A 462,769-nucleotide genomic window follows, 5' to 3' on the forward strand; every position below is an offset into this window, starting at 1 on the left:
AAAAAAAAACTTTGATAAAGCATTGATGAGGGAGTTTTTGAAATCCAAGGCAGCAGATTGCTCCTTTCTGTGTATTTCCAGATGTGTGAGACTGGATATTCCTTTACCAGAGCCATGTTGGCTCTTCCCAAGAATATAATATGTGGCAGACACGTTCTTCTCTCTCTCAGGATCTTTTCATAGAGGAGCACAGAGAGAAAACAATTTCTATTTCTGCTCCTTGTTTTTCCCATGTGGAATGTGTTTGGAGAATTGTTTACCTGGGGTGATTGCTTGGTTGGATTCTGGTGAGGATTGTTGGAGCCTGATGGTCAATCCAATCCACCTGTGGCTGGACTCTCAGAGAGGGTCACGAGTTGTGGGTGAGTTAGATAGGGTAGTTAGAAAAGTAGGTTTGTAGTTTTAGTATCTCCTTTAAATAGTATATTAATGTACTGTATTATAGTTATAATAAAGAAATTATTCAGCCTTCTGAGCTGGAGTCAGACATCAGCATTTCTTCCCACCGGGTTCACCTGCATTTACAATAATAATACTCAGCTACCCACTAAAAATGTTACTTATTGGAGTTTCCCTTACTTTATTAAGGCTTGCAGACCTCCCCTTCAGATCTCTGCTAGAATTCCTTGTTAAAAATTTGGATGTTGAGCACTTCCCTGTGGCCAAAGTGCTTGAAGCGAGCAGTACAAAACCTCTGCTTGTGGTGAGCCAGCTCATTCCCCTGCTCCTCCAGAGAGATGGGATAAGTGCCACCCATCCCTGAAAAGTTCCTGCTTATTTTCTCTCTTCATGGGCTCTTTTACCTCCACCTTAACACAAGACAATGCAAAAAAAGGTTTGGGGATGGGAACCTCTTCACTGCCTTCTGTGATAAGCAAAACACAAATGCAAAAATGCAAATAATTCTTCTAGATTTTCTTTTATTGTTGTTATTGTTGTTGTTGTCTTTTATTTCCTAAGTACTAATTTAGTACTGGAATCAGACTCTCTCCTCTGGCATCTACTTTTGGTAAGTCTGAAGAAATACTTCTGATTTCTGTTGTTTGTAAAAATACAATTACAGGGCCAGCACTGTAGCTCCTCATTGGCTCACCCGTTACAAAAGACTGAAAAAAAAGCAGTTTAATACAAAATAAAGCTATGAGATAAGGTTCCCAAATATACACAGCAAAAGAATCCCACAGATAAATGTTAGGAATACTTTTTTTTTTCTGAATACTTTTATTTCCCATCTGCTCAATGAATGTGATGCACAGATCTGCAGCCACAGCTTAGAGACAACTCCAGGGAAAAGTTACTTAAAAAGACTCCTGAGAATATCCTGTGCTTTCTTTGGATAAATATGAACCGAAGTGTGTGGATCTGCAAGCATAAATAGCTCCTGAAGTGACAGGGAATGTAAGAATTTCACTTGGAAGCAAAGGCACAGAATGGAAAAAGCAGCTTTTTTTTTTTCCTTTTTTTTTTTCTCTGTTTTTATGCATCACACTTGAACAGAGATAATGTGGCTAGATCCTTTGAAAAATGAAATCTTGGAGGTGACAGCAGTACTACCAAGGAGTTTTAATGAAATCAGTACTTCTATACTGAAATGAAAATGTTCACGCAGGAAATACAACTAACATTTTAACAAGATTAATAGAATAACACTTGCAATTAATTCTGCTACTTTGAAAATTTTCAGAGCTTTTCCATTCATGAGTTAAAGGCAGAATCAGAAGGACCAACCCTAAGTAGAACACAGCGGGGCAGACATGAAATTTCAGGGGGGTGTAAATAGCACAACCTCTTAGAAATAGAAATACCTACCTAATTAGAAATAAACTTGTAAAACAACAACATTGGACTATTGATTTACCTCTTCAGCTATTAATGGCAAAAGTTGTCTCAGCTGGTAGAAATACTGTTCTTGAGCACAATTCTCTGCCGACAGAGAGGAGCAGAAACACAAAATTAGTAAAAAATTAGCAATAACCTCCTTCTGGATTGTACTAACAGGGGGATGATTTTTAAAGGCTGTTGGAATGAGAACAGTAGTGGGCGAGTTTGGGGTTTTTTTCACAGTCTTAAGCTGTGCCGGGGAGGTTTAGGTGGGACATCAGGAGGAATTTCTTCACAGAAAGGCTTGACCGGACATTGGAAGGCGCTGCCCAGGGAGGTGGTGGAGCCACCGTGCCTGGAGGTGCTTGAGGGAAGACTGAGGCGCCATGGTCTGTCCCCACGGTGGTGTTCGTTCATGGGTTGGGTTAAGTTTTATCCCAACCTAAAAAACTCCGCAATTCCGCGATTTGGCGATTCCGGGACTCCAGCGCTGGCCCCGCCCCTCGGGTCTGGCCACGCCCCTAACACAGACCACGCCCATCTACATTAACCACGCCCCTTTCTCCGCCCCCAGCAACGCCTCGCTTCTCCCGCCCCGCCCCCGTCGCTAGGGGGCGTTCCCCGCCGGTCACGCGCCAGGCCGCGGAGTAGAGCCGAGCTCCCGCATCGCTCCGCCGTGTCCCGGCGCTGCGCTCGGCGCTCGGCTGCTCGCGCCTGCGGGAGCGGCGTGAGGGCGATGCTCGGGGCCGCGGCCGCCTGAGGGCCGGCTCCGCTCGGGTCCCGGCGGAGCGGTGCCGGGGCGGCCGCCATGGGGCTGGGATCCAGCTCCGAGGGCCCCGGCGGCGGCGCCGAGGGCTTCCACGTGCACGGGGTGAGGCGGCGGCCGCCGGGCCCGCGGGGAGACGGAGGGAGGGAGGTTGGGAGGGCCGCGAGGGGCGGCGGGCGCTGGGGCGGCTCCGGCGGGGTCGCGCTGCCGCATCGCGCCCGTGGCGGCCGGGCCGCCCCGGCTCCCGGCTCTCGGCTCCTTCCCGGAGCTGCCACGCCGGCAGGGGCGGGGCGGCCGCGCCGCTCCCGGTACCTGCGGGTGCCCGTCCCGGCGGCTGCAGCGAGCTCGGAGCCGCGACCTGGCGGGACTTGGGTGCCGAACAGCGTGGGGGAGCCTGCGGGGCTGCGCTCGGGGAGCTTGAAGTAGTTCAAGAGTAGAACAGCGCTTCTCCCATCCCTGTTCCCCTCCTTTTCCCCCGGCTCCCCTCCATCGCTCTCTGTTCTCTCTCTCTGCTCTTCTCCTCCTCTCTCCCTATTCCCCTGCTTCCCTCCTCTCCCTGCTGCCTTCTCCGTGGATCTCCACAGCATCGCGTTATGGGGTTAATTCCCGCTCCAGCCGTGCTTTCCCCCGCGGCTGCCTCTCCCAGATGCAAGTTTGTTGTAACTCCTCTCTTTAGCAGATTACACCACGTACAGTGGTGTAAATGCGTATCTGGAGGTTTAAGGATGGGCAGATGACAGCTGTTTGCATGAGTTATCGTTTCTTTTAGTGCGTATTTTCCCTCCCTGGAATAAGAATGGGAGCGTTGCTGCCACGTGCTGTTTCCATTTCATCTGCATTCTGTGTTTCTCAGCGTCAGTATAAATGCCTGTTTGATTTTGATGCCGTTCGGGGTTCTGGTGAAAGTTAATACTTCTACTCCAGCTGTGGTTACAGTGCTCAGTCTTGACTGTTTAAAAATAAAGCATGATTTTTATTCTTATTTTTGCTTTAGAAGCTTTTGCTGAAGTAACTATGCTACTAAATATTTTATAACTTCTATAAACAGTTCTGCCAGCAAAAGCCCCAGTACCAATACAAGTTTATTTATTAAAAAAAAAAGAAAAAAAACGTATCTAGCATTTTGGTAACACCAGACCAAATATAAAATATTGGAGTTTTAACTTTCTTAGCAGTGAACTTCCCAGTTTAGGTGATGAGTGGGTTGTAATTTTGTGCTTAAATTGTGAGGTGGCTCTCAGGAGTCAAATATATCTCAGGTTAAGGGCTGCTGAGTTAACAAAAAGTGAAGTCAAGAGCAAACTGTCAGTAGGTTTGCAGTGATTCCTTAACACCATCTTGCTTTGTCAGTGCACTTTGAAGTGGGTGGACTTTAATGTAATTGCAAATTTTTGGTGGGGTTTTTCCTGGTATGAATGTGTTTTATGAGTGTTCTCTCTGTTGATGGCATCTCTTCTATGACAGCTTTGTTTCTAATGAAATTGAGATGTCCCAACTCTTATTTCTTAGGAATCTTTTGTAAGAGGTGGCACTTTTCTTGACCAGAACTTGTGGGAAGGTGTGTGCTTGTGTAAATATTCCTGTTCCAATGGGCTGGAAATGTGGGAACCCAGCTGTCCCTTGTGTTCAGGGAAATGGCTCTGATGCAAGTGGGGACTCTCACTGTGCTCAGGTTGTTAGAACCATGGAAGAACATTCTGCAGAAAACTCTGCAAATCATGGCAGAAAACCAAGCCTTTCTCCAAACTTCAGTATTTAATAATTCCAGGCTGTGAACTCTGAATCTCAACATTTGTGTCATATATGGGGTTCAAAACCTGCTTTTTACAGCTTGATTGGTGTATCTGTTCATAGTTACATAAAAGTAAGAGCCTAATTATGCACTGCTGCTTGAGGGTGGTCATTTGGTGCCTTATCTCTGGCTCAGCTGAAAAGTAAATATTGAATCAAGTGTAAAGATTAACACTCTCACTTATGTAACTGGAGGTCAGTGTGGAATAACAATAAAATCTGTGTTCTGCAGGTTCAGGAGAACTCCCCAGCCCAACAAGGAGGACTGGAACCTTTCTTTGATTTCATCATAGCCATAGGACACACGAGGCTTGTAAGTCTCAGATGATTTCAGTGTTGTTGTTTTCCACCCTACATGAGCTGTGGGTGCTGCAGTGATGATGAAAGGTGAAAGCCATAAATGTCACAAGCAGAGAAACTTTTCACATTGGACATTAAAAGTAACGGGAAACTTGCAGGGGTTCAGTTTCTTTGGCTGGACCCAAGTTTGAAGGAAAGGTTTTGTTTATGCCTTTACTCACCTTAACTTCTTAACAGGTTGACACAATGTTTATGTTATTGCTCATTTGTACATATTTTCCACCACAAGGTGAATACTGAACTGGTGATTAAATAGAGCTCAACATTTGTTTAAACAAACTTGTTTAAACATTTGATAAAACATGAAAAAGAATCAGTGTGTCTACTTACACTTCTGAGACCAAGAACACAGTTCCTGTGTGTTGAGTTATGAGAGAGTTGAGTTTTGGTTTGATGGGGTTTTTTTTGGGTTTTGGTCGGGGTTTTGTAAGTTTACTTAAAAGGCTCAGAGCTTTGCCATGTATGCTCCACCCTAACCACGTTCAAGCTGAATTCATTAAGTTTGTCTTGGTTTTATGAGGGGAGATGTCTTTTTTGGAAGTGATCATTATAAGGGCAGATTTTGGGGGAAGATAATTTAATCTTCTAACATAACAGAAATGAAGATATTCTTTCACAGTCAGTGTGCAGTGACTTTGAAGGGCTGTTGAAGAGGGATGAAGCTCAGAGACATGAAGTGAAATGTTGCTGCTCGTTGTTAGGACTACACAGTTGGCATCTGATACTGCTGGTTTTATTTAATAGTAGTTGTGAAGGACAGGAATGCCAGTGATGAAATGAAGCAACAGGAAGTACTTATGTAAAGGGATGTGTGTTGACAGTACTGACTGCTTTCTAGTAAAAGAAAATCGAACTGGAAATTGCTGGGATTGTTTGTGAGCCACAGAGACTAAACTCTTAGTTTTGGTTCTTTGTATTCAAATTCTGCCACAGATATTACAGGTGCAACTGGAAATAATGTTAATCCTGTATCTGCTTTACAGAACAAGGAGAACAATATGTTGAAAGATCTGCTGAAGGCAAATGCTGAGAAAGCAGTGAAGCTGGAGGTGTACAACATCAAAACGATGAAAATCCGAGAGGTGGAGGTGATCCCCAGTAACATGTGGGGAGGACAGGGCCTCCTTGGAGCCAGCGTGAGGTTCTGCAGCTTCCAGGGAGCCAATGAGCACGTCTGGCACGTTCTGGTGAGGAGCAGTTCCTGCCTGGCCCGTTACTGTTTGTGTAACCCTGTTTTACAGTGGGATGTTTAGCAGTAATGGCAAGTACTGGGATGCAGTCACACAGAGGAAAGGAACAGAGTCTTGAAGGTTTGTCTGAGCTGTTTGAGTAGGGACAAGGAGTGGGTGGCTGTCAGAGCTCCCAGTGACAGTGACAAAAATAACTCCATCCCAACCAGACCAAACAGTATAGGTGGGAAGGGTTTTTTTGTTTTATGTTGAAGAATCGATGGCAAAAGCAAAAAGATTCTGCCCTGATTGATGTCGCTGTGTTGGCTAAATTCACTGAAGTAATATTAATGTTACAAAAAGCACCACAAATTTATTTTAAAATTAAGAGCTAAAAGACTAGAACTGAAGAGGAAAGAACATTTATGTTTCTGGTTGTTTAAGTCAATGCAATTTCTCAGCATCTTCAGAGGATGTAATTTTAAATTGGTAAGATTTTCTTACTCATCGTGTTCTAAATCTTTCTTGCTCAGAATGTTTTACAGGATGTCACTGGTGGATGTAGATTATTCGAGAACTTCTTTTTTACCCCATTAACAAAATGTTCTTTCCTTCCTTGCTCTGGGAGTTAGGTTTTTTTGATCTTGGTAGTTTATCCTGCTGTGGGTGCAGATGACTCGTGTCATTCTTTCACAGGACGTTGAGCCTTCGTCTCCTGCGGCTCTGGCTGGTCTCCAGCCATACACTGACTACGTTGTTGGATCTGATCAGATTCTCCAGGAGGTAGGGTGCACGTTCCTTCCAGCAGCCAGTGATTGTCTTTGTGCCTGCCAAGTGTTTATTGTAGGATTTGGTTTTGTATAAATCTCATCAAACACATGGGGGTGGCATTGAGGGATTTTGGAGCGTTGGTGTTTATGACAGAAGCTTTATTGTTAAGGTAAACATTATCTTTCTTTTTAATCTGACAATAAAAAGAAGTTGCCACTAAAGATCAAAGTACATTGGTGATTTTTCTGTCTCTGGGTGTTAAATATCTCACACTGAGTAAATAACTATGTAAAATGTTGACTTGCATGTATGGTTTATTAACTACTACTTTTTTTTTTCATAGTCAGAGGATTTCTTTTCCCTGATTGAATCCCACGAGGGGAAGCCGCTGAAGCTGATGGTTTATAACACTGAGGCAGATTCCATCCGAGAGGTAGTTGTGACTCCCAATGGAGCTTGGGGTGGAGAAGGAAGGTACTGATCTCTCTTGATGACAGGTTTTACACTTGCTGTAAATGAGCTCCTCTTAGGAGTATGACTATCAGTTATTGGTGTTTCCAAGTTTAGCCTTCTTTCCTCACACTTGTCACTGAAAACTGTTAATCTTTATGTTGAAAAAAATCAGTTTAGAACTAGGAATTGGGCACATTCAGGATCTAATCCTGCTCAAGTTGAAACAAATGGCAGAACTCCCATTAGCAGATTCATTATCTGCATTCTCATAGTCAAAACATTCAGCTAAAGCAAGAACAAAACCCACATCAGGTTAGATTAAATATTTTGTAAAGATATAAAGTAATTCACTGACAGCTAAGCTGTCAGCATGTCTCAAAGTTGATTGCAGAGTGTTCCTTGACTACTCTTAAGTGGAAATTCTTGCAGGTAGGTATTTCCTGCTATAGATAAAAGACACAAACTATTCTTGTTTTAAAAAGTCAAAATTTAAAATATTACTTTGTTGAGAGCACCTTTTTTGTGTCTTGATTTGTACAGTTTAGGATGTGGTATTGGATATGGCTATTTGCACAGAATTCCAACACAGTCCACAACATCAAGGAAAAAGCCAGAAAGCAAATCACCTTCACCCTCACCAGAAGCTGGAACTCCTATGCCATCCACTAATGGTTACACAGAGGTAGGAAAAAAATAAATTCCAATCTCTGCCACATTCTCTGGAGTTTCAAAATTTTCTGCTGTTTGGGACAGTGGTAATACAGAATGTTTGAGTACAGCATTCAATTTTGTTGAATGAAGTGGAGGTGGGTGAAGGAAAAGGGAGAGCTGATGCTGCTGAGCAGATGCCAGATCACCAGTGTCAGCTGATATAAATTCTTGCCAGATATTTTCTCCCTATTTTCAAGTCTTGCATCCTACAGCTGTGCCACTCAATGAGGATCATGTTAGAGCACCTATTTCACTAGGAGATACACCTCCAGGAACCAAGTTCTGAGAACAGATTGGCTTTAAAAGGCTGAGCTGGAACACGTCCAGAGTGGTGTTTGTCTTTCAGTTTCAGCATCACAGCTTCTCTCTGAACTGATGCACATGGAGACAGGCAGGATCTTTCATGGGAAGTTTGGCTACAGGTGAAGCTTTTGATGTAAAACAGTGTTTTTACTTCTTGCTGTCTTATTCCAGACTCCATTGTTGGCACCTACCTCTCAGAATGACAGCTCTGAAGCAGTTATGAACTTGGATCATTCCACAGAGCAAGAAATGAGTGGTTACTCACCAGAAAGCTCCCTTTCTCCTCCTCCCCCTCTCCAGAGAGTTATGGATCCAGGTATGGTTTTTTGGGTGCTTTATTTCACCAATTTTTTAGAGTACATCTACATAAATTAATATGGTCTTAAACAAGGTAGAGATTTAAATTCAGAACTCTGAGTACTGGTGGTGGTTTTCCTTGAGGTTTTTGACTTCCCTGGATTTCAGAGCTATAGAATTTGGGTACCAGGTAAGTTAAATTTATTTGCATTTAGTAGGAAGGGGACTTCACTGACTTCAGTCTGGATAGAACACGTCCTTTTGAATCTAGAATTTTGTGTTGCATCTAACTAATACTTGCTTTCTCCTTCAGGATTTCTAGATATGTCTGGAATTTCAGTTTCTGAGTTCACAAGCTTTACAGAAGTGTCCAACTTGTCCCCATCTGCCTCCTTCAATGTGCCAGCAGCAGGGGCTTCTGTAGGCTCTGAAACATTAATGCCAAATAGTGAAGCCTCTGCTTATTTTGGTAAGTTCACTCAAGATTTCCTTTGGGTCTTCTTTCTGGAATGGCACCAACTCATGCTGGCTTAACATCACAGTTTTTGGAAATAGGCAAATTTTAATAAAATTCAGCAAGAATGGCAAAAATGGGATGGAAGAAGTAGCAGAAATCAGGATTAGAAATGGAAAAATCTAATGTGCTTTTCCTTAAGTTTATACCATGTGGGTCTCTTTCTTTAAATGAAAATGCTGAGACACTGTCTGATATGTTTTGTTTTTTTTACAAACTCTCTCAATTTCCCAGAAAATGCCTCAACTTTGGACCCTGAAGGTTTAACCCTGTATCCTGAAGGATCAGGCAAACAGCCCACACTGGATGACCTCCTGCCTTCAATTCCATCTTTACCTTCTCTCAATCTTCCTCATGACATTTCTTTAAAGACAACACTAGGAACTGATGCTGATAGCCAGGAGTCCAAGCTGCTTGTGAACAGCATTGAGAGCTCGTTAACCACTGCTCCAGAGGCACCAGAGCATGAAGCAGCAAGTGAGCAGAAAGGAGAAGCAGCTGCACAAGATCCTGAGTGAAATGGACCCTGCTGCTGTTTACAGACTGCTGAATGCTGCAGTGCTACAGCTTGGAATATTTTTCTGATCTTGAAAGAATTACAGTTACTCTATTTTGTCAGTGTAGACAATACTAGAAAAGAAATCACATGAAGTACATATCCTGTTGTCTTTTCCAATCATTGTTTAATGGATTGATCTATGCTCAGAATTTGAATGCTGTCCAAAATCACCCAATCAATAGAGAAATTGATGCAGAAACAAGTTGGACACTGGCAGAATGTCAAGTTCTGGAGTTCACATTTGCCTAGAAGTGCTCCTGAATGTATTTACAAAGGCACTGTGCCTGAACAGTGATACTTAGTGATGATTTTTATCAGTATGTTTGATGGCATTAAAAAAATATTTATAGTTTTGATTTGTTAGAAAACTTTTCTAATGGTACATCTTGGTTAGACTGTTCTTGTGACTTGCAAGGCATTTCTTAAACTAAGATACTTTTACTTACTACTCTAGTACTCTTACTAGACTCCTATTTTTCTTGGTTTAATTCCCTTCTCTGCAACAGTCATTTGTGTACCTTCTTTATCCCTCCTTGGGCAGGAAAGAAATACAATGGGGTTTGAAATTGCAGCCTCAGATGGGACAAAGCCATGGTGGTGGGTCCTGTCATTCACTTCTGCTCTTGAGTGGAGCTGGTGGTGGCCTTGCAGTTAAATAAACAGTGAGGAGGGAGGGAATGATGGTGGTTACTTGAAACAAATTGAAGATGATTTTAAAGTAGGGGTGAAGACTGAATGTCTTGGCTCCTGTAGAGACCAAGAAATAGCTTTTCTTTGTGCTTTTCTATTTACTCATTACTATTTTTATACAAATTGTTTTAAGTCTAAAACAGGGCTGTTGTGCAGCACCAGCAATTGATTTTTGTAGCTTTTTATTTGTTTGCCTTTGTCCCCAAATCACTTCTGAATGTAACGGCAAACATGACATAAACAAGAGAAGACATGGATGGTTTTATAATCCTCAGGGCGGTGATTTATCATGGAATTTCAAAGCTGCTGGTAGGCAATAATACAGCTACTGCAGTGCAAATCCTTTGTAAATGAAGAGAATGGGGTACAAGGCTGGTGTGTGTTTAGGCTATAAACTAAAGTACACTTATTTAGCACAATAGTGCCTGATTTCCTTTGCCCTGGCTCCTGCTCTCTTTCTGCTCTGTCAGTAAGTGACAGCTGACCAGGCTGAAATCTGGTACTGATGAGGGGACTCAGGCTCCCACAGCTCTGCCTGTGACAGCTCAGCTTCAACCAAAGGGTGCAGGCAAAGTCACAGCACATGAGGGATTCAGATGAGTCCACCCTGACAACAAAGTCTGTCTCTGATCTGTTGTTAGTCTGAAAGACTGCAAGTACAATAGTTCTGAGCAGGACTGTTAAAGTATCTGTTGCTTTAAAGAATGTATTAAGCTCTAACTAAAGGCATAGAATTGACAGTGGATTCTAGTCTGCTAAAGGGTCTGTTCATTGTAAGCCAGTTTTATTTCCTATGTTGCTAAAATAAATTTCCTATTTTGTTCCCCCAGCTGACTGTTACAAGGGTGATCAGCCAAACACTAAAAATAAATGTAATTTAAACTATTCCTAGCTTTGTTTGATCTTGGAGCCTGATGCCTGAAGACACCTAGGTGGTGTTTTATTCATGTTGTTTATTTAGAACTGTTTCTATTCCTTTACCTTTCTCAAAAATGGCCATTGGAGGGTAATAGCTTATTTAAGTGACTGTACCATAAACACCTTTTAGAAATCTAAGAGCAGGGAATGTCAAAACTCATGCTAGATTTCAAATGTCACCATAATAAATGGCTTAAACTTACTTCAGTCTGTGTCCAGCCTCTGTGTGTTATGTTAACTGGCTCTGGGAAAGGGTTTGGACAAGTAGTTAAACCTTGAGGCAGAGAATGTTGTGTTCTCCAAACCTGAAACCGGATCATTCAAGTGCTAAACGAGGTGAAGAGTTGGACCTCCTCATCAAATTTCTCTTACCAACCTGGATACTCCCTCACAGCTGCAGCCCAGCAAGTGCAGAGTACTCCTGTTTGTGGGTGCAAAGTGAGGAAAGTGACTGGAATTTTAGTTTTAAAATAAAACCTAGAAAGAATGGGAGAAGCACCTAAGGGTGGCTGGATTCAGAGCCAATACCAAACAGCCACTCAGCCTGCTGCTGTCCCAAACACCTGTTTCCAGGTAAGCAGGAGCTGGATGTGACCTTTCTCCCACTCTAAACCCGACAGCAGCAGCTCTTCTGCAGACACAAGAAGGATTATCTGGGCAGCATCAGGAGAAGGGTAAAACAAAGGGAGGAGGGAGGAGGAGGTCACCTCAGATGTCACAGCAGCAGGGTGATTTATATGGCCAGACACAACAGGATGAGCTGCCAGACCTAAAATTACCAGCTGAGCCTGAGGACACAGGTCTGGCAGACGTTAAACCCACAGAGGCTCCCAGCAGCTCAAGCATTAGAGTGAGGATTAGGCAAAGCCCATCTCCACGGCGCCCTGCTCCTGCCAATGCCACAGAACCCAGGGCTGATGGGGCTGAGCCAGGAGGAGCCCTCAGAGCCACGAGACCTCCTCCCACCTGGGTGCTCAAACCTCTGCTCAACAAAGGCCAAGCCCTGCCCCAGCTGAGGCTGACTTGATCCATGGGAACTTTCCATAGAGCATAACCCTCTACTAGGAATGACTGTAAACCCCCAAGATCATTATAAGGAAATAAACATGCAAACCTCATTATTAACAGAATATGGATGCTGAACTCATTCTGGCTGAACTTGAATGAGTGAATGTGGATGTATTTATTGTCTTTCAGTTGAATACCTACCAGTAGAACTATTTTAACACTAAATTCAGGCAGTGATGATTTAATTTTCCCTCTTAAACTTCCACAGCAGGCCTGACAATCTACTGAACCTCCTACTGTACTGCTCTAGGCTCTGTGTAGAGGCTGCTCAGCCACACTTGGCTGAACTTCTCTGAGCTGCAACTCAGAAATGCTGCAGGAAAAATGGATCTCTGCAATGCTGAGCAGAGATCACACCACTCACACGAACTGGGCTTGTGTACTTCCACATGCATTCTCCATCTTCCCCCAAAACTGGGCACGTATTTTCACCTGCAAGCAGTTACACAAGAACAGGCTCTTAAGAGAAAGCGGCTACGGGTTACTCATTGCATTGAGTGTTCCATTTCCTGGGCACTGCCCACACAACCTCCTTCGTGGCTTTTGCCTTAAGCAAACACTAATTGGCATTGCTTCTGCTGTAGCAGAATTTCAACTGTTTGCTCAAAGTTACATTTCGAAGCTACAATATGTAATTAATATGTAATTATTACATATTACATATGTAATTAATCAGTCAGAGTCCCCTGAAAAAGACATTTAGAATAGTGTCACAATATCCTCAGAGAGAGAATCAGCCATGTCCCACCCAGGCTCTAGTCAGCACCTCTGCTCTGCACGGTGTTTGCACAGCTCTGTACAGAAAAACTTCCACTGTAGTACAGGGAGCTCTTTCCATCAACCACTTTCCTGTTAAGCGTGTGTGTGCTCCCAGCAGCTCTGTTATCCAGCTGGGAGGTGATTCTACCTGGCTCTGGTCAGGAGCCAGCACCACATCCACAGTGTAAGACCATGTGCTTAAAGATTGATTCTAAATGTCAAGTTCAATAAATTTCTAGGGATAAACCTTGCATCAAACAGGACCTCTGTGAAAGGAAAAATAATACCTTGGTGTAATGTCTCTACACCAGTAACTGCCCTGCAAGTCCCTGGCTGCCCCACTCCTGGGGAATACATGGACAATCCAGCTAATAAATCTCAAGACCAAGAGGTAGAACTACACTAAGGCCCCTTCCAACCCAAACCATTTATGATTCTGTAATAAAGCTCATCCAGTTCCAACCCCCTGCCACAGGCAGGGACACCTTCCACTAGAACAAGATGCTCAGAGCCCCACCCAGCCTGGCCAAGAACGCTTCCAGGGAAGGGGAGTCCACAATCTTTCTGCCCAGAACTTATTTTGAATATTTTTTCAGTGTTTCTTAAAGTTACTGGTAAATCCTTCAAGCAGTTCTTCTCATCCTAAAATGATACTTACACTTCAGCTACAAGTTCTGAGTCAATCTCTCCTGCTCTCAGCCTCAACCCATCGGAAGAGAATAAAAAGTTACCTGTCATACGAAAAAAATAATGCTTTTCTGGGAGACAGGCTGCACTACTGAACACTAGATTTGCAACTCCTTCCCATCACAAACTTGGAAATTAGGTAACTTCTGCAAATCTGCAGCCTTCTCTATGATTCTGGCAATCTGGAACTCTGTTCACAATGTTCCCAGGAGCTGTGACTCCCATATTAACTCAATGCTCTCTTACTTCTGCCTTCAGGACTCTTATGGACAGCACAACTCCAGAAAAGGTGACAGAATTTAAAAGGTAGTAGTAAAAGACCCTTTCTCTCACTTTATACACCATGTAAGTCAGAGCTGGGAATCTGGGAGCACACTTGGGCACTGAATTACTGTGTGCTCAGACAGCAGCTCAGCTGACAATTCCCACAGCAAAAGCTCTGAGCATTCTTTCCTGGCATTTTCAACATCAGGAAACCCAGCCTGATTTCCCATGCGCCTCTTACAACCTTTCCACACCCAGACAGCTCAGCAGCAACTGGGATGGGTCACTTGTTAGAACAAAATACTTTCATGGTACAAAAGCAGCACTGCCCACGTGACATTCTCCCCTCAACAGGACTCAGAGCTCACATCGGAAGGTTTGCTCACCTCAGAAATTCTTACATTCAACCACAAGCTTATCTTCACAGATATATATTATCTGCTAAGGCATTGCCATTTCTTCAGCCATTGCATTACTTGAGGCTTCAAAGCACTCTGAAGCCCTTTGTTAAATTCAAGCTCCAAAATTGCACAATTTATCTAGCACACAAAACAACTTGAAAATATTTTAACTAAAGCCTTTTATTCTATACAACTGTGAAACATCATTTACCCTTCTGGCATTGCAGACTCTTCCATTAATCTTGCCTGTTACTGTGTTTTGGGATGGTTAGAAAGAAAAAACAGAAGGAAAGTTACAACCTTGGGCTGATTTCAAACAAAAAAATTACTGTGAGCAACTCCAATGTATACAATAGAACAGGAAGACAACCAGGAAACAAAACAGAACCCAAACAGTGCCTATTGGAACAGACAAAGACCCTTGCTATTAATAAATACAAGTCAGGACAGTTTACCAATGAAAGTTACAGTTCTGTTTAACCATTTAATTCACAAATAGCACTAAAAATGTGCAGTTAAAGCACAATTGTGTCAAACTAAGCACACACAGAAATGGGGATAAAAAAATGAACCTGATTCTTGAAAGATGGGAAAAGACATGCTAACTTAATTCTGAACCATAGTTTTGTCTAAGCAATGAACTTGTTTTGCTGAGTTTAAAGTGCAGAAGGGAATGACTATTTTGACTACATTTTGACTATTTTTTTCAAATAAAACATGATGAAAAATACTTTACTTTTTGTCTGACCGATACAATCCCAGTAATATAATTTATTGGGACTTTCCTTAGGCCTCAACCTAAATCTTGATCACAAGATACAGGAAGGGCTACAGCATGTGTCTCCTGAAGAAACTCCAATAATATACTGCCCCTTGAAGGCACTTGTGCTTCTGCTTCAGACAAGAGTAATTTTTAAACCATTTCTCTATGAGGATTTGTAATTTGCTCTGGCTACAAATGGTTTTCTGGGATATCCCCACATTTTCTCACAAAAAGCTGAAAGGCCCTTACCCCTCCCTCCCCCCAATAAGTTAAACTTCTATAAAAGATTACCATGAGCCTATGACAGTCACAGATTTTTAGAAATAGCAGTGAAAACAAGATCTGCATAAATCTCTAACAAAAGAACAATTGCATATAAAACCTTGGAAAAGAAGAATCAGTATTTTGATCTCATGAATATGAAATCTGCTGAGAAGTTTTTAAAGTTTAACATTAAACATATGAAGTTATAATCAGAATGATTTGAAGTTTTAACAAAATGTCACATACTTTTGGAGCACAGTTACCAAAAATTAGACTAGCGTGTCTTTAGAACACCTAGGACACAGTGCAGGAAGTAGTTATATATATTCAGAAAAAAAAAAATCTCTAAGTTGCTGCAAAGCATGTTCACTCTATTATGATGCACAGCATCACTGGACTCACATTGCTCTGATATTTTTCTAGTGTTCTTATCTTGTATGTCAACAGCTCTCTAAAGCAATTAAAACAATTCTCATGTTAACTCTTGGTTTGCAATTAAATGGGCCCATTCATTCAAGTATGCAATACCTATTTTCTGGTGTTTTCTTTTCCAAATTTCTTTTAGTGGTAGAAATGCTTAAGTAACCTGTAAGAAATCACTGCTGGAACTTTATGAATGGAATGTACTAAAAATACCTTGTGTGCAGTTCTTAATTACATTGTGAACAGTGACTAATACGGCCAAACCTGTTTGATACCGAGCACGAGCAGATGAGGGGATTATGTTCTGGAAAAAAACCAAAAGCAAAAAGGAGGAAGCAAAAGTCTGCACTGGGTTATCACCCACTCTTTGTTCACCTCACACAACACAAACCACTCAGGGACCTCCCATCTCATTGACTGAGACTAGGACAGACTTTAGTTTAAGTCATATAGATTTTTTTTTTTTCTTTTTCCTCTATATTACAGGTCTATTAGTCACTTCAGTTAAATGTTTACTTCCCATCCATTCTGAGGCATTAGAAGTCTCATCTACCTTAGGGGTTCAGGGCTGCTCTAGAACTACTCTTGGAACCAGCACAGCAAGGTCAAGTCAGTAATGACCGCTCTGGGTCCGCGTGCCCTCACGTCGATTTCTGGCGGTAGTGAAGCGTCAGGTCCCCACCACTCTTCCAGATGAAGTGCTTTACAGTCCGAAGGTCCATGTTGGGGTCCAAAACCTACACAGCAAAAAGGCAGCTTTTACTCAACAAGTCTGCTAGGCTGGCAGAAATTGAAAAAAACCAAAGCAAACCAAACTGAAAACTGATAGCAAGATAAGCCATGCAAAAGCTCAGATTTTTTCTATTAGCAACTGAGCCTGATGCATTACTGAAAGATTTCAGCAGAGTAACATGTAACTTCAGATTACAACTACCTCCTCAGTACCTAATCTCCATTGCACTTATTAGGCAACTAGTGGTTTTGGACCAATTTTGAAAACTGCCAAAGAAGCAGAACTCAAAACATTCCAGAAATGCTAAAAATACAACTCTGGAATTGTATTAAACCCATTTGTTGACTATGAGTAAGTAACCCTGTAAGGACTCCATGCCAGACCAAATTGAACAGGTTTATTATGAAAATTCTTTCTATCTGCCTATCTGGAACTGTCAGTACTAATTTAACAATGTCAAAACATTTACTTAGTTTTAAAGGTAACAGATAATCTATAGCATATTTCAAGCTCAGAACTCAAAAGTTCACAACCGATTTACTGCTAGAGCTTGGTTTTGATTACAGGGAACTTACCTGGTCCTGGCACAGAAGTTCAATCTTCTCCTCTGCTAGCACAGCAATGTCCTCCTCCTTTTCTTGTTCTCCTGCCTTCTCGTTGTTGGAGGAGCTTGTTGTCTGAGACTCGTTGTCCAAGTTGATGATTTTCTCATACACGTGTTCCATCACCTTTCTCACCTGAAGCATGTCACTGGCTGACAGCCGGTCTCTATAGGAGTTAGAGAAGTTTGTCAGGAAAAAGCTTGAGAAACAAACTGTGTTTCTTATCCTCACAACACCTTCCTTAGCTGTAGCAAGCTATGCAACTACACAAAGATCATCTTTATGTTGTCTAGTAGTAAATTATCAGGATCATCCAGAATGCCATGATCATAACAGCAACTTATCCAAAGACTCACACAGCAAAAAACTCAGAAAAGAACTTGAGATATTCAAAAGACCAGATAAAAATCTGCATTGTTTTCTAACCAACCTAGCTCATGTGATTGGCAAACTAGTTTGTATTCCCTACTTGTCCCTTTTCCTTTCAAAAAGCAATTATTCATCTCTGTTAGCAACAGGAAACAAAGCTGTGGTTCTGAACAGAGCAACAATCTATAAATTCATCTGTTTCCTGATTAAATACCACAAAAGACAAAGTCCCATTTCAGTAGTTAGTTCTTGGACATTTCTTAGCATAAACTTGAACAACTGCCTGTTGAACCCAAAACCATAGTTCTTTTAAGTATTCTGGTATAACTTAGTGCTTTATAGCAATGCTGCTAAACAACTAAGAACTTCTACAAATTCATCAAGCACAAAACAATTCTCTAGAAAATCAGTGAATTGGATTTTTTTTTTTGTTTGATTTTTTTTTTCTTGAGCTTGCAGGATTTTTCCTGCAATTTGGATATTCCATGATGATAGTCATATTTGCATTACTTACTTTTTTAGAGTTTTTGCCCCTGATGATGAATGAGGTTGGAGGTAGAAGGGAATCTTATTGAACTTGGGCATATTTTTCTAGAAGAAAACAATTTTCAGAAGTGTTAATTTAGGATGAACCATTATCAGCTCCTATTTGCAGCAGCTGCTATGTTAAGTATATTCAGCTCCTGATTATTAAAAGTCATGAGAGATTCCTAATCAACACCCCCACCACAGCCAACTTCCAAATTACTCATACTCCTGAGGCACAGATCATCTAGCTTTTGAATATAATTTATTTATTTCAAAGGCAATTAGACAGTAGCAAAAGACAGCAGCAATATGAAGTGTAGTCTCTATTCCTGAGTCCTTTGCTTGGAAAGGATATACCAATTATGCACAGGACTTTGAATTCTTTATCCAAAAAAAACTGAGCAAAAAGTACTTTAACTGGACACATCAAAAAATGATGCATCTCAAAGAGTCTTGATTACAGACCTTAAGACCACTTATTTTAAATACAAACACAGCAAAAATTTAAAATGTCATTTCAGATACTGCAAAGTTAATTGCAGTGCATCTTAAAAAAAAAAAAAACAAACATAAAAAAGCCAAACTAATACACCCAATACTTACATCCACAGTGATGTCAATTACCCATTGCGGCACTGTTTCATTAAGAAGCATGGATTCAGTTTCACCACCTGAATCCCGACATAGCAACCTGAGACACACAGAAATAACCTTTATTGTAACAACAATTATTGCCATTTGCATTGAAAAGCTTTCAGGAGAGCTTCTGCCCTTTTAATGGGCAGGGAGCCTGAACTCTGTTCAGATCATGAAGTGATTATTTTCTGTAAACAGCAGAAGGAGCTGTAGGAAGACAGATCCCAGAAACAGGGAGTAGGATCTCAGGAGACTACAGCTATGACACAGAAAATGTACAAAAGTACTTTGCTCTGGATTCTGTTATGTTTGTGTGCTGAAGTACAGAATTGTCAGGAGAAGGGGAAAAGCATCTGGCATAAAGCAATTCTCTCCTTGGGAAAAATGAGCTTTGCATACAAAGATCTGCTAAGCCCTCACTTAAAGGAAAGAATAAAACCACTTTCAGGAAATGTGCACATGCAATGATGCAAAAAAGTCACATTTCATTTTATAAATTGCAATAAATTTTGTCAGAGTCCTGCAAGCCACCTTTTATGTCCCCTAAACATAGCTTGCTCCCTCCAATGGGGTCTTTCCAGTGTTCTCTTGAGAAGCAGGAGCAGCTGCATAAGAGGGAAGATCCACCAGAACAGAATACAGGCAAATATTAAGCCCCAGGTACAAAATAAATACATTGATACTGTAGGAAAAAAAAAAGTTTTCCAAGCTGAAAATGGTTTCCCTATTTCACTGACTAAAAGTTACATCATTTTGGGACCTGTTCAGCCTGGGAAACAAAACCAACAGATCAAACATGCTCCACCCCTTAAATTTAAAATCCACTATATCAGTAAATATCAAAGAATTCATAGTGTTTGCAAGCTCAGCACTTGTTTTGCAGCATTATTAAACTGTCTCTGATGTACCACATATCTCAGTTGGGTTTTTCAATGTAGAAAAAGAAGAAATAGAAGGGTAACCAGTACACACATTGCAATACAGGATCTGTGTTCCTCCCTGCCAGAGATTAGGCCCTTCTACTGGATCATCAGCTAATTTTGGGAGCAGAAGCCAATTCTCTAGTGAGTAGCAGCTCCTGAGTAATTAATGCTCAGAGATCAGCACAACACCCAAAAATCTAAAGCAGCACAATTTCATTCTAAAACACAGTTTAATTTATCAGTTTGCAGAAAGAGGGCAGCCAAAAATATCACACACAACTAAGGATTATACACAACTCTTACTGCTTTCAAACCCCACACCTTGCTGATGTTCAAACTCACACGCTCAGTTGGACAATGACAATCATCAACAGCTGCTTATTTTGCCTGTCAAGGGTGTGTGTTAAATGTACAGAGCAGACCCAAAGAACATTTTTGATAACATTTCTGCTTGCACTAAGAAAGGGATTGTTCAGCCAATGAACTTGTATTTTAAAGTTTTTATACCTGAACAAAGTGCGTCCTCCAGCCTCACCAAAAATAACTGGTGTATGTGGTGGCACTTGGAAGTATCCATTTCCTTTTTGGACTCTGTTCTCCTGCTCCCCATTCACTGTTGGAAAAAACACATAAAACAGCAGTGAGATTGCACTAGGCCTTAAAATTGGCCTTAAAATTGGGCACACATTGCATCTACAGCAGATACATTTTGTAAATTAATTAGATCATAAGCCTCATGAAAACCAAGAAAATCCCCATTTCCAAGATACAGCAAGTATGCAAAAAAAAAACACCACTACAGAGTAACAAGATCAATACAGGTTTGTGGAAGGCCTATTTCAAAAGCCTGTGCAAAAAGGAAAATAAAGTACAAGAGTCAAAACCTGATTATGAGTTTTTTTCCCCCATTTCTTTTGTCAAACTGAACAATACTAAAATTAGGCATCAACTAAAGAGACTCTGCTGAGACAAGACTGTTCTTCCCTCTAGAGTGACAGTACAGAACTCTGAAGGGTTGTTTGCACTGCTCTTCTACCTGGATTTGCCAGATGTCAAAACAATGTGCTAGGAAAACTCGGGCACACAGTGCCTTGAACTTCCTCTGTTATAAATTCAATTTATTACAGCTAATTACAGCAGTATGGTTCTTCAAAGACTGAAGAACCTGATTCCATATCAGGTGGATAGGACAAGATTAAAGAACAATTAGCATTATCTATACACCTCTTGCTGAACAGTGCAGCTTCTAATCAGTAGGTATCTTGAAACAATGTAGAAGAATTTGGATGCCTGACTTGCACGTGGGGAAAATCATCTCCATTACACTGTAGCACCTCATTACTGCATTTGAAGAGATGTTGAATTCAAGCAACATTAAGAAATTTAAATAGTACAGACTGATAAGATAAATGATTCCTCAGCTTTCTAATCAGAAACATATGTAGGCAAAGAAAGGTCAGAAATTGTAACAAGCAAAGAAACAAAAAAAGAAAACCTGTATTGGAAGGGGTAAACATGATACTAAAGTTACAGCAAGTGAAAAATCCTATAGTTTGAAAGATTTTTTTCATAACACTTCTCTGAACAATTGAGAGGAACACTGCATGTAATTTTTGTTTATTTAAATTGGTATCTCTACAAAAATATAAGTGTCCAACAGGTAGACTTCACCTTCTCAAATCACTGCTCAGTGCCAGTCTCCTAATTTTTTTCTTTTGGAAGGGCAATGAAAACATTCCACTACTCCACAACTCTACAAAGGAATAAGCAGTGTAGCATCAATAATCCAACACTACAGAAGCCTGTGAGTTACACTTCTCAAACCTTGTCTGGCTCTTAGCTGTAAATTGCCAATACACAACAGTCAGAATCAGCAACTGGATCCAGAAGAGTCTGCCAAGAGCTCTAAACCTCCAAGGAGGCCAGTTTTGAAAGAAGAAAGCAACTAAATCTTGGCACAGTCTTGTCACAAAGCAGTGAGATATGCTGAATGTACAGTTTTCTTAATTGCATCATCTAGCTATAGAAAGTAATTTCTTAATCACCAAATATGAGACATCAGTCAACTCTGACTTGGGTTGAATTGATTTCCAGCTCAGGAGTTAGAGTCTCTTATTTTGCCAAATTCAGCCTCTACCTTACATTTCACATGGCTTTCCTCTAAGGCCTGATTAGACTTAGCATTATTACCCGAAACACCACTTTAAGGAGTTTTCTATGTATTATTACACTGAAGGTATTTTTTCCAATAAAGCTTTTATTTTGTTCACAATACCTAGAAGAAAACTGGAATCAAGTCAAGAAGATATTTGCTAATGTTGGCTAACTGAATACAACTGAATTATTGCTATTTACTGTCATTATCTAGTGTTTCTTTTCCAAGTCAAGCCTCAGTTTGCCAGTAATTGTTTTTCATCATGTTTCTGTAACTTCAGAATCTTTTTTTTTTACAGACAGACCAAAGATTTTTGCTGATACTTTCAGAAGTACAATATACTTTTTAGTGTAAAGCAAATTTAGAAGTGCTAAAAAACATGAAAAACAGAGTGCTAAAAACAGAGAGAGAGGTGTAAGACAACAAATGTTGTATCTGTTTAAGGAACACATATAAGCAAACAATGCATGGACAAGTAATAAAAAAGGAAAATATTAAAATACTAACCATGGTTTATCTCATTTTCTTCTTCATCCATTGGATTGATATGTGTTCTAGGCCAATACTCCAGAAGTGCTTGCAGCAGAAGCCCTCCAAGGTTTACTGTCAACACACAGTGAGGCACAACTTAAAAAACATGGGCAACATAATATTGTCCATTTGATCCACAGTTGAAAATTCATGAGTTTGAGCAGGTCTGTTCCCAAAGCAAACTATTTATGGGCACAGAAATCTGCTTGCCACAATCTGAGAGCTGCATGTTACAATCCTTCAGGAAAAGCTGATTTTAGAATCCCTGCTGTTGGATCACTCTTGTGCTTTAGCATTCTCTACATTAGGTTATAATTACTTTTTCCCTTTTGCATCTTGAAGGTTTAAAACAAAATTAAATGTAAACCCTGAATATGACTGTTGCAGAAAAAAAGGAAATACTTTATTTGGAGAATATGCTACAGGATTTAGTATTAAGAAATAAAGCCCAAAATCCAACCAGATACTGACATAGGTGGCACTGGAATACTTCAAAACATATATACTGGAATTTATTCTGACTTCTTTGTTAAAATAAAACACTAATATTAGTTAAAACTTACATTTTGGATCAGAACCATCGGGACTGCTAAATCCAGCATCCTTTGCTGAAACCCAGGCTGCAAAGCAGTCACTTTCATCCAAAGTAATTGTCAACATCTGTTGGCAAAAGACCATGAGGAATGTAATAGTTTTTTGGGATTAACTAAGTCTATAAATTTCTAACTTTGCCCCTACAAACCAAAGAATTTCTGAAAACATGATAGCACACTTTGTTTACCAAACTGTATTAATTCATAATTGGTATTAGTGGATTATAACACAAGCAAAATTTAATTAAAAATTTGTTATTCAGATTATTAAGAGATAAAATTTGCTGTTTTACTTGAAAATAAATTTAATCCATTACATAAGCAATGAATGTTCTTCTAAAGTTAACAAACTAAAACCTTTTTGAACAAACAATACATGAAAAAATGTGAAACATGACATTAAAACAACAGATGTAGGAGCTGTATCTCACCCCGGTTTTCAAGTCCACTGAGAACCAGTTTGGCACATAAACCATTTTAAATCTCTTCTTAATTTCTTCTTCAAAATCTACTTTCCCAAGGTCTTCAACTTTACATGCCTGTTCACCAAAAGAATCATACAAGGACTGAGTCATATCAACACAAGTCTTTTCCTTGATTTTCATATACACTTGGAATAATTGTGACTTATCTCCCCCTGAGCGCTGCAGTCCAAAAACATACAAGTTAAAGGTTAAATATTTTTTAAAAAGTCAAACAGTGATTTATATGGCAAGTAATTTTTATTCTTCATTTATCTCCAAGGTAGTAGCATCAAGCCAGTAGAGAGGTCTGGAAATATTACTTCAGATTCCTTGAAAATATTTTCCCTACACAGAGTAGACTGCTGTCTTCTAATACCCTGTCATTTTTCTCCCCATCAGTACCAATATTTCAATACTACATCCAACACCAGTACTTCCTGCACATTAAGCAACAAATTCAGTTCAACTACTGCAATGGGAACAGCAGTAAGTGAATTTCTGTGCAGATGCTTTATTTCTGGTTTTTTCATACTTTTACTTTAAAAGTCCTTCAAATAATTTGGCTAAAATCCAAATTATTATAATCCACTTGCAAAGTCATCCTGAAATACTTGTTTTAGGCAAACACTAAAGATTGCAACCTTGGAATTTATTCCCTCAGAATCCAGGAAAAGTTACAGGAAGCAAAGACTGAAGGGTGCAGCTTCAGGTAGGAAAACCTCCCTCTCTTCTTGCAGCATCCTCAATAAAGTCTCAGCTTTTGAGTGCAGGGAGCAACAGTCTGACCTGGCAAATCATCTCACCTCTACAGTGAATATATATCTACACATATATCAAATTACACTTTTCACAGCTTTACTAAGAAAAAAAAACTGAATGAAAGTAAAAATTAACACTAGCATTTGACTTTGGTCCTGAGATCTAACATTGCACACTTAAATACACACTGAAATGAAGAAAACTTTTCCAAAAATAATCTAGATAATTTTTAGTATAAATCTATATCCTCCAACTTAATTTCTTTCTCGTTTCAGTCAACAACTCAGTAAGTTGGCTGAGCATACTTTACCTCATTACTGATCTTGGCTGTTGCACTGCATAGTTCAAGAAGAAAATATTTAGAATTTAAACAGGCTTTTGCCAGAGAAGAAATTGCTGACCATCTCACTGATGTGGGATTTGATTCCTTTCTCTCTGCACTCTTTCCCCTCTCCTCTGAGCAATCACTGGGTAAAGCAACATGAAGAAATGTCACACCAAGTCTCCCCAGGCAACACCAGGCAGGAGCCAGGCTTCCTTCTGTTCATTTTCCTGCCATTCCTGACTTACCAGCAAACACAAGCCCTCTTTGAAACAAAACCCCATCAAAACACACATTACTATTTTCTGGAAAAAATGCAAGGGTCTGAACTTCAGGAGAATGCAGATGTCAATACTGGATTGAATTCAGGTGAATGCAGATATCAGCCTCGCATCAGGGAAAGCTACAAAAAAAAGCTCAGAAATGCCTCCTCCTTTTCCAAAAGGCAAACTCTGCATGATATCCTGAGACAGAAAGATGATTTACTTTCTACCACAGAAATCTCAAACACTAAAAATGTATATGCAAAAAAGTGGCACAAAATAATTAATCATCCAACAGTAGAAAATCCGAAATTAGATCCTTACCTTCAAGACATCCCAGTATGCCACATTATTATTTGTGTCTTTGGTTAATATGTGCCTCTTGTCATTAAGAATGTGGCACTGAATAATACTAGCACCCCCTGGCAAACAAAGAAGAATTAAGGTTACTACTGTCATTATTTTTTTTTCTAATATCACATTAAATTAAATTGCATGACATGACATATGCTGTTCATTGGTTTCAATTTTTTATGTAAACCTTGGATACTGCCAAGGTTTCAACATGATTTTAACTGTAACCAACAGTGGATAGACAATAACCACTGTGTTCTGGTTGAAATCATAGTATCAAGTTTTTAAAAAACTGAGCCCATCTTAAAGATCTATCACTTGTGCTAAAGATAACAGATTTTACAAGGTGCTCTGCAGAACACCTGCTTACCTTTTATAACTTGGTCAGGCTGTGTACACAGAGGTGGTATGGGATTGGTACAATCATTATCATAATCTCCTGATGCTCTAAAATTATGGATTCCCTTCAAAGTCTAAAGAAAGAAAAAATAATGACACATTCATAATAATCTATAAACTCTGCTTTTATCTGCGAGTAACAGCTGCTAATTCATGCTGCTATTTAGATGTTAACTCTCCAGTTCCAAGGAATATAATTTATTTCTAAATGTCATAAATACAGAGCAAAGGAAGTAATTCAGAACTTCCAAATTCAAATCTGCCTTTTGAGCAATTTCAATATTAGTATTTTATGATTTATTCTAAAGAAAGCTTACAAATCACAGCACATCCCAGTCAAATTGAAAGCAACAGCCCAATAGTTCCCAAACCAAGACTGCAAATCCCACGACTACTTAACTGTATTCATAGACTGTAAAATGTATCACTTACCCATTTATTCACAGAGGATTTAGTTGTTGCTACCCAAAGTGCTGGAGGAGGATCAGCTGATCTATCCAGTTCCATCTAAATAATGAAACAAAATTTCAGTCATGCTTAACTTAGTTTTCCTTTGATAATTAGTATTGTCTTGTGTAGACCTGCTCCCATAATTGAAAGCATCTCAGAACAGCCCTACTTTCAGCTTACTGCAGAAATAGAAAGTTTAAATGAAAAGTAGCTAAAATAAAACTTTTGAAAATCCAGAGGAATTATTACAAATATTCAACAAATGAACTGTAGACATGTGCAATAATAGATGCAATGTGTATTAACACAGTAGTTAGAGTTCATTCCAGCATGATGCAATCCTGTCTGATGGACAGTTTCCTAAATACAGTATTTCCTCAATTACTTTTTGTTCAGGCACTTCATATGGTTAAAATAACAATGTAAGAAGTCCTATACTAAAGAAAAAGCAGAATTTTATACATTTGGCTCTGACATTACATTTCTCAGATTAATAAATCACTGTAGCCAAGATTAGAGGCCACTTCTGACCTTTGTACAGCTGACCAGCTCTTTCATTTTCCATTTTGAACAGAAATCTCACATCCTGACTTTTCCAAAACTAAATTAACATATCCAGGATTTTATCTTAACACATTAAGCTAGAATTCACTCCCAAGGAAAGACAGGCTGCTCATATCTATTAGTATGGGTTTCAATTGCACACTCCTTATACACCTGCAGGTTCCAAAGTCGTGCCACTAAAGTTAAGACAGCAAAAAAAAAGTCAAAAACCAGCCTTTTTGAAAGATTCAGACTTGTGCATGCAAATATCATACTTAGGTGTTCAAAAAAATCCCCCACACAACTTTACTCCTGGTTCCCATGAGTATGTAACAGATTCTAAAACAGTCCTGTGCACATATGCTGCTGCTAAGAAAAATCCACTTTTGTACAAAGTCTTGGCAATGCCAGCTCAGTTTCTTAAAACTGTACTAGAGCCTGATAAACCCAACTTCTCATGTGTAAAGCATATTCATTTTCAGCAATATTCAAATTTGCACATTTTCAGTAGCTGCCAGGCATCCATCTTCTTCACACAATTCAACTTCAGATGCAATTTAGGAGACAGAGCCAATCTGCTGAAGATGTGGTACAGTAAACACTTGTTAGCCAATGTGAATTCTTTAAGCAATTTATACCTCAAGCTACTGTTTCATGAGAAAACATGCAATTATCCTTTTATATTGTGAGAGTGACAGAACACTGGCACAAGTTGTGAATTCTCCATTCTTGGAGATACTCAAAACCCATCTTGATGTGGTTCCAGTGCTCTTGGGCAGGGGAGAGGACTGGACCAGATGACCTTCAGACATCACTCCTAACCTCAGACATTCTACGATTCTCTGAATTAAACTCAATTACCTTAAGAACTGGCGCCTTTTCTTCACAGATCAGCACCCGGATATCAGGATTTCGTAAATCTGTACAATAAATCTTCCTGTCTCTTCCTCCTGAATAAACATGAGTGAAGGCTTCATTGACCTGCAGAGCCCAAACACCCTCATCATGGACTCGGTACGTGGCTATGCACCTTTGCTGCCCAAGGGACCACAGGCGGATCGTCCCATCAGAGCTGCCTGAAAGACACTGAGCAACAACCAGCACACTTCAATCAGATATTTCAGTATTTCAAAATATTTTTCCCCATAAAAAGATTTGATAATTCATATATTTTTCCTCTAAAATGGGGCTAAATAGGTACCAACTCTAGTCATGATTTCCAGTATTTAATGCAAACCCACTGCACATCTAGATGAACATGCAATAAAAACAGCTTTCATCCATCAGCCTCCCCCCTTAACCACTAAATATTTGTAAACTATGACAATAAATAATTACATTGAAATGGACTAATGACATTTCTGCTCTCTGTAAAATGCTTTTATCTCAGGTTAAAGCACATACCTGGGTGCCATCTCTGTTCAACAGCAAAGCTTTGACATTGTCCGTATGCCCTTTGAGTTTCATTAGTTTTGCACAAGTTCTTGGATCCCACACCCTTAGAACCTATGGAAACAGACACTAGATAAACGACATTATCACCATTCTTCCCACCAATGTGCTACCTCTGCAGAAATTAAACATTTCCAAATGAATCAACCCTTATTCCAAACATGTGGACATCCATCACTGAAAATATATGTTAGAACAAGACAGACATAACCATATCTTATGCAGCTCTAATAATCAGATGTGATCGTCTCCTGATTTTCATTTAATTTGTTCTGTCTTCTTCTGTCAAAGAAATTAAAGAATGGAAGTGACTGGAAACAGGACAGCTTGATATGGGCAAAAAATGTGCTTCTGAGAATCCTCTCAGATGCTTCACTGGTGTTATCCTATTTGCTCTTTCATATTGTCCTGAAAACAAAATTCTCTCAAGGCTAGATTAGGTAAAAAAAAACTCAGAGACTTAAGCCTGTTTTACCTTCCTTAACAAAGAGCAAGGGCTGTCTCTTGGGAACACCTGAGCTTCATTAGCTCACTTCATTTCCCACCTCCTGCAGGGATCTTGCAAATTGCTGGCACCTTCTCTCCTACCTGCAGCAACTGCTTCAGTCTTGATAATCATCTGACTCATGTGCCCTCAAAATCAGAGCTCTTGTGGGGCAATGTAATGATCCCTGACAAAGAGAGTTACAAAAGATGATCTGATTGTCTCCCCTATGTATTAAAGTCCTATGGATACATCACATCTCCAGACTGAGGCAGGATTTGTATCCTACACTTGCACTCCCACTTAAGAGAAGTGTCTGCCCTCACTGTTGAAAACACAAAAGATGCTACAGACATGACATTGAAAATGAATAAAACTGTCTCTTTTTACTGAAATTGAACTGAAGTGAAATGAACCCCACCAAATTTTGCTTACCTTTTCAGTGGACCCTGATACAATAACTGTTCCCATTTGATTCATTGCAAGGCTGTAGATTGAGTCTTTGTTCCCACTCAGGGAAGAAGCTATTTCAAAATAAAATTCACATTTTCAATTTGAATGCTGTTATTCGAAAAACATATTCACTCAAAACGGGTATTTTAATACTCCTTGACTCATGAAAATAGTGCCACTCTGCCCCATGTATAGAGTTGCTTTAAGAAAGACTATAGTCAGTATAGTGCTATGAAAACCCCATTCCAATTCTTAATCTACTGCTGCATAAAAACAAAGTAACCCCTCAGATTTATGGTCATTACAATTTTGGTGACCTTTTGGCACCACAGTACTGTGCCAGGGCCATCAAGCTGCTCTTGCTCAACTATGTCATTGGAATATGACATTTTGTGATCTTGTAACACACAGCATTTGGATTTAAGTGCAGAGATTTTTTTTTTCCAAACCAAGGAACAGTAAAATTCTGCATTTTGTATTAAAGGCTCTTCTCCTAGTACAGCAGAAATGCAGAGAAATTACATTGCAGCACTGAAATATGTTATTTAAGCAGGGATGCTACCTCTGCACTTGTGAAAACCATATGGCAGCTCCTTAGCACCACACCTACCATCAGAGCTGAGGAATTCTATACCAACCAGCCTAACCCCTTTTTGGAGATTAAAGTACCAGTCCCTCAACTCAGAAAAGCACAGACACAGCAAATGAAAATCATCTATTTGGAGAGCACAATCAGGCATTTCATCAAGCCTCAAATCCATACCATCAGTATGCCAAGAAGGCTGAGAATAGCAACAAACTGCATGGCCAGATGTAACTTCACACAATGATTTATTTATATGATGAAGTTAAGTTTCCAACACAGGATTTGTAACCTAATCTCATAATTTAATATCACATTTTGTCACAGTGGAGAAACCTGTGTCAGGGGGGTTTAGGCTGGAAATCATGAAGAGGTTCTTCCCCCAGAGAGTGGTGGGACACTGAACAGGCTCCCCAGGGCATTGTCATGGTCCCAAGGCTATCAGAGCCCCAGGAGCATTTGGACAGTCTCAGGCATATGGTGAGATTTTTGGGGTTGTCCCATGTAGGGCCAGGAATGGGACTCAATGATCCTTGAAGGTCCTTTACAATTCAGGATATTCTATAACCCTATTATAGAATTATGCAGCTTTACTTCAGAGTCCTCTTAGCCACTGGTTATAGCATCCAAATGCAAACTGTCAAATGAAATCTATTATTTGGAGGTAAAATAAAGTGAGAGTTTTCCACTGTACCCAGAGAACAGCTGAAAGCAAAACACAAAACTGAAAACTCTTGAAGGTTGGCACACTGTTCAACAATCATAATAACTTAGGGTAGGATAATACACAGAGTTATGAAAAGCTGGATAGCAGGAATAGGAGAGTCTTAAATGTACAGAAGCAGAATTTATACCAGAACAAAAACAAAGCTTAACTCCACTCTCTTCTGGAAGGGACTACCTCTCAAAAGCTGAATCTCTCCACTTAATTTCAATTATAGCTCTGCTGACTGAGTGACTCTTGAAAAATAGGCTTCCTCTTAATGCTGGTTTGTGTACACTGCTTCCAGGTAAGCAGATAGAAAACTAATGCACAAGCACAAGTTTCACTTGTACTCTGAAAAAATCCATGCTGCTTGAAAGGACTCAGGAAAACAGGTTCTATGAGGACATACATTGAGTTCTTTCCAACAGAAACAGTTACTGGGGAGCACTAAAATGAAAGAAAAAACTCCTCTGCTTCCTCCCCCTTATGAAATATTTGCATTCTACTCCAGAAATGCAAATTTCTCCCTGTAACCTTAGAGGTAATGTCTCCACTTCCATTTGATCTTGGGTTCAAAACAAGCACCAGCTCCTCAGCACTCCCCATCTCCCATTTCTGATTCACTTCAATCATTTAGGTTCTGTATCACTGTTACAGTGTACAATAAATGTTTTTATGTTTCTTTATTATCCCATAACTGAGTTTTCCTGTGACCACACAAATAAATTCTTCCTTCAAAAACTCTTTTGAAGTAGAAGACAGCAAAACTTACAGTTATCAGCAAAGTTTGGCTATAAAGTAATTGTACTTTCAGTGAAAAAAGGAAGAAATAGAAGGATTTTATGTTTCTGGGAAATACAAAGTAAATCTCTCTAGTCATGTGCCATCCCAATAGCATTCTGCAGTGCAACACAGCTCTCTAAAGCCATGTCTCCTCCAAGGCTACTCAGACATGTCAGCACAAGGCTATACTTGAATTAAAAAGTTCTTTAGACAACAAATGCAAAACTGACAGTTCTGTCCAGCAGATGCACCACTGGTTTTAGAAGCTACCAAAGGTATAAAATTAAATACACCTTTTGAAATCAGCCCAATACAGCAAATAAAAACCCCCACACCAACTGCCTCTTACTTACAGAATCACATATTCCTGAAATGTCTTAGGAATATGTGTGCCAATTCCAAATTTTAGTTTTGCAGATTTTCCTTGAGTCATTACTAACCTATGACTGAGGAAGCCACTAGGCTTATTTAGAAAATTAACATATGGCACTGTGCAAAATGGTTCTGTTCTTTCCAAATGCTATTGTTTAAATATCCATCAAACTAACTAAAAAATGACAGATCAATCATTGGGAACACAATTTTTCCAACCTACCTAACAAGCAGCAATGTACACTAGACTTTTTCCTCAAAAAAATAATCTGTAAAAACAGCCGATACAAACCAGATGCCATGACCCAGATCTATGTTATTCACTTAAATCCAACTGAACCTAAAGACTGGTATGACACTCCCCAGAAGAGCAACTTAACCAGCTCTACCCAGACCATTCTAAAAAAGGCAGTGTTGGAATTGCTGTGTAAAGGAAAGATTTCACAATTTATATAATGCCTTTCTGGGAGAGAGAAGCAGGACAGGTGACTTCCTAAAAGATGAGGGTGACATTGAGAATTAACCCTGATGAGTAGAATCTAGTTTCCCTTGCCTTTCAATCTCAAGTGAGTTAGATCACACCAGTCTGTTATCCTTGTATGTAATCAGTGCTTTGTGTTACTCTGTGTGATTTTTAGTCTAGCTTATCTAGTAACTATTCTTCTGACAGATTTGACAAATGTAAAGTCCTGCTGTAGGAGCTGTACTTTCTGGTTTTTTTCAGCATCTGTACAAACAAAAAAAAACAGCCCCAAATTATAAAACACAGAAAATGTTGGAACAAATAAGGTAACAGAAAACTTCTATAAAAGGCTGGTTGAGAGGTTAAAATCTTCCCAAGTTAAAGCTTTATCAACTTTCAGAGAAACCAGCATGTCACAGTTCAGGAGAAACAGTTCAAAGAGACTTGTCCTCTATTCTAAATGCCATGACTGTTGGCTGCTCTAGATTTCCAGCTATTACATAACACAACAAATGGACTGAATGCATACAAACCCCCCTTCAAATTTCTTGCCCATTTTTTATGTACAGACAGAAAAAGGCATCCATAGTTTTAAACTGACCTCACAGATTATGCTACTCAATAAAATGCATTGCATTTGCCTCCCCTCCCCAGGTACCTACTTGTGACAGTATTATTTGAGGCAGTCAGTGCTGTGAGAGTATTTACATCCCAGAGGAATATCTGTCTGTCCAGCCCAGCAGATGCTACCAGCTCCTTATCTTTTGCATATGCTAAGGCTTTCACATAGTCCTACAATAAAATAAATGTAGCAATATGAATCAATGTTATCCTTTTGAAGTCTGCATCTTAATAATTGTAAGAATGGCATTGACCACACACAGTATTTACAGATAATGTTTTTCACCTTATGCGTCCTTAGTGTTGACATGCAAAATCCCTTATGTGCATTCCACACTTTAACAGTAGTATCTGAAGAAGCAGATATCACTAAATTGGAAAGAATAAAGACTAAATTTTAATGGCTTATATATTACTTTAGAGCATATTCATACTACTTTAATTTGTTTTTCAAAAGAGATTAAAATAATAATGTATATAATATTCCAATTTTCATTAAAGCAGCTGCTTACACTATTTACCAAAGTTACAATACACATCACAAATTAATTTTACATGCTAAGATTGATAAAAAGCAGATAATTTACTTGTATATAGTTTCTGAATACTGCTGTTCTGAAACTTTAAAGTACTTACATGTTTTGCCATTGCAGCAGAGCACAATGTCATTTACCCAATCTGTGTGATGTTCCATAGATGCTATATAAGGGTCTTGCTGCAAATTAAGAAAAAATAAGCTCATCACCAATGGAGAAGATTGCAACTATCACATCCTGTATATTCTTCATCCTGCATACGGATCCAAAGTTTCCTAGTGCAGAGTTGTTTGAAATCCCAGAACCCTTTTTGTGAGAACTACAGAGTTATGCAAGATATCACAGTATGAACAATATCAAAAGGATTCTGTGATCACAATAATTGGCAGCTGTTAAAAAACAGCATCAGGTACAGCCCTGGAGGAGCTTACCAGTAGGATAACTTGGGAAAAAGTAAGTTTAGACCCAGGAAGGCTCTCCTGACTGACCTTGTGCTGATTGACACTCCATATCCTTATGATGGAGTCCCGCCCTGCTGTGAAGAGTCTGTTTAACGCTGGGTCCAGCTGAAGTGCGTTTACCCCGTTCCGGTTGTACTTCTCCACTTCATCTCTAATCACATAGGAAACCTAAAACACATTTGCACAAATCCAATCATGGTATTAAGATATTGACATGGCCATAAAAGCTGAACATCTAATTCCATCTTTGTAAGGTTCTTGAGTAGAAAATATGAAGAGTTTTACAAGCATTGTCTGTTAGTTTGAGAGTTACCAGCACCACCAAAGTCATTTGCCCCCAAAAATGGAAAACAGTGATAGAGAAGATTCAGCAGTGATAGAACTGGAGCCCAGAAGATTCTTTTAATCACTACAACTTAAGCTGAGTTAGACCCAGAGAATCCTCAGTTCAATTCCCTGCTGTGTGTGCATATTCTGGGTGATCTCAGGCAACACACTGAGTCTGGGTATCACTTCCCAAGTGGGTTCCAGAGTTCCCATAGTTGCAATGCCAGTATTTCCCAGCCTCACAAAGGAGAGGATATGCTCACCATGGCTTACAAAGCACTGAAAGACTGCAGATACAAATTCAATAGGTGTCACTACTGCTTTTAAACCAATTTTTTAAGAACTACCTACCTGCCAATATAATAAGAAACTCAAAACTCTTACTGCTCTTTCAGATAAATTATCCCATTAGTTTCTTTCCTTCCATGTTTGACAGTACTGTGTGTAAAGGTTATTTCACAGATTTGTTCAGAAAAACTAAAAGGAAATTTCAGGAGACCCTGAAAGGCCACAGCAGTCTCCATTATTGGTGTTCAGTAAATACAATTCCAAGACACTGCAGTTTCTTCAGAGCTCCTGTACTCACTTTCCTGATCCCTGCGTTTACACACTGCTCTGAGGAAAGCCCTCACACTGAGGGAGAAGGAGGGGAAGATACCAGTTATGCATCTTCCCAGATTCTATAAAATATAATCAGAACAAGGTAAAATTTCATGCTTGGTGTAATCAAACCTGCTCAAAACAGGAAACCTCTGGATACACAAGCACCAGTGTTTTGAAATAAGGAATAGTCTTGGGCTAGAGATCTGAAAGCAATTTTTCACTCCAGTAACTGTGTTACAGTATAAAGAAAATGTTTTCCAGATCAGCTCTCAGTGACACAAAATAAATCTAACAAATTAAGATGTTCAGTGGTCCTTATCACAGAAGAAGTATTTTACAGCAGCTCAGATTCTGCACCATGAGAACTGACAGGTCCATTGGTGAATGTGGGAAACACCTCTCCCATCCTCAGGCAGCACAGCCAGAGCACTGATGCTTCCAGAAAACACATGTCCAGTGCTATTCTCTGTTTGAGAAACAGCTGCAGCAGCTCTACAAACCAACACTGAAGGATCAAAATTAAGAGCCTCCTGAATCCTTGTCTCAATACTCTCCATTACCATTGCACAAGTCCTTCACTACACTTATTAACGTGATGTACATAATACATAAATGTATATGTAAAATACATGTACATAAGTGTATTATTATATCCCCAATGCTCTTAAAGACCTTCTGTCAGCCACTCTCAGCCCTTTTAGTATCACAGCTCTTCCTCCCAGTTTTGGATTATGTCCTCATTTCCAATACTTTCAGCTTCTCTCAGCCATTCCAGACTCATCCACAACATTCTTGCTATCTGTGCTCAAGTTTCCACCTACACACAGCTCCAGAGACGCTGCTGAAAGGAGACACCATCAGCCACACAGAAGTGTTATGTTAAAGCACTTCAAGCACTTGAGGTATTATTTCTTTGTGAGATGCAGGGAGCCAGATCTATGTGCCACTTCTTACCTGGGCTTAATCATATCATGGCTGTATTGCTGAAAGACCCACACAGATTATGCGTACAAAAGTCAAGGTTTAGCATGATTCAAACACAAGGCAAATGGATGCCCATCAAATTCACATTGTTGTCAAACTCTTTGAATAAAACCAATGAAAACACACAGTTAAAAACTAAATGTGAGCAGCTAAGACACAAACCTAGAAGACAGTAGATCAAATTTACTGTTATTCTTTTGAGAGAACAATATTTTCCTGGCACAGTATCAGGCTCAAGATCAGCAGGGTCCTCCACCTCTTGTTTTCCCAAATGCTACCAGGATATTCTTTGAGAAATCCTTAATTTTTGGATTTGTCCCTCCTCTGTCAGTCACCTCCCGTTTATTATATTTTCAGGTATAATTTAAAAGCTCTTCATTCCACTCATAAGTTAGATTGTCAAACTATGTTAGTCACCTAAGCACAATAACGCAGATGCTTTTTGCACATAGTGATGTTACTTCTTTTTAGTTTAAAGGAAGTCAAGAAAAACACTGCCATAAATATTTAAAAATGCAAAAAACACCCCCAAATGTTGACGTACTTTAGTAAATAAGGTACTTCTTATGTATAATTAAAACTTTCAGAGGACTTTGGCAATTGAGTCATATTTCTACATTAATCTTGATGAAATTAAAGTCAGCTCAACCAAATGCTGTTTTCCCTCACACAAAGACATGATCAGAGGAGACTGACAACCATTTCTCGTTATCACCAGTACTGAAATAGTCAAAGATATTTTGCCCTCTATTGCTTTTAATGACTTCCACATATTAATTTAGTCAAACATCTCTTGGCAAGTATTGTATTTTAAAAGAACTGGGATAAAGAGAGGGGTTATATTGTTTCAGTGTTACTGTTCCCTGGTAGATCTGAACTGGATCTCAGCAGAAGCTGAGCAGGAAACACAACATCATCCTTCTTTCTCCCTGTGACAAACTTAAGAAATTAACTCTGTGTAAGTGTAACAACTGAATTAAACAAGATTAAAATCTTATGTTTCCTTTTTTTTTTTTTTTTTGGTGTAAATACAAGAGATCTTTGATGTAAAAAAATATTGGAACACAACAAAAAGAGCTTGATACAATATTCCCCATCAGTGACTGCTACTGTGCACAGAATCCAACCAGTTATCTTTGTCTCTTCTCAGAATTTTACAAGGTGTTATTTATTGCCCACAGAAGGAATAGTATACTTGTCCTGATAAACTGTCTTAAAAATTGAAGGAGTAACAGCAAGAAGAAAAAGAAATCCCTATTTTATTAGGTAATGATAAGTTCCTCCATGTCATGGGGACAAACTGTGTCACAAACTGTGACAGGTATTTTTCAATCATATTTCTAATCCAAATTAGATATGGACTCCTTAATTATATTTTTTAAAAATTTCTGATACTAAAAAGACAAAGAAAATTATTCTGTAGTCAGCAATTTGATGGGACACCACACCAACACTTCACACAAACACTGTAATTTGAGCAGCTGGCAAAAGACAAGGCAAACAATTTGTCCTGAAAACAGTATGAGCTGAAAAGGACTACAGCAAAAAATGCACTCTCCAACTCATTTTGGAAACCTAATGATAGCCTAGTAACTGTCAGCTGTTTACACTGAAAATACTTAATAAATTTATTTGCTCATCCAAAATATTGGCTGGTCCACTCCTGCTAAACTTGGGTAAGAGGTGGTGGACACTCAGCCAAGTCCACAAAACCAAAACATTCACTAATAAGAACAGAGAAAGATTGCTGATAACCCACATGTGGCTCTCCATTATGTTCTTATTTGGAGAGAAAAAGGTGAGAAAGTGCTTTTTAGTTTGGTTAGGGTTTTGAGTGACACTTAGCATAGACTTAAATATTAGAAGATTTAATAAGTACACAAAACAAATACAAAACATAGTCTATTTTCAAGCCTGTGTGTACACAAACACATCTCAACAATATAAATGCAGTAAAGTTCTGGCTGAGGAGAAACTGCAGTGATAAAATTCACCTCTGCTCCTGAAGCACACAGACCTTATCACTGAAGATAAAGCACTGTGTTCTGCCTGGAAAGGGGTGTGGGAACTCCCAGGAAGGAAGGGCTCCAAGACCTCAGCGGCATTTGCTGCATGCAGGACAGGCTGGAGCACATCCCTGCTGAGCCCTTTCCAGCACAGCACAGAGCCAGGGGCAAAGCACAGACACAAAAATTGGGATATAGACCACCTTTACTGACACTGCTGGATGGGAGGAGCAGGGCCTGGGGGATGTGAAATATTTTAGTAACAACCATCAACACTTCTGCACCTTTTATAAGCTCTCCGAATGAGGAAGAATCTTCCACAGCAGCAGTGCATAAACATCCACTCATTACAAAGGGTTTATGGGATTCAGTAGCCTAAATGGATCAGGACTAATCATTTTAATGACTACCTAAGAGCTCCAGAGATAAAGCTACTGCCAACAGATACATTTTGGCACACAAAGCCAAATGAATTTCTTGCAAGACGTATAAGTGTTTCCTGCATGGACAAGTGTATCAGCTGATGTGGGATCATGTTACCCTTGTTACATTACATGCATTATAACAGACTTTTTCTTCACAGTTGGGTAAAATCTGCTTTTAAAACATCCCACCAAACCATGTGGAGGAAACAGTAACCAGCTGAGCTCTGAGGATACTCATTCCTTGTTTCTAAGTGAGCAATTAAAAAACAAAATGTATTTCTCAAAATCACAGGAGGGTTTCATGAGATCTGAATTGCATCAAGAATGAGATAAGAAGCAGTGAAGTACCAAGGGGAAAAAAATAACAACATTGCTTTACTATCTTAGTGCAGCATATGTATCCCTAAAAACGTGGCTTTAAATTAAGGAGAGTATTTGAATTTTTACCTAGGCTCCAGAATAAAAGTAATGGAAGGCTTTAAGAAGCTCATTTTATCCTTTTACAATGGAATCAACATACTGGCAATCTATTTGCTTCAGCATTATATATGAAATAAATATATTTGTAATTATAACTTTTACATTTATTATATATGAAACATAAAAATAACATAAATATCACATCTAGTAAGCTGCAGTATTAGTGCACAAATATGACAAAGTCAGTTTAAACAGATCACAATTGTTTGGGTTGGAAGGGACCTTAAAGACCATCTCATTCCAACCACTGCCACAGGCAGGGACATCTTCCACTAGACCAAATTGCTCAAACCCCCATCCAGCCTGGCCCCAAACAATTCCAGGGATGAGATTTTTCTTATTCTGTACAAGACGTAAAGCTAAAAAGTGCTTAAAATTCATGCACTCATATTATAAAGATGCTGATCCTTATATGGCAAAATTCTTATGTGTTGTTTTGAGTTTGGGGGTAAATTTACTCTGGCCAGGGAGCAAGTTTGGGAGAGCAGTTACAGTGCAACTCCTCCAGGGCAGCTCCTTCAAGGCACCTGCTGGGAAAGCTTCACCTTGACTTGACTGCCAGGACAACGTCTGAAAGCTGCAGCACACGGCCAACAGCAGTGTCTGTCACACCCCTGCATCCTCCCTCCCTTCCCAAATCAGTGTCTGTCACACCCCTGCATCCTCCCTCCTTTCCCAAGTCAGTGTCTGACACACCCCTGCATCCTCCCTCCCTTCCCAAATCAGTGTCTGACACACCCCTGCATCCTCCCTCCCTTCCCAAATCAGTGTCTGTCACAGCCCTGCATCCTCCCTCCCTTCCCAAATCAGTGTCTGTCACACCCCTGCATCCTCCCTCCCTTCCCAAATCAGTGTCTGACACAGCCCTGCATCCTCCCTCCCTTCCCAAATCAGTGTCTGTCACACCCCTGCATCCTCCCTCCCTTCCCAAATCAGTGTCTGACACACCCCTGCATCCTCCCTCCATTCCCAAATCACTCAACCTCACCCCTGCAGCCTTCAAAAAGGCAGGGCTAAGCTTCACAAACACCTGCCATCAGACACTTCAAATGCCTGACTCCCACTTAAAGAGTTTAACTTGTTTCCTTTTTCTATGCATGGAATTCATTTTGAGGCCTAAAACTCTGATTAAACCATTAGAAACTAAAATTATATGCAAAAGCACCCTAAACTGACTATTTTGGATGGCTTTGCTTACCAGTAAAACAGGTGCATCCAAGCTAATAATAGTTCTGATTTCCATGAACTTCAACCAGCTCTCCTGCCATGTAAGGAATCAAGTTCCTCCTCACTTAAGAAATGTCTTTTGTAAAAGCTTCTTCTTCCAGCCTCATAGGTTTGGAATAAATTTCTCCAACTCTGTCTCTCTCTCAAAAACTCTATGTAGAAGCACCCTAAATGCTTAAGCATTGGGAATTAAAATAAATCATGAGTAGTTTTATTTTTCCATTAGCAGCTGATGAATAAAACAGCCACTTGAAACTCCTTTACTTGAACAAAGTCCTGTTGCAAACCAAGCAGGTGAAATAGTAAGAGTCAAGAAAAAAAACCCTAGCTGCTAGTCAAGCTTTATAAATGTTTGTCATGGAATGGTTTGGGTTGGAAGATGCTCTCATTCCACCCCCTGCAATGGGCAGGGATACACCTTCCACTACGCCAGGTTGCTCCCAGCCCTGTCCAAGCTGGTCTTGAACACTTCCAGGGCTGGGAAGCTTCTCTGGGAAGCACAGCCAATCTGGATGTAAACTCACAGTGAGTGCACTGCTGAGACACAGACCAGGGTCATGTACATCACATGCCATTAGTACATGAGGTGAAAAAATACCACACAGCACAATGAGAACAGACAAAACATCATAAACCAGCACAAAACCATCTGTAAAAACAAGCTTTTGAGCTAAGCAATGCATGGAGAACAAAAGTAGTAGTAAAAAATGAGCTCTTTGATGCATGCTGCTGTCAGGCAAATACCACTCCATAAATAGGAGTGCATCAAACAAATATCAAGGTATAATCAAAGCCCCCTCCTTAGGGGTATAACCTGCAAAAACTTGTTCATAGCAGAGATATTCTTTATATTTTAAAGCATGTCCCATTTTTATTTCTGGGAAGGCAAGGGGATTCTTTATATAGAACTGAAAGAGTGCTTCCCTTAACCACAGAAAACACTAAATGCTCTGTAAGATGCCCATTTCCTCTGTGTGATAAATGATAAGTCCAAATGATAAACCAAACCCACCTCTGTTTTGAAAAAAAGCTCCTAATGCTATTTCAAGCCTAATCAATATTTCATTTGATCACACTGTATAGCTACAGCTGAAACTGGCACTTGCCACTAGGCAGCTTTGCACATTGATAAAGCATTAAATCTTTTCCATAATGAAAGCTGTAAAAACATCTAAAGGGCAGGCACTATCAAAAACCAAGAAGAAAAGCACTGAGAACCATAAAATAAAACTATTTTAATGACTTTTACTGTAAAAGTATCTTGACTTTTTATACACACTTTGGTAACTCCAGTCTCCACCAAGGCTACAACAATCCACATGTGAGCCCAAACAACCACAGGGTTTAATTCTTCCTCAAGTGTGCTGAGAAAGTCTACACCCATCTGACTGCCTGTGCCACGGGTTTCCTTCAACAAATGCTGCCTGGAGCTGGCAAGGAATACTTCTGAAATTTGAGAAGAAAAAACCCTGCTCCTCGCTCACGTGTGTGAAGGGACAGAGTGTTTTACAGAAACTAAGCAGAAATATGATGCAAAACAGATCACAGGATCATGGAATGGTTTGGGTTGGAGGGGACCTTGAAGATCACCTAGTTCCAAGCTCTGGGCAGGGACAGCTTCCTCTAGACCAGGTTGCTCAGAGCCCCGTCCAACCCGGCCTTGAAAAATTCCAGGGATGAGGCATCCACAGCTCCACTAGGAAAACTATTGCAGCGTCTCACCATGCTCGCAGTAAAGAATTTCTTCCTAATACCTAACCTAAATCTACTCCGGCACCGGACGCAGCCGAGACAGCCGCGGCAGGAATCTGCAGCTCTGCCGCTGCTGGGAATTCACGTTACACCAAAGCAGGTCGGGGGGCACCGTTAGCTCGGTCTCGGCTCACCTCCCCCCGTGCTCCGCCGCTTTTGACCTGAGCTGCTTCAGCTCTGCCTCCTGCGGGCTGCGGAACCCGACCCCGTTCGGCAGCGAGCAGCAGCTCATCCCCCGCCGTGCCTCAGGCGGCCGCTCGCCCCCGCCACGGCGGCCAGAGGAGGCGGGGGAGAGACCCCGGGGGCGTGCGGCGCTGCCTCCCCTCACCGCAGCGCTGCAGCGGGAGAGTGGGGCGACTGCGCTGCCATAGAAACCCCCAAGGCCTGACACCCTGCAGCCGCCGGCGTGGCCCGCGAGGCTCCGGGCTCTCCTTGAGCCGTGCCGGCCCCGCCGCGCCCTCACCTGCACTTTCCGCCGCCCCGCCGTGTTCTGCCGGTGATGCGCCGCCATCTTGCATGTTGACACTGTGGCGTCATGTCCGACCGGAAGTGCCGGCCCGTCGCCCGGCCCGCGCGAGGCTTTTATACGCGAGCGGCCGGGTGGGCGTGGCCAAACGAGGCGTGGCCAATTGGGGCGTGGCCACGCTCCTCCCTCACGCGGTGCCCGCCATGTTGCCGCCTCATGAGGTGCCGCCTCAGCCCGGCCCCAGGGCGGGTCGGGTCTGTTCTTTTCCCGGCCCTGCTGCTTTTGCTTCGGTCCTGTTCTCCTCCTGGTGCTCCAGCGGTGTCTTCATCCTGCTTTGCTTCGTCTCGAGTGGTGGTGAAAGGCCTGTGTTGAAATAAGAAAGGGCCCACTTGAATAAACAAAATCAGTGGTTTCAGCTGCCGGTAATAGTCAGACGGTCTTTTATCAGTAGTTTTGTACTTTAATAATAATAGCCAGCGATTCCTCTGCGTGGGATATTCTTGTCGATTAAGAAGTAGAGATGTTGGGTAAAGCACGGTGCTGATAACTCACCATGGGTTTGATCCCCATATGGGCATTCTCTTAAAAAGTTGGACTCAGTCATCTTCCTGAGCCTCTTCCAACTCAGAATATTTTGTATCTGCTTCTGTATCTTCTGGGTGAGGAGCTGTATGAAACTGTGTGTGAGACTCTATTCTCAGCACACCATTTCTTGGTTACTTCTTTGTGGTGCATCAGTAAAGGTGCTAATAGTTAATCAGTGAAAAAAGAATACTGTGAGAGAGAAAATGTAAGGGGTTAGGGATGAAATGAAGTATTCAGGTATTCCTATTCAATGCTGGCTGCAAGGCTAAGTAGAAGATAAGGATATTTATTACTTCTGATTTAAACTTCGCTTGTTTTGATACAGATCACTTTTTCTAGCAGTGAAGAACTGTACATCCTCATTGCAGTTGGAGGTGGAGCGTGTGGTTTGTGAAATGACACCTGCCTTGGCCAAAGTCTTCCTTCACTGCAGTGTTTCACAGAATCACAGAATGGTTTGGGTTGGAAAAGACCTTGAAGCTCATCCAGAGCCATCCCCTGCCATCCCAGCTTTCTCCACTATCCCAGGGAGCTCCAAGCCCCATCCAACCTGACCTTGGACAATTCCAGGGATTCAGGGGCAACCACAGCTTCTCTGGGCACCCTGTGCCAGGGCCTCCCCATCCTCACAGTGAAGAATTTATTCCTAATAACTGAACTAGAACCCAGTATTTACTGGTTAGATAAGCAAATTTAAGACAAAGTTAATGCTGCAGTAGTAATTTCTCTCTAATCCAGCAGCAAAAGTTGCAGTTACAGACACGCTACTTCCAGAGAACCACTGCAAACACTGGGCTCATTGTACATTGTCATGTGAATGTATTTTTGTGGCTTTTACAGCAGATTTTGGACATGATGGAGTCTAAAACTGTGGGTTGTTTTACTCAAATGCCTTGCTTATGCAGACGTAGAATGTGATATCTCAGGAGATTTGAGTCACACAAAACATTAAAATCGTATTTTAGATCACCAAGTTTCACATCCCATAAAGCACAGCCCAAATACAGTATTTTCAAACAGTTGCATTTGAATCATGCCCATAAATTATATATAGCCTACAACGCTTTTGGTTTCAAGCTACATAGAATCTACCATGTCCTTTGGGTATTTTTTCTGTGATTATCTGATCTTAAAATGCATGTATTTATATCTTGAATTTGTGTCGCTCTTATCCCGAGCAGAGAACCTATTACAGCTTTTCCTGGAGGATTAGAGAGGACTTTTTTATGCAAAATATTTTCTACTTGTAGTTGTATAATTATATCTTTTAAAAATGGCTTTGGGAGTGATGTCCTAAAACAAATTAGTTCATTTATCCCAAAACAGCATCAATTCCACTGATGTAATTCTTGGAGATATCTGTTTAGTCCCTAGTTGCAACAGATGGTGATTCCAATACCTTCATCTGCAACATATTCTGCTGCTTCACTGTTCTCACTTCCAAAAATGGGTTTTCTTGTGCTTCATCTGAATTTCAGCCTCAGCCTGTTACTGCTTGGTTCACTCCTCGTGGACATGAAGATGAGTTTGTTCCACATTTCTTCTTGACTATTTGTCATGCTGTCGTGTTTCTTTCCATCTTCTCTCCACTGGACAAAATCGTACTTCTCAGGCTGCAAATCATTCTTACAGTGTATTTCTAAAATCTTTTAACATTTTAATTCTGTGACTCTCAAGCTTTATGAGAGAGAATGCAGAAGCACACAGAGGGAGCTGGGAAGTTCCAGAGTGTTCTAGAAGTCACTGTCATTAAGGAAATATAATCTCTAAACTCTTACTTATATTACTTGCTCTTCATTACAATGTTTATTCACTCAATGCTTACATTCTGGGCATTTCCATTCTTCCTTCTCTCCCTGTCTCAACATCCTGGCTTCACTCCTGAGACCTGTTTGGTTCTCCACCACTTCCTTTTTGGCTCAGCAGCAGTTTGCTCACTGCAGTGTTCTCAGAAATTCACAATCTAGCCTAAGAAGATCAGATTTTCATGGAAATTGAAAAATAATCCCTAGGCTCATATAAACATCATATTCTTTCTCTTGAAAAGCCTAAAGCAAACAGCTAATGTTACAGACAAGCTCATCTTACCACTTTCCTACTAGGAAATGACACAAACTTGATGAAAGGCTGGAAGGTTTCCTGCATAACAAAGAAATCATTACCTACCATATTTTTTATGTAATATTGCCTTTAGTTCAGGTTTGGTAAACATACACACAGAAACCAGAAAATTATCACTATTATGATACTCATATTTTTAGCTGCCCTCAGTAAATGTGATCTTTGTTGGACCAGGCAATCTCCAGAGATCTCTTCTGACCACAATGGTTCTGTGATACAAAGGCATCACTGTGCATGTTTTTCACCTTAAATTTAATGGCCTGAAAGTTGAACAAACACTGCATTATATACACTAATAGCAGCCACAAATGCACAAAAAAATAAAAAGAGGAAACTCCATTTTTAAATTGTGTAGAAATGTAAAAAGCAAACTTCTCTGTCTACAAACAAAGTCAATTTCAAATCAAATGTACAAAAGATGCTGACTGCTCATAAAGACACAGTAGTATTCTCTCTTAAATGAATAATCTGCTGGTGATTATGGATAATGAAGTGATGGCTGGGGTTTATGAATGAAATTAGTACTTCACTTTTTCAAAGAATAACACAAAACTAACATCAGAATTTCACTACCTCTGAGACAAGACAAGAAATCACTTAAGTGTATGCATGAAAATGACTGTGTTATGAGAAGAAGTAATCTGCTTCTTAATGGACTAATGTATAGTGAAATGTAGTCAGGCACTTTGCTCAGTATTTACTTACAGGGAAAACTTCACTTTGCCTCATTCTTTTCCAACCCAGAATCCAATAAATTTCTATACTGTGTGCATGACAGCATCTGAAACACCTCAGCAATTACCATTAGCCTGAAGCCAGCATGCAACTAAACTGAAAAAAACAAGCCTTCATTTTATGTTTGAAACAAAATAAACAATAAACACATTTCAAATTTGTCTTAGGAGATACCTTAAATCATAATCTTCCCACTGCTGTGACAAAAATGCTTCCCAGTGTGAGTAACAATCAGGTTCACAGCAGGTGAATGTACATAAGTCTATGGAACCTGATGAGATACATCCCAAAGCCTGGGATGAGGGATTTGTCTGATGTAGCTGCCAAGCCTCTCTCTAAGTGTTTGAAGAGTCCTGGCAGTCAGGTGAAGTCCCAGGTAACTGGGAAAAGGGAAACATTTTTGCCCATCTTTAACGAGGGTAGAAAGGAGGCTGCTGGAACTCCCACCCTGTCAGCCTTCCCTCTGTGCCTGAGGAGATCACAGAACATCCTCCTGGAAGCTGCAATGAGACACACAGAGGACAGGGAGGTGACTCAGGACAGCCAGCACAACTTCACCAAGGGCAAGTCCTGCCTGACCACCCCAGTGGCTTTCTGTGATGGAGTGACCACATTAGAGCACAAGGAAAGGGCTCTGGATGTCATTTCTGTAAAGCCCTTGGCATGGTCTCCACAACATAACTCTCTGTTATGCCTCAGGTTTTAGCTTTTATATTTTTCACTTTCTGTACTGCTTTAGTGTGTATGCTGTTTTAGTCTGAGGTTTTAGCTTTTATATTTTTCAGTTTCTGTACTGCTTTAGTCTGTACGCTGCTTTAGTCTGAGCTTCATATTATGGGATGGTGAGCTCTCTTCACAGAGTAGGGAGACAGACAATTCCTTCTCTAGCTGGGGACCGAAGACAAATGATCCAAATCTCAGGCCCAAGAGCATAAACAACCAAAGAGAGAAAAACAAGAAGGATGGGACTTCATGGGCTGGAGCTGTAATTGGACAATTAATTCCAATATGCAAATGGACCAAAACTTATAAAAGTGTGGGACCTCGTGACCAGTCATCCATTTTGTGACTATTTTGGTTCATCTTGGGTGTAGCCCTGGCTGGGCTCTTGTGCTGCCTAAGGTGGATCCATTGAGGCCTCCTAATAAATCCCTACTTTATTCTTTATCTCTGTCTAGCCTCTGTTCTAGGTCAGCCTTCACAAGGCATCGTCTGAACTGGAGAGAGATGGATTCAGTGGGTGGAGTGTTTGGTGAATAAGGAATTGTGGTTTCACCCCAGCCAACAGCCAAAGCCCCTCAGAGCCACTCATTCACTCCCCCACCAGTGGGATCAGGGAGAGAATCAGAAGGGTAAAAGCTGGAAAACTCTGGGTTGAGTTAAAGACAGTCTAACGGGGAAAGCAAAAGCCATGAACACAAGCAAGGAAAACCAAAGTGTTAATTCCCTGCTTCCCATGGTTGGGCAGGTGTTCAGCCATCTCCAAGAGAGAGGTGCCCCATCATGTGGAACAGTGACTGGGAAGACAAGTGCCAACACTCCGAATGTTCCCCCCTTCCTTCTTCTTCCCTCCACTTTTTCCTGAGCATGATGTCACATGGTCTGGAGTATCCCTTTGGTCACTTTGAGTCACCTGTCCTGGATGTGTCTCCTCCCAACCTCCCATGCACCCCCAGCCTCTTTTGCCAGTGTGGCAATAGGAAAAGCAGGCTCTGTGTAAGCCTTGCACAGCAATAGCAAAAACATCTCCATTTTAGTTTTTTTACGAGCTGCGTTCTTGACATGTTGAAGTTTAGACTTTAATCATACAGGGAGGTACAGTAAGAAATAGGTGTGAAAACAAATATCTCAACCTTTGCTGGGCTCTTGGCATTTCTCATTTCATGGTTGTATTTGGAGGCCCATGCAATAGAATGGGAGACTTCATAAACTGTGTTAACGAGACTGCATCAGAAATGCTGGAAATCTTTCAGAGACTATAACAGCAGTATTTTGCTCTTAGCATCTGACTCTGGAGAAATGTAAAATGTTTCAAAAATGCTAATACTGTTTTTCAGCACACTAAGAAGAAACAGATGGAATAACTTGAACTTCAGGCACTGAGATCATTTTCAGGCTTCTTCAGTGTACATTAGGTCATTAGGCAGAAAGCTATTTTGTGTAACAATGCCTTTAATGTGTACTTACCATAAAAGCTATTTCCTGTTGTTCTGTAAAGTCAATTAGCTATTTACCAAATACCAAATTTCATGTCTGTCAATTTCTTATTTCATTGTGCAGCATGAAAAAAGGGAAGTGGCAATCATGCAAATTACTGTCTTGATAAATACAGCATGTCCTTTACAGTCTTAGATTCTTTTCTAAGAAAGATTGAGTTGCACATTTTGTTTATCTCACAGATAATTTGCCAAAGCCCCTCCTTTTTTCTGGACTTGTGCCTTTGGAGATTTTGTATATTACTTTCTCTGTGTATTGTTTTGGTTTTACTATATATGTAATATTTAGTTATTCTGTGTTCAAGTGTAACAAAGCAGATGAATTTCTGTATTTTCCCACCCCTTTTTTTTTTTTTTTTTCCTTATGTCCCCTATTACTTTTGTTCTTATTCCAGGGTTATGATATTTTATAAGACATTCCAGGAATCTCCTCTATGTCTTGCAATTAGTCACCCTCAAAATTAAGGGGAATCCTGAAGCTTCTGGCCAGCAGCTGAATTAGTTCAGCCCACAAAGGATGCATTTGAGTTTACATTGTAATAAATGTGTCTGCATTACTTAGAGATCACTCTTAATGTGATATTCCAGAGGTTATAGTGCTTCCCAAATTGTGGGCACTGCATTCCCTGTGTGCCAGTTTCAATTACAGACAGGAAGGAGGATGGCAAATTCTCTGAAGCTACAATCGGAGTAAACAGAAATCTCTGCAAATAATTTTCATTGCAAGTGTCTCCAGTGCAAATCCTTGAATTACCAAGGAGTATAAAAGTTTATTGCTGAGCAGTGAAGGACCTTTTAAACATAAATTTGTAAGAAATATAATTTATGAGCTGTTAGCATCAGAGTTAGCAACTGTTACACTTGATGCCTAAAGAGGCTACCTAAAACAGAGGCTAGACAGAGTTAAAGGAATAAAGTAGGGATTTATTAAAAGGCCTTCAAAGGATACACCTTGGGCATACAAGAGCCCAGCCATGGCTCCACCCAAGGTGGACTACAAGTCATGAGTTTTCTCACTTTTATAAGTTTTGGTCCATTTCCATATTGGGGTTAATTGCCCAATTATAGCTTCAGGTTTTGCAGTCCCATCCTCCCAGTTTGCTCTCCTCAGTTCACTGTTGTTTGTACTTTTTGGGTCTGAAGCTGCAGCAGTGTCCTTGGTTCTCAGGCTGGAAAAGGATTGTTTTGTGTGACTGAACTGTGAGGAGAACTTGATAACACTTTATATGAAGTTCAGAGTTACATACCAATGCAGTACAGAATTTGGAAAATATGAAAGCTAAAACTTAAGGTATTACACTGCTCAAGATCTCTGTTATAACGAATTATTGCCCTATGAAAATCAGCTGTGAATTCCTTGGGTGCATAAAGCAAGGTGGGGGTGCAAAAACAAAGGTCTACTGACACGATCAGACACTAATTATTTTGAGTATTTGAGAAGGCCACAGGTGCTCACAAGCTGTTTCGGTAGGAAATGATCCATCCTGTTAAATACTGGTGCCATTTTATTGGTCTGCATTTGATAAGTTTTAACTTCAACTTGAAGAGCCATCCAGTATTAAAGCTCTCATTCATCTGCAAAGCTGTATGATTTTCTGTTGAGAAATTCTGTCATGCAATCACTTGTTCAGGTTTACAACATTTAAACAGTTCCTCCTCATTTGTGGAACTTTCTGATTTTTACTTCTAAAGTTACTTGGAAAATGCTTTTCTTTGCATATTGTAAGGAGACAAAAATAACATCTGATTTTTGTTAATAAAAGCTTTTTTGTATGATTATGATTTGTGTTTATTTTCATTATATCCAAAAAAGACAACCTCTATTCCTGTGGTGCATCTATCTTTAACAAAACTCAAAATCTGCCTGTGCTCCCTTTGACATGATTTCCATTCCCTGCTCTCCAGAGTCGGAGATTTTGCTTTCAGCAGACTATTTTGGTGTCTGTGTTCACACCTCTTTGCTGTTACATGCACAGCTGAATTTTCTGTGTTTTGTGGGGTGTTCTGTGTGAAGAGTGATTTGCATTTGCTGATTCTAATGGAGATCATTGGCATCATTGTGTTTGTCTCAGACTCACTTGTGGTTGGTGCTGGCTAATGGACAGTGAACCATAACCATAAACTCTGTAATTAACAGTCGTGATTAGCCTCTGTTAGAATCTTGACCTAAATTAAAACACTCAAAATGATACTTTAAATCAAATTCAATAGCATTCTTTGTCAGTGGATGACATGATCTAGTTATGGATTGTAAGATTTTGTTTTGCAGGAGCCATTTCTTGAAAATATGAAATATCTTTCTCAGGCTCAAGTAATTTTCCTTCCAACTGTTATGGTCAAAGTTGCTGGACATTCTTAGCTTCTAAGTAAATTTTTAGTAAATGTATTTATTTTGTCTCTTAAAACACTTCTTTACTCAAACTTTCTGTGCTTGTATGAATCATACAGAGAGACTGCTGGAGAGGTCAGTGAACAGATTTCAGGATTAGGTTTACAGATACATCAACTTATGGCAATGATTTGTTTGTTTCAAATTCTTGTTCCATTCCCTCTTGTGACTATCTGGGATCTTGTGTCCAGCTTGTGATTTTAGCCAGTTTGAGACACAGTATCTTAATAATACAGATGCATCTTGAAGGATAATGTTGTAAGAAAGAGATTTTTGGTGATCTTAATTTCAGGTGTCCATGGCAGGGCTTCCATGGTCAGCAAGTTATTGAGGGAAAGTCTGAGTCACACAGGAAAAGGATGGAGATGTCTGGATGGAACCTGAGGATGAGAGGGTCATGCAGTGTGCATGAGTTGTCAGATGCCTTGATGTCATTCATGACTTCATTTCTGATCTGTAATTTAAAGCAGCATCTAATGTTTAGAGTTATGGCACAGTTACAAGATACATTTAATTATGCAAAAATCTGGGTTTTTCAACTCTTGACATCTGTTCACTCTTAGTCATTAAACTAATGGTGGTGTGCTAATGCTACCAACAAGAAATATTTGTCTTGTGCTCTGGCAATAAAAAGGAAAAAGAAAAGTGTTGTACTTTGCAGTTAATGGAGGAAACATCCACGTCAAGAGCATGGTGAATAAATTAACAGTAATTTCTGTAATGAATTTAATTTTAGTAATTTATATAACGAACATTATGTTTTTGTTGTTAAACGTCAGCTTTTTTATTTCCTCAATTTTCCTCCTCCTATTTCCACAGGAATAATGAATGAAAAATGGAAGAAGAGACTGTTGTTACTCTGGGGCTGGTTTTCTGCCCTCTCCCCCCTGTAAGAAACTGTCTTCCTAATGGGAGAAAGGAAATTTTCCACTGTAGCACAAGAGGAGTAACTTGTCTAAGTGTTTTGTGGTTAGCTGCAAGTCCTAAGATGCTGAAGATAAAAAATCTTGTTCTCTGAGCGCTCGCTTTTTGGATTTTAAACATTACAGTGTCCAGGAGGAGTGCAATTCTTTTTGCTGTGCTGAGGTCTGTGTTGATCCCCTGTGTCCCATTTTTCACAGGGACAGATGGATGGAGAAGATACAGCAGAATAAATACGTGCAGGTAGGGATCTTTATTGCATTTAGTGGTATTAGCTGGTACAGCATTGTAAATGTAGCAGCTATAGTGCCTTTATAGTGTGATGCATGAGTGATCTTTAAAATTCTGCTCTCTTAATTGAATTTGTCTTGAGAACATAATCTTGCTTTCTAGAAAAATAACTTACACTGGGACTTAAAATGTCCTGTTGCTGCTTGCACCACAGAACACTTAGAGTTTCATTTCTTTTAAAACCATCTGCAGTTGTACATATCCAGAAAAATGTTTAATCACTGTTTGTTCTTTGTGTGCATTAGTGCTGCCTGGCTTTTAAGGACAGCGTAGTTCCTTCAGTAGAATTCTTCCAGCAAAACCCAGAGTAACTCTCTTATCATCAGGAAAGTTGATAGGAAAGATTTATATTCTACTTAATAAAGAAGAAAAGAAATTTCATACAGTAATGGGTTCTGTTGATGTAATTAAGAGAAATAACTGTACTTATCATTAGGGCTTACCATGAATGTGGGTGTGTGTTACTGTCCAGCACCTGTTGCTAGCAGGCTTTATGTATCACTTTTTAAAAAATAAGTAATTTCAGATATGAGGATAAATGCTGTGATTTTCATTTTGTTCAAACAAGGTTTGTATGTTTTACTGGAGGTTATGACATGATATTGAATGTATTTTGGGCTCTGGTCTTGTGTATAACATATAGTATATTTGAATTTCAGCTTTTGTCTGTGTAAGATATAATGAACATATGTCAGAGCCTGGGAATAATAACAAGCAGAAAATAATGAATGAAAAATAATAATATATACTCTAATTTCTAACCAAAAGCTTTTAATGAAAGGCAAATTTTGTGGCAATATTTAATGCATGTCTGCATGGTTAAAAGTTTAGAATGAAACGTGAAATAGGAAACCTTTTGTTTTCTTACCATTTTACACATATATTTACAATTGAACAAAAATCCATCTTTGCTTTTAATAAATGTAGCTATGATTCCAGCAGAAAGAAAAGAATTAATTCATATTTAGGTGATGATTCCTCAAAAGTATCACCCAAGCACTTTTCCCTTTCTTACAGTGTTGTCATTGAGAGCACAAAATTTCATTTGCTGTTTTCAGAAATGCAACCAAGCTCCTCCCTCCATCCCTCCCACAGGCATCCCACTACAAAGAAAACTTTCTGCATGGGAGCTGGCTCAGGAGAAATGTTGTTGTTGGGAATGGAAAGGTGAAGGTGAGAAAACCAAGACTTTCTGTCTCCTTGGACATAAGAGCCAGCCAACATTACCTTCAGAAATCTGTGTGCAGGCTTTTCTAGTTTGAAGAGGATATTGTAAGTATTTTGTTTTTGCTAAATATGTGTATACTAGAGAAAACTCAGTTGCTGATTATCTTAATTTAATTCTATGTCTATTTGATCAAAATATTTGGGGATATATGTATACAAGTGTGTGTGTCTGTATATAAATAAAATATGTTTCCAAGTATTAGATGTGGTTTTATTTTAGGTACAGGGAGCATCTCTGTAAGAAAATATGTCATTAGTGTAAAACCACTACATTGCTTTAAACATATAGCTCTTCCTATAATTTACCTGTATCAGTGAAACATTTTGCTGAACATTGATGTATTTGTCATATTAATTACTATTAATTATTATATTAATTATTATCATATTAATTACTGACTGGTCTGTTTTGTTCTATCACCTCATGCAGAGTATTCATCAAATTTGCTTTAGTATTAAGCAAACTATCTAATCTTAGTAACACTGAACTTGACATACTAAAATTTCTTTACCTACACAACTCTGGAATGTTTTTCTCACAAAAATACTGGTGAGAAATTTTTTTTTCAGGATGTTTAAGTAATGCACAGTCTAGCCCATTGCATAGATTTCTGGATTTGGAAGTAATGAGTGAGTAATGTTATGTTATGTTATGTTATGTTATGTTATGTTATGTTATGTTATGTTATGTTATATAATATTGTGAATAGCTTTATCTATTACATGTGTTGAAAAATCAAACCAAACAACACAAAAAAAAAAAAAAAATCAAAACAAAACAAACAAACAAACAAACAAAAAACACCAAAAAAAAACCAAACCAAAAACACTCCCCCCAGAAAACCCCCGAGAAACAGCACTGGTAGGGGAAAAAATCCCAAAAAGCTGCACTTGTAGATATTTATCCAACCCATCCAAACACAAACTTTTCCTTGAGATGGAGTTACAAGTGAGAAGTGGAGAATACGGGACAAAGTGCTGTGTGGAAGAAATGGCCTTGCATTTTAGAAACAGCAGTAGTCCTCTAAAATGTCCAAGTTGGATTTTACTAAGGACTAAAATCTGTTAGACCTTTTCACCATCAATGGCAGTTAAATATGAGAAAATGGTGATCAGAAACAGAAATTCTTTTCTGCTTATTGAAACTGAGTAGGTGATAGCAGAAGCTTTTGGCAAGGTACAGGACAGAAAAGAGGGGATTCCTGTCCTGTTTCATATGGTGTTGCTGTGAGCTGCTTTCTCTTTTTTTTTTCTTATTTCAGGTGAAGAGGTGAACACATCTTTATTCTTTATTCCCATGTGAAAGACTATACTAAATGCACACTAAAACCAAACTACAGTTGGTTTACTCTTTATTTTTTTTTCCAGATCCAGGTGCTCACAGGAAATATTCAGTTGATGGCCCTTGACAAGGGAGTTGATATGAGTAATTTGGCACTCAGAATTGGTTATAATCATTCTAAAACTAGATTAAAACACAAATAAGGACATTTTTATATTTACCTTCCTACTAGTTTTCCTATTTTGAGAAACATCTCATAAATGCTCCTTACTGACTTTCATAGTATTTTCCTGAGCAGTTTTATCAGTTTCAATTCTACTTTTGTGGATTGTTGATTTCTTATCATCAATAGCTTGATGGCTATCACTTCGCTGCATTTAAAAGGAGCTCTGTGCTTTTAGGGAGCTGAAAAGAATTCTAAAATTCATACAAATGGAGCCAAATCAAGGAGTTGTACATAAGGCTTGAATTTGTATTTTGCTTTTCAGTCTAAAAGTCTAAATTTGTTAGTTATCATCTCTAATGATTAGTCAGTACCCCAGAAGGCATTTTGTAATTCATATCTCTGAAACATTGTATTAATAGACTCATTTTTTGGCATTGCTTTGCTATTCTAGAAAAACTCTTCATCTTAAGAAATTTTAGTAGCAAATTGTACTTTAGTATTGCCCAATATCTGTTTCACTTAATGACTCTTTGTTGATCCCTTTCTAGTAGCTTGCAGATCATTTGTTCAGTAAATTTCATCAGTGTATCTGGAATTCCTTGGGTTTTGACATAAAATTATTCTGTGTCATTTTCGCAGCACCCTTAAACCAGCTAGATTAACCTCAATGTCTAGCTTTGTACACTGAATGCAATTCCTCTCATGATGAGAAAACCAAGTCATTTCCACTTCAATTAAAAATAAAAATGTGTTAATGCATCCCTGTTCCTGTAGAAAGTGGTACTTTAGTAACTGAAGGTACCAGTGCATTTGTACCTGTTACTGATGGACTGGTCTCTACTACAGGACCAGAGATACCAAAATCTGTTGTAGGATTTCCAACCCTTAATTTAATTTAAATGCAAATTTCTTTCATTTGCTATACTGGAAATTAACAGATCTGAACTGTAGTCTTGAATCTGCCTTCAGCAGCATATTGACATTGTACATATTGACCTACAATTTCTTTGCACTAATTTGTAGTCACACACCCAAGTTTCTTCTCTCAGTTTCTAGAATAAATCTTGTGCTTAGCCTACTACTAAGAAAACTTGTTCTGTATCTTCCCTCCCAGAATCAGTTACTGGGGAAGCTTTTGTGTCCCACGCAAAAATTGAAATTATTTCTCAGGGTAACACTTTACCTCAGTGTCTTGCCTTAAAAATTCAACTAATTCAGCAGTATATGGTGAGGTGGCTGAGTTTAGCTGAGCTTCAGGAATTCCAAGTAGTCACTTGTTGCCCTGTTCTTTTAAAAGTTTTAAAGTTCTTTTAAAAGAACAGGACGACAGTCACTCTGTCTTTTTAATATAATTTTAGTCCTTTGTATTTGAAGGATTTTTCAGTCACATCTTCTTAGCTTCCTTTTTCCTAACCAAGTCACAATCTATAAGTTCTTGGCAGTTGATCCACGTCCAAGAAGTCTGTTGTTCCATGTGAGCACAGTGTGTTTCTGGTACAGGTCTGCTGAAGAAATCCTCTCATGAATGTCCATGAAAGTTTGTCCAATTATGACTTCTGGTCACAGTTCCTGAAGGGAATGTGTTGCATCTTTTTCTCTTGATCAATACTTCTGTCTCTCTCTTTTTTTTTTTTTTTTTTTTTTTTTTAAATTCAGCTCTGAAATCCTTAATACAAAAATGATGTTTGCATTTGCTAAAACCATTTTCTTTACTTCATTTATTTCAGTTGACGTAGTTCTCTAAAAGCTGAGTTTCTGTGTTGTCCTTAAAACTGCTTTGAAGATAAAATTGATTTTATTAGAATTATTAAAAATTAAAATAAAAAAAGAACATCTTGATTTTCAATTTATCTTTTGAGCTTTCCATTGGAAATGGGTCTGTGTGGTCTTTTGATTGGAAATGGGTCTGTGTGGTTTGGCCAAAGTAACAGTTCTTTGGTTATATACTTCCATTTTGTTACCATGGTAAATTCTGATCTCTGAGTTGCGGTTCCTGATCAGATCTGAACATGCTTGGAAAGTCCCAGAGGAGAAAAAAAAACCCTCCCAAGTCCCATAAACCCCAACAAAATCACTGCAGAATCATTCTTGCTTGCATATTCTTTTGAAATAAATATATCTGCATCTAAAGATGAGGGCTGTAATTGCAAGAAAGTCTTGATTCTCTGACATGGTCCTCATGTGAGCTTAAAAGAAGTAGCAGCACAGCTGGAGCTCAGCAATCAAAACTGCAGAGTGTTTTAAAGACTTGGCAGTGACCAAAAGTGTTTATTAAATGGAAGTAATCGGTTTTGACATGAGTCACAAAGGATAAATCACCCTGTAATGGGTCAAAATGTTCTTCATCTTCTGTGGATGAGAACTGGTGTCATGTAAATTGCTGCATCTACAGTAAGTGTGGTAAATTCGGGCATTAGTAACTGAATACTTACAGTGATTTGCCTTGTCACCTCAGTGCTTCTCATTGCCACCCTTCCCCTTTGTCAGGGATTTCAGCCTCAAGCAGAATAATTGAAAATGCAGCTGGACAAAGCCTTGAGCTGAACTTGGTGTTGGCCTTGCTCTGTGGAGGGGATGGATCTAATGAGCCTTAGAGGTGGGACATGTGGAGCTAAATTCTGTTTTCAGGAAGTACAGAGGAGCAGTAGCTGAGGTGCAAGGCTGCTGATACTTTAATCTACAGTGAGAAACAATTAGATGATTGTCAGAGTTTTGATAGAGGTGTGATTTTGACGCTTCCAAGCTGGAAAGACAAAGGAAAGAAATATCTCTTCTGTAACTTGAATCACACAGGGTAGATCCAGATGAAGTAGTTGATCTTCATTGGCTCTGTTTTTCATGGCTCATTCTTCTAAATCAACATACTTCTGGTTGCTTTTGCCTTATATCCTGGGTGCCTCAAACACAGCAGGACCAGCTGGCCAGAAGAGGTGATTGTCCTGCTGTGTCCATTGTTGGTGTGGCCTCATCTGGAGCACTGTGCACAGTTTGGGCCCTGCAATTTAGGAAGGATGAGAAGGTCCTTGAGTGTGTCTGGAGGAGAGCACCAAAGCTGGTGAAAGGGCTGGAAGGAATGCCCTGTGAGGAGCTGCTGAGGGCTTGGGCTTGTCTGCTTTGGGGAAAAGGAGGCTGAGCGGTGACCTCATCGCTGTCAGTGACCTCATGTATGGCTTCCAGAGGAGGGAAAGTGGAGAATGAGGTGCTGAGCTCTTTTCCCTGGGATGCAGTGATAGGACATGTGGGAATGGTCCAAAGCCACACTGCAGGGTTTTTACATGGGACATTGTCATGTTTTGACACTGGCGCAATGCCAGCGCCCCCATGAAAATGCACCTTCCCCAAATAAATGCTGTGAGATGTTATCAGGAACAGAGCAGAGCAGGCCCAAGCTTAATAACAAAGGGAAAAAAAACTTCATTAAACTACTATTACTACAGAAAACACATAAACTAAATCCAGGATGAAGACCTTTTAAAACACCCCTCCTCCTCCCAATTCCTAAGACACCCACCATGAAACATCACCCGGGATTCCTGATCAAATTACCACCCTTCAGATAATCAATACTCAAGCTATCAAGGGAGAGAGAAGTCTCTCTTGCACCACAGACCCCCCAGGAAACACAGCTGCCCCCCTGTGTTTCCCTGTCACACATGGCAACCGCCCGGAGAAAATCTGCCAGTGTGACACTCTCCTTTCCATGGCACAGTGCTCTCACCACTGTGCATGGACAGACTGCTCATAGGGCTCCTTTAAGGATGCTTTGCCACGGACCCAAAGATACAACAGTTCAGCTTCTCATCTTGGGACTACAGTCCCCCCCATTTTCCCCTGGGGCCAAGGGTCCAAGAACAGAGATCATCTTCTTTCCCAAAGACAGAGGGCATCACCATTCCCTCCTCAGCTTTCTTCTGTTCTTGCCATCCCTGTGCTGTTAGAAGCTGAAGCAGGTCTCCTTGGGTCACCACTGCATCCCCCTAAAATGCAGTCTCCATTGCAGGAGATTTTGGTTCAGTCCATGGCTAACAAGAAAAGTCCAGCCAAAAGCTACTTCATCATCTCCTCCCACCTAAATATTTCTTCTTCTAACATGTCAGGTCCCAGACTGTCTCTCTTCCACTACAAATCAAGGAGGAGTAATATCTTACAAAGCCCTCATTTCCCGGAAAGGGTTAAAAGTTCAGACTCCCTGGACAGCTGAAATCTCTGCCCAGCATTCCCATCTCCCACGCTGGGCATCATCCCCCCCTCTTTCTCCTTCTCCTCTGCCGGCAAATTTCCAGGTGCCGCCAGGCTCTCTGTCACTTTCCCTCTGTGGGGGGGGAAAAAAGGCATCTCCGCTTCTCTCCACCCTTCCATCCAGGAGCTGGCTCGGTTCCAGACCCTCAGCCCCTCGGCCTACCTGGACAAGGCCGCGTGGCTTCCCCTCCCCCACCCAGCCCATGGCTGGGCAGGGGAGAGTCTGCACTCTCTGACGACCGGAACCAAAGAGACAGTTCCCCTGGGAGTTCTTGCTTTTAACCCCCTGTGTTCTCAGAGGCGTGTCCATACTTTCAGTGGTCACTCCAGGTGCCAATATCCAAACCTGACCACTGATTGGTTTGACCCAGCTTCCTGGAAAAAAATTCACTTCCATGTCAAACCACGACAGACATGAAGAAGCGTTTCTTTGCCAAAGGGTGGTCAAACACTGGAACAGGTTTCCTAGGTGGATGCTTGATGCCCCAGCCTTGTCAGTGTTTGAGAGTTAAGCATTTGTCAGTGTTACAATGGCAGTTGGGTAGGATGGTCATTGTAGATTCTTTTCAATTGAAATAGTCTATTCATATTCTACTCTATTTTATTCTATTTTATTCTATTTTGATGCAGAGTTTCAGAGAAGTAAAAAATCATTTATCTAATAGATATTAAAGCTGTGTGTTATTTCTGGTATTCTGTAACTCTCAAGAGCTTTCTTTCTTAAGTTACCTCTAGTACTGGAAACAAACCCTCAGAAGGAAAAATGGATCCCTTGTTTTGGCCATCAGAAGCTAACAGATTTCGACGATTCACCCCCGAGTCCTTGGCAGCAATTGAGGAAAGGATTGCCAAAAAAAAAAAGGAACAAGTCAAAGTTGAAGAGAAGAATAAGGAACAAGGAGTTGAAGAAGATAAACTTACTCCTCAGCTTGACCTGAAAATTTGCAAAACGTTGCCATCTCTGTATGGGGACATTCCTGCAGAGCTGGTTGGGGAACCCCTGGAGGATTTTGATCCATACTACAGTGATCACAAGGTTAAAACTTCCCAAAGCTTTTTTTTCTTTTTTAATTTTTGCCTGCTGAGCTCTTAAGGGATAGTAAAAGCTCTATTCAGGAGGTGCTGGGGTTTGATTACTCTGTAGACAGAGCTTTGAACATTACTGACAACTTTTGGGGGGGAGATCTAAGGTATGTTCTGCATTATGGAATGAAGAGGTATTTTAAGTTCCGGTCAAAAATCAAAATTAATTATGAAAACATGATATGTGATTGGTGCACTTTAATAGTAAATATATTCTGGGATTAGTGATGCTTTGTTTTCCAGAGCAGTTTCTCTGATGCCTGTGGGGCTGAGCTCCCTGTTGTATAAACAGTGCCTGTCCAACAGTCAGTCACACTGGAATTGCAGATGCTTTCACTGAATTACAAATACTATACAAATTAAGAGAGGAAAATTTGAGATATTTCCATTACTTTGTGTAGCAAACAATGTATTTTCATTGTCTTAAATTAATTTTCTGTAACTTTATGTCTCACTGGCTTTGTTTATTGTTCCATATTTATATTGCACATACTTCATGCTATTCCAAAGTGGTTGGTGATGCTGACTATAACAGTGTAAAAAGCAGATAGTCTAGGAATCCCTTCTAAATTAAATACTTCTATTAAATTATTACTACTGTCAAGGAAGAGTTGATCTGAAGAGCAGAAGGTTCCATCCAGTCCCAGCTGCTGTTTTAATGTATGCCAACAAGGTATTGGAGTGTAATCATTTTATCAGAGGACATGCTTTAGTCTTTGATCTTCCAGATACTTTTTTCTCAAAGTCATCAAAGTGATTCTACTGATGAAGAGGAACTAAGGTTGATTGAGTGCAAGAAATTTATATTAAAGTTAGGAAACTGTGTTTTTCATTCAAGAGATTTCAGTTTTACTATATGGCAAAAGTGCTGAGCTGCATGGACCTTAAGGTAGCTTGGAGGGAATTTACCGTGTTATGTGACAATATGGATATATTTCAAAATTTAAAAATTTGCTTTGACTGTCCAGGATTTTGGCAGTACTACACAATCTGCATCTTGTGAATAATCTCTTGTAGCCTGTAACACTGTCTCAGAGTAAGGTATTAAGACCATTGTTACAATCCCAGAGTAGTAATTTAATTACTTTGACCAAATGAGTATGATTACTTGCTCTTCATATTCATTCCCATTATGACTTCTTCCTTTCAGGCAATAATGAACTTAAATAGAGCTGCTCTTTTTCCTTCAAAATGTGTATAATCAGGTCACAGCTCCAAATAAGAATAAAGGAAAGCTGTACTCCTAACTGCAGTTAGATATAGCTCTAGATGCATACTTGAAAAACTGAACATGTATTTTTGCAGACATTTTAAATTCATTCAAATGTTTCATGTACAATGAATCTTTTTTTTTTTTTTAATAGACTTTTATGGTGTTAAATAAAAGGAGGACTATTTTCCGGTTTACTGCCACACCTGCCTTGTTTATATTTGGTCCTTTTAATCCTGTCAGAAAAAAGGCAATTAAAATTCTCATCCATTCATATCCTTTCATTGGTTTCCCTGATGTGAATCTTAAAATAGTCTGTGCCATTTTCTGTCATTCTCTTCCTCTGTTTCTGCTTTTTCTGCTTTATTTGGAATTATTAATTAGTGGAAATAGGTCTTTTTAGGTTAACATGTCTGAACATGTCAAACATGTTATGTCCCACTAGTGTCCTAACTTCCAAAACCGTCTCCACGTGCAGATAATTCATTTTTATATTTAAAACATGAATTTCAGCCCGTTGAGAAGGTTTCATCTTGATGGGGGATTCTTGGGATGGTCCTTTGCAAGGGTAGGAGTTGGATTTTGTAGATCCTTGTGGGTCCCTTCTAACTCAGGATAATTTGTGATTCTGTTATAAGTTTCCTTGGAAAACCCATGAAAAGTTCTGAGCATATTCAAATGAAAAGTTATTATTTGAATGCTTGCGTGGTTTTTGTGTGTGGAAATCAGCAACTTGCATGAGCTTTGTTTTGTATAATATAGAGGTTTTTTCCTTGACTTACTATTCACAGTTTTTCTTGGCATTATTACATGTACTGTGTTACTCAATTGTATGGCTATGACTATCCCTCACCTTCTTGGAGAAGCCTACTGGACTGAGTAAGTACCTCAGTGGCCATGTTCTTACTATTTTTCCAAGGATACTGACATGCAGGACTGAAAAATTTCAATAATGTGATGGTCTAATTCTGGGGCTTGAAAATTCTCAGCTAGACAAACCCCTGAGGAAGGCTGAGGATTGTTATGATATCACCCAGTCTTTTGTGAAGATTCAGTGCCTTTTCTTAGAGGCTCTCACCATATGCCCTTTTTTCTGTCTTGCCTAATTTTGCCATCTGGTGTAACGTAGGAGGTTGGCCCATTTTTCTTTTTGAGGATTAAATCTTTCAGAGACTGTGCAGCAAGATTTTAACTTAATATCTCTCATTCTACAGCAATAACCTGAATGTCTGTTGTAGCTGCCTCATGCAGAAGCTATAAATGAATAAATCTTCATTCTGTGCTTTCCTCTGTTTCCTGGTGACTCTCCTAAGTCAGTTGTTCCCACTAGGAAGCCATTTATTTGTAATGTCTTGCTTCCTTTGGTACTTGTGCACTGTATCCAGTGTAACTTGAGTTCATATTCCAGAATTAAATCTGGAAAATATGCCTGGAGCCTCAGAAGCTCTATAATTTTAATTCCTTTTTTTTGGGGGGGGGTAAGCATAGTGATAACTTAATTTTCTGTAGGATTTCTTTCAGTTATAGTGTATTTTTTCAGAATAAATTTATAAAATGTGCAAATTTTACAGGCTGAAATAAATCTTTGTTGTTATTGTTCTGCCAGAATGGTGAGGTTTTGAAATTTTCCAGCCTGCTTTAGAACATAAACACAGTCTTGAAAATGTTTTCCTAAGGAAATGTGAGCTGTCTTTCATCCAGAAATAGCATCATATGCTTATGTGAATGTTTGTGTTTGTAGATTTATATGGAAAATTTACTAAAATTCAGGAAGACATCTTGTCCCCACGATGCTTCTGAAAGTGATGCAACCTGTCCCATTTTGCTTCACATTTTCTACCTTTATCTCCATGCAGGAACTAAATCAGAGAAAAGATAGAAATGTGCCTGAATGTGTATGAATCTCAGTGATATTTTTATTTCTGTAACTTATATATAATATACAATTAATATACAATTTCCTCCTCAGACATGTTTTCACTGTTGTATATACTACTGAAATATTGATTAAAGTAGTAGCGAGAGGATTTGTTTGGAATGAATTTACTTTTCTTCGAGATCCATGGAACTGCTTGGATTTTTCTATTATTATTGTAATGTAAGTAAAACACAGTTTTTCTTTTACACTCAGGGGTCAAAACCACAGAGAAAATAACGTTTGGTGTTGCTGAAATTCTTTACAGTTGTTGGCATCCTCCCTGCTAAACTGTGCTTGAATCACATTTTGCATGTCTGCACTGAGAAAAACAGACTTTAAAGTAAGACCTAAATTAAAAGCTCATAATAAAACTGCGTGATTGTTCTCAATTTAGTCTATATTTGAATTTTGTCAAGAGGTAATTGCATTAACAGCCCAAACCAAGCCTGCCTCTTTATGGTGTCTTAGCAGTACTCTGATGAAACTCATTTGAGAAGGGTCCAAAATGGGTCACAAGGTGTTGAATGACTTGGTGGTAAATAACTGATGAAATCCCAGTGCCAAAGGGTGCTCAAGGAAGAATGCACCTTGCTTTACATACAAATTACATACAAATTTACATACAAATTCCTGGGCTCTAGAATAGCCTCCACTTTTTGGGAAGATGTTGTTGGAGTTTAAACAGACAGTTTTGTAAAAGAACCACTCCAGCATTCAGTCACAGTCAGAGAGGGAGGTAGAAAATGAAGACATCGTGGGTAAGAAGCAAAGAAGCAGAGCGCACGTTATTTCTCTGTGTAGCCTGTATTTTAATTCAGGACTTTGTGTAGTTTTGCTCCTCACATGTCAAAAGATGTCAGAATTAAAAAAGATGCAGTGAATATGTATATCTGTAACTCCACATACCGAAAAAACTAAATAGAGTAAAATTTGCATGAAAAGACAATTGCAGAGCAGGAACACAGCTGAAATGTACAGCACAGAGACAAAAAGAGAATAAATCATATTTTTCTTCCTACAATGAGAGCTAAAGGAACCAAATGAAGTTGTCAGGTGGCAGAATAAAAAAGAAGGGAGTAGTTTGTAACATTACATGTAGGTTTGTCCTCATTTGTAAATAATAGATTAGATGTACACAGGTGTCATCACACACATCTATGTGTATATGAACAATTACTCTTAAGGGCAATAATGAACTACTAAGGAGCTCAAATATTGTTGATCTGCAGCATCTATCACTAGGTAGTTACTGATAGTTGCAACTATCACAAGACAGTGCAAGAGCTGCATGAAAAATTTAATTTATGGTCCTTTTTCCCTACCTGCATCCCTAATTAATTAGTGTTCAACTTTACAATATAATAATTCCACCTGTTTTTTTCCATGTCTTACAGTACAACAACAAAAAAAAAAACTATTTAGAAATTACCTCAACTGCTAACTCAAGTGTAATTATTGCTTAGGGTACTTGATAATTATTCAATCTTACAGACTAGGCAAAGCCAATGTGCTCTGATCTGCTGCTGACAAAGTCATGCTTTGAGGGGGAGGTTGCCTTTTCAACCATTGTTGTCTCAGATTTTATTGTTGAGACTTTACTTTTTAAGGAATTCTGTTACCAGTTACGCCCTTGTCATGAGATGAGTCACAATTCATGTCCTTTCTGACATGAAAGAAGTCTTAGAAAATTTGGGGTAACCTGTTAAAGTCTGTTTAGACTATGCAATGCTTTAAAATACTGATTTGATGAAATTTTCTAATTGTTGAAATGTTAAAATTGAAACAAGTTGCAATACTCAAGTTCTCACTGACTGTTAAAGGTTAGAAAGACCCATGTGGTACAGAATAAACACATTATAAATCTACTGCTGCTCAAATTCCTTCTCCTGAAGTGTGTATTTTGTTTTGAGATAGCTGCAACATGTACTTTCATGAGAGTAGTCCCAGTGTAAGAGTGTGGTTATGACATTGGCAGTTTTATATTTATTTGACATTTTGATGGATAAACTCTTCCAAAGTTAAAGCATCCAAATCCACACTAAGTAGGAGCTTACTGTATTTCTTTTCAGAGGCACTGCTCCAAAGCCCCTTTACTTTATATCCATGCCTAGAAATGGACTTAGATTCCTAATTTTAAGTGTGTATCTTAGGACATATTTGACCTGTTTATTTTCTGCAGTGTATTCATTACTGCCTGTTCCATAGGCAAATGCTTTGAGAAGCTCCATCTTTGTCATTCAGTTGAGTGTGGGTTAATTTTACAGGTACCTTACTGCATTTCATAGTGTTGGCAATGTTTCAATTCTCCGAACTTTCAGAGTACTGAGGACTTTGAAAGCTATTTCAGTAATACCAGGTAAGGAACAGCACATCTTACTGATTTTCTCTCTGCTTCACCAGAATGCAAATTCTAATTCCACTCCTGTTGTTGTCTTCCAGTTCTCTGGTCACTTTTTGTGACCCCAAGGTGTGACTGTTTTGCACCCACAGCAGCACCCTAACACAACTTTTTAAATCATCTTTCCTTCAAATGGTTTTGACAAAGGCAAATTTATATTCTGCATTTTTTTTTATCCCTTTACTGATGTATATTTTTTATTTAGCCCAGTGCCTTTGTCTCTTTAATTTGTCTTCCTGGAGCAGCCCACTGTATGTAATATATTTTCCTAACATAATAGATCTGAACCACCATGTTTCTGGTTCCATGTTCTATCTCATTAGCTAAACCTTGTCTGGTTTATTTCCCAGAGTGCTGATTTCACAATTTGAGAGACTTTCATTTGTTTCCTTACTGACCACAGCCACTGTCTAGATTGTGTGTAATACTTTCAACAGTATGTTGCATATGCCATCCAGATATTCAATATTTTTGTAAGTTGTGTCCTTAATTAGGGTACCAAAGAATGGTTTCAGAGTCCAACTGCAAAAATACACCTGAAAATCTATAAATTACTATATATCTCATGGTCATAATTATATTAACTATATCATTTCCATGTAATTGCAAATATATTTTGATTTTTTGATGAAATTATAGCATTAATGAAGCATTGAAGGTGTTTAATTTTAGTGTAAAAGCCACACATCAATACTTTTCCTTTGTCTTTAACAAACTTGCAGCTGTCGTGTCTTGTCATATAGGAACATCACTGCATTCCTTTTCTCACTTTCTATGTTATTGGATCTTATTTTCCTAGGTCTGAAAGTCATTGTAAATTCACTTGTTGAGTCTGTTAAGAAGCTCTTGGATGTGCTGATCCTGACTGTATTTTGCTTGAGTGTATTTGCACTGATAGGCCTCCAGCTTTTTATGGGCAATTTAAAATCCAAATGTGTCCTCAACGTAACTCAGTACAATGACTCATTATGTAAGGATCCCAAGATATATGTACCAAATGATAAAGGTAAATGTTTTTATTTTCTCCCTTTACATAATCCGTGTATCTTTCTAGGTATGTATTGATTTTTCACAGGGATATTAATATATAGTTGCATGTATTTTTTCCAAGAAGGTTTGTCCTTCCATATGCACAAGTAGTAGTGTGAAGTCTCTGGGACAACTGACTATCAGATCAGTCAATCTTGGATTTGGAGAAAGATCAACAGTCTGTGGGATAGAAGGGACTGAGTTTTCTATAAGCATTTTCTTCTTTATCTGTTCATTGCACAGGGATATTAATTTTAGGGGTATGGCACAGGGAATTATTTTTTCCATCATTTACTCAATATTTCATGGATTTTGTCTACTTTTCACAGAGATTCTTATTTTTACCAAAGATCAAATAAAACCTTACATTGTTAGTTGTGCAGCAAATTGTTACTATTTATTTTAAATTGCCAGAGAGAGATCTGCTGAGACTCACTCCTGTTGGGAAAGGATCTTTCACAGAGGTTTGATCCATCTGAGTGTTTATGAAGTGCAGTAATGTTTGGTTTACTGTCAGAAAGCTGTAGAAACTGAAAACTTCTCATTTTATGATTCTTTGATATTTTTTTGTCATTAGATTTTTGCTACAGATTGAAAGACTCTTCTGAAATATTGCTTTGTGGGTACAGTGCAGATCCCAAGTAAGTGAACAAAGCAGTTTCAGTACTTAATTTTTTTCCTCCAGATGAACTATGGTTTTATTTTTGGTCTAAAAGAATGGTGATGATTTTTCAGGAGGAGAAAATTGATCAGTGGGTGTGTTATTAAATTAAAAACCACATATTTCACACCAGAAAAGGAATGAAGGACAAGAATGCAGCCAATTTTAAATGCACTTTGTTGCTAACCACTGGGAGTACAGTGGTAAGGTAGAATGATATAAATGAGAAGGGAAACAGATCACTAAAGACTTTTTAGATGTTAATAAATTCTCCTCTCTTTATCTTGGTGAATTATTTAAAAATAAAGATATTTCCTTTTTTCCCCACTCTCTGTATTTGTTTGGACATATCCTACATCAATGAGAGTTTTTGCCTAGTCCCAAACTAAGGTTTCTGTCTAGTTTTCTTTACTAGACAAATGGTTTTCTGGGATGGTCAGATATGAATCAGCCCTTCTGGCAGGAATATTTTGAGGAATAATGAAACCTCTTTTAAGACAAAATGAACAAATCTTTTTTTGTCACTGTGTATTGGATGCTTTCAGATTCAATTGAATCTCCACATAAGTATTGTTTAACATTTCCTTTGTGGTTAGAAAGGAGTGTCCAGAAAACTACACCTGTGAGAAGATTGGGAGCAATCCTGACTTTGGTTATACAAGTTTTGACCATTTTGGCTGGGCCTTCCTCTCTGTGTTCCGTCTGATGACCCAGGACTACTGGGAGCGTCTCTACAGACAAGTGGGTACTTTTTTTACCTGCTGGAATGACTTTAGATGTGCAAGTCAGAGCTTTATGTGCACTAGAAAAGTCTGTATTGGTTTTAACATTACTGACACCAGTTTTCTTCTAAAATCAATGTAAAAGTTAAAGAAGTAGAGTCAAGAGACTGAGCTGTAACACCTTCTGCAAGTGGTGTTGGGTGGGAGCAGCCCTGCTGTGAATGCTCATAGTTTTGTTGGAGAACACACTGGGGTCAGTGGTTAAGAGCTAAAATAAGAGTTAAATATTTGTATGTAACCACCCAAGGACTGGGATATGGAGCAGATCCAGCCAGGGAGCTCCCTGCTGCTGCAGGGAATGTGAGGATTTGTCACATTTGCTGTTTGTCTTTTAAGTCCTGACTACTCAACAAACCTTTGGGTTCAACACACACACTTTCATTTTTGACAACATGGTACTAAAAAAATTGAAGACTTTATGTTTTGATTCTGAGAGTTGAATGTAACTTCTCAATTCTGTGATTTTTTTGAAAAAAATGATGTAAAAATACCTGTAGAGAACTTCCTGGATCCCTTATGTCTATACAGTACCTTTGCCAGACAGGAACAATACTCTCTGCCTTGTTCTGTACCTTTCATATTGCTCCATTTTCAATTTTTTTTTCCATCAGCCTTTATTAACTAGGACTTTTTTAAATGGATGCAACGTCTTTTGCCATTTGAAGGTCATGCTACTTTTAGTTTTTAATGTCTCAGAGCTTAATTTTGAACCATCTCCTCTACTACCATTTAAAAAAATATAAGAATAAGATGATCAGTCTAAATGCTGCCTCTGATTCTGTAATTAAAACATCTTTCATGATTGTGTAAATAATCCTAGCTTTCATCTTTATTACTGAGTTTCATTAATTTCTTCCACAGTCACCTGTTTATGTCTTTGCAGATGAGGTTGTTTCTCAAAGCTTAAATGCTGATGATCATTTGCCTGCTTTGCTGGAAGATATTTGATTTAATTTTAAGAATGGGAAATGTCAATTCTTTTCTGCAATATGTGACATTTTTATCTATAACTAAGACCAGAAGCAGATCCTACAGTTGTTCATTCAAAACACTGCAGTACATTAACCTTTTGTATTGCACAGGGAAATAAACTGTTTATAAAGTTTTTTTGATATTGTTTTGTAAATGTTAGTTTGTTAAGATTTTATTACCACCTTTACCTTTTCCTCATAGACCATCCGTACATCTGGAGTGTCCTGCATCTTTTTTTTTATGGCAGTCATCTTCTTCTGCTCATTTTATCTCTTCAATCTGATCTTGGCTGTGGTAACTATGGCATATGAAGAGGAAAACAGAGCTACCCGTGCTGAAACAGAGGCAAAGGAAAAACTGCTTCAGAATGCCAGACAAATCATAGAGAAGGAACAGGTTTGTAAATTATCATATATAATCTGTAGTTCCTTTTGTTTTCTCCTGTTTGTGAATTAGGGAAATAATGTTTTGAATTAAATATGGGCTTCTTACAATACTTTCTGGCACTTCATTTCTCTTTATGTCTTTACAAATGCATACATGCATGTATATATATGTTTAAATACATAAACATTCCTGTGATACAAAAAACCATCATGAATCCAAGTTGAAGCTTACTAAGTTTTAGGATTTGCAGACCTGACATTGTACAGGAATGGCTTTCTGGCCAGAAAGTAATTTTCATGGTATTGCATGAGTGCTGCACTCCATAGTTTGCCCTATTCTTGTACAGTATCATTATTGCTGTGCCCAAAAATTCCTTTCTCTGGGTATCCCTTCCTGATATTACTGCAGGAAGGAAGCATAAGTGGATACATTTTATCTTCTACCTTAAATAAAATATATCTCTGATTTACTGCTAGCAGTCAGAAAAGTCAGACTTGTAAGAAGACAAACAAATATTCTCTAGCAACTATCAAATTTCATCATTAAAGTGTTAAGCATCACCATTTTACCAAGTTCCTCCTCTACAGTTGTTGACAGCTGTTATGTTTCTGTGCCTGGCATTCATTCCACCTTGCCAAGCTTTGCTTAGGCTTTTCTTCCTTCTGTTTTTCTTTTTTCTTCTTTCTATTTTTCTTTCAACAGGATTAGATTTTAGGAAAATTTGACATTTTAGCATTTAGTTCGAGCCCTTAGTCTTCTGCTGGCTTGGACTCAAGGTCCTTTTCAAATCAAGAAAAGGAAAGTGAAAGGATAAGCCATAATACTTTGTAAATCAGATACAAAATACAATATTTAAAGTGACAAGGGCGCAGACTTTAATTAGAGTAGTTCACAGGTAACCCTGCTTGGTCTTTCAGAATTGTGAATAGCATTTTGTACTCCTGTCTTTTGATGGAAGTTTAACATTTGAAACCTACAAATTGTCAGTGCAAATAATTCAGATAGCATAATAATTACAGGTATATGATCCTAGTCCATTCTTCTTGAATTAACAGACAGATGTTTTGCTTTCCCTGTTACAGATGTTGGCTGTGGAAGAAAGCAGTAAGGCCTTGCATGCTGAGCCTGAAATGTCAGTTGCTGACTTGAAAAATTCAGAAGGAAAAGAGAGTAATAAAGAAACACCTACTTCAAGGCAAAACTTAATTTCAGATGGCCAGGAAAATGAGGAGCAAATATTTCGTTCGCAGCCTGATCGCTGCCACAAGAAGCTTGTAAGTATTTGAAATAGAAAATGCATTCATTAGATTTGCATATGATATGACAATTCAAGGATGAGATTTTGGGACCAGGGGGAGCCAGCATTACTTGCACCTGAAGGGGAAGTTGGAAGTGGCTGTCAGTGGTACACTTGTGGCACATCATAGACCTGTGCTCTGAGAGCTGTGGTAAGATCTGTCAACATCTCTGTTTGTACTGCAGAAATAAATGTACACAATTCTTAAGTTTTTAGAGTTTCCCTAAAGACCTAACTATTTCTTTACATTTTATTTTTTAAATTATTATTCTTTTCTACAGACAGCTCATTCTCTGACCTAAATATTTAGGATAGAGTTTAGTTCAGTAGGAAGATTTCTGATCTTAGGGGTGTGATTCACTTGCTGACTTTAAGCATCTGGTGCCAGTTTAGATGCTCTTGCATGTGGTGGATGTTCTAGATATCTTTGATATCTGTGGCACATCTTCCAGCACTTCTCTCATAAACCCTGCAGCATCTCAAATGTTGCTAAATTCCTACATTTAGGCAACTAGATTGTGTCCAGGGTTTGAATTTTTGGGGTTTTTGAGGTTTTTACATGTGTTTTAGGTTCTAAACTCCCAGAGTGAAGTGGAGATTTAATTTTTCAGGTCACAAATTGATACCTAGTGACATTAGAGCTTTTCTAGTGTCTTACTTGGCTTTCACCTCCTCTATGGAAGGGCACAGATGCCATGTCTGCTACTGTGGATGTTTCAACTACCAAATGTCTCAACAGACCATCTCAAATGGCTTCAGAAACATTTATTTATGTGAATCAAACTTATCAGAAACATATGTATCCCATTTACTGGGATTTTAAGTGCATTGCACACATGGATAAATTAAAGATGGATATCTAAAACATTAGGCTGAATCTCACATCTATTGTTCCACATCTTTACAGCAGTGATTTTTGGCTCCTCTGCTGACCACTCATTTTTAAGTCCATTAAGAAACTTCTATTAAGACTCATTATTCTTTCTTTGCTTAATTTTTGAGATGTTTTCCGCAGTACCTTTGCCACTGACAAAATACTGTATCTTCTAGAAGACCATCCCAACTTTAATCTTTCTCTGGCTCTTTGTCAACATCTTCATTTAGGTATTTTAATCTTGAGCTGAATCTTTCAAAATAATTCTCAGGCAATTATTCATATCCCTTAATTATTTTCAACAATATCTAAAAAAGAAAGCTTCTAATGCCCTTATGCTGGTTTCATCCTCCAAGAGATTCTCTTTTGCTTCTGAGAGAACATCAGAATTGTTCCACACATCTCACTGAAAATGAAAATTTTCCCATAGCAGAGCTAAGAGAAATAATGCTCCAACTTCCATCTGTTTGAAAAGTATCCTTGAGGGGCAGTCTTTCTCAGACATATAATCCTAGCTAAAATTGATTAAATTCTCATTCTGACAGTCATCATAGTCAGAATTTCTAAATTCCATAATCCTAGCTATAATAAATTCTGTATTTGAGCTGAAGGAATCCAAATCACTCACTTGGCAGCCACCTGTCATCTACTTGAGTAAAGCATTTGCTTCTTGTAGTGTCATTAATGTTTCCCCTGCTGTGTTAAGAATATCATTCAATTTTGTGACCTAGTTTGGTTCTGCTGCACTTAAAGGAAGTGCTGTACCACAGCCCATGGTAGTGTTTTATTGTAGCTATTAAAAAAAAAAAGTATTTTCATAATAGGTGTCATATCTTCTGTATAAAAATCATTTTTATGGCTGATTATTCCTATTTAACTTCATTCTTGTAAGTCTGTGACTGTGTTGCAAGAGATGTATGAGACAGGAGATGAATTTGGATTATTTGCCAGACCTTACTTCTGCAAGGCTACAAAGACTGCACAGGAGGATGCCAAATGTATTCTGGATTTTTATATCTCAAAAATAACAACTTTAGACCTTTCCAAGGTCCCTTCCCCTCTCTCTGTCCAGGGAATGACAAAGTTCTGAAGATATCTAGGAAAACCTAAAGCATGATCCAAGCAGTGTGAGCTGCTCTAATGCAGATTTTTACCTTTAGTCAAATAAGAATAATCTGCAACAAATGTGGCAGTTTATTTATTTTGTGACAACTACTGGTCATACAAGCTCTGCTGCAACTGAGGACTCCTCAAACAATGTCCTCTCTGCTTTCATCATAAAAAGAGGGTAAAGGTGCTAAGTCAAAGAAAAGAGCATTTTGGGTTGAAGATTTTTGGTAGGACAGAACGAGTTTATAAACATTATTTCTCTAGTGCACATCCCTATTTTTAATCCCAGTTTGTCAGAGGACTTCTCCTTAACAGCTGTGAATTTCAACAAGAAGACTGAGAATTTAAAAAAAAAAAAAACAAAACAACCCCCCCCCCAAAAAAAAAACACCAAAAAAAAAAAAAAAAAAAAACCAAAAAAAACACCAAAACCCAGAGGGGAAAATGAGCATTTTAGCACTGTACTATAAATTCATTTTATAGGTCTGTTCTCTGACAGCTCTATCAGCTAAGTTTTGCTTAGATTTTCATGAAAATATCAATGACAATGAGAAGTAATTATTATTAAACCTTTAAGGCCAAGGGTATCAGTTTCATTCCCTGAATAACAGTTTTACAAAATATGTTAATAAAATTCATAATATCATAAGAGTTTGAGGTAACATTATGATATATTTTTATTCATTTATCCTTCTCAAAAAAAGGAAATTATGCAAATCCAGTTGTGCTGAGAGGGAATACTAAAGTACAGTGCATTGTGATGTGGTCAGCCTACCCATTGCCAGTCTCTCAGGTTCCTTGTTTTAGGCAGTTCAATATTAGTTAGATCTTGATAGGCTTAATAGAAAAATCCAAATAATTTGTATTAACTATGTGACTATTTTTCATATTAACACATGATTATTTATTACTAATCAGTAATTAATAGTTAAATAGCCAATGGTTTATTCAAACTGATGGCCAGTGTTGTTTTTGTATGTTGTTTTTATCATTCACTGGAAAGACAGATTGATTCTTTTCCCTTGCCCCCGTAAATGTTTCTATACTTCTTTTTTAATGGAATTATAACTGCTAATTAAATATCCTCAGAAAGAAAAAAAATCTTGAAATATTGTACTGATTTTGATGAAATGTCCTTTGCTTTCAAACACCTGATATGTTTATATTTTTCTATTTGTTTTGTTCTATGTTTTTTCAGCAAGTAAAAGCTTCACTATAATGCATATTTGAAAAGGCGTGTTTATCTCATGCTGGATATAATTTTTGTATTGCAATTATTGTAATATTTGTATTGTAATTATTATATCTCCATGTTCCCCTGTTATATTATCATCTGCTGTCTTCCTAACCAAAGAGGCAGATCCTGCTGTCCTATGAGGTCTCAATGGATGCTATCAATGATCCTGTCCGAAGACAGAGGTTAATGAGTGCAGCCACAATTCTCACAGATAATTCAAGTAAGTCATTCTTTCCTCTTTTTCCTGTGGTGATTGCGTAACTCAACCTGAGAGATCAAACTATCACAAACACCATTATTTTAAAAGCAACTAGAGGAAATTATGTAGATAGATGTAATATTGTAATATTTTAACACCATTATTTTAAAAGCAACTAGAGGAAATTATGCTGCCAAATGTAAATTTCAGTAAAATAAATATTCTCATATCTCATTTAACTCGCAATTACCAAGGGTAAATTTTGCCTGACCTTTATAAGTTTGTGATTAGTTTGTGCAGAATGAGCTAAACAATGTTTTTCAATGATGCCATTCTGCTCATGTGAGATTTATTTCTCAATCTTTTCAATGAATTATTGTCTTTTTCTTCATTCTGTGATATTCTACAAAGGATTATTCATACGTCATTTTCCCTCTTTGTCCGACAGAGTCAAAACTGAACTGTCCTACATTTTGGAAAAATTTCCCTCAAAAGTATCTAATTTGGAATTGTTGTCCATTCTGGACAGCAGTCAAAGAGAAGATGAAATTGGTAATTTTGAATCCATTTGTTGATCTCTTAATCATGGTTTGCATTATCTTGAATACCTTGTTCCTGGCTATGGAGTACCCTGGCATGCACCCAGATTACCAACAACTCATTTCTCTAAGTGACAGGGTAAGTTAAGTCTATGTTAGAGTGAAAATGGAGTTATTACCCTGTATTTATACTGGGACACTCCCATAAGGAGACAGACTTTTTCAGTGACTTCTTTTCTGGATTTCATTATTGTCTTTCCAGGTCTTCACCCTGATTTTTACGGTAGAAATGATCTTGAAAATCATTGCTCTAGATCCTTACTACTACTTCCAGGAAAAGTGGAATGTTTTTGATAGCTTGGTTGTTTTGATTGGCCTAGCGAGCTTTGGAACAAATCTGTCACCTTTCAGGCTGGTAATTATTTATTTTTAAAAAATTAATTTTTATAAGTACATGTGTTGTACAGTAAAATACCCTCATATGATTTTACTGATGAATATGTTAAATCTGTTTTCTTTATTGGTAAGTAGTAAGACAACATGAGCTTTTAATTGGAGTGATTTTAATTTCATCAAAACATTTAAAAGGCTTTCTTGGGGAAAAAATAGTAATAATACTGCAGTAAAGACATCCTGGTAAATGTGGGGTCTGGCTTTCTTGTGTGCTGTGCTCTCTGGGCTGTTTTAACTTTCTTTTTTCCTTGTGTTTCATTTACAGCTCAGGATCTTCAAACTGGCAAAGTCCTGGCCAGCCTTAAATACTCTTATGAAAATAATTCTACACTCATTTGGTGCACTGAGTAACCTCACTCTGGTTTTGGCAATCACTATATTTATTTTTGCTGTAGTAGGAATGCAGATTTTGGGCAGTGATTATTGCACAAATTCTGAAAAAATAAACCCCAGTGGCGAATTACGCTGGCATATGATAGATTTTAGTCATTCAGTCCTCATTATATTCCGAATATTATGTGGAGAATGGATTGAAACTATGTGGGAATGCATGGAAGTGGCTGGAAAAAGGAAATGTCTCATCATTTTCTTGCTTGTCCTGGTGCTAGGAAACCTGGTGGTGAGTTTGAAGTCAATTTTCAGTCCCTACTGAATGCATCCAATTACTTTTTTCTTTGGAAGAAAACTTTACTGTTTGAAAAGTATTCACTTTATTCTCTTTTCTGGGTGTCACTTGACATATGGTTTTGTTCTGTCTCCTTTTTCCCTTTTCCCCTTTCTTTCTCTTTCTCACACAAGACATAGAAGCAAAATAAAATTATTCCTTTTAGCCAGAGTTTAGAAGTGGAGAGCTGATCATAATTTGGTGTCAGATGTCTTCATCTTTTGTGTTGATGGGACCAAATAACCAAACTGTTGAGTGCCTTTAATGATTAACACGTTGTCCCTATGTTATCAAAAGTTTACAGAACCCAGATTTTTTGGTTTATTCTAGATCTAATATAAATTTACTGGGATATGAAATCTTTTTCATCTGCTTGGTTTGTTGGTCTATTACCATCCTTTTTGATGGTAATGTAATTAAAATTCATCATTGCATGCTGTTTTTCTACGTCTGCCTCCTCGTACACTATGGACATCAAAGTATGTGAAAATATATTTGATATACCCAAACTCTCACTTCCCTCCTTTTTTCTCCTGCCAGTCCTTCCAGAAGGAACTATATCATGCTATAACAATATTCCAGTTTATTAGTAAATAATTTTATTGTTTATTAGTGGTTAATAAAAGCGAGTTTGAGGGTCTCTGAAGTGTCTCTTCTGTTAGCAATAGTGTCTCCAACTTACTTTATTTTAAGGTGCTCAACCTGTTCATTGCTTTGCTGTTGAGTTCATTTAACCTTGATGGCCCAGAGGGACAAGAGGAGCCTGGTGAAGGGACTAAATACCAGATTGCCATTGCACAGATTCACAAGAGCCTGAAGGCTGTGAAAGACAGAATTTGGGATCACTGCTGCAAAAGAATGAGGGGAAGCCTCAGAAGAGCAGACAAAAAGAAGACTTTGGCAGAAGTTTCTGGGAAGGGCATAGAGGTTACTAATTATGCCATGACAGATGTCAGGAAATATATAGACAACGGCTCCTTTGATATAGAGCATTGCCACATGGAAGAGAGTTCCTCACTGGCAAGGAAATATGAAGAAATTTTGACTAGCCACAGTACCTGTGTTCCCATTGCAGCAGCAGAGGCTTACACCAATGAAGGTGGTGATGGGCACATTTTGCACACAGCTGCAGAAAGCAGGAAACAGGTAAAGAATATTTGAATCTTTGAAAAAGTATTGTGACTTGCCTCTGTAAATGCAATCTCAAAGACTCATCAGTAAATATTATCCTTTTTGTCATTTCTGCAATTTTACTTTCTTTGTTCTTCTAGTACAAGGGCTATCAAATAAGTCTTGGTTATTCAATGATATGTTGAATATTCACTTTTTCATCATTCTCCTCAATGACAGCCAAAAATTTTGCATCTGACTCTTTTGTTTCTATTTATTACTATCAATTGATAAACAAAGTTCAATCAAGACAGACATTCTTTCTTTTTGTCTCCTTTGCCTTACACCTGGAGTGTTTGGAAGGCAGGCCTCTTGTGTTGATTATATGTTGCTCCTCAGTTGCATGGAATCCAATGGGAATGTAAACAAAAGCTATACCTTAAAAAATAAATTCTTAGTATTGTTTGGGGTTTTTTAATCACCTGTTCACTTCCATGGTACTTTTGCCTCCCCTTTATATCTCTTGATTTTGTTATGTTGGGTGGGATAAAGCTCAAGTCTTTCTGCATGTGAGTGAGACATTTTTACTGCCATGACAACTGTACAGAGGCAGTTAGGAATATTGGAGATATTTCAGGCATCTGTCGCATCCACACAGGATTGTCAAATATGGCACAGGAGCTATAGGAACTCTTTTCACAGAATCACAGAATTGTTAGTGTTGGAGGGATCTTTTTTGGGATGGATGAGCACATGGTCAGTGTCTAGGTGGACTACCAGGATCCATTTTGTGTAGTTTTGGTCATATTAGGAAGCATTATCAGTGCACAAATGGACAAATTCACAAAGAAGCTTTGGACAAAATTCTCAAATTTCTCTTTGGACAAATTCTCAAAGCAGCAAAAATTGCTGATCACCTTAGAATCATCCGTGGCTGTTTCAAATGTCTTGCCCATAAGCATTTGTTGTCACAAATTCCTTCCCTGCTGCAGTGGAGTCTGGTATTTCTTGGAATTTGTAGTGTCAGAAGGACTGAGGACTGATTCTGATCACTTAAATCTTCTGCCTATAACTGGAAGCATAAATCTTTTAGATGCATTTTAGGGAAACTATTTAATTATTTGTAAAAAGAAAAACTTGCTAGTGAAAGATTCTCTTCTCTTGGCAGAGGGGCTGAACCTACATGATCTTTAAGGCCCCTTCCAAACCAAACATCCAAATCATTCTGTGATTATATGAGTCTAAACTTCACGGATGTTTTACATTCTGTTAAATAATTTTGCCTTTCAAGAATGACTGTCAGGAAAAAAAAAAGTGGAAAATCAACTGATTTGCATAATTTCATGCAGGGAGACAAATTAAAACACAGAGAACAGTGGCGGAATTCAATCAGCTTCAATCAGAGTTCTGGGACTTCTGAAATTGCAAATGTTTTCACAGTAACACACCCAAAGAAAGATCAAAAAGAGGTAATTATAACTTTTATCATTTTGTGGAATATGCTGGACCTTCCCCTCTTCAAGCCTTTTGAGACATGATTTGTATGTCTAAAAATTGATTGGCATGAAGAAATCAGAGTTTTCTCTAAAACTGTAGCATAATATAATCTTTTCTAAACATTTCCCTTCCTTCAAGTCCACTGTAGATAACGAAAAGAAACAAAAACATTGGTTAAAATAAAGTGATGGAAACAAAAAGTAGGGATTGGCTATTTCTATACTATTATTTATAATTTATTTTGGTAGTTCAGCAACATAAAGATAATTTACACACTGCAAATTTCTTTTGGGGAGGGAGAGGAGATGATAATTTTCATTTATTTTAGGTTTGTTAACCATATTAATGAAAAGCAAATAAATTATTTTCTTACTCCTTCTCCTCTACAGAAATATCATTCTGTTCGTAGCTTTTCTGAAGCCAGCACTGTGGATCCAGTTGTTCTTCTGGAGATGTTTTCCCACACTAAAAACTCCCAGCTGCCTAAGGACTGCTTTGTAGAAAGTAGGAATCCTTTTTTGTTTTTTTTTTTTTTTTTTTTTTTTGGTATTGCACTAATGCCAAATGAACCAGTGTTCAAAAAAATCCATATGGAGCATATCCAGATTAGCAGGAACTGTTTGTCTGCTCATCCCAGTGTGGATATCTGCCTTTGATCACCTGGACTTCTCCTTAGACTCTATTGGTTCAATCCTGCTGCCTTTGCAGATTAATGAAGAGTGCTTCTGGCACAGGGCAGTGAAGAGAGTCCAAATGTGACGTCTCTGCAGTTCAATAAAGTGAAATAATTAGAAAAAATAATAATTTACTGACCTGCTAGTAAGGTAATATCCCTTTTCAAAATTAAAAAAAAAAAAAAAAAAAAGAGAAAAAAAATGCAGAAAATAAACACATTTTTAGATAGAAGTCAAAGCTTCTTTTGTGCCCACAAACCTTTCTGCAGAAGGACACAAAAAGATGTCTGTTATTCCATGGATGTGTTGCTTTATTAAAAGAGATTATTTTGGCATAAAAAATTTTACTTTTCTTTAGCTTCTGATCATTTCAGTAACAGCATCACCTCATAGATAAAAGAGCACATTCTTCCTATAATATGTAAAAGGCCTTTTTAAGATGTTTTATACCTTTTAAATCCATTTCTCAGCATTTTCCATTGAACCAATATGCTGTTCTCTCTCTTTTCAGGTTGTGTTGAGTGTTTCCCATGTTGTGTAGTGGATATCACAAAGTTTCCAGGCAGAACTTGGTGGAACTTTAGAAAAACCTGCTACAGAATCGTGAACCATAGCGGGTTTGAGTATTTTATGGTTTTTATGATTGTATTGAGCAGTGCAGCACTGGTAAATTTCATTTAATTTCTCCACATTTGAATTAATTGTTGTCAGTAAAGGAATAGTATTGAATTGATTTCTTCTGCTATGACATTCCTTTCCCCAGGGGGAGACAGGAGTGTAATAAATATAACCTTTAGAAGTTATAATGCTTTCCTCCACTTGGATAAGATATTTAAATAGATAGATTTAAATATATGGAATCATAGTTCTTCACTGAACATAGTTCTTTACACTTTTGTGTTAATTACAAACCTAAACCAGAGTCTGATATTGCTTGGGAAAGCTTGAAAAAAATAATAGCACTTCTAAATTTGTAAAGCAAATTAGCTACTCAGTAAAAATATAGATTGAAAATCATCCAAATATTCTGATGAGAAGCTAAAAGTGAAGATGCCTGTAAATTGGTAGGTGAGGTAATTTTTCATTGCTACTCTGATTGTATCCATTTCTACTGAAGAACAAGGAAAGAATTATTTTATTTATTTATTTGAAAGTATATTCACTGTCTACTGAGAGTAACTTGTTAAATAAAATATTATATAATGCAGAAGGAACAAAACCAAATAGTATGAAGATGATCTATGTGGTAGATGTCAGAATAATAATTTTAATATTAAATAATAATAATTTTAATATTAAATAAAATATTATATAATGCAGAAGGAACAAAACCAAATAGTCTGAAGATGATCTATGTGGTAGATGTCAGAATTTCCAACAAAAGTCAGTACCTTACATTCAGGTTGTTCCCTAAACAGTAGGTTTGAACTCTCTGCTTTAAAATTCTGCTGACAAAACCTCCAGGGGAACTCCCTGGGATTCCAGTGAGGGCTCCTCTGTGTTCATGGGGAATCAAACTGAAGTAAGGAAGGAAACTGAGTCATTTTTCATGTCCTGTTGAACAAAAAGTTAGTTGGTACCCAGGTGCAAAATAACAAACCAATAACAATTTCTTGTCATCAAAGATGATTTTCAGTGTTGGGAGCTTTCCCATTTCTAAGATACACTTGTCCTCTTGCAGAAAGGGACTTGTCTATTTTTTGCTTGTTTATAAAGTTTACTGGTATGAAAATTTCTGAATGAGTATGAATAGCACCAGACCATCACACATGTCCATGGCTTGTAGTGAAATTAAATGTGATGGTGATCACAGAAAGAATGCTCAGAAAAGCAGGGGAGAAGTGGATGAAAGGAAAATTACAGACATTGCCAGAAGCTCAGTGAGGAAATAATGCAAGGTGTTAAAAGCAATTGGGAATACATTGGCAATATAAAAAAATCTAAAATAAATTTGCAAAGCAGCAAATACTTTAAACATGAGCAAACACTGATGTGAATGACGGCAATCAGTGAAACATTTTCCTAAAACCTCAAGGTCAAGGTTTAGGTGAAAAAACGTGCAACTTCAGGAATGAGCAGTTCCAGATGAGGTGTTTGTCACATTTTTCATGTCCGTATTACAACTCTGCAGGATGACTCAAGATGATTCATTTGGAAGGTCAGAATCTGACAGACACTGGATAATGTATTCAATTCAGGCTTTTTTGTGAAGAATTCAAAATTGTCAACTACCTTGGGAAGCCAAAATTTTTTAGCCACAACTGGCCCTCGTCAGACATTTTTTGAAGTGTTGAACATAAAAACTTGAAAGTATGAGATTTTTCAATCAGTGTGAAAATGACATTTTACTTATTTTAAAATTTGCCTTTTTACTTTTAAGTATAAAAATAAGTGGTGGTTGTCCATAATTTAATATGAAATGGTTATAATAAGCCAAACTATTTATTCTTGTGCAATTTGAAAAGAATGTCCCATAAAATTATTGACCTGTTTTAAAACTGAATTCTGAAATTCCAGGCATTTGAAGATGTTCACCTGCAGAAGAGGAAAAAAGTGAAAATTATCCTAGATTATGCTGATATCATATTTACCTACACCTTTTTTACGGAGATGCTTCTGAAATGGGTAGCTTTTGGTTTGCACAGTTATTTCACAAATTCTTGGTGTTTGCTTGACTTCATCATTGTGTGTGTAAGTATTATACTCAGCTTGTCATACATTTTAATTTTTGATATTTTCTATACAGAGAACTACCTGTAAATTGTGATTATAAATTAATACAAGTCTTAAAGACAGTTACCAAAGGCTAAAAAACCTTCAATCCAAAAGAGGCTTTAGGACTTTAAATGGAAATTGTCAGCAATAGTCAAGAAGTTGCTGAAGGAAATTTCATTAGGTATCACCGTCATTGAGGACCATGATGGTTCTAAAAACCTTTTCAATTGTAGAGAGAGAGTTCAATTAGTGATCGGAAATAAAATTAAATTAAATTGATTAAGACAATAGAAAATGTGAAGCTACTGACAGTTCTGGAATAGATGCTTTTAAAGGTTCCTTCCAACCCAAGCCAAATCTGTGATTTTGGCAGTTAGAAAAAAAGAAAGAGTTCCTTCCTTGAAGGAGAAGGAATTTGAATGGCAAAGACAGCTGAAAAGCATGCTTGGAAAAATAATTTACCAGGGAGTTAAAGATAGGGAAGTAACTTTTGCTTTGCACAGCCCCAAAGAGAAATGCTGGAATCACCAAGAGTGAGATAAGTGCAGTGTTCAATACATACACATTTGCTCTGAATGTAGAAAATGTTAAATATTGTAATCTTGCTGTATAAAAATGAAACCTTTTTCTTGTCAACATCACACTGGGACTGTTCTGAAGTTAAATATTTTTAAGTAAGGATGTCTAAACTGCTGACTTGTGACATCAGAGTAGCTTTTGATAGACTCAGGATAGTCAACATTAAAAGTTGTGAAGTACTAGGAAATTTCAACTGAAAAATCTAATATTATGACTATTTGTAAAGAATACTTGAGCAGTTACAGTTTTCTAATGTAAATAACAGTCCAAAACAGGATAAACATGGAAATATCCAATGGCTGAACACTGAAGCAGCAAATTCAAATGAGAAGAGACAAATCATGAACAGTGAAAATACCTAATTATTGAAATTATTTTTAATGTCTTCTCTCATAGAAATATCTAAAATGAAACAGATATATTAAAAAAAATTGTTTCCACATCCCCATCCTCAGTTATGATAATAAATTCCTGTGTACACTTTTGAGAATATTTTGGGAGTATTTTATCTGAATAAACCTTTCTGGTCTGGTAGTGTATGGAAGTATGATAGCTACCAATTTGATTGTTACACTAGTACTAAACAAAACTATATGATCTGTTTTTTAAAAAAATCAACTTAGAATTAATTCCATTTTTTTTTTATGTGTTAGGAAAGAATGAAGTAAAATTATATTATGGTAACTTTAAATGTATATTTTCTTCATTTGACTTAGTGGTGAAATAACTTTCATCTCAGGATTGTCTACAAATATAGATAAAATAAAATTTTGTATGCCAATTAATGATCCCAGTTCCAATTCAATGAACACAGCTGTCCTTTGTTTCCTGGGGACGAAATTCTGTTTCTGAAAACTCCTCACCTTGTTCCTCTGGGACCAGCCTGAAATCTCTCAGGACGTTTAGAGCACTGCGGCCTCTACGAGCTTTGTCAAGATTTGAAGGGATAAAGGTAAAGGTATTGGGGGATCTGGGTTTTTATATGGATGAGAATTTTCAATTGATACAGAAGAAGTAAAAAGCAGTGGCTTTCTGGGAAAAGTGATCTATTGAATGCAGATAATGAATTCTTTTCAATCATTTCATTCAGGTTGTTGTGAATGCACTCTTTGGAGCCATCCCCTCCATCTTCAACGTTCTGCTCGTCTGTGTTGTCTTTTGGCTCCTCTTTAATGTTCTAGGAGTAAAATGGCTTGGAAGCAGATTTTGGAAGTGCACACTCAAAAAAGAAAGTACTGATTTCATTAATGGCAAAACTGATTGCATTTCCAACAATGGGACATGGACAAATAGTGTTGTAAATTTTGACAATGTTGGCATGGGATACTTGGCTCTTCTCCAAGTGGTAAGTTCTATAAAAACATGCTCATTTTTGTTTTCCTCAAGGAATGGGTTGAGCAGCCCAACCAAGGCACACCACTGTGGTTCTGTTTATCTCACTGAAACTGGGAATTTTTTAGCTCCCATTAATATTCTCCTCATCTATAAGCTGCTCACCTCCTCCTAAAGAGCACTCGGGCTCATGCAGCCTTTTGTTAAAATCAAGAACTCTTTCACAGCTTTTCAGTCTTGTTTTAAATTTCACTTCTGTTTTAATTTTGATTGACAAACTAAGCCTGAAATAGTCTGCCTGTTACTGTATTTAAAGTTATTCTTGTGTTCTCTAGTTCAGAGTGGATAAGAAAGAAAACTCATGGACCAATTTATTTAGAATTCTATGTCTTCTTTTGCTGTAAAAGTCCTGAAGTGCTGGGATGCTAATTCACTGAGCTCCCTAGTACCACAACAAAGGAGAGAAAGGCATTTTTTAAAAGTCTCTGTTATCCCTGTATATTTTATAGATGAAGCTATTTGCTCTGGATCCTCCAAAATGTTCTATGATTGATAAAAATTGCAGGATGGAACCATCTGCTGTTTTGTTAGAAGTTGTTTTCTTCCTTTTAAGTTATATTTGCTAGTTAACCTGAAACTTTTAGTGTTCTTTTGTTTTTACAAAAATTTTAATTTAACAAGAGTTAGCATTAAAGCATTTGACATGAATCATGACTTTTCATTTGTTTTCTTTTCAGGATTTTTTTTTTCTCTGTAATAAACTCCAGTGAATCATACTTCCAAGCATATCTTAGAATTGATGCATATTTTTTACAGCACACTTCTTATTTTTTCCACAACTATTAACACATTTATATTAGCAATAGCTATTTTTTCTTAGTTATAATAAACAATGCATTTTTTTTCAGGCAACTTTTAAAGGTTGGATGGATATTATGTATGCAGCAGTGGACTCACGCGAGGTATGTCACTGAAATGAAACTTTAGTTCTTTTCTCCTTCCTTCTTCCTATTTATATCAATTTTTCAGCTTTGTTTGCAACATCAGGTCAAAAATACAAGTGGATGAATGCATCCAGCTACACAGTGAAACAATAATCTTTGGAGTACCAAATATCTGAACTTAGATAAAATAAACTGGTCACAATAGAGGGATAGCACACAAAACGAGGGCAAGATCATATACAATTTTGTACAAATCTGATTTGGAAACAGAATATGACTGTGTCTCTGAAGCAAATTCTCTTCCTTTTTAAAGATGTGCAGTAGAACTGAAACAGCATGCAGCTTTATCAGTTATTTGAGAAGGTTTTCTTCCCTACATTCAACACCCTCACTATTTCTTTCCCATTTTCATGTCCTGTTTCTCACTCTCATACTAGCACAGTGAGTTTGAACTTTTCTATATTTAGTTGACTTTGCATTTTTCCCCACCCATTCCATCCCAGTACTCTTGACTGTAGTTAAATAGCTGCTAAATAACAATATTGTTCCTTGTACAGCTAGTTTAAATTACTTCTTGCCTGGGATGGCATCTCAAAGGATGGAATTCACCATTAGGTTTAGTCTGAGCTGTTTTTCTAATCAGGGCATTCACAGGATCTCTTCTAATTGGAACTGTTTATTTATTACTAAAAAAATTGCTAGAGCAGGATTTGTCTTTGTTTTTCATTGTCTTTACAAACAGTAACAAGACAGAGCGAGACAGTTCTACTTGTACATCTAGATAAAGGTATAAATGTGCAGAAATAATTTATCCCTCATGACAATAAAAAGATCTGCTATAATAAATTGGAAATGCTAAAGCTGAGATTATCTCATTTTTACCAATATTATTTTTCTGGTTTGATTTTTTTTTTTTCACAGATTGATCAACAGCCACAGTTTGAAGCACGCTTACGCATGTATGCGTTCTTTGTGGTTTTCATTATTTTTGGATCTTTCTTCATGCTGAACCTTTTCATTGGAGTGGTTATCAGCAATTTTAACCAGCAAAGGAAAAAGATAAGTACTACATGAACTAACCCATGGGCTCCTGTAATCCCAATTTGATTAAGTGAATGCTGGCTTGACATCTAGAAATCTAACATTTTGAAATAAGTGTCTGATTAGATAAATTTAAAATGATAACATTTCAAACCAAGTTTTGAAAACTGTAACCCCTTCTTCCTCAAGGTTTTTACCTGTGAATTCTATTTTCCTGCCAAGTCCTGAATTTTTTCTAAGTAGAGAATGAGGAGGAAGGAGTGAGTAGCTTTAGAAATGAGAAGTCAAAAAAGTTACCTAGACTTTGCTACAGAAGAATGAAATTCTTTTCTTATGCTTTGAAGATTTGCTTTGGGGAACAGAAAAACCCTTTTTGCTGAGAGTGAGCACCTCACAAATGTGAGCAGGGTAATCAATTATGGAAGAAACAGTCATGGAGGGAGTAACCTTTGCTTTCCTGGCAAAGAACCTTGAAAAGGTCCTGTCAATAGAACATCTTGTCAAACTAGCTATATTAAAAAAAAGCCATTCATCTCCAAAATAAATCTACAGATTAATTTTAAAAAAAAATTCTGCATTGGGATCCAAGCATGACCCCTGGAGGAGACTGTGTAGAAATTTAAAGGCTGTTTAAAGCCCATGAAGCAATGACTTCATGCTTCAAGCACTTTTCTCCTCATAGTTGTTACATTCCCTGTTCTTGTTATTCAGTAAGAAATGGAAGGCAAAATCTTAGAATGGAAAATGCAGCAAAGAAAAGCAACAGTTATATCTGTCTGGAATACTTCACCTTCCTTGTGTGAAGCTTATTTATCAATTGAATCCTGACTCATTTAAGGGTTTAAAGGATCCAGAATATTGAGGGAAATTGTGTCAATTTATCCACTTGGGAGTCTTACAACACATAAGCATCTTGCTCATTGAAAACATACCAGAAAAGCAGACCCCAACAGGAGGTTGACAATTTCAAGGTTCCCATTTGGAAGGCAGAATTTCTACTGGAATCATTTATTATTTCCATAGGCTGACTTACACACCAAGTGTCAAAGCATTACTGCCTTTGATAGAGAAAGATAGAAATAAAACCCACAAGAAATTCTTCTGTTCTCTGAATTTGGACAGAGAAAATATGCATAAGGATTGAGGAACAGCAGTCCAACTTCACTGTAAGAATTTCTTTTTATAACAAAGTCCCAGTTACAATAATCCCAATAGATAAAAAAGTTAAATAGTTTTATAAGCTTGAACATTTGCTAGAAGTTATGGAGATGTAACACTTCTTTTCTTTTCTTAGCACATGCGGCAACTAACATTTTTTTATTTTTAATTTTTCTCTTTCATTTCTTTTCTGCTTCTTTGGGCTTTTCACCAAGAGTCCATGTAGTGAAGTTAAGCAGAATTTTCAGAGGTTTTGCTGGAGTGATTCCAATTGCAGATGCTCTGCTGAGCATCGTTATGTGTTTGTTGTACAAAATGCTGATCACTCAGTGCTTTTATGATAAGTGATTTCTGATTATTGGGTTCCACGTGATTGCTCAGTAATACAGGTGGTGTGGATGCTAATAAGAAATTCATTGCCAGGAACTTCCCATAGAACTTGGTCCCAAAATTCTTATTCATCATCCTCTATTTACTTGCTAGTTCAGCAATCTACTTCTGCTTCTGCCTTTCCAAAAATATAAAATATTCCACTTCTTGATGAATCTTATGTAATTTAAAAAAACAGGAAATAGATTTGCAAAACTTTGAAAAGGCTCTCACACTTGAGGGAACTGACTTGGGATCACTGCCTGGAGTTGACTTTCATGATCAACCCAGATCAGATCAAAGATCAAGGGGAAAAGGAGAAATGGTGAAGACACATTTGGTCTCTGTGCTCTCTTAGGTCCCACTCATGACAACTGTAACTTACTGTCTTTAACATAAATTTGTTAAAGACAAATTTATTTGACTTCATCTGAACAACAATGTTTTTTCTCTTTACTTAGGTGGGAAAGATCTATTTTTGACTGAGGAGCAGAAAAAGTACTATAATGCCCTAAAAAAACTTGGATCTAAGAAACCCCAAAAACCCATCCCAAGACCATCGGTGAGGCCACCTTAAGAAGAATATGACAGAGGATATAAAGATGATGATATTTAAACTCAGCAGCCAGGAATTGGGAAATAAGCCTCGCATTAGAGACCCTCATCTTCCTCAGTCAATACAGAATTTAGATTTTACTCTCTTTTGTTTAAAAATTCCATCCAACACAATCATCTTTGAGGGTATTAATTAAGGAAATTTACAATCTATTTATCACCTATGTGATACACCTCAAATGTACAAACTTTTTAAACCAGTTCATATTAAGTATTTGATATTCATAACATGGTCTTGGTTATTTTAGTTGCATGATGTTGCTTCTGCAACTAGATTGGATTATTGCAGGTGAGAATGAATAGAGAGCAGTACATGCCCCGTGGCTGTTATTTGCTTTTAAATGATCTTATCCTTTATTCCTTACATTTTCTTAAATTTAATTCCAGGCTTGGCTTTGCACAGTAACTACTGAGAGTTTTTCCTGCTTATGACATTTTAATTAGAATTGCTTATCCTAAAATATCTGCTTCAATAAGTATTTCTATTAAAAGAGCAATCACAATCACAATGTACTCTGAATGTTTTCCTGCTATATATTTTTTTCTAAGCCAATGTGCTTGCATGATGCCTGAAAATACTGAACGTATGGTGAATTTTCTTTCAGAGTCTAAAGAAATCACCAAAAAAAGCTTCTAGTAGCTTGTTGTTAATTTATGTTATCTTAAATTTCCTTTCTAAGCACAAATTACTGATTAATATTTGAATGCAGGCTGGGTCTCAGAAGTGGCATTAAGTAGTTCTCCTTTCCACAGAATGCATTCCTGGGATTGCTGTTTGACATCGTATCTCACAAAGCTTTTGACATCACCATTGTGATTTTCATCTGTCTAAATATGGTCGTTATGATGGCAGAAAACAACCACAAAGGCACCAAGGAAGTTCTGAATAAAATCAACTATTTTTTTGTGGCTGTATTCACTGCAGAATGTGTCATAAAAATACTGGCCTTAAGGCACTACTACTTTGGAAGTGGCTGGAACGTGTTTGACTTCAGTGTTGTGATCCTTTCAATAGTGAGTGAGTATCAATCACTAGGTCAGGTAAAGTGTCTTACCAGTATTAAGCCAAATTCCAGTTTGAAGTAACCACCTACATATGTTTGATAAACAAATTCCAGATCCACTGTACTATTTCAAACTAATCACTGCTAAGTGATTCCTTCTAAAAGGATACATTTTTGTTTTCCCTTATATTTTTGCAGAGTACTAAAAGGTAAATGGAGTTTTCAAAACTTTAAGTATGATTTTTATTGAGGAATTAACAGAATATTAATTTAATTCAGCAACATCTTTTTAAAGTTAATGTACTTAAACTGTTGTCTAATGTTTTATGCTTTCAATTTACATGTTGTCATATTAGCTGTTGTTTTCACAGTAAAAGAAAATTCAGGTTAAAAATACATTTCCATCAAAAATGGGGATTAATTTACTTTTCCAGGACTTCCTCTTAAGAAGGCAAAGCCCAGTTGTAGATTTGGAAAGCTCAGGAAAATTTGGTTGCTCAACACCATACTAAACCTGGACCACTATTTATGACTGAAAAAAATTTATTAAAATTGGCTTGTATTTTTTTTTGACTCTTAAAATAAGGCTAGATGCTGATCATTGGCTCTGCAAAGGATCATATACAGCTCTAGTTTCTTGTACAGTTTATTTTCTCTATTCTTCCTACTCAGGCTCAGGTCATATCATATAATAAAGGATGGGAAATAAAAACTGCTCTGAGTTCTCTGCTTCTTGCCTAAGCATCGTAGCCTTTTGCCATCCTGTACAACCCAGAAAAATTATGACTTCTTAACTCTCCTGTTTGTAATCATTTGCATTGCTGCTGTGTCATTACTGTGATAGCAGGGTCATAGAATGAGGTGTTATGGGAGATAAACACTGAGAGACAATTTTCCTTTATTTTCTTCTTGCTCTTCTCTGATCTCACTTGAGTGTCAAGCATTAGTCAAAGCCTCACAAGTAGGCTTTGGCCTAAAGAAGAAGCAGCACTCAGACAGTGGCTCAGAGACAGTCCCAGAGCTTCCAGCACAAGACCTGAATGGATTTAAAAGGATTTTTTAGGTACTTGAGCAATGAATGCATAAATTCACTCCCCAGATTAGAGAAACTTGGAAGAATGAAGCTTCCAAACTATGCAGAAATCTTGATGCCTCTTTTATATTGAAAGATATTACAATTTTTCTTTCTTTACCGAAGCTTTTATCTGAGCAGTTCAGAATTGATGATGTTTATATTGAGAGCAGCGTGATGTGTTACTGCTGACACCTAAAGCACAGAATATAACAAAACAGACATTAATTTGACTAACTTGACCTGACAACATTTTGTTTTCCTTTTCCTTTCAAAGGTCTTGGGGTTTCTGAAGTGTTTCAATCTTTCTTCTCCCCTACGGTTTTGAGAACTCTTCGTTTGGCGCGGGTTGGCCGAATCCTGAGAATAGTTCGCAAAGCCAAAGGAATTCGAACTCTTCTCTTTGCACTGCTGATGTCTCTTCCTGCACTGGTCAACATTGGCCTTTTGCTTTTCCTGATCATGTTCATTTATGCCATCGTGGGCATGGCAAACTTTGCCTGTCTCCCCCCGCAGGGTGGGATTGATGATATTTTTAACTTCCAAACATTTTGTGGTAGCATTCTCTGCCTCTTCCAAATTACCACATCAGCTGGCTGGGATGGTCTTCTGGCCCCTGTGCTAAAAGAATCTGATTTATGTGCTCAACAATTAAATGTAACAGGGACAGTGAAAAATAATTGCATAAATAAGGGCTTTGGTATTTTATATTTTGTAAGCTATGTCATTATATCGTTTCTCATTGTTGTAAATATGTACATAGCTGTCATTTTAGAGAACTTCAGTGTTGCCACAGAGGAAAGCACAGATCCTCTTTGTGAGGATGACTTTGATATGTTTTATGAGACATGGGGAAAGTTTGACCCTCTGGCAACGCAGTTTATAGATTATTCTGCCCTTTCAGACTTTGCAGATGCACTGGCAGACCCCTTGCGCATCCCAAAGCCCAATAAAATCCAGCTCATAGCCATGGACATCCCTATAGTGAGTGGAGATAAGATCCACTGCTTGGATATCTTGCTGGCTTTCACTAAAAGGGTCTTGGGAGAATCTGGAGATCTGGAGAGTCTTGAATTAAACATGGAAGAAAAGATTGCAGCTGACAATCCATCTAAAAGTTGTTACAGCCCAATTTCTTCTACTCTTAGAAGAAAACAAGAAGAAGTGTCAGCTCTTGTTATTCAAAGGGCCTTCAGGAGGTATTTGAGACAACGTTCTCTTGAAAATATGTCCTTATACCATTGTAAACATAACAGTGCTGTCTTTGAACGAGAAATGCAGGACAAGCAAAGGCTTCTTGAATCACTGCTTAATGAAAATCATGGTAGGAAGGCAGATAAGTTACGTCCTACTTCTTCCATATCCCTCCCTTTATTTTATGATGGCTTTGCTGAGACAGACAGGAATAGGCTTGACACATGAGCTTGCCCCTGGCTGCAGGATTTTCAATTAAACCGATGTCACTTATTTTCAGATGGAGACCATATTTTGATCCCACAAATACTCTAAATTTAGAATAATACTGGCAGCCTTCAAGTATTGTAATTGTTCAGATTTGCTAATGCTGCTTAAAGCACTTAAGATTTTAACAACTATGTCATAAATATTAGAGGGAAAACAAACCATGGAATTTTTTTCCTCAGCTACTGGAGTTGGTGAGTTATTTTTTTCAGCTGTCATTTTTATATTAGTTCACATGTTTACAGAAGAAGTCTGTAAAAGATCAGTTGTTAGCACTTATTTATAAACACACAAGGATATAGAATAAGGTGTATGTCTTTAGGGAGAACCAATTTTTCCAAACAGGTTTTATTGTAGAAAAGTTAAGTAATAACTGCACTTCTGTAAAAGAGCTCACTCAAGACACTTGGGTATAATTTTGATGGTTTTGGGACCATCCTCCTCCTAATATCTTTGAATGGATTTGTTTATGTCTAAGAATTTTTGAAGTGTCTTTACACAAACTCCTAAAGGGATTTAACAGATCATCCTCAGTTGCCTGTGCCTGAAAGTTGTACATAATTTGTTCTTGGTATCATTCAGTGTATGAAAATTGTTGTAATCATAATTAAAATCAAATAAAGTTGTGCAAGAGATACTGTTTCTAGAAAGGAATAATTGTACATAAAATCCCATCATTATACCTTTTCCCTAGAAAGTACTACTTAGTAATCTGAAAAGAATTTCATGGTGTATCTTGTGAGGTAGCATTTATTAAATTTAGAGAAAGCATTTATTTCATTGATTCTGAAAAAAAAAATGTATGAACAATGTGTATTATTTTACTGATTTTTTTTTTTTTTTATTTTGCAGTTTGGAATATTACTGATTTAGATTCTTCAATAAAGACTACAAATGCTTAACATTTTTTTGTCTATTTCTAAGAAGTATCTTCAATTTCATTTATTACAAGACAATCTATTATTGAGTGGTAGAACAACAATAATGTAGTTTTCCCAAATCAGCTACCTATTAGCACAAGAAAGCTGAAAATATTTTGCTATTCACAGGGAGTCAGAAAAGATTTACCATTTTCAGGCCAAGAATATAAAGAACAGTAAGGTAGTGAATTTTTAATGTAATTTACCTTGTTAAAGACTATTAAAATAGGACAGATTTAGTCAAAACTAAGCCATTTTCAGGACAAATAAAGACACAGGCAAGCTAAGAGTTAAAGAGCTCAGATACAGTCTAGTCTGAACTAGATTTATTATGGTCAAACACTGGAACAGCCTCCCCAGGGAAGTGGTGGAGTCCCTGTCCCTGGAAGCATTTAAAAAATGAGTGGATGTGGCACTTGGGGCTGTGGCTAAGTGGGCATGGAGGTGTTCAAAGGGTGGACTTGATGATCTTGGGGGTCTTTCCCAGCCTTAATGATTCTCTGCTTGCTTTCAGAACCAGCTTCTGGTCATAAAAAGAGATCTGCAGAGCTCTCAGGAGAGCTCGGGGTCAGTGGGATGCAGAGATGCCAAGTGGGTCTGTCTCCTGTCCAGCCTGGATTGTTTCATGCACAGTGATGCTGGTCAGGTGAAACTATAAATTTTATTCATTGTGAGCTGGAATGAGCTCTGGAATGAGCCAACAGCTTTTGTTCAATGATCAGGCTCCATTAGATGGCAGCATTTACTGTGGTTTAGGATGTGACCAGTCTTCAGTGAAACAGGTGAAACTCGCACACTTCAGCACAGGTTCTAAAGGTTCTAAATTAATTCTAAATTGTTCAGAAGAAAATTGTCACAAGTCTCTTGTTTTCCTGTCCTAGGCTTTCAAGTTAGCCACAGGTCTCAGTAAGTGCTTGTTTGCTGACTGTTCTGGTGTCTGATAGACCTTAATGGTGATGAAAAAAAATAAAATTGCTCTCCTGTGCTTGGACTTTCCAGAGGGGTAGTTCAAGCATTTCTCTATAGCACTTTAAAAGGAAATGTTTCTTAGAGAAAAGGTAAGACTGCTTTGTTCTTGCATATTGGAAAAGAAGGAAAGACTGGAAAAGCCATGTAAGAGAAATTTAAACATTAATCACTCTGATCTTTGCAATTAAAAAATATTTGTTTGAATGCAACACCAAGTTCTCTGTCCATACCTAGAAATACTTCAAAGATGAACACTTCATTTCTGTTGCAGGGGGCAGAAATTTTGGGGAAAATCACACCTGGCCTGAACACATCCTTAGTGATTATGTCACCTCAGCAATGTACAAAACCACCTGAATGCACCATGGGGCTAATTTAAAAGTCTGACTAATTCTTTAATATTGCTTAAGCATTAAAATTGCCTTAGCAGGCTGTTGCAGGGTTGGAAGGAGAATGGTGATATTCAGCTGCTGCAGCTTCTTCCTGCTGGATTTGTCCAAAAGCCAGTTCAGCTCCTGGAGCAATATAGAGATTATTTTATAAGTCTGTAAATGGTGATTACTTAAAGCAGTGAACAGGTGGGAGCTTTTAACAATTCTGGTAATCTGGAACTGTGAATTCCTCCAGGTAAAACTGCCTGGATTTCTGTGAACTCCGTGAGAAATTCAGGAATGCTTGGAACACAGAGGAAGGATATTCCTTTCTGTTTGTGAAGTTTGACACTTGAATCAGAGAACAGCAGAAACAAAGGAATATTGGATCCCTCCAGTGAGGAAATACTGTGACTGTAGAGCTCCCAGGGAATTTCTGAGGGTCAGCAGCAGAATACAAACCAGCATTTACTCTTTAATAGTGGTGCAGATCTCTGTTTTACATTTCCATGTGTCACTGATCCTGTGTAGAAATAGAATGAAACAGACCCTTGGGAAATAAGAGTTTTTTCCACTTTTGTGGTAGCGCTGTATCCCTCAGAGCAGGATCCCCAAAGGTTTTGTGGAAATTGTCCTTTTACTTTCTGGAGTTCCTCTGTTACTGCTCACCTTGCAATGTTTGCACTACCTACTGTTTCCTCAGAACTCAAAAGAGGCCTCATGTGTAAATAAGTTATTTGAAAAGAAATATCCTCTAGTAGAAGGTCCCTGCCCATGGCAGGGAGGTGGGAACTGGATGATCTTTGAAGTCCCTTTCAATCCAAATCATTCTATGATTCTATGAAAGGTACCAGAAAGAGAATCTCATCATTTCATCTTATCCCTGAACCTACCAGAGGTAATTGTGCTTGACAAGTGTGTCATCTGCAATGCCACTATCCTAAACATTCTCTCTCAACATGAGAAATCCTCACAACTTAGGTGGTGCAGGAAGACATCCCAAAAAAATGCTTTTATAATTCATGTTTAGAGTGAATATTCCCATAAGATGAGCACACCAAACAACCTGAGCAGCTTTAGGCAGAGGTCAGGGTTATGGCTAGAAGTGGTGAGGAAGAGATCTCTTGTGTTGGGACCAAGTAGAAGAACTTATTCAATATTTATGGTAAAAGTTTCAAAGATGCAGGAACTGTGTTTAAATACTTTCATTAGCTACCACCAGCTAAAAGCAAGCCTGACAGCAGCCAGATGTTTTTCAAACTTAAATATTATGGCTAAATAGACACTTTAATCAACAACCTGGGGGTTTATCAATTGATTCTATTTGGACATGCACTTCTTGTCTCTAGTCTAGGGCAAATTAACAAGAGATTTCTCACCTGCCCACCTCTGGAAATTAAATTATGAGTCTTCTGTGACATGTACAACATGTCAGATTTCTTTCTGCAAGTCTCTTCAGTACCCTCATCCATTAAATATATTTCAGTGAAGATACTGAGTGGTGTCAGAGCTGAATGTGGTGGCACAAGTTGTGACTCTTTGCCCTGCCAGTTCCAGGGAAAATATGTGAAGGCATCAACTTAGTAAGTGGTTTTATTGATCTTCAGACACCTTTGAAAGAGCAATAGAGATGTTTTGGCAACTCCTCAGGAAAAAATAGCTGTTTGGGCAAATCTGTTGCAGTTATCTGCTTTGTGGTTCCATGGAGTTAAGGTAAGACAGGCCAAGTTGATTTTAATGACAGTCTTTACCTTAATGCAGAGCTGTTCGAGTTCTGGGCGGACTGAGAGCAATTGAAGTTTCCTCTCCAGTTTCCAGGGAAGCTGGGTTTATGCAGGAGCATTCCAAAGTTAGATATCCAGAGACAATAGCCACACTACCTTGCTGCCCAAACATTTGGAAGAATTTGTCCTTAGGGACAGTTTAAAGTGGTCACCAGAAAGAGCAGCTCTTTCCTAAGTTTTCTTTTATATATTCATACCTTTCTTGAAATGAAGAGGGTAAAACTAGAGGTAGTATTTTAGTAATGCTACCAGTCTCAGCAGTCTCTGCAGAATTTATCAGCCAAGATTTCATAGCCTTACTCCAATTATCTATTTTTTGTGCTTGTGGCTGAAGTAATAACACAGACATGATGAGGCAAATAAAAAGCCATCCTTGTGTTCTTCACTTGCTATATTTTTTGCTGCTGCTACAGTGAAGCCTGTAACTGCTGCAGCCAGAAGTCTGTGTTTGCATGAGAAGACAGATTCTCTAACATCTGTGCACAGAAATTCACCAGAATATTTCAGCTGTTCCTTTCTCCTGACCCCATCCTGAACAGAGAGAACAGAAAATTTCTCCCCCTTTCAATGAGATAACAGTAAGCTTCAATGGAAACAACAGCAACAGGATTCCACCACAGCATTTTTAGAGAATGACATTTCCTTCCTAAACATACATGGTGCCCATCACTCATTTATCAGGCTCTCTGACATCCCATTCAATAAAACACTTGTGCTTATGTCCATTATGTCCATTGCACTTATCTTCAGCTTCCTCCTATAAATTATTGTGTCTGCCAGCTCTGCACAAGACAAATCCCATGACATCAGATATGAAGGGCAGTAGTTAATGTCCCTTACTTTCCTAAATGGGGGGCTCACCCCTTAACAAGCAGTCAATAAGACAGACCTCCAAAAAATCCAAATAGGAAAGAGAGAATTAATGCACAAGATTGGGTAAAATCAGTGCAAGACTGGGTAAAATCTTGGGCAATGGAGCTCACACAGGTATTGTGATTTAAACCTTATGTTGCTGTATTTTGCTAAGTGTAACCTTATATGTGTATAGTGAGTTTGCCATAGATGAGGTTTAGGTTGCTCAAAGAATCACTGGCTAAAGCAGGTTCAATATGAAACTGAAAGCATGATGAAGTTCATTAGCAAGGTTTTCTCCACTACTTACTAGGTGGCTAAAGCACACAGAGAAAAAAAACAGGCTAAAATCTAAAATCAATCAGTCTGAAACTAAAATCAGCCTAAAAGGACCTGTGTGGATGGAAAAAGAGTAAGGCTGGGAAAGCATAAGGATAAAAAGGAGTCACAAGGTTCACAGTGGCTCATCCTGCCAAACTTAGCCTGGGACTTGACCAACAGTTTAGGCCTAAAGGTTTTAACAATATTTGAATCTATCAGGGTTTAATTGATAACCTAATTTAAACAATTTAACAAAAGAGTCTATAGAATTTATATTGCATATTGGAAAAGGAGGAAAGACTGTTGTGCTCTAAGCACAACAGTAACTCCCTCATGGGCCTACTCAGGACTCTAATGAATCCAAGAGAGCACCATTCCTGGTACATTTCTGTCTCATATTCACACACACACACACATAAAACCTAAAGGAGTCTGTGCAAGGAGAAAATTCCCACTCAGGTTCAGTGAAGTGCTCAGGGCAGATGCCTTTGCATCTTCCAGTGGATAAAATGTTGAGCTTTGAGGAGTGGGAGTGTCAACCCAGGCCCCATCATCAGCTTTCAGCAGTGATCCTCTGAGCACAGAACCTTGAGAGTTCACAAGATCCAGAGGGAGATTCTGGTCACAGCCCTCTGTGACCAGGAGAGCTCAAAGGGTCTCACTTTGGGTGCTGCTTATAGGGTTGCAAGAGGTCTTCAGTCATAATGATTTTCCACCCTGGACAAAATTTGGGTTGGTAACTTTCTTTGCAAGTCCAGTAGCAAACATGTTGTTCCACTTGGGCTGCTATCCAGACAAGATAAATAAGTTTCCAAGGCTGTTGGTTAAAAAGCAGGAGCTCATTAGACAGCCCAAACTCCTGGGAGCCCAGCAGTGTTCCTGATAAGCTCAGCCCAGGATCTCTTTGTCAAGGCTGAGCCCTAACGAGCATTTCTGAGATCTCAGTGCAGCCTGAGGGAGTGGGAGGGAAGCAATCTTACCACCACAGAGTTCAGTATATTATGTATCATTTGGCTGAATCAAAATCCCATGTAAAATCAAATATATTGAAATAAATCAATTTGACATTAAACATCTCATGCTCCATGCTTGGAATAGCTGAAAGAATCTGCTTGGATTATTTGATTCTGAGAACCAGGCATGGCTGTTCTTCTTTCTGCAATTATCCGGGGTCAAGAGTACAAATGAGCAGACATTTAGAGAAAAGCTTTTCTATTTGTTAAAGACAGGGCAATGGTAAAAGCAAAAATTATTATTTTAGAACCTATTTCCTCATCTCAATGCTTATAGAAACAGTGACAACAACCATCTTCATTTAAGAATTTAAATTTTGCATGTTTACCTACGTACACAGAAGCAGGTATTTTAATTGCAGTGCAATTAAATTAACTCCATAATATTTCATAGCACACCATGAATAATATATAAGAAGTAAATTGAAATCTGTCTCCATATTTCCAATTTTGGTGATGCGAATTAATGGCTTTGAATGCCATACTCAGCTGTAGTAAAGGGAAAACAATGGGCTGGGTTGGCAGAGGTTTTCATTTCCAGGTGCCACCTCATTGCCCCACTCATCTCATGCCAGTGCTCAGTGCCCAGTGGGCCATTCCTCACTGGAAAATGCACATTTTCAAACCTGCCTTTGTGGCCACAGTGCCCATCTCTCATGGATCAAAGCAGAGGATCATTGTAAATGGCCAAGGAGCAATAGCCATTTTCTCACAAACACTTTCTGGTTTTCTGAAGGTGACTTAGAAAACCTGCTTCTCTGCATAACCAAATGTTATTCCATCCTGCTTGCAAGGCTTCTGTCTAATTCCATCTTTCCATGGTGTGGAAGAGCACAGAGGAATTTCCTGGGTTTATAAGGCTGGTGGTCTGTTCCTGGTGCCAGTTCTGCTAAATTCAAAGTAGAATTTTCAAGCCCTTTACCCCAGTAGAGAGGAAAGGCTTTGACTGGCCTCAGACTCCAGGCAGCAGAGTAAATCCCAGGAATCTTGTAAAGTCTGCCCTTCCCAAACACTTAGGAATCACATGATTATATATCATGTACCCCAAAAAATTAATAAAGAGAGTCCTAAAGTTGCCCAGTGCTATAAGTGAAAGGTGGGAGCATGCTTGCATGTTCCCATAAATCCCAATAATTTTGAGATTTTTGGATGTAATCAAACCCAGCTATTAAGACCATACCTTTAGCTTTTGTTTGAATTTTAGACCAAAGACTATTGATGGCCCTAACATCTCACAAATAACAGTTTTTATGTACTAACAATGTACTAACATTGCTGTAAAGATTCCTATGGACCCTCTTTTTTTTTTTTTTTTTTTTTTTTTTTTTTTTTTTTTTTTTTTGTGTGTGTGTGTGAAAACTACCAGATTTCACTGCCTTAAAAATGCATCAGGTCTGGTGTTGTGAACTGATGATTTATTTGGAAAGGAAAAGATCTTTATGTCAAAAGTCAGCCTCACACCCAGAGAAAAAGAGACTGAATCCAGTTTCAGCAGAACTGAGTGGGCTCAGTAACCGAGTGGGATGTTGTATGAAGCTTGTAGATAAATACAGGCATTTCTTTCCCTTTCCCTTTCCCTTTCCCTTTCCCTTTCCCTTTCCCTTTCCCTTTCCCTTTCCCTCTCACCTTTTTCCATATTTTTCCCTTTCCAGCCTTAATTTCTTTATATTTTATGTGTTGTAAGAAATTGCATGATGAAAACCTGATGGACAAGATATGACAATCAAACCAAGCTCTACAAATCTTTTCTTGAATGTGTGTCATGTCTGGCACCCAGGAAATTCCTGTATTCATGTAAGTATATAAGAATAAAAATGTTCATAACATAAAACTGTGCCCACAACTGCACAGCCTTTATTTGGGAAGAAAACCCCCAGTTTTGGCATTTATAGGTGTAAAAAGGCTCGTGTGTCCATAATATTTTATACCAGGTATTGACAACAGGAGGCTTGAAATTTCTTTTCTGTAGGACAGTGAAGCTCAAATCTTGCAATAAATATTAGGATGACTTACACAGCAGAGACACTGATGTTATTTCAGATCATTGCTTCCTCCTGCTTTTATATTATTTTGACACAAAAACACTTGTGGCAGGTGATTTGAGCATTACATATTTCAGAGCAGGAGAAAATCCCTTTGACCCTCAAGTTGCATGTTCCTGTTGCCACAGACTCAAAGCTCCAGTTTCAGCTTGAAAAGGTGAGAGTGAGATGAGTGATGAAACAAATTCTAGACATTTTTTTTCCCACTCTGTTTGCTGAATTTGATAGACTTTTAAAGCCTGGCTTCTGAGAGGCAATTTCAGACACTTCTCTTAGCATCATCCAATTATGCATTGGCTGCAGCTCTCTGCATCTATCAAAGTGTCACAGATGCTTTCATGTAGGCAATATATTGCTTTTTCAGACCCAAGAGAGGGGAAAAATCAGGCACCCCAGCATCTTCTCCTTAAGTAGGTGTTGAACAAATTAGCCCCATTACAATCCAGCCTGCATTAGTCCATTAAAGAGCTGGAGGAAGATTCCTTTGTGCAAATGACTGGATGGTTTCACTGTATATTTGTATTAGTCATTTCCTGCTGTTCTATAAAGAAGGTTCTTGATCACTGATGTTTAAAAGGTCTTAATTTCCACATAAGCATTGCTTCAAAAAAAAAAAAAAAAAGAAAAAAAAAAAAAAAGAAAAAAAAAGACAGGAAACATTCTCATATATTTAAAAGGTAATTAATTATTTTTTAATATCATAATATAATAAATTAAACTTTGTGGCTCAAAGGACACAACAGTTTGCAAATACCCAGAGAATTATCCTTTGATTAGGGTGACTTCTTGTGCACAAATGTTTTCTCCTTTCCCAAACCATTTATGCTGCTGTTCCCAGACTTAATGGTAGACTATGCACAGGAGGTACCTGGGGTCTCATTTAGAGGATTTACACATCCCACCTGGAATAAACCTGCTGAATTCAAACCAGCAGGACTGGCTGGGGCTCTTCAGCTGTTTTGAGACACTGGATTGGAAAGGTTTGTGATAATGAACTGATGCCTTGGCCATGAATTCAGCCCCATTTCACACTCTTGTTACACAAGAAGTTTAAAGACAGACTGAAAATATACAAAAATAAAAAATCTTTAAAAAATATATAGGCTCATTTCTGTTGTACCACAGACTACAGGAGCCAGCAAGGTCACAATTGGACAGGAAACCACAAAACCAGAGGTGGAGATGCTGAAAAAAAAGACCTCACAGAAACATGTCACAGAAACATGTCACAGTGGAATTACAGTATCAAGATTACTAAGGAAAAAGTGAAAATTCCTGCAGAAAACTGTTGAAAAGAGCAGGCAAGGAGAAACTCCTCTGTTCCAGGTAAGGTGGAAAGAATAAAGGGTGTGGTTCCCAGTGCATCACCTGGCACACTGATCTGTTGGGGATTGTGCAGTTTAGATTTTCCTTTACATTTCTTTTGTGTTGTGAAAGAGGAAACCTCATTTTCTAGACAATGCTTGACACTCAGGTGTTTTTCAGCTCTTCCTGTCTGATAAATAATACAATCTCTAAATTACCACACACTGCCAAACAGATGCTTTAGTCAATCATCTTATTATGTATTAAATAGCTCATCCACTGTACTCTGTGTTTTTAAAATCTGCCTCTCCTGAAGGCTGTGGTTTATTCTGACCTGTATGGACCTTAATTCCAGAGTGTGATATCTTCAAGTACCTAAAGCTGCCTCTGGTTTACCTCAGATAATGAAATTTTTGTGTTTTGCTTCTTCATTAAATATATATATATATATATATAGGATATAAAAAAAAAAGTTTTTTCAACATGTAAATATCCAGTGTCTGGGACAGCGAGGGAAAATTCTAGATACACCTAATGCTCCTTGATGAAGCAATATTAGGAATATTAATATTACAACTTTATTTCCTTCACTACTCTAATTCTCTTAGTATTATTCTGATAGGCCACTGAGGAGAGAGAGAAGAGCAATCCATATTTTTCCATTTGAGTAGGTGATAAGCAAATTTTCCTGATGGAAACGTGCATCGGACCATTTAGCAAGCTGGAGATTACTGTATGTAACAGAATGATTTTAATACATCCTTACAGAAAAAGCAATTTCCTCTTACTCTGTAATAACAATTATCCATACAAGAGAGTCTGAACTTTACATCATCATGGTGGGTTTTTTTTTAAATATAATTTCATCCTCTGATAAAAGGAAATGAGATTCCTTTATCCTAGGTCTTTTATTTTGACAAAAATGCCCATTAGCTACTTCATACCATTTAAGACTTCACTATTATGTGGGTCAGAAAATGGCTTCAACTATTATTTTGAAGCAAAGTAGCAATATAATGTATGATAAAAGCTATTCTAATCTCTGTGCAGTAAACAGCCTTCATAAATCACTGGAAGCTCTCTGCAGCATCATTCCCTCAGTTTCACACTGGGCCACAAATCCCACATATGTTAATACTCATCCCATAAACAGCAATTTATGGGGATTTCCCCTCTTGGCCAGGAGGTCTCAGTTTCTCTTGTGTTATAAAAAATCCCAAAACACTGAAAAGCTTCAACATGCACAGGTGAACATAACTCCTGAGCTGACAGGCAGCATTTGGGAGGTGAATTTTCATACCATAATTTCATTAACCAAATAAAATCAACAATACATCTCCAAAAAATGGGAAATTTATTATATAAACCTCATCCTAATGAGGGAAAAAAAGCATAAGGTTCTTTATCTTATCTGTGTAAAACTGTGTCAGTTAAGCAATTCTAAATTTTCTATAATTTTTATACTGAAATATTACTTGTACCGAATTTGCAAAATAATTTGTTCCAGTCTGTGCTGGTTGGCATTGGAAATGACAATGCTTTCAATTGAAAAGCTATAATTTATTATTTTAGTTAGAGGGGTGCTGTTCAGAATGTGAAAGATTCCTTTTGATTAAGGACTGTATAATTCTACATTATCCCAAATAGCCAACAGTGAAGGAAAGACATCACAACACTGATATTTTTCCTTTTCCAGATGAAGAATTCAGATCTGCTTTTACAAACTAGACATTAACACTTCCTATTTGGATTTCATCTCCTTTCTCCCACATCATGCAGTTGAAATGGTTCTGATTGATGAATTCTTATGCCATGAAAAATAAGGATCAGTTACCAAACAAAGCCCTCTATCCTTACAAGAAGGGGACTGTGAAATGTAAAAGGATTTTACAGCTGAGATTTCCAAATCATATCTAACTTCTCAGGAAAAGCCAAAAATTAATCCTTACCAAATTTGGTGATGTTGTGAGAGTTCAGAAATATGTTAAATGTATTTCACTCATGAAACTGATCCTGTTTCTCCCAGTTAAAGCTGCCATTGTGTTCACCATTGTGTTTCTGTTACTATAGTGATGAAATCTATGTAGAAACCTGGAGAGATACTGATTGCTGCATTTCATATTTAATTTTTCATGATCTACATTCCATTCCTTATTTCCTAAATGGCCATAAAATAGCACCATTTATCATAACACATGGGTGTGTGCACACATATCAATTACAGCATCATCAGGAATCACACAGAAATAAGTTGGTAATTATTTTTAAAAGAGCCAAGAAATGAAATTATTTTGTATTGGTTTTAAGTAACCATTCCTTACCTCAAAGTTATTGCTAAGTTGTGGAGGGTAAAACTGAAGGGCAATTTGACTCTCACTTGAAGCTGACCAGCTTTATTTTAGATAAAACTGCTTTATACTTAATGAATATTCTTGTTTTCTAATAGCAAACATACATCACATGAACATTTCACTTGTCTTTAGGTATTGTTTTTCTTAAGTTCAAATGGATATTACTATCAAATATTTGTTTCCTTCCATTAAGCCATTTCTGTATCATTTGTGAATGCAGATATCTCTCAGCTCTTTAAATACCTCTCCATATTTTCCCCTGTAAACACATTAATTTTTTAACTATTTCCATATTTATTCTTTAAAAATGGGGAATGCTTTTTGGTTTTCTTCTTCATTTAGCAAGGTTTACATTTTGTGATGTCAGCATTCACATTTCTACTTTTTAAAGTTTTTTTTAGCTTGAGGTTTATTCCCCTCCAGCTGCTCTCTAGCCTTGAAGTTGCTGGGAGTGGAGATTCTTCACTTTTCCTACTGATGGGGTAGAGGGGACTCAAACACCTTTGCCCTGAGTCCAGTGGGAAAAAAATAAGGATTTAATTTTGGACAGGGAAGGAAAAGTCAATGCCAAAGGCTCCTCACCCTTCCCTGTCCAGCAGGGATTGTCTATTTTCTCCCCACACACTTAAGACGAGATGGAACACATGTAAATTCCAGTTTGCTCCCAAGGGAGATTTCATCAGCGCAGCCAGGGCAGCCCAGGATGCTGCTCCTCTCACCTTCAACTAAATTTTTTTCCGCTCCTGCAATTCAACAATTCTGCATTTTCCATGCATTTGCTGCATTTTGCAGGGAGCTGTGACCCAAAGCTACTTTGCCTCACAGAGAACAAGAAACACCTGCTTTTTTCAGGCAGCCACTGGGATAAACCAGGCTGACTGCCAGAGAGGATTTAGTGACCTCCTCACCACGAGCAGTCAGTGGGCTTGGATGGCTCAGTGTACACAAGGATGTGTCTGGCAAGGAACCTGTAAAAGAAAGTTCTGCTCAGAAACACCCTGGGATGGTTTTAATCACTGAGAGCTAATCTTATCTCTGATTCAGTCTGGGCCATCTCGAGGTTAGCACAAGGATCTGGGGAATCCAGAGATAAACATGAGAAGCCTTCCTGCTCTCTTCACCCATGGGTGACAATAATTATTTCTTGCCTCTTGAAAGTGCAGGTTCTATTTCCCCCTCAAATACAGAAGATTAACTCATAGGGAGGCACCCAAGTCCAGCTGCTGCTTCAAGTCTGCTATTCATCTCTAACTTTGGATGAAATGTAAGGAACTTTCGGTGAAATCTCTAAATTTATGTTAAATGTAATTTGAAATTAGCACTTGGGATGGATAGGAAAGCTGTCTATGTAACTGGTGCTAGACCCTTTATGGTGTCATTCTTAAGAGTGTTTAGGAGCTTAAATCACATTGATTGCAATGCCATTCTCACTTAAAATCCAATCTGGCATCTATATATTTCTTTGGGCGGCATAAATATATTTTCAAATCTACTCTTATTATTTGTCTGTTCGTTCCCTATGACTGGAAGGTGCAGATATGTGTACAAATGAGGTGAACTTTACCCACCTTCAAACAGCTCACACTTCATAAAATTAATGTCAGGTGGTTTAAAAGCTCTATTGGACCTATGACAGACAGCTTGGAGGCAGCAAGAGAAAATATGAATTGAATTTGTTCTGTACCTGATATTCCACTTTGAAGTGAGATAGTGGTGACAATTCTGAAGTCAGAAGGACTAATAAATATTTTATCTCTTTAACCTAACATGAAATTTCCTAATTTAATTTGTGGATAGTCTTCCTCACCATCTCACACATGCATCTTCCAATTAAATCAAACTTTCTGTACAGTGCCCTGCCCAAAGCCTCCAAGACAGAGTTTAACTTTCTACAGCAGCACTCATTAAATTTAGAGCCTAATGAAGCAAAGCTCTGGACAAAAGACAGCAATTTTCCACCAGCACATCAAAGGTAGAGATCTGGTGTTCCACCATGGATTCTTTCCCCCATCCCTCACAGCCCTGCGTGTTTTGAAAGAAGGTGACTTTAAAGATTAGGCAACAAACCGAAATTCAACAGAAAAAAATAGAATTTTTCTCAGGATATTGCAGGACTACTTATTCCCTTGAAAGTTTCTCTTCTACCTCAACCTCTACCTCAACCTCTTCCTCAAAGCAAGGATTAAATAAGAAAGGATTATTAAATTATTTTATTGATCCTGAGAGTATTTGTTGTAGGGAAGGATCCAGCACCATGATCTTCTTTGTCAGAACTGTGCTCACATTTTTAGTGCGTTCTCTTGCTGGAGAGGCACCATCACAAATTCCACCCAAAGGTCAGTTGGCTTTCCTTGGATTCATCTCATTTTAACTAGTGCTGACTTCCTGAAAGGGAAGTACTATCTGTAATGATTGTATCATTTTTTGCTTCTCTCTTTAGTGTCTAATCATTAATCCTTTTCTTGTGCAGCCAATGCTTAATGCAGAGACATCTTTCTGTCTTAAAAGTTCATCAGCCAGGGTAATTCAGAAATACTGATCCTTTGGAGCAGACTAATCATGAGATCACACTCTCTGTCCCTAAGCAAACCACATGGGAAAATGAGAAGAGAAATCCTGGTTCCCCTACAGGAGAGGGAGGATCCTCTAAAATTGCTGGAGTTCCTCGTTAGAGAGGTGGGTTCTTGCTTTCCCTCCCTGTTTTTGAAGGATAAGAAAACTTACTTTTATGGGCAGAAGTTTACTGTGCTATTTAGCTTCAAGGCCAGGTAATGAGCCCCGTCCCATTTTTCTAGGGGAGCAGGCACAGCTGTAAAGACATCTCTCCCATCCTACCCAACAGTGCCTTCAGTCAGGAAGGAGTTGCAGGTCTCAGGAATGAGTGAATTCTCGCAGGATTTTGACCTACTTCTTGTTAAAATCATCATCTGTATAAAATTAATATGAATCTCAGAATGCTAGAATGGTTTGGGCCTTAGAGGTCACTCAATTCCAAGCCCCTGCAATGGGCAGGGACACCTTCCACTAGACCAGGTTGCTCTGAGCCCAATCCAGCTGGCCTTGAACACTTCCAGGGATGGGGCAGCCACAGCTTGTCTGGATAATCTTTTCCAGTTTCTTATCACCCTCACAGTAAAGAGTTTCATCCTAATATCTCACCTAAACCTGCCCCTTCTCGGTGTGAAGCCATTTCCCCTTGTCCCATCTCTCCATGCCCTTGTCCCAAGTCCTTCTCCTGCTCTCTTTAGTCACTGGAGAGGCTCTGAATCTCCCTGGAGTCATCTCCAGGCTGAGCAACCCCAGAACAACCATATACACCCTAAACAACCCATATATATGCATCTTACATACACACTGACATTTTGTTCATGTATATGTGCCTGTTCATGCAAACACACATAAATTTACACACACACACACACAGAAAGGTAACAGCTGCCAGGTTTCCAGTCTTCACTCAGCTTCAGTCATAGTTTTTTAGTTCACTTTATAGATCCACCCTTGGTTTTTTTGGACTGTACTGAAGCAGAGAATCGAAACTGAGATAATCACAGAAAATATTAAGGCCAACACCTTTTATAGACAATCTGTTAAAGTGCAGACATCTCCCACTGTGAGGGTGACAAACACATTTTCCTCCGTGTTTCCCATCCACTTTGTTCAGCCTCACTCCTGATTTTCTGCGAAAGACTCTCAGAAATCCAGGGATGAAACAAGATCACGGAGAAACGCTCTGTGAGCTTGGAGCCTCCCCAGCTGAGGTTTCTGCCTTTCCCAGGAGATCCTGTGTAATCACTTCAGCTCCTTCCATGGCTCACACAGACACCTCCCTCAACACCCCCATGTACAAATAGCACAGTTCCTGGAGGAACAGCATCTCCAGAGTGGTGAGGGATCGCTGCAAGGGGACACAGGGATGGTAAAGGCAGTGAGGAGGTTTTTCCAACTATTTCTGGAGAGACAACTGGGCTGAGATAATGCTCCTCTTGCACAGAAAGAAGTGACTCCTTGAACCTTCACTTAGAGGGATGGAAAATAATGTAAGTCCTGTGGTTTACTGCGCTTTCTCTTCTTAGGAAAAAAAAAAAGGTGGTTTGTGGTAGACTCTTCTATAGGATTCAGCGACCTTTTATTTGCCTAAAAATCATTAAAAAACATGAGCAGCAAATTTTTCTTCCTGAGAGGCATGAAAAAAAATGGAAGTGGGGAGGAGTGAATATCTATTTATTCCTTTGCACAGGAGTTTCCCCAGTGTTTTTGACTTGTTATTTTACTGAAATAAGTTAACTAGGGTCAAAAATAGAATCCTAAAAAAGTGAATAGGCATATAAGGAAGTTTTTTTTCCTGAGCATGAAGATTGCAAATATGTATATTTAATCTACAAACATCAGATTTTCTGGTTATAATATTTATTTCAAAACAAAGACTGAAAATTTTCAATAACCTTAAGCTTTATAACATTGCTCTCTCTTACATAGGTTTAGGCTTAGTAATATTGTTCTGATACAGACTAACATTTGGTTTTTTGAGACTTAAGAATGGATCTTATTTTAAATAGATTTTTTGTGTGTGTGTGAATAAGGCAGAATTGCATCTGTTTTATTTGTGGAATGTGCTGTACTGTGCCTGGAGAATGCTTTTATTATGATAAACTGTGGGGCAAAATAAACTAATAAGTGAGACCTGGGAAAACTAGATGCTCTGGAGGTTCCTCCTGTGGTACAGCTGCTGCTCCTTTTCCATGTCTCAAAGGTTTTAATTTTTTTGTTGTATTACATTTTGGGTTTCTTTGTAATTATTTGACTTGATCTGAGATTATTTTCCATATCCACAAGAAAAGTTTTTTGAAATTTGAGTTTTCAAAATTTGAAAAGGGCAAATAGTGAATTTAATGAAGAAAAGTGAGGAACCTAATGACATCATGTATGTCCTTATTAAGTGACACTATTAAATGAAATACTTAATGCAAACAGTTTGTTCAGAATTAACTTCTGATTAGATACATTTTAATATATTTAGAAAGCTGTGTCAGACAAAAGACCATGTCATTTGAAAATTTCAATAAATTATGGAACTACTAAACCTTTGGCAATTCAAGTCAAAATTGAGATTGTGCATTCAAATTAATTTTTTTCAAAACTTATAGCTCAAAGTTTTTTTTCACTGTGTTTTAGTGACAGATGAGGGGTTTTCTTCCAGATTTGCTTTCATGGAGCAGATAAATTTTGTTATGGTCTCAGGAGAAATATTTCTCTTGCATTTTGTCCTAAGTTTTTTCCTCTATGTATTTAGCTGCTGAGAGACCTTTCTGTATCAAAATGTGCACAATTAAAGGAATCTTCAGAATGACAAGATGGCAAGTCTGTGATATTTTTGGTGCATTTAGTACTTTCTGTTAATGGTAACAGTTCAAAATCCAAACCATTACTATCTACAGCTTTTGTGTGTTGTAATCAAGTCATGTTAATGAGTTATAAGTTTATAGAGCCATTAATCACATCAACCACTTTTGAAACACTGCTTACATGTGGAAAGACAAAAAATCTGACATATTGTCAGCCTGATCTTAACTTAAATCTCAAATGAAAAAAAACTTAAGTTAGCAACTACAATTCTCACATGGATGTCCTTAAGCTCTTGGATGTTAGAGGCAGTGAGAGCACAGCTCTCATTCCTTAGTGGTGAAGACAACTCAGATTCCCCCTGTTTGCTTCAAAGCTTGAGTATCCATAAAATCTGCAGATGGTTCAGTACAGCACTGTAGAAAATATATGGTTAAAAATCACCTGTTCTGCATGTTGTCCTTCCTTCCCTGTCATCCTGTCGTCCTTGGGCAGGACTCTTTCAAGCTTGGTGAAATGAATGAGTTTCCCTTTCTCCTTCTCCTTTTCCTCCTCCTCTTTCCCACTTCAGAGTGATGAAAGTGAGTGATTCACACTGTCTGGTCACACTTCTTAAATCTGCCCCCAGACCTACAGATACTTCTTGGTATGGCACTTCTAAACCAAGATATATTCCATTTCTTATTCAAGTTAGGAGAGGGCTGAGTCCTGACCTGTCTCTTCTCTTTGTTTTGTAAAACCTCACGCCTGAGGTTTATTTCCCTGTCATCTGACCAGCACCTGACCAATTTCCTTGATAACAGCAGAGGAAAGAGACTATAATCTCAATTCTTTGTGCAGTTGCCACCACATAAAGCCACAGTGTGGAGGATCAGTGGATTCAGATACTATCACACTTAAACCACAAAGACATGCAATTTCAGAAGTTAACTTTCCTATAGGACAGCTCCAGCCATAGTCCTGAGCTGAGTCCTTGGGGTCTTCTCCACTCCCTGGGCTCCTCATAGGCTGGAGAGATAATTCCGTATCCTGTTGTTGGCTCATGGACTTTCCAACCAATCTTTCCTTGTCTTCTGGTTTCACCCACTATCCTTAGGGACAGGGATGGGCTGGGAATGCCTGGATGATGATGACTCAGTGCAAACCACATTACCACATTTGCTGTTGGCTTTTACAATCTTGTTCTGGCCACTTTTGGAGGCTTTTGTGCTTCTTGATGACCAACAGGTTGTTTCCATGCTTTGGCTATTTCCTTGGGGACACCAAAGCTACCAGTTAAAGTTCATGGGCTGATGTTAATGACCAAGTAATTACACCTAACTCCAGCAGCAATGGACTCATCCATGGTCATTAACAGCTTTCCAGCTCTTTTCTCTCAGGTTCACTCCTGTGCTGCCACAGAGCTTCTGTGCTTCCTCAGTGCTTGCAACTGGCCATTTGACAACTTGTCAATTGACTGCTCGAGCACTTACAGAAAGTGATCTCTGCACAGATTTAAATTATTTATGATGGCAAAGTAGCTGAAAATTAGTGGCCCCTTACCAGGCAAAAGAAAATGTGACTTAACGCTTCACTAATTGCTAAGAAGGCTTGTGCTGGAAGTAGTCATTAACGAGACAATTCAATATTAGGCAATCATAGAATTTTTATGTGTTCACAGTCTGCTGGTGACTAATGATGTTTGCCCAGTCCCACCAGTGACTGCAGAGTCACCAATCTTTGAAAGTTTAGCCATTGTCCATTAGTAGGGGCAGTGAGAAGAGTAGGTGTAATGGATGCAAAGAGTTGAATTTATCTCATCTCGCTTGAAACATCTCAGGTCATCAGTTTTAGTCAACTGGCATTTCTTTCCTGAAGTAAATGTGAAAAGGGGTCTCAGCAGGCAGCGTGGGAGCTCGTGGAGGTGTGGCTGTGTAACTCCAAGATGTCTGCGCTGAAGTGAAATGAATCCCACCCAGAGGGGCTTTCTGGATGAATGCTAACTGGCTTTATCAGGTGAATTATTTTGTGAATCCCCACACTGTTTGCTACCTTCATTCTCCAGCACTGAGAACAGTAAACTGTAAATCCCAGTTTGAAGAGTGGGGATTTATCTCACGCTAGTGAGAAAAATCTGTTGCTTTTTTTTTTTTGTACTCTCCACGTGTCTATGTTAATCTCTGTGTTTAGTCATCATTAGCTGCTCTGAATTCACAGTTTTGCTGATTTCAAGGAGGGTGTAGGGCCTGCCTCCCTTGGCAATCTCAGTGGAGCTGCACAGGATGGTGGCAATCAGACCTGGGAGAAGCTCCTTGTCCTTGTAGGCTGCAATGGAGGAGTAACTAAATGGGCTGAAGAAGGGGAATGTGTGCTTCTCCTTACAGAGAGGCATTTTGGGAGTTGCCTTTTACCTTTCAAATGAGAGACAGACTGAGAGAGCTGAGGCTGTTCAGCCTGGAGAACAGCTGAAGAGAAGGCTCCAGGGAGATCTTTGAGCTCCTTCCAGTGCCTAAAGGCGCTCCAGGAGAGCTGGGGAGGGACTGGGACAAGAGAATGGAGTGACAGGACAGTGGTTTCCAACACAAACCATTCAATTATTCTATTAATACAGTATTTTCTTTCTTTTTTATTGTGACACTTTTGTATAGTGGGAAGACAAAAGGCATACATTAAAACAAGGGGGATCCAAATTGGTTGAGGCAGTCAAGTATTGGAACAGGTTACTCCAAAAGGTTTTGCCGACTCTGCTCTTGGAGATTTGTCTGGGTAAAGCCCCCACCTCATGACTTACCCATTTTGAGGAACCTCCTAAATTCCCTTTCAACCCAAATTATTCTCTGATTAAAAAGTTACACGTGTTAAGATAGAAGTGTTATTTTAATATGTATCTTAAGAGCCATTAAGAAAATGTCAGTTTGGTTTGATTAAATTATCTGCCTTAAAACACAGAAATGTTTTTGGGGAAAGAGTAGAACAGTTCTACAGAAATTTTGATCTCCTGTTAGTTACATATTTTTTTTTTAATTTAGTTCTTGAAAAATTTGACTTCTCTTCTGGAAGTTCAGGTGTAGAAAGATGCAACATAGCCCAAGTGAAGCAGAGTAACAATCTGCCAAGTTAAAAAGCCAACCAAACAAAAAGAAATCCTGGATAATCCTGGCCACTCTGATCATACTAATTATTTTGGTCATGATGAACACAGGAATAGTCAACATTTTTTACCTCTTTTTATAACAGATGATGAAGCCATAAAAGCAAATAGTTGAGAACAATTTTATTCAATAACTGGGATTGAACTGGGGTGATTGTTATCACAATTAAAGGAGAGAAAATATCTTTGACAATAACCTTGTTTCCCAGTCTATTCACAAAGAGTATTCCTAAAGAGGAAAACAAATTTTGAAGAAGACATCCTTACTTTGGAACTGTATCCAGCTACACATTCTGGTATTTGAGAAATAATTCATAGAGAGTATGTTTGACAGCTGATAAAACAAATCATAAATGTTTTTTTGTTTCCTTCTTTGTGCTTTTTAATTCAAATCATTATTCTTTGATCATGGTGATTTCCTTATCGGTGTTTGGTTTTCAAGAATTCCAAGGATAAAAAAAAAATTAATTTTCAAGAGATATTAAATACCACTTTGTTTTGTAGGTATTTCAAGTCTTGAGAAAAGGCCAAAATGGTACTTTGTTTCTTCTGTGACAAGGGAGAAAATGGTTTTGCATTAACATTTTTTTCTACTTTAGGTCAAATTGCTCCATTGATACCTGCTCACATAAAAACTAAATACATCTCAACTGTCTTCTGTGTGCCACTCTCCCTGAGACTATGAGTAACAGAAATTAGTTTGACGATATTTTTAAAGACGCTTGAATGAATCAGGGACATTTTGTCCCCAATTACTCAATTTCTAACAATTGTTAGATTTTATTCAGCATTAGGCTGATTTGCTCAGAATTGCCCATGGATGAAAAGTGTAGTTTTAGCATTTTGCTCCATGGCTTGCAGCTGTTCTCATGGAAATTTTGCTGCTGACATGTGAGACAACAAGCTCAAGGCTTGATTTCCTTCCCTTAATGTTTGAAAAATTAATTTTTCCATAACTGTTTGAAGCAATTTATAAAACCACCAGGAAAGATATCCCTGCCTGCTCTCCAGCTCTGGCAAAGGACTCCAGGCTATATGTGCCCTCCTGCTTCCTTCTAATTCCCCATCCTTGGCTTTAGGCAGCAAACCTCTTGTTTTCCTAGAATCTCCTCTGCCCTGGAATAGTCTTGAGGGAAAATGGTGTGAGAATCAAAGTTTGTTTTCTGGAAGGTTGCAAGATGGTTTCTTGGAAGGGAAGACATAAAACTGCAATGAAATCTGCAACAAACACAGAATTTTAATGGTGAACTTTTGAGATAAGGTAAACTTTTATGGAAGTGGAGGGATGGGTATGTTTGGAAATCTGGCACGAAGTCTAATAAAGTAATTACTGTATTCCCTCCGTGCATTGCACAGAAATTGCATCTTTTCATGCATCAGTCACAGCTCCCATTACTGATACCACAACCTCTGAATTACTCTGAACATCAACAAAACAAGCACCACTTTGTCCAGATGAAGGCTTGAAATCTTGTGAGTGGATGTTGTAGTTTTTGTTTTTGCTGTAATACTACACACAGCTTCCAGACTGTTAACCTGATGTTGCAAAGTGTAGAATAATGAGTATTCTTGCCTGACTGTCCCATTTCTCTTCCAGAAATGATGTTAATTTGTGCTGGGAGCAAGGGTTACTTCTCATATTCATAATTTCATGTGCTGCTTTAATGGGAGAGGCAGGCAGACTGCAAAAATGGAGCAATTTCACTGCAGTTAGTTTGTCACTGGCCTCCAGCTGTTGTTCTCACAGCAATGGTTTCCTACAGCTCAGCAATGTGAGGTCAACCGAAATCATGTTGTATCTGGGGAGAAATGAAAAGGCATTGCTTGGCAGGGGAAGATACAGGCAGTCAGCACATACAGAAAAATTGTTTGCAAAGTAAAACAAAGCCTCTTGGTTCAGCCTGTGTTTTCCTGGGGTGTTCCATGTAGTGTCTGGAATGGAAAGGTGGAAGAACATGTTGTCTAGCAGGAGGACTTAAATTTCAAGATTAAGCTCTCACTGCTGTTAAGGAGTCAAATTTGAAGCACACTTGAAGGGATGGTGGCAGCTTCTGAATGAAAAAACCTGACTGTGTACCTCTGAGGTGATCTTCTGTGCCTGCTCAGCCCTGATCCACCCCAGGGAGAGCCCTCGACCAGGTGGGATCATTGCACAGTGTGCAGCTGGGGCTGCACTGGCTCAAGAGTTCCCTGACCCCTTACTGAATTAACAATGTCCTCCCAGAGGTCATAATCAAAGAAAATATTTTGGAGAAATCTCTTTGCAGAGCATGCACTCATGTTATGTTTAGTGGACGGATTCTATCCAAAACCTGGCCAGATTTCTTAATCAAAAATGCAAAGTGTTTTCCTAGCTTATTCTCAATAATTTTGTTCTGGGAGGAAGGCATAAAATATAAACTTTGTCACATTAAGTATTTCTGTGCTCCATGCTCTGTGGGTCACAAATTAAATCCTCTTGGATGCTGCTTGTTCCTGTGCAGGGTCCACCAGGATGGACTTTCCCTCTGAGTATTCCCCTCTGCATTAATTAATTCAATACTTGATCCTCCTCTTGCTGACAACTTCCACAGGTTTGATGTTGCAATTGGATAGCTTTTACTGTCCCATTTCCAAATATTGGGCTGAACCAGAAGAGTAGGGTTTTTTTTCTGAGCAGCTCAAGAGCATTTAGGATAATATGTATCTTATATGAGGTGCTCCAAATATACTCTTAAGTTTGCAGAGGTTTGCTCACATCCTATCTGTGCATATAATTTAAAAAAAAATACTGAGAAGACATCTCACTGAAAAAGGTATTTATCACATATTTTCTTCTTTTATTTTTTTCCTTCTCTGTAGAAGCTGATGGCTTAGAAAGTTGATGTTCTTAGCCATGCATGGGCAAACAGTTGTTTCATTTCCATAACTTGCCTGTTTTGGAGTTACTTGACTTCCTTTCCACTTGTTTCTATTGTTTGGACAGAATCAGTGACAGGAAGAGAAGCATGAAAAATGGCTGAATTCTTGCTACCTGGTACCAACAACTTCCGCAGGTTCACTCAGGAATCCTTGGCAGCCATCAAAAAGAGAATTGCTGCCAAAAAGAATTGTCAAAAAAATACCATAGAGCAGAAACCTGAGGAGAAACCACGTCCTCAGCTTGATCTAAAAGCTTTCCAGAAGTTGCCAGCTCTCTATGGAAATCCTCCTCCAGAGCTCATTGGGGAACCGCTGGAGGATCTCGACCCGTACTACAAAGATCATAAGGTTAGAGCCAACCAAGACACTTGGATTTTATTTTTAATTAATTTAATTCAATTTAATTTATTGTATTGCCAAAAGTTTCTGTGGGCAATCTGTCAAAGGGTTTTGCTTACACCGCTTTATACAAATTCTCAACCCTTTCTCTGTTAAACAATGCATGCAGTTGGCACAGCTGAGTAATGTAATCTTTTTTGAAAAAGCTTAACTTTAAATTTTAAGAATGAAATAATATGAAATCAATTAAGAATTGAATCAGAATTAAAGCCAAAAAAATAAACTGGATAAAGGAAGAAAAGGGAAGTTTAAAAAGAAGTTATAATAATTAGGAGTTCTAGTAATTTTGTATATTTTGTACATAATTTTGTCCATTTTCGTAAATTCCATAGTTTTGAACAATGTGTTTCACTCCATCTCAATACTTTTGTTCCACTTACACGTACAATAAACGATACTTAAGCATAAAGATTATTTTAAAATGATTGCTGATGAATCCTTACAACCTCCTGACTCAAGCTCCATATTCCAGTTGTGACATATTGAAGAATATGATTTTCAATAACAGACAGAGAAATGGAAATGAATCCATTGGGAATTATGCTTTTTGCTTGAGAGGAGGTTAGACACTGAACTAATTTCTACAGTCTAGGAGCTAGAGGATCACTGTCAACAATAGCAAATAATGAAAAAGGCTGCAGTTCTTCCTTGCATCTCTTCTGTATCTTGACTCAGTGAGGGGTTCATTCTATTTTAAGAGAATAATCATAAGCAAGATTAGTTCTGTTCATGGCTCTTTGCAAATCACAAGGTTGAAAAAAGAAGTTTGTGCTAAGGAATATTTTGCAGCCTGAGAGTTAAAGTTTCTGATGAAAGGATAGCAAATTTATTCAGCCTTTTCACTTAACCAGGCTAAAGTGAAATTCCAGCTCTTGGTCATGACTGACACAACAGGATATAGCACAAAAATAAGTTCTATGTTCAACTTGCTGACAGATTCTTGTTTGTTTATTTTTAAAAGATTTTCATAGTGCTAAACAAGCAGAAAACAATCTACAGATTTACTGCTACACGTGCCCTGTGGATCTTCAGTCCCTTCCATCCAATACGAAGAAGAGCAATTAAAATTTTAGTACATTCATATCCTTTTATTGGTTTTATTCACTCTTTTTGATTATAAAACCCTACATAATCCTGTGCTTTTGTATTTTACAGCATTGATTTAGTCTGGTCTTTTCCTCACTACAGACAGATTCTAATTATTAATCACCTTAGATATTATTTGTGTTTTGGTGCTCTTGTGATATTTAGAAATAAGTTTTGTGAGTATTTGGCTTATTAAGCCTGATTTTCTACAGATTTGTGTTTTGAGCTCTGATATTGATTTCTTGATGTGTCACAAACAAGTATCTCATTCTGAAGCCTTTTACAGTGAGAAGATTGATAAGATCTCTATCCTCTTTTTCATCTTCTGCTTCCCCAAATGTGGGAATTAAATTCAACTCATGTGCCAAAGCTGATCAACCATTGGCCAGTTTTGAGAGAAAAGGTTGAGATAGGCAAGCACACACAGGAAAACACATAGGAAGAACCCATGTAAACTTAGTTTCTCTGGGAAATGAGATTCAAAAAGTATACATGTGGTATATGAAAGTAAATATTTCCAGAAATGCTTTTGCAGGGAATGCCTTGGGAATATAAAGGTAATATCGTTCCCACCTCATATATCAAATTTAGGAGGTGGGAATCACAAGTGTATTGCTCCAGTTTGGCACTGGGGAAGGACACCTGAGCTGTGGCTTCAGACTGAATCAGACCCAGAGTGGAGTCTGTGATGCCCCTGTGTGGATTTCAGATTCCTAGCCATCTCCTGGCTCTGTGGTGTGAGGTAACTTCAATAACTCGAGGTTGTCATCGCAGCAGCGTGCAGACATCCCTGGAAGAGGCATTCCTCTCATCTGGGGCTTTCTCTGGGCAGAAGCTGGCTGACATTGGCATTTCCATGAGTGTCTCAGCTCCTTCTAACAGCTGGACCATGCCTAGAGCTAAAGCCAGGACTTGCTTTTTGTGGGGATGGAGAGAATGGAAAATGGCAAGGAAAGATGTCTTTTCCATACTCTTCTACCCTATGGATTGCCCACATGTGTGGTACAAGGCATGAGATCCAGTTCCAGAGTCATTTGCTTGAGCTTAGGTGCCCACATATGAGGGAGCTGCCCAAGCTCCTGTTCTCTGGGCCAGCAGGTCCCAGACAGCACCTGGGAAGCCCCTAGAGCTGGCTAAACATGGGCATCACAATTTTAAAACCCCATTAATCTATTAGAGAGCATCCAAAGAAGGGCTGTGAAGATGGTGAATGGTCTGGAGGGGAAACCACATGAGGAGTGGCTGAGGGCATTTGGTCTGTTCAGCCTGGAGAAGACTGAGGGGAGACTCACTGTGGTCTTCAACTTCCTTGTGAGGGGCAGTGGAGGGGCAGACCCTGATCTCTTTGCTCTGGTGACAAGTGACAGGACTCGAGGAAGCAGCTGGAGCCAAGCCAGGGGAGGTTTAGGTTGGATATCAGGAAAAGGTTCTCCACCCAGGGGTGGCTGGGCACTGAACAGGCTCCCCAAGACAGTGGTCACAGCCTGACAGAGCTCAAGCAGCACTGAAGCAAAACTCTCAAGCACATGATGTGACTCTTGGGATATCCTGAAAAGGGCCAGGAGCTGGCCTTGGTGATCCTGATGGGTCCCTTCAAACTCAGCATATCCTGTGATTCTATGATCTAGAGTTGTTTGAGACTCCTGCAATCACCCTGTCAGATTTTGTGCTGTCCTTTGGAAGAGAACAGCTTTGCCAGGTCAGAGGTAGGTTTGGGTTCTACCTGTGTGATTTGGGCAATGGTTTAACTTGTATGCCATAAAATGAAACTAAAATTGCATCCTTCCACCCAATCCTAAAGTGGTTGAGAGTCCCTTTTCCAGGCTGGAAATGCTTAGAGAAACAGATCTGTAATCAGTACAGAATGACAGCAGTAGTGTGCTGTCACCTAGCATGGATCAAAATCAGTGAATACCTGTGCATGTTGTTCTTGCATGTGCTTTAAACAAAAAGCCAGATAATATCAGCCAGTGACTGATGCAATATTTAGTTACATTTCTGAATCCATGTCATATTCTTTGCCTTCACTCCCATGACTTACATTGTTCACCTGGTTTATCATGTGCACCATTATAACCAATTGTGTATTCATGGCTCTGACTGAGTCATCTAAGTCTTCATCATCTTCATGGAACACATATGTTGAGTAAGTATCTGTGGGTATGTATATTTTTTATTTAGGTACATGTATTGAGTTGTTGAGACTTGCCACTTTCACTCAAGAAAATTTGTGGGAGATTTGAAAGGAAAGTTGCTTGTCTTAAGGGGTTTTTTAAATTTAGATTTTATTTGAGGAAGTAGTTTTGTCTTTAAGCCCAAAATATGCAATAATTTTGATGTTATAGGAGAGAGTAAGTGCAGATTAAGTTCCACTGTTAAACTGGCTTTATGTCTGTTCTGCTGCTCCAGTTTTCCCACTTTCTGAAGTTACTCAGTAATTATCTGCTCTCTATCAAGATGTATTTCCTGTTGTTACTGATGCTGATTGAGCACATGGGAGTTGCTGTCTTTCAAAATTTTGGCTAATTATATTGAAATGCTGAGTTTTGCTCTAATAAAATGTTCTGTCAGAAGCACTTGGCTTGCAGAGTGCTGTTAGACTGGAAAGCTTTTATCTTCAGTGCTGCCAACACCTGCAATGTTAAATCACAATAAATCCATGTTTTGCAGTCAGTCTTGAAATGTATAATGCCATATTTGTTGATTTGGTTTTGGGTTTGTTGGTTTTGGTGTTTTCTTAGAGACTATTTCAGCTGTCACTTTTTCACTTTGGCAAAACGCTAGAATATGAATACTGATGATTCTAACACCTAACACAAAGGAGAAGATTCCCAAATACTTAGTATTAAAAACAGGTTTAAAAGTATTTTTTACTATATCATGTTAAATGACACTGAAGCAGCTTGGAATGGCAAACTCTCATGCAAGCAGGAACAAGACTGTGCATGGTCTTAAAAGACCAGAAGATGCTGAGGTTCTTCTCTACCTTTGAGAGAGTTAAAGGCTGGATCAGAGTTCTATCTGCTGTTGACATCAGCTACCATTCAAATGCATTTCAAGAATAATTTCAGAATACTTCTTTCCAAATAAAAAGGGAAGCATTACATCCATATAATTTCTTAGTGCATTTGCTGACTACCAAATGAAAGCCTTTTGAATTCTGTAGGGATATTGCTGCCTCTTTGAAATTATAAGTGCACTCAGTTAAGTCCAGAAGAGCTTTTACTGATAATTTTCCATTAATAAGAATAATTGCCATCTTAAATTGAAAATCCTCTACTCTTGTATTCCTCTAAGTGTTTTAAATATTCTACACAGAAATGGTTGCTGTGTGCCCAAAGGAAATAACACAACATATCACACGTTCTCTTGGCCACTTGAAACTGGAGGAAGATACAAATTTGGTTCTTTATTTTAGCAAGTAACTGGGAGTTTAGTGTTTATGAAATTATGGGGTCTCACATGAAAGAATTTGGAAAAAAATTGTCGAATGCCAAAAAGTGTGTCATGGGTTGCACATTAATAGCCATGTCCAGGTTGCAGGCAGCTACTGTCTCCAGCTCCATGTGAACCAGATAATATGGAATACACTGAAATCCAGCAGAAATCTTAGTTCTCTCCAGCAGTGTCTCACTTTGCTGGCCCAGACATTAAATAGTCTGACCGTGCCTCTTCTGTTGAGTGCTAACACTGCTCTTTCCCTTTGGCTCTTCTCTTCCTCCTTAGATTTACTTTCACTGGCATTTACACTTTTGAATCATTGATAAAAATATTGGCAACAGGATTCTGTCTAAATGAATTCACTTTCCTTCGGGATCCCTGGAACTGGTTGGATTTCACCGTTATCGTCATGGCGTAAGTGGGAACAAATAAAATATGGATTACCTGCCTCCTCTCTCTGTGCTAGAAATTCTCATTGCTGTGGTGCAAAAGGCTGTCTGTGGTTTAAAAACCAACCCATGGCTCCTAATTGCACCTGTAACCACCTAGAACATTGACTTTTCCCCTCGTTTAGCACTCAACTGTATTACAATAATGTTTTAGTCCTTCAAGGAGGGACTAGAGCTGTGCAGAGCAAGATATTCCCAGTGGTGGGTATATGTGAATGGATGTGTTTAGACTGGTGAAATGTAAGAGCTGGGTATAAATACAGGCTTGCTGACCCCATGAGTGAAAGTATAATTTTGCAGTTAGGGTGATGGGTATAGACACCAGGATAGTGGATTAAATTACGGCTCCATCTCCAAAAATCGTACTTAAATCCTGATTTTCTGGTAATTAGCAAGCTTCTATATACTGGTTAAATGCAGCTACAGAAGGAAGATCAAAACAGCTCAGCCAGCATTTGTAAATTCATAATATTGAGTGGTACTTTTGTATTTTAAATTAATGATGTTTAAAGATGCTCACAAGCTGTGCACAAGCCAGGAGCCACCTCAGAGGGAAACTCTAATAATGAAGAAATGCATTTCTATTTTATAAGTTTTCAGACAAATCCTTGATATGTAGCTTTTTGTTGCTTTTCAATGCTTAAAATACACTTGGAAAGATTGACATCCAGCAATGACCACTGTAAATAACTGCCCTGTTAACTCTGTTCAACCACTTGGTATTTCACATCTGCTCTTTACAGGTATGTGGGAGCATTTAGTGACTTGGGGAGTGTGTCAGTCCTCCGGACTTTCAGGGTTCTCAGGGCTTTAAAAACCATTTCTATAGTCCCAGGTAAGAAATCTTACTTGCTGAGTACTTTCTCCTCCTTACATTCTTTGCTTCATTCAAAATGTTGGCTTTTGCCTTTTTTTTTTTCCCCTGTATCTTTCACAAGTTGCAGACACAGCTGAATTTGTGCACACAAAAGGTGTCTCAGTTCATCTGTCCCAGTCAGAATGAATCAGGTGTTAGAATACTGAATACAATTTGTTTTCATTATGCTTTTAAAGATACTGCTCAGGGTTTATAATGTCAGTTTTACAGAATGTGCTTTTAGCTGATGTGTGTGTTATGGTTCCGCAGAAATAATTCTGGATATTGAAGGGTCTTTACCACTAATGATTTTACATCATCAATCCATGCCAGGAGAGGTTCAGATTGGATATTATCTTCACAAATTACAGGTGTTGGAAGTACAATTTAAATTATGCATATTACTTTTCATGGATAAAGAAAACTAGATTATCTCTGGTTCATCACCTTTGCATGAATATTTTTCAGAGATTAAAGGAACCTCTAAAAATTGTAGGGTCAATGAAAGGAGGAAAAAGTATTTCTCTCATATTAGTCACTATCATCCTAAATATACTTGTATTGCAAATATATTTGCCACATATCCTGTAATTCTTATACTTTGGCTTTTATACATTGTTTTAATTCTAATCAAGTATTATATTTGAATCTCAGTTTTTCATCCTGTTTTTCCTTTTTATATTGTCTTTTTAGGGCTCAAGATCATTGTAGGGGCCCTTATCCAGTCTGTTAAGAAACTTGCTGATGTGATGATCCTGACTGTTTTCTGCCTCAGTGTTTTTGCCCTCATAGGCCTCCAGCTTTTTAAGGGCAATCTCAGGCAAAAGTGTATCAGGAACACTACAGAGCCTTGTAATAAAACATGGGAAAGTTATGAAAAGTTTCTTAATGATTCAGGTAATTTTTTCTCCTTAGTTCTTCTTTAGATGATGCTTTAGACACCTATGCACACGTGTATAACCACTGCTGTCAATTAGGGTGTTTTGATTGATGTTTTGATGAGTAACTACCTGAAAATGGCCTTCTGATTGCCAAAGCAGCTTGCAGGCATCCAGGAATGCACTCCTTCCCCTCATTATAAGAAAAAGCACTCCCAAATTTTCCAGTAACATCCAGATCTGTTTCCCTGAATGATAAGACAATAATTGAAACATGCATTAGCTCGTTCTCTGTTGTAATTCCCCAAAGTTCACTTTTTACTACAGGCTGAAGAGCCCATGCATCTTCATTTTCCTGCTCAGTGAGAACTGCTCCTCAACTTAAAACAGAGGAATTTTTTTAAAAGGCAAATTACTTACTTCTTGACACCAAATATATCTTATTTTATGTCTTATATGAGATATATACAATACATATGTTTCATGTTTACACCTTGGCTGAGGCTGGTGATGGAACTGTGGAGCAGAGATCTGAAAATGCATCAAAGCATTCTCAGTGGAACAATTTTAAGATGCAATTCAGAATAGCAAAGCAAAGCCTTGTGTTAAAGGAGAAGACTCAATATATATGAAAAAAACAGACTCAGAATAATCAATGTCTGTGCCAGAAATATGGAGAAAGCTTAATCACTGAAGGAAATCTCTCCCAGTGAATTCAGACATAGCAGCAGTTGCACAGGGAGAGAAGAATTTTCCCAGGGGAACCCATGAAATACATGAAAAGTCACCCAGAACTGCTGTTTGTCCACACTCTATGTGGGAGACTTGTTCAGACAGGACTTTTTCAGTAATTTCACCAGCCAGGGGAAGAAAGTGTAGAAAAGATTTTTGAGGAAAACCTTTTTTTTTTTTTTTCCTTGTTCCTACCAAAAGACCACACATAAGAAGCAAGTAATTTACATGTACAGAAACTGTAAAAGCCATAATTGAAAGCAAACTTGAAAAGGAATCAATCAGTGACAAGAATACCATAGCAGAGGTCATGGATGAGACAAAGCTGGGCTAAAAATGCTAATTTTCTGTGCTGAAGAACAAAAAGCAAAAGGATCTGTACTTTAGTATATGCAGAACATTGAAGCTGTATAAAGGCAATGGTGTGGAGAAAACAGAGCTCGAGAAATATAAAATCTGTGTTGCTCCACAACTTTTGTGAAAATCCTATGCCAAAAGGAATGGGAGAGCCCAGACAGGTTTAATGCTTGGTAGATGACTTTTTAATAGGATTTAGGATGTACAGCCCTATAAGCCCAGTTTTCTATAAAACTATTTTTATATATTTTATGGACTGCTTTCTTCCTGATTTTGTGGGAAGTTCCCATCTCCCACATGGAGAGCTATATTTTATTATGATTCCCTGAAATTCAACCACTGAATCTTCTTAAAAAACCTTTTCTTTATTTCAGTTTGCAGGAGTGGAGCTGAGCAAAATTCCAGTGGAAAGTAGCCCAGATAGGGATTCATTCCTTTATGGGGTATTTACATGGTATGGCAGAGCTGATATCAAAGGCTCCTGGTGGCTCTGAATCATGCTGACTTATCTGATGAGCACAGGAGAGGTTTGAGAAGCACCAGGGAGATGTGAGACCTCCTTTACATCTGGGATAATAAATCCACACCTTAATGGAGATAATTAGCTATTAGCTAGAGCTTTTATTTGATTCTGCTGATAACAGAGATAATGCTAAGAGAAATAGGGGAAGAGTTCAAAAAGGGCACAGCTCCAGCATCCTAATGGAAAAATCTGCATTTCTCAGCTGAGCAGGATTAGGAGCTGCTGTTGGGCTCAGTAGTGGTGGATATTCACACAATCAAATACTCTTTCTTCCCCCTCAGAACTGGACTTTTTTATTGCTCACTGGAAACTGAACTGATCTATTCTACTCCTAGCAACTTTTGCACACATTCTTGGAGAGGGGTAATTGCTATGGGCCAGAAATCTGCCAGCTTCTGTCAACATTTACCAAATATTGCATTGTTTTAGCATTTCTATTAGATGTTAGGGAGAAATTCTTTATTCAGAGAGTGGTGAGACCCTGGCACAGGTTGCCCAGAGAAGCTGTGGCTGCCCCTGGATCCCTGGAAGTGTCCAAGGCTGGGCTGGATGGGGCTTGGAGCAACCTGGGATAGTGCAAGGTGTCCATGGCAGGGTTTGGAATGAGATGAGCTTTGCAGTCCCTTCCAACCCAAACCACTCTGGGCTTCTGTGACTGCATTTGAGCCTATGTCTTCCAATTCTTCATTTCCTTTATACAGATGTAGCCAAAGTGATAATAACTGTAAAAATTCTTCAGAAGGACTGCCTTCAGTCTGAAATTCATGCACACACATATGCATGTTTATAAATGAGGCCAGGGCATCCTGCAATCTGGTGCACTTAATGTGAGCATGGGAAACCTGTGCACTTGCTCTTACAGGTCACTGGTTACTCATCACTACTAATATTAAATGATAGAGGATTCAGGTTAGAAAGTGTAGAAAGTGCTCTGGGTTTAATTTTTTTCCCTTTTTTTTTTTTTTTTAATAGATGACTTTGCTAGGAAAAATGGTACTGTGGATATTTTGCTGTGTGGTCCGGGTGCTGGGTGAGTGACTTAAGATTATTTCTTCCTTGGAAGTTTTCTCTGCCTCAGTGCTCCTATATTTGCTCAGTCATGCGAGACAAAAGCAGAAATTCCAAGCTTTCCTTGAATGCAGAAACAGGAACACAGAAAACAAAGTATAGCAAACAGTCAGAAAGTTTAAGTCATGTAGGGAATGAAGTATGAACCTGCAGCTGGCTTATTCAGATCTAGTTAGTCTTTTAGACTTTCCTGAAGTGTTGTATTCCTTTTTCCCATGGATGTATGAGAGAACTGAAAATGTGAAAGATCTGGGTCATATCACAGAACAGACGCTCCTCTCTGTGAAGGCTCATGAGCCTTAAACTGGAAAAACAAAACACGAATTTTGGAGGGCAGGTTTGGGCAAGGAGGGAGATGTGGCTGCTTTGCAGTGAGGGGTAGGGGATGAGGATTGGTGATGAGGGGGCTGTCCTGGGATGGTGATCTACTCCAGCCTGTCTTTTTCCTTTGCTTCTGGATTGTGGGTGCTGCTTTTTCCATCCCTCCTTCCAGCCAATACTACCTGGAGCAGAAAATTGTTTTGCACTCTAACGGACTGCAGTGCTGAAACATAATCGGAACTCTTACATCAAGCTGAAGTTTTCCTTGAAATCCGCACATTTACAAGAGCTCCACTTTTTGTTATTAATTCTAGGGACTGTCCTCCTGGCTATAAATGCTGTAAAATTGGGCCAAATCCTGACTATGGTTTCACCAGCTTTGATACATTTGGCTGGGCTTTTCTTTCCTTATTCCGCCTGATGACCCAGGACTACTGGGAGCGTCTGTACCAACAGGTACCAGTTTTGTGCATGGCTCAGAGCTGATCTTCATTAGTTGAAGCAGAAATATGTAGAGAGGACAAGAAACCTCAAATAAAAGCAAAAGCTGCAAGTCATCAAGCCCATGTCTTCCCTTCTGCCTGTGACTCCTAGGAAAGGGATGCTGAAGTGCTTCCCAGCCCTTTCGCCCTGCTCTTGGAAAAAAAGTCCTAAAAGGGTTCTGTACTGTCCTTCAAAAATGTAAAAATGCCTCCTCCATTGTCTTCATGGCATTTACAATGTGAGGGTATCAGAGGAGGAAGAAAGACAGGGAAGAATAGCAAAGAAATGTATAATTCCATTTAAGCTTCCTGAAGCATTGTGTCTAGGAAGCTCAGTGCTTTTAAAGAATTTCAGAGACACATTGAAAGCCTACCTGGTATTTTTTGTGGTAATGTTTATCTCTGGGGTGTGTTGCTTGCAGACCCTCAGAGCTTCTGGGAAGGTGTATGTAGTCTTCTTCATGATGGTCATCTTTCTGGGCTCATTTTATCTAGTCAACTTGATTCTGGCTGTAGTAACAATGGCATATGAGGACCAGAACAAGGCCACCATTGCTGAAACCGAGGCAAAGGAAAGGAAATTTCGGGAAGCTATGGAATTACTGCAGAAGGAGCAAGAGGTAGGTAAATTATTCACTTCCAAGTGTTTGTCTCACTGTTCTATTTTTGGTCAGGTTTAGGTTGGAAGGGACCTTAAAGATAATCTCATTCCAAGCCCCTGCCATGCCAGGGACACCTTCCACTAGACCAGGTTGCTCAGAGCCCCATCCAGACATAAGATAAAGCATCACTCCCTGTGTACATCTGTATAGAAAAAACATTCATGGAAATAGGAGCAAGTGATAGCTTATTGAAATTAGTGATTCCTGGAGCTGCAGAACAGCTCCTTGTTCAGCTGTGTATGTTTCCTGGGAAACAATGACTGTTATTCTGGATAAAAAACATTAAAGGTTGATGTTACTTTAAGAAAAGCAGTATTCTTAAATTGGGAAAACATAAAATTCCATCAACCAGCAGCTTCCAAAAGAAAGTTTAGTTGTTTTTTTTTTTTAATTCTTTTTTTATTCGATTTTGTCATTTGGGCTGCTGAGCAAAGAAACTCACAGTAATTCTGCTGCATTAACATCTGAGCCAAAACCTATTGTAGTTGAATGAAAAGTCTCTTGGTAACTTAAATAGCATAAAAGCTTCTGGAACAAGATACTCCCGTGCTTTAAAAATATCACCCTAAATTCAGCATTGGAAGGAAAATCATCCACACTGTGAATATAGTCCCAAGGATCCCCAATGAAAAGAAGGACTTTTATTATGGTTTGAACATTTATTTTGGGGAAAGAATATATTCTACTGCATTATTTTCAAACTGAGTATTTTTATTGTAAGCAAATTTGCCATATGGAGGAGTAGGAGCTATAATGTGATTATTTTGCTTCTGGCAGGCCCAGTACTTGTAATCATATAACACACTGCAAATAGCAAATTGTTCAGTGCTCCATATGTTGGGGAAATTCTCTCCTCTTTCATTTAGCATTATTATATATTTGAAGATTTTTAGTGAGTTTTGTGAAACACAAATTGTTATCAGGAAATAATAATATAGAGCACAGAAGTGTTTTCTTTCTGCTTTTACTCAAAGCACCCAGCAAAAATATCATCCATTTTTTTTTTTTTTTTTAATTTCAGTCACTGGGTATTAAAGGGATTGATATCCTGTCACTTAGCTCCTTTGAAGCCTCTTCTCTGTCACCCAAAGAAATCAAAGAAAGGAGCAATAGGGAAAAGAGAAATAAGTCACTGGGGAGAGAAGAAAATGAAGAAGAACTTCCCAAGTCACAGCTCCCAGACAGTCAACGAAAGTTGGTAATCTATTATCTGAATCTGAGATCCTTACAGCTCTTCTAATTTTAATTTATAATTAATGGCTTGAAAGCATAAACAAAATCCCATTACAAACACAGATTACTCTTAAATCTTTAAAATAAACAAATGTTGGGATAAAGAAGAATTAGATCAAAAAATTAATTTGAAAAGCAAGTGTTATAAATGAAGGATGAAAGCAAAGTTAAAATAGTTAAATAAATTTTCTATAACAAAGAGAAAAAAAATGTGAATGACTATCGGCACTTAGCTTTTATACCATCATTCTCTGTGAAAAATTTCATACTTAAAATGTAAGTATAAAGCTTATCTCAAAAACAGCTGGTACAGCTCATAAAGTTTTATTATCTGCCACTGACAATCTAAACATAATCCTTCCCGAAAAATCTAAATCAAATAGGAGCTTTGGACTTGCAGTGGTTGGTAGCAGACGCTACGAAGCTCTAATAATTTAGAGCTTCCCCAGACTCCCTCTGTGATGTTACGCTGTTCTCTCTGTTTTGCTTTTCCTGGGCTCCCAGCCTCTCCTGGGCCTGGCGTACGGCGCCAGCTCCAGCCAGGCCAAGCGCCGGCTGAGCCACGGCAGCGTCTTCAACTTCCAAATCCCCGCCGTGGAGGTGGACTCCAGAGCGGACCTCGGTGCCGAGGACACCCCGGGCGCCGGGGGACGCAAACCCCGCTGCCGGTCCCTGTCGGGAGCGCAGGTGGGAAGGCGCCCCAGCCTGCAGAGCCAACGGGGCCACAGCTCCCACCCCGCCACCCCGAACTGTGCGCGGAGCAGCGAGGGGAGCAACCTGGGTGACCACCTCGGGGTGGGCTCGGGGCTGGCAGGAGGGAGCAGCAGGGTGCACAGCCAAGATCCCGTGTCCTCTGAAGGAGCCGCGCTCCCACCAGTCATGGAAGATGCGGGAAAGGGGGATCTGGTAAGGAAAAATATAATATTTAAAATATATGCTTTATACTGTGGTTTATCAATCAGTGGCAGGGTTGGGTTTTTGTTTTTTTTTTTGTTTTTTTTTTTTTTTTTTGTTGTTAGTGTTGTTGTTTTAAGAGTTTCACCTTAATGGCAAACAGTGATGTGAACTCGAGTGTCGCTCTTGGACACAAAGTGAGTACTCAGACGCTTGGTAAGTTTAAAGGAGAAAAAAGAGAAAGTTTTATTCGAACATCTTGTATTTATAGAATTCTAGAGGTGACCATAGATTGGAGGATGGAATTACCACCTCTCCAACCACACTGGTCAAACCAACAGTCTATTAATTCTCTCTCCCCACAAAGAAGAAGCAAAACAATCATTATTTACATGAACAGTGCATGAGTACTCTAGTAGAAATATGCAAACAGATCAGAAGGCTGAATAAGTTTTATGAGAACTATAAAACTTTCAAAAGAACTATAAAAGAAAACTTAACACTTTTAAAAATCAGGGCAACTCTCAAGCATGCTGATGTGGGAATTTTTCAGTTGTCTGTAGAAACAGGTTTTTAATAGTCTGATCCTTCCTGAAAATTAGATTTTGGCCTTCCTGTTTTAAACCTTATGTTTCTGCTATTCATTAATTGCACTAACAATTAGTTAGTGCAAACAAAAGTTTGAAAGGTTCCTAGTGCTGAAATTACAAGTCACCCTTTTCATCCTAAATGCTGCTCAGAGGTGTAATTTTGAATAATACCCATGATTTTTTTTTTTTTTTTGTTCATAGCCCCTTTTGCATCATGCAGCAGCTTTGCCTGTAAGTTCCCCAATTTCCCCTATTTATCCTTCACCTCTCTCCTATTCCATTAGTTTCTTGAATAATTCCTAGGCCTGTTTCCCCTCATACACTCATTTCCAAGGCTGTGCTTGCCCTGTGTTACGTGCTTGCAGGATCCATGCACTGCAGCCCCATAACAGAGTAGGACCTTCAATCTCAGCATCTATTACATCTTGTAAAAATGTACATTTATTTGGCTGCCTGTCACTGTTCCTGTTAACTCTCACAGTTACCCATCATCATCACATCCTTGCTCATTTCACTCCCGTGGTATCTCCCTAATCGTGTTTACTTCCCTGAGCAGCCAGCTGTGCATGATGAGAGCAGCATGATGCATTTACCTCCTCATCTGTCAGCGGAGTACTTTAATGAGGCTCTTCAGAGACAAAGGGCAGCAAGTGTAGTCAGCATAATTACCAGTGTCTTGGAGGGTAAGTGGTTCCTCATTAAGTTTATTTCAACCCTAAAGTTATGCTGCCATGAAAGAACAAAACATATTTCTTAAAGGTTAGCAGAGATTTGTGGGCGTGTCGTTAGGAATTTCATTGTTAATTTGGACTTCTTTTTGAAAAAAAAGGTGTTACACAGTCTCTCTGTACTGGAACATGTTCTTTGCTTATTGTAAAAGCTCGTTGTGTAGGACAGAAAGTGAAGGGGGTTGGGGTGAGAGTGGATGGAAGATATTTCTGATCATCTGACCTACAGGATTGGGACACTTTTCTCCTCCTGATCCTCTGATTTCTGTTGTGTCAGTGGCAGAATTCAGAGGATTCACAAACATACAAAATTCAACAATTAATAAGATTATGCAAGTTAAATTAGTTGTGGCAATTCTTGGATATTGAATACTTAACTTTAAAATTTTATTCCTTTAATTTACCTTCCCATGAGAATTTTTGGTGGGAGTTAATCAGTGACAATGATTTTGATGACTGATAGTTTTGTTGCAGATCTTGCTGAAAAATTTCAGTCCAAGTTATTCAGGATGAGGAACTTTTGTTTTCTTTTGGCCCTTTTGAGGAGCTCTACTACCAGTTCTTGGACCACAAGTATGGAATTGAATAGGAGGGTACCTGTGGCAGGAAGGTCCCTTTTCTTAATTTTTTAAAAGATTTTTTTCCTGGGAGAATCCCAGTTGCAACACATCCGGTTGAGCTTTGTATTGCAGTGTAATTCATCAAAGATCTGGGTTTTGTTGCAGTTTCAGCTGTGAGCTGGAGTAGGACAGGACTTGTAGCTCTAGAGGAAGACAAGAGCTAGACCTGGAGTGAGGATTGAGTCAAAGTGATCACTCTGGAATAAGTGGTGCAGGGTGCAGATGTAGGTATTGAGCCTGGGGGAGAAGAAATGAAAATTAAACAGAGGGAAGAAATAAGGATAGGTCCAATTAAGAAAAGGATGTGAGTCAGACCCAGCTCATCTATTTCTGAAAAGCTTCCAGGTCCCTGAAAACCAGATGAGTAATTCCTACTGTGCTTGTATTTAAAGCTAGTTCCAGTTAGTCAAGGAATTTGCACAGGACTTAAGCTGGGTCAAAAGTATTTTGAAGGGCTGATTAATATTAATGGTGAAGAAAGAAAAGCTATGAGATTTAGATTTGATTAAAAAGATGAAAATGACAAAGACAAAACAGCTTCTGTCTCAAGTTCTACTTGAGGAAAATGGGGATGTGTTGAACTTGCATCAGCTGGGAAATGGTGGGTGTGGCCTTTCCCATAGAAAAGGCCAAATTTCAGGCAATTTGGACTTGCCAGAGTCAGAATTCCCATGTCCATTCTTTAAACTGCCTTGAGGGTCAAGGAAGACAAAAAGTTGTTGGGTGTGAAACAGCCGTTGTCCCTCACCCATGTGAGGACAAGGTGGGAAGTGCTGCAGCTGCTCTGTTGTCCTGCAAGATCATGAGAAGTTGTGGTGAGGCCCCTGCATCACAAATATCTGCATTGCCAGATGGTTGAAGGACCAGTCTGAGACAAATAAAACCCTTTCCAAAGGCTTTTGAAGGAGGTGCTCACAAAAGAATTTGGCATTTTCTCTGGATTTTTATTTTCGTGTTTATCAGCTGATGTAAGAAGCACATGGATGGTAAAAATTGCAAGGAGGCTCTGTGAGAGATGAGAGATTTCCTTTTTCTTCTCTGGTCTTTTGAATGCTTGAAGTTGTTATTTCACCATCTTGCTCAGATAACTAATCTTGATAACTAATGATAGAAGGATTTTCTTTTTCATTTAGAACATGAAGAAGCTCAGCAGAAATGCCCACCACGCCTGAAGAAATTGGCTTTAAAGTATCTAATTTGGGACTGTTGCCCACTTTGGTTGAGAATCAAGGAAAAAGTGGCTGCTTTCATAAAGGATCCTTTTTTTGAACTCTCCATTACGGTTTGCATTGTGATGAACACTTTGTTCATGGCACTGGAGCACAATAATATGTCACCTACTTTTAAATTCATGCTTAAAATAGGAAACTTGGTAAGCAAATTCTCAGCTATGTGGGTTTTTATAGAATTAATTAATTGGTTGATGTGTGTTTTCACTTGAAACAAAAAAAGTGACCATAAAAATTAAAAATTAGCAGACCCTGCATTTATAAACTTTGTTTCTAACACAGACAATTCCCAGATATTTTTATGCACTTTGTCATGCTCCTGAGAATGCAGAAAACAATCCTCCCATTTTAATTGAAAGTGCATTAGGACTTCATGAATATGGGTTTTATTAACCTGTCTATGAATGTTATTTGAGGGGAAATGACCTAGAGATAAGATAAATTCATGGCTACTTTCAGGCTGATGCTACTGTTTCCTTGTCACAGGTTTTTACAGGAATCTTCACTGCAGAAATGATCTTAAAAATCATCGCTCTAGATCCCTATTACTATTTTCAGCAGCCCTGGAATATTTTTGACAGTGTCATTGTCACACTGAGTTTAATTGAACTGAGTTTCCCCAGACACAAAAGCAAGAAAGAAAGGAGAAAAGGAGGAACCCTGTCAGTTTTACGATCCTTCAGACTGGTAATGCTTCACGCATGCTCAGTTGTATGAAACTTTATCTTGTGAATTTAATAGAGAATACTTCTGCAGTTAGGAGGCAAGAAATGATTTTTTTTTTTACCCCAATTATTTTTACTACCTCATCTTGGCTTTAAGAAACACACTCAAACTCCTCCTTGTGATGTTAGAGTCAGAGTTTAAGAAGTATATTTCTTTTGGATTCACTGAGAAATATTCAAAAGAAAAAATATTTCAGACTGGACATGTTATAAAACTGACACAAACAATTAAAAACTAGCACAGGAAATTAGGAAAAAAGTGACGGAGTGCAAACAGAAATAAACAATATTTAAAGAGAGATGTGAAATTATGTTAAGGTATCCACTTCATATACTGGAGGCTGATTTAAATTGCTTTATCAAAATATAGACTCTTTTCATAGTGCTACAGCAGCAGTCCCTGAGCTTTTGGTCCTTTGTTTTGCATGTAAATTAGGCATCATAATCTACACCAAGAGAATTGCATGGACAGCTGCCTGCATTTATCAGGGTCTCAAGTTAGTTTGGTCCTTTACGAGGTGATTAGTTTATGTTTGCAGTGTTGCCCAGTCAAAAGAAAAAAAAAAATCTATAAATACTTTTTTAAAAGTATTAATGTGCCACAAATGTTGCATTGCTGGATTAGTTCAGAATATCAGTAATTTGATTGTTGTAGGATTTGCATGGTGCAAAGATGAGTTCTCTCTACCGATGTCTAACACTATGTTTTATGTTGCTACGCAGCTGAGGGTCTTCAAACTGGCAAAGTCCTGGCCAACTTTAAACACTCTAATTAAAATAATTTGTAACTCCCTGGGAGCACTGAGTAATCTGACCCTCGTCCTGGCAATCATCATTTTCATTTTTGCTATAGTAGGGGTGCAACTTTTTGGGAGAAGTTATGCGTTCAACTGCACTAAAATAAGCAAAGACTGCAACCCACGCTGGCACATGAAGGACTTTTTCCATTCATTCCTCGTCATTTTCCGAATTCTGTGTGGAGAATGGATTGAGACCATGTGGGACTGCATGGTGGTTGCTGAACCATCACTGTGTCTTGTTGTCTTTCTGCTGGTCATGGTGATAGGAAATTTAGTGGTAAGTTTCACAATGTGTTCTTCTCTTCATCCTGTCTGTGGTGGACTCCAGTTAATGGCTGTTCTGACAACAAAAGGTAGCTTCCCAAAAAACAGGTGGAAAAGTTACCCATGTATGGTATAGTCTGTGAAATCCTCTTTTTCCTTTCACCTTTGGGCCGTGGTCTGTATTTTCCCATTTTTGTGAGCTTTGCACGCAGCATCACTTGACCTTTTCATGTGGCAATGTGACAAAAAATACTTTTGCAGTAAATACACTACAGGCAGGTATGCTCCTCTGCATCTTGGGATTTGGATGTAAATAATCAGTGAGGCTTATGGCTTACCTGCTTGAATTAATTAGGCCAAGTGCTTAAGTCCCTCTCTAAATCAATTTTTTTTATTTTATTAAGACCTCATACGAGTACTGAATTCTTTATCAGCAAATGGCAGAATCTACAGTGCTACCACAGAAATCAGGACTATTTTTAGGCATCTCAAAGTACATTTATATCCAAGATCTTGCAATGGCAAAACCTACACAGCCTCAACACACTATGCTGGGACACAAGGGACAGCCTGCCTTCCTTGGTCCTGAGCTGTCCCTTCTTGATGCCCAAATCATAAATATCTTCTTTTAGTAACTTTGTTCCTTCATTCACATGCCAAGCTTCTCTTAATTGCAAAAAATATTTGAACATATTTAACTCTAGGCAGACCTTTATGGGAAATCTCTGCTCTGTGGCTGAATCCTGAATATGTATTTAATGTCCTGTCTGTTCCACACCGCAATGATTGATGTCAGTGATGAAATGCTGTGAGTGAGATTTATATCACATCATGTTAACTGTCAAGCAATGAAGTGTTTAGCTCCCACTTTTTGTCCAGGCTTTCTTATGGTCCAAGGAAGCAGAGAGAAGTACTGAGATTTAGTTATTGACTTTAGGCTGGAATAAGACAGATGGGATGAATTGATCTCTGGAGAGCTGATATTCTCCATTGCCTGAGGTCCTTGGATGGCTCAGGGGTGTTATTTGCCCAGTTCTGCCATGACAAAAATTAAGATACACAGATCCCCTTAGTAACCAAAATACTAGTGAAAAAACTAAATTCTCATATTCCCTTAAAAGCAAACAAACAAAAAACAAATGGAGGTTTAAAAATTCCTTTATTTCAAGGTACTTATAAATGAGAAATTTGAGCTTCTCTTGGTTTCGATTTTTGTGATAATGTGGCAGATTTGAGGAAATTTCTGGGCCTGAATCTGATCTCACAGAATTTTGGAAATAACTCTACAGAGGCCTGATTTAAGTCTAATTTGAAGAATGAAGATAGAATTATTAAACTGACAGGATGTGAGTCGCTGTTGCTGCTTTAACCTTTGAAAAGTTGCTTTCACCAAATAATGCATTTGGCACACAGCTCTGTTTTCTCTTGTAGTTTAAATTACATTTTTTGAGAAGAGAGGAATGGGAACATTGAAATTTCTGATAGAGTAGTTGATGTAATCAACCACCTTTCCTTATCACCTGGTTTTGGTTTGCTCAGGAGAGACTGAACTTTGGTAGCATCTGTGCTCTTCAGAGTTAGAATTCAAATTTTCAAATGCTAGTCTCCAGACTTTAACTTTTTTATTATTATTATTATTATTTCAATTGCTTTCAGGTTCTCAACCTTTTCATTGCACTGCTGCTGAGTTCTTTTAGTGCTGACAGTCTCCAGACAACAGAGGATGATGGAGAGATGAACAATCTTCGGATTGCCTTCGCTCGGATCCGCAAGGGATTCCGCTTTGTCAAGAGCGTGACCTGGGACACCTGCTGTAGGAAGCTCAGGCATATAAAGAAAGTGCACAAGAAGAAAATCAAATTGACTGCACAGAACTCACTTGGGCTCAAGAGTGAAGAGCCAAAAAGTTGTAAAGAGAATTACAATAATGAATGGATTGAGAAAAACAGAGACAAATGCCCAGGTCTTGAAGATTTTGTTAGAAACCCCAACATATTTGTTTGTGTCCCTATTGCTGAGGCAGAGAATACAAGTGAGGGTTTCGAAGATGATGATAAACTGAGCACATTTACTGACACAGAATGCAGCAAACAGGTAATGGATCTCTTAATTTGTGTTGGAACAGTGGAATTGTGGAGAGAGGTGAAAGGAGGGAGGGATGTGCGGGAGAAGAGTCTCTAGCAGAACAGGGTGGGAGATGTTGGTCCATTTCCAGAGAGTTACAAAGTTCTGAACTAGAACCAAATGTAAAAATATTTACAGCAAGGGTAAATCATCTTTTGGAGCCTTTTAAAATCAAGATTCTTTCATGGTTTTAAAAGAAAATTTTTGCAGGAATTCTAGCTGATGTGCTGTGGTGCACACAGGTAATTGTGGCAGTCCTTGGCGAGCTTGGATTTTTTAATGTAAATATTTATGCATAATATTAACTATTTTGGTATTATTTGCACAAAAGAACAAAAATACATGTTCTGCATACAGAACATTATCATGGATTCAGAATATGAATTGATAGCTCTGATCCTTACTTGGTGTTTTCCTTTGCTGTTTGTAGTAATTATTAGAAATGGATGGGATTAAGTATGGAGTGGCTCTACTAAGGACATATTTTTGATACTACATCATATATTTACCCTATTTCTTTGTGCTCTGTGAATTTTTCAGTTCTGTTTCGATCACAATTGTCATTCTGGTATCACAATTTCCCATTTAAATTTCCCTCTTAATTCCTATGCAAGAATTCTCATTTAAGTTTTGAATTGATCACTAAAATGCCTTCATTAGCTCTGCTGGGGAGAAGTTCTGTCCTTAGGTAAAATCAGAGACTCAAAATGATCCCTTTTTATAACTCTTGTTTGGAGATTCCCACTTTAAATGAAACTTATAGCTTATTGGTTTTTCACCTCTGACTTGTACACTCCCTAAAAAGGCAAAAGAAAGCCTCGCTAATCCAGAGTTTAATTTCAGGATGAAAATCACCTGAGGCAAAGGGGAGACAGAGCAAAAAATTCAGGCAGCTCGAGTAAAGGATCAGGATTTTCCTCTGAAGAATTCAGTGTGCTTTATCTAGGAAATGACATGAAGAGTGAGCTCTCATCACCAGAAGAAAAAGAGGTAACAATTTTTTTTTTTTTTTTAGTGATGTTAATTTTCCAATACTGGTCAAACACAGGTATATTTCTGTTCATGGATTTACCAAGAGAGAAATTTAGTGCCAGAAGCAGCTCTGAACTTGCAGTACTTGGTCTGTCAGGTCAAGAGGCAATACTGGAGCTGGAATTCTGTGAGCAAAATCAAAGGTTTTCTAGGTATTTATTTTAAAGAAAAATATAAGTATAGGAAATAGAGCATATAGAAATGGGAAAACTATGATGTAACTTTGGTAGTAATTATGAATAATTTATAAAATACTCTGATAGCTTCCATTTATTAAATTTTGACCCCACAAAAAAAGGAGAAGTAAAAAAAAAAAAAAAAAAAATAATTAAAGAGAGATAAGCTTCCATATGGGAAATTCCATCAAGTCTGCCTGTGTCCTAAGTATCTTGGATTCAAGAAACAATGTTTGGAATGAGTTTCTCTCTGTGTCATTAAAGATTGTTGTTACCAGTTTACAGTGATTTTAAAATACTTTTGAATGTAGAATACATTCAAAGAAGTAAAAACCAGCATTATGGAAACATGAAAGAACAAAAGCATAAAGTAAGCACTTGCTAACAAACTGCTGATTCCTAACATTGTCTTTGGTTTAATGGGATGGTAAAAAGCTTTGTAACCCTGAAGAACACAGGGTATGATTCCAGTTTCTACTTCCTAAATACTGTCATGGATGCTCAGCTCCTGGCATGATAATGGATTTATTTATCTGGGTCTCCTCTGTGAATACATCTTTCCAAGATTTCATGGTTTTAACCCAAGTAATTTCTCCTCTTTTGAGAACTATGTTCACTAATATGCAATTTAAAACCTCCTCAATTTCCCAGCTGATTAGGCAGTTACATCTGGTTCATGTAGATAGATATTGCAATTATAGAGTTTTGGCCTCTATTTGAATGCACCTATTGGTACTTTTAAGCTTATATATTTTAAAATCAAAAAGTTTAATCCATTAACAACAATACTTGTAATATTAGTACATAACAAAGCTTTAATTTATTTATTTGGATCCAAATTAGAAAGAATCAATAACTGATATTACTGTGCTCGGTAGTTGGACAGGGTCAGCTCTTCTGAAGTCAGCACAGTGGATCTGACAAATCCTGAAGATGTTTTAAAACAGATTCCAGAATTTTCTGAAGACTTCAAGACTCCAGAACAGTGTTTTCCAGAAGGTAAGACTCTCATGGTTTCACCACTGGGAAGTGAGAAGAGGGAAAATTCAACTTGTTTCTCCTGTGAGGCTGAGCCAATAGGGTCAGATTATTTTCAGTTCATTTTAGTTATCTGAAAAAAAGCTAAATAGTTGTCCCTATCTAGTCAACACAGAGACTGAGACATCTGAAAAATAAAACCCTTTCCCTAAAAGCCAGTTGCTTCCAAGGGGACGTGGGCAATGGCATAGACCCCATTCTGAAAAATAGGATTGTGAGGTGAGATGAATTTCACTCAGTTCAAAAGCAACCAAGTCAATCTAGGGGCTTAACATAAAAGAAGTGTGTGGGATCAGGTCTCACATGGCAATGGTCACCTGGCACATCAGATTTATTAACACTTTGCAGCAGTAAAAGTATTCCTTGAATGACATTTCAGAAACAATCTCATGAACAATCTCAAACAAAGGAGTGAAATAAGCAGAAGAAGCTGCTAAGATAAATTGAATCTCTATAGGGTGATGATTAGAGAATCATAGAATTACTTGGGTTGGAAAGGACCTTAAATATCATCCAGTAATCTAAGGACTCTTTTCAAATTGTCAGACAATATCTAGCTTTGCAACTAGTTCTAGGGTGTGTTCAGTACTTTTATGATTTCTTCCTACCCTAATTTGTAACAGCACTGGCTTTCACATTGGTCCTGACAAATTTGGTGGCTTTCTGTGCTGGGGTTACAGCACCTCATCTCTGCTTTCTAAAGAGTGTGCAGAAACTGAGGAGGACTTTTGTAACATCAAGACTTTTTCCCATGGCCTTTAAGTTTTGTGTGCCCAACAGCAGGTCAGTGAGAGCCTGTCTCAGAAATGTCTGGAAGTAATGGAAAGTTGTCCAAAGAGGCTCTACCTACTGTGTATATAAATAGGAGCTACAAGGCAAATTAAACTAGATGTATCCCAATTATTTTCCCTCTTGGTAAAACAGGGAAAACCAACAACCACAATGCAGTAACTGTGACCATTGACTTTGTCCTATCCCCAGAAGTTTCCAGGCCATGTCTTGACATTCACCTGCCTTCCTTCCATGCACTCACTGCTGTCTCTCAGGTTGTGCTCGGTACTTCCATTGTTGCCTGGGTGCTGCTGCAAAGTGTGGAGGAGAAACCTGGTGGAATCTGAGAAAAACCTGCTACCAGATTGTGGAACATTCTTGGTTTGAATCCTTCATCGTGTTCATGATTCTTCTGAGCAGTGGAGCCCTGGTTGGTGTAGCACAGTTTCATGTATTCATGAAGGATTTTTTGCTTTAATTTGCACCCAGAGAAGTTGTTTTTACCAACAAACTGAATATCTTTGAACTCATAAAGAGGGCAGAGTCTTCAAATAGCAGTTACTTATTCATCATTTTAATTATTGCAAATCTATTATTGATATTATTAAAAATTATAAGAGAGCATGAGCTAAGTTAAAAATATATGAATCTCAAAAGCTGTTTCTCTTCTGGCTGTATACTGGATTTTTCTCAGGAAGTTATGTCATAATTGTGAAATATTAAGGACATTTTATACCATTAAAACAAACAAGTGACTCTTAATACTTGGGGAAAAAAAGCTTAATTCTCTTCAATATATAAACTTTACTGTATAAATTTCTAAATATATGTGTATATTTTTATCCTGTCCTCCCAGGATTTCATTGTGCAGGAAGGATGCATCTACAGGGCTGTTATATAGAGAAAAAGAATGAGAAGGCATGGGGAGAATTACACTGTTATCATCTGGCATAGATTTGAGTAACAAATGGTGTTCAGATCTGTATTAAAACAAACTGAACGATGAAGGGGGTCTCAGTGTTGCGTGACTTTAAATGTACAAGGTTAACTTCTGATTTTTGCCATTTATCTGTATCTATTATGATTTCAGGCATTTGAAGACATCCATATACATAAGAGAGAAAGAATTCAAGCGATATTGGGATTTCTTGACAAAATGTTCACTTTCATCTTTGTTCTGGAGATGCTCCTGAAGTGGGTGGCTTATGGCTTCAAGAAGTATTTCACCAATGCCTGGTGCTGGCTGGACTTCCTCATTGTAGATGTGAGTTCTGCCCTTGCTGTTCCTACACAGCATTAGCAGCAGAATCCCTGATTATTTTCTGGCTGTAAATTTCAGACCTTAACCCCTGGAGCAATGGTGTCAGGATATTGTACTCCTGGCACTGAAAGCATGGTTTTGTTTGTTGGTTGCATTTTTTTTTTTTTTAACAGAAATAAAGGCAACAGATGGCAGGATGTTGTTAATACATTTCCTTTGTCTTCCCACTCAGGTCTCTTTGATAAACCTCTTTGGCAGTACCTTTGGCCCCATGAAATCTCTCAGGACTCTGCGAGCTCTGAGACCCTTGAGAGCACTGTCACGGTTTGAGGGAATGAGGGTAAGACTGATTGCAAACCAAAGCTTGTCAGAACTGATGAGCACAAAACAGGTTTGTGACTCATCACTGTGTCTTTATGAAGTTCACATGTTCACCCTGAGCTCAGTTTAGGAACTATAAAGTGAATTTTTAAAGAGATCCTTGGTTGTGTTCTACTTGGGCATTCCTTATAGACTTTCCTGGAGTGAGTGATCCAAGTGTTGTTGAAATTAAAACTGGCTTAGGTGGAACTTTGTTCCATTGCTGCTCAGGCATTCTTGTGTTCCTGTCTTACTGAGATAGGCAAAAATAAAATAGGGAATAAGAACTGTGAGCACAATTATAAATTTTGAAATCTGATGGCAAGCTAACTCAGAGGAGTCACTTCAGTTTTGAAAGATTTTACTGGATTGATTTACAACACCTGTAGCCTATTAAAAAGTACTTTGCTCAAATTACTGTTTCAAATGCAGTTCTTTCAGAAAACAAAAGTGTTTTTCTGTAGAACATTAGATTTTCTTTTCCCATCAAAAGAGCACATTTATTTATTATTTTTTATTCTGGAACTGAGACTGAAAATTCTGTGGTTGCAATCCTGACACCATGAAGACAGAAATGTCATTACATTAATTAGTAGAATGTACCAAAATTTCCATGTCTGGAACAAATTTTCATATTGAAACAGGTGATGTCATATTTTCTGTCTTGCTATGAAGAATGTGTGTGGCACAGTCTTCAAAAAACCTTCACAAAGCCTTTTAATTTTTCTGCTGGTCCATCAAGTTTTTCTTTGCTACCTCACAGATGAGTTCACTGCCTTCACTGTGAAACTCAAAGAAATATTCCCACCATTCCCTTACCCAGTTTTTTCAAAGCAATCTCTTATGTCTTAGCATACATTTAAAATCTGCATGGATAGTTTTCTCTGGTTTTACAGCACCTAGCACAAGAAATGTACCTGGCTCACGGTTATAGACCCCAAACACAATCATAACCCACTAAAAACAAATTAAGCCAATTACTAGTGGAGAATTATTACTGGTCCTTTTAAGAACTACTTTTGACAGTCTTAAAAATAGTCCTCTGCACTAGTGCTCGTGGATGAACACTTCAGAAATGTTATGCTAATAAAGTCTAAAACAAAGAAACAAATGGGCACTGTCCTATTCCAAAAACAAGAGAAAGTAAAAAAATAAAGGGTGGTCTTACATTTTAGTAGTGGTAAGGTCTCACAGCAGACCAAGAAATATCAACTATTGCTTTGGAAGTGTAATAGATACTAAATGTACTGTTCAAGGTCCCCCTCTCAGCTGTGACTAGTGTGGCTGTGACTGTTTACATAGAAAACATCAGGTTTTTGTTTGCAGAGATCTGTAAGTGACTGTTTACAGATACCTGAGCTCATGCTTTTTTCTGAAGCGTGTTTTTCCTCTCCCTTTTCATCCAAGGTTGTGGTCAACGCCCTCCTGGGAGCCATCCCCTCCATCATGAATGTTCTGCTCGTCTGCCTCATCTTCTGGCTCATCTTCAGCATCATGGGAGTGAACCTCTTTGCTGGGAAGTTTGGGAAATGTGTCAATATGACAGATGAAAATTCCGTATTAGATAACAACATCAAGAACAAAACAGACTGTGGGATGTATAACAACACTGGAAAAATATTCTGGGTCAACGTTAAAGTCAATTTTGATAATGTTGGCTCTGGCTACCTGGCTCTTCTTCAGGTGGTAAGTGCTTCTTGTCCTCAGTAGCCAGCACTTGTCAGATGGGCTTGACCTTTTGTCGATTCCTAACTCGTCTCTGAGGGTGATGCAAGGAGTGAAATATCCTGCAGAATATCCTGCAGAATATCCTGCAGTTTGCTCCCCCCATGTAGCTGAATGTTCATGCACACAAATGGGAAAAGGGGGACAGATGAGACCCTGGCCTGATTTTCCAGGTGATAAAGGAACATCTGGTGGGCAAGTGCTGTTGCAGCCTCCAGCAGTTTCATGATCCTGAGAGCTGGAGTCCATCTCAGAAGGAATTCTGGGGCAAATAGTGACCTTTTCTGTCCAAATGTGGGTTTTTTCAGCTATGAGGGTTGTATGGCCTTTAGTGCCGTGCTGATGAAGGTTTGCTCTGTCAGAATCCTAGGATAAAGTGTTTTGTCTCCCCCTTGAGAGCTTTCATAGCCTAATGAGGCTGAGAATGCCACACAGAGCAGCAGCCAGAGCTGGGTGCTTTGTGCCTGTGAACATAGCAAAGGCTCTTGCTCCAGTCAGTGTCATTCGGATATTGCAAATTATGTGAAGACTTTTAAGGTCAAAGTTCAACACATTTTCCATAATCTCTCATTCCAGGCAACATTTAAGGGTTGGATGGACATCATGTATGCAGCAGTAGACTCACGAGAGGTCAGTCATTGCATTCCAACCATATTTTTGGTGAATGCTGCTGCTTTCTGCAAATGCAGTATTCATTTCACACTTCTACATCTGCTGTTTGTCTGTGCTAAATACTACCAGTAATTATTTTTTGCCAGATGATGTAAACATTTAATCTGCAAATGACTCATCATATCCTAAAGCTCCTCTATTGCAATGGGGAAAGGGTTCCAGCTCTTGATCCACCCACTTAAACAGAACAAAGTGGTGTGACTTAGTAAGGAAAGAAATTGAAATGTAGAGGATGTCTTAATTTCATCAGGAGTTCAAAAGAATAAAAGAATTTTTAAAGTATTTTAGTGTTATAATATTAGCAATTTTATATATGAAAATATAAATAATATATAAAATATGAAAATACTAATAATAGTATTTTCATATATTGATAAGTTTTTGTGTGTTTAAATGTTTTTCTTCTTTGTTCTTCCATTTGAAAGGTTATTTTTCTTCTTCCATTTTTTTTTTAATCATAATAGCCATCACAGAAGTTTTTTGCTAAAAAGAGAAAAAAGAGCAGCAACATATCTAGGCCAAGAATTTTAATGGAAAGAGCTTGGAATTTGACTTCTACATAGTTTGTTTGATTTTTCATGTACTGAAAAATTTACAGCTCCTGTTCTTATTGGAAGGAACTGAACTGGTGCTTCTGCAATGTCTGTGAAAATCATGTCAAGAATATTCAAACAAAATTTTGTGTTAGACACTAATGGTAGTTTTAAACTATACCACTTTTGTCACAATTAGCAGTAAGGCTGTAAATCTTAGTTCTTCCTGGAATCAGTTTTTGAGAGGAGCTTCAATATGAAGATTATTCTCAATTGGGCCCATTTTGCTGTATTGTTATTTCTCAAGCTGCTTCTCATTCTTGCAGAAAGATGATCAGCCAGAGATGGAGAACAGTCTCTATATGTATCTCTACTTTGTGAGCTTCATCATCTTTGGGTCTTTTTTCACCCTGAACCTCTTTGTTGGTGTAATCATTGACAACTTCAACCAGCAAAAGAAAAAGATAAGTGTATTGGTTGTGTTTTAGAGAACAAGGTCCTATACATGCAATTTAAAACTTCTATTGGTATTTACCAGAGCTTTAATAATTAAGTTACAAGAAATAACTTTCTCCTTTATTTTTCCATGTAACCTGAACACCTAGATCATCCCTAACATTTCAAAGCCTCTTAAAATTTCATTCCTTTTGGGAAACTCAACATGACAGGAGACCCCTTATTTAGAAAGTGGTCTGCTACAGATGCTCTGAGTGATTTGGATATTCAGCAAGCCCAGCACGTGGGAAGCCAGGGAAAGATCTGATCCTGTCCATGTTTTTTGTTTGCATGCCTTTTGAGTGAGCTGAGTTTCACACCAAGGCTTCTACTCTGTGAATGGCTGGTTTGTGCCACTGATTTTTTTTGGACACAGTTACATGATATGAAATAAGAGCCAGTAACAGCAAAGTGTGGAAAAGGAAGGAATGCCAGTTTCCAGCATTTTAGACATTTTAAGTAGAGTAGTTTTGCTCTTCACCAAATAACAGTGACATTTCTTTGTATACTTAGGTGGGGAAGATATCTTTATGACAGAAGAACAGAAAAAATACTACAATGCAATGAAAAAGTTGGGATCCAAGAAACCTCAAAAACCCATTCCAAGACCCTTGGTAAACTGAATTCTTCACTGGGAAAATGCATTGCAAAAATGCAATTTAATTCACTGGAAAGTGCATATATTTATATGTGGCATATAAAATATTCTTATTGTCTTTAAATTGATACTCATACAGTGCTCTAAAGTTAGTTCCACACCAAAAAGTTGACTGAATTATTTTACAGGTTAAATATCTATAAAGTTCTCTGCATAAATGTTATTGGGTTTTATATTCTCCTTGGAAGTGATAAAACTTCAGGATGGGAAGGGATTTTTAATGTAATTTTTGTACTCTGCCTTTCTCCAATTTCTCCGACTTTGTTGTAGCTGAATGACTTTGCGACATAAAAATTGGAAATGTTGAAACATGTATGGATGGGTACTCCTTACTTTCATAACTGATGTCAGAAGTATTTTTTTTTTCCCCTCTAGAACAGATACCAAGGTTTCCTTTTCAACATTGTAACATCCCAAATGTTCGATGTTGTCATCATGGGTCTCATCTGCCTCAACATGATCACAATGATGGTGGAAACCTATGAGCAAAGTGAAACGAAGACAAACATCCTCAGCAAAATCAATATCCTCTTCGTTACCATCTTTACTGCAGAATGTGTGCTGAAATTGCTGGCTCTGAGGCAGTACTATTTCTCAAATGCCTGGAACATATTTGATTTAGTTGTTGTTATTATGTCACTTGTTGGTAAGTAAAATTATCTTGAAAATTCTTTATTATATCAATTTTTATTCTTTTTAGAAAGAAAAAAAATTAGTTAAAATTTATTAACTGCAAATAGTCATTGAAATGTAAGTCATAATACAATAAGGTCTTAAGGAAAAAATAAGCAAGCCCCATCAAAATTATATTAAATAATATTAAATGTGATTCAAGCATATTGAACAGGTAAACTTTTGGTGTTTTCTTAATAACCCTATAAGCTTTAGAACTTTATTTTTACTTTTGGCTGGTTTGTTAAAAGCTGTTAGACAAATTTTTATCCTTAAATAATATGTCTGCACAATATAAATATATACACTTTATAATGTGTATATCTTTATAATGGTTCTTTAACTTTTTTTTTCTCATCTGAAATACAGAATGAATAACTCATCATAGCAGTATCACATTACATGATAATTTCCATTGTCACAGATTTAGTACCAACTAAGCAATATTCAATCAGATCAATTATTGGGTTTTGTCATCTGTGTTTCTGACAGATGACTGAAATATATAGAAAAATAGGAATATAATATATAGAAAATAGGAATATTCTATACATATTCCAGGCATACTGGAATATGTATAGAATAGAAGACTGGAATTATATTATAGCCTGTAGAATTCTGTTTCTATAAATGGCATTGCTGACTGAAAATAAGGGTTCTCACTTTGTACCATGATAGAAAACGTCACCAAAAATGTATTAGTTTTTACTTGAAGGGATTGCAATGGAAGAATGGGGTAAAGAGCTCTGTTGCAAATTTGAGCTTCCAATTTAACTATTCCCAGGGCTAGTACTGCCCTAGCACCAGGCATTTAGGGCAAGAAGGATATTTCAGTTCTTTACTATGACTCGTGTCTTGGGTAAGTAGTATTCCAGTAAGACTATGGCTCTTTCTTGAGAAATTATGTTTCTGGATTGTAAATACAGAAAAATTTATCCAAAACAGCTGCACTTAGAAAATATAAGCCCCTTCTAGTGCTACTAGGTGTCATTTATTTCATTCAAACAAAGAAAAAATAACATCCATGTGTAGCTCTGTCCCTGAATGAACCAAAAGCCATTGTAGAGTGGCATGTACAGCTTCTATGTTCATCACTCTGTTTGCTTCTACATATCATGCTTATATTATCTAAATGATAACCATGACATTGCATTATATCATGTTTTCTTAGTTTAGCTTTGTAGTGTCAGTATTTGAAGACAAATGTAGAAGGTAATTTGAATCTGCTGAAATATTCATGCAACCAGAGTCAAAGAAAACCATCAGTCATCAAGTGTCAGCTGATACAGATATTTGAAGTTGTGCACAGAAAGTTCCTTGTCATCTTTTGTGCAACAGGGACTGTCCTCTGATGGCTGAAGAATGTAGCTCATAATTGCTGATTTCAATAACTATTATTTCAATTCAGCTTTTCCTAAAAGTTATTCTGGTAGGGCTTAGCAAACACACATCAGATTTTTTGAGCTGTGAATATATTATCATTCCAGCCTCTTTACTAGTTAAGAAAAAATGCGATATTCTAATGAGTTGTTATCCTCTCCTTTTCAGCCTTACTGCTTTCCAGCATTGGCAAAGCCTTTGAACATTTCTTACCACCCACACTCTTCAGGGTCATTCGTTTGGCTCGGATTGGCCGGATCCTGAGACTCATCCGGGGAGCCAAAGGAATTCGAACTCTCCTCTTTGCCTTAATGATGTCCCTTCCTGCTCTGTTCAACATTGGCCTCTTGCTGTTTCTGGTTATGTTCATTTATGCCATTTTTGGCATGGCTAACTTTGCCTATGTGAAGATGGAAGGTGGCATTGACGATATGTTCAACTTCCAAACCTTTGCTAACAGCATGCTCTGTCTCTTCCAAATCACCACGTCAGCTGGCTGGGATGGTCTTCTCAGTCCTATTTTAAACACTGGGCCACCATACTGTGATCCAAACATAAATGGTACAGTGGGTGAATGTGGTAAACCTGCCATAGGTATTATTTATTTTGTAAGTTACATCATTATATCATTTCTAATTGTTGTAAACATGTATATAGCCATTATTCTGGAGAATTTCAATGCTGCCACTGAGGAAAGTGCAGAACCTTTAGGGGAAGATGACTTTGATATATTTTATGAAATCTGGGAGAAGTTTGATCCTGAGGCAACTCAGTTTATAACTTTCTCTAAGCTTTCAGACTTTGCAGATGCTCTGCCCAAGCCCTTGTGCGTACCAAAACCAAACAAAGTTGAACTCACAGCAATGGACCTGCCTGTGGTCAGTGGGGACAAGATACACTGCTTGGATATCTTGTTTGCTTTCACCAAGAGGGTGTTGGGAGATTCTGGGGACCTGGATACTCTGAAAGTACAAATGGAGGAGAAATTCATGGCTGCCAATCCGTCAAAGCAATCCTATGAGCCAATATCGACCACGCTCAGCCACAGGCAAGAGGAAGCGTCGGCCACGGTGATCCAGCGTGCCTACAGGAGTCACCTGCTCCAGCGCTCCCTCAAACAGGCTTCCTACCTGTACCAGCACAGAACTGGCAGCTCTGACACTCTGGGAGATGCTGCTCCAGAAAATGAAGGACTCATCGCATCTATGCTGCGTGCAAATTATGGTAGGAGTCCTAACAGGTCTGAAACGTCGTCCTCAGTGTCCATCCCTCCGTCGTATGACAGTGTCACAAGAGAGAGTAGTGGCAATCTTGTGGTTGAGAATGGAGAAGTAACAGGCAATCAACAATCTCCAGACATGAAGTAGTTAATTGGTGTCAAAGCTGTTAAGAATATTTTTACATTTTCACGGAAGAGAATATTGTAAATACATGTCAGCAGAGGCAGCCTCCCTATGAAACCAGGTCTGTGGGTGGTGATCAGTTAATAATGGCAGCTGAGAATCATGGCCTTTGGCTCTGCTCTGTTCGTATTTCTTCAATATTTTCCTATTCAGAGAAAGGTTTTGGATCTATTTGATCAATGGCATCTCACTGCACAGCGGGTCCCACAGTACCTGGGTGCTGTGACATGTTCACAGGCAAACTCAGCTGATATTTCCCCTGTACAGGAAGCAGAGAAAAGTCCAAGCACCAATGGATCTACTGGAGAACAGAAAATGAATGTCAATATGAGTATAAATTGAGGAATGGAAAGGAGCTAAAACTTATTCCATTTCTAATTGCTACCATCAATATAAACCTGTTTAGCAAATTGCTGATGATTTTTTAGATATCTTTTTTATGTTTGGGGACAGATGTGCCACAAACATAGACCCTGCATGATCCACAGATATTCCACAGTATAGTGGACTTCTTCCCATATGATCGATTTACAGAATAAACCATGGCATGTATGTTATCATAGTTGTGTTACTGACATTTAATGAAATAATAAATACAACTCTTAGTATTACAGAAGTCATACTGAGCAGAGCAAAACCTTACTTTGTTTTGCCTGTGAGGATTATTTTTTTTAACCCAGTTTCCTCTGGCAGTGAGGTGAAGGCAGCTGTACCATCAATCACTCCATAAAAAATTTGCATTTGTTGCATACTTTCCTCAAACTTCTCCTAACAGCTGAGTTTTGTGTTCAAGTTCATTCTTGACAATGTGGCAGAGAGGAGAAACACAAATAACACTGGCTGGAAATTGGTGATATCACTTCAGCCACTCCCTTAGACACCAGAAACCAAGGCTGGGGAGCTCCACATGGGACCCATCAGAGGCATCCTTAGTCACGGTGATGAACATCATCTGTGGCCATGGATATGTCCCTTTGGGAGGTAGGAGCCTTTCTCCCTCCTGCCTGTGTTTTTCTGATGGGAGAACCAGCCTTCTCTCTCCTGCAAAGGTTAGAAGAGAACAAATTATGAGTAACATAGGCAATTATGAAATCTGGGTTGAAATACTTGGGTCTAGGGTTAACATAAGCCTAAGGATGTAATCACAAATTCTACTTGTGGAACTACGTGTGCAGATGGGCTCTTATGATTTCTCATCTCACCACATTTTCCTTATGAAGTCCTTTATCTTCATGTCCTCATACTTTGGGCTTCTCAGAAAAACACACGCCCAAACACTACTTACTCTTTTGTCCTGTGTACGTTTACTTTGGAGATACGTCCAGCTGATGCACTTTGCTGTCTAAGGACTGCTGTGTTTCCCTTTGTCACATACTAGATGTAGTCACAAATTACCCCTGACATTTTAATTTCTTATGTACACTAATGTCTTTAGGGTTTAAGATGCTTTTTATTTTTCTTAGTTGCAAGGTTGCAGCTCTGTGATCACTGTTGGGTTTGGCAGGTTCTGGCAAGGCTCAGGTGAGCTTTTCTCTCCACACTGATTTCAGCCAGAAAAGAACCCAGTGCTTCAGTGGGACCTGCTGTGCACTTGTTTGCAACCTGCAGCAAGTTTTCTTCTCTCTCTTTAATGTCCTTTCTCTCTGGTAGCAGTTATATTCTTATGTCTTGTGTCGCTTTCTTCTCCTGTCTTTTCCACCTCTGCAGATTGTGAGCTTTTTGGACAGAAATTCTCTTTTACTATGGATGGTAAATTACACCTAATAACGAGACTTTGTTTTCAGTTAATAATGTCTGAAGACTGATGCAAATAAATAATATTTATAGTACCTTTTAGTTTCATCTGTGGTATTCCCTTAACTTCTCCCTAGTCATTCCTGAAATGGTTTAATTAGTTTTGACTAATACTTCCTCAGATTTTAATGTAGATGCACAGTGAATCTGTGTTATATCAGAAAAGTCAACAGCTATGTGCCTTTAGGACCCAGGGGCTCTATTCCTTCAAATAAAAAAATAAATCTAACAACTGTAAAAGAATTAATGAAATTAAATGGATTTATCTGGCTAAAATTATTTTTAACCACTTTCACAGCATATGAGCAACCCCAGCTCAGGAGCTGACTACGTGGCACTGGTGGGATGGTGTTTCCCAGCTCCAGCCTGTTCAGTGTCAGCTCCCCAAGATGTGCAGGATGCATTGAGGAGCAGTAATGAGCCACATGCATCATTCTCATGGATTTGGGTGTGCACTGAACAGCCCTGGTGTCACATCCTCCCAGGAGATTGTGTTAAACACATCCATACCTAAATGTGGTGTGATTCATCTTTGCCAGTTTGTGTGCCAGGAAGAAGTAATTTTTTATTGTAAGAGCAGTTAATTGTTGGTCAGATATATACAAGCATCACTGATGTCCTTCTCTCTGGAAAGGCCACCCTGAAACAGAGCCAGAGCTCCACCAATGTAGGAGATCAGATGCCAAAGTTCATTTGGTACCCGAAGTGAATTGTTTGTTGGTGTAAGAAATTATAAATACCCGCTGGGGTGACTTTTATCTTCTGCAGAAACTTTGAGTCAAGGTGGTACTATTTTAGGGAAGACAGTTCCCTTGCCATATTCTTTAATCACAGAATCAAAGAATGGTTCTGGGACCATGGGTTGGAAGGGACTAAAAGACCATTCAGTTCCACCCCTGCCATGGCAGGGACGCCTTCCACTATCCCAGGCTGCTCCAAGCCCTGTCCAACCTGGCCTTGGACACTTCCAGGGATCCAGGAGCAGCCAGAGCTTCTCTGGGAACCTGTGCCAGGGCATCACCATCCTTTTAGAAAAATATTTTATCTCAAAGATGAACCTACCCTCTTTCAGTCTAAAACCCTGATAAAAAGTCTCCCTCCATCTTTCTTATAAACCCTCTTTATGTAATGAAAGGCCACAAGAAAATCTTTCAAGCCACAAGGAGGCCCCAGTCATTTGGGAGATAAAATTCTGAATATAAGCATGGCAGTTATAAAATGTGTCCTTGGAAATAAATAATCTTCAAAATCCTTCTGGTTCACCTCTGAGCCTCTTAATTTTGGATTCTACTGATGTCTTTACAAACATCATGTTTTTCTGTGGTGGCAGTGTGACATACAGCCTTATTTCCAGATGAATTGCTTTCCTTTTTTGGTCATTCAGAGCAATATTTCATGTGATTTTAGTCATTTAATCCAGGCTGCATTAGCAGCCTGGTCTCTATAACAGTTACATCTTCCATAAACTATATATCACTTAAAATTTTACCCCAAATTATTTAATTTTAAAGAGGTTATTAATGCAGACAAAAAAAAAAAATGAGGCCTGAGAGCTTTTCCCTTTGACAGCCCAAGAGAAATATGAGCTCAACACTGTGATGTATCAGTTTGTTCCTTTGATAGTGATGAGGAAAAATAAATATATGAATGAATGACATGAGAACTCAAGAACATCTGTACCTCTCTGTAGTGGGCTTCATTTTACCCCCTAAAGCACGCACATTTTTCACAGGAAATCAAAGTAATGGAAAATCCTTGAATAATTGCAAACCAGTCAGAAGTGTTAAAGGAGGTGGGAAAAAAAAAAGGAACTAATGAATAAAAAGCTATTTTCTTCAGAAATATTTTCTTCAGGACCTGTAGCATAAGCTAAACTGTCTTTACCATTGAGACTATCATTAACTGAACCACGTGAATAATTTAGTTCTCAGCTCTTGGGCAAATTGATGGAGCTACATGAAACCCCACTTGTGCTTGAAAGAAAGGCAACATTTTTTCCTCCTGTTCACCAGAGATCTTTGCAATTCAACAGTTGTGAATTAAAACTAGATCATGTGCTGGGAAGCAATGCTAGGATGAATAATAATATGTGATATGAGAAGCTTAGTGTTTTCAGCCTAGAAATAACAGCTGAGAGGAGGCATCATAACTCTCAGTAAATAAAGCAGGTGGGAAAATATGAGGAAGGGAGAAAAACGTTTAGAAGACAAATAGAATAGTCAGGGGGGAATTAACTTGTAAATTAGAGGTGGTTTCTGTTCTTCAGAGGATGGAGTCACAAAACTGATTTTAGCAGGAGCAGAGAAGCCAGTTTGACTGGAAGGTAAATAGTTACACGTGTTTTCAAGGGGTTATGTGCCACAGCACTTTCAAGGGGATCTGTGATCCAGCAGGCCACTTAGTTCCTGCTCAAAACTATCTGAATTTAATAAAATTAAGACTGGGATCTACATCTGGACAGGGAAACTTGTTGAATGCTTCCTCCTAGTGGTTTTCGATCAAAATGACATTTTCAATGAAAACAAAAAAAGTGGGACCTCTGTCTCAATTATAGAGAGTGAAACCTGAACAGATAAATAACTGTTAATACTGAAAAAGTATTAGCAGGAAGTAGAGAGCTTAGAGGGAGGGGGAGAAGGGTTGTGCTTAAAGAAAGCTGCAGTTTAAAGGTCAGAAAAAAAAATGAGTGAGAATTTCCAGTGTAAAAGAGAATTACACCATGAATAGGAAGCTGAAACAATAAAAAGTAAATCACTGGCTATATAAGAAAGAAGAAGAAAAAGTAAAGAAGATGTGAGTTTGGTTTAAAAAGGGGCAGGGATGAGGGTTTGGATAGCTTTAAAATTTATCTATATATATTATAAATATCAGGTAAATATCTCCTTAATTTTTGGTGAACACTATTTTCAATATGGGATCATATTTTCCTTGGCAGACAAAAAGTGTTTTAAGGGAAATGTGAGTAAATCCATGGATGGACACAGAAGGGAATTAAAACAATGGAGCTGGGTCCAGAAAAACCCCTTTGAAAAAATCCTGTTGAGAACTGGCACACGAACCTGCAGATCTCTCTCTCTAAGGATTTTATGAGAACCTGTCAAATCAGAAAAGGTTGCAGGAGAGAAAGAATCCACAAAATCCAACCTAAATGTAATATTTGCATTAGAAAAGGAGGCAACAAGCAGCTCAAGCAGAGACTTGCTGATCTGAATTAAGTACGTTGCAGAGCTGCGGGACACATTTTGGAGAGGAAACAATCAAAGATTTGAAGGAAAGAGGAAAATTGAATTTAAAATGTTTGAAATGTATTTTCTAAGAAATAAGAATGTGGCAAATCTTATCCCCTGATATCCTGAGAGGATGCAATGGGGCAGAGCATGAAGTGCTCTACTGGGGGCCAAATGGGGACATGTGCTTTCAGGGGATGGGAACAGCAGATCCCTGTGGAGACCTGGATCAGCTACTGGAACAGAAAGGCTGGGATGTGAAACATGGTGCAATCCTGAAACAGAGAAAGGGAAGTGAAGCTCTGGCAGCTGAGACACAGCCTGTGGGGGGCAGGTGGTGCTGAGGCAAAGAGGAGGCACTGGTGAGGCTGCAACTCTGCACACGCTGGTATGAGATACCTAAGGAAGATTCATATGAACCAAACAAGATTTAAAGGGTTTCTACAATGGACAGGAAATTAGAAAGCCTTTAGAAAGAAAATTGGAATCCAGGTTTCTTCAATCCTGCAAAACAAAAGTCGAGAGATGTGATTGTGCCTGAGAGAGGAATAAATGTGAGGGTTAAACCAGAGTATTGAGCAATGTTTGTTTTGAACAGTCTGCATCAACTACACTCCCTCCAAAGTCCATAAGAGCATGCAGTTTGCAGTTTTCCTGTGGTGAGTCTTCCCTGTGGAAGCTTGCCATGATCCCACGGCTATGGACCAGGCCTCTTGCACACAGGAACATGCACGTGGAAAATTTGTCATTTGTACCCTGTTGGTTGCAAAGCACAAGTTTCCCCAGAACAGTAAGATCCAATACTCCAATATGTGTTTGCTTATGCTATCAAGTTGATTGAGATGGTTCCTAACTGAGATTTTAAATATATATATATATATATATATATATATATATAGGGAGAGTAACACCAGAAAGTGGAAAGGGATTTTCCATATTTTCACTGAAAAGAAATGGAAAGGCAGGTCAGTGCTGACAAATATCTTAAAGGTGGGTTTGTCTTTATTTGACTAATGCCATTTGTTCTGCTGGGGTTCCAGCTCTTGACTTGAGAACATCAAAGAGAATGTTTTCCACCTGGTAATTTGTTTCACAGTTAATCAGCCTCACAGTTAAAGCTTACCTCTTCACTTAAATTAGCTTGACTTTAGTCACTGGTTCTTGATACACCTTTAATGCTACAATAAAATTTTATTTAGTACCTTCAGTGAAAATGCTACTCACTATCACCTCTGTATTTATTATTTTCATGTGAGTGGAAGGAGCTCTTAAAACCTTTCACACAGGCATTTTCTCAACAATCAAGCAACATTTTGGCTCTTGTCAACATCTGCCTGTATCTGACAAATCAATAACACAGCTGAGTTTGGCATGGTCGTTATGGCCGGGATGGCAGGCAGCCAATATTCATTCACCTCCTTGGGTGGAGCTGAAGAGCAGGAACCAACAGCTGGGAGCTTAATTGGATGTGCCAAGGAATGGGTTAACATCTTCATCCACCAGGCAACAGCTGAAAGGGATAAACAATTAGAAAACAAACTATTTATAAGGCAGGAGAGGTGTGGGTAGGTTGGGAACATTTGAGTGGTGGTGACGTTTTTGGGGTTTTTTTTGGTTGATTTTTTTTTTTTTTAATTTGGGTTTTTGGCTTGGGGTTTGGTTTTGGGGTTATTTTGGAAGGGGGTTGTTGAGTTTTTTGTTTGTTTTTGGGGAGGTGATGGGATTTTTTTGATGTTTAGGTTTTGGGCTGGTTGGTTTTTTTTTGTTGTTGAGTGGTTTTTTTTTTTTTGTTGTTGTTTGTTTGATTTTGATTTTTTTTTAGGGGGGGGAAGCTTTGGTGTGTTCTGTTTGGTTGTTGTTGTTGGAGTAAGGATTAGGGTTTGTTAGTACCTATGCTCTAAATCTATGGATGTTAGTAGTAGCAATCATATCTAACAAGACAGTAATGCAGATATGGGTATATTTCTCTGTTTTTGTAGAGAAGATTTTGTTGTGATTGTTGTTCCAGCCAGGTTTTCTATGTCTGTGGTCTTGGAGAGTTTAGCCTTGATTTTTTTAATTTTTTTTTTTCTAAAGGCAGGACTGCATTTGTTTGCCTGTCTGTTTTATAGGATGTACTTTTCTTTGTCTTTAATGTTCTGTTTGAGGTGTGAAAGGAGACTTCACTTGGAGTTGTGGTATGTTTTTGGAGTGGGACTGACAGGAGGGATTTACCTGTTCCCATTTTTACTTGAAAAGTAGTTAAGTAGTTACCCCACATGTAAAAGAAAATGGGACCCATTGTCATTGCATTCAGAAGTTCCTGCCTGTGTCTTACTTATGTTTGCTGTTCAACTTTTTTTTTTTTTTACTTTAAACAATGTGGAAATTAGCTTTCATTTGTCCTTTTTGTTTTATCTATATGAACATGAGTACAGTAAGGGCTAAGGAGTGAAAATCCGTTAGAAAAAGCAACACGTGAGAATTAAGAGGTGGTGGGAAGTTCTTCTCCAGCTTCCATTCTTGCTGTTGGACTTCAAAATGCCCTGAAAAGAGGGGGCTGTTGTAGTCTCCCAACTCTTTTGGAGACCAAAGTCAAATGTTAGGATTTTGTGTTATTTTCTGTGTTTGTGCTGAGTAGAGAGCAATTCCCCCCAAAAATCTGGCAGAAGCCCCAGCCCTATCCCTTTTGCAGCCACTCCCAAATCATGATGAAAGAGTAAATAAAAGAAACTCTCACTGAGAGAGCACTCAAATATTGCAGAGGAGGAAAAAAAATTTGGACTTTGCTTGATGCTGAGGAGCAGATTCAGCACCCAGTCAGGGTCTGACCCTGCACTCAGAGGGATCAGCTTGGAAAAGCAGGATGTGGTGGTTCAGTGTGGCACTGATGTGCTTTAATGGAACATTTCCAGTCAAGGGCATCTGGTTCTTAAGGGCTCTGTTTGTCAAAGGAAGGATCTTGCATTAAAGATGAAATATGAACAGCTTGAGTAGTTATAGGCTTGTATAAAATCTTCTCCAAAGAGGTAAAACAAATATTTGAAAGACTCCATTTTTAACAGGTTGAATTTCTAGATGCTTTGAGAACCTGATGTGTTCAATGTAATTTTTCTCAGGAGGTAACTGGGCCTGCTGCATTAGCTGCCGTTAGCCTAGTCTAAACCTACTTTCTGCATAGAGATGAGGGAGAAATTTGTGGTGATATGTGATGGAAATATAAAAATAGGCGTTGGGAGTAAGCAGGAGAGGGTGAGAAGTTTGCAGGCTGCTAGCAAAGAGACCAAAGAGAGAAGCAGAAAGCCCAAAGATGTGATGGTTAATACTTGACTCTTCACCTTTCAGAACACATAGCTGGTGAATTGTGCTGATTTTTGCTTGGGGAGAGTTAATTTTCTTCACAGTAACTAGTATGGGACTAAGTTTTAGATTTAGTTTTAGATGTGCTGAACAAAGTGTTGGCAATCTAGAGATGTTTTGGATATTGCTGAGCAGCACTTGCACAGCATCAAAGCCTTCTCTGCTTCTTGTGCTGCCACACTGCTAAGGGGTCTGGGGGTGCATGAGAAGTTCGGAGGAGACACAGCTGGGACATCTGACCCCAACTGACCGAAGAGATATTCTACACCACATGGTATAATGCTCACTAAATAAAATGGGGGGATGTTTAGGGTGATGGCATTTGTCTTCCCAAGTCACCACTATGTGTGATGGGCCCCTGCTCTCCTGAAGGTGGCTGAACACCTGCCTTCCTGTGGAAGTGCCAAATTAATTAATTTTTTTTTGCTTTGTTTATGTGTGTGGCTTTTGCTTTACCTTTTCAACTGTCTTTATCTCCACCCATGAGTTCTCACTTTTTCTCTTCTGATTCTCTCCCTGATCCTGCTGGTGGCAAGGTGGCTGCCTGGGATTAAACCACAACAGACTTTTTGTCATTCTCAATGTGCAGCTCGAAGGGTTAGAGATGATGAGCGATTTGATTGATTTAATAGCTGTTATTGCTGTTTAGCTATTAATTGGCAGGCTCCTGTGCCCTCTGGGGGGCTCACTTGCCTGGCTGTGTATTAGAGCCTCGTTAGTGGCTCCTTTTTGCAATTGCTGGTCAAGATACTCTGTTGTACCTGAGCACATATTGATAACAGCCCTGGTGATGATAACAGCCCTGCCTGGGCTGGCAGATGGCCAGGGCATCACTGGTGTGTCTGTGCTGCTGAGCTGGACAGGCTGGGACTCCAAGTGTGAACTCCTGCCAAAGGGACTGTGAACTGTGGATGAGCCCATGAATGGAGCAGGTTAATGCCTGAAGGAGGCTGTGATCCTGTGGAGATCATCACATGTGTGAAGAACTGCAGCCTGTGGGAAGGATCTCTGTTGGAGAAGTTTGTGGGGAGCTGTTTCCCATGGGTGGAACAACACTTTGGAGGAAGGGGAGCAGAGATGCCCGTGAAACCTGTGGTGAAGATGATGATGAGGAGCAGCTCCCTGCAGCCATGGAGGACTATGCATGTTACAGGATTCATTGTACCAGGAGCCAGGTGGACCAGTGGAGGAAAAGCATTAAAACAAGCACTGAAAGAGCAGAGTGACCTGGTCTGAGATGGGTTTGGTGCTCAGTAACTCATGCAACACACCATTCCTCCCGTCCTGAGTGGCCACTGTGACGGATGGAGCCAAAGTTGTGGACTAAATGAACACATTTTGGTGTAGACCTTGTTAAGAAAACTACTCTGACCATTGATGAGACTCTCTGGCCCACATTCCCACTGCCAGAGGCTTTTACTGCTGGGATTGAAGCCTCTTCACAGCAGAGAGCTCCAGTGAGATGATGGGGGCTCTGCTTGGCTCCCTACATACCCTTCTCATGTGCGTTCAGACCAGGTTTCATGCCCCTTGTGTGAAGGACTGGAAGTTCATGGCCTCTTGTCTTGGGCTTTGGTCATTCAGACACCTCATCTGTTTATTGCTTTGAAGGATGGGAAGGGGAGTCATGGTTAATTAAGTTGTGTTGGCTATTTTATCACCTGACTATGATGCCAATGATCTGGAACAAGGGGTGGAATGTGCTGTGTTTGCCTGGGATACATTTTCTTCATGGTAACTAGTATGGGACTATTTGGATTTGTGCTGGAAACAGGTTTTGTAATATGGAGGTGTTCTTGTTATTGCTGAGCAGGGCTTGCACAGACCCAAGGCCTTTTCTGCTTCTTACAGTGCCTTGCTGGTGAGGGAAGTGGGAAAACTGGGAGGTGACACAGCCAGGACAGTTGACCCTAACTGACCAAGGGGTTCCAGACCATGTGATGTCATGCTCAGTGTATAAAGTAAGGGGGAATAAAGAATAATGGGGGGGATAGTGAGCAGGATGGTTTTTATCTTCCCAAGTGACCATTACATGTGACGGAGCCCTGCTTTCCTGGGGATCACTGAACACCTGCCTGCCCAGGGGGGGTGTAGAATTAATTCCTTGTTCTGCTTTGCTTGTGTGTGTGGCTCTTGCTTTTTCTCTTAAACTGTCTTTATCTCAACCCATGAACTTTCTCACTTCTGTTCTTCCAATTCTCTCCCCGATGCCACTGGTAGGGGAGTGAGCAAGTGGCTGTGTGATGCTTAATTACTGTCTGGGGTTAAACTAAGACATGCATGTATTAGGCAATTGGTTTTCATTGTGCAGAATTCACTCAAAGGTGGAGGGTGGAGCTCTGCTCAAGACTGGGTCTCTTGGCACTGCCAAGAAGAGCCTGGTCCATCCTTGACACCTCCATTCAGATACTGATACACATGTGTGAGATTCCCCCCTCAACCACCTTTTCTCAAGGCTGAACAGGCCCAGGTCCCTCAGCCTTGTGAGAGAGATGCTTCAGCCCCTTAATCAATTTTGTAACCTCCACTGGGCCTGTTCTAGGAGCTCTGTGTCCCTCCTGCCCTGAGGAAATCCAAACTGGACACAGCATCCAGATGTGCCTTGCTGGGGCTGGGTTGAGGGGCAGGATCCCCAACCCAACCTGCTGCCAGTGCTCTGCCTTAAAGGAGGCTGTAGACAGCTAGGGGTTTGTCTCCTCTCCCTGATAACAAGCAGCAAGCTAAGAGGAGATGGCCTCAGCTTGCATTAGGGTAGGTTTAGATTGTATATTCAGAGAAATTCCTTCACAAAAGGAGCATTCAGGTTGGAACACATTGCCCAGAGAAGTGAAGTCATTATCTTTTGGAAGGGTTTGAAAAATATGTGGATATATCATGTACCACATGGTTTAGTGGTGGACTGAGCAGTATTAAGTTAATGGCTGTGGGGCTTGATGATCCTGGAGGTCTTTTCCCACCTAAATTATTCTTTGTGGTATCAGGCTAAGAGTTTCAGAGTTAAAAGAGCTTAAGGGCAAGCCTCATGTCCACCAGGAGCTCCTTAGGCTGATCAGCTTGAAGATGCTGAAAAAATAATAATTATAATCCCTGAATTCAGTCATAGAATCACAGAACCATTAATGTTGGGAAAGCCCTCTAAGATCATGGAGTCCAACTGACGTGTGGTCATTTCCCTGGCTGTCCTCATGTTGTCCTCTTCTCAGAAGAAAATATTGTCACATCTTTATGCTCTGTGGACACTTTTGCAAATAACATGGATAGTCAGAGCAGAGTGGACTACAACCTGTGAATTTAATACTTGAGGATGAAAGGATCAATGGGGAGTACCAGAGAAAGGTTTCTACATCATCTTTGTCCTTCAGTGCCCTTACAGGAAACTCTACAAGAAAAGGAACAGGAGAAGAGCACAGTTCAATTTGCCTCAGATTGGTCAGGTTTCTTTAGAAATTCTGAGTCACTTAACCACTTGTGACCACAATTTGCCCAAGATCTGACCTGTGTGAGCACCAACAGGCCTAGAGCAGTCTTAAGGAAGTCCCCAGGACTGTTTCTGTGCTGGAAAACAATGTGGTCATTATTGCTTAGGTCTTTGTACCCTAAGCACTTCCCAGAAGCTGAAATGGTGGAGTCTGAATACAAACTAATAGGCATTGAAATTAATAAGGAGATTCAAATTAATAAAAAGGAAATGGTTCATGACTCATGTAAAATATTAAGTAAATGTAGTGGAAGGAAGCTTGCCTTTAATTAATGCTAAAATGGAGCAGGGAGGGCATGATGGACTGCAGTGAAAAAAAAGAGGGTTCAGGGTACTAAATGCAGAAAATTATCACTTGGAATTTCCTTGCCGTCCTTGTGAGGATTTTCTTGTCAGCTGTGCCTCAAAAATGCTTTTCAAGGCTTGTTTCTAACTACAGGTTGCAGGTGTTTGAAACCAGTCAATCAACCAGCTTACTCTGACTCTGTCAGAGATGGTTTTAGTTCTGATGTTCTCTTACAGAAGTGGAAGGGATAAAAAGATTTTTGTGTCTTGAAGTCATGCTTTTGATACAAAAAGAAGGGAACAAATTTTCACTTTGCAAAGGCTCAGAATGTGACCATCCCTATTTTAGGAGGCTTTATCTGATGTAGGGAAAGGGGGTGCTTGGGTATCTTTACTTCCTCCAAAAAGCAGAGAAAGCTTTTCTGGAAACTCAAGCTCTGCCTTTCTGAGCTTGCTAATTGGGAAATCCTATGTAAATGATTTTCCCTTCTTAGTGAAGCTGTGTTCCTCTGCTCTCTGAACTGCCTAATCACCAAATATTTGTGCTGTCCACAGGTGGCAAAAGCATGGTAATGGATCATAATTCAGCCCAGCATAACCTTCTTCCCCCTATAAATTAAAATGCAGCTGTCTTCTGGTTAGACATAAAGTGGCCTAATTTTGGAGGGATTGAGAGGTGAGACATTTCAGGGAGAGGAAAATTAATTTTACTTTAATGATGTGAGCTGTTATGTCTATCAGAGCACTGAATGCTTTCTTTACACTTGGACACAGCCATTAACAGAGGCACTGCCAGCCTGTAATTTTTTTTCCCCCCATTAAATTATACAAGCTCACTTTAGGGTTATATCTTTGAGTCTGATTGAACAAATGTAGCAATTTATCCAGGCGTTACAGGATTTCCCCATGGATGCTTGATGAAGGCTGCTCCATGAGGATGATACACTTAATTAAAAGACAGAAGCTGAAGACTGATACAGATGTATCCTGACACAGCAGCTGGGTTTGTGTCAGGGGCTCTTTGCTTATTGGAAGTGAAGTGGGGGGGATGAGGAGGAATCAGGACTCTCATTAGAGGGAGGAATAAGCCCAGATCCCAGAGTGTGTTATACAATGAAACTTTAACATCATCCCTGCTGTGATTCAGTGTGGGATCCACACAGGGCATTTCACACAGTGGGCTGACCTTGTTTATTCCTTAGCATGGTGTAGTGGGGTTGTGGGGGCGTCCCAGACCTGCTGGTTTGGTTATTCCCTCTCAGTGGGGCTGGGAAACCATCAGCGAAGGGAATTTGTGGGAATCCTCCTTTGTTGGGGAAGATGAAACAGGAAAGCCTTATAAATATGATTGCTTGGCAAAAGATTTTGAGAGTATGGAAACTATAAGCAAGATTGAAATGAAAGTAAGCTTTGAGATACCAAGCCTTGGTTACTGAACAACTGGAAAACAATGGTATGGCCAGCTGAAAGTAATCCCCTTTTGATGAAACAACACCCTCTGCTTGCAGACAGGTCCAAGGGTCAGAGCAGACCCTTCTAGCTTGGCAGAAAGGGTCTGAAGGGTAGATTTTAGGGTTTAAAATGTAACACAGTATGGTAATGTAATGATTCTTATAGGCTGTAGGTAAATGCTATAGGATTTGTATCTTGTACTAGACTGGTTAGTGAAAATTAGAATATTTAGCACAGAAGAAGATTTATTGTATTGTAACGGGAACTTCTCTCTCTTGCCCTCAGCTCTGGGCTCTCTAAGCTTTGCTCAAGCTCCCGGGCCTCTGCCCCTCTGCTCCCCCTGGCACGGGGTGGAATAAAACAGACTCCCCTACTAAACAACAGAGACTTGTCTGATCTGTTTTCCCTGCTGCTGCTGGCGGCCTCCCTGGATCACGGTCGGCACTGCTGCCACACGCTGCTATGTTCCTTGAAGGGCAATCAATACGGGGTCTCCAAATCTCTTTTGCCTGGTTAATAAAAGAGAAGTGTATTGGTGATTGCCCTTTTTTCATCCCACATGCCCCCAGATCTCCCATCTTTGGGCAGGAAAACCCCTTGATACCCTGGCCTCTCCCTTTATTTCAAAGGGAATTAAAACAAATGACAGTATTTTTCTTTCCCAGTAGAGGGAAGTGTTGGCTAAACTGAATTTTATGCACTACAGCCTCATGGCACCTCGTGCTAAAGGAGCTTCTCACAGCACTTATCCCAGGTAGTAAAAGGGTTTATAAAAAGTCGAGGTCTGTGGAAAGCAAAAGCATTTCACTGAGTGCTAGCAAGGTGGGAGGGCATGGAGAAACCTTTCAAATTGTGAAGGAAAATACTTCTTTTTCTTTTTTTCCAAATTGAATTTCACAAGAGAAGAGCACTTTTAACCTTTTTTTTTTTTCTGCTTGTTTGTTTTAAGAAAAAAAAAGACAGAATACATTTTAAACTAAAACCTTTTTCCAAACTCAGGCTTTCAGGAACTGCATATTTTTCAGACTCTTTATTTCCTTGAAAAGGCAGTGACAAATGTCACTGAGCTAAAAGAAAGGCTCTATGAGCATCTTTGGGAGAACAAATGGATCTTTGCAACCAGGCACTGCTGTCTATAACCCCTTTAAGAATGCAGTGCTCACTTTGTGGGGAAAAAGGTATTTTTTTGAAGAGAAGAGAAAGATGACACCAACTGATCTCCCATAGTATTTTTTTTTTTTTGCTGCTGGTACTTACTTCCACCTGATGTGTACATTTACTAGGTTTCAGCTGACTTGCCTGAACTTTTTCAGACATTCAGAAAGCCAGCATTACCTGACTGCTTCTTGCAGAGAGGAATATTTTGACAAGGCAGCACAGGTTTAATACATTTTTCTCTCTCTGATCAGCATGTCTATGGGGCTCCAGTTAGCATGGCTACCTCGTGATTAGTGTTTGCACTATGAGGTCTCCTGTGCCAAAGGTGTTTCCCACTTGCTGTGGGATTTGGAGATGCTGCTTTCATTGTGTGAAATGCTTTCATTGTGTGACAAAGCTCCTGGGTGACATTTCTGTGTCTTCTGAAGGGAGGCAATTTAAAAAGAAGAACCCAAATAGCACATAAATGCTTGAAAAGTGAGGGAAGGGATTTTTTTTTTGGGGGGGTGGAAAATGGGGGAACCATATCAGTCCTGCTCCTGGCATGGAAAAAAATTTAAACGTAGTTTTCCTTCTCTTGTACTTCTTCCTACCTTTTATTAATCTGATTTATTCCCTTTGTAAATATTGCTGTTTTTTTCTATAAGCTGAGTTCAGATTGAGCTGATTTCATTACCACAGGATTGAGGATTTTCTAGTATTATGAGTAATTTCTGTATTTGTAAAGACACATGAAACAGATGGGTCATCCTGGTGCTTCAACAAGGTTTTAACAGTGTTTCCTCCCTCTGTAAAAAAGCAGTAGAGTTAAAATTTTACAAAATAATTTGCTTATGGACTGCAAAAGAAAGACAAAAAAAATTATCCAGGACCAGGGGATGGGACATTAGGTGAAATTTTGTGGCTTTTCCCTCCTTTCCCTGGCTGTGCTACTAAATCTGTGACACTGAGATGCTGCTTGCTCTTCACCTTGAGATCACTGCTGGTGCAGCTCTGAAGGAAGAAGGCAGGACAGAGGACCTTCATTCATAAACTGTGAGTGGAATAAGAATGGGATGGAATAGAATATTAAAAAATATTTTAATATATAATAGTATACAATATATAAAATAAAAATTCCCTCAAACTTTCTATTCAGCCCCAAAACACACACCAACACCTGGTGTGCCATCAGCACAGAGCACTCTGCTGCAGTCTATGAATCATAGAATCACTGAGGCTGGAAAAGAGCTCCAAGATCACTGAGTCCAACCATTAAATTTACTCCTCCTTCAAAGGAAGCAGCAGTAGGTTCATGTGTCTCCTCTCTGTATAAGCCTAACTACCTCATGCTAATATTTTTTAGCTGTTTGGGGCAAGAAATGCCATTTTTTGACTTCATGGCTCGATGCTAGGAGTTTCTGAAAGTCTGAGTACCCCCCACCAGGGATGCTGGTTCTGCTGCCCAAGAACTGGCAGTGTTTCTGGGTGCAGAGAGCACTGATAGGGTGGGACCACACTGTGAGCATCCCGGTGTGGAGGATTTCCAGCAGAGCTCTGCTGCTGGGATGAGCAGTGTGACCCCAGCAGCCATCCTTGCACAGCTTTCTCGCTCTGGTGTGAACTCTTTTTTTGGTTGAATTTAAAAAAGATGTTGGAAATCCACTAAATATCACTGAAAAGATGATGTTGCTCTTGTAATTTAGAGATGTCCTGCAGAGATGTGTTGGCACAGTGGCTGAGATGCCAAGGACTCATCATCTGTCTTTATGGGGTCAAAGATGTGCCCACCCCATAATCTCTTTGGGTCCTCATGAGAACCTGCTTCCCTTTGAGCAGCCACTCTTCAGCCTCATGTTGAGAGGTTAACATTTGAGGATTTGTCTTTGTCTTCTGCCTCACATATCTTGCAATGCCAGCTTTCACAGGCTCTGTTCCCCAGGTCCATCTTTTTCTGCCTTTTTTGGTCTTCATTCCCCTCCATCTCCCATTGTTTGTAAGCTTTTTCCAGTCTCTGACCTCCACTCCTTCTTCTCAGCTCCTTCTCTCTTCTTCCTCACCCAGCTTTTCCCTATGATACAATCCATCATTTCCTGCATTTCCACATCTTTGAACATTTTGAATCCCTCAGTCAATAATTCCCTTGAGCATGAGCTCGTCCTTGAGCAGACACCTACTCTTCCTCAGTTGTCCACTCTACTGGAGTGAACAACTGCCTTCCCAGAGCCACTGCAGCCCCTCAGTTTTTTTCCTCAATGATCTGCTCTTCTCCCAGCACCTTTCCCCACCCTGAGCTGCTGTCACCTGAGTATTTGTTACAGCTCCACACTCTCTTTCCAGAGTGGCAGCAGACACTTCCCAAAACATTGAAGCAATGAAGCTATGCCAGCCTCCCATTTGTCCTGTTTTACCTCAGTAATTTGAGTTTTTTTTTTTTTTTTCAATTTTTCAGAAGTTTCTTTCACTTTTACTACCTTGAATACTTCATGTGGCTGGAAGATCTTCATCTACATCTATCCATCTGTGATCTTCCCAGTCACTGCTGGGCAGCTTATTTTGGGTGAAAGCTGCTGTTCTCACTCATCAGAGTTGCTGTGCTGTAACCACGATCCACAGAGCTGTTCCTTGAGGCTGGGGGCTCTGGGTCAGGCAGCTGCAGGCACTCGCTCCCACCTGACATGCACATTTATTAGGTTTTGGGAGGGTCGGGGTTTGGTTGGGGTGATCAGAGGCTCGGCCTTTGGCTCTGTTCACACCTCCCTCTGTGTGCTGAGGGACCCCTTGCTGCGTCCTGCTGCCAGTGCCTCTCCTCCATCCCCTCAGCCCTGATTAAAGCCCCTCTCTCCAAGGTCCCTGTGGTACCCCCAGCTTCCATTGCAGCTTTCCCCTCTCCTTCCCCACCCCAACTTTCTTCTCCTCAGTCGCGTTCATCCCGCCTCGCTCCCTAGAGCATGGCACTAGATGTGACACCTGGGGACAGGGCTTCGTGGCGGACTTGGCCATGCTGGTTTAAGAGTTGGACTTGATGCTCTTGGAGGCATTTTCCAAAGTAAACGAGTCTATGACTCTAGCACTCCATCATCCCGTTTCACGGTGCCTTTTCCATCCTCCTCTTCCCCCTCAGCCCTTCTCATCCTTCCTTCCTTCCACCACACCACTTCTCTGCCACACATTTCTCCTTCCCCGCCGCTTACCTCTGCCTGTTCCTCCGCTTCCCGGCCTGCTCCGCTCCCTCCCCGCCATTTCCCCTCACGGGCTGCCCCCACCGGCGGCAGGGGGCGCTGCGGGGCCGCCCCGGCCGCGCTCGGCGGGGCGGGCGGCGCCTCCGTCCCTCCATCCCTCCCTCCTTCCATCCCTCTATCCCTCCCTCCATCCCTCCCCACTCCCCCCCGCCGCCCGGCCGGGGCTGCGCTGGCTCCGCTCCGCTCCCGCGGCAGCCGCACAGACGGCGCGGCGGCTCCGAGCCATGCGCGCTCGGCGGCGGGCGGGCAGCGCGCTCCGCGCACAGCAGCCGGGCCCTTCCTCCCCGCGGGACGGGACCGCTCGCGGACTAAAACTCTGTGGATACAATGAAGTGGCTCTGGGACTCTTGGTTTAGCGGGGGAAATTAAATAAACCAATGTAAGTTTCTCTCTTTTTATTTTGTTCGCTTGTTTGTTTGCTCGTTAATAAAATGATAATAAAAAGAAAGAAACGGAAAGGATGCCCGGTTCGGAGAGTGTCGCGGAGGAGGAATGAGTAGTGCCGGGGTTTTCCCTTCCCCAAAGTTTCCCTGGAGGCGGGAGGAGCGGCGGCACCGGCACCGCGACCGTCCCGTCCGAGCAGGGCGGCAGAGAGGGAGCGGGGGCTGGAGCAGAGGGAAGTTGACGCAGCAAAGCTTGCGCTGGGCTGTGGAAGCAGAGGATATAGGATCATGCAGATAAAGATGCACATTGCTGTTCAAAGGTAGTTCTGGCAGCCATTCAGTTTAGTTTCCATCTTGCTTCCGCACCCAGAAGTGCCGGGAAGAACAAACAACGCAGAAAATACTCTGCAATTGTTCAGTTGATGTTATCTGGTGTCAGATGTGTTGGAGTGGAAATCTAGTGGCAGGTGTTGATGGGAAGAAATGAGCTGGACTGGTCATTTCTGTAGTGGCAGAGAAAATATATCATTCTTCTGTACAGCAAGCAAGGGTGTTACTGGTATTACTTGTTGTAAGAGCTGATGTATTTTAAGTCTGCTTTTTAACGGCACCAAGCACCCCAAAGCTGTTTGTAGAACACCTTTGCTTAACACATTTGGAGTTTTTACCGGCACAAATTAAAATCTTGACTTGGCTCATGTAAATAAAAGCAAATCGGGGAGAGCTCTGCTGCACTCCAGCAAGGTGATCATGATTTTATCAAGGCAGCCCTGAGGGAAACAGTGACATACTGGGAGCACCGTGAGAGAGAACAAAAGCTAAATTAAAGCAAAACTTATGCAACCGAAATGTGGCTGCAATGGGAATAAATCAGACCTTTCAATTTTATTTTTATTGGAGATTTGGGCGAGGAGGTGGAGATGAGCTTCTAAAAAGTGAATAAGCACACGAGCCAGGCACATCTACGGCAACAGGTCTCGTTTTGCCATGCAAAGGGTGAGCTGAGCCTTGCGAGTGCTTGAGCCAAGCTTTTCCCGTCACAGCCGGGGCAGCGGCTGCTCCTGCAGAGGAGCCTTGGATCCGGAGTTGGTGGCCCCGATCTCTCCCACTGCCGGGCTAGCGAGCAGCTCTTCCCAAAACACAGGGTGGATGGTGGAATAAACACGGTGATTCAAAGAGGATTTGTCAATACTAAAAATAAACAGGCCCGCAGATGTGTCCTATAGGGTCATGTCCAGACACGGCATTTTCGGGACCAATGAGCCGATTTCGGCGATTTTCCTGTGTCCTGTCCAAGGTGCTGAAGTTCATTTTGCTGCAATTTCCCAGGATTTCGGGGTTTGGCAGAAGTGGTCTTGGAGGCTTCCTGTTGTCTTAAACCGGCGAGGGGGTTCCCCCCCGGTTGGTATGAAGAAAAAGCAGGGATGTGTTTTCAGACACGTATATTTGATCCGTGCTTTTGGCGTGGGGAAGCAGACCAGGTGGAGACGCAGATGGATCCGGCAGATCCCATAAGCTTGTGGTGGCAGAGAATTGGAAAGGTCAGAGCTGTGAGGCAGTGAGGAGTGAAACCCTCTTATTTGAATGGAACAAGAAAGTGGTGGTTTTGGAAGTGCTGCTTCTGCTGGTTTGGGTGCATTGCCTTGATGAAACGGTTCCAAAAAAGTTGAGGGAGCGCAGCGTCAGGATGGGATGGGAATGATACAGCTGGATTTGGAGTGATGTCCACTAGTTTTATTATTTTTTTTTTTTTTTAATCTGATGTAGCCTTTTCAAGTGGCAAATGTGGTTGACAGAGAGCTTCAGAGACAGAGGGTCCTTAATAAAAAATATCTTGTCTTTTTGGGGCAAATGTCTCAACATATAAGCAATGGAAATTGTGGTATTTTTAGATTAATGTGCCAAAAGGACTCAGCCTTGAGGAGTGGAGTTTATGTAACTTTGGTAGGGGGCAGATCGCAGTATTGCCAGAAATAATCACAGATTAATATTTTGCTGAACTTGCTCATGATTGGAGTTGGATGTTGTAACGTGGCTTTTCTCGGCTCTTGCCGCTCACCCTGAATCATCCATAGTGCAGCTTTGCTCTTCTGTCTGAGGCTCTGAGGGTTTTACAGGCATGAAGGGTCAGCTTCTAAAGCCAGAGTTCTCACACAGAAGTGGTTTGTGCTGCAAGGAGCCCTGCAGATTTAAAGCATGCCAGGGCTCTGTACAGTGTGGCAGGGAACGGATCCTGTTTCATGCCTTCAATCATTCGTCAGAGGTCACAAAGGTATTCAGTTGCATCATTGGGTATGTAGCCTAAATACCTTGACCATGAAGGGGGTATGTAGACCACGAGACTTTGTGACTCTGAATGACAGCTCATGGGTACAGACTTTAAAACTGCAGCAGAGTTGAGAGCATTTTATTCCTGGCTTGAACCAGAAAGTGGCCTCGGTTCTCAGTGTGATGGACTAACACCTGTGGCACCAGCTACTGCCTCCCAGGACCTTTACATGTGACAGGAAAAGGTTGAGTAGTTGCTGTGTTCTTGATTTAAGCACGCTGTCAAAATTATGTTTAAAAATTTACTGATAGGAAATGTCATCCTGAGTGGGAGATTAATGAAATATAGCGACTTTTAATTTCTTTAAATATCCTATTTATGATGTTAGATAGGGATTGGTTTAACTTCTCATTACCCTTGAAGGAATCCTTTGTGCATGTATGGGAGTAAAGAACATTTTGGGTTGCATATTAAACCATGTTGGTGGTCATTTGCAAATCCTAGTCCTGCTTTTCAGAAGGAACTTGTCATCTGTTATCACCTTTAATACCTTAGGTTTTAAAAGCTCAAATTGAAAAATCATAAAAGGGACCTGTTGTTTTTGGAGATTGGGTGCTCAGTTCTTCCTGAAAACTGCTACCTCGTAAGTTGTCTCTGATGATTTACTCTGGAAAATTATAGCCCTGATTGTTAAAAGGTGACATCAACTAATTTCTCAGTTCTCTTACATAGAACTTTGGTAACTTAGAAGCAGTATCACTCTTAAATATCCACTTGAATTTCTGCTTTGGGTTTACACATTGTCTTGAGGTAGGGCCTTAATCACGGTATAAAGCAATTTATAGTTGGAGTTCTGTCATTGCTTTTCCCTCCTTCCACCATCTAACCTGGAGCAAAATACATGAAGTCTGTTGGGTATATTTCTGTTTGCTTGCAGTGAATATCTCTTCCACGGTGTCATGGATGACTGCAATCAGTTCAGATAAACATGTGTTTATTTATCCTTTAAATAGGATCGTCCTTATGAACACCTACCAAAAGGAAACCCTGGTTATATTTCTATTGATCTTGGTTTATTATTTACTCTGCAGACCAAACTGAGGAGCCCACTTTGACCTGGCTCTGTCTCTTTGGGTTTCTCTTGCAAAGTGACAGTTTCTAAATCAGGAAGGAAATCAGGTCACATTTCTGGCTCTACAGGATTTATCTCATTGCTCTTCTTTCAAAGTAATTAGAGTTACTAATAATGAGGAAAAGAAAACTTTTCCAGAACTGGAATGTCCCTAACTCCTCTCTCCTTCTGGCAGTTTTTGTGTCACGGAAGAGACCCAGGTAGTTCAGAAACTTTGTTGTGTAGGAGGATCCTTTTGCTCTGTTACAGACACGGTGTCTTCCTTTCAGTGCAGCTGCAGGTGATCTGCTCACCTTTATAAATGTATCTTCTTTCCCTTAGAATTGTGTTTCCTTATTTATTTCCTAATAATTCTGGAGCTGGTGTTACTAGCTCTGGGCTGTCCATTTGTAGTGAGTGAGATCCCAGATTTCAGCTTCGGAGAAGAATAAGAACACATTTATTACAGTTATCCCCTATCCCAGTCCCTCAGCTGGCTCAGGACAGAGTGATTTTGTTAAATTCATGCAGTACCAGCTGTCACGACCACTGTTTGTACCCCTCCTTTTCTGGTTTCTAATCAGTCTGAGTTCACAGAGGCAACTTCCCATGAAAGATGGCAAAAGAACCACAAAAACTTCCCTCTCTTCTCACACCCCCACCTTTGAGGAGGTGTAGCTTGGCCTCCCACCAGGAGGTCACCTTGTGAATCATTACAGTGCAAAATTTTGTCAAAAGATCCCTTATCTTTCATGGCAAAAACATGCCTCACTGCTCTTTGTATTGAACAAAGCCTTTGTTAATCACTGTTCTGCATAACAAGAATGGTCTGAGTTTTATTTTTATCATCATATTGCAAGAGCTTTTTGAATGTAGAGATTTGACACATCAAATAATACTGTTGTACCAAAACATGCAGAAAAAATTAACAATTCTGCTATGCTCCAAGTTTCTCTTCACCCTTTTTTATTTAATTATAAAATTAGAAGTTTACTTTTATGTCGTGGAAAAAATAAGTCCATACTTCACTGGACTATTTATTTCATCTCTCATCTTGAATTGAGTTTTCCCAGTTTGCTAAACTTTTGCTTTTTACTACAATGCTGAGAGCCCTGCCAACAGGTTGTAGATGCCTTTTAAAGCCTGCTGAATTCCTAAGGTACTAAAACTGCTCTGCATTCAAATTATTGTTCAAAAGGTATCTGCAACTTGTACTTTATTAGTTTTTAATCCAACTCTAGTATTGAATATCTAAAAATGTTTTACTGATTTTATTTGCAACTGTATAAAAGTTAGGTGATTGAATGCAGACCATGGGCACAATTAAGGTGTGTTGGAAGAAATGAGTCTTTTTCAATATTCATGGCACTTGAAGGCTGATTGTGAACACTAAGCTTGGTTTTAGGGTTTTCAAAGGGGCTTGGGAGGTGGGAGTTATGCCTGAGTTTTTTTTTTCCCTGCTGATTTTAAGTCTTTAGTGAAAACAAAAAAAAATCTGTGTCATACAAAGTTATAGCAAAACTGTTCATGGGCAATTTGTTTTTTTAAGACCCAATAGCTGAAGATAGATTAGAGACTAACTTTTTAAAGCCAAAATCCCTTCTTAATTACTGAATTAGTTCTAAGTTATTTTTCTATGTTTCTTTTCCTTATCATAATGAAATGGTCGCTTTTGCCCCCTAAAATGGACAGTTTTGTTAGAGGCTGAGTACGCCACTGGTGCTCCTGACAGGCTTGCAGCACGCTGGGTCTAACAAGCTTTGCTTCAGGCTTAACAGAGCAGGTCTTGGGAAACCAAAACAGGACAGCACAGAGGGATCACTTCTGGTTATTTCCAGTGAGAAAAAATCCCCCCCTGTAGGAGCCAGCTCAGATTTTGTGCCCCACTGCCAGCCCATTCCAGCCCTCCGAGGAGCGTCCCTGCTGCAAGGTCAGACACTGCCCTGGGAAACAAACTTTAAAGAAAGTGAAGATGAGAGAAAAAAAGCCCCCTCCCCATGGTGTAAAGCTCATAAAGAGGAGCACCTCTGTCATGAAATTTTTGTTTTGACCTGTCATGCAGCCACCAGAAGTGGGCAGAGGTTTAGGGAGAGCAATGTTAGCGGGAGGCTTTTGGGGAGAGGAGAAAGGAGCATCATTAAAGTGTTACAGCCTGACCTGTAGACAGGCACTTAGTGTTGTCTGAGGCCTGACACGCTGCTAGCACGTTACATAATGCACAATTATAAAATCACACTAAAGCCTCTTTCAAATACCTGCCTGATTATAACAGGGTAATTATGCCGCGTTTAATAGAGCTGAGTGCTGCGGGGAAGGGACCCCCCTGCACCAAACTTGTTCCTGTGCCTGCCACCCCGGATGCAGCCGGCGGTGCCATCCCCTCGGAAGCCCTAGACCCTCCAAAAGCCCCTCGGGTGTGTGCCTGTGCCCCGTTTCGCTCTCGTGTTACAGGGGTTGTCCTTTCCTTCCGGACGCATTTCTGGCTGTCGCTGCTCCCCATATTAGTCCAGCCAGCGCGGCGTGACGCGGCCGCCCTCTCTCCCTCCCCGGGGCCGAGCACATCGCCTCCGGTGCATTCCCTAGCCCGGTCCCCAGCCTCCGCCACGGCACATCGCCACCGGTGCGTCCCCAGCCCGGTCCCCAGCCTCCGCCACCGCGCATCGCCTCCGGCGCGTCCCCAGCCGGGTCCCCAGCCTCCGCCACCGCGCTGTGCCCCGCAGCTCCCGCGCTGCCGGAGGGGCAAAAGGCCAGCCGTGTCTGCAGCGAGAGGGTCTGCAAAGCACTGCAAGTATCTTAACAACTTCTTAAATTTATTTTTTTCGTCCCCTCTTTATCTCTTTTCAGCAGTGTCTCACGTCGGGAGGTCTGGTCTGGCTCGATGCGCGCGTGTAGTTCCCATTCAGCCGCTCCGTGATGAGCTCTGGGACCCTCGGGAAATCGCCCCTCCGGCAAAGTTCCCCGGGTTTGCCGCGGTTCTCGCAGCTCTTCCCTTCCCCGAGTCCATCAAACGGAGGGATAGTCCTCTCCTCGTCTCTGCCGGCGTAAATCCAGATCGATTTGTTCGACTTCAGCAGAGCTAATCCAGATTTACACAGCCCTTTCCCCGAGGACTTCCCCCGTTTTTCGCTCTGGGTGACCGTCAGTGGGCCAATGTCAAAATACATCTGATCTAGGCAGATTCCCTGTCTACAGATATTAATTATTCCCTGGCAAAAGTTTCTGAGGAAGAGCAGTTGGATTTGAAAACAATATACAAATTCTGTTGCTAATTTTAGAAAGTAAGGGGGATTTTTCCCCCTCCTGTTGAAACTAAATATAATTTGAAAGATAATGTACAAAGACTTAAATATAGCCGGCAATTATACATGGCATATGAATAGTTTCTCTTGGTTTCAACACGTTTGGTTTATTTTTCCATCTTTCTCAGCAGACAGCTGTTAGATAAAGGGAGAAAAGTAAATAGTTGTTATGAAACCATACGTCATAGCTACAAGGAATAATTTAAAAAAAGGAATTATCATAATTATAAGGGAAGATAAAGACTAAACAAATCCTTTCTGTGCTTCATCCCCTTGCTCTCCCCTTGCCCCATCATTTTATGACACCTCTGTAGTAATACTTTAGCTAAAGAAGTACTTGAGTGCTTCTAGAACAAATCACCTGTAGGTCCATCATGTTCCTGTTCCTGCTGGATTCAGACAGTTTTGCACTGAGGCTCTGGATCCTCCTTCACAGGAGGATGAAATTGGGGTAGAAATTTTCCTAGGAAAATCCCTGGGTTCTTGAGTTCCCTTGCCCTCAGAGAAAATTTTGCTTGAGCTATACTGAGTTTGCTTTCCTATGAATTTGTTCAACATGACAACCCCCAAAAGTTTTGTTGCGTCCGCACAGTGTCTGAGCAAGCACCTGCAAGGTGTACAGATGTCCTGGCATGAACAACTTGATTTTTCTGGCAGTTGTGAAACACAGTTCTGCTCCTCAAGTGGTGTTACATCTGGAAAAAATTGTTCTTTTGATTAAAAGTTTCTTGGGCTTTTCCCTGTCTTGTGAAACCTGAGCAGTGCTGGGCTGGCGGGTCTTGCTGTGAGTGCTGTGTGCTCAATAGTCAGGACCCAGTAAAGCTTTTTAGCTGCTTCTAAGGACAGATCAGAAAGAACCTGGGAACACTGCACTGGGTCACACATCGCCTTTTTTTACACAGATATGGAGAATGGCATAAAAGACCCTCAAAATAATAACAATACTAAAAAGACACCCCAAAATGATGGTTGTAGACTCCTGGGAACAAGGCAAGTGGCTGCGTCTGAGGCTGTGATCCAAAAACATTGAAATATTCTGGGCTGTGGTTTTCTTTTATTAATTAGTCTAAGTGATGTTCAGAACCTGAAACCAAGGCTTTTAGACACATCTCTGGTGCCTAATTCTGCTCAGTGTCTCATAACAGGGTGAATCAGGAGACTGTTTATTGAAGTCAGTGATGCAGTGTCGATGTAAAAGCGACAGAAGGGAGATGGAGGATTTGTTTACGAGCAGAAAAGTCCCCTGGACAGTTTAACACTAACAGAGAAAATTACTGAATAGCTGCAAAGCGCAGAGCTTAAATGTAGCTGAAATAAGTCTTCTGGAGCATTTCCAGAACTATTTTAAGGGCCTGATCCAGACCCTGATGAAGCCAAAGGTAAAGCTCTTTTTGACTTCTTCAGATCTGACATTACATTTCAAAACATCATTCCCTCTCTGGAATTCTCTAAAGCTGTCTCCTAGGTGGTTTTTAATTAACTATTATGCCAGATATAATGTCTTTCATATCCCTTTAGTACTTGGATTTGTTAACTATAAGAAATAATAGCATAATGCCTTTGTTGCACAGGAAATTCTGATTTTCTATGTAGTTATTAGTTGCACAAGCCATTGAAACTCATCTTTTGTTGCTTGGCTTGTCCATTGGTTTACCAGTGTGCATCTGTCTTATTCTGTAGCTTTTGAACCTATTGGACAACTTGGTTCAGAGATTCAGGACTAAGGGATGTTTGGCTTTTGCAAGTGCTGTTTAAGGATGTTGTTGGGTAGAGAGTAGAGAGGCTCAAAGGAGCATCATATGTAAGAAAGTGACTGTGTGGTGACCCAGCCACATACATTACAGAATTTTTATTGTGTTATTCCATATTATATTCTATTTTATGTTTAGTGTCACATTGTTAGGCCAGTAACTGCTTCACCTCCACCACCCACGTCCGTGAGCTCAGGTAATGCCAGGTGTAGGTTGTAATTACATCATTTTAAAGTGAGCTTGCAAACAAAGCCCTGGGGTCTCAGTGCATTTTGAAATAATCTGAAAAGGCTCCATCATGTGTATTCAGCACTGCATCCAAGCCTGCTGAAGACCCTCTTTGGCTTCAGGAGGTTGTGGACATGTCTTTGTGTCTGAGGAGGAGCAGGTATCAGGGGTCAGGTACCAAGGGTGCTTTGAGCTGTGAGAGAGCCTACTCCTGTTGAAAGACTGGAGGAGGTGACAGAGGGACAAAGATGATTGTCCCCTCCTTCTTTAAACCTGCCCCACGACTTCGCAGCTGAGTCTCCCTCTGTGCAGGGGGGATGTTTGTATTGGCACTGCTGCCCACTTATGTGCATCAGATAGGGATTAATAACTATATATAAAAGACAACTTTTATTTGTATAAAAAAAAAATCATGAATAAAGCAAGGATATCGAAAATGCAATTTCCAGCTCCATCAGTCGAGTACTCCCCATTTTGCTGGGAACTGGCCTGTCTGTTGCGGTGTCAGATGGGACACGTGTGCCCAGCTATTGCAGGAAGCAGGGGCAAACCAGGATGAGAGGCAGCAGGGATCACGCTGGGGATCCCCTGCCCTGTGTGCACCCATGCAGTGAGGCTGTGGCTGTTTCTCCCCCAGCCCTTGCCCTGCCCATCGCTGCGAGGAAGGGAAAATGGAGGGTGTCCCTGACCCCGGTAATCTCCAGCTGCCACCGAGCCTCCCGGGAGGCACCCGTGGCCAGCACAGATTAACACAGCCCACAGCAGGGACTGGCCTGCAGCCAGCATGGCCCTGGGATCAAAGGAGCATGGAGGTGGCTGAGAGCCACCTTCGGGCCCCTCCTCCTCGCCTCGCTCTGCAGCAGCTTTTGCCTTCCCTGGTAAATCAAACCCACCCTCTGCAGATCAAAATGCTTCTTTCCCTGTGTCTTGCGTAGGGTGTTGGTGTCCAAGGTGTGGTTTCAGAGCTGACAAATGGATTAAGTCTTCAGGATCTTGCTTGGGGAGTGACATGGATGTGTGCTGGCTGCCTTTTTTTCTTGATGGGCAGGAACAGGGTGTTCTGACCCCAAAGGATAAAGGATGGTGATGCAAAGCAGGGAACCATCATGAGGATGTCACAGGCAGACCCAGTGCAGAAGCTTGGAAGCATCATGAGGATGTCACAGGCAGACCCAGTGCAGAGGCACATAATGAGCTGTGCCCTGTTCCCTACAGCACCCTTGATCTAGGAGGAAAGGAGCAGGAGGGAATTTCATGCAGCATTGTTTTAGTGTTTCAAAGGTCACAAGGAGCCAGGGAAAGCACAGGAATTGGCATCACAGCACTGAAAATGGTGTATTTGAGTGGCAAGCTGGTGCCTTGATTTGGTTTGCAGTGGGTGGTCTAAGAAGCTTTATTTCTGTTAGAGAGGTTATTTTTGAGGGCTGTTTTTTTTTTGCCAGGATTAGGAGGAAGGTGGTTTAAAACACATTTTGGAGGGATTATCAGTGTTGTCCCCATCAGTTCCAGCAGCCCTCATGCCCCAAAACACAGAGGCTATTTCATGGCTGAGCCCTTTCAGGGAGGTCCCTCATCCCATGCACTCCCTTTAGATACCTTGATTTTCAGCTTCTCATCCCTGGGCCGATAGCTGCTTTGTGCTGACCAGCACTGCACAGCCACACAGCTGCCGACAACCAGCCCTGGGCTTGAGAGGTTTGTTTTCCAAGGTGGGGCTGGTGCCAGCTGCACTGTTTTTACGGTGTGACGGTCCCTGGGATCAACCCTGCCTTAACTTCTGTGAGCCTGTTGTGTTATCCCTTCCCAACAGTAACCCAAAGTCCTGCTCAGACAGCAAACAACCTGAGCAGCAACCTGGAGGAATGGCCTTGCAAGGGAATTTTCTCCTCTCACTTCAGTGGTCCAGAGTCCCACCCTGAATGCAGAGCATGATCACTTCATGCTCATTTTAAGTTGTGCCAGCTGAACATGTATGCTGGTTTGCAGGACCATGTGGCCCAGGGCAGGACTCAAAAAGCAGCATCTTGCACATTTGGGTCTGTGGAATGTCAAATACATTGAATATTTTCTTCCCAATGCCAGTTTGAAAGCTAGTTTTATAGTCACAGCTAACATTGCAAATGTTTGAGTCGTTCCCTGGTACATGATTTCTTCCAGGAGGCTCCTACAACTTTAATGAATGTGAAAGTTGTGATTAGCATGGGAGATCATTGCTTATAGCAACTACACAATGTATTAGGCTACCCATCAGTCTTGCTGTTAGAGCACTCTGCAGAATTCAATAAGCAATATTATTTACTCTGTTGTCTTTAGGAGCTTGAGAAACTTCCGAAAATGTCTTATAATCCAGGAAAAAGCTTTGTTGCAGAGCAAGTTTGCTTCATTGATTGCATTTCTTCACTTTGGTTACTGAATGGCAGGCTAAAAATAAATTAAAAAAAAAAAACAAACCAGTATTGAGATCAATCGCTAATTGATTTTGACTTGTCATATCCAGTTAAAAGCAGAACCAATGCTTTCTGAAATGTTACTGATGTTCTGGAGCTTTGTAAAGCTGCATATGAGAGAATACATCAATAGCAGAGTGTAAGATCTCTTAATTTGGGCTTCATGCAGAGTTTTAGGCACATAAATGTCAGACTAAAGTTCAAGGGTTTATCAAAGTCCTGTGAGGATCTCCAATGCCAATGAAATTCCTAATAAAAACTGTCCTGTGAGGCTTTGCTGCCTGCAAATGCTGGTTTCTTGAAACAAAAGTTGCATGGATTGTTGAAGAAAAGGCCTTCACAGGGTAAAGTTGTGGCTGAAGAGAGTTTCTGAGCAGGAAACAATGAAGGAGCTGCTGTGGGATCTGCCACAAGAGCCAAGCTCAGCTGCTTTGCTCCAGCCGTGAGTCAGCTGGGGACACCATCCTGGAGGGCAGGGACAGTCTGTGTGGCTGTCCCCACACCTCCAGTGGGACTGAGGGCTTGGGTTGCTTCCCCACTGCTAGAGGTGTTGGAAATCACTCTTTCCCAGAAGCAGGAGGGCAGGCAGGGACCAGCCCCCCTGTGCTGTGCTTGGCATCACCCTGACAGCTCCCCATCCTCACCCTCCCTCTCCAGAAGCACCTCCTGGCTCACTCTGCTGGGCCTGCTGCTTTTCTGGATGGTTTTCCCTGGACCGCCAGCCTTGTGCCGTTGAGGGGGGATGGAGGGAGGGGAGAGCCAAAACAGAGGACAGCCTATTTTTAGGCTGACTATCTCCCACTCCCTGGAAGGCCGGGTGCCAATTAGGTGGTGTGGCGGGGTGACGCTCGCCTGTCTGTAATGCAGAAAGGGAGCAGAGCTTCGAGACATCTTTCTGTACCAAGGGACCCCGAGCCTGTCTAGGTTTTTGCAGTCATGTTTATTTTGTGCTGTTGCATCTGCTCATTTTTATCTGGAGAGTTTCCTCCTCCCTCCCATCACGTTTTATAACAGAGCTCCGTGCACACCGTGTTGTGCGGTGTTTTGAAGCCCAAGTACATGATTTTGGCTTGTGCCTTTCTGTTCCTTTTGTAGTGGGATAAGAAAGAAAAGACTGGAAAATTTAGGCTCAACTCCATAATTTAGAGATTATAAAGCCATGAAATAAAACTGTGATCATCTACTCTGTCTCCAGAATAGCAGAGGGCTCCTCATAATTAGTATTTTTTCAGCTACAGCATGTACTGTCAAGAAAAGAGGAATTGAGCAGGATGGATTTTTCATCCTTCAGTCTTTGGTATGTTATTAGTCTTTGGTAACGCATGGTTAAATGATTTTCTTTAAAGTGTGCACATTATGCCTAATTAATATTTCTTTTGTTCCAGTTCTTGACCACTGGATTTCTCCTATATTATTCTGATGGAGTGCAAAGTACTCTGTAATAAGGAGAGAAGTAGTAATGTTTTAGCTGTGTTTGTCCAAGGGTGCTGATACTGTGATTAATTAATCCCTTTCCATTTCCTTTGGTGTTATTGAGCTCTTTGCAGCGTTTACTATGAGCCTGATTTCCAGCCCATAATTGTCTTTAATGATACTTCTCTAAACCTTTCTAATTTATCAGCACAACCCTTGTGCTTTGGACATCAGAACCAAAATAGGGTAGTGTTCCCATCAGTTGCTGTCACTGTCCCCTGAGCCCTGATTAACCAAACCCTGCATCAGCTCTTTTGCTCTTTCCCCCAGAAAGCAGAAATGTTTTCAGTCCCTCACATCTTTCTGTGATAAAACACTGCTGCAATTGTGGTTTTCTTCTGGTGCTTCACCACGGTGTCCCAGTACTTTGGAAAGCAGCACTGACATTCAGAGTACATGTTGGCCAAATCTGTAGGAACTCTTGGGTTCAATTATCATAACTTGTTGATATAGAGAGTCTAGCTAAAGAAACCAGGGTATTTTAGACTCCTTTTGTACATCTTTATCGCTCTTAAACACGAAATGACATTCTCAGCATATTATTGCTCCATCGCATGGATTTTTCCCCAGTACAGAACAGAAATAGTTATTGAACATTTCTGCCCTTTCTGTGCTGTTGTGTCTGATGGTACTTAAAGGATACATTTTGTTCCTTATGTGTTTGAAAAGTTCCTTCTTGCCCTTAAAAAGGCCAGCAATTTCTCTAGCTGCAGTTTTGTCACTGATTCTTTCTATTCTAACACAAGCACCTGTGTTACGTGTTACCATGTTATTCTTGACTTCCTTTCTTTTTTCTTTTATTAAGAAAGCATTTTGCACTCTGGAGTGTGTGCACCATTTTGATTGTCATAGGATAGGAGGTAAAAACTTTTCTGAGCTCTTTCAGTGTCCAGGAACAGTGACTGCACAGGCTCTGCACAACATGGCCAACACAGGATTGGAAGGATGAAGCTGATATTTGGAGAGAACTGGGGAAATGGGAAAGGGAAAATTCCCCTACATCTCATTAAGGGTGAAATTCTTTCTCTGCAGAAACCCTCAGCAAAAGAAGGTCTGCTTCACATCACCAAAGCTCAAAACATCCCTTTTATTAAGGGACAGACTAAAGGGGTTTTAAGCCTCCAGATATTGATATGTGACATGTTCCCACATTGTGTCATATGATGGCAACTACAAATACCCTTTTTTCCCCCACAAAACATGGTTGTGATATCATGCTACCTTCTTATTTGTTTCTGCTGGCAGCCCACACATAACTGGGGCTTAGAAAAGTGACACTAGGGTCAAAACCTGAATCATCATCCTACAACCACTGTCCTTCTGCAGCTGAGCAGTGAAGTGCTCCTCTTTGACTTCATCCTTAGCTGAAGACTGCAACAAAACAGCACCATTGGGACACTCTGTCCTCAGCACACTCGTGCTGGGCTGAAACACTCAGGACTTTGGGAGAAGTTCTCTGCTTTGTGGGTAAACTCAGGTTGGGAGGTGAGCTACAGCCCTGGATCACTGAGCTGAACACCAAGGTGTGTGAGGAGGAAGGATAACTTCCCAAATCACAGTTGAAGCCCTGCAGAGTGGTGAGGTTTTCTTTCATTTGCTGGGAAGTATCAGAATTGAGTCTTTCAGACCTCCTGATGTTGGGGTCCATTAGCAAGACACACACGTCTTGGCTTTGACTGAACATGAACTCTGGGCTGATGCATATTTATTTATTAATATTTTCTGTTTTGTGCTGCTGATTGTCCCAGATGCAGGGGAGGGAAATGACTTTCAAATGAGAAGATTTTTCTTAAGCCTAGAGCATAGCTGTACTTGGAATGCAAACTTTAATCAGTTGCTTGATGGAGAAATATGCAATAAAAGTGCAATGTCTGCTGGGTTCCCTTTCATCCCAGTATCAGCTGTAGGGTTGTGTCCCTTGGAAGAAATATGAATTGTGTGAAAAAATAATTTAATGTCTTTGTAAGAGTCCTGTTGCAGAGATCATCTACCTTTCTTGTGTGCTTATTTATCTTATTTATCACAGCAGTGGTAAATATTAATAATAGTGGTAAACGTGGCTTGGTGGGAAAGCTGTGCTTCACTGACTTTTTTGGGGGAAGTTGAGTATTTATAGTTTGGAGATTTTCTAAGTCTTACTCTTGCATTCCAGTGTCTGCTTCTTCAGTTCAGCAGCAGTTGGGCTCTCAGACACAGGAGTGTCCTTAACCCCAAGGAGGCATCACTTCTTCCAGCAGCCCAAACCCTCTTGCCCCTTGCACCTTGCAGGCAGTCACAACCCAAGCATGAGGAAACTCCACTCAGGAGCAGCAGTAACTCTCTGTGGCTGATTTCATGAGTTGTTGAGGGTCCATATCATCCTTCCCATCCCACTGTGCCCAAGGGGCAGCCCAAACCCTGAGAGTTTTTGCTGTGCACCTAAAAAAGAATCCTGGGTGCTCCTGTAAATGGTTGCAGTAAAGATCTACTGGAGGAGGCTATTTTTTTTTCAGGGCAAAACCAGAGAGGCTACTTAGCATACTTTTACATGCTGCTAATGTGGTTTTATTGCTTCTAGGACCTGACCTACTATCACTGTGTGCTGCTGTGGATGCTTTTACTCATTTGGAGCTGGTCCAGGGACCTCTAATGGGGCTCTGCACTGCATGACCTAGGTGTGCTCAGCATGACACCATCCCCTGCACTGGGAGAGCTGGTTTATCACACTGCTGAGGTCTGGGAAGATTGGGAAATTGGGCCAGCAGCATGCTCTACCTTGTGCTGGAGTTTGGATCCTGTGGAGTACTGGGTGATGGAGGCAGGGACACCCCTGTTGTCCCCATCAGCACACAGGCCATGGGTTTCTTAATGCTCTGTTGTGGACTTGCTTTGTGCACACAAAGCACTTCAGTCCAAGCACTGGTATGTGGGGATGTGGTGAGCTGTGATTCATTCCCCACTGCTCCTAATGAGAAACCCAGCAGATTCCAAATTAGAAATGGACAAAGAATGGCTTTTGGGATTCACCTTTCCCTGCACTGCTGAGCCTGGGAGTTTTGCAGCCAAAATAATGAGTCTTAACATTATCCCTGTAGCCCTATAAGCGTTTCCCTCAGTGGTATATTTAGCAACATAAATTATGTTTTGTGTGTATTTGGTGCTCCTAGTTTTGGCCTTCCTTCCCACTCTACAGCCTCAAATTGCTGAAGTGATTGTGTGCTGTTGTGCCTTACAAGGTTTCTTGACAGCTATCAGCATTTTACATTTTGTACAGCTTTCTACTTTTTTTTTCCCCCTCCATGTATATAAAGCTGATCCAGGTAATAACATCTTGGCTGCAAGGGCAGTTTCCTTCTGAAATGCTTAAATACAGACTGAGAAAACCTTATTTTGATGAGCAGCGATTTCTATGCCTGAATAACTCATAGGGACCTAATCTGTATTTTGAAAATCTGAATGCCTCTCCTTTGTCACCAAAGTAGCAATTTTATATTGGAATTGGCAAAAAAATTTGTATCATAGAGGTGAAATCTTTGGATGACAATGTGATTTTACTGTTGGGTGCTGTGACCAACAGCACATGTCTTTAGATTCAGGCTAAAGGAGAGATTCACACCTTGTGTTACTTGCCATGATTTTTAAGTGTTATTTTTTTAAGGGCAGGGCATTGATTGTCCAGACACTGTTCCTGGGTTTTATTGTCTGTGAGACTTCACTTGTTTCTCCAGGAGAAAGGAATGGGTGAAGTCACAACAGAGTGATCACAGAGCTGGAGTGAGGGTCAGACAGTCCTTGGAGACTGATCCACTTGGGCTGGGAAGCTCTGCAGTTGCTCCCAGTTCAGCCAGCCTTGAGGAAGCTTGGGCTGGCCTGAGATAATCTCCAAAGGAAGGGCTGCAGCAGCTGAGGCAAAAGGAATAATAATTTTGGAGGAGAGGAATAGCAACCCAGGGCCAGGAATAGCAATCCAGACACAGGAGAGCCTGTGTCTTCCTAAGAATGGGAGATCACCCTGAGAGTTGTGTTTGCCTTGGGTACACTTGAGCTGTCTGAGTGAGGTACCTGGGCTTTCGATGACACTGCCAAACTGGGCTGGAAAAATGAGGCACTGGATTTCAAAGAAGAGAAAATGAGATCTCAGGAAAGAGAAAACCCAAACCAATGAAGCAAAACAAATGAAAAAAACCCTCACCAAAAGGTATTTAATTGGACAAAAATAATTTAAACATCCTTTCACCACATGGAGCACAGTTTTTCTTACTTTGCAGAGGTAAAACTGAGGGCAAATTGCAAGTCCAAAGTGTTGTAGGAATAACACTGCCAGAGGGCTGCCCCTACACCATACACTAGCAAACAAATTTTTTTGTCCATTTCTTCAAACCTTCACAGAGAGCTCCAGAAAGCCCCTTCCAGACCCAGGGATCCAGTGAAGGATCTTTCTACCCATATCTTTCCAGAATTTCTCTCTTCACCACCATTCATTTATTTTTCCCAAATCCTTCCCACTCCTGCCTCGAATTCTGCTTAGGTGAACATTCCCCATTGCCTTGCTTTTGTTTCCTTCCAAGCAGAAGCACCTCCCACCCCGAGAGACAGCACTGGATTCAGTGTTTTCACAGACAGGAGCAGTGTGAGCATTCCTTACGTGGTTAATCAGGTGTAGAGAACGAGCACAATGTGTGTGGCCTTGGGTGACCCCAGGCACTGCCAGGAGGTGCCTCTGCCTCTGCTTTGGTGCTGTGTGAACCTGGAGCATCTGTGCTCTTACCGTGTGCTTTGCTGATGCAGGATGGCTAAAGTGTGCTGCTTAGGTGATGAAACACAAAAAAGCTTTTGTCTTCCAAGGTCTGTGCTGCTCTCCAGCCCCCCGAACATACCTCTCCTGGGGTCTGCCCAGCATTTTGTCTGCACGGAGTTTGCTGTGCATGTCAAGACTGTGCTGCAGGAGCATGAGAGCATTCAAAGCATGTTGGCATGAGTGGTTCTAACCGTGATCCTACCCCCATATAGGCTCTGAAAATGCACGCTCAGCAAAACTGCTGAAAATGTGCCGGAGAGCTCAGCCACAAGGGTACATCTGTGAAATATTTAAAAAGTAGTCAAAGAGGGGGAAAAGTGAAGAGCAAATGGAGAAGAAAGTATGCTGCTAGTTCAGCAGAAACGACAATTGTACCTGCTGGTAGCAAGAACAACTTCATCATCTGATGCATGGAACCCTTCCAGCTTGTCACAACCAATACTGCACACCCAAGGCTATTTGTTGCATTAGCAATGGACCAGGGAGTGCAGGGAGCTGCAGCTCCTCTTGGCACATAGGCTGGGCACCAGCTCCTGCCTGTGCAGGTGCTGCTGCTGCTGGGACAGGAGAGGAAAAGGTGGGGATGTGAAATGCCATCGGGGTCACGCTGTGTTTCCCACCTACTCTGAACTGGGTGTTGATCAAGCCCAAGTGCAAAGTCAAGCCTCAAGTGTTATCTGCTATTTTGTGAGGAGGACTTAAAAGACACCTATCACCTTACAGTTGAGGTTTGTTTTGCTGTGGCTAAGAGAGGACCAGTTTTTATTCTTTGGCTGAGGAGGACACAGGAGCAGCTGTCTCCAGATCCCAAATGGCAGCTCAAAAGCTGAGCTAAGGAGAAATCTGAATTCAGCTGTAAATGAATAAGAAGACATTAATTATCCTACTCTGAATTCAGCCAAGATTGAGGGGAGATATTTTTCAAAGTATGTGTGAATTCCAGAGGTAGGGTCTGTCTTATGGACACAGCTCAGCTCCATCCATACTGGAATAAATGAGGCTAAAATCTTTCTTGGAGTTTGTTGCTAAGGACTTTCCTGCTGAATGATGCACGGGAGTGAATCAGCAGTGAGATGTGTATTTCATGTGTAATGTGCTCGAGTGGTGTGATTTGTTCAGAAGGCAGATTGCCTCACTATATTCTTGACAAAAGAGTCTTGAAAGTTGGACTCAGTTGAATGTGTTGCAATAATGCAGCCTTGCAGTGCTAGAGACCTGAATGAACTTGGTGTGATCTCCATTTCCTATCTTCTGTATGCCTGAAAGAAACTCCTCTACAGGCAGAAATAATCCTCCAGGTCACAACTGACCCACAGGACACATGCCAGGTAAGATGACAAAGAAAAAAACCCACAAAACTTCTGTTTAAATCACATGGAGGTAGCTCTGTGTTGGACTTCAGTCTGTTTTATCTTATTGGAGGTAAAATCTTCTGACTTTTGTCAAGGTTCCTGTCAGTTCCAGGAGAGACAAGCAAGCTGCACCTTCTGGAAAAGGATTGCAAAGTAGAGTCATTGGCTTTCATGGTGGAACTATATAACCAACCATACTGGACTTTGCAATCCAGATTTTTCTCAGCATCTTGACCTGAACAGATCTGTTCACAGGATGAAGAAATACAGAAGTGACAGTAATGAGGAAAGAGCAAATAGATGAGCTCTCCTGTGGGGAAAAAGTTTGTACTAACTTGCCTCCTGACAGCAGCCCTGGGGCTGCCTTCAAGACGAGACTTGTAGGAAATGCAGACAGTAAATCCTGAATCCTAGAGATGGGTGAGCATATGTAGCCTTGAAAATCACAAGCTGGTTAATAATTATGGAGTTTGCTGTTGTTTGTTGTGTATACAGGCTGCATGGGAAGTGCTCATGAAGGCAGGAAAAAGAAATAGAGCACAAGGTTCCTAGAGATCATGGAAACTGACCTTTCACATCTGCACTTACCAACCCAGGAAAACCAATTCCAAGTGTGATTTGACCTTCTTGACACCTGAAGACTTGTCCTTCCAATTTTCAAAGCCAGCAGCTTGAGTTTGCCTGTCAGGTGCTGATTTTGAGGTGAGAGCTGTCTCCAGAATCAGAGCTGACTGATGGGAAAGCAGCTTGGCTGTTGAGCAGGGAGATGATCTCCCATTGTGGGCATAATTGCTGCATTCCTTAACTGGGAGAGGAGTGCAGCAAGCCTGCCTCGGTAGGACTTACATGGAAATGGCATTTTTAGGGGAATGTTTGAAATGCATCTTACAGGCACCCAGTTAAACACTCCTCTCAGTCTGGCCACAGGCCAGTTTAGAGTCCTTTGAACTTCTTGCCCTCCAGGCAGAACCCAGGGTTGAGTTTTCCTACCGACTTCCAGGATGCCAGGTCATTGCTCTCCACAGCGAAGAGAGCCCAGCTGCCTAAAGTCTCGCCCCCAGCTCTGTTTGTCTCCTTGGCCCTGATCGTGGTTTCTCAGGCTCATCCAAAGGCAGGCATTGTTTTCTGCAGCTTCTGTGGCACTGTGTCCACTGGCAGACCTCTGTTTTTAGCAGGGTTAGGAGTCAGACCACAGCTGGTAGCCAGGCAGTCTGCCAGTGTGCTGGGCACATCAGCCATTTCTCATGATATAGAGCAGCTGAGCTAGATTTTTTTTTTTTTATTTATTTTTTTTTTTGTATATGTGTAAGCTTTGAAACACGTTGAGCTTGCCATGTGGGAAAAAGTTCTGTTAGTCTCGTGCTTGCCTGCATCCAATTGTGGCAAGGGCACAAGAGTTTGGGAGCATATTTCTGCTCCTGGCTTAAAACTTGCTCTCATCATATTGTGCCTGCATGCACAAAACCTCCTGGTGAGACACCAGGGTCCTGTTTCTAGCTGCAGATCCTCAGTGTGGTGCGTGTAGGCAGGGAAATAAAACTGAAAGTGTGTGTAAATTCAGAGGCTGCTTCTGCAGCTCTCGTGCACCATATGCTGCTCTCGGGAGAGCAGGATTTCAGCCCGACCATCAGGCTCCTGTGGGAGTGTTTCACTGCTGCTTTGCTGCCCTGGACAGAAGCTTTGCATGAAGTTATTGCCCCTGAACCAAAAGCAGAGCTGAGTGGCTTTCATGGTCTCGTTTTTCTGTGTGGTCCTGCTTTAAGGGGTTGATTCATGTTATCAGTGTTGGTTTCCTCATCTTTCTTCAGGAGCTAAGTTTTAGACTTTACTTTTTCAAGGCAGAAAAGGATGAGAGAGGAAGCCACAATATTAATCCCTGCACAGACACACTGATTCTGCTTTTCTGAGGTATTATCCTAAGACAGGAAAAATAAAGCTGCCATTGCTTTGAGAGTGGCAAAATTAATTCAACATGATTTCCTATGGGTCTAGTTCATTTACCTTTAACTCACCCTTCCAAGCCCATGGTTTCTTCCTGACCACTTGTGGGGCTAAATGGCAATGTGGGCAATGGCTTTTGAAGATTCCTTTGCATCCCTAAACTGATGGACATGCTGACTTCCAGCTCTCAGAATGGATAAGGGGTTGAAGGTACACCACAGAGGAGGCACAAACTCCCACTGATTTATATTACTCAGCTCTCCATTTCTATACCATGAGTTTAGTATGTCTGAAACATCTACATCTGTCTCAAGTGTGGTTGAAATTGGCCAATGGATTCAAAAGTTATTAGAAGGGATTAAAAGACAGACAGCATGACCAGATAAGCCTTTTTGCCTCAGGAAACTAGGCTAAAAAGGGAAAAAAAAAAAAACCAAAAAAACAACAAACTAGTGCAAGGACTCCTGTGATGTCCTCTCTTCATCCTGTTTTTGTTCACTGTCTGGGGTAGTTAATACTAAAAGCTCTGAGTATTTACAAAGGATTGATGCAGCATAAAGAGAAATGGTGCTCTCCTTTCCTCTTTTTATTTATATTACACCTGCAATATTGAATGTCGTCAGTCACTCATGTGAACCCTCCCATCGAGCCCCCTGTCTCAGCAGCTAAAATCTGGTGGGTGTGAGACATGGCTTGGAGTTACCCACATCTGAACCCCCCTACCCAAAACAGGATTGAGCTTCCAGGAGACAAGCCCCATGGATTTGTCCATGTTGAGGGGCTGTGAGACAAGCCAAGTAATTTTTTTTATCCTTGAGCAGCTCATGAAGACTCTGCTGCTTCTTCTCAGTCAAGCTGTGAAGGTGGAAATATTTCAGTTGAGTAGGTAAAATAGGCTGTGCCTATCTCAGCCTCAAATACACCCTTGGCTGGAACCTTTCACAATGGACAATGTTTTGCAGCCTAGAATCTGCCAGTGGTTGCAGACCCTGGGAGGTGGGGAAGCCCACGAGGTGCTGTGCTTGGGCTCTGGGGAAGAGGATGCCACTTTGCATGCACAGCAAAGCTGGTGACCCTTTGATCCCTGTGCACATCTCAGAGCAAACTCAGTTGACTGGGATCCCATGATCCCAGAGGAGTTCTGGGGAGGGGTTGGATTTGATGGAGCCTTTCATCTGAGAGAAGAGGGCTGGGAAAATATTTAGCCTCAGTTGCAAGAAGGAAAAGAGTTAAAGCCTGTGCAGGTATTAAGACTTGGAATTTAATTTCAAGCTAAAGATAGATATGTTCCTGGAGATGAATCTTGAAATGTGAAGAAAAAGTATGAAGTTATGATTTAGTGTTCTGGTTGTCTTGGCATTTCTAGCCCAATTTTCCGTGTTCCTGGTTACATAGCAGAGCTGGTACAGCTTTTCAAACAGACACAGAAATCCAGAAATAAAAGGAATAGCTGTCAGTGAACCTGCCACCCCCATACACAAGTCCAGTGAGGCAGCTGGGCTGTGGTGTTCCTCCCTCCCTTCCTGCTCTTGTGACATCCCTTCAAAGCATTGCTGGGGCCCACGAGGTGGCTTTGAAGAGCAGGATGGGGAGTGACCTCCAGCTGACAGCCTGGAGAGATTGTCTTGTCCCCCTGCACCAGCAGGGCTGGGGTTCTAGTATTTTCTGAGCAGTCTCAAGGACAAGAGGTTTGATGGCTCAGAATCAGTGCCTTGAACTCTTATTTGGAGGAATCTGGTGGTGGAGGTGATGGGTAAAGGGGTTGCTTGAGGTGCTGGATGCCAGATTAAGTTCACACCTGCCGAAGAAAAGGTTTCACCTGGTGCTGTTTGGGCTTTCAGACCTTCTGAGCGTGTCCCACCCCAGCTCAGGGTGCAGCTGCACTTTATATATGGGGAGGCAGAGGATGATTGGCTGCAGGGAAAAAGCTTTGGAAAGATGGGATGCCTTCATCTGGCTGGTGGAAGAGGTAAATAACCTCACATTTTTCTGCCTTTTGTCAATCCACAGTGTGTTTGTCCAGTGCAAAATCATTTCATCTGGTGCTCCTGTCAAAGAACAAAAAATAGCAACAGGAATTTTTGGGGTTGGGCTTCAATTTAGAGGCTAAAAATGTTTGTGCAGAGTTGGAAATCCTTCCTTGCCCTTCCCCCTCAGCTGGGCACTTAACATGGTGAAGGAATGCATGATACCCTGCCTAGTCCTCGGGATTAGTAATTTACTTTGTTGTCTGAGTTAATCTAAAGCCCTGACGATGCAGCAGAACTTCAGCCAAGTTCCTCCTTGGAGGAGTTTGGGAGGAGAGAATTTATGTGGTGTGTGAAACAAAGCTCTGTGTTAAGAAGGGCCATTGTCTGTGACCCTGCTGTCCTGGAGGGACCAAGCTGCCCTTGCCCTTGGGTAAGGTGTGCAGCTGGGGGGAACCCCCTGTCCCCCTGCAGCCAGGAAAAGCTCTGAAAGCAGCTCTGTGTCGAAAAGCAGCTTCCCAGCTGAAGTCTGGCATTCCCTCTGCTTCTGGGCACTGCAAAGCTGCTGCCTTTTTGTGGCTTGCTCTCCAGAGGCTGAGAAGAGAGACTTGCTGGGCTGGCTTATGGGAGATGTGGGTCTGTGCTCCAGGAGTGGCTCACTCCCCTGCCTGAAGATTGCAGGGTCCCTTACAAAGCACTTTATGCCTCTACCCAGACCCTCATCCCTTGGCAACGTTTATTCTGCTCACGGTTCTGCCAAGTGCTTCTCCCACCCCAACCCCCTGCTGGAACAAGCTCACACCCATTGTTTTCCTTTGCTGCTAATTTGTGGTGATTTATTTTTTCTTCCTGTGCCGCAAGAGGTACTGCCTGACATAACCTAACCCTGACAGACTCCTGATAGCAGCTCCCTCCCACCCTCCTCATTCCCGTTCATCTTGTGGCTCATTTTGAAATTGCTATTATTTCATCCCTCTGGGGCACCAGCTAAGGCTACCCTGATGATGGATGCTGCCAGACCAGATGCATAAATATTAAGAAAGTGGAAAGAGCCAGACCTGCAATTTCTTTGTGCAGAGCAGTGATGAAGATGCTCTTCTTACAGCTGACCAGCACAACTGCAGTCTGAGATCCAGGTTTAGAAGGCTGTAAATGCTGGTTAAAATGAAGATTTAAGAGTGGTTAACCAGCTTGTGGTCAAGCAGAGAAGCAAGGATGCTGGTTATACTGGAAAGTTTTACTAGACTGCTACTGGGTTTGTCCAGCACACTGGGCTGGTCTCAGTTGTTCCTTGTCTGAATTCTGATGCTGGTATTGCAAGACACTTTTGTGAGTAGATGATTTTTTCACAGTTTTCTGGATTTTGACATGAAAATATTGGACCCTAGAAATGATTTTTCTATCAGTCTGGTGTGTAATGCTTGTAGTGCAGTGTCACAACTCACCTATGTGTCCCTCTTAATAAATCAGTATGGGTTTGCCTGCAATTGCCAGAGGTTTGGTGCTATCAGAAATATTCAGATACTGCAAGAAAAAAAAAAAAAATCTTGATTAATGCTGAGTTAGCTGTCTCCCCTCTAATGCTGTTTCCAGTTCAATGGATGTCTTGATAATGGTGTTTGATCTGAAGGCCACAGACTTATTGATGGTCACAGATCAAAATACCATCCCTGCTAATAAATTATGCTCCTCTCTGCTACGAAGCACAGCAAGAAACAACATCTGTAAAAGCAAGGGGAAAATGTGAGCAGTCCCAACAAAGACTCATAGCAGCACTACTCAGGGCAAGAGCCAACACAACTGAAGTACATTTCCAGAAGGGAAATTTGGGAAATGCAAACTGGATGCTGGTGCTGCATCTGTTTTGGACCCCACAGCACAGCAAGGCTCATGGTGTTTCTTTTCCTTCCTGTCCACATCCTTCTGCCCATCTATCCCACCTTAGAGCAGCTATAGCTTTGGGAATTTGAGGATATATAGCTCAGAAACAGCGTTGAAAAGACACAGGAGATTCTTCTTATGGCTCAGGTGCAAAATAGTGCAAAGAGTTTTTGATTGACTAACATCAGCTTAATGCTCACAGTCTCCAAAACATCATCTCTTTGTTATTATCTATGAGCACTGAGAGCAAGGGCTCTTGGTGTGGTCACACAAAGCTCTCAACAATCCTGCACCCAATCCCAACTGAGAAAGCTGGCATTTTTTAAAATCAGGAACTATGAATAAAAAATAACCCCCATCTTGCTAGAGGTGATCTCTCAAGATTTGCATGGAGTATCCTGGTGATATTACTATGCTTCCAAGGATCTAATTTTGTCACTACTTATGCTCATCAGGAAAAAAAAGAAGTTAATCAATTTAATATTTTCCAAGACTATTAACTTTCACTTACAAAAAATGTGCAAATTACCTTTCTCTATTTAAAACTAGCAGTCAGGACCCATTATATTCCCTGTAGCAGGAAGACTGAAAGACATCACATTCCAGACCATACAAATAAAAAGTCTGAAATTCCAAATTTCCTCACTTCAGTCTACACACACCACCAAATCCTAGCATCCAGCTCTTTGTAGAGCTCACATGTTTCCTGAAGATGAAAACTTTTGCTTTGTGGCAACCTTTGAGCATCCATTAAAGCTCAGATGATGGATCAGAGCAGACTGTGTGGTGCTGCCCATCTGCCCATCGGATGCCTGGGCTTACTTTTTAATAAGAGCAAGGAGCTGGTTGTAATGTCATGCAGTCATAATTCTTGGCAGTTGCTATAGTTCATATGTTTATTGGAAGCTGAAGCTTTGGAGCATTTTTCACATGTCTTTGCACTTCCTGCTTCAGTGCTTGGGATTTTTTTTCTCAGCTGAGCTCTCAGGGTCCCAAAGTTCTGTTTATTAGGGAAGGAACCATGTGTCGAGTGGAGTGTTTCATGGAGGGAGTGACTATACTGAAAAAAGGTGAACAAATCCAGGAGCACCTGCCCGAGCAGTGCATGTTTGTAAACTTAGAGGGTTTTTAGGTGTTTTGGAAAGGACAGGGAGATAACTTTTCCTGTAAAAGAGCTGAGTATGGAATTTTGGGGCTAATCTGAGAGATGATGGACTCTCCCTTAGAGAGAAGGCGAGTTGTGTCAGACTGACCGAGGAGAAGGCACCACTTTCTGCTGTCTGAAGTGGACTGCAATTAAATAATCTCTCAGGCATTTAGGGGTTGCACTGAGGCTTGGAAGCACAGTTTGAAACAGAGGAGATTATAGGGCAGCTGGAGTCAGGGCAGAGTTTCTAGCTGGTTCATCCACAACATTTCCTTTTACCACATGCTGTCTCAGCCACATGGACAACTTAGGAGAAGGCTGGAGAAGTTCTGAAGGAAGTATGTCCCTCTCCAGTCCTGTTCTCCACCCCCTGTGCCATGGCACTGAATGTTCAGCACCCCTGTTCACCTAAGTCAGGCTGGCATGTGCTCCCAGCCATGTAATGAGGCCAGTGCTCCTTGCTGTGCAGTGATGAGGGAGAGGAGATGCTCCTGGGGCTTTGCAGCCCTTGATGTGGGCTTTGGAACCTGCAGGGAAGATGATTTCCAGGCCTTTCTGGGGCAGCCCTGAAATGCAAGAGACAAGACTCACAAGCCTCCCTCATTTCTTCTTTTCCCATTGCTTCCATCTCAATTTAGGATGCAGGAGAGCAATAAGAGAGGATGCTTGGAATCCCCACTCTTACAGCCCCAGCCTCCTGGATAAGCAGAGTAACGCTGGAGTTTCCCCTCAGGAAGGTGACATGGTATAGAATTTCTTCTAGGACAAAATTCCTTCTCTTAATAAGACCCCCATTTAAATAATCCAAGTCCCAGAGCTGAGATGCAGCTGGCCCATGTGCCCAGGAGAGCATTTCAGAATACTTTTACCCAACAGTTGGTCTGAGATCAAACAGACTTGGCATTGCGCTGTTTCCTGGATAACACGCCGTCATTATTTATTCATCTGAATCAAAGTGCTTGATGTTTTCATGCTATCAGTTAGACAGAGCCGTATCGTCTGCCTCCCCCTTTTTTTTTTATTAATTTGTTGTGTTTCAAGAAAGTTTTGAAGCTGTTGCAGTGGGAAATCCATAGCTTAAGTGGCAGCTTGCTCATCTTTTATTTATTTTTGTAATAATTCTGTTGTTACTCATTCAAAGCTCCAAAAGATCCTTGTCCTCAATCAAAAGTTTTGTGTTTGGATGAGGCTGTAATGGTGACTTCTAGAAAGCATATTTTCCTGGCTTTGAATAGGTACTGTTATTTTTTTTCCCCCTTTGTGATTTAAAGAGATATAATATGTTTTGTCAAAAGCAAGTAATTTTAAAATTGATTTTTATGTTCGGATTAAGGTGTCCATATAAAATTCCCAACTTTTTCATATATTTTAAAAACACAATCACAGGAATGTCAAGCTAGTGGGAGAACCAGCAAAGGGATGTGATTAGGGTGATTTCTGGCCTGTTTCCCATCATTCTTGGAGAGAAAGTGGTTTTTTCCTCCCTATGAAAAATGGTGATTTTCTCTGATAAATCTGTTCCCTTTTCAGTCTGGAGGCTTCTTTGTTGCAGAAAGAAATTTGTAACTCAAAGTAGATGCTCTTTACTTAAACGCTTCTCTATTGGAAAAGCATTTTCCCATTGAAATACAGTTTCAATAGGAAAATTTGCAGTCAGCTGTTCCACACTACAGGCAATGCTGCTCCCCCTTCCCCTCCATAGGGTGGTTTCATACAGAACCTGCCCTTCTGCATATCCATACCAGTGCTGTGGTTTCATAAGCACATTTCCCTATTTTGAAATGTTTTCCTGTCTCCTGTTTTTGTGTAAAACATCCTCACAAAGAGGGAGGATGATTAATTGGAAACTCCAGAGGAAACTACAAAATCAATTGCACTCAAAGAACTGTCTAATGCAGAAACTAAACAAATAAAAACCCCCAGAGCATTATATGGGTTTTTTCCCCATCCTTATTCCGTCATCAGGCTTTTAACTGTTACTTAGAAGATTTTTCTGACATTGAACTATAACCTTTTATATTTCACCTTATTAGTGCTCTGCTGCACATTATCTGTGAACACAACAAACAGTATTACAAAAAATAGCTGAAAACTGTCTTGATGGACTGCAGTTATTGGGACCATTTACACCAAAAGGAGTTCTGATCTGCAAACTCATTGTGCTTCTTTATAAAATTAATCCATAAAATTTTCTGCTCATAAATAACTGTGAAATAACTGAACTTTAAAACATAAGACATCTTATGTGCTAAACCTCATGGAAGAATAATCTCTTGATAAATTTAGTTTTAAAGTAACGGAAGCATAGATGATTGCAATTCTATTTTCAGACATGCACGGTAAAACTTTTCTATTTTGTTTGTAGCAAAGCCAGTTTAAGCCAGGACCTCCAAATTAAGATGGGGGTGTGAGAACAAGCAGGGTTGGTGGGGTGAACAGCCCTGGCCCTGGGTTTGGAGGCAGTTTTGTGAAGATGAACCCGGATTGTGTGAGATTAAATGTGAGATTTCAGCTGGTTGGTGCTGATGGCATCACCAGTCGTGTCAGAAAGTCTGGAAGAGCAGGGCCTGTGTTTCTGCTCTCCTTCTGAGCCACCAGAAGCAGAGCACATTGAAACCATGAGATCTGGGATCATTCTGTGTGCATTGGGTCAAACAGAGGCAGTGATGTCTGTGTTATCCAGGCAATACCTAAATAACAGATACAGCAGGCCAGGCACTGAGATGTGCTTTGGGTATGGTAAGGAGAAAGGAGACAAGATAAATCAGCAAAACTATTTTTCAGCCACTGTGAGGCTAAATGTGAAGCATGTGAACTGGGATTTCCCATTACTTTGTTATTATGAGTATTCAATTTAATTTTGATTCATCTGGGAGAATCATAAATTGTAAGAATTGAGAGGATCAGTAATGCTTTTAATGGTCTGATCTTCCAGGCTTGATGTTCTTCTTGCTTGGGCCTCAGGGCTGGCTTGCAGGCTCTCCTGGGAGTTTTGTGATGGTGTTTTACACAGCTCCCTTTGCCAGCAACATCCCCTCAGGGGACAAAAAGGTGAGGCAGAAGTCAGACTTGAAGACCTTAGGGGTCTTTTCCAGCCTAAATGATTCTGTGATTCTAAGTCATGCTGAAGCCCAAGGCTGCTGTGCAAACCACCAATCTGCTCTGCTGTGACCGTGTCTTGCAGGACATCCTTCAACTTCTTTGCAGCTCAGTGACTTGGAGAAAAGGGACAGCACAATTTCCATAAAGGATGGTGTGGATTAACCTTTTCTGGCTGCCAGGTGCCCACCAAGCTGCTCTCTAACTCCATCCTCCTCAGACTGGATTAACCCACCCTAGATGGCTATTAAGCAGTCTGATACAAAAAAGATGGCTAATAGGCTCTTGGGGGGTGTGAAATATATGCTGGAGACAGGGACAAGGGGAATCTGTGAAATGCCATCCAAATTTGATTTTTTTCTTTCCTCCACTTCATTTCTCTCTTCTTTGTCTGATAGTAGAGATGGGCTAGAGAGAGCTGGGGTCTAAGCTCTTCTGGAGTTAGAAGCTTTGGGAATAATTTTGGAAGGAAAGTAGAGACAGGGAAGAGTATTTTGGAACCAGGCTAAACATGTGGGGAGAGAGGAACAGTGCCATGCCACTTGTTCTGCTTTTAAAATCATTGTATGCTTTGCTACATTCTGCAAGACAAGCCCAAGACTAGAATAGGAAAGTGGCTGTGAGCTAGGACAGATGTGCACTTTCAGCTCTTTTGGATTGTTTTGCTGTGATCCCCCAGGAGTCATGGGTGCCACTAGCCCACATTTCACTCTACTTTTAAAAATATTGCCTCAAAACCACTTCTGCCCATGTAATTGCACAGTCCAGACCTCAAACACCCCTTCAATTTGTAGAAACAAAATGTAAGGCATTAAATGTTTTCTAGATTTGTGAGTCTGTAGTGAGTCTGAGAGTATCAGGACAACCTGCGTGACCCCGTTTCTGGGAACAGTGTGGTGGTCATTGACTAATTAAATGTATCCCATTTGTTAGAACTGAAGATCTATATTATGTTTCAAAGTAATTGTGTGCCCTGGAAAGCTGTTGTAGAAGTGTTGGGGTTTGCCATGCATTGGAATGGAACAGTCCCTTGGTCCATTCCTCTGCCATCATGTGGTTGGAGGTGGCTGGTCTCTGTTTTTGAAAAGAGTCAAGGCAGAAGAAAAACTAACACCCCTCACACACCTTGCATCATATTCCACAATGGTCTGAATTTTGGGTGGGGGGGACATCTCTCAGTCCAGACGCCCCTGTTCTGTCAGAGAAAAGCAAAGAGGCAAATGTAGACACAGCGTCCACAGGTACCTACAGGCACATATCAACACCAGAATTTTGGCATCACAATAAACAAATGGAATCATCAGAAGCTTTGCTAGGGTCTAAAGCATAGTTTGTCTCTCTGAAGTAGACACTGAAAACAGGAGAAATGACTCATGCCCTTGCAGTGCCTATTTCTCCCTGAATGTGTAACATCCTGCGCTTCTTTGGTTTGGCTAATCTATTCCAATCCATCAGAGAAGCTAAATTTTAGTTGATTCATTCTATTCTGAGAATATGAGGCTATTTTACAAGAGTTGCATGTCCAATATATATATATATATATATATATATATATATATATATATTTTTAGTCCAAAATATCTAGAATACATTATTTGCCCTGTCTAAGTTTAGGAACTACGCTTTAGGATGGATAAAGATGCAGGTGGATGTAGAGAGGAGCAGGCAGTACTTGAATCATTAGACTCATACATGGCAGATTAAAAATTAACAGATCTGATCAAAATCTTCCATTGACTTGTCAAATTTGTATTTTTAGTTGAAATTGTCTTGAAAAAGCAAAACGAAAATCTGAATGTTCAAGCAGTACATTCTGCATCATTTTAGGACCCTGTCAGGGTAGGTGATGTTATAACTCGTAGACGTAATGTCATCTGGGGACTCTTAACCCCAGTATTTATATGTATATAGGAAGAGGTTAGGTCAAATATTGGATGATCTCTCAGTGGAATTGCTGTTTATCACTGCTATTAGTAATCACACAATCATATCACAGAAGATCACAGGCTTGATTTGGAAGGGACCTTAAGGATGATTTTTTTTCCAACCTGCCATGGGCCATGACATCTTCCACTAAACCAGGTTGTTCAAAATCTGTCCAACCTGGCCTTGAACACTTCCAGGGATGGGGTGTCCACAGCTTCTCTGGGCGACCTGTGCCAGGGCCTCCCCACCCTCACAGGGAAGAATTTCTTCCTAATATCAAATCTAAACCTACTCATTTTCACTTTACATCCAATCCTCCTTGTTCTATCTCTCATGTGCTTGTCTAAAGCCGCTCTCCAGCTCTCTTGGAGCTGCTTTAGGCACTGGGAAGTTCTGTCAGTTCTCCCTGGAGCCTTTTCTCTCCTCTCTCCTCTCTCCTCTCTCCTCTCTCCTCTCTCCTCTCTCCTCTCTCCTCTCTTCTCTCTCCTCTCTTCTCTCTTCTCTCTCTTCTCTTCTCTTCTCTTCTCTTCTCTTCTCTTCTCTTCTCTTCTCTTCTCTTCTCTTCTCTTCTCTTCTCTTCTCTTCTCTTCTCTTCTCTTCTCTTCTCTTCTCTTCTCTTCTCTTCTCTTCTCTTCTCTTCTCTTCTCTTCTCTTCTCTTCTCTTCTCTTCTCTTCTCTTCTCTTCTCTTCTCTTCTCTTCTCTTCTCTTCTCTTCTCTTCTCTTCTCTTCTCTTCTCTTCTCTTCCAGCCTGTCTTCCAAGTTTTTCCTGTGTTGGGGGTCCCAGATGTAGCTGCAGCATTCCAGGCAGGGTCTCACCAGAGCTGAGCACCTTTTTCCACTTGCTGGTCACACTTCTCATGGTGCAGCCCGGGACATGGTTGGCTTTCTGGGCGAGCTAAGTAATGAAAAAGTTATTTTTAGGAATAATATTCTTCGGGTTCTTTTGGTTTTTTTCCTTACAGGAAGTGCAAGCAAGTTCCCAAAATATGGAGCTAGTGCATTTTCCATTTATAAAACACCGTGCATTGATACCATTATCAGATATTTCCCTTTCACAGGCCACTTGATGTATTATTTTCTGGTTTGCTCATTGACTGTTTGGTCCCATAAGCTAAATTAAGCAAGGAGTCACAGCAGGATTTGCAATACTGGGCCTCTATTGTATCCTTCCAGTGCATTGTGCCTCAGGCCCATTTGAGAATTACCAACCACTCGAGCATGCACCGGTGACACATAAATGCATGTTTGGATGTAGCCTGTTAGTAAATGCAATGTCCCCAGCAGTTTTATTTGGGTGATTATATTATTGCTAATTAACAGAAAATGTCATGACTTTTGGAATATAATTGTTTGTGCAATGAGTTATTTACTCTGAAAAATCCTCCCATGTGAAAAGATGAGGAAATTGTACAGGGGAGAATGGGAGGGATGCTTGGGCTTGCCATGGGGCTCTCAGAAGCAGGAGTCTCATTGACATCAGTGGGACGTGGCCAAAACCACTCCTGGTAATGTGACTCACTCATATACCTCTAAAATCATCCACGTTCTTTAAATGCTTTAAAAATCCACACACTCTTTAAATGCTCCTCATCATTTGCTCAGATGCACTTTGGGTTTTAGTTAGTGTCAGGAGAAATAAAGTTTAATTCAGCTAACCTACCAGCAAAATGTAGTAGCTGGAAGGCGGCAATCTTGGTGATAACATTAAAAGGCCACTAGATATCAAAAAAAAAATAACAATGAAAAATCCCTGGCTGCTCTGCCTCCATGTTTCTGTCAGACTAATTTACATAATGGTTTAGAACATTATGTAATTCAAATCAAATCACTGTCAGTCAGCACCAGCATCCATTGCATCTTTTCCATGGAAAAGTGGCTGAAGTAAACTTCTTTGAAAGGAACAGCAGAAGACAAATAACTCAGTCTCTCCAACGCCAGGGGTCTGACCCACTGCCTGTTGCAGTCACACAAAATATTCCCCTTGACTGACATGAGCTGAGGATTGCACCCCCAGAACCCATGTAAGCTCTTAACTCTGATTCCTAAACTTGGCAAACAAACCCAGGCGGTTTTCAATCGCAAACAGGCAGAATATCCCTCCTCTCTGGACAGCAATAATCCCTCTCTGTCTCTCGGGGGGGGGGGGAAGGGGGTCGAAATCTCTTCCATCAGAGTAAAAGAACCACCAGCTTTATCCAAATAGTATTGTCAAATTTACAGTACACTGAATAATGAATCAAATCTTCAATATATTCCAGCAAGCACCAACTCCCTGATAGATTCCGTTATCCTTCCTGAGTCTCCATCACCATTACCTGAAAAGATAATTTTGCCAGTGCACTTCTAAATCTGTGCCTTTTTATTTTTTTCTCTTTTGTATTTTGTTGCCAAAGCAGTGAAAATGTTTGCCAGTAGCTGGGGCTCCATTAACACCAAAAATTATCCAAAAAACACAGACAGAGACCCTGCATCCTTGTCCAGAGTCGCCCACCATCATAGATAGAGATGCTTTGCATGAAACAAAGAGGAGAATAAAGTAGTAGTGACAAAATCTCACAAAACTGGTGTGAATGTCACTTGAGAGTTATTGCTGTGGGCAAGGACAGGTTTGTGAAAAGGTTATGTTTGCCTGGAATAAAGTAGGTGGGAGGAAGAGAGAATTTTCTTGGCTAAGGCATAGGAAAAGGATAGAGGTAGAGAAGGATGGGAAGCTGGCTATGTTGGAGGTGTATGGAGAGGGTGGAGTTTAGTGAAGGAAGTGATTTTGGAGCAAAGTGCTGTTGCAGACTGGCAGGATCTACTGTTTCACCTCATATCAGCCAGATGCAGGAGGGGGACCTGCCACCTCCCACAGCTTAACTTTGTATGGTTTGAGTCTCTCAACCCCCGCCTTTCACATCCTATTTTTTCTTGACCCTTCACCTCAGCCTCTTTTTTTTTTTTTTTTTTTGCTGTCCCTTGAAAGAAGGAAAACCTAAATCGCTTTATTCACTATTAAAAATGAAGTTTAGTTGTTATGTCATGTTTGTCTCTTAATTCAGTGCTACCATTGTGAAAGAGGCCCTGGCTTTGCTTACAGAGTTTCATCCATCTCTCTTAATGTAAACATGTCAGTTCGGATGATTGGCTTTTATGAGTCTGTTTGTTTTCTGCTGATGAAATGTGTCTCCATAACTCAGATGGGAGGGGATCAGGAAAGCCTTACCTATAACTGTGGTAATACATCAGACAGCTTTCCAGACGTGGCTCCTTCTTCCCTAGAAGCATGCAGCCAAGATTTTGCTGTCTAGCCTAAAGCTGCCTTCTTTCTCTGGCATAGCCATCCCATAATGGCACCAGAATATATTTTAATAGCTGTTTTACAGCTTCCTTTATCCGTCTTTATGTCTTTACAAAACACTCTGTGAATAAAATGGACCAGATTAGATATATTTTATTCATGTGAGCATTCAAAGCACCTAGTGGTGTGAGCACTGTGTATTATGTTTGGCACAACATGGAGTTTTCCTGCAGATTTCTTATTTCTTGTTCAAAAGCCAGTCACTGCATCCTGAGCTGAAAACATCCCTCTTTCTTGGTAGCTCTTTCCAAGCTCTGTTGGTTCAGAGTAGCAGAGAAATCTTTCCCTGGATCTGAAGGCTGTGTAGTTTATAGTAAAATAACTCTGAGGCCAATTTCTAGTTAATTAAAATAGACATGAAAACCTATTGGGTGCAAAGAATTACAATTCTCAGCAAAATATAGAGATCTGCATTGGTAACTATAATGTGCTGTTTCCCTCTTGCTTATTTATGTCATTTGGTTGCAGAGTAATTTGAAATAAAGACACCTGCAAAGAAAGCAGAATATTTTTAGCTAACTAAAAATATTTATTTTATCATAAGAGAAGACTTAGTGCCAGCATTTAATTCTTGGCAAAAAAATTTATGATCCCCAAATACCCTTTCAATATCAGGATGAAATATTCTGAATTCATTTCCTTTAGCACATGTTGGCTTTCTGAGGACTCTATTTTTTCAGTAAGTCATTGGCAATGTCAGAATGCCATGATTCTGATGAGTGAGCAGCCAGCAAAACCCATTAAACTGGATTTAAAAGAAGATTCTGCGTAGGCAGAGCTGGTCGTGACAAAAGTCCTGTGGGTCGGAGACTCTGAAGTTTTGTTTTGGACATCTTGTGCTGTTTTGGTTTGCTATTTCCCAACAATCTGAATGCAATGAGTTCTCTTACATATTTATTTCTGCCCCTGGTCAGCATCCATGGTGAGCAAGAGGTCTTGTTTTGGGAAATGTGTTATGCAATGTCATATCAACCTGCAGGCTGGCCTTGTGACACGGGCAGCAAGAGGAACTCTGCCTCACATCTCCTCCTGTGTCGGCTTGGACAGGTTTCAAAATTGGGCTTTGCCTAGGAGAGCTCCAAGAGCGAAGCATTTCAGCCATTTCTATCAGATTTTTGTGGAATACCATGGTTTTCCCCTGCAGACCAGCCATGGGAGCCTGCCTGGTCCCCACCAAGCACTGGATTCTCCAGCAGCCCTTTTTGCACCTCCACCTTGGAGCTCACCCAGCAAGATGTTTCTGGATGAACAAGCATTTGCAGATTACCTTCACAGGGTGCAAAAAGCTCAGAGTTTTCCAGTTCCCTGCAAGCTTGGTTACCTTCTAGGCCATTAGTTTAATACCTCAATTACACACTATCTGGTGTTCATGCTCTGGTGTGAAGGTGCTCTTTTTAAAGGAAACATTTCTAGCCAAATATTCTGGGTCCTGAGAGATCAGTTCCCCAGGTGTGACTTCCTTGGGCAGAGCTGTGCTGATTTATGGCAGCTGGAGACGTGGCTGATTATATGTGTTAAGAACATGTGCTGCAAAAACAAGCATTGTTTGTGGTCTTGAAAAAATTATGCCTGTTGGAGAAAAAAGAAACAAACCAAATATCAGCTTAAGCAGAAGTAATGAGTGCGCTGTGTAAATTTTTGAGGACTGTCTTAATGTGAGCACACAGACCCTCAAAGTGTGTTCTAACAGCAACTGAAATTTTTCAGTTAAAAGAGAATTTCCCATGACACCTCCTCACTGTAGAATGTGAACTGTATAAGAATAAGTGGATTAAGTATCAAAAGGTTTATTTATTTGTTTATTTGTTTGTTGTCAAAACAAACAAAAATTATGAAGTGTGTCTCAGTTACCTAGACTCCTTTAGCTTCTTCATATTTTTACAAAAAGTCTTTATTTGATCTGAGTTAAAAATAGTACTCCATGAAGCCATTACTTCATGGCTGGAATAAAATTTCCATGGGATCCCATATCAACTTGTACTCTTTTTAAATCTTATTAGGTGTTTGTGTTCATGTGTAAATTTATGCATATGAATTTATTAATCTAGACCAGTGACATTAAATTAGATGTGTCATTGCTCTGTTCTTTATTTCCCTAGCCTACAATTCTCATGTTTTGCTGTGCTCTGCAGGTCAAAGAAAAATGCCAACGAGATTACACGGAAAAAGAGTGTGTGGGGGGAAAAGATGACTGTGCTCCATGTAGTCTCAGACATTGAAAAAAAACCCCATCCACATGACTGTTCTTGTTACCACAGCAGTTAGGAACACAAAATCTTTATTTAATCACAAACATTTCTTCAACAAAAGGAGAATTTAGGGCTCTGGGATTAGTATTTTGTAAGAGTTTGGACAAGCAGAACTGCAGTGCAAACATCCCTCTCCCCAGCCCGTGGTCTGCAGTCGCTTCCTGAGTGGCATCGCAGAAATCAGCAGATGAGGACAGTCTGGCTCAAGATAAGCATGTCTGATGCCTTTAGCCTGTGACACTTTCACAGCCTTGATCTTCCAGTTTGGTTCCTTTATTACCATTGCCAAGGGCCTGAAATATAAGCTCATGAGTCCCTGATACAACAGAGGGCCTTGCAGGGCATGCAGGTGATGTTCTGAGAACCTGAAAGCCATTTTGGAGTGCCTGAAGCCCATGACAGTAAGGTTAAAACTGCAATGGAAAACAGTATTTATCTTTCTGAATAAATACAAGTGCTAGCAATGCCTAATTTGTTTGCTCTCACTTCTTGCCACACCAAAGAAAGAATTCTTCTTGGGGCTTTATTTTCATATGCACATTTTGTTTACACAACCATTTTATCAGCAACAAGCGATGCTAACTGACCAAGCAAGAGGGAAATTTTCATTCTGTGCGTGGTGATATCACAGAACCAATGTGTTTGAAGCCTTGTACTTCAAAAATATGCCTGTGAGGAATGGAAAAATCCAGGCTCATATTGTAAACACGTGAGTCACAACAGCTATTATCTCTTAAGAAATGGCATTCCAGCTCTTTGATTCAGTCATTGATGATTTCCCTTTTTAACTTGTGGTGCTTTCTTACCCTTTCAAGAAACATGTGGGCTAACCCTGGCTATTTGTAGAAATGTTTGCAATTCACAGATTAAAAGAAATTAGACATAGAAAGGACCCATGAAATTATCTTGTCCATTTCCTGAAAGCATATGAAATTGAAAAAGAATTGTGCTAAATATATATATATATTAAAATGTGGAAGTTTAGCTTATATACAATATGAAGACAAAACATGTCACAAATTTTCAATTGTAAAGATGCTGAAATGTACTTTTTTTAGAAACAAAAATTAAATAGACGACTAGCAAAAACTCTAATGAAGTTTGTGTAGGATTTTCCAGCTCTTTCTAGGCAGCTACCTTTCTGGAAATTGTAGATAAAACTGAAAAGATCTGGCTTTGACCAGTTTGAATTTGATTCAATTTTCTAATGAGAGAGAGCTTTAAGCAAAAATAATTGCCTTTAGAAAAAAATAGTTAAAACTTCTAATGCCAATTAGGTTTTTTGGGCTATTTTATCTCCCTCACCATCCCCTATCTGTTTGTTTCTCTTTTGAGGAAAAAAATTGAGTAATTCTGTTGCCAGAATGACTTCTCTTGGAAGTCTTTAAGGAAGTCTGAGACTGTGTGGACAAAGCACACATTTAGGTTTCTTTAGACTGGGAAGAGTCTTAACACAGGACAAGCATAAGTAGCTTTCCTTGCTTGCACCCAGGTTCCTGAGTCAGGGGCAGCAACTTGTGTTTCAAATCATTTATGGACCTTTTGCCTCTGCTCTGTGACTTCATTCGAAGTTTCTTTGTTCTCATATTATTAGAAAAAGCAAACAGTCATTCCCCATTCACTGCCTTGACAGAGCTCATGATCATCTGGACCTCAACCTAACAATGTTCTCATCTCCAGTTTAGAGACCTCCTCTCTGCCCTTCCAGCAGTCCTGATCAGCCACTGGCTTTTGTTGTCCCCCTTCAGCACTGAGGCAGTTTTTATTCTGGAGCAACAAAAATGGAAAGGACAAAAAAAAATCTCAGAGAATTCTCTGACCACCTGTATTGATGTCATTTGTAGTGAAAGTGAAATTCTATTTGCTGAGTCACAAAGCGTTGGGCGTAGGAAACTTGACTTGTGGGAAAGCTTCTAATTTCCTGTTTTTCAGGAGGAAGGGGATAAAAAAAATGACATGGAGGGGAGAGGGGAAAGGTAAAAGGAGAATAAATCTAACAAAAGAAGAATGCCCCAAACTCCAGGAAGGATAATTCATGTTAGCCCTGCTTGTTCAAACCAGCTGTAATTCAGAGCATAATGTACAAGCTTCAGTAAATCATTCCTGTGTGATAGACTGTGATCAATGACAATTTAATGAATTCATTTTAAAATGAAGTCAGAATAGGAGAGACAGTAGTTATTTGAAAGCTTCCTTTACTCAGAGAAATTGAGTCAATAAATATGCTATTTGTCATGCAGAGTCCAGTTAGAGTCTTGTTTGCTAACAAAAATGCTGTCATCACAGAGCCTAATAGACGCAAACTATCTGGAACTATCCATTGTAAATAGACAAATTCCACCTGAAAGCAGAAAACAAACGTTGTGGCTGAACAAAGAGAGGGATCCTGCACGCATTGCTGAATGAAATAGGGTAGCCCACCTCAAAATCTACTATTTTGTTTGTCACCAGAGTGTATTCTGATTGCATATGAATGGCCTGGTGGTGGCAAAAATACAAGGTCTGTGTTTCTTCTGTGAAATGAGTTTTAATTGTTGCGGAGTGAGGGCTTCTCTCGCTGGAAAAACATGCCTCTAAAGTGACTTTAAATTGCAAAATGCGGCTTCAGTGGATGGATTTGTGCAGGCTGCTAGAACAGGGATAAGCTTCATCCTTTTTCAAACTGTAGTTTTACGTTAATTTTCACAGTTATCCGTGTTGTTTAGTGCAGATACAAGAAGGCTTTTTGTTCGGCTGTGCTTTTCACGCTTGGTTTTATTCATGTAAATTGAAGAGATGGGACAATTCTTACTTGTTTTTATTCAAGCAGAGACTGGAAGTGTTAACATTGAAGTACCATCAGGACAAGATGTTCAGACTTTACAGGTTTGGCTTAGAATCATAGAGTAAAAGAATGTCTTGAGCTGGAAAGCACAAGGATCATCGAGTCCAACTCCTGGATATTCAAATTGGTCTTGGATGAAAGGAGCCTGGTTTTCAGATATGACAAACTGGCAGCAGTGGCTGTTCAGCATCTTGGAAGCTTTGTGTGCTTTCATGGAGGTCCCAGAGCTTTTCCAGGCACATTTGAGCTTCTATCATCCTTCAGGTTTCAGGGTGTGGAGGAAAAGAAAATGCTCAAAAGTGCTGAGGAGATATCTTGAAGATGGTATTTCCTATCCCAAAGGAAAATTAAAATTATATTACAGAAGCCTAAGACAGAGATTATGAAGATTTTTTTAATGGGATTTAAAAATCTAAACTTGACCCTTCACTCTTTAAATTTGGAATAGAACAGCTGGGGCATTTTTAGATTTTGCATCATGCGGCCAGACATCGGCTGATTTCAATCTGCCTTGCAGTCATCTTAGGAACATTGTTCATCCACTCCCAGAGCTGCATTTTCAAAAATTAGTTAGGAATCTGAATCTCTGTGGCTTTCAATGAAATTTAAGCTTGTGTGAATCTAAGTTACTTCTTAGTTTGGACTTAGGATCCCAAATGACTGTAGAATTGAAGAATATTCCACAGTCTATCTATAAAGTCTGTTTAGATTTGATCATGTGTGATTTCTTATTGAAATTACGATTTCAGTCATTTTTGTTTTCCTTGATGTTCTATTAACCACACAAAAACAGATGAAGAGCTTCCTGATAAGATATAACAAGATACTTGGGGGTTGAGTTTGGTGAGGTTTTTTTATTCTGCTGGCTTTGTTCTTTTCCTCACACTGCTAACTTTTGATAACTTCTTTTACTTCAGCTGTTTCCACTACTAGGAGTAAAGACCAGTAAAGACAAAGCAGGATGAAAAGATGGCTGACTTCTTGTTACCACCGGGTACTAACAGCTTCCACCGGTTCACGCCCGAGTCCTTGGCTGCCATCGAGAAGCGAATCGCAGAGAAGCTCGCCAGGAATGCCAAGCAGGAATACAGAGAGCAGCTGGGCGAGGAAGAGAAACCTCAGCCTCAGTTTGACTTGCAAGCTTGCAAGAAGCTGCCTGATATCTATGGGACTGTTTCTCCAGAGCTCATTGGGGAGCCCTTGGAGGACATCGACCCTTTCTACAATGATCGTAAGGTGAGCACCAACCTGCTCCTCTGCCTTTGCTAAAGCATGACCTCTTCTATGAGTGCTCTGCTTGTTATCTTTCTACAAAAAGTAAAAATACTTCTTTCCCAGATTAAGGATCAGAATGTTGGCATGAGCAGGGCTCCCAGAAAACATCTAAGCAGGAAGGCAAAGAGGGATAAAAAGCATATTTTTATAAATTGCGTGTTTTCAGATAACCCTGAGAATGAATATACAATATCTGAAACGAGCAGAGCAGTAGCTGAGTTAATTTAAGCCAGAGGTTTTATCTGCCCTATCTTGCCTTCTGCATGAGCTGTGACTTCACAGGTCTGTTGTTTATCACTTAAGCCCCTTAATGTTAAGGGCTTCTGGGTGACTTGAGCCTTGTGCAAGCACTCTGCACAAGAGCAGGAGGCACCTTCACAACCGTTCCTGGAGAGCAGCAGTTCTGTTCCTGCTGAGGAAGAGCAAAACTCCATTTAAGATGACCAAAATAGAGCAGAAGGGAGGTGTGAGCAGCATGTGCAGTGCTGGCACTTTGCAGAATGGTGAACTTTGTCCCAAAGTGAGCATCACCTGATGAGGGATCACGTGCAGGCTGGACCAAAGCCACAGCGGTGCAAACAGCTTCTGTCAAAAGGCTGTTGACAGCAGAGCTGGGCTGGTTGCTTACTACAGTTCATTCCCCTTTCCAAGCATTTCACAAACCAGAGGACAAAATAAAGCTTGGAAGCCCTTTGTATTTTTAGGCAGCTTCCAGTTTTTTCAGGTACTGCTGTTACTGATTTTGTTCCTATGCTATTTCCTGTAAACAATGCATTAATATGACCATAATGGTACTTCTATTAAAACAGTGTAGAGGTAGGTGCTAGAGCTACAGAATAAAAGTTAAATAGATAAAGACAAACAGATTACTTACCTGGAAGGGCCAGAATTAAATTACCTTTTAATTTGCCAGCTATCCCTGGGCATAAGCAACAGGATATAGATTTGCAATTTTAGTGCCATGAAGTCTTTAGACTCAAGGTGTGTGAACTGCTTAGATTTTATATATTGCGTGTCTCAATTGTGTCTCTGAGTGAATATTAGTTCCTCAGTGCCTGGTGGGGCATCTTCAGAGCTCTACAATTTGGGTCAGCATCCAATTCACTTTTGTTTTGGGTTTAAGATAGCTCAGAGAATTGTTTTCTCTGGCCATATTAATCTGAACACAATGAGAGTGCTCCAGTGCCAAGGTCAGATCCTAGTGTGGAACTGTGCCTCCTACAACTTTTTACTTGGTGAGACAAAATTGAGAGCAATAAAGTGTTCAAAGTAGAGAAGTTGAATCAACAACATAATGAGATCTGCAACACCTGGGAAGAAGAGCATAACATAATTTCTTCCACCACATTTTCCTCTCCAGGTAATTTTTTATTTTTAAAGGTGATTCTGCTCTCTTCTCAGCCCCATGGTGGAGGTGATGGCACAGGACCCACTAAGGATTGCAGAAAGAAAAAAATACTTGGGATATTACAACAGGACAGTCAGTTCTGTAGGGAAAGCCTTGAACAAAACTTTTCACCAAGAGAGAAGGATTTTGGGGGTCTTGGGAGGGGGGAAAAGTATGGGATGCTGGCAGGAGTTTCCCAGTGGGATGTGGGCTGGAAAAGCTGAGCATAAATGCAAATACTGAATGTTCTCATTTCCTGTTTTGTTTTCCAGACATTTATAGTACTGAACAAAGGGAAGACAATCTTTCGATTTAGTGCCACTCCTGCCTTGTATATACTTAGTCCTTTCCATCCAATCAGAAGAGCAGCAATTAAAATTTTGGTACATTCATATCCTTTCTGTTGATTTTCCTCCTCATGTATTTTATATGGGTTTTAAACACAGATGGATGGAAGTCAGAAACCATTCTATTTCATTAAGCTGTTTTAAATCTTTTGGCTGAATTTGCCTGCACAAGCAGAAATGCACTTGGATTTTCAGTTTGTTTCATTTTATATTGTTATGTGAGCTATAAAAATGACTGTATCTTACTGCTGGCATCAGATAATGTGAATGGCAGTGGAGAGTCTGGGAGTTTAATCAGGATTAAAAGATGGGAAGGGACTGGTCATCTTTACTGAAGGGAAAGTGGGTGTAGTACCTCAGAAAGGAAGGCTACCAGGGGAAATCTGCACTGTGGAGATTCCAAGCACTTCAGCAATCCCTCCCAGAGGTAAAACTCCGTGATACTGTCTGCAGACACGATTTAATTTTGAACTGCTTCAGATCAGAACTTTTTTTTTTTCCTGAAACAGAATATTTCAAAAATTGTCTTGTTGATTCTTTTCTAGTTTGTTTATTTGGATATGTTATCCAACAAAGAAAAAAAACCACAGGCTGTCCTGCTGGACCTTCCAATGGAAGGGCAGTGCCTGATTTCCTGTAGCTCTGGTTCTGAAGTCATGCAAGACACACTGCAGTGGTTGGTTTTGGCTTGGTTTTTTCACACAACCCCAGAAACATTATATTCTGACATAGTCCTATCTCTCTGGAAAGCCAAACTGACCCAAATGTTCAGCTTTGTGTGAACATTACTGAAAACACACCTTTTTTCATTACTTGGCTGCTTTCTCTAGGGTGCACATGGCAGACCAGGCAGTGATAATTCAAAGACTTCCCATGCTGCTCTGGTCATTCTGTGATGTTTTAGTGATGGAAATCCCTCATCTGCAATGCTCATGTCCATCACAGAGAATGAATAAATATTAAGTAGGTAGCATCTTAGAAACATTGGTTAATTATCAAATTTCAGGGAAAACAAATAAGGAAATAAATTAGATTCCCACTCCACACAGAGAGGAGGAAAAAAAAAAAAAGGTGATACTATAGATATTCCATCAAAAGGAAAAACAGGTGGAGCTTCTGATTGTAATAATTCTATGCAAAAATGCATATGTGTTATCAGCCAAGATATTATTATGGTTACTAAGAATACACTATAGAATTCTGCAGAGAGATGAGCTGGTGGATCAGATTATGTGTGCACACAATGCAGCACATGCTGCTGCATACCTAGAGCCCAACCAAGTTTTTTAGGCACAGTTACCTCAGCACAGCCTTGCTGAAGTTAATCAAGGTCAATGCATTTGCCCAGGTATGGCTAAGGGAAGAATCTAAAAACTGGGCTTCTTAGAAAGAAATTGAGAATATTGCCTCCAGCTTTGGAGGCTTGTTCTGTCTTTTCCTCCCTTTTTTCTACATTGTCTGGTGAAGTCAAGAGGTCACAGGAATGTGTAGCACAGGAGCTACATGCCCTTGGTAGCAGCTGAACAGAAGATAAATAAGCAAGAAATCCTGACCACATTACTTCCAAGGATAAAGACCACAGAGGAGAGCATTTAAAATATCTGTTGGGAAACATGGTCAGATAAGGAGTGTAAGATTTTGGGAGTGGCAGGTCTCAATGCAAGCATAAGTTTAGCTCCAGAAAGAGAGAAATTATCACCTTGTGTTGATAATGTCGAGAGATCCCACAGCTCAATCTTTGGCAGGCACAAGCAGGAGGCAACAACTCCAGTCCCAGTGAGGCAACAAAGATCCTGCATTAGGCACTGATTTGTTTTCTGTCAATAAAGACCTTTTGTATCAACCTGAAATACAAAGGCCAAGTGGCTGAGCAGGCAGTCAATATTCCAGGCAGAAAGGAGCCCGAACCCGCAGGTACTCAAGCAGATAATATCACAGACATGGACCTGGGAACCAGATCTATCCTCTTGCGTGACTGTAATCAAGCAATCTTTATTTTCCCCAGGGCAAAAGCCTGAAAGGAGCATTAGCAAATGGTGCCCTGTCACGTAAATATCTGTAGCAGCTTCTTTAGTGGATGCCATATTTCAATTTCCAGCCATTGAGTGCACCATGAAGGCCAACAGTGGAACAGAATAGAGAGGACAGAGTAAAATATAAAGAAGCTGTGGGGGGTCACATTTCTTGGTTAAGTAGCTGTATGTGGAGTTCTTCCTCTGAGATGTCTGGCAGGATAGATGCTATGTGTTCACTGCTCATCTAGCCAAGACTGAGAATTCCAGTCTTTCAAAAGTACACCCTTCCAAGGGGAAAAACTTCCACAGCCTCCTAGTATTGTTTATTACAAATATATAATGTATCTTTAAACCCCTTCTAGGTATTTCTCCTCTTATTCAGAATCTGTGAAGCCTCATGGATGGTCCAGGGCCCACATGGCTGCCCAGAAGGTGGCCCTGCTCCACTCCTGTCCCAGAGCACATGGGGAGTGCAGGATTGTAGCTCCAATGGGATGAACACTTTTTTTATTCTGCATCATTATTAGCTGTTATTAACATTTTTATTAATTATCTCCACCTTTTAATGAGATGAAATCACTGGCAACATTTCTTGTCTTTAAAAGACTCCCCTTAGTTCTTCTTGCCTGCAAGCCAAGGACCATTCTGTGGTGTCCTTAGTTTCTCTGAGCAGTTTGCTAGCCTGTATAGAATCTGTAGCAATTGTAATTTTTAGTTTTTCTAGGTTTTATAGCTACTTTTTCTCACTTTGCCGCTGATCCAGGCTGGAGGTTTGGCAAAAATGACCTTCCTTGGTGCTAGAATTGTGGATTCTGGTGCATCAGAAAAAGAAAAATAATCTTCTTACAGAAGTTCCAATCTTAGTTCATATTTTCTGCTTGCAGCTTTCCTCTCATCTTATTTTGCACACTTTCCATAAGGCAAAATGAGATCTTGTGAAGCACCAATTATACATTCTATTCATTGGGACTAACCTTTGCTTGCACATATTATGTGTAATTTGGCAATGATCACCTGAAGAGCCTCTAGTATTCAGTCTGCTAATTAACAATTATCCATCATAATGAAGTCTAGAATAGAAGTATGCTGCGTTGGACTCGATATCTTTGTGCTAGGAGATAAAATTTATAAATTTTAGAATCGGTTTGTGCAAAGGCTATTCTGTAACCTCAAATTGGAAATAATAGGTTTAATTTATTGCAGAAAGGATCTTGATGAGTAGCTTAGTATATTTAGTTTGTAGGCTTTGGAAAATTTGATTTAATAGCTGTTCTAAGATAGGGAATGGACAATGCTGCTAATACAGCTTATCTCAGTTTTATCTTCTTTGCTTTGTCCTTTCTGAGTAGATCATCATCATGGGCTTTTTCTAATGCAAACAATTGTATTCGATTTCAGGTAGGAATGCTAATTTTCATTCTGTGGGGATTTCTGTTTTCTCTTTCTAATTTAACACAGACCACTAACTTTGGTGCATAACCAGCTGAATTGTTTCATTCTTTTATGTTCTTTGTAGTTTTCAGCTTGGTCATGAAACCCAGATTGAATTTGTAGTGTGTTTGTTGTCCCAGAGCTGACCCTTAACATTTTCAACCTGTGTTCTCTGGTTTGTTCTCTTTCGTGCTTGAATAAGGAGGTGACAACACCTGCCCGTAAGTGAGCATTTGGGAAAGCTGTTAGATTCAGTTTATATCACAAAGAAACAGGCATGTAGAGATCAAACCAGTGATTCTAAATTCCAACATAGGAGTTCATTTGCTTGGAATTGAAGTATGCTATTTGTTTGACATGGTCTGAAGATAGCTCTCTGGTTTCCTGGGCTTCATCCACAGCATTTCACTGGAGTTGAAAATGTAATCCAGTGTTTTCTAGGCCAGCTGGAACTTAATAATTATGTTAACAAGAATGACAAAACTTACAGAAATATATCTGAAGCTGATTTGAGCAAATTTGAACGGGTATCAGACATCCTTCCCAGTCCTTCAGTAGGAGGTGTTGGCCCAGAAGTGGAAGATGTTTGTGAGATGAGCAGTCCCTGTGAGTTCAATTACTGCCTTCTGGGGTGGCCCTGGGGAATCTGCAGGTTGGTTACTGCCAATTTAACCTTGCAGTTGCTTATGTGGCCCATTGGAAAACGTTCCACTCTGTATTCAGCAGAGACTTTGGCTCTGCAAGAGGATAAATTTAAAGCAAACATTTCAGGATGTAGGTTTGGAACTAAATCCTTCAATCACTGTTCTCAGACAAAAAATAACACAAACAGAATCAACTACAGAGGTGAAAAAAAAAACCCAAACCAAACCATACTTTTTTTTTTTTTCTTTTCAAAAAAAGGCAAAATAATTTTTTTGGGTTTTATTTATATTCCCTGGGAAAGGTCCCTGCCTGTTGACTGGATTGCAGACTGTTTGCCTTATCTTCTGTAGTTAGATTTTCCTGGTTGCATGCAGTTATTGATGCAGGAGAATCCCATCATATTTTGTAATTTTTTTACAGAAAGCAGCATGTGCTTTTAGGAGAGCCATCCAGTGAATTATGTTTTCAATTTCAGGAATTTGATTTAGGGTGCTTTTTATGTTTATGGTTTCAGCTTAGCAGCAAAGTGTGTGAACTGTGCACTTGGGAAGTTTGTTTTAGCCTCCAAGCAGGGAATCTGGTCCCTCAGCAGAGACAGAGAGCCCTGCAGACCAAGGCTGGGCCTCTTTTCCCAGCAGGTTTGCAGAACAAATCTTAAAATTAGTACTCTGAAACTCATACTTGCTTTTGGTGAAACTTTATACTGAAAGCAAGACCTCAAGCCCATTAAAAAGATTAGAAAGACCAGATTTGTAACTTTCCCCTACTGCCTGAGAAATGTTTCAGGATAAAAAATGAAGTGGGAATTTGCAGACACAGGTTTTTCTGTGGATACTTAAATGAGACTAATCCCTCTTTTCATACAAAGTTGTGCACCTATGCACATTGTCATCTGACCAACACAGCTGTAAATTTGGGGTATTGTGCTTTCAAAGGACTGCAGAGTCAGTGCATTTGTTTACATCATTATAAAGAATGATTAAAAGATGTAGGAAAAGAGAAAAAAAGGCATGGAAGGTTCTCTCATTTTTCTATGTTCATATAATTATTTATCTCCTTATGCACCTGCAAACAAATGCTTATAGTTCTTGAAGCAACTTGCAAATTGTGATTGAGCTCTCACATCTTGTGTGAAAAGACAAAAATTTATGAAGTCTTGTATCAAATACGTTGTTTTCCTTAATTTGCCTATTTACATTGTTCAGTATGTTTATTATGTGCACTATTTTAACGAATTGTGTGTTCATGGCACAATCAGAGACTCCATCATGGAATAAATATGTTGAGTAAGTATCCTTGCTGCTTTACAGCTGTCCCATCCTCACCTCATCCTTCCCCTTCCTTTTGTTGTGTTCTTATTTGCACCTTGTTTGCTGTTGTCTGATTTCTTTCCAGTAGTACTGACTGTGGTGTCTGCCCTCACAAAATGGTTTTCCAGGTTGTTGTTTCAGCCTGTGAAAACTCCCTTAGTAAGCAAACTAAACATTTTTAGTCCATGAATCTCATGCTTATTGCCAGAGGCACCTTTTATGCTACATCTGGATGAAATCACATATTGAGGACAACCCTGTTTGAAACTTGTCAGCCTTCCACAGTTCTCATGCAAGAGATTTGATGGTTGGACACATCAGAATAGGCTGATGGAGCTTAAGTTGAATTATTTCAGAGAATAGTTCCTGAACTGACTTACCTCTATCCTTGATCTGAAACTTAATGGAACCAAAAATTTCTTTTGGACTGAGCACAGCATGAGAAGTGCTCCCCTGTAATCATTGGCAGGAATACTTTATGAACATCAAATTATCTGGGAACACCTCTATGAGAATTCCTGTCTTTTTAGCTTGACAAGCCTTCAGGAAAAATAGCAAAGGCACTGCTTGAAGTGGGTTATTTTTTTGTTGTTGTGGGTTTTTAAATTAATTTTAAAAGAGGTTAAGGGGCTTCAGTGAAATGAAAACCCATTTCATTTCTTTAAGTTGCTTAAAAATATTCCTTTTAGAAACAGATACCAGATGCACAAGCTAATCAACCTACAGTGCATTAAACAATTATTTTGGCTCATTGAACCAATCAGAACACACTTTTTATTTTTGACTGACATATGATAAATGCCATCTGCTGCTTCATAGCCTGGTGGTTGGTCTACTCAGGGCTGTAAGAAAAGACAGTAAAACGCCCTTATTTAGGTTCCATAAAATCATGCAGGACACATCTTCTAGGCCATAAATTGCTAATTATAGGCAGCACTGATCCAAATATTTCATCCCATCACAATAACATCCTAATCCCAGGATGTTTCATGTATAGTGTGGTACCCTCAAGTATGTCTGTGGCTGTCCTTTCCCCTGATGTTGTCCTTCTCCTATTGAAAACTTTCATAACCATTGCCATGGTGTTTTCTGCTGAGTCATGGACATCCCATCCACGTGATCATCTCATCAAAATTTGGTCAGTTGGTGTACAGCTGGAAATTCGAACATTCTGGAGGAAAAACCCAAAAATTATAATATTGTGTCTTCTGCAAGCAGGAGAATGTGGATGGTTTTATCAATGCATCAAGCAGAACATGCAGAAAACACAGAGCAGAAATGCAGATGGACTCATGCAGCATGGAGTGAATCCTTCCACGTTTCCTCTTCTCCTCTTCCCCTCATATCTCTCAGCTTTTCCTCCTCAAGTGCATGGAATGAAACCAAAGTCAAGTACTTTGGAGGAGCAAAATAACCCAATGAACTGTAATTCAAATTGATTAATATTGGATTTGGAGAAGAGATACATTTAATCCATTTTGTTCTGCTGTTTCAGAGACTCACAGGGGATAGAAGAATAACCTTGTTCAAATATTTGTCCTAGATCTTCCTTTAAAGCATTTTCTTACCATTTTGAAAAAAAAAAATCAACTTCCCCCCACTAAATTTTTTTAAGAACCCTGACTTTTGTTGTTAAAGAAGCTGTTCAGTTGCTGGAGGACTTCGCCCCATCCATTTAGAATTAAATGATGATTATACAATCAATTAAACCCATCTGACATGCAGAATAAATACAAGTGCTTTATCATTTTAATGAGCTTATGTACTGTTAAGTATTTTTTTTTTTTTAGTTCTTTGCATGTGTTTTCTGTGTTTATTACTAAATACACATGCTTAAAGAGACTGTCACATGGGTGACCTATATTCGAAATACCAGAGCAAAGCTAAATAGGAGCTGTGAAAAAGTTGGGTACAAGATAGTGCTCAGGTATATGGTCAAAGAGGAGCTGTGAGACACATTTAATGCCTACTGCTGCACCCAAACTCTCCTGCTAATCCCCATTTTAAGATGAAACACACTGAGATTTTATAACATGTGAGTAGCACTACAGTGTAACTTGATGGCAGGAGGCAGGATATCTGTGTATTTGACCAGTTGCAGTTCAGTGTAATACAGCTAAATATATTATATGCATAATGTTCTTCCTTATATTGCCACCTTCAATTGCTCACACCTTTTTTCTACCAAACAGGAATCTGAACAGTTACATTTTTTTTTTAATGTGTGATGGCACCAATTGATGTTTAGGCACTGAATAGAAAACACAAGCCAGTGTTTCCAGTGACAGCCCTTCACACCATGACTTATGAGATTTGTGTTTTAGTGGACTTGAGGTGTTTGAGGTTTTTTAATAGGCTTTGGTGTGATCTACATCTTCATTAGGAGAAAAGGGGTAGGGAATGCCCATGGTAGACACTAAACATTTATTTCTTTTGTTAAGATATGGCCTAGAATACCCAGTCCATTGGGCTAGGTGTCTCAGGTAGCAACATTAAAAAAGAACTGCTGTATGCCCTGAACTCTGTCTCTGATGGCAGGTAGAGCCCTGGGTGAGTACAGATCTGAGAGTTATAAATCAGAGCCAATTCTGTCCTCCACAGAGATTTTGCTAAATTTTATTACAAATGTCATATTTATTATGAAAGGTAAGATCTATGTTCTAGCCCAGATCGTCACAGCCAACAGCCAAGAGGCTGTTGGTAATAACTTAATTTACCGGGGGATAAAAAACTGACTTGTGTCTCCTTTACTGTCAGGCAGGTTAAAATTACTACATACAGTAGTCAGGTGGGAGTTTTTCAATTCTTTTTCAGTGAGGGAATTTTGCTGTTTAATTCTTAAGGCTGGTGAGATTTGCCAGGGATAGTGAAACACAAGGAAAGTTGCAGGACAATTACCCTTTCTAGCTGATAAAAACAAGTGGTGGCATTTTTTTACTCTCCAAAATGTCTTGGTCAGGAAGAGATGAGAGGTATGAGGGGAACAACACAAAGACAAGGAACGTGGCATACTGTTGCCCAGAGAGGATGTGGGCTTCCCATCCCTGGGAATGCTCAAGACCAGGTTGGATGGGTCTCTGACATTGTGGTCTAGCAAAAGGTTTCCTGCTCATGGCAGGGGGGTTGGAAGAAGATGATTTTTAAGATCCCTTCCCACCCAAACCATTCCATGATTCCCTAACCCACTCTTTGCCCACTGGAGATGGCAGAGGTTCAGAAGCCCCATGGCCCAGCTTAGCAGCGTGGTGTCTGTGCTTGACTTAATGAGTGAGGATTCATCAAGGGACACCCCATGCTGGAAATTATCTTCCTTCTGAGACTGTCCCAAGTATTTTGCTGTTCCTTACCTGTTCCTTGGTCCACACACAAGGCTGTTCATGCACAGCCCAGCGCTGCAGCTGGGACTCACATGAGCAACCCCAGAGTTGTGCCCCTGCAGTTTCAGTTGTCTACTGCTTGCTAATTCTTTTTCTTCCTTGGCCACTCTGTTCCCCAGGTACACTTTCACTGGCATTTACACTTTTGAGTCATTGATAAAAATATTGGCGAGAGGATTTTGCATGACAGAATTCACCTTCCTTCGGGATCCATGGAACTGGCTGGATTTCAGCGTTATTGTTATGGCGTAAGTAGCACTCCTTTATATTTTTCAAGAGATTTATATGCAATAGAACTTTTTAAATGGTTGTCTGGATTTTTTTTTTTCCCACAAATTTTACTAAAAATGAGAAAAGACTGAAGTGTATTAGGAAGGAGGATTTTTATCCTGAGTGGTTTCAGAGGAAGAAGTCAGAGGAATTCTCAGTTCTGTTCTCTGAATTCACTACACAGTTTTGGAGAAATTATTTACTCTCTCTCTGCTCCATAGAGAGAGCTGTTTGTAAAATACCTGTAATAATATCTGCCTATCTAATGTAGTTTTGGGAAGCTTCAGACCCCTGAATAGAAAGTGTTGTAAGTGTGACTGAATACCCACGTATTTAAATCCCTATTTATACTCTATCTATCCATCACATCACCAGAGCTGTTTTCACGTCCCTCTTTTCACAAACCCTTTTCATCTGGAAAGTAATTACTATTTTACTATAGAGAATTAATTTGTAGTCCTCTGAAACTTGTTGTATATCTTGGAAATAGAAATTTGGCCCCCACTATTATATTCCCCTTCAGCTGTATGCTTCTGCCTAGATTGTTAGAGTTCATTGAGGACACGTGGGGTTCTGGTGCTGTGAAGAAGGTGATGGATTTGCAACATCCAGACAGCTAAAAATACACAGGGGTAGAGAAGCAGTCAGCCAGCACTCACAGGGGACTCAGGGTCAGCCCAAGCTCTAGCCAAAGGCAGAGGTCTGATGCTGTCAGTACTCCAGCTAAGACAGAATTCATAGATTTCTTCATAGTCACAAAAGAAAAAAATTGTGCAAAGAATGAGTGCCATCTTGAACTGAAAGATGGTAGAGATGTCTGAAAGGCTCAACTTCCTAAATAAGGAAGGATCTGATCTGATTTCCTTGTTTTTTTTTTCTGCTTAATGATACCTGTATTCAGTTCTGGGTTTAAGTTAGTTCTTGCTGCCATCTTTAAACTCCATAATTCACAGCATTAGGTGAGATTCAAGTGTGTTAACACCAACATCTGAGCTGAGCTCCAGGGGCTGTGAAATTTGAATGGAACCAAAATCAGGAAAAAATATAACCAAAGTTAGCTAAAACACTGAAGTTGAAAGCACAACTCTATTAGGGTGCAGAGATAAAGGCCAGTATTCAAGGAGACTCTGGATGATGCTCTTGGTCATATGGTTTAGTTTTAGGCAGTCCTGTGAGGAGCAGGAAATTGCACTCTTGATCCTTATGGGTCCCTTCACATAGCTTGAGATATTTTATAATTCTGTGGCTCTTAGCAGTAGAACAGCATGAAGGTGTGTAAAACCTAAGTGAACTTCCTCAGGAACACTCCCAGTTATTTCAGTAGGCTTTGGATCTAAGCCAGCCCTAGGCCAGGTCCCGGTATCTGTTGCTGCATTCCTATGGATTTGGCTGAACTGACATCTGGCCACTATGATAAGCCTTTAAAAAAACAAATCAGTGCAGATGGGGAGAATCTTTTGGAGGTCAGCACACACTGGGTATTTTTCTCAGCTAAACTTTTCCTCAAGCATCGCTAAGTGCAATTCTCCTGCAACATTTAGTGGCAGGACAAAAACACGGAGTCACCATCCTGCTCTCCTGTCTCCTGTCCATCAGGCAGGTGGTAAAAGCAGGGTATAATCATCCATCTGTTTGTGAGTTAGGATGTGAGTTTATTTGTAGGTCTCAGAATTCAGCACAACGTGGAGAATTTCTGTGCATGGATTCTCACTTTTCTAGAAGGAAGGAGGATTCTGACAGTAAGGTAGAAAGGAGCAGAGAAAAGGACAAGAGGACCGGACCCACAGCTTCCAGCTTTGATCATGAATCTACTCTTCCTCATCTTGTCACCTTGGGCTGAGGTTGAGGCATCACCCCCAGCTCTGGAGACATCTCAGACTGAAACTCAGGTCTGAACAGTCACTGGGGTACATGGTCTGAATACCCCTTAAATTGTCTCTGCATCATCTCTGGATTTTTGGGATTTAGGGAGCAGGAAAGATGAGAATGTTTGCTCAGACCTTGAGGTGGACAGTAACCCACAGGGGAATCATTCACTCCATGTTGGTAGGAACCAGGATTTGGGGCCCATAGGCTGTGGGTTTTCCCCTCTTTTTTCTTTTCTATTTCTAGACTTGAATGGCCACTCAGTGCTCCAGCCCAAGGATCATGACAAATCCTTAAAGCTTTTCTTATGAGAGGCTTGAGATTCTGTGCTTTCTTTCTTAACTACCTCTTGATTTTCTTTCCAAATTATATTTCAAATCTTATTTAGAACATCCCTAAAACAGGGGGACCTACAACTGTGAACTATCAAACTTCTTAATATCAAACTATTTTCTTAATACCAAACTATCTCTTCAGAACCAGAATCCATTCCTATTGTTTCTTACTTTAAGGCGTATTATACAAAGCCTTTAATAATGGAAAAATAAATGGAATTCTGGAATAAAAAAAGAAATGGAAAAGTGTTTCCTTGAGCCCATGGGCAGCAGTGAGAGAGTTAAAAGTGGCTGCAATATGATCTTCATATGTACAATGAAACCTCCTTCCCAAGTATGCAAGCAGCAGATAGTACAGAGACTTGGATAATGGAATCTATTCTGATATGATTTAGCCTTCATACAAATCCAATTTGCAAGTAATTTAAAGTAAGATGGATCACACAGGTAACTCTGGTGTTGTCTTTGCTCGTAGCCTGTGTACTGCCAGAGGTATTTCTGTATCTGCAAACAAAGATGGGCTGGGAATTCAAAATGGAGGAGCCCAATAAGGGGCCATGAGAGTCAGATGGACCAAGGGTTTTGAGCTAACAGAAAATACAATTATTTCACTGATGGTGTTACAGTGGGAAGGCCATCATTTGCTTTAGAGTTGTTGCAAAATAGCTTCTTGTCTTCTCTTTTGGGCAGAGCCAGCGCAGATTGGGCCACAGAGAGTTGTTTTAAATAGCACATTGGAGAAAAGGAAGTGCTGCAGGTCTCTGGGGCTTTTCTCCTGTCCTGTGCCAGCAGACACAGCCATGGCTTGTGACTCTCTCTGGGGTCAGGATGGGTTCAAAGGAAATTATGAAACTGCCCTTGTTTAGAGCCCTCTCTCTCAGACTAGTGAGTTCCTCTTTCCAGGACAGGTGAGGGAGAGGAAGCTGTAGCTCTGGGTTGGGAAGTGCCCTGTCAAAATCTTAAAGACAATAAGGAATTCCCTGGCTAATGGGAAAATTCAGGATAGGAATTCCAGTTACTTCTCACTCCCTGGTACAAAAGAGCTGGTCAGCAGCATTTTCATTGAAAAAATGATCAAAATAAATCCTAATTGACTATTACAAGCAGCAGTATTATCAACTTCATATGCTTGTTCACATATTCGTAATGTGTTTTTACAAATCTCTGGTTGGCAAAACCATATTCCCATCCTAGTGCTTCTCCCCAAAAATATTTTTTCCTCTACCTTTCATGCTGAAGAAGAATTTGGGAGAGAAGCACAGGGTAAAGATGGGGAGGAAACAGGTAAATTGTTGCCCAGACTCCCCTGGGAGATTATGAAGAGAAGCAATGTTGTTCTTCCAGGCTATAATCTGGATTAGTAGATATGGAGAGGATGCTTTGTCCTCCCCAGGGGCCTTTGGACAAAGCCCACTTAAGCAGGCTTTTTCAAATAACCAGGTGAGTTTTTTTCTGTAGCATTTAGAAACAAAGGCCGCAAAGAAGTAGAGCAGTTGAATGAAATTTGGTAGAATTTTAGAAGTAAAATTCAAGGGTCCAAGATCTCTTTTGTTTCGAAGATACAGTGGTGACTATGGTTTTTCTGCATACTGACTGGGAGGAAATAATTTTGTACAACACTGATTAAATGAAACTCATTCCATGACTGGAATGCTCCCTCCTGGGAGCATTTAGCTCGGATGTGATGAGTCTCCAGGATGACCAAGAGAGGCATGGCAGGGAACAGCTGGGACTGGTATTTTAATAATAAAGAGTTTTTAATAGGATGGCAGTTATATTCATTTAGACTCCATCTTCCCACACCCAAAGGGCATGAAATTGAAATATAAAACAAAATACAATTTAAAGCATCTCTTGAAACCAAAATTTGCTTTACCACAGAAATACAGCATCTTAAACTAAATAACACAGTTGAAATGTTCAAACTATTTTGCTATGTTGTCCTATATGTAGTTTTCATAAGCTATTATGTGAAAATTGCTAGAGTATTTGAAGCAGCAAAATAACTCTTAATATTTCCAATAATATAAAGAATTTTTTTTTTTTTTTGTTCAACTACATGATGGTAAAATCTTTAAAGTATTTATGGCTGAACAACACAATAACAGAGTTCACCCAGTAGGTTTAAAGGATGGATGCCTAATAGAAAAGTTTAATAGTTCAAGTAGCATTTGAAATGATGTGCACTAATAAAAACCTGAGGCAAATGGCATCAAAGAGCAGCCTGAAAAGTGGATGCACCTTTCATTTGGCTGTGTTCACTCCACTGTGTATGAATGCTTTCTACATTCAGACAAGTCTCATACTCTATTGTATAATTCCAAATAACTGTGACTTAATTCTACAGGTATGTAGGAGAATTTGTGAATGTAGGCAGTGTTTCACCTCTTCGGACTTTCAGGGTATTGAGAGCTTTAAAAACTATTTCAGTAATCCCAGGTAAGACGCCCTGATCCTTACGTTTTGGCTCTCAGCTACAAGTGATTCTTTCTCTGTCTCTCTTTGTCCCTTTGATTGTTGTTTTTTTTGGCTGGTGTTTTGTCATTGTCTGTGTGTGACTTTCCCTTGTTACAGATACATAACTGAATTTGTGGACCTGGGCAATGTCTCAGCCTTACGAACGTTCAGAGTACTGCGGGCGCTGAAAACAATCTCAGTCATTTCAGGTGAAAATCAGGTTAAACACTCGGGCTGCAGTTAAAGCCTACATGCCATTTCCAGTAGCAAACACTGTAATTACAGAAGACTTAACCATAGATACTGATCAGGAAATGGAGGAATGTAGGGAATGTGACCTGTCAATAGAATACACTTTTTCTTACACATTTTTCCAAAATGGTTTTTGTGGGCAGGAGGAATAAGAGTGCCTCCAAAACTGCAGAGCTCACAAGTGCTGCAGTAAGAACAGTGGCTCGTGAGTCACATACAGAAAGTGCTCATCTGTGAACCCTATGAGGATGGCAATGAAAATCTTTTAAAACCTTTGGATATTGATTTTTAGAAATGGAAGGTTAATGACCTCAAAATGCATATTCATGTTTAAGAGCACATCGATAGAGGAATCTAAATCTGTGCTATGAGCTGAGGTTTCAAGACTGCAGGCACAGATAGCCTAATTTGTCATGGTGTTTATCCATTTGCATGTGATAGAAACACTGCTGAAATTTTGGGCCTTGAAGAGATTGGAAAACATTTCAGTGTTTATTTTGGTAGGTTCAGCATTTCATCGACGCATGTTTTCTCGTATTTTCAAGAATATGATTTCTCCCCTCTTCACCCCCTCAAAAAAAAAGAAAAATCAGTTTTACTACACATCTGGTAGTGAAAGAAGCTCTTTATATATTCTCTTACTATTAAAAAAATATAAAGCAATTTATGCAGAGATGAGTCCACTGAGGACTAACAATGCAATAAAACTTTACTGCTGAGCATTATCTATGGACAGGTCTCATTCAGCCTCAGTGTTTAACATCTCCAACCTGCATGACAAGGTAGAGAAGATAGCAAAAACCATGCATGGTAGATCCTATCTGTGATAATCCTGAACAGATGTTGGCAATCATGTTAAAAATATTCAAAAGATTGAGAGAACTGCTCAGATTCTCACTCACAGATCTTTAAGGTTAGAAAGGCTTTTCCATCCACTCTATTATACAATATAATATCAATCTAAACAAATTATGTGTAGTAAACTTACAGGGATATGTATTAAAACTCATCACCACATGGAACTAGAAACGGGAATTCAGGAATGGAAGTGTTAAGAAAAAATATATATCTGGGCCTAGAGTTTGGTTCCTCATTCCAATACCACAGTAATTAAAATCAGCGAAATTACTGGGAAAGCAAGGTACTTTTCACTGGAAATGTGTGTCCCAATACAGATTTTAGAGATTCACTAGGTCCTTGAAACCAGTACCTATCTTAATTTTTGTCTTTAAGTTTTAAAGAATAATCTATTAGCAGAGATTTGTGGGGATTTAAAAGTTTTGTCTAACAGCATTTCCATTGAGATAGGATTTTTATTTTCCTTTGGAAGCAGAGCTGAGCTTTACAGATCCTGTAAGATGGTAGTGGCTACTCAGAGAGAAAGCCAGTTTGTTTCCTAGATTCCTTTGATAGCAATTTGAAGACTTAACTTGGAGGGACATCCATCTCTAGGGGACACCTTTCACCTTATATCTTGTTTCAGGCTTGAGCCTATTCAGAGCAGAGCATGTCCATTTTTCTGAGTTATATATATAACAGTTTTCTGCTGTCCTATATCAGAGGAGGAGCTGAAGCTTGTTTTACATCAAATGATAAGATATGACTTAGTGGGGAAAAAGCTGAGTACTGAGATTCAAAATATCCAGATTCAAATACACCAAAACCCTTCAGTCATATTAAACACTGAGTTGTTCCATTTGTTGGTTAATAGAAGAAAAAAAAAAAAAAGAGGAGTGTTATTTATTAAAGTAATGCATAATAACTCACATTCTCTTTTTTCATTCTGACTGAATATTTGATTAGTTTTTTGATAACTGCATTTTTATGTACAAGTTCCCAAATTATTTGGTGACATAACTGCATGTAGATATGCTAATAGAATATCTGGCCTTTGATTTTATCATCAAGATTACCTGTGCCCTGAGTATTAAATTACAAATGTGAAGAGCTACAAATTGCTATAGCTGCCAGTGAAAAACAGACAAGGTGGGTTTTTTTTAATATTAGCAGATCATTTCAGAGGAGTCAGCTCATCTTCTTGCTAGGCATATATATTTTAAAAGATATATTGGACATGATGCTGTGGTTTCTCTGGAGATCAGTCTGAGTTTTTAATGATAACATAGGCTTATTATGCTGAGGCAAAATATTTTCCCCTAGCAGGATTAAAAATGAAAAGATCATGGGCATTAACATCTTTCATGAGATTTTTGGGGTTAATTGCCATAGAGAGGAGAGATGCTTGTTATTTTTGCTCCCTCTTTCACATCTCAGGTGAAAACCACCAAATTGTATTCTCCTTTGGAAATATCTGAGCTTTCCCTCAATAAAATTGATCACTTTTCCATCAGGTACTTCTATTTGCACAAACATGCTTGGACTCACCGTGCTCAGTGAAATTGCTTACAGAAAGCCACGGGCCAAGTCCTCCGCGGTGCGAGGCTTCTGTCCAGCAAAGCACTTAGAGGCTGCTTTTCAAAGGCATTCTGCTTCACTTGGAATCAATGGGTTTCTCTATTGACTCCAGAGGGAGTCAGTAAAGCTGACAATTAGTGCTTTTAAAAATCTCACCTTCCTTTAATGCCTGGCTCTAAGTGCTCAGGCAGGCACAGGGATCTTTAGAGGGACACTGGCTCACAGGGCTGAAAAAGATCTCCTAAATTCAGAGTCCATTCCCCTGGCCTAAGGCTGCATTTAGCACAGCTCAAGCATGGCATGGTATTTATTGCCTGACTTCTTTGACACCTTTTTCAAAGGTGGAGGTCCCAGGGTCTTCCTGAGAAGTCCAGGAACTGTTCCAGCAACCCACTGTTTTTGTCCCATTAGAAGATTTGTCCCAGGTGGACAGTTCAGATCCAGACCCAACAACACAAATGTTGGCATCAACCAGCCAGCTTCCCTCTCACTGGAGAGCTGGGGCTCAGTTTGAGTGCCAGAGTGCCAATATCTCCTGATCCAAATGTACATGGACCTGTAGATCCTGTCTCTGAATGCAGCCTCCCTCCCTCTTGCTTCATCAGATCTCTCCTTTTTTCCCCTGGAGCTGTGTAAAACATCAGGTCAGTGCCTTATCTCCTGTGGCAGCCCTTAATGTGCCAGAAGACCTCCATGGAACCCCTCCATTTTCCCTTTTCTGCACCGAGCACACCCATTTTTTCCTGTTTTCCAGTTGCCCATGATATTGAGAGGAAAACAAGCTTTGTGCAGGTTCAGGTGCTTAGAAATAGGTAACATTTTCTCTATGGGAGCATTTTAAAACCCTTAACTCTCGGTGATTTGATTTACTAATTGGCGTCTTGCATGTTCCCATGGCAACTGGATTCATTTGTTTTTCTAGCCAGATAAGAACCATGGTCAGCAGCAGAACAACCCACTGAAGCCATTCATTTGTCTCCCATTAGCATCCCATTACCAGAATATCCAAATCCCAGTGGGCTCAATAGGAATAACAACAGAGGGTCTTGAATCATATTTTATCCTCATGGAAATCACCCATGTTTTTGATAAGTACTAATTGAGATAATATAAACCCTGAGGTACACCCTCTCCATCAACAGACCATAAAAAGCAGGCCACCATCATCATCATCATCATCCTCATCATCATCCCCAGGATTTTGAAAACTGCCTGCATGCAGCTGTATGCAGAGAAGCTCCCCTGCTCTTTCTGGAGCAGGCGTGTACACCACGGACATCTCACACAAAACGACAGGGTACCGGGGAAAGGTGACCTCATAGAAAATTGGGCCAAGGCACTTTGGGGCCTGATCCAGCTCCCATTTAAGTTAGTGTGAGACTAAAGGCTATAAATAGTGCTGTGAATGTTATCCAGTGCCACTGTGATAGCCAGAACAGAGCTTGGAGAACAAGAATTAAGACTGTGTGGAGGAGACTGACCCCCGTTCACTGCCTCAGTCTCGCTGAAATCCTGCTGCAGGGAAATAAATGTCACCCTTTTGGTGGGTAAATCACTTAACTCAAGAAATAACTATCCCAGGGGTGAGAAACACATGGCATATTTGTGTTTTCCTTGGAGACTGGCATGTCAGTCACTTTTCCACACTAAGCCAGCCTGCAGGAATGCTGACATCAATTCAAGTTTGCCAACATGTTGTTAAACTCTTTGGTGCCCCGTGTCCCAGTAAGTAATGACAAAATACACTCATCAAGGGTGAGCCCTCCTCTCCCTACATGCCTGTGACTCATGCAGACATTTACAGGACACAGGTGTATCTTCAGGGAAAGGAATGGGCTCGATGAGGATAACCCTACTGCAAGTCACACTCTTTGTTTCTTTTTATTTTTTGGGTTTTTTTTTTTAATTTTTCTTCTTCTTCCCACTTATTTCCAGACTCTGCATGAATGTGTCTGGTGTTCTGTAGGTGATTGCCAACATCTGGTATGGATGTCATACTGAATTATGCTAATACTTCCTCACATCTCACATAAGGAATGGATGGTGTTTTGGGATCTTGCCATTTCTCATTGTTTGCTGTTGCTTGCATTTTCTATGGTTTCTGATTTGCATTTGAAAAATGATTATTTGATTAACCTCTGAATGTGATAATTTCTACCTGCCTTAACAGGAACATTTGGGCCAAATTCTTCTTGCTCTCTGCAGATGTCAGGCTGCCTATACAGCCCTCATTCCACTGATTTTGGATCTCGTGGGTTTTTTCATGTCATGCAAGTAGGATTTGGCCCAGAGGTGTGGAAAGAAGTCAGTGATTCAGAAAAAGCCTGCTATTGATTTACTCCACAGGGAGTAATCTATAGACCCATTGTCATTAACAGCTGTAGATGTTACTCAGCTTTGGATCAGATCTTCAGGTTTTTTCCTGCATGCTGCCTGGTTTGATGTTTGACTTGCAAGAATTAAGTAAATGCCTTTAATGCCCCATAAATAATATCTTCTGTTAAGCTATATTGCAGTGCTCTCATTGGCACTATTTCAAAGAAGGATTATTTCTCCAGAAGATTTAACTGTGCTTTAAATTTGAATACATCTAGCATTGCTTTGACAAAACATGAGATTGATTCAGAGAGATGCAGAGCACCTGCAAGAAGTCCTGAGTGTCCTTAATTCCCCTCAGCCCTTCTGTTTTAGAGGCACAGATAGTTTAAATGAGCAATGAATTAAATATTTTCCTTAGCCTTGGCACTTAGTTGTGTCAACCACCTTGATGGATGCTACTTAATTTTCTGAGAAAATTTTGGTTTTAAAGGGTGAGAAAAAAACAGTTCAGCTCTAAGTATAATGCTCTCCAAATGGTTTTCCTGGAAAGTTTTAACAAAGGTCCAGGAGGCAGAGTACAAGTTATTTTTAAATGGTCTTTAATTACAGAAATTGTATTACTAAAGAATCATCCTCTTAAATTGTTCAGAAGCTTGTAAGCTATGAAAACAAAACAAAAAATATTAGCAAGGAAGTAAAGAAGAAAACCCTCTAATAAAGAAATTATTTGATACCTGCAAGGAATGAACTTGTAAAATGAAGAGTATAGAATTGCTATTCTATTTAAAACTCCAGTAAGTAATCTGGGAAAAACATGTTTCATTAAATGACCTTGAAATTGGCAATACTGAGGCCTGATTTTGAAAACAGAGTGTCTTTATTGGTGACTAGAATTTTGTAGGGTTTTTCCTCTAATATTATCCCTAACCATATTAGGACTCCCATTGTCCCTGCCCATATGAGTAAGATTAATTAGTGCACTTAGATGGTACAAATACAGACTCCAATTTGCATTACAAACAAATAAATGTTCTGTGGGGATTTCACAGGGAGTATGACAGTAAAAGAATTTGTAGTATTTTTTCCTCGAGACTCAGTTTACTTTTGGATTTCCCAAGTTTAACCAACTTCAGTGAAGCAACATCTGTGCATTCAAAGGACAACCAATGATAAGAATCACTGAAAATATTTCAGAATATTAGATTAAAAAAATTGAATATTCTAGTTTATTTGCAAATCTTTTTCCTCACCTCACTACTTGTGTAGGACTTGGCTGTCTTAAAGGTCTTAAAATGCTGGACAAGGGTGACAATTCCTTTCAGAATTGGGCTGCATCTAAGATTACTTCCCATTCAGGTAAAAAATTTACTCAAGGCTAGGTTAGCAGAAGAGGTTTCATTTTTATTTAGGCATGAAAACAGGCAGCCAAGCCTACAGATAGGTTCAAAAATTCAAAGTCAGCCTTTTTCTAAGTATCTGAGTAGAACTGACCTCATTTGTAAAACCTCTTTCTGGTGAGGAGGAAAGGTTGCAGGATAATCCAGGTTTTGCCTGATGTTTGTCCTGCAATAATTTATGCTTTATTTTTGAGCAGAGCAGGGAGCTGTCTAACCTCACCCTCTTTGTCATGCCACAAACTAATTTTGGAGAGGCAAACAGAATTTAGTGGGGAGAGCAGCAACTGACAGAAGGAGAGGACACGGTCTCAAGCTGCATCAAGGGAAATATGGATATTTGGAAAGAGTTTTTCAGAGAAAGGGTGATAAAATTCTGGAATGGCTGCCCAGGGAGGTGGTGGAGTCACCATCCCTGGATGTGTCTAAAACAAGCCTGGATGTGGCACTGGGTGCCAGAGTTTAGTTGAGGTGTTGGGGCTGGGCTGGACTCGATGATCTTGAAGGTCTCTTCCATCCTGGTCATTCTGGGAATTCTGTGAGCTCCCCACACCTGGTGGATCAGTGCCTTTTGGTTAAATGGGCCATTTTACAGACGTTAATATCACTCACAGAGTAGCAATATCCTATGCAGGAGTGGAGTATTTTAGGGATTGCTGCAGCTGTTCATTCCAGCAGCTCATCCTCATCTGAGAAACCCCTCACTCTAACCAGAGATTTTTAAGCAAAGCCAAAAGCTAATTTTGCTTTCCTATGAGTCCTGAAGTACATTTTCACATTATTTCCAATTTCACAGCGCTAGCTCAGCCTTTGTGGCTGCCAAACTCTTGGGGTGGAATTCCAAGGAACTGAGATTTAATGTGTATGTTCATATTCAGTGAGCAAATCAATGTGCTTCTGAATATTGCCCAGGAGAATTCCTCCTGTTTCCTCTTTGCATTTTCTTTTTTTCTATTTAAATCAATTTCTCTTATTACTGCCATACTGGTGACACAGATTATCAGAAACACTTATTAGTACTTGCCAGTATTAATTAAATATAAATAGGAAAGAAATTACAAAATTGCCACCAATGTGCAGCTGATATTAATGTCCAGCTGCAGCACACCAGTTTAGAAGAGAAGGGTATTTTTTAAAAAAAGGAATGGGGCTTTCTGTTGTATCATGTAATATTCAATCAGCTCAAACAGTGCTGATCTCCAGGAACACTTCAAAAGCAAGAACTATCACTTGAGAAAACTGTATAACTATTTATATCTGAATATGTAAGGAGGAATAAACTGAAGCTAGTGTTACAGGGTGAAATAATAGAAGAGAAGCTAATTTGTGTAACCCAAGCCTTTGGTGTTATGCAATGGGATTATTTATCTACTTTGGCAGCATACTATAAAACTATTAACTTTGCCCAGGTAGTGTTGGAGCCTCAGGTTGTTTTACTCAAATAATTTCCACTGCATTTATTTGATTGCCTGTATTTGGCTTTTTCCTAATCCCAAATTCTTGTTGTCTTAAGCAAATTAATTGAAGGCCGAGGAATTATTCATATGAGGACAACATGTTGGATTTGGCACTAAAATATGTAAAATTATCAGGGGATAAACAGCATTTCCATACATCTTCATCTGTTTATGTGAGGGATAAAGTTATCAGAATCACCTGAGAGATTTAAAAGCAATTCACGTTCTCAAAATTCAATGGGATTTAGGCTTTATCGCCTTTACTGCAGCTCCATGAAAATATAAAACATTCCATATTTCCTTTATCCATGGATAGTTTCATATCTCACTGTCCCTCCATCCAGTTCTTCTCCTTCATTTTTAAATCAGTGTTTGGGCAATTCCAGAACTTTTGTCCAAAAGCAGGCCAAACTAGACATTCATAGTGATCACTTGTCTCTCGTTTCTGATGTCCATTTACAAACACATACTCAAAGCCCTACAGATTTCCCTTTCCATGGAGATTTTCATCATGAAAAGCAGCTGTCTGCAGACACATTTCAGTCTCTCAGTCTATAAACTGTTGGCTTTTATCTCCCTAGGACTGAAGACCATTGTAGGGGCACTTATCCAGTCTGTTAAGAAACTTGCAGATGTGATGATCCTGACCGTTTTCTGCTTGAGTGTCTTTGCCCTCATAGGCCTCCAGCTCTTCATGGGCAACCTGAGACACAAATGTGTCAGGGATTACACCATGTTTAACTTCACCAATGGCTCCTTGTACTTGGATGGCAGGACGTGGAACAACTCAGAGGAATTTCTTAGTGATCCAGGTAAGCTCCTCTTTGCCCTCTAATCCAGTTCCTAGTCATTTGAGGTTTGGAGTTTTTGTTTGTTTGTTTGTTCTGAGGTGTTTTTTTGTTTTGTTTTGTTGGGTTTTTTGTTTGTTTGGTGGTTTTTGTTTTGTTTTGTTTTGTTTTTTTTTGTGATGGGTTTTTTGTTTTGCTTTGTTTTTTTTTTAAATTAAATTATATTGATGAAGATCTGTACATGAATCAGCAAAATGTGACTACTGGCTCATCATGATGTCAATGTGGTTTTGAAAGACCTAGGTACCTTTCTCTGAATCTCTATGGTGCCTTCACAGTTCATGCTGAAAATACTTCTGGTGCTTTCCTCTGAAGTCCTAGCTGCCTCACTGTTGATTTTCACCTGTTTAGGGGATCTTATATATTTTTAAAGCTCTGTTTTTTGGAATTGAGCAATCACATGAAAATTTCAACCGTGTGTGTGTGGGTTTGGTTTGCATGTTGTTTCTCTGAAGACAGTTTATAGCTCTTGCATTTTCTAGAAAAACTTCAATATTTGAGTTACTGGCCTTAAAAAAATTCAAAAGTAAAGCAAAGCAATTCAGTCTTTATTAATCTGAAAACCCCAAGAGAATTTTTTTAAGGAAATCTTTTGCTGTTTGAGCCTAACTCATTATTTGGGTCAGGCCATCCTGTACAAACTCATGACCAATGACCTTTTGTATTTTATTTATTTTAAGGAGAAAAATTAACCCCTTCGTCAACCCATTAACTGGAGTTTTGGTTGAGAGGCAGTGTCATACTATCATGGGGTAGCTCTGCTCTGACTCTGTGGACCCTACAGTCCTACATTTCCAGCCACCTGCATTTTAAAACTCCCAAATCTGACTCGTGGGAGTTGCCTGGCTTGACCCAAGGCAGGGATTTGGCCAAGGGCAGTCCCTCCATTCTCCACTGGCGACTTCTGGCCTTTCTGCTCAGTTCCTCTCCCTGTGCTCTGAGAACCCTGGAAGCAGTGGTGTTAAGGAGGTTTCCTTCAAGGAATAGAAAGCTCACCATGGGTGTCTTTAGGGCATGATGTGGTCGATGCAGCGTTAAGGAAGGACAGGTGAGTGAGGGTCATCTTTGGAACTGGTCCTGACCATCAGCTTATGTGTCCTCTCCATGCCCCTGTATCAGAGCCCCTTATCAGCTGAAAGGGGAAAAAGCTCTTGGAATACTGTTGGATGGTGTGGAACCTGCTGAAGTGTTATCCCATCCATGCTACCCCTGCTTCCAGTGAGGAACTAATAAAGATATTTGTGCACCTGTGCTGGATTAAGGCACCTCAGGGCTCCTCTACCCACAGATAACTGAGAGCTGTGTGAGGAGCTGCTTTCCCTCTCTCACAGAGGCATTGAGGGATAAAACAGTGATGGCTGGAAGCATAAAGCCCTGCAAGAAAGGTGAAAGGAAGAAATGGGGCCGTGAAGACAGTCTGGCTCTCTGGAAATGGAAATAGGGTAAATGTGCTACAGGATAGTTTGTTAACATACAGAAAATGTCAGGGCCAGCTGCAGCATTGCTTTAAATGTGAGGAATTGTACAGCTGCTCCAGCATACCATGAGCAAGTTTATTTATGTAGTCCTGTTATGGGGAGGAGGGCAGACACTCCCAGAAATCCATATAGGACATCCAGCAATGGTTAATAGGGTCATGAAAATATACATGCTATCACTAGAGGAGATTTGCCTATTACAAAGATAACCAACTTGGTGAGATAATGGATTAAAGTGAATTAAATTTTGACACTTGGTATTACTAGGAATTAATAATAATAATATTAATTAGTATTTTCATAATATCTGAAGATAAAGACATGGTGCATTATGGCAAACAGTTGTCACTTACTTTGGATAGACAGAAATCATTAAAACTGTGAAAATGTTGAGGCAATGCAGCAGGCCCCTGAACACCTAGAAGAATAGTAGATTTATAAGAAAGAAGTAGTGACCTCTGAATAAGAATAATGAAGCCTACCTCAAAATGCTGAAGAAGGAGGCTTAGCTATTAGGCAAGAGAGAACAGTATTAAGTAGGATTTTCATTTAGCATCCCCTATTGCACTAAAGTGATTCAGAAATAGAAGGACTGGCTCATTTTGTGACTAGATGGGATAGTGCTTTGTATTTCATTTTGCTTAAGTATTATGGTGAAATGAAGTGACCGTTTAAAGGAGAGGCACTGACCACAATTTAATAACAGTCCGAATTTCAAGTACTGCAGGGAATTAAGCAATACATACAGTTAGATTAAAGTGTAGGTAGACAAAATTAGATAAAAAGAGGAATGTATTAAGAAACAGAATCACACCAGTGTTTATTCTGAAGAAGAACTAGAGAAGAAAATTGGCCAACATGTTGAGATAGTAGAGTTCACTCGAATGGAGAACAGACAATTACAAGAGCTCTTTGGAGATTTCAAAACCAATGTGGCTGAGTCATTTAGTTTGGAGCAGGGATACTAATCTAAAAAACCCAGAAAACAGAAACCTGAAGTACTGTCAGAGATCCATAATAATACTTTATAGAAAAAGAGGGATGTAAAGAAATAAAGGAGTGCAAAACACTGAAAAATACATTGGAGAAATTCTTAATTCTGTTCATCAGGACACCAAAACAGAGAATTAAAATGGGGTGATATGACTGTTCTGCTCTTCTTGAAGAGCAAAAATTTGCTTTGGATTCTTTAAGAACATTTTAATATTTAAAAAGGCAGCAGGGAGCCTCTGAAATGGCATCAGCCTCCTCCTGTGCCTTATAACCATTTTTTTGCGTGAATGAAAAAACAGAAATCAGTAAAACACCTTAAAAGGGTAATAGAGGGAAGAATTGCTTGGTGCTGCAGAGGAAATAGTTGAGAGATTTAGTCAGGAGGTGTGAAGGAAGATAAGAACTTGGTTTTGAGTCTTTCAGAGCCCTTTTTAGTTCGAGATAACTGTGTGCTGTGGGCATTTACTACAGGGGACATTTTGGTTGTGTCTCTGGGATGGCCTGGGATAGCTCCAGGTCTACTTTTTTATTCAAAACTTACTTCATATCTGGACAAAGTTCTGTAATCTTTCCTTATCTTATCTGCTTTCAGCCTCCAGGCAGGAAATTTTTTTTCTCATCTGTCTTCTCAATCCTTTTGTTTTGGTTTCATATACAGGGAAAAATACAGTCTATAAACTTTATGCCATCACTGGCTTAACCAGAGTTATGTGGTAGCTCTTGATTTTTGGTTTATCCCTGAGGAAATAACAACCACAACCCCAGATTTCTGGAACTCCTTCCCTTAACTCCATACTCTATACCCATGGGTTCTTTCCTGTTCTGCCAGTGTGTTCAAGAAAAGTCTTTTTTCTATAAATATTGTCAATATTGTATTGCAAGGTTGCTAATGTTGTTGAGAATTGTTGGGTTTTCCCTTCCATCTGCCATGAGATGATCACACACTAAATCCCTTGAGGAATTCCTGCCTGTCCACCCAACATTTTGCTTGTTCTTGCCATCATTTCAATGGCTTCTGCAGCTGGAGGAAGTGCCAGGTAACTTGGGAAGAAAGAGGCAAAATTATAAGCATGGAGGGAGATCCAGTGGGAAAATTCAAACTGGCTCCTATTTATGTTCACTAAACTCTAGAATAAAAAGTCCTAGAATATAAAAGTGTGAGCAAATATTCCTGATTAGACTATCAAGAAGGGAAGTGTCCAGGCATTGTCATTAAAAGCTTAAATCTGTGGAAGAAACTTCTGCTAAATAATTGTGGGTGCTTCTGATGTCTCAGCTTAATTACTGGGCACAGCAGCCATGGTAAGATGAGACCAATTTTTAGTCTTTCCTCAACTCACAGTGGAGATTCAGGTCTAAAATCTGCCTTTAGCTGGGCACCTCTCTTCAGCATGAACTAGAGAACTTTTATATTCTTTCTACGCATTGAAATGGCTCAAAATTTAAACAGGAAACTCTAAGAGGAAGGCTTATCAGAAAAAAATTATTCCATTCTGGCTTTGTCTCCAATGAGTAATGCTTACCACTGAAAACCTAGAGAAGGGGAAAAATTAAGATTAAGGGAGAAGTAGCTCATCAGGTCTCCCAGTTTCCTCTGTGCGACTACTCTTTGAATGAATGGATTGTGGGATGAGAGACAGCTGAGCATCAGATAAAATCAGGCTAAAAAAATTGTCATGTCAAGTGCCAGTGGTAAAATTACAATCATTCATCTGGGAAAATGGTGACTACTGATAGGTAATTATTTTCCTACCTGCAGTTCTAGATTTGGTAAGAGATTGCGATCAATACGCCCAAGGAGGATTATTTTTAGACATTAATAATAACAAACCTGGAAGACTGGAGTTTTAGATGCAGCAGTGATTGTGTATAAAAAATGAAATACAGGAGGAAAAAAGGTTGGAAATAATGATAGTTTACATCCACAGCATTATGAAAATTATGAGATCAATATATCAATATCAAAGTCATTGTGCTGTTGGTTATCATTAGGAGAGTTAATAGTTTAGAAATACCAACTAAAAAACCATAAGCCTAATTTCAATACTTGTAAAGATTTCTAGGAAAGCAGCTCCAAATAAGAGTCTTGAAAGCCTGTCTTGGGTTGTGGTGTTTAAATTAAAGACGTTTTTGATGAAGTGAAGCTTCATGAACGTGCGAGTTAGAACGGATTAAAAGATAAAGGATGTCAGATATGTCACTGGCTTAGAGAAGTACCAATGGACTGCGTGTAGTTGGTTCATGTAGCTCGTGATTTTAGAATCTTTAATGACATTTATGTATTCCATTATGAAAATGGATTATTGACTAGTCAGTAAGTAGAAATCTGAGTCCTTTTGTTGAGTAGGGTTTAATGTAAGGGCTGAAAGCATAAGAAAAAATGCTTCAGAGAAGAACCTTAAAACTATAATTAAATTATATAAAGTCACTTATGGAATGATAGACTTGAACCCCAGCATTTTCTCTAACTTTACACTAAATATCTTGTTTAAGACACTGTGAAAGAGTCTTGTTTTTAAATTGTTCTATATATGTTTTCCTCTCAAAATCAGACTCTTTTAAGGTAAAAAAGAGCAACCCTGTAATTTCCGTTAGATTGTCTTGTCCAAGCAACTGACATTAAAAAAATTTAACAAGTAAAATAAATGAATGTTCAAGCTTTATGAGCCTTTTAGTGGGAGGAATCAGCTACTATTTTTTTAGCTTAAAACAGGTATCTCAGGGTTGTTATTTTTTTTCTTCTAGAGGAGTTTCTGGCATTCATTTCATGGCAGTGATTTTTCTCTTTTACTGGAGTCAAATTGTGTGGTTAACAGTGATCTGGGGGAAAAAAACAAAACAACTTTTAAAAGAAAAAAATCCAGATCAAGATTAACATAATATTTTTTTCACCTCCAGTTAAACCCAGAAGACTTAGGGGTGCTTCAGGTTCTATATTTATGAAGATGTATAGAGTATGTGAAGTTTTGGGGATACCCATCCAGATCATGCTATTGGGCACTTGAGAAGGGATCAAAGGCTTGTGTGGAACAGATGCTGAGGCATAGATGTGTGAATATATAGAAATGTACATCTGCATGTAGATGAGGCTGTGGGTATCTTCTCTAAGCTCTATTCCTGATTGTTATCTCTGCCTGGTGGAATAATTTTTGTTTCCAGAAACACTGAAATGGAGCTTTAGGAACAGATACTTTGAATCTGTATGGGAATTGTAGAGAAAAGAATTTTGTCCAAGTCAGATAATAAATGTAGCCAGTTTGGGGAGAGCTGAAGTGTTTGAGGTGTTGTCTGAGGTGGTAAGAGAAGACAGTGAGTGTTTGATGAATAATTATGGAGGTGGGAGGAAAGAGAGAAGCAATAAATCAAGTTGGGACTGGAATAGGTGTTTTTTTATGTATGATTGTGAATGAACCAGTGATTAAAACAAGGAACCTCTCTGGGCTTTCAGATGGTGCTTGTCAGCATGGAATTTATTGACATTACTCTAACTGTAAATATTGTGGCTTTGTTCAAGTACTGTGGGTATTTTGATAAATAGCTTCATCAATGCTCAAAACTTAATGCTGTGATGTGTTATTAACATGGGAATTGTACCTGTGCACTTTAATTTTTTGAGCTAAATAGAAAAAGAAAACCCCATCATAAGTGCAAGGATCAGGAAAACATAGGAATTGATAATGCTGAATCCAATACAGTCTCTTCCTGACCATCCAATAAGATTTTTTTCAGCCTTGTGGTGAAAAGATGTTCTTATATTGTGAATATTTGAAATATTTTGTGAATCAGGAGGATTTCTACCTCAGTTACACCTTTTGTTCTCATCACTGCTCATAGAAAGGAGAGATCTACTTGAGGAAAGGGCTGCCATGGAAAATTCAGACTAAACCTTTTCAGTTTCCCTGCACCATCAAATTGTTCATAAACTACAGAATTAAAACACCACCTGGCTTGAACAGTGATGTGCATTTACAAGGACTTTCTATGTGCCCATTAAGGTCTGTCCATGGACTGCTCCATGCTCCAGGTTCTGTGATAAAGTTCATTGCAAAGGCAAGAGCATCTTCTGCTTTTTCCTCTGAGCACTCAGCCCAGGTGCACAGTGAGCAGAGTAAAGATTGCATTGCTGCTTGCTCTTATTGCACTGCTTTTAATGAATAAGTAAAGATATATTTTCTCCTGATGATTTCCATCAGTGCTGAACTCCCCCACGTGAGGTAGAGATAAAATATGGGAATTCCCAGGCTCAATCTGGCCTTGGCAAACCTAGAGCAGCATCCCTCTGTGCCACTGAACAGTCCCATTTGCTCCAGAAAATGATTAGCAGAGCTCAAAGTATAGATATTTTTCTCATTTTCTATTAACAATAACTGTTGTAACTCAGTATATCCTTATCTACACAGGCAACAAATCTTTCTTTGAATGTTTTGTCCACAGGGGCAGCCCACAGCAGCAACTTCAGCAGTTCAAATGGGAAATATAGTGAAGAATATTCCCTTTAGTTTTGAAAAGTCTTCTTTTCTTTTTCCCCTTCCATTTTCTTAAGGCAAATGGCATTGTTATCATGTTCTTGTCACTAGGAGCACACAAAGCTCACTGTTCTCTTTTTCCAGAATACATGCTATTTTCTACTGTGATAGTCACCTTTTTTCCTAGGATAAAAGATGCCCATTTTTTCAATTGCTGCTCTTCCTAAATTTTCCCAGTCATTCTCATTACTTCTCAATACTTTCCAGTCTGGCAGGTACCCTTTTGAAAGCATTGAAAGTGGTCTTTCTTGAGACCATCAAGACCAACCATTACCCCAGCACTGCCAAGTCCACCAATAAACCAATAAGTGGATGTGTCACATCCACACATATTTTAAACACCTGCACCACCTCCCTGGCCTGATAACCCTTCCCATGAGGAAATATTTCCTAATATCCAATCCAAACCTCCTCATGTGCAACCTGAGGTCATTTCTCCCAGTCCTGTCATAGCTTTTTCCCTGGGACAAGACTGACCCTGACCTGGCTGCACGCTCCTGTCAGGGATTTGTAGAGAGAGAGAAACTTTTCCTGCTCTCCAGGAGATCAGCACTCCCACCCAGCTTGGTGTCATCTGCAAATTGGCTGAGGCTGCACTTGATCCCCTTGTCCATATTGCTCCATCCTTGCCCTCCTCTATGCCAATATTACACTTTCCTCTGATCACAGCTTCCTGTTACATAAAAGCGTTGACTAAGAAACCCTACCAAAATAAGAATCCATCTCTCTTATCTGATACAGGAAATTTAAGGGCTGACAAGGTTATGAATAGGTGAGATTTTCTCCTTCTCTGCTTTACTTCACTTTCTGACAGCTTAATATTCCATTTTGCATTTCTCCACTCCTTTTTTTAGTGGAGTGGGTGTCTCTAGTGCTCCTCATTCAATCCATGTCTCAGACTTTATTTACCTGGAAAATACAGTGTATAGGAGACGTTGTTACCTCTCTGCTCACCTTCTCTTTCCTTTGTACTTATAAATGTAACAAAGAAGTGAAGGTACAGCCCTCTGTTAGCCCACAGAGATGCTGCATGCTGACTTTTCATCTTAACCTATGTTTTCTGTCTCCCAGCCATTTTTTGATCCAATTTATTTGTTTTCTTTATCACAGTAAGTGCAGAAGTTGGGTTTTTTTTTTTCTATTTTTCCATCATCTGTCTGTAATCACAAATGCATTTGATCTCTGTAGCGGCTTTTGATTTTAATTCTTTTGTGCGAAACATATGAAAAAATTCCACAAAACACAAAACCTCTACAAAACTTCCAGAGAGCCCACTTCAGCACTTTGCTGCCTATTCATGTGGAGCATGTGTCTAAACAAGTGGCACTAAATGTGCTTTTAGTTTCATGCTATGCACCCTACAGCCCTAAGAGTGGGGATCTGAGTGACTGGTGAGGCACAGAGGCATAGAAGGAGGTTATTTGAAGATGTTTAAAAGCCAACATATGTGTTTATTGCTAGTCATTGTCTCCTGTCTTGTCTTCCTGGGGATGCTCCTGGGCTTGACAAGGTCCTGAAGCCAATTTGAGAGCATCTAAATTCTCTGCTCTCCCCTAGTGCACACCTCCAAAAGCTCCTGATGTGCTTTTCCTCCTCTCCTGATGTGCTTTTTGTTCCCTCAGACCATGTGAGCAGCACAAACCAGGTACTGTGGATCTCTGAGGCTTTCAGAGCCTCTTCCTAGTGCACGGGAGCCATCTAGCTCAAGAGGGCTTGATGGATATTTTTAGTGGCTTTTTCACAAAGGGGGGAAAAAGCTCTACTATCAAAATTGGAGACATTTTCTGTGCTGTGGCGACTGCTGAGCCTGGCAGGGAAATTGTTTCTTTGACTCGTCTGGAGAGTGGGGAGAAGCACTAACAGGAGCCTACTCAAACTGAAGGAGACCACTTTCCTCTCACCACCTGGTTGTATGGTTTTCTACAACCTCCTCCCAGCCCCTCCATATCTCCTGCAGGACAACTCATGCCCAGAATTCCACAAAATTCTTTGTGTTTACCACAAAGTCGTGCAGTTGCCAGTGCTGTACATAAAGTTGTCCCCTTGATCTCTGCTCCCTCTACCCACCCAACCATCTTGGCCATAAGTCCTCCTGTTCCTTTTTGAACTGAAGTTTTGGAAATGTACTTCCAAATGTGGTATGGAGGCATCAGAGAGCTGGGCTGGAAGAGATTTCCCAGGGAAAGAGGGAGGAGGGGAAGGAAGGACAGGAGAGCACCCAAGAGCCTCTGAAACTCAGCAGAAGGGTCAGCAGCAGCAAATGCCAGGGGACAGCAAAAGAGACCCAGATCTCCTGTCAGGGGCTGAGCAACAGGAGAGTAACTGATTATTATAATTATTTACAACCCCTTTTAGCTGGGAAGAACTAACCGGCAGTTCCATTTTTTCCCCAAGCATTCTCTCCTAATAACACCCTTAATACAGCCTGCTCCATGGCTTTTGTGAGGCATGTTTTTCATCTTCAAACTCAATTTCATTTATTAGAGGCTTCGCCGTGTGTGACACAGTGTGCACACAGCAAGTGCAGCGAGGATTCGTTTTAATTATCGTGTATTACCAGGAGGCAAAGCGCGTTTGCGCCAGCGGGCGAAAGGGCGAGGAGGGGGTGTTGTCTATTTCCTCTCCATGCCACGTATCACAACTGTAAGGAGATGGAGCTTTCTGAACTGCATTTTAAATTTGGAATGGGGACATTGGGTGGCTGTCAGTGCTCTGTGCCAGCCCCAGCACTGGGAGAAAGTCTCCAAGCAGTGAGTGCCCGTGTGGCTGCAATAAATAGTCTGAGATAACAAACACCTCTCTGAAGTTTTTGTTAGAAAGTCAGCCAGAGGACTCTTCTCTGGGCAGTGACTAATGATATTTGAATGTTGCTCTTTATGCAAGTGTGATAATATATAGGGTTGTTGTGGTGGTTTTAACTGGAATTAATTTGTTGTAAGATGAGTCAAAATAACATTTCAGGAGGGCCTTCAAAGGAGGAGCAGAAACTGGAGGCAGAAAGCTGTGTTTTCTAAGCTGACTCCAAACCTTTTTCAGTTTTCTGAATGAGAAAAACTTCCTTTCCTTCACACAGAAATGAGGAAGGTTTCTACTCTGCAGTCTATGTACCCAGCTGGCTTTCTGCTCAGTTGTATGATAAAGGTGTGGAAAGCACAAGCTGGAGCATATTTTTAATTGTAATAATTTTTTTTTTAAGAAGTTTGCTTTTTTTTTTCCCTCCCTGTTAATTTGACAAGTGGAGACATTGTGAAGGTTAACTCTGTTAGAATCACCATGTGTGGGAGGGAGCAATGCAGAAGGATATTGAGAAATCAGAAAAAGTGTAGAATGAAACAGACAAAATGATGAGGAAATTACTTTGGGAGGAAGATATTGCAAGAATAGACATGGAAAATTTGTGGTTTTACCCACTTGCATATAGTGACTTCAAAATTATGGCCATTATTATTTGCTTTGAGAAGTGCAGTAGGCAGAACATGGACTTGAAGAAGACCTTGTTATTCCGACCATTTTTACTTCTTTCAATATGACCAGGTAGTTACCTTACTCTGGAAATTCCTGTAGAAAAATTTCCAAAAAAGCAACATGTGCCCTATGACTGTGCCACCTACATTTTAGTAAAGCTGGTAAAAAAAAAAAAAGTAAATTAGCATTACCTTTGGAAAGGATGGCACATTGCATAAAGTTTATGTACACACACACAGGTGCTACAAATATAATGGTTGTGGCTTAATTTTACTTAAAAAAAATAAGAAAAAACCTCAAAAGTAAGTACCTAAAATAGAGGTTTTCAGTTTTATTTTCCATATTTGTTTTCCTATTTTTTTCCCTACTCACAAGCTGATATTTTTCAGTGAAAAACAAAACAAAAATTAATTGCAATCTTCCAAGGCAATGAAAAATTACTGTGTTTTCATGCAGCATTGCTCAGTTTGAGCAGTTTTCAGAGAGAAAATCCTGCTCTGCATGAAAAAGGAGTTCCTAGTTCTTTGCCCACGTTAGAGTTAACTGATGGGAAGCTGAGGCCATGGGTCAATATGGTACCAAGGGTGCTCATTCTTTAAACAAGAGTGATGCCTGTTTGCTTCTTGCAGCTCTCTGATTGCCCAGCAGGCTTGATTGAAACCCAAACCAACGGGCTTTGAAGCAAAGATTGATTGTTGTGCACATTTTTGATAATACAGCAATTTGTCTCCTTGGGTGTAAAGCTCTAATCCCCCTTTCATTTATCAGTGGGGAATCGGGAGCTCGCCTCTTCCTCAGCCTGAGGTTTGTCACAGCGGCGGTGGCACTCCCTTGCACAGACCCCATGGTGAAGGTGTGCCCTCCCAGCAGCACCTACACACCAGTTCCTCAGCCTGCATCTCATGGGGCTCTTTGGCACCTGCCTTGCTGCTTGTTTTAGAAATGTAAATGCTTAAGTCAACAGCAGACAACAGTATTTTGTTTGCTCTCAAGATTTCAGATTTCTTGTTCACACACAGAGAAACCTTGTCCTCCTTAATCTTGTGCTCAGACTCTGTTCTCATCTTCTGATTTGGCTGACCGAGAGGTGTTGTTCTGGTTTTCAACAAACACTGTGCTCCAGAATTTCAATCAAACCTGGAATCATAGAATCATACAATGGTTTGTGTTACATAGGACCTTAAAGACAATCTAGCTCAGAGAGAAAGTGGTCTGGTGTGTTTGTGTCACTGACTCTGTGCATCCCATATAAGATGCCACCTGTCCTGAGAAAAGCACAAGTCCTTGCCTGGCAGAACTGGAGGGTGAAAGGTGATGCAGACGTGGCATCTTTCCCTGTTTAGTGGTGATTGACCACCAATCCTCAACCATACCCAGTCCCGAGTGCTGCTGTCACACAAGGTGTTTCTGTAGAAAGCCCACGTGACCAAGTGGAAGTCAAAGTGGAAAAGCACCCAATCTGAGCAGGATCTGTGCTCTGATAACTTGTGAACACCATCACGTGCCCCTGTAACCACAAGCTCCTGGGCAGTAATTCCCTCTTGGCATGCAGCAGAGCAGGGCTTTTCCACTGCTCGCAGCTTACTGAGAAAGCCACAGCACATCTGTTCAGTGGTTGAGCCACTGAGCATTCTCTGCATAGCCCGCCTGGATAAGCTGTCACTCTTGATTTTTAAAACATTTCACAACAGAGGGTTAGCCTGGAATGGGGAACCTCTTGTGAGCAGCATCTGCAGAGGCCCCTCTGCTCACAAAGCCTTACCAGGCAAGGCTGCCACCATCATTTCTTGGCCAAGAGGGGATCACATCCTCTCTGCTACAGCAAAGCACACCAGATTATTTACCCCTCCTCAGTGACCTGCACACCTCTGTTTTGCTTTTTTTTATGTTTCTAGAGCAGTGCTTTTATCTGTTCTTCCCTGCCACCATCCAGGTTTTAGAAATGCTCCTTAGAACATCTTTTCTTCATGCTCCCTCCGGAACACTGATTTTGCTTATCCTTTTGAGAAGAGATTGGCCTCCTGTTCTGTTACTCTGCATGTTAGACTGGGTTGGCTGGGGAGAGAAGAAGTGTGTATGCAAAGTCTCTCATTAGCCTGGAGATGCTAATTTCCTTAAGCCTTATTGATAGTCAACCTGGGAATGATCCACAGCACTTAAATTTAGCTTGCTCTTCTGAGGCTCCCTTGAGAAGATTCTGTCTCTCTCCATTGCCATTACAGATGATGACAGTGATAAATATTTGTCTTTGTGAATACTTCCTTGTTTGTTTGATCTTTAACAGGGTGCATTTTTGTTTCTTTTGCTTTATGCTGTGTGTTTCCCATGCTGAGCAGAATCCACCAGACTGAGGGAGTGGGCTGCTTTGTTAATATTATTACATTCTGAGTTATATCTGGTTACATTTCTAACCTATGAGTCAGTAATTTCTGCCACAAACTTCAATTAATATGTGTCTCATCAGTGTAGAGACTAAAAGTTACAGGCATATGGGTTGGTTTCATTACATTTACAGAATTTAGTAACAATGTCCTTGGTTTTAACAGAGAGACATGGCTCAACAGAATTTCCTAAAAACATTGCCCACAGCCCATCGTCACCTTATTCAACAGGTCAGATTTGGAATACACACAGCAAGTACTTGCAGAGATTTGAAAAAAATAGATTTATTTTTCCAATTTATAGAAGTTAAAATTAGCAAAACAAAGCAAAAGCCTGCCATTCACCTCTCAGTTGCTGTCCCAATTGAATATGCTGGTTGGTGGACGATATTTTTGAATGTTGTCATTCCTGGAATGTGTTTATTAAAAAGCATTTCTCTATTTCTGTTGCAGTGAACTATTTCATAAAAAACGGTACAGAAGATGTGTTACTATGTGGCAACAGCAGTGATGCTGGGTAAGTGCTTTAAAAATATCTTCAATTCTGGTCTAGTTTTGTTGCCGTTATTATTATTATTATTATTTATTACTGCATTTTCCTCTAGGTCTGTCCACTTTTCACCAGCATGAAGTAGCTATTTCAACTTCCTTGGGTCTAGGCATAATAGTAGAGAGGATAATGACAATATTGTGCATAGTAATACAATTTTCTCAACTGCAGGGAGAAGTTTCTATGTGTCACTTCCTCGGGTTTAAAATCTTTAGGGGCCTTATTACAGTTCTTTTTCAATACATTTGAATTTCTCAGTAAAAAATAGTGTAAACTAAGTAAAATTTTGACTGAGTGGAGAGTATTTTAATGGAAATGAAACAGAACACCTGGAGGGATTTAAACTGATGATGAATTCCTGGCTTTTGGCAAAGGAAGGTAAACAAATCAACAAATGTCCCAAAAATAGCATGTTTTGGAAGTGGGAAGGTATTCAGGGTTGAATTGTGATCTACATTTGCACTTGATTTGCTTATGGACTGTATGTATTTCATTTTCTCATTGTACAGTGAAGCAATCCAGGGGTGTACTAACATCCTCTGCATAAAGGACTTTATTCATATCCCTGCCATCTATAGATGCCAGTGGTTCCTCCTGCATCCCATCCCCAGGGTCCAAGTGCACTGTCAGAGTGTGTGATTTTATTTGACAGCTTCTCATGATCTTGATGGAAGTGGAAGAGTTCAGACAGAATGGAAAGAGATGGGATCTTCTGTGGTCAGAGGAAATGATCAGCCATGCAAAGACTGCAGGCTGTTAGGAGTTGTAGGAAGAGGTGGCAAACACCTTGGAGTAGTGGGACAGAGGAGCTTCTGAGCCAAATATATGAGAGCACTTGAACCAGGGAGGTGGGTGTCTTAGGCCAAGGGGGGAGGTGAGATGATCTAATTCTGAAGGAAGGTGTTCTGAGCTGGTAGAACCAAATGTGGAAGATTGAAAGAAAAAAAAAGGTTTAATTTAGGAGGAATTTAATGATTTAATGAGAAACAAAAAAAAAAAAAAAAAAAGCCTGTGTGTGCAGGGAGATGAAGGGAAGATAAAATCTGAACTTACTTGTGGACAAAAAGGCAAGAAAAGCCCTCAGGTCCCAGGGAGGGTTGTTTTGCTTTCTGCTGCCACTGCCTGTATCTGTATTGACATGAGACAAAGGGAAAGCTCAGTGTCAGCCTTCCCTCTGCAGGCCTGGTGTGTCTGATCCGTGTTGCCAGCCTGAGTTAGACTCCAAGATCCTTGGGCAGAGGATGCCCATGCTTTCCCCTTTGTTTGTTCCTCAGGAGGTACAATGTCAGCATCCATTAATTAAGGCCTTTGTTGATTGTAATACATTGTGTTTATCCAGGCTCAGGCAGAACTCCAAGACTATTGGGATGTTTCCCGGGAATCCCAGGATCTGGCAATCTCCATTGTGCTGGAGAACCTCAGCCTTTGAAAACCAATATTGGGAAAAACAAGTGCTCTGCATAGCCAACAATATTTTGTGTGTCATGGAATATTCATTGTTCTCGCTGATGACCTGAGCCGTGGCTGCTCATGGGCAATGCTGAAAGAGTTGATTGCTGCTGCTTTGGAATTGTTCAGCTGGTGGGAAGTTAAATACCAATCCAATATCCGTGGAGTGTTTATATATTGGCAGCCTGTGTGGATTTAAGGGTTAGTTTGTAGCAAGGCAAATGAGCAAACCCACCCTCTTTCCTCCCCCGAAAAGTTAATGAATTGCAGCGTGTCAGCAAAAAGCCATGATTGGAGAAAACCTCTGGTGGAGGCACTATGCCCACGAGAGAGTTACAGCCTGAAATAGCCAGGGGAGAACTTGCAGCTCTTGAGTATAAGAGGACAAAAATTACACCTTCAAACTGAGTGTTCTTGTACTCGTTTTGATAAATACATCAAAACTGTCAGTGTTTGTGACATCAAGGGAAACCGACTTTGCCTTTATGCCTTGTTTCTTTCTTCTTCAGCCTTTTGCTGTTTTAGTTAAGTATTTAATACCACTGGGTAAGGTTTGAGTTTAAATGCCTAAAAATGGGTGATAAATATTCCTACTTACGCTGGGTTTTTTTAGCTCAGGATTAGCAAGTGTTGTCTCATCTGCTATACATTGCACAGAGCTGCTGCTAGTCATCCACTGCTGTTGTTTAAAGGCTTGAAGATAATTAGAAAAATGATCCTCAGGCCCCGGGGGATGTGCAAAGTCGTGTATTCCCACCTGTTGGGACAGGGAGAGCATCATTTACAGGCTGACGTATCGAACGAGTAGATTTGTTTTCTCTCACCCTTCAGTGATTGAAGCCAAGAGCAAGAGTGGTCAACAGTAAACCAAAATCTGCATGCTTGGGACCTTCTGGGGCAGGTTTCACCATAGGAGCAAGAGAGGGGACTTCAGAGGAAGTAGATGCATGAGGTTGTGGTTCCCTCATTTATTAGTAATGAAATTCATGACAAGCGAGGACTCTTGCAGTGGGAACCCATCAAGGCATCAGGAAGGTGTGGTAAGGAAAGAGAGCTGGCAAGGCCGTGTCTGAGTGTTCACAGCATTTGTGGAATGTGCTTTTGCTCACAGTTTGAATTCATCAGCCTCTGGGTCACAGTGAGGACCCAAAGGAAATTCAGGGAAGGGCGGTGTCATGTGTTCTCTCCTGGAAGGATTTGTTGTTAGAGTGAGGGATATCTGTGTTGTGGCCAGGATATTAAATCTTGAGGTAATTGAAAAAGCCATTTCAGTGCATTTTTAAAAGCATGTTAATGACACTCTGAGGTTTGTCTGGTTGCTGTTATTATGGAAGAGTTAAAAAAAAATCCAAATAAATCTGCTATGGCAATTGTTAGGTGATGAGACTCAAGTGGTCTAATGTAGGAGCGTGTAGTGATGGAGACTGCAACCTGAGCTGGAGTAGCAAGCCAAAATCAGCAGGGAAATGATCATCAGTGGATTCTATATCACAGGCAATCTAATTATCTCCAAGGTGGGGGCTTTATTACATTACTAGGAGGGACTGTTTTCTGAACAAGCACCCAAGCTGCCAATAAAGCAGGAGGTAATGGATCTAGGTAATATTGATTCCAGTTCAGAAGGGATTTGAATAGATGGATGTCACTCAGCTGCAGCAAACATGTCTCTAGTACTTGACCTGGCAGAGAGGCAGGAAAAAAACACATTTATTTGCATTTCTAGATATGCTCAAGCAACTTCAAGAATCTACTTTAAAAACCATGCTGCAGAGACATGGTAGGAATCAAGGTCAGGGAGATGGCAAATTTCTTAGGTGCACAAGGGCAAATCTGTCTGTGGGGTTTCCCATGTGATGCCTCAGAAACCTTCCTGAACGCTGAAATCTGACTTTTCTTCCTTTAATCAAACAGAACTTTTTTGTTGCTTTTCATTTTGTTTTTCTGACTGCATTTCCCCCCTTGATGTACTGCAAGAATTTGTTTTGTGCTTACAAGGAACAGAGTACAATAGAAACAAGAAGTAACTTCTGGAGAAAAGAGAAAATCAGATGTTTGTGATCAAAGATATTCTTTGGCTCAAAGTGACACCTGCTTGGTGTTTCACAGCAAGCACATTCAGAAAACTACACTGATAGAAAAATGCTTTGCTCTGTGTGTCAGAGATTGGTCAGACTGGGAGCAGTGCTAACAGTAAGGCCCTCTTGACAAAAAAACAAATAAAAAAAATAAAAGTAGTGCATTTGCAGTTGTTGATGTTTTTAGATGCATTTGGAGGTTAAATTTAGTAGTTCTTTTGAATGTTGCTGCACTGGGATATACAGAGAAATTGTTTCTCTTTGCAATTTCAGCATCTTCTATTTTATTTGTTTAAAATAAATGGAGGAAGCTCAGATAGTCTGATTTAAAAAAAAAAAGGATTACAAATTGTATAAATTTGCTTTTCAATTTAATCCCCAGTATATATCTTATCCAATGTTGAACACCTTGTTTCCACCTCAAGGAAGGTGCAGTAAAGACCCAGTAAAATGGTTAAATATTTGGGTGATCTTAGATGGGAGCAGAAGGTGGAAACTGCTCTTTCCTCAGTGAAATCTAGTCCTGGCATCAAGTGGAGCATGATTTGTGAAGGCTGCAGAGCAGCAGGTAACAGTAGGCACCACCACATACTTCCTATAAAATATATATATATTTTATATCTCTCTCATATATCTCTTTATATATTTTTTTTTCAATATATCTCTTTATATATATTTTTATCTCTCTCACATCCTATATGTCTGCCCTCCTGGTCCCACCTTCAGATCCAAGGAGGCATCCTGCTGGAGCACACCACCACCAGAGCAGATTCCCAGGGTGGAACTCATCCCTGTCAGGCCACACCAACCCTCCCGTGCAATTCCAGCTTGTCCCTTCCTGGTGACATTTAACCACTCACTCTGGTGAGGTGACCAGCACTGCAGGGTCCCCTGCTTCTCCACAGAATAAAGACTTTTATGGGGGCTGCAGCAGCGTGGAATTATCTGTCTGTGAGAAAGGAAGGTACATTTCAGCTCTAAAGCATTTTAATTTTCACCCTGCTGTAATTTCACAGGGATGTTTTGTCTGCTGTGTTTAGGCTGCTGTTTTTATTTCCCCTCCTGTCTGAAGATTTGGTTGAGCAATAGAAACAGCAAGGAAATTTGTCCATTAGGAGAAAGAGACAAGATGCTGTCAATGTACAAAGTAAACAAACAGACACAAAAGAGAAACTTAAATTCTTTCTTTTCACTTTTTCATTTGCAATTTAAAAAAGGAGCTAGCTTTTCAGAAAAGTGTACATGTTTTAAGTCAGTTGTGCCCCCTTTGGATCAGACTGTTTATTTTTTTTTTTTTCCCCTTACACACTATAAGTCCTGTGTATTCAGCTCATGGGCAGGAATAGTCTACAAAATCATCCTGACAATGAAAGCACATTTGCATCATGTCTGCACTGATATTACCAAAAAAGACTAGTGAACAGGAAGGAAAAAGCAGCCAGTAAATCTACTTCAGGAACAACAAGAAAACACCTTTGGCAACTGCATCCTAGTAATTGTTGCTATAGAAACTTTAGCTACCTTTAGTCTTACTATGACCTTGATTTTTCTTAACAGGATACATTAAAATAACGTACACTGTGGGGCAAGATTCTCTGTGGTTTGGTAAATTCTATCACTGAGCTCACTGCAAATAAGAGATGAAAGAATGACCATGTACTGTAGTGCTCCTCAAAGTCTTTGTGTCAGTCCTAACTCTTTCTGAGGCATTATCAGAAAAAAAAAAAAAAAACCAAAAACAAAAAACCCAACGAACACCCTTTTGTTTTCTTCTGTGTTGTGGTATTTTACTAAGGTAATTAATACCCACATGTAAAATTGCATCAGATGCCTGTTTGCATAGTCTCCATGAGCACCAAAAGCAGTGTTTTTGTGGCAGTTTCTCCACATCCACCCTCCTGTCAGCGCGCTCATTACACGTGCGGCGATGCAGCACTTTGATCTCTCTGAGCTGTAGTAACATTCCTTTGCCTTTATGCATCCTCCACGCAGTGATTTAAAGCCCCTTGTAAAGGCTTATCACACCCCTGAAGGGTAGAGAAGAAACATGCTCCGTGCTGAGGAGGAGAGCTGCTCACCAGTGCTACTGCAGCTCTCACCCAGAACTTGGCAGGGAGAGCCTGGAAAAATGTGTGTCTGCCAGAACATGTCCAACAGCATCCAGCAGCACAGCCCCAGCTGCACCAGAAACTGGGGAGCTGCACCAGGGGAAAGGGCACACAGCTGACTCTGTTATTCTGCTGCTGGCAATTAGGACTATTGCAGCTCTAAGCTGCCTTAACTTACATCTGTGTTATTATTATTATTGCTGTTGTTGTTGCTGTTGTTATTAATTATTTTCCATAAGACAGCCTAGATTCAGGCCATATTGTGCTGGATGCTGGATAAATAGGGTGAGAAGAGCTCTTTTGGCTTGGAGGTTTGGCATTTCAGAGGTGCAGTCTGTGGATGAGTGGGGGGGAGCTGTTGCACATAGACACTCCTGGGGAGCAACAGCAACACCTGTTTGACTTTTCTTCTTTAATCAGACAGAACTTTTCACTTTGTTTATCCAACTGCATTTTCCCCCTTGATGTATGGCAAGAATTTGTTTTGTGCTTACAAGGAACAGAGTACAATAGAAACAAGAAATAATTTTGGAGAAGAGGGAAAATCTTCAGTTCAGGAGAAAGCCCTGTTTGCAAGTCATGTCAGGACTACCCAGCTTTGTCAGGCAGGTCATGGTCTGCCAGTGTTTAACTTGCTGCAGAATGGGTCCATTCCAGGAAATGGGATACTGGGAGCTTTGGCATATGCCTAATGGGATTGTTGTGTGCATTACCCTCACCAAATGCAGCCTGATGTGGTACAGCTGGCATGACAGGTAAGAGAGTCTGTAAAGTTTGCTTGAGTGAAGAAGGGGACACAATTTCCAAATGTGTCCTCTTAAAATGCCACCAAAGCAAGGGTATTTTGGCAATAACTGTGTTTTTAAAACTACTAGAGCTAAAAATGTAATTACATCCCAGATTATCAAGCAATACTAGTGCATTTGTTTCAAACCTTCAGGCTATGCAGTACACCTTAAATGAATTTACCTAAATCCTGATGTAAATCACATAAGATTTTCCATTTACTCTGAGCTGGTTACAGTGACAGGAGAATAAAAATTATCTGCTCATGGTGAGAAAACCTCTTGCTTGAGTATGTTAAACAAACAGGAAGCAAGTATGGCACCTCAAAGGTGCTACAGGGGCCATGGGCATGACTTGAGGAATTATACAGGTTTAGGAACAATAATAACAGTCCCCATTCCTAGGGATCAGTGGTGTGTTTGGAAGATCATGTCTCTGGTCAAACAGCAGCAGTAGGGATTAAATCCAAATCCACTCAATTCTTAAGGAGGGGTAATATTACCTCTTAGTCAAAGCTGTAATAAGCTCATCAGCCACATGAGAGGAGCAGACTTACTAGAGTCTACAGCCTTCATTAGGCAGTAATCTACTGTTATGTTTATGATGATAAATTATTGCCCTACATTTTGTTTGGTGGGTTAGACAGAAGCTCCGGTGTCTGGCCACTGGATTGAGTCAGAAGAAATAAGATCTTGCTTGCCTGGCTGCAGTGTGGAGCCTGAGGAAGGCAGGTTGCAGGAGAGGGAGTTGTTCCCCTCTCTGCTCATGGGCTGAACCCACGGCTTCTCCATCTGCCTGAGCGAGCAGCCAGTGGGGGAGGCTCAAGCTTTTCCTAGGTTCGAGTCAGCAGCATGCACAGGTCAGTGGATGCTCTGAGCCTGTGAGCAAGCCTGCTCATGGGCACCTCCCTCTCTTTTCTCCTCCAGTTTCAACTCTTGGTTGATGTGGCTCTTTATTCTGAGCATTTCTTCTCTTCTTTGTCATCATCGCTTTTTTTCCCCCTCCATTTCCCAGCAGCGTATGGTTCCATTTGCTTGCACTTCCATCATTTCAGACAATTGGCACCCCTTCCCTTGCTTTTAAAAATGTCCTTCGTGTTCTCTCTGTCCATTTGGATGCTTGGAGTGAGAGCTGCTGGGAGCTCCTGGTCAGACCTATCCAAGACAAAGCATGGCACTGCAAGTCAGATTTTGGCTTTTAGATGGTAATTAGTGGGGAATTGTAAGTCAGACACTCTAACCATGATTAGTCTTTAATATTACAAAACAAGAAAGAGCAGGGGAAGAAAAAAAACCTGTGACTTTCCAGCACATCAAGCACCCACTGACATCAATGGCTTTGCCTGAGGTGCTGCTGGCTTTTGGACCCTTTCTCCTACATGCCCAGTTACCCTTACAACATTCATTTTTTAAAAATATTTTTCTGTTTTAGAATGGGTAATTTCATTTTTTTGCGTTAAGCGCAAATGTTAGTCTAAGGATCTTTGTTCCCCACAGTATGATCTTCTATTTTGACTGCTGTCTCCTCCCTCAGAGTCCAGGGAAAGGAGAAAATATTCAAAGTGCAGGGAAAAATACTCAGGTCTGTGGTCTAAAGGAAATCTAAGCCTCTCTTTTGTGGTCTGTGGACTTTAGCAGGATGAGGCAGGTTGAGGAAGACTCTACTGTGCACATCAACCAGCCATGGAGGCCATGGGCATTGTCTGTCCTTCAAAGGCTTCCAGGCTTTCAAACCCCACCTTGGGGGTTCCATTTTCAACCACCAGAGTGATTTCCATTCCCCAGGAATTAGCATGTGTCAAAGACATCAGCTATAAACCTTTCAGCTCGATTTCTGCATTCTTAGGCTTAAGGCGTGACCTAAGCAGGAACATTAAGGGACTCTTACCAAAATAGGGGTTTGGATTTTTAATTTTTCCTCTGTCTGTGGTATGTGCTTCACTGCTTCTGTAGTGAGCAAGCCAGAGTGTCCCTTTGTAACCTAAACCCAAGGAAAGTGCAGCCTTCACCTCACAGATGTCATTGATGTTGACTCCTGGTAGCACATGGAAAACCCTCCCTGCATTTTCAGGATCTGGATGTTACAATCCAGCGCATGGATGTTTTACAAATCTTCCTTCATTGCCCGACCCCATTGGCCACTGTAGCCTGGATCAGCAGGTTGCTTGGCTTGCCTAGATTAAACTCTTGAGACAGAACATTTTGTAATTATGCCCCTCAGTTACAGCTCTCTGGCATTCCCAGCCTGTGTTATTTAAACCAAAGCTGTTTCTTATGTCCTTTAATTTCCTGTACCAATGCCAGCTTGCAGTGGTGATTACAGCCTGATGGATAGGTAGGTAGGCTGCTGCTTTTAACTTTTCTGAATCAATGACACTAATTTTATTGTGATCAATTGAACAGCATCCTGTGACACTCCTGTGGAGGATGGTATATTTAATGTAGCTTGTTTTTGTTGCATCAGAGGAGAGTACAGTCCTCTCAAATGCTTCCCTGAGGTAAAAGAAGCTGAAGAGTTTGTTAAAAAATCCAAAGGGGGTAGGCTTAATGTCATACATGGTGGAAGGTTCAGTAAAATCTTGAGGCTCCTTAAAAAAATCCTCAGAGGAAATCGTGTCAGTTGCAGAATAATATTCTCATGTGAGACCCTTACACCTAAATTTCTGTGGTGTTTTTCTGGGAAGCAACATTTTGTTTTCCATTCAGTGTTTTTAACACGTTCCCATACCCTGTGGGTTATCTCTCTGTTGGCCAGGAAAGAGGGTGAGTAGGAATAAGGAGTTGACAAGGAGGAAATTCTGTCTCAAGGGTCTGGTTGCCATAATAAGGGTGTAAGCTAACATTAACAACATTTTTGGGCCGGGTTCATGGTTTTCATGCTGCAACACCTCATTTGAATGCTCTTAAAGCTGAAAAAAAAATATTAGAGAAGTGTGATTTCCACGTTTCAGCTGGGATGGAGTTAATTTTCTTCTTCCTGGCTGCTACAGTGCTGTATTTTGAATTTAGGATCAGAATGATGTTGGTAACACACTGATGTTTCCAGTTTTTGCTAAGAAGTGCTTCTACTAAGTGAAAGATTTCTCAGCTTCTCATGCTCTGCCAGTGAGGAGGCTGGGGGGACACAGGGAGCTGGGAGGGGACACAGCCAGGACAGCTGAGAACAAGTGGCCAGAGGGATTTTCCAGACCATACACTCAGCACATGAACAGGGAGGGAAAGCTGGCTGGGGGACACTGCTTCGGACCTGGCTGTGGTCAGCAAGGGGTGAGCAGTTGCACTGAGCATCACTTGTGTAGTTCAATCCTTTTATTATTGTAATTATTAGTATTATTATTGTTTTCTTCCTTTTCTGCCCTATTAAGCTGTCTTTATATCAGCACACAAGATTTCTCACTGTTACTCATCCGATTTTGTCCCCCATCCCACTGGGGCTGGGGTGAGCGAGCAGCTCTGTGGGGTTTGGCTGCCAGCTGGGGTTAAACCATTCACTGTGGTGTCAGACAGTGGGAAATTACCCATAAGGACAGAATGAAATTGAAAAAAATTGTATTATATGTGTATAATACTAATTGTATTATAAACAGAAAATACTCCTCTGAGGTACTACTGCTCACTTTCACAGTCAGAGGGGTTACATCTCTATGTCCTACAGATTTCCAAGCAAACTAAAGTGCTTTGAGCACTTGCTCAAAAATTTTTCTTCATCCAAAGTTTCCCTAGAAAGCAACATTGGCAGCAAACTTGACTGACTTTATATCCTCTAATATGTGCTCAGAAATTGCTATGAAAATTCAACCCAATGCTCCTAAATCCCTTTTCTCTCAGGCTTTTGTTCAAAAGGGTGAAGAGATTAAGAGGAAATTCTCCCTACTAACTGAGATTCAGAGGAAAATCTCACCCTTCTCAATAATTTATATTAATGGCAAAATTTCCATTTTGCCTAAGATTTTAGGTAACTTCTTCTAGAAGAAGCCTGATTTCCAAATGACTGCCCTGCCTAGGCTGAAGTCCACCATTAAAGTAACCACCAGCAAAGTTTCTCTCAGCTGCATTGGGTTGTTTTAGCCATTAGTAATAATGTTAAAATAAGAACAAAGAGACCAGATCAATGGAGCCATTTGGGATTTCTCTTTAGGGAGAGATTAAGGAAAGGGCTCTGCCCCTTTGGCCATGATCACGAAGTTTCCAACCAAACCCAGTGTGGGAGTGAAGTCATTTTCTCATGGCAGAAATAATCAGCCTTACAGAAATGGTTGTGTCTTGTGTAGACATGATGTCTTAGAGCCAGCAAAGGGAATTTCCTTCTCAGGAGCCTTCTCAGAGCTCCTGAGCAGCTGAGTGGCACATCACAGGCGATGAAGGCTCTTTGCTGCAGCAGATCACAGGCAGAAATCTCACATCTCTACAGCAGAGTGACAGCAGATGCTGCCTTTGGGAGAGAGGAGGTTTAGTGAAAAAGTCTGCCTCAAAAAAAGGACCTGGGTATACTAGAGACTTTCACTGTGCATCTGCATATTTGGTGGGGGGGGGGGAAATATGAGATTTATGCATTTTATTATCTTCTAACTCAGTAATGTTACTGTATTTTTTATTGAAATGTGGCTCTTATTAGGAAAAAAATAGGAAATATATCTTTCAAACTAGGAAAGATCTAGAAGGAGGCATTTCTAGACTGGTAGGGAAAAAAATAGGAGTGACTCTTTCTTTGTGAGATATAATTATTATTATCTGAATTCTCAACTGGTATAAGCTAACTTGGCTCTACCCAAGGTGACAGAATCACTTATTATACCCCCACTTGTGTGTAACATTTAATTCACTAAACATCAGCTGTTCATTTTTTATTGCTTTTTCTGAAAACCAATGTAAACAAGGATCTGCACACATTTTGCAATGCTTCAGCACTCCTTTTATCAACGTTCAAAGCAGACTTACTTTAAAATTTATGATTCACTACCGATATTAAGTTAAGATTCTAAAAGTGCTGTTGAATGTCTAATGGTGGTGGCGGACAACAGAGATTTGTATAAAAACATACTCTTATTTTGACATGCAGTAGAGATTGTGTAAATTTTATTTTATATCTATGCTGTAAAATTTATTTTATATCTGTATAAAAATTATAGTTTTTAAAGAAAAGAGCACTGGTTTTCACACTGACACACACACTCTGCTTTCTCGGGGATCAATTTTTTTTGTCTGGAATTTTAAAAATTAGTTTGCTTTATTTGTATTTCTGCTTTGCATTTCAATTTCTGGCAATATTCTGCTTTGGTAAAAAAAGTAGCAGTGATTGAGAAACTCTAAGATATTTTTCTGGGAGAAAATGAAACTTAAATCTATACAATCTATGTGACTGGTGACATGTCCAAAATCCCTCATGTTCCAACCATCCCCAGTTGTGGCAGCTGGAATTTGCAGGGAATTGTACCAGGTTCCTCTCTATCTGAAGGATTAGGAGAACAGGGAGAGCTGGTGTAACTGCACATTCTGCTGAGATCTGCTTCTCCAGATATTAGACAGTTTTCACCTAAAAAATTCCCAAATACTATACGGCTCCAAGGCACTTGATGTCCTACTCTCTTCCTAGGATACATGCAGAAGAAAGCCTTTGCATGTTTCTATGTGTTCAGTTTCTAGTGGGTCATACCTTATTTTTTGGATAGTGTCTTCTGATGTGCGAGAGCTGTGGGGGTTTTTGACTAATCTGTTCTGAGAGAAAGGCTGGCACCTCGACCCAGGATCTCTTCTACCTTGTGTTTCACTTGATAATGCAGTTCAGTGCTTACACAGTACCACTGAGAGCACCTTTTATCTCTTCTGGCATATGGGACTAGAAAATTACTTGTAAAGAGCCTCAAAGGTTAATGAGAGCCAGCAAAATTCGTGCTATCTGCATACCATTTAATACAGTAATCTACAAGACACACAAGGAAAGCATTTCCTGGCAGAAATAGAAAAAAATGTCATGACCCCAGACTGTGGCGGTGAGTGGAACAAAGGGCTGGGTTTCTTAGATTAAACATTTAATCCTTTTGTGGGGTGAATGAGGTCAGGCAAAGGAAGCAATCAGGAAGGTGCTCCAATAGCACAGGCTGGTGGTGTCTAGCCACTGTCAGACTGTGTAACCAAAAGAGCAGGTTCACCATCACAGTATTACCTGCAACTGTAACAGGAGACACCAGGTTTTTGATTCTTAATTAGGAATATAAGTGCCAAGAGAAATCATATATAAGCACCTAATTCCAATCTATTCAAAATTTGTGAAATTCTGGGTGATTATTTGCCATTGCAGCTCCTGCTATGGTTTTTATTTTCCTATTTGTCCTTTCAAAGAAAAATTAAGGTAGCCAAAACCTTGGATATTGTGAAGTAGCATCATCTCTTTCCTGTGGTTTTACACCGTGAAGGAGCTTACCATGGATGACCTGTGCTCTTAACCAAGAGCATTGGATGTGTTTCCCTGGAAATCAGTTTCTCCATGTTGGAGCCATCTAAGATGCATCTCACAGCTTGCATTTCATGTTTTGCAGCACGTGCCCTGAGGGATATATATGTCTGAAGGCTGGGGAAAATCCTGACCATGGTTACACAAGCTTTGATACTTTTGGCTGGGCCTTTCTCTCCTTGTTCCGTCTTATGACTCAGGATTACTGGGAACGTCTTTACCAACAGGTATGAGGTCATTTCAGTACTGTTAAAAAATGGGAATAAAGACATCGTCTTGTTACAGTGGCATATACAACAGTTAAAGACAAGAAAGAATTGCTGGTTATTAGGTAAACTGTGCTTTGTGTATGTTCTAGAGAAGAGTAATCAGATGTTCTGGAGAAGGACAATCAGTCCTTCACTCTTATTTTCTTAAGAGTGATGATGTCTGAAGACATTAGGCCAGGTGTTTGGGAAAATTGAGAAAAAGTGGTACTGAGAGAAAGACCCTAATTCACCTGAGTCCAAATGAAGTTCATCACTTAAGGAAGATCACCACATCACCACTTGGTGATTTTTTTTGGTGGATGGTGTAACACAAGTTAATCTTTTGAGTCTAGCTCAAGAAAAGGCTAGAGAAGCACCTGTGTTCTTGTTCACTTGGATGTCTGGTTTTGCATGGCATGGTGATGAACACAAATTCAAAACTACGTGATGCATTTCAGTTCTCTCTGCTGCAAGCTCTTCATCATAGACCCCTGACAGACAGAGGCATAAACAGATCCAGACTCAACTCGCAGTCACATGCAAGGTGGTCTCTGATTAAATGCTCATTTCAGCATGCATTTCCTGAAATGTGTGCAAACCCCAAAGAGCTACATCTGCCAGTTTGGTACTGAATTACATTCTCTGTCCATGAAGCCACTGATGATTTGCTGCTGCATCTCAAACCTGCCAAAACTGGAAGGTGATCATATGGAAATCAGGGGATGACTTTGACAGAACTACTCTGAAGGTACTGAGGTAAACATTGCTGAAGATTTGGGGGATTTCAGCTTCACGTACAGCCAGTTATGCAATTTCACTTCAGGAAAATGTAAAACAATGAAACTGAAGATCCTTTGAACAGCTGTATTCACTTGCTTGACAAAGAACTACGTGTACAACTCTGGAAGACAGAAACTGTCACGGCAAATAAGGGTGAACATCACTCCGTTTTATTATTTGACCTTATACTATCACAGAGTGTTTTCTGTCAGTAGTATCAACTCACTGAGCATGGGACATATCTGTTACATATCTGTTACACATAAGCTGTCCCCCTAAATTTTGATTATGCCACTAAACCTGGTGAAGAACCAGGGCATACATGCAACAGAGCCTAAGGTTTGGTTCTTCTCGTCCTGACACCGATGTCTCAATGGTATTTGGGTGAGTTGCACCCTAAACATGTATTTTTCTCCCTGAAAAAGGACCAGGATTGTAGACATCTGAAGGGATCCAACATGAATCCCACTTGGGTGGTTTCTACACACTAGACAAAACTAGATTGAACTGTGGGGGAATTTTTCACTGCAACTGACTCTAATATCTATTCTAAAATAAAGCCAGCAGAGATATTTGGTACAGGAGGAAAGCATTGAAAGCAATATTCTTTCAGAAATTAATTCACTGCAAGGCACACAATTTTTGATTAAGGTACAAAAATTTATTGGTGAAGAGATTATTTCCTTGTATGTGGTTGTCATTTCTCATCAAAGGCTTTCTGTTTGAACTATTAATAAAGGCTGAATTCAATTATATTATAAATCTAATTTTAAAAGAAACCCCTTCCTTTCTTTTTTTTTTTTCTTTTTAAAAACATGGTAAAGCAGTCTTAATTTTACTTTTGCACGTACAGACCCTCAGATCTGCTGGGAAGATCTACATGCTGTTTTTCATGCTGGTCATCTTTCTGGGCTCGTTTTACCTGATCAACCTGATTCTGGCTGTTGTGGCCATGGCATATGAGGAGCAGAACCAAGCCACTATTGCTGAAACAGAGGAGAAGGAAAGAAAGTTTCGGGAAGCCATGGAGATGTTGAAGAAAGAGCAGGAGGTCAGTGAACTATGTGACATGATTAGCCTTGAGTGACTTGAACAAATGTTACCTTGGGATCCACGTCCTCTTTATTTTACATTTGTATGACAACCAAAGTAAGAGTTTGCTTGAAAGCAGTTTAATGTTTATTGTACTGGACAAAGTTATTGCAATTTTTGTGTGTGTGAAAGAAAAATTATAGTTCTCCCTGTCAGGAGTGGGGCCATTTGGGGTTTGCATATCCAGAAGTGTACTGGTTTAACCATGCCACGTATGCCAGCAGAGAAATTTAATATAGTTTGGCATGTGAGATGTTTTAATGATGGTAAAACTACATCTGCATTTGAGCACAACCCAGCTGTTTTGGTAGCTCAGCCAGAGCCCCAGCTGAACCTCCTTCCACCACCACTTTAGCATACATTGTTTTCTTCACTGTCTTGCTCAACCTGCTGTAAATATCCAATTGTTTGATAATCAAGGTAAAGTTGCAGATTAACCTCTTTGAAGCACATACAGCTTCATTCCTGGAAAAGTAAACAGGCAGACCTTGAGGTTAAGATCTGCAAATTATGCAAAGGGTATGGATTTAATGTTATGTCATAAATTTAAACAAACCAGAAAGGCCAAATGGTGGATGTAGCCTTATAGCCTTAATAACAGTATTTAATTTGCATGTGGTTTGTGTGGGGTAGAAAGCTTTTATTAAACAGCAGAAGAGAACATTTTAGGTGCTGTGAACAAAGAGACAATAAGAAAATTAGTCTGAAATAACACGTAGCACTGTTGTTCAGAGAAATAAATCCCTGAAACACAATATAAACTAATATACATAATTTTCTTTTGGGTATATATGGCTTCAGGACCTAATCCAAAGCCCATTTAAATCCTTGGAAAGAAAATAGAAAATGCAATTCACTCTTGACAAAGTGCTAGTAGTGGCTTATGAATCATTTAAGTCCTTTTAAAGATCCTCTTTGATAGTTTAAGTAATAGGTAAATGCAATTTAGTCCATATACAGCCACTTTGAACAGAGTAACTCTGCCATAACCTAAGGGAACAAACTGAGCTCCAGCTCGTACCTATTTTGTACAAATTTTCATGTGTATTGACTCCAGCTGAGCTCTTCCTAATAACAGTCAACTTTGGTAGCCCCAACTATAATTAAAGATATTTAAAAATTTCATTTTGAAGGCTTTGATTTCAATTAAGCCTATGTGTACACAAAAAAAAAGGAACATTAAACCCGGGAAGCATAATGTGTTAAAAAACAAAGTTACCCCTGAAAATCTGATTTTTTCCCATTTGTTTATATGCTTTATAATAGAGTCATTTCTTTAGCCAACCATTTCTCATCTTCCCTGTGCCCTATTGAGTGCAAAGGGTGGATAGTACATGACTCGAGAGCAGCTCTTTGCTTTCTCATCCTTTGTGCTGTTGCCTTAGGCCAGCTCAAGCAGAATTCCTGGCTCAGACAGTCAAAGCCTGCTTGGAAGAGGAAGTGACTAATGTCCTCCAAGGTTTTTCACAACCTCTTGCCATTGCTCAGACTCCATGTGCTTCAAAAATGCTCCTTTCTATTTCCAGTACTCCTGGAGCATTATCCTGGTTTTATGGGAAGGAAGTTGAGGAGTGGAGTGATTTGGGTCCGTGATGTTCACTAATGAAGTTCAGTAATTCTGCAAATCAACTCCTGGCATCTCAAAGTAGACATTTGGAAGAAGAGGCTCAGGAAAGGGAATTGGGTGGCTGCACCATGGGGCTTTCAGATGTCCTATTGAGATATCTCACCCCAGTCAGAGCTACTCAGTTTTAATCTGGTTCTCCAAACCTCAGTCAAGATTTTGGCTTTTACTTTCTCACTGTACCACTAAGTTCTTGCCTCAAGAGCTGTCTTTTGCATAATCCTCATATCAGGGCTCGTGTGAACCAAGCTTTCCTCCCATCCTTCAGCCATCACATGTCCTTGCCAGGTGTGCCTGGTTCCACACACCTTTCCTGCCCCTGGGGTTGTTGCAGTGGGTTAAAGCCTGCAGTGCCTGAGGAACAGGACATGGTCCAGCCACAGGAACCCAAACACTAATGGGTAGATAGGCAGGACATGGGGACATCCTCGAGCCCAGGCTGGATGGAGCACAGAGGAAATTGGTAAGGTGTCCCTGCCCATGGCAGGAGGGTTGGATGAACTCTAAGCTCCCTTCCAACACAAGCTGTACTGTGCTTCTACAGTCCTCCATGCCATGAGGAGCAATTCAGTCCAAATCCTTTTTTAACATCTGAGAGAGGTATTGACTGCAGAAACAATTCAAGCAATAGGTAAGAAAATGATAAGAAACTAAAAATTAGCTTATTTTGCAGTATGAGTGCAGCATGCTTAGTAGCACAACCTGCAATATTTTCTAGATCAACAAATTATGACAGCAATCAAAAAGGAAAACCAAAACTGTTCAGGCCAGCTTTTATAATGTGCAGTATAAAGGGAGCAGAAACATAATTGATAGACCTGCTTGGGGACTATCAGTCAATTTATACAATTGGTCTAACACATTCCTAAATCTGAGCTTAACACCAAACGACTTGCCAAATCTTTATGAAGAGAAAGCACTTCAGCATAGCAATTAAATCAATTGACTAAAAAAAAAAAAAAAAAAAGCCAAGAAACCAACCAAAACAACCTAGACCAGTGTCTGAGCCCTCCTCCTCTCTGCTCTAAGCAGCTTGCTTATGAAAGATATTTCCCATAGGAATTAAGTTTTGTTGTGCTCTCAGCTTGATAGAGCTACCGCTACTCCTTGAAATACATGATTGATTCTTTACACGGCTGTTAAGTGCCTTCACTTTCCTTGGACTGATGCCTGTGGGAGGAAGGGAGTATTTTGCAGTGGAGAGATGATTGCCTGTTTGACTGTAGTGGCTTACAGACAATAGCACTGAGGATTCATCTGTTTCTCCTGTTCTGGGGAACCGGGAGAGGCTTTTTTTAACAATTCACTCTCTTCAGGTGTTTCAGCTGGGGGCTCTGCATTGGGCTGGTCAGCAGGCCACTGATGTGGCCACCACTGGTTCTCCAGAGCCTCCAGCACCTCCAAACCTGACCCTTGTGCCCAGAGTCACCTCATTCCTCCTGCCTGGGCTGGGAACAGGGCCCCAGCTCCCCCAGCTCCTATCGATCCCTCCTCTAGTTAAGCCCATGGCTCTTTTTTTGCATGTCTGGTCGCAGCTGCCTGCGCTGCGATTGGGATAAGTGTTTACAGAAACGTGCCAGCTGAGCTGCCTGCTGCTCCTGGCATCCCTCTGTGCAGGGGAGGGAAAATCCCAGCAACCAGCTGGCTGCCCTCCTGCCCAGCCCTTCAAGGGGCTGAAGTCCAGGGGGACTTTAATCTGAGGTTCCCCAGCTTGAGATTTTTCTTTGCCTGGCACCAGAAGTGTTAGTTCAGAGATGTGTGCATGGCTGTTCCTTCATGATATGTCAAACAGTCTTGTGTGGGAATTCCACATAAAAACCATCCTTTTATGCAACCATTCCTAAGTTTTATGATTATTTATCTCCAGAAAATTTTAATATCTCACCTATACAACCTTAAAATTTAAAATGAAAAGTAATTTCTAAGCGGTGGTAATTTTCACTGAAATCCTGAAATAACAATATTTATACCTTCTACAATCTTCTGATTTAGGCACTAGCAGCTAAAGGAATCGATTCAATGTCCCTCAGCTCATTGGAAATGTCACCTAAAAGTGCAAAAGAAAGAAGAAATAAGAGAAAGAAAAAGAAATCTTTGGGGGCAGATGAATATGGGGAAGACCAAAGGAATCCCAAGTGTGACTATGATGATGGTCAAAGGAGGATGGTAAGTCATGGTCTGAAACATCACTTGTTCCACACTGTACTTTCCTGGACAGGCCAGGCTCTGAGCAAGGCAATTTAAACTGAAACTTTCAGGAGAAATAGGTATTTAATATCTTAACTGATATTAACATAGCAGATACAACATGCAGTCTGTGCTAGAACAGTGGAAGGAAACATATTACCACTTTATTTTTTTAAATGAATTTAAAATGCCCATTAAACATTTTTATAAACCTGTTTTTTTCAGTTTTTTTTTCCTTTTTTCTTTTTTTCTGCTTCAAGATTACCCTTGATCTGGTTTATTTTTTTTTCATTCATCTGATTATATCTCTCCTATTCCTCATAGAGATAAAAAAAAATCTTAGTGGAAACCTACAAGGCTTAAAAATAAAAGAGAGGAGGAGAAAAGGAGGAAACTTGTCTCTGAGGGCTTTTTAAATATTATACAAAGACATTATTAACATTTTTATATTCTTTTGCTAGTTGCCTCCAAGTCAAAACTTTGTGGCACTTGTTTCTACTTTCTATTGCAGGGAAGAAAAACAGAGTGACAGTGTTATTAAATAAGGTTTTATGTAAATATTCCTGACATGCATGAATATGAATCTGCCCATGCTGTATGTATCAAGGGATCATAAATAGCTCCAGATAATTTCTCTTTGTTTAACTGAGGGCAAAGTTGAAATCAGTTTGTTTTGTTGTTTTGAATAGCCATGTAATGGGCTAAGTCCTTTTCTATTTTGTTGTCAGTGAATTTAGAGATACTTGGCAGCCATAAAAAGCTCATAGAAAACATGTAAGTGGTGTAAGTAAATGTGACCAATTAATGACTCCCCTGCTCACAAAATTTACCCAGAGCTGGATTTCTGTAGATGACATGCATTTTTTAATCCAATTGTTAATGTTGTTGTCTCATTGGTCAAGAGGATTGTGTAACAAATTGCACCTTCTCTAAACCCAGAATTGCTCTTTAGCTTCATTCTGGATGGGTTTCAGGACACCACGTGCCAGAAGCACCATGGATTGGAGCTGTGCATTTTCAGTTTATTTCTCAGATTAATAGTCCTTGTTTTCACTTTTCGCCCCTGGATGTCATATGCATGAGAAGCATGGGAGACACATTTCAAAGCTTATAGTAAATCTTCTCTGCAAGGCTGTGTCTGGCATGGTTGGAGGGAATAAGGCTGAGTCATCATTCAGATGCTATCTTAGCAGCTGGAAGTGTGTTGCCATCAGAAATCAGTCTCAATGACTGTGCCATGGAAACCCAGGCATGGATTTCTGACCAGCTGAAATTTGGTAGCAATCCAAAAGCGTTGATTTTAGTTAGAAAGAGCCTGGGTTTTGTACTCCTCCATGTACCAGTGTCACTAAATAGCATCATTAATAACTCAGTGGTGTAAGCTACAGCACAGAATGAAATCAGGCTTCATTTGATTTGTCTGGTTTGTGGGTGCTGTGGCAATCTGACCTCTCTTCATAGGTACTTGGCTCATGGGAAAGTTCTGAAGAAGCTGGTAATTCTGTGCAGGCATAAATTCAAAAATATGTTCTGCCTAAATGCTCTTACTCCAGTAATTTCCTCTTTAGAAAAAAAAAAGAAAGGGATAGACTTGAATTCCTTAGACATTTTCTGAAGATCCTTTTTGCTCTGCCGGATTTTAGGTGTGTTTAGTCCTTGGCTACATCTTGCTGATGCTCTGGCAGAGTTGCAGTCTCACTAACTGACGTCAGAGTGGATCGTCAAGGCTGATATTTAAGTGAGGGAGACTGCTGTGTACTGAGGTTACCTAGCCCTTAAGCAGCCATGTGCATTGAGATAATCATTTTACAAACTAATAAACCATATCCCTCTTCTTGCTCTTGGTTTGTTTTTTGTTTTTTTTTTTTTCTTTTTCTTTTATCACCTTCTTCCGTCGTATTCTGCTTCTTCTTCTTCCCTCTTCTTCTCATTTTCCCTGCAGTTCATTTCCTGCCCCATTTCTTTATCTATTCTTCTCCCACTGCACTGTTCCTTCCCTAGCTGTAATGAAGATGTGTGATGATGCAGTAGATTGGAGCTGGATCCCCTTCCCTGCTCCTGTCTTCCACTCCTTGTGCTGCCTTCCCAGCTCCTCTGGCACTTGTCCCATGGGGGGGAGTAGAAGCAAAGGAAGTATCACACTGTGAGCTGAATGCCACCTTGACCCTTCCTATTTCAGTACATCTTTAATTGCCAAGTGTTAGACAAATGCCTAAAGGCTAGGAATGACTGTCCAACCTCTTAACTTTGCGGAGTCTGAATACCTGTAATTAAGTCTCTCTTTCTCTGAAGCGCTTGGTTTAAAATGGAACTTACTGCTCTCCCCCAGAACTTCCTCGCTCCTGAAAACGTGTTGCAAAATGTTGTTTCTCTTTCCCCTTTTTCCTTTCTGGGGGTTTCCAGACTCTCCTTGGCATTAGTTATGGTCCCAGTGCAAACTTGGTGAAGCGCAGAACCAGCCACGGAAGCGTTTTCAGTTTCCGACTCCGTGGCAGAGACACTTGCTCCGAGACAGATTTTGCCGATGATGAGATCAGCATCGCTGGGGAAAATGAAAGCCACCGGGGCTCTCTCTTAATTCCAAGATCTGGGAGGCGTCCAAGCGTGCAAAGTCAAGTGAGCCATAGTTCTCACCCTACTACTCCCAACTACACCCAGACGGGCAAAAGGAACAGCTCAGTGGATTGCAATGGTGTGGTTTCCCTGATAGGAGGAGGCACCGGGGCACTCAACCCAGACCCTACTTCTCCTGCAGGGTTACTGCTCCCCCCAGTTATTATGGAAAAGCCTGGGACAGGCAACCTGGTGAGTACTTTATAACTTTTGTATGTGATTCGCGCTCACGTTTCCTTCTAAATGTTGTTGGAGATTGCTGTAATTTATTTGCACCATATGGAGTCTGCAGTGAGAAACCCAGACCCACCATTCCAGTCAGGGTGGGAAGACCATGAGTTAATTCACAGAGAAATATGTGCCTAGTGCCTCATCAGGGAGGTTCATGCCTTCTGGTGAGATTTTCTCTTCAGAGCTGTCAGGAGGCAAATACCTAAATCTTGAGTTTGACAGAGACTTTCTTTTCTTGAAGGGACAGTTTTAAACTTGATTTCTTTTGACTTTTTAATACCTGACATTGTCTGGTGGATAGAAAATTATGGTTTTTAAATGATTCTGTGAATGTTGCCGTCTTGAGACTGTGTTTTCTCTTGCTGGTTGGTCTCTGTTTGCATCTGACTTCTGGCCTTCTCTTGGGCTGCTTGAGGGCTGTTCCTTCAGTCCAAAGGTAGTTCCCAGAAAGGTTTAGCATCCAGTTCAAATAACAGCCAGGAAATATGAGCAGATGATCAACAGATTTCAGCCCTTTTGCAGATTGCCAGCATCTTTGTTGCAGAGCAGCACGATGAGATGGTGTTTTTTGGAAATAGCTGCTACACAGGCAGAGCAATCTGGACAGGTTGCTAGTTTGAGATAGTGGGAATTTGTCTTTTCTTATGTAGATAATCTGCATTGAAGCTCATCACTCTCACAGTCTTTAAAATGATGGAGGTCACTACTACAGTCAGTGTGGGCAGGATTCATTTCATTTCAGGGATCAAAACAGACCAGAATAATCTCTCTCCTTGGAAATGCCTTTTGCTGTTCACTTTAACCACAAGTCTTAAGTTAGGTGAGATAAAGCCACTCAGAGCAACAAGGTGCCAAAACCAGGTTACGTTTGTGGGGTGAAAAAAGCAAGTGTGATTATAGCATGAATTAGGCAAGGTATCTCCTAAAGAGAAAGGTGAGTGTGATGGATCCCAGCCGTGGTGTCAGATTATCAGTAAATTGAGAAGCAGTTTTTTCCTCTGGAGCCAAGCAGTTTTATTCCTTTCAGGGTCTGGACTGAATTTTTCTCCTCACCTATCTGGGCATTCCCTGTAGTTCTGCAAATAGACTCTCACACCACCCATGAGAGAAGGGGCCAAGTTACATGTGGGAAACTGGTTGGTGTGAGAATTATCTGTTTTGTTGACAGTTTCGAGACTGTTGATGCTTTTTTGGATGTTCACATCTTATTTCATTTAGGACTTTGGTAATCCCACTTTTACCCTCTGTGGACAAGGATGATCAGTCCTGAGACAATTCTGTAAAGAGCTGAGCAACATAAATGCTGTTTGTAGATATGGAGGTTTTACTGGATTTATCTTTGTGAAAAAAAAAAAAAAAAAAAAAAAAAAAAAAAAAAAAAAAAAAAAAAAGTGTGTATTAAAGGAGCTGGGGAAGAAAATTTATGCATCTGTTAAAAAAAAAAAAATTCAGAACCAAAGTTATAAGACCTCAGTAGAGGATGTCCCCTTTTTCTCTGTAAGGAAAGCAGCTCTGCAGGCTGCTGAGGCTGTCCCAGCTGTCAGAAAAAGCTTAGCAAAGCACAAGAGCACTCAACCCTTCACAGAAAATATCAGTGTTTTACAGGAGTGGGTCCTGAGGTGACAGGGAGGCTCTGAGCTCTGCTGGCATTTATTTTCATTTGTCGGCTTCCTGCCTTTTGAATAAATGGATGTTGGAAATTGAATGGCCAGGGTGGGTGAGCTCACTTGGCGGTTCCCTGGCCATCCAGGAAATAACACCCAGGCACTACAGTAACAGATGCTCATCCAGTGATGCAATGTGAAGGATGTTGTGTCTTTTGCAAAACAGGTTTGGTATCTAATCTATCCAGAAAATGTGAGCTGGAGTTAAAGGCTGATTGGCAAGGGGCCCATTGCTGTACAGATGTATTCACTGCAGGAGCCATAAGCACTGGGCACAAACGTGCAGCCTCAGCTGTGGCTCAGGCAGAAGCAAATAGCAAATCTGACCCCTCAGCGTGCTTGGAGATAAATCAGCATGTTTCTTGGCTTTGCACTTGATGATTTTCACCTTTTTCATGTTAAAATTTGTAGGTGAATTTGTTCTTTGTTAGCAGCTCTGGTTTATTTTTACAATCTCTTGATATGTTTGAGGAAGGTAGAAGAAAGGTGTTGCAGTTGCCTCATTAACCTCTCTGACCCTTCTGCTGTTATGTATTTTGAGCAAGGGTGAGCCCATGGTGGAAAAGAACCCACTTGGGCTATCTGTTGTATCTTTCATGAGCAAGAAATTAAGGGACAGTCCATGAAAATGCATCACTGTAACATGGCTTAAGCCCTGACTTGCAGCTTCCCAAGGTGTAGCTGTGGCTTTGCTCATACAAATGGAACACCTGGGTAGATAGAGCTGGAAAAAAACCACCATTTACAGCTTTAGATTTTTGAAGATGCATTTTTTTAGGTCACTTCATGATGCTGAGTAGTATCAGTTGAACATAACACAGATCCATCAGATTGCTACTAAGGGGGGAGATCACTGAATTCTGATTTGGGGAAAGCTTGGAGGAGCGCTTCTGATTTAAAAGACAGAGCAAACATCTCTGACCATCTCTGGGTTTGCATTTTCAACCTGTAGTCCTTCAGTCACAAATAGTGACTTAGTCCATAGCTGTCACAAATTATTCCAAAGTGGGTCCTCCTCAGGTTGCTCCAGGAAAGCACAGTCACTAACCACTTTTGAGCATTTTAGCCTGATCAGCTTTAGCAATATTCACCCTGAACAGTTTACCCCAGGCAAAGTGGTTGGGTTGGGACCACAAGGAACAACTTCTATGCCTTTCTGTCATTGCAACTGCTACCCCCTGTCCTAGCCAAGAGCCATTTCCCCATGGGAATGGCTGCAGGTGGCAGCTGAAATGACATGGAAAACATCTGTGTAGTTCAGCTGCCCTCTCCCAAGAGAGAAGTGGCTGCAGCAGTTTATCCCACTGTTCAGGCTGGTGACTCAGAGGAGTGACATGCTGGCACTTGGCTGCAGAAAAGCATGTAAGATAAAAAATCCAGTTTCAAATGCTCTTCAGATGGCCTTGAATGCTTGGCACAAACAGATGAGTGGGTTTCCATGAGAAACCAAGTGGGTTTTCACTGTCCATCTCCTCCCCCTAATTCCTAAATCCAGCTGAGGAAAAAGGGAGGATTTTAGGTTATCCCAATGGACGGTGCTAGAGCCCATCAGTCTCATCAGCTGGGGCAGTCTTGATGGCCATCAGGTTTGCTGACCATGGTCAGCATGGTCCATGCTGAGCAGCCACCTGCCCATGGGCTCATCTGCATCAAGGCAGTCCTGAAAATCCCCAGGGGCTTCAGTGCACAGCCCGAGCAAGAGGGGGACATCCTACCTTCTACAGGGAGCCCGGGCATCTCTGCACACTTTGCTACACCCATGGGTGTCCCCTTGCCACAAGGAAGTTCCCACAAGGAGTGTCTGGGGAGCTGCACAGAGGGTTCAGTGTCATGAGGGCTCCAGCCAGAGAGCCTGCAGAGGTCATAGGAAGAGTAAGGTAGTGCAATATGAAAGGGTGGTCTGCAAAAAACCCTTCACAAAACCAGGTCTGGGTCCAGCAGTCGTCACCTGGAGGGGAAGAGCAACAGGTGGTCACGTCTGAGGGGTGCAGGGAGTGTGTCCCAGGAAAGCCATGGCAAGTCCTGGTCACTCTTCTGGAAATGCAGGGGCTCAGTCAGGGCTGTCCTGTTCTCCCATCAGCTTTCTTCAAATGGTGCAGCTGCTGATTTTATCAAACTTACCCCAGTGTAAATAAGACATAAGCAGGACCTGGTGACCATGCTAGAAGTCCTAATTGGTTTTGTCTTGACCTGAAACTGAGAGTTTTGAAAAATAATACATTTTTACACTCCTGCTGATTGCTGTGTGGGATTTTGGCTTTTGGGTTATTTAGAGGAAGTCTATATATTATGTAAGTAACTTCAGGGCACACAACAACCTAAAGATTCTGCACCTTCCTGCAGTATTTATTTGTGGCTTTGCATTGCTCTGTTGTGTCTTGGTGTTTCTTAGTTAAGAGGTTAGAATAACACCTCCCTTCACAAGGTATTGACGTGCTTGAGCAGAATTTGATTTAGTTTATGAGCTCTTACCCAGAGCTGAATTTATCCATGGATTCTGATGAGGCTGAGTGAGATCTCACCTGTGGCTGTCAAGAACTTCTAGAGGGTTAAGGAACACACAAAACACCATCCCTTCTTGCCTCATAAATCCAGCTGGAGCCTTTTCTGTAGCACTCCAAGGAAATCACACGATTTTCAGTTTAACCTGACTTTACAATTGTTCCAGAGGTTGGAAGTGGAAGAGAAATGGATGCAGGACTGAAAGAGTGGTGTTTTCCAAATGGGCCCTGGCTGTTAGGTTGTGATCCCCATGGCTTTGCTCTCCCTGGGGCACCTCCTCACCAGAGCTTCCCATCAGTCCAGGAGCCAGGCAGGGCAGCCTGTGACATGGTTTTGGGATGGGCAACGAGGCTGGAGTAACCTGGGGTCACCCTCTTGCACAAATAGCCTTTCCTGAATTTCCTCTTGGTCACACTTATGCTTTCTTTTCTAGGAAACTTAAAATTCTGAACATTACTAGGTTGGCAGGAGGGAAAACACCTGGAGAGTGGCCAAGCTGTTTATCAAGGGACTGAGATAAAGATTAAGGAATGTATCTTTAGATTATATTGTTTTTTGTGATATTATTTTTAAAAGAAAAGCAAACAAAAAAAAAAAAAGACCTTGCTTTTTGTTTCAGCTAAGCATAAAAAGCTTTTGCTGACCACATTGGTTTGAGGTTTTCATGTTCATCCTAAAATCAGCCTGAGGTAAAATTTTTCTCTTTCACTTCTTGCTGGTGGAAAGGGAAAGTGTTAGCAGTTTCCATGTCCAGAAATAAAGGTCAACAGAATAAGTCATCCAAAAATCCACCAATAAGTTATGTGGATAAAAGCTACCCAGCCCTCTGATGCTGTCACATGGAGTCATCACCACAGCTCTGGTTTCTGCTCATTTCAAACTTTGCTTTTGTACATCCTAAGTGTAAATCACTTAGATTTGGTACAAATATTTCAAACTGCTTTAGTTTAGTTTAAGCATCTCTAAATAGTCAAGCATCTCCAAAATTAGGTGGTTTCTTTTTAATGCTGTGCTCTATTATGGCCACCTCCAATTTCATTAAATATTTGTGCTGGTGCCTTACTGGGTCCATTGGTCATGGTGTGGCCTGCCCACCTTTTTCTGCTTGAAAAATTTTGAAGTGTACAAGGAAAATTAAACCTGTCCCGGTGCCCAGAAATGGTCTTTAAAAATGCTGCTATGTTTAAGCCAATCTTCACATAATCGTGTTGACATAGTTCAAAACTGTAGGCAGTGAGAAGAAAATATCTCTGTTATGCATCCTCATTTACATGTAAATTACTGGATAGTATATTTGTCTCTATAGAATTTAGCTAATCCAAAGAAGGAGCATTTCCAGTCAGTCAGGGGGCAACACAAATAATCTTATCCTGCTGGAGGTGCCTATGTTTAACTCCATTGTGATTTCTCATCTGGATCCTAGGGAGACTCCTTGCATAACTGTGGGGACAGCTGTTATTTTAGGCTTAATTTCTATAGAAATATAAGTACAATGAGCAACTGTGCCTGTGTGTGTTCTCTCAGAGATGATAATAGCCTTTATGCTGCCTGCTTGTCCAGTTCCTGGAATTGTTTCTGTCTCACAGTTCAAAAGCTGCCAGTTCCTTGTGTGACTATCAGCTATCTCTATTCTAAAATAAATAATAATAATATAAACCCAAACCCACATATATCTGCTCTTTACATAGGGCGAAATCTTATGACCTTCCTTAAGCAGCTTTAATCATTTTAAGCAATTCACCTGGAGGGAAACTTTCTTTCCTGGAAAAATTCTTCCTAGTAAGGGACAAAGTGACTATGTGATGGGTTTACTGCTCTCTTTGCAAATCTTTGCCCACACACTGTGTCCTGGCTCTGGGGGTGAACCTCTGCTGTGTGCCGGGTGCCAGGGGGCTGGCAGGGAACAGGGGCTTGGTTTAGTTAAATAAATTATTTAAAAATAGGAAGAATGAACCTCTGAATGTTTTTCCTTTGAGTCTCTACTGCTTTGCAATTGTGAATAAAAGGTGGCTTTCAGATAAAGGACTCTTGGGAATGAGGTTGTCTGATGACATGTCACTGGTACACCCTATGCTTTAGGTCAGACAGGATGGGAAGATATTAGAGCTTAAAAAGACTGAAATCCACAGAGATTTGAAATTTGAGGTTTTCTTATGGTTCATTTTACAGAGGCAAACTTGTGGTTGGGTTTTTTTTTTTTCCTCTTTTTCTTTACTTTTACTTTTCCTTTTTTTTTTTTTTATTTATTCTACATAAAAGTTTGTCTCCCTCCTGTTTTTCTTCACTCTGTCTAGCTATTTCTTTTTGGTACCATGTATTTGTTATGTATTCGAAACTGCTGTGAATGATTATGCAATTTTGTAGATGCTTTCTTCATTAATAAAACATTTGTTGTTTCATTGGTTTTTATTGGATGTTTTTGAGGTGAAGGAAATCAAGCAAACTAATGCATCTGAAACACCATTTCTGGTATTCCCTGGCTCCTAAACCAAGGAGAGAGTGTTTTCTTGCTGTGCACGACTCTTTTTGAAGAATTTCTGATTATAACTTTCCTTTTGAGATGACTTTGCCAGTAACTCAATGGGCAATGAGCAGATTCAGTGGAGTTTTTCTTTAATAGGATATTTTGGGGGTGGGGGGAAGGCCATTTTGGAGCATTACTGCTTTTCTGGCCCAGCTAATGTTTTAAGTGCTTGCTTTCAAAGTCCTTACTCTTCTCTGGCCTTGCAGTTATTGGTGTTTTTAACTGCAGTACTTGGAGTGACCTGGACCAGCATCCTGGTTATAATTTTCATTGTCAGCCAGTGGCCAAACGTCTTTGCTCTTTGCTGGGGATATCCCAAGCTCTGAAGAGGTCACTGAGCTCATAAAGGTTCAGCACTTTTATTTCTTGATTTTCCCATGGAATTGCCTTTCTTGAAGAGCATTTTTGGTAGAGAAATGGTGAAGAGGAGGGATCCTGGGTCCCTGGGCACAAACAGCAGAGCTTTGGAGCTGCTGCTTTTGGCACATCTCAGCTGGCATTCCAGGTGCTGATCGGGGGGGTCAGGGCCATTTCAGACCCAAGTGATGAGAAGATCCAGAAGACTGAATCTAATTCCTGTAGCTCATTTGTCTATGGAGAAACTAAAGCAGCTACTCTGATATCTGAATAAACCAGAGGTTCTCATCTTTGTAGGGATTTCTCCTCATTTCCTGTTTCCTTGAGCTATAACACAAGAGCCATCAGGATCCATCCATCTACACCTGTCTTGTTCCACAGTGTCTCAGACCTCACAGCCTGGATGCTTGAGGACCAGGGCAGGGGCTGTTAAACATTTATTTTGGGAAACTGAGGGTCTCAACCAGGAGGTCTATGACAGAAAATGATGTTGAACCTGGCTTTCCCAGATTCTTGCACCTCAACCACTTTTCTTTGCACTTGAATGGGATCTGGAGGAGGAAACCAAGTGGGATTTGTTCTCTATATGAAATAGGAGCTTGTAATAATAAAAGCCTTAACATCTTGCTCCTCTGAGCTGACAATATAAAGTGTTTAATGCAGTGTGTGTCTTCAGCTATGCTGTATTTTTGTCTGACTTCAGAAACCCAAGCCTACAGAAAGAATAAAACTAATTTAAAATGAGACATTAAACAAAAGCAGTTTGGGAGTTCTGTTTTTCTGGTATTTGATTTCTTTGGGATTTTTTTTACGTTTTTCCTTGAGAAACATGAGAACAAGGGTTAGGTTATTTATTTTTTCCTGAGAAAAAGAAGTTAAGTCTCTCCCCTAATTACAGAGCTTCAGAATCCATAACACCAAAGATCACCACAATGACAATATGTTCCTGAGATTTGGCAGTGTTTCAGAACAAGGAAAAACATGTGTTGGGGAGTCAGTTTGCTTGGTATGATATCAGAGGTCTGCAATGGAGCTGTTACCCACGCCCTTTTCCTTTTCTAGCTGTGTAATTAAATACTTAACACATTTCAGAAATAATGGATTAATTAATGTAATTAAGCTGGCCTTCTTTCACAAGTGAAGAGCATGGGAAAGCAGCACTGCTATTCCTCTGGCATCGAAAGCCTTCCTTTATTTCACCCACAGTTTACATGAAGGTGAAGGGCAGAACAAATTTTCCAAAATTGCTCAAAGTGCCATTTCCAAAAGCTGTGCCCCACCAGCATGCCTTTGACTCAGAAGTCAGTGAGCTTTAGACTCTTCAGATGACAAAATTAATGCTTAGGCAGTTTTGAAATCTCTACCCAGTATCTGCCTTGGTTTTACTGTGCTGATCCAGTGTGTTCCTTTAAACAGACCTCCCCCTCCGACGAGGCAAGCAAGAAACAGCTTTTAATGCCCCACCGGCCCTCAGTGGACCACTCAGATGAGCCCTTTCAGAGGCAGAGGGCAGTGAGTGCCGTCAGCATCATCACCAGTGCCCTGGAAGGTAAGAGACATCCTCAGTTTCCCAGCTCAAAACCACATCTGTGTTAAAAGACAGCAAAAAAAGTGACACAAAATGCCCTGATATAATTTTGAGAGAAGGCACTAAGGATACTTATTGCAACCCCTATAACAGAGGCAACACAATCCTTATCTTACCCATGGGCTTGTGAAAATCCAGAGAAAATGCCATATAATCAGAATTGGAGCTGTAAGATTTAAGATTTAAGTGCTGTCATGGTGTTAGATGTGCACAGGGCTCACTGGAGTGCAGGGTAGCAGAGCACCAGCCTGGTTTTGGGTGACTGACTGTACATGTGCTGGTGTCCCATCTCTCTGGAAAGAGAGATGGAAAGCCTGGCACATGCAGAACCTCCAGATTGTGGGGGAAGAAAGTCTCAAAGTCTCTTTCTCACAAGAGGAACACTGCATTGTGGTGCATGTTTGAGTCCCACTGTGAAATCTGAGGATGCTCAAAGGATGGCTTTAACCGTGCAAACATTTCTCAACAATTTTTTCCACTGCTCTTCTCATGAGGTGCAGGAGCATTTTCCTCCTCTGGGTTTCCATAGGCAGGAACTTTGCATGTTCCTCTGGGAAATTTACTGAGAGCAAGACAACTCAGAGCAAGACCCCCACATGCCCAGTCTTTTGACTTGTAGCATGAAAGGGCTTCCTACACTTCCTCGTGTCTCCTACACTGCAAACAGGGATGAGAGAGGAGGCAGCACCTAAGAGCACAGAAAAATGTCAGGCAAGAGCACAGTAGCAAGGGAAATTGTGGGTTCTCCTGCAGCCTAATTCTCTGTGTGACTGATGGATAGGGACTCACCTTACAGACAGGAACTGGACATTGCCCAGTGTGAAACCACAAAGCCCTTCCTCAGTTTTTTACCCTCCCCATGGTTATATACAGCAGTATTGTGGCCAGAAGATATATTTGTGTTTGAATGAGTGAAGAGCTGTGTTCTTAATAGGGAAATAATTGCTTTGGTGTATTCCAGTGTTTAATGTACTCTGCAAAGGTTTTATTTGTTTTCTGTGGGGTTTTTAGCAATTAGCTTTGTGACTGATTTGCTCTCTTGTAATGTGTTAAGAATGCTTAAAAGGCCTGGACATCTGGACTTCTTGTTTATTTAATGGTATTTTTCTATTCCTTTATATCACAGAAATAGTGACCATCCAGGCTAGGATAACTCAGAGGACACAGCACTCAGGAATGTGGTTTAGTGGTGAACTTGGCAGTCAAGAGATAACAGCTGGAATCAGTGTTCTTAGCTGTCTTCTTCAACTTAAATGATTCTATGATTCTATGTAGAAAAATCCTTATCAAAGGTTTCCTAACTCCCAGACTTTGAGTGGACATTGAAATCAAATACTTGTTAACAAGGAACATCAGATCAGAATAAAATATATCACAGGATTTAACCATATTCATGGCTGTAAGATTTGTGCCAAACTTTGAAACAGCCAGACCAGAAATCCCTTCCCCTTTACTTGGTTTCTGCTCTTAACTCTTGGGCAGTCAAGAACTGTCTGTTTTTTTCCAGACATTACAAAGCCTTGCAGAAAAGAAAGGACCTATTTCTTTTTAAATTTTAAAATTTAAAAATAAGAGGAAAAACATCACAATGCAGATTGTATTTTTCTGATAATTTTTTACAGTAGCAGAAAAAAACAGAGGCTAATTTTACTTTTTGTTTTGCAGATATTAAAAAAGAAAAATCTTGTATTTTCTAAAGATCATATTTACTGGGAAAGGATGTAGATTCTTAATTAATTTAAACCACTTTAATGCCACATGACTGCCAAAAGATGACAGTCATACCCTCCTCCTTCCCTTGCTGTGTTCCTGCACTTTGTATTATTGGTTTTCAGCTGGAACAACAAGTAGAACCAGCTCACCCAGAAGGTCCAGGAGCACAAAAGCTGGCAAAAGGACAGAGAAATAACATGTGGCTGAGGCTGAAGAGGGTGAAACCAAACCTTTTAGCAGCAACCTGGACTTAAAGGGGCTTATGTTGTGAAGAATAAGGATATAGATCAATGTGTTCTAGATTTACCTGGAAAATTAGATCCTTAAGGAATTGACTGCCCTAACCCACTTATTGCTTTCAGAGGCAAGTTTCAAAAAAAAGGGATTTTGCATTGAAATCCAAAGTGCTCAAATCATTTTAGGGTTTACCTGTACACTCTCATTTTGGAGGCTGGAAAAAGTAATTCCTTGGGAGCAATTTGATTTCCCAAAGATCTCAGAACAGTGTAGATGTGTGTGCAAAACTGTGCAGGTAGGACACCATATGGCATTTTGAAAGCTTGATGGAAGACACCTAATGCCACAGTTCTGTTGTCCTTTGAAGAAAAGTGGATAAAGAATCAGAGAAACACAGGAAAAATTCTCCAAGATCAGCAGGTCCAACCTGCGACTGAATACCCCCGTGCCACCAAACCATATTGCAAAGTGCCACGTCCACTCAGTTTTTGAACATTTCCAGGGATGGTGACTCCATCTGTGCTTAACCACTCTTTCAGTGAAGAGATCTTTTCCCAATATCCAATCTGAAGCTCCCCTGGCACAGCCTGGGCCCATTTCTCCTTGTCCCAAATGCTTCCTGCCTTGGGAGAGGAGGCTGTTTATGAACTGATTGAAATAATAGCCTTGGCTGAAGTTGTCCTGTTATCAGTGCAGCTTCTAATTATATAGACTAAAACCATAATACAGCATTCCATGCCCATAAAGGAATCAGAAAAGGAAGGCATTAAGCAATTCTGCTGATCATTGTCATTTAGCCATTAACTGTCTTTTTTGACTTTTCTTTATTCACCATTTAACACAAATTGTACTTATGAAGCTATTTCAATTCTTTTGTGCATAGGTAAGATGAGCATGTAAAAGTGGTATTACAGGCAATATTTTAAGAGCACCTTTAAAAAGCACATTTTTAGTAGCGTTTTGAAACTGGCTTGTGTGCTCCCTGATTTTGTCTGTGGGCCTTTCAGAAAAATCAGATATTTAATGCCTTTTTGGATTGCACATCAAGGACAGAAACTCTGTTGACAACCAGTGGTACTCTGATCCTCAAGTACTTAAATCAGCTTTAAATCTTGGATTTAAGCTCTTTCATCTCTTATCTGCTTTAAAAGGTATTACTTAAGATATTTGAAAATGTGCCTGGGGAATGAAAAGCAATATAGTCCAATCTAAGTTAAATGAAGATAGCGTGTTCTTATCCATTTGAAATTGGCAAAATGGAAAATAGAGTAAGAATCCAAGCCTATATATAATTATAGACTTTACATATTTAGTGTGATTCTCACTTTTTGCCTGTGACACTTTTAAGAGGTTTTTACTTTCAGTACAGGTCACTGTCTGCTAAGTGCAGGTCAACTGGCTAAAACCCCAAAGTGTGTAATTTGCCAGACTGTTAGGACAGGAATATTTTTATCTTTGAAAAAAGTTTGGGGTAATTTGTGGGCCTTCCTCTGTGTAATGAGTAATTTTAAGTGTTCTCTCGTGGTATAACTCAGTGTGAATTGACTGTGACTTTGCTGCTTGTGACTTAGAGCTTGAGGAATCGCACCAGAAATGTCCTCCCTGCTGGAACCACTTTGCTGTTAAATTCCTCGTTTGGGATTGCTGCCCACTTTGGCTTTTAATCAAGAAATGTGTCAAGTTTGTGGTAATGGACCCGTTTACCGACCTCACCATCACCCTGTGCATTGTGCTGAACACGCTCTTCATGGCCCTGGAGCATTACAAGATGACCAAGGAGTTTGAGCACATGCTGTACATAGGCAATTTGGTAAGTCAGCCTGGACTTGAAGTGCCACCTGAGGGGTGAATTTCCTGCTTTTTAAAGTTTTGGCCATGGCTTGAGAACGTCCCATTTTGATAACTGCCAGTATTGCCTTGCATTTGTCAAGCAAGTCCTCACAGCCACCTCTTTCTGAAGAGAACTGAATGAAGTGTCTGTTTTTATCAAGCTAACATATTCTGATGTTATTAGCCATGGTTTTGGGCTGTTCCTGGTAGATATCAGTTTAAGGAAATGAGATAAGAGAAAGGTTAATGAGCTTTATTCAGAATTTCTGGTAAAGCACCCATAAGGCAGCAGTTCTTGGTGACTAATAGTGACTTTTATGTTAAAACAGAAACCTACAGGAAAAAAAGCAAGGCAAGATCTTGGAGGAAAATGGAGTTGTGTTTGATCATGGGTTGATATCTCTGCTGGAAGGTGCCTGTAGTGAGTGCATCTTCTACATGTGCTGGGTCCTATGAAAACCCCGGGGCAGAGGGGACAGGGAGCAAAGCGCAGCCAATGCTTTGAGGGGAAACTTAATGTGCAAACCAGAGCAGGTGAGTGCAGAGATGCAAAGCAAGCAGAGACCACACTTGTCCAAAGAAAAGCAGGGGGACAGTCCACAGTCAAGCTGCAGGGAGAGCAGAAAAGACTTTCCAAGGGCAATGTGATACAATTTGTAGCCCAGGGGGCCACTCAAAATGGAATTTTTTTCTTTAACCATCTTTCTCTGAGTTATATTTAAAAGTTGCCATGTGTTACTGCTTTAAAACTTAATGTTTAGAATCTTTTTAATTGTAGAAGAGTCTGAATTAGAAAAGGCACAGGCCATCTAGCTACAGCATGGTGGGATTGCCCCTAAAATGTAGTGGTGGCAGCAGAGATATCCTATAGGAACATAAGTGATCTGGAGAATCTGGAAGGTGGATGCTGCTAGGTTTGCATTTGAGGAGCTCACAGCAGAGGTTAAAAAAGCTCTTTAGTTCTGTAAAAACAGAGGCTGCAGTATCTCAAAGCTGGATTCATGTCACCTGAGTTTAGGTATTTACAGCATGGGAGTCTGTGCCAGTTATCTTTGTCTCTTTTTAAAGTCAATGGAAAATTATGGACAGTTTCAAGCCCCGTTAATGTGATGTTGTAGTGACATTTGCTTTTGGATAAGGTGAACAGTGGCCTTTAGGGCTGTGACTGTAGTAGCCACTGACCACAGTTGGAGCACACAGAGACCCTGCAGATGTCAGACCTGCCTTTAGTGAGAAGCCTCCCATGCTGGCAGGTTTGGGCAGGTAGTAGCAATAATCAGGCATTTTGTATCAGTCCTAGAATATGGGATATAACATATAGATTTTTTTTTTCTTTACCCTGCTGCTTGTTATTTCTAGCTCTGGCCTTCCATGGGCAGGTTGAGGTTATTCCCTTAGGCTTTGGGACCTGTCTCCAGCTTTTCAGCTGATGTGTCTTGGCAAAGCTCCCTCTGTTGTTGTGCTAAGCAGAAATCTGTTTGGGTCTCTCTTGCTCCAAACCCATGCTCTTGCCCCCCGCAGAAAGCAGTAGATAAGGATAGCTTGGAAATCACCTTACAGGACTGTACCCAGCTTCACTTTGCAGCCAACATTCCTTCTTGTTGCTCAACAATTTGTGGCCTTCTAAGATGACTTGAAAAAATTCCTTTGCATCCATCAAAGCAGGTGGCAAAGCTCAAAGCTGCCACTTCCCTCTCTGGCACTTGGGATAGTCAAGGTGTCTGCTCCTCACTCTGCTTTTGGCAGATCAGCTTCCCCCTTTGCAGACCACAGACAGTGAAACTTTAGCCCTTGGCTTCCCTCCTGCCAACACAGCTCCTGTAGACCTGCCAGGGCTGAGCAGGGCTGTGCCAGGTGCCATCAGGAAATTAGACAATCAGTAGGGACAGGAATTTTTGCAAACAGGGAAATTTTGAAGAAAGACAATTTTATTTTTTTTTTCCTTCCCAGAGAGAGAAATTTTACAGAGCAAATATTGGCAAAATATTGCCAAAAAAAAGAGAAGAAAAATCTCACTGTGGGTTTCTTAGCACTGCCTAGAGCTGTTTCTCTTCTTTGTGCTAAAGTGTAAAGTAAGCAAAACATCCTGCCTGCATTTTTTGTAGCAGGCTGATGGCTCGGGGCTCCCCTTCTCCTGAGATCCCAGCTTGGGTCTGTGAGAGCCCAGCCTGTCTCAGCTCACCCTCACCAGCTTTACTAAACCCCCGCATAACTGGATTAATTGTGAGCAGAGCAGGTCAGAGAAAGGTAACTCCATTTTGTGGAAGATTTTGCAAAGTCATTTGTAATGAAAATTGACATTTTTTGCAATTCCCTGTGAAAGGGAAGGGAGTCCCAGCTCCAGGGCAGGCTGCCAGGTGGCTGCATCCCCTGAGCTGCAGACTGGCAGCCCCCCCTCTGCCCCCTCTCTGGCTGGCTGGCTGTCTTCCCGTTACATCTAACCCTCTTTGAGTGATTATGCTAGCATTAAACAGGGGAAATATTAAAGAGGGCAGGTCTTTGGCTTTTTTTTTTTTTTTTTTTTCATTCTGAGAGAAATGAAAGAATGAAAATGGAATATAGATTTTCTTTCTCTGGATCTGCCAGTCACTGGGGCTCTCCCGCTGTGACTGTCCATCATTCAGCATCTGCTACTTGCAGGCATCCCCTACAGGAATGAACATTTTCAAATGTGATCAGAAGGCCAGCCGAGCACGTGTACAGAGTTCATCTGCCCACGCAGTGCCACCGCTTAAAAAATGAGTGGAGAGAGCAAGACTCCCTCAATTTCTGTTTTCCTTTAGAAGCTGAGGTACCATTATGCAACATTAAAGCCTAAATGGCTGAAACGACAGATAAAAGGGTTTGGGGTTTTTTTTTTTTTTTTTTTGGTTTTTTTTAAGACAAAGTGCTCCACATCAGCAGTGTCATATTTAGCACCAGTGGGATATTAAGCTACTTGTTTTCTTTCCAACCTTTATCACAAGAAACACCCAGCCCCTTGTGCAGGTGCAGTGGACCAGGTGCTGTGTGGAATTTGTGGCTGGTACACGCACACACACACACACACACACAAAACTCCTGATGCCTCCAGGAAGGCTCAGACATTTTGCTGCCTTGCTGTGACATTTCCTTCACAGAAGGCTATTGATTAAAATGATTCAGGCAAAGAAAGTGATCCTCCTGAGTCATTTGCTCAGCAAGAGGGTTGCATAATGTGTGCAGCGTGGTCTCGCAGTTTTTTAAAGCAGTCCCCTGGATACAATTTCACAGGCATCCAGTTTTGTCTTGCTCTCTGTCCCAGGAAAAATTTGAGCATTATGGTGGGAATCTTTGGTATCTCTAACCCCTGTGACTCAGAAGTTCTTTGCTAATTAGAAATATGAGACAGGTTGTTTGTTGTGTTCTTGGTATGAGGTGGTGATGGGAAGTTGCTCCGTCCCAAGGTAGTGCTGCAATCCAAGATATCATTTTCCTGGGGGGAAACAGAAGGTATTTTCCATAAGGAATTGTGTAAAATGGCCACTTGGAAGAATTAATTCCTGAAATATTACAGAACAAAGCCAAGCACTCCTCAAATTCAGGCTATGATAATTTATTTTTATTCTTTAATATCATAATTGTATGATTTTATTCTTTGCCTTTCATGTCTTAGTGGGTGTCTCATCTCTGTTGATCAGTTTTGCTGGGCTGATGTTGCAAATATTCAACTTCTTGAAGGAAAACATTTCTTCTTGACTGTATATTAGTGATACATGACCCCTGTTTTGACCAACAAAGTGCAATAATGTTGATTGTTTCACAGAAAACTATGTATTTTAATTTTACAGATATCCATTTCTGCAAATGTATCCCTTTCTATTTTAGAAATTTCAGAATTTTCCAGAAACAAAAGCTCTGGGCAGCTTGTACTAGGATGTGACATTAAAATAAAACATTATATGACAAACTTGGTGCCCACATTTTGTCATTTTAAGTTGATTGCATTTAAGTCATTTTAAGTAGCATTGCACTATGCATTTAAAACACTACTTAAGCAGGGCATGCAAAAGTACAAAGTCTGATTCTCTGGGATACTTTACAGGAATCTATTAAAAGTGAATTTGCTATCAGCAGCCTTCCTTTCCCTGCTCCCTCTGCCTCATAGGTAATATTTATATGTTGTTTTAAAGAAAAATGTTCCAATTAGAAGCTCCAACATATGACATTTGAACTGGGTCATAAATAACCAGTGTGTTCCCAAGATGCAATGAGAAGAAAATTGCTGTGACTATTTGTAAAAATAAAGAAAACAAACCCACCAAGACTCAAATTAGAGTTTCTAATAGTCTTTGCTGCCAGCAATAACCTCAGAATAACTGGAGGCGTGTATTGCCCTTCTACTGATAATAAGAACAAAATTAAAAGGGATAATACACCAGCTACACTGCAACCTAAATAGCCCTTAACACCCTCCATTCACTTAACTTTCTCCACTGAAATATATAGATTTAACCTTTATAAAAGACATCTCTGCACCTTTTCTTTTCTTTTTTTTTTTTTTACTACTGTGATTATTCAGACGATGGAAGGAGATGGAATTTTATGTTCCAATCCAGATCCCGAAGTCAGATGTCATTATAAGTTTACAGCAGTATCAGGTATTATTGTGAAAAGACTAGACAAAATTGTAATAGAGATAAAGAGTCAGCCACAAAAAAAAGCAAGTATTTGTTTGTAGAATGTGTCTGGCTTTCTGCTGGCTTCACCTGTGTGAGTGGAAACTCCACTAGCAAGCAGTTGTGCTTAAAAGGTTAGTTTGACTTCATATTTTCTTTCTGCAGGTCTTCACTGGGATTTTTACAGCAGAAATGATCTTCAAAGTAATTGCCCTTGACCCTTACTACTATTTCCAACAGGGCTGGAATATTTTTGACAGCATAATTGTTATTCTAAGCCTGATGGAACTGGGTTTGTCCAGCATGGGAAACCTATCTGTTTTACGCTCCTTTCGACTGGTAATGGTCTTATTCTGTTCTTAACCATCTTTTTTTAATTACATATAAACTCTGACATGAATGCAATGTATTTTCTTAAAAATGCATCTGCCTATAATTGCTGCAAGCTGGTGAGCAGTATGTGACACTAATTACTGTGGGATAAATGGAATTGTTCCAGATTTACATCAGGGTAAATGAGAACATAATTTGATTCCTTCTAGCTGTGCCAGGTACTTGTAGCACACTTAAAATATTTGAATTCCAATTTGTAATAAAGATCTGCCATTTTATACCTGTACACCTGTTAGCACAGACAGTAGAAAATTGATAGCCCAAGAAATGCAAGAGCTGATAACTTGTTGTTTTAGGAGCTGTTATTCCTAAATTATGTTATAAACATGCCACTGTTCTTTTAGATGTTGTCAAAAGAAAATGTCTTTGAATTATTCAGAGAGAGATTTTTTTTTCTAGAACTGATCAGCATAACATAGCATCTGTCTTTCACAGGAACTCCTTAGCTGTCAGCTCCTTTGTTAAGCAGGGGACAGTGGTGTTCTATTAATGAGAGACTGGCAACATGCTGGAACAGAAAAGTGCTTTCCTTGCCAGCTTGACATTTGTGTTGCACTTCATGTACCAGGATGTCCATGCTAATAATTCTGGCCATGATATGGCTTCAAAATTTTAAAGATCAAGAAAATAAGCCCTTGTACTTACATTTACCAGAAGAAAATATATATATTTTTTTTAACCCAAAATTCTCTGCATTGCTCAAAATAGTAAATTTTCCATCACTGTCCTAAGTGTCTCCCTCCAGTTTTTGGAGCAATCCTGCTTCAATAGGGCTTAATTTAAACCTTCAGCTGAAAACACAGCACAAGGGCTAGGCACCATTTACATCCTTAAAATAGGTCTTAAGTGGGCCGTGGGCTGTGCACAGACTGCGTGATCCTCGGCACAGAGGTGATTTTCACCCTGGGAGCCAACAGCTAACAACGTCTGACTGAGACTTGCTCTGAAGCACAGAGGAATTCCTTCTCTCATTGTGAGACCAAACCTGAAACCCCTTCCTCCAGATGCCTGCCAGGCTGTTTATTTTGAGGAAGAAAAGCAGCACAAAAGAAAATACTAAGAAATAGATTTCATCCTTCCATCCTTTCCTTTCACCAGTGGGGTAATGTGCCATTAAAACCATGTCTATCTAACCAGGCAGAGCATAGCTCAGGAAAACTTAATTCTCATTTGGGAAGCCCAACTGATGTTTTATTAATAGAAGTAATGAGGTTAACAGGAAGCATGGCTAAAATCACCTTGTACCACACGCACTGCGGCATTTAACATCTTTCACGTTTTACTCACTTTAATAATTCATTGGCTGAAATGGCTGATGCTTCTGTGAGCTGACACTGTTGTTTATGTTCTGTTCACAGCTGCGAGTCTTCAAGTTGGCAAAGTCCTGGCCCACCTTAAATACTCTCATTAAAATCATTGGTAACTCAGTGGGTGCCCTCGGTAACCTCACTCTCGTGCTGGCCATCATCGTCTTTATTTTTGCCGTGGTAGGAATGCAGCTCTTTGGGAAAAGCTACTTGGACAATGTGAAGAAGATAAGCACGACTGGCAATCTGCCACGGTGGCACATGAACGACTTCTTCCACTCGTTCCTCATCATCTTCCGAATTTTGTGTGGAGAGTGGATCGAGACCATGTGGGACTGTATGGAAGTAGCTGGGCAGCCACTGTGCCTTCTCGTCTTCTTGCTTGTCATGGTGATAGGAAACCTGGTGGTGAGTTCTCAAGATGTTTTGGGTTTTTTTCTTCCTTTCCTGGTGGGCTTGTGCAAATGTCTGGATTTTTTAATCTAGAAATGGCAAATCTCACACTGCTCCACAATTTAATTCAATGAACCAAGTTGTCAGCAAGACAAATTTGCTCCTAGCCCAAATACAAAGCTGCATTACTAGTTGGCTAGCTGGGAATGAGGACTTGCTGGGTTTTTTTCAGAAGAGCAGATGTTTCACTAGAAGCAAGGCACATGGGTTGATCACAGTGACTTTATTTCTTTTGCTGTACATGGGACTGAAGGCTTTCCTGATCTCTTTTCTATACAGGTGTATCACCTCAGCTATCCCTGCTTAGGGACATATTTATGTTTCCCTTCACTTCTGGCCCAGAACACACAAACCATACTACAGCACAGTGTCTTTGAGAGGAGTTTTGAATGTCTTTAGCCTGCATGTTTTAGGAAGCTGCATGTTTTGTTTACAGTAATGTCACTGGCTCACTTGCTGGTTTTTTAATAGACCGTCCCATAAGCCTGGCTTACATAAGCTCTGAACCTATTAAGACTGAATTATATTTCCCTGTTGACATCTTAAGGAGCGCTTTGCTGGCTTTCAGTCATTGTGGAAATGTTTTGCCTGTTCAGCTTACAGAGCATCTTTGACATTGTGGCTCTAATGGCCTTACTGTTTATGTAGTGAGTTATTTAATAGTAGATGCTGCTGTAAAAAAAAAATATTGGCTTTTTGCTACTGATTGCTTTTAGTGGTTGTTTTACTTTTAAGTACCCAATGTTTTGGTTCTCAGCTGCTGGGTTAGAAAAGTTCTTGAAAGAACTTTTAGAAAAGCAAAGTGTGTTGCTTTGTTTACATTAACTTAAATTTTAACAGTTATTTTCACACGAAAATGTTGATTGCAAAAGCAAAGTATATTTTTAGGTTTTTTTTAATAAAAGTCAAAAGATTAAACTGTAATTACTCAGAAAGTGAGAAATTGTTTGCCCTTTTTTTCTATGACTTACCATTTCTATAAATTTTTCTTGGAATTAAATTTGATTAGAAGAGCTGGGCAGAATATTACTTTCTTTATTTATGAAAAAACATTATTTATTATATCTTTTAGGAGAGTTTAGCCTGAGATCTAGAAAGTTAATTTCCCCCTGCCATTAAGCACTGTGTTCTGTGTATGATGATGAAAGCTGGAAATAATATGTGTTAAATTCTGGGGAAAATGTTAACATTTGAAATATTCATGGATTATTAAAAGATGTGAATTAGCAACATCTGATACCCTTAGATATTAACACTCATTAGTGTGCACAAGTTCTGCTAAGTATGAAATCTGTCTCAGCAGTGACTGCATTAACATTATCTACGTATATTTAACCTTCAGTGCTAAAAAAACCCAAAAAACACTGTCCCAAATGTAAAACCAGATATTGAAAAACTCTGCATGGAGAAGCTGAAGTTACTGGTCAGCTGAAAGAGAAAATTGCTAGCTTTACTCTTTTCAGCCAACAGTTCTGTAAGGATGTGGCAAAGACTGATAAAGAGGAATAATTCTTGTGTTTGGGTCACTCATAGAAAGAAAAAAAAATGAAGGAAATTATTTACAGGTGATGAGGTGGTGAAAAGAACAACAGATTCTGATTTATGAGACTCATCCAGTGCCAACGTGGAGATATCAAAATGTCGATTAGCAGGTAGAGAGGAGGTCATCTTACACCTCTGGCACCAGCAAAATTGTTGCTTTCTTCAGTAAAAGTAGATTGAACTCACCAACTCACTCCCATAACACCATCAGACTCAAAAGTTCTGGTAGCTTAAAAGCACCATAAGCCCTTTCAAATAAAAATACTCATGTGCAAAAACTTTAACCTGTAATTCCATTGCCATCTGTGCCAGCAAAGTCTCTCTTTTAACTCACTGGGATCCTTTTTCCTCCTCTGAGTTTTAAGAGTCAGTTTGGACTCTAAATGCTTCCATAGTATCTGGAGGCTTGGAGAAAATCTTGGTACATGCATCTAAATTTAGTACTTTTATCTGTCACATCTACCTTATGGTGATGTCTTTGGTCACTTTCCCAAGTGCAAGGCTGAGGATTGTGGAGCAAACTTGCACCTGAACTCCTCTAAAGTCTGCAAGATGCTGTTGAAATTGTTACAACCACTGCAATTCTGTGGTATGTTCAGTGATTCAGTTTGCAGGTCTTATCCAGCCTCACTAACATAAAAATTCAAAGGAATGGTGAAGAAAAGCCGGGAAACTTAGAAAGTGCCCTGGGCAACATTGTGTTATAGAGCAGTCCGGTTGTTGAAAGGAATTTTAGTATATCCTTAGACTTTGGGTTGTATGCATATATCCTGAAAATGTCTGGGACAATTTGTGTGCAATGCCACATGAAACTATATTTAAGCCTGGTCAGCTGATGAGTGAATCATCTTCAGGGAGCTAAACTTTACAATGTAGTTGGAAAACGATCTGCTGTGTAACTGCCTTTTGCACAATAAAGCTGTGCTGCTACTGCCAGGTGGCATTTTAGAGTCATTGAGACTGCTTTAGAAGGTAAAGCCAAACCAGACACATCATAAGAATTTCTTCATCATTTGTAAGAGAGATCTTCTGAAATAGCTAAGTGAATAATTACACTTTTTGTTAAGTTTTCAAAAGGGCTTAACGTATTTTTAATGTATATTTATGTTACTGAGGTGAACAAGGAAAATCACCAAGACAGGAATTATTGAGATGACGTAGGAGAATTAGGGTCACGAGGCAGGTCCTGGTGCCCCCTGCTCTGGTGAGAGACGATGCGACACCAGCCACTTCTCAGGGGACAGCTGTGTGTGCTGGGTGCTAACAACGTGCATGAATAAAAGTGACATTTCCATCACGGGCAGGACAGCCTCCCAACCTCGTTGGGTGTGTGTGACACACATTGGCCAAGCCACACTTTCATCCTCTGATGGCCACCAGGATGAAGTATGGATCCTGCCAGCATCTCCTGAAGTGCCACCAAGGGAAGGACAGCCTGAAATGCACTCGCTGTCTCTGCTCCTGCTCCAGCTGGGCTGTATGAGCCACAAAGCATCTCTTAGTGTTAAAGCCACAGAGCTGCAGTGCATTTACTGGCCCTCAGGGCTGAGTTTTGGGCTGCTGTTGTCTCACCTCGGTCCCATTCACACATCCCAGTACGTCCATGGCACATCCAGCCCTGTTCCCCAGTCCACCACAAGCTGGCAAATCACTGCTGCATTTCCGTGGTGGATCCTGCATTACTGGAGTCACAAGCATGTAAACATGTAGGGTCTGTAACCAGGAAAGTGGCACCTTAAGAATTTTCCTTAAAAGCAGAATATAAGAATGGAATTCCTGCTTTAGGATCAGTCCTAGCCTTTTTTTTTCCCTGCTGTCCTTTCACTCAGGAAAATATTGATGACATTTTCTGAGAACACTAAGGTAGAAAGCACCACCAATTTCTAGGGTATCACACTATCCTGTAGGCAGGATTGCATAACCATTATTGAATTAATGCATGATGCATGGAATTATGAAATACAAAGTGTAAGGTCATGCACTCAGCCCTGTTTAAATATTTATGTTATGATCCAGTAGCTTACCAACAGAAAATGTTTGAGAGTATATGTATCAGTCACTGTGAACATCTACATCTGAAATTATTACATGGAGGCACCTTTATAGTCAGATCTGGTTAATGGAGTCTGTGAAGTCATAAAATATCTTACTACCCAAAAAAAATCTAAATATATCAGACTAAATAGCCCCTAAAACTACCTATTTCTGTCCCTGCCATCCTAGGAGGCAAACAGCTGTAGAAATCCCCATGTGGCTTAATATGTTGACCCAAGAGGACCTTCTGGTCCTGTGTTTTCCTATGGTGATTTCAGTGCCTGGCAGCAGAGCTGCTCAGCAGCATTTGGATGAGATTTGAAGTGACCACTTTGGTTAAACTCAGTGGAAACTTTTCTCTGAAAAAGTCAAATGTGCCTGAAACTCGTCTTTCTATTCTGCTTCCACATCTCAGGAAGTCTTTATGGATGTTTTTTTCTGTTGTAATTTGGCTCATGAGACAGGCAGAAATATGGAAATGTCACATTCTTGGGTGGAAGAGGTTTGTGCCTGCCTACATGCCTTTCCTACAATTCCATGTAGGAAAGGATTCTTGAAGAGGTGTTCTGCGAAAGTCCCACTAAACCTCCATCAGGTTAAAAGCAGTGGATTTTCAAACTGGTCAGACACAAACAGAACCTCATTACGAGTCATTCACCACCATTTCCCTCTTGGACAGACAAAGTCTGTTGATAAAATTAGTTACCAGAGCTGTTCTGACAGACACACAGTTCTGCAGCCAGGCAAGAAAGAAAAATCAAGTTACAGGGTTTTGAGCAGCCTGGTCTAGTGGAAGGTTCTGTGCCCATGGCAGAGGGGTTGAAAATAGGTGATTTTTCAGGTCCCTTCCAACCCAAAGCAGGAGATGATTCTATGAATGGGAGCAATGCAGAACTTCTTAGTGCTTCCACTTCATCCTGTTCTTTTACAAGAGTCTCCCTCCTGACCATGAGAACATTGTCCTGAGCACCACCAATGCAACCTGGATGGGAATAATGGCCTAGAAGGAGGAGAAAGGCAAGAAAGATGAAGGGTCATTTAGCGTGGATGCTGGCCTGACAGATGTGCAAGAGAAATATTTGGGATTGGGACTGGGAGGATTGTTTGGGTGGGGAAGAGAAATGACTATAGCTTTATGTGAAGCTTAATCTATGAAAAGAAATTCACAGCAATTCCCTGCCCTGAACCACTTTCCTAAATAACAGAGCCTAAGAAATATAAGGGGTCACTGGGTCCCATGTGTCTATCTAATACTTTTTTTTTTTTTTTTTTTTTGCTTTGTTTGCTAAAGTTGCCTTTAGTTCAATGTTTAGAGTCAAGAAAACAGATAAAAAACTACAAAAGAGGCAGCTGTAATGTGTAGTGTGTAAATGTGTGAAACAGGGCTGATATTTGGATTGCATGGTCTTCAACACAGGGGCTTTGCTTCTGTATAAACCGTTTTCCAGAATTAATTACTGAGTGCCACTAATTGAGCACCACGATCTCTCATTGAGGAACATAAGAGTGAGTCTCTGTGGCCACCTGTGAAGGAGAACTGGTAGCCCACCCTGTGGGAATCCATCAGCTGGCTGGCTGTATGGGAGCTGCACAGGTCTATCCCAGCTGGAATATTGTGGTCAGGGCAGAGTATGAAGAAGTTTAATAACACAGATTGAGATGTTCTTTTGCATTTGCCCTCAGTGCCAGAAAATATCCCTGAGCACATTTAATTTATTAGTGTAGGAGTATCCATAAAGTCCTGTCTCACTCAATGCTGATGCTTCTCCATCACTGCAAATTTCTCAGCAGATCACGTCTGGGCTTGAAAGAGGCTTATGGTAATGTCAGATTTTCTCTTTGTTTAAATGAAATGGGTACAGAGAACGATCATTATCCCTTGCAGTAAAACCAGAAGTAATAGCAAAATAGCATCTTACAGGCCTGGGTAAAAGTGGATTACAATTTTACATTTCAAGAGCTCAGACAACCAAAGCATATTAGGATGGTCAAAGGTGGTCTTCAGATGGAGATTTGTATTTCTGCCTGACATGATAGGGCTGTCACTGAGGGAAGATACATCAAAACCCCAATGCTTTTAAAAGACAGGAAGCATTAAACCAGGGAATTTCAAGACTATAAAACTTTTTAAAGGGTGGTGAAGGGCTGTTTTACCCCAAAAAGTACAAGGCCTCTTTAATCCAGACTACCTTTGTCAATAAATGAATGCAAATGGAACTCTGATGACATATGATAGCACTTTTCCAGCTATCTCCTTATTTTCTTTTCAAATTATATACAAATATAGAATACCAAAGCCCCATTTTTGTGGGTTTTGAGAGAGAAAGGGTCTGTCCCTAGAGAAAGGTTTAAAGCAAGACTTGCTGCCCTGAATCAAGTAATTATTTTTGCATTTTATGACAAACATGACTTACTCATGGGGGCCACTGAAGACATCCACTGTGTGAATAAAGGTTAATCTCCTTGGAGGAAAATGTAGTATTTGTATTGCATCTAATTATTAATACAAATGAAGTGGAATTTTAAAATATTCTGTGCCTTCTAATTGCAAATCTAACTAGGTTAGATCTGCTTGCTGGAAATTAAAGCAGGTTTGGGAAGAAGATATGACAGCCCAAAATACAACATTTAGGGTTTAGATTTTTAATTTTTGAATCACAGTAGAGGTCTGCAGTGTCCTCAGGCTTTACATGTTGTACTTCTGCCTCTAAGCACATACTCTCCTTGGGATCCATTGGTTCCACTTCTTGCACAATGGAAGGAAGAGAGAATAAGATGCAACTACGTGAAACTTGTGGAAAAACAGCTTTTTGCAAGGAGCAGGGAAGCCATAAGAGATTTGAAGAGAGTTCAGGTTGTCCCAAGTCTCACATTAACACTCCCTTCCCTCCCCTCTCTCTGCACCCCAATGCTCATGTCCTGGATGCTGCTGTTCACCTTATCTGCTCTTTCAGCAGCTCCCAACATTCTGGCAATATGCATTTGTGTTTTGGTTACATCAGCTGAGAGGGCCAGCAGATAAACAGGCAGGAATAGGCATGTCAGGAACAGTCATCATCAGGACAGACAAAATCTGCAACGCGGCAAGCGAAGGGCACGTGGGACACCGGGGAGGAGCAGGATTGATCAGAAAGCTGCAGGAGCCATAATGAGAGCTGGGAAATACTGGCAACAAAGGCTGGAGAGTTTGAGGGTCCAGAAGAAGCCAGGAAGCCCAAGGGATCATTAGCGAGAAGTGGAAGTGTCATTTGAGTCTGTCTCATCAGCTCGGGCACTTATGTAAGGGAGGCGAGTTTCCTTTCCCGAGTCACATGTGGCTCTGCAGGAGAGCAGCCCAGAATCCATCAATAAGCTCAGCTGGGGATACAAAGAAAGTGGTGTCAGAACAACTGTCAGCATGTCACTGCTGTCCTTCTTGCTTCTACTCATCTGTTCTCACGTCTGGCAGCGGGAATATTTGGTGTGATGCTGCAGAGATCAAACCTCCAAGGGAGGCAGCTAAACCCCAGCACATTCCCAGCTTCTCCCTTCATTATTTCCATGCCAGCTACCTGAACACTCCATGTGTCCCAAAGCAATTTTAGCTATTTGTATTCCCCATTATCCATCCTTTCTTGAGAAGTGCTTGGGAAGAGGAGCACTCAGGTAGTTGCTGCTTTTGGGCAAGTATCTGGCTATATCTGCTTAAGTATTAAACATCCTCAGGGTTAAAGAAATGTCCACCAGAAACAGATGGCATCATCTGATGCTTCAAAAAAATAAATCCTGACACCAGCCATCAATCAGTCCAGTTGCCTCTGATGGCTCCTAGTAGAGATGGAAAGCCTCCATCCTCTTGTGGGTTGCTTTAAATACAAAGCTTTTGCCTGACACTCCAGGCTTTAAAAGCTGTGTGATTTATGAGTACCCACATAAATAACTATAATTTATTTTATTGGGTAGATATATCCCGCCCCCATGTGTAACACCAGATGCTGGTGCTAAAAAGTCTGGGGAAATTAACATCACTGTACTTATGATGAGCCATCAAAGACTGCTGGGTTTCAAAAATGCCATTCTATGGTAGATTGAGTGGAGTCTATTCAAATCTGGGAGGTTTAGGTCTGCTTCCCCCAAGATATGTGAGGGAAATGCACCTGAAAATAGATGGGAGGAGTGACTACTTTCAAAACCTACTTCTAAAAAGTAATCTGCTTCTTTCTGTCACTTCAGATTTATGAGAGTCTGTATCTGCTACAGGCTCAGTTGCTGCTTCTGAAGAGTTGAGTCTTGGCACTTGGTGACTAAATCTGAGCTTGCATCTTCTGTTAGGGGACAAGTGTGTTTTCAAGGTATTATATGGTGTTCTTGTTGAATATATGCTAAAATCTGCCAATTTTTTTCCCTGCAATATTCATGCACAGAAAGGTAGATATTTGAAAATACAGCTAGCTCAAATCCCCATAGAAGTTGGCATACAGAAGAGGAGTGAGCTTTTGCTTCTGATGAAGCTGAAAGGAGGCTGAAAACAAAAAGAGGACTAAGTTTTTGGGTGGTTTTTTTTTTTTGTTTGTTTGTTTGGTTGGTTGGTTGGTTTTTTTTTTAATTTATTTTTGACATAAGGAATTCCCAAAGCAATAATCCAAAGCAGATTCTTTAGTGGACTTTAACAGATTTTGGCATTTGGTGCAGATTTTCATTGGTAGAATTATAAATATTGCTTCTTGATCTATAAATGAGTCACTGGGATATATCAGAGAGAAATAAAATCTGTTAACAATGCTAGTGCCCTTCCTTAGGCATGTATATAAGGGAATACAAAACTATCTTCCATTAGCATTTATGGGTATGAGGTGTCTTGGAAATATGAAGGAGGAAGAATGGTAATACATAAATTCAATTGACCCAACCCCTTGGAAACCATCCTCATGCATTTTGTTCTAATTGTGTTTCCAAATCAAAGATATTTCTCTAAAAATATTGTTTAAGCATTGACTCCGTTATATGAACTACTGACAAGATGAAATATTTTTAATAAGATACACCATATGTATGCTTTATGTTGTCATAGATATTTTACTTGTGAAGATTCTAGTGGATTATTTGCTGAATTCCAGGAGGTTGAAGGGGAGCTAAGTTATTATTTGGAAAACTGCAGCCCTGTTCATGTAGTAGGCATCAGTAGGATAAACCTGCCCACTTTTTGTACAAGTGTCCTTGATTAATAGTGTAAGTAGGGGTTTGTCAGTGGTTAAGTTCTTTCTAATAACTGGGTAGTTATTAAAATCTAGAAGGCACTGAGACAAATTTAATTGGGCAAGAGTGTGCAAAGGTAGGTACAACTAAATGTGTCTCTTTTTATTAATGTCACAGTGCAAGTTGTCTGGATGTCATTGAAAGGGTAATGACAACAGAATTATTCTTAACATGTCCTGAGGGAAAGACAAGGTTTTAATGCTAAAATAGACCAGGTGGTACAAAATTAATACATTATTCACTACTCTTAAACATCTTATTTTTTTTTTTTTAAATCTGTTAAAAATATTATTTTTCTTCACCAAAAATAAGCAGTGAACTGTTCATTCTAACAGTTGCCTCTAGAAATATCTTGTTAAAAAGAATATGTGAAACAACCAGTGAGTCATGACAGACTTAACCTTCTTAGCAGGTGTATGATATTTAAGAGACACTGGAATTTATCTTTTCCATGTACAATGCACATTCATATCTGGATTTCTCCACCCAGCACCCATATGGTCTGTGGCTTCCCAAGGAAAAATGCTGAATAATGTATTTGGAAAATAAGTGGAGTAGATCAAATACCAATTTCCTGCCTTTTGAGGTCTTATTGAACAGTGAGAAATTCCTGCAAAGGGGTCCTGCCTTTGGTCTCCTGCTACCATTCCACATTTCTTCATCTTTCTGAAATTCCACTCATCTGTGCCTTACTGTGTTAAACTTCTCTAAATTCAATAAACCCCCTGACCCACACTTGCTGAGGAGAATCTCCAACAGATAGAGATCTATTCTATCAATTTTATATTACTGCAAGCAATACAAGGGAAAGGAGAACCAAACCTATTGATTTTTCATCTCTCTTATAATTTTTGTTTCTTTGCTACTATTTCAGTCCCTTTTATTCTATTTCCTTGACTCCAGAGTCATGTGTTAATATTTTTTTTTCCTGTTTTATTTGGGTCATCCTTAGCCAGAATCTTGTTTAAATTAGTTCTAAGTGAATATGAACCAAATCTACCATTCCTTTAATTATCTTCTACCTAAAATGTATTTTCTTCCATTTTGGTCAGTTCTGGCCTTCATTGTCCTAGAATCAAAGAGTGGTTTATGTTGGAAGGGACCTCAAAGATCATCTCATTCCAACTCCCCTGCCATGGCAGGGACACCTTCACTAGACCAGGTTGCTCCAAGGCCCTTCCAACCTGGCCTTGAATTCTTCCAGGGATGGGAAACCTTTTCCAGTGCCTCACCACCCTCACAGTGTAAAATTTCTTTCTTGTATCTAATCTAAATCTCTCCTTTTTTCAGTTTAAAACCATTATCCCTTGTCTTATCACTCCATGCCCTTGTCCCAAGTCCCTCTCCAGCTCTCTTGTAACACCTTTAGCACTGGAAGGTGCTCTAAGGTCTTCCCAGAACCTTCTTTCTTCAGGCTGAAGTCCCTTAACCCTCTCAGCCTATCTCCAAAGGAGAGGTGATTATAATTCCCATTTTCACATTGCCTCACATCTCTGCTCTACTCTTCCTCATCTCACCCTTAGAGCAAACCTCCTCCTGTTTCCACATTGCTTTGGGTTTCTGCTTTCCATGACATCTTCTCCAAGCTTCATCTCACTGTGTGTCTTGACTTCACCCTTCCCAATACACAAGAAAGCTCCAAGATGCTGTCCTGAAGCCATTTGAAATTCTTGCAATTAATTCAATGCAAAAGGGGTTTTATGTTTTGACCAAGTTTTGCCATCTGTAGGTCATAGTCATATTTTCTCTTGAAAAGGGCACATGCCGAGTGACCTTAGCATTTGGATGGAAATATACCTGACGTTTTCCGTGCTGAATTTTCATGGAAAGTTCCAAAATCTTTGGGGATGGAAGGTTTTTGTGCAGCTCTACTTGCAGTTCATGCCCTTTTTCCTCTGTTTGCAGCCTCCTCCCCAGCACAAGTTCTCTTCTCTTTCTGGCCCCCCTCATGCAGACTTGTTCATTGAAAATGCACAACTAAGAGCACTCTCTTGCTCCTTGTGTTACAAACTCTTTTGTACAGGTGTTTCTTCCAGGAAGACTTCCATGTCCCTTCTCCCCTCCTGTAGTTCTCTTGTCTCCACATTTGGATGTTGTTCCATCCCATTTCTGGGAGATTCAGCAAGTGCAAAATGCCTGCTGAGGGATCTCTGTTTGAAAACATAGGTGGCTTCCTCTAGAAACTGAGGCATGAAAACAAACATTATGAGTGTCCCTCCCTGTCTTGGTTAGCACATTCCCTGGCCACCCCATCCCAGCTGGTGCCTGGGCATTCAGGGAACAGCCCTGGCTGGGGAGAGCAGGCACAAATCCATCCTGCCTGGGGGAAGAGAAGTCAGCTACTTGCCCTCAGGGATGGGGAGCAGGTCTTTGTTTGCTACTGAGGTGCAATTTTTAGATCATAAAATGGCCAAGGTGCCTGGCTCACAGTTCCTGATTTCTCTCTAGCACGCTGGCAGTGAGAATAAACCCACAGAAATGTTCTTAAGGACAACTGATACCATCAAATTTCTCCTTTGCTTACCCATCTTGCACTAAAAGTTTTTAGTAACCACAGCTGCTAGACCGACACCCAAGATACAATTAATAATTGAAACGATTTTCAAATTTCCACATCAGCAAAATGCCTTTGTGTTTTCTGATATAAGAAGGAAGTCAGAGATGAAGTTATTTTGCCTGGAAAGATGAGTTTACTTTGATCATGTGGTGGAGCACAGATTTGGATTGAAGGATGCTGGTAGCCAATCCTCCTTGGAGTGTTTTTCTTATGTTTCTAGTAAGTTTTCTCTGAAAAGCACAGCTCAGAGCCAGCTATATCCTGTAGGATAAGGACATCCTTCCCTTCCTACCCATGGATATCTCCCTGGGAATTTAGGAAGCATTAAGAAATGTGCAGAATTAGCCACAGCTGAGCCAGAGACCCAAGGGGATGAGCTGACAGTGAGGACACTGTGGGACCCAGGAGCAGGTGCTGGCAGATGAATTGGGTCACTTTTTAGGACAGCAGTGAGGTGTGTGTGTGTGTGTCAGCACCTCCCACTTTGCAGGGCATGGCTTTCATTTTGGAGATGTAACTGGCACCACTGCTGCTAAATCCTCCCATTTCTTTATTGAAATGTGGGGCTTTGTCCCACTTCTGAGTCATGGGGCTTCTCCAACAGAGGTCTGTGAAAGCCACAAGCCCAGCCATGTGCTGTGAAGGCAGGAGATGTCATACTGTGCAAAATTACTGGTAGAAATCTATTTTGAAGCTTTTCTGAAAGAAGGCCTCCTGGCTGGCAGGCAGCTCTGTCACTTTGTTCTACCCTTCCAGGAATCTGCACTTCCAAAATGCACAAAAATCAGAACCTCCTTACACCTCCCAGATTCACTGTAGAGGTATCCTTTTTGCATTTCACTTAATAGGAAAGTCTGATTTTGTGATGGAACCCAAATTATAATGTTAAACCTGGGAAATGAATTAGAAAGTAAGATTTTTAAAGGAAACCATGTTCTCCCTGAAATAAAAAAAAAAAAAAAATAAAGGTGGGGGAAAGATAATATTAATTATTTCTTGACTCTCTGATTTAATTTTTGAGTCTCTGGGCCTACCCTCATGCTGATTTTTCTTTGTTGTAATATATTGGCCACAGGGAGCCATTACTTACTGCTTTTCTTACTTATTAAAATTACTTACTGATTTTCTTTAAATTTTACTCTGTTTCCATGTGGGGTTTTTTATCCTTTTGGTTCTCTGTGCCTTACCTTTCCCCAGCTGTTTTCTGCCATGTGTGAATGAGAATTACCTCTTTCTCTTGATCTCCAGTCCTGACTGGCCAAGGGACACGATGACTAAGGGCAAAACTTAGCACAGTCCTTGGTCACAACTGAGTGTCCCCCTCTCTGTGGAGGTGTAGGATCTGAATTGTAAAAGGATGACTCCAGGGATCCCACTCTGCCTGGACTGGGCAGTGTCCTCCACGTGAGCCCCCTAGGGTTAGGTTTGGTGTGGTCTTCAGGTAAAAACTGCAGAGCTTAAGCATCCAAAATTAGAGGGTTTTTTTTCCTATTAGTCATTGTATAATTGGTAGAGCAGCTGTTATTTGCATGCAGCCAGTGAAAATATTCCAGGAGTAATGCAGGTGTTTCTCACTGACCATCGCTCCTTGCAGGGAGCAGCAATAGCAAAGACTCCCCAGACTGTGCAGTCTGTCTTGCTCTCTGATTATCCTGACATCCTCCCAGCAGGACAGCCAAACACTTTTGTTCACTTAGTAGAAGGGTAATTGTCTCTTGGTTTGCAAACAATAAACTTTCCACAGTTTCCCTGATGTTTTTGGGGTACGCTGAGCCTTTAACATCACAAACACAGCTGGTTTTGCTGGGAGGAGTTTTCAACTGGACTTGACTCACAGCACGTTTTGTCTGTCTAGACACAGGTTTGAGAAGTCCACAGCAGCTCTGATGGAGCCCTTGCTACTCTGGTGAATTAATGTTGTTTTGCTATCTGATGAAAAACCTGCAGGAACATGTTTGTTTGTATGCCATGGCTCCAGTAGTGGGAAGAATTTATCTGACTCCACTCACCATCTCTTCCTCCTCACATATAACATTGGGAGACTTGGAATTTCAGATCAGAAAACACTTGGTTTCCAAAGACTCATCTTCTAATACTTCTAAGGAACATAAAAAAAAAAAAAAAAAAATAACACTGAAAGTCATCAGCTACAAAAGAAATCTAAATTCAATAATTCTTGACCAGATTTGGAGTGGTACAATCTGTCTGCACAGTTATATGCACGTAGGTGAATAACAAAAGAAAAAGTCTTGGCAAAATGAGGCAACCACCAGGTTGTGGTAAGAAATGTCACGGGTTGCCTCAGATTTATGTTTCCAGGACTGTGTTTCAAGTGACAAGGACACAGGCACCTCGCTCTTCCAGCTTGTGGGGTGCTGCAGGACCTGGGGATGAGTAGAGGCAGAGGCTAGAGGTTGGTCCCTCCTCTGCAAAGTGATGAGAACAGAACTGAGGAATCTGCCCCATTAATTACAGGTACCCTTTTAGACTCTGAAGTGAGAAACTGTGTGATCATTCCCCACCCCATCAAACACAGGTGAGCACAGCTGCCATGCAGCATCACTTGCCCTGCACTGCCCAGGGACAAACAGCTGCACCAGACACACCAAAACTGTGGGGAAATATAAAGTTCAATACCTGAAAAGAAGAATGGGCAGTAAAACCCCCAGCTTTATTGTAAATACCACAAAAACATTCAGGATAGGAGGAACACCCTCAACTCACCCCGTTCCTAGAGTCACCTCCCTACTTATTCTTCATAGGCCAGAGGTAAAATTAAGCCTTGTTCTTTCCCTTTTCTGGTAAATAGAAATCATTCACATGAAATCTTCGAAATTACGGCCACTTTTTGCATATGAAATAATTATTTTTACCATATAACTTACATTTTTTCTTTCCTAAGGAGAACATCCACTCTCATTACTATCATGAAGTAGCTCAGAGATTTTACTTAGGAAATAGACTGTATTTGCTGCATAGTTCTTATTAAAATTAATTTTCTTATATTTAAATAGACACACCAGCTATTTCACCTAAGAGACTAATACAGAGTTGATGAGAAAAAATTCCTGTTGGAAGAATTGGTATTACAGGGGTACTACAGTGCCCCACAACCTTCCCACCTGCAGCTGCTGTCCTGTTTGTGGGTTCAAACACTTTCCACATGGGAAGTTGTGTGGCTGCAAGGCAAGAAATTCATATCCCCATTTCCATGTGCTTTCCTAGCTGGTCTTGGGCAAGAAAAATGAAGGAGATTGATGGTGCTGCAACCTGTGCTCTCCCTCACTTGCCCCAGGCCACAGGGACCTCTTGCCAATCTTGTGGCACCATGATCATTTTGACAACAAGAAACTAAGATACCAGAAGAATGGGATTATGAGATTGACTGCAGGATAGAGAGAAACTGGGCTGGGAGGATATAAGCTTCTTATCCAAGCACAAATAGCTGAAAGAATAAGGAAGGGAATATAGAAAATAACTGATCATGTAAATTGCTTTCTGCGGGAATACTCTCTCTTAGTAGACTTTGCCCTGGGATGAAAATGTACAAAGGATTGGAAAATACACTTCCAAGGAAAGAAATAATCCTCCAGAGGGACTGACTACATTACTGACCTATCACTGCAGATCTCTAACTTAGATCTAACACTTACTCAGTGCAATGAAAGCCCCTTTCTTAACAGTTTTTCTTTGCAGCTTAGTGGATTTTGCTACACTAAACAAAATATAATAATTGGCACCTATTTTGTTAGGCTTGCTAGAAGGTCTCCAAAGAACAAACTGCATCTCTCCCATCTGTGCTAGCCAAAGAACAGTGCAGATGTCCACTGCCATCCATCAACAGGAAGGAAGAAAATCAGATATTTTCACTAGTCAGAGAGTGTCTGAAGAGCTTCTTGCTGGTCTGTATCTACCAGGCACTGCAGGTGTATGGGCCCTGGTTTATCCACAATAAAAAAGTATTAAATGAGTAGCTGGCAATCCTGGCAGGTATTTCACATGCACTGTCTGGCCTTTCCTATGCTGCTGAGTGACAGAAGTGACAATGAGCTGCCACAGGGTTACAATTTGGATTAATGGATTGCTTTTTTCCTGGTAGATTTCACTGATGGGGGTATTTTCTGCTCTGGACCCTGTTATTACAGCAAACCCTGCTTGGCTAGCTCCTAGGAGGTTTCTCTTCCCCAGGGAAGCAAGGTGTCAAATCCTTTCCCCTCCTCCTGGGTGACACCAGTGAGGGTCCAGGGCAGTGAGTGCAGTGCTGAGTTAATCCACAGGAGCTCAGGAGGTCTGCACACTGACTGAATGACAGATGGAAGGTTAAATACATAAAGATTTATGTTGCTCCACTTTTGCCAAATCAAGGCAAACAAAAAGGTGGAAGGGAAAGGAAGAAGTAGCCTCATGCTTTTGTTCCAAAACTATTCTAACTTCAGCAGCAGTGCTTGCAGATATATCTTCAAACAGGACTTGATGAGAAGGTGTCATCTGAATAGAAATTGTCTGATTTTGCCCTGTGTTGACACAAAAGGAGCTGAGATATTTAGACTGCAGCCTACCACAGCAGCATATGTGTCTCCCTGCCTAGAGCTTTTTGGGGAGGATGGGTGCTTCCAGCAGCCTGTTTCTCCCCCATAGATGGGGAGCTTGGAATCAGCTTGACAGCTCCAGGCCCCTGTGCTTCTTACTTTTCACTGTGTGCTGCCAGCACAGAATTGGTGCAGCACTTTGCACAGAACCTGGTTTGTTGCCCTGTGCTGCTGCTCAGGGTGAGGCTGGATCACCCTGAGCTCCCCTCTGCCCTGGGGAAGGCTGTCTGGTTGTAAAGGCTGGTCACCCCTGTCCTGGAGTGTGATTGTCACCAAGATGGGCTGCCAGGGCACCTGCTGGGTGTGACAATGGACAACGTTGTTAGTCATATGATTTCATTTAAGATAGGCCTGCAGGGAGGTGGACTTGATGATTCTGTGGGTCCTTCCAGCTTGAGATACTCAGTGATTCTGTGTGGCTTATTTGAGCTGCATCTACCTTTAATCCAGCTCTGAGATGCAAAATCCAAGCTTGCTTAGTCTTGGGTGGGCACTGCTCAGCTCCTCAGCATCCCCTGGGATGCCAGACTGTCTCCATTGTCTACAGACATCCTGGGAAAAATCCAGTTTAAGCACCTCGGGGAGGCACCTGACATAAGGCTGGATTCATCTGATCGTTTGTGCCTTATACTGGCACAACCAGAGTCACGAGCTTTGGAAAAGGCATTAAAAGTGAGAATGTAAACGAAAGCATGCTGGATTGTCATTAGGCTAAAAGCTTAACATAATTATACCAAAAGAATTTGGGGTTCTTTGAGTGCATCTGTCATTTGATTCCCAGCCTCAAAGACCAAAAAAGCGACCTGCTTTCACAGTCTGGCTGCTCAGTGTCACTGGAAAGCAAATTTCTTTTTAAGGGGATCCACATGGACATAAAAATCTGCCATTGCTTTTGGAAACTGAGGTAATCTTTAGTTTGCTTTTGCTTAAACTGAAAGCACTGTGTTAGCAGCCAGGGGAACTGGGTATTATTAATAACCTTTTACAGGAAATGTGGGTGTCATGGGTTAGGCATATATTTTTTTCTGGAAAATGCAGTGTACAGTAAAATGTGGGAATAAGTAAACATAAAGTGCTTACTCAGCAGTTCATTCTGTTTGAATGCCCAGCAATGCAACTCTGAGATTACCTGCTCATGAAGGAAGCAGGGAATGATATTTGAGATTTATTTTTGGCTAAAATCATGAAGTGCAAATAGGTCTTTGTGCAAAATGTCAGCTGCATTTCTGGGAAGAAAATTTAATTGAACATTGCTTTAATAATCCATGGTAAATAACAACACTGAGGATGCTACCACCTATTACATGTGCTTGCAGGTGCATCTAGACAAACATATCTAATGTATATATGTAGCTTGATGTCTGAAATGAATACAGAAAAGTGAATCAAGGTGTTTCAGACCTTTAGTGAAGAGCAGAGTTAATGAAGTACAGGATGAAATTCAGCTTCAGATAACGAAATTCCTGCGCATACAAGGAGATTCATGTATGGAGATGTCTGAGCTATCACTACTCTGCAGAGGTCTAGGGCTTGACTCAGTTTTGCCTGGGGGTACTGCAAGGTATCCATCCTGGCCTCCATCTGAACACAGATCTCCCAGAACAGCGTGTCCTTCTGGGCAATTGCCTGAGGATGACTCGGGCATGGAAGGGTCAGTTGGCACTAGACACTGGCAGATGGACGTAGCCCTGGTGTGGTCACCTGTGCTTGGTCAGTCTCTGTTGTCCACAAGATGAATTTCTGATTGAAACGAGGCTTAGATGCACCATTAGATCCTCAGGGTTTGGTGTCTGAGGCTGGAGGCAGCTGCCATCCTTGATGAGCAGTTCAGCCCCCTAAATTTGGCCAATCTGTCTCCTCCTGCAACACACTGGGATGCCCTGGTTGGGCGGCAGCTGGAGTTTTGGGAGGACCCAGACCTCCTGTAGGTCAGGTGCAGATATCTCAGTTACCCTCCAACATCATCAGACACCTCTGTTAAGGTAGTTGAATTGTACCTACAGAGTCCAGAAGATTTTTATTCTGGATTCCTTTATCCCCTCCCTTCCTCCAGCTGATCCCTCTTACATACACACGTGCTTATTTTCAGGACACTTGTAGCAGTGTGGTTATCTCTGAGACCTCCTGTTGTCAAACTGGGTTGAAAATGGCTAAAGGGGACCCATCAGTGCCTCCTTCCCTGATGGGCTCCCACCTGCTTGGCTGCACATCCACTGCTCTGGTTTCACACAGCATCACTTGCAATCCCTGCGAGTGGGGTGTGAAAGGAAAAACTGATTCCCACCAGGCCACCACAGTGCTGAGGAGACCCACACAAGCCATCAGTGTGGTGGACCAGCTAAGAAACAATTAGCTTTAATCTCACTTTACTTTAGAGCAGGGCAGTGCTCGGGGCAGTGATGGTTTATTCAGTGTTTCATAATGGACGGGGGCATCTGCTGTGCCACCAACTGCTTTTGTTTTCAATCACAGTGATTGCAAAGGGTACTTTACAAAACAGCTCTGGCAGGGCACTTCAAACACAGTGTCATCGGAGTGATTAGGACCAGGTTTTCAGAATTCTATCCCATATATTCTGAATATTTGAAATAAGAGGGAACAAAGTAAGGGGATGATAGCAAAAGATTGTGGCTCTTTGGTAAGGCCCAGTTAAATAGAAGTACTTTTTATGCTGTTTATGTTGGTCTAGCAGGTGTTATCAACTTAGAGTCGTATCAGAAAGAGAAATCAGGAGGCTTACAGGTATTTCTGGCAGCATTAAGAGATCACCGAGAAAATACCTGCACAAAGTCCATTTTATTGCTGTAAATGGCAGGAGTGCTGCAGCACTGACCTCTCCGTGGCAGTACCCAGAGCTGTCACCCACCCACTTGGTACAGGCAGCAGTTGAGTTGATACCAGGCAATTTGGGATTGGTTTGTTTTGGGGTAAATATATTTTAGCAGATATTGGTTTGAGTCACCTTTGCCCTATTCCTGTCATCCCAAGCATCCACCTCCAGTGTGAACTTTTTGCCCTGATAAATACAGCACAAAAGGTGTAATTTATTTCTTCTCAGACCATGAGCAGATGTAATGTTCAATATACAGCAACTGGTGACCAGGTTGTGAGATATATTACTGGGGATGGCCTTCGAGAAGAAGCTGGTTTTATTTATTTGAAATAATGGTATTTATTTGGGGCAGGGCTGTAAAAAGAGGTTTAAACCATCAAATATATCACTTAAATTCCTAGTTGTATCTAATCTTGCCACTCACTGCCAGCAAAAGTATAGAGTTCTGAAGTGACAAGAACAAGAGGAAGGTAACACAAAATCTCAAGTTCAGTTTGGATCTTTTCATAGACCTGTGAAAATCTTCAAATAGTTTGTTGTTTTGTTTTGTTTTGTTGGGTTTTTTTTTCCTGACTAGTAACAGCATTTTCAGAACCAAACCTGCTTTGGGAGTGAGTCTTGCTCAGATTTGGCCATAGTAATCTGGTTGTGATGGCTTGTTTTAGCCTGGAGGGAGAAGTTTTTGAAGCTATATGACCTCAGAGGTGTTTATTCACAGTCACAATAGATTTCCTTCATGGCCCAGAGGATATTTAAAACAAGACTGTCTGTGAAAATGTATACAAATGTTTAGAAATGTTTCCAAATGTACAGTGTAGTTGAAGTGCCTTGCCTATGTACATCATTGTCATAGAATCATAGAAGAATCTGGGTTGGAAGGGACCTTTAAAGGGCACCCTGCAGTGAGCAGGGACATTTTTAACTAGATCAGGTTGTTCAGAGCCCCATCCAACCTGACTTTGAATTCTTCCAGTGATGGGAACCTGTACCTCACCATCCTCATCTTCAAAAATTTCTTCCCTAAATCTAGTCTGAGACTCCCCTCTTTTAGTTTAAGCCATTTACCCTTGTCCTATTACAACAATCCTACAAGAAAGTTTGTCCCCATTTTTCCTGTAGACCCTGTTTAAGCACTGAAAGGCCACAGTGAGGTCTTCCCAGAGCTTTTTGGGTTTTTTTTTTTTTTGTATTCTGTTTCTGAGCTTTACATTTTATTTTCTGTGTTTTGGGGTTTGGGGGTGGAGAGGGAGGAAGGGAATGTCACTGTGTGTTATTGTCCATGCTAAACTTTTGCACCTGAGGTCAATGTGTTTGAAAATGCCTGCAGACTCCTTTTCCTGCTGAAACCACCTGTAATTAGGCACCACAGATGAGGTGAAACTCAGACCCTCCTGTTTCCAGAACCAAACATGTCATAGTTGAGATGGTCACAATACAAAGCAACACATTTTCAGAAGGCTTCAAACTTGCCTTTATTATAGCATGCATGCTTTTTACACATTCTTTTTATGCAAAACTCGTAAGTTTGCACTTTACTCATTGGTCACAAAAGACAAAGTGCTTTTTGGAATAGGCAGTTGCAGGTTTCTCTTATTTATCTTCCTTTCTTTCTTGGTTTCTATGTCAACGACCCTGGTAGGAAATTCATTCAGGGCTAAACATGGATCCTCTTATCAAACTTCTCTCTGGCTCACAGAAATCGCTGTAAAACCTCTTCCACACAAACACGTGGCCCCCCACGTTTAAAGTTCACCGATTTCCTTTTGACCTCACTCCTTTCAGGTGCTCAACCTGTTCCTTGCCTTGCTGCTGAGCTCCTTCAGTGCCGACAACCTCTCAGCCCCGGACGAGGACGGGGAGATGAACAACCTGCAGCTCGCTTTCGCCCGCATCAACAGGGGCCTGCAGTACGCCAAAAAAGCCGCCTGGAACTTCTGCTGCCACGTCCTCCGGCACCCCAAGACCACAGCTGAGAAGAAGGCCATGATGAAACTCGTTGCCCAGAACCCAGGAGCCCTCAACAACTGCGTGAACAGCCACACCGCGGCCGAGCTCGGCAAAGACGCGGAGAACCACAAGGAGAACCGTGCTGAGGATGGAGTGACTAGAAATGGAGAGAAACACCCAGCAATTACGGATGATGATTTTATGACCAATCCTGACCTGTCCATTTGTGTTCCTATTGCTGTGGGTGAGTCAGATATCGAGGAGGAGGATGAGGAGCAGAGCACCTTTACAGAAATGGAGCAGGTAAGCAAGTAAAATATTTATTAATTTCAGCTTACTAAATGCCCTTTGTTCCTACCCTTGGTCTGGATCCATGGCTAGTGATGCAAATGTCCTATGGCCTAATCCTGCCTTTGATATGCTGCTAACTTCAGAAGAAGTTACAGATGCATATCCAAGAGCAAAATTCAGTTTCCAACAAGAGAAATTTCCTTTCTTTGTATTCTTTGTGCTTGTCTAGATTAATTCTTCTAACCAGAGCAATTAAATCCTTTCTCACACAGCAGACTGGTTCTTTTCCCTTTCAGCTGAATCATGGGAATGCTACAGAACAAATCTTAGGTTAGTGAAGGATTTTTTTCAAAATGGGCACTGTCTTGGTTTGATTTGTGTAACAAGAATTGAGGGCCAGGTAATTCTCTTTAAAATACAATAAGACAGAGGATGATATAACAAGGTACCAGAGAAAAAGAGAAGATGTGTTATCATTTGTATTCTGACAAGAGGAAGTTACTTGCCTCCTCTTTGGTGTGACATGGCAGATTTTCAATTCTTTTTCAGACCACTCAGTAGTAAAGACTGAAAAATCCTGTGCAGTTTGAAGTGTTGTGTGAAATGAAAAAGAAACATCTTCAGGGGAATGCTTTTCTTTCTCTCCTTCTCCCTCTCTCCCTTTTCTACCAGCTTTATCTCTCAGCTCCACACACCATATCCAGTTAATGTTTTCCAGACCCTCCAGCCTTGATCCAGCACCTTCTGACGCTGGCTGAAACCAATGGAGTTCAGCAGGCACTGGATCAAAGCTCCTGCTTCAGACCCAGCAGTCAGGAGGGATCCTCGATCTCATGGTTGAGAAGAAGAAAGTTTGAAAACAAAATAGTTGTTTTCAATAGAGGGAAGGATGTCGTAAAAAAGCTCCAAGGAAGGACTCTGTGCGTCAGGAGCTGGGCACAAATCAGCTGTGTTAAGGTGCTTAAGGTTAATTTCTGCTGCTGTGTTGTGGAAATCTCTTCAGTGTCAGTGCGTCACCAAAAAGTCTTTCACAGTGATCATCTCACTGGGGAGTGGAACAGCAAGAGGTCAAAAAACTTAATCACAAGCTCCACTGTCCAAATAGAAACCTAGGTAACAAAAAGACAAGTCTGCAATTTTTGGTAAACCCTTTTAGGGGGGATTTTTTGTGTCCGTGTAGGGACTATTTTATTGAAACAATCTGTGGATCAGCGTGGTAGTATGAATAACATCTAGTTTTCCTCTTTGAAGTCCTTCTCTATTCCCCGGCTGTATTTGAACCAACAGCAGAGAACATTAGAAAAGTGAAATAGGAATGCAGTAGATGATGAAGAGAATTGGGAAAAAAAAAAAGTAAACTTCATGAATTCAGATAAAGAGAGTTTAATAGGAAAGAAAAGAAAGATATTCTAATAATAGTGGGACTAGAATATGCAAAACAAGTGATGCTCAAGGCATTTGCTCACCACTTGTTGATCGATGCCCAGGCAGTTCCCGAGCAGGGGCCCCTGGCCAGCTTTCCCTTCAGTTTATATATTGAGCATTTATTGTCATTCTCAATCCAAAACATGGCCCTGTACCAGCTACTGGGAAGAAAAGTAACTTTATCCCAGCTTAAACCAGGACTTTTCCTTAGTATCGGGTGAGCTGTAAATATTGCCTAGTGTATATGTGGATAATAATGTATAAATATGCTTAATTATGGAATTCTGGGTTTGGTGATTTTTTTTTTTTTTTCTTTTTGGTCTTTAAAGATGCCCACAGCTTTCTGCTATGTCTGACAGATGGTAACAATCTCAAACAATCTCAGATTTTTTTCTTCAGACTGAAAGCAAAAGTTCATTGAAACTTTGCACTCAAGTGTCCATGAGGTCTGGAAGTGTGTGCCTGTGCATGCTCAGGGGTGGGTGTTGCACCACTCTATCATTGCTCTCTCAAGATAAATAGTAACATTCACGAGATAAGTCCCAGCATAGGGCATGGAGGGTTTGGGATTTTTATGTCTTAATGTGCTTTAGAAGTGTAGAAGTGCAGATTTCTCTTCAGCTGCACTCTGTAAATTAGTGGAAGAAACAGGTTATCATTATTTTATACTGTATATGTGGAATTAGAGCTTTTCTAAGATCTATTAGAGTCATGAGAGAAAGAGCTGATGTAGAAAAATAGGCATTTCACTGAAACAATATTATGAATAAAAGTTGATTTGGAAATATTAAGAAAACTCCTAATAGTCTCAATAATATTGAAACATCATCACATGTAATAGAAACATCAGGGATTCAGAGTGAAACCAAATAGGGGGAAAAAAAACCCAGTAGGAGAAACAAACCAAGATTTTGCTTTCCCAATGTATCTTTTAATGAAATTCTCAACAAACATTAGAGGAACATTGTCGCATTACCATGAGATATGTGGATTGCAGTGAAATAATGTGGTTCACTGCTGGCATGTGCATTAAACAGAAGGCATGGAGTAGAGAAATGAATTAATTAGCTTTGTCATTAGTGTTTTCCAGGCTTGGAAAAACAGCTGCTGCAGGTCACTGCTGTTCCCCTGTGCAGAGCCCTGATCAATGGTTTGCAGTTTTTATCTGCAGGTCTGAGAGGTCTTACTGCTGAAAAGGTCCAAACAAGCAGCAAGTTCATATATCCAGAAAGCAATTTTAACAAATTCCTAGAGGGGAAAATGTGTGTGTACGAGGCTGTTCCAACTCAAAAACTCAAAATACATTGGCATAATAAATAAACAAAAATAGGAAGAAGCTTAGCAGCAGAAATTATAATTGTGTGATGAGCTTTGCATTTGCTTTTCTGCAAAACCCTAATACATTTGCACAGCTGTAAATATCTCCAAAAGGAGCAGAGCCATGAGAAAGCAGATGCCAACAAATTCAAAGATCTGTCATTTTTACTGGTGCCCATTCCAAAGATGTATGATCTCTGGACTCAGAAAATTTCACTTGATCAACATGTGGGTTACTGCAGAAGAAATTATTGGATCTGAAGGCTGATATGAAATCCCAATTCCCTGGATATTGCATTGTGGGATGTTACAGTGGGCTGAGCCTTTTACCAAGGACATCCCTGTGGGACTCTGGGGAATAAATTTCCTCACTCACTGCCGGAAGCTTTAATCCTGCAAGCCCCAACTCCATGGGTGTCCTTACCTCCTCCCCTCCAGGATGTCCAGGATAATGAGATTAGAGCTCCCAAAGGAAGAACAACTTGAACAAGAGCAAAATTTACATGATTTTTACATTATTGCACTGAGAGGGCACAATTAGGGTGAAGTATCATTTTGTGCAGAGGGCATCACGCGGAAACCAAACAAGAAATACCAAGGGTATGCTAAACATTCAAATCTATTCCAACTTTCCCCTAATTACAATCCATATTTTTGCATATTTCAATATTTTAGTATGTACAAAGGGAATGTGTATGTGCATTTACTTCTGAGGAGAAGACAATGTACCCTGCTTCTCTTTAAAGTTGTTGGCTGACCTGGAACTGAGCAGCCCTTTGGCAGCATTGCCAGAACGTGTTTTCCTCCTCCTGCAAGTGGATTTTGGTGCAAGAGCATGGAAAAGGAGGTGACAGGAGATGCATAAAAAGGAATAATGTGGATGAATGACTCTGCAGTGCACAGCTAGTAAACCTACACGACTCTTACACACCTTTTACACATTCTCTGTAAGTTGAAGGTCCCAGACCAGATATCCTGTGCTTCCATCAGTCTGACTTGCCCAGTCTAAAAGAGAGAGGCTAAAGGGATGCTGGTCTCAGGCAGAACCACAAAGTTATTGATCTCAATGGAGTGTTTTAGGGTGAGGATCATCTCAGCTTACAGCTCCTGTTACCAGAAAGGGTAATTCCCAGGTTCTTCCCAGAAAGTCACAAAACTACTCTAAAATAAACCATTGTGGCTAGGAGAAATGAGCCCCAGAGCATTGCACACGGCAGCTTGAGATTTCAGATGATGAGAAAACCTTCTGTGACTGCACATTTTCCTCTGAGTAATAGAAATGTCTAAGTTTAAATTTCAGCTGCCATTTCTATTATCAAAGCTTGCACTGGCAGCAGCCATCTTCCTGAAAGCTGCCAATTTGTGGCACTGTCATTGGGAGAGTTTTGAAGGGGTGAGCCCACCTGATGGCTCCCAAATCTCCTTTGATTGCTGAGATGCAAGTGGGGTGCTCTGCCAGCTCGGAGAGTCAGGGGACATGTACCTGTACCTGTAGCACACACATCCCACAGTGAAAGGATCCAAAAGAAAAGCAGAACAATGAAGTCAGAACTGGCACAAGAAATGGGAAGTGAGGCTGAGAAAGAGCTGCCTTGAGCTAAATTAATTTGTCACTGCTGTGTGATATGTGTGTTGCTGCTGGTCATTGCAGCATTTTAGTTTGTGTCTTTATCTAACCTCTTCTCCTTTGCCTGTTCATAGTGCTGGGGAAGTCTCTCCCTGTCAGTCCACAAGATTTCTTAAGGATTTAATGATTTTCACCTCATAATGAGAAAAAAGAATAACACTCTTGCAATTTTTTATCTGTATTTGACATGCAAAATATGGGTTTTCCCAGGAGGAAAACAGCTCCCAAGAGCTCAGTAGCAACCACAGTAATCTACTGGCTGCATCTTCTCGAGGTTTTTTTGGGTTCTCATTTTGCCTTCCTAGATGATTAAAATGTGGATATTGCCATCTTGAGCCTTCACAGAGTGTCTTGTAATTGCTTTATGACCATTTTTCATTTGTGGCACCACCTTTCAGTCCCCAGAAGAAGAAAGAAATAGATTATGGGGACAGCAGGGTGATGAGATGTGGATACAGTGGATACAGTCCAGCCCAACTAATGCAATGGATTCTACAACAACATATCTGCAATTTAGCTACATTGAAAGTTTCAGACATCAGAGGGGTTTGTACCATTTACATTTGATATCTAAGTGCAAAGCTTTTATCTTTAAAAATTTCTGCTTTAGTTTTGCGTCCCTTTCAAGTGGCCCACAGCTGTAGCCCAGAACAGTGTGTGCCTTTTTCACAGTGACATCACTTTTTGGTTCAGAGGAATCCTGATAAATGGACCTAAAGGAGCTTCCAGATGAGTAATGCTGAGTGTCCTAAATCAGCCCCTAAAATACAACATCCTGCACTTACAGTTAACTCTACCTTGTACCTATTACCACAGCCTCAGTGAGGTTCAGGTTTTTGGGCTCACTGTCTGGATCCTTTTGTTCATCTGTGAGTTCCTACAGCCAGGAAATTTTAGTAGTACTACCTAAAGAAATGGCTCTTCCCTTTCCTCCTCATTTGAGTCAGTCCAGCAGTGTTGTTACCTCTTTCTGCCCTTCCTTAAATTGAGTTACTACATGTGCTGCCTTACTCAAACCTCTTGTTCCTGGCCACCCAGCATGCCACTGAGGAGAAAACCCACGCTGCAGTGGCTAGTGGCCCCGTGGCTCGTGGCCACATCTCACACTGAGCCTCTCTGCAGTGACAGAACCCGGCCAGGATGCCAATTTTCCGCAGAGATCACACCTTTGTGCCTTCGCTTGCAGCGCCGTGCCGAGCCAGCAGCACTTGCCTGCTTGTCTCCAGAAAATGCCATTATTGATTTGTTCCGAGGCAGTGGCTAATTGGGTCACACACAAAGTGCTGCCTGCCTGCTGCCGGCACCCAGCGCTCCCGGCTGCCCAGCCCGGCCTCGGCTCCAGGCACGCACGCCCCGGGAGCCCTGCCTTGTCTTTCTGCGCTCCCAGTGCCCCCCACAGCCACTTTGTGCCATCCCGAGGAGGACTGGCCCGTTCTCTTGCCTCAGGCTCACCCCTGGCTCTAGGAATCCTTAACTGCAGAGTTGCTGCTGTGTCTCCTGGGGCTCACCTTTCCCTGACCTGGCAGGGAATATTGCCTGCAGGGCTGTGTTTGTCAAGGTCTCTCAGGCTTTCCCAGTTTCCCACCTGCACAACTCCACTTCTCAGTGGGATTTCCCTGGACCACTCTGGGCACAGCAGCAGCTCTGCTGTCATTTTCGGGATGTTTGGATCTGGGTCTGCACAGAGGACCCAAGGGCTGGGCAGTACCTGGATTTTGCACTCTGGATGGGTATTCTTTGCTCCAGAGCACACTTTGCTCTCTCAATCATATGGGTTTTTTTTTTCTCAATTGACAGTTCTCCCCCCTTGTATACCTTTGTCTGGACTTCACCAAACACATGTCCCAGGGAAAATAGGTTTCCAGCTGTAGATGAGTAACTGCCTCAGTACACATCAAAGATAGAGCTAGCTGCTCTCAGTCTCTATTCCATTGGTGCAGTCTCTGTACTGCCCTGAAATTGATCAAAAGCCCAAGTTTTTATTCTCTTCTTCCCGTTATATATTTCAGAATTACTAACTCATTTCATTTGACAAGGTGAAACTATTTCTGATGGCTTTTCTTCCAAGTTTCTACCAGTAAGAGATTCATATTTTGATGTCACAGAGGACCATTAAAGTATGATGGTTTTGCTTTCTCATAGCACTGAGTCAAGGACTACAGCTAAATTCTGCAGGGAGCCTGTAAGTTTATTTTAGCTATGATGCATCATTTGTAAGATGGGAAAAAAAAAAAAAAGAATTAAATTTCTCAGGTAACAGAAAGTTCACCATCTGTATGTGGACCCACATCTGTTTCCTTTGTATACAGTGGAAATTTTATTGTACAGTTCCTGTTCATTACAAACCTGCTTCTAAACCTGAAGGGATTCTGTAAAAGCCAATGGAAATATTCCAGGTTGATGTAAGTTAGCAGAAATTATTGAAAATTAGTATAAAAATGCCAGTGCACAAAGATTTTGTTATAAAATTGTTTGTGACAATATCTTATGCTCCTAATAATTCTAACACCTATAAATCAGAGATCCCATGAAGCCATGTGTTTATTTGACAGGGTACATTAATTTCAGCATTTACTGCAGGAAATATTCTTTGCTGTCAGGAACCCTAATACCCTTTTCAAACAGTATTTATATTCTGTCTGTTTGCAGTTCCAGTCTGTGGGACACGTTCTCTCTGAGTGTAACTGGATAAAATACCATTGAATCCTGTTGATGACTCCCCAGTTCTCACTGGGAGGAGAGTGAGCCCACGTGTGTACATGCATGATGCACACAATAAATCTTACAGCATCCTTCTTGTCGCCTTTATTTGGGCCAATATTTTTCTGATCATTAAGTAAGATAACAGGGGGGTTTCCTTGTTTTTCTGTACATAGTTTGCCTGGATATATCACTTCTTAAGCCGTATGTTTTGCTTTCTGTTTCTTGAAAACTGTGTAGAACTAATTATTTTTGGCAATAAAAGAGAACATTTCTGGATTTATTGTCTTCAGAAGAATAGCAGCAAGGGCATTAGAAAAAAATAAATGGGACTGTAAATCCCAGCAGCAGATTTAAAGCACCTATGTCCTCATCTTGGCTTCTACATGTAGAAAGGAGCCTGTGGTTATTTTGTGGCAGTAGAGTGGGGCAGAAACTCCCGTGTCAGATCTCTGCTGACGTGACTGGAGCAGTCACACCACAAACAGAGGTTTTAGGGTGCTTATTCAGTTCTCGGTGCCAGGCAAACATATTTGTCCACAGCATAACGCCTAAGGTGCAGGAAACACAGGGAGCTGATGGAGGAGAGAAAGGAAGGAGGGGGGAAAAAGCCAGGCTGGCATTGAAAGAGCTGATATCAGGCGCAGCAGAGTTGACAACACGCGTTTGGACAAGTGCCCGGACCCGGGACTGCGTGTCAGTCAGTCACAGCTTGCTGGATGCCATTTCCCAGTATCCATGTCCCTCCCCGGAGCAAAAGGCTGACCAGAAATGAGCATTTCTCACTGTTTCTCCCTTTGATAAAGAAAATGCTGACATTTAGCATTTTGGAGAAAAAGAGCAGCAGCCAGTTGCCCAACAGCTCCCGTGCCATGTGAGGCAGTGTGTTGGAGGGGTAAAACTGCTCCCATTAATTATACTCCAAAATAACACTTCAAATAATGATTATTTTGTTGCTGTTGCCTGTAACAATATGAAATTTTCTTAATGATCAAAATATTAACATCTTAATTGGGTGAAAGGTTCTGGGTTATTTCAGGCACTCGCACTGACTGCACTCCAAGGCAAATTTCCAAAATTTAAACTTCCATCAGAGAAGCCCATTAGTTTGAGTTTTTCATATTATACTGTGGAGAAATCCCAATTACCGAAAGAAACATAAAGTAGATTGTGATTAAACTTCAAAATGCAATTTAGCAGAAGGTATTAGCTTGAACTCTGAACAATGAACACTTATGAAACGCTTTCACTGCCTATTTAAGCCTATTGAATTGATAACAGTATAAATTAACTTTGGCAGTCCATCTTTTTGCCAAGCCCTTCCTCTCAGACAAGTTTTAAGAGTCGACCCTTGGAATAATGAATTTCTGTTTTATTATGGGCAGTGTGTTGCTCAGTGTGGTAAAAGATCTAGGGCCAGGAAGGCAGAAGCCATTAGAAAAAATAAGCCTTACTCTTCTGCAGCCAGAGTTCAAAGGCTTAAATATTCTGGATTAATCCAAGAAGGAACACTGCTGAACTGCTGCTTCTGAGGGATGACATTTTGCAAAGCATCCAACACTCATGCAGAGACCAGCAGTTAGTGGCTGTGATGAGGCTTGTCTGGCAAAGTTTTAGTTCACCTTTATTCAAAATAGAAGAAAATACCAGGTCAGGCTGGTTCCAGGGGAGTTTTTGCTGTTAACATCCTCTGCTGAGAAGCTGTGGTTTCTGGCCAGCCCTAGCCTTGGACATCCTGAATTGTAATTGCCAGTTTCTGTTAATTTTATCCAGCTAAGTACTCACAGGTGCATTATTTTTCTAGAGCAGGTACTGGAGTTTTCTTTACAAATACCTTGTGACATTTTTGGGGAAAAATGTCTTTCTTAGGTCAAACAGGAGGATAAGATCTGTGTTTAACTTACATAGGTGTACTTCAGACTTCCATGCCCTTATCTCTGACAGGTGACAGCACACACAAAAATCACCTGGGACCTAAAGACATCCAAGTTAGAGGCATCATCTACCCAGGGGCTGGGCAACAAACTCTGCTCTTTCTGAACTCAGGGATTATTGTGTTTAATCTGTTTTGCCCATGTGGCTCTTATGCATGTGTTAGTGATTTGGATTTTTATAAGCGTGGTTCCTATAAAGGCTGAGTCTTAAAGAAAGTGAAAAATAAAAAGCACATGGATTCACAGAGCAAATGCAAGCAGCACCTTCTAATTCTGATGTTTTACTACTCACTTTGCACCATTTTGTTTCTGGCTTTTGCATAGATGACAAGAGAAATGACAGGGAGGGGTGGATAAATGCTGCAAAATGGAACAAAAATCAGTGTACTAAGCTGTGCTGTCTGGCTGTTCCTGCTGAAGTGGAATGATGGACCAAGTGCCAAAGGATGGAGAGAGGGCATCACCAGTCTCAAATAATCAGATTTAGGCTGTCCTGGCTTTGTCCCCTCTATGAGGAATTTGTAGGTCTTAAATGATACATGTGTGTGTCAGCCTTAAGGTAGGACTTGACACACTTTACACTGGTATTGCAAATGTTGTAGTGTGCCAATAAAATGCTCTTGTAAATGAACACAGTGTAGCACAAGTCCTTTTGTGTCTCAGCTATAATCCTAGTGCTGTGATGTGGTATTGCTGCAGGTTTTCCTGTGATTTCCCATTAAACTGAGTAGTGGCAACTCTGCATTACAGAAGCAATTATTCAAAGCAGGTTAGAGAGATCCTTAAATGTGCACATTTAAAATTGACAGCTGCACTCCAGCCTTCTTTTTTTCCTAGCAGAATAAGTGATACTAATTTTCCCCTTCTCATATTATGGTAGTAAGGGAATTTTCCTGATATATTTGGTGATCTTTCTTCATGCAGAAAGATAAATGCACTGATTTTGTTGGTGCTACAAGGATTTACATTTATTTGTGAAAGAGAAGAACCATGATCATAAATGTTCTGTTCTGGTAATAAGAACCAACGATTCATTTCTCCAGTTTGTGGTTATTTATTTCTCTCCCATTTCAGCTCAGATTTTTCAAGGCTTTTCAGAAAGACTGAATTCAGCATATCTGAGAGTTGTCAGCCCGACAGCTCCGCAGACTGCAGTCTCCTGTTTACTTTACACACGAAACAAGTGCCACCAAGGCAGTAATGCAAGCTCACCATCTTTCAGCAGCTCTGCAATCTGCTTGCTTCTCCACTTATGTGGAGGTAGTATATAAACAGTTCAGTTTTCACCATCATTTACTTGTTGGCTTCTTTGCAGAGGAAGGGTGCCAGTTACTAGATGCAAACTGTTGCTGAGAAAGGGTGCCAATTGCTACCAGGCACAGCAATTTTGTGAAATCCATAGTTGTCTGCAAGGAGAAACACAAACATCAACAACCACCTTATAGAGTAAACAGCCCTCTTGTAACAATCCCTGTCACACTGCTGAACAGGGTTTACTACACATGAAAAGCTCTGCAGATTCCCTTTATGGTATCCAAAATTTGGGTATAGGAAACTTTGCAGGTTAAAATGTGTTGTCATCTGTTAAAGGAGCTGGATTTCTTGAGGAGACTCAGTGTCATAGCATCACTCATTAATGAATGGCTGAAGCAGAGACTCTTCTGTTGTCATACTCCTGCTGCTCCTCTGATCCCAAGGTAAAGGAGGATTCCCCTGGCATGGCCCAGTGTGTGTGCAGGCATGTATGTGGGGACCAGGACAAGCCTCCACTCTTGAGTCTGTACCTGCAAATGTCCTGACCAGGTCATTCCTGGAATGTGACTGCAGAACTCAGACACCCCTGAATTCCTATTAGTGTCTCAACAAGGAGGCAGCTGGATGCATGAGTATGGTGGGGAGTGGATACATGGCATCAAAGCTTCCCAATGCATTGTGACTGAGTAAAAGGCAGTTTGCATTTGCACTGTCTCACCAGACAAAGGGAAAACCCTTATCCTTCTCATAAAATAGTAAAATAATTAGCTTCATCCATCCACATCATTTTTGCTCGCTGGCTCTGCAGTAACAATGGCAAAGAAGGAGGGCCCCAGAGCCAATTCCCATCTCTTTCCTCCCCACCTGCTTGGGACAGGAAGCTTCCTGCTATCAAAGGATTTGCACATCTTTCTCACAACAGCCACGGCCAGGGAATCAGGGAACAAATGTCACAAGATAGGGTCATGATCTGGGGCGTGAGAGAAGCATCAGGAGAACCCATTTGAACTGACCACCATCCGAAAGGCAAGTCCTGGGATCCTCTTTCTAAATTTGTTTGCACAGAATGGAAAAAATGATATTTCCATGGGGAAGGAATAAAGTGAAGCCATGCTGATGACAGGTATTTGCCTTGTTTTGCCAGCAGCAAGTCCTCTTTCCAGAGGAGCGGCATTTGCACTAATCCCCATTTGAGCCTGGAACAATTAGCTGATCTGTGCTTTTCAGACACACAACGCAGTGTGGAGCTTTTGCATTTATTTGTGTCAGCAAACAACTATGTGGGTCCGTGCACCAGCACTCTTGAGATGTCACCCAGATTATGCCCTGTTTCCAATCTGGTAGCTGCTTTCCTGGTGCTGCAGCTGGCCTGCAGCGTGAGAGGGGACAGCACTGTCCACCCCCCTCCATGTGCTAATCACTGGTATGGTGTTGGCAGATCACCTCTTTTTAGGGCCCATGTCAGGGCAGAGGTGAGCAAACTTTTGGTTTATGCTGAGGTCAGTCCTGAGCTCCGCACCCTCCCTTTGCATGCACAAAGTTTTAGTACCATTCAATGGTTTTACTTTACAAATGAAGAAAGAGACTGAATTGATAAATATTAACATAATGTGTATTGCCTTGGCAACGTGGCACTTGATACAAAAATTAAACATAAATTATGTAAACCACCCACGGTGGGAAACTGTACAGGAGATAGACCTGCTGCCGTTGCTGCCAGAAGAACAAATCATCTGGAATAAGGACAAAGGCAAACAGCCCGAAGTTAAACAACATAAACCAAAGGCACCTTTCCCCAGACAGGTCTCTGCTCTCAGGTTTTCAGGTGCTGTGTGCTGGAATTGAGACTATTGCATCTCAAGAGAATTGTTCACCAGGACTGCCTTTGGCTGCTTGCAAAAACTCCATTGAATCCCTAACACTCCTTTTGGGATCAGTCTACACTACCAGATTCTTTGGAACAGTCTATTTCTCTTACTCATTTCCTCCCAGCTTATAAATTTAGAAGACGAGTCTGAAAACACACGTTGATGAACCAAATTGTTGTCTGAGCACATGTGCGTGATGCCCCCATTGAATATTTTGCCAGGATATATTAATCAGTTTTAATTAACGTTAACTCATTGGATACTTGGTACAAGTGTGATTTCTGGGAAGAAGCCAGGACCACATTTCCTGGAGTTGAGTCTCTATGAAAGTGTTGCTAAGTCCTGGTACCACAGAGGGATTAGTAAATAGAGAATTGGTGTAAGTTTGGCATTTGACTCTAGCTTAACACAATAATTTGCTTAACAATTAGAACATTATCAGATCAGCTGAGTTACAGGGTCTGTCCTCTTACAGTGCACAGTTTCCAGTGAATCTGAGTGCACAACCTTTCTGAATAAATGAACTTGAGACGCCACCTCAGATTGTGTTGCACTTTCAACATGAAACGATTGTTTCTGCTGTTCCAGTGCTATAACCAATATCATGCCATTAAGATTATTTGGTACTAAGTTGAATGCACATTGCATTGAAAAAAAAAGAACATTTTATGGCTGAGTGCCTTAGTTTTGTGTACTGTGCCTTCCACATTGGCTTCTCTCCTGAATATTAAACTATTTCCAAAGACAAAGACTGCTGAAAAGCCTTAAAAAGTGTTACTTTTTGTCAGAGACACACCTGTTACCCTGTGGTTATTGGCCTATGAAGATCAATGCTAATGTGTGTCAAAAAAAAATTTGTAAAAATTGTATGTAGTACCTTCCTATGCAGAGGGTATAAATTTGGACATGCATAATTTGATTTACTAAAGTTAGAATATATTTTAGACCACATGCCCTCCGAAGCAGGAAACAAGTAATTTGATTTTAAATTAATTTCCTAGAAACACACAACGACATTTGAAAATACTGTTACAAACCCAACAGTCCAAAAATATTTATACAGAGAGCAATTTGCTTAACCAACTGCTTCCTTTGTGTCATTTGGTCTTTCAGATGGTTACATTTGGAATAAAGTGTTTTTCTGCTCTGGGTACCTCTTGAGGGACTTCCTGTGGTGATGTGGCTTTAAAACTGAGGCAGGTAGTCTGGGACTCCCTGGGGAAGGGAAATTTGCTTAATACCTGAATAACACTGAATGTCAGTCAAGCCGAGGGAAAGGGAAGAAAAAAGCTGGACAAATGAAAGATAAATAGGTTTAAATAATTACTATTGAAATCTGGTTATGCTTGTAATTTTTTTCTCAGCATGGAAGTCCCTCTGTAAGCAATTCAGCACAGCCCTTTGAATCCTGCTGGAGTTTTATTAATATTTTAGTAGCTGCCTTAGTAATGGCATGAACAGTGGTAGTGCTGTGATGAGCTGTGGAGTTTTCAGTGAAGTCCCCGCCTTAGGTGGATCAATAAAGCCACACAAACAGAGAACCTGGGCCTCCAGAGGGAGGGACTAACCCTGCAAACATCCTTTCCTCTGCCATTAGTCCTGGGAGAACTTCTTGAGAGCTCAGCAGCAATAATCACTGCTCCAGGAAGAAGCGGCTGGATTTAATGGCACCACGCATTCTAGCAAGCACAAGGTCCAGTCAAATGTGTTTACTGAGAGAAAAAATTATTGCAGTGCTTCCAGAGTCCATCCCCTTTCAGGGAAGTGCTTCAGAGTGTGCTCTCCTTTCAGCCTGTGGTTGAGCCCCATGTGCTTCAGTGGGTGCAAAGTAGCCTTAAGTGTTTTGCTGAATAGGAGCCTCGTACATTTGCGTGTTTACCTGCAGTTTCTCCATATCTATTTTCAGATATCTTTTATCTTTTCCAGTGAACTTTGCATTTTCTTCCCCTTCAATGTGTATCTTTTCTTCTCTGGGCGTGGGGATTTTTCACACAGTTTCAAGCAGACTTGTAGAACAATATTGAGTTTCGCCCTTGTTCCTTTCTCCAGCTTTTACATTGAGTGTCACCACCTGATTCTGAATTTTCAGGGTACACTCCTTGGTTATTTGGCAGCCACCTCTCTCTGCGCCTCAGGTCACTGGAGGAAGTTTGTGTCTCAAAATCAGGATCAAAATGGAGATGGCAAGGGAATTTCCTCCCACCTCAGCAACAAAAGCTCAGAAAAAAAAGTTGGTCTATTTGTAGGTCTATTTTCTACAGCCATATATCTTGGCATATCCAAATTGCTAAAGCTCAAAATTTGCAACATAAACTTGTGTTATCTCATTTCTTGCCATTTTCTTAAGATGTCGTCCCCTGACGAGAATAGTACAGGCTGTTTTCTCTTCTAGCTGGAGAGTTCTCTTTAAGAAATAAGCATGCTATCAAAGAAAAAGAAAATAAACCCATCTAGGATTATTTCCAGCAGGAAAAGCAGCTGCAGCTGAGGGGGCAGCGATGCCAAAGCCCAGGCGTCCGGAGTCAGAACTCTGAGATTTATGAAGAGTTAAGTGAGTTGCACGTGGATAAGCAGTTGAAGGCTGAGCCACCACCTCCAGTAGGGCAAAAAGAGGTAACACAAACAACTTTCCTACCTGATACTGCATGAAATTCATTGCACCAGCTCCGTAGTGCATGCCACTGGTTTATGTGGGGTTTACGGCTTGTAAAAATGCATGTTTGTCAAGGGGTAGGAAAGCAATAGTGTGTAATAGGTATTACAGTCTTAGTAAAGAAGAGAGAGGATTTTATTGTTATAAAAATAATTGCAAAGCTTGGAAAACGTGCATTATAAATTAAGATGGAATTGTAAGAGGCTTTTTGGGAAAAAAAAAAAAAACAACCACAAAATCATCCATAATGCTACTGTCTCATTTTAGGAGAAAATGCGTGTGTGATTTCCCACTGAAAAGCAGCTCTAGGAATGGCATCTGCTGACTTGGCAGACCTGAATGTTGAGTTCACTGGAGGGCATCTGCTCTGTGTCACAGATTAAAATTTCTTTTCTTGTCACACCCAAGAAAGGTGTGACAATTTAAGTAGCTGATGTGAAGGTACTAATTAAAAAGCAAGCCTTGGTATTATTTAGTTGATTTGGCCAAAGTGCAGCTCATTAATTGTTTCTTGATGTATACACATTGACATTTATTTTCAAGTTGTAGGATGATGTTGTCCTTATAAACATAAATATCAAAAATAACATGTTTGTACTGTACACTGAGTGACTCCAGGCTGTGTAATTGCCTGTATTCTCCTTGCTGACTTGTATGGGGTTCTTCCCCTTCAGATTTAGAATTTTATTGATATAGCATTGCCTTTATTACTAGAGATTGATGGAGTCCTCTCTTTGAAATCAGGAAATGGAGGTTTGGAATGTCCTGGGAGTTTGGAGAACTCCACAGCTGCTTGAGATTGGAACCAGGGATTGTTGTGTGGGACAAAAATTGATGAAAAGGAAAGGATGGCACAGTACTCACACACATCACACCTTTCCCAGTTCTGCTGTAAAATTGCTGGCAAGTTTGTGTCCAGCAGGAGCAATCCCTTGAAGAAATCTTGACAGGACAAGAGGAAAAAGACCCATCCCAGAGCCAGGGCTCCCCTTCTCCAAGCCTGCTGATTCATGTTGTCATATGAGTGGAATTTACTGAACTAAATGTAGACAATCTGCATCTGGACTTGTCATCTGAGGCCTCTGTTTAGACAATGTAGGCAGGTAAATGTGTCTCCAGCTAAAATCAGCATTTACATTAGGTCAGATCTCATAAAAGTGCCCATTTCTCTCCATTAACTATAAAGGGAGCACTTAGGTTGCACACTTAGGTGAGATAAATTCCACTCACAGGAACCAGAAATCCTCCAGCCATGAAGCCTTTCTTTAAAGGGCAATCCTTGCCAGAGTACTTCTTGGCATATTCGTATTCAGAAAGAAAACATCCTGAATTTAGAGGAAGGAGACTTTAAATATTTGATATCCTGGTCTCAAGAAAAAAAAAAAAAAAGAAAAAAAAAAAAAAAAAAAAAAAAGTATGTATATTTAGCAAAGAAATACAAAATTTTCGAACAATGTAAAGAAGCATTATAACTAGAAGGAATTAGAAGACCATGTCAGGCATTTTTCTCTCGGGGGATTAGGTATCCTTCTTGTTTAAATATCTTTTCAAGACAAATGGACCCTGTGATCCTAATAGGGAAGCCAGAAAACTATGTCCTTCTTTAGTGCTATAACAAAATGTCATGATAAGTCAGGAACATTCTAGCCTCGATATATTCAGCAACATCGTGATAAAGAAATAATCCCCATTTCCTCCCTCAGCTTTCAAAGGGTCCTGAGACACAAATGCCACCTCTCTATAGCAGAGTATAATTGATTCTATTTGCAGCTGCTTAGAAAGAGGTGGAGGAACATGGCAATAATCCAGGGATGACTTGAAATCAAACGGAAGTTCACACGAGGCTATGAATGCCAACACAAAAGAGCAAAGCCCAAAGGATGCTATTTTGGAAGATCTCGTGTGGACATTACATACCCACGGTCCCCCTGTGCAGAAGTGATCTTTGTGCCAGCACGCAAGGACGCGCTCGTCATATTTTTGATGAATGTCCCAAGAAGTTGCAACTGGCCAAATAAAGCCAACAACTGCAAGGGAGTAACAGATTTGGTATGCCCAAGAGGCAGGGCTTTCAGTGATTGCCAGTGACAGGAAACGCTGATGTGTCTGAGTGGAACACTGCTGGTGTCAGTAAAGGATAGATTATATGATTAAAAATTCATTCAATTTCAATCATCAGAAAGGCACCGTAGAAATAAAATCATTGGTGTCACAGGCAGAGAAGACTCTGGAGTACAAACTGGTTGCTTTCTCTGCCAAAATGCTGACCCATAAAATATTCACACAACTTTGTGGAATCTGGCTTTAAATGGATCAGGCAACTTAGATTTCTTCATTTACCAAAAATAATTCACTTGCTAAAAAGAAATATCTCATGCCTGGGTATATTTCCTTAAATACCAGCCTTTTCTCACCTTTTTTTTCTTCCCTTTCAAAATGCCATTTCATTACAGCCTTTTACCAGTTTTATCCATCAGTCTCTTTGTATGAATTAATATAATTTACTTTAATAGACCGTTGCTTGCTTCCTATTGTCTGGGGTTTACCCCCTGAAGTCATGCACCATTGTTCTTTCATTTCATCAGTTATTGTAAGTTAATATCTCTGAGCCATTTATCTGCCTTTTTTTACCTCTTTCTTTGCAACTCCCTCAACTGTTCCTTTTTGGGGTTTTTTTGCCAAGAAGGAAGCACAGTATTCCAAATACAATTTCTACAGAACTGTAAAAAAAGAAATAATATCTCAGTATCTAGACATGATGCTTTCATACGGTTTTCTACATTATTATATCCCACTGCAAAAACACATCTATTTTTTTGTAATATTACTCCAGGTTTCCAAAATGTCCATTGAAATTTTCCTGTAACTTGCCCATTTGTACTTTTTAAAATCATGTCCCATTTTGTTATATTCTGTCTATGTTTCCCTTCTCTTTTCCCTTCTGCTTCCTCGATTTCAATGCTCTCTCCAATTTAATATTATCACCTAACATGAGGATTGTATCAGTCAAGACCCCTTCTGTATGTTTAGTGAAGATAATGCTGACCCTAATCCCCACAGATTTCCTCCTCTGAAGGGAAAGTTTGTGCTATATTTGGGTCCTTAGAATGGCTTTTCTCCACACAGCAATGGGTGAACCCGAGCCAATTACAATTTATTTTAAAAGTAGGCTTTTCTATAACAGACATCCAACTGTTTTCTTAAGGTTTATATATCATATGTCAATTTGATAGATTAAGGCTCTGATTTTCAGAGGTGAGGCAGAGAAGAAGGGAGGTAAGAGGGCTAAGCCTTGAGCAAACATCAACTTTCAATGAGATTTCAGGTCTCACTGCTAAAGGCTTTTTGAAAAACACTTTCAGATCAATTTGCTGCTATTACAGGCACAAGCAGTGGGTGTGGAAGCCCTGTCCGGGTACTTAAAACAGTCACTCCATCAACAAACACTTTAAAAATTGCCTTCTGCAGCATGAATTTATGCACCAGGGGAAGACCTTCCAAAGGGGTCTCTGATAGATCCCTTGCCTCTGTCTGGCACACTTCTTCCACTCACCTATTCCAAGAAAGAAGGAGGACATTCTGTATTTGTCCTTTTTGCCTTCTTTTTGAGCTCTTTTCACCCTGTTTGTGCAGAGTTCTCTTAGCACACAGGAGAATCACCTCACTGCCTTTATGTCTATGACATTTCACTCCGAGTAAGCTCTCTCCTCCTCTCTGTCTTTATTTAATTTACTTTAATCACAGGCTGCAGCAAGTGTTTAGTGATCTGTGATTCCCATGATTATTCCCTTTTCCTCCTCTCTCAGCTCAGTGTTGTGTTTACTTATTGCTGCTCTCCTGGGCCGTTTCCAGTTTTCCATGAGCATTCACTATTGATTGCTAATGATGTGTTAACTGGGTGTATTGGATCCCTTTATGCTCTGCAGCGTGCCTTGCCTGGATCTGCTGGTTTGTGTATGTATTTATAGGCTTTCTGGCTATTTCTCTACTTACATTTATATTAATTCTAACAGGCTCTCCCCCTTCTTGTTATTGATCCCCTTGTTGGATGATTTTAAGAAGTGTTTATTTTCTTCGACAACTGAATTTTGATCAGCTACTTTCCCCTCATCAATTGCTCTTGTGTCCCTGACTCTTCCCTGAGTTCATGAAAACCTTCTTAATCACTTTAACCTTTCTGGCAAAGAGTAACCTTTGCTTTCTTCCCAGAATCTTCCCTAATCTTTTCCTTCTCTCTCATATGTCTGGCTCCTTTTTCTAGTCCCTGTTCAGACCCTCAAACCTTCATCTACTGTTTTCTGAATCCATGTTCATTTTCTCTTCTTTGAAGGCTTTTCAGAAGAAAACCTGTCTGCTTGCCTTGCATGTTCCCCACCTCCCTTTGACACTGATGGATTCTAATATTTCCTGGAAACTCCTGATAAATAACTAAATAGTCTATGATAATTTCATTGTATTTTGTTCTGTGAATTTCCTAACCTGTCTCTGCTAAATCCAGCTCTCTAGTTGAAAATGTTATCAAGCTGACATTGCTCTCACTTTTTTTTTTTTTTTTTTTTTTTTTTTTTTTTTTTTGATTTCTGGCTACTGCTAAGAATTACACCCAACAAAGCTTCTCTTCTCATTGGAACCCCTATTTTCTACATCCTACAGCTGCATATGATTTAGGACTATTTCAGTGATCTCTGTTTTGACATCTTCATAACAGAACACGTAATGACTAAATGCGTTCCCTGATGAACAGTATCATAAAGTTCTGACTGTGCTAGAACTTGGGATGACATTTTTTCCACCATCATACACTGTTGTGAGTCTGTAGGAAATGGGCTCTCTACGACAGCTGCATTCTGAATATGGCTTTTCAGAAGCTTTATCCGTATCTTGGACCTGTTCTGTTCTTTCTGTTCTCACTTTTTAAAAGGTCTCTTCTCAGTTGTTTGCAGATCTTTTGTGTACAGCATTAAAAACCCTAGCCAAGACTATGACCTTCTGGATGCTGCAGCTAATTGCAAACAAGTAGCTTCCACCCCCTCTTGCAAGCATTGCTGGAATGTTCAGTCTTGCCCATTTTACCCCAGGTTCAGCATTTCTCTGAATTCAGCTATAAATTTTGCATTGACTGTGTATGCTGGAAAACAGAGGACCCATTTTCACATTAATAATAAATATATAAAGCTGTGCCTAGTCTCTTACTCCATCACCATCATGCTTATGAAAATAATACTTTATCTGTACGTGCCATCTCTCATATAACTATCTCACAGGCTGTTTAAAAGCGTGGGTAAGTATTATTGCCCTCATTTTTTAAAATGAAGGCAATAGTATTGCAAGATAAAGCACAAAAGCTTTTAAGTGGGAACTCAGAGAAGAGAGTAAACCAGTTCAGAAATGACACACTCTCCTGCTTGGAGCTATTTGTCATTGCCATGACCCATACCAGCTTTGGTATTACCCACTTACACCAGATAATCTCTAATACATCCAGAAACAAACTGGATGCATTAGAGCATTATCTGGTGTAAATATCAGGTCTTTCACTTTACTGGCCAAGCTATTTAGCTTGTAAAATTTAAAAGTAAATCAAGTAAAATTTAATTTTGGATTAACAAAAAATAGAAATCCTTTATTTTAGCTAGCAAAATAAAATAGGGGGGAGACATTTCCTCTTTTTTTCTAAATAAAGTGTCTTGATTCTGTTAAAGGAAAGTTTAACCTGAAATTAAATTTCTATTTCATATTTGGGTGACATACTGAATAGTGTATCATATGTCTTTTAATCATGAGTTCACTCTTCAAAACAGATTTTGAAAATAATATATTCCCCTGAATTTTTTTTTTTACCCAGATCTGCTTGAGAGCTCCTGCTCTAAATAGATGAGACAACCAATGCTTCAGGGAGTGGGAATATTCTTGCCCCATTTTGCAGAGGAGGATCTGAGAAACACTGAATTTAAACAATGCACCTAAGATGATGGTGTCAAATATTTCAGGAAAGTGGTAGAGCCCTTGAAACACTTCTAAAAGCCATGTGCCCCTCCTCCTACATCACCTGGAGATCACAATGGTGTGGCAGAAAGACAAGGGGCCATGTCATGTGCTGAGAAGAAGTTAGATGAGGGGTGAGACAGGAGGAAGAGCCCTCTCAAGATATTTGTACTTCAGCTTCCTGTGGCTGGACGCTGGAGGAGAGGCTGTCAGCAGGACCAGAGCATGGTCCTGACTGAGCAGGTGCAGATTTCACCCACCAGCTGTGGGTGAGGAACCTGAGGAATGAGGCCCAAAAGACAGGAACCCAAGGCAGGTCATCCAATTCATCCTTCAGCATTTCAGGAGATAGGTCCCACCCAAAGGTATGAGCCTTCAGGATGTCAAACTGATGAAATCCATCACTCCAAGGTTCCACCTACCATTAATTAGAGCAACTTGGTCTAGTGGAAGGTGTCTTAGCCCATGGCAGGGGGGCTGGAACTGGATGATCTTGAAGGTCCCTTCCAGCCCAAACCATTCTAAGATTCTGTGATTAATATTCAACGGCTGTTCACTCCCTTTCTGTGGTTTGCTTCTCTTTTGTCTCAAAAAGTAAGTTGTGTATGTTAAGTTGTTGTTGTTGACGGGTCAGCCCCTGGTCTCAGGGTAGGCAGAGCTGTCACCAAGGAGTGGCACCTTGGGAAGTGCATGGCAATGTCTCTGTTGTGGTGGCTTCAGCTGGGGTGCTCATTAGTGGAATGACAACCCAGATACTTCCTTCGGGGCAACTGATCAATTTGTTTTCCACATCTTTGCTCTTGTTGGCAACAAGCTTGATGAAATCAGTCTTTCTGAAGGCAGCACAGTGGATTTGACAAACCCTGCAGAATTGCTGGAGCAGATCCCCGAGTTTGCTGAGGAGCTGATGGAGCCTGAAGATTGCTTCCCTGAAGGTAAGAACCTGCATGTTTCACTGCAATGCTGGGGCAAGAAACCTTCTTTTCTCTTATTGAACATCCCCTGACCTTCTCACCATGTTGCTCTGGTTCCTTGCAGTAGTATTTCACTGGATGCACTTTGTTTCTTAGGCACTATAAGGCTGCAAACACACACTCACAGTCCCTTGTTACCATTAGTCTTTGGATTTCCAAGGTGAGATAAGCCAGGAGCATACTCTAAAATGCTCCACAGCTTCTAAAGCCTTAGGCTTTTAAAATTGTAATTTGTGCCATAAAGGGTGGTTTATTTGTTTCTTTGTTTTTTTAAATGCTGATTTTTGTCATTTGGCCAGTGAAGATTTTTGACTTCCAATATGTGTGAATGATCAAATTTGGCAAAGAGCTGACCAGATCAGGATGTTTCCATTGCTTAAATGTATCCAGGCAGTTCATAGAATCTGTCTGGAGAGTTCATGAGACTCAGGGACTCTCTTCCATTTATTTTAAAGGGTGTCAAGATTAGCACATCCCGTAACTTTCATCTAGTCAGAGAACTGCTATGTAAAGGGTATTTAACATAATTATCTTAGATAACAACAGACCACATTTACATATCTCTTTTAATACTGAAATTCGCCATAATTTTATTAATATTTTAACACCAGCCTGCTCCAAACCACAGATGTAAAACCCAGCTACATCAGAAGATCTATGTTAAAATAACTATATAAAGTAAATAGCATCCTAAGTTATATCTTCTCAGAGTGAGTTCTATTCCAAATATTATCTCAGTCAAATTTTTTGTTTTCCTATAAGTCTGTGTTGGGAAAAACAGGGTTAGCTGAATGTAAGAATAGTCCCTTGAAAATTCAAGCATTATTATAAACAAAAACAGAGCAGCTCAGATGGGATCAGACAGAGATGATTTGCTGGGTATATGAATGCCCCTGAAGTCAGCAAAAATGTGCATCTCTATCTCTGTGAGAAAGATGATTGAATGAGGTAAGGGAGCCCTGCAGGGCTTACAAATGTCCCTAGGATCTAAACATTTTTTTGGCAGCTCTGCTTAAAAGCAGTAGCCAAAAATTAATGCAGTTGACAGAAGAAAGCATGGTGTAACTACTCAGGCCTGTGCAATAACATTTTGAAATTAGATCTGGTGTTTTCATTCTTTCACAATATATTTCTTAATGGGGCTGGTGAGCAGCAATCTCTGTTGTGCCCTGCAAAGTGATTATGTTGTAGATGCTTAAACAAGCCAGTGCTGTTCAGATGCCAGTTTAGAAATTCTGAAACTGTGGTTGGCCACTACCACCATGCAGTTTTCTAAAAGAAATGAGGCAGAGACCACACAATAAGTTCCCAGTGCAGCAGCACTCTGTATTTTGATCTCTCTTAAAATAACCAGACCTACCTGAAATTCCACGGTGCAGGACCACAATGGAACCAACCCAGTTTGTCAGATCTTCCTCAGTGCTGTCTGTGAGATGCAGGGTAGCAAGCAGGGCTCTTCTAGATGGATCACTGGAAGTATTTAATCAGCTTTGAAGCCTGCTGATCATCCTGGCAGCAGAGAAATGCAGAAATGAAGGCACTGTGGCCTGAACCCCCAGCTTGCTGTGGGTTACTTCCACCCAGGTTCTGGCTCCTGCCCTCTTCCTCCTGAGCACCCCTGGTCCTGCATTTTGTTTTTACTCCTAATCTCTCTTAGTTCCTCACCAGTGCATGTGCAAGTCAAAGCGTTTTTCTCTTCTCCCAGGATGCAGCCAGCTGAGCCTTAAGCTCTAAATGGGAATTGAAGGAGAGCCTGCTCCCAGCCCTCAGCCCAGTGCATGGTGTCCAGGGACACCTGCAGGTTCAGGTGACATCCTCCTCAACACATCTACTTTCCTTTCCTGTGCAGTGCATATTATCCATGCACATTTTTCAGGCTTTACTGTTTTGGCTAAGTGTGATCACATTGCTCGTGGATTTGGCAAAAATGCACAAACACAACATGATTATTCGCTCATAAAATTTCAAGTCAAATTGCCATAAACTGAAAGTCCAAATGATTCTTACAGCAACGACATTAACATTAGGTTTAATTTATGCAGGGAAACAAAGTGTTTTCCTGTAATCAACTGCTAATAAATTTTTCCAATATTTTTGCCCAAACTTACTATTGCAATTAAACCTCATGCAGCTGTCACTTCAGTCTAGTTTAAAACCAAGTAAGCCAACAAACAGCAGTCTAATTAGCTGAGATGACAAGACTTTAAACTACTAAAATGAAAATATATAAAGGCGTGCACTGGGCAGGTTTATCTAGTCCTGCCTTTACTGACTTTTTATAAAGAGATACAACAATATTTGGTATATTTGGGAGTATGAGAGTTAATATTTGTGAAAGAAGGGGACTATGTGAAAAAGAAGAGGGAGAGGGGGAGGGTTAATTTCTTAACTTCTTTAGCTATCTAAATTCAAACTATGACATTTCTCAACACATCCAGCATAGGTTATGTCCTGAACAAATATGTTCCAGATTCAGGCCCCTTTTTTTCAGATAACAAAGGCAACAAAGATAATGCATGTTCTTGAAATAGTTGCTGAAAGTTTGCTGAGGTCACAGTTTTCCGGGAGTTGGGTGACCCAGATAAGCCATAGGTCGTTTTTCTTGGGGAGCCTTGTTAATGTGTTATCATCTCAAAATAGCTTTGATTAGGGTCAACAGGGAACATTCTTGGGTCAGGAAATGTAAAGGCAAGGTAGGGTCACAGGCCTGGCAGCTAGCAAGTATTGCTGGGAAGAACCTGATAGAAATGGAGAGACCATTTCTGGTTGCCAGTTGATGGGAAAGGGACATTTATCCAATGCCAGCTATTTGGGTACTTTTTCCTCCAGATGCCTTGCAACACTCCAGTCCTGTTACCTCCGTCGGTATGCGCTCTCTGCAGCAAAATTTACTCCCTGTTTGGACATTATCTTCTGTGTCTCACAGAAGGTCGTCCAAAGAGAGCCCTTGGGCCGCAGTGCTCTCCTCTTTCCCAGACCCTAATAGGAGAAAGATTCCACCAAGTCCTTAGGCGTAATTCCCCGGACACAGCCCGCTGGCAGAGGTCTCAAGGGAATATCACCAGAGGGTCATGCGAGAATGAACAACCTCGCTCAACGCGTGGTTGGTCGCAACTCGTGACACCAAGGACGCCCGGAACCATCTTTCCATGTGACCATGGCAGGAGCCATTATCGCTCCTAAAACGCCCAAATGTCAGCTGGAAAATGCCATGTGCCCAAGTGAAGTTGCTGTGATTAGTGGTGGGATCTGTGTCCTGCCCTTCCCAACCGCGGAGAGCGGCTGTTTAGAAGCAAGAAAGGGAAGAGAAGAAAAAAACAGACCATTAAACGGAATAAGTCTAAAGAGAGTTATAGGGACTGCCACTGGATGAGTTTTAAAGGCTGTGTAAAACCAAGCCAAGCTCAACAAAATGTGCTTATTGACATCCTAGGAAAAATCATGGATCAAACCCAAGTTTTAAAGTATTGTTTCCCTCTGGCTGTCATACCTGAGATACTCTGTGTTCCACCAGGAACAGCGTGCTGGCATTATGTTGGACACAATTTTCAGGCATCGTGAGACTCTTAGAGCCCTATTATGCTTTCAGAATTAAATTAATTCAGGTTGGACAGGACCTCTAGATTTAAAACTCATCTACCCCCTCACTCAGAGCACGGATGACATCAGTGGTAGGCCAGGCTGCCCACTGCCTTTGCTCCAAGGCATCACACTCCTATTTCTTGTGACCTCCTAGATGATGTGCTTTGAGGAGGGCAGCAGCAGATAAACAAGAAATGTACCCTTGTAAAGCCCTTGGAAGGGTAAAAACATCTGGCTTTGGTTTTGTCAGATGCCCTCTTGGCAGCCCCCAGTTTAGCACACAAGTAAGATCTCAGATCTCCTGATGTGTCTCAGGTACCCAAATGCTGGAGACAGTGATCATAAATCTCTCTTTCACACTATAAAATGCAGTTCTGCAGTCACAGAATCATGGAATGCTTCAGGTTGCAAGGGACCTTAAAGGTCATGCTGTTCCAACCCCCCTGAGTGAGTTAGTAGCAGGGCCAGAAGATGAGGAAAGGGTTAAATAAGAAGAGTCTGCTGAGCTCATGTTCCCTCCAGCACGGGGAGACAGTTGGGGTATTTCAAAGGGGGTACAATTGGGTTTGCTCTCTTATTTGTGTATACCCAGATAGCCAGACTGGTCATTAGAAACCCAGCTTGGGTTTTATATAAATATATTTATATATATAAAACCCATGTTATGAATACCTACCTGTTTGAGCTCATGCTTAGGAAGTTGTATTTTGTGTCAAACCAAGCAATGCTGTAACCAGTGTTCAAAGCTAAGAAAAATACTGTTTTGTTCTAAAAATGAATGTCCCAATAATTGAGAACTCTTGTGTAAAGGCACTCACAAAATTGCTGTGGTTTGAACGCAAGGTACCACACTTGCTGGACAACAGAATGGAAAAAATGAATTGGTTTTCCTGGTTTATTGAAAGAGCCAGCAGCCCAATCCATCCAAAGCAAAAATAATAATTTTATGAAAATTAAAATATATATATTGGTGTGAACAAGCAGTGGATTTGTAAATTCTTTGCCCATAAGCCTAAAATCAGAAGGCTTGGCTGCCAGGCATTGAGGAGGAAGGTTTTGCAGTATAACTCCCACATTTACAAAGAGGTTTTTTTCCCCATGCACCAAGGTAATGCAATCAGATCTAAAAGCTCCACGATTAGAGTGCACCAGGCTAGAAAATGTGAATATGGAACAAAAGGGATATTTACACAGAATGCATTGTATATTAAATTCCTTCTCCTTCTTTTTTTTTATAAGATATATTTTAATCTTCAGTTTGTGCTATAGGACACCCTAATGACTGAAGGGACTATTTCCCTTGTTATGAAATATGACTGAAAAGTAAATAACATCATGGTATATTAATGCATTTGGAAAAGTTTCTTGGTAAATAGGCCTCTGTTTTATGAGAAATGGTATGAAATATCCAAATGTCAATTGAAAACAGACTTTGTTCTTGGACAACTTGGCCACAGATGCAGCTTAGAACAGCTTCACAGATTTACCACTAAATAATTCAATCCTTTGGGGGGCCTTCTTCTGCTCTTCTGTGTTCTGATGAGCAGTAATCTACCAACCAAAAGACCATGGTGGAAATGAGTCTGTTTTCTCTCAAAAACAATGCAGTCCAACACAAATTACAGTGGCAAAACTAAGCCCTGGCAAAATCACAAGGTGGTCAGAGTCTTCTGCACAACCTATTCCCTCCCAGCACCGATTTCAGTGGGATAGCGCAAATCTGTTGGACCAGGCAAGATGAGTAACTGTCATAAGAAATGCCAGAGGTTTTATTCCTGCCTTGACACTTGCTGTGGTAAAAGGTGTTAATGAATATTCTCCTTCGTGTGGATAAAAATGCACCAAAGCTGGGCTTTGCTGACCACCCGCCATGTTACAGGAACAGCTGGAGTTAGGATTGCTCAGACTCTCTCCAGGTCATGCCTTAGACACATCAAAATTATTTTGATATTTTGATTTCACAGAAATGGGGACAAAAAAACCCCAAAAAGTTTTAGACTACAGACCAAGGCCAAGTAAACCTTTTCTGTTTGATTAAGTGAAGTTTCTAACTCAACATGTAAGCTTAGGTCAAGATGACCAGAGCAGTAGGCTACCAGCATTAGAAAGAGTCCAGAAAGCATGAAAGTACAATCAGGAAGGAAAAATCACAAAATTTAAATAGAAACAGGTTTCTACTAATTCATTAAAAGACCTGTTTGGGGGTCAGTGGTTTTTTTTTTTTTTTCTTCTTTCCTTTTTCTGTTCATGAATAGTTAAAGGCAGCATTTCATCTGAATTGCAGACAGCACAATTACTCACGGAAGTACTGCTTGACATTAGCAATTGTAGCAGAACCTGGTCTAAACATTTCTGCATTGGGCCCAATCAAAAGCATGGGATTTAATAGCACTGTGATTTTAGGCTGACTCATCTGATAAGCTATTTTGGATTTTTCAAGGTATTACTGTCAGTAACTAGGACTCTTTTTTCAGATTGAAATTGCATGAAAGTAATCAAAGAGCATTAAAAAAAAAAAAAAATTAGTGGGGCTACCTGGCTTTCTGTCTTTAAAAATACCTCTCTGTACTTGTAGACTATCAGATGCAAGCCAGCTGAATCAGTAATAACCTGGTCTAACTGTGTTGTAAGTATTTCCCATCACAAATGAAGTGACTTTGGAACCCACAGTGCCCTGCTCATTAGTTTCTAATATGAAGGTGATCCCTAATTTTAGCTGTGCCTGGGCTCAGGTAATCATGTAGGCTCCCTGTGTAGTGGAACTCCTCCAGGGAATGATTCATCCAATTATCTTACAGTGGGGAAAACCACTTCCTGGGAGATTCTAACCTTTTCCAACAGTATTTACAGAGCATTTATACTCTGTAGGAGCATGGCAGAGCATGTCATGCCTGTTAGTGGCTGGGCCTAAGCATTTGTCTAAGAGATAAAAAAGCCAAGTAATCATCTAGGTAGAAACTTATGAGAAAAGAGAGAAATGTTTCTGTATAAATGTTTTAAGTAAGAAAAAAAAGCTGATTTTTTTACCAAATTGAAATTAGCTTTGGGAAGGAGATAGATGCAAGGATGGATGCAAGCAGTGGCTACTTCCAGTACAAAGGGGGATTTCTGCTTAACACAAAAAATCCAGACTTACAGAGTGAACAACCTGCTCATTAGGCCGCTCATTTGATAAGTGAGGGATTTCAGCCCAAGCCTTTGATCTGACTGATTCAAAGCTGGGGTGACAATGAGGTGGGCAGTCTCCCTGAATTATAAGCACAGAGGGTGAGCCAGACACCTGAAAGGTGGTGATGACCATGTGGGCTGTGGGGTGAGAAGTAGCACAGGAGTTTTCTGGCAGCGCTGCTGAGAGATGCAGCTGATAGTGCCCTCGGTCATGTTGTGCTGGTGGGATTCTCCTGATGGGCCTCTCTCAGCAGAGAATCTGCTTTGTGAAGTCTGTTCTGTGTACCTACTTCCTAAAATACACCCAAACCCACATGCACTGCCAGCTGTGAGCATTGTACTGGTTTTAGCAAAAAGCAGTGACTAATATGATGTCCTTTTATCGCTTGCCTTGATTCTTTAGTGTTTGGGATTGAAGTGCTTAGAAGGATAATTCTTGCCTTTGCTGAAGTGGTACCTGACCTACAAAGGGACAGAGAGCTGGTTCTTACTTTTCCATCTTCTTCCAGTATTATGCTTTTCTAAAAAAGTTTGAACAATTTTGTGTATTTCAATGGAGCCCAGAATTTCTCTGAGTTCCATAATACAGTGGTAAACTGGGAGAAGTTGTGGGTCTGTGTGATGCAGGCATTTAGAGAACAAGTAATTACATGCTATAATTATCTTTACATAAATGGTTTATTGTCCTTTTAGTCCCACACCAAAACTTAGCACAGCCAAGAGCCCACACCTAACCAAAATCTCAGAAATGTAAGGGGGAAAGTTCTGGGAGTAGTTCCCTTTATGAAGGATCCTACAGTTCTGCTGCTGCATAGGAGGGATCTGGGATAATAAAAACTCACAGAAAATGCCAGAAGCACCACAGCAGTTCTCTTCCTCCTGGCAGAGCCCTGTGCCACCACATTCCAGCTGTTTGGGAATCCTGACATCCCAGGAGCTGCACTTGAGCTCCTTCCATATCACAGGCAGCTCAGGCGCCTCAGTTGTGCCACCTTGAATTAGCAACATCTGCTCTCTCTGTAACCTTGGCACTCGCCCTCTTTCCTCCCCATGCTGCCTCCCCTAAATATTATTTCTACTCACAAAAACCCTGCATTGCATCACCGTGGTGAGACGCCCTCCCCTGTCACTTCTGAGCACTGGCTGTGTGTTTCAAGTCATGTTGGGGACCTTGGCCACCTTCCAGCTATAGAAGCAGCTGGCCTGTGGCTTTTCTTCTCATGATGGAGTCAATAAACCTGCACAGTTAAGTCTCTTCCTATGCAACACATGGAATAAATGTAGGGTAAGGAGCTTGCTTTTTGAAAATAAAATAGTTTTTGAGGGTCATTCTCATCAGCAAATATGACATTTGGGTCAGATTATCTGATGTAAGACTGATTGACCAGGACAATTCCTGGCTCCCAGGGCCCTCTCACACCATTTTAAGTTCTTGCCCAGCATTAGGCAATGCACATGGTGTTTTTGAAGTGGGAGAGATGGATCTGTCTGTTACCAATGACAATATCTTTTTGCTACAACAAATGAGTGTTGCTAAGGAAACTAAAAATGGCCATGGTCTTGCCTATCAGAAATCCTTATGTGGGCCCCACTACCAGCACAGCACTTATCTATCACACACTATTTGTCACTGAGGTCAGAAAGTGCTACAAAGCATCATTGGGGATCCTGCTATAGAGCAGATATCTAAATTTCTGTGACATCAAAGGGGATTTAACTGCCTCAGTATAATTCCAAGATTGTCCTAATGCCTTATTTAAGCTAATGAGAGTCCAAGAGATCAAAATCTGCTCCTGCTTTTGCTGCCTGAGTCTCTTCAGCACATTGGTCCCATCTGCACTGTAGCACCTCCTCTCATCATCTCTCTTTCATCAGATTGCCACTTTTAATCAGTAATTCCAGTGGTATTATCCTAGCAAGAAAATAACCTTCCTCCATTCAAAAGGATGTGGAAGCTATCACTAATAGCCTCCTAGAGTTATTAGTCCTGATCAGAAGTGCTGCCTGAGCTCAGCTAACACTTTTTGAATGACCTAGGGCACTGGTGACTCATGGCCAATATATTCTGTATCACAAAAATCATTGGGAGAACTCCCTGGAACACATTTTAAGTGATTTTGAATGTTTTTAATAGAGGAGTGAGAGAGGGAAATGGAAGGCAGAGCAGAGAGGTCTTGTGAGAAACAAGAGGGAGGAAAGACACTGCGCAGCAGTCTATTGCTAAAAGAAATGCTCCTTAGCAGCTTCTTATTGCAGCTTTAAGAATTAAATAGGCTTTTTTTTTAACAATTCCTTTGTTTTTGATTTATTTCTTACAGTCTGTGTGCGATTCTTCCCATGCTGTTCAGTGGACATCACAAAATTTCCAGGCAAAATTTGGTGGAGGCTGAGAAAGACCTGCTACAGAATCGTGGAGCACAACTGGTTTGAAACATTCATCATCTTCATGATCCTGCTGAGCAGTGGAGCCCTGGTAAATGTGACAACATTTCCTAACTGTTTAAAAATGGGCATGGGTCTGCAGTGCTCTCCAGTTTAGCTGTCTCTAAGATCTTATGAGCCCTTAGTGGTCATTTCTCAAAGCAAAGCATTTTGTCTGGGGCTAAAACAGGTTGTCAGCTCTTCTGGTTTCACCTGCCATTACCATATGGTGGGGAACTTCCTTCTGCTGTGACATAAAATTCTGACTTGCACATGTTTTGAAAAGAAAATCCTTGAGGAAGTCTGTGTGAGGAAGTTTGCCAGCACTGCTGCTTCATCATCCCATAGCTGCTTCTCCATGAGAGTTCCCATCTGGAGGCTTGCATTTTGCTCCAGGGGTGGCTTTGTTTTTTTTTTTTTTCCTTTTCTTCTCTCTCTCTCTTTTTTTTTTTTTTTTTTTTTTTTTTTTTTTTTTTTTTATAGCACATTCTGTAACCAGCAAATCAAAATTATAAAAGACACAGAAGGCACTGAATCAGTGCTACTCATGGAGCTAGTGGGTGCCTGTATTCCTGTTTTGAATATACCTTAGGTTAACACTCAGTACCTTCCCTGCACAGGCCCTGTTTGTGTCCAGGTGAACGTGTCTATGGACACTGGTTGGTCATTGCCCAGGACTCTGATAGAGGATCCTCTCCTCCTGAGATCCCACTGCATTCTGCAATTATCCTCTGTGTATTTTCAGCCCTGGGCTCTTCACAGGGGTATATTTATATTTCTCTTTTGCATGTCAGGAATGTCCCTGGAATTGGTGGGATTTCTCCCAGGTTTTCATCCTGACCCAGAGCAGAGATGTGTATCAAGAGTTCTCCAGGCTTTAGTCTGGTGGTCATCTCCTTTATGATGGAGTAAGAAATTCACTTATTAAATTTGCAGGCAGTGCCATGTTTGGACAGGTTATCCATGCATTTCCAGAGGTCAGGATTGTCTCCAGCCAAGTGGGTGAATCTGCCTTAAGCAGTAAGGCAAACACCATCTTCTGCTTCCCCTCACTGGGAATAATCACAACAGGAAGGTGTGATGAAGGATGGCTGTAAGGGAGCAGATTTACTAAAAAGAACTGGAGGAGGAGCAGGCAACAAACAGAATAAACTCCATCACAGCCCTGCACAAAAGCCCACCACTCCACTGGGCTGCATAAATTATCCTGTTCTTCCACTCCAGTTGGCATCAAGGAGGCCTCAGCTGGAACACTGGCTTCAGCTCTGGGCGCTGCACTTTGGGAAAGACATGGGCTAATTGAAGAAACTCCAGAGAAGAGCAACACAAATTATCAGTGGCCTAAAAAAAAGAGGAAAAAACACAGAAATCCTGAGTTTATGTAGCTCAAAGAAAGTCTCTAAAGGGAGAGAGGAAAGTGGAAATACATAAATGTTGATGCAAATAATGAAAGAAATGGACTGTTCTCCTGGTGCACCAGGGATGGGCTGAAATGTCACCCAGGGGGTTTTATTTCATTATGAAAAATAAGAGGCTGAAAAACTTGGGTAAATAGTAGGCTTCTGAAAATTGTCACAGCTTTGCTGAAATGAATGGACTCTGACAGTTTTTGCACCAGCTTGAGCATCAGAATGTTAATTTTTGAATACATTTTAGAGGGGGAATGTCAGTTGCTATAATATGCTTTAGATGAATACACTTCCTTACATATGTAATTAAAAGTGCCTTAGATAACTGAAGACTGCAATATAAAGCTCATTTAATTTAAATTGCATGCATTCATTTAGTTTTTGCAGCTTTCAATTTAGCCAATGCAGTTCTGTATAAGGGCAAATTATCCTGCATTTTCTCACATATAAGCACCGTGCTTCAGTATTTGGACTGGAGATGTTGGAGGCAACACACAAATTTTTTTTTTCCTGGTGTTCTGGGTTGCTCTCTTCCAAAAACTGAGCTCATCTGGCTGCATCTCTGGGACACCCTAAGTTCTTAAGAGAAAAGAGCTATATATACCTTTAAGCCAATATATATATATATATATGTATGTGGTTAAACCATCAAAATATATCTTTAGCTTAGTGCAGAAGATCCAAAAACCTCTCTTAAGATTTTAAGCCATAAGCACCCAAACTAGAAGCCTACTTTTTAATAGTATTTTTGGATAACACTGCAGGTATCCTGCTTTACTCTTTTTTACCACACAAAGCAAAACAGAAAAAAAAAAAAAAAGTGATATTTTATATGGCAGAGGTTTCATCAGTTGTCACCGTGAAAAAATGCAAAGCACCAGAATTTTGTCATTTGGGTCCATAGCTTGTCCAGAAGTACAGAAGTGTCCAGGTAGCACATTCTTCATCCCTTAATAAGCTGCTTCCTGACTGACAGTGTGCTTTTAGTAGACAAAACAAAATGTACTTTTGGACAAGTTAGTAGAAAGTAGGGAGAGCAAAGGAGGGAGAGGAGGAAATCACTTTAAATGGTTTGTTGTTATTTTTGCAGTAATTGCAAAGTACAGCAAGTCATCTGACAAAGTGAGTGAGCCCCTACGAGAAGTGATAAACTCCAATCTGTGCATTGTTTTCAGGCTTTCTCCAACAGCTCTTTCACACCCTTGAAATATCATTTTTGAAGGCAAGATAGGAGACAGGGTTGCAGCGAAAACGTCACCCCAAAGTGTGGGGACAAATGGACAAGCTTTGGCACGGGCTGCCAAAGCTTTCTTGTCAGTTTAATTACTGTTCCCTGGCAGGCAAAAGAGCAGTGTGACTGCCTGAGTGACAAGTACCACACTTCTTGTATCTCCAGGCACTGGGTGTTTGCTAACTTTTTGAAGCTTCTCAGAAAGTAGCTACAGATCTGGAAATATGTAAATGCAGATAATTCAGATGATTAGCACAGACCCTCTCAAATTATGTTTCTTGCTGCCAAGTGCTCTGGGTCACACGATGGGATGAGAGTAATATGTCACAGCTTGGGTTTTCCAGGTTACAGGGACTTGGGAGCAGCTTGTGTAACAGCAGTGGCAAAAGTAGCTGGGAAAGCAGACCATAATTTGACTTAGAAACCCCAAAACAGGCTGCATATTGGCAAAGCTGACACCAGGATCTTGCCTTTTATCTGACTTGTGTTATAAAGTGAAGGCTAAACTAGGAGACATCTTTATTTTCTTTCTTTTGGGAGGCATATTGGTTTAGATCTTAAATATTTTAAAGGGGTTACTCAGTTGCTCGTATTTGATACAGACACTGAAATTCTTTTCATAATGCTATGCATGAGATTAGGTGGAGAGACAGATGAGATGGGGAGATAGATACCTTGACCTTTAAAATATTATTGTTCTGCTAAGTGAATAATAATGAGCATTTCTTGAGGCAGAGAGCTGTAGCCACCTGAAATGTGATGGCTGAACAGAAGCCAGGGAACTCCAGTACTCCATAACACAGGCAGGTTAATAACCCAATTTGTCATCATTAGCAATAAGATCTATCTGGCTAAATGCAAGGGTCATATTCTGCCTCCTAAATATAGTCATCCTGTGCCCTGGGACATCTGAGGTGCCTGGGTAGCATTGGCACAGCCAACAGGAGATGAGGCAGGATAAATCTGGGCATTTTGGGGTGGCACTCTGCTCATGGGTTCACATTCCAAATTCAGGGTGCAGAAGCTCTTTCTATACTCAAAGGATGTCCAGCCAGTACAGCCAGAGGCTGGAGAGAGGTAACCGAGCCTGTGTCCTTTGTAGGGGAAAGCTGAACAGATCTCTCTTATGTCAGGGTCAGTCCTATTTGTTCTGAACACTCTTTTTAATTGTAATGTTAAAATACATCAGAAATCACAGACTGTACGTGATAAAATCAAATATAGACCTGCAGTGCAACACCCATGCTTTCCAACCGGGATCAGGAGCAGTTATTAACCAATCCTTTGTACTTCCAGGCCTTTGAAGATATTTACCTTGAAGATCGAAAAAACATAAAAACCATGCTGGAATATGCTGACAAAGTATTCACTTACATCTTTGTTCTGGAGATGCTCCTGAAGTGGGTGGCTTATGGCTTCAAGAAGTATTTCACCAATGCCTGGTGCTGGCTGGACTTCCTCATTGTAGATGTGAGTATCGTGTTGAAACGACGTTTCTCATGTTGGATTTTTGCAGTGGGTGGGAAAGGGCCTTTAAGTTTGGCAGCTTTGCATCTGTGAAATGACAGCTGCCACTCTGATTCTGAGCATCAACCCCAGGCAGAGCTCAGAGGAGGTTTGGATGTGTAGCTGTGCATCCCCAGGACCCAAAGCAAACAGGAACACCGTCCGCAGTGACGTAGATGTGTCACCCTGCTAATCCAAGTCACATCCCCAGGAATTCTCCCTTTCCTTCAGCATTTAACATCTCATTCTATCACCAGCCAGGGGTCTGTGTACAAAATCACAAATGGGATGGGGCTGCTGAGGAATGTGCCTTGAACTGTTTATTTTCCAGCATCAGCCTCATAACGTGGTTATGACAATGGGAAGATGCCAGCAGCTCACATCCCTGGCAGCAGTCAAAGAACTCAATGACACAACTTACTTTAAAAGTTTTTGACCAATCACACAAAGCAAAAGCATATTGACAGTAGTTCTATCCAACCACTACAAGCACACATACCTTCAGTTAAAACAATGCTTCCTTATTTTGAATACAATACCTGCTTGTAAGCCTTAAGACACAATGCACAGAGCTCCATTATTAAGCTTAGAACTTCCTAATATCTCACTAGATATACTTTTCTGTAGTTTAAGGAGCTATTCTAGCCAAGCATTAATACACAGACCATTGGTTTTTTTTGTCCTTACTTTCTACTTCTCATATAACTTTTATAGCTTTAATTGGAGTTCTGATGTGTCTGAGGCCTGCCTTTTGCAGCTTTCCCAAAACCCTCTGATTTTAAGGATTCCCACAATTCCCCCTCTCAGTACAACTAAAAAGAAACTTTTCTAATTGTGTCATTTATTAACTACCTTGCATTTCATAGCTTCACTATAGTATATCTGTTTATTACTTGCTCAAAGGATCTTTTTTTTTTTTGCTGTGGAGAGGTGAGCTTACTTTTAAGGATTAATTGCACCATTTTTTGCCACATTAAATTACATTTAAGGATCCCCACATTCCACACTCCCAGCTAGCACAAGGCCCAGCTACCTCAGCCTGCTCTGCACGTGACCTGGGCACACCAGTTTTCAGCAGATTAGAGGAGCTGTCCTTGGCGGAGCTCCTCGGCGAGGCTGCCAGCAGTGTGTGACAGTATGTTCAGTTCTGGCTCCCAAGTATTTACCCAGTGCAGGAGTCCAGGAGAAGGTGTGAAAAGTCCTCTTGGCAAAGTGTCTTCACTACTACAAAACATTGCAAAATACTCCAAATCCTTGAAATACCGCCACGCTTACTTCTACTGATTTAAGGATAATCCTTAGAAGTCTGAACAAAAGGAAGCTCATGCCCCAGGAGTGTTGCTAGTACCAGATTTGGCTCCTTCAAAGATTCACTTTGAACTGATGTGGGATCTGCCAAATCTGGGAAAAGTCAGCAGCGCCACGTCCTCCAGATGAAGTCTCACATTTCATCTCAGTGTATCAATGAGGAGGCAATAATCTCCCTGAGGCTATTTCTTATTAGCTTGAGGTATTAATGTGGGAGGCTGGCAGAGCTTTGCCATGATTATGTAATTTATTAAACTTCAGAGAAATTATTTTTCCCCCATTTTACATCTGAACCTTTAACTCCAGGGAAGAACTGCACTTTCTTTGGCCCCAGCCCAGGAGAGCACTTCAATGGGACAATTTGCTTGTTTGAAGTTATGGTCATGTTTAAGTGCACTGCTGGATCAGAGCCTTTGGAAACTTCTCCAGAGCTTTAATAAATTGATTTATGAAAAGGAAATTCTTTACATAAATTGTAGATCATAAATTCTTCTTTGCATATATGCTTAGAAACCTTTTAAAGGGAAGGCAGTCATTTTTCTCAGATTAAGTCCAGCAGAAGAGGAAGGTTTGGTTTAATTATTTAACCACAAAATTGGAATCTACCTGTTCCTAAGTTATAGCCCAGCTCTGAAAACTGTTCTTACTGTGATTTAGGTGACATAGCTTTTCTTTTCTTGTTTCTCCATCTCCAAAACAGGATTAATAGGACTCACCTAAAGTACTGGATGAGGTTCCAGGAATTTGTTGTTCGAGTTACTGTTTCAGTGAGCTTCTGAAGACTAGAAGGGCTGGATGAGGGATGAATATTGGCACAACCATTAGTAGAGGTGCTCCTGATGGGAGCAACCCTGTGCAGGATCAATTCACTGAGGCAGTTTGGAACTCTGTTACAGTTTGAAATTAGTTACACACCTGTAGGATAATATCTCACTAACACTGAAGAGAGTAAACCACAAACTAAGCTAAATTCTGTCTCTAAGAATTTGTTTAGCTAACTAAGCTAAACTCTGTGTGCAAACCCCCCTTGGAACAGGAGCCAGACAAGAACACAAAGTCCAAATGTAAATTAGGTGCATGTTTGCCTTTTAATGGTGGAGTTTATAATGGCAGATTGGAGAAGCAGTCACAGATGGCCTGGGAAAGGGGCTGCACTGTTCCCTGTCACACATCCTGTGGCATAAAACAGGAGGGACACCAGCCCTGGGACTCCCCTTGTTTCCAGAAAATAAACCCCAAAGCCTTCTTAGTGACCCAGAGTGTTTTATTTTCTCAACCCACATTTAAATGTTCCACACACATTTAAATGTTCACTCTGCAAGCTCCCAGTCCAACCAAAAAGTTGCTCCACCCTTGAGTTGTTTTGGTTGCTGGTTGACTCTAGGCCATCACTTGTTCTTTAAATTCTCAGTGAAAAAATCTTTTCCCCCTGCACTATTCTTTTCTTAAAAATATTTTCCCAGTGCAGATTATGAGAACCTGGTGCTGTATTTTTAGCAGGTTTAACAGATGCTTTTCTCCTACCCTATTGCTAACCCTGCCACTCTGAATTGGCACAGTAATATCCTATAATTTTTCCAGCACACTTTTTATTTCAATTTACATTTTCTTTTTGGTGCTTTGAGAACCAAATCACTGCAACTGAGCTGCAGAAGGCAGTGAATGGGTGAATTAGCTGCTCCAAAAGAAGCAGATGAACCACTTGTCTGATTTTCTCAAATTTATTTGTTTAAAATTATTCACTTAAAAATTCCTGATCTGCAAATTATTCATTAGTGGTTTGGTATCAGTATTCAAAATTCAAGCTGCAATGGTCGATTTTTGATTGGACATGTGAAACCATCTCTCATCTGTGTTTTCTCATTGTACAAATGCAACTCTGAATCTATTTTCTATTTTGAATAATTCATAAAACCAGCTCAAAATTTGCAAGTATTCACTATTTCTAAAGAGGATTTGAACCCAGAGGGGTTATAAGCATATTGCTGCTGAATTTTTTTTTTTCTGTATATCCTGCCTTGTGAAAGACCTTTGTCACTGATTTGGGCCTGTGGAACAGCAGAGTCTCCATCTGACAGTTGTGGATTACAAAGAAAATTCTGTTTTGCAATGCCTAAACATCAAAACCAGAGTAATCCACAAACTGAGCTATTTTTGCTGGGTGTAGAATCCCTAAAGGATGATCTCTGGTAATGGGCTTCTCAGCATCTCAAAGAAGTGTGCTAGTGTAGCAGAGAGTGCTTTCACATGCATTGCAATACAATAATGTCCTATCAGCAGCTCTGCTACTGAATTCTTTGGGAGGAAAGAGAAAGGGTTAATCAAACCACAAATGCAGGCTCATTTCAGCTCAGGGTACCTGGGAAAGATGCCTTAGATGTCTGCTGGAAGTTGGGCATACTGAACAAACAACATCAGTGTACATCTATACAAGTTACCCTGTGAAAAAATGTACTGCTAAAAGTAACACCCTTCTACACTGCAAATATCAGCTCTCTGTGCTCATGAACTGCAGTTGGTGAGCCCTCAATCCACAGCTCTTTCCACATGAGGGAAAGGCAGATTGTAGTGTATCTGTGCAGACTGATACAAGTGTAGACAGACATCAACATCACCATCAGGAATGACATCTATGCACAATCCTCTTTCCTAGGATGCATGGGCGAGTATTTCCACAAAGAACAGATCTTTTCCAAGTCTCCATGCAATCAAGACCTCTTTGGACAAAGCAGACTGAGCAAGGAGCCTGAACTTGGCCAGGGCTGGAGGCGAGTGGCACCCAAAGTGAATGTTTTTGGGAACTGCTCTCCACCAGGCCTGTCCTGCAAAAGCAGACAGAGCTGGGCTTTGAAACAAGGAGCAGAGAGACTCCACCAGCTGTGCACGCTGGTGTCATGCTTGATGTTCCTTTCAATTGTTTCCTCTGACCTATAAATATTATCTTGAGCTTATCTAGCTTGAGCTTCAGCCAATTAATTCTGAGCTATGTCCCAGTCTCTGCTGACAGCGGATGGATTATTCCATTGCATGGGCAGTTTGGGAAAGACATCAGTCTGGGGCTTAGCATCATTCAGAGTCAGGAGGTGTTGCAGTCAACAGCTTCTTCACTAGCTGCTCATGCACTGAAGGCAGAGGTGAGAGCCTGGAACCCCAGAGAAGCTGTCACAGAAAGCTCATGGGAAAGAGGTGTGAACTCCCAACTCATTAGTAAGAAGGCTCAGGGAAAAAAGTCACTGCCAAGTTTCATTGCCTGTGGCATTCACAGAGAAATCCTCTTAAACCTGGACTAATGTCATCACTCCACAAAAGTCCATTATCACAAATCCATCATCTCCATTGCAGCTTTTGTGTTCAATTTAATTGACCAAATTAGTCCCAATCCAGGCTTACAAAAACCCAGCCTGATTGTCGCGTTCTGATTTTAGACATGAGGGGAGATGAGGGTTTCTCCATCAATTCTTTCTAAGATTATCCCCGTCTTTCAAGTCTTCACACGAAGAGAAAGCTATTTTCTTAAACAATTGCTTTGTTAGGGATGCTGGCAGCCTCCTTCCCCTCCAGCCATCTCCAGAGATGGGTGGCCCTTGCACTGTGTCCTGCAGCAGGGAGGGGAGAACATCTCTAATTCTCGGGTTTTGCCCTAATGCCCCACTAGTTTGTCTCCAGCTGGGTCACCAGCGATGAAGATTGTTCTTTCATCCCTTTTCCATCTCCCCTGCCATGGAGGGGGGGGCTCACAAGAGTTTTGGGTAGTAGATCTGTCTGCAAAATAGTTCAAACACTGCTCAGCAATGGATTTGAAGGCCAGGCATCTCAAAAAAGTTATTCCAGAAATCCACTAGGCAGGATTTTGTAGATCCTTTTATGGCAATGAAATTATATGCATTTTTCACTCTCCTCAATAACTGTTGTGAGGTTCTAACACAGCATGTTTCTGGTGTTTGCCTGGAGCTGCTCAGTTGGTAACGAGAGATTTGTATTCCCCACTGAGCAGCTTTCCAAATTTCCTGTTTGCTGCCAAATTTCCTGTTTGTTTGTTTGAGATCTGCTCATGGATGTTCAGGCATTAAATGCACCATCACTTTCCCTGAACACTAAAACAAAAAAAAAAAAAAAAAAGGTATTACATTTTCCAAGATAGTTCCTGGAAAGCATTTCCTCTAAGATTTCTGCTTCAAATATTTCACTGTCAGACAAGCTAAGAAGCAGCTAATAATCCTTGAATCTGAGATGAACATTTTAAAGCAGTCTTTCTCTCCCTAGTTAAAATTGAATTGAATTAAATTATGCCCTTGTGTTGTTGGATTGTCTTTAAGTGACAATTAAAAACTTGCTGTGTGAAGTAAATATTGATGGTTTATGATTACTTTAATTGTTTTTTTTCCATCTGTATTCCCTGTTGATTAACAAGGTGATTTCTGTTTGCTGTACCAGTAATTACACAATCTGCTGTAATGAGTCCTTCCCAAACAGCACTGAAATCCAATTTGTATTCTTGGGACGTTGCTCTAAGAACATGTGAATTTTGTCTAGTTTGTGTTCAGAAAAGCACACAGGAGCCGAATGACAAGAATACAGTCAAGGCAAATTAAAGATAATATGTCTTGTCACTTGGAGCAGCATCTTAGAAGAGAACTTATTAGTGTTCTCTGTGAGCTGTCAAAAGTCCATGGGTACAACAGGGTATTATAACTTCAGTGTTCAGTTTTTGACTAGCTTTTTCCCAGTTCCTCACAGCAAATGCTCATGTGGGGTTTTTGAAGTTGTCTCAGTGCACATTCTTCTGAGCCTCTCTGATGGCATAAACCTCCCAGACAACCAATAGGAGTGAGATTCCCTCTCCAGAAGCCAGGGAGCCTGGTTTTGAAGAGAAAAATAAAAAAGAAAAAGAAAGAAGGAAAGAGAAAAAAAAAATGCTCTTCTAGTACATATTGAGGTGCTCAGATAGAGGCAAGTTTCTTTCTGGACAGGATTAGGATCAACCCTACTTAGATATGACACAATGAAAACAACAACAAAAGCAAACAAAAAACCCCAACAAAAGTCCCAAACCTAACAAAAAACTCAAAGAAAACCAAAACACCAAAACAAACAAACCAAAACATACCAGCTAGCAAACAAAACAAAACAAAACAAAACAAAACAAAAAATATCCCATTCAGGATAAATGAAAAGAAAAATCTACATGGAGATAGGTGGTTTTAATGTGTGTTAACAGGTCAGCCGAGGCTGTAAATCTCCCTTCTGCCACCCCACACTTTATCTCAACACAGCACATGCAAAAACATCCAAATGTCTGGTCTTATCTTGGTTTGCACCTCATGTTCATTACCACATGGATGCTAAAAGGGGAGAACCCAAGCTTTGCCAAGAGGAAGCACAAGCTGAGTTTCAGACAAGGCACAGCAGGACAAAACACGTTGCAGCTGCAGGAGCAGGGGTGAAAAACAGAGGTGAGGAGAAAAGTCCACAGTAAGCCTAGTTCACCATCTGCCTGCACCTTGCAAAGTGGCTGGGAGATGAATAATTACTGCAAATGCTGAAGAATTTCAATTACTGAAGCAGATTTTCAACTCTTGAAAGTGCTGTGAAAAACCCATCTCCACTCAGATTTCGCTGAGCTAGATTTACCAAACATTTTTATTTCTCAAAGTAATTTAAAGATGGAGCACTTTTCAGTGTCCTTTTTTGGAAGACTATGCTTAAAATAAAAATAATAAAATCCTGGAGTTCTTGCATGCAGCTTGCTTGTCCCTTTCGATCACTGGGAGTGGAGCTGCCAAATTCCATACACAGGGATGTTCTCCCTTGCATGGAAGAGCTGAGCTGGGAGAGACACATTGGCTGTATTTAACAGTCCAGAGGCTCACAAACCCTCCAGGGACAGAGGAGGATGAGGGATTGTCCCACAGCTCCTCTCCCTGATGACCAGCACCTTTGAAACCCCAGCTTGCAGACCACAAAAACATCTTCCCATTATCCAGGATGGTCAGGAGCAGCTCAAGAGACTCCTCCTGAGGAGGAGGGAAAAGGGAGAAATAAAGAGATAAAAGCAGGCTGCAGAGGGACAGGGATTCTTTATTAGTGAGGGAGAGATGAGGGGAATTGGGATGAAACTTGAAAGCTGTGACTTGGTGGTGTAGACACTTTGTGCAGATCCCCCACCTTGACTTTGGGATGTTTGTGCTAAGGCAAATGAAGATTAACATTTCTACTTTTGGTATGTACTCCTACTTGTACCATTCTCCTTCCTGGCAGAAGTCAGGGATCCTACAATTCTTCAGAGTCCCTCTCCATTCAGGCATATTTAATACAATATGGGCATATTCAATACACTTCAGGATCAATCAGGTTCAAGAACCCAACTAAACTGAACTGATTTTCAAGCTAAGACTTTCCTGTTTCTCACAAAAATTTGGTATTTTTTCATATTGATTTGGAATATCTGATTAAATAAATGCTTTAGGGAAACAAGCAAATCCAGAACAGCACTTTGAGGAGGCAACACAAACAGATTTTTCTCTTTTTTTTTTTTGTTTGTTTTGTTTTGTTTTGTTTTTGTTTTGTGTTTTTGTTTTGTTTTGGTTTGTTTTGGTTTTGTTTTTGTTTGCTAGTTGGTTTGGTTTGTTTGTTTTGGTGTTTTGGTTTTCTTTGAATTTTTTGTTTGGTTTGGGGCTTTTGTTGGGGTTTTTTGTTTGCTTTTGTTGTTGTTTTCATTGTGTCATATCTAAGTAGGGTTGATCCTAATCCTGTCCAGAAAGAAACTTGCCTTTACCTGAGCACCTCAAATCCCACCAGCTGGGATGGAAATGCAGCAGAGTCTATGGGGCTGATTCTCTCAGGAATCACTGTGACCACCCCTGGCATGGTAACACTGTCTTCACATAATAAATAATAACCAAGTGCACTCCTCCCTACAGCATTCAGCATCAGGAAGGCTCTCTGGGATGGAACATGAGGTGGCTTTGGAGATCTTTTTTTAGTGGAGAAAGTCTTTTCTCTCCAGCTGCCCTGAATCCAGGCTGTCTCCACACAGCATCTGGATGAGATGCAGAACACAGCTGATGATGAAGAAACTGTTTTGCTCTAAATCATAACAGGAACACCAGACTTTTCAGGGCATCTGCACCTGCACAGCCATTGCAGAGGGAGCCCTTGGGACTTAGCCAGGCTTTGTCTGATCAAGTTACATCATGTGATCCCCAAAATTCACAGGAGTCCCTAGCAGGCTGCCTAGGTTAGTGGTCCCAGCACCAATCCTGACAGAGTTTAGACAATGCACTCAGGCACAAGGTGTGACTTTTTGGGTGTTCTGTGCAGGGCAGGAGCTGGACTCCACGATCTTTGTGCGTCCCTTCCAACTCAGCAGATTCTGTCATTCTGTGATCCCTACACAGTGCTAATAAACTGGATGTCAAGGTGTGGCAAAGGTGCCTGTTTGCAGTAAAAAGGTGAATTGAGACAAGCTGAAAATCCATTTGTAAATGGTGATGGGGGAGAAAACTGCAGATCAATAAGTCAGTTTGCTGCCTTGCTGATGAAAGCTCGCAGCCGACTCGCCCTCGGAAATTAGCTGAGGTTTAATTCTTGATTCTCAGCCATCTGCCCTGGGAATTGACTGGAGCTGTAAGAAAAGCCTGAGCAGGTGTAGGGGAGGTGACAGATTAAGAGAACAGCAAGACATAAAGAGGTTCTTCTGGAAACCGCCAGGAAGCAATTAGGATGCAGGAATGATTTATTTAAAAGCATTTAACCCAACAAGAGTGACACATGCTGTTTGCAACAAGGCTGCCCTCTGAAAAGGAAACATTGCCTTGAAAAGCTTGGACATGAGGACCTGGAGACAAGCTGAGAGCATGGAATATCAACAGAATTTTATAGCCATAAGTCTGAGTAGTAGATGGAGGAAAAAAGAATTAAAAAGTGGAAAAGTCCTGGAGAAACAAACAAACAAAAAAAAAAAAAAAAAGTGGATGAGGTAAATGAGTTTTTAAACCTGAGTAATAGGAAGTAGCACTGGGCTTTCCAGGAGATAATTTTTGTTTATAATTAATCTAGGCACTCATGTAGCCCATCATGTTATAATACATGAGAGCACTCCACGAGCAGTAATGAACTGCTGCAGTGAGGGAAGCCCTTTGATAGCTCATTTCCAGACACATTTCACCTCCAGGCCATGGACCAACCCCAGAGCAGCCTTAAGGAGTTTTTAGTCTTTACCTGAACACGAGAGCTGTGATTCAAGGAAACAGGGAGCAGAGATGGGAATTTAGGTCACCTCAGTGTCTCTCTAGTGTCCTATTTTTAAGACTTTCCTTTAACTTTATGCCTTTCTTTCATAACGTGCAATTTCTGGATTGGCAGGTGCAATCATACAGTTTGGCATCTGTATGGCAGAAAATGCAGTGTCAGAATGAAAGGGCAAAGGCATATTTAAAAAAAATAAAATGACAATAAAAGTCTGCTCAGAAAGGGTGGATGCTGAAAGGAATACCAACCTCATTACAAGCTCCCTTTTCCCAACCATATTTCCAAAGAGAAGCCAAAAGAAGGTCCATGTATTTCAGTTTATTTGCAAGGTCCTGTTTCCCTGTAGGTTCTCCAGCTTATATCTGGGGTAAAGACTGAATTTTGTTCCTTTTCAAATAAGGGGGAGAAATTTGTAACTTCAGACACGGCTCTGAAAGATGTTGGACAGTGAAGAGGTCTTTGAGTGATCCTATCCTTGGCAGAAAAGACAGGAGAGGCCAGGCTGGATTGAAAAGAGGCACCCACAGCAATCCAAACACTATTTATTCTATTTTTATTTTTTTTTTAAGGCATAATTAGAGAGGGAGAGACAGGTGTTTCTGGGGCACACAAAAAGCTATTTGAAAGCACCAGGGGCCTGCATTAGCTGGAACTGCTTATTTAAATAAGTGGCCAGAGCTTTCAGCTCAGCTGCTGTGCTTCCATTCAGATGTCTTTTTTTTTTTATTTTTTTTTCCTGCTGTTCCTTCCCCTCTAATTTGAACAAGCAGGTTAATTTGATGAAATCCCTGGCTGCATAAAGCATATGCTGTTGCCCATACCAGGAAGGAGGTCTCCCCTTCTCCCTGAGACAGAGACTCACAGGGTCTCAGATGTGTGCAGCAGCAAGCATTTAGTGGAGTTTCTGGTTGGTTTTAGGATTTATATGATTATCCAAGGATGATTTTTGCTGTTGTTTAGGCAGAATTCCTTGTTTTCAGGGCTCTGCTATAAATTCACCTCAGTGGTGGTCAGGGGTTAATTAAAACATGTAATCTGTGCTGGGCAGTGCCTGCCTTGGAATGGTGCTGCTCAGGTCTCTCTGCTTCCAGCCTGGTCCAGTCGATGCTCCCAGGTTATCTGAAACCATGTGCTTTTAGGAATGGAAAAAAAAAAAAAAAAAAAAAAAAAAGAAAGAGAGACAGAGGATCAGCCTTTATTCCAGCTCAAACAGTTTATTCCAGTTTCTCCTTTGCTGTAGGAATCTCCACCAGCCCTGGGTGAAACACTGCTCCCAAACTCTGTGCCCTTGACTCCCTGTAACCCCCTGTGGACTGGGAGTCTGTGGAGGCTGTTAATATGATATCAAAATGTGTTCCTGTAGGGAGGAACCCACTGCTGTTCTAAATGCAATCAATCCTTGGGGAAAAAAAACCTCTATGATCTTCTAATCAAAGGCTTTTTTCCCTCCTTGTGCTGCATTATCACACTCCCTACTTTGTAATTGGTTTTTTGCCATCTTAAAATTCTGTTCTGGTGGATTTACTGGGTTTACATTGGTTTACAACACTGATTGCTTAGGTCACTGTCAGATAATGAAGACACATAAAATTATTGTAAAAATTTATCTCTGTGTGCTCATGGTGAATAATTTAAATAGTCAGAAAATGCTGCACATCTGTAACTGGTGAATGGCTGTGAGACCAGCATGAGCACACTGGGAATTTAACACTACTCCAGTTACCACCTGGACACACACACAAGTCATATTCCTTACCTTAAGAATGACACAAATTCTGCAAAATAGTGAAATTGTGACAAGAAATTGGAAATTACTGAAAAAATGTTCTGTTTCCTGGACAAGACTTTGAAGTGGATTGTCAAAATTATTAAGGCATTCAGAAATTGCTCTCATTAGAGTTACATTATGTATGTATTTATGTAATTTATACAGCTATCAGTGAGGCTAAGCTTTTATCAGTGATCCTTCCCTGTGTTCTAGCCCTCTAAATTCATTGATTCTTCTTGATTTTGCCCTGGAAACACATGAATGTCATACAGTGGGACACTCCAGACCCAAGCTAATGCCACCAAGGCACATAGATAACAGGAGACTGGCTTTCAAAACACCAGCCACAGGCTTGTTTAACCCCCATGGCTGGTATTTCTAGTGCCCAGAATTAAAAGCTCTCTTTTTTCCCTTGATCATGAGACTGAAAATGGCAACCATAAAAGCTGTGGGGGTTCGTTTATCTCTCCCTTCACCCAGCTCCAGGCATCTGTCATGCAAATTATTGTAAAATCTATACAGATAAACTTTTGTGTAGATATATGTGGGATATAGAAATAACGTGGGGATATAGAAATAATGTGGGAATAGAGAAATAATGTGGGAATATAGAAATACAGGTCTATATTTCTTGACACAATATTCCTATAGATACAAAGATAAAACTATCTCTGGGCAAAAAAAGTTGGGAACAGGGGCAAAAATCTTCCCTGAATTCCAGGATCAGAGAGAGCTCCACACTCTCTGCCTGTCTGTGATAGCAAGAGGATGAATTGTCTAGGTAGGCTCTACAAGGCTTTGGCAGGAGCCTGAGCTTTGCTGGGAAGCTCTGCCATTGAGCTGGGCAGTAAATGCTGACTCTCTCAGGATTTCCACTCTTTTGGGCTGGAATAAATTTTGGGAAGTGTCTGACAGCACTGAGGCTGGGCTCTTGGCTGTGCTGAGATGATCTAGGGAATGCAAAAGGGAAAAGTTAATGTAGGAAATTAATTGAATGACATCCTAGTCCATGAGATTAGTGAGACCTGTGTGTCACAGACTGAAGTCTGTGGAGGCAGGATTGCACACACTGATTTATTAGAAACTCTCTCCCCCCCTTGGGGACCCTCATTGCTGGCCAGGTTGTGCACTGGACTTCAGGTTAGGCAGAAAATTCCAGTGGCAGCATTGTGCTGGAGACTTCAGGGACACCAAATGAGCAGCAAGTCAAGGGGATAAGGAACAGTCTAGAACCAACATGGGGAAACTATTCCCTGATTAAGTTAAATGGAAAGCTGTGAAAACTTCTTAGTCAGATCTAGCAAGCCCTGGAAAGACCTCCAAGGGAAATGCTGGAGGGAAATGGGAGCTGTGATAAATCTGCTTGGCTCAGGAGAAGTGCACAGGAGGATGAGAAATTCCACAGCTTACCTGTAACCTACTGTGAAAAAGGTGAAGTTGAGGTGAAAGCTCAAGGTCAACAGCAAATTGGGTGTTTTATGGGAAATGGTTCCAAGCAATCCTTAGGATTCACTTTGTCTCCACCACATTACAGTGCTGCTTCAGGGGTAGGTTTTTACAAAAAACCTACAAAACTATTTGCAAACAGGTACTGAAAAGATTAGAAATGTGTGTGTGACTTATTCTGAATCCAAAGGTTACATTGACCCTAGAGGTGTTTTCTGGGTGCCAGCACATTTTTGATTCTGAGCATAGCACAGAGCAGAACTTTAGAGCAGCTCTGGGCTGCATAGCCTTGCAACAGTAAAAAAAAAAAAAAAACCAGAAAGAGCTGACTTCACCTTTTGCTGTGATTATGTGGGGCAGTCAGCACCAATTTTGAAAACTGCTTGACTTTTTTCCTAAAAATAACCTTCTGGGTCACTTTTAATCAAGTCCAAATGGCCAAGTCCCTGCGTTGGTAATTTTCCTATAAATAAAATTTGACAGGGATACCTTCAAAACCAACATCCAAGCATTTAAAGAAGTTGTCTCAAACTCTGTTCTGACTCCAGCCTTGTAAATCATTGCTAAATATCACACAGCTTCATGACCTAATCCTCTGCAGAGATATCTAATGCTGTGTAAATCTGTGTCAGGAGGACAACACCACCTGTGATGTGTTTCAGGGTGACATTTGTGGCTCTCAAAAGAAAATAGGAACCCACTCAGATCCATTCAAAAGGAAATGAGAACCCACTCAGATCCAAGTCTGGTCTTGCAGGATTTGAACCAAAAATCTTCTGCCTTGGGAGAAAGGGCAGTTATGGGACACAAATTCAGGATGAGGGAGGAATTGTGCAGATGCTCCAACCAAAGCAGTTTGAAAACCTTGATAAGATCTGACTTTCAGTCATCATGGGTGAAACTAGCAAAGAAGGGTGTTGGGTATCCTGTATTTAATTTTCATTTAAATATCTACATTCATGTTACAGTTCAATTTTCCAAATTAGCTCACAAATTAGTGAGTTTCCCTTGGTATATATCAAGGGATCTTTGTATGTGTGTATGGATCTTTGTTTCTATCTCTGAGCATACAATCATTGAGCTGCTCTTCTCATACCTTCACCCTCTCTGGATAGAAACCTCCAAGGCTTTGTGAGGTTAAGGCTATTTTCAGCACTAAACTTTCCACCAAAGACAGAAATATGTGGCAGAGTGCTACTCCTATCATGATTTTTCCTTAATGCCAGTTACTTTTTAGACTTTTAAGATGACTTAATTGAATGGCTTTAGTATAAAACTATGGTGCACATTTGCTTACTGCTGCTAGACAAATCCTCAGCCCTTTACCATTATTTAGGCAACATTAAGTTAGTGGGAAGAGTGAGTAAAAGGAGGATTTGAAGTCTGTGTTAATGCAGCTCCAGAGTACAGGATGTAAACCAGGTTGGTGAGAAACAGGAAGGCAGAAAATTGGTGTGTTGGTGAGCTGAAGATGGTTTTTAAGTTAAACCCATATTTTTTTTCTTTAACTGTGAGCGTCAGGTGAGCAGGATTGAAATCCCATCACTCCTCCAGGTGAAAGGAGCATGTCAAACCTATGGCATTGCTTACTCTAAAATGACTTAGGCATCATGCTCAAATCACAGGTTCAGATCTGCTTTCCTAGAGAGGGAAGCAAAGGCTTTGCTGGTGATTTTTACCTCCTCAGTTTCTATGAGGCCCCAGACATCAGACCTGGAACCCAGTCTGCCTGTCTGCTGTGATGTTCTCACAGGGCACTCAGCACCAAAAGGCAGAAGTGTTTATTAAGCCCTTTGTTCTGCCCCAGCTGCTGGGTCTGTACACAGGAGGTGAGTCTGTGTCACACCTTGTTAAAGAATGACATGTTACAGGGTGACAGCCAACCTCTGTGCCACTTAGTCATCTGCAGGAGGGGGGCTGACTTATCCTGGCAGAAACCCCAGCTCAGGCTTGGTTTCTCTGAGACCTCCTGCCCTCAGTGACACAATAAAGTCATCAGCAGGTAAATAATTTAACAAACCGAGCAGGTTTTACAAAGTGCTTAGCTGTGCTGACAGCACTGGTGTGTAAATAAATGCATATTCAGGAGAAAGGCTGCTCCACAGGGGACACTGTCTTGGGACTTAAGGACCAGGCTGGTCTTGCCCTAATTTGTCCCAGACCTCATGGGTGATGCTGAGCTGGTCAGCCAGCAATGGGCTTCAGAGTAAAAATCATCCCATCCTAAAATTAAAAGGAAAGTTTCCCTCCAGAGCTGTCAGTGTTTAAGGAGGTGCTGGAGTTTCCTAGCACTATTTTTTATGATGTAGAGGAGTCCCTGCTTTTAGGCTTAGCTGCTATTTTGAAAATGGCAACAGCACCCACTGCTCACAGATGAGTTTTGCACACTCCCATTGGTGAGTATGAGATATCCAATATCGTGATAACTGGGGCTGTGAGAATGGTAAGTAAGAAAAACCAACAAATTAAAAAGGAAGAAGAGGAACTGTGATAAGCAATATACACAGGTTTCTCCTTCTAAAAAGATAGTATTTTATAGTATGTGGTATTTTATAGTATGTGGGTTTTTTTTGGTTGTTTTGGGTTTTTTCAATATATGCAAATTGGCATAATACCTACAGTGTTGGAGAGCTGTTTGTTTTCACTCTTTGCCCAGTAAGATTTTAGGCTGTGAACACTGATTTGAGCATGCAGAACCCTATTGCTCCATATGTTCATAACCTCCATTGCCACTCAGTTCATTCAGAATCCAGTCCTGTGCCTGATACCACCACATTTCTGACCTAGCAGGGCACTGTAAAAGCTCTGAGAACATGAAGAGCATGGGAAACCCTCCATGCTCTTTCCAGATTCAGGATGTTCATTTCAAAGAAATAGTCTCTGAAAGGTGTGAACCTCAAAACTGAGCACCTCTCAAATTTCCATCTCCTCTAGAGACAGTGCAGAAACCAGAAAAAATGAATAAGAGCAGAATGGAAGAACCATGCACATCATTCTTTTAAGGTCTGTGGTATAGCCATGTCTGCCAGCAATGTAGAAGACTTATTTCTGATCACTTAGTTGAAGATTAGTGATTAAAAGTAAATAGCAAAATCCTTTATCTTTGCTGGAAAGGGTTTCTTCCAAAAAGCTCTACATTGTAACACTTACCTGACTCATATTTTGGGTAGTGGAACTTACACACACCTCGGGGAGTGCATAGAAAACAGCACAGAGTGGTGGGTCTGTTATGGTGATCTTTTTTTCATCCCCTTTGTGAAGGATCATCCTTTCTTCTGTGTGGATCCAATGTAATGGCTCCCATTTAGGACTTTTTTTCCCCACTGTTTCTCCAGGGAGGAAAGCCAGAAGAGAAGGAAAATGGCAGGAGTGTTCTAACAGGTTGAATTTTCACTTTGTGTCTCCATCCAGGTCTCTTTAATCAGCCTGGTTGCCAGCACTCTTGGATACTCCGAGATGGGTCCCATCAAATCCCTGCGGACCCTCCGTGCCCTGCGGCCACTGAGAGCCTTGTCACGGTTTGAGGGGATGAGGGTAAGAGGACACAAAGCATCCTTCAAAGCCCAACTTTGTGTGGATCAAAGTGTAACAGGGCATTGCTGCACATGGTTTTGTCAGCCAAAGGAAATTAATGACGGTTCGTTATCATGGCAACAAAGAAATCTCTCCTGGGTCTTGGTTGTATCATTGCATCTTTATCCTCGGGTGGATTTAGTGATAAACTAATCCTGCTGCCTAACTTGTCACACTACACCTTAAAAAAACCCAGCTTTTTGGATGAGGAAGCATCTGGCTATCAACTACCTCTCAATTATAAGGTGTATCGGGGGAGCAACCAAGCTAAAGTTTGCTCCCTGTTTTGACATGCAGAGTGATTAGAAAGTTCTTAAGGACGTTTTCACTAATAATTAAAGCAAAAATTAGAAATGCTAAAGATAGGGAAAGCAAATGAATGAATGATTTTTTTTTCCTCTTTGAACAGATTGCAGTTTTAATGAGGAATGTTGGGATTAACATTAAAATCATGCAGCTCGTGCTTGTTGCTCCATCTTATGCATCCATCTCTTTCTTTTCTGCATTCCTTTGCCACTGTGGCTATATTCCCACAGCATACCTGTTTATTTGTTAAGCCTACCTGCTAACAAGAATCAATTATTGTTTGGATAAACACTTTATTTAATTCCTCACACCATGCATGACTTGCAGGTGGTGACAGCTGTGTTCTGTATGAGCTGAGGTTACTGCCAACCTTGCAGATTGCATAGCAAGGTAAAGCAAATCTGTGACAAAATTCTGTGTCAGATTATATTGAGGATCCCAAATCTCTGCTAGGTCAAGGAAAATGCTACATATTTCACTGTGATGTATATTCAGGGTAAAGCTTTCCTGTAGACCAAATTTTGGTCCGAATCATCAATGACTAAATGTGTACTTCACGCACTGATCTCCCAGCAATGAATTATTCTCATTGCAATGCTCTCACAGCAAGAGACTGAAGGCTGGAGAACCTAACAACTGAGAAGAGCCAGGAAATTCCACCATACAGCACTGTAGGAAAACCCCACATGCATTCTTTTCCTCTTCTGTGGATGACCAGATTTGGCAATATAATGCTTTGTTCCAAAGATTTTATGATTAGTTAAATCATATTATTTTTGTGGATGAAGATGAGGCAAGTATTGTTGCAGACCACCTCTGTGTTAGTACTAAGGCAAAAAGATTCAAAAGGCTCTGTTTATCCACGTTTGGCACCCAAACATGAATTGCTTTGGTCACCACAATCTTTCCAGCAATCAGGCAATATTTTGCAGGTAATTGACCAAATAAAACAGAACCAGAGTGCAAAGACACAAAGTGAGGTTGCACTACTGGTAATAATTAAAGCTCTCACTCCTGTCATTTGATGACCTCACTCTAAATCTTTATTAAACATTCACACATTGAACTGTTTCAGCATTCAGTATTAGCAAAAGCAGTAGCTTAAATATCAGAGTGATTTGTGCAGAGATTCTCTCAAATCAGTTTAGACTTGGCTTATGAAGGCTTAGCTTTTACTGGTGGATTTGCAAGCCCAAGCAAAAGTCAGTGTGTCCTAAGCTGACATACAATTGTTTACTCATGATTTCACATCAGTTTAACTAAATTGAATTCAAACCTGAATAGCAGTGGGGAAATGAGCCAAAAACATCAGAAAAGTATTAACAGAATAGAGAAAAAGTAACATGAACATCTCATTTTTCTCTGAGCATAGCAAGAGGCTGGCTTGGTGAAGATCTTAACATGGATTAGCCCAGCAAATTTCCTTGCCAGCATGCTCATTCTTACAGGCCCCTCAGTCCCTGACTCAATATCCCCTTTTCTTTCCTGTACAGCTGCAGCTGAAATATATTCAGTCATTCTGAGCTATCAGAGGTGGTGAATTAGCTTGTAAACCATGATAAAGTATAATTGAGAATACGTGCTACTGGAAAAGCAAATCATTTTAGTTTTAGTTTGTCTAACCACACTTAACAAGACTAGGGACAGTTAGACCTTTCATTATTAGGAGTTCATATGCTCCAAAATGCACAGGAAAATTGCCAGCGCAGTGATGGATTAAATAATGATAATGTTTGAGAAGCAAACACTGACAGTGAGAAAATAATAATAGTTTGTTCTATTATAATGCCTCTTTCTTGAATAACTGAAACATCTCTGCAGGGTTAGAACAGGAGCAAGAAAGTTCTCATTTACTGCAGTAAGAGACTTACTTCATCAATGTTGTGGCTGAATTTTGGAAGCAACTTTCCCTGAGACAAAGGCACAGAGTAGCAGTTGGGTGGCCAAGAGAACCTGTTGGCATCAGACCTCAGTTCTCTCCCTTTCTTCAAACAGCCTGGGACCTGTGCAAGTTTGACACAAGTCTCAGCAGCTCCTGTGCCATGAGAGGTCTGCAAAATAAGGATGAACTGGTGCCATCCTGCCCCTCAATCCTCAGAAAAAGACCCCAGAAAGACCAGGATCCCACCTGACAGGACTGTAGACCCAGAGGCTTTACACTCATGAGCCCAGAATAAAGTACCTTAGATCTTCCTGTCCCAAATAATGACATCTCTCATGTCTCCTCATTTGTTGTCCATCAGGGAATTATTTCAGAGGCAGCACTTCCCTGCAAGGGAAGTTATTTTAGAAGGATATACTTACAGTATTTTAGGCAGTATTTTAGAAGGATGAGGGGGATGATGAGAGACCATTTAATGTGAAAATGATACTGGGCGAAGTCATGGTGAGACTGCTACAAGATGCATGCAGGAAAGAAACAGCATAATTAATGCTAGTTAGCATGATTTCATGGGAATAGTTCTTGCAAAATTGATATGGGCCTTTGATTTGATTACAAATTATGCTGATGACAGTAACTGTGCTGATACAGAATCCTTGGATTTCAGAGAGGAATCTGATACCATGAGATATTGTGATGAAAACATGAGCTTTGTACCAAGACAAGTAAACATATTTTAAAATAGGTGATGGATATCAAAAAGTAATTGTAAGCAGTGACCACTCTGTAAATTTGCTGATGAACATCTCAGGGTGAGGGATTGTTCAGAATGAGAACTATCTTTAATCTGCACTTTAACAGCATCTGGAAGAAAATATAAAATCTTTGCTGACAGCACTCAAAATCAGTGTAAGTGAAATTACAGATAAGGGAATTATGCTGCCGGATCTGGATCACAGTGAAAAATAGATCTGTTGTACAACACACATTTTAATAAACCCACATACATCGACTACCTCAGGAGGAGGAATGTAGGTCACTCTGGGGGATGTTTCTTGGAAAACAGCAGCTGAGAAGGACACAGGGATCAGGATGACTGTTCAACAGGACATAAGCTTTGGGGCCAGTCTGACAAATGAGGTGACTGTTAGAATCCCTGAATATGCAGGGCAATAACCTAGGGAACACAGGGACAGTGCAGTGCTTCAACACTGGAATTTCATGTGAGTGCTGGAAAGGGGGGAATTAAAAATGGGAAAGTCTCTGCAGGGAACTACGAGTGTGATTAAAAATCTGAAAAAAAACCATGATAGCTACAAGGAAGCTCTGATTTTTTAATTACCCAGAGCAACGTGCAGTGGTAACGCCCCCATAGTGAAGATGGGAATGATAGGAGAAGACATCTAAGAGCAGATGCGTCGAGTTCAACGAATTCCACCCAAAAATGCAGCAACTGTTTCTAAAACTGAGGAAAAAGGGCACCAGGAACAGATTATCTAATAATACATTTTTTTCCTCCATTATTTGACATCATGACACTGTAAATTAGATGTCTTTGCAAAAGCTGTGCCTGAGCTTCACTGGGACTTATAGTCTGGGTCTGAAATCACTGTGGGGAGTCTGATGGGCTCTATCAGAGCAAAGAGAGGATTAACTCATCATGCAAGTCTATTTCTGGATTAAAATTCTGAATCAGCTTTGGTTGAGGAGGTGGCCTGTGAGGATAGCTAGGGACCAAACACGGGTTATAGATTGCACCACTCTGAGTTAGGGCAGAGGGTGGCTCAGTTTCTAGGCTGTCCCTAAAGAAGTCACCTGGAAGGTGGTTTCACCTGTACAGGTATTGAAGGAAACCAACAAGTATGAAACCTTTTGTTACACATGGATATATGTGTTGCTATTCCAAAGTGCAGCAGAAATTCCTCCTTTTCCATGGCAAGGTGTGCACCTGAACTCTTAATATGAATTTATGATAATAACCTGCATTTATGTATCCAGGTCTCCCTCTCACATGTCTCAGTGCAAAACAAGAATGCTTCCACCAGAACAAATGGCATCACAGTGGTGTAAGAGCAGAAGCAGCGAGGGAAGAATGAACCCCCCTGTTAATAATTCATTCAGAGAGGTGTTGCAGGATTTGCTCCAGCCTCGTGTCGTGTTTTGTTATCTACAGGCCATTGAACACAACTCAGCAGAAGGGAAAAAGCAGGATGTGGGCATGGCCATCACTTGTACTGCTGAAACCTGGATGGCTGTGTCCTGTCACTGGGACCTGGGTTCAGCAGCACATGTAACACAAATGCATTTTTTTTTGCTGACACAGGTTAAAACTGAAGAAAAATATTATTGTGCAGAGAAGCAAATGAAAACTACTTTGACAAGAGCCAAGGCTATATCCTAACAAGCACTTGATTTGGAAATTATTTGGCATTTTGGTTAACATGGTAAATTTGGTCTAAAAATGATGAGGTTAGAAATTGATTGACATCCAAAACTGAAAGATAAAATTAGCAAACAAACAAAACAAAACAAAACAATCCAAACAAGAAAAGTCATCAGGAATGGGCTTATACAGAAAAAACAAAACAAAACAATTGGTCAAACTGCTTTTCCTGTGTGAAAATCAGCTTCATTCATAAATGCCCAAAATATAAATCTGAGTTTTGGAAGATCTACATAATTTTGTATTGTGTGCTGTAGAGGAAGCTGCTGCTATACATGCATGAAAAGCATTTCACTCCTCCGGGTATTTTTCTTCCACAGCAATGCAAAAATGATGGAGAAGTGAATGTTACTTTATTAGCTTGTCAGAAAATTGGACACTAACCCAAGAGAAAAGAAGAGCTGACATTTTCCATAATCAGATTCACCAGTTGAATAAAGTTTAATTTTTATGGATCAATATCACCTTGTCTCAGTTTCAGAAATGTAGATGGACAAGAAGAAGAGCTGAGTGGCCACCTATCAGATTTTAATCTCCAAAGCATGAGACAGGGATGGGGACAAATTCATGCTGTGGGGCTGGTGTGTGCACCTATCTGGGAGGCAGCATTGCCTGGACCATGCGAAGGCAGCATCTCCAAAAGCTGTGAACTAGTTGGCATAGGAAAGGGGAAAACTACATTTTGTGATAGAGTTCTTCCCTCAGAAAGTGCCTTGCATGGTGTGACTCTTGGGGTGTCCCATGCAGGATTGGGAACTGGGACCCTTCCAGCTCAGGATATTCTGTGATTGATTCTTCAGTGATCTCTGATTCTTCAGTGTAAGGTTTGACAAGCACAGATGCCTTAACCACCTTAAACCCCAAGAGTGCTCAAAACAGTAAATGATGTGCACCTTGCCTGGGTGATGTGGTGGTATCACAATGCTGCATTCAAACCTGGCAGCTGTGGAGGGTCTGCAGATGGTCTGAACTTTGGTTTTTTTTGCTTGGCTTCAGCATGGTGTCCACTTCCAGTGCCATTGTTCACACATCTTAAAAGCTCCTTCTGCTTTTTGTTTTAATGTATGATTTTAAGCAGGGGTTTACAGCCCTGCCTGGGTGAATGTGTAGAATTTTACAGCATTTCACAGGAAATAAAAATAATTTTTTTGTTAAATTAGAATGATTTTGCTCTTTTAATCATGCATACTGATCAGATAGGGGAAGCTGGCTTAGTACAGTATGTCTCAATCTGTTATTATTTAATTAAGCAAAATTTATCACAGCTATAGTTCACAACCCACTGGCTACAGAGGCCTGAGTGGATTCAAAAATTTCAGAACTCTTTTTTTCTCTATTTTGAGCCACTGTAGTGCACCCCAGCCATTTCCAATTAAGCACATTATTATTATAGTTTGACTGAAGTGTACTGTCCAGAAAGATTTGAGAGGTCAAGATGACTTTGAATTCAGAGATTCCTCTTGAAAAAGCATCATCCCTTGGGTGAGATGCCAAGAGATTCCTTCTTTGATTACCAAAAGGGAAAAATAGTCATGTTTGAAGCCTTTAGAGGTGGTCTGGCTCTTTAGGTAGTGTCAGTGCTTGTCCACCTGTGACCATGTGAGGGTTCAGACATTAATGAACCGTTGCTAATGAAGTGTCCATACAAGTGCTGCCATTAATTCTGTTTTCCCTTTCCTCTTTGCCCCAAGGTGGTGGTCAATGCCCTTGTGGGAGCCATCCCCTCCATCATGAATGTTCTGCTCGTCTGCCTCATCTTCTGGCTCATCTTCAGCATCATGGGAGTGAACCTCTTTGCTGGGAAGTTTGGGAAGTGCATTAATAAGACAGAAGGAGATATGCCTTTGGACTCTAAGATTATTAACAACATGAGTGACTGCATACTTTACAACGTGTCAGGCAACTTTTACTGGACAAAAGTTAAAGTTAACTTCGATAATGTTGGTGCTGGGTACCTGGCTCTGCTGCAAGTGGTAAGTGTGACCACCACAAACTCATGGGCAGATGTTGCTGGTTCTCACTGAAACCATCAGTTTAAAAGCTCAGGTTAACCTCTGGGCTTTTCTGGGTTTTTCAGCCTTACCCATCAGGACAATAACTTTTCTTAAGTGTAAATAAATCACATTTTGCATATTAACTTGGACTAGAGATATTATGGGAGTTTATGGTTTTAATTTGGGTTTCTGCTGCTATATCACTAATACAGTTCTCTGGGAGGTGATTGACCTACTGAGGTGAATTAAAGACCATTTTGTCAATGTTGTAATCCAGAGCAAAGTTCACTTCCAGAAAGAAATCTATACAAGAAGGACTGCCCATGCAGACAGAGTGCACTGGCCTTCCTGAACAGCCTGGGATTTCACTATATCCTGCTGGGGAAAAAAATGAACTTCTAGTGCCTTCAGTTTCCCAGCTGAAGTTATTGCATGGAGCTGAAGTCTTACTTTCTGCCCCTCTGCTCACTTTCCATTTTTGAGAAGGACACTGGTGCCCCTCATTCTGGTTCCTCACCTCATGTCCACCTGATAAAGTAATGATTCAGACTGAATCTATCTATGGGTCAGGATGGGGATCAGGTTGCTGCCCTCAGCCCAGCCTCTCTGGACAGGTGGCAAGAGCATAGCAGAAAGGAGACTGCTGAGCTTCAAAGATGATGGCAATATCTGAGCTATAAAGGCAGAAGGAAGCCACTTCTACAACCTTTTTCACCATGAAATGTGAAATATAGATAAATGGGTTGTATGCACTGAGATTCACTGTGTTTTGACACAGGACAACCTAACAGAAAGAACCACTGAACAAACTGATTTTAGCAGGAAACAAGCTCAACTTCGACGACAGGTGGCAGCTATTTCTTCACAGAGAAAGAGCAGGAGCCAATTTCCATTAGGGGATTGATTTTGGCTTTAATCCTGCACCTGGAGCTCTGTTTGCTGCTGACCACAGGCAATAAAGTGAAAAGGTGACACACACGAAGAAGGGGCCCAAACATCTGGGTGTCCTTTGCCAGGACTGTCGATTACAGGTGCCCCTTGCCAAATATTCTCCATAAGGGCTCACATTTCATGGGCAAACCCCCGTGGGAAGTGCAGGGGCTCAGCTGACAGCTCAGCTCTCCTAGAGAGACACCTCCATGCACCCCTGTGCACAGCAGGGCAAGGAGGAGATAAGCATTTGGGTCACAACCCGCCAGGATCCAAAACATGAGCGTTTACGTGCGACTTGTCTCTTGGCTGCTGACACTTTCAGCTGGCACAGCACGGATCTGAGTGGCTCTGAAGTCCCTCTGGAAAGCCTGCAAATCCAAATGGAAATGTGTGAAACAAATCTGCTCGATGTTCTGTCTTCTTCAGCAGCATATTTGAAAGAAATGAAAGTTGCTTCTATGGAAACTTCAGGATGTGTGTCTACCCAGAGGAAAGCTTTCTGCATGAAATTTGCCCCAAATATCTTCTGCTCTTTTCCTACCTTGATTGGGATCCATTGTGCTGCCCTGAAGTTGCCACTTTAGGTTAATGAGTGTGAGAAAACATTCATGCATAGTGTGAAGCTCTTCCAACTAACAAACAGGCTGTTCCAAAGCAGGTTAATAAAATAACAGGTAACTGCTCTGCTCAGTCTACAAGCAAGAGGAATGCCTCATTCATGGGGAGGGAAAGATCTTCGTCATCACAACTTTTTGACTTCCTTTCCTGGTGATTTACTTTCCTGGTGATTTAACACTTTCCTGGTGATTCACTTTCCTGGTGATTTAACACTCCTAAAACCCCAATCTAGCAGGGAAAAGGCCTTGCTACAACCCAGTGCTTGAGGAATAGTTTTTCCTGTATTCCAAATTTCCTTAAAGTATCACAGCACCTGTGTTCTATAAATCTGTATTTGAGCTGATCAAAGAAATATATTAAATTTCCAGTAGCAGTTTTGCATTTCCCTTGTGTAACCCCACGCTTCCACTCTGTGATCACCTCTGCATATTTTTTTTTTTTTGCAATGTATTTTGAAATTTCAGCAATCTATTGAAGAATAACCAGGAAATAAGTGGTCTTTCATGCAGCATCTGGCTTGTTTGGAAAAGTACTTCTTGGACAGAATGGACTTAGATTGACTATATCCTACTTATCTTTGAATTTGTCCTGTTAACTCTGTCACTTTGGGACTCCAGATGAGGAGTGGGGAGATAACAGAAGCACTTCTAGACCAGCACAGCAAGCAGGAGGTGCAGAGTTAAAGCAATCCCTCATGCCAGGCTTGAAGTCCTGACTGAGCCCATAAATCAGACACAAAATGGTTGTGAGTCTAAAGTTACTGCATTACACCATCTCTTGCACTTCTGTGAACTGCAATGATTGATTTTACTGTCACTGTGGATGCAAAACCTGCAAAAAAAAATCTCTGATTTAGCTTTCAGATATTTCTCTCATCCACAGTAATGTCCAAAGAAACATTTCAGCAGTGTGAAGATCAGTGTTTCAGCCATGAAAAGCAGATGTTTCTATTGAACAATTTCCTTTCCTAGAAAAAAAAAAAAAAAAGAGAAAAAGAAAAGGAAAAAGAAAAAGAAAAAGAAAAAGAAAAAGAAAAAGAAAAAGAAAAAGAAAAAGAAAAAGAAAAAGAAAAAGAAAAAAAGAAAAAGAAAAAAGAAGTAACCTCCAAAAGCTTACAGATTTAAAGATTTGCTTTACTTCAAGGCACCATTTGGTCTGAGGGCAGCCAGTGCCATCCCACCTTTCCTCCTCCCCACTAATTTGCTGCACTGCAGCTCTGACCACCAGTGAAATAATGAAATGTAATCCCATCCCAGGATGAGTTTATCAGTAGATAATCTCATCACATGACAGTTTCAGTAGAAAATGGTGCTTCTCTGGATAGCTTCCAGGCAGGATAATATCACAAACACTCAAACACAGATTTTGTCACTTCCTTATCCAGAGTGTAAGTGGTTACTAATTCCAGATAAATAATTTCTTTTCTCAGTGTTATATTTCTTTCATTCTCAGTATCATTTACCCTCTGCAGGTGAAGTGTCCAGGGAAGCTTTCCAGATGTCCCACAGATTTTTAATTCTCTTGCTTCTCGACAACTGTGGGAAACAGAAAATCACAGCACTTCACTCTCTTAATATTTATTTTTTTGTCAGATCACTTCATCATCCTTTATCACTACAAACCACTGTGCCTTGCAGGAGAGTTGCTCGAGTCTGTGGTACACATTGAGGGGTAAAATAGCTGCTCAAGAGAAAAGATTTCCTCCCAAGTGGGAGAAAAGTACAGGCTAAGATCATATCATTTTGTGCCACAGGGAAAGAATTTCATGTTTCATCCCAGCCACCCTTCCTGAACAGCACTTTGAGCTGAAAGCTCTAATGGCAGCACAAAGTCTTTCATCAAATTAGAAAGAGAATGGCAAAAAATGAAACTATTAGAATATTTAAGCAGTATCAGCATGACAGGTTCAAATAATTATTTGTTTTGATAAAATTTCTGATCATTCCTGTAGATACTTCATCAAAAGTGATTTTTGACACACAGAACCATGGAAGAGTTTTTCTAAAATGTTCTGATTTGGGTGAATGGGTTAATCTCTTTCAAGCAGTAGATAAGAATAGGTAAAACCTTTCAAACACTATTTTATGTATACTTTTGTCAGAAATATCATTGATCTCTTGTACATTTTCCTTTGGCTCAGTAGCATTCAGAAGGAATTGGGAAGGCAGCATTACCTCCAGGACTTAATATAATAATAGAGAGCTCTAAAACCACTGAATGTACCCACCTCAGCCCAAATGCCTGGGTTTCTCTTGGTAACCTCTGGCCAAAATCCTACTGGCATTATCTGGAATTGAATGCCTACACAACAGGGCAAAATTCAGCTTAAGTGTCAGTAGGATGTGAAACAATATTGGGTGTGGGTCTTACATGCATGCCAGTGTAAATCTGATGAAATGAATAAATCTAAAAATGCCTCATTATCTGCTCGCTCTGACTTAGGCCAGGGTAAGTCTAAGTAGGTCAGAAGTCAAATGAGAAACTCTAGAGAACCCAAATGAAGTCAGTGGGGCTTTGCCAGAGTCAGCCCTAATGCCAGGTGTGCTTGGCATCAGGCTGTGCCTAATAAGAGGCATATATTGAGATCAGAGTCGTGGGTTAGCTACAGAATAGTAAAAAAATCCCTTCCCTGTGTTTCTCTAGGAGTGCTGTCACTGCCCTTCTGCATTGAACATTCCAATAAGAGACAGTGACTTCTGTGGAATATTTTCTCCTTTAAACAATTATTTTAAAAAAATTAAAACTACTGACTTCATAAAGCTTAATAAAAAGGAAATCTGAACAGTGAAGCAGACTGAGTTTCCAGGGCCAGGCTCACAGCAGGTGCTGATTGCCTTTGCTTCTTTCAAGCCAGCTGTGATTTATGCAGCTCCCTGGGGTTTAATATTGTCATGATTTGCCCTGGTTTAGAAGAGGGCAGAATCCAAGCTTCAGCAGGAAATGGATGGGATCCATCTCACCTGTGCAAGGCTTGTGCAAGACAAAATTCTTTAATGTTATGTGTAGCCATATCTCTTCATTACTTGAAATTTTTCAGGTCAGAACTTCCAAAGATTTGTTATGTTTTCTTTCCTTCTTAAAATCTCTACTAAAAACCTCTCTTTCATCCCTGCAAGTGCAGAAAGTCAAAAAACAGAAATGAGAAAATCCAGGAGAAAACCGTACTGGAATTAATTTAAATATCTAAATGAGCATAAATTCAAGGACACATGTTAAATTGCAAGGCAGGCAATGTATTAATTGTGAAGTACATGCTCAACATTGCATTTTGAAAGTTCATCACAGAGATTATATCATTTCAGGGTGTACTTGTTTAATATGTTTATGTCTTATGTGGGATTTTTTTCAGGCCACATTTAAGGGCTGGATGGATATTATGTATGCAGCAGTGGATTCAAGAGAGGTAAGTCTCTGCAAGGAAATTAATAATTTCCTGTTCCATTGCCTTTTGCAGCATTGATGATGCTCAACAACAAACACAACAAAATAAAACACACGCAGGGTGCCAGTCCCTGTGTCACTCTCCTGGGACAGTTGCAGACCCTCATTGCTGGTAGCTGTACTGGAGCAGGATGACCCTGAAATTAAAGTAAATGTGGCCCTTGCTCCTACACAACTGATTTATCTATCCCTGCTGCAGAGCTCCCAGCACCTTAAGAATTAGTCTGAGTCTATCAAAGACCTAAATTGCTGTCTATATTTCTTCCCCTTTCCCTGCTTACTGCCTTATTTTCCAGCTTCTGTTGATAACATGTATTTAAAAGTGCTGGGTTTAAGTTGAATTGCTCTGTGAGACAAATATTTAACCCTGCCTACACCTTCACTTTGAGTAAGTGTCTTTTCTGTAGCCAGCAGCTCCACTGGTGGAGTGTGGAGAAGCTCCTGGCAGACAAAGAGGGTGGTGTGAACTTCCAGCTCTGACTTGAGATGTGCTGGTGACTGGTGACAGCTCAGTTCTTACCTGCATCCTGTTCAGCTTTCAGGTTTCCATAAAAACAAACAAACAAAAAAAGCATTTTCCTTGCTACACCATGTGTGGTTTGTTTATCTTTTTATTCAAAGATTTACAGTATTCTTTCCTTCTTTTAATTGTATTAGAGGAACAAGTTTACACTTACTGTTAATTTTTGAGGCAGCTGTCTGGTACTAGGAATTTGACAGGCTGAATTTAGGGCAAAAGTTGAGGCCTAAGGGGAGGAATAAAAGGTGGAAAAACTTCATGGCACCACAGGAGCAGAGAAGTACCTTTGTATAACATAGCTCATGATGGTGATTTATTCTGGTACTACATGTGCACAGGTATTCTCCCTGCTGCTGAATAAAACTCATTAATTACCCACAAGAAAATATGGCATTTAGGGAATGCACCTTGTTTATATACCAGGAGCTGATGGGGCAAATCTGGGCACAACAAATCTGTTGCCAAACATGGCAGAGGTGACTTGAGGTTATCAGACTCAAGTCACCTCTTTCTCATATCTTCAGCAATAGACTTTAATCCATTCCACCCCTCACTAAAAAAAAAAAAACCAAAAAAAAAAAAAAAACCCAAAAAAAAAAAAACCAAAACAAAACAAAAACAAAACAAAAAAAAAAAAAAAAAAAAAAAAAAAAAAAAAAAAAAAAAAAAAAAAAAAAACAGTTAAAAATGCAGTGTTTTTTGTTAGGATTCAATTATACTGTTTTATTGTAAGTACCATTAGTTCATACAGGCATTAGGATAATCAGAAAATTGATTTTTTTTCCCCCTTCTGGGTTCAGACTGAGAACATTTGGTTGGATTTATTCTGGAGTTGCACTTTCTGGAGCAGTGTGATTGCTGTGACAGTGTTGTGAAGTGTTGCTGAAATGACTGTGGCATTGCAGATGCCAGTAGTAAACTTCAGAGGAGAGCTGACTGCTCACAGGAGTTACAATATTTTTCTCATGTTTCGTGACTTTTATTTCCAATGGACAGCTTTGTTTTGACTGCATCAATATTTTGATATGTGCAGAGGTGGTGTCATTTTTACACTTGCCCTTTTCCCTTTGCAGTGCGAGGAGCAGCCTGAATGGGAATGTAATTTATACATGTACCTTTACTTTGTGATTTTCATCATCTTCGGGTCTTTCTTCACATTGAACCTCTTCATTGGTGTCATCATTGACAATTTTAACCAACAAAAGAAAAAGATAAGTAGTGCATATGCTACACATCATCTTGTGACTGCTGCAGGGACCGAGGCCAGGAACAGATTTATCAGCAATGGCTTTGCCACAGCAGCCTTGAGATCAGCAGTGGCAGAGCATCTGCAGAAACCACCTTGCAGGACTTCTACAAAGGCACAGCTGTAGCAGTCCCTAGTGCCCCTAGAGCATGAACATCCTGGAAATACAGGTTGGGGGACCTGAATGCAGCAAAGCAGCTCAGGCAGAGGGGATCTCTGACACAAAATTTGACACAGGGGCACAGACTGGCCTGGTGTCCTCTGTGCAACAACACCACTGTCCCTCTGAGCAGTCCAACCTGATGAAAGCTACATTAAAAGGGAAATGAAATAGGAAAGGATTCATCCTTGAAGGGGGCAGAGGCGAGCTCTCTTCATCAAAAGTAATAGTGTTGTTCTCACCCTATACTTAGGTGGCCAGGACATCTTCATGACAGAAGAACAGAAGAAATATTATAATGCAATGAAAAAGTTGGGATCTAAGAAACCTCAAAAGCCAATCCCAAGGCCACTGGTAAGAACAGCATAATTCACTTGAACTTTCTGTAATAGCTGAATGTTCATTTACTACAGTAAGCACCATTCCACTCTCCAGCATAGGAAGATTTATTGCTCCCAGATGAAAGGCACTTAATAATTATATGTTTTGATTCTGGATGATATTTACAAGTCCAGTGACCTGTGGTACAAAATTCCCTCTTTTGCAACATTGACTAACATTGCAATTTACATGTGCCATTTAGATATGCCAGTGGCCACGTGCCTGCACTGAATAAATTCATGGCCACAGTCCAGAGTCTTGTTTACATTAGTTCCAAAAAAAAAAATTAGTTCAAAAACATTCGTTTTCATTAGGAACAAAATGGGTTTGAAAACTCCATCAAAAAAATATTCATCATCACTTTTAAGTTTATGAAGTTCCATATATTGTCTGTTTTCCTCTACTTTCTGATCAATCAGGAGACAATTACATCATTTTTACACGGCTCAAATTTCCCAACTAAACCTTTTCCTTTCCCCCAGAACAAATACCAAGGTTTTATTTTCGACGTCGTCTCAAAACAAGCCTTCGATGTCTCCATCATGATTCTCATCTGCCTTAACATGGTTACCATGATGGTGGAAACAGATGACCAAAGTCAAGAAAAAGTGAACATCCTCCACAAAATCAACATGCTCTTTGTTGCCATCTTCACCGGAGAGTGCATCTTCAAAATGCTGGCTCTGCGACACTACTACTTCACCAACGGCTGGAACATTTTTGACTTTGTGGTTGTGATTCTGTCCATCGTAGGTAGGTGACCCTGGATTTTCACCCAGACTCCAAGGTTAGAAAGGCAGATGTAAAATTAATTGGTAAAGTTGAAGGTTTTGTGCAATAATATATGCTTTCAACTCAGAGAATTGAATCCTAAACACAATTTTAAAATGTAATTATAACTAGCATACAACTGCTAACAAAAACTGATTTGATCAGAAAAAATGGGAGGTTTATCAATCACACTTTACAGGTCCTGGTGATAAAACATGAACAGGCCACCACATACATTTAACACCAGTTCTGCATAACAGCCAGTGAAAGAGAAATAAAAAAGCCAGATGAAAGTGGCACATGTGGATTGCTATTGCTTTACTATTTGCTTTTTATTACAAAAGTTTGAAATAGTCGTTCAGGGCAGGTTTTGGGCAGCGCTGTGAATCTGACTTTTCTCAGCCTTGTTACTAGAGCTCTGCACCCTCATATAGCCAAGGGAGGAAACCGAAGGACACAGTTTTATTGTAAGCTTGTGCATTTGCTGTCCTGCAACCCCAAACAGAGATGTATTTAGATGTTAAAGAAGTGCAGGTCAAGTGAATCTGAAATCCTACCAAAAGAGTTTTCACTAAAATTGGAAGTAGCAGCAACTGGAAGGTCATCAACTGATCCAGTGAGCAAAAGGAGCTCAGAAATTCAACTTTTCTGAAGAAAAGTTTCCATTTTGAGGGAGGGAATAGGTGAATGAAAAAGTGTTGTGTTAGGAAAACATCAGCTGATGCTCCTGCTGCTCTGAACACCCTGTAGTGGACTGGGGAAGCTACAAGACCACAGTGCAGATCTCTGGTGCTCAGACACCCACCTGTGCTTTGGGGGCATTGAACAGCCTGGATTTCACAGGTTTGGGTCACCCAGGGAACGTGTCTGCCACACAGCTGTCACCAGAACCTTGAGGTCAGATGCTCTGGATATGCCCGTAGCACACAGTTAACCAGAGCTGTCCTGCTGCTCACAGTGCTGTCCCATAACCAGCCAGGTTGTTTCAGTGTTTCAGTGTCAGTGTCCTGTGAGAGACAGGAGCTCAGCAGGGCTCCGTGCAGCCAGGGACTTGGCACTACACTTTCTGGAGCAAGTGCTCTACTCCTGAAGGAAGAGTTTAGCACAGGGGTGCAAGCTCATTTCCTTGCTAGCACAGCATTAGCCCTTAGTTCCCTCCCAGCCCATCAGGGAAACTGGAAAAATTTATGAGCAAGAAACCAACCAAGTTGGATACACAGTAGAAACCTGCAGTGTTCTGATGGTAGCTCAAGAAAACCAGGCCAGGCACACCAGCATTTCTGACTCATTATTTTACAGACAAAAATGTTGTCATATCAGACCAATTCTGACATCTGCACTCAAGACGAATTTATCAGGTGGGTCATGGCCAAAACCCTGCAGTTACCTGTGTCTTGACTTCATCTTGGTTTCTCATTACCAACAGAAAAGCTTTCCCTTAATAAAACTGCCACTACCATTCTTTGCTTACAGTATCACAAGTTCTTATGGATTAAATGGGCATGAAAAAGCAACAATGCCTTTCCCTTCATTGTGAGCCTTCCAATCTGGGCAGCTTTCCATTTATTTTCTCAATAATCCTGACTGATTGCTTTAAAAGGAAAGCCTGGGATTATTTCCCATGTACTAACTTGCTGTCTGTCTCTTTTCTTTTCAAGGCACCGTACTTTCTGACATCATCCAGAAATATTTCTTCTCTCCCACACTCTTCAGAGTCATTCGTTTGGCTCGGATTGGCCGGATCCTGAGACTCATCCGGGGAGCCAAAGGAATTCGAACTCTCCTCTTTGCCTTAATGATGTCCCTTCCTGCTCTGTTCAACATTGGCCTCTTGCTTTTTCTGGTCATGTTCATTTATGCCATTTTTGGCATGGCTAACTTTGCCTATGTGAAGAAGGAGTATGGGATTGATGACATGTTCAACTTCCAAACCTTTGCTAACAGCATGCTCTGTCTCTTCCAAATCACCACGTCAGCTGGCTGGGATGGTCTTCTCAACCCTATTTTAAACACTGGACCACCGTATTGCGACCCAAACCTTCCCAATGCAAATGGTTCAAAGGGAGACTGCGGGAGCCCTGCCGTAGGGATTTTATTCTTTGTCACATATATCATTATATCATTTCTCATTGTTGTAAACATGTATATAGCCATTATTTTAGAGAACTTCAGTGTAGCCACTGAGGAAAGTACAGAGCCTCTAAGCGAGGATGATTTTGATATGTTCTATGAAATCTGGGAGAAGTTTGACCCCGAAGCCACTCAGTTTATTGAGTATTCTGCACTTTCAGACTTTGCAGACGCCCTGTCAGAACCTTTGCGCATAGCGAAACCAAACAAAATCAAACTCATAGCGATGGACCTGCCCATGGTCAGTGGAGACAGGATCCATTGCTTGGATATTTTGTTTGCTTTTACAAAAAGGGTGCTAGGAGAATCCGGAGAGATGGATGCCCTTAAAATACAGATGGAAGAGAAGTTCATGGCAGCCAATCCCTCTAAGATCTCCTACGAGCCGATAACAACGACGCTCAGGCGGAAACAAGAAGAGGTCTCCGCCATCGTCATCCAGAGGGCCTACAGGAGACATTTGTTCCGGCGCTCCCTGAAGCAGGCATCCTACTTGTACCGGCACAGAACTTTGGAGAGCAGCATCCTGGAGGACGATGCGCCCGAGAAGGAGGGTCTCATTGCGTTCATGATGAACGAAAACTACGGCAGGCCAATAGACAAATCAGAAACTCTGTCCTCCACCTCTTTCCCTCCATCCTACGACAGCGTCACCAGAGGCACGAGTGAAAACCTCCAGCTGAAGATAACGGACGTGAGCAAAAGTGATGAGGCTATAGATTGTCTTCTCTCACCCGACAAGGATAAAGAATCAATTGTTTAAATGTTTGTTTAGAATGCTTTAAAACATTGTTTACAGAATGTAATGCTGTAACTACACAACGATTGAAGCAGCCTTCTTATTAAAAATTAGTTGCAAAAGAAACAGTGGAGTTTTTACCCTTAACTACAGGAGTCTAAGAAGTCATATAACATTTGACCCTGCTCTTTTTGACTTGGCTCAATATTTATATTTATATATGCACAGGAAGATTCTCTGCAGGGTCATAGCTGTTATATCAATGGTGTGAATAAGAATAGGCTAGACTGTAAAGCAGTAAACACAGTGTATATCTATCCACAGATAAAGCCTGGCTGTATACATTCATTTAAGGTCTTACTCATATTAGTGTGTTTACTTATGGCGATGTATGACCTTGCATTCTAAAAAGAAAAAAAAAAAAATCACAGCTGCTGTAGCAAAATGTAACACTTACTGTATATGTTGTGAATGGTCTTTCATAAATTTATTATATTTGATATTTTTTTACTTAAAAAAAAAAAGAAGTCTCTTTTTCCATGGAGATTAATGATCATTACACTCTTCATGACGAACTCTGAGTCAAGGTAATAGAAACTTGTGGGATCCCCATCACTTGAAGAGGAAAGTTGTTGCAAATTGAAGTATCAAATTAGCAACATTTAAACTGTTGGTTATACTAAGCCCTCCCTCTCGGGACTTGCAACTGCACATCAGCAGAAACACACACAAAAGAAAAAAAAAAAAACCAAAAAAAAAAAAACAAAACAAAAACAAAAAACAAAACAACAAAAAACAGAGAAGCAAATGATGTCAAAATAATGAGAGAAATGGCTTGTTCTATCCTTCAGGAAACTAGACAATAATGGATTCTGTTTGTAAAACTGTTAATAAAAGCACTAATTTTTTAGTATGTTTCAAGAATCTGCTTTGAAATCCGCAATCAAACTCGCCATAGAAGTAGCGCATCACGTTTGTGTGTAGTGATCCAAAGCACCATCTAGGCTGGCAGAATTTCTGTTAAGGTAGTGGGATAGGTTACATTTTCCCCAGGAACACTGAGCTAAGCAGCCTTATTTGGAACTCAAAAAAAAAAAAAAATTACTAATACTACTAATAGTAATAAATCTATGCCAACTGGGCCGTGCAGAACGGCTGTGACGGTGTGATCAAGAAGGTGGGAGGGGAATTACCTCCAGATCTGTACACAAATTTTGAGGGTTTGAATCCTTTTTACTCAAGGTCCATCTTTCATTTTCTCAGAGAGCGCAGTTAGATTTCTGGGGAAGGACAAGAAATACAGGAACCGATTAAAAAAAATCTACTAGATAATAGCTATATCCTCATTCCTGTAGGCAAAGTAATATTTACAGTTGATGTGTCCTTCAGCTTCAGGCCAAAGAAATGACAATGCGGTGAAAGGTGGATGTGTGGCTGTAGAAACGTATTAGAGGTTTTTACATGCTAACATAGATTATTATTTATTATCTTTCAGCCTCGATAGAATGTGAGAAATTATTTATGGGATATAGAGACATGTCCATCATTACAGACAAGTTCATTCTTTTTCACCTTCAGACTGATTGTACTTGGGTTTGGTTGGACTTCATGGAAAATCTTGAGATTTCTGTAATGAGCCATTGCACTTTAAAGGAAGAGTAATTGTGCTTTTTCACCTTGGAGAAGCAAAGTTATCAAGAATGTATTTAAGGTGTATTGTCATTAACATTTAGCTACATCCCAGGTTGTGAAGGAGTCAAAAAAACCACATGGGGTTGGCAACAAGAATTAAAGCAACATGTTACAGTCAAGTTTATCTAGGCCATTGTTATCTGTCCTCTAAACAAGTCAGAATATGTACGACAACATGTCAAAAGGATGACAATGTATCTGTGTAAATATGGGCTAATATATTCTCTCCATTCATTGAGAGGTGTCTCAGGCATTCACTTGAGAGTGGTCTATCGGTTAATTCAGAGGATTTGCCATCAGGATTCCTGGGGTCTATTCCTGATTCTTACTACATGATTTTTAGGCAAATAATTTAACCTATCTGTGCCTCAGTTTACCCATCTGTAAAATGGGAATAATAATACTTACCTACCTCACAGGGGTGTTGTAAGACTTTCTGATTGCAAAGTGCTATAAGGGAATGAACCATACTATATAAGTATTATTATAATCATGCTCTCTTGCCCTTTAAACCCCATGTCTATGGTGTATAACATAGGGCTGTTCCTCTGGGCATTTTGTTGCCTTTAAATCTTGTATGTAATTAGATTCTAACTTAAGGGGACTACTCGTCGTTCCTTGAAGTAAAAACATTCTTTATTCCTTCCCCCCTCCCCACTCCTCACCTCCCCCAAAAACTCAGAATCGCTCAAGGCTTCTCAAATTAGAGAAACTTTATATTCCCTGTGTATTTATGCTGTAATGTTATTCTGACTGTACATATCACCCAGAAAGAGTATGCGATTTTTATATTTATATGCATATATATATATACACACACACACACATATATCTATACATATATATGTATCTTGTGAGTTTATAGAGTGGCTGACACTCGGAGGACACGACTTACTGATTAAAATGTTTTCTCCTCAATGGGATTTATCGATCATTAGCAACAAGCTGCTGCCTATAATGAAACTGTTTAATTAGAAAATAGTACATTCATTACTTGCTGAACAAGCATTTATTGGCTGAAAAGTAGCAAAATTATTTTCCTTTCAAAGCTTTAGGATTAAAAAAAAAAAAAAAAGAGGGAAAAATACTAAGGAAAAGGAGCATTTCTCACATGATTTCTTTTCATGTATGATGTAAACTGTCTGAAACCCAAGGAAAACGCCAGCCTGCACTCAGAAGTGAGTTGTTGGTTATGCTGCTTTAACAATATTTTAGTTATTTGCAACTTATATTAGAAAATATTCAACAGCTGTTTTTATTAAGAGTCAGGCCCAGTAATGAATGGAATGTAAAGAGACAATTAGGTGGTCACTGATTTTATTAGAGAAGAGCCCTTCCTTTGGTCATTTCACCCTTGAGTCGAATATTTTAGTGTCATTGCTGTGAGACCCTATAGTACTGATGCAATTACAAATGTTTCTTTTACCTAAAACCTGTAAAAAAAAAAAAAAAAAAAAAAAGTAATGCAAAAAAAAAATCTGAAAGAGGGTCTTAACTCTAGATGTTTACAGTGCAACTTTCTAAAACTGAATTGTAAATTACTTTCAAAAACCTTTGTAACTGGAAGGTCGGTTTTCTATTGGGTTTTCTATTGTTCCGTGGTGTGTTTCTTTAGGGATGAAGAGGGAATGGTATCTTTGTATGGTATGCAGAACTCCCCTCAAAAATGTCAAATAACCTCACTTGTAGATCTTTGTTACTGGAGATGCCGATCCGAATCGAGCCATGATACAACCTCCCAGTGCAGTGATTTAGTTTAAGACACAAACTCAATAGTTGGCCCACACTGTCTATAAGCATGGTGAGTGCTACCATTTTTTTCTGTTGATTTGTTCAATAAAGGCTACCACATGAATCACTCAAGCTACAAAAAGAGCAAGGAAAATATCAGCCAATATCATAGGACATATTAAGCTGTTTGTACCTGGAAAAATTCAAGTTTATTATGTTTCTTTATTAAATAAATAAGGATAACAAATATTTCCTCTGTTTTTTTTTTTTTTTATTATTATTATGTTGTCAACATTTATGTTATTATTTCTCTGACACTTTTCAAGATATTTGTTTGGGAAATGCATGGTGACTTTTGTTAGGAGGCTTGTTGATGAAAACCCCTCCAGTTCATCTTACATTGGAAGGCAACCTACAGAGCATTAAAGGCTTGATCCAAAGCTTCTTGAAATCAGTGGAGAATTTCTGGTTACATCAGATGAATCCAAAACAGATTTGAAAGTCTCTCTTCAAACAGAATCATTTGTAGGATGAACCCAACACTGATATTTCAACCCATCTTGCCCAGTAGAATTAGCTGGAGGAGGAAAACTAGTTTGAACTGCAATGAAAAAATTCAATCAGACCTTTGAATTAGTTTAATAAAAATCAGTTTATAATTATGTTTTATATTAACCTGGGGCAGTCTGACTTGTGGAGAAGAGGGTTTTTTTTAATAAGTATTTGCTAAAATATGTCACACAATAATTTGACTTCTGAGTCAATGTGTATAGAATGAATCTGTTTGAAATTCAGGAATATATTTTTTGTTTGGAAGGAGCAGTTTGCTGAAATGAGAATTCTCCATGGAGACATGTCAGGCTAGTTAAGGAAATTCCTGGTTAGAATTTATGGTCAAAATTCCCATGTAGAGGAAATTCAGTGTCATGATCCACACTAGGAAGATTTTGACATCTAGATTTTTACTATAATTGCCTAACTTCTATAGATGTATTCCTATCACTGTGCTAGGGGCTGCTTAGGGTTACAGAACTTTCCTTATTTTCATGAAGGTCTTGGGAAAGTTTCTGAAGGATTTCAGATTTTTTAATTTTCAGGATGAAATTTTTAAAACCCCAAAAATTTGCCAATTTGTTTTCTTGTTTTCCAGCCCTAGCAAGGAACTTGGAGGACTGTCTCCTCAGAAGAATGTGGATTTTTATACTTGTTTTATTTAAAACATGGAATTATTTGGGTTGGAATGAGCCTAAAACATCACCTAGTTCCAAATCCCCCGCGACATGGGCAGGGACACCTTCCACTGGACCAGGTTGCTCCAAGCCCAGTGCAAGCGTGTCTTGAACTCTTCCAGGATAGGGCAGCAGTAACTTCTCTGGAAAACCTGGTGTCTCACCACCCTCACAATGAATAATTTCTTCCTAATATCCAATTTAAATCTCTTGCAGCTACTCTCTTGTAGCTTAACTACATTAATAAGTAAAATAAAGTTGATTTTACAAAGCAGCAGATCCATTAAATCAAGCCTAGGTGCAATCCATGAGGTTGGAGTCAGGGCCTGCAATTTCTAGATTCATTTTGACATATTTTTCTTTAGTGGTTTCTGTTCCTTTTTACTTTTGATGCAATTTGTCTTATTAAATATCAAGACCCCTTTGAAAAAAAGTCGGTGTTAAGAGAGAGAATTAACAGCAGCACAGGCAACCCAGTAAGTTTTCTTAGGAAGACACATATTAGTAATTTGCTTGAGGTTGAAAAAGGCTTTTTAAAGACAGAAAACATTGCTGTAGGGAGGGGAGAAGTAAAGAATAAATGCTCTGCAGTGCAAAGCCTCAGCTGGGCTCTAAAGGACGCCCAAGTAGGATGGCAGTGTTGTGTTTCTGGCACCAGGAATGCATTTTCCTGCTGTGTGCCAGGGGTGTGGAGAGTGGAGCAGAACTGGATTTATAACTGGAGAAAAGAGACAGGAGCACAGCACACGGAGAGAAAGCGCCGGACGCCCGCGGAGCGGCTGCTCCTTCGTGTCAATTCTCCCACTGAGCCGTGAAAGACCGTCCATGCCGGGCGAAGAACAAACATGGAAATCCTTCTGAGTGTTTACATATTGCAAAGAAATAGCAGCCGTGTCAAAGGGAAAGCATGTGAAAGCAAATAGTCCTCGGGGAATAGCTATTGGCAGCCAGCAAAAAAATGCTTCGCAGTCAAACGTCACCGATAACCCCGCGAGGGCCGGAGGTGTTGGGCTGCAGCACAGGCATGGGTTTGTCAGCACCTCTGCCTGAGCTATTTTAGCCAGCTGACAAACAGGGCTTTGGGCAGCTCCTGGCCCACGTGCCTTTGCCATGGCAAAGTTTCTGAGACTGCTGCTGCAGTTGTTTTTTCTCTGGAATTTCATTGCTTGTGAGTCCCAGCCGGGTCAGAGCATTAGAGGTGGTTTTTCCCTAGAAAATAACTTCAGTCCTAGAAACCTCTAAGCAGTGTTCAAACATCAGCAGAGTGGCTTAAATAATGAGATTTTAATTCAAAAGTATTGTCTCTTCTTCTTCTTCTCATTATTACTATTGCTACTACCATTACTTTATTTTTAAAACCCCAAAACTTCAAGTTTATATGATCTGGTCATATTTTCAAGCTTTTTGGTTTCTATGTTAGTCAAAAAAATGGGGCTTCAAGAGAAAAAAAAAAAAAAAAAACAAAAGACACAGACAGTTATGATAAAACCATGCATAGTTCTAAAAGAAGTTTAAAGGTCACTTGAAATTCTCTCTACTTTAGAACCTCTGTGGCTTCTGTAGAATCTCATTTTCTCTAAAGCAAAAGGGAATTTAGTAATTCCCATAGGGAAGCCAGGTTTTTAACACTTTTTTTTTTTTTTTAATCTAGATAGACAGTCCCAGTTGCACAAGTTTGTCTTAATTCTGTTTCAAAACTTGCAGACGAAGCAAAAATGAAATAATTTTCATTTTTAGCTCAGGGACAAGCTGTGTTCATTATAACAATTGCTACAGAGGATACAAACCCGGAGTGACAGGGGTCAGTGCAATATGGGACAGTTCAGCCCTTGGTGACATAGATTCATTGAATCTTGGAAGAGTTTGGGTTTGAAAGGACCTTTAAAAGCCATCCAATCCCACTGCCCTGCAGTGAGCAGGGACACCTTCCACTAGACCAAGTTGCTCAGAGCCCCTTTCAATCTGGCCTTGACCACTTCCAAGGACAGGGCAGCCACAGCTCCTCTTGTTCCAGTGCCTCACCACCCTCCTTGTAAAAAATTTGTTCCCTATACTAGTCTGAATCTCCTATCTTTTAGTTTAGAACCATTACTTCTTGTCCTATCACAACAGAACTCCCCTAAAACATTTATCCCCATCTTCCTTATAGGTTCCCTTTAAGTCATCAAAAAAGCCATCATTTGCAGTCACAGCCATGCTAAACCTTAAATAGGAGAGGACATCACCTCCCCCTGTCCTTGCCTTACCCCACAGGCCAGACAAGGCAGAGAAAGAGCCAGTGGGAGCTTCAATCAAATTCCTGTCTCTTACCACAGGAGTGGGGACTGAAGGGATGCTCTGGGGCTTGGCTGGATTTGTTGGAGTCTGGATTTGCTGGCAGGTTTGCTGGAAAATCTTTGATGGAGGGAGAAGAGAAGGTCCTCCCTGTGAGGAAGTGGGATGCTGTGGTTTGAGGATGGGTCACTCTGGATGTTGCAGGAGGAGCTTTGTAGCTGTGCCAAGAGCTTCAGCAGTGCTGTGCTGCACGTGTGCAGAGGGTCTTCTCTAAAGCCTGTGGTTGCAATGGGGTAGAGATGGTTGAAATGGAGTGAAGAAAACTGAAATGGGGTAAAGATAGCTGTTTTTCCTGTGTATCTTACCCAGGCAGGGAAGATACCAGCCCTCAAAGGAGGGCAGGTGCCTCTCAGGTGCCTGGCTACCAGTATAACAATGACAGTCACAGGGTCCAGTCCCTTCAGCTCTGCCTGTGTCTCTCCCTTGGCCTTTTTCAGTCTGGTTTGGTTGGGGGATGGAAGTCTCAGAGATAAATGAATTCCTATATGTTTTGCAAAAATAATCAGCTGAGGAGGATGTGAAAATCCGGCAAGCAGGAAAGGTTGTAGAAAGAGGTCAGGTCTTAAGGAAAGATAAAACATTCTCACACAGAGGCACAGGTAGGTCATATAAATGCCTTACACAAGCAGGTCATATAAATGTCTCATATTGTAGGGTGAACAACCAATTTGCATTTGTTTTGCCACCAAGGACCACCAATTCCATGGCACAAAACACAGAAAAATAGGTGGGTTTAGTTCTGGTGCCCTGAGATCTGTTTGGATTGCCTCCAGTCTCCAATGGGAAGGTACCTGAGATGGAAGGTATTTTACTTTTTGCTTTCCAGGAGGAGCTGGGAGGACAGCTATGCACCTTAGAGGTAAGATCCTCCCTGTACCACTCTCCATGGCTGTACAGCTGTGAAGTGCTTGTCAGAAAAAGCTGGAGTTGCGAAAATAATGGGAGAAGCAAGGTGGGGATTAGAAGTTTACAAGTACCTTGATTTTCAGCAGCTGCTGAATAGTGTGGTGGGCAGGTGAGGGGGGTAAGCTCAGTGGTGATGACACTGGCATAAATCTCTCACAGTAGGTGACAGTCACCTGGGTAGCATCAGCAGTGATGCAGGTTGTGAGCAGCTCGGGCTGCACGGACACCTCTGTGTGTGCAGAGCACAGATAACTGCTTATCTGCAGGGCTGCTGCTCCAGGAGTCATTTATCTCCACAGAAATGCTGCAGGGCTGAGCTGGGCAAGCTCTGCAGCCCCAGGGTTTCGCTGCACTCTCCTCTCCAGGCAGTGAGAAGGTGCAGAGGGCAAGCAATCTCCATGTGCTCCTGTCAGTGGAGCTCCAGCAGTTGGATTCCCCTCCCAGAAAGTTCACCACAAAGCACCGTGATACAGTAAGTCAAAAGAAAAGATGTGGTGGGCTAGAAAATACGTCCACTGGAAATAAGATTTCATTATTTGTTTTTTAAAACTCATGGCTGTGTTGGGAACTTGGACTCATGTCTTCTTTCTCCTGTCAGAGGAAAGCCCCTCTGGAACCCTGTAATATTCAACCCCAGTGATGCTACTCCTTTGAGCAATTATTAGCCAAACTGCTTCTCTCCTTTCCTTACAGGAGGGCACAATGCAGAGCTGGATGTTAGTACAGGATACAAAACCTCCCCCCAGACCACCACAACTAAATTGCCCAGGTTTAAGGCCAATTTTTTTTGCCATTCAAGCCATGGTGATATTTTTTTTTTTGCCAGGAGTGGCCGCCTGGGAATAAAGCAGCTCCTTGCAATGGCATTTGCAGTAGAGCTGGGCTGAGTGAATTATCCTACTGTCCACTGAGAAGACAACAGAGGCCAGAAAACACCTGACTTCTCACTCACAGAGGCTTTCTAGGCTTCAGGGAGGACATCTTCCCTTCCAGAAAGGGAAATGCTCATCTGAAATCATGTTTCTGACCCTATTCTGAGCCTGACATTAGACTGCCTTAGTGCAGCCAACAATACATTGTCCCCCTTGAAAACAGGAGTGCCTGGTCAGGGGTGCACAGGTCAGGTGTGACCACCAAGGATAAAGCCCCAATTTTTCACCCCATCTTGTCCTAGCCTATTGCACCATAAGAAAATCTTGCCTTTCACATATTGTGTGCATATGCCAGGAACCCTAAACCCACAAAGGCTGCAAATCTCACTTTTGAGTAAGGACTTAACAGCTCCAGGAGCCAGAGTGTGATCCTGCCACCCAGCAGCTGTGATCCCCTCTCACCTCATCCTCCCTAGGAAGGATGGGAAGATCAGCCTGAAGATTAGTCAGCCTTCACATTCTTGGAGTGTTTGGCATAGAAACACTCCTGGACACTGACAGGGGGAAGGTGGAGAACTACCCAGGCCCCAGAAGGTGGTAAACATGGCCCCAGTCCAAATCTAACAGGGCTGGTAAGGCTGTTGCTTTATAAGGATGCAGAGACACAGGGAGGGATGACTTGCTGCTTCACCCCTCTCAAGTCAGTTCAGTGTTGCAACTTGTATTGAGAGGAGTGGACAAAGCACACTTCTTCGTGCTCATGCTGGACTCCCCTCCTTAGTTTCCTCTGAAAGGAATTTAGTTCAAGTGCTCAGAACTGCTGGGGGCTGGGGGATTTTCAGTAAAATTATACTGTCACCTCCATGTAGGCAAGGAGGACATATCTTCCTCAGCATTCTGTCCTGAAGTAAACTCCAAATGAAGTTAAAAGAACCTTCCCAGAGTAAAGAATGAGATGAAACATGATCCTGTAGCAATCTTTTTTCTGATGATGTTTGCAATTATCAATCTGAGCTTCTTTAATCCTCTCCATTCTTGGTGTAGGCAGTTGATGCTTGCAAGTATCACAGTTCTGATCTCAGAGCTGTGTCCAAATCCCTGAAGCCTGAAGCTTAAGGTCCTTACCCAGCTCTAATTTGAGAGCTTTGACTCTCACACCAGCTGACTGTGTGGATTAAATGCATGTAAATACCTTCATAGTGACTGGCAAAACATACTCGTGATGCTATCCTAAATTGGGATGCTCTCCCTCCAGGGGTGTCAGTTTGATGTTATCACCTACTCAGTGAATAAATCCCTTTATTAATGGAGGGAGCATTCCTGCTCTCCATCAGGCCCATGAACAGCTTCTTTACCTTGTAAGTCTGTTTTCTCCCCTGCCTTGGGATCACCAAAGCTGGTTTTCCTATGACTGAAGATCCTGTTCAATATCATCTCTACTTCATCTCAGCTTGCTGTGAGTCACTCCCATGTTTGCACCTTGGTGCTCTGTCTCATTGGGCAATGAAAGATCCAGGATGAGAGTTTTCCATTCCAAACACTCCTCTCCCTCCCAGGCTAATGGGGCCAGACAGGTCTGTCTGCAAGGCTCAGATTTCCTTAAGGGCATCATGTCGCTGACAAAAGCGAAGAGAAGGTGGTCGCTTCAATGTGAATAAAGTCTTCCCTGGCTTACAGCTCTGTCTATAAACCTGGGCACAAGGCAGTACCTCACATCCAGAATGAGACATGCTGTGTTCCCTCCCACCTCCAAAGTGCTTGAGATGCCCTATGCTGTTTCCAAACACTAGTTTTCTGCTAATTTTCCTCTTTGTAAGGATATACTTTAACTTCCAGCTATTGGGTTTGGGGTTTTTTTATTCTGTCTTTAGCTTTTAAGTGAGCCAAATAAAAGCATGCCCTCTGTTAACTCAGTCATCAGTAGTTTTGGGGCACTGAGACAGCTTTGTTAATCTGCATGAACCACATCTTGGCCTGTGTTTCCAGCTCATGTAGGTTACATTCCTGCTGGATACCAAAATCAGTCACAGGTTGCTTTTCTTGCCCAGAGGCTTAATAGGATGGCAGGACTAAACTCTGATCCTTCTGAGTGGGGTCTCACCTTCCAACCTGCTTAGCTGAAGCAGTCCTTAGTCTGAACCCTGAAAATTATGTCTGGGAGACTGACCTAGATCAGAGCTGTCCCAGGGATCTTTCCCTGTTCTCCTGTCAGTGCCTCCCAAAACCTCCTGACCTTCCTGGAGGGGAAATGGATGCTGGAAACAGAAATATTAGTAGAACAGGCAGCTGGAGATGGGAGATAATCAGAAATTGGGAAGGGTATGAGGGTGCAGAGGGATGAAATATGGGTGGCATGGGATGACCTGGGCACAGCAGCAAGCTGTTAACACGACCACAGAGAGCAAGTGCTGCAGTGCTCAGAGCAACTTTGTAATCTGGATGATGGTGTGGCAGCACTGAATTCTGCGTCTGGCTGTGCCTTGTTCAGTGGCATAGGAATAATCACTTTGACAAAGGGCTCTTCCAGCCAGGGAGAAGCCTGGGAAGTTCCCTAGGACAGGCTGCTTCTCCATCTGTTCAGTCCCAGTGAGAAACCTGACTCGCTTGTCAAGCTACCAAAAAGTGTGATAAATGCTGGTTTGAGAGTTCTCCTTGCTAGGCTCCTCGAAACTGGGGACTTTGGGGAAAGGATGTCTGATGATTTTTTTTTCCCCCCTAAGGCTAACCAATCTCATAATATTTTTTAAAATAAAACCAGAAAAGCAGAGCTCTGCATTCATGTGTGTGTATACATGGAAATACATGGTTTCAGGAGGAATTTCCGAAAGCAATTCACCTGGAGAGGACTCTTCATCTCCATCCTGGGCTTTTGAGGACATTTTGCTGGGCCAAAACCTGTTCTTCATTTTCTCAGGATGGAGAAGGTAGGCTATGTCATACTCTAAAAATGAGTGCAACCTTAATGAAGCCAAAGCCACAGAAGGGTTCAATTACACTTGCATTACAAAGCAACCACAAAATCTAATGGTGGTGGGGTTCAAATGTCTGCTGGCTTGCAAGAAGATGACCACAGAGAATGCAAAGCACGAGCTGGCTACTGCTGTCACCACTCCTGGGTAGAAAACCTGCTGGGCCAGAATGCCATCCCAAGCAGACAATGGCCCAAGATGTGAGTGTAGTTTGGTGTTGCTGTTGATTCCTGCTTGTTAAATCTCTTTACTTTATGTTTATCAGGGATATCCCTTGTGCTAGAGACAACTCACTTCACTGTGTGACAGCAACATCACCCCAGGACCCAAGGCCAGAGTGGGACAAATGCATCTGACTCAGCAGTAAATCCACTTTCCTTCTCTCTCCGTGTGCAGCACGACTGCTGCTGAGCCACAAAGGGTGCTCTGGGCAGCTCTCCCAGCAGCAGCTGTCCCTCTGTGCCGAGCAAAGAGGCATCTAAGAAATCTTGGTATGTCTCCTGCCACACTCAGCAGGAAGGCTCAAACTGCGCTGCAGGCTAGAAGTGATCTTGCAGCAGAGCCAAGAGGTTCAACACCCAGTCGTCCTTGTCATAGCACATTAGAAGCTGGTGATCACTCAGCTGTGAGCAAGCAAAGGCTCTTATGTAGAGCAAATGTAGTTTCTGCCACAGAGAAGCAGTGGGCAAGTTCCAGGAATGAGCTTTCTGCTGACACTTGGAATCTCTATAAAGATTGCATGCTCAGACCTCTGAGAGGGGAAAACAAGTCGAGGATTCCCCTTTTGCTCTCAAGATGCTTTCTGAAGAGCAGTGGCAGTGGATGTCCCCCAGCCTTGGGGCAGATCCAGTCTGTCCTGTTGCCCATGGCTGGTGTTTGAAGCTCAGAGAGTCATGGGATGCTTCAAGGGAGGCCACGTGGCAGAGCAGGAGTATCAGCCATGCCAAGGTACTCTCAAGAAACACCACAGCTCCTCACCCCTTTCCCTCCCCCAGGCATGGAGGTCTGCAGCTCGTCACTGGTTAATTCTTGGCCCAGATTTTTCCTAACTTTCAGTGAGAGCAGCCAACAGATGGTTTACTTTCAATAGTTGAACAAAGTCCCAAATTCAGATCGTTTGGGCAACTTTATGTTAAACATTTTGACTGAACCAAAAACTATGTTTATATTCATTAAGGGAAGCTTTGGCTGAAGACACAACATTGAAATATTGTGCTAAAGCATTTGGACTCCTCAGTTTTATCTCTGAATGTGCTATTCCTTTATCTGCCTTTTGTTTCATTAAGATTCAGGCTACAATTTCAAGCTTTGGTCAAGCTTGGGCATGCAGCTCACACCAGATCTCTCTGGCACTGCTGGCAGAATTAAATTCCTCTCTAGTAGCACTCTGAAGCTGTACCATGTCCTGGAGATGGGACATTTCCCACAGGGGTTTTTGTAGCACCTGGAAGTGCCTCTCCACTGTTAATGCAGCAGTGAACAGAGCTGGGAGCTGCTGCAGCACAGCACTTTGATTGCAGAGACAGAAAGCTGCCCCAGCTCTACTAGATCCAGCCTGCTTCTCTAAAAATCCAATCAAGCCCAGCCCTGGCCTTCAGCAAAACCAGCCTTTGTCCCATGTGGCTGATGCTGTAAAGAACCAAGGTCATCCAATGTATATATTCTTAATATGCTATTGACAACTGAACGATGTCCAGCCTCATGCATATTTGAAAAAGGGGTTGAGAAGTATCCTGCTGTGCATCAGCAACTAAAAGCTGTTACCTGAAGCCTGCTTGATCTGCTGTAACTTTTTTTTTGCCTCCTCTGCTATGTTAGCTTTCCCTGGAACAGCCTAAGAAAATGACCACTGTCCTCGAGGATTTTGGTGGCAATGGTGAAGTCAATAATCACTACAATCGCTTGCACAGCTTCCTTCCAGCCACACAGTGAAATATTGCCTCTCTAGGTATTGCTGGGTCTGTGGGACTCAGCCTGTGGAGTCATGATGACTTGCAATCCCATCTCTTGTGCTTTCCCACAGAAGCACAGGAGCTGGGCTGGAGACACATGGCATGGGCTGCCCAGTGCCAGCAACGCCATGGCACCGTGGAGCTGCCACTCTTCTGCTACTATCAGGTTCATTAAAAGGTCACTGTTCTTCCTCCTGCGGTTCAGCACCTCTTATATCCTTGATTAGGTGATTACTGAACCATTTGTGGTGGGATTCAGCTGGCAGCTGCTCTTAAACAGCAAATACATAATCACCTGCTCTTGTTCCTTCTGTATGAAGGAACAAACCCTGTGTGACCATCCAGCTCCACATTTGCATCTCTCATTTAAGGACACAAACCCCTAAAGACAGCCTGCCCACATGTCTCTGGTGGGTTAGAAAATATTTACATTGCAACAGCCATTGCTGAAGTGTGGTCACTTCTGGGAAGCAAAGCAGCTGCTGTTTACCAGGAGAAGGGAGGCTTTGTGGTTTGGACAGTGGCTGGAGCCCAAGATTTTATTCTGGTGACATCCCTGCTAGGAGCTGCAGCATTGTGCAGACATGGCTTTGGGAAATAGGTATTGCACAGCTCAGGTACTGATGGCAGTGTGACCACAGACATGAGGCAGAGCCCTCTGTGCACTGATTCATCTGCTGGCCTGGGGACATGTTTCAGCCCATGCTGATCCCCATGCTGTTCTAACCTGATTGCTGGAAGTCAACAGGTTTAAAATGAACTCAGGTATTGCTTGTACCCAGCCCCAAACGCAACCAAAGGGTTACAATGCAGAATAGACCCTTGAAGAATCTGTCAGCATCCTCTGCCCTTTGTGATATGAATGAATGGATGGAGTATGTGGACACAGATGAAGTGGAAGGGCCAAAAAAGGAATAATTACAGTGTTAATTAGAAGGTAAGACATGTTTGCAGCGCAGCAATGTCCAATCCTCCCTTGGTTGAGGATCCATCTGACCTGTCACTGTTCAGGACTGTGAGCAGAGAGGTTGTTACCCAGATGAGACTGGAAAGTAGGAAGAATCTCCTGGGTAGACCTTCCCAAGGGACATTATGAGGCAAATTTTTCCCAGAGAAGTGGTGGCAACCCCAGCCCTGGAAGTGTTCAAGCTGGGTTAGGTGGGGCTTTGATCAGCCTGGTGGAGTGGAGGGTTCCCTGCCCAGGGGAGTAGGAACGAGGTGATCTTTAAGGTCCCTTCCAACCTGAAGTACTCTATGTGTCCATGATTCTATGAAGTCTAAGGCACTTGAACAGCTTTCAGATCTCCTTTTAGTTCCTTTCTCAGAAATGCCCCTTCTCAGTGCAGATTTAGGAAATGAATGAGGTAAATTGGGAATTCTCCCACATCTCCATACAGAGAGACAGGATGTTCCATGGTGTAAGCCACGAGAATGCAGCTCTCCCTCTCATCTCCCTGCCTGTCCCAAGTGCAGGCAGAAACAGCAAAAGGCTGCTTTTGCCAGATATCAGAAAAAAACCAGAAGGTGTGAAGCTGGGATGGCCAAATGGGGATGAATAGGAGGTGGCCTGATGATTATTTTACTTAATGAGGAAAGGGATCCAGTTGGATCCCATCCCTAGTATTGGCTTAGCCTTTTCTGTAAAGGTAGCATAAGGTCACCACTGGTGGCACATATCTCAAACCACACAACACCAGTGTTACCAGACATGTTTGTTCATTTAGTCTTACACCTGGATGAGCTTTATTTAGCAACCAGACTGGATAGGTTTTCTTTTAATGGGATCCAGATGTGAAGCAACCTTTAAGCACTAACAAGGAGAGGTTTGAATCCGCTGGGTAAAGCTCTTCCTCGTCCATCACCTTAACGTGGTGTAGCAGCCCAGGATTTTGGAGGGATGTGCTGGGAGTCAGCAGACAGCAAAGGCTGTGTCTGTCAGACTGCAGGACACTTGGGAGGCTGCGTTTGCAGCCCCCTGGGGGTGGCAGGGACTGGCATTGATCAGTCAGACATAGAAAGGCTCTCGAGGGTGGGGACTGGGAGCAGCGCTGCTGTGGGCAACAGCTGGAAACCCTCCTGCTTCCCTCTTGTCTACCTGCCTGGAAAAATCTCACCCAGGGATGGCACATGAGATTTCCTGGATGGGAGTCAGAGCAGATTGGGGCTGTTTAGGCAGCCTTTTGATAGTGAGGTGTGAGAGCCCCTCCCGGCGCTGTCCCCAGCCCGCTGATAAGGGCCCGCTGTCCCATCCCCGCCGTGGCATCCTGCTGCACATGCCACAGCGCCAAGTCACAGCGCTGGAAAAGGTGATGAGACACTCGATAGGTCAAACATGTGGTGAATCACAACGGAGCATGAAGAAATGCTCAATCAGACGCTCAGCCACAGGAACACCTCGACCATCCCGGGCGCAGGGATGATCTCCCCCAGATGAGACGCCCGTGTCTGACAGCCCTCAGCCCCACAGCCCGCACTGCTCCTCCAGCCAGCTCCTCCAGTGGCTTTAGCAGGATTTGCCGAGTTTGCTGGGGTGTTTTTTTGTTTGTTTGTCTGTTTGTTTTTTGGGTGTTTTTTTTTGGTTGTTTTTTTTTTTTTTTTTTTTGGTTGGTTGGTTGTTTTTTTTTTTTTTCTTTTGTTATTCTTGTTGCTTTTGTCAGGAAAATTAATCCACAAACATCAGAGGATTATGTCCAAAAAGGAGCCAGAGGAGTCCTTTTACTTTATTCAAATAAAGGGAGAGGCCATGGGACGTTCCCCTGGGGTCTCTCAAATTTTTGGAGGACACAGCCTCCTCTTTTATCCTAATTTCCCAGCTGCATTTCCCTTCTCTCTTTCCCCAATGGCTGAGGTACTTGAGAGGTACAGACTTCCTGATATGACTGATACTGAAGTTTTCCACCTAATGTATAACCCTCCCTTTTAATTTTTAATTCTTACAGAATTTAGGGTTTTCCCCCATTGTTTCTTTCTTCTTTCAATGTCTAATTTCATTTATCAGCAAACCTAGAGCTTATTTGTAAAAGCAAGTATCTTTTTCCATTCATCAATCAGTGGAATCCTTCCCATTGTTTCTTTTATCTCTCAGAGCTAGTTTTATCTACCAGCAGACCCACAGTTGTTTGTTTGTAAAGACAAATCCACCGTTCCCCTCACTTTTAAGGCTGTTTGCTCCCACTGCAGCCTCTGCTCCGGTCCCTGTGTCCATCCCAGCTGCACGGGACTGCAGGGAAGGGACACCCGGAGCTGCCTCGCTGCAATCCCTGCCCGACAGAGGCGGCTGCATTTGTCAGAAAGCTCCCATTAGTCGTGCATGCCAGCTGTAATCTCCCAACCCGAACACAGCAGCATCTGCTCCAGAGCCAGTCTTATATAACCACAACTGGCCTGGCCAGGGCATGTTAAAGCCACGGGCAAGAGAGAGCCACTGGCTCCACTGCAGAGCTTTAGTAAGAGCGTTTCTGTGACTCTACAAACTTACTCTGGTGGTTTTTTATCTTGGTGGAATTTGGGGGCTGTGTCTCTTGTAATAATATTATTTAATATTTATAATATTAAATTCCCAGTCCCGGGCTACCAGAAATTAAGAAGAGTTTTTAAAAAAACACTTAGAAACGGCGACAGTGAGAACACACACGAGGGAAACTCCACTGTGTCAGATTTGTTGAGGCTAAAAATATGTCCCTTTTTTAGAGAGAAGGGAAAATAGAATTAATCTGAGACAGTCTGAGGCAGATAGAGGGATTATACAGCAGCTCATTTAGGACTGCAGCATTCATTTTCAGGCACTCCTTTGCAAAATGCTCGGTGACTCCTGTGCACCCAAAAGAAGGTCTTTGAAAGCAGTGTGAGAAGCCTAGGGAGGGACTCCAGCCCCATTGTGCACAACTGCAAATCTCTGAGTGGAACATCATTAACTGTACCCAAGTGACAGCCAAGATTAACTTGGCTGAAAGCAAACATAGCATAGAAACATGTAAGACTAAATTCAAGGATGCCTCAGAAACTGTGGGGATAATCCATCACAACAACAGCTTTAGGCACGAGAAGCCAAAAGGTCCAGATGGACTTTTCTGCTGTCCTGTGGAACTGATGCACTGGTTTTAAATGGTTCTCTGTGTGCTTGTGCACAGCACACCTGCACAGATATGCACACAATCTCTCCTTTCCTCTGTGGGGTGGAGGAAAATCCTCTCAGTGGGTAACCATGGTCAACCACTCAGTGTTACCAACCCTCCTCCTGCACCCAGGGCTTTGTGAAGGAGAGTGAACATCTCAGGATTTCACACACCATCTCTCTCCAGGATGCTTCAAGCCTGAGACTGCAAAGAAAGGTGGTTTTACACAGCCTACCATCACAGGAGAAAAGGCCAATCTGCCTGAAAACATGCAGGTCACTGCTCAGGAAAAAGAAGCCAGGGGAGAAGAGCACCTTTGGCTTCCAGCTTCCACATTGGCTCTTGGAGGGCACCAGCAGCACCTCTGGTGACCTGAGCTGTCCCAGACAACAGCAGCTACTGAGAAGAGATTGGACTCTGCAGGGCTTCTGCCATTACTGGAATAAATCATTCAAAACTCTGACAGTCTGCTGGGGGAGTTTGAGGTCGTGGAAAAGTGGTAGGGTAGGAGAAGAAAGAACTGCATGCTGAGGCTCGTAGGAGATGGGTGAAGGTCACCTTTGTGTAGTCATCCTGTACCAAGGCTGCCCTAGAATGCAGAGCTAGCTGCTTAAGCAGGTCACAGTGATGAGGGCAGGAGAGCTGTTACTAGCTGCTGCCTGCCCCAATTTCTGCCTGCAAAGAGCTGTAAGAGGTTTTCAATGCTACAGCCTCTTGGAGGGTCAAATCTGTTGATGCCTTAGAGGTTCCTCAGGCATGAGGCAGTGTCCTACCATGAGTAACACCTGCTAAATGCATAAGCATCACCCAGAAATTCAGTCTTTCTATTCTCTCCTGCCCAAATATCCTTTTCTACTGACCAGAGAAGCTGTTTGCTTGTTAATGCTTCTTGTTACCTTTCAGGTAGCACAGTGCAACATGCCTGGCATGGGAAACCCCAGAGAGCAGTGAGCTGAGAGTCTCCCTGGTGGTATCATCTCCTGCTCAGACATTAGGACTCCTGTGCTGCCCAGGGACTATCAGATCAAATTCACAGTCCTTAGTTCCTACCTTGCAAAGCATGTAAAGGATGGACCAAAGGTACCTGAAAAATCGCCTGTGGCAAAAGTAAAATTCCTGGTTTATAACTTTGATCGCTGCTGGGTAAGTCAGTAATGTGCCATGAAATCATAAAACCTTTTAGGACCTTGGGAGGTCCAATGCCCTGCTCAAGCAGGGTTCGCTTCAAGCATTTGATGTTAAATCAGGTGGGTTAGAGTCCTGTCTACTCAGTTTCAAAACTCAGCAAGGACAGGGATGGCACAGGCTCCCTGGGACCCTATTCCAGGCTGCATCATTCTTCTGGGGATTTTTTCCTACTTTTATATGTAATCTTGCCACAAATTGTGTCATTGCCTCTTAATGTTTTGCTGTGATCCTTGGAGAAAAAATATGGCTCTATATTCTCATTAATCCCACATCAGGCAGGTGAAAAGAGCAGTGTGGTGTTGTTCAGTCAGGACTGTTGGTTTTGACTGACAGACCTCGTTTAGGGTGGGTTTAGCTGTCACCATGGGCAATGCACAGTGCGGTTTGCTGAAAAGATCTTAGCAAGATTGAGCTTAAGAAGATGGTGGTGTTGATTCTGTACTCTGAATTCCCTTTCTTTAGCCTTGTTTACTTTGGAAAAGGGAACAAGAGGAGTGAATTTTACTCTTCCCTGCCTGCATTCAAAGCAGGATGTCTACTTTTTGGATTTTTATATCACTGGCTCTTACATATTTTGAATATAATGAATCTTAGGCATAAAAGCACTGTCTGTTAACTTCTCTAATTGATTCATTTTATTGTGCCTCAATTTTTTTGCTTAGTCTCTTAAAAGGATGACAAAGCTCTGTTTGTTTTCCACTGTCTTGTAGGCCTGGGGTAAACAGAAAATACTGAAAATACCTTGTCTGCATACACAAGTAGGAAAAAACTGCTCTTCCTTGTGCTCATCTCCAAAAGCAGACCCAGGGTGTGATGCAGGAAAGCTTGAATGGCTCCACTGGGTTGGCCAACATTTAGTGGAACTCATTCTTTTCCTAATGCCCATTAGAAGTCCTCTACCCAAGGCATGTGAAGTCAGTCTGAGGACCAGGCCACTCTAGAAAATGCACAAGCTGGTCACCCTAACTGAGATGAGACAAATTACTTTGCAGTTCAAATAATGCTTCATCCATTTTTATATCATCATTACCTAACCATAGAATCATTTGTGTTGGATCTTTAAGAACACAAACTCCAGTCATTAACCCAACACTGCCACATCCATCACTGATCCACATCCCTCAGGACCACATCTACAGGGCTTTGAAATTCCTCCAGAGATGGTGACTCCACCACTCCACTGGGAAGCTTGTTCCAGTGCTTTACAGCCTTTTCAATGAAGAAATTTTTCCTATATCCAATCTAAACTTCCCCTGGTACAACATTATACTTTTTTTCTTCTTGTCCTATCCCTTTTTACCTGGAAAAAGACACCAAGCCCCACCTGGCTACAGCCTCCTTTCAGGGAGTTGTAGGGAGCAAGAAAGTCTCCCATAACCACATCAGCAGTTCTTGACACACTCGTGAGCAAGGCTGAGCTCTGAGTATGCTCTTCCTAAGGAAGATGTGCAGGAGGGATCATTCAGGGGCTGTGGCCAGGGTGGTGAAAATTTCAGGGAGAATGGGATTGACACAACGTGGGTGATGTTCTCTCCAAGTTTGGTTATCTGTGGAAGAGAGGCTTTCACACAGCTGAAGAAAGGTCTTTTGTTCCAATTATTAAGGAGCTGAAAAACTCAAATCTTCCTTTCAAGTGTGAATTACCTTCCATCTGCAGAGGGGTGTAGTCTGCTGCCAGGTCACCTACCTGTGGTGGGTGAACTGTGGGGGAGTTCTGCATGAGTCACTGCTGGACCAGCATCCCACTGATTGAAGTACTTCAGCAGAAAAGTTTCCTAGAAAAATGCAGGTTCTCTAGATGGGTATTCTGCTCCCTCCATGTGGGGAATCTTTAAAAAAGTGTTTTGAAGGGAGAAATTTTAAAAACAAAATGGGAAAATTTTGGGAAAAGACAATGATTGTGATGTGGACATTGCTTTCACATTGTTCTCTTCATTCACAAAGGGTGAAGTTAAAACCTGCTTTTAAGTTCTAACATTGAAAATATGACTAATTGGAACTGAAAATTTTGTTTAATTTTAACCCTAACCCTTTAATTCAGAGGCTGAAAAATCCTGTTGGAAGTCCCTAAAATGGTAAATCTTCTCTTCCAAATTCTCCATTTGGCGTTTCATGTGAGTTAAGAAGACTTTTGTTTTCATGCAGGTGTAATACTCCAAGTATAGATGAGAGTCACAGAGCTACACAATCTCTGCCCCAGAATAAATGTAGAAACCTGAACTCACAGTGCTTAGGTCAGCAGCCTACTTCTGCAGCTGGGGATGGGAGATATTATTATTTTGAGTGTGCCATTATTATTTTTAGTTCACATTACCTTACCACCTTCCTCACCTGCTTAATCTGATTTCCAATTGCTTTTACAGATGGGGTGACACACAGAGTCCCAGAAATGAGCAAGAGCCAGCTTTACACTCTTTTATTTACCAGCCTCTCCTGACTGCTGAGCTGGCTCTTTGGGTGTCTGCTTTGCTTGGCCTGCAAGATGGAGCTACCCACATCACTGCTGGTACAGAGCTGCTCCCTCCTCGTGGAATATCTCATTCCTGACTGGGCCAGTCAGGGAGGTGGCTGGCCCAGCTCCCAGCACGAGGCTCTCAGAAGGAGCCAGAACTCCTGGTCAGCTCCATCAGGATGCTGCAGAGCCTGGCAGGTGTTCTCTGCAGGCAGTGCAAGGCAAGGTGATCTTAACACTTGTGACCCAGAGCCTGCCTCAATGAAAGCAGTTTTCTTCTGGGTATGAAACAAGAAGAAAAGAAAGGAAACTATTTCCCAGCAGGTTTGAAGGAAGAGGGCAAAATAAAGCCCTGGTAGAGTGCAGGGCCTGGGGTTGGCTTCCTGTCCAGAGTCAAGTGATTTCCTATTTAAAAGCTGATTAATCCAAATGCTTTTCAATTTAGAAGGCAGAGATCAATCAATAATTATCCCATTTAATCCCAACATAAATCCTTTAATTTTTTTTTAATTAAAAGCAGCCAAGCACCACTGGCTGGGATACACTAAATTGCATTAAAACCCTAGAGTGCCAGGGGAGAGGCACAGGCAGCAAATTGTGCATGTGATTTTCTTCTTTCACTGCTGGGTTTAATGGCTGTTCTCTCTGCCTCCTGGTAGAAGATGATGAGCTTGGGATGTGTCTGGCAATGAGGAGGCAAATTAGACATTTCTTCCAAGCATTCAATGACTCACGAATCAGAGAAGTCTCCCTTTTCTGGAAGGAAAACCTGGAAGGGGGGAAATTCATCAGCACCTCCTTTCCTGCAACAGTGTCCTCCAACAGAGATTAAGGACTTCAACCATCCAGAATCCATGAGATTCAAATTTCCCAGCTTCATTTGAGCAAGATTCAGGTATCTCCTAAACCTGCCTTTTGGTCTGAGAATTTCAAGGGAGCCTAATACTAAAGTACATCCTATTTATTACCTGCCTGCCTACAGCAGAGGCCTCTCTTCTTAGCAATTATCACAGTGTAATTGTAGGTCTGATCAATTGTTCCACCTAAACAAGGGTTGTATCTCAGCTGTCATGAAACTGCACAGGCACCATGCCAGTAAAGGCTGCAGGACAGCCACAGGATGTACAGCAAATGCCTTTGTTTGCAGCCTTAATTTGGTGCCAATTCTCAGATGCAACCACGTTCTACCTCCTCTGGTCTAAGTAATTAAGCTGAAGTCACACCTTTCTCCTTTGATGCCAAGGAAATCTTCATTATATTTTTATCTAAGCATGCTCCTGCTACAGCTTCAACGATAAAATTTAATTATAAGCGTCTCTAATTAAATCAAGCTGGGCTGTGTGACTGTACATGTGTTCCCTGCCCCTTACCTGCAGTAATGAGTCACGTGGGGGACACAACTATTGAAAGGGTCAGAGGCTCATGAGGTTGGGGGATCCTTTCTACAAACAAAAGCCTGTGTATAATCCTCCTCCTATTCTTCCAGCTTGATGTGAACACCACTAGGGTTTTAAAAAATGTAGGACTTGGCTGAAAATGGTGATGCTGCCTTTTACTCAGCAGGATGGCAAGGTATCCCCAAGGCACTGTGCTGGAGGGGAAGACCTTCCCATTTGGTTCTTTGCAGAAGAAGCCTGGAAGGAACAGCAAACCCTCCATGACTGCCTGCAAGCCAGAAATGAAGAGTGAGGATCATAAAAGCAAATAGACTCAAACCCGTGATAAATTCCCCCTGGCTTGTAGAGTAACTTTCAATGTAATCTGGCAACAATTTTTCTCAAACCCTAATCTGATGGCCTTTTAAAGACTTTGGATTTTAAAAGGCTGTTTATATTGAGTTTAAAAAGGGCTTTGTAGCATTGTCCAGTAACAGCAACTACAGAACAAAGGACCCTTATTTAAATGCCTCCTTTGTGCTCTGCTTTTGAAGTGTAGGTAATTTAGATTACTCTGTAAAAGCAACCCCTTCCTTCTTTTCTTGGAGTTTGGGGGTTTATTTTCTGCCAGCTGTTCTTTGAAAGCCTTTGAATAGAGCAAAGTTTAATTATCCATAGAAAAGAAAAAAAGAAATAAAAAGCTGAGTTATTTTGAAATGATTGAGGCTTTTCAGAAAATAAATTGTCAAATAGCTGTCACACCTGGGGAAACTTAAAGCTGTGGTAGAGCCACACTATTCAGGCATCCCCTAAAGAGTTAGGCTTTTCCTAAGCAGTACCCTGGGAATATTTTGGATTGCAGCACAGGCTACAGCATCACAGAGTTTTGCACCATGAACTATTAGGGGTATCTTGAAGATCAAATTCATTAATTTGAATATTATATGCTGGCCTGACTCTCATCTGTCCCAGCTCTGGAACATGACATTACTTAAGATGGCACCTGCTGGAGTGGCTCAGGAATGAGGCTGTTTTAGCAACATTTCAGTGGGATGACCTGTGGGAACAGACATCTGACATCTCCACATGTGTCAGCTCCCTGAAAGGAAAGTGTTGAAGAAGAATTCAAAACTTGTTGGTGGTGTCTAGTGCAATCACCAACATGTAGAAACAGATCTGGGGATGTTGGGGGAGAGGTCGGGCATTTTGATGTTGGCATTTCAGCTACTTGTGGAACTGCAGGCAGTGGCTGGGAACAGCAGAAGGTATCAAGACCTGTGGTCAAGATGCCAACTATGATCAACATCCAAATCTGCCTTCCCTAACCTTTGGGTCTGGGCATGTCTGGACATTCCCTGGACATCAGGATGCCTCGAGAAGGCTGACCTAGAACTGAGACTAGATGGAGCTAAAGAATAAAGTAGGTATTTATTAAGAGGCCTCAATGGATACACCTTGGGCAGCACAACCCAAAATGGCCACAAAAATGGACAATCAGCCACGGGGTCTCACACTTTTATAAGTTTTGCTCCATTTGCATATTGGAGTTAATTGTCCAATTCCAGCTCCAGGCTATGAAGTCCCATCCTTCTTGTTTTTCTCTTCAGCCCACGTTGTTTGTGCTCTTGGGCCTGAGATTTGGATCATTTGTCCTTGGTCCCCTGCTAGAGAAGGAATTGTTTTGTCTCCCCACTCTGTGAAGAGAGCTCACCATCCCCTGATATGAAGCCCAGACCCACACACTAAAGCAGAACAGAATGTGAAAAATATAAAAGCTAAAACCTGAGGCATTAATCCCACCTCCCTGGACCAGTCCTTTGCTTCATGAAACCTTCTCTTGGATCTGCCTGAGCATCAAGTTCAGTGTTTGTAGTCACTCCACCCAAGTTTGCTGCACGTAGAGCCTCCATGGCTCCTGTTTTTGAGTTTTATCTTGAGGGTGGGAATGGGAGACACCCCCCACAATTCTGTCCAAGCAGCAGCCTGTGTCTCCTCCAGTTTCCTTCTCAGATCACTCCTGCTTCAGGATTAACCAGCTCTCTGGGTGGCTGGGGAATGTCCCTGGGATGGGCTGCACGTTCTGCTGTCATGCTGAGGGTACCCTGCAAACTCATGATCCCTTATCAGCACGGCAGCACCACAACAACGCCAGCACTGGCTTTTCTCAGCTGTGTTTTGAGGACACCAAATGTGGGTTTGGGCACCTGCTGCTGTGGATAAGCAAGAAGAAGGAAGCCTGCCCTGCTCTGAGCAGAAGGCATTAGATTTGAGGTGACCATCAGCTCCTGGGTTATATCCCTGCTGAACGTGGGCTTGGCCTCTGCTGCAGCTCTTCTTCGTGCTCTTGTGAGCTTCACCCTTATCACAGACAGCTCTGCAATGCCTCCAGAGCGCAGCTGTCAATGTCCAACCCTCGGACTTCTGAGAGGAGGAGAGACCTGCTGGTGTCTTGGAGATAAGGATGGAGAGCTTGGTGTGATTTGGTGCTCCCTAGGGATGCTGTGCAAGAGGGATTTTCCCCTGTGCAGGAGCAATCCCTGCAGACAAGATGTGCTATAACCTACTACCCACTAAATTCTCCAGATGAAATTCACCAAAGAGACAAATTTTAGTCCTTTTGCACAGTGTCTCTGAACTGCAGAAGGGTTTGGCATGGAGAGAGTTCAAGCAGTAAATCCACACTTCCAGGGAAACCCACCCGTGCTGTGGCTGGAGTCCACATCTCCAAACAAGGGTCACGTGAGTGGATGCTGGAGGAGAGGAGAACTTCACTGCACACTGTGAGACACCTGGAATTCTGTCCTCCAGACTGAGGCAGCAGCAGGGCGTTGCAAGAGAGGTTGGCAGCACCTGTGTACAGTGGAAGTGGTGCAAACTCCAGGGCCACAAATGCTCTGGGAAGGTTCTCTGGGGTCTGTCAGAGGAACACCCTGAGTGAATGTCTATTATCCACGCTGGCTGGCAGCCAGGGATCTGGGTTATGCTGCTGCACACCACCACTGACAGCTTCTCCCTACCCTTCCAGCCCAAGCATTAAGAATGACTGGGAAGAGCTACACAGCACAGGCCATAATTAAATATCAGCCCTGTCAGAGAACCCACATAGAAGGAGATGCCCAAACCCATTATTTATCCTTTAGCCTGAAGCCTATATTTTAGGTTAGATATGAGGAAGAATATTTTCTTTTTTTTTTTTTTTTTTTTTTAACTTTGAGGGAAGTGAGGCATTGGAACAGGTTGCCCAGAGAAGCTGTGACTGCCCCCACCCTGGAAGTGTCCAAAGCCAGGCTGGATGAGGTGCTGAGCATCCTCACCTAGGAAAGGTGTCCCAGGAACAAGATGATCTTTAAAGTCCCTTCCAACCCAAACCATGTGATGATTCTGTGTTTCTGTGTATTCTAAATGAGTTCCTTCTCCATGTATGTTATTATTAATGCTTTTTCCTGCCACTGTCCTGTGCTAAGACATACACAAGCTCTTACAAGGACAGAAAGGAACCCCCTGTTTCACAACCATGAGTATCCCTGGGGTGTATCACAGCATGAGGCAGCCTCAAGTTACCTTTGCCCTGGCAGTTCCAGCATCTTTTCACTTTTTAGCATGTTTCATTAATCAGAGAAATCCTTCTACTCTGTGTGTGTGACCTAATCTGCAAGGACATCAGATAAGCTGATAGTGAATAATGACATTAATGAGTTATAGTTTCGCTGTTTCTGTCTTTGGATCCTTTCATTGCACCCCCTCAATATTTAACTTGTGCTGAGCTGAAGGAATATCCCTGGATCTGAATAGTAAATTCACATTTTCATTTGTCTCTTGCCTCAGTATGGATTGTAAGCTTCAGAAATGGACTTTGAAAAAAAATTATAATATTTCTTGCTGTTGTGATCACACCTGCCTTCAGATTTTGTTCAATGGCTGACACATTGGCTGCATAGAAAATGAGAACAGGAGCTGATGGATTCTGGAAAACTGCCTTATTCCTTTGTAAACCTTATATTTTCATATTATTCAGAAAAAATGTGCGGGAGTGAAGTTCAGAGCAAAATAGTATTTCTAAATCTGTGTGGCAGTACCAGGATTATGTTCTTCTGGCATATTCTTGGTACTTAGCTAGTGAAATCCCTGTCATTTATCATCCATCAGTAAAATTTGTCCAAGTCCTTCAGGTTGCTTCTTCCAAAGCACCGCCAGTATTTGATGTAAAGGACTCAGATTTGTGGGCAGAAAAACTCAGGGAAATGTCCTACTTTTGGATTTCTACACATGCAGCTGAGGGCAAAGCTTGTTCTGCCTCTTGGTCCTGGGGTCATCTCCGTTCCAGTCAAAATCCAGCTGCATTGGGAGGGCTGCAGGGCACAGTCCTGTCCCCACGTGCCCCACTGGGCTTGTTAAAGCCAATCCCCCTGTGAGATGGGGATGTGGAGCTGCTCCTTGGTGGCATCTATGGCCAGGCCTCCCAAGCAGGGGCTCAGCCCAGAGAAGATTTTGGATGCTAATGGTGCATGCACCTCATTCAAGAGCCATTAGCAACAGGGCTGTGGAAAGATTTTGACAGTGATAAATTGCTCAGCTGACAGGACGGGGTCTCAGATCTCCTAAACCTTCTTCACACTTGTTTCAGGTTTTGCTTTCTGCAGCAGATTTGGGCAGCAACAGACTTCTTTCTTTCCAGTCTTTTCCCTAGGACAGGCTTGACAGGATAGGGCTGGAAGACTCAACCTTGATGTTGCTCTTCAGGCTGACCCAAACACAGAGAAGGAAGCTGTGGATTCCCCATCCCTGGAAGTGTTCAAGCATAGTTTGGATGAAGTCTGGAGCAACCTGGTCTAGTGGAAGGTGGGAGTTGGAAAGAGATGATCTTTAAGGTCCATTCCAAACCCAAACCATTCTGTGAGTCAGTGATGATTCTATGAAATATTAATAAAGTCGGTAAATGCCTTTGCACAAGAAAGCTGTTGATCAATGACCTTCCTTCTGCAGTCAAAGGTGCAGAGCACTGCAGGCAGGTGTGAGGGAAGCTCATGGAGACATCACCTAGCAAGGACTGGCTTTAGGTCCTGATGGAGACCCTACAGCTCAGCATCCCTGAAAGCACTGGCAGCCCAAAGCATGAGCATGGATTTTGCTGTAGATGTATTCAATGGACTAAAATCAGCTTGCACCCAAGCCCAGTGTCCACTCCAAGAAAGGTTTGCCTTGGGATGCAGCTCACAGCTGAAATATTTCTGACCACGTAACCCTCATGCCAGTGCCCCTGTATGAAAGGGAGAGTTTAGGGAAAAGGAAAGCTGAGCACTGTCTGTCCATCAAAATCCCCTTTCACTGAGAAATTGACTCTGCAGTGAAGCCATCTGTTCTGAGAAATGTTTGCTTGTGATTAACAAGTTTCAGTCTTGTAAGGAAACCAAGTCATTTTATTAAAACAAAACCAAGCAAAACAAAATAAATGAAACACCAGAAATCAAACCAAATCAAACCAACTTTTTGAAAAGAAAAGAAAAAAACAAAAACAAAAACAAACAAACAAAAAAAAAAAAAAAAAAAAAAAAAAAAAAAAGTAAATATCTTTTTGGGGAAAATCAAAATTATTTTTACCTTGTGTGTAATCCATATGTTTAGGAATTCCTTCTGCCCAGCCATGAGTGACTCCAGTCCGGGGCAGCATCCATCTCCATGGGATCATATTCCCCTTGGCTGCTGGAATTACAAATACAAATGCTCCTAAACCATGACTGGTTCCCCCTTTTTTCTCCCTTCCTTTCCCCAACAGCACAGTGGGAGAAAGAAACAGTATTAAATGAAAAAAAAAAAAAATAAAAAAGAAAAAAAAAAAAATAAAAAGTTCAGATTCTCTGTTGTTTTTTTTTTCTTTTGTTTCTGACATTTCAGCATCTGCAGGTCACATTTTCAGGCTACAACATGAACGGTATTTTCTCCCCTGTAAGACAAAATACTTGCTTTTTCAAAATCCTTCCAGAGGAAATTTTTTTAAACACCTCATCACTACATTCCCAAAGCCAGGATTTTAAGGAAAACCCAGGCCACAGCAAAATAAGTAAATTTAAGACCAAGCACTAACAGACATCCTCCTTCATCCGTGGCTCTCACACAGGTTTTTATCACCTCTCCCCAAACTAGGACAGACCTCTTTTTGCTCACTGAAATAGTTTTATCCCTTTATTTGGTGTCTGAAAAGATTACCTTTTAGCATGCAGTGCCAGTACAGCATGACCACACCCGCGGGCACTCTCTGCCCTTGGGCTGCCAGCATTTCAACAGGATGCAGAGGGAATTTTTCCCATTTTAACACTCGATACCCTGCTCCTGGTTTTGCAAACGTGTGCCAGTGCCGACACAAATATGATTTGCATCCAGTAACCTTTGTGCCTGAGCCTCCTGAGAATACATTTCTTGTCTCTGTATCGCCTTGTAAAATACTTACAGTGAATGGGCAGCAATACACAGATATTACTCCATGGAGCAACCATCTGATATGTAAAGTCAGGAGTTCAAAGAGGATTAAGGATTGCTGGCAATGAGCAAGCTGCATTGCTTGTGGATGTGGAAGCAGCCACAGCTGCTCTCACTTTTCAAGCATTGGAATTATTTCAGCGTCAGTAGAGGATTGCTCTGGAGTTTTTCCCTCTCCAAAAGCCATTGACCCATATTTGTTGTGTTTGGCAGAATGAAAGGTCGCGGGGTTAGGGGAGGTGTCCTGCCCAGCAGACATGAGGAATCTGTTAGCCACTCAGTGGGAGAAATCTCCCTGCATGGCTGCAAGGTGCAAGGCAGGCTTTCTCCATCTAGAAACCTTCCTTGTGCTCCAATCAAAAAAGGTGAAGGATTTCCCATCCCATTCATGTCATCCCTCTCACAACCACTGGCTGCTAATTCTAGTATTTGGACTGTCACATCAGGCAGGGGGGTCTGGCTGGCTCATTTCAAATGCATGTCCATTTTTACAGCTAAGAATAATTAAGAGAACAGAGGTGATAGCACAAGAAAAAGGTACTACCTACAGAGTAATATTACTTGGACAGGTATGTGTACTCAAAAGAGCTGCTATTTGGGACTATTATAACAATCCTTTCCATGCTGGTAATAAAAAAGTAGACACAGGCAAAAACCTCTTGGTTGCCCTCTCCACATCCTGTCTTCAGAGCTCCATTAAAATGCTTGTGGATAAAATAGGGTGTCTGGAATTCAGACCACCTCACAAGACATGAGAGTTGCCTCTTTCAGAGCCCATAATTATGGGAACAGTGATATAGATCTTAATTAGCATGAGCAAGTATTACAAACACCCACTGGATGCTGAGGAGATGGGGGTGTGGTATCTCTCAGTGCCGTTTGGTCTGGAAAAGCCTGGCTGGATGACAGCTGCCAAGGGAGGATTCATTCCTGCGTGGGTTGCTAGCTCTTCCCATCCTCCCTTCCCCAGCCCCAGGGATGTGCCCCCAGCTCCCAGCTGCACTGCACCTCTCACCCCTGAGCCAGGGAGAATGAGCTTTTCCAACCCAGAGATGCTCTTGGTGCCTGGACAACCTGCTCTCGGCAGGGAGTGAGTGGCACAGAGTGACCCAGCAGCTCATCTGCAGCTGCCCCTCTGACATCTCTCTTGCAGATGCAGCCAGACAAGAGCTGGTGCTCCATGCAGCAGCTGCACACAGCAGCCCATTCTCCAGCTGGGACTTCCTGAGGGAAGGGTCAGCTATGCAAGTGAGGCCACACTGAGTGAGGCCACCTCTTGCTTTGGTTGTGTTTGTGATGTACAGGGCTACTGAACAGGAACGGGGTGAAATAAGCTCTGCCAATGTAATGCTCATTCCTGGATGTAGAACAGGGAGTGCAGCTGTGCTCATGAAGTATGGGACATTTTTTAAATTTAATCCTACTATTAAGCTTTGTGCCAATGTTTGTAATCTGGAAGTTTTTGACCCTCTTGTTACAACGCCTGCTGGAAAGCCCTTAACTGCCTTCATGAAATTAAGTTGTGGAAAATCTTAAAGGAATTAGAGAATTCACACATGGATCTTGTTTCTCTTTACTGCTCTTTTTAAGGCTGAATAGCTGAGTGCTTGCCTTCAGGGATGCTCACGGCTCATGGGTTATGTCACTGCAATGTAGCCTCTTCTCCTTTGGTGGTTTATTTGTGATTGAGATTCATGTAAATGTAAACTCAGAATATTTGATATAGGACAGTTTTGCCTCTAACTCTGCCAGTTTACTTGGCAACAAGGAGTAATGGTAGGAGGAAACCCTCTGGAAGGCAGGTAAACATTTTGTAGATCTGCTCAGTGTCTCCCCTGTGGAATATAATTTGGTTTAGCCATAGAGTTGGTTTGTAGAATACTCAATTTTAACCAGCTGCTTTGAGGCATGGGGGGATGTGCCCTGGGTACTGCAAAGCCATGGGAAAGGTTGCTCCAGGGGTGGTTGTCACTGGCAGAATCCAGGTCAGTTCCTCTCTCTGACTTTCTCACCTAAAATGAGGTTTCACTCAGAGACAGAATCTCTCAGCTCCACTGGAAGTCAATAGAACCAGGCAATTTCAGAGAGCAATTCCCCATGGGCAGCCGTATCAGGAGAAGATGGATCACTCTCCTGAGACACCTATTTCTCTCCATTAACTTAAAGACAGCCTGGGGCAATAGTTCAGATGAGGTCCCTTTGCAGAAGAGTCTCACCCTGGCTCTGTCCACCCTGTTATGCTCCTAGAGAGCAGAGACAGCCACAGACTCAATGTCTGCTCCTCGTCCTTGAAGTGACAATTCACCACAGTCACCACAAGGACAGCCTGTCCACGTGGTCATGTCCAGAAACAGGAGGCTCTACACCTGTATACATCATGCCCAGAGTTTGTTATCTGCCCAGCTAAACTGCTCCACTGGGGCTTCAAAATTCCAGATTTATTCTTCCAGGTCTCAGCTTCCAGCAGGTAAAGTAGGAATGATTTCATCTCTGCTCCCTTTGGGGTTTTTGCAAGGACAAGCACAGTCGGGCCTTGAGAAAACCAGCTCCTACAGGAGTTGTGGGGAGAGATGGCAGAAAAACACCTGACTGGCATTTTCAAGAGGGCCTGTGACAGAAGCCACTGGCATTCTGTTATTTGGGAAAAGGTCGGCTCATACCCTAGGAAGACATTTCTTAAACAACTTCATTGGATGTTGAATTAAGTTTGTCATTCTGCTTTTTCAGATTATGTAAAGTTTAAACAAATTTTTAACAGAAGGAAAAGTTTTAAATCCCTGCATTCTTCTCTTGCTGTCTGTGAACATAATCTGAGCCCAGATAAGCCTCAGACAGATGTTTATCTTAAGTGCATTCTCATACAAGATAATACCAGAGGCTTGGAATGAAGATGTCAAGTGACCTTATAAAAAAAGCCTCAGTGTGGGTGTTCAGCTCTCTGATCCTGGTGCAAGATCCTTGGTAAGATAAAAACCAAAAATAAGCAATACAAAATGATGTGAAAAACCCACTGCAAGAGCATATCCGTCTCTCTGGTGATGAAAGGAAACTGTGACCTCTTAGAACCATAGAATATTAGAACTGTTGATGTCAGAAATTACCTTTAAGGCCATCAAGTCCAACCATCAAGTTCACCATTAAACCATGTCCTCAAATGTTGTATCTACACATTTTTGAACACTTCCAGGTACTGCTGCTCCAGGGATGGTGACTCCAGCACTACCCTGGGGAATCTGTACCAATGCTTTACAATTCCTTCTGTGAAAAAAAAAATTCCTAATGTCTAATCTAAACCTCCCCTGGTGCAACTTGAGGCTGTTTCCTCTCATCCTGTCACTTGTTAACTGGGTGAGGGAAGAGACACACAACCACCTCACTATAACTCCTTTCAGGGAGGTTTAGGGCATGATTAGGTCCCCCCTGAACCTCTTTTTCTCCTGGCCAAACAACCCCACCTTCCTCAGCAACTGCTTGTTTAAACAAATTTTTAACAGAAGGAAAAGTTTTAAATCCCTGTATTCTTTTGCTGTCTGTGAAGATAATGTGAGCCCAGATAAGCCTCAGATTGCCCTTCCACCCCCAGTCACAGGAGGCTGTGGACCACAGGACCCCCAGATGTGTCCTTGGCCATAGCAAAAGAGAGCCCTTGTGACTTTGGGGACTTCCTGGCATGCATGGATTTCTGCAAACATTCAATAGGCAGAAGAGAGGGTAGATGATGGACAGGGAAGTATGAAAAAGTAGGAGACAGAAGGGCTAAAAATACACCAGGATCCAACCGATTTATGTAAGATGACAATACAGGTCTATACAGGTGTGCTGTGAAGAGACTAGGCAAGTGTAAAGAAAAGTGAGTTATGTTATGTTCTGTTGCACCCATGTCTAACCTCATGTTAAGTACTGAGGAACAGGTTTTGGCAGAACCTGATTCTTAGTTTGTAGTGGCTGGTAGGAATGGAGATTGCTTCAGTTAGGATAAAAGGACCTGGAAATTTTAAAGTACCATAATATAAGTGATGAAGGAAAGAAAAGAGAAAATCATGGTTAAATTAAACTGATGACAAAATTAATGATGTTTTATGCTTGGTTTTCTAGTTACAGAGACACATCCCCAACAACACCTTTAATACCCAGGAGCATCACAGCACTGCTGGAGGGCCAGCACTGCCATCATGCCCCACTCCAAATCAAGCAGAATAACACAAAAATCAGCCCAAAGTGCAATATTTTAGCTCTCATGACTCTTCAGACTATTCATTTTTCAGCTTTCATTCAGCCACTGGGTCCTTCACCATATCACACAAATGCCCCAAGACGAGCTTGGCAAACACTGGTTGCAAGCAGCAGCAAAGCAGGCTCAGAGAAAGTGTTTGCAGCACCAAAATTACAAACATTCACCAAAAATTACATCTGCATTTAGGGGAAACAATGCTGGGAAGAAGGTTTGGGAAGCAATGGGAAGATGAACCCTTTACCCCTTGCAATCTTGTCCCCTCTGCTTGCAAACAAGTAGCCTTAGTCTCTGTTTTCAAGTCTGGTTGCTGTCAAAGGCCAAAAATGTTCCTTGCCCAGTCTGATCTTGACCACAGCTCTGTCTTGAACCAGCAGAGGAGGTGGGGGCATAATTAAACAGACCTGTCTTGTCCAAGCTGCAGAAGAGAGCGTGGAAAGCAGGAATCTGACGTCAGGCAGCATCTCTCACCATATGTGGGAGTTCACCTGCAGTTCACATCTGACTTTAACATGAAGCTGGAGCTGATGCGTGGGCTCACATCCATCACATCCCTTGGCTGGAAGGAATTCAGTGGGGGAGCTTGTTTTGGTGGAGGAAGATCACAGGGATCTGCCAGCAGGAACTGAGCAGCAGCAAAGACTCCAGGCAGAGACAGGAAGGAGGAGGAGGAGGAGTTTTAGGTAACACCATACATGTAGGTGTGAAACATATTGATTCTCCCAAGCCCAAATTGCAATGCCTGCATTTCAGTTTTAACTCCCTGACTGTACTCAAACAAAAGCCATGAGAAGAGACTTGTTGAATTTTTTTTTATTTTTTTTTTTTAATAAGAGCTTATTTTGGTCTCTGGTGTTTTTGAGCTCTCAGAGTCACAGCAGTGGGATGATTTTTTACAAACTGCACAAGCACTCATGAATGTGCAGCAAGGACTGAGGCTAAGTTTATAATATTCAGTGCAGGCAGGTTTGAGCTTGCTTTGACAAAGCTGGGTCAAACCATAAGAGAAGCCCCATGGCCACGCTTGCACTGCCAGCCTGGTTTACCCTCTTCTGGGCAATGCAAAGTGAATGAGGGCTGCAGTCCAGCAGTGCAACAAACTCCTTCCCCAAATGCCATGCAATGCACCCTTTAAGCTGTGTGCAGGGAGCACAGGACTCAAAACTGTCTCACATTCCCCCCCTCTCACAATTTGAGTGGATGACCTGAGTTGCTTTTCTCTACCACCACCCCCGTGAGACAAGTGGCTGAGTTTTTTTTTGCTGTAAAAGCACTCAGCAATACGAGGTTTGGCATCAATCTCTGCAAAGCTGGCTTTATTCAGCACTCTTCTGACAGCCCTGCAGAGCATTCCCTGTTAGAGCAGGATGGCAAGACAAAGAAAGAAGCAGCAAGAAAAACCTGCAGCCTCCAATGTGCTCTTCATGGCTGTTTGTGCACTCTGACTGTCTGGCCTGAAACGTGTATACAGGCTGCGTCCTAAGTGCCCTGATAAGATTGGGGCTCCAGAATGTGTTGCCCTGAGAACGTTTGCTGCTGTTTATCTGTGAGCTGAAAAACTTTCCAAAGTCCCCCGGCCATCAGCCCCGACACCCTGGCTCAGAGCAGATGACAGGCAGAGGCGATACCCAACAGCTTTCGTGCCATGGGGTGATACCGAAGTGGCTGAGAACCCAAAAGCTCAGCCTGAGCTGTTGAGTGGGGTCTGCTGACACCGTGCTGGCTGTTGATACCCAGCACTGCTGCTCTTGTGGCATCCTGTGGGAAAGTGGGGGATCTCTCCCCTCCCCAGACCCGGGGCGCTCCTCATCCTCCTGGAGCCGGTAGTCAGGAGGTGACAGCCCCATCCTCCCTTCTGCTCCCATCCAGGCTGTCAGATCTAAGTTAGGGGTGAAAATATGCATCACCATCAGCTTATGAGTACATTTATATATATATATATATATATATATATATATATATTTTTTTTTTTTTTTTTTTTTTTTTTTTTTTTCCCCAGCACAGATGTGTTTAATGTGCTGGATGTGGGAAAGGTGCCAGAGGCCTTCCATGTGGGCACCTCTGTTTTTCAAAGCGTAGGCACTTTGCAGTGCCAGTGGGCAGGGGCTGTTTTAAACTTGAGGGGGTTCACATCAAGCTGTGCCTACTTTCCTTCGATGTGCAGGATAGGGAAAATGTGGAGAAACATCCCAGTGTGGTCCCAAGACTACCCACCCACAACCTGCCTGTCTCTGATTTGCTGACGTTATCCCAATATATTAGATGTTTAAGTCACTTCTATAGAAAAATAGTTTCTGGATTTATTTTTCCATTTTTCAGTCAAAACCTCTCCCAAACTACTAGGAGTAAAACTTAATCTTCTTACTGTACACATCCCTATAAATCCTTCCAGACTCAGTGGGGTGTTGTATGGTTTAATGGCTTAATTAGTGAATGTTTATGAAGCACTTCTGATATCTTTGCATGAAAGATGCTGTAGAAGCACAAACTTACAATATTTTCATCACCCAATTAAGTTCAAGCAACATATAGGGAAGAGATTTATTTACATAACTTAAGGATTTTATAATTCTTACAGAGCTTGCAAAAAACTCAGAGACTTCAGCTGCTCCAGCTACCACCTGCTGACACTCCTGGAGACTTCTGGTAACCTGTGTCCTGTGGAAAGGGAAAGCTTTTTCTCTGAGGAGTTGTTTTTTTTCAATCCTGCACAGTCTGCAGGGTGGTGAAACATGTTTGGCACTGGGGCTTCCCCCCACAGTTTGAATTCCAGGCAGTAGTTGCACTAGAGAAACCCTGTGAAGACTCTGGAGTTAGGCACTATTTCTGGAAGTCCTCCTCATCAAACAAGCTAAAAATAACAATAAATGCCCCAAGTTTTTTGGCAGGAGGGCAGAAACCAGGGCCCATCATGCCTAGTTCCCACCTACACAGCTCTGGAGTAAAGGTCTACTTGGAGTTATTTGCTTTTTTCTCATCCACACCCCTGATGTCTGTTTTAATTAGCGATTTACGTTCTTTTTGTATCCAGAGCAAACACAGAGACATTGATTCCCCCCCATAGGTGCTGCTTTTTTCGTGTGACTTGAAGTTTTGAAGTCTCTAATCTTCCCAGCTGAGTTGGGAATCTGGCTTGTGCCACCACCACACAGCTAATTCCAAACAGAGGTGGGCAAAAACCCTCTATTTTGGAGAAATAGCTGCAATGTGGGAAAGAAATCTGGGAGGTGAAACAGGTATTCTAAGAAAATGTCAGCTGAATGGGTGGTCTTGAGCAGCAAAACAACTTTTAGGCATTTCTGCTCCATAAATGTGGGGTTCACCAGGTTCCCCCTTGCCCAAAAGATGCTGCTGAGCTGGTGCAGAGAAGGGTGACAGGCAGGATCAAAGGTATGGAACAGCTCTTGTGTGGAGATGGATTTAATAGAGGGCAGATAAAGTGAAGGAGGATGTGATAGAGGGGTATAAAATCATGACTAGCCTGGAAAAAAATGAATAGAGGATGAGACACTGGCTCCTCTGATCCAAGGACTAGGGAGGTGTCAAATAAAGCAGCAAATGGCATGTGGGATGAAAATAAAATGAGATATTCTGCACTGTCTGTGCAGTGCAGCTTTAGAGCTTGGACCAGGGGATGCTCTAGATACTCTGGGGATTTTTGGTGGTTTCAAAATGTGACAATGAATGAAAGATCCTCTAGGGACTGCCAAGCACTGAGAGTTTGCTGGGATGTCACAGGGCACTGCTCCTGTCTGCCCACCCTGCCCTTGCTCAAGGTGACACTGGGCAAGGTTTGGCACAGCACAGGTATTTTTATGTTTCTGTTATGTGACATTAATTTGTCAAAAATGAGCAGTTTCCTGTTGGGATCTGCAGACAACAGCTCTGTTTTAACACACCAAGACTGAGCCCAAGACACAGCATTCAGGGTGAAATCTGCCTGTTCTGGTAAACCTTCTCTGTGATGGTTCTCACCCAGACATGTAAGGGGCCTCCAGCACATGACCAGCCAATTAAATTTCCATATTTTCTTTTCAAGGCTTTCTGAAAAGAGGTTTAGCCACAAAAACTGAGCAAATGCAGGAGCTCAACACTGATTTTTTCCTTCCTATTTCCTCCTAAACACAAAAGCTTCTTCCTCCTTTCAATTTTGTAATCAAATCAAAGCTCATCCTTCATCATTATGAGGACATTACAAAATCCTTACTGATGTGCTTCCTGACTCTGCACTTTCTAAAATAACCCCCAAAACCAGAGGACAGCATTCCCCTTTGTGGTGATCAGACAGCACTACTTTCTCTCTTTGTTCAGCTACAGTTCCATTTTGATGGACTTCTAGAATCATGGAACACCTCAAGCTGGAAGGGATCCATAAGGATCACTCATTCCAACTCCCTGCTCCTTGCAGGACCACCTAAAATTAACCCCATGACTAAGAGCACCATTCTGTGCATTCGGGCAGATTTGGTGCTGTGACCTGACCACGTTCTCAGTGAGGAACCTTGTCCTAATGTCCAAACTGAACTCCCCCTGGCACAGCTTCATTCCATGTCCTCACATCCTATCACTGGCCATGTCACGAGCCTGCTCTGATCTTCCTCCCACCTAAGCCCATGTAAATTTGAAACATTCCCTCTGCCTTTGATCCAGGTTGCCAGCGTGAAGAATCTGGCTCTGAAGTCTGGACAGAGGATGTAGCCAGAAGAGCTGATAGAATTCCAAACCCAAAGTTATCCACAGGACTGTCTTAGTCTTCTGGCTCGCTGGAGACCTGGTCATGTGCAGCTCCACGTGTTTCTTCAGTGTTAGTGAAATTTGGAGAGATATAATGCACTGCTTTTAGCATAGGCAACATGCAGCAACTAAACAAATTATTTCAGTCTCATTTACAATGCATTATTGCCATATACCATCTATTCTTGCTCCTTCACTGGCTGTATTTTCACTTTTCCATAGAACAGGTCTCAAACATTGCAGTAATTCAGGATTGTTTCAGGCCCTTATATCCCGGTGTACACTGGGAGACCACAGGGCTCAGATAGCAAAATAAATCTTTGAGTCTTAAAGCAAATTTTTTTGTTTATCATTTCATTTGGAGATCTCTTAGGGTTTCCCTTCAGCTGTGGAATTACAGCCTGGACATTAGTAGTTATTTTGTCCCTCAAAACACCTTGTCACTGAATTATTTCATGCAGGAACCTTCTTATAACTTATCTCCTCCTCTGACTTTTTCACACTTAAAGGTCACAGTCCTCTGCCTCTGATATCACCAGCTCTCACTGCAGAAAGGGTAAGAGTCCCAACATGTGGCAGGAATTTGAGGGGGAGACAAAGCACTGCAGGAAAAAAAAAGCTTTTTTTTTTTTTTTTTTTTTTTTAACAGATAATTTATGGGCTGTTAGAGAGGACAGAAAAAGAGGTAAAAGGAAGGGGAAAAAAGCTTCTGGTTGGAGCCAGGCAAGACAGACACTGCCAACCAGAATTCATGGCTGCACACGGATGTGGTCCCCAGCTCTCCCTTGCTCCCTGTATGGATTTTGCTGCCTATCTTACCACTTCTGAGTGATATTATTTTAAAAACCCCATCACCTGAGTGGCAACCACTCTCCTGCCTGCCCAGCAGCAGGGTGCCCTTGTAACAGACCTTATAAATACAGCCTGCAAAATGTTCAGTGGAGGATCTGTACTTACAACAGGAGCCCAGGGCAGGGGTGAAGTCAATGTGAAGTCACTTCAAACTAAATTTTCCCCAAAACAGCCCAGATGGGGTCTCAAAACCTCTGATTTGGATTTTTTTTTTGGGGTAGAAAGCAGAACAGAAAGATCTCTTGGACAAAAGGAACAGGGACTTGCTGGGTGAGACCAAAGGAAGTAAAACAGGCTGGGGGTGGCTGTAGTTAACACTTCTGCTCCTGGAGGGCTTTCAGCTGCTCGGACCCTGCAGCCAGGTGTGCTCAGAGACACCCACGAGTCCTGTTTCAAGGTCAGCATCAACTACAAAACTCCCAGTGTCCAGATTTAGACTGGAATCCAAAACACATGAGGGACAAGTTAATTTTGCCTCGGATAAAAGGGAGGGGGGGCTGGCCAGCAGATTTTGCTGTCATTTCAGTAGCAAGTGGAAAGGAAAGGCAAAGACTATCCCCAAAGGAGGCTTAGTCAGGCTACACCATTCGGGTTTCCATTTGGCAGGAAATATGTTAAAGCTAAATGGATTTCCTTTGGAAAAGCAGAAGCTTAGCTGAGACAACACACTGTTTTAACACACTTTAGGTAATTAAAACTGTTGTAGAGACTCTGCAAAAAGCCAGAGCACTAGGTTCTCCCAAACCAAACCATATTTCACCCCGACATGTTATGCAAGGAGCAGAAAACCAGGCAATGACAGAGCAAAGGAAAAAGAGATGGAAGGACATTTATAGATAAATGGGAATTTGTAAATATATCTTAATGGACTGGCATTCTCTGCCAACATATTTACAAGTAAAAAGGATTAACAAGGAGTTTGGCACAAAGACCGCCATCTACAGAGCAGTTTTTCAGGCAGACCTGTTCTTTGAGAAAAACATTTATGTGGGTAGTCTAAAACTGCTGTGGAAAAGTCCATCTCTCACACAGATGCTAACCTGTAAAATGTTTGCTTTTTTGCTTTCCATGATGAGCAGAGTCTGAGATCTGCACCACTGCTCTGAGGTAGATTCTGCCTCTGGAAGTTTAAATACCTTATTATGAAATTATACAGATGTGCTTGACTTTACTCTTGATATCCAACAGGTCTATGTGACTAATTGGCTTTGCTCTGTATTGACAAAGGAGAAAACTTAGAGGGGGAAGCAGAATATTAAATAAAAACTACTTTTCATGCTTCTTCTAACTCAAAGCCATGCTGTGCTTTGTTTAGTTTTATTTTTTCATCAGTGTTAATCCACTGCAAATTCATTGGAAAAGTGAACGGCTCTGTTAATAATTGTGCACTTCTTGAGGAGGAGTCACTTGGATGCACTACATCTGTACCAAACAGTGGATGAAGGATGAATTGTGTGGGGCTGAGCTGCTCACTGGGGTTGAACCTTGACACTGGGAACTGTCATTTTTCCCACAGCACTCCTGGTTCTCCCCACCTCTGAAATAACTTGCCCATTACAATCTGCCTGAACACAGTCGCCATCTCAGGTTGCTGTAGCAACTTCATTAATTTCAAGCTGAATTGAGCTGATTAGGTCCCAGGATAGCATCCACCTTAGCCTGCATTCCCACTGCCTGGCACAGCCATGACCTTTAAGCAAATTGTTGCTCTTCTCAGTGTGAGCAGAAGCAGCCACCCACGAGCCTCAGAAGATGAGAGTTTCCTGTCTTCATCACAATATATTACAGAAAAGTTCAGTCTTGACTTCTTCCCTGCACCATCTGAACCATTACTGCACTATTCAGGGGTATGAAATGCTCGTGCACCACAGTGGATTTGGTCTTTCTATACCATGTTCATCCATTCCTGTCTACCTGACAGATTCTGTCCATCCCAGGTAGGACTCTGCAGCACAAACACCTCCCCTGCAGGAACCATGTTAGGTATTTTCTTTATTTTTTCTCCCCCAAAGTCCGTTTTTATTCTGATCGCAAATTAAAATTTACAATCTCAAATCAAATTTTAACAAGTCAAAGCCAAATACTTTGCAGCAAGAATTGCTGGTTTAAGTGTAGAAACCTGGAGAACAAGGAGTGAATGTGCTGCCATGTCTCAAACTCTGAGAGCTGGAGAAGGGGCCTGTGAGGAGATAGGACAGCATTTCCCTTGGGACCAGCTTCCATTTGCTGGTCCATGGAGACCACACAGCACAGAACTGCACAAGCACAGGAATGGGACTGAGGAGTGGGAAAGACAAGTACAGGGGCATTAAGGCTATCAAGGACCCTCAAAGCCTTCTAACCCATTTCCAGGAGGATCCAGGGGAATGGATTGCATTTTCATTTTCATTTTCATTTGCATTTGCATTTGCATTTGCATTTGCATTTGCATTTGCATTTGCATTTGCATTTGCATGAGAAGTGAAAAACCTAATCCCAGAGCAGGGAAACCTTACCTGTGAAAAGGTACCCCCATGAAACCTGGGCAGTGCTCACAGGACCCTGGACACCCTGTTGGCTGCATCAGTGCTGGAGCCAGGACTTGTGATCTCCTTTCCTCTCCTACCTGATCTCCCTTTCATTTTTTCTTCCCTCTTTTCTTTTATACTTTTGTTCCTCTTATTAATAGAGGGTAGGGGCAAAAGTTACCATTTTCCATGCTGAGTGTGCAGTTTGCTAATAAAACTCTGTGAGCTTTGTTTTGGGACCATTTTGGTTTTTGCCTTTCTTTTTCAACCACAAACCTCTACCATTCTTGGGTTTCCTCTTCCACACAGGAATGGGACAAAACAGTAAGGGGAAGCTTCAGATCTGCCAAACTTAAACGTTTACATTTCTTTGGGCAGTTCATGAAGCCCTAGATGAGCACACCTGGAGTGTGTACAGTGAACAGATCACTACTTTACCCATCCACATTTACCAATGCAAAGCTCATGAAATAATTTTTTTCATTTTTGTGGCTACGTGCTTTTTAAGAAACCTCTCAAACCGGAGTTTCAAAACCACCAGGTATCAGTTTGTTCCATTATATTAGGACATCATCATCATTGCTCTGGTGCTGTGTTTGCTTGCTGCTGTTATTAAGTCCTCTGATGTTTGTGCAAGGAAAAAAATCACTGCACTTCAGATTATTTAACACCTAAATGAAACGGAGCTGGTTCATCCCACGGAGTTGCTAGGCAGCCATGGCAGAGCAGCAAGCAAGGACAAATAAACAGCTCAAGGAGCACGAGCTGCACCAGGGTAAACCCTACTCCTGCAAGCGTGTGCAAACCACACATTCTGTGAGCAGAAAATTATGCAATTAGGAGAGGAATAAATCAAACTGCTTATGAAGTTGTTCTGAAAGTTTTCAGCATTTTTTTCCCCCTTCCAGAAATTTCAGGCAAGAACAAGTCAGTACACAGGTTCCCTCCTACTCTCCCCTGTGGAGCAGAGACACAAGGGACTGGTTCCTTTTCTGTCATAGGACACTTTCCAGGAGAAAACTTCAGCCTGGGAATTTCAGAAACTTCAGAGCAGTTCAGGTTATTCATTTTACAAAGAGCACCATCCTTGTAATTAACAATTAAATGGGGAAAATATTTCACACCGGCATAAGCTTTCCAGAGGCTCAAGAGGACACTGTCTCCACTGTCAGAAGAAACTTTAGTTTACCAATATGCCAGCCTGATGTCCTGACTCCTGTTTTTTTTGCAAAACTGACCATACAAATCCTGATTCCACTCAAAAAATTACCAGTTGCTAAGATATCATTCCACAGCACCTTCTGACATATTTCATGTTGGTGCATGAGCAACAAGGTAGAGGTTATAGTCATGAAGGAACAGGGATCGTGGAGAAAGGTGCATTCCTCTCCTGGGAAGAGGAGAATTTCTCCACTGGGAAATTGACACTGGGCCCTCTGAGTCTGGCTCCTTTGGTGGAGCACCATGGGCTTTATGAAGCTGGATAGATCCAGAGCTGTTCTTCAGCTGCACAGTGACAATAATAAAGTTCAAAAAGAGATGTATGTCAGAAAATGTAGCAACCAGTCACTTAGTTTTTTTGTTTTTTTTTTTTTTTTGCTTTCAAATGCAAAATAGCTGTTTTGAGTTGAGTCTGACAAGGCTGGAATTTTGTCACAAATTTACAAGTTCTTGACTTGGAAAGAATAGTTCATATTTATTAAAAAATCTTTCAAGGAGCTTAGTGTTCTGGATACAAACAACATTCATGAACCGCCTTAACAACATGTCATTTTGTTCTGGAGTACTTACATGGAGTGCTTTTCATTTATTTGAAGATGAAAGAATGCATTTATTAAAACATACAACAAAAAAGACTGAGTAATTATTTTCGAAGTGGGGGTGGGAAAAAAGGTATCTAAAGATGTGCCAGGTTTCACATGCAACTGATGGGTTTGTTCGTCTAGGTGAGAATGTCTGGGTCTGGTGGGGGCACCAACTGGTACAGCCAGACAGGAGTAAAACACTTCATGATCTCCATGGTCTGGCTCCAACCAGGGCAGAAAAACAGTGCTAGAAGTGCTCCTGCTCTATAGTGACCTCAATGGGAGTTTGCAGCATTTCTGCAGGTCTCTACATGGTAGACACCTTAACTGAAATGAGATTAATCCCCTCCCAAAGGTGGCTACAGGAGGCAGGGAGGCTGCACTGTTCTGGGATCAGCTTTTAAAGGGAGTGGTTGGAAGATGAGCTCTGTCACTGCACTGGGGCTTTCTGCCTGCTGTCTGAGCCCTTACAGAGCTGCCTTATGCACCAGATATTTGGGAGATCTGAGCCTATCCAGCTCTGCCATATAAGGGATTTCACAGAGCGTGTCTCCACCATGCCTGTTGGGTATTATCTGTATAACCCCTTCGGGCTGGATTATCTCCTTTACTGAAATCTGTTCCATATAAGGGGCTGGGAAAGGGCTGTGCTTCTCCATCTGCTCGTGCCTTGGAGTGGCGAAAGGACTGTGTGCCTGCGAGGGTTTGGCTCCAGCCCCAAACCCCCCCATGCTGAGAGGGCTGGAGCAGTTGGCATGGCAGCTTGTTCTCCCTGTGATTTGCCACCCTCCAGACCCTCCCTGTGGAAATTCTTCAGAAATTGGGTAGTTTGGTTAGATAATGGTCTTTAGTGCTGGGTAGGTGATGCCCAAATGTTGGTGCAGGGTATTAAATCAGCTCTGGAACATGTCATCCCTGGAAGAAGTCAGCACCCAAACCTTGTGCCAGCATCCAGGGAAGTGTGGTCAGTTTTGTTGTCATGAAACTGCTACGATTCATTTTATTTGTGGCAAATGCACTGTCTAATCTCCTTTGTAAGTACTAAGATGCAGTAGCTTTAGGTAAGATTGATGTAGCAGAGCAAATGAGAGACTTTGTAAAGCAAAAAGGTTTTCCACCCATTCCTGGGATGCATAATAGTAAGTTAATGGCACAAAACAACCCATGGTCAAAACAACTTTTGCATCTCCCCAACATGAGTATGTGGTCTGTTTTGTATATGAGTGATTCTTCATAGAATTTTACTCCCATAAAAGCTTTTCTTTCCTCATTTTGTCCATGTGCCAAGTGGAAAGGAAAGCCAGAGGCAATTAAAACAAATATGGCTTGAATTACAGGCCTGTTCCCACAAGACCATGTGATAAGTAAACTAGTTAAGATGTGCAACAAGGAAAAGTAGATGTTGTAGAGAATCTACTTTCCCAGAATTGGCATTGGCCTGGCTTTCTTGTGCTCACCCCTCTCCCTGTGAGCCAGGGTCTCTCCAGCACCACTCCATGCAAAGGGGATGAAAAAGGCTGCACCTCCATCCAGTGCCTGCTCCCCATCATCCTGCAGCGTGGAGCCACATCTGCTAAAAGGCCAAGTTTTACCTCCCCAGCCCAAATTCCAGCACCCAATTCCAATGTGTTTTTTCCTGTGGGTGAAAGCAAGCAAAGAGCTTCATGTTCCCAAAGAAAAAGAGTAAGAATATCAAAATACTGAAGGATAGAGGAAAATGAAAAAGGTTGTCCATCTTAGACCTCTGCTGTCATATCAGATCAGGGAAGGCAGAAAAGGTCAGAATATTTAGTATTTCAATCGTGCATTTCCTCTGGTGAACTCTTGGTAGTGCCACCTTCCTCACTGTGATAAGACAAAAGGATTGGGATGTGGGGGAATGCTGAGTCCTGCACTAGCACTGAGGAAGGCATGGTCCAAGTGCAAGCTCAGTCACGTTCAAAGGGACGCTTTCAAGGTGTACCAAATTTTTCCATCCATTTTGACACAGATTTGAGAATGAAATTGAAGAAATGCTGTATGCAGAATGACTCCAATGCAAGCGTTGATCTGGAAAGTATCAATAGGTGTGGTCTGGTCTCTACAGTAGGGCATGAGGCTCCCTCAAAAGGTCAATGAAAGAGAAATCATCTGGACATCACTGCGGTGCCCCTTTCTTAAGACAAATTTCTGTTCTGCACAACCTCAATCCTTTACACTGTTATGATTGATACATTAAACCTTGTTCTCAGCCCTTTTCCATGAAATTCTGGGCGTAACCCTCCTTTGGCATTACATTTCTGGTAACTGGGATGGACATGGGCAGGTCTTGACATCACCAAGGGTTTGAGTCATAGGAACACTATTAATCACCAGGGAAAATGATGCTCCAGTAGAGATCTTTAAACAAAGCCACACTTCAATATCTTCAGATTGTTTAATGTCATCAAAAGCCAGGGCTTGGTCCACATCCCTTATGCTGATTGGTCTGGCACAGAACCATTTGAATGGATAACTGGTAATTCCCTTCTGGCTTTTGGCCAAAACTCTCCATTAGAAATTTATATTCAGCTGACCTTTTTTTTTTTTTTTTTTTTTTTAAATATTGGCAACATAATTTTGAAAACAAGGTAAAAATGGTGTCTTTGGAATAGTGTCTGTGGTTCCCTGAGCTGGGGGAGATTAGGAGAAAGAGAAATCTTTCCTGTTTCGCTATCAAGGACAGCTTAATTTGAAAATTCCATCTAAAATTACGCTATTTTAACAACTTTTGCCATTTTTTTCCTTAAGAAAATGTTTCTTAGAATTTTTCCTTCATTGTTCTATCACTTGTTCCATAGAGGAAGGAGTCTCTGGGTAGAACAAGTTGAGAAACTTGTTGCAAGGTAGAGGGGAGAGGTAGTAAGAGTAACAAGGTGACTTTTTTTGTTTTGCTCTGCGTTTTAAACTGCAGAAAAGAACATCCCAGACTTTAATCACAACCTCCACGTTGGGTTAAAGTGGAAAGGAGACCCTATAAACAGTGCAGCTTGAGATTGCAAGGCCTGGGTTCGGGGCTTTTTATCTTTCATGTTTCCATTGCATTCCCACTTAACACTCTTCCTTCTGCAGGTGAACCTTCCATGCACACTTTTGACCCAGTATTTGCTGATGTCAAACACCTACCAAGATCTGCCAAAGCTGGTGTAGGTGACACACTGCAAAGATCCAGCTGAATTCTTCAGTCTTGTGACCAGTGACAGGACTCGAGGAAATGGCACAAAGCGGAGTTGGGGAGGTTCAGGTTAAATATCAAGAAAATGTTTTTCACCCAGAGGGTGATAGGGCAGTGGTCACAGCACCAAGCCTGACAGAGTTCAAGAAACATTTGGACAACGTTCTCAGGGACATGGTGGGATTTTTGGGGTGTCGTGCACAGGGCCAGGAGTTGGACTCCACGATGCCGATGGATCCCGTTCAACTCAGAATATTCTGTGAACAAAGAGGGAAGAAGGAAACATGTGAGTAGCTGAGTTAGTGCTTAAGTCTTAACACAACCACAAATTTGGACAGCTAGGAAGAGATGAATAGGGTCAAAAACCAGTGAGAGCTATAGCTTAAATAGACAAACAAATATAACAACACTGCTCACCTGCTTGTCCTTGCCAGATCTCATTGCTCATTGAAAACAGTCACTAATGTTGAGAATTTGCAATACATACATCAATTTATGACCCTTCCTCCACCCAGGCTGCTGTGCCAGAGATGTTTTTAAAACTTTTGCTTACAGGGGAAATCTGTCCTAAAAGGGAATTTGTGAGCTGCTCAACAGATGCTGCAGGTCTGACCCCCCCATAAATTTGTGGCAGTATTATTGAGGGTGTAAACAGCCATAATGCAATTTCTATTAACCCAGAGCAAATAATTGTGCAATATTTTTCTACCTAAGAGGTCAGACTGCCCTCACCTGGCTCCCTGCTTTGGCAAAATGGTTGGGCTTCGCCCTGTACCAAACCTGGGTGTGGCTCAAGTTGTTACAGTCTGCTCTTTAGGGACCCACCTCATCTCAACACTGTCCCTGTGCACTCTTCTTCCAGTCCAGCAAGAGGAAAGGAATAATCCCCCAGAAGCACAGGTCTGTCCAGGGCGTAAACAGTGTGAACTTCCTGTCAATACAGCTCCCCCTGATCTGGGGGAAAAAACTTTTGCACGTGGCAAATCCTCTTCTAGTGATTAATACTCTTATTTTACCATATTTGTGCCTTTTAATGATCACGTTAAACTGAGCCCCACAATTCTGCTTTAATCAGTCTCTAGGTCAGTAGTGGGTCATGTGTGGTTGAACACAAATTGCCCTGAGCCTCAGCCATACCTCCTACAACAGAGGTAAAACTGGGGAGGATGAGCACCAACTAGAATTATCATTATCATGACTGAATGAGCAGGCACAGCCCTTCAAAGAGGGTGGGAAACATTGATTTTTACCTGATTTATTGCTATTTATGCACATGCTTATCCTGTCTCCTGGAAATGGATACAAAGGCTTCTTCAACTGATCTACTCATGTGAGTTAAGTACTTCAGAATTTGCAGGCTTAGGACCTAAATCCATGAGAGCAAAGCATCTTGCTGCATGCCTTGAATTTATCTGGACCAGAAACCTTTATTTCAGCTTCAAACTTCCCAGACCCTCTGCCTGTGCTTTCATAAGAGGATGACCTTAAGCCCCCAATATATTCTGTTGAAATGGGATTTAAAGTTCTGGCAGAAAGGCAAAACTACTTATTCCCCACCCCACCCCCCACCCAAAAAAATAAAAGAAAAAAAAACCCACAATAAACAAACATAAGCTGCTGCCTTTCTCTGGCTCTTTACTTATTCTAGTAGATGGATTCCTCGGTCAGACAGGTAAGACACAATTGAATTTGTGAGCCTAATGCATATCAGTTCATGCACCCTAGACTAGCTCCCAAAACTGCACATCACACCATCTGTCGTGAATAGGTGGAGGGCAAATGACAAAAGAAAATCTGCCTTGCAACACAGAAGAAAATCATTAGCACTGGAGAGGGTGCTGTTACCTGAAAAAAAAGGCAACACATGCCTCAGGGAATGAGAGCTCATTAGAGTGCTTGTCTCTGTTTCCTTTATTGTTAACCTTCGTGGGTAAACATAAGCCCAAATGTTCATTTAAAGGATTCTAATGCTCAGTCACACGTAATTTTCAAGCACTTCCTAGATGTCTGTTCTTGCCACGAGCTGTTTTTTCTCTCCTTCACAGCATTTGGGCTTTCCCTCCACATTGCTCCGCATCTCAGCCTGTGGAACTCCATAACAGCTTCTCTATGAAAATACTTCATTTTCTCAGTCCACCCCCTCACAAAACACCACCAGAAGCCATCAGCTTTCTCCCAGAGCTGCTCTCCATCGTGATGCAGTGCAAGGAACAGGCCAGGCTTTACCAAGATGGTTTCAAGACAGTCTGTACAACCAAGGGTCCAAATTACATCAGTCAGGCATTTGTTAAACATCTTCACGTGCCCCGGTATTTCCCCTAATTCCAGGTTGACTCAAACAGTTGTGTGAATGGGTTGTGCCTTCAGGGACGTTTGGGCTATGGTCCTTCCACATGATACAGGGGTGATGCCACGCCAAAATACCCGTTTTATTTTCACTCATCATCCTAGAGGATGACAGCATCCCCTTTTCATTTAAATGATTCAATTATGAACTTCTCCAGTGCTCGCTCTGTAATGAATTCCTTGATCAGAAATACTCGAGACGTTGCTAGTCCTGGGTATAATTGAATCTTTGTTCTGTGACTTGAACCTGCTATCAATACTTATTGAAGAACTGAACACACACTTGTCCACTGAGTGCTTAAAAGTGACTCAGGTTATTATGTTGTGGTTGATTTACAATGAAACCATCTGAATTATGAACTGCGTGAGGAAGAGCTAATTGAATTTGAAATGTTAAGGCTGATGGTGCTTCAGTCTGTGATTAATACCAAGTCAAAAGCCTTCCCCAGGGATGTTGGCATCAAGAGATGTTCAACAGCTCCACAGGCATGTTTTATAGTGGGACAAGGCTTTCATTGGCAAAATGGGATTTATCTTTTTAGAGGTGGTTAATCCACAAGTTAAACCAGTATGACCTGCAAAAGGCTGCAATGGGAAAGTTGTTGTTGAATTGTGAGAGAATTAAGAAAAACAATAAAATTCCGCATCGGCCTGATTTTCTTTCTTTACATTTTAGCTCTCAAATTTATGGAGACAGTTTTAACCAGGTGCCTCCATGCAACTTAACTTGAAGATTTAAATGGCAAGTTTGCTGCTATTGCTACTGCTCAGCAAATGCCAAACTCTACGTTATTAATTGAACCTAATAAATAGTTGGTGCAGAGGGATAAATTCCTCCAGAGTCTGATTCATCCCACTTACCTATCTAATTTAAGAGGAGAATAATTGTCCTTTGAGAGACACGTGTGTCTCATCAGAGACTTCAAATAGACCTTTTCATACCTAACCTTGGGAGAAATTATATTAAAGGAAATGCTGCTTGGAATGGCCAACTGAGACAGGAGACAGCCTCTTGTTCAGTTTGTGTGACCAGCCTTTGCTCCTGTTTTCCCTGCTGCACACATATTTTATCCTCTTCCCAGTGATAAGACCTGGGTGTATATTGTCTGGTCCATCAATGCAGAGAACAGAAAAACTACAGAGGCAAATGATATGCAAGATTAATATCCTTCAACTTCAGGCATCTGCCATCCAGGCTCCTACATGGCATCAGGCTTAGCTCTTGCTGCAGCCATTGCAGAGAAACATTCACTTTGTGGACATCATTCATCTGACCAGCTTTAGAGGGCAAGGTGGACTGTGCTTTGAAACCCACGCACTCTTCTAACTCCCAAACTCCACTGTCTTTAAGAAAAGCAGATAAATAATTCATAAATGGGTGTTTTCAGCAGTGTAAGATGTTTAATCACATGTGACCCACTTTCACAGTCATTACCACTGGTGACTGGGAGGGATCCAAATCACAGACCAGAGCAGGAAAGGTTTGGGTGGCTGCTCCTTGAGCAAGGGAGCTGTTGAAATGTCCAGGATAAGTATTCAAATTAGATTAATGCACTTGATGTCACATATTTATTTGTCCACTGCATGCCTTCTGAAGACATCTTCATGGGATTGCTTCCCTCAGTACACTTTAGTCCCTCCTCAAACAGGTGATGGATGAGACCTTTCTTTCACTCATTTATTCTGTGTCTGTTTCTCCAAAAACAAGACAGCTTTTAGGGGAAGAAAGGCTTTTGCTCTGATTCTGGCTCCCAGAAGTCTTATGCTCAGAAAAGATAAATTTTCAAGGTTTCTTTCAGCTCTGGGTTTTTTGTTTGTTTGTTTGCTTGCTTGCCTGCTTGTTTTCTGTTTTTTTTATGAATAGCTGATTTCTACTTTCTATGAAAAGGCACATTTGTCATAGACTTATCACACACAGTTGTCAAGATTGCAAGATCTGTTCCTACTGCTTTTGGTGCTAGCAAAAATAATTCCTAACTCCAGAAGAGTCAGTTATTTGTGGGCAGATCTAAAGGATACATTTGTATTTCTTGCTGAATTAATAGCTGCAGATGTGAAAGCACTGAAAAATTTGAGTCCTTAACCAATCCTACTTCTGCAAATACATAAACCAGATGTTCTTGTGATTTCTAAGCTGACATATATTCACTTCAGGGGAGTTAAAGGGATTTCCTGGGTGGATAAGGATTTAAGCCATTAACCCTGGTCATTTCCTCCTCCCAGCTTCCCAAAGTATCAGTTGTCCTCAGTGCCTGTCTCCTTGAGCCCCTCTGTGTTGTACCCTCTTCACCTCTGATCAGTTTTTCCAGCTACACATTTTGATGACTCTTACTACAACACTTGTGCAGATGGCAAAATATATAATAAATATTTTATTCTCCAAGAACCCCATCATAAGAGCATTATCATGTGCCTGGGGAGGGGTTTGTCATGCACAGTTTCTGCCTTGCCTGGCTGTTAAAAAAAAATTGCTGAGCTTGCTGTGCATGGGATGACTGATGCCTTTTCTTCTGAAATACCAATATTACACGCCTGACTCAGGGTCCCCTTTGACTGTGAACTGATGCAGAGGAATGTGCCCATGTCTGCAGCCTCCCACACCATCAAAAGGGGGATTCCCCTCACTCTCTCAGTAATCAGATTGTGATATTGGCATTAAACTTTGGTGATGGCACAGCATTAACCATCTCATGTGTGATCCCAGCAGGGAATAGGAAAAGGTTCAGACTGAGAAACAAGTTCAGGACAGAAATTTCGTGTCTGCTGCAAGAAAGCAAATATAGAAGAAAGAGCAGATCCAGGTGAGGGGGAAAGTGAGAATAAAGAGAAAGGAGAATAAAGAAGGCAAGAAAATGCAGTATCCTCAAGTGGATTGACACTAAAACCTTGAGCTCATGCCTCACCACACATTTTCTGGTGAAGGACACATTCTCCCACTGCTAAAAACCACTGGCCAAGAGTGGTGATCACTCTGTCTGCATTATGAGATGGAGAAACCTTCCTTTAGCCTTGGTCTACAGGACGATAAATATAAAATCTGATCTTTTTCCACAGCCAAATGTGGTGCTCCTTGACCAGACAATGATAGAAATAGTTTTCATTGATTTCCTAGACTAAACCACATCTACACTCTTTGGATATTCCTGCAAATACAACCTCCCCTCTCTCCCTCTAGGCTTCAAGTTCCTGTCTAAATCAACTGCACAAATGGAGTTTTCTCTCTGCCCACGAGCAGCTGAGACAGGCTTTGCAATAAGGCTGAGAGGAGAGTAGACCTCTATTAAGAGAGGTGGCAGCAAAGAACAACAGAGTGATTAAATGCAAAATTGAAATCATAATGGAAATTGGGGCACTGAAAAGAAATTTTAATTAAGTAAGCAACTGCAAATCAAACAAATGTATTCATTATTTAATCAACTAGTGAGTGCAGAAATCTCAACTAATCAGGAAAGTCTCAGGGAGCAGATAAAGAAACAAATCAAGAAACCAATTTAAAAGCCATAAGAAAATAGCACACATCCTCACTACAAAAGACTGTTTGTCTGAGAAGCAGAAGAGAAGCTTCTTTTTTTCCCCCAAACCTCATATTTCTTATCTTTGTAAGGCTCTATTTTTTATTTTTTGCTGCGATTTAAGAATGTTATTTTCTTGCGTAGTTGCTTTTAATCTGGTCCATCGCAGAAAGATTGACTGTAAAGTGATGTATTTCTTTGCCTACTTCCACTCATTTTTCACCTGCTGTGCAGACCCCTTGAGGTGTCATGATAAATTAATTTTTACTACAGTAGATAAGACACTGGGTGCCCCGAGCTATTGCTCAGCTCCGTGTCTGAAGTGGGACACTGGCAGTGCAGAGCTCAAGGAGAGGTGGCTGGGCTGTCTCACAGATGTGAGCAGGGCCAGCAGAGGAATGTGATTTATTATTAACCAGAGCTTTGCCAGAAATCTGCCAATTTGCTCCTGCTTAAGGGAAAGAAGCGATGCTGAGAACCTCATCAGTGTGGTCCAGAGGAGGGACATGAAGGTGCTCGGAGGGCTGGGGCACTCTCCTGTGAGGAAAGGCTTGAGAGAGCAGGAGTTGTTCATCCTGGAGAAGAGAAGGCTCCAGGGAGACCTTAGAACCCTTTCCAATGCCTAAAGGGGGTCCAAGAGAGCTGGAGAGGGACTTTGGACAAGGGGAAATGGCTTTGAACTGAAAGAGGGGACATTTCAATGAAAAATTAGGAAGAAATTCTTTACAATGAGGGTGGGGAGGCACTGGAACAGGTTATCCAGGAAAGCTGTGGCTGCCCCATCCCTGGAAGTGTCCAAGGCCAGGTTGTACAGGGCTTGGAGCAAACTGGGAGAGGGGAAGGTGTCCCTGCCCATGGCAGGGGAGTTGGAATGAGATGATCTTTAAAGTCCCTTCCAACCCAAACCATTCTGTGATTCTGTGATTCAGACCTGCATAAGGCTGTGCCCCTGGGCATGTTTCCACCCTGTTTTTTTTTCTGACTGACCTGTGTGAGTGCCAGAGCAGGTATTCACTTCAGTGAACTCCTTGCAAAGTCAGAAAACCACTCAGCATGGGCACAGAGAGCCCTTTCAAGCATCAGAGCTACCTCAGGGTAACCAAATGAGTCACAAGCAGCCATGTAATTACTTTTCTGGGCTTCCTTACTTAAGAATGTGGATCTGATTACAAAAGCATGAATCCAGAGAGAATTTGCCATCACACCTTGTGAGTGTAGACATGTTTGCACTCAAAGCAGTTGGGTAGGGGCAGGAGATAAGTTAAAGAATAGTACAAACAAGTCATTTACTGCGCCGTCTTTTAAGTATAGCCTGTCTACAGTCTAATAAAAAATCACATATTTAATTAGTGGCTTCATTCAGCATTGTGTGAACAGTGATTCACTGTGCCAAGCCAGAGGAAATGGGTAAAAAATAGACCTTGCATGAGATAGCTCAGGAAAAAAAAAAATCTGTTTTATTCAAAGAGTAGAAATCAGCTATGTAACAAAGACACGTGAGAAAACATGGTGGGGCTTTTAAAACACAAGTGCAGCAAACTCTTATATAGAACAAGTGGAAATTGAGTCCACCTTTGCATCAAAGGGAAAGGAGTCTGATTTAATACCCAGACTCAGGGACTGGGACAACAGATATCTGGTTTCTTATTCTTTCTCTGTGGCTGGAGCACAGCACAAACACTTTTTGTTTTTCTGCTTGTCTGCATTATTTGGTTGCTCCTACTGTCAAAAGAGCCAAGCCCTTCACACTAGCATTTTTCACCTGATCACATCCCTTTTGCAGATGAAAGTGCACATCCCTTCCTCTGCACTGAAGCCCCCATGGCCTCACCAGCTGCTTGGGGCTGCAAGGTGAAAACCCCTTGTTCTGCAGAGGCAGGGCTCAGGAGGCTCTCAAGCTCAGAGCTGCTAATGTCTTTTGAAATTAGCATTTCCAGGTACTTCAGGGTCTGACAATAACACTTCCCAATGCACTCATCTTGGGAGAACCAAATATCCCAGCACCTTGCTCATTCCTCAGGCTGATCATACTGCAAAATTAGGAGCTTCCAGGTGCAGTTTGGGCTGCAGATGTTCTTTGAAGATGCCTGCAAGATCATACTTAGCCCTCTCCAAAATTCAACAGTTCCTCATGCTCCTCCTGAAGGTCCACAGCTGAGGAAGCTGATTATTTTATGGAAGACTAAATCATGGTTCAGCCTCCAAAAATAGGAGTGGAACCTCCCATGGTGAAAGGGGTCAGAACTAAATGATCTTTAAGGTCCCTTCTAACCCAAACCATTATATAAGAACCAATTTCCTGGGCTCTGTGGCCACAGAATCATAGGGGATGCTGAAGGGGTGATGTGTGCTTCATTCCCTGGTGTTGATGCAATGTTGGTCTTTGAAATAATTACATTATAACAGGGCTGGGCTGGCAGGAAAGGAGAAGTGTGATCCTATAGCATTATGATTAGGGTGCTCCCCTAGGAAGAAGGGTAGCAGACTTCCAGTCCACTTAATATTTACTGCTTAATAAGGAAAAAGTTTTGGTTTTGTGCAGCTTTGCTGTGAGTTTGGTGTCCCAGCATGGGAGAGAAGAAGCATTGCAAGACCAATGGATGCCTACCACTCCTGTCCCTGGAGGGTCCTTGGGAACTTCTGCCCATCAGGAGCTCATGGACAGTCCTAGGGAAGCCCAGCTCAAGCTTCACATGGGTTTATTTTTTGCTGAATCAGAGTTGATTTGTGTTAAACTGCAGAAATCACGACAGAAAAGTAATTTTACACGGGTGTCACGCTGCTGCCTAACGCTGCTCAGAGCAATCTCATCACAGGATGTGCCTCAGTGCCCCAGCTCGAGCATTATTCCAATTTTATGGTCAGGGTCCCTGATTTTACGGTCAGCATCCCTGTCCCCTGCAAGCTGCAACTGCCCCCATAGCCCAGGGTTTGCACACGTGCTCTGGTGCTGCTTCACCACCACCAGCCAGCATCCCAGAGCATCTCCTGCTCCCTCCTAACCACATTAGCAGGAGGTAATGACGTTGTTGGGACCGAAAGGAAGCAGCAAATTGGATTGTGACCCCCCTGGCAGGGTGGGTGTGATGGGTGTGCTGTCAGCCAGCACACGCACATGCCCACGGAGTGACCTGTCCTCACACACACACCAGGGCTGGGCTCTGCAAACACACTCCCTGTTAATTAGGCAGAGATCAGAAACGAGCCTCTTAGTCTGCTATGGGAGGTAATGCCATTCGGGGCTAAAAATAAATCTATCAGCTGGAAACTGGATGAATAAGACTGGTTTTAGGAGGGTGATGTAATTTTTAGGTTACATCATACAGTTATGTTGCATCCCATTTGATATACCATGAGAGCATATAGCAATTTCAGCTCTGCTTTAAGACCATATTTGAGTGAGCAATCTCAGGAAAGAGGACAGAAATCTTTCTATGCCCAGAAAGCTGCTTTATGAACTTCTCCATCCTACAGCAAAGAAAGCATTATTATCCCCAGAAAATCCATCTCCCCAAAATCCCTGCTTATATGTGGAGCTGGAGGTCAGAATTGTGCTTGCTGGAGGGAAATCCCAGCCAGCACACACCTAATTATGCTGCTGTCTTCCAGATCCCACTTAGCAGCTCCTGATAAAAGAATGGACGGGAAAAGTTGAATCAGTTGCAGTCTGCTTTATGATTTTGCATTATTAAGCCATTGGGACTGCCAGACAAGCTGAGAGCTTAGTGAACTGAACTCTCTAAGACCTGCTAAGTACTCAGGAGGCACTATGCAAACCCACAAAACAGGAGCATTAATCTTCAGGCAGACTTGTCAGGATACTCAATACACAAGTGACAGATGAGAACGGAGTGGGAAAGAGGGAAGGGAAAACAAATAAGAATTAGGAGCTTTCCACAAACCCCTCTTAAAAATGTCACAGTTCTTCAGGACTTTCCTCTTTTTTTTTTTTTTTTTTTTTTTTTTTTTTTTTTTTTTTTTTAGCCTTTTAGCAAGCCTTTGTTTTTCATGTCATAAGGGCATATCCATGCTTGCACTGATTTCACTGGAATTACTCCAGATTTACTGCGGTCTAGCTGCAGAGCATTGGCTCTTTATAATAATGTGCCTCATTAGTAGCTACTTAGAGTGTAACTGAATTATAGCACATCTAGTTCTGGGCAGTTGCTGCAAAATGGGGCACTGACGTGACACCTAATAAAGTACTTGTTAGAGCCTTCTGGGAGTTACAATGTTGTATTATTTACGAAGTGCCATTGTGTTTTAAAAACAGAAGACCAGATGTTAAAATCTGTTTCATTTACACACTGTCACCAAGGATTAAATCTCTTGTCTTGGCTGAGAATATCCCAATCTATGCAATGCATATGTTGGCGTGGAGCATCCCTGGAGGCACGGGGGTCAGGCACCCAGGGAACTCCAACACCATCTTTGGAGACAGAGCGGTTCAAAGGGGATGTGGCCTGGTTTGAGCACTGAGCCAGATGTTGGAAACTTGGGCAAAAATAAGTAGGGGATTGTGTTCTTCCCAGATCTGACTTTCCACAAAGCTTTCTTGTGGTAACTTGTGCAGCACTCCTGCTAGCTGAAGAGTGCTCTTCGACAGCGGGACACCTCCTAAACAAACAAGAGAGTTGCCCTTTGGGAATTTTGGGAACAGATTCTTAGCAGTTGCTTTTTGGTTTTTTGTTTTTTTTTTTTTTTTTCCTAAGAAACAAACTTTTCTATACAAGCTCTGAATGTACCCTAGAAGAGGCTTTTGCTGTGAGGAGATAAATGCAGTGTAAACTTCAATCTCTACAGCAGCAACATGCCATAACCACACTTGCTGCTCCTGCTGCTCGGTGCCTGAGGGCAGCACGTTGCCTGGAGTCCCTGAGCACGTAGGCAGAGGTGTCTCCCTCCACGTAGGAAGTTTAGCCTGGTCCTGCCCCGAGGCTGTGCCACCAGGCAGCTGCAGCTCCCACCCAGCTGTCACATCCCAGTGCTGCAGAGCCCTCCCTGCCCAGTGTCCCATGAAGGAGAGCCACGCCGAGCTGGCATCAGAGTGCTGACAGCAGAGCAGGAGCCTCTCTTGGAAGGAAAAGAAAAATAAAAATAAATTTTTAAAAGGTGGATTTGGGAGCTCTGAGGACATTCTCCTCCTTGAACTGAAGGGGATCCAGCTTTTCTGAAACCCACACATTGGTGAATGCCAGGCTGGTGCCCAAAGTGCTGCTGGGGCATTGCTGGGCAGGCAGCTCTTGTGAGCTCCCACACATCCTCAGCCGTGGGGCCCATCACTCCCTTGGGCTTATCTCCAGCTCTGAATATCAGATTGGGTGAAGTCACTCCAGTGGAGATATTTTCCTTTTTTTTTTTTTCACCAACACATAGAAGCAAGAAACATCTTAACCTCGAAAATGCTGTGCTTTCCTGAGGGATTTGAGCATTCCTGGAGCCCTCCCAACAGGTGTGACCAGCAGTGTCCGACAGTGTGAGCTTCTGTGTGACCATGGCAGCCCCAGCAACACAGAGGTTGTGCCACAAATGTTAGAATTCCCCTGCCTGAGGCTTTGCTGAATTTTTGAAGAACACCTGAAGTGGAAGCTTGACTGACCACAAATGTTGACCTAATTAAAGTAAGTATTTCACAAGGAAGTGGGTTTGTCCCTGGGCTTGTCAGCGGAGTCTGGGACTTGTTCTTTTCTTGGGTCTTGCCTGTACAGTCATCCACCATCCTCACTTCCCACTGGCCTCCATGCTCCCACTGCCCCAGTGTTTTCCCCATGGAAGGGAAAACAATTTGCCCCAGGAAAGTACCACTGACCCCCTCCCCACCCTGCAGCCAAGTCCCACAAGTCTCTCTCAACCACCATCACTCTCTGAATTCATGCTGACTACTCCAGGGATTTTGAGAGATAGAAGTTTTGCTAAAATAACTCCATAGGCAAAAGGATTTAGTTCATTTTCAAGAGGGGATGAGTTTAAATTGTGAAATGCTTAAAACTTGAGACTGCTTTTACTTACACAACACTGAAGGAAGGCAAACTAGAAATCCTGAGATGGATTAACTGAAAAAGTTAATTTCTGTACAGGAGGCCACCAGGCTCAGATCTGCCTGTGAAGTTTTCCCTACAAAAAACCCAAAGAGGTGTGAAGGGAGCAAGGTTTTGGACAGGATTTCACAGAGGAAACCTCCAAAACTAGAAAGGTAATTAGGATGGCAAAGGCTGGGGTGGATGTGAGGGTGACGGGAAAGATGTGTGCTGACCTCTTTACAAACAATTCCATGGGTGAGGGGATGGCTGTTGACATCTTTGAAATGGGTCTTAATGTCTACCAACTTCAGTCCACAGGGCTGTTACAGAACACTGACAGTTTGACAAAGGGTCCGTACAAGCCCGAGTTTCTGAACTTTGGGGGAAAAGGACATGTTTAAAGGGGGAATATGTGGAAGGCTGTACCTTCCTGGAGCCTCAGCAATGGGGAAAGGAAGAGAGCAATGTGTGGCTGGGAGTTTGGGATAAAAGGAGGCTGCACCCTCCGAAACCCGAGAGAGAAAACCCCGTGGGCATGTGCCCCAGTGGGCAATGTCCCCTTTATTAAAATAAAGTAGCAGGAGTCCTCTGTCTCCTTTGTGAACACTGACTTTTCAAAGTGGGATTTTCCATAGAAAGACTCTTGAACAAGGAGGCTGGAGCTCCAGGAAGCCATCATCCAGCACTAGGGCAGCAGCGGGCTTGTGCAGAGACATGGAGTGGCTGATGAGCTTTGGACAGGACCAAAACCAGCCTGTGCTGCAAAATGTCCCAAGGGAAATGCTCTATAAAATTAATTGCTTTCCTAGAACTCTTTCAGTCTCTAACAAAACACATCCCATGTGGGGTGAACCTAAGAGTGCATCGTTCTCCCCCTGTGGAGACACCTGAGTGTTTAAGAGGTTTGGGAGCTGGTCCCAGCTGTGCTCCATGAAGGTGGGATGGTCATCCTTTACTCAGGAGAGATGGAGGTGGTAAATAAGCTTTTTACAATGAAAAGAGCCGAGTTGCAAGACTGATCAGAGGAATATGTGAGGCTGATGAGAATTATACCATGCAAGAAGAGCCTGGCTTTAGGACTGGATCCAGAGCAGAAACTTGTGCACTGGTGCTGGAAGAGTGCTGTGTGTTTAGGAAAAAATGGAGGGGAAAGAATTATTATTAAATTTATTATTTATTATATATTATATATAATTAAATATTAATTATATCATAATTATAATATATGGTTAATTATACTTGCATATTGGCATATAATATGCAATTATATGTTATAATATGTTTTTTATTCATTTATTATTTGTTGTTTAAAATATTTAGAACAAAATTAGGAAAAATCATAGAGAAAGGTTGAGGCACCGACTGGAGGAGAGAACCTGGAAGAGGAGACATGTGATCTTATTTGGTTCCTGAAGCACTGAGGCACCAAACATGTGCAAGATTAGAGGCAGTTCCCATCCCTCCTGGAAGCAGCCTGTGGGCCCCTCAGCATTCAGTATCTTCTTGGCTCAAACTGGGGAGCAGCAATTCCCACCCTTCAGCGAGAGCAGTGCCATGACTCCGATGGGTAGGAAAGGCTCAGAGATAATTTTGCGTTTCTCAGGCCTGTGGCTGTGTCACACATCCCTTTACACGCCACCTGCTGCAGGGTTCTCCTCCCAGATCCTGCTCAGCTCAGAGCTGGGATGGTCAGTCAGCTGTTGGAGTACACTGGGGCAGGGAGTGCATTTCTCCTCTATCGGTTTCTTTGCCCCACGTTGGGCCCCCCCCTGGGGGTTCCCCTGTCAGGGGGAAACCCTCCTGGAGCGGTTCTGTGTCAGGAAAAGGAGACACACAGGACTTTTTCGGTCTTCAGCTTCTTGTTTATTGTTACCTTATCTAAAGTTTTGCACGCCTTCTATACCAGACTCTGCATGCTGGAAAAGCACCGCAAAAATGGCCAACAATCTCTTGTTGCAAAGTCTTTTAAGACCAAGCTATTGAGTTAAGAAATTACACCTAGATTATTTTCCCTTTTAACCCAATAACTGATCCCTCGAAGCCCGCAGTGAGGACTTTTTTGCCCAATTACAAGACATCACCCAAACCCATGAAGAAAAAGGAAGAAGAAGGCGAAGAAGAACAACCCGCCTCTGCCCTAAAACCTCCATCTTGTTCCCATCTACACCATACTAAAAATCCCAAAACCTAAATTTCTCACCCAAGTGACATGCCATACTGCTCTCTATAATCTACTTCACACTTTTGTGGACTCTAGTCTATCTTGAAGTCTTGGAAGCTTTCTTCATGAATGAGGGTCAAAATCAGTGCTTCTCTGGGGGTCAGGTCCCCTCAGAGCAGACAGAGAAATATTCCCTGTGCCCTGGGTTCCCACATCCTCTACTGAAAGCTCATGAGGACCTCATAAGCTACGTGGGATAAATTAAAGCTTGCCTCAGCTGCAGTGGCACAATGAAGCTAAAGCAAGGATGGATTTAATCACAGGGTGGTTAGTATGGAGTGGCAGAAGGATCTCCCTTTGCTGTCTTTACCATAATGTGAAATGGTGCTGGAGAGGGGAAGCTGCCTCTTGCAGGTAACACCAAAAAGATGCCTGGGAAAGATTTATGTACTCCCTGTTCAGATGGATACAAACTGCAGTGGTCTCTGTAGGCACACACGAACTCCTTTTGTAGGAACAGCGCTTCAGAGCTGTGATATTTTTCCCCTGAGGCTACCAGCAGGAAAATGTGACGTTCATTGGTTTCCTAAAGCAGCCCTGTTTGTAAACACAAACCGAGTTTTACCTTGGGAAAAGTTCTCCTTCCGTTTGCCAACACGTTTAGCCTTAGAGAGCGTTTTGTCACAGGGAGCAAGCGGATGAGGCGGATCTGAGCGGTGACCCTGGCAAAGCTCGGCTCAGGAGGGGACGAGCAGGAGCAGGGGGCACAGGAAGCACAGGGGTATTGATTTCAGACTTGCAGACTCCTGCCAAAGGGAGGCTGCGAGTGCCCCGTCATGCCGTGAGCCGCTGTCATTTCCCAGAAGCGAGGCCGCGCCGTGGTCTCCCCTTGCTAATCCGCGAGGCACATTGCCACGCTGTAGGTTTGTTTTGAGGTGGCGGGCAGGGGGGAGGCAGGGAGGAGATCAAATTAGCCTCCTAGGCATCTACACAGGCACATTGGCCCCCTCCTGCCTCTTCAGGATCAGCTGCCTGCATTGGGCTAACATTAAGAGAGCCTCACTAAATGCAACCAGCGGGAGAACGCAGTGGGCGCTTTTCCCCTCTCCAGATCTGAGTGTGCCCCAGGGACAGCACCAAAGAGCTGAACCTGTGAGCAGCTGCCTCCTGTGAAGCCTGCAACATTTGTGACTCAGCTTCTCACTGCTGAGTGCAGGGCAATTCCCCCAGATGGGGAAAAAAACCCACAGGGGCTCCCTGATGCAGGTGTCCCATGGGAGGAGCTGCGACCATCACTCTCAAGGGGCTCCATGGGGACTTGTGGTGGTTTTTCACACCAGGTGAGCACGACAACCACCCCTACAACATTCCTCAGACACATCCAAGCTGACCTTTATCTCACTGAATCCACAGTGGACCACCACCATCACCCCAAAGAGAACCCCACCTCCATCACCCCAAAGAGAACCCCACCACCCTCACCCCAAAGAGAACCCCACCTCCATCACCCCAAAGAGAATCGTGGGGAGAACACCCAGGATGAACTTGACCCGCTCGTGCTGCTAATGACTATGTGTGTGCAAACACTGCCCTCTGCCTCCTGCAGAAAGGCTTTATTGTTGGGCTGGGGATCTGATGGGTTTTTAATTTTCATCTCCTGTGATTACAGAGATTCCTCCAGCCTGGCTGCAGGCCAGCACACAAAATGTTGAGAGCAAAGCGCCGGCGTGCCCAGCTTGGCACTGGTAGTGCCAGCCCAAATACCCAGAGCCATGTGGTGAGTGGGCTGTAAAATTCTTCAGCCCTACAATAAGGAAAACCTGGAGATTTTCTTATCTGTCTTCTGAAAGGGAGAATATTGGGCTTGTTTCGTCCTTTAGGCTCATCTTGTCCAGCATTTTTCTCCTAGGGGAAAGTTTAGGAACATTTTTGTTTGTTTTAACTAAGTTGAATCTCTCAAGGGAAGGGGAAAATAAAATGCCATCAGACCTAAATACCCAACCAGAGACACCTGGCTCTGATTCCCAGAGCATTCCTGGAGGACCAGCAGTGTAGATAAGCACAGCAAAGCCAAAGTTGAGCAAGGGAATGTGGGAGCAGAGCAATGAAATGATGTTTCTCAAAGTGACAGCTGGCCCAGGGCATGTCCAGAAGTCAAATCTGTGCTTCTGTCTGGAGCACAGATGAAGCCCCCAAGCCTGCTTGGCTTGCAGGCTGTTTTCAGCTGGCCCCAGGAGGGTACATGAGCTGTGTCCCATTGTTGATGCCCCTGGACCTCTTGTGGGGTGCCCGTCACCCAAAAGTCGTCGCTTCCCTTCACCCCATGAAGGGCAGCACAGACAGAACCTCCCAGGGACTTCCAGCAGAAGGGAGGTGCCTGGCTTCTGTCACATTTTGGGAAAGCCCCTTGGCCTTTTATCCACACCATGTATGGCCCCAGATGGTGCCAGGCTGGAAGAGGCACAGAGGGCAGGGAGGCAGCAAACCAAATGCTGTGAGGAGAAGAAAATGCATGGAGGTTGCACTCAAACTGCTCACAAAAGAGCCCATAAGAAGAGCTGGATCTCCCAGCCATGGCCTGTCCTTCCCCAGCCCTTGGTTTCTCCACTGAGGTTGCAGCTCTGCTCCCATTTCATGCTGTTTTGTCATGGAGGATATCACAGGGAACTCTCCTCTAAAGAATGCATCCTTTTTCTTTTTTTTTTTTTTTTCTTTCCCCTTTCTGGTCAATAAAAGTGCATTTTGACTTTAGGGTGAAGATTTGGATCAATTCTCATTTTCTACAAAATGATTCTCTCTTATACACCAAGGAATAAAATTGAAAATGTAATCTATCTTGTTGAGAGGTAGAGTCAGGGTCATGAAAATTAACCCCCAAGTGCCATTTAGTGTGTCTTTTCACATGCCAGCAAATAGCAAAGAACATCTTTGGACTGGTAAACAGTAATTTAGTAAAAAATACAATCAGTTTTGCCCAGGCCTCTGAAGGAATCCTGCCACTAAGTCACTTTTTCCCCACAGTGTAAAAATAACTTAAAACAACCACTTTCAGCCATGATTTGCTAGCAAATACTCTTGCCAGGTGAAAATTGGGATCTGGGTGACTTTGTCTCACAACATTATATTCTAATATTTCGCTATATAAATTGAAGAAGAACTGGACTCCTTTAATGAAACAATTACACTTTCAGAATCCACAGGATTAAAAATTGAAAAAATACAGAATAAAATGCTATGAGTGTTCTCATTTAAGGCCAGGAAAATGTGACATTTTAAAATGACTCAGACTGACAAAGAGAAAATGAGGTGTAGCCGGGCCAACAGAGAAAGCTTTGAGGAGACACTACCCTGATATTGCCTTTAGATTTATAATTTGGACTTTATACTGCAAGCAGAGGTACTGGAGGCAGACATTTAATTCATCATGTCACTTGGACAGTTGTTACTGCTGATCACCAGAGATGAAGCTCATAAAGAAGGCCTGGGCTGGATAAATGGGCAATGTGATCCACCAGGTGTGCAAGAAATATTGGGGTTTGTGGATGAGGAAGGAGGATGTTAAAATCTTTCTTCGCTGAAAGGGTGGTCAGGCATTGGAACAGGCTGCCAGGGAAATGGTGGAATCATCATCCCTGGAAATGCTCAGAAAATGTGCAGGTGTGATGCCTGGGGACATGGTTTAGTGTGGACCTGGCTGGGCTGGTTTAATGGTTGGACTTGATGATCTCAGAGGTCTTTTCCAACTTTATTACGCTATGAAATAGGACAAGACCTAGGAATGGCTCCTCCTGGTGCAAAGAGTTTGTGTCAGCACCAAGACACACCAATGGTCCAGCTCTGCAAAAAGCAGCTGGAATCTCATCTGGGTGTCAGGCTGATGGGGGCCCTCCTGTGAAATTCATTCAGCAATTGTCTGTCAGGGGTTTGACCCAGCACTTTATTCTCTTTAAACCAAGGAGAGTCTGCTTTGCATTGCTTTGTGCTTTCCATTTGGACTGAAAAGCAAGGGGAAAAAAAATGTTACTCAGGAGGTTTCTGGTGATGGATGGCAGCAGTTTATACTGAATCAGGCTTGGTCATGTCTCAATATGCTGTTTTCAGGATCTGCATGGTAACACAGGGACTGTGATGCACCACAGCAGCAATGTGGGGGGCAGGCAGGGAAAAGATTTTTGTTAAAACCTCAAGGCTTGGATTATTTGAAAAAAAAATAAAAAAGGAAACAAAAGCAAACAAACAAACAAAAAGCAACAAAAGCAATCAAGCAAACAAAAAAACAACACAGCAAAGAAACAAACAAGCAAAAAAACCCACCAGAAGGAAGGAATTTTCACAGCGGCACTGCAAACAAACTAGCCAAGCTGACAAAGAAAAGAGCTTTTGGATTCCATTCAAATGATGCATAAAGGAGAACATTTTGAAAGCAACTCAACCAATTTTTATCCTCAGCTCTGAACTACATAGAAGAGGTCAGCTCTAAATGACTATTCTTTTATTTGGCACTTAAGTTCCTATAGCACTTGAGAAAGTCCAGGATATCTTTGTTCCATGGTCTAAAAAACCCTCGCAAGTTTCCAAGTTTCCAGGCTGAAGGAAAGAAAACATTTACTAACAGGTGCAATGGATTACTGGGAAATGATGAAGTGGTATCTGTCAGCATCGTGGCCATGATACTCGTCCATCAAAGACTTAATTATCTCTTGCAGCAAGGCAAGTTCAAAGGAGGGCAATGAGGGCACTTTACAGATATTTCTAGGTGTCTAGAGGAAAACACAAAGTTGCTTGTTCAAAAATTGTATGAGTGACAAGGAGAAGGTGTGGGGCAGGTTAGAGCTGGGAATTAGAGGCAGAAAGAAACTGACAGGAGAGGTCTTGAAAACACAATCTGACTGCTCTGCCTGATGCAAAAGGAAGGCAAAGCAGGGGAAAGTGAAAAGCAGAAAGGTGTGCCAGCCAACACAAAGGGATGGTGAAATGCAGAGTAGGACTCTGCTTATCCAAGGCCAGGGAAAGTGCTGCTGGAAATTCGGATAATGTAAATTTGGAGCAAACTTTTGCCTTCTAGCCAGTAGGAGCATAGGGGAGGTTGTGTCTGCTGGATGGTAGGAAGAACAAACCAGAAAGAACAAGAAACAACCTGTGTAGGGAGAGATTGGAGGGGTAGAAGAAGATTCTTATAAAGGGCATTGATAGGAACCCAGTTCATGCTGTCCGCAGAGATTTGCCAGGGATGGAGTCAGCAGCTGAGTTTGGATGCCCAAATGCCAGTGAGATAGCTCAGCCCCGAGAATCAGAGGAACACATTTGGACCCCTCCCTGCCTTTTTCTGCCATCTCCACACTCAGCAAGTGCAACTCTGTGGAACCAAAGCCTGCAGAGCTGCCAACGTGCCCGGGGGCAGAGGCGCCCGGGGGTGGGAGATGTTTGCCCAAAACCACCCACTGCCAGCCCGCACTGTGACACTCGTGGGTGACACGGAGTGATGCCACCCAGCACGAAGACATCACCCTCCCCACGCCCCTGGTGGCCGTGTCCCAGAGCCGCGCTGGTGTCAGCTTTTCCGCTCCCGCGGCCGCCGCTCGAGTGCTGCTCCAGCACTTCAAAAGGGGCTCTTGGAGTGGCACTGCTGCAGCCACCGAGCAAGCCACGCTATCTATCTTCAGGGATAAGATAAGACATCAAAGTGATTGATTCCCAGCTCTGCACGTCAAAGCAGAGTGTGGGGGCCGGTGACAGCCCACGCATTCCCCCCATCCCGCAGGAGTGTGGCTGCATGTGGGGAGGGCTGTCAGATTCCCAGTGGCTTTTCTTTTTCTGTTGCTTTTTTTTCACCCCAACTTTATCTGTTTCCTGTTGGCAACCAAGCTTAATTTGTGCTTTTGAAAGTATTTCTTTACCTTTAAATAACAATAAGGAACACCCACGGAAAAATGTCTTGGTGCCCTGACAAGCGGATTTTCAATGGGAAATTGTGACCACCCAGCAGCAAAAAATGATCATTATACGCACATAATCCATTCTATCAGTCCACCAATCACCACAGCATGAAATGGCCCCATTAACACCCCCCAAGACCTAATCATTCACCTTCCTCTAATACCCTGTCAAATAAACAGCTCATGGAAATGCCTGTTATTTTGCTGGATGCAAAAGCCTGCCTGCTAGCCAGTGGAAAAATGAAGGAAAGTTGCAGAAAAGAACTATTCCCTGATTTATTTTAAATTTCGTAGCAGATAGATGTTGATGGTTTACTTGAGAAGCAGCTGTCAGGCTGTTTTGCCCTCCCTCTCCACTCTCCTTGTTGCCTAATACCCATGGTATCATCCCTCCTCAGCAGCACTGGGAGGAATACATTTGTCACACTGCGAACCCGAAGAGAATGAGGACATCTCTTATCAGAGCTGAGCCACCCTGAGAAGGTGCTGGCTGATGGGAGATAGGAAGAGGCTTGTTTGAGGGACCTCTGAAAGCTCCTTATGGCCTGTTGTGAGGTATCCAGATACGGGCAGCCAAAGGGTGGCTGAGGGTGTGTTTAATATGTGACTTTCAGCGTTTTTAACAGCAGAAAGGAAAATGCATTGTCCCTACTTCCCCCCAGAGTGACTTCTGGGCTGCCACAAAGTCCCAGGTTTATGGTACTCCTGGTTGATGGGTATTCTCACCAGGGACAACTCAGCTTGCTTTGTTGATGTGATGTTTTTAGGGATTTTTGCAGGCTGGTTTGTTCAGCCTGGAGATGGGGAGACTGAGGGGAGTTCTCAGCATGGTGTGCAGCTTCCTCACGAGGGGAAACAGAGGGACAGGCACAGATCTCTGTTCTCTATGACCAGTGAAGGGATCCAAGGCAACTGCATGAAGTTGTGTCAGGGGGAGTTTAAGTTGGATATTAGGAAAAGGTTTTTCACCCAGAGGGTGGTTGGGCACTGGAACAGGCTCCCCAGGGCAGTGGTCACAGCACAAAACCTGACAGAGCTCAAGAAGCATTTGAAAAATTCTCTCAAGGCACGTGGTGTGAATCTTGGGGTGTCCTGTCAGGGCCAGGAGTTGAACTCAATGATTCTTGTGAGTCCCTTCCAACTCAGCTTATTCTGTGATTCTGCTCCTTGAGTGAAGGTCCCCAGCCAATGTTTCTTTCACATCCTTCACACTGTGAAGCCCCCATTCCCACAGCCCACCCTTAGACTCGTATGAAGCCATAAAATTAGGAAAGTACTTGGGAAAATGCAAGTCTTTGTGCAAAACAGAGTATAGAGGTGAATAGAATGGTCCTGGAAAGCCAGAGTTGAATAAATCCCACTTGTTTTTCATTGAAGAAAGACACTGTGCTGGGACAACATCAAGCTGCCTAACATATGGCATGGAAGAACAAGGATGTGCTGCTGACTGTCCTAAAATCACCTCCTGCTGCACAGCAGTGACCAAATAAATGTGAGAAATCGAGTCCTGAGGCTTCTGGACTGGCAGAAAAGGGAAGGAAAGGAAAAAAAAAAAAAAAAAGAATGGAAGAAGTGTTACAATCAGTTAAGCAACAGAATTCTTCTCCAAGGAGGCAGTCAATAAGGCAGGAACACGGGGATACAAATAGCCTGGAGGAACACGCTGGTGGCTTTAGCGCTGTTCCATTAGCGCGGAGGGACGGCTCAGCCGGACACGCGGCGTCACTTTCCCCTGGGGTTCCTCCCAGTCAACAGCTCAACCAACAGGTGCAACCCGGTGTTTAAATCTGCACAGGGCCGCTGGAGAGCTGCCAGCGCGGCGAGGAGAGCAACGGCGGCGGATGCCGGCGGAGATGAAAGTGGGGCCAGCGGCACACGGGCTCCAGGGAGGGACAGCGAGGAGCAGAGAGCTGCAGCCCTGCCCCAGCACCACGGCTGCTGGATATCCCCTGTAACATGAGCGGGGGAGCTGGACACAATCACAAGAGGTCAAATATCCGCATCAGAAAGCTGTGGAAACCACGGGAAGTGATTATTAATAGCCGTAGCAGAGAGGCTGAGGATTTGGCAGGTGGTCCTTTCACAAGAGGGATGTACCTGTTTTGCAGGGGAAAGCAAGGTCTTGCCCCTTGGTGCTGTCAATCAGGCCCTTTGTCTCTGGCAGAAAAGGTCTTTGCTGAAGGAAAAATACAATGGCAGTGGTTGGATGTGTGTCCTGCTCTGCCCCAGCCTTTATGTGAAACCATGGGCAAAGCCTCCCCATGCCATCCCCTTTCCCATCCCACATAAGCAAATAATTATTGATTATTTTCTCTCTTTCTCTTGTGGTCTGATGAGGCACATGGGAATCCTGAGGGAGATGGTTTTCAAAGAGGCCCAGGAGCTTTGGGTCATGCTTAATGCCCTGCCTCATGACTTCTCAGCTGTATGGGCAAAATCTGATTTTCTTACCCCTAAAGACGCAGATATGGGACATGCTTTGGGGTAGAGAGGATCTTCTCAGAAGAACTTGACTTCCACTTCTTCCAGCAGGCATGAGATCCAGCAGCAACTTCTGCTTTGGGCTGGGTGGCACACGTCACAGGAGACACCAGGTCACACGACAGCATTTTGGTCACCAGTATCAGCAGTTTCAGAGCTTTCATCCAAACCAAGGCAGGAGCAAGGCCATTTTCTCTCTCTGGATGGGTGACTTCCCATGCAACAGCCTTGTTTCTGCCAATCCTGTCCTTGGTTTACCTCCCTAACTTGGGCTTCTGCATTTAATATAGAATTCAGTTACCTGAAATACCCAATTTTGCAATAATTTCCTATCCTGGGAGACACCAGAATGTAACAGATTGATGCAGAATTCTCCCCAGTAGAACACAAATCATTTTCAAAAGGGTTTAGCTTTCAGGGGAAAGCGGGCATGGGACCAAACTCCATCCAGGAGCAACCCCGAGGATGATGCCAGATTTAGGGAAAACCCTGGGGATGATTCCAGATTTGGGACTAGTTAGTTCTCTGGTCAGAAAATTTTTTTCTCTCTGGGTGTAAGGATGAGAAAGGTGTGGTGTGCATTCCTTCAAGGGGGTTGGGTGGCAGATGCATCCCTGATGCTTTCTTTGAAACAACTCTTTCTCCTCCACTCTTGTGGAAAAAGAGCTCACAGAATCTGCATTTCCAGGGCACCTTATGTCTCTTGTAGTCTGAAGCCCAGAACTGTTATCCTGATGCACAAAAAGATATGTAGATGTAAAATGATCAGAAAATCCCCCATTTGCTAGGCAATAAATATGATCAGTGCTGCTTTGTTTGCTCTGAGAGTCTGAAAAAAAAAAAAAAAAAAAAAAAAGCTTAAAAATTTGAAAATGTAGATTACCAGCAAACCTTAAAGGTCATCTTGACACATAAGGTATTTAATGAATTCTGGATTGATCTTTTTCTTAGTTCTTCTGGAATTGGATTATAATAATTATATTTGCACAGTCTTTTTTTTGTTTTTGTTTTTGTTTTTGGAAACAAAGTGTTTGGTTTCAGTAAATAAACTGGGGGCTTTGCTTAGGAAATGTTAATTGCAACTACAATATGGATGTAAATGTTGCAATAATCCAGCTCCATTATCATTTCAGTAATTCAAGTAGTCTGGCATACAAGAAAAGAAAGTAAATTCAGCTTCGAATTGAAGGCTATGTAAATTTGGCATTTTTGACTTCAGAGGATATTTATCAGCAGATTATTTTTGGGGAATTTATGCAGGTATGACTAGGATTGCATTTTTTAAGAGATTGTGTACAGACACCAAAATAAATGGTCAGTGCTTGTGATAGTCCAGCCTGAAGATCCTCTAATAATGTAGGTCTAAGCACTTGAAAAAACTCTGATCCAGGGTTTCCTTATGCAGAGGGCATGACATTTTTATAAATGCTTAAATCTACACAGGAATTATCACTAATTCCAAATTCCAAGAGCTACATTGAAAATGTGCTTATTTAAAATTGCTATTCAGCAGTTCCTTAATTATAGTTTACAAAGCCTGAGTGTGCAGGAACTCCCACTGGAAGACCTGTAATTTTTGGCAAAGGGCAGAATTGAAGACGTGGCACTTTTTTTTCACGCTCCTGTAAGACAGCCTAGGGAACTTTCTGCCATTCAGCCCTCCTGGTCTTACACTAAGGCACCAAACCCCTCCAGATTCTGTGTGCAGCTCCCTCATGCCCAGCTCAAGGCTGCAGGGTGCGTGAGATGGCAGGAAAATAAAAAGTCAGGATGAATATTGTAGCGTTTAACCCAAGTGAGCCAAGTTGTCAGGAGGATTTATGTCCTACCACAAACTTCAGCAGTTAGTCCTGTAATAAGTGTGAAGCTTCTGAAGCCTTATCTTCTCTTTCTCAGTTGAATAATACAGGCCTCTGTTTATCCAGACTAAATGGGATTATAATTGAATGTTTCCTTTAAAAAACCAGTGGCATGGAAATGACAGGGTCAGTGTTGCCTGAGCATGTGCTCCATCCTCCCAGATGATGGCATGCGCCCCCACAAACACATCCATGTGAGCAGTGCAGCTCTAGAGTAATAATCCTTATCATAATATTTTTCTGAAATCTGCATTCAGCTCTAGTTTCCTTGGGCTATGGGTAGGCACACACTTGGGGAGCAGGCAGGGAATTATAAATGTTGCAGCTGGTGCCCATCACCTCACCCAAAAAGCCTGGGAATGCTGCAGGAATTGCTGAGCACATCCTCATGACCTTCCCTCACCATGCAGGAAGGCAAATCAGATGATCACTGTGGTGTCTTCTTGTTTCTGTCCTTGCTAAAATAAAAGTCACCCTGTTCCTCACCCCGTGATTGGTTCCCAAAGGCAAGGGCTGGCTCTCACATGGCTCCTCCAAAAACCCATGCACCGCAGTTTGGATGGGCTTTTGCCTGCCCTGATCTGATTGCAGGAGACAGCCAGCTGTGGATCTGCCTGGGATGGGGCTGTCTTTAAGGGCTGGCCTGGTCTTTGGTCTAAACAGAGAAAAAAATATCCCTCAAAATGAGTCTGAAGGGACTCGCTGTGAGCCCTCGGCTGGTTCGGTGCAAGCTTCAACCATCCACAAACAGCTGTGCCTCAGACTTGGCTTCAGGCACCCTTTGTCTCCCAGTTTCAGCCCTCCCTAGCACGAGGGGTGGCCTAAGCAGTAGTTTCATGGTGGTGGGGTCCCAGCACAACTTGGATGAACCACCAGAAAGGCTTCTGCTCCATTTCCCCTCCATGGATGGGATGGATATTCCCAGCTCAGCTTCTGCAGGTGGTTCATAGTGGCATCTGCAGCTACAGGGCTCAGTTCTCACATTTTTCTGCCCTTTCCCATGCCCACAACCCATGTCCCTTCATCTGTCCCTTCTCAGTAATTCCCTGTGCACTGCCTCAGGCCACAGGGCTGATTCTGAGCGTGCGCTGTGTGCTGTAATTCCTTCTGGTTTTCCTTCCTGTGCCCCAAAAGGGACACATCATGTTGTTTCCCCAACCAAAACTGAATTTACTTTGCTATGCATGCTCTTGGCCCTTTGCTGGGTTTCCTGGCCCCTCTGATGCACCTCTGCAAATCTGTCCCCTCTTCCTACACATCCCCTTTGCTTTCTCCACATCATTCCCTTCACTGTGTCCAGACTTACCAAATTTTGAAGCTCTGGCTCAATCTTAAAATATTTTTAAGCTGTGTGAACACTCTAGAGTTAAATCCCTCTCCAGACTGCCCTGTTATTTTTTTTTCTTTACCCAAAATAAGGATGTCTTTTTCTGGTTAACTCATAATGTCTGCATCCCTCTTTGCTCCCAGCTACATCTGAGCCACTTCCCAGTAGAAACAGAGAGAGAAGAATTCTGTGCAGTGTGAGCAGGAGAGACAAGGGCTGCTGTGCAGCAGCATCTGCTTCTGGGGCCACTCTACATCTCCCCTGCCCCTTCTCACCTGAGCAGAGCTTGCATGGATGACACAGAGCTAAAAAAGGTGTGTGTCCAGTTCTGTCTGCACAGCAGAAATCCAACCCTGTGCTTGTGGAGCTGGAAACTAAAGAATTCATACCAAGGTCAAAATGCAGTTATTCCTTTCAGATTTACTGCCAATTCAGTGAGGATGGATATCAGCCATCTTCCAGGTCATCACAGCCTTCTCCAGCCATTGCTTTCCAAGCTTTGTTTTCCCAGCCTGAGGTCCCAGGTATTTTCAAAATATTGCAGTAAGGCAGTTGCAGTTTCTGGGACATCAACTCCAGTTTAACTAATATAATGAAGAAAACCTTTAATTTCTTTTCCTTTTTTTTTTTCAGTTGAAAACTCTGCTTTTCCCTTTATAAGAGCAGTAACTATTAAAATCAGATGTTCTGCAGCCCTCATAGCTCTAGGATGGGCTACTATTGCCCTACCCATGTTACAGCACATCAACCTCAGCAGCATCAAGGCAATTTTTTTTCCCTTTCGCCTCCAGGCTTATGTTACCCATGAGCTGATGGAGGGAAATGCAAAAGCTGGTGTTTGACTTCGGGGTGAGCTTTTTGGGGGACTGTGTGCCACTTGCTTTGCCACTGAGCAAGGCCAAGCTGTGTCTCCACATCCCCTCCAGTTTTTTACTGGCTTGTAACCCCACCAGCTGCCCAGGCTCCTTCAGACAGTGCCTTGGCTCAGCATCCATCCCCTGGGCTCTCCAGGAAAAGGGCTATTAGAGAGAACATGCTTCCCTTCAACTTCCCCTGGCTCACTCAGGCTTGGAAATTCTCCATTCACAGCTGGCTGTAGCAAAGGTCAGGGTTTTCTGTCAGCTTTTTTTTCTTCCCTCTATCCAGCCTGGGGAAAAGCAGCAGAACCACAGGTGATGCAGTTTGATTAGAAGGTCCTGAGGCTTAAATTAAACAGAATTATTTATCAAATGTCCCAGCCATTAGCCCTGTCTCTAGTAACAGCCATGCCAGGACCTCTCCCTCTCTCCTTCCATATATATTTCCCTTTCAAAGGCTCAGTGAGATAAATAAAATAAAATAAAATAAAATAAAATAAAATAAATACCTCCCCTCCTTTTCAAAAAGAGGGAAATGACAATGGCAATAACAAACAAGTGAGGGCAGAGCTGGATGCTGGATGCTTTGCATGGCTCTGACTGTGCTGCATCCCTGGGGGGCAGTGATGCCCCCCAAGCCCCTCCAGGGACCACGGGAGTCTTGTGAGGGTGGCAGTGCTGCTCACTGCCATTGACCTTTCCTTCATCTTCATCCTCAGCCTGCTAAAGCTAGCCAAGCCTTCATCTGTATGAACAAATCAGAGACCCAGGGGGGTGCAAGCTCACTGCCAGGTAAATTTGGGTGATGCAGACTGCTCTTAGCACTAATACATTCCCTCAATCCCCTTCCAAGGGCTGATACTCCCTATGCCACCACCAATATCCACCCCATCCTCACTGAGGAGCACCCTGAAGAACCAAGATCTCATGGCTGAGCCTGTGTGCATTTCATTTTTTTCCTTTTGGAATTTCTCTTTAGGGTTTTTTTTGTTCCTTAGTTGCTGAGAATCTAGGTTGCAGGAGAGATGGACTTGTGCATATTTCACCTCTGCCACTGCAGCTGGGCTTTATCTGGGGTGAGACCTTGCAATGAAAGCCAGACTCAGCTCTGCCCTGTTGCTGTGCTCGGAGCCCCAAGTCAATCATCAAGTTATTTTGCAATGTGAGGTAAATCTGTAGTAGCTGGTAATGTGGCAAATGATCTCTGTGCTGCTGAAAGAAAATCAATAAACTGGCTGAGCCTGGAAATTTTTACTTCTCTGGCTTTCACATTTTATCCCATAGGTTCTGTTTGTCTGATCGAGTTTTTTTCTCTGGGACAAAATCAGTGTGACAGACATGAAATTTCTGTTTACTCTGAGAAACTTTGTTCTTTCCTGTTTTCCTGCCTAAGCAAACTAAACACTTTAAATTGTAGTCATCTCCAGCATGCCTGCCCTGCAGGAATGTTACTTGTGCTATTTGCAGAGAAATGATGCTGCATAAAAGAGCACAACTCATCCCTTGGTATTTTACACTTCCCCTACCCTTGGCTGATTATCAGAGATTTCATTTCTATTTAGTACTTCTTCCCAGCTTTATCCAAATTATTTGTCTTGAACAATTTTTGTCTTGAAAGCATTTTGAGTTCAATCTCCCCTATGGGAATCCCAGGACTTCCACTCCATCCAGGAAATGCTGTGAGTGCAGCCTGTTCCAAAGCAAATAAATCAGCTTGCACAAGGAAAAGTGGCAGGAAAGTCTTCCCTCTAAAATATCATTCACCTCTTGGGCCAAAGTTTAGAACTGCTTCTGTTTGACTTGCAACAATTTATCTGTTCCCAAATGAAATAATCACAGAGTTAGATACAGTCCAAAGCTGTCAGAAAATGTGGAAAACATGGGGATAAGAAACCCACAGAGCTTTTATGAAGCCTCTATACTTATTTGTTTATTTATATGTATAAAGACAAACTTTACAAATATAAAGAAGGTATGGGTTTACCATCTTTAAAGAAGAGAGGTCTGTGTTTCGTTTAATATTTAATTACAAAAATCACCCATAAAAGTTCTTTTAAGCTCTTGTTTTCTAACTGGAGACCTGTCATGATGCTTTGAAATGATATTCAAAGGGAACCTGTGTTGAAATAAATGAAGTAATATACATGATTAAGATAAACATAGCAATTGTCTGATTAGGTATACAAGTACTACAATAAATCTTATTTGAAAGTATGTTCTGACTGCCTCCTGAGCTGGGAGGCAATTAAAAATTAAAAAGCAATGAAAAATGCAACTCAAAATGTATCAGGCCGTAATTGTTCTTTAGATAAAGGGCAAAGAAAAGTCCCAAGGCTTAGTGGTCACTCCTAAAGAAAGGAGGACCTTACACTCAGGCTTTCTGAGTGGACTCGACTTTTGACAAAACAAGTCATCCTATGTCTGCATTAAATCATAACCTGAAAATAAAGGGCATTTCAAATGTCACAATGATGTAGCTCTCTGACATGGCTGTATTTTGCTAAGAAACCTATCTTTAGCTAGATTTCTCTATAAAGTTTGTACAGGACTCAGCATCCTTTTGATGTTCTGCTGCAGCGCCACAGAGATAACCTCAATTCTGGCCTTTTTCCACTTGTCTGAGCTGGACTGCCCAGCCTCAAGCCCATTGTCTGTATGTGGCAAGTATTCACTTCAAGAAAGACATTGAGGGGCTGGAGCACGTCCAGAGAAGGGCAACAGAGCTGGAGAAAAGTCTAGGGAGTGAGCCCTATGAGGAGTATCTGAGGGAGCTCAGGGGGGCTCAGCCTGGAGAAAAGGAGGCTCAGGGGAAACCTTCTCACTCCCTACAGCTCCTGACAGGAGGGTGCAGCCAGCTGGGGGTCAGGCTCTGCTCCTGGTGACAGGTGACAGGATCAGAGGACACAGCCACAAGCTGAGCCAGGGGAGGTTCAGGTTGGACACCAGGAAAAAATTTCTTCACAGAAGGGATGGCCAGGCACTGGAATGGGCTGCCCAGAGAGGTGATGGAGTCACCATCCCTCGAGGTCTCCAGGGAATGATTGGACTCAGCACTTTGGGCTTTGGTCCTGTTGACACAGTGGTGAGTGGTCAAACATTGGACTTGATCTTAGAAATCTTTTCCAACCTAAATGATTCTGTGATTCTGTGAAATACAGATCCTATTTCTCCTTTTCCTTACTTTTGCTCTGGCCATTCAGACCCATGCAAAGCCAGTGCAAAATGTCACAACTGTGTTCACGCAAGGTCAGTCAATGCCAGTAATGCTGCCTCAAAGTTAATTACCCCCTACCTTTGGGAAGGGGGAGTAAAATTATGAATATAATCCTGAATTTAACAAACATAAAAGAGCAAATCATTATTTTGGTTACATTGTTATCCCCAGACACTTTCTAGTTCTGGACAGGATCTGCTCCTCTAGGGCAGGAGGTAATTGCTTATTTCCTTGTACACTTCAGTGATGGTTCTGGAGTAGTTAATGATTTATTAGGAGAGCTGGGAATGTTCAGCTGCTCTTCAAGTCAGCCAGCATCGCTGTGCCCAGCACCTCTGATGCTGATAACAAAAAATCCAACAGCCCAGAATCAGGGTCACTAATCAGGAGTGCTGCCAGGCGGTGACACTGTGATGACACAGGCTCTCTGCAGAGATTCCCCTCCTGCCATGAGTCAGGCTTTGGGAAGAAAAGATAATTCTGGTGTTTCAAGGGCTCTCCCACCCCTTGTTTACCTGCTCCAAAAACCTCCTCCAAGCCAGGGGAAGCCCAGCTGCATTGGCACAAAGCCTGTGGTCAGGCTGGAACTCTCCCCAGACTTACAGATTGTCAAATGAACATTTGCATCAATTTAATTTTCAGTGACTCATGATTGAGTGATTCAGTCCCTTTCTGGACGGCCTTCAAATGGATCTGACCTTTCTTTCAAAGCTTGACCTCAGGTGGGGATTTAGAGGAGGAACAGGAGAGTGATTCAAGCACACACGCCAGGGTCAGGAGACCTTAGCTTGACAAGGTGCAGCTCGCAGAGGAAGAGCTGTCACTGCCCAGATGCCCCTGATTCCTGCTTTCCTGCTGCCTGGGATCCATTTGCATGGATAGGGATAGGGCAGGGAAGCCACTGCAAGGCAGAACAGGAGCACTGAGACTGAAATGTGTCAGTGGGGAGAGACCTACCCCTCGTATGAGACTTACCCTGCTGAGCCTCCTTGCCCTGAGGTGTCTTTTTTGCCCAGGACAAGCTGGGGGACGCTAATGTTAAACATCAGTAGAAGGGAGTACGGAGAAGTATCTGTGGGAGACACACCAAATTCTCTGAAAGCACAAAGGTCCATCCCTTTTCAACCTCTGATACCTCCTGCCAGCTACCTGTGCTGCCTCCAGACACCACTCTAGTGCACAGAAATAGTGATTTAACACCCAAGCAGTCAGGCAGGGGAGTTTGAAGACCAGTCCCTGTGCAGGGTACTTCCAGAGGGATTGTGGATCCATCGCTGCTGGGGAAGCAGAAGAGGCTGCAGCACATGGTTTGAAGGATGCAGAAATCAAATGTGGGGGTAATTTTTGTGCTTTGAGAGAGGGGGAAGGCAAAGCTCTGAGGGGAGACAAGCACCAGAGCAGGAGCCCACTGACACCTGGGTAAGATTGGCCAACCCACCCCTCTGGAGGCACCTCCTGCCCTCACAAACCCAGCAAGGGAGCAATCATCTAAAGTAGGTGGTCGGTCAGTCTGAACTCTCTCTATTGTCAATACTTGTCCAAAATTGCCAAAATGTGGTTGGACAAGGTTGGGCTCAGCCTGGCAGTCACCTCCTGAGTGCAGCATGTCACTCTTACCATCACCAGCTAATGGGCCACCAAGCAGCAGCTTTTTGAGGATGCCCTGGGCAAAGACTTGTACAGGTCCAGGTCTACATTTAACCCATGGTGATCACCCTCCACACCTCCCTTTCCTGCCTGCGTCACATATTTTGTATCTACAAAGGTGCAGTATTAAATGGTTTCTCTTAAGCAACTACACCTTTACACCATCCCAAACGGTGCAGAGGGAAACTCAGGTTGGACAGGACCTGCTCCAGTCCTCCTGTGCTCTCCCATTCTGTTTCTTGGAGGAAAATTAAAGACTTTTAAGGAATAAGGAGGAACTGCTGGGTTTAAGAAGTTCCCAGAAAAAGGACTGCCTTGAGCCCACCTTGCCAAGCAAAGTCAGGTCTCCTGTGCTCCAAAGTGACCCCATTCTCAACACTTCCCTCCCCTTCTTCTTGTTTGTTCCAATTCTTCAGCATCCTCCACATCAAAAATCCTCCTTGCTTCACTCAAAAACTCGTTTGTCTCAGTTGTTTGACTTACACCAGTTTTGGGAGCCACCAGTAGCCTCTGTACCCTGCTGCAGTCAAGAGGGGCACGAGCCTGACGTGGAACATTCTGTCTTCTCCCGAAGGCTTGTTTTTTGGGAACTCTCTGTTTTCAGAGGTTACTGGCTTGCTCTTATCATGAAAGCTGCCCCTGGCAACACTCGTCCTCCCTTTGTGAGAAAAACATCCCAGGCCTGAAGTTATATAAGTGTCACATGGGTTTAAGGCATTTTTTCCCCTCTCACTCATAAGTGTCAGCTGGAGTTTCTTATCCACAGGCTGGGAGTCCAGGAGCAGTTTGTGTCTCTTTGGCTCCCCTATCTCATCACAGGGCACTTTTCACTTCAGAAATCTCTCTTCCCTTCTCAGGCTGCTCCTCAAGTCAGGAGAAGGACAATCAACTGATGTCTGAAGGGGGGGTCAGCCCAAAAAGTGGCTTGTCAGGAGGTATTTATGAGCTGGAAAGATGCAAGGTTCTGACCCTTTCACCTCACATTTCACTGGGAGGGGTTTGAACTGGTAGTCGGTAGGGGCACCAAAGAAAGTCCCTAAAAACTGCTGTAAAAACTACACAGCAAGCAGCAAGAGTCTCTTTGCTTGACAAGTGACTGTGCTCACAAACATGTAGACAAGCACGAAAAACTCCAGAAAACAGGGACAAAAAGCAAGAGAAAGAGAAGTAGTTCCAGGCTGCCCCCATACTCGAGCACTGGGCCAGGCCCCAGCTGGAAAAGCCCAGCACATCTTTGTCCTTTGTTGTGGGAATGCTCCTGCAAAAGCATTGCCAAAATCTCCCAGAAACCACAGCCTCTTGGGTGTGAAGCTGTGGTTGGTCCCACACAAGAAGCACAAGACAATCACAAACAGGAGTTAGGCTCAAATGTCTCACAAATTGGACAAGATACATAAGATGGGAAGAGGTCATCCCATTTTTTTCCTGACCAGGAATAATTCCGTTTATAATGGTTGTGAGTAGGATACTTTAAGAGAGAAGCACAGAATTTGGACGAATGCCTCTAGTACCTCTGAAATTTGCCTTGCTGATCTGTAAACTGTTCCCATGACTTAGCCACAAATTCCAGCCATGGTTTAATATGGTTCTCTTTTTCCTCCTGCTACATGTCTGATTCACTTCACAGAATCATAGAATCATTAAGGTTGAAAAATACCTCCAAGAACAAGCCCAATAAAATAAAATTCAGCTAAATACATGCAATGTCACAGAAACACAGTTGCTGCCAAGCAAGGAAATACTTTTCAGAGCTGAGGTTTTTGTTCTTGCTCTCCCTTTCTCCTGCATGCTTACACATTATGGTTGGCAGAAAAGTTTAATATCTAAAACCAGAGTCCCACTGTGGACACTGTGATGTTAATGATTCAGCCAATGCCCTTAATCCTTATAGAAGAGTATAATGCATTACCTGGTTTTAGTTTAAATAAGTTTTGCCCCTTTTTTTTCTGACCCTTCGATCTTTTTTCAATATCTTTACAGCCCACCACTGGGCTCTTTTGATGTGAACTGTCACTGATCAGGACTGATGATACAATCAAAGTGTGACATGATGGGTTTCTTCACACCTCAGTCATCCATGTGTTGATGAGAGCAGTTCCAGATCAATTGCGTTGCTGTGCATAAAATCCTCTACAATAAAATATTTTGATACATAGCTTGTTTTGAGATTTTATTTGGTTGCATATCTTTTTGTTGGTTGGTTGGGTTTCTTTGCAGGGTACAGGAATATACCTTGTTTAATATAAACTCAAAATGAGAGAATAAATGTAGACCAAAAGCAACTAAGACCCTTGGGGCACCTACAAATAACGGAGCAGCTGAGCTGCAGCTTTTAGAGCTTGGCTTATGCCAAAATGTCTGTCTTTAATGTTTTTCTTTTGGTTTTTCAGTTAAAGTTTCAAGAGATCGAAATTCCCAATTAATTTTACTTCTCCAGAATGTTGAAATGGGTCATTAATAAGTGCTTTTTATTAAGCAGGCAATAATAGCATTACAAGAGGAAAAGAAGGGAAAAAAATGAGTGCAGTAACTTAATCAAGTGGCTCAGCCTGCAAAATAGGGCGAGGGCTTCTGGGTTTCTCTGACTCCACGTTTGACCTTGAGACAGCCCTGTCCATCTGTTCATCCATCTTCAGAATGATAACCTGCATTACAGATGTGCTGCAAGCTTCCAGTCCTGCCGAGGGAGACCTCGAGGAGCAGGAGATGAGTGGTACCTCGGTGCCCTTCACAAACCGAGTTTGCAGCACAGCTGGCAGGGAAATCCCGTCACCCGGAGACAGGGGAGCAGCGCCTGTGAAACCACACAAGCACCCGCTGTTCCCTCGTTTCCATTTCTTTTAGTAAACTTTTATCATCACCATTGATTGTTCTGCTGATGCGGGGCAGCAGCCGAGCAGCCCTCGATCAATTACCTGAGCAGGCATCACGCCCCATCACCTGCCTAATTGCATCCCTGAACGAAATGGTGCTCAGCCCTGTAATGCTCTACTTAAAGGTAATACACTTGTTATGGGAAGCTGCTAATGGTGCTGCGCCGCGTCTGGAAACAACACAGCTGTTAAAAACTCATTTGGGAGGAAGACACTGACGGTAGGTATTGAGAGGAGAGGTGATGGAAAGTCTCTGTGTTTGCTGTTCTAATTGTTTAATGCAGGAACACTGGCCGAGGTTGTCATCTCTGTGTTTGCTCTAAAGACAGAGCCCGGAATGCGAGGGCACACACGGGAGGATGGGGCACACGGCCACTGGCAGGGGCTGGCATTGGCCCATCGGGGTCACCACACGGCTTTTCCATCAGCAGCAAATCTGGCTCTACAATTTACACCTCCCTGAGGAGATAATTGCACATTTCAAGGCAGGCCCCGGCTCGGCAGAGCGGTCCTTGATGCTGACTCCTAAATAAAAGTGCATCTCAGAAGGGTTTGACACCGGAGGCTGCAAACACCATTGGGGTGATCTGCTGAGGGGACAGCAAAAATATTGTGTGTATACTACATCAGGGTGATCCAGACTGCCTAAATCATGTGTTGCTACATTGGGGTGATCCAGCCTGCCTAAATCCCTCGTGCCTTCGCAGGAGGAGATCCCTGAAGGTTGAAGGCAGGAAGCTGAAACTGAACCAGCAGAGCAGGAGGCACCAGGCAGAGATGGGTACCTGAACTCCTGCCTTTCCTGGAGCTTGGGTCTCCCATCAAATATCTTCAGCCACTTTGAGCTTCCTCGTGAAATCAAACGAGAGCTCCTGCTCTCCAAAACACCACCAGTGAGGGAGCCAGCAGCCAGCTGTGCAGGATGTGCTGGCACTGTGCATCCTGAGGGGGTTGGCAGATGGGAGGTTGAGTTTCTAAGCAGCGAGGACAGGATCAAACCTCCTTTTGAGGATGCAGCTCCTCAATTCCCTCCTCCCACAGGCTGTGGCTGTGCCAAGATTTGGGCTTTCTCCCTATGCAGCTCTGGAGTTGGAATGGCCAAGATGGACCACTGCCAGGCCAGAGAGATAGAAAATTAGACCACCACCCTGTGGTGCAGGCCACACACAGGAGGACAGAGCTGCTCTTTGGCCTCTCCTCACAGGACCATTCCTGAGTTTGTCAGTCAGTGACTGTTTTCCTCCAAAGGGAAAAAGCCATGCTTAAAGCAGGGATCAGCACCCTCAGAGAAGACTCAGCAGCACCCAAGGATCACTTGAGCCAGTGTCACACATCACTTCACAGTTAGGATTGCTTTCCCTGAAGTCTAACTTTGATTTTCTTTGATGACAAAACACCCAATTTATTCCTGCTCTTCCTACATAGGCATTTCCCACCATCCCAGATTAGAAATTCCTGGCACACAGAACAGGACTGTGTCTGCTCATTTCCACATTCTGCTCACCATTTTCTTTAGTCACACCTCTGTAATATTTAATAAGTCCTCAGTGGATGTGACAGCAGTGATATGCCAGAAGCACAGACATGGCATTAGTCATATTTCCTCTGGGCTTGAGCAATGCAATCATGGCTGGGTAATTAAAACTTCCCCATACTAAGGTCTGGCTTCATGCTTTTCCTTTTGTACATTCAAAATCTGGTAATTTTTTTCCTGCTAATCAGCCCTGTCTGAAGTGGTGAAGTGGGCAACACATTGTGAACTGCATGGTGAAGGCAGTGCCAAAACACAGCGGAGTTAGGGAAGAACAAGTGAAATAAGAACAAAAAAAAAAAAAGAAAAAGTACATGAGAACAGTAAGATAGATGGAAAAATGAGTGAGGGACTATCTGCAAGCCACAAACATCTTGGGCCATTTGCCAGTACCTATTCCATGTCACCCCAAAAAATGAAGTGGCAACACAGCTCTACCTCTAAAGAGAAAAAATTCCTTTTTATGAAGAAAATAAATTTTCTTTTATTTTCCCTTGGAAATAATTGAGAATACTTGTGTGAATAAGGGTTTGTAGGATCACACCTGAAAACTTTTAAGCCATTTGGGTAGGAACCTCATCTTTTTATGCATACACAGGTGCAGGAAATAAACACAAAATTCCTGTTGAATTACATGTCATAGTCAAGACCATGTTGGATCTGTTCTGTGCTCCATTATAAAGAGTGGATCTACTCAACAGCTACTGGAACTGAAAATCTCATCCTGTTTTTGCAGATACAATGTCAGAATCAGAGGGACCCCATGTTTAGGATGAACTCCTCAAGCAGGTCTGCCTTTTCATGGCTTTAAGGCATGGTCAGGTATGCTTGTACTAGTAAATTAAATAGTGTGAATACAGAATGGCTTGCATTAATTGCTGTGTCTCTTCCTTCCCCCCAGACTGGCTGCTTTTATCCAGATTTCTCAGGAAGAAAAGCCCCCAGCCCTTGTCATCACCCCACCAATGCCCAGGTGTCCCACAGAAGAGTGGCAGATGGCATGGGCCAAGCTTGTGATAGAAACTGCTGCCACTTTGCGTTGTACAGCACGCTCCCTGCTGCCTTGCAGTTCCCAAAAGCAGGTTCTCCAGCCCTCTGCCCAGCTCAGGCAGCCCCACTGCCAGGGCACAACCCCCTCCAGGGAGCAGGGCACAGGACTGTTGTGTCACCGTGGGGGATTTAACCTTCACCAGGTGTCCTCTGGCATTTTTTGTCCTGTCTCCACCAAAATGTGGAGGACTTTTGCTGTCAGCTGCCCGCAGGTGGCCTCGGGAGGAACTGAGCAGCTGCTTCTGCTGTGTCCCAGCAGGCTCGTGTTGGCAAGCCCTGCCAGGGTGAAAGCAGATCCTTTTGGGATCTGAGCACACTGAAAACAAATCTCTCCTGTCCCTCAGCTTAAAAACAATACTACACTTCCTTTGGTAAGCCCACTCGTTCTTTCCAGTTCCCAGGTATCTCTGAAAGGTTGTGAAAGCTGCAATAACAATCTTTAGCAATAGGTTTCTTTTCTACTCGTGCTATGTGTTGGACACTGCTTAATAAAGCATTTACCTGAAGGGCACGAAAACACCCCCTCAGATACACACATACATATCCCGTGGGTAAAAGATCCTTCTAATTGCAGCAGGAAATGTGACATTTCAAACTGGATGGATGAAGGCACAAATCATCCCTGGTGAGGAACGGTCCTGCGGGGATCAGGAGAGGGAGTGGGCAACAGAGCTGCTCCTTTCCAGCTCAGTGCCAACGTGCTGTGGAATATATTTTCTTAATTTAATAAACAGGCCTTCCCTCCCTCACACTACCCACTGCTCAGGAAGCAAATCCAAAGTGGGGAGAGCCTGTGTTGCAGCAAAGGTGGGAAGCTGGTTCTGGTTGTGGGAAAGTTCCTCCACTTGTTTGTGCCATATGCAGATTATCTCCTGATTCCAGGCTGTTAAAGAGGCAGGTGGTTCATTGCCATTGACAGACTTGCAGTTAGCATTTAATTCTTTTTTATCTCAAAAGGGAGGAAATCTGTTTCACATTTATTTGAATACAAACATATATCTTAAACACACCACACATAAAGCTGCTTTACTGCTGTTGTCCACTCCCCTAGGCTGTCACAGTTCCTGCAGGAAAGCAAAAAAATTATGGTAGATTCAGACCTTCACCTCAGGGTCAACCCACATAAATGCAATGGAATACCACTAGTCGAAAGGCACTTCAAATGACACATAGACACGTTGACACATGAGCACACAGACAATAAATTATCTGTCTCTAATTAAAAAAAAAATCTCATCTCCCCTTTCCTCACCAGCAACCGCACCCTCTCAGGCACACATTTGCTGCATGGATTATTTTTTCTGTTTTTCTTCCTTATCCTGCCCCCTTTCACAGGACCAGCCTCTGCCACAGGGTGGGAGGTGCTGGGAGCAAGGCTCAGCCCATGGTGCCCAATGCCTGGAGACCCAGCACAGGCTCAGCACTCATTAGGTAGGCACAAGGTCCATGAGAGGTCATCAGGAAGGGCTGATTGCTGCAAGCTTAACTCAGACCCCTCAAGGCCTGAACATGCCAAAACTGGGACAGTGTTGCCATGATCAAAGACACCTTCCTGCAGACGAGATGCTTTTTAGAAAGTCTGTCAGGGTGGTGCACCTCCTGACCCTCCTTTGGGCAATGCAAGAAAGGTGAGATTTTGTCAGAGTCCAGCACATCCCTCTGGCTGCCTTGGATGTCTCGAGACCCTGGCAGGGGGCTCGGAGACCTTGGCATGAAGTCAAAAACACCTGTGGCTTCGATTTTAGCCCATGGAAAAAGTTTCCAACTTTGTATGAGGAATTATAAGCCACAAGGGTTTGAGTAGTGTAGCAGTTGAATTAACACAGGGTGAAAAAGTAGAATTTTGGGGCTTTTTTAGAGTGGGGTTCAGGGGACAAGACGGAGGGATTTGGGCGTGTCCTGACCTTATTCTCCTTCTCCTTGTCCTCCATGTCTTGGTGTGATGGTGACACTTTTTTATTGGTTTAAGGTAGAGACACACTGTCCAACATAGATGATAGATATTGGCACGTTATTGTAAATATAGTACATGTAATTTCTAGTATAAATTGTAAACGCCGCCCGAGGCAGCACACAGAATGCCATGTCTGACTTGCTAGACTGAGCTCAGCAGGTCAGAGAAAGAATGTTATAGGTAAGGGAAAATAAACAACCTTGAGAAGCTGATCCTACGGATTCCAACTCCTTCTTTGGCTGCTCAGGCTGGGAGAACAAGGACTTTTACAATCTTGGGGTCATCCCAACACGCAGACCCAGAGAAGATTCATCTTGGATTCATAAGTTTCATCCTTCCCTGACAAGACCTTGCCATAGCACATAAAGGAGAGGAGGACTCCCCATGGAGAGGCTCTCCCCATGCAGAAGAAGCATCAGCAGTGTTTTCAATGAGCAAACTGTGCAGGATGAGGCATCAGGGACAGATGGATCTCCAGGCATCATTGGGATGCTCACATGGAAAACAGGAGACACTGGTAGGCACATTCTTCTCTCTCTCAGGATTTTCTCATAGAGGAGCACAGAGAGAAAGAAAGAGAAAACAATTTCTATTTCTGCTCCTTGTTTTTCCCATGTGGAATGTGTTTGGAGAATTGTTTACCTGGGGTGATTGCTTGGTTGGATTCTGGTGAGGATTGTTTGAGCCTGGTGGCCAATCCAATCCACCTGTGGCTGGACTCGCGACGGAGTCACAAGTTGTGAGTGAGTTAGATATGGTAGTTAGAGAAAGTAGGTTTGTAGTTTTAGTATCTCCTTTAAATAGCATATTAATGTATTATAGCATAGTTATAATAAAGAAATCATTCAGCCTTCTGAGCTGGAGTCAGACATCAGCATTTCTTCCCACTGGATTCACCTGCATTTACAATAAGACACCATTCCAGGCATTGAGGAAAACCTGAGCATTTCCTTCAGTGACAGTTCAGTGTGAAGTGGCTGGTTTGACACCCAGAACTGGGAAATGTTTCATGGCTGGCACTGGTGGGCACCTTGTCCTGGGGCTTTCCTTGTCCCAGTGGCAGCCGTGGCCATCGGGGTGGAGAGGAGAGTGTCAGGAGGGGAGAGTGTCACACACTGTGCTCCTCCCATCTACCTCCTGTTTGGTGACAGTTTGGTGACAGCTGGCACTTTGGTGACTGGTACACCAGGACAGGGGTCACCCCACGCAGGGACACAGAGGTGAGCACTGGGATATGTTGCCTTCTTGGGCTACCTAAAAACAGAGGCCAGACAAAATTAAGAGAATAAAAAGTGGTTATATTTATTGAAGTACCTTCAGGTACATTTCAGGCAGATGAAACCCTGTCAAAATGGACAACGGGTCCATAAGTCATTTTTTATATTTTTATTTTTTTTAAATAAAGTGGGTTTATATTTTCATAAGTTTGGTCCATTTGCATAATGGGGGTTAATCGTCCAATTACAGCTTCAGGTAATGAAGTAATTTATTCCAAATTTGCTCCCCCCCAACTTACTTTTGTTTGCTTTTCTTGGGGTCTGAGGCAGTGATGTGTCCTTGATCCTCAGGCCTAGAGAGGAATTGTTTTGTCTGACCAAAATGGGAGAGCAGCAGTTAAAACTGGATATGGAGATAGAGTTGCACACTAAAGAATTACAGGACTACAAATAAATGAAAATATAAAAGCTAAGATCCTCAGGCATCAGGTATTTACCCACAGGACACTGACCATGGCACAGGCAAACCTGACTCAGTGGGAAAAGGGATGTGAGTGGCAGCATCATCCTGGGAGCAGGTACCAGGCTTTGGGCTCATGGGAGCTGCAGCAGGGATGTCCCTTGGCAGGGTGTCACCACTACCAGATGCTTCCCAGCCCCTCTCCATCTTTGCATCAATGCCATCTTGCTCTTCTTGATACTTGTCATTTCAGTATTACAGTACAGCTGTACTTGAGGTAAAAATTTGTTGTCTTGGTGGAAAGAAAAAAAAAAAGTAATTTACTGCGAAGCACTGGCTGAAAATCATTTTCTGAACCACTGCACAATTTTAATCAGACGACCATACTGTATCCAATCAAGGGAGGATTTGTGAGGGGGGCAGAGGGGTGTTTCACTGTGGCCTTCCCCAGAGGACAGTAAATCCAAGCTCTGCTCAGGAAACCCAGACGTCTCAGGCTTCACAGCCTGCCCAAACCTAATTTGCACTAGAATTACATGGCCATTACTAATGTATACAGTGATTCAAATTGATTACCTTGCTATTAGTAAGAGCAACATGCTGGTGATGGCAGCTTCCGACAGAGGAGGAGGACAAAGGGGCAAGAGCAAAGTGAAATTGTGCTTTGAAAGAGTAGGTGGGGATGAGGGGGTGAGGAGGACCATGGGGGTGAGGAAGGTCATGCTCCAGGGAGAGTTCAGCATGAAAAAGAGCGTGCAAATGCCTGGACTTCACATCTTCTGTGCTTGTCACATGTTGCATTAAAAAAATATCAACTGACTTAATCTTCAAGTCCCTGAAATCTCAGCACAGGTGCGTCTCTAACTCAGGACTCCTAAGGCCATGGGAAATCCCAGATCTCCCAGGCTTCTCCTGTTCATGTGTGCAGCACTGGGGGTGCTGCTGTGAGGGAGACCCCAAACATGCTCCTGCACAGCCTCACCCACCTCTCCCATCACTTACAGCCTCCGTGGGGCACAGCCTCACACCTTGCAGCCCCCACAAGATCTGCATCATCCCTTGCTGGCCCAGTGGTATCCAGACATTCTGAGCAGTTTAGGGGCAGGAGATGCACTTTAGCAGGAGAGTTCCCATGCCTCTTTTTCCTACATCCCCACTAAGGACGTGTCCCCCTGAAACTGGGAATGTGGAGTTTAAATCCCCAGTGCAAATCAGGCACAAGGATGGTTGAATATTGGTCTCCAGCATTTCCAATGTGTGTGTCTGCTTTTCATATGACTTTGGAGAAGAACATGGCCTGCCCTGAACACCAAACACCTGGCAAGGGCTCAGGGCAAGCCCAGAAGAAATGAAAATGTTGCTCTGCTCCCAGTGGGACTTACCCTGATGGCAGCAACAGCAACTTCTTTCCTGAAATCTCCCCCACACCACAGCACAGATCTCACATAACAAAAACACAACCCTGGAGCCAAAACTCCTCTCCCACACAGCCACACACCGATCCCAACTCCACACAAACACACATTTTACATTCCCGCCCACAGGAATCTCTCCACACTTTAAAACACCTGAAGACTGGAGCAGAGACAAGAGAGGATGGGGAAATTTCCAAGGAGATTTTTGCTGTTCCTGCACGGCTTCTGCCTGTGCAGTTTTTTCCTTTTAAACTTGCTTGGCATTCCAGGATGCCTGTGACACAGGACAAGGAAAGAGTAAGGCGTTGTGTCCCAGGATCACACACACCAAGCAATCTCTGCATTTGCTTTTTAACCCTGGCAGAATTTGCAGGATCCAAAGATCCCCACAGGCAGTGGGGGGCAGTGGGGAAAGGCAGCCCTGTCACCAGCATGGCTCTCACCATTGAGGTCCTGAACTCTCAGTGAGCACTACCGGATTCTATGATTAGATTTTCCTCAGCTGGAAAGTCAGTGTGATGTATTAATAATACAAAAATACTAGGGTAGCAGTAGGAGTAGCAATACATTTGTCTTCAAGGTGCAGATAAATCTTTATCTGGAGCTCCAGCACATCAGAGCTTGAGGTGAGCTGATGCCTGATGCGAGGGTGATGCTCTCTAGTCCTGCAGTTCCCGCTGAAGCAGCTCAGGTTCAGTCCAAGGGACTGCTGAGGGGCACAGTTTGGCATCCTCCCCTCTAGCAAGGCCATCAGTTAGGTCAGCTCTCTCACCTACTTTCAAATCTTCCAGTTTTAGCTTACCTCGCACCTTACAACACTCTGTAACCAAATCCAAGCTTAAGCCCAGTTTTACAGCCAGGCTGCCTAATCCTTTGTGTCCCACTGTGGCTCCCCAGGAGGTGGGCATGGTCACCTTGCTTTGGAGGCACTGCAATAAAAAAGAGTCATGTAGACAAGAATACTATTTTTTCTAATATCGGGAAGAAAAAGGAGGCTGGCAGGGAGACAGGAGGGTCTTTCCCCATGTGGATGTATCCAAGGAATGATGGGACAGGACTTAGGGCTGTGAGCACCAGCAGCTCAGCATGTGCTCCCATTCTATCCTGGCTCCAGCCTGCTCGATGCCGAGCCCTGCCCCATCACAGAGCTTCTAGGGAAAACTTGCATGGGTTTTTATTTGTTGTCTTGGG

General features: G+C 41.3%; 5 protein-coding genes, 1 long non-coding RNA gene and 1 other non-coding gene across 7 annotated transcripts; 5 read left to right on the forward strand and 2 right to left on the reverse strand.

Moving 5' to 3' along the window:
• The first annotated feature begins 2,524 nt into the window (after window positions 1-2,524).
• On the forward strand, window positions 2,525-11,325 carry GORASP1 (golgi reassembly stacking protein 1). Its single transcript, XM_053998155.1, has 9 exons — window positions 2,525-2,692; window positions 4,611-4,691; window positions 5,722-5,925; window positions 6,604-6,690; window positions 7,022-7,152; window positions 7,672-7,813; window positions 8,317-8,461; window positions 8,756-8,911; window positions 9,191-11,325. Exons 1-9 carry the CDS (start codon window positions 2,630-2,632, stop codon window positions 9,472-9,474), a joined length of 1,293 nt encoding a protein of 430 aa, XP_053854130.1. The 5' UTR covers window positions 2,525-2,629; the 3' UTR covers window positions 9,475-11,325.
• Window positions 11,326-14,464: 3,139 nt separating this feature from the next.
• WDR48 (WD repeat domain 48) lies at window positions 14,465-41,970 on the reverse strand. The gene is made up of 19 exons (XM_053998118.1): window positions 41,558-41,970; window positions 33,318-33,458; window positions 32,930-33,008; window positions 32,580-32,662; window positions 32,335-32,464; window positions 28,748-28,836; window positions 27,781-27,882; window positions 27,238-27,462; window positions 25,816-25,890; window positions 25,355-25,457; window positions 24,955-25,052; window positions 23,254-23,361; window positions 22,793-22,889; window positions 22,206-22,301; window positions 20,051-20,156; window positions 18,588-18,675; window positions 17,971-18,047; window positions 17,061-17,253; window positions 14,465-16,489 (listed from the first exon to the last, which is right to left on the reverse strand). Exons 1-19 carry the CDS (start codon window positions 41,603-41,605, stop codon window positions 16,394-16,396), a joined length of 2,034 nt encoding a protein of 677 aa, XP_053854093.1. The 5' UTR covers window positions 41,606-41,970; the 3' UTR covers window positions 14,465-16,393.
• Window positions 41,971-58,476: 16,506 nt separating this feature from the next.
• Window positions 58,477-90,925, forward strand: LOC128805220 (sodium channel protein type 5 subunit alpha-like). Its single transcript, XM_053973767.1, has 25 exons — window positions 58,477-58,768; window positions 60,180-60,298; window positions 60,815-60,904; window positions 61,995-62,123; window positions 64,208-64,299; window positions 65,141-65,383; window positions 65,948-66,011; window positions 66,628-66,772; window positions 67,987-68,181; window positions 69,255-69,446; window positions 72,808-72,910; window positions 73,338-73,567; window positions 73,691-73,843; window positions 74,147-74,500; window positions 75,239-75,691; window positions 77,542-77,656; window positions 78,338-78,492; window positions 80,344-80,582; window positions 82,003-82,072; window positions 82,211-82,465; window positions 83,361-83,414; window positions 84,318-84,459; window positions 86,426-86,526; window positions 87,333-87,597; window positions 88,933-90,925. Exons 1-25 carry the CDS (start codon window positions 58,496-58,498, stop codon window positions 90,075-90,077), a joined length of 5,376 nt encoding a protein of 1,791 aa, XP_053829742.1. The 5' UTR covers window positions 58,477-58,495; the 3' UTR covers window positions 90,078-90,925.
• A 22,586-nt stretch (window positions 90,926-113,511) lies between these two features.
• On the forward strand, window positions 113,512-146,019 carry LOC128805024 (sodium channel protein type 5 subunit alpha-like). Its single transcript, XM_053973451.1, has 27 exons — window positions 113,512-113,766; window positions 114,779-114,897; window positions 116,945-117,049; window positions 118,630-118,758; window positions 119,537-119,628; window positions 120,343-120,546; window positions 123,112-123,169; window positions 123,843-123,984; window positions 124,433-124,630; window positions 125,694-125,870; window positions 126,410-126,811; window positions 127,943-128,072; window positions 129,871-130,109; window positions 130,453-130,653; window positions 131,415-131,768; window positions 133,412-133,849; window positions 134,723-134,869; window positions 135,966-136,086; window positions 137,172-137,326; window positions 137,987-138,160; window positions 138,390-138,497; window positions 139,925-140,203; window positions 140,819-140,872; window positions 141,774-141,915; window positions 142,456-142,556; window positions 142,976-143,246; window positions 144,821-146,019. The coding sequence occupies exons 1-27, from the start codon at window positions 113,512-113,514 to the stop codon at window positions 146,017-146,019; spliced, it is 5,994 nt and encodes a 1,997-aa protein (XP_053829426.1).
• Window positions 146,020-159,836: 13,817 nt separating this feature from the next.
• On the reverse strand, window positions 159,837-164,030 carry LOC128811872 (uncharacterized). Its single transcript, XR_008438520.1, has 4 exons — window positions 163,962-164,030; window positions 161,758-161,821; window positions 161,382-161,576; window positions 159,837-160,139 (listed from the first exon to the last, which is right to left on the reverse strand). It is a non-coding gene; the product is annotated as an uncharacterized LOC128811872 (long non-coding RNA).
• A 2,833-nt stretch (window positions 164,031-166,863) lies between these two features.
• Window positions 166,864-373,997, forward strand: LOC128805975 (sodium channel protein type 5 subunit alpha-like). Its single transcript, XM_053975044.1, has 29 exons — window positions 166,864-166,905; window positions 204,392-204,710; window positions 206,409-206,527; window positions 211,771-211,860; window positions 215,381-215,509; window positions 220,307-220,398; window positions 228,608-228,838; window positions 242,171-242,234; window positions 255,221-255,362; window positions 257,017-257,214; window positions 260,872-261,045; window positions 263,470-263,871; window positions 271,856-271,963; window positions 272,374-272,506; window positions 276,067-276,305; window positions 281,128-281,301; window positions 282,714-283,070; window positions 303,688-304,155; window positions 318,723-318,881; window positions 325,721-325,841; window positions 334,949-335,103; window positions 338,988-339,161; window positions 355,381-355,503; window positions 361,865-362,146; window positions 367,068-367,121; window positions 368,753-368,894; window positions 369,339-369,439; window positions 369,949-370,219; window positions 371,896-373,997. Exons 2-29 carry the CDS (start codon window positions 204,444-204,446, stop codon window positions 373,128-373,130), a joined length of 6,204 nt encoding a protein of 2,067 aa, XP_053831019.1. The 5' UTR covers window positions 166,864-166,905; window positions 204,392-204,443; the 3' UTR covers window positions 373,131-373,997.
• LOC128820388 (U6atac minor spliceosomal RNA) lies at window positions 239,495-239,612 on the forward strand. The gene has a single exon (XR_008440890.1). It is a non-coding gene; the product is annotated as a U6atac minor spliceosomal RNA (small nuclear RNA).
• Window positions 373,998-462,769: the final 88,772 nt, after the last annotated feature.

Source organism: Vidua macroura, chromosome 1 (assembly GCF_024509145.1).
Source record: "Vidua macroura isolate BioBank_ID:100142 chromosome 1, ASM2450914v1, whole genome shotgun sequence".
Taxonomy (NCBI): Eukaryota; Metazoa; Chordata; class Aves; order Passeriformes; family Viduidae; genus Vidua; species Vidua macroura.

Bases quoted from the DNA above. Each gene is read 5' to 3' on its own strand.
- LOC128805975 (XM_053975044.1), top strand. From the start codon at position 204,444: ATGGCTGACTTCTTGTTACCACCGGGTACTAACAGCTTCCACCGGTTC. The intron at 281,302-282,713 runs GTAATGGTCTTA...TTCTGTTCACAG, and splicing joins TTTTACGCTCCTTTCGACTG to CTGCGAGTCTTCAAGTTGGC. The intron at 370,220-371,895 runs GTAGGTGACCCT...TTTCTTTTCAAG, and splicing joins TGTGATTCTGTCCATCGTAG to GCACCGTACTTTCTGACATC.
- LOC128805220 (XM_053973767.1), top strand. From the start codon at position 58,496: ATGGATCCCTTGTTTTGGCCATCAGAAGCTAACAGATTTCGACGATTC. The intron at 66,012-66,627 runs GTAAGTGAACAA...CTTTGTGGTTAG, and splicing joins GGGTACAGTGCAGATCCCAA to AAAGGAGTGTCCAGAAAACT. The intron at 73,568-73,690 runs GTAAGTTAAGTC...TTGTCTTTCCAG, and splicing joins TCATTTCTCTAAGTGACAGG to GTCTTCACCCTGATTTTTAC.
- LOC128805024 (XM_053973451.1), top strand. From the start codon at position 113,512: ATGGCTGAATTCTTGCTACCTGGTACCAACAACTTCCGCAGGTTCACT. The intron at 137,327-137,986 runs GTTGGTGTAGCA...TTATGATTTCAG, and splicing joins TTCTGAGCAGTGGAGCCCTG to GCATTTGAAGACATCCATAT. The intron at 138,498-139,924 runs GTAAGACTGATT...TTTTCATCCAAG, and splicing joins CACGGTTTGAGGGAATGAGG to GTTGTGGTCAACGCCCTCCT.
- GORASP1 (XM_053998155.1), top strand. From the start codon at position 2,630: ATGGGGCTGGGATCCAGCTCCGAGGGCCCCGGCGGCGGCGCCGAGGGC. The intron at 8,462-8,755 runs GTATGGTTTTTT...TTTCTCCTTCAG, and splicing joins CCAGAGAGTTATGGATCCAG to GATTTCTAGATATGTCTGGA. The intron at 8,912-9,190 runs GTAAGTTCACTC...TCAATTTCCCAG, and splicing joins TGAAGCCTCTGCTTATTTTG to AAAATGCCTCAACTTTGGAC.
- WDR48 (XM_053998118.1), bottom strand. From the start codon at position 41,605: ATGGCGGCGCATCACCGGCAGAACACGGCGGGGCGGCGGAAAGTGCAG. The intron at 32,465-32,579 runs GTGAAAAACATT...ATTTTATTGTAG, and splicing joins CAACACTAAGGACGCATAAG to GACTATGTGAAAGCCTTAGC. The intron at 20,157-22,205 runs GTTAGTATTTTA...TTTTTCCAACAG, and splicing joins AGAAAATGAGATAAACCATG to TGAATGGGGAGCAGGAGAAC.